The 452,492-nt window shown below is 35.2% G+C and overlaps 22 protein-coding genes and 2 long non-coding RNA genes across 52 annotated transcripts; 11 read left to right on the top strand and 13 right to left on the bottom strand.

The window, feature by feature from the left end:
- Positions 1–6,131: 6,131 nt before the first annotated feature.
- On the bottom strand, positions 6,132–63,724 carry LOC111511144 (sphingomyelin phosphodiesterase). Of its 7 annotated transcripts, none has more exons than XM_074172111.1 (17): positions 44,645–44,680; positions 37,816–37,879; positions 32,274–32,458; positions 26,048–26,198; positions 24,498–24,668; positions 23,777–23,904; positions 21,540–21,688; positions 21,396–21,474; positions 19,486–19,658; positions 19,237–19,431; positions 16,525–16,625; positions 16,311–16,463; positions 13,477–13,586; positions 13,096–13,280; positions 12,381–12,566; positions 12,196–12,244; positions 6,132–7,265 (listed from the first exon to the last, which is right to left on the bottom strand). In XM_074172111.1, the coding sequence occupies exons 1-16, from the start codon at positions 44,663–44,665 to the stop codon at positions 12,235–12,237; spliced, it is 2,061 nt and encodes a 686-aa protein (XP_074028212.1). In that variant the 5' UTR covers positions 44,666–44,680; the 3' UTR covers positions 6,132–7,265; positions 12,196–12,234. The 7 variants fall into 7 exon arrangements, with proteins under 7 accessions (XP_074028212.1, XP_074028213.1, XP_074028209.1 ...); XM_074172112.1 differs by having other exon boundaries at positions 12,200–12,244; XM_074172108.1 differs by lacking the exons at positions 12,196–12,244; positions 44,645–44,680 and adding an exon at positions 63,559–63,724.
- Positions 63,725–69,627: 5,903 nt separating this feature from the next.
- Positions 69,628–126,876, bottom strand: AGO1 (protein argonaute-1). Of its 6 annotated transcripts, none has more exons than XM_074172102.1 (15): positions 126,527–126,876; positions 122,966–123,127; positions 118,277–118,351; positions 102,787–103,031; positions 102,163–102,529; positions 102,028–102,105; positions 101,743–101,965; positions 99,819–100,049; positions 96,502–96,682; positions 90,609–90,742; positions 89,505–89,689; positions 89,281–89,447; positions 84,526–85,044; positions 81,612–81,811; positions 69,628–75,829 (listed from the first exon to the last, which is right to left on the bottom strand). In XM_074172102.1, exons 2-15 carry the CDS (start codon positions 123,114–123,116, stop codon positions 75,721–75,723), a joined length of 2,865 nt encoding a protein of 954 aa, XP_074028203.1. In that variant the 5' UTR covers positions 123,117–123,127; positions 126,527–126,876; the 3' UTR covers positions 69,628–75,720. The 6 variants fall into 6 exon arrangements, with proteins under 6 accessions (XP_074028203.1, XP_074028202.1, XP_074028204.1 ...); XM_074172101.1 differs by having other exon boundaries at positions 96,490–96,682; positions 126,527–126,874; XM_074172103.1 differs by lacking the exon at positions 118,277–118,351 and having other exon boundaries at positions 96,490–96,682; positions 126,527–126,873.
- On the top strand, positions 110,742–115,741 carry LOC141481068 (uncharacterized). The gene is made up of 2 exons (XR_012464736.1): positions 110,742–110,966; positions 115,348–115,741. It is a non-coding gene; the product is annotated as an uncharacterized lncRNA (long non-coding RNA).
- A 3,715-nt stretch (positions 126,877–130,591) lies between the features above and the next one.
- Positions 130,592–131,975, bottom strand: Rpb12 (DNA-directed RNA polymerases I, II, and III subunit Rpb12). Its single transcript, XM_023164602.2, has 3 exons — positions 131,753–131,975; positions 131,606–131,698; positions 130,592–130,750 (listed from the first exon to the last, which is right to left on the bottom strand). The coding sequence occupies exons 1-3, from the start codon at positions 131,817–131,819 to the stop codon at positions 130,728–130,730; spliced, it is 183 nt and encodes a 60-aa protein (XP_023020370.1). The 5' UTR covers positions 131,820–131,975; the 3' UTR covers positions 130,592–130,727.
- A 1,618-nt stretch (positions 131,976–133,593) lies between these two features.
- Positions 133,594–138,479, bottom strand: scu (hydroxysteroid 17-beta dehydrogenase 10). Of its 2 annotated transcripts, XM_023164600.2 has the most exons (5): positions 138,323–138,479; positions 134,600–134,767; positions 134,384–134,548; positions 133,963–134,200; positions 133,594–133,879 (listed from the first exon to the last, which is right to left on the bottom strand). In XM_023164600.2, exons 1-5 carry the CDS (start codon positions 138,329–138,331, stop codon positions 133,689–133,691), a joined length of 771 nt encoding a protein of 256 aa, XP_023020368.2. In that variant the 5' UTR covers positions 138,332–138,479; the 3' UTR covers positions 133,594–133,688. The 2 variants fall into 2 exon arrangements, with proteins under 2 accessions (XP_023020368.2, XP_074028201.1); XM_074172100.1 differs by lacking the exon at positions 138,323–138,479 and having other exon boundaries at positions 134,600–134,821.
- A 1,795-nt stretch (positions 138,480–140,274) lies between these two features.
- Positions 140,275–145,386, top strand: LOC111508950 (uncharacterized). 2 transcript variants are annotated; one of them, XM_023164605.2, is made up of 2 exons: positions 140,275–141,646; positions 145,249–145,386. In XM_023164605.2, the coding sequence occupies exon 1, from the start codon at positions 140,500–140,502 to the stop codon at positions 141,622–141,624; it is 1,125 nt and encodes a 374-aa protein (XP_023020373.2). In that variant the 5' UTR covers positions 140,275–140,499; the 3' UTR covers positions 141,625–141,646; positions 145,249–145,386. The 2 variants fall into 2 exon arrangements, with proteins under 2 accessions (XP_023020373.2, XP_074028200.1); XM_074172099.1 differs by lacking the exon at positions 145,249–145,386 and adding an exon at positions 143,568–143,751.
- A 1,210-nt stretch (positions 145,387–146,596) lies between these two features.
- Alg14 (ALG14, UDP-N-acetylglucosaminyltransferase subunit) lies at positions 146,597–148,606 on the bottom strand. Its single transcript, XM_023164604.2, has 2 exons — positions 148,425–148,606; positions 146,597–148,372 (listed from the first exon to the last, which is right to left on the bottom strand). Exons 1-2 carry the CDS (start codon positions 148,429–148,431, stop codon positions 147,714–147,716), a joined length of 666 nt encoding a protein of 221 aa, XP_023020372.2. The 5' UTR covers positions 148,432–148,606; the 3' UTR covers positions 146,597–147,713.
- Positions 148,607–151,186: 2,580 nt separating this feature from the next.
- On the bottom strand, positions 151,187–159,692 carry LOC111508942 (SET and MYND domain-containing protein 4). Of its 2 annotated transcripts, none has more exons than XM_023164591.2 (13): positions 159,538–159,692; positions 159,318–159,425; positions 159,028–159,259; positions 158,631–158,805; positions 158,430–158,580; positions 157,397–157,564; positions 156,718–157,012; positions 156,374–156,660; positions 156,140–156,320; positions 154,975–155,125; positions 154,793–154,918; positions 151,396–151,558; positions 151,187–151,338 (listed from the first exon to the last, which is right to left on the bottom strand). In XM_023164591.2, the coding sequence occupies exons 2-13, from the start codon at positions 159,407–159,409 to the stop codon at positions 151,218–151,220; spliced, it is 2,142 nt and encodes a 713-aa protein (XP_023020359.2). In that variant the 5' UTR covers positions 159,410–159,425; positions 159,538–159,692; the 3' UTR covers positions 151,187–151,217. The 2 variants fall into 2 exon arrangements, with proteins under 2 accessions (XP_023020359.2, XP_074028199.1); XM_074172098.1 differs by having other exon boundaries at positions 159,548–159,682.
- Positions 159,693–161,209: 1,517 nt separating this feature from the next.
- sPLA2A (phospholipase A2A) lies at positions 161,210–166,650 on the top strand. The gene is made up of 4 exons (XM_023164590.2): positions 161,210–161,378; positions 166,081–166,240; positions 166,294–166,452; positions 166,506–166,650. Exons 1-4 carry the CDS (start codon positions 161,225–161,227, stop codon positions 166,582–166,584), a joined length of 552 nt encoding a protein of 183 aa, XP_023020358.2. The 5' UTR covers positions 161,210–161,224; the 3' UTR covers positions 166,585–166,650.
- Positions 166,651–169,399: 2,749 nt separating this feature from the next.
- Positions 169,400–181,097, bottom strand: LOC111508952 (SET and MYND domain-containing protein 4). Of its 3 annotated transcripts, none has more exons than XM_074172097.1 (12): positions 180,874–181,095; positions 180,639–180,669; positions 180,487–180,577; positions 180,259–180,435; positions 180,027–180,203; positions 179,682–179,976; positions 179,291–179,550; positions 177,870–178,047; positions 177,650–177,812; positions 173,245–173,373; positions 172,980–173,145; positions 169,400–169,898 (listed from the first exon to the last, which is right to left on the bottom strand). In XM_074172097.1, the coding sequence occupies exons 2-12, from the start codon at positions 180,649–180,651 to the stop codon at positions 169,745–169,747; spliced, it is 1,803 nt and encodes a 600-aa protein (XP_074028198.1). In that variant the 5' UTR covers positions 180,652–180,669; positions 180,874–181,095; the 3' UTR covers positions 169,400–169,744. The 3 variants fall into 3 exon arrangements, with proteins under 3 accessions (XP_074028198.1, XP_023020375.2, XP_023020376.2); XM_023164607.2 differs by having other exon boundaries at positions 180,719–181,094; XM_023164608.2 differs by lacking the exon at positions 173,245–173,373 and having other exon boundaries at positions 180,719–181,097.
- Positions 181,098–185,949: 4,852 nt separating this feature from the next.
- On the bottom strand, positions 185,950–191,835 carry HBS1 (translation elongation factor EF-1alpha (GTPase) HBS1). 2 transcript variants are annotated; one of them, XM_023164594.2, is made up of 7 exons: positions 191,647–191,835; positions 191,255–191,593; positions 189,003–189,367; positions 188,788–188,946; positions 187,641–188,046; positions 187,520–187,587; positions 185,950–186,629 (listed from the first exon to the last, which is right to left on the bottom strand). In XM_023164594.2, exons 1-7 carry the CDS (start codon positions 191,684–191,686, stop codon positions 186,066–186,068), a joined length of 1,941 nt encoding a protein of 646 aa, XP_023020362.2. In that variant the 5' UTR covers positions 191,687–191,835; the 3' UTR covers positions 185,950–186,065. The 2 variants fall into 2 exon arrangements, with proteins under 2 accessions (XP_023020362.2, XP_023020363.2); XM_023164595.2 differs by having other exon boundaries at positions 189,003–189,352.
- A 1,199-nt stretch (positions 191,836–193,034) lies between these two features.
- On the top strand, positions 193,035–194,617 carry LOC111508945 (protein IMPACT-B). Its single transcript, XM_023164598.2, has 5 exons — positions 193,035–193,400; positions 193,497–193,733; positions 193,786–193,885; positions 193,937–194,034; positions 194,462–194,617. Exons 1-5 carry the CDS (start codon positions 193,159–193,161, stop codon positions 194,553–194,555), a joined length of 771 nt encoding a protein of 256 aa, XP_023020366.2. The 5' UTR covers positions 193,035–193,158; the 3' UTR covers positions 194,556–194,617.
- On the bottom strand, positions 194,596–201,010 carry Rcd5 (microspherule protein Rcd5). Of its 2 annotated transcripts, none has more exons than XM_023164596.2 (5): positions 200,651–201,010; positions 200,507–200,591; positions 198,933–199,403; positions 195,310–195,836; positions 194,596–195,004 (listed from the first exon to the last, which is right to left on the bottom strand). In XM_023164596.2, exons 1-5 carry the CDS (start codon positions 200,740–200,742, stop codon positions 194,797–194,799), a joined length of 1,383 nt encoding a protein of 460 aa, XP_023020364.2. In that variant the 5' UTR covers positions 200,743–201,010; the 3' UTR covers positions 194,596–194,796. The 2 variants fall into 2 exon arrangements, with proteins under 2 accessions (XP_023020364.2, XP_023020365.2); XM_023164597.2 differs by having other exon boundaries at positions 198,933–199,325; positions 200,651–201,009.
- A 2,026-nt stretch (positions 201,011–203,036) lies between these two features.
- On the bottom strand, positions 203,037–230,370 carry LOC111508940 (serologically defined colon cancer antigen 8 homolog). Of its 7 annotated transcripts, none has more exons than XR_012464733.1 (12): positions 230,219–230,370; positions 226,007–226,318; positions 224,657–224,765; positions 224,452–224,601; positions 220,838–221,064; positions 220,484–220,700; positions 218,121–218,337; positions 217,730–217,968; positions 217,530–217,674; positions 209,602–209,717; positions 206,787–206,872; positions 205,180–205,314 (listed from the first exon to the last, which is right to left on the bottom strand). XR_012464733.1 is itself a non-coding variant. In XM_074172095.1 (12 exons), the coding sequence occupies exons 1-11, from the start codon at positions 230,359–230,361 to the stop codon at positions 209,642–209,644; spliced, it is 1,953 nt and encodes a 650-aa protein (XP_074028196.1). In that variant the 5' UTR covers positions 230,362–230,370; the 3' UTR covers positions 206,804–206,872; positions 209,602–209,641. The 7 variants fall into 7 exon arrangements, 4 of the variants coding, with proteins under 4 accessions (XP_074028194.1, XP_074028195.1, XP_074028196.1 ...); XM_074172095.1 differs by lacking the exon at positions 205,180–205,314 and adding an exon at positions 213,285–213,402 and having other exon boundaries at positions 206,804–206,872; XR_012464735.1 differs by lacking the exon at positions 209,602–209,717.
- Positions 230,371–237,288: 6,918 nt separating this feature from the next.
- On the bottom strand, positions 237,289–242,419 carry LOC111508953 (UDP-glucosyltransferase 2). Its single transcript, XM_074172092.1, has 3 exons — positions 239,735–242,419; positions 237,921–238,140; positions 237,289–237,729 (listed from the first exon to the last, which is right to left on the bottom strand). Exons 1-3 carry the CDS (start codon positions 240,557–240,559, stop codon positions 237,440–237,442), a joined length of 1,335 nt encoding a protein of 444 aa, XP_074028193.1. The 5' UTR covers positions 240,560–242,419; the 3' UTR covers positions 237,289–237,439.
- Positions 242,420–245,393: 2,974 nt separating this feature from the next.
- On the bottom strand, positions 245,394–261,314 carry LOC141481067 (UDP-glycosyltransferase UGT5-like). The gene is made up of 4 exons (XM_074172091.1): positions 260,363–261,314; positions 255,327–255,549; positions 251,269–251,491; positions 245,394–246,233 (listed from the first exon to the last, which is right to left on the bottom strand). The coding sequence occupies exons 1-4, from the start codon at positions 261,173–261,175 to the stop codon at positions 245,942–245,944; spliced, it is 1,551 nt and encodes a 516-aa protein (XP_074028192.1). The 5' UTR covers positions 261,176–261,314; the 3' UTR covers positions 245,394–245,941.
- A 4,330-nt stretch (positions 261,315–265,644) lies between these two features.
- On the top strand, positions 265,645–275,854 carry LOC111508948 (UDP-glycosyltransferase UGT5). The gene is made up of 5 exons (XM_023164603.2): positions 265,645–266,187; positions 270,753–271,137; positions 272,254–272,476; positions 275,170–275,389; positions 275,452–275,854. The coding sequence occupies exons 1-5, from the start codon at positions 265,733–265,735 to the stop codon at positions 275,729–275,731; spliced, it is 1,563 nt and encodes a 520-aa protein (XP_023020371.2). The 5' UTR covers positions 265,645–265,732; the 3' UTR covers positions 275,732–275,854.
- A 4,130-nt stretch (positions 275,855–279,984) lies between these two features.
- LOC111507891 (uncharacterized) lies at positions 279,985–310,113 on the top strand. The gene is made up of 8 exons (XM_074172246.1): positions 279,985–280,875; positions 287,935–288,154; positions 292,134–292,353; positions 292,599–292,887; positions 296,102–296,968; positions 300,833–301,052; positions 301,815–302,034; positions 306,705–310,113. The coding sequence occupies exons 1-8, from the start codon at positions 280,024–280,026 to the stop codon at positions 306,994–306,996; spliced, it is 3,180 nt and encodes a 1,059-aa protein (XP_074028347.1). The 5' UTR covers positions 279,985–280,023; the 3' UTR covers positions 306,997–310,113.
- A 3,782-nt stretch (positions 310,114–313,895) lies between these two features.
- On the top strand, positions 313,896–325,594 carry LOC111507895 (UDP-glucosyltransferase 2). The gene is made up of 4 exons (XM_023163278.2): positions 313,896–314,742; positions 318,707–318,929; positions 323,115–323,334; positions 325,166–325,594. Exons 1-4 carry the CDS (start codon positions 313,936–313,938, stop codon positions 325,455–325,457), a joined length of 1,542 nt encoding a protein of 513 aa, XP_023019046.2. The 5' UTR covers positions 313,896–313,935; the 3' UTR covers positions 325,458–325,594.
- Positions 325,595–329,510: 3,916 nt separating this feature from the next.
- Positions 329,511–342,231, top strand: LOC111507893 (uncharacterized). The gene is made up of 15 exons (XM_023163274.2): positions 329,511–329,669; positions 329,727–329,842; positions 333,037–333,137; positions 333,879–334,208; positions 334,555–334,808; positions 334,860–335,021; positions 335,081–335,208; positions 336,568–336,611; positions 338,157–338,346; positions 338,399–338,502; positions 338,982–339,284; positions 340,003–340,250; positions 341,185–341,346; positions 341,399–341,526; positions 342,013–342,231. The coding sequence occupies exons 1-15, from the start codon at positions 329,649–329,651 to the stop codon at positions 342,053–342,055; spliced, it is 2,334 nt and encodes a 777-aa protein (XP_023019042.2). The 5' UTR covers positions 329,511–329,648; the 3' UTR covers positions 342,056–342,231.
- Positions 342,232–344,913: 2,682 nt separating this feature from the next.
- Positions 344,914–348,531, top strand: LOC111507892 (lysophosphatidylserine lipase ABHD12). The gene is made up of 8 exons (XM_023163273.2): positions 344,914–345,607; positions 345,660–345,727; positions 345,793–345,893; positions 345,946–346,263; positions 346,317–346,564; positions 346,625–346,786; positions 348,166–348,293; positions 348,348–348,531. The coding sequence occupies exons 1-8, from the start codon at positions 345,602–345,604 to the stop codon at positions 348,391–348,393; spliced, it is 1,077 nt and encodes a 358-aa protein (XP_023019041.1). The 5' UTR covers positions 344,914–345,601; the 3' UTR covers positions 348,394–348,531.
- A 1,638-nt stretch (positions 348,532–350,169) lies between these two features.
- Positions 350,170–406,755, top strand: ena (ENAH actin regulator enabled). Of its 4 annotated transcripts, none has more exons than XM_074172089.1 (7): positions 350,170–350,377; positions 381,692–381,857; positions 386,613–386,768; positions 393,578–394,147; positions 397,809–397,955; positions 401,293–401,575; positions 401,638–406,755. In XM_074172089.1, the coding sequence occupies exons 1-7, from the start codon at positions 350,373–350,375 to the stop codon at positions 401,664–401,666; spliced, it is 1,356 nt and encodes a 451-aa protein (XP_074028190.1). In that variant the 5' UTR covers positions 350,170–350,372; the 3' UTR covers positions 401,667–406,755. The 4 variants fall into 4 exon arrangements, with proteins under 4 accessions (XP_074028190.1, XP_074028189.1, XP_074028191.1 ...); XM_074172088.1 differs by lacking the exon at positions 350,170–350,377 and adding an exon at positions 354,766–354,809; XM_074172090.1 differs by lacking the exon at positions 350,170–350,377 and adding an exon at positions 365,761–365,907.
- Positions 406,756–410,833: 4,078 nt separating this feature from the next.
- Positions 410,834–450,592, top strand: LOC111510118 (uncharacterized). Its single transcript, XM_074172086.1, has 15 exons — positions 410,834–411,067; positions 417,013–417,612; positions 430,741–430,836; positions 433,404–433,657; positions 436,258–436,387; positions 436,439–436,662; positions 438,147–438,336; positions 439,118–439,244; positions 440,917–441,029; positions 441,112–441,135; positions 441,276–441,464; positions 445,278–445,497; positions 447,360–447,624; positions 447,680–447,832; positions 450,191–450,592. The coding sequence occupies exons 2-15, from the start codon at positions 417,094–417,096 to the stop codon at positions 450,237–450,239; spliced, it is 2,553 nt and encodes an 850-aa protein (XP_074028187.1). The 5' UTR covers positions 410,834–411,067; positions 417,013–417,093; the 3' UTR covers positions 450,240–450,592.
- LOC141481066 (uncharacterized) lies at positions 438,147–445,348 on the bottom strand. Of its 2 annotated transcripts, none has more exons than XR_012464732.1 (2): positions 445,212–445,348; positions 438,147–439,416 (listed from the first exon to the last, which is right to left on the bottom strand). It is a non-coding gene; the product is annotated as an uncharacterized lncRNA (long non-coding RNA). The 2 variants fall into 2 exon arrangements; XR_012464731.1 differs by lacking the exon at positions 438,147–439,416 and adding an exon at positions 442,979–444,796 and having other exon boundaries at positions 445,212–445,341.
- Positions 450,593–452,492: the final 1,900 nt, after the last annotated feature.

Raw genomic sequence — 452,492 nt, 5'->3', positions numbered from 1 at the left:
CGGTTCGTATTGGCTGACTATTACTAACCGAGTTTTATGATTGGCTGAAGTGTCATAAAATTAAATTTGAAGTCATGTCACGGTGACGAAAATAGATGAGTATCGCCGTTGTGTCGTCAATGTTCAGTTCAGGAACTGATCGCGATTTGAGTGTTGAAATTCGATATTATTGCAGTTATAATTACTTAAAATTTTCGTAATCTGTTCAAAATGTATATATATCTATATATATATATATATATATATATATATATATATATATATATATATATATATATATATATATATACATATATAAAAATCTACATATCAAGTTTGGTTTCGAGGGAAAAAACTATCATAAGCATCATCAGATTTGACCGAAATTCCTTTCTCAACTGTAAGTAAAATAGTCAATAACAAACCTTATGAACGCAAGACGCAATGTGATACTGGATTACCAAAACCTTTTGAAGTTCATCTAATAAAATCATTGAAAAAAACAATGTATGACTGTTACAAAAGCAATGAAATTCCTACAACTGAAATCATAAGGAAGAAATTGAATACTTCCGGCCATAACGTGAGCTGCTGTGACAAAACTCTTCAGAATTGGATAAATAAACTAGGATTTAGATTCGAAATAATAAACAAACGTCACGAAACTTTCATAGACAACCTAGAGTCCTAGAGTAATTAGACAATCGCAGTGTATTCCATACCTTTTAGATAGAGTAAGGCTGGGGGCACGAAAATCGCGACGGCCGAGCGAAGGCGACCGCGGGGCTATGAGGAGAAGTATTTTATTACGTGGGCACAAAACTTTGGTCGGTCAGTCGTGCTGGAATAGAGTTGTGAATAACATGTCACGTTATCGTAACACAAGTTTACGTCGAAGAGCCATGTTTACTAATGAGAACATTAGTTATTATTACCTAGAGATGGTGTTCATTCAATAAATGAAGGAAGAAGTAATTTTGGCTTACAAGCTAAAATGAATATTTTTACTGTCCCATAGAGCAGGTTTTGACAAAATACATGGGATAAATCCTCAATTATCAATTTCCATTTGGTATTGGTATTACAATATTTTTCTACACAAACACCACTGTAATCGCGGGCGACCTAATCACACACCAGTTTGTTCTCGTCGCTCTCCTCTGTAGATGTTGTATGCATCGCCACCGTTCCGCCGTCGCGTCGCCTCGTCATCGCTCGCCCATCGCTCTTTTCATGCCCGCAGCCTAAGAGGTGCTTTCAACGAAATCACCCCAGAAATGAATTCGGAAAATTTTGAGTGAATTCTGACTTTGGTATCCTATTCCTTTCAAAGGTCAAGAGAGAGATGCTTTTTACGTCGGAACAATATGTCACCAATCTAATTGTATGGTATTAGCAACATCCAGCTCGACTCTTTCCATAACTGCAAGTTGAAGCTTAAAATATTTCAAAACGAACGATATCTCCAAATTTGAAGGCCTCTGGAACTCACAGAGATTATTTACATCAAAACGGAACAACTCCCCGATTGTGATAAAACTAGTAGATGCATGAATTATATTTTACAGAATTATTTTCAAATTACTTTCTTAATATATAGTTTCAAGAGGTGGAAGCTTTCATTTGGAACCCTTTTCACCTTTTTAACGATGTTGGTATTTAATGTGGTTACCAACAGATCAACAGAACTGGGTAGTAAATACCGACATAGTACTGCCATCGCCATCTGGTGGTCGTGTAAGTATTATAAATTTCAAATCACACTTAAATCGTAGTTAGTGTAGATTTGTCATTGTAGATGGCAGCGGTTACATACAGATATTTTAAAATTGGAAATACGCTTTATATTACAAGCATGACAAATTGAATGTTGTCCATTAGTTATTGGACCCCATCAGACTTATATCCGACGATACAGCCCGTTGTCATGACCGGGTGGGATATCTGTGTCCCCAATGCACAAACTTTACAAGCATTGAAGGTGACCCGGTTATATGTTCCGGTGGACATTAGACAAAACACAATTTAATATCAGTGGAAAAAAGTTCACTTGAATAGTGGTCTATCGTTGCGACCAACTATTCTATATTTACAGAATATTTAAAAATTCATATCAAGGGACCAACATGAAAACTATAGATTTTGAACTAATTCAATATATATTTATTATCGATCAAAGGTGAACCATTCCTCACAAAGTCATTTCTTTCAAATTTCGTAATCCAATCTTCAATCATATCTACTACACGGGAATACAGAACATACATTTCCATGCAACTTCATTTTTCCAATATCACGAACCAACGACATATGAGCGTAACATTTTGAGGAAATGACAGGAAATTCTTCTCTGAGATGAAGAGAATCGTAGTTGATTCAGATTCGTCATTGTAGATGGCAGCAGTTACTTCAAATTTGGAAATGCGCTTAATATTTGAAGCATGCTCAAGGGTAACCTTTTTTTGGGTGTAGTATATTTATTCACCAACAGGTTTATTTTGTATATTTCTTACGGAGAATAAATTGATTGATTGAAAATGAAGTCACACCTCATACACCCTTCGAACAATTTTGTGTATGGTTTGTTGCCAGCTCCCAATTTATGCGGAATTTTTAATCCCTTACCTTTCATTTGTCCTGTAACGTATGTGTTTCTTTTGAATTCCCAATACTCTGTATATTTACGAAGTCTTCGTTATGATTAAATCACTTTTCATTCCAAATTCAATTAAATATATATAAAATTTGTTATGACTTCATGTTATTGCGCGCGTATCTATGATTCGATTGGTCAAACCAAGCATGGTTCTTTTCATGTGTTTGTTTATATTAAAATTTATTTTTAGGACTGTAGAATGACGAATAGGTAGTTTTTTTTTGGAAAAAGTGAAATCAATCACCTCACTATCGCATAGGCCAATAAGTACAAATCGGCTAGAAGTACATATCTTTCTGAATAACTTTTTTCGAAATCAATTGCCCTGATATTTTTGCACTCGACGCACGTTTCGCCAACAAAGTTAGCATTCTCAGGAGAAGAAAATTGATCTAGTCTGGTTAATCCTTATATACTAAAATATGTTACCTGAGGTTGTATACCTGAAGTCCAATATGGAATTTCTCGGTAATTAACTACCTGCAAGTTCTTAGTAATTATTCTCTTCCTAACAGAAGATTAAAAAGCGGGCTAAACGGGATGGGCCCCTTATCGCCATCATGCTGTTTTTACATTTTGCTATTTCTAGACTCTCACATGCATCGAGTAGCCTGGTGTCATGCACATGTTTAATCAGTTTCAGATTGTTTTCATCAATTCTGTGGTCCTTGTCTAGAGCATGTTGGGCGACACTGGATTTTTCTATCCTTCCGTATTTCATGTGTGCACAGTACTCCTTGAAGCGGGTTTTAACAGCTCGTCGGCTCTGGCCGATGTATTTGCTGTTGCAATCTTGACAACTGATTTTGTGAATCCCCGACCTTTCTGTGTTTTCTAGTCTATCTTTTGGATTACCAAGAAGCTGTTGCAATTTATGAGAAGTTTTATATGCAACTTTCATATTTACTTTATCGAATATCTGTTGAAGCCCTCTCGTGTATTAGGGTTCATATGGGATTACTATAAACTTGTTATTACTTTCCTCTTTTTGAGAAGTCGAAGATTTACGAAGTGCTTCCCTAAACTTGCATTTTCTAATTATCTTGTCGTTTGCTTCAGCTACATACCGAATCACTCTCTTTTCATTGTCGTACTTATCTTTCTTTAAAGGAAGTTATTAACCTGTGTACCAGAAATTGCAGTGCCGCCATTTTGTGTTGTGGCCGTGTCTTTCCTGTATATGTCAAATTCTATTTCGTTCTGTTCGTTCCTTATGACCGATACATCTAAAAACGGCAACTTTCGTTCTTTTTCTACTTCATATGTGAATTTTATACTCTTACACCTGTTGTTTAGTGTTGAAAGTGCAAAAATATCAGTTTGGTGTTAGGGCAATTGATCTCGAAAAAAGTTATTCAACTTTCTCACCAAAGGTTCCAATCTCATCGTTATACAGATCTTTCTGATCTTTTCCTTTTATTTAAAGGTGACACTTCGTCATTGGTGGCGTCCAACTGAACTTACAGCAATGTTACTGTCACGAGGAGAGATCCAATAAGATCAGAACTTATAATATAAATTTAACTTATAATGTTATGTTGACTTATCCATTTTTCTATAAAAAAAACCTCAATAATTATCTTAAATCATGATTGTGATGCAATTATTTTGTGAACTGATGCGTAGTAGGGACTATGGTTGAGAATTTTTTATCTAGTTCTCAGTCTTCTCCAAAATATCTTCGACTTCTCACAGGAGCCTTTGTTTGGTACTTATAACCTAATTATACAGATATAAATTTCAATTGTTCACTGTTTATGCTGTTACTTAACGACCAAACTCCACAGAATAGGTTTTCATCAATTAGTTCAATTTAATTTCCCAGCTTTATAAATCGTTGCTACTCGTATTTCCACATAGTTGGGTGACGCCCCTTCAATGTAACAGTCCAAAGGTTAAGGGAGCCAAGCTCCAACCTGTCTAAATTCAAGATGACCTCCCACCACCCCTTCAGTGTCAACTGAAGTTCTCCAGCCAAAAGCTGGCGAATAAATGTGTAACAGTCAGGAAAGCTATGGATTACACTGTAGACGACCCCTCCCGATACAGAAAGTCGAATGAGGCCCTCATGTCCTCCGTTAGAAGATGAACAATATCTTCATCCAAACAGCCCAGCCAGGTAGGGGTTCACCGTGAAGGGCGGCAACGATGTCTGAGAACTTTCATGCCGCCACCAAATAATCAGTCTTGACCCGCTCGTCCTTCTTACGAGTATCAGTCCTAAGGGTAAGAGAGCTAGGCTCCAACCTGCTTGAAATGAAGATGACATCCACGTAAATGTGCAATAGATTATTGAATTGTCAATAATTTGCTACTACACCATTACAAAAGAATCGGTAAATGACACGTTTCTTGTAAATATTGTCATAGAATGAGTTTCGCTTGGCGCATTGTGTCGCGCACACTGTGCTTGCTAATCAAGTCCCGAAAAGAACAGGCAGACAACCGGTCTTAGTCGTGCCGGCAAATAGTAAAAGGAAGCAAAAATCATCAGTGATAGTGCACTATAAATTTGTAACTTCATGTGATCCAGTGAATTTCTGTGTTCTTCATAGTGCTGCCTACAAATGGTAAAGGCGACAGCGATCAGCAATCCAAATTATCACTGAAGTGACGATTTCCAGCCATTCTCCTGACAAGTATCAAGGTAGGCCATATTTTTCAGCTCGGGATTGTTATTTTGATTCATATTTACAATGAACCTACTCATTGAATACAGTCCATTTAAGCATATTATGATTATAACCGCGGCAAAATTAGCAGGGAGAATTTTTATTGCATATTTCTACGTAAATATTTGTTTTGAGGGCACCCGATGATTTTGAAAAAAAGGTTTTGAGTGTACTTACATATTTTGATGCGTAGATTACGAATTCGAAAGAAAAAAGCGGCGCTCTCCCTTATTTACAAAGTTACGACCCTTCAAATTTCAGAAAAGGGCAACTTTTCAGCCTTCTTTTTCACAAACACAAGCATTTATTCACTAGGTCACCTCTACACCTTATTCCTCATTAATTGATACTTTTCAATTCAACAATCAACATTTTTCCAATAAAAATGTTAAAAAAATGTACGGAGCTGCTTTTTGGTTATATATCTTATTATTACGTTTTTAGGGTAGTTGGTACGACTGATGCAAGCATTCGTTTTTCAATTGAGTTTTTTATAAGGAAAATGTTGATAGTTGAATTGGAAAGTGTCAATTAAGGAGAAATAAGGTGTAAATGTGGCCTAGTGAATAAATGCTTGTGTTTTTGAATAGTTCATCTTGTGAAAAAGAAGGCTGAAAAGTTGCCTTTTTCTGAACTTTGAAGGGCCGTAACTTTGTAAATAAGGGATAGCGCCGCTTTTTTCTTTCGGATTCGTAATCTACGCACCAAAATACGTAAGTACATTCAAAAATTTTTTCAAAATCGCCGGATGCCCTCAAAACTAATATTTACCTATTTCCATAACAAACTAGTCACTTTTTTGTTATAAACAAGTAAAATTACAGTCACATTTCCATACATTTAATCTTTGTACACTTTTGAAAAACTACAAAATACAAACTTCAACACGTAGAGTAGGAGTAGAACTAGTAGAACACACCACTATCTTTCAACTAGGGATCCTCAAAATGAGTTATTTTATACCTACATACATCACTATCGTATAAAAATAAATAATATCAATTAATATTTAAGCTAATTATTAAATAAATATTATTTTCCAATTGATGGTATTTTGTCAAGAATACACAGCCGTTCTCGAAGATATACAGGGTGTATCTTGAATGAGTGGTGATTACTTAGTTTATGAAAAAAAGTTCATATAAACGTGTGTCGTAACTTGATTCGTTTTCGAGTAATGGGTTGTCAAAGTTTCACTAAAAATATTGTTCCTTCAGTAATGACTTACAATTATTTTCGCCGATTTTGATTGAACTACTTGTGTTTCTTTTGAGTATTTCATGAAATTAGATTGGGAGTTTCAATTCCATTGGCGTCGCCAACGACGCGACGTTTATAAAAACTTTTTTTCATAAAATATGACAAGTAATCACCACCTAACATTGGTGACTTCATTTAGAATACACCCTGTGCATACGGTCGATAAATAATGTGCCGTTTATTGGATTTTTGCCCGTACTTTGACTTGAGAAAAGGAAGTGTTGCAACTTCAACTATTTTTTGATAAGAAAAAATGAAAAGAGAAATATTTCATGTATTATTCTTACATCTAATGAAATATTGAAGATCCAGAGAAAACATTGAATTAATGAGAGTGAAACTTGAGATACTTTTACAACAAAATGATCTGTATGCAAATTTTCGAACTAAATTATGATTGACGTGTTCATAATATCTCATCAAGAAGAAAAGCTCGAGAGCAACGCGGTAAATTCATCCAGCCATTGTATAGCTTAATATTTTCATAATAAGAATAAGAAAGTGTGGCACATATTTTTCAACCGAGATTACGAATTCTTAAATTAATATTGTACAAAGTTGGGCTTAAAGTTCCAACTAGAGATTCACAGTGTCAATTTTGTAGGAGAAACCCAAACATATTCTAAAGTTAACCTAATCCAAGGACGTATTTTGGTAGTTGTATTGTCAATCGAGGAATCGACATCAGAACTGACATTCTGAAAAATATAATTTTTTTAACATTACCTTGAATGTATATGTATAAAGTATATGAAGGAAAATAAATTCCCATGAAATACTAAAAAATCTAGAAAGCCGGCATGCAAAACTGAATTTTATTATTCATGCAATCAATGCAACAATTTACTATCATATATACTGTGAGTAAACCAATTCACACTCGCCCCAACAACTTTTTCGTTTCTCCTGGTATCAGTGTGGAGTTTTGTTGGTTCTAATATTAAGTTATTTCAGAAGTTTCGTCCGTTTTATGAGCCAAAGTCAAACTGTAATATCTCAGTGAATGCTTATTCAATTTAATTGAAATGAGCTCTATTTGCATTTGTGTACTTTTGTCAGTGTGACACAATACGATCAAATACGTCAGCAATAATCAATCCAAATTGTGATATCTTTTGAATCACCGCAATTCCACATTAATATACCAGAAGGTACAAAAAAGTCACAGGGGCGAGCTTGGAAATCATATAATCACAATCATGGATAGTATATTAGAGTAGGTTATCCATGCGATCCAAGCGATCATCTTCCAAATACCTTATAAATCCTCAAAAACACTTTTCCGATGCAAAATTCTGACACTTCGAATAGACATTTCAACTACTTGTTGACAATCCATATCAAAACTCACTAATATAGTTTGTGGTTTTCACTGTAATAGGTTTACCAAACCGTGACAGGTGGTTCGCTATGTTATCGCTTCTTCAAGCAGTTCTTAGTGAAGCGAAAGGCATATTACGGTTTCGTAAACCTACTGTTACGTTTTCCCCGTGAGTTCAACAATAATTGACAACGCTGTGCAATTAAACTTTATTTCAATACTACACCGCCACAAAAACTTCAACTGAACATATCGCCTTATTAACTCACGTACCGCATTTTCAACTAGACTGGCCTCATCTGTCTGATGGTAGTGCGTATATATCCCAATGGCAATCTTCGGAAGCCGATAGGAATATTCTCGAAGCGCCGCGTCACCCAGCACTATCGAGAAGCACGAGTCGCGTCGAGCGCGACCTTGCCCAAGTCACAGTTGATCGACGAGGATCAGTAGCGATCGGTGTTATTTTTTTGAGGGATAATTTACAACACAACCTCCTTCACTGAGAATGTTCGTCTAAAACAACGTTCCAAGTAGGAACATCACGACCCATGTAAGGACTCAATCGACTTGCCGAGATTTTATTTCGAAATGTTTTTTTCCTAGAACTTTGGACTTGTTTCTGGGTGAAAATTATATTTTGTACACCAGATCGTTTATCTTTTTGATTACCAAGTAATGTCCATGCCATGGTGTCTGCATTTTGGGATACAAAACTTTTCCGCCGTTGGGTTGGTTAAGCTCTCCTTGTAGCTCATCGGCATGGACTTCCTGTCAAATTTTATCTCCATCGTATCGCTGGAGAACTGTGATTTGGAACTGTCATGATTTGGAACTGTCATCGTGTCGCTGGAGAACTGTGATTTGGAACTGTCAAATTTGTGGACAATTTCCAGTCTCCCCGACAGATCAATCACATACTCTGAAAGGGGTGCTTATTGAGATTTATCAGATGGGCTGCCACATATTAAGTCTATGGGAAGCTTCAGTTATTGGCGGGTTAACAACATGGATGGTGTGTAACCTGTCGGGTTATATGCCAACAGAAAGAGGGGAACTAATTTATCCCAGTCTCTTTGGTTTTCGGAGACAAACATCGAGAGGTAGTTATTTACGAGGCATTTGCGCCATTCGATCATTTCATCGGATTATGGCTGGAAAGCAGTTGTTCTTGTCTTCTTTATCCCCAACGAGTCATAGTTTTCTTCTATTTTAATCAAGTGTCGGCCAATTCCACCACATTAGTATGTTTGAAATTGTAACACTTTCATTAATGCTAGTTTCAAAGAAAAAACACCTTTTCTCTGAAACCCACAGAGGATTTCCTAAACAATTTTTGTCCCTCCACCACATTCCGCAAGGATTTATTGTGGCTCACACCTATTCCCACTCGATCAAATAAACCCAGCTTCTTGACGATGCTGATTAGTTTGTATGGTGAGTGGTCTTTCAGGTCAGATGGTAAGAGTACGGCTCTGCCGAACTCTAAAAACCTAATTCGGTCCCCAGTGAAACAGGCACAAAGTATATGCTCTGCTGTTTCATCTGTTTCCAAACAGAGGCGACACACACTGTCTTCCGACAGTCCGAATCTCTGCATATGATGATTCAAATGACAGTGACCTATAAGAAGGCCTAGACATCGTAGTTCATCCCCCTATTGTAGTCCAACAACTGTTTGATATCAAGCTTCGAAGGGTGAATGGAGTGAGCCAATCGTGGAAGATTCTGCCAGAAGTCCATAAATCTTCTTGACATCCAGTTGTTCAATCTTTGTTTGGCAAAGCCTAAAGCAATGCCAAAGACAGGTTCTGGTCTGATGAGGCTGCGTGTAGCACCCTCCTTTGCAAGGGAGTCAGCAGCTTCATTGCCTTCCAGGCCAGTTGGACAGGAATCCAGACCAGAGATAATCTGTTGAGTAATCCTATCGAGAAGAGTAGTTTTTGGCAGTTTGCTACCAATTTAGACGTTGCTCGGTAGGAGCCAAAAGCTTCCAAAGTCGCTTGGCTGTCCGAGAATATTTTTATTGACTTGTGTATGAGGTTGGATTTATCCAATCTCTCCGCACACAATTCAATAGCGTAAATTTCCGCTTGAAATACAGTCGCATAAGTTCCTAGGCAGATAGATATATCTGTCTTGGGTCTGCGACTAAAAACACCTGCACCAGAACCGGTGTTACGGTTACAAAATTCGTAACTCCAAATATTCCTGGTTATAATCTCGAAATGCTATTTATTGTCTCTAGCATAACAGGACACACCAATCCTTTGTATTGGTCTAGTATGTGATTTCAACAAAGTCATTTTTGGAACGGTATTCGCAAAACGATACCATCTAGAAGTGTTGTTTGTAGAACGTACCTTTAATTGCAATATTATCAGCTGGCAGAACTGCGCTGTAGTCTCGAAATTAAGGTCCGGACTAACTCTTGTTGGAGTGATTTGTTATTTCATATGTGATGAAATACATATTCAATTAGTTGTTTCTTGATAGGAAATTGGTCGTAAGAAGAGGTTGTTTAGTATACTATAAATAGGAATCGAATCATAGGCTAAATGGCATGATTTGGAATTGTTTTAGAAAACAGGTTTTGTGATTGGTCGCTGATTACATTCCTGTAAAGTGTAAATATATTTATTTTTAGTCTTGTTGTTTTGGTAGGCACTGACGGAAAAATGTCAGGGTAAAGGATCACTTCCGGAAGGTGGAATTTGAGGTTGCGGGTAGATTTCAATATATAGGTCGCCGGTGGAAAAAAAAATTTAACTGGTCCAACGTTAGGGTAATATCACTAGAGAGTGTCAGTGTCCGTTAGTAGATGCGGGATTTCACCCTTCGTGGAAATAATCCGTTCATTGTGTCTGGAAGTAGTCAATGGAAGCAGGATTGAGGAAGGCCATCTTCTACCAATACAAAGGATTGGTGTGTCCTGTTATGCTAGAGACAATAAATAGCATTTCGAGATTATAACTAGGAATATTTGGAGTTACGAATTTTGTAACCGTAACACCGGAAGGTGCTTTTGATCCATCTGTGAATCAACAACTATCTGCTCTTAATATTTCTTTCTCCTGGAGGATCCAATCCTCTCTACTCGGGAACTTTATAAGGCAGTTCGTAGTTGACAGTTGGAGACATAAAGTCAGAGGTCAGAATGCTGACTTCCAGCGCCAACCAACAATCTGTTGTACTCTGCATTAAATTGTCTGTATGCAGTCCATCTAGTCTCACTTTCCAGAAGAATGTGGAGAGAAGGTAAATCTAGAAGAATTTCCATGGCCGCTGACGGTGTGGTACTGATGGCACAACTGATAGCCAGACAAGCCTGTCTCTGTAAGCCAGAGAGCTTCGCTTGGGCCGTTTTCTGTTAAGCCTTCGGCCACCAGACAATTGCACCATAAGTGATCATTGATCTGACAATCATCACATAAATCCAATGGGTTTGTTTGGGACCTAAACCCCAAGTTTTACCAAAAATCCTTTGACATGTCCATAGAGACAGTCTTTCTTTGTGTAAAACTTTTTTCAAGTGAGCGTTCCAGGAGAGTCTTTTATCAAGGACAAGATATTTCACCTCCGTTCCAAATGGAATGACCTCACCATTGAGGAAAAGTGGCGTTAGATCGTCCAATTTTCTCCTCCTGGTGAAGGGGATTAACACAGTTTTGCTGGGGTTGACAGACATCTGCTCCCTCAGGCACCAACTATGAACATTGTTTAACGTGCTTTGGAGGATATTACAAGCTACCCTTTCCGACCTCGACCTTGCCAGGATGACAAGGTCATCTGCATAAGCTTGCAGACAACTTTTCTTCTGTCAAGGGCATCAAGCAGACTATGCATCAGGAGCGACCACAGAAGGGGAGATAGTACCCCACCTTGAGGGCAGCTCCTGGTGACCCTAAACCTAATGGCCTCTCCTTGGAGTGTTGTAGTTTCAGTTCTGTTTACCAGCATGACAGATCCAACCAGTTATGGTCGATTCTATATCTTTCCTAGCCAGAGATGATCCTATATATTTAGGTAGTGCATTGTCAAATGTTCCTTCAATATAAAGAAATACAGCAACCGCAATCAGTAACTGAGTTACAACAATGTAAAAGTGATACAAATACAATGAGTTTCCAGGAGTTAGTAGAGATCATTACCTAGTGACACCAACTTCATTGATTGAATACCCTTCAGAAAAAGTGTCACAGGTCTAATTTGTGAAATAATATTATAGTGAATTCAGTCTACGAGACAGGTTAGAATTATATGTATCAGCACACAGAGAACATGCACATACAAAAAATTAAACCTACCTACATTACTGTGTTCATTTTCAAAATGTGTGGAAACCCTTACACCAAGCTATAAGAGATAAAAGTAAATCATCATCAAAATGGTATATACAGTATTTCTCATTGACATTTCTCAGAACCAAACCATTATTTTATTATGTACAAAAAATGTTCCTTCCACCCAACAGTGATAGGATGATACTTACGAAACTGATATGGTATTATATATCCACTCTTTCCAACTTTTGCTAGTGGAAGAGTCTATTCTGGATTCTAATGCTTCGCATAAATTTCTTCTATCATGTGATCTTCCTGAATGTAGGTCACACAAAATCTTTTTCTTGCACGCTATATCACAGCTTGGTCTAGCAGGACTTGCCTTATAATAATATCTGGAAAAATTAAAAAACCGTCATATAATTTCATGGATGGTAATATTAGGTTTATTCAAAAGTTTTGTCCGTTTTTATGACTCTACTGCAGACTGTAATGTCTCGTTGCATACTTATTCAATGTAATCGAAATGAGCGCCATTCAAATCAGTATACTTTTTCCAAAGTATAAGAAGTCGATTAATTCCGTCGGGATTAGATGAAGCCGACGTCTTTGTCTTGTCTTGATTGGCGAAGGTTCACCGGTAAGAAAGTGCTTGAAAAAAAGGTAGTCGGTTGGCGAAAGGTATGGGGAGTATGGTGGCTGAAGCAGAACTTCGACAACCAATTCGTTTGATTGTCGGACGATAATTTGTGAAACATGCAGATGGAGCAGGATCGGACATCTTCTGTTGACCAGTGCTGGATGCTGCTCACAGTATATACCACGACACAGTGGAATAAATATTCATTGAGATAGGGACAAAACTTTTCAAACAACCTAATATAAATTATGTTTTGTTTAGAATAGTTTGATGAACGTCCTCACTTGTAAAATAATTCAAAAAGCTTGGGATCATTTGACATCTTGGTGACAAGCTCGTCCCAATCTTGTGGCCTCAAAGCATCCAATCCAAAGGCCTGTTTGGCTGTGTACAACTTGAACCAAATGGGGTAACCATATAAATTCGCTTCTCTAAGATTCATCGTCCAAGACTCATGATCAACCACGGCCTGGAAAAAACCAGCACAAGATTTATCAAAATATATTTTGATTGCTTACGAGTTATCTCAGTATAATTTTTCACTTATTTTATGTATTCTGGCAAGGGAATTGGTGAATTTTTATAATTTTTCAAATCAACCATTTCAAAAAGAAATGACTAGTTTTTCTTAGAATATTCTGAGAAGCTGATAAATGTGGTATTACCCTTGTTGATTTATCATGGTCTCCGTCCACGTAATAAATTCTATATCCAGGATTCAAGTCATAGTAGGGAGTAACAGATGGACCGACGTAGCCTATACTCACTGCTCTACCTGAAAATAGTAATAATAATATTGCACAAAAGTTTTCCATTTATAGAGCAAAAATTAATAACTCAACTGTGAAATTATAGCATCATTCCATTTAGATACAAAAGGAAATGAATTTCATACACAACAAAAATAAAATAAAAAATGAACTATAAATCATTATGAATTATCCATTACTGACAAATGTGCTGCTCACATATACACATGCGTTAGAAAACTGATTTGCGTTACTACACATCAAATTCTGGTGATTTTAACAAATAAATTTGTATGAGCTTTGTTGCACAAAAAAGTTGTATTATTTCTAGATGTTCATCCATTACAGAAAGTAACTCCGAAGAATCAGTTCTACCATTCAACAACTAAAAAAAGAAAAAACTAAAAAAAGAACATCCCTTGTTAAGATACAGCCCCTTAAAGGGGGTACATAAAATTTGTATAACAATTTTTTTCACAAGCACTGAAAAATTTACAATATTGAAATCAACCTGATGTTTTGTACTACCAAAAAGACACTTAGACAGTACTTTATTTGGTTTACCCCATGGTTGTAAGAGGTGGAAAACGCAACCCCCAAAATTTATTTCCAATGTAACTTTTTGTCTTATCATTTGTTTACCATTTAAAAATATATTACCAATAGCCTGTTTCATTCTAAACAAAAAATGTTTCTTAGGTTTTTTGCCCAAAATAAACCAGTTCGCAGCAAAGAGTTATTTTACGAACAACTACAGAGATACATCGTCATAAATGCGAACTGGATTTATTGTTATTTTGTAGTTACTACCTGCATTAAACGATTTAAGGGTGATAAACAAAACTAATTTATTATTAACAAAACACACATGTATAAATCATAGTAAATGTTCAATATGTCTACCTTCAGACATTACGCATGCGTCTAGACGTCGGCGGATTGAGCCACGTATTCGCTCAAATATTCCTGGAGTCTTTCTGATTACCCTGCACGCATCGATGATGCGGTTTCTTAAGTCCTCTACATCGCGAATAGGAGTACAATAAACCAAATGCTGTAAATGGCCCCGAATAGAGAAATCGAGAGGATTGAGATCCGGGGATCGAGCGGGCCAGTTCTGTGGTCGTCCTCGACTTATCCACTGATTTGCATGTTTCAGTTAAATGCTGACGTGCTACTTGACTAAAATGGGCGGGAGCCCCATCATGCATAAAAAACATATCCCTTCTGACGCCCAAAGGAACTTCCTCCAGCAGTACTGGATGCACTTCTCTTAAAAATTGAACTTATGCCTCAACATTTAATCGAGGAGGTAGAAAATGAGGCCCAATTAAATCATCCCCAATAACTCCGAGCCACACGTTAAGAGAAAACTGTTCTTGATGGTTAGTTTCGACAATAGCGTGAGGGTTTTCATCAGCTCATATGTGGTAATTATGAAAATTAATAATCTTGTCCCGAAAAAAACTACATTCGTCTGTGAATTCTATCGTCTTCAGAAAGTCACAATTTCTTCTAATCATTTCCAACATCCAATTGCAAAATTCAAAACGGTTCGGGAAGTCTCGCGGTAACAGTGCCTGTACTCGTTGTAGATGGTAAGGGTATAAGAGTTGTTCCTTTAAAATTCGAAATACCGTCATATGATCAACATTGAGCTGGAAAGCAATCTTTCTAGTACTGGTAGTAGGTTGTTCTTCAATCAAATTAAGTACCGCTTCCTCAAGCTGTGGTGTTCGTACTTCTCGATGGCGACCACAATCCTGCGTTCTTTTGTCGAATGAACCATATATTCTCGTATTCGTTGATGAAGTCGAGCAAATATTCTATGTGAAGGATGCTGCTGTTGAGGATACATTTCAGCATATCTTCTAGAAGCTTCTAACTCATTTCCTTGCGACAGACCGTAAACGTAATGCATATCAGCCATTTCCTCATTTGTGTATGCCATTTTAATAAAAAGTGAATTATTAAAGTAACAAATTAAGAACAGAACAACAACACACAATTAGTATTAATTCAATTTCGAAAATTCACAAACTGACATACCAATTTAATTGTCATTATCGCTAATAGCGACCTACTAGATATTTTCGCATTTATGACGATGTATCTGAAATGCATGTATCCAGAAAGTTTATGAATAAGAATCGCACGACCAATTTTATCGAAAGCTTTAGAGAAGTCGATGTACAGCACATCAACCTAGCCCTTATACTATCCAGTGTTTCACATAAAAACTGATCGAAAACTCCCAGTTTAATAATTGTGGACCTATTCATTGAACCATATTGATGATCGAAAATAATGTTTGGTTGACAGGAAATAGTCTCGTTACTACTGACATAACTTTGGATATTTTACTTATAGAGAAATCTTGAAAATGCATGGCAAATAAAATAGATATCGATGTGAACGTATTGCGTGTAACTTTCTTTACAGCTTGTCGAATCTAGGAAGAGACTTGAAAAATGTTTCTCTCTCTGTCTTCGATCTTTCTCTCACTCTCACTGTCTTCTAACGAACGCAGATCTAGTGGGCGAGATCATAACGTAATTCAGAAAGCTCTTCTTACAATTGACAAGCTGTACATACAACCCTCCTCTTCTATATATCAGTGAGAGAGAGTTTACTTGTTCAGTGATTGTGATATGATGTTTCAGTCCATTTTAGGCTCCCTATTTTCATTTCGAACAGAAAATCTTAGATGTTGAATTCTTCAGGTGTTGAAAATACCAGGTCATACTCACCTAAATCCTTGTGATCATAAAAAACTTCAAACTCGTCGTAATGTGTATGGCCAAAAAATTGAGCTGTGATAGTCGATTCATACCGACTAATAATGGCATAGTAGTTCCGAGACCAAACTTTCAAACAATCCGAATGTCCGGGTGGAATATGACCTAGGAAATAGAAAACATTTAGGATAATTTGAACATTTGTATTCCGGCATTGGTCACCTACCTATGACATGTACTTTTTCACCGTTGAATTCAGCAGACTGTAACTCGTAAATGAACCACTGTAGTTCGGTAGCTGGATCTGTGCTGTTAAGTAGAAGCCACCTGAAACCGAATTGAGAGAGATCTGATGGGAGAAGAAACCTTAACAAACCCCGATATCAATGGCGAAACGATTAAAATATTCACTAAACAAGCTTTTCGTGTGATTCAAATATCACTCGCAATTATAGTCGAAGTAACCTTTATTGTGAATACTTAAAGCTATCGGCATCTTAAAGGCCATAAAAACCAATCCAGAGAAATAATGCCCCTGCGAACTAGTCCACGTGGACTGAATAATTGGCGTTTCGAATTGGATAATTTTTACTAACCGAGTTTTATGATTGGCTGAAGATTCATAAAATTAAATTTGAAGTCATGTTACGGCGACGAATAGAAATCGGGGAATGCGGCGATGGTTACCGCTGTCCAGTTCATTTCAGGAACTGATCGCGATTCGAGTGCTGAAATTCTATATTGGTGCAGTTATAATTATTAAAAAATGTTATTATCTGTTTAAAATGTGGCGTATTTGGACAAGTACTAATAGTAATAACGAGTGTGATAACAACGCAGACTTTTTCCTGTGTAGTGATTCCAATAGCGATGGTGAACAATGTGAAAAAGAGATACCAGCGAATAAGATTCGGATGCATTTGAATATTGAAACACAGAGAGCATGTTTCAATATATACACACATCGGAAAAGTCTAGGGATATTTTTATAACATACTAAATATCATAAAAATAAATGCATGAGGTCGTTTAATTACGATTGAATTGGTACACTCGACCACCCTGTAGATTTCTATGGGTTGAACAAAGCCTGCAAAAACGGTAACTAATCTTTTATCAAGTTTTTTACAAACTGTAGGTTTTCGGCTAAAATGAATAATCTGAAAGTGTCGAGTTTGTACATTCTATGCAGTTCTTGCTCAGCAATTAAACTGGAAATATTGTGCTTCAACATGGAACGCCATCACTTACCATTGGCCGAGATGAATAGAGCTGTAGGGCTTCTTCAAGGTGGCATGCGACAAAATGATGTAGCTCTTCGTTTGGGGGTCTCCTAAAGTGTTATCAGTCGATTGTGGCGGCGTTTCCGTGAAACTGGCAGTCCAGCCGAACAACATCCAGGGCGAGGACGCGCTACAACTGCAGTTCAAGACCGATTTTTGGTCTTAACCGCAAGAAGACAACCGACAATCACAGCACCTGAGTTGGTTAACGTGTTGCAGCAGACGCACCAGGTAACCATTGGTCGTGATACTGTCAGAAATCGACTGCATGAAGCAGATCACAACAGAAGGCCACTTAGATGTCCACCTTTGTCGAGAGGCAATCGCGGTAGAAGATTAGAGAGTGGTGTCAAGAACATCAAAACTGGGATGCAAATGATTGGGCCACAGTTTTGTTTACAGACGAATCCAGATTTGGATTTCATCCAGATTCTCGTCGAGTAAGACTGTGGAGACGACCTGGAAATAATGAACGTTTGAGACACGTCAAGGAAGTCCACACATACAGAGGTGGTACAGTAATGCTATGGGGCGGAATCATGATCGGCGGCAGAACCGATCTCGTTTTTCCAAATCGCTCCCTCATAGCTTGACAGTACCTCGACACCATTCTTCTACCTATCGTCCGTCCGTTTGCTGGTGCTGTTGGTGAAAACTTCCACCTAATGCACGATAATGCTCGTCCACATGTCGCGCGTCTAGTGACTGACTGGCTCACCAACGAAGGAGTTGATGTATTGCCATGGCTAGCACAATCACCGGACCTGAATCCCATCGAGCATGTGTGGGACATGCTTCAACGAAGAATTACTCCGCATATGGGGAACATTCACACAACGTTTCAATTGAGAGAGCTTTTAATCGCTGAATGGGCAAATGTACCTCAACAAGACATTGACAATCTCATTTTGTCGATGCACGATAGATGTAGGGCCGTAATAAACCAGCGTGGAGGCCATACTTTGTACTGATTCCAATTTTTTTTGTATTATGATTTTTTTCCCAATTCCCATATTCCAATATATTCCAATTCAGATATAAGTAGTACAGTGTTATGTAGTACTTGACGCAATACAGTGGGTTAAAAGTAAATTATAACAATAATACAATTCCGAAGTAAGATAAATAGATTATTTAGGAAAAAATTAAAATGTAAAACAATATGAACTAATATAATTCTTACAGGCAAGTAACACTAGACACAATACAACAACACAAAAAGATAGTATTAGATGGCTAAGTGAAGAATATGGTTTTTAAAGCGGGATACTGATATATCGAAGATTTGAAAGTTATTTAAAGAGTTAGCCAATCGAAGAGTTTTGGGAATAAAGCCGTTATATGAATGATTAAATCTGTGAAAAAAAAAACGTAAAACGTTTGCACCTGTCTAGTTGAACGACTGGGGGCTTGTAAAGATATTTTGGAGAGAAGCTCGGGACTGATACTCAGTCCGTTGATAATTTTGAATAGAAGTATTAAATCTCTATATTTTCTGCTAGCCTGAAGAGAAGGTATGTTCAAAATGCATTCCAATGCAGTATAGTCATAGTATACACGCATCTTGAAGGCAATATAACGCAGAAAATTGTGCTGTACGTCCTTGAGTTTCACTTTTTGTGTAACGTATATTGGAATTGAATAATAATTCTTACCAGTTTTTGTTATTGCAATAGTTCATATTTAGAGATATCAGTCTGAATCCTGGTCTAACCAAAACCGAGTAGAAAGCCCCTCTTCTCACAGTATTGCTCACTGAGCTGGGCAGCCACTTCCTCCATTGGACGTCAAGTTCATCGTAAAGCCAAGAAATGGAACTCTCTGGGGAGTCTACATATGGAGGAGGAAAGCTGAAAATATGTTATAGTCAGTTGCGGGTTAGAGTTATTACCCCGATAGGATACCTGTTGACAGGTGCTGATTCGTGATTGCCAAGAGCAGGAAAGATTGGCGTTCCCGGAAACATATCCGACATTTGCTTGACAGTGTCTTTCAGAATTTTCAGGTTTTCTTCTTTGGTTTGGTTCCAAATATCATGCGGAGGTAAGTCCCCAGTCCAAAGAATATAGTCGATGTCCTGTGAAATTGCTTATAAACACATTTCTTCAAGAAAAACAATATGTATAACCCCAAGACGTCCAATTACATCTCTTATGTATTGTGTGAAAACAAATACAAGAAAGAAAATTGGCGTTTTGGGGATTATAAGGAGGTGAGGAAACGTAAGTGAATAAGAAAAAAATTACTCTATGCGGTCAAGTTTCATCAGAAATGAAAAGAGAGATTGTAAACAGATGGAAAGATGTACAATACAAGATATACAATACAATACAATACTTTATTTTTCTTGAGACTTTTTTACAAGCATGGAAATCGTCACAAACACAGTAAAGATTGGAGTTGAAAAATATCAAGTGATAAAATATGGAATATAGATAAAAAAATTAAATCAATAGTAGATGTAGGAGATAAGTATATAACACAAAAAAACATAGTATAAACAATCGTGATGTCAAGCAGTCAGATCAGTTTGAAAATTTTCATCAAGTGAATAAAAGGCATTTTTGTAGAGAATACTTCAAACGCTATTTTTGAAATTCATGGGATTTGAAATTTTCTTAATGAATGTTGGAAGTTAAATTAAATTTTTTTACAGATGTTGATTTGTGAACAGGAACTATCAGATTATAATTTTGCTTAAGTGTATAACCATCAGCTATGCGGATAGTATCCCTTTGCCGAAACTCATGGTACTGATTCTTAATGTTTAATGACACAATCTAAAATACACATTGATATCACAATTGAAAATTGTAATTCAGTGAATAACTGTTTACAAGAATCAGCATATTTTTTAAAACACATGGTTCTTAGTATCTATTTTTGAACAATCAACAGATCATTCAATCTGCTGCAGTTACCGTAGCAGACTAAGCAATGATTTGGACATGAGTGAACATAGGCATAGTAGTAGCTTAATAAAATATTATTGGGGACAGAATTTCTGAGATTCCAAAAAACGAAACAATGCTTGGATAATTGAATAGAAATAGAGTCGATATGATCATTTTAGAATAATTGGGAGTTAATGTTCAGCCCTAAGAATTTGACTGATTTTTTTTTGCATAATAGATTTAGTATTAGCTCTAACCAATATACTGCAGTCCATTTCTCTAAGCAAGAAAACAGTGGTATTAGATTTATTGCTATTTAGTACGAGGCCGTTTCTGGCGCAGTAATTTAAGCATATTAGCAACTGCAATATCAGTCTGGCCAGATAACCCTTCACAAGAAGAAGAACTTAATAAGAAAGACGTGTCATCAGCTAACTGTACAGTACAATGTTGTTGATTATTATTAGAGATGTCGTTGACGAATAAGAGAAAGAGAGTAGGACCCAGGACACTACCTTGGGGAACACCAGTTGAGATGTTACGATTTTCAGAATGATATATTCCAGATTTGAGCCTAACCCTAACAGATTGTGATCTGTCAGTCAGATAAGTCTTAATCCATTTTAGACTTTGGCCGCGAACTCCAATGTCATAAAGTTTATCGAGGAAAAGTTGATGGTACAAATACCGCTTCTCAAAATTTGATACTTTATGAACTAAGGATTAACGAGGTTTTATCTTTTTACTTCAGTGAGTGTAACTGAATAACCAGTAGAATAATAGCCGACGAATTGATTAGCACAAACACTGTCTTCGTCTTTACCATTTAAAACCTTCATTGCCTCTACATTTTTGGATAATTTCTGTAAACTGACTTTTTCGTGATTGAACCATCAAGTATGTCTATAATGTCTACTTACTGGATGCGTCTCTTGTATGTGGTCCAACATGTTATCAACAGTGATCTTTGGTGAATCGCATTTTCTGTAATCTCCCCACCTGAAACATTGAATAGGGTGTTATTTAACAATAAACTATTGTTTCTTCATCAACACAATACTCACTTTCCAGCAGCTTGTTCTTTAGTATTTGCGAGTCCGTTGGTCAAGCGACAACAGAGTGGTTCTCCACAATCTGCATTACTGCCTTCCATGTAATAGGGATCATAGTGAGTGTCGGATAAATGAAGAACTTTGAAAGTGGGAGCATTTACCTGAAAATTTTCAAACACTCAGAATAATTTATATAAGTCAAGTCTATAAATCCGAAACCCTTCCCGCAGACGTGGGGATTCCGCAAGGGAGCATTGCCGGCCCTCTTTTATTCGTCATTTATTTCAACGACTTATGTAATCCAAACATAAACGAACATTAGTTCAAAACTATCTTCGCAGATGACACAAGTCTGTTATCAGGTGGTGAAACCTTCCCAGAGATGATGTTGAATAGTACAGAACTATTCAACAAAACTAAGGACTGGTTCAATAAAAATAAACGTGTACTAAATGAATCGAAGAAACATATTATTTTGTTTTGAACAAACCAAGACAACATTGATTATCCAGTTAGGGTGGACCTTCAAAACTCTTCTTTTGAACTGTTCCACATCACCAAATTTTTAGGAATCCACATCGTCAAAGACATGAATCGGTTTTCTCATATTGATAACCCCGCAAACAAACTAAGTGGAATATCGTATGGAATTAGAGTTACATCAAAATATCTGCATAACGAGGCTATAAAAACAATATACACGGCTAACTTCGAATCAGTTGCTCGATACGGAATTATTTTTTGGGGTAGCAATCGAAATATCGAAAAAATCCTCATAGTTCAAAAAAGAATGATAAGAGGAATCAACAACTTAAGTTATAACTAAACTTGCAGAACAGTATTCAAATCCACCAATATAATGACAAACTACGCGATTTATATCTATGAATGTCTAATGTTCATTTATTAAAATTCACACTTCTTCACTGAGAATATACCTGCTCACAAGTATCCCACTAGTAAAATGAATATATGTATCCCCTTCATAGACTAACAGCATCTGAAAAAAGCGCCCACTATATGTCAATCAAGCTTTTCAATCATCTTCCTTAGATTGAAACGAACTAAGAAAATTGGACGTTTGTTTGAAGGTGGTTGACAATATTTCGTGGTGTATTTCAAAAGATTAACCGAAAATAACAATTTTATTAAACAAAGAACTGATATTACTAAGAAATAACATACAAGCAACAACCAAACAAATAAAAATTGAAATATTAATAAAAGCTGAAAAAATTGAAAAATTAAAAATATTATTAACCAAAAAAATTAAAAAATAAAAATTATAAGATTTCAGTTCAGTTCCAGTTATCACTCAAAGACGATTGTGAATACTAACAATCGAAACGTTGTGACATAACTTGCTTTGAAATCTTTTATTTTTTATATTTACATTTTTTTGGTCAATAATATTTTTAATTTTTCAATTTTTTCAGCTTTCATTATTATTTCAATTTTTATTCGTTTGGTTGTTGCTCGTATGTTATTTTTTTTTAATTTCAGTTTTTTGTTTAATAAAATTGTTATTTTCGGTTAATCTTTTTGATTTTTTCAGAATTATCAAACCTATTTATATTATATTAGACAATGGAAGTCCGAACTGATGAAAGAAAATTGGAGTTTTCAAAAGAGAACTAAGAAAACTTCTCATAGACTTAGATCCCTATGATTTGAACGCATATCTCACTGGAACATTCATTTAAAAATATTTATAACGAAACAATCTGAACCTCCTTGTTTGACGTCATTTCATGCAATAAAAGTTTGTAATCTACTCTGAAATAAAGCTGTTTATTATCATTAATTGAATATCGATTGCGGCAGCGAAGAATCATGCACTGACACCTGTCGGATACAATCCAACGCCCTTCGTGGTATTAGCCAGGGAAATAGTTGTTTTCTCTGATAGGTGTCCAATAACCTACAGTTAATTTGAGACTGCACCTGAAACAGATCTTATTGACTCTCAATCGGACCACAACATATTTTGGTGTCCCTTTGGTTTGGCATTGTCATTATCGAAACTATTTCATACATTCTTGTCGAATTATGTCTTTCCCAATATGGCAAAAAAACTTCCAACGAAAACAACTAGTAATTTTCATTTTTTGACATAAGAGTACTTGCTTCTTTCAGATACTCACCAAAAACTTAATTAGAAGCGGGTCTGTGTCACATTTATTGAACAATTGAATTACAAATAATATGGAAATCGTTGTTTATGAAATCAATATACTGATTGGTCTTACCTCCGGTATCTTCGATTCTACAACCTTTGGCTTTGGGACTGGTGGAAACATAACTTCCCATTCGTGGTAAGGATTGTATACATCTCCGCAAGCATCTCCAATAACAAAACTGCATATCTCATCAGCACCTGTATCACATTAAACTATTTTAAATAAATGATTTCAGTGTTTTTATGTATCGTATATTTTCAAAATGTCCTTAAAAAAGTTTATTTGCATTAAATTGTTATGCGATTCGTAAATTTTCTGTTTGGTACTGATATTCTTTGCTTAAAATCTATCATCCCTTATAAAGAAATGTAACCGTTCTTTCAAGTGCAGACTTTTAACATGAATCAATTGATTGAAACTTTTCCACTCCTGAACCTTTCAGGACAAATTTAAGGAATACAAGTCGTATCCATCTTCTATGCCCAAATTTTCCAAATGTATGGGACAGAGTGATAATTGTTATTCATCTTTTTTTTTTTATTCAGAATTGGTCCTTCCGTTCACGAGTACGAGTACGACTATGAGTACTTCTATATTTCACAGTAACGTTACCGTTATCAGATGGCTGGGTATCCATAGAAAATTATAGTCAATTACAACTAATGATATTTTCAAAATAAACGGCAATAGCTAATTATGTCACTGTTCTTTGTCTTTGTTTACATAACCGTTCCGTTATTTCGGATTGTTTTCTCATCACATTTGAACATTAGACAATCTGATTACTCACCTATTTTCACTTTGCTCAGTACATAAATTACTTCGCCTGCAAATAGTTCAGTAATTCCTTCACAAACCCTTGGAGACTGTATTTTCAGATTGACACAAAATCGATAGATGGTCTTCTTTATCTCTTTTTCTGATTTTCCTGTTCTTGTGTAATGTTGTAACAATCCAGCTCCTGAAAACGAATTAAGGTTAAATAAGGGAAGTAACTGATTTACTCACTGAAAGGAAAAAGCCATCGTAACTACTCAGTCTTCGATGCTCCTTAACCTTGAATAAAATATGGATTCTTGTGACACAGATAGTTCAAAAGTATTCCTTTACACACGTCTCTACGGTATGCATTCTTGTTTGCATACTGAAGGGGAAGATGTCAAGAGATTTGGACGTCTTCAATCTAGGCATTATAACTCCCACACCTAACCCCTTCGTCTATCTGCGAGCCATCACCACACATAGCAAGGTGACAGATAAAGATGTAGATGATGTTTTGGAAACATTTGCTCATATTTTCACCTGTTGATGAATACAATCAACAATTAACATGTTTTGGTAAGAATCATCTCCCTATCAGAGTTGACCATGAAGGAGCTTCTGCCCGCTACCGTGTCACGTCTGGTAGAAAGTTCTTTTCCTGGTAACTGATCCTTATCCTCCTGGCGTTGACAAAATTTGCATCCAGATGTCAGGAATAGTCTTCTTGAGAGGCTATCTGCATTTCTGTGAGAAGCTATCTGCGTTTCTGCAGTTTCCAGGCACTTACTAAAATAGCTAATGACGAATTCTGCAGTCTGGGCACCAAACTAAGGGATTTCTCCTTTCAGTCAAGCTATGTAGCGGTCTGGCAATATTCCCGAAGTTATTTACGAAACGTCGGTAATAGCTACAGAGTCCAAGGAAACTTCTTACGTCGTGCTTGCTCTTCGGCGTAGGCCCATTAGACATCGCAGATTATTCTTGCTTTATTTTAACAATTGTTTGGTGAAACTCATTGGAATATATATATAAATACCTAAGCCCATCCTAGTAGATTTTGCCAGAAATCTCAAACTCGTTCTGCAATCTAGGTTTTTAGTAGTTGTGTTGCAAAATCCAAAACGATGACGACAAATTTTGGATCAATGAAACCGGTTACCACGTCCTCAGCGGCCTGAATTCCTGGCCGCTTTGGCCAGGAATTCAGGCCAAGAACAATTCTCAATGTCTTCCTGATGAGGAAAGGTTTTTTGGCAGTTCAATACCTACTTGGAAGGTGCTTGGTGGGAGTCAAGTGCATCCAGAGATGCTTGAATTTCCCAGAATTTTTTTTTGATTTGTATGAGGAGTTGGTTTTTGCCAATCGTTCCACTCGTGAATAAATTACGTAGATTTCCACGTGAAGTATGGTCGCTAGGACACTGAGCATGTCTGGATAATGTTTGGGAGAACTTATAAATAATGGCTTCGTGGAGGGAAGTTTTATAACGCATCTGGTGTTTGATGAAATGGGACAGTTAGTTCGGAAAAATTAGCTCCTCGGCACATCTAGACACTGCGTAGGAAGCGTGTACTTACCGGCTTTACATGCAGTACAGGAAACTTTGGACATGACAGAATTCTCGATTTCGAACGCTACTTGTTTCAGATTCAACAGTTTCAACGCTTTATCAACGAACTGCGGCAGATGAGTAGTTTTCTCTTGATCTAGTTCCCATAGGAGTCTTGACTGAAATCAAAATATATTGTTAATAATAAGGAAGCTACTGAAGCTATTGAAAATGTTCTATTGGAAAATATTGTACAGAAAATGTCCAACTACAATTTCAACTGGAATCTCTGGGAATCAATATATGCAAATATTTAACGACCAACAAATATTCATTCATTCTTCATTGTTGAACTTGTTCTCATTGAATGTCAATAATTAACATACTAATAAGTCACCTGTTTTCCTAAAATTATTATTTCACTATGATTATTTTTTTAAAATCTACCTGTTTTACCAGTATTGACCATTTATCTCATTAAGTTTTGTAATTATCTACTATTATAGATAGATAGATAGATAGATATATATATATATATATATATATATATATATATATATATATATATATATAATAATAATAATAATAATATAATAATAATAATAATATTTTATTGGTTCTTCTGGATCATAACTCAATGATATAGAACAAGTCAGTGTAATATGATATAAATAAACTTATAAAAAAGAAAAAATTATGTACATATAGGACATGAACAGTTATGTAAAATTATATATTAAAACTTATAACTAGGTAAAATTATAATATATTAACAACCCTAGATGACAATCTCAATTCTTCAGTTATATTGATAAGTCATTTATAAACTCTTCAATGGAGTAGTAGGCTTTATCAATCAGAAAGTTTTTTAGGAACGGTTTAAATTTTCTTACTGACATTTTTCTAACATGATTTGGCAATTTGTTAAATAGCCTGACACCCATGAAAATTGGACTTGATTCTGATCTAGCCAGTCTATGATTTGGTATTTCTAATAATGTTGAATTTCTTGTGCTGTAATTATTTTTGTTTAAGAAGATAAAAGGTCGCTGATCCGATTTTACAAAAATTAACAGCTGGTACATATAAATGCATGGGAGAGTTAATATTCTTAAAACTTTGAATATATCTCTGCAGCTAGTACGTCTATTTACACTCTGAATGTTTCTGACAGCTCTCTTCTGTAAAATAAATACCCTTTGTGCCTCACGTGATAGGCCCCAAGCTACTATACTATATGAGATTGTTGAGTGTAATTGGGCATGATAGTACATGAGTACCACCGACTTATCTATAATTTTACTGAGTTGATAGATACAGTAACACATAGGCGTTATTTTTTTACATATTTCATTAATATGTTGATTCCATTTACAATCTTCAGTGAGAGTAAGTCCTAGAAATTTTATTGAATTCACCTGTTTCATTAAACCGTGCTGTGATTTTAACAGTAAACTGTGATCATGACCATTTGGGGCATAACTAAATCTTAGGAAGGATGATTTTTTATCATTGCAGATTAATTTATTGCTAGAAAACCAGTCCTGGGCTTTTAAAATTTCCCTGTGAGCCAAGTCTACTGTGGATGTAACATTCTTACCACTAACCAGTAGTGTTGTGTCATCCGCATACATTACAAAATTTCCCTTCAAAGTCATTGACATAAATTATATAAAGTAGAGGTCCCAAAATAGAGCCTTGTGGTACTCCAATAGTATACTTTAAACGTTTAGATTGATACTGATCTATTTCAACGTATTGTGTTCGATTTTGGAGATAACTTTCAAACCATCTACGTAATATATATATATATATATATATATATATATATATATATATATATATATATATATATATATATATATATATATATATATATTACAATGTAGGTTTTCACGGATGGTAGAATATGATGTGTTGTTTTTCCGGGTGTTCATCCGTTGTGTACTATTCGATAGTCGACGTTTCGCCATCATCTCAGATGGCATTATCAAGACGAGTTACTGATTCGCTTCGAGAGGTGTAACTTACACCTCTCGAAGCGAGAGGTGTAAGTTATTCCTATCCGTGAAAACTTCAGAGAGTTACACCTCTCGAAGCGAAGCAGTAACTCGTCTTGATAATGCCATCTGAGATGATGGCGAAACGTCGACTATATATATATATATATATATATATATATATATATATATATATATATATATATATATATATATATCATTGTAAAAGTCTATTAACAGGCAGACAATTCAAAGTCTATCAGCGAAATATTCTTGATGATCTTTAGTTCCTTTTTCATTTTTCTAACAGGCAAGTTTTTGATGAAATCAGGTATTTTGTTATAAATATTAATCACAGAAAAAGGAACATTTTTCTGTACAAAAGAAAAACGTGTCATTAAGCTGAGAAGACTGTTTTTATTGCGGGTATTATGAGAGTGATTCCGATCAAAAATTTCAAATAATGACATGTTTTCTTTAACAAAAATAACACATTCATACACATACATACTTGTAAGAGTAAGAATTCTCTTTTCAGTAAATATTTCCCTGCAACTCTCTGTTCTAGGTAGATTGAAAATTTTTCTCAAACATTGTTTTTGTAGAATGAATATTCGCTTCTCTTCCTAATTGACTTATCCACTACGTTTGTAGAATACCCATTACTTTCAGCTATCTCCTCGATACCTGAGAGATAATGAAATTAACAGATGAAACTTTCAAGATGGCGACTGAGCGCCATCTTGGAAAAAAATTAAATGGAAAGGGGGTCTTGTGACACATATTTTTGAAGCTCCTGACAAATGCTTCACAACCTTAGAATATAATATCAATATCTTGAACTACTACGAAATGGCGGAACTTTCAATAATTGCCTGAATACATTGACAGAAGATGCTCGAAATGCTTAACTCGAACTTCTTGACATACGAACAGCCTATCCGATAGTTCACGCCGAACATTTTCGAACACAGTAACGTTAATATCTCTACAAATATTTATTATTATCTGCTGTATATCCAATATTGAAGCAGGTTCAGTTTCGTACACATTTTGCTTCAGTTAGCCCCATAAAAAAGTCCAAAAGTGTCAAATCTGGCGAGCGGGCTGGCCATTCTGTAGGACCTCGAAGGTCAATCCAACGACCGTGAAAAGTAGTATCCAAATAGTCTGGAGTAATGTGATGGTGATCAATCTTGTTGGAATACAGTATCCATATCGAATTCATTAAGATTCGATTTTTTCTTCCAGTGGACGAGAATTGATCATTTTAGAGATTGTTGACGTGGTACCTTTCTACTAGTACAACCGAAAACTAAATGAGAATATTCTAACTGAACAATTGTTCATTGTCGTACTGACATTTTTCTCGTTTTTATAAACACAAAATAACTCAAAAAACCTTATCGAATTGTTGGAAATGCCTTATGGCAGATAAAAAAGAATATTTCTTAATGTGTTTGTCTTCAGGAAATTATTAAATGTTCCGCTATTTTGTAGTAGGTGAAGATATTGACTTCATATTCTAGGATTGTGAAGTATTCGTCAGGAGCTTCAAAATGATGTGTCACAAACCCCCCTTTCCATTTAATTTTTTTCCCAGATGGGCCCAGTCGCCATCTTGAAAGTTCCATCTCTCAATTTCACTTCAAAATTAAGTATTCGGGCATTATTTGCATTATCCCAAATTTTAATTTTTTGAGTTGACGCGTCTAAAAAATAAAAGGGGAGGGGACATTAAAGAAATGCACTGTATATCTGAAAGTTTAAAATCTGTTCTAGTATTCTTCTATTATACGCTGTCTGTTCAAACATAAGTGAGCAGGTGCATTATTGGGATGTAACAGCCATGAACTGTTTTTCACAATACATTGTAATTAATAAGAAGCCATACACATGTATTTTTTCAATTCAAACAGTCAATACCTAATGATTTATTGTCTTTAAGCGATAAATATGGATCCACTGGGCTCGTTAAACAAAACGACAAAAATAGTAATTGGGTGGAAATACCAGTCCTAAACCATGCGCTTGCAATTAACTATAGTCCGTTCATAATTTGTCGATAGCACAAAATGAGGGCCCAAGTCATAAAACGGTCGTAAAAGTCGTAAAATCATAGACGGAGGTTCCTGAGGTGTTTATTCATTAAATATAAAGCTTCAGTTTATATTCGAAACTTGCCTTGAAAGGGTGAAGTTGTTACGAACGAAAATAATTTTTGGTTTAGTACATTTTTTAATCGCATTTAATTTACGGCTCGTTGGTGTTTCGGCGTCTACGGCAGTAATTAACGTCTCTAATATTTATTTTGCGAATTTTGTGCAGTGCGTGAGTAACTTTTTTTCATATTCCTACAAACATATACGTACCTTTCGTTCCTGCTTGTTTTGTTTGATTGCTTGCGATGGCTTCGTCATCATCATCAACATCATCAAGTTTTACACCGGTACTGTTGCGTACAGTCAGTAAGTCTGTCTATTCACCAAAAGAGAAGACTATTGTTTTGAACGTTCACGATGCTCTGGTTTCTCAGAATCCCACAAACACTGTTCAGAACATAATCAAGAGTTGTGCCAACATGACGGGCGTAGGGGAGTCAACAATATATAGGTTCCTATCAGAAAGAAAAAAAAAGGTATAGCTAACCCAAATACAAATGAATACTTAAAGAGGGGGAGAAAACCTATTGAAATTGATGAATTTGCCAAAAATGGTATTCGAAGGAAAATTCACGAATTTTTTTACAAAAAAGAAATACCCAACTTAAACAAAATTTTACAAGAAGTTAGAGACGACCCGGATTTGCCTCATGTCGGACGAACCAAATTGTGGCAAGTTTTAAAAGAATTAAATTTCCGGTGGGAGAAATCAGACCGAAAATCACTTTTGATTGACCGGGAAGAGATAATATATTGGAGAAGAAAGTATCTAAGATCTATACGAAAATTTCGGGCTGAAGGAAGGCCAATTTACTATCAGGACGAAACGTGGGTAAACGCAGGTCATACTCTCACAAAAATTTGGACAGATAAAAATATATCAAGCTCCAGGCAAGCCTTTATGGAAGGTTGGTCTACTGGTATTTCCCCACCCTCTGGTAAAGGCAGTAGATTAATAGTTTCTCACATTGGCAGTGAAAAAGGATTTGCTAAGCATGGTTTGTTGGAATTTGAATCCAAAAGCACAAAAGACTATCACGAGGAGATGACAGCTGATGTTTTCGAAAAGTATTTTGAGCAGATGATTGAACATATACCACCAAAATCAATTATAGTATTAGATAATGCACCTTATCATTCACGACTAGTTGAAAGACTTCCAACGACTGCGTGGAAGAAACAGGATATCATTGACTGGCTGCGGAATAAGTCCCTGCCTTACGAAGATGGAATGGTTAAAGCAGAACTTTTAAAAATTGCCCGGCAACACAAATCTAAGTTCAAGAAATACGTAGTTGACAAAATGGCGGAAAGACGAAACATCACAGTCCTTAGACTTCCACCCTACCACTGCGAATTAAATCCAAGTGAACTCATTTGGGCACAAATGAAAAGCTATGTGGCTAGAAAAAATACGTCATATAAAATACAAGCTGTACGTGAATTGTTATATGAGTCTTTACAACATATTACAGAACAAAATTGGCGAAATGCCAAGAAGAAGAACAAAAAATGTGGGATCTTGACAATATAATTGATGCGACTGTAGAGACACAACCGCTAATTATTAACCTGCAAGACGACTCGGATTCCGAAGATGATCCTGTTTATTTTGAATTTGAATAGTTTTGTAAGTAATCGTAGTTTATATCATTTAAAAATAGGTATTAATTAAATAAATGTATCCTTTACAAATTGCAAGTAACTTATTATTTTTGAATAAAATAAAGAATTTTTTTTAAAATGAAAATACAATTTACAGTACCTACAGTTTAAGAATATTAATATATTTATTTATTTAAAGTAACTAATGTTTTAATCATATACTCTACGACACTGGTCACTCATTTCCACTCAAAATACCTACATAATCGGATTAAAAGTTTTATAGCTGTATTGTATTTCTTCAGATACAAGGTGGGTTAGTCGAAAACATCTTAAACTGTCAGTTTTAGTTTGGTTTTTGTTATTATATCATATTAGCTGTCCTCTCTGTATTTCATTTCTCTAATGAGGGTCAAACTTGCAGTGAGCTATCAACAAATTATGAACGGACTATAGAGGTCGAATTCAAAAAATAATACCTACTTACAGTGCCATTGGATGTGGGCGGTAACGTGTGGTTTTTCAAAACGCTACTCAGAACTGGAATTTTGTTCGATTCCAGTCTATAATTCCAGTCATCTGTAAATCTTTCCTCTTCTGATTCTCCTCCTAGTTCCTCTGGTACTATGATCGTTATTGAATTGAATGAATCCCTTACCATCGATGGACGAGCTGAAAAAACGAAAACAAATTTTGAAAGGACACATCCCCTATGAAAAAAAAAACTAATCAATACAGTATGATTTTTATTTTAAAGGTTTGACAAAAACCGCGACACGTGTTTCGCTATACAATAGCTTCTTCAAGCATAACTGAGAGTTACTTCTAAATTACAACATTATATACTATAACCTAGTATTCGCCTGAGACGAATAGGTCTAGACGAATAGGTATTACGAATAAATACCTAGTATTCGTCTGAGACGAATAGGTATTTGAATAAGCTTGGAGAAAATCATACAATAAACTGTATTGATTAGGTTTTTTAATATTTGTCCGCTTTTTAATCTATTGTTGACAAATTAATTTGCAGGTAGTGGTTCCACTAGTTAATTACCGAAAAATCAATTAGGATAATCATCATTTAACAAAGTCCACATCCGACCAAAAAACTTTAGGTATATAAACAGCTAACCCTTGTCTTTAGATTCAGTAGCAATTTGCTTCTCCTGAAGATGCTAACCTTGTTAGCGAAACGCGCGTCGAGTGGGGTGATTGATCTCTAGAAAAAGTTTTCAACTTTTACACCAAAGGTTCTAATCTCATCGTTTAAACCGATTTTTGTGAAAATCTTAATGTTTTTGGGTACTTTCATTAATATGGCTTTCTGGAGACCTTTTGAAACAAATGATAACATTACGTGTGAGGAATCTGTGTCAATCGACAGGGATCCGGAATTTGAAAATAAGAACTGACATGTTCAAGTTCAGCGAGTAATTTTTAATATTCGTGAATGCTTGAAGAAGAAATACTGTCACACTTCACAGAATGCTATTGTGAATAGAATATGCGAGTTTACGAAACTATCTCGTTCGACAGTTCTTCGAGTCATTAAGATAGGGGATGTCATTGACCATGCAATGAATCGAAAACAAAGGAATAAAAAATTCGCAAAAGTTGATGGTGCCACAAAAGATGTGATTCGGAGAACAATTTATAGTATATATCAAAAAAATGAAGTACCAACCTTGGAAATGATTTGGTATAAATTACCCGACTATCCTGATTACAATTACAAATCTTTAGAAACTCTACGAGGTGTCTTATTGTCTTGTGGTTTCAAATATAAAAAATTGAACAATCGGATGGTCATAATGGAATCGACACGCATTGTTCAACTCCGACAAGAATATTTGAGGCGAATGAAAAGCTACCGAGAATCCAGCAGACATATAATCTACCTCGACGAAACTTGGTTTGACACCCATGGTGTTGTCAAATATGGCTGGGTAGACGTAACCAAGTATTGTGCTTTGAACACACCTTCTTCAAGGAGAAAACGTGTTATAATTTTGCATGCCGGGAATGAAAGTGGTTTCGTACCTAACGCTTTGCTTCTGTCGACCAAAAATATAAAAGATTCGTCTGCTGATTACCACGAAGATATGACTGCGGCTTTATTCGAAACCTGGTTCAGTGAGCAGCTTCTCCCAAATACTCCTTCAAACTCGGTTATTGTTATGGATAACGCTTTGTATCATTCTCGGTTATTGACTAAAATACCAAACAATAACACAAAAAAGCAGATATTGTTGATTTCATGCGAAATCATGACATGGAAATACCCGAAAAGATTCCAACGAAAAAGGTATTACTGGCGAGCATAAAACAACGTAATTTCAAAAAAGAGTATATTATTGATTCGATGTGTGAAACACGTGATCATATTCTCTTACGTTTGCCTCCATACTATTGTGTTTGGGTCACAATGAAAGAGAGCTTGCGGAAATGTAATCAGTCACCGACTTTGAATGCTGTAGTGCTTGACAATATAAGGCGAGTGGTGAATGAAGTAGGTAATAGTGATGTGTGGAAGAACAGTGTGGCCCACGTTATAAAAGAAGAGAACAAATATTATGTGCAAAGTTCCATAAATCCGATCGTTATTTAAACCGATGATGATTACACTTCATCCGAATATAGCGAAGAAGAATTTTGATTTTTCTAGCAATTTTGTTCGTCTCTATTATTTTGTAAATATATGTTTGACGAGAATTCGGTGTGATTATTTGTGTTTTCATTGTATTTTAGAGTTTTAGACTCGGAAATCAACTACCTTGAATTTCGAAGTTTTTCATAATTACCCATGGTAAAAAAATTCAGTTGAGATAACTTTTTCATGGGGTGATCATTTGCTATGATTTTAAGAATAAGTATAATAATAATAATATGCCGACGCCTATGTCGAGGCGAGAATTCCTTATCTGTGCTGTTCCAATTGGTATTGGAAATACTATAGCAAATTGCCAAAAACGACTATCCTCGATAGGAAGACTAAACAGATTGTCTCTGGTCTGGATTCCCGGCCATACTGGCCTGGAAGGCAATGAAGCTGCTGACTCTCTTGCAAAGGAGGGTGCTGTAAGCGGCTTCATCGCACCAGAACCTGTCAAAGCACCTGCTTGTTTGGCATCGCTTTAGGCTTTGCCAAACAAATATTGAAGACCTGGATGGCAAGAAGACTTATGGACTTCTGGCAGAATCTTCCAGGAATCGCTCACTCCAAGGCCTTTATCCACACTTCGAAGCTTAATACCAAACAGTTGTTGAACTATAGTAGGGATGAACTACGATCTCTAACAGACCTTCGTACAGGCCACTGTCATTTGAATCATCATATGCAGAGCATATACTTTGTGCCTGCCCCGCTGCGGACCGAATCAGGTTTTTAGAGTTCGGCAGAGCCGTATTCTTACCTGAAAGACCACTCGCCATACAAACTAATCAACTTCGTCAAGAAGCTGGGTTCATTTGGTCGAGTGTGTTAGCCACAATAAACCCTTGCGGGTTGCGATGGAGAGTCGAAAAGACCCACTCACTTTAGACCTAACCTAACGCTAACCTTGCTAACTCGATTGATAGTTTATTTTGTACGACGACGAAAAGTTCGTCGAACGCAGTTGATACTTAGAAAGACACTTATCAAAAAATGTATTCGAATAGTAATGACGAAATGTTTTTATGTTAAACACATTTCAGAGGGTTTTAGTCAATTATTTTGTCACGATTCATTAAAAAATAAAGAATTGAACTTACTGAAACAGAAATAGATAGTTCGAATTGAACATATGAAAACTTAAGTCAGTAAGGTATAAATATATAACTAAAATACAACACAAGATTATCACAGGTTTATAAATTTGTGGGAGTACATTTCAGTATAACTCAATATTGAAAAAAAAGAGAAAGAAAATAAGATAAATGTCACATATATAAACGCATTTGTCTAAAATATATAGATATCAAAATATAATGAAAATATACTCTCGCATATATCATGTCTTCATTTGTTAGGATTATAAAAATGTTGATGGCTTATACTAATATCTATCCTTCTTCTGTTTTCTGCAATCGTCATGAAGTTGCCATAAAAAATGCTTGCGTCGAATACGGTTCCATGTTACACAACAAATCGAAAACTAGAATTTTGAAAATATGCCGTCTGCCTTCTTCTCTGATTGTCACTGGTAAATGATTGTATAGTTTGATGGCCATATAACATGGACCTCTTTCTGTATTTCTTAGTCTGTGCTTAGGAAGAACGAGGTTCGAATTGTTCCTAGTATAGTACTCGTAAATGTTTTTATGAATAATGAATTTTTCTTTGTTGTCATAAACGAAAATAACACAAACATACATATAGATGCCATATAAAGTAAGTAATTTAGGTATTACTGTTAAAAATTCCCCGACAGGAGTCTGTTAAGTTCATGTTAAGCATATTCTTTATTATACGTTTTTGCATAATGAAAATGCGTTCCAAGTTAGTGCTTCCATCCCAGAACATAACTCCGTATTTGAGGAAAGGATATACGGTTCCATAGTATGCTGTTTTTAGTGCAGGAGTATTCAAGTCACTTCTCAAAATTCTAATTGCATAACATTTGCTAGCCAGTTTTTTTGCAAGATGCTCAATATGTGCGTCAAAGTTTAATTTGTCATCTAGATAGACCCCTAACATTTTTGTACAAGATGAAAAATTCAACTTTTCAGGGCCCATGTTCACATACTCTGGAATAATGATGGAAGTATTAACTATACAATTAGTTTTGGCTGTATTCAAAAGAAGTTGATTTTGAATTAAATATGCTGAGGATGTAGAAACAACATTCAATACATCACTTTCCAAATTCATATGGCAGTCAAGAGGTATAGCAAGATTGGAATCATCAGCATAACTGACAAGTTCGGTGCTAGTATTTTTAAAAATTTCCGAAAAATCGTTTATATAAATGATAAACAACAAAGGACCTAGCACCCTTCCTTGTGGAATACCTTTATGAATGTCAGCTATGTCAGAGTAAAAAACTTCTGTTTGATGTTCAATGCAAACTTTTTGTTTTCTGTTGCTAAGATACGATATCATGAGATCTAAAGCTTTACCCTTGATACCATGATGACACAGCTTTTGTAACAAAACAGAATGGTCCACACAGTCAAAAGCTTTATTCAGGTCCAGAAAAAGCCATAGAGTCTTGTTCTAGTAAAGAATGAATTTCATCTATGAAATCAAACAATGCTGTTTCTGTATTTTTTCCTTTGAGAAAACCGTGTTGGAAATCATTGAACAAATTATAGTAATTAAAGAAATTAATAATTCTAGTAGATATGATCACTTCGAGTAACATAGAAAAAGCTGTCAACAAACTGATTGGCCTATAATTAATTACCCATATCGTTCTGTTCCCCCTTTTTATAAAGTAGTAACACTATTGCCAGCTTCATTTGATCTTGAAATATTCCTGTCTCTAAACAAATATTAAAAATATGACAGAGTACGGTCGAAAGTGAATGAGCACACTTTTTCAATAATTTAGGTCGAAGTTCTAGTGATAACTAGATTTGGAAATCAAAATTATCATGATCATTTTGATTCAAAGTCTGTTTTGAATCAGTCTAAAGAACAAGAATCAACAATAAGTACAAAATAGAAATCATAATCGTACAATCGTGTGGAAAAGGTAGAATAACTTGCTTCAAATCAAAAACACGAATAATTTTGATAACTAGATTGTGCTGATAAAATCTGTTGCGAAAAGAATGCATAAGGAGTAATAGAAAATTAATAAATATAACAATCAAATTTCAACAAACTTTTTCAGTATTGGTGTTCACCATCCTCTATATGAAGTTCATCATTTCATTTATTTTCAGGTGACATCTATCACACAAAAACTTGAACAGCATTTCGGATAATAGTGAGAGTAAAAGGTAATTTGTGCAATGAGTCTGCTATTTGCATGAATAAATTACACATGCAGAGATCTAAGTTGTATTGCGATCAAAATATAAATAACCAACACACTTACCTTGAATAATAATAGTACTGCAAATTGTGCATGTTGCCAATAGTAGGAATTTCAGCATAATAACCTGGAAAAGAGAAGTGAACAATTTAAAAATAAGGATATCAAATAATGTTTACAATTTAACATTAATGGGTGCCAGCATAATGATGGCGAGAGATATTAATATCATTTCTACAATTCCAACAAGGAACTTTCATTTTTGTTCTTTAATTTGCTGGGTATCCAGCAAATAATTTGAAACGAGAAGTGAAATATTTATGTGGTCAGAGTAGGTATAATAGCGTTCGATTTGAGAATCAAAGTTAATCAAAATATTGAGGTGAACTCTTCCCAACATAAATAACTGTATGAGTAGGTAGTAAATCTTTGAAATTATTCTAGTGGTTCATAATTTACTAACGGAAAAGATTTACCGTTATAACGTTCGATGACTTAGTAGTTTCATACGCATAAAAACGTTCAGTAAATATAAAAATTCGTGAAATTTTATGAAACAAGTGCTTCTAGAAGGTTACCGTAGGATTATTATGATTGTTTATCATTGACAATTTGGTGTCAGTAGTACAGCTCGGCAAATCTAGCGCTAACGATAAAGAGAGATGATAACTGTCCACTAACAACTTTTACAATCGGGAAAAGAATTTTGGCTTGAATAAATTCTTCAAGTGTTGACAACTACAAATTTACCAGTAGGGAACAGGAACCACAATTCTTCCTTTTGAGCAGCTCATTAGGAGAGCCAAAGTCAGGTGCTTTGATAAGCCAAGGACTTCAATGTTATTGAAGAAGATTTCCTTGCATTGGCTTGTCTTTGTATATCTTACAAGGACAAAACACTAGCACTTACAGGAAAATTCTTAAGGCGGTCTAAGAGCGATGCCTGTGCGAAAGTAGCGATTCACACTGAATTTGAATCGCTGGAGATTACATTGAGGCGGAGCTCCATACATGAGAACAATACTCCAAAGGTCTGATCTGAGCTTTATGAAGCATCAAAAGTTGCTGAGGTGTGTACAGTTTTCTGGTTCGGAACAGTGTTCCAAGCTTTTGAGAAGAAGCCTTTGCAATTCCAGCAACATGATTGTGCCAAGACATATTGATGTCTATTTTAACTCCCAACAAACTTATCGAAGCAGAAAGCGGAATTGTCTGTCCTGACATTTCATTATATCCGGTTCGGAGATATTTATCTTTTTGGAGAAAACTGATGCCTGGGTTTAAACTGATGCCTGGGTTTTTGTGGCATTGAATTGAACCTGGTTACTTTTTACTTTCACCCCAATTAGAAATCACTTCTAGATCATCATTTAGATATGTAACCTCCTGCTGCATCCGCAGCCGATGTACTGGAATACAAGTGGAATGACGAGACAACTGGATTCTTCGTTTTGTTCCTATAAGTCGTTGATATACAATAAAAAAAGGGTTGGAGACAATATGGATCCTTGGGAAACTCCAGCGTTAATAGTAGAAGAATTCGAGATATATCCACAGGAGTGAAGTGATCTCTACGGTGGTGATCACCCCGTGAGTCGAAAACTAAACCGAGTTCATCAGCCGCTCGAGCAGCTGCCCCAAAGAGGAATGGTCCAATTTCTGTTCTCTCGTGGTCGTGGATCATGCAGAGAAGAATATCCAAGCACCTAATGATTTTACAGACTGGGTCCAGTACCCTTCTGTCATATAGACCAGTGGTTCCCAAACTTTTTTATATCATAGAGATCTTTCAAAATTTTGCTGGTTCCGGTGGACCCCCTCTTTCCACGTCTGAAGCGTTGCGGCGCGGCGGCGGCGGCGCTTTGAAAGCCTTGACACGTTGTACTAAATTAGGAATTTGAAAGTTTTCACATGTAACAGTCGTTGAGCTTTTTAATATATATTATCCTTCTACATTGCCATTACCTTATTACATTAGGTACATTACCATTACCTAATCTCAAAATTGAATTCGATTGCCTTTCAGTTTCGAAATTTGCGGCATGTACTCAATATTGATCAATTGATACAGCTCTACTATGCACAAGTTGAAAGTGGCTACGACACGGTGTGATATTTTAGGGTTCATCTACCCTAGCAAAAAATATCTTCGTGGCACAAAAACGAATATTACGATCAATGACGGGGCTTTCACAGACTGATTCATGCAAAGATATATTCAAGAGACTGAAAATATTAACATTACCATGTCTAGTCACATCAGAGTTGAGTATGCTAGTATTCGACAATAATGATGAAATTTATGTGAGGAACAATCAAAATCATAGTTTCGATACAAGACAAAAGAATGATTTTTCAATTCCATTCGGAAAATTCAAAATAACTCACCAATCTCCCTGTCATATCGCTCCTAAAATATACAATGCTCTTATTCCTTCAAATGTGAGAAACTGCATGACAAAACAATCATTCAAATATAATTTAAAATCCTTTTTGACAGAACAGTGTTTTTATAAACTGGATGAATATTTGTCGTGGCAATTTGCGGTGAAATAAATTTTTCAGTATCAGTATTAGTATTATTGTATTTTAAATGTAAACAAGTGACTTTTTCCATATGGTTTGTAACTGTCTTAAGGAAATAAATGACTATTATTATTATTATTATCATTGATAGGTGAAGGCAAGGCAACATTTTACTTCTTCACTATCGAAACCAGATGAATTTTCGTGGACCCTCGCTTTCGAATTGTTGACCCCCATTTTTTGGTCACCTCAGCGTAGACCCCCGTCGAGTATCTCATGGACCCCTGGGGGTTCATCTGGGCCACTTTGGGAATCACTGATATAGATTCCCCAAACTCAAAAGTACACATCCTCTTGTAGATGAAGGTATAACCGTGAAACAAACGAATTGGGAAGCAAACTTCAATGAAAATGCACCATTTTTCGTCCACTCACGAATCCCTAGTCCACTTCGCGACTTCACGTATTATCGTCATTATTATTATCATGTAACATTTGACTAGTTCCGCAATTGTCGAAGTCATCAGGCCGTAAGTGCCACTGGGTCCTAAAATTCTTGGTACAGCCGTTTCTTACCGAGGCTTTGGCTAAATCTTGGTGGCACTCTAGTACTAGCCCTGAGGTAACACGTTGTCTGTTCAAGGCTAATAGGGCTTGTCTGCTGTCAGTGCAGATTATAAAGTTTTTGCCAGAAATTCCTTTCCTGGTCATTTCTTTTGTCGCGATTGTGTGCGAATAAATCTTTCGCCTTCACTTTAGGTTATTCTGAAGAAGAGAATATTCAGAAAACTTGAAGAAATCCTGTTTTGAATTTTATGAATGTCATTTATATCTACATCACAGCTTCCAATTGTAGGTGAAAGAATTGAGAAGTAAATTGAGTTCACACCACGAAAACAAAACTCTCTATTTGCAGGAAGCTCAGAATAAAAATGCCCATAATTATTGATGATGAATAGAAAATGAACCGTACACATCGAGGTTCGACTTCACTAGAGAAAGTGTTCTTTAGAAAACTTTACATCAATATATGTCAGAAGGACGATGTCATAAGTGATACTACTTGTTTCCATATCACAATATCAAATAAATATGCTACAGGGTATTTCATCAACAGCTTCCAATCTATCGAAGGCATTCGACATTATTGACCTGGAGATAATCGAAAGTGAATTATATTCCCTTGGTTTTCGTGGAAATTTCTTGTCATGGCTGATGTCATACATGCGCTTCAGGAAAATATCAGTTAAAATCGGAGAGCATACATCTGAATATTATGAGATGGAGCGGGGAGTTCCTCAGGGATCGATCTTGGGGCCGCTTATTTTTTTGTTATTCATAAACGATCTACCTGACTATATCAGTTCAAATTCAGTAGTTATCTATGCAGATCATACTACATTGGCCATTGATGCAGATAGTCCTGAAGACTTAGAAAAAAAAACTAAATAATTTAGCAGGAGAATTCACGAACTGGTATGAAAGAAATTTTTTCATTGCATTTCCATTCTAGGTGGAGGTCTGTGACTGATATTCAAGTGGTTGTCAAAAATAGCACTATTCATCTTTCTGAAGTTACGAAATTACTTGGAACTTATATAGATAGTGGAATGAGTTGGGAAAATGATATTGATGCCATAAGCAAAAAAGTTAACACAGGTTACTATGCTATATTGCAATAAAAAAAATATGTTCAATACAAATCAACTCATCAATGTATATTATGCTCTAATCTACTGCAATATATCCTATAACATCAACATCTGGGGATGCTCATTTTCAATCTAAAACCAGACGAATCGTGTCGACCATATTTTCAAGAATATAAAATTTTAACAGTTCCATGTATTTATTAATAAATCGAAGAGGTTTCTGTATTAAAGTGTATAATTTTTAAAAATTCTTGCAAAGCGCTTTCGACTTTCGTCATCATCAGTGCTCACTTGTCAGGCAACAGGAAGTATCAAATGAAGTACATTGCACATTTGTAATATTTGACTTATATAAAACAAAATAGGCTTATAGCCAAGAAAATACATTTTTGGATTGAGGCCATGTGGTTCAGTTAAAGTATCATATGAAGAAGCTTCATATGAGCGAGTCTACAGAGGAGATGGATGTCGAGTTTACGACTCCAACGGATCTCTCTGTAAATTTAGTTCAGGAGCGAGTCTACAGAAGAGATGGATGTCGAGTTTACGGCTTTAACGGACCTCCCTGTAAATTTAGTTCAGGAGCGAGTCTCTAGAGGAGATGGATGTCGAGTTTACGGCTTTAACGGACCTCCCTGTAAATTTAGTTGAGGAGCGAGTCTACAGAAGAGATGGATGTCGAGTTTACGGCTTTAACGGACCTCCCTGTAAATTTAGTTCAGGAGCGAGTCTACAGAAGAGATGGATGTCGAGTTTACGGCTTTAACGGACCTCCCTGTAAATTTAGTTCAGGAGCGAGTCTCTAGAGGAGATGGATGTCGAGTTTACGGCTTTAACGGACCTCCCTGTAAATTTAGTTCAGGAGCGAGTCTCTAGAGGAGATGGATGTCGAGTTTACGGCTTTAACGGACCTCCCTGTAAATTTAGTTCAGGAGCGAGTCTCTAGAGGAGATGGGTGTCGAGTTTACGGCTTTAACAGACCTCCCTGTAAATTTAGTTCAGGAGCGAGTTTCTAGAGGAGATGGATGTCGAGTTTACGGCTTTAACGGACCTCCCTGTAAATTTAGTTCAGGAGCGAGTCTCTAGAGGAGATGGGTGTCGAGTTTACGGCTTTAACAGACCTCCCTGTAAATTTAGTTCAGGAGCGAGTTTCTAGAGGAGATGGGTGTCGAGTTTACGACTCCAACGGATCTCTCTGTAAATTTAGTTCAGGAGCGAGTCTACAGAAGAGATGGGTGTCGAGTTTACGGCTTTAACGGACCTCTCTGTAAATTTAGTTCAGGAGCGAGTCTACAGAAGAGATGGATGTCGAGTTTACGACTGCAACTGACCTCCCTGTAAATTTAATTCAGGAGCGAGTCTCTAGAGGAGATGGGTGTCGAGTTTACGGCTTTAACGGACCTCCCTGTAAATTTAGTTCAGGAGCAAGCCTGTCTCAGGTGGGGGAACTAACCCCCCATGAGCAGGTTCAGCAAACGTTCGCGCTCAAGTAAGGTTTCACCAAAACCAGAGGCGAAAAAGCCCTGCACGGCTGAATCTAAGGCATCTTCAGGTGTAGCTGACGTGCAAAAACCCTCATATTGGAAGGTTGTCGTGGATATCAAGGTGGGAATCTTGCAACTTGACTATCCGACTACCTCATTAACAGAGCATATACTTTGTGCCTGCCCCGCTGGGGACCGAATCAGGTCTTTAGAGTTCGGCAGAGCCGTAGTTTTACCATCTGACCTGAAAAACCACTCACCATACCAAATAATCGGCTTCGTTAAGAAGCTGGGTTAGTTTGGCCGAGTGAGAATAGGTGTGAGCCACAATAAACCCTTGCGGGTTGCGGTGGAGGGTCGAATAGACCCACTCAATTTGGACCTAACCTAACCTAACCTAACCTACCTCTAATTCTGTTAGTCATGTCCTAGATATATTCAACTGCCAGATTATACAATTCAAAAGACATTTCTCATCTAACTGACAGTTTTGTTTTTATTCATTTTTTGTTATTACAATGAGGTTTCGCCCAGTTCCCCAAAGGGAGTCATTCAGCTGTCGGCGCGATTCCTTACACCTTAGCTTGGGTAGGCTGGTCCACGGTGGCATGTTTCGCAAAGGCTATTGGGGAGTTTTAGTTCCTCTCACCTTACTTATTTCTGCCACTGACCAGTAGTCCGGTAACCCCATCCGTAAGGCCACATTGGCTTCCCGGACAGGGCCTCCAGTCCCCTGGCGTTTCCCTATCCGCTACCTGGGGACGCGCCCGATAGGTAGCCCAACTCACAGGAACTAAAATATATTCCACGATACTAATTTTTTTAGCACTTTATGTAAACTACAAGAATCTAAATAGGTTTCTATTTATTTGTCGAAAAATTTTCTACCCACTACTCACCAGCAGAACTATATGAAGGTATGCACAGTAATCTTTTGAATAGAGAGTAACGATTCCGAACGTCGAATTATTGTTTGGAGAACAAGTTATTTCTGTGAAATGATCGTATCATATTCAATCGAAGAGTGTTGACTTTGATGTCAATTCTCTCAGATAATGTTGTTCGATTCATTTTTATTATTTACCATTGCAAGATATGTCACACATTTGTGCAACTGCAGATAAATGTAGATGTTCCCAATCGAAATGAGAATAAAAATTAAATGATAACAATGTCTCAATCATGTGAAAAACAAGAACGCAAATCTCGTTTCATGTCAACAATACTCACGCAATTATCAAGACGACACATTTATAGTCGATTGATTTTCATGTTAATCATAACAATTAGAAATGACTGTTTCTATGGTATGATACACCTTTCCACCCAGTGACGCTTTGATGACTTATTTTCGATTTCGAGCTCGCTAGAAAATAACCCTATCATAGAAAACCAATGGATGTCATTATTTCCACAGCTATCGCTTTTGCAAGTTCTGTTGAAATAATTATCGTAATCGTGGAAGATAGCCCATAATAAGTGAAATATTGTACTCCTAATAATTACTTCACTTAAAATAAATGAATGTAATTGTTAATTCTTGTTTAGTTTCAACCGTTCAGCATATCTATTAGTGACATACTGCTGATCTCGTAACACTTCTTCATTTACATCACTATCATTTCCAATGCCTAATGGATTACAACGGCTGCTTTATACACGCTGGCTTGGTATAGAGATGTAGTTGCTGGAACTTGAATGCTGACACATGGAATGGAAAGTCCCGAGACTAAGAACAAAAACGAGTTTTTTCTGTGACGGAAAAAAAATTTGACATTTAATCTCTGATGACGGGTAACAGAATGTCACTTTATATAAAATTACTTTTTTCTTCGAGAAAAAAGTGAGTATATATACAGGGTGGAACTAAATAAGTGTAAAACATTTAAGGAGGTGATTCCTCATCGAAAAAAAGATAGGATATTTCATATAAAGGAATTTCATTGGTGCATCCCTTGTTGAGATACAGCCCCTTAAAGGGGGTACATAAAATTTGTATAACAATTTTTTTCACAAGCACTGAAAAAGTTACAATATTGAAATTAACCTGACGTTTTGTACTACCAAAAAGACACTCAGTCAGAAATTTATTTGGTTTATCCCATGGTTGTAAGGGGTGGAAAACGAAACCCCTAAAATTTATTCCCAATGTAACTTTTTGTCTTATTATTTGTTTACCATTCAAAAATTTATTTCCGATAGCCTGTTTCATTCTAAACAAAAAATGTCTCTTGAGTTTTTTGCCCAAAATAAACCAGTTCGCAACAAAAATTATTTTACGAACAACTACAGAAATACATCGTCATAAATGCGAAAATACGAAACTAATCTATCTAGTAGGTCACTATTAGTGCTAGTGACAATTAAATTGGTATGACGCTGTCACTTTGTGAATTTTCGAAATTGAATTAATACTAATTGTGTGTTGTTGTTCTGTTCTTAATTTGTTACTTTAATAATTCACTTGTTATTAAAATGGCATACACAAATGAGGAAATGACTGATATGCATTACGTTTACGGTCTGTCGCAGGGGAATGGATTAGAAGCTTCTAGAAGATATGCTGAAATGTATCCTCAACGGCAGCATCCTTCACATAGAATATTTGCTCGACTTCATCAACGATTACGAGAATATGGTTCATTCGACAAAAGAACGCAGGATTGTGGTCGCCATCGAGAAGTACGAACATCACAGCTTGAGGAAGCAGTCCTTAATTTGATTGAAGAACAACCTACTACCAGTACTAGAAAGATTGCTTTCCAGCTAAATATTGATCATATGACGCTATTTCGAATTTTAAAGGAACAACTCTTATACCCTTACCATCTGCAACGAGTACAGGCACTGTTACCGCGAGACTTTCCGAACCGTCTTGTATTTTGCAATTGGATGCTGGAAATGATTAGAAAAAATTGTGACTTTCTGAAGACGGTAGAATTCACAGACGAATGTAGTTTTTCTCGGGACAAGATTATTAATTTTCATAATTACCACATATGGGCTGATGAAAACCGTCACGCTATTGTCGAAACTAACCATCAAGAACAGTTTTCTCTTAACGTGTGGCTTGGTGTTATTAGGGATGATTTAATTGGGCCTCATTTTTTACCTCCTCGATTAAATGGTGAGGCATACGTTCAATTTTTGAGAGAAGTGCATCCAGTACTGCTAAAGGAAGTTCCTTTGGGCGTCAGAAGGGATATGTTTTTTATGCATGATGGTGCTACCGCCCATTTTAGTCAAGTAGCACGTCAGCATTTAACTGAAACATATGCAAATCAATGGATAGGTCGAGGAGGACCACAGAACTGGCCCGCTCGATCCCCGGATCTCAATCCTCTCGATTTCTCTATTTGGGGCCATTTACAGCATTTGGTTCATCATACTCCTGTTCGCGATGTAGAGGACTTAAGAAACTGCATCATCGATGCGTTCAGGTAATCAGAGAGACTCCAGGAATATTTGAGCGAATACGTGGCTTAATGCACCGACGTCTAGACGCATGCGTAATTTCTGAAGGTGGACATATTGAACATTTACTATGATTTCTACATGTTGTGTGTTTTGTTATTAATAAATTAGTTTTGTTCATTACCCTTTAATCGTTTAATGCAGGTACTAACTACAAAATAACAATAAATCCAGTTCGCATTTATAACGATGTATCTCTGTAGTTGTTCCTAAAATATTTTTTTGCTGAGAACTGGTTTATTTTGGGCAAAAAACCCAGGAGACATTTTTTGTTTAGAATGAAACAGGTTATCGGAAATAAATTTTTGAATGGTAAACAAATGATAAGACAAAAAGTTACATTGGAAATAAATTTTAGAGGTTTCGTTTTCCACCCCTTACAACCATGCGGTAAACCAAATAAATTTCTGGCTAAGTGTCTTTTTGGTAGAACAAAACGTCAGGTGAATTTCAATATTGTAACTTTTTCAGTGCTTGTGAAAAAAATTGTTATACAAATTTTATGTACCCCCTTTAAGGGGCTGTATCTCAACAAGGGATGCTCCAATGAAATTCCTTTATATGAAATATCCTATCTTTTTTTCGATGAGGAATCGCCTCCTTAAATATTTTACACTTATTCAGTTATTCAGTTTATATATACACAGTTACATTTCCTTCATATCAAAAACATTGCAGAAATAATATGTTCCATGAACTATTCAGTACAACAGTCGAATTTTCATGTGTTGAAGTTATATTTTTTTCTGCCATGGACACAACTGCCGTTGATGTACCTGGTCGCAAATCGGGTGTGGGTGTTATTTCAACACTGCCAACGTTCTAAACACCTCATTAGCTATTTCTGTCCTGTGTGCTACCGATTCACTAACATACCCTTCAGCAACCGTTGATGATTTCCAACTGCCATGTTTCTTTAGTGTCATCAAATTCAACTAAAATGTAGCAGACGATCTTCAAAATGAATGACCTGTATAAGAATTGGCATTTTCAAGTTTTAAAAAAATTAGCCACTGCGTCGGGTACCTTATAAAACTGATTGCTACCCACAACCTGATTGATACATTTTCCATTGCGATGTGCATAAAACAGGCGGCGATCCTTTGTTGCTGCTGGAAGAAGGGCTATGTACATTCGGTAAAATTGTAGCCCGATGATGCCACCGACCCATAATCCATATCAAACAGTGACTTTTTCGGGATGCATCGGTAGCTCTTGCAATGCTTGTGGCTGGTCTTCACTCCAGATACGGCAATTTTGCTTGTTAACGTATCCATTCAACCAGAAATGAGCCTCGTCGCTGAACACAACTTTTCGATAAAAATGTGGATCTTCCTCCAACTTTGCCAGCGCCCAATTCATCAAATATTAGACGTTGTGGAAGGTCGTCTGGCTTCAATTCTTGCACCAGCTGTATCTTCTAAGGTTTAACACCCAAATCCTTTCGCTAAATTTTCCACGTAGTGAAGTAACAGAGGCCCAATTGCTACGAACGGCGGCGAATCGACATTTCACGGTCATCACGAACACTGGAGGATACAGCCGCAATATTTTCTTCGGTCCTCACTCTACGTATGCGTGTTGGTGGTTTAATGTCCAATAATGTAAACTAGGTTCGAAATTTAGTCACAAGCTTCCGAATAGTTTCCTCAGTAGGCCGACGAAACTGCCCATAAATTGTAAGAAGTGCACGATGCACTTTCTTCACCGAGCATGAATTTTGATAGTAAAATTCAATAATTTGCAAGCGTTGTTCATTCGTAAGTCGATTCATTATAGATCAAACTGAACAAGTTTGACAATGACACAAGACACGATTCACGCGTGATCTGTCAAAAACAGTGTTGTCAAAAAAATACCAGCAAAAAAATCACTCATTATAACACTATTATCACACATATTTTTCAATTAGCTGAATTTTATTATTACAAGTATTTGTAAACTAACCAAGGATATCCAGATGTGCGCAGATTATACAAGTAATTATGATGACATTCATCAGATCAATTGAGTAATTGACTTGAGCAGGAACGAATGTTTCTTTCTCGTCCCACTTGCGATACCACTTGGAATTCGAATGAGGAAATTGACTATTTGCAGATCTTGACGTTGAATGGAAGAGAGAATTTAAGATGAAAAATCACAACTTCTTACATAACATAATGCAAGAAATACCATATCATATGTTATATTTAAAAATATTCCCTTAGGGGAATATTTTGTTTTCTTTTTTTATCGAAATTGAAATCATATTAAGTCATATCCAGTCCTGTCACCATCCACGCATAGAATCAGCATTGCTGAGTCACAAGTTGGCATTGTCTTGCTCTCAAATATTTTTTAAAACGGCCACTGCATGTCAAGCACCTATTTTCTTTTGTAAGGCAAATTTTACAAACAAGTCAAAGGCGCCCCAGAAATGGGCCTCATCGCTGAAGTTGATTTTTCGGTGAAAATTAGGGTCAGTTGTCAATTGCTCCAGAGTTCATCCAGCGAATACACATTGTTGTCTATGGTCGTTTACCTTCAGTTCCTAGGTCAGTTGAATTTTGTACAGGTGCAACACCAAGTCACGACGCAAAATTCGCCAAGTTGTGGTCTGCGAAACGCCAAGTTCTTGTGAGCGACGCAAAATCGACAGCCTTTGATTCTACTGCATACTCTCACAGACAGCGGCGATTTTTTCGGCAGATCTTGCGTTTCGTAAACGTACAGGTATTGGTCGATCGCTTACTGTACCAGTGGACTCAAATTTATCCACCACATTGCCAATAGCCACCTCGGTAGGACGATTATGGCGACTGTAAAATGGGTGAATGGGTGCTAAAACTGTTTTTTAGCACATAAAATAATTCATAAGCTATAAACAGATTAAAATGTAACAAAAGGTATTTCGGTTTCTGCAAATATTTCAAAAACTACGAAAAATTAAGAAATAAAAAAAGTTCCTCAAAGTGGGGGAAATTTAAAAAAAAGTCTTCAATGAAGACCCAAAAAAAATGTTTAAATAATTCTCAAAAAACTATTTCGCTTCGTAGAGATATTTTGATCAATGAAGGTACTCAATAAGATCACGTTATATAGGCTTGAAAAATTTTAATATTCGATAAAAAAACGATAAAAATGAAAACAACAATGAAAATTAATTTGCGCTCCGGGACGACTTCATTGATTCCAGTGGCGCATTTGCTTTTCCAGCTGCAGGAAAACCCGGAAAAACCTGCAGCACCACATCATCTGAAGATCTTGATCTACCAATGTCCTCTCTCTCATAAAACAAACAAAATGTATTGAATCTATTGAAGCCTCCAGAGGCTACAATAGATTCAATGCATCGCCAGAACACTTTGTGACACGACTTTCGTCAAACTTAAACCAGTCCTTTTCGTCTTTGACCAAGGCGTAATAATGACCAAATTCAACGCCAGAACCACAGCGAACAATGACTGCATGAATATTATAATACTGGTCTGCTAGATTGAAATGTTCATCTATTTCGAAACTTCCAAAGAGTTTCTTGCTTCCGTCAGAGGTTGAGTCTTGTTTGAAGATCATCAGTGTTATTATTAGATTGACTGGTGCCTCAGATATACTTGTTTCCTTATAAGAGTGAGTTAGTTTGGCGCATGTTTGGCAATACAGTCGATCATCACCTGTTAAAATATTTATAGTAACAAAAAATGAATAATCGATGTAATTTAATTTTTCATTGTACTATAGAAAATCATGTGCTACAAAATTATAACTAAATTGTAATAGTGTCCTTTTCGTTAATAACGCAAGATATTGAAGCGATTCATTGAATGAAAAAAAATGCATGAACCACTTGATTTATAAACTAAAAAATTAATAAAACTTTGAAACTATCAAAGATATTTGAATAAACATTGAATACATTTTCATAGAGAACGGATAGACCTTGAAAATGAGCTTTTCAACAAATTTGTAACTATTATTAATCAATTTTTCACTGCATTTGTTTATAAAAATAACAGGCATTTTTGACGTTTTCCACAATTTTTTTACTTCTAGCACGATAAATGAAGCAAATATGATAATATACCTTTAAGGAAATGTCGTTTATTGAATCAATCTGCAACCAATGCAATTGTTTATTTTAAAATAATTTTGTTTTTCATCTATAAATTTATTTTCTTGCAATTTTTTCAAAATTTCATGTTCGTAACTGAATATTCATTATCATTCGGCTATACTTGTGATAATTTTGATAACAATTGATTTGAACCGTAAAAAAATATTGGAAAATTATTTAACCTAACTTTATTTGTGGTTTTCAATGAGCAAGTTGAGTAAAATATGTTCAAAGGTTAACCTTTACTTTTGCATAGGTGTAATTACTAGATACCTACACCAGATTACTCAACAATTAACGAAATCAATTCTTGCAATGACTATTTTTCTCTGAAATATAAAGTATTTCATTGCAAATATTATTTCAATCAGAAGCAACAATAAACTGATAAGCATTACGCCATATTGCTCATTATTTTTATAGGTCGTACTTAAATTGAAAATAGCCTAATATCAAAACACGCGATAGTAATACCCGTCAAAGGTTATTTTAATACTCATATCTTTGAAATATTTAAAATTAAACTATCTTGAGGAAATCAAAGGTTATCCAGTAACTAGTATGAAAGATGGGAATTATAATTATTCTACAGTAAGTTTTTTATCGTAACTTGGTTTCAATATATTTTTAACTGGTTTTTAGTATGGACTAGATCAGGGGTCTCCAAACTTTGAAGCCTTCGGGCCATAATGATTTTTTCAGTTTGTTCCAAGGGCTAATTTCTGTACTTGACTATATTTCTAGACTAGGATAGTCGCAAAGTGCGTGACCTAAGCAAACTTACGCTTTTTTTGCATTTCAATTATTATTGTGTATTGTGACACTTGACGACATCTAGTGGCGAGTAGTGGTACTAAGTACTATCTTTTTCAGCTACTCGCTAGGTGGCATTAGGCCTAATTAAATATTTGGAATTACCGCGTTGGTTCGAGAAAGTTCTGGTTCTAGCTAATGTATTCCGATCACCTCGAGATGGCAGTAATAATTGCATATAAAAAGGCTAGCGGCGCAACTGCGAGTGCCCTGAAGAGGCATAAGCCTATAGCAGGGCACCATAGATTGTAACATATAAACAAAATGTAAACCAAAATAAAAAAGAAATAATAAACGTTAATTCATTCAACTGCGAGTTAGTCTTCGTAGGAAAGGCGAAGGAAGCGAAACTGTCTATTGTGAAATAAAGTAACACCCGTCAATAAAAGTATTTTGATTTGACTTATTGTTTTTATGTGTGATTTGTTAGTATGGAAAAGAAGCGAAAAATCGACAGTGAATGCAGAACGTTCCAAGAAAAATGGAACTTTCAGTATTTTGTGATTGAGTCCAGTAATAAGGCGCTATGTTTAATTTGTAATGAAACCATAGCTGTTCTCAAAGAATATAACATTAAACGACACTATGAATCGAAACATCTTCAAAGTTACTCCAAGTATACAGAAAGTTTACGGAAGGAAAAATTTGAAGCTTTAATACGCGGACTCAAATCGCAGCAATCTTTGTTTACCAAAGCGAATACTGAACCAGAGTCTGCAACTCGCCCCAGCTTTCGTGTGGCTTTTGAAATCGGAAAACGTGGCAAACCATTCACCGATGGAGATATGATAAAAGAATGCTTGATTGCAGTAGCCTAAGAAATATGCCCCGAAAAGGTAAATTTATTTAAAAGTGTCAGTTTGTCATCAAACACCGTGGCTCGGAGGGTGCAAGACATCGCAGAAAATAAATGTCTGTCTGACAAAAATGGACATCATGAGTGGTTTTCTCTAGCATTGGATGAGTCAACGGATGTGTCAGATACTGCTCAGGTGTTGATTTTTATTCGCGGAGTAGATAAAAGCTATGAAGTGTATGAAGAACTTCTTGATCTTGATAGTATTCACGGCACGACAACTGGGGCAGATATTTTTAAGAGAGTTGAAAATGCCATTAATAAAAAGAACCTTCGATGTAGAAATTTGAAATCTATAACAACTGATGGAGGCAAAAATATGTATGGTAAAAATAAAGGAGTGGTTGCACTTGTGTCAAAGGCTGTAGAAAATGATGGTGGTTCAAAACCATTAGTCTTACATTGTATCATTCATCAACAGTCCTTGTGCGGAAAATGTTTGGATATGTCTGAAGTTCTAAAACCAGTCACATCAGTTGTTAACTTCATCAGATCCACTGGGCTGAATCACCGACAATTCCGCGAGTTTATTCAACAGATTGGAGAAAATGATTTACCATATCATACTGTCGTACGCTGGCTTAATTGCGGAAAAGTCCTTAAGAGCTTTTTTTAACTTCGAGCAGAGATCGAGTTTTTTTTAAATGAGAAGCAGCGCCCTTTTGCCGATTTAGAAAATAGTGAATGGATGTGGAAGTTAGCCTTCTATGTCGATTTGACAAATCATATGAACGAACTGAATTTGAGATTGCAAGGAGAAAATCAGCTTCTCCCTGATTTTTACACCAATATCAAATCTTTCAGATTCAGAAAATAATATTATTTCAATCGCAATTACGTAAAAAATGTTTCACACATTTTGAAACATGTGAAATATTCAGTCACACTACAGAAACTGAATTTCCCGTCAATTTTGCAATCGAAACTTTGAGTGCTTTAAAGATAAATTTTGATACTCGTTTTTCAGATTTTGATGTCATTGCGAATGAAATTAATCCTTTTGATTCTGACATTGAAACCCTGGCTGCGGAAGTCCAGATGGAAATTATTGATTTACGGTGCAGTGATATGCTTAAGAACAAATATCAAAATTCATCTTTGTTGGAATTTTATAAGAGTCTTCCACTGGAAAAATTTGATAATGTGCATAAATTTGCTCGTGGGTTGTTTTCTGTTTTTGGTACTACTTACTTGAGTGAGAAAACGTTTTCCAAGATGAAGTACACAAATAATGTTTACAGATCTCAATTAACCGATGAGCATCTTAAATTTCTTTTGATAATTGGTACAAGTAAAATTGATCCACAACTACAAAATATTGTCGGTGGAAAATCACAATTACATAAATCTCATTATTGTTTTACTGTTATTCATTTCAATCATTTGTTAGTTATTACTATGCTTAAACTTAGACACTTAGGTAAAGTTTTCTTTGTCATCATTTCTGTCGTTAAGTTTTACCTTGCAAGTAAATAAAACCGAGTAATTATCATTCTGTGTTTTCTTGTTCAACTTATCACAGCAATAGTAACAACAATTAGGTAATCATTGGCTGTCGCGGGCCAGATTGATGACAGCAAATCATTGGCTGTCGCGGGCCGGATTGATGACACTGGCGGGCCGGATTTGGCCCGCGGGCCGTAGTTTGAAGACCCCTGGACTGACTACCTATACTTAATTGTATATAAACAAAGTCAGGTAATCGAATTGAGAAACCCCAAAATGTCTATCTCAGCAGGAGACGAAATTTCAGGCATAAAACCTACAGACCACGGCCAAAAAACCCGGGAAACAGCTTTCACGCAGTTGTTATAGCTATGACACAAATAATAATCACTATTTGATCATTAAACAACAGACTTCTTTGTGTATTTTAGGGAGTTGCGATTACCCACGAAGTTAACATGAAACTCCTGCAAGTAAATTTGATTTTCGATGTACTTGATTGGACTATATTTGATAACAATATAAACACGTATTAAGAACAAGATTTCCATATAAACCACATTAATCACCAATAGGAGATTCGCTATACAATGGCTTCATCAAGAGTGATTATATTATTGTCCAAAGAAGGTATTTGTATAGCGGTAAACTTATTTACTGTTCCGTAAACTGTTAATGTGAAAATTTCAGTAGAATTTCAGTAAAATGCGTAGAAAGAACTTTATTGAAGTCATAAAAAAGCTTAAGATAAATTATATAACTCAGTAATTAGGCCAACAGCGATGTATACAAACTTCATTGATAATAAGTCAATATATAGGAGAACACTTTGTGATAATACAGTTCCGGATACATCGAGGTAAGAGCTGAGCTAGTAGAAAGTTGTTCTGAACTCTTTGTCAGACAATACCTACATGTATATGCATCTTGCATACGAGCCAATCGTTATTTATGAATATCTACTGAATAAAATTATTGAGTGGTTTTTTCAAGATCAATCATAAAAATTCCTAGATCAAGGTCACCTATGATGTGTAAACGACTCATGGTCCTCCATTTTCTCTTTTATTCTTCCATTTCGTTCTTTATTATTCCATTCCCTGCATATATCTGTAATTTTTACAATCTTCATAACATTTATAAGTAATATTTCACGTGCAAATTTTTTTTCTGTCTGAAGAGCCATGTTCCATTTTTATAACGTAAAAAAACTGACAGAAAAATACAATTGCGTGAGATTGAAATACTTTGACGACGAATTTTTTTTTAGATTTCATATGAATTTTGAAGTGTGCCTTAAGTAATGAGGTTTATGGTCAAACAATGAACACATATTCAATTTAGAGTTATCTCCTCAATCGTCTAAAAACTGTTTTCAAAAAAAAATCTGTTTTCCGTTAATCAGCTGTCGCCCCCATACGAACGACAACTCTCAGAAGTTAAGAAACTTGTGCGAGCTAAGGACTAACGAGGTCTTACCTTTTAACGTGTGATTCGTAACACCGTTGCAGAATCATCCACGCTTTAACCAGATAAATTCTCTTGAGAAAATATCTGGTCGAGGCGGGAATCGAACCCACGCTGTACTTCCGTGGGTCTCTTCAATCTTGGGAACAGAAAAAATTCACACGGGGCCAAATCTGGTGAATACGGTGGCTGAGGTATGATTACGGTGTTGGTTTGTCCAAAAAATTACGAACAAGCAATGACAAGTGAGCAGGAGTATTATCGTAATGCAAGAGCCATGTATTGTTTTTCCACAATACTGGACGGTTGCTTCGTATTCGTATTGTGCTTCGTACTGGACGTTGTCTTCGTATTGCTTCTCGCAAGTCGAACTGGAATCTGTTTGTAAATCTGTTATTCCAAATTTTGTTCAGGTGAATGTTTCAAAAAGCTTCCTCGTTGTGAAGAAGGAATGGATTTTTGCCAAACGAAAATTTAGAAATAGAATATCTGTATAGTAAGCTGAGTATGTCTGAATTAAGGACATTTGAAGTTTTCAAAAAACTATCTTGGAAGGTTAAATACTTGGAAGGTTAAATACCCGAAAAAAAGCGTACATATTGAAAAAGTAAGTCCGGTTGAACATGCGTACGATTGTGGCTCATCTTGAAGATCTCTTTAAGTGGAATAATTCCTGTGTAAATATTTATTGAAGAAAGATATTGATGATTTTTTCGGCCTTCCAAACTTTCAAGATCGTTTGCTATGTTTCCTTTTGAGTGTTCCTTCATTCTCGATATTCATAAGCAACATTAAAAGAAAGTGCTTTAGGCCATATCGATAAAATCTCTATTTGTATTTATATCCTGGACCCGGATGTCACGCAGGTAGCTATAGCTGCTTATGTGGTTATGTTAGATGTAGCCTGGGAATTCTAGGTCTTCTAACTGGAACCAGAAATGTGCGGTTGGCTCCTGTTGTTGACTTCGTGCGTTTGTGTTGTTTCCTGCTTTCGGCAAACAAATGTTGCCCATCTTTACACTTGGCTGCACCGCGCTGATGAGGCCAATAGCCAGAAGCACGTGTCAGCGGTTTGTCCCTCTTTTTGGAGTGTTGTGTCCACGAATTGTTTCATTTTGAAGCTTTATAACTTCTATTCATTATATGCTAGCGCTTTTGATAGCTGACTGTGCTATCATGTTCTTAACTGAACGTTTTATCTTCTTATTTGTTCTTTTATACGGTTAGATCGTCTGAGGGCAGGTACTACAAGTAAATTAACCTGTATTTGGGTTACATCAGGTAATATCTTTTGTGTTGGGCTTTCTCTAGGTTCATTGTTTCTAGGAATGTGTATTGTGTTGTGTAGTATACTGAATATTAGGTCTTGTTATGGTTTGTATATTGCCATTTGAAATTGTGTTTTGTAGATGTAACCCAAATACAGGCAAATTTACCTGCAATACCTGCACTAAGGTGTTCTGACCGCATAAAAGAACAAACAAGGAGATAAAACGTTCAGTTTGAGTGGAGCCAAGAAGATGATAGCACAACCAGCTATCGAAAGCGCTCGCATATAATAAATAGAAGTTATAAAGCTTCAAATACTTTTTGAAAACGTATGTTAATATTAAAATACCGAAGGAAAATTAGACTATAGGACTTATATGTGGGCGTTAAAAATTATTTTTAAATCGACTCTTTGTTGACTATGATACAGAACAAAATTTTATTTCAACACTGTATGGTTTGTTATACTCAACACTGAAATTTGAACCAATAAAAATCGATTTAAAATTGACGTAACTGAATGTAAAAAATTAAAATTCGAGCTGAGATGTAATCAACAAAAGTACTTAGGCACGTGGAAATTTAGAAAGCTCAGGGTATAACGGATGACCCAGTGGCCAAGGATGATCTTTATTCGTTTCAGTATGATCGTTAACGAGCTTTTATTTTTTGTTCGAGTTACATCCGGAAACACGATCATAAAGACGGGTAGCCTTCTGTTATGTTTTTATAGCTTTATTTGTGACTACACAATCAATCACGGGACTTTCTCCAATCAGAGACTCTACAAGTTCACAGACTCGTGCTTTGAAAGACACCTAAGTAATTATCGTGTCATACCAGATGAGAGCAATCGTCTTTTGTAAAACTGTGTTTCTTGAATACGTCATGGATTTTCATCAAACATCAACCGATTCCATCACGAGTCTAGATGAAAGAAATGTCTTATATTGAACGTATAGTCAGTGGGCATACTTGAAGACTGGCTATAAATCAAATCATCTAAAAGAACAATTCGTTCAGGCCAGTTTCAATACCCTACACAGTAGGTTAATGGACTAACACCCATCAGAAAACAACTACTCCCCTGGCTAATACCACGAAGGGCGTTGGATTATATCCGACAGGTGTCAGTGCAGGATTCTTCACAGAAGTTATTCCTGCATATGCTGTTGGCGATACAACTGCCGCAATAGATTTTCAATTATTGAGAACGAATTGTTCTTTTAGAGATTTATAGCCAGTCTTCAAGTATGCCCACTGACTATACGTGAAAGATTTATTTCCTTATACGAGGAATTGGGCAAATTTCGGATATGCAGTTGGTTACCTCGTTCACAGGCAGATGGAGCGACGACAAACCTGTTGTTTGTTGTTGTCTTCAGCTTAGTTCGAGGAATGATACTCTGACGGAATTCGATTTTCAATTATCGGAAATCGTCGACTTTATGTTGATGATATACACTACCTTGCACTGACGAGTGGCCAAACAGCCCGAAACCGGTCTGCAAGTGTGTTCCAATAATTGAAAATCTATTGAGGCAATTGTATCGCCAACAGCATATGCAGGAATAACTTCTGTGAAGAATCCTGCACTGACACCTGTCGGATACAATCCAACGCCCTTCGTGGTATTAGCCAGGGGAGTAATTGTTTTCTGATAGGTGTCAGTTCATTAACCTACTGCGTAGGGTACGAATTGTTCTTTTAGATGATTTGTCTTATATTGAAGCTATGTTTCAAAAAAACTATTGATATACGGGGTGTTTGAAAATGTGTAGTTCACCAAAGTTTTTTTTTAAGTGGAACACACTAAATATTTTCACTCGATTAGTTTTTTTTAACGATTTGTCCTCAAAAATATAGGGTTATTTTGGTTCATACCGGGTGGTTCAGGAGTTATGGAAGGATTCATTTCACAAAATGAGGAGTGCATTCAACGCTCAATATCCCCTCTCTATCGAACAGAGTGAGAAATTTTTGTAACCAAATATCGTTTCCATCCTCTATTCATAATTCTACCATGCGTAGCGCGTTCTCCATTCGGAGATAATCAAAACTCGGGCTCGTTTTTTCTCAGTTTTTTCAAGGAGAACCTAAAAACAAGGCCATAGCAGAATAGTCTTCAGTATAAGCTTTCAGAAAATGTAGGGTTTGACTTCTTGATCCCTAATGGACACAGTGAGGTGTACAAAAAATAAAGTGAATGTTTCAATTTCGCCGGCCGTTTGCGAGGAGGAATACAAAGAAGACGTCCTGTATTATGGAAGGACAATTTATGGCTTTTGCATATTTTTTGGCCAAAAAAACACCGTAACCTTGCCTCAGCCACCGTATTCACCAGATTTAACCCCTTGCGACTTTTTTGTGTTCCCAAGTTTGGAGAGACCCATGAAAGGACGGCGTTTTGCAACGATTGAGGATATACTAACAGAATCGCTGAGAGCTCAAAGACATACCAGAAACTGCTTCAAGGATCGGAAAAAACGGTGCCACAAAAATATTATATCTGAGAGGGACTACTTTGAAGAGAACAAAATGAAAATTGATGGACATTTTTTATGAGAAAAATTACCTTATTTTTTAACAGAGTAGTATAATATCTAAGTCTCGTGGGAACTATGAAAAAGTCAATAATCAATGAAATTATGATTTTTCCAATCAATGCTGAAAAAACAGGTAACAAAATGAACCCAAACAATTAAAAAAACACAAAAGATGTTCAAGCAATCTTCCATTTAAGAGATATGATTTGAGAGACATTATTTTTGTGAGTATAATGTTCCTTAATGTTTTGTGGGTGTTTTTAACCGAACAATCTGCTAAATAAATAAATAGAGATCAATTGAGAATCTATTCAACTATAGTAATACAGAACAGGAGCTTTTTATGTTCAAATATGGTTGAAACTTTATTCTTTTCGCAAAGTTGGTACTACGACTTCCATTTTCAAAAGGGTTGGCAAATTTGAAATTGAAAAAAATGTTTTGAATTTTCTGTTTATTTCTCACTAAAACATAGATCTACAAAAATATTATTGGAGGTGAAAGAATGGTGAAGGCAGAGAATGTTGTAGTGTCTTCGATTTTAGACTCTGAAGCGATAACCAGTGAATATGAAAGCAGACTAGTAAAGTAATAGTTAGGCCAAAAGCACTTGCATAAATAGGAATATTATCAGTTACAACTTTTGTAATAATCAAAGTTAAGTTTCATCTTTTGATGGTTATAATTGTGTTTTTTGAGGGTTGTCGTTTGTTGGAAAACCTTTTCAATGAGTAAGTGGAAAGAATTTCAACACCATATCTACAAAAATAGAATAAAACATATACTTTTGAAATTCCTCACTGTTTTCGAGAATCGAAAAAGGAAGAAACGTTTATGTTTCCTAGAAATTTATAGACAGGATCATATATCTCAATGAGTAGATGATAGGCATCTACTCATTGAAAATTATGTTAACAATTAAGTATCAACTTACTGTTTAAACAATGTTCAAAACATTAATTTCAGAACACCCCGTACAATAACTGACCCTGCATGAATTTCATCAAATGCTACTGGGTTTGTAGGTCAAACCGAACATAGAAAACAAAACTGATTACTGAAGTGAAGTTTCTTTGGGTTTCTGGGAATTTGAATAATACAAGAATCGAATCATTATCTACAGGTAATTGATATAACGGTTCTAGAAAAAAACGAGACATTGCTACAACAATAATTTCGTAGAAGCTGAAGATATGTTCAATGTTATTCTACTTCATTATTTGCATAAATAAACAAATGGTACGATGTCGCGCCATATGTTTCATGACGAATATGATGAAAACATTTGGTGAAAATCATTTTGAACGTTTGTTACATTAAAGTTTTCCATAAAACATTATTGTGTTCTGGAGTTCCAAAAATAAGTGATACGCATTTTGGCTAATGAATACAACACAATTACTGTAGCCGTACTAATGTGTGGGAACACTCTAGAACGGTAATCCTCTTCTCGATGCGCGATCGAACGAGCGTCATCAGATGACTATACGAGTATAGTCGAAGTAATTTGTATTGTGAATAGTTAAAGCTATCGGCATCTCAAAGGCCAATACAGAGATATAATGCCGCTACGAACTGGTCCACGTGGACTGAAGAATTGGCGGTTCGTATTGGATAATTTTTACTAACCGAGTTTTATGATTGGCTGAAGAGTCATAAAATTGAATTTGAAGTCATGTTACGGTGACGAATAGCATGTGGGGATGAGTATCGTCGTTGTGTCGTCAATGTTCAGTTCAGGAACTGATCGCGATTGTTGCAGTTATAATTACTTGAAATTTTTGTTATCTGTTTAAAATGTGGCGTCCTTGGACAAGTGCTAATAGTTATAACGAGTGTGATAACAAAGCAGACTTTTTCCTGTGAAGTGATTCCAATAGCGATGGTGAACAATGCGAAAAAGAGATACCAGTGAATAAGATTCGGATGCATTTGAATATTGAAATACAGAGAGTATGTTTCAATGCATATAAAAATCTACATCTTACGTATGGTTTCGATGGAAACTAACTATTACAAGCAACATCAGATTTGGTCGAAATTCCTTTCTCAACTGTACGTAAAATAGTCAAAAACAAACCTTATGAACGCAAGACGCGATGTGATACGGGATTACCAAAACCTTTAGATGTTCATCTAATAAAATCATTGAAAAAAACAATATACGACTGTTACAAAAGCAATGAGATTCCTACAACTGAAATCATAAGGAAGAAATTGAATACTTCCGGCCATAACGTGAGCTGCTCTGACAAAACTCTTCAGAATTGGATAAAGAAAGTAGGATTCAGATTTAAAATAATAAACAAACGTCAAGCAGTTATAGAAAGCAGAAGAATAGTGGAATTGCGTAGCAAATACTTAGAACAAATAACTAAATATAGACAAGAACAACGGCAAATTTTCTATTTGGACGAAACTTGGTATGACACTTACGACACAATTACGAAAGGGTGGACTGATGGTTCGAGAATGTGTACGCCTAACATGCCTGTAAATAAAGGATCGCGACTAATCATTGTGCATTGCGGAGGAAGTAAAGGATGGGTTCTGAATTTTTTGAAATTATGTGGAAAAAACTTGAGGACTGCAATGTTGACTATCGTCAGAACATGGAAGCTAATATTTTTGAGGAATAGTTTGAAAACACATTGATCCTAAATTTGGATGCCAATAGTGTAATAGTTCTTGACAACGCTTCCTATCATTCGCGACAGCTCATCAAAGTACCGAATAAAAATTCGAGGAAAGATGAAATACAAAGTTTTTTAATGGATAACAATTTGAATTTTGAAGATAACTATACCAAAAACCAACTACTTGAAGTTTTACAGATAAAAACATTTGAAAAAGTGTATGCCCTTGAGAGTATTGCTGAAAAGTATGGACACACCATACTGAGACTTTCCTCCTATTTTTGTGTTTTCAATCCCATCGAGTCACGGCAGTCACAGCCTGCGCCATATGCGTACGCCCGGATTGATACAGTATGACGTCATGACAGTTCGCGGCTTTAAAAGCTTGTCTGAATTGGTTTTTCAACGCAAGAAAGTTTTAATACTTTTTATAAACTGACTATTGATATTTCATTGCTTATATTTTGCAGTAGTTAATAGTTATCATAGCAGAGCACATTTGCGATGTGAAAAAAATCTGGAAGTTCCCTATTTCTCGTGAAACTCATTGAGTATAATATTCTTGGCTTTGGTATACATCTCATAGTACATATTTCATCATTGTTTCTCCGTATCGCTATATTAACAGAGGCTCAAATTTTGTATGTAGGTTCATTTTATGTTGTAGATATGCAATACAAAAGAATTTTTAAATATTCCAACTATTACATGGAATACTGCCATTCTCAATGGCAGACATCCAACGTTTCGGAATGAGACACTTGCCTTAGTGCCTCTTCAGCACCAATTTTATTGCATTAAATTCATTCATAAAATTACGACTTTATTTCACGAATGAGTTGAATCTACTCATGTCATCAACGGCATCGTAGTGACATTCATTCTCTTCATATTCATTCATGATTCAATCCCAGCCATAGGAATCTTGTTTGAATTGAAAGGGGTATAATATTAGGAGAGATTAATTCTTTTGGAAAGGAAAGTTTTGTCTTTCTACTTCTCCATCTTCATACAAAAAAATAGCGAAATCTTTCAAAGAAAGCAATCAATTTCAAAATAAATTATTTACAAAGATGAGTAGATCGTGCAAAGAAGTGACTTTCAGATACAAACTGGAAGAAAAAGCCCTCCTGAAACAACTACTTTCATTTAAACATTAAAATAGTTTTTCTACTTATCTAGTATTTGTTTCATTGTTTGGTTTGGACCGGATACAGTAACAGAACGTTTTATATGTTAACAATTACAGTGATACTACCTAAATACGTTACAAATTAATTCCGGTGAAAATGAATAATAGGCAGGCTCCATAAAAATAAATCGGACAATCAAAAAATGTAGGTTAAACTGCAATAACAGTTAAACAAGACGATGAACAACTGGAATAAATTAAAATCACTGATCATCGTGTATGAAGTACTTTCATTCATGACTAAGGTCTAATACTCGTACATTACATACAAGATACGTATTACTGTTAATTTTGATTCTTGGCAAGATTTGTCCGAGAAACAGTGTGTCTATTAATAACTGTATTTACTCACCGATAAATAAGAAATTATTTAGTCCAGTTTCGAGAGGAAGACACCAAAACTTTATTTATAACTGACGTTAATCTACAAAGTATCTCATTGACGCGTTTGTCCGTTACACGCGCAATGAAATGATGGGAACATCCGCACTAGAGACTATCGAGCCGGAGACTGACCGCTCTTCGCGCGACATGTTTGATTCAGGTCAAACTCCCCGAACGCTCACTAAATTTCTCCAAAAGAATGCCCCAAAGACGATTCTGCTGAATACCAGCTGACTCAGAAGAAGGCTGCGGTGTTGGATGTACCTACCTTTTCCGGATCATCGCCAACCTCTGGAAGATTGCTAGCACATTATACAGTACCTACACAGGGTGTAACTAATTAAGTGTAAAACATTTAAGGAGGTGATTCCTCATCGAAAAAAATATAGGATCTTTAATGTAAAGAAATTTCATTGGAGCATCCCTTGTTAAGATACAGCCCCTTAAAGACGGTACATAAAATTTGTGTAACAATTTTTTTCACAAGCACTAAAGAAGTTACAATATTGAAATTTTGTACTACCAAAAAGACACTTAGCTAGAAATTTATTTGGTTTACCCCATGGTTGTAAGGGGTGGAAAACGCAACCTCTAAAATTTATTTCCAATGTAATGTTTTGTCTTATTATTTGTTTACCATTTAAAAATTTATTTCCGATAGCCAGTTTCATTCTAAACAAAAAATGTCTCTCGGGTTTTTTGCCCAAAATAAACCAGTTCGCAGCAAAAAATTATTTTAAGAACAACTACAGAGATACATCGTCATAAATGCGAAAATACGAAACTAATCTATAATCTAGTAGGTCGCTATTAGCGATAGCGACAATTAAATTGGAATGACGCTGTCAGTTTGTGAATTTTCGACATTGAATTAATACTAATTGTGTGTTGTTGTTCTGTTCTTAATTTGTTTCTTTAATAATTCACTTGTTTTCAAAATGGCATACACAAATGAGGAAATGACTGATATGCATTACGTTTACGGGCTGACGCAGGGGAATGGGTTAGAAGCTTCTAGAAGATATACTCAAATGTATCCTCAACGGCAGCATCCTTCACATAGAATATTTGCTCGACTTCATCAACGATTACGAGAATATGGTTCAAACGACGAAGGAACGCAGGATTGGTCGCCATCGAGAAGTACGAACACCACAGCTTGAGGAAGCAGTATTTAATTTGATTGAAGAACAACCTACTACCAGTACTAGAAAGATTGCTTTCCAGCTAAATGTTGATCATATGACGGTATTTCGAATTTTAAAGGAACAACTCTTATACCCTTACCATCTGCAACGAGTACAGGCACTGTTACCGCGAGACTTTCCGAACCGTCTTGAATTTGCAATTGGATGCTGGAAATGATAGAAGAAATTGTGACTTCCTGAAGACGACAGAATTCGAAGACGACAGAATTCACAGACGAATGTAGTTTTTCTCAGAACAAGATTATTAATTTTCATAATTACCACATATGGGCTGATGAAAACCCTCACGCTATTGTCGAAACCAACCATCAAGAACAGTTTTCTCTTAACATGTGGCTCGGAGTTATTGGGGATGATTTAATTGGGCCTCATTTTCTACCTCCCCGATTAAATGGTGAGACATGCGTTCAATTTTTGAGAGAAATGCATCCAGTACTGCTGGAGGAAGTTCCTTTGGGCGTCAGAAGGGATATGTTTTTTATGCATGATGGGGCTCCCGCCCATTTTAGTCAAGTAGCACATCAGCATTTAACTGAAACATATGCAAATCAGTGGATAGGTCGAGGAGGACCACAGAACTGGCCCGCTCGATCTCCGGATCTCAATCCTCTCGATTTCTCTATTTGGGGCCATTTACAGCATTTGGTTTATCGTACTACTGTTCGCGATGAAACCGCATCATCGATGCGTGCAGGATAATCAGAGAGACTCCAGGAATATTTGAGCGAATACGTGGCTCAATGCGCCGACGTCTAGACGCATGCGTATTGTCTGAAGGTAGACATATTGAACATTTACTAAGATTTCTATGTGTTGTGTGTTTTGTTATTAATAAATTAGTTTTGTTAATTACCCTGTAATCGTTTAATGCAGGTACTAACTACAAAATAACAATAAATCCAGTTCGCATTTATGATGTAGTTGTTCTCTGTACCTAGTTGTTCCTGAAATAAGTTTTTGCTGCGAACTGGTTCATTTTGGGCAAAAATCCCAAACGACATTTTTTGTTTAGAATGAAACAGGCTATCGGAAATAAATTTGTAAATGGTAAACAAATAATAAGACAAAAAGTTATAGTGGAAATAAATTTTAGGGATTGCGTTTTCCACCCCTTACAACCATGGGGTAAACCAAATGAATTTCTGGTTAAGTGTCTTTTTGGTAGTGCAAAAAGTCAGGTTAATTTCAATATTGTAACTTTTTCAGTGCTTGTGAAAAAATTGTTATACAAATTTTATGTACCTTTTTTAAGGGGATGTATCTTAACAAGGGATGCTCCAATGAAGTTTCTATATATGAAAGATCCTATATTTTTTTCGATGAGGAATCACCTCCTTAAATGTTTTACACTTATTCAGTTACACCCTGTATACTTAAAAGTTTGTTAACTAAATTGTCGACTACAATCTCAATAATTTTTTAGGTCGATTGAAAAGTTTTATCTGTTTTTATGGCATGTGTTTTTTAGCTCCATATCTCAAATTTCAATAACCTGTCTTTTTTCAACTTATTGATGATATTGTTAAGCGATTTCCAATAATTTTTCCCTACGAATTCAGTCCGAAAATTTTGTCAGGCATTTGGCAATGATAGTACCTATTACTAAACGCACTTTTCTACTCTGATTTGCGAAATTTCGTTCCAGATATTTTAGCATCGAAGATGAGCAGTGTCGGATTTCCCGGCAGGCTGAATAGGCTTGAGCTTAGGGCGGGACCGATTTATTTTGCTACATCATGGAAATCATAGTTATTTATTAAACAAGGGAAAAAAGTATTCCATTTTAGCTCGAGGTTGTGTTGTCAAAAAACCCAGAGCTAAAATCTAATATTTTTCCCGTGTATGACACACAATTTTTTTCTGTGACGGGAAAGACGACGATTTAATATTGAAAAAAACATTATTACAATATGTTAAAGTTAGAAAATGATCGATGTGAAATTTGTAATTGAGGTAATTTTTTTTTCTGAATACCAGTTATTTTGTATTTACATGGTACAATTCGTTATAAACAAAATACAATAAATAATGAAATTTGGAACAATCGTGAAACACAAATCAATTCAAAGAACTAAGATTATAAAAAAGGAAAGAAAAAAAAAATATCATCAAAAGTGCTGCTTCGTGAAAAGCAGGGGTTTATTAAAGGATCGTTGATAAGGGTTGATAAGGGCAAACATTCAAATTACCTATTGAAGGTTCAACCAGAGGTTAACGACTCGCCATTGTTGAACCTTTTTCATAATGCCAAGAATTATTCATATTCAAAATTTACCTGCAGTCCAAGAATTGAGATTGTATTGGTTTTTCAAATTCCACCTGTTATCTAATCTAACATCAACCAATCAAGTGAGGTAGCTACTACTGTTGTAGATAAGGACTGTAGATCAGTGTGTGTACTATTACTATTATTACGGATGAAGCTACGGCGTTAGCAAAACGCGCCTAGGATAGAAATATTATTTGTGAAAATTGCTCAATCATTGTCATGGGACTGTGAATTTTACAAGTTCAATTTATTACGCCTTACATCGTTTAACGGTTTTTATATGTTTTTTAATCATTGGTTTAATTCATTCCAAACGTTCTCATTCAGTGTCATGATTTAATCATGCCTATATTTACTTCTAGCTGATTTTATACAGTTTGCCGTCTCAATCACATTCACAAGTTCGGCATATATAAATAATAAAATAGATAAATTCATAAAATATCCAAATGTCAACTTCAAACTATTTATGAGAAACTTTTTGGCTTTCTATTTAACAAACTAAACATGCTAAACAGCTGAAATTGAACATATGTTCGAGACGAGTCTACCAACATTAAGAAAATTGCTAATCGAATGTAGATAGCCCGCGAAATTTGAATATTCACGTTATTTTCTGAATAGTCTACGACATTTAAATTATTTTAATCAGACTTCTTTAGAGACTACGATGGTTACAAATATGCTAAGAGTGAAAAATACCGCGGTGTGATCGAACAGCCCTACGCTTTACCTGTTAGTTATTTATACGTTTCCACTATTAGAAATCTACATTAACTAGAAGTAAAATAGGTTCTCCAGATATTTCCAACTGAAAAGGGGCCTGATTCACTGGACCTCATCAGGTATCCCCAACAGAACCTCTGGTATACCGGGCAACCTCTCAGTGTTCTGAAATAGCAGCGGCAGTTCTTTCAAAAGCTTTCAATTGCGCGAATCATGCACTTCTGCTGCAAAATCTAGAAGTGTATGACTTTAGAGATATATCTTTGAAATGTTTCATACCATACCTGTCAGAACGTACTCAAAATGTTAAACTCCAGGACAACATATCCCATCCCCAGACAGTTACTTGTGGTGTTCCACAAGGATCGGTTCTAGGCCCAATTATCTTCTTGTTATATAATAACGTCCTAGTCCGCATAAATATAGCTGCAGAAATAACCCAATTTGCAGATGACACTACATTATTTTGACATTGCAAGAATGAAAGGGAACTGCAAGGATATTATAAAAATAAGAGACTGGTGTGATGCTAATCTCTTGTCATTTATTATCTCGAAAACTAGCATCATCACCCTCAAGTGCTCCACACTGGATATTTACCTGGGTACTTAATAAAAAACAAAATGTCAGCAAAATTTCAGACTATTGTGGCAAAAAATGTGTACTTTGCTCTCACTGCTTCCCATCTACAATACGGTATCTGTTTTTGGGAAAAGTGTTGCCAATACATGTTTGATAGGGTGTTTGTACTACAAAAAAGAGGAGTCAGAAATATGTGTAGAGTTGGATTCAGGGATTCCTATCGACCTTTATTCAAAAGGCATAAAATTTTGACCTTGCCTTCCATACTTATCTTGGAAATGGTATGTATGCCTGATGCAAAAAAAATATAGGACGGAAATTTTCATTTCACCTCGACAAAATACCAGAAATGAGCTCAATACAAGTTTACCGATTCCAATGTCATCAAAAATTGAGAGGTCTTTCATATATAATGGAAAAAAATGTTTTAACCATTTGCCAATTGAGATCAAAGGCATAACGTATACCACTTAATTTAGAAAGTCTATAAAAAAGCTTCTGATTTCGAAGACCTATTATTCGTTAGAGAAGTTCTATTCAGACAAATTTAAATTCTATAAACAATTTTTTTCATTGTGACAATGAGATTTTATCTTCGACAATATCTTTTAAGTTATGTATCTTATATTTCTTAGAATAAAGTACATTTCAATTGATTGATGCTTGCAGGGGACCCCATGGATGTACACATCTTCCCTTCTACTCATGGGGAGTGAGTAAACCACAAGTATAAACAAAAGAAGGACTCTACAAGTGGCTTCTCTGACTCACAATTAGAGTAGTACCAACCCGCTAAGGATTCTTTGTCGGTCTATATGAAGGTTATGGGAAAGTTTGATATTGCACTAATACAAGAACAAGCCAAAAAACCATAAGAAAGAGATCCAGGAAAGTAAAATCATAACAAAAGCTCAGAGACCTCAAAGAAAGATTGGAGATTTGTCTCTCATCTATAAATACTTTCACGGGAAGGAGAAAAATCCATATTTGAAGAAATGTGTTGAATAACTGCTTTCTTGTTTTGGTTCAACATATTTATGTGAGTCGGCATTTTCCTACATACTACAAAAAATAAATACCGTTCTCGCTTCACAGAGGATCATACATTAGATTCTTTGAAGTTGGCAATTATAACTACAAACCTGACTCTTCTCGACGAGAATTTCACCAACTTAGTCGGCGTCTTCAGGAGATGAAGGTGTTTGGGAAGAGTGCTCGTTTTCTTGAACAGTGAAAATAAAACACTATGAAATCGGTTCAACTAATCAATAATTTAATTGGGATACAATACATAAACAAGCCCTAAGTGAATCTAAAATGAACATTCTTTTTAAAACGAGTCTTAAAATAAAAAAAATGTTTTCGATATAAGCAGCAAGACTATGGTAACCATAGTATGTATATAATTATCAGCATTAAAACACATGATATGCAGTAAATTTGACTAAAGACTAATTAGAAACTAATTTCAGCTTGCATTATTTCCTGGTGAATTAAAAGAGTATATAAATTAGTAACATAAATATTATATGAATATAATACTCCTCTTTATATTTAGACAATTGGCAAATATGATAAACTTATCTACTAACAGACAATCAATATTTGAAAATACTTGGTAGATTATACTCTGTTTGGTCCCTTTATGTTTTTTTTTTTATATATAACTAGGTTCAAACCATATACATTACAAATTTGATTGTGAATCACTTCCATCTTTATTCCTAAATAATGGAAATAATGATATTCGAAAATTTTCCACTACTGTTATAAATATTTGCTAAATTGAAAGGAAAAATTAGTTTTTGGAAAAAAAGCTCATTGGCTTCCACTTCTCCATCTTTATAAAAAAAATGGAGAATTGAAAGCCAATCAGCTTTTTTCCCAAATATCACCTGTTTAAAAAAAATCTGTTTTTCCGTTAATCACTGACAAGGACAGCAATATAATTACACGAGATCTCTATCAAAGAATAAACCTTTAAGACTTCTTCACTATTTAAGGTTGACAAAACATCGGCACATATTTCGCTATACAGAAGCTTGATAAATGAACCATACTACTATTGACTCTTGTTCCAATCGGAATATGGAAAAGGTTAACAATGTTGAATTTTTCGAGTCTTTAATGTATGAAGATTTTATTAAAACAATAGCATCAAATGCTAAAAACTTTTTGGTGGTTCAAGTCTGTCAGTAACTTAGAACTTTCTGAGGAGCGAGTAGAGTTTTTCATCATTCTGTCTTCATTATATCCTTCTAATTATAATACTTAATTGCCTTTGTGTTATATAATAAACAAAGTGAATATAACAATTAATAACAAATTGAATCCTAGAACTGGATCCTCCGGCATTGACGGGCCTTTTGTTATTTTCTGGTAAACGTTACCAAGTTCACATACACCTGGAAACTTGATACGATACATAAATAATGTATACATAACATTCTAAGGCTATATGTAGCCCTGTTATAAAGAAAAACAGCATGAAGGAAGGCTACTATGGCTTTCTGGCAGAGTTTGGATTCCACCATTACTAGCTTGAGCCTTAAAAAATAGCGTACAGAATTATAGTCAGTATCACTGATTCGAAAAATAGTCCATGTAGTCTGCTTTCAAACTTATACGCTTACAATCTACTAAGTCAACGTCTATAATTCAATTTACTTTCATAGGAAGGCAAACATACAAATTCAAGAAACAGTCGAGTATATCGAGATTTTCAATACACAATTTTACAAAATCGTAACACGTGTTTTGCTATACAACAGCATCTTCAGACGTGTCTGTCTAAAATCTGTTTTTCCGTTAACTTGTTTCTATACATAGATACGACTGAAGAAGCTATTAAGACGTGTCTAAACATAGACAAGACTAAAGAAGCTATCCAGACGTGTCTATGTATAGACACGTCTGAAGAATCTATTGTAGAGCAAAACACGTGTTGCGTTATTGTAAAACTGTCGTGTGAAAATCTCAATATAAAAACTGTTTCTTGAATACATTATAGATTTTCATCAACCGCCGATTCCATAACAAGAATATACAAATATCAAACAAATTCTACTCATTGTGCTGTCTTAATGAATTCATGAGAAAATAATTTCATTTGTCCTTTCAAAACTCTCCTTTAATGTTATCAGAATGACAAATACGAATTACACGTGTGTTTAGTTATCACATTAGAATTACTTAACATCTAAGATTACGATAATAAAAAATATCCGAGTTTAATATTGGCTTTACTTCTGGTGAACATTTTTTTTTCATATGATAATACAATTTTTTTTAGATAATGTTTTACTGGTGCTGCATTGGACAATAAAACTGATCTTTGCTGTTTGTTGATAGTTTCAATCATATGCTTAATTTTTTTTCGAATTCTCACACCTGTATACTTGAGTTGACTTGTTTCTGTAACTGTAATGTATGTTTGTCAAAACTGATTAGAGTATGTGTTATCCTTTTTTCAAACATTAGTTCTTTCTGAAGCATACAACTAAAAATACAACAAAATCTCACTAATCCTATAGATAGTAGTCTTTAGTTCCAATACAACACCCGTTCTGTCATTATTACCAATCTTGAACAAAGAATAAACATTCATTTCAATTACACGTTAGGCCGCAGTACAGCGGAGAGATCTTTTTGACCTCATATCATCTAAAATCTTCACCATCTTCGCTGGTTTATTGATTTACTTTCAACTAAAATATTCATCTTAATATTCCTGCGATAAAATTAGTTCCGACCTAAACATTTTAAATGGGAAACTATCTAAAAGAACAAAAAGGGACCAAATGATATTTTTTTGCTTCTTGAGATTTGCAAGGAGATAGTAGCATTAAAATTTATCCTAACCTAATTCATGGCTTTATTTGGAGCAGCTATATTTCGAATCATACGATTTCATTTTGTCTTTCTTCATTGTGAGCATTGCGAGTATGACCGAGTAAAACAGAGCACTAATTATGTCAATCGAAGAATATACTCATCCCAAATTTGACTGAAACCAGTATTACAGACTAGTTGTAGATATAGGGGCATAAGAAAACTTAAAATTAAAAATGGAAGTGTTTGACTAGATTTTATTGAGAGTGTGACTAAAAACATACCAATTTTGTACTATTTCAGGGATACGTGAAAATAAAGCTGATACATATTGGAAGATATGGACCTCCATGAGAACCACAATTTTATTCATCACAGAAAACTTTTATCTCTTCAAAATATATCACGAGATTTTACGAAAAAAAAAAACAAAACAAAAAAGCATGGCTGTAAGTTCCAACTGAATAAAAGTCATGCAAAGTTCTACTCATATTATTTCGAAAACAAAATTGACAAAATGAATCGGACGTGATCGAATAACATTTTCGTTACTACCACCCTGCAAAAAATTACTATCACCTAATTGTTGATACACAAACATTTCCTAACTACTAGTATATATATATATATCCCTCAATATAATTATCCCGGCTCAGATTATTTTCTTAAAAGTTAGTTTTCTCGGTTTTGTTCCCTTGTTCAATTATCATCGAGTTACTAATCTATAAATTTTTATGACACTCAGTCGATCTGTAACCTCAAAAACAATGCAATACATTTGAATAGTGAAGTCTTAGATGTTCATCAAACATACTATCATACCAAGATAAGGAGGGTCAGCATGAGAAAATCGGAAACAATAAGAGATAAAGTAAATAAAAAAATGAACTCATGTATCTCACTAATCGGAATTCCCTAAAACAGTTGAGTATCAATGTAAGTGGACTGTATTTCCTGTCATATGAAATTGAATGTTGTCCATTCGCGTGATTCTGGTAAATAGAGAGAGCGACTCGTTTGTTTCCTCGCACTCCCGACCATTTTTGACTGAATATAGTATATGGTGGGTGCGCGATATAGTCAGAAATGGAGGCAAGCACAGTAATATCGTGGTTGGAATATCGAAAACTGAATACAAATAAAATGAATTGATGAATGTAGCCGTTACTACGTGATAGGAAATCATAATCAAGAAAAGAGAAATTAAACTTTCCATGTTTTTTACCACTTTTATTTGTAACTAACGTTACTGCAGTTCCGTTCTATACGGACAGTTTCAAACTTATTCTTATTGTATAAGTTATACTTATACGATAAGTACAACTTATACAATAAGTATAAGTTTGAAAATGTCCGTATACGATAAGTACAACTTATACAATAAGTATAAGTTTGAAAATATCCGTATAGGTCACATTTAGCTGGGGGAGTAGCTAGCTTCTTCAGATGTTCATACACCTTGAGTTCATCTCTGATGACCGAGTATTCCGACAGCGTAAAACATATTCATGTAAATTGTCAACAACACTCGTTGACGCCAGGTAGAAAAGGGTTGACGAATGTTATTGACAATTTGCCTGACACAGGTAAAGGTATTAGCACTCCAAAATACGCCTTAGGCAGTTATAATATACAGTCATCGGAGATTACTCCAGGAAAAAATTCCTTCAAACCAGAATAAAAATAGTAACACTGAAAACCTCAGCTGCGAAAGTCTCATTTTGTCAACTTTGCCATCTCCCAGGGTTTCTGATTTTCCCATGCTGGTCATTCTTATCTTGGCCACACTTAAAATTAAATTAAATATTCTCAATGTTTGTTGAAATAGTTTACTGTTTCAATTGTTACTCAATTGTAAATGTTTCAATTCAATTTTTATTTTATGCGGATTTTACTCGAGACTCTTTCGAAACCAGATTAGAACTGACAATATTTTCAAAAACATTTAAAAATTGTAACCCGATGATCTTGACACAAAAAGAGTCTTATGAACTAAATTAACCTTATTGATGATGCCTAGTTTAAAACAATAAATAAATAAAACCAATCATATTGCAGAAGGTACTATATATAAAATCATCATTTTATGTGTTGACTTGGTTTGAATGCGTTGCTTCATACAGTCGGATATGGTGAAAAGTAAAAATGAATAGCAAGGTATGGAATCACACATATGCGGGTTCTTATTGCAAAATAACAATTTGTGCCTTTGGAATGTTGCCTAAACCCAAGTTATTCATTTTCACCTGATTATTGCGTAGGTATCAGGGGTAAAATATTCATTTTCTAAATGAGTAATCAATTATAAAGGCAAAACTACTTTGGAGGATATGAATAAATATGTAACAGAGATTATTATTGGAATCTTTTTTTTTTTATTAAGCACCAAATATTCAAGAGATATCATAAAAATATGGACTTGATAGAATCATATGAAATTTAAGAGAAAAACATTTCAAATCATTCTCCAAACCTCAGTTTACAAAATATGCATCTACAGAGAAAACGCAAATTCCACATTGAAAAGATTCTTACATTAGGAGGCTAGGTTTATTTGTGGCTGAAATATCAAACTCTACAAATGGAATAACATAACAAACAAATATGTCAAAGGCGGAAGTAACCACCTGTGTTTCTACAACTACATAATTTCTCAAAAAAATACATTAAATAGGGCCACGTTTCCATTTGTAGAAGTGATGTAAAGGATCTTACATAGCTTAAAGCTTCATTTTTCAAGCAGAAGATCTGCTGAAATGGAATTTATTCGTAAATAAAGTTGGCTCAAAAATTGATAAACCACCTTAAAATATAAAATATAAATAATCAACAATCAAAACTCAAACCATGTGCATCAATTCGATAAAAGGCAATTACCAAGAGATTTGGTATTGGAATAAGAGAGAACTAGAAATTAGTTTGGTTAAAGGCTAGGTCACGATTAAGGCCAAAAAATTAAGTATTTTCAGCGGTGTTTCAACCACTCAATAATCGTCACGTCACTAAGAGTACTCTTCGTAGTCCTACAAAAAATATATAAATATCTCGCAGTTACAAACAAATATACAGAATATGACACACACAAATTCATCAATCAAATCATATATAAAAATTATAAACGCATTAAATAAAGTGTCAAATTATTGGAATCACAATAAAAATGAATTTGGCAATATCTGTTTATTCGATAGATCCTACTGCAGTTTATAATGGAAAAGTCTGCTGCCTTTCAACTGCTAAATTACTTCTTCACGATTTAAAGATAGAATTAATAGAAATATAGTACGAGTTGCTCACAAATATGTGATTTACTTTCTTTTTCGAGAGATGAGTTGTAGATCATCAACCAGAACCAAATATTTGTACCACGGTTCGAAATACAATTAAAAAATTAGAATACCACCATTAACTTTCAACACCTCTGATCGCTCCCATTCGGTCAAAAATAACTTAATTCTAATTCTAGTGCAATTATACACCATACTCTCCTTACTTTTGGCCTTCTCTTGCCTTTCTAAGCAAAGTACATTACTTTTTTGGTATCGGCATGTACTGTTATGGCCCTGGCCATAGCGCCAGGTGTTCTGTCTTCTGATGATCCCGACTGATGTGAACCTTCCCCGCTGCAAATTAGAAAAAGGATGAGATTTAAGATACTAAATTTCGATGACATAATAATAATAATGATATTTATTCAGTTGGATCATCTATAGATGACATAGAGTATGTCAAAACGTGTACAAATACAAAATTAAAAATACAAATTCCGTGCACTTAGAGGCACAATATACAATTTACATAGATAATATAATATATAATAGTCAAAACGTAAAATAATCTGCTATTTATGCAACAACATCGTTATTAAAATCAGCCAAAAATGTTGGACATGTACCATACTATATGAAAGTCAAAACCAAAAATAATATGTTATTTATGTAACAGCATAGTTATTAAAATCTTCCTAAAATGTTACACATGTACAGGGTCATAAGTTATCATCCATATATTCTTGGAAGAATAATTGGATTCATCCAGAAGCAACTCTTTGATTTGCTATTATACTGTTTTAGAGCCAGATTTTTTATTGTACTGGGAAGTTTATTGTACAATTCGAAGGCCATAAGCCTGGGACATGATTCAGATACAACTGAACTGTGTGTTGGCACTTCCAACTGTAGGGAATTTCTAGTATTATAATTCTTATTACCTTTAAGAATGGGAAAACTGGTTATGTGCAATTTTATATATTTTAATATCTCATAAATGTATATACTTGTAACAGTCAAATAAGCAAAAGTTTATGAAAAGTGTGTGGCACACTTGGTAATTTCTTTTTTTGATCTTTATAAACTCTTTAATGCAAATCAATTTGGCTTTAGAAGAGGGCGGTCAACAACGCATGCCATAATAACATTTCTTAATGAACTATATAATAATCTAGATGAAGGAAAGAGAACCCTGGGTGTTTTCTTGGATCTTAGTAAGGCATTTGATTTGGTTAACCATAAAATCCTACTAGATAAATTAGAAAAGTATGGATTTAGGGGCATTCCATATAAATGGTTTGAAAGTTACCTGGGCAATAGAACACAATATGTTGAGATAGACAAGTTTAAGTCTATTCACCGTAATTATACCATGGGAGTGCCACAAGGTTCTATTCTGGGACCATTGCTTTATATAATATAAGTCAATGATTTTGCAGGTGATGTTGTAATGTATGCAGATGATACAACCTTACTGGTAAATGGACCAAACATCTCCGCTACAGTTGACTCTGCTAATATAGAAATATTGAAAGCACAAGATTGGTTCTCCAAAAATAAATTAGTTTGCAATGATAAAAAATCCTCTTTTGTAAGATTTAGTTATGCACCAAAAGGGTATGATCACAGCTTACTTTTAAAAGCATCAAATGGTTCGTTAAAACAAGTAACATCAGTTAAATTCTTGGGACTTAACCTCTCAGAAGATTGTAAGTGGAATCATCACATTCATGAAATGTGCAAAAAAATATCACCAATGTGCTATTGCCTGTATCAACTTAATAAAATTGTGGACAAATCTGTATTACTTATGTTTTATCATGCACATGTTCACTCTTTAATCTCATATAGCATATCAGCTTGGGGTGTATCTAGTGAAGCGCAAAGGGTGTTTATTTTACAAAAGAGAGCTGTCAGAAATATTCTAAGAGTAAGTAGACGCACGAGCTGTAAAGAACTATTCAAAATCCTAAAAATTTTAACCTTACCTTGCATTTATATTTACCAGATACTGATGTTTGTAAAATCAGACAGACAATTGTTTGCTCCATTGAATAGAAACAAATACAGTACAAGAAATTCAACTTTATTGGAAATACCAATTCACAGACTGGCCAGGACCGAATCAAGTCCTTTTTATATGGGTATCAAATTATTTAATAAATTGTCAACTCATGTTAGAGAAATGTCGCTGAGGGAATTCAAACAATATGTGAAACAACTTTTAATTGACAAAGCCTATTACTCTGTTGATGAGTATTTGAAAGATCCTATGTAATGTATAATTGGTTTATGCCTTCATGGGTTGATTAGAATGCCAACACAATTACCAAATGTGGCTCAGTTCATAATTATATTTAATTTTGATGTACCTACGATTTCAATCATATAATCGACTGTTACAATCAACGGGGTTTTCTATCTATATATTTAGATTTTATTTTATTTTATTTTATCTATCATATTTATTTTTTATTTTTATTATTGACTTGTTCTATGTCATCATGTTATGATCATTATGAACGAATAAATATTATTATTATTATTCTGAGATTTCGGAAGATAAGTTTGCAACTTGTACTTCTAGTAACTCCTGCTATATACCTTATGGTTATGGTTGTTTAATACAATAAGATATTGAGGATATCTTTTTACAAATCGTATCAATATGCGTTACTAGTAAACTGTGATCTGGAGTTGTTCTTGAATGATTGAAACGTAAAAGCACAGTTTTTCTTTCATTTAACAAGAGATCGTTGTCTGAGAACCACTTTTGGGTTCTTTTTATTTCATCAGACGCTTAATTAACTGTGGCTTTAATATTTTTGTGAGTTATCATTAAAGATGTGTCATTAGCATACATAACGAACTGATCACTATAAAAATCATTTACATATTTTATATATAGGAGTGGACCTAATATATACTTTTTGAATCAATTTTATAATTAACGGTGGGGGTTGATAGAGAATTTGTATACTCTACAGGCTGATTCACGGTGGATGGCACATTAGACGTTTCTGGTGAACCAGGCAACGGATCACTTTGAAAATTTAATGGAGGGCATATTCGGACATTCTCTAGCCAACTAAAATATTTTCGACAATGCGGTGTTGCCGCTTCTATTAGAAAGCAGTAGCAACTTTGATTTTTCAAATGGAACACTCTGTACATAATATTATTTTTGGAATCTCCAACAATTGCCCGACAACTTTTCTTGATATTTCCCTATACCTATCTGTTACCGTTTTCGAAATAAAAATTAATTTCAATTTTTTTTTTCGAAAATCATGACTTCTAAAAATGCCGATATCTTTTAGTTAAGAAGTACTATGATATCGAAATTTGGTTTGGAGTTAGGTGATACTTGGACACTTCCCACACGTCAGCCTAATCTCCGTTACTTCAATACAGGGTGGTAAAAAAATACAGTTTTTTCGTTTGCTTGAAAAAGTTGCTGAAATTTGATTATTTTAAATGGAACACCCTGTATATTATTGAAAATTCGGAAAGCTGCTGAAATTTGCTTTCTTTCTATGTATATCATACCTATACCTAACTAGTCAAGTTTCGGACTTATGAACATTTATTTGTGAAAATGTCCCTTCAGAATGGTATTTCCATTCGGTATTTGGTAAGCAGGCCATGATTACTATTTGACAGTAGCGTTGTGACATTCTCCTAATAATATCGACATTTTCGTCACTTCAGAAATTGCAAATACCTTCAAAACTATTCAAACGAAGTTCTTATGAATTTGTTTATTATTTTTGGACAGTGTGACAAAATTATCAGCAGAACATGTAGAAAGTTCAATGAAATGTATCCGAATCTACCGCCAATGAACCTCAAGAAATTTATACGAATTCAGAACAATTTCAATATGTTTGGATAAACTTCAAAAAAGCACCAAGAAACTTGAAATTGGAAATATTGATATGAATAATTATAAAAAAGTAAAACAATCATGTGGAATATTTCAAAATATGTTCGAATCGCTGGCCGTTCACTTCCAAGCACTTTAAAATGCGGGTGTTGACTGCTTTCGTGGTGGCAGATCTGATTTCATTGGGATCCAAATCTTCAAATGTTTGGGCAATCCTTTCTAACAATTCATCTCTCGAACGCACGGGTATTTTGTAAACTTTTTCTTTAAACATTCCCCACAAATAAAAATCTAATGGATTAAGATCGGGTGATCTCGCTGGCCAATTCCATGGTCCCAAGCGCCTCATCCACCGATCGTCAAATAGTCTATCCAGTTCTGCGCTCACTTCTCTTGTGCAATGTGCAGGAGCTCCGTCTAGTTGGTACCAACAGTTTCGATAATCTTCGAGTGGCAGATTATCCACGAAACTGTCTACAGTATTCTCCAAAATATTCAGGTAGCTTCTGGATGTTAATGACTCCTCGTATATCACGTACCTCAATTTGTTGTCCATCAACATGCAGAAGACATTAAAACTAAATTTTTCTTGAAATCCGGCTTCTTTTGTGACGTGAGGATTTTCACTGGACCAATAATGACGATTTTTTCTATTCTTTCAAACTTCGTTTGAATAGTTTTGTTCCATCGTTTTGAAGGTATTTGCAACTTCTGAAGTGACGAAAATGTCGATATTATTAGGAGAATGTCACAACGCTACTGTCAAATAGTAATCATGGCCTGCTTACCAAATACCGAATGGAAATACCATTCTGAAGGGACATTTTCACAAATATTTGTTCATAAGTCCGAAACTTGACTAGTTAGGTATAGGTATGATATACATAGAAAGAAAGCAAATTTCAGCAGCTTTCCGAATTTTCAATAATATACAGTGTGTTCCATTTAAAATAATCAAATTTCAGCAACTTTTTCAAGCAAACGAAAAAACTTAATTTTTTGTACCACCCTGTATTGAAGTAACGGAGATTAGGCTGACGTGTGGGAAGTGTCCAAGTATCACCTAACTCCAAACCAAATTTCGATATCATAGTACTTCTTAACTAAAAGATATCGGCATTTTTAGAAGTCATGATTTTCGAAGAAAAAAATTGAAATTAATTTTTATTTCGAAAACGGTAACAGATAGGTATAGGGAAATATCAAGAAAAGTTGTCGGGCAATTGTTGGAGATTCCAAAAATAATATTATATACAGAGTGTTCCATTTGAAAAATCAAAGTTGCCCATGCTTTCTAATAGAAGAGGCAACACCGCATTGTCGAAAATATTTTAGTTGGCTAGAGAATGTCCGAATATGCCCTCCATTAAATTTTCAAAGTGATCCGTTGTCTGGTTCACCAGAAACGTCTAATGTGCCATCCACCGTGAATCAGCCTGTACACAGTGATACTGATATATAGCGAAATTTGTTAAGGAGATTTCAGCATCAAAGATGAGCCCTGAAATGGTCGACCTACAGTAATCCACAACGAGGTTAGAGATCCTGGTGGAAATTGACTCGTTACAAACAGTGCGTGAGATTGCAGAAGAAACTAGTGTCAGCTCCCATGCGGTTTTTGGTAGTTTGAAACGTATTAGAAAGATCAAAAAGCTCAAAAAGTGTGTCCCCCACGATTTGAACGATTGACAGAAATTGTCGCGTCCTGAGGTATGTTCTCTTTTGCTTTTGCGCAACCAAAGCAATCCTTTTTTGGATCGGATCGTCGCGTATGATGAAAAGTGGATCCTCTACGATAACAGGAGACGTTCAGGACAGTGGTTGAACATCTACGAGACACCCAGCCACTTCCCGAAGGCTAAAACCAACCAAAAAAAAGCCAGGTATACTGTATGGTGGTCAGTAGCTGGTGTGATTCACTATAACTTTCCGCAACCGGACCAAAGCATCACAGCAGAGTCTTATTGTGAGGAAATCGACGAAATGTACACTTCGTTTACTTTATCGCCGGTAGAACTTTTGCCAATCAGGACCAGGCAAAAACAGCCGTCGTCGACTTCATCGAATCCCGAGTAACCAATTTTTATGCTGGCAGAATCAATCGACTAGTTTTGAGTTGGCAAAAGTGTACTAATTCAAATGGCTCTCAAATCAATCAAATTGAGATATTCCACTGAGATGTTACAATTCGAAGTGGACTCATAAAAACAGACAAAACATTATATAAAATAATGAAAACTTTGCACCTACCTGTCATGTTCCTTTTCCACCAAGTGATAACGTGCCCTGAATGCCACCAGATGAGCATAGTAGGCGGGAGCAGGAATTGAGACAGAACGAGTACATCGTACATAAGTATGACATAACTGATATGTCAAACATTGCAACTCATCTGACTCCAAGTGAGAATCATCCCAAAGAACATGATAATGTGATGGTCTCGAAGTACCCTGAAATAATAAATCTATGCTTACTATCTGAAAAACCAGAAAATTTAATAAAGAAAAGAGAACTGAAACTTTCTATGTCTTTTACCACCTTAATTTGTAACTAACGTTACTGCAGTTTCGTCCTATATGGACATTATCAAACTTATACATTGAAATTTTAATGTATATGTATATAACTTATACATTAAACTTTTAATATGTACATCGAACTTTTAATGTATACATTAAACCATTAATGTATAAGTTTGAAAATGTTCTTATACAAAGAAAAGAGAAATGAAACTTTCTGTTTTTTTTCCACTTTTATTTGTAACTAACGTTACTGCAGTTTCGTCCTATAAGGACATTTTCAAAATTATACATTGAACTTTTAATGTATACATTGAACTTTTAATGTATAAGTTTGAAAATGTCCTTATACAAAGAAAAGAGAAATGAAACTTTCTATGTTTTTTTTCCACTTTTATTTGTAACTAGCGATACTGCAGTTTCGTCCTATAAGGACATTTTCAAACTTATACATTGCACTTTTAATGTATACATCAAACTTATACATTAACCTTTTCATATATACACCAACCTTATACATTAACCTTTTAATGTATACATCAAACTTATACATTAAACTTTAATGTAAAAGTTTGAAAATGTCCTTATACAAATAAAAGAGTAATGAAACTTTCTACATCCATCAATTTATAGAAAATTCAATATTAAGGATTTTATCTTTTCATTGCTAGTTTTACCAATATCCAATGATTCAACTGAAATTTGATTCAAACATTTTTTTGTCAGAATAAAACAGTTCAATGAGTAACGATATTTTGCTCAGTCACAAGTCAATACAAAATCTATCTTGGTATAACTCTGAGAAGATGTATATTTGCTTGTAAGAGCAGTTTCCAATCTTGTTGGTAGTAAGTTTTTGACTAACAAACAAAACAAATGGGAATAGTTTGTACTTGTTTGTGAAAAGGGAATATTTTCATGAGAAACCATTTTTTGGGAAAAAAATATTTAATTTTTAATTTCAATAAAATTCCAATGGCGGGGATTAAACTGACCATACGAATATATAAACACATTGTCATCGTGACAAGAGCAGATTTTCTCTTCTGGTGGCAGAAGGTCATAATGAAATGAATGAGTGCTTTTTTGTAATGTTATCCAAAATGGTGATGATGAAGCAAAACAAATGTCTTGTCCCGAAACTGAAGTATACGATTTCAAGTTCATACAGAAGCAGTTGTTTCAAAAGGATTTTTTCCTTTAATGTACTTCAATCTTATAAAGGGTTTTTTCTTCCAGTTTGTATCTGAACGAAACTTCTGTGTATGTGTCTGTAATAAAGGTATGTTGGATATAAATCAATATCCGGCGAGGTATTAGCGCGGTATTTATCGATCCTTCACGTTTAACACGCGTTTCCTCGTGTAACGCCATCTAGGGGACTAGACAGTAAATATTTCCTGTCTGATAGTTCTCAAACTGTACAATAGATGGCGGTAAGCTTCAATGTGAAGCGATAAGTTTCTAGTTTCCATTCTCGAAAGTAGGCCCGCCCGCTGCCTCATATAAAAGCGCGCGCGCCATCCAGCCATTCGACAATATTACGAAAGCAAGTCAATTTAGTTAGCAACTAGCTAGGTAAACTGCTGTATGTGCGGTGGTAAATACTGTGAGTGGTGTCATTAGCAAGTTTTTAATACTCAATTCTTTACTTCGGCATTTTTGAAGACAAAATTATGTCAGAAGCAAAAAAGAAGAAACGGCAGTATAGCGCGGAATATATAAAATATGTATTTATTGAAAATCCCACAAATCCATCCATTTTCTAATGTAATAAAATGCATGATGATTTCAACCGATTGCTATTTCACACAGAAGTGCGCTGGTTATCAAAGATAACTGCCTGACTCGATTTTACAATGTATTTGACTCTGTAATAGAGTCCTTGGAAAACAAAGACAAAGAATTGCACGACAACCTCATCACTTCAAAGAATGATATTGCGTACTTGACAGGCCTTTATAAATTATTTAATGATGTCAATCTCCAATTTCAAGGTGATGACTTGAATTTGATTAAACCAAAAAATGTCATTGCTGCTTTTGTAGCCAAATTGCTCCTATACAAGAATAATATCGGCAGACGTGAGTTTCGAAATTTTCGTAATTTTTCAGCAGTATCCTTCAACAACGACGACTTGCTTGTTTACTGCCAAAATTTGGCAGTAAACAGTCCAGGACATTTTAAAATTGGAAATACCGGACTGGGTGTTGGATCCTTTTTCAAATGTCAACACAGCAGGATCACTCCAGTTGGAAGAAGAACTCATAGAACTGATAACGAACGAGGAAATAAAAATAAAACTAAAAATGTTTGTTTTAATAACATGAATAAAAGTTTTCCTAATATTACAAAATGGTGTTTTACATTACGCTCATCAGAAAATCTTATTTTCACATTACACACATAATTTAATTATTAAAATAATGACTGTGATTGTGATTCTCAAGATGTAGTAAAGTAAAAAAATTTGGGGGCGCTAGAAAATAATTCTTGAAGTAGGCGGTAGACAAAATATGTTTGAGAACCTCTGTTCTAAGAGATGACTAAGACTGTCTCAGAAAACGCGACAAAATTATTGGTGTAGGATGTTTTCTTTCATTTCAAACTACTCTAAAAAAATTAATATTTGAACAAAGCCTCACCTGAATACCCTGATGACTGCAAAGATAGAAATCAAATTCTGTCGGATGAGTTATTCCAACATCTACTGTGGTACCGGCAGGGATATTCCCGCTTTTGCCACTCTGTTCTTTTTTATCAGAACAGAACAACCTGGTGTGATGTCTCTTCTGTACCACAATGAAGGTTATTCCCGGCTTATAATCGGACTCAAGCTTGATACAAGCTTCACGAATGGCCGTAAGTTCATGCTGGAGTAGCTGAAGGAACTGTCCCTCAGACACTCCATCTCGATATAAAATGATACGATGAGGTTTGTAGCCGCCCGTCGATTTGTAAAACATTATGAGGAGTTCCCGCACCATCGAACTGAGTTCTTGAATGATTTCTTGTCGATGTTGCTGGACACGAACAGTAGCTGCATATCGTGATGGGTGGGCATCCATAGAGCCAACCACTGCTGCTATTGAGGGTTTCTTGTTGTCGCCAGCTGGCGGATGAGTCACATCAGCTCCAAGGAATATCACTGGTTCATTGAATATCTGAAAATTACAATTTTTACTTAGGTTAAGCTCAGAAGGGAGTCTGTTTATTGGTATACGCAGTCGAAGCTTCATACAAGTCTGCTGACATAGATGACATAAATGGGAAAGTTCCTAAATCTGTCTGTAATTTTGTAGCAGAAATTATATCATATTCATTAAATGAATCTTTCACGTCTGGAATATTTCCAGATGTCCAGGAATCAAAATGTATACCTGTATTCTAAAATAAGGGCTCTGCTCGTGACATACATAGCTATAAAGCTATATGCATACATAGTCAAATCCCTAAACCATTCAAAGCATATCTTTGTAATGGACTGACCAAGTTTCAAACACTTTGAGCTACAATGATTTTTCTAAAGCGTTCGACAGACTTGACCACAGTATCTTGCTCAACAATCTTTCGACTTTTGGGTTATCCAATGAATATTTTAACCCTCAAGTTTATCGAATATATAGCCACATATGGTGTAACACAAGGATCAAATCTAGGACCCCTACTACTCAATATGTTCATTAATATCGGAGCTGAGATTGATGTCAATTTCCTTTTATACACAGATGATTTGAAACTCTATCACAATATAACATGTTCTAATGATTGCGAACGTCTCGCCCTGAATTTGAATCATGTTGCTACATGGTGTTGGAAGATTAATCAATCTCTCAACATATCCAAATGTAATGTAATGTCTTACTCACAAGAATGTACAATGTACAAGAAACAGTGAAAGATTATACCAGCCATACTCACGATTAGGAGTTGGTCAAGATTACCATGTATATCAAGGTATTAAATGTTATAAGAAACTCATGACTATTCATCCTGAGTTAAGTTTAATGAGAAGGAATGAACTAAAATGTTGGTTGAATGAATTTTTAAAAAACAAGGTGTTCTACTCTCTTCAAGAATTTTTAAATTGTTGATGTTCATTGTATATTTTAATATTTTACTTATCAAAAATGTATATGTATAATCTTGTAAATTTTAATTACTTTTAAGCTCTCTTTGTGACTAGTCCAATAAGTTTCATGTATTTACACTTTTTTTATGTTGTACATGTGAACTTTAGTGATGAATAAACTTCTATTCTATTCACTGAAAATGAATTTATACAACTACGTCATAAACAATCAAGTTCTAGAGCGTCCTGACACACTCACTGATCTAGGTGTTACTTTTGATTCATCCCTCTCTTTCAATAAACATATTGACACTACTCTTATCGCATGTATGGATTCTTAGTTAGAAATACAAAAGACTTCGAAAAAGCTTCAACATTGAAATTACTTCATTTCACTATCAGATTCATATAAATCAACTAGAAGCCCTACAGAGGCGCTTCCTAAAATATATATCTTTTAAACCTGAAGGTACGTATCCTATTGTAGGAATACCCTATTATGAATTGCTTGAAACTCACAATTTTTGTAGTCTCGAGGTAAGGCGTAAATATTAATCATTTCTTTTTTATTCAAAGTCATAAGCAATATGCTCTGCTCTCAATTGTTACATATGTCGAATTTTTGGGTTCATAGACGGTCATCTAGAAATAGTGTCAGATTTTATCTCTTATCTCAACACTCTGCATACAAATATAAGGAAAAAAATCTGCAATTTATACAATGTGTGATACCTCTAATTCTGTTAGTCATGTCCTAGATAACGTATTCCAAAAACACTTTATTGTGAGATTTTCACTAGATTGTTTTACAAAAACGCAACACGTGTTTCACCATACAATGGCTTCATCTGGCGTGTCGTGTTGAAAGGCACGCCAGATGAAGCCACTGTATGGCGAAACACGTGTTGCGTTTTTGTAAAACAATCTAGTGAAAATCTCACAATAAAGTGTTTTTGGAATACGTTAGTTATGGATTTTCATCAAGTATCGGCCGATTCCATCATATGTCCTAGATATATTCAACTGCCAGATTATAAAAATCAAACGACATTTCTTAACTAACTGACAGTTCTGATTTTATTTTATTTTTTTATATAGATTCACAAATTATATTATGTAAGTACATATTTGTAAATGCCACTGTTACTCCCTATTCTGTAATAGGGTTCATTCTGTAGAATAGTGTATGAAATAAATAAATAAATCAGAATTGTTTCTGTAAGCATAAATCATCCAGCTCGGCAATTTCTGATTGCCTGGAGTTCATCTACAGTGTACTGAACGAAAAAAATAATTTTCTAGGAGTGTTCTATGGCTTCAGTATTGCCTTTCATACTATTGATCATAATTTGTTAATCATGAAATTGGAAGGGTTAAGAGTTAGGGGTGTTCCGCTTCAATGGGTAACATCAAAGTTAATAAACAGAACACAAACAAGAATAGTGAATAATGTGAAATCAGAGTCTAGAATAATAAATACAGGGGTTCAACAGGGTTCAGTCTTGGTACCACTATTGTGACATTCTGAGTGCCTGACACCTGTACCTCCTGGCCCAAGTAATTGTGGTCAAGAATGGTATGGTTTTTACAAAAGGTGGTTCATTTATATTTACTCAAATTGAGTGGAAGATTATTTGAAGAACACCAGAGAGCTAGTTTATTCAAATAATATTGTAGTATCTGGTTATCGTTAGTTGACTCTATGACACGCAAAACCTTCAGATCATCAGCAAGTAATATAATTTCACTATATATACACACATCGGAAAAGTCTAGGGATATTTTTAAAAATGGCAATAATTTTTTTTTAGATTGCTTTAGGGAAAAAAAAGTTGACGGGTGATTATTAAACGAATGTAACTTACAACAAAATTTATTAAATGGTCAAAAATACTGAGTGCGCATATAAGCAAAACTAAAAAAAAAATAGGGCTCTTCTTTGGCACCCCGAAAAAAATTCATAATACAAAAAAAATTGGAATCAGTACAAAGTATGGCCTCCACACTGGTTTATTACGGCCCTACATCTATCGTGCATCGACAAAATGAGATTGTCAATGTCTTGTTGAGGTACATTTGCCCATTCAGCGATTAAAAGCTCTCTCAATTGAAACGTTGTGTGAATGTTCCCCATATGCGGAGTAATTCTTCGTTGAAGCATGTCCCACACATGCTCGATGGGATTCAGGTCCGGTGATTGTGCTGGCCATGGCAATACATCAACTCCTTCGTTGGTGAGCCAGTCAGTCACTAGACGCGCGACATGTGGACGAGCATTGTCGTGCATTAGGTGGAAGTTTTCACCAACAGCACCAGCAAACGGACGGACGATAGGTAGAAGAATGGTGTCGAGGTACTGTCGAGCTGTGCGGGAGCGATTTGGAAAAACGAGATCGGTTCTGCCGCCGATCATGATTCCGCCCCATAGCATTACTGTACCACCTCTGTATGTGTGGACTTCCTGGACGTGTCTCAAACGTTCATTATTTCCAGGTCGTCTCCACAGTCTTACTCGACGAGAATCTGGATGAAATCCAAATCTGGATTCGTCTGTAAACAAAACTGTGGCCCAATCATTTGCATCCCAGTTTTGATGTTCTTGACACCACTCTAATCTTCTACCGCGATTGCCTCTCGACAAAGGTGGACATCTAAGTGGCCTTCTGTTGTGGAGATCTGCTTCATGCAGTCGATTTCTGACAGTATCACGACCAATGGTTACCTGGTGCGTCTGCTGCAACACATTAACCAACTCAGGTGGTGTGATTGTCGGTTGTCTTCTTGCGGTTAAGACCGAAAATCGGTCTTGAACTGCAGTTGTAGCGCGTCCTCGCCCTGGGTGTTGTTCGGCTGGACTGCCAGTTTCACGGAAACGCCGCCACAATCGACTGATAACACTTTGGGAGACCCCCAAACGAAGAGCTACATCATTTTGTCGCATGCCACCTTGAAGAAGCCCTACAGCTCTATTCATCTCAGCCAATGGAAAGTGATGGCGTTCCATGTTAAAGCACAATATTTCCAATTTAATTGCTGAGCAAGAACTGCATAGAATGTACAAACTCGACACTTTCAGATTATTCATTTTAGCCGAAAACCTACAGTTTGTAAAAAACTTGATGAAAGATTAGTTACCGTTTTTTCAGGCTTTGTTCAACCCATAGAAATCTACATCGAAATTAAACGACCTCATGCATTTATTTTTATGATATTTAGTATATGTTGTTGATGAACAGAGAGAATATAAGGGGAGTTTATGAAACAGAGAAGTGAGTCAAAACATGTTCATCTCAAGTTATAGACTAAAATAAGAATGTGTATTACCAACCTTTGGTCTTATTGACGGCACTAAAATGCTGTTGATTCCTCCAAGCTTAACATTAATTTTCAGGCATAAATTGGACAGTGTTTGCGGTGAAGTCTTATTAACATTTTTGGCTTGAACACATTGGGTGGCCATTCCTAATACCGTGTCGCCAACCCTTTTCACTTCAGCTGAAATAAACATTTTCTGAATATCAACATTTTAGATTTCAGCTGCAACTTCCTTACCGTACACTGGCGTTTTCCCTGGCAATACCACAACAACAAGCTGCAAGGACTGGAAGGTCGATTTCAAATACCGGAACATTGGTTCAACCTGGTCCGGACCTGTGGCATATTTACAAAAGCAAGGTTGACCAATGATTGGCATGCCTGCATCATTAGATATTTTCTGAAGCTGTTGAGTGAAATTTCTAGAAACAAGAAGCAAACACGTTATTGAGGAGGCAGTGAGAATAGAGCTGAATTCAAGTATGAAAAAAATTGATTTTAACAGTTAATGACAGCTGCATATTAAAAGTACTGTATAAAACTTCATGGCATTAATTGGTGTTGAGATTTTCCATCCTAGATTTTATATTAGATTTACAATAATCTGAAATTTGTTTAAAGTTATATTTGCCACAGTGTACTACAATAATCTAGAATTTCACATATCCCCGAAGTACAAAGTTTTATAATTCAGAGCAACTCCATATGAGGGTTGTCGTTTATGTTTCGAGATTTGGCAACCCTATTGTTGCAATCTGGCAACTGAAAGCTCTATCGTAAAGTAGGACATTTTTGAGCTTACACTTAATCAGAACGTTTAGACATATGGGCGCTATTTGTGTTGTTTACAGTAACTTTAAAGATTCTCGGCCCAAAAATGGCGATTATTTTTCACAACTTTCGACGTGGATTAACTCAGCAACAATGCATGGATGAACTTAATTCAATTTTTGGCGATGAAGCTCCATCAAGGACCAGTGTTTATCGATGGTATGGTGAATTCAATTGTGGTCGTAGTTCACTCTAACAAGAAAAGTCGCAGGGGGCCAAATCTGGTGAATAAGGTGGCTGAGGCATGATTACGCCATTGTTTTTGGACAAAAAATTACAAACAAGCAATGACAAATGAGCGTGTGCATTATCACGATGGGAAAGCCATGAATTGTTCAACATTCACCTTATTTTTTGGACAGGCCTCGAACAACTAGTACCTCAATTTGTTAAAGTGTATATGACAAATAAAAAATTCTGATTCGTATTACTAAAGTAGCACATATGCCCTAGTAACACTAAGAAGGAAAATTATCATCCAATTCAAAAGATTGTCGTTCTAATTCTCACCTGAGAGCATCCTCTCTCACTGTACGCTGGGGTGCAAAACAGGCAATAGCCCAAACTCGGATTTCCACTCCAGTGAAAAATTGTTTTCCACGCATGTCCCAAACCCCCTGATTGGGCATGGCTTGTTGTTTACTCTGTAAAAATCGTATACAGTTATAACATATCCAAAAAAAAAATACTTTTGCACCATTTTGATGACTCTTTTAATAATCACTTGCAAATTTTTCTGGTTATGAAATATTTCGGTCTGTATGCCAAATAGAGCGCACAGAGCTTGATATGGAAATACATCAATTTTAGTTTTTACTTTTCATCGATATTTTTCAATGTGTTGAGTTCAACCAAAGAATGCAAAGACCATAGAAGCTCAGAGAACTGGCATTTTCGTGTACTGTAAAATTTTAGTACCTACCCTGACCACTAGAGGGCGATGGCAGTACGATGTCAGTATTCAATGTGATTACCAACAGAACTAGGTAGCAGTCGCTACAAACTAGTCAGGTTTTTAATTTGATTTTGGCATACATCCCGACTTCGATATGACCTGACTGTTAGCTTCCCAATTCTGTTGATATTCACATCAAATAATGACACTGCTATCGCCCTCCGGTGGTCAGGGTAAGTACCAAAAAATTTAATAGTACAGGAAACCGCCAGTTATGAGGTTCTATGAGCTTTGTATTTTTTGGTTAAACTGAATGTTCATGAAAATAATATCTAATTATGAACAGTATTCATCATTGTTGATTATATTAATGTCAAAGAAACCACCAATTCACGAATATATTTTCTACTAGATTAACATTTAAAATCTTGTTGTCAATATATATTTTGAATGAAGGTCATTCTAACATTTTTACGAACAGAAGTCAAATGGAAATACAGTGCGTGCTGAAGAGATAACATTAGGTGAAATATACATCAACTCAAAGAAACATTACTAAAAATGCTCTACTATTTCCATTTTCACGGAGGTTTATTCAAAACCAAGGATTTTTAAAAAAACTTTAGAATGTACTGAAAAAGCCAATTGTATCGACGTAACACATTTAGCTTCACTAAATCATATACAGAACATATTCTATAGCAATCACACAAAAATATTTAAAAAACACACGCTAACATCATACACATTGAAACAGTTTCATGCCAAATATTTTTTAAATGATAATAATACAAAAATATTGAATCTGCTGGATTATATGTAGTTTACCGGCACAACAAAATGAATATTTCAAAATAAAATCTTGAAACGTTCATCTCTCCCAACTACCTACAGAGTAAGTTCTGGTAAACACCTTTCGGAAAACAACTACTTCCCCGGCTAATACCACGCTGGATACTTGATAATATCCGACAGACAGTTATGCAAGATACCTCACAAGGGTTAGTCTCGTAGGTATTTCTTCGTTCGTTCAGCAGCAGGTTCTACAGACCGTTTTTGAGGTATAACCTCTCATCAGCGCAGGGAAGATCCAACCCAAATAGCAAAGTACTTGGTACTCGATTAATTTCAACGCAGCTGCAGTACATGTATGAAACCTTCATCTATGAGATTTAGTAACAAAGCCCCAAGCGGGGAAGAAACATCCCATGTACCAATACTCTACAACCCCACATTTTAGGTATAAATAATATTTTAAATCATGATCTGTGAACATTTCATATTTTTTTCATTTTTTGACATCTAATCTGAATGTGAGGTTCTGCTCTTGAGAAGAATTGTTTATAAATTATTTCATCTGGTGCCTATTGAAAACCAAAGATCTCTCTTCAATATTTACCATTCCTCGATAATATCAAGATTTCATTGGTTTGGATGAGTGATACAGATTCTACATTTTTCAAACGGCGTGGAAATATAAACATTGGTTTTCACATTCCCATTCAAAAATCAAAAATTAAGTTCCCAAACATTACAAATGAAATACTGTCAAACTCATCACAGCAAATGTCTCACGAACTAATACACTGATATCTAAAATAATGAAAATACGACATACTAACTCGAGCACATTAAACACTAAATTACAATATTATCACTGAATTCGAAGATAAAAAATGTAGGGTATAACAAATTTGTATGAGAGTGAACTTGCTTAGTTATAATTTTCAGATCGGCCTAAGACTTCATGGTCAATTACCACCATGAGGTAACTGTATACGACTCCATTGTTTATGTTTCAATGTTATGGTATATAGATAATTCAATTTCTATTTTTATCTAATATATAAAAATAGATGTTTGTTGGTTGGTTGGTGGGTTGATTGGTTGGAAGTGATAAACTTCTTCATCACTCAATCGATCGTGATGAAACTTGACATGTATGAGTAGTTTTTCATAGAGAAGGTTTTAAGGCTATCAATTTTTCTGTAACTCGCCACTAGATGGCGCTGTAGAACAGTTTTTTGAAAGCACTGTTTTATAACGCTGCACACGCCTAAGTTCGTCGATCCTGATTCTGTCAAAACAGCAGCGATACAGCAACATAGTACTAATTAGTACTACAACTACCAAATTCTACGCGGACGAAGCCGCGGGCAACAACTAGTATGTTATATAAACTAGAGACGTTAGTTCGGCAAATTTTCACGTGATCTCATCTCATTATTCGATTATTTTAAACGAAGACGTTTCTGTTGCTTTCATATTCCAAATTGAAATCAACTGAGAAATACTTTAGTTCTCTTTAAACATATTTATGTTCTATTGAAAAATATTTATGCAGAGCAGTACGGTGTCCGGCTATTAAATAACGAGACTGCGCGCCTAAAGGGCGCCCTAGAGGAGTGAGGAAAAAACGAGTAGTTCGTTGGGTATCCGGAAATCTTCTTTATTCACGTTCCATAACAGGTTTTCGTCACTATTATAGTATTTGTGCAGTAGCGGTTTGAAACTAACGTGTTTTTTTTTTCTCGTACCGAAACCATATGTGACGAAAAACTGGAGCAACGTATCAATATCAAATTTCTCGTTAAATTGAAAAAACTCCGACTGAGTGCTATAAATTGTTGCAAGAGGCCAATGGGGGCTATTCTCTATCTCATGCGCATGTTTTTGAGTGGTGTAAGCGCTTCAGTGAGGGCCGAGAGAGCAAGTATGTCCAAATCAAAATTCAAGCCAATGTTGATCGTTTTTTTTCGACATTAACAGCATCGTGATGACTGAATTGGTTCCAGACTTACTATTTGACAGTTGGCAACACTTCAAGAACGAGTTCGTAAGAAGAACGTGGAAGAACAACTTGTGGATTTTGCACCAGGACAACGCACCTGCCCATAACGTGCTATCTGTGAAGCGGTATTTGGCCGATAAACAAACTCCAGTTCTCGAACACGCGCCGCCCTCGCCAGATTTGGCACCGTGCGACTTTTTTGTTTCCGAAGCTAAACTTTGGTTTTAAAGTGTCCCGATTTGAATCGTCGATAGAAGCGGCATAAAACGGCAAAGCTCCTAAAGACCCTCACCAAAGAAGACTTCCAGCACTGCTTCGATCAATGGAAAAAACATATGTTATACCGATTTTTAAAAAGGGTAACAAAAATAATATCAGTAATTACCGACCCATCTCCCTAGTTCCTATTCTATCAAAATTGCTTGAATTGGCTTATAAAATCAGACTGATCAACTATTTAGAGAGAAAAAATGTACTGAACCCTAAACAACATGGATTTCGTGAGGGAAAGTCTACTATAACTGCACTTGTAGATATGATTATTCACATCACAGATGAATTTGAGAAAGGAAATGTGACACTAGCATCTTTTTTGGACCTTTCCAAAGCTTTTGATTGTGTGTCACATGAAATTCTTTTAATGAAATTGGAAAGTTATGGTGTCAGAGGAAATGCTTTTTCATTCATTCAGAGTTACCGTACAGGAAGATATCAGTGTACCTCCTCAAACGGAAAGGTATCATCCAAAAGGGAAATTACATGGGGGGTTCCCCAGGGTTCAATCTTAGGTCCCATACTATTTATTATTTATGTTAATGACATAACTCATTTCTTATCGTCAAAACATGTTGAATATGCTGATGATACCACATTACTAGTTTCAATGAGAAACTATGATCAGAATATTGAATCATACACCCTCAAAAGTGCTCAGGAATATTTCACGAATGTAAGATTGTGTCTGAATAATGATAAAACAAAAACGTTACTTTTTACTCTGAATTACAACTTAACCCTGGAGGACAATTTGCCGGTAAAATGCCTGGGACTAACATTAGATTGTAAGCTGACATGGGAGGCTCACATAACCAATCTGAGAAATAAATTAGCTACCTCCATCTATCTCTTAAGAAATATCAAAGATATTGTAAATGAAAGTGTTGTTCTCACAGCCTACCACGGTCTCTTTCACAGTACCATGTCCTACGGAATTCTCTTATGGGGTGGATTGGCACATGTTGATAAAATTCTCATAATGCAAAAAAGGGCAATAAGAGTAATACCAATTTCAAAACTTGATGAAAGTTGTCGTCCACTATTCAAAAAACAGGTATATTGACTGTGACTAATCAATTCATTTATGAATGCTTACTTTTTGCCAAGAAAAACATTTCCAGTTATACTGTTCAAAATAAATATAATACCAGATATAAATCCGTTATAGTGCCGTATTTTCGCTTATCCAAGAATCTCAACTCTTTCAGATTTCTGTCTATTAAATATTACAATATGACACAAAAGAATGGAAGGAACTAGTCCTAGTTAAATTTGCTAAAAGGGTAAAAAGTTTTCTTATAGAAATGGTGTTTTATAAAAGTGAAGAGTTCATACACTTCTTTAATGGAACATGACTAAGTAACAGTTATGTATTATAACTAAGTTCTCCTACTATTTTACATAGGTTATTTTTGTATATATATATAACTTTATTTTACATTTTAAATAGCTTAAAATTTGTTTCTGCACTTCTCAGTGTTCTATGAATTTTATATTATATTTCTCAAAGAAGTCAAGTTGTAAAAAAACAATGATTTTATAATCATATTAAGCATTAACAAAACTTAAACTGTATCCATCTAATAAAAAAATGAACCCAAAGCATGATCACCACGCATATTTGCATCTATTGGGTAAAATAAAGGAGCCTCCTCAAGCTGGCCAATCAGATTTAACTGCAATTGGCTGACGGAATTTATTGTTATAGTGTCGAAGTTGTCAGTTACGTTTTAACGTCTGTGGTGTGTACACAGGTATTTTAAAGTTCAAAATTTTTTAAATGTCAAGGCAATGATACGGCTCAAGAAACTGCTAATTTGTGTCCCTAAGCAGCCTTGTCTGGGAGATCACGGGCACTATGAATGATGTTTTGGAGCACTGCGTTGCTTGGTTTGACAGAGAATAGTTTATACTGATCTGCAGCATAATTTAAATCCTAATAGATACCCTTTAACATGTTGAATCTTCTTTAACATTCATTCAAAAAACCAATAAATAGGTACAGATGGTGCAACGATTAAAAAAAAACAGAATTCAACTAGGAATGAATACAGACTGCAGGTAACCAATTCAAAAATATTTTCTCAAAGAATCTGTTATGAATATTACCGATTTTAATTGAATATCATACTCGTAAAAGGTGTTTTAGAACATTACCAAGTATACTTCTACCTTAATGAAATTAACGTTTCTCTTTCAGCAAGTTACTCACAACTGTAAAATGCCAAAAACGATTTGGCAAGACTTTCCAATGTTTTTCAATTTCTCCAGATAAAAACCTGGACGTAACACTTCAATAAAAAACCATCACGAAAGTGAAGGTATACAGTTCACATTTACTTCTTTCTATCAACATTCGATAATTCGTCTGACGCCTGCAATCTGTCAACTACAAACTAAAAAAATAATAAATGCAACGGGAAACTAACGTGCCAGCCCACCTGTCCGCTGAGAGAGGCGACTCTACCGCCATATTGTAATTTGGGTGGAGGTAATACTCTCCCTCGAACCTCCATCATGTTGTTACTGATTGTCAGACCAAACTCCTGTACGTACTCATCATTATTAAAATCAGCTCTTCGTACTAGATTGTTGATTTCCCGTTCTCGGTCCGGTGCTGATCTGAAATAAAACAAAAATCTTTGTATCAAATAAATTACAACTTCTTTATAAATTGAAAAATTCTAGGTTTTCTGGAGATGACGAAATTTCAAATATTCTTCTGAAACGAATAGCTTCGAGTAAATAGACCTTTTTTATTAAACAGAGTGTTTTTTTTAATCAGTTGAAGATATCTAAGATCACACCATGAGAATATTACAAGTGATTCGACGTTTAAAATCCTCCATCGTCGCAAAACGCCATCCTATCATGGGTATCTTCAATCTTACGGGCAGGAAAAAGTCGCAAGGGGCCAAAACTGGTGAATAAGGTGGTTGAGGCATGATTATGGTGTTGTTTTTGGCCAAAAAAAATTATGAACAAGCGAGTAAGCAGGTACATTTTTGTGATGTAAAAGCCATGACTTGTTTTTCCACAATACCGGACGTTTTCTTCTTATTGCTTCTAGCAATCGGCGCATGGCTACAAGATAATACTCTTTATTGACCGTATAACCGTGTGGCAAGAACTTGATGCACTACGCCACAATAATAGAAGAAAATAGTGAGCAAATCCTTGACATTTGGATGAAAACGTTTGTCTCATCACGGAAACAATATGTCAGTATCATCAATGATAATAATAATGTGAAAAAGTTATATACATCCAATTATGTGGATATTAATGTTGGTGTCGCACAGGGATCAGTATTGGGCCCTATACTTTTTTTATTAGGTATATGTGAATAATATGGAATCCATCTCTACATTTTTTACACTATATGAAGATGACACATCAGTGGTTATATCAGATAAAATAGATCAAAATCTACAAACCAAAGGTAACTTAATCCTGCAAAAATTAAACACCTGGTTCAAGGAAAATTCCCTACATTTGAATAATCAAAAAACACGTTTGATAAGGTTTCATGCTAGACAAAAAGAAATAGCCAGTTTCAACTTGAGAATTGAAGATGATGAAATTTCTCTGTGCTTTATGGTGAAGTTTTTAGGTGTACACTTGGATGAATTTCTCAGCTGGAAAACTCATTGTGGAACAGTTATATCAAAATTGAACTCCATGAATTATCTTCTGAGAAACCCTTGTAATATTTTAGACCAGAAACAGCTGATTATGCTGTATCATGCTCAAGTCAAATCGCGTCTTTGGTATGGTATTACTTGCTGGGGAGCTTCCTCTTCATGCAAAGATGTTCTTGTCGCCCAGAAGAAGATTATAAGATGTATAGCAGGAGTCTCAAGAAATACAAGCTGTAAAAGCATTTTTTTAAATCTTGAAATACTAACATTGCCATGCCTGTATATATTCGAATTATGTGTTGTTTTTATATAACTATAACTGTTTCATAAGTAATGAAAATGTGCATCTATTGATACCAGGTGCAAGACAGACTCTCATATGCCATATTGTAAAAATGCACTGACTTACAATTCCCCCAATGTAATAGGGTTCAGATTATTTAATCTGCTACTACTTAAACTGAAAAACTAAGAAAGTAGAAGTCCCCCGGATTGAGCGAGACAGACGGCAGGCGGTGACGTCATGACACCAGCCAGGTTGCTTCTCCGCTCGCAAGGCAGACAGACTATCCAGTCAACCAAATTATCACGTGGTGTCCTGTCACCCAACGGTGATCCAATCATAGTGTACCAAATTGTCACGTTGCGTCCTCAAACTGTCACGAAACTCGCCATTCAATCAGAGCACACGCTTTTGCATCTCACCAACTTAAGATATTAAAAGAAACTGCGAATGACGGGTATTTACAGCGTAAGTTTTGTCGGGACCGAAATTGACTCATTTTATATTTTTGACCGATTTTTTTGATTTCCTTAGAATGTTAGGGAAGTGGTGCTAGTCATTATCAGGTTGAAGATATGAAAATATAGGTACGTAGAGTTCGGCACATCCGTACTTTCACCATTTGACCATGTGAGCCACAATAAGCCCTTGTGGGTTGCGATGGAGAATAGAATAGTACTATCCACAGCTTCAAAATTACACTTAAGTCTTTCCTACTAGAGAAAACCTATTACTCCCTTCAGAAAATGATTGAATAATAAAATGAAAAATTCAATGAATGTGTTACTCTTGGTAAATTATCTTATTTTTAGTTTCACCTTTAAGCTTTTTGTAACTAATTCTACACTTACAGGATAATAAAAAAAACATTTGATCGAACTTGGCGTGCCGCCATTCGAACGATTGGATATAAAGATGATTTGAGTTTATGAGAAAATCGATACACTTAATGACTGTGTAGGAATCCAGAGCAAGCTGAACCAATTATCCAGTTGGTGTTTTGACGATGGTATGGAATACAAGTAAATGCCATTCCATAATTTTTAGCCATAAACGTATTCTCTTAACGTTCTCTTATACTATAAATCAAGTTCCACTCAGTAATGTTACAGAAATAAAAGACTTGGGTTTACTTCTAGACAGCTCATTCATTTCAACCCTACATGTCAGCCACTGTTAATAAGTCCCTCAAAATGCTAGGCTTACTAAGAAAATGCACCTCAGATTCCACTTATATCAAATGCTTGAAAATTCTGTACTGCTCTCTGGTGAGATCTCATCTTGAATACATATATTCTGTTTGGAACTCATCATATAGAAGCAAGCCACATCCATATATAAGTTCAGAGAAAATTCCTGAGATTGGTTGCGTTCAAATCCAGAATTACTCCTGAGAACTACATATATAACTATCCTCAACTACATTCACTCATAGATCTTGGAACACTCTGTAACAGAAGGGATACTAAAGACTCGAAGATTTTCTTTTAAATTATTAATGGAATTGTTCATTGTCCTTCATTGTTATCCAAGATCGGAATTTCAGCCTCTCCTAAGAGCTTGAAAAGCTTGTACCACTTGTAAACATATTCTGACTGTATGCCACTGTCAACATTTCAAGTATTTTTGAGCACTTCATTCCATTTTTTACACAAAATTTGATGCAAATTTTTTCAATAGCAGAAAATCGTCGAACATGCAAAACACTTTTAACCTTTATGCCTCTCATCAATAAACTAAACATGCTAAACAGCTGAAACTGTGAACATATGTTAGAGACGATTGTACAATACAAAAAAAAAGTCGCTAATCGCTTCTAGATAAGTATATTTACCTTGCTGTAGCCTTGATCATAGTAGATGTCTGCATGTCAGTCAATTTCTTGATACACCTCTGACCCGCAACTATATTACAAACTTCTAATGGTAAATAAGTGTGCTTGTGTTCTTGTCCAACCTGGAGACATGGCAAATGTGGGTACCTAAGCTTCATCTTGTATTTGTCTAAAAAGTATTTTGCAACTGTACATTCCACAGTTTGTCCGTTTTCAAGCTGAAGCGGAAATCTAAGGAAAACACATTCAAAAATATTTATGTGTATAAATACACATGTCTTATATTAATTTTTTCTCTCTTACTGCACTTACAGAAAATGTTGTTCATGATGAAGCACACAAAAGCCTGTTCAATACATCTGTATTTATAGGTTAGGAAGTACATCTCATACAAGTGAAGATACATTAAAACGTTAAAACAAATTTAATGATAGTAACTTATTCAAAGTATGATAAGTGTACTCTCGTTATTTGCAAATGTTTTCTGGTAACATAAAAGAGGTACTGCACAAAGTTCAAAAACATGCTCTAAGTCTGATTACCCTGTTTTCAAACAGAATAAAGCTGTAATATGACAATATATTTACAAAATTTATCGGGACAGTAATCTCATAACACTTGGTAAGATTTTTACTAGACATTTTACAAAACTACGACACGTGTTTCACTATACAATTGCTTCCTCAGGCGTCTCCATACCGACTAAATTCTACCTAATTAGTGCTACATATAACAATTTGAATCATAATTCCTTTTACCCACTCAATGACTAATAATTTCACCAGAACTGATTGAAAATTTGAACAACACAAAAGAAATTTCACCAACTCTTCAAATGAACATGTAATAAACTAATTACCGATTTCCACATTAGAAAAATATATTCTAGAGGGGGGGGGGGAAGAATTCAATTCTATTAGGTCATTCAGTGAATTTTTTGAATTCTTAAATCTATTAATTTTCAAGCATTGTGAAAGACTGAGTTTCAAACCTTTCTCTTCGAAATGAGTCATGGTTGAAATCATGTCCCTCTGCTAAAAGATGGTTTGCAAATGTGGAATTGGTTTCAACATTCATGAAACTACTCATGTGTTCTTTGAATCCTTATGAAAATGTTCTCCCCGTTTAGCCAATATAAGGTGTTTGTCAAGAACCACAAGTGAACTCATACACTACTGATCTATCCAATACTGAAAGCTTTGTCTTTGTTGTTTTTGATAATTTTATTAAATTATTATTTGTTCTGCACCTAAAACATTTTATTATCGTTTCTTGAAGTGGTAGAGACCTTATGAATGACTTTTTTGGAAAGAATGGAGAAGACCGTTGTTGATAGCAATTTGTTTGATGAAACTCAGCTCTCTCTAAACTTACTTTCTGGAATATTCAGTCGTCTGGGAAGCATACTATCGAAAGCTGCTACTTTGTGCTGTTAGGGATGTGTCGAGGAATTAAATATGAAAATGTCTTTTTTATAGGATGGTTTGTGGAAAATTTCAATATAATGTTTATCATTAATTTTAGTGATGATCAAATCTAGAAAAAAATTTGAATTTTTCACTACCACTTCAGCGGTGAATTCAATTGATGGGTGAATATAAATAAGTAATTCCTGAGAAAGTTATTACGTAGTGAAACACTTGTTGCGGTTTTGTAAACTGTTCAGTGAAAATCTCAGCTACGAAATCTCAAAGTTTAATCAACTCTGGAGTACATACTTTCATAATGTGAACTCTGCAGATACCTTTAGTTTTTTTGATGAGTAGTTGCAAGTTATAACTATAAGTACTGGGTTGGTTACATAGTTGCTATACTGAAAATTGAATTTCAAGTAAAATCTATGCTGAAACTTTCGATTCTTCTCAACTCACTCTTACTGAATATTCATATTTAAATGAAGCAGTATTAAACTTTTTCTACTTACGACTGCATCTGTGCAGGTCTTCTAGTTACGTTACACACTCTGTACTTTCTTCTCATAGCCCCACAGTGAGTTATTTCTATTTTGAGTCCTTTGATTTCTTTTGTGAATTTGACACGCTGGCTGTCCGTTAAAGGTTTTCGCTGCTCATTGATGTCTCGGATATCAAGTACTTCACACATAAATTCTATCACAGGTTGTGCTTTATAAAATGCCGTTGCAGAAACTGAAAAGAACGGTGGAATTAGGAAGACTTCAATCCTTCAATAGAAGCAATCACAGTTATACCATCAATGTTGAGCATCATTTTCCACTGGCTAGGCCTAACTGACTGATGAAAACCAAACCAAACTTCCCGGCCACCACCTATAAATAGAAAAATATTTAAATGAAAGATCCGCTGTGAATCATAGAATCATGAACCTAGTGGATGGTAGTATCCCTCCGGGCTGCTGAAGAAGCTCCTTCCGACTGGTGTATAACTCATAGAGGGCAAATGCCTCATGACAACATCCAAGGCTAAAATAGCCTCGTATGGTATCTGTCTAGTTCTACCTTCCAATGCCTCTTCCAGACCATAAAGCGAAACTTGAGCCACCCACTTGATGCTGACTCGAAATAGTCTATCCTTTCCCTCGCCCGGCAGTGTGACTTCCAGTTCTTCTCTGGAGTTGCCAATAGGCAGAGGATCTCTCGTATAAAGATTACTCCTGCCATCGAATACTGGTTTCAGGCTGCCAAAAATTTTACCGTATGCTTTCACCATCGTTTCTATAATTTCTCTGTTTACCTAGAATTATTTTATTGAAAATATTATTATGAATAAATAGACAAAATGGTTCAGGCTTTCGCTACCGAGGTTTTCAGTATCACCATTTTTTTTTCTGATACCAAATAGGTAATTCACTCAATCAAATTTGAATGAAGTAATAGCAGAAGAGATGCAAACTTCAAAATGCCTCAAAAACTACTTCATTTTAGGTAGCATCCTTAAATATCCATAAATACACATCATAATTGTTTTAGTTAATGGTTTAAACTACTTACCTTTCTAGGGCATTTGTCGGGTTGAATGTTGACATCATAGTGATGAACAAAACCTCGAGGCATTGTTATTTGGAAATGGTTGGCCTTCAGTCCGATAGGTCGACCTTCCCGGCCAAGGTTGGGCCTTCGTGGACATTGGAAGACCGGGGGCTCTGCTGGTGGTGAAACTGCAGCAACTACGCTAGTTGCACCAGGTAAGGCAACTGCTGTGCTAGTTGCACCCAGGGGGGTTCCAGAAGGGCCCGCTGGAATAAAAAAACAACAATCAGCAATGACAAGAAAAAAGGTTTCAACTGTATAGTCCCTAACCGAATGGCATCCTAATAATAGCTTTATCCTAAAGTGTGTGCATCCATTTTCAGGAAGGAAATCTCTGCCTGTTGATGAAAACTACAAACTTGCAATTAGAAGAATAGTACTTTCCTTTTGTTTCAAGAAAAAAATACCGATTATCGACAAAATAATGGGAGCTTTGAAAGAAGGCCAAGGTATGTCTTCAATGATAGCCAAAAAGAAATTGTGAACTAAATTTCAGCTGAAAAAAACAACAATGGTGAAATTGTTTGCTAGAGTATCGGTCAAGTACACTACAGAATTGTTATAAAATTCCAAATGGTACATCAAGAAAATGTCAATTGTTGAATCCAGTTAAGTTATGGACCCAACAAGTAAGATCCTTAAGATAAACTATTGTAATTGCTTAAAAATAAATAAACCTATTTATTTTTATTTGTCCAGTACACCACAAACTATTAATAAAATACCAAATGGAACATAAAAGAATATACTAAAAAATATTATAAATACATTCAACACTAATGATCAATTAAATTATAAAACCAAACGTAACTATATCAAGTACATTACAGAATTGTAACAAAGTCCCAAATGTTACATCAATGTGCAAACAAACCCTAGAGTCAAGTTATTACTTCACAATAAATAAAGGTATGCATTTTCATTTGTCAAGTAGTACATTATATTTTTTTAGCATGTACGTTTATTTTAATTATGAAAATTATAATACAACGATAAAAATAAAAACAACAATAAAAATTTATTGGCGCTCCCGGGCGACTTCATTGATTCCAGTGGCGCATTTGCTTTTTCAGCTGCAGGAAAACGCGAAAAAACCTGCAGCACCACATCATCTGAAGATCTTGATCTAACAATGTCCTCTCTCTTATAAAACAAAATGTAGGGTGTCTCCAGAGGCTCCAATAGATTCAATGCATCGCCAGAACACTTCGTGACACAACTATCGTCAAACTTAAACCAGTCCGTTTCGTCGTTGACCAATGCATCACCTTTCCCTCCAACCGATTTCCTAGAGTCTTTGAAGTCCACTAGATACTCCTTAGGACAAGAGGATTGTTCCGAATGCTTGGGGTTCTTGTTGAATATTCTTCGTGAGCAAAACAATAACAAAATCAATACTCCTGACCGCTCTGGATTGAATGATTCCGTACAGTCTATCTCGTCTTGTGTTTGTAAATCTTTTGCTGGAAAAATACTCACTTGTTTACTTTGCAGTAAATGTTCAGGAGGAAGTGAAAACCTATGTGAATTTCTGGAACTTCATCTAGCTTTTCCTAACATGATTAATAACCAGTCCGTGCAAAGCTTATTGTTAAATCATCTGAAAATGGAATTTTTAACAGGTGATGATCGACTGTATTGCCAAACATGCGCCAAACTAACTGACTGTTATAAGGAAACAAGTATATCTGAGGCACCAGTCAATCTAATAATAACACTGACGATTTTCAAACAAGACTCAACCTCTGACGGAAGCAAGAAACTCTTTGGAAGGTTCGAAATAGATGAACATTTCAATTTAGCACACCACTATTATAATATTCATGCAGTCATTGTTCACTGTGTTTCTGGCGTTGATTTTGGTCATTACTACGCATTGTTCAAAGACGAAACGGACTGGTTCAAGTTTGACGGCAGTCATGTCACTAAGTGTTCTGGCGATGCAGTGAATTTAGTGGAGCCTCTGGAGACACCCTACATTTTGTTTTATAAGAGAGAGGACATTGGCAGATCAAGATCTTCAGATGATGTACATTATATAATTGTTATAAAATCCAAATGGCAAGCCAAGGAAGTTCAAATACAAATAAAAAAAAAGACATGTAAAACACTAGAATAACTTATGATCATTAAAAGAAATAATAAACGACTATTCAGAAGTTTAATGAACAATCTCTGGATGGAGTCGTCTGATTGCCATGTTTTTGAATTTTAAATATGACAAATGAAAAAGATCAAGTTCTGAAAAGTATGCATTGAAATTTTTCTGAAGTCTACAACTTATTGCCATCGGGTCATAGTTAGTCTTGTAGAATCGCAACCCAAATGAAAAAATGTGGTTACTTCTTAAAGATCTTGAGTTAACAGAAAGGCAAAGCTTATCTAACATAGCTGAACAATTGTAGTGGAAGTTTATTATTTTGTGAAGGAATAGAACCATTGCAAGTTTACGTCTGTCCAGAAGTGATGAAAAATCTAATACATTTGCAAGTTAAATCCAAAGTAGGGTAGGCCAAGTTTCCAAATTATATATTTAGTGAAGCGATTTTGCACTTTTTCAAGTCCCTCTTTATGACAAGCATAAAAAGTGTAATATTTTCATATTTCAATAAATAACACAAGAAAATATACCTACTATTTTTATTTTTACCACACCGAACGAGGAGTTTTCTAAATCAAGTAAGAGAAAGTTCATTGGTTGCTTGTGCGGTGAGTAGATGTCAAAAAATAAAGTTAGATGGATTCACTTCTTTGATTGACCAACTTGCTTTTGTGACATCCGCTCACAGCACAATCAATTAATAAATCATTCATTTTTTATTCGAAAACTGTTAAAAACAGCAAAATTATGAAAGTGGTCGGTCGGTAGCCGGGCGGTTCGACGTGGGTGCTTTGTTAACTCAGCATTTTCAGAAGACTGGGTCGCCTTCTGGAAAAGGAAACCGACTGATTACCCACAACCGAAGTGTTGATGGTTTTGTGGAGGGTGGTTTGTTGATGTTTGAGTCAAAGCATTATGGCGATTACCAAGAAGACAAGAACGGCGATGTGTTTGAAGAATTCTTTGAACAAATGTTAGACCTCATTCTACCTAACTCTGTGATTGTAATGGATAACGCAATTATCATTCCAGAAAAGTGTAAAGAATACCAACTAATTCGTGGAAAAAAGCGGATATCATCGAGCGGCTCCAACAAAAAAGCATACATTCGATGAAAGTATGATTAAAAACAACTATTGCCCATAGTATGTTCCAATACAGCTCGTTAATCGGAATACGTAGTCGACAAGATGCTTCTGTCCCCTTATCATTACGAACTTAATCCCATTGAACTCGTTTGGGCTCAAGTAAAGGATTTCCTTGCAAGAAAAAATACGACATATAAAATAAAAGCTGTTAAAATACTCCAAAAAATGTCGGACAACACTTTTCAAAAGGTAGGTTTTTCTCACAATCTTTCAAAGTCGCATTCGGATGAGCAGCAAAATATCCAGACATCATTTCCAGATGTTCATCATCCATCTGATGCTTTCGTTTGGTTGTTTTTGGAAGAATTGATCCATGATGCAAAACATTTTTCAACTGCCTTTTTACTGTATTGAGATTCGATTTCAGTTTTTCCTTATACCTTTAGGCAAATAACCTGCATGTCCGGTCGATAATTCGAGTACATTCACCATAGATCATAATCAAATTTAACAAATCTTCGTTGTATAACCTATAAGACATTCTGCTCACGCATTCATAAAATACACGTATACAAATGACAACATCAATAAATCAACAACTATCTTCATTTGTTTCCATAGCAATCCTATTGTATTGAACGATAATAAAGTACTCATAAACGATAAATAGAAAATTTTACTCAATACCCCAGATGCCCATGAAATCAGTCGTGTTGTAACAATTTGAGAGTTAATAAATGCCTGGAAGTTAACGAAAATGACTTCGAAATAATATTTTTCTACACCCGTACTCTAACAATACACTTATATGACCATAATCCGTTTCATAATGATATCCATTATGATACAGATTTTTCATAACGATACAGATAATCAACCAATAGAAACCCATAATTTTTCAATCAAGAATCCTGTTCCTTTGTTTGTCCTAGATTCTAACCTAAGTAACTAATTGCTTTATTTGTCAAAATCAGTTTTCATATTACCTACCTATATTATCAAAATGTCTGAAAACAGCGATATAAAAGGAATACCATCGACTCCAATATTTTTAAAAGATCAGATTAATTACAGTTGTTATATTCAATATAAATATAATTAGAATCTTTATAGTTTTCATATATCCATGATAATACCATTAAGTTTGTGTTTTTTTTTTTTAAATGTGTTAATTACTGTAAATGTGTTCAATACAAATATAATATTTATAGTTTTTCATTATTTATCGGGTTTAGAAAAAATAGCGTATGCAACCCTCATGTAATGGTTATTAATACACTCGCATATACCATACAAAACTCGCCTTCGGCTCGTTTCGTATCCCGGTTAATGCTCGTGTCTTAATAACCATCATTACATGATCGTTGCATAATATACTATTATATTTTGTATGAAAAGGCAATGCTAATATTTTTGAATTTCCGCTCTTTTGTGAAACATTTACAGTGTATTTCTTTAATGTTCCCCCTCTTTTATTTTTTGAACGGGTCAACTCAAAAAATTGAAATTTGGGATAATGAAATTAATGCATGAATACTTTATTTTGAAGTTAAATTGGTAGATGAAACTTTCATGATGACGACTGGGCGCTATCTGGGAAAAAAAATTAAATGGAAAGGGGGGTCTTGTGACACATCATTTTGAAGCTCCAGACGAATACTTCACAACCCTAGAATATGAAGTCAATATCTTCACCAAATACAAAATGGCGGAACATTTGATAATTTCTTGAAGACAAACACATTAATATTGATATTTCTAGAAATATTCCTTTTTATCTGCCATATGGCAATTCCAACAACCCGATAAGGTTTGTTAAGTTATTTTTTGTTTATAAAAATGACAAAAAACGACAATGAACATCATTGTTCAGTTAGAATATTCTAATTTAGTTTTCGGTTTTACTAGTAGAAAGGTACAACGTCAACAGTCTCTAAAATGGTCAATTCTCGTCCATTGGAAGAAAAAATTGAAACGATTTTCATTTACGGTGCGACGCGTAACTTTCACGAGACCGAAAGGATTTTCAATGAACGTTTTCCGAATCGTCCTCTGTAAAAAAAGTCGCGAAAGTTAGTGAGGTGTCTCCTTCTACTGTGTGGATATTTTTGAAGAGGAATAGATATCATCCATACAAAATTAAAATGGTACACCAATTAACTGAAGATGACCCTACTAAAAAAACAGAATTATGCGAAATCATGACGGAAACCATTGCAAGGCATCCTACCTATCTTCACAATATTTGTTTTAGTGACGAATATACATTTTTTTAACGGCAATGTTCACAGACAAAATTGCCGTTATTGGAGTGACACCAATCCTCACGTTTTCCGGGAAACACATACCTAATATCCAGAAAAAATTAACGTTTGGGCAGGAATATTGGGAAACCATATTGCAGGACCTCTATTTATTGATAAAAATTCAACAGGGGAACTGTATTTGAATATGCTGGAAACTACTGTTGATTCTCTCATCACTGAAATCGTTGAAGCGAATCCTAATGAATTCGATATGGATATTGTATTCCAACAAGATGGAGCACCACCACATTACTCCGGACAAGTAAGAAACTATTTGGATACTACTACCCGGTCGTTGAATTGGCCGTCGAGGTCCTACAGAATGGCCAGCCCGCTCGCCAGATTTGACACCATTGGACTATTTGGAGCTATTTGAAGCAAAAGGTGTACGAAACTGAACCTGCTTCAATATTGGATATACGGCAGAGAATAATAAATATTTGTAGATATATTGACGTTACTGTGTTCGAGAATGTTCTGCGTGAAATATCGGATGGGCTGTTCATGTCAAGAAGTTCAAGGCAACCATTTCGAGCATCTTCTGAACTGACCTCAAGATTATTACCTCATATTATGTAGTTAAATGTCAATGTATTCAGGCACTTATTAAAAGTTCCTCCATTTTGTAGTATGGCGCCCAGTCGCCATTTTGAAAGTGTCATCTGTCAATTTCACTTCAAAATAAAGTATTCATGCATTAATGTCATTATACCAAATTTCAATTTTTCGAGTTGACCCGTTCAAAAAATAAAAGGTGGGGGGCAGCGGAAGCATTTAAGAAAAGCACTGTAGAATAAACATTTTTCAATTCATTATTCACTCATCTGAAATCCTGTTTTCAATCAAACCCATAACAATAAATCAATAGCTTTGATAAAATTTCTGTAACTGTTCAAAAAGAAGGTTCCGTAACCCGTAGTTTAATGATAGACACGCATATCTTTCGTGAACGGTTGATTTTTGATATAGAAAATGTTTTATGAAAACTAGTCAATATCATCTTGCAATTTCAAAACTTTCCTGGGTAAATTTTTGTTATGTGGACACCCGGCGATTTTGAAAAAATGTTTGACTGTACTTACGTATTTTGATGCGTAGATTACGAATCCGAAAGAAAAAAGCGGCGCTCTCCCTTATTTAAAAAGTTACAGCCCTTCAAAGTTCAGAAAAGGGCAACTTTTCAGCCTTCTTTTTCACTAAATAAACTATTTAAAAACACAAGCATTTATTCACTAGGTCACCTTTACACCTTATTCCTCCTTCTTTAACACTTTTCACTTCAATAATCAACATTTTTCTTATAAAAAACTTAATTTAAAAACGAATGCTTCTCCTGGTGACATTATTCTATTTTTAGGTTAGTTACTAGTGACATTTCAGAAAAAAGCGGTTGGTATTTGCCGTCGCCTACTATTTCAAATTCGTAATACACCACCAAAAACCAATTTACGATCTAAAGAATGAAGGTAAAAAACATTTGAATTACTTCAGGAATATGGACTGCATCAGTCGTACCAACCATATCATTAACCTTAAAAACGTAAAATACAGTGATATGTAACCAAAAAGCAACTCCGTACATTTTTTAACATTTTTATAAGAAAAATGTTGATTATTGAAGTGAAAAGTGTTAAAGAAGGAGGAATAAGGTGTAAAGGTGACCTAGTGAATAAATGCTTGTGTTTTTAAATAGTTTATTTAGTGAAAAAGAAGGCTGAAAAGTTGCCCTTTTCTGAACTTTGAAGGGCCGCTTTTTTCTTTCGGATTCGTAATCTACGCATCAAAATACGTAAGAACAGTCAAAAATTTTTTCAAAATCGCCGGGTGTCCACATAACGAAAATTTACCAAATTTTGACTTTTCAAGATATTCAAACAATATACCGATATCTGTTACAATAACTATAATGTTAGTTTGAACATCTCAGTCATTTTCAAATGTTTACTAAGTCATTAACAAAACGAACATCAACAAAGTTAGATCAAAATATATTAAAAGTATCTACTTACTAAATTCGAATGTTTCTATATAATTATCCGTAAATTTCAATTGCATATTTATTGTTGCCAAAACACAGCCCTACGATATGAAGAAATACACATAAAATTGTATTTTGTACTGAAAAACGTTTTCTCAGGGATTAATTCTATCAAGTATTTTAACCATCTGAAACACAACACACGCAGAACTATCCAACTCGACACACAAATCATCTAATTTGTTCATTAAAATATCACACAAAATGCAAGATACTTTTGACAATAAAAGAATTTTTGAATCGGCGGAATTCAATACAAACAACTCGTCACAACGATCAACAAAGCTCGTAAAAATATAACTAATCCTTGTTTTACTACGTTATCATCAATTTTTTTAGCAAAGGGCCTTGCGAAGTGCAAAAACAAGCAGTTTTCACAATCAATGTTTTCGTCCAGTATCCTATTCAACTTTGAAACAGACAAACCTTTGAGGCGGATTTCCACTAAATTGGTGAAACCGCTACAAATCAGCAAATGTGTCGATTTTGACAAAACTTGAGTTGTCAAAATAACAAACATTTTGAAGACTTTATGTCGCGAGCGACTGTTTTTGTCAACAACGAAATGTCTCGTCGACAGTCGGAAAGATCAAAAGGTTTCGGAAAAGGTAAGAGATCTGGTATATGTCGACTAGAATGTGGTGAATGCCCCGCCATATATACAGGCCAAACTGGTAGAAATTTTGATGTAAGGTAACATGAACATGTCATTTCGGATAAAAAAATCATTAATGTACGAACATCTTCCAAATTTGAAACATAAAATAGATAAACATAATTTAAAAACCTCCACACATGCGAAAAATAGAAAATGATGAATTTGTTGGAAATGGAAATAAACAAGTCAAAGAAAAATCCCAAGTATATCATCCTCAACGAACAACTTGATCTAAACAATAGTTCCTCTCCCGAACCAGTTCCCAAAACCTACGTTTCCTCAAAAAAAGTTGTTATGTTCATCGATATACTGCTATTAATTGAGGTTATCCCATATGGACAATGTAAGTACCAAATTATTTATAATAATAATATTTATTCACCATTTGTGATACATAGCGTATATATGGTAGGTCGAAGATTAATTACAGAAAACAATACGTCTCTTATGAACAAAATTATGAAATCCTAGCTTAAATAAAAATGTATGATAGGTATAGGCAATGTAGGTATAAATTACTCAGATTTGAATGTTATCTAGTTCGTTTTGAAAATGTTGTAATGACGGAAACTAGCCAACAACTATAAAACTATCGTGGAAAATAGTCAAAAGTGTGGTTTTATAGTTTTTATAGTGTATGAATTTCCACAAAATAAACAAGTCGTCAATCAAAGAATTGTTTCGTCTGTTTTTGTGAACACAGTTTGTTATGTGGCAACAAGGCGACAACAACAAGCAATTATTCAGATATAACATACAATGCATGACAAATGCTAGACAACCCTAGAATATAATTTCAATATCTTCAATTACAACAAAATGGCGAAACATTTAATAATTGTCTGAATACATTGACATTCAACTACATAATATGAAATGGTTGTCTTGAACTTCTTGACATATGAACAGCCTAGCCTATACGATATTTCACGCCGAACATTTTCGAACACAGTAACGTCAATATCTCTACAAATATTTATCATTCTCAGCCGTATATCCAATATTGAAGCAGTTTCAGTTTCGTACACCTTTTGCTTCAAATAAACCCCGTAAAAAAGTCCAATGGTGTCAAATCTGGCGAGCGGGCTGGCCAATCTGTAGGACCTCAACGTCCAATCCAACGACCGGGAAAAGTAGTATCCAAATAGTTTCTTACTTGTCTGAAGTAATGTGGTGGTGCTCCATCTTGTTGGAATATAATATCCATATCGAATTCATTAGGATTCGCTTCGACAATTTCAGTGATGAGAGGGTCAACAGTAGTTTCCATCATATTCAAATACAGTTCACCTGTTGAATTTTGATCGACAAATAGAGGTCCTGCAATATGGTTTCCAAATATTCCTGCCCAAACGTTGATTTTTCTGGATATTGGGTATGTGTTTCCCGGAAAACGTAAGAGTTGGTGTCACTCCAATAGTGACAATTTTGTCTGTGAACATTGCCGTTTAAAAAAAATGTATATTCGTTACTAAAACAAATATTGTGGAGATGAATAAGTAGGATGCCTTGCAATGGTTTCCGTCATGATTTCGCAGAATTCTGTTATTCGATCAGGGTCATCTTCAGTTAATTTTGTATGGGTCATACTTATTCCTCTTCAAAAGTCTCCACACAGTAGAAGGCTACACCTCACAAACATTCGCGACGGAATAAGTAGACTGTTCAGGATTTACTACCATCTCACCAATTATTTGCACTTGCTGTTACTGCTTGCTGTTACTGGTAGTTGTGAATTTGGATACAAGTTCCCTGAAATATTTTTTACAGATAGAACGATTCGGAAAACATTCATTGAAAATCCTTTCGGTCTCGTGAAAGTTACGCGTCGCACCGTGAATAAAAATTGCTTCAATTTTTTCTTCCAATGGGCGAGAATTGACCATTTTAGAGATTGTTGACGTGGTACCTTTCTACTGGTGAAGTGGAAAACTAAATAATAATAATATTTATTTGTAGTTTCATATAAATACAATAAATATACAATCTATAAAAATGATAAAAATAACTACAAATAAGGCTAGAAACAACATGTACCGGAAGGGTACTGTTGATCTTAGTTCTAGCCTTGAAGAAAAGAAAACTAAAGGAGAGAAAAAACAATGAAAAAGGAAGAGAAAAAAAAAGAGGAAGGAGAGAGAGGGAGAGAAAACATGCCAAATTTATTACTGAAAATTTTTCAGAAGTATAAAATCTATGAAATCAATGGCTTTATAATTGAGCAGCGATGAGATATTTTTTGTAACAGCACTTAAATGAAGAAACTTTACTAACTTTATATTTTTGTGGAATATTATTGTACAAACTATATATATATTATAACTGAAGTATCGTCGATATAGAGTGGTTCGATGGGGCGGCGGAGAAAGTAACCCTTTAAACCTCGAATTTAGAGTGTGTACATCGCTACGAAATCTTATTTTGTTATACAAATATGATGGACATTTGTTAAACAATATTTTATGAAAGAGGATAGCCGAGTGTAAAACACGTGTATTTTCCATAGTCAACCAATTGGTTTCTTTAAGTTTATATGAAATTCTGTCATATTTTCTAATACCATATATATACCTAAGACATGATTTTTGAACTCTCTCAATTCTTAAAATATCTTTTTTACCCAGGCATGAACCATACACAACATCAAAATATGCAAAAAGACTCAACACAAGAGCACTTGTTAATTTTATTTTCAAACTTATTGACAATAAATGACGATGAGGATAAAGCATTTTCAAACTCATGTAACTTCTTTGAACACATTTTGTTGACATGTTTTGTAAGCCTTAAATTCACGTCCATTTCGATACCTAAATTTTTTGCCACGTTCGTGGGGCATATTACTGTATCACCAATAACAATATTAATATGTCTCTCCACCAAGCTACGATTAGTACCAAAAACAAGCAGATTAGTTTTGTTTGAATTAATTTTGAGGTTTTGAGCTTCAGAAGCTGAAATAAGACGAGCTAAATCTTCATTCAATTTTTGATTAGCAGTAGCAACGTCATTAGGGTTAAATGATAGATATAGTTGAGTGTCATCCGCATACATATGTGAATTACAATGTCTTAAAATAGAAACTAGATCACAAGTGTATATGCAAAATAATAAGGGTCCAAGTATAGATCCCTGAGGCACTCCAAATTTAATAAATTCACTGCTTGATTTTCCATTCGAAGTTTCTACAAACTATGAACGATCTTTAACATAGCTTTTAATTAAATTTATAGCAGGTTCAGAGAACCCGATGAAGTTCAAAATTGCAAATAAAATTGGATAGCTAATAGAGAATAATGAGAATATTCTGATTGAACAATGATGTTCATTGTCGTACTGAAATTTTTTGTCGTTTTTATAAACAAAAAATAACTTAACAAACCTTATCGGGTTGTTGGAATTGTTTTAAATATGGCAGATAAAAAGGAATATTTCAAGAAATATCGATATTTATGTGTTTGTCTTCAGGAAATTATTAATTGTTCCGCCATTTTGTAGTAGGTGAAGATATTGACTTCATATTCTAGGGTTATGAAGTATTCGTCAGGAGCTTCAAAATGATGTGTAAAAATTATTTTTATTCCCAGATGGCGCCCAGTCGCCATCTTGAAAATATAAATCTCAAGCACTTACCCTGAACAGATTCTAATCGCTGAACGGAATTTTGATATAATGGAGACCAAATTAGAGATGCAATCTAAAATTTGAGCGCGTCAACATTAATGGATTCACCCTCTAAATCTTTCAATCATTTTCGATAACATTCAGATACATACTTGGAAATGATAATTATTGACTACCATTCCAGTGAATAATATAACAAATACAAACAACAATGCAGACTTTAATGAATACAATTTTGTTTATGAATTTGAAGATAAAAATAGCACACACTTGAATAATGTAAAAGCAATGTTGAATGTAGGTACCTCCTTCCCTCTCAACTTTTGAATAAACGTCAGTGGATGCCAATTTGGTCGACTGAAATAATGTGAAAATAGTTTTAATGTTTCAATTTTTTACATAAATAACGCCTGGCAACTTTTGAACGGTTTTATTTAGCCTTTCCTTGTTTGTTTGGGTTAAATTTAGTAATTGAAGTTTGACCCCCTTTCTGTTGACAGATTGATCTGATACACAAAAATTTGAAACAATCTAATCCTCAGAATCACTGCCGTCGCCCTGTTCATTGCCACCATCTTAAAAAAAATCGCGATGCGCCATATTTTTCGGAGTAATCAGTAATGGTTAATTCCGAATCTATGTATAAATGTAGAGTTGAACAACATGTTATATAGATTAATGAAAAGTGAAATTTTGAAACATTTCAGAGTCGACTGTCTGAAGATGCATCACCTGATTGAATCAAAACGTCGGAAATGAACTTTGGCTGCTGATCGCTTTTGTACCAACTGAAAGCATATCGGCCACAGATTTATTAGATGCCAACCGCTTTTCTCTGGGACACCTTTTGACCTGCATGACTCCAAATGTTTGACATACTCTGTATTACATAGTTGTGAGATGTTTTTGTTACCAAGTCTAACTTTCATCCAAATATTCAAATTGTTTTTTAATTTGATCCTATTGTTAAGTATAATGACGGGTATGTTATTATCCATACCTAATACGTTTTCTTTACTATCAATGTGACATATACAGTGAACAAGTTTTGTATCGCCTTCTTCATTATTTGAGCATATTAAAGTATCGTTAAAGACCGTTTTATGAACAATTTTTCAAATATCTCAAATTCACACAACGCTCGAAATCGATGTATACAATTTTGTGATCGAAAAACGGAGTAATTTCCTGTTTCCAGAAGATATTGTAAAATCAAACAAAGCTTTTTCAAATTTTGAAACTCGTTTACAATATTTTGACTTCGTTCACCAGTGCCAATGGTATGATAATCACCCTTTTCATAATTTCCTCGAAAAGAAAGGTCGTTGTCTTTGATAGAAAGAGAGACATACTCATTGACCCGTGGGTTGGGCTACCAACCATTTTGTAATGTTATCCAGATGGTGCTGAAGAGACAATAAGGAAAGGGTCTTATTCTTATTACATGGAACACTGTCTTTCCAGTGAGAAAGACAGTGTTCCATGTAAGTGAAATTTTACCTCTTTCATATACTATATTGTGTAGCACACACTATATTGTGTGAATATCTGATTCGATTTCATAACGAATGTTGAGAGTATGAATAGAAAAAGGTTTTTTGGATAATTAACGTTCATATAAAACTAGTTATATATAAAACGGTAATTTAAAAAAAATATTGAGTTGGTGCAAAAATCTTACTGTCTTTTGAAAATAAAATTGTATTCGAGATAATTATATTTGATATTTGCGGCCTATCGTCAAACTTACAATGTACTAACCTAAAAATCTAATAGGTGTCACCACAAATTCAAAATAAAATAAAAACGAATGTCCCGCGATAGTTTCAACTTGGCTCCTATGAATCGAAAGGGGAAAAATCTTTGCACATCTCTTTCTCAAGAGTAATTTGGAAATTCTGACTACATTCTTAGAATTAAAATTTTTTTTTATCATAACACAACCTGACCTCTTAATCTAACCCGACCTTATTCACAATTCACATTATTCCTAGTTTGACGACTGTAAACATAAATCCCGGGTTCAAAATCGGAAATATCAAAAAATACGGTGTAGAGTATTGTACAGCACAACTGTCGGCAGTGCCCCCCTTCATAACACGAGAGCCAAGTTGCAACTGTCCCGAGAGTCTTCAAAACAAAACGCGAGTATGTGTCTCTTATGTTTCTATCTGCTTCTATGGTTCCATGAGAAATTGCTTCCGCAAGTTCCAGTTTCGAAGATTGATTCGAAAAATTAGAAAGCAAGCTCAATGAATATAAACCAAAATAAAAATCAAAATATATGATAGTTGGCAAGAAAAATACAGGAACCAATTTCGCTCGAAAAAAAGACAATTTATGTTATAATTTGACATTTGCCACTGCAACAGGGTAACCAATCGAATCGAATTTTTGACACTTGACACTTGTCATACAATACCATATACTTTCTTGTCAAATGAAAAACGGCCTATAAAAATGTTTTCAAAGAGACTGGTAAAGTCGGCAAAATGTATAGAAATCCCGGTGTTTGCTTTTGTATTGTATTGTATTCCATATTGCAGATAAGAATCAACTAATGCATTAGTTCATTTGCATGTTTTGAGAGCAAGAATGAGGATGAAATGTTAACCTATATTTCCTATTTCATAAACTCCCTAATAGGTGTATTTCTTTTCATGCGACTTTTAACCTACAAGAATTTCTACTGAATTTTCTAATATTGGTCCAAAGGTTGTTTCAAACGTTAGTGTCATGTATTTTTGTGACTCCATATCTCAATAAATATTTACTCTACTGTGAAGTGGTGAATACTGATCGATAGAGAATTTTAAACTCTATACATTGATGCTGTTCATTTTTTCCAAATTAATTTTAATTTTTTTTTACCTTATTACTATATGATGTCATTACATAATTTTCGGTCAATTTTTCTCTACGAATTCGAGTTGAACCAAAGTGCTGCCAAAACAGCCCGACAACTCAACCAGGCATTTGGTAATGATAGTGTTAACGAACGCACTGTTCGAGTTTGATTTGTGAAATTACGTTCCGGAGACTTCAGCCGAAGATGAGACCCAAAGTGGTCTACCTACCCTACAGTAATCTAGGATTCGGAAGGAGACTCACCCATCACTTGGTGTCAGCTACCATGCGATTTTTGATGGTATAAAACGTATTGGAAAGGTCAAAAAGATTGAAAAGTGAGTGCCCCACAATTTGAACTATCAACAGAAATTGTCACACTTCGATAACTTTGTCACTGCCAAACAGGATCAAGCAAAAACGACCTTAGTCGACTCCGTCGAATCCTGAGTACCCAATTTTTATACTGACGAAATTATTCGACTCGTGTTGCGTTAACAGAAGTGCACCGATTCAAATGGCACTTATTTCAATCAAATTGAATAAGTATTTAGTGAGATATTACAGTTAAAAGTAGATTCATAAAAACGGACAAAACTTTTGAAACAACCTTCATATCTGAATTGTATTATATGAAACGAATGTATTTTAGTAAAAATAAATTCGATATGGAGTGAGTTTGTTACATTAATGATTTTCAGATCCAAAATTCTTAGCAAATTTTTAGTAAAAGCATACCACAAACTCCAAAACTGTTCTGGCAACAACTGGCAATAATAAAACATTTACCTGTCAAAGGATCTGCAAAAGTGGTTTGAGAGGTAGGACTACCGGTCTGTCTGGGTGGGCTGGTCTGCCATGATTCTGAGAAAAAAGAACCTACTATTTGATAATTTTATTAAAACTTATACTATTCACTCAAACCAACAATACACCTAAAATCGTAAATCAACAAAGCCTATCTATAACCTTGTTCTTTTTTGGTCTAAAACCATAATAATACTCTGCCTCCACACTTACTACAAAAAATGTTATTTTTGCCCGAATTATTCTGTCGTCACCCCTGAGGCTGATAACAACCAAGAGAAACACATGCAACACTCGGTTTTGAATACTGCAAATTAGATTTCCAGAAAGTTTGTGAGATGACTGTAGATGTATCCGGGTTCGCAGTTCGAACGATTCTAGGACAGTTCAAAATAGTTGCACAGCTGATTATTAACAGTGAATTCATGCAAAATTTCCCAAGGCTCAACTGTGCGACTACTTTTTACCGTTCCAGGATCGTTAACATGGAAAACCCGAATACGGGTTGAATGTAATATAAAATATTGTCATGCGGCAAAAAAATTTATAGGCGATTACACAAAACAAAAACTATTAGAATCTAGCTGAACATTTTGAAAAATCATGATAGTGTTTTGCATTCACATCGAAGACAATTATTGAAAAAAGGGGAAATACGGTTTTATTTATACCCGGTTTATGCAACAATACCTAAAAACTAAACCTGATAACTAGTAACTAAGACTTCATTTAAGAAAAGTGTTCGGTTCATGCACATGTTAACATAACCTTAATTTGCTGTGGTTGAACTCTTAGTTATTAGTTTCGGAAAGTGTATTGCATAAACCCTCTATTATGTTTTTTTCTTTTGGGGTCTGTGGCATCGATTACAAAAATCATCATCCCTTTATATGTAAATTACAGACTTGAACATTAAAAGTATGAACGCCTGAGGAAGCCTGTATAGAGAAACACGTGTTGCGGCTTTGTGAAATGTCCAGTGGAAATCTCTCGATAAAGTTTTTACTTGAATTTTCACTTTTGTATGTAGGTGTTGATTGGCTATTTCAGGACTACTAAACGGAAGATTCTATTCAAAACTAAAAAATAATCAAGTTCAAAGACCTTAAATTGAAGGTACCTGTATTAGAAAAACTAGACAGAAAATATCCTTTATTATGAAGCATTATCATGCACCACTATAATTTGCAAGTTGTGAGTAATGAGTCCTATGTCGTGAGAAATAATTCGTGAACAGTTGGATCACTGACTTTCAGTAGAAATATCCATGCAGGAGTGTATATATTATATCTTATGAAACTTCTCGTAATATGTATTTGACGAGTCGTGAGTTTTGAAGATTACAACTTGCGACTTTCAACTTGCGCATGAATCTACCTGCAGTTACTGATTTTTCATGAGAGTCTTGCAATTCATTGTGATAAATGTATAATATATCTTCAGAAATGATCTTTGAATATATGAATAAATTCTAATTTTAGGATACACAAAGTAAACAAAGTATATTTAATGACTCCAGCCGTTTAAACAGTTTCAAAGTATCAACAGTGACTTTATAAAATAAATTTTATGATTAACCATCTAAAAACATACAAAAAAGGAAATGTTTAGGTAGGTTTCAAAAATCAATAAGTCTCATCTTACTCCTGGAGACACTGAGAGGTCAGTGAACCACTCTGCACTTAATTTTAGAGAAATCATATCACTAACCAATATTATTTGGACACAAACATTTCACAAAATAGGTTAGAGTATGTGGGCTGATAAATATATAATACAAAGAAAATGTGTCAAGAAATAAATGGTAATAAATTCATTTGTCCAATTTTTATAGGTTATGTGTCTAGGTACTTATTTACATCAAACTACAGTTAATATGAGAAATCCAGAAATAAACATGAACTGGGTCTATTTTAAAATACGGAAAATATTTTCATGATAATACTATAAAAAATGCGCATAGCAAGAACGCGAAAGTTATAAAATTCATTACACATTTCTCTCGACCAACTTCTGATTTTACTAAACTTCAACACTTTTCCCAGTTTGATTTATTAAATGCCAGCCTAGGTTAGGTCGTCACTGAACATTGTAAATAGGTTTTCTTATTCATTCCTATATCAGGGAATAAACTCGCATAATTCCGGAGTGGCAAAAGTTTGAAAAAATTGAAAACAGAAAACAAAATTTTATGAAAACAGTTGAGAATCACAAAACAAAGAATCTAATTCCAGTACACCTCGTTTTGAAAACAAAACACATTCGACTACGGAAGCTATCGTCTTCACACGTTTATGTGTACTTACGGCCTCCAGATCCTGGATACATAATATTTGTTTCCAAAAATCAATCACACAAGCACACCACACACCACTATTTTGTTGGAATAAAATTGTCTATCTAGTTAAGTTATAAAAGAGTTCAGCCATTTGCAATTGTGACGTCACACAGTGACAGCCGACGGATGCGCAAAGTAGTCTCCGTCTCTTTCGTTTGCATGCACTAACAAGAGATGGTGAAAGTCGTAATAGTATGACCTAACAACATACGTACATAGTAAAATAAAAGGATGAGCATAGGCGGGTTGCCATGGAAAAAGACGGGATCGTGGGAAGAAATATAAAAGGTGAAAATCAATTTCCACCAACTACCTACATCAAGGTATACCACTAATGGCAAGTTTTGTACAGAGCACCTTTGGAATGAAAACATGTTGAATGTGTGTCACATTTTTCTTAGTTTCATTCCATGAAAATAACTAGCTGGGAAGTCCAAAAATGAAATTATTTTATGAAATATTACTTAAGACGTCAACAATCAATTGTCTAAACAGATTAGGTAATAACGGACTCATAATACAATACGATAAGCGATAATGATCGCAATTAAATGCATTTTGAGTGATTAGGACATTCTATTAGAAATAATTTTAAGATGAAGCTGAAAAATTGGAGAGTTCAACAATAGAAAATCACAGAGACTCGTACACGGAGTACGAAAAACTACGAAAGTTCACCATTATTCAACTAGGAATTAAGAGCTTACCCAATAACTTCCTTCATAAATTAAAAAAAAAACCCGTAGAAAGATAATGCATATTTTGACAACAGAATGATCAACAGTTGAGATAATTTTTGTTTATTCACTGCCAACGGACGCATCATTAACCACATGTTTATCAATGGCGACTATGTAACAAACAAAATGAATAAATATATATGAATTAATAAAGTATATATTTTCAAATGACATTTGAAACAGTAGAATCTAAACAAATGAAAATCATCTGCAAAACTTCTGTGAGATGACTTGCATAAGTATCTGACAGATATAATTCAATGTCCATCTTAGTTTCAGACGGGGCAAATAGGAGGGCCCTCCTGAATATATTGGGGCACCGGTGACAGCACCAGATCATTAAAGAAAAAATAATAGTTGTAACCATAATAATAATGGTAATAACACATCCGGGATTGTGTATCTCACTTTCGGCGGCACGAACTCTATAGCTCCTCTACAGTCTGCTAACGAAGTGGTGGAAGTGGCAGGTCTAACACCCGTTGGCGTGACTGAAGAGGAGACTCGCATCCTGCCACCAGTAGAGATAATCAGAACACGCAGGGCGCTTTAGGCTCGTTCGAATGCGAATTGAACGGCCGGTTCACAAGATGGTGGCTGAGATCAAGTTGGCGGTACAGTACGCGTCTCATATCCAATGTGTAGTGGATTACAGTGCGACCAACAGGCCTTTCACGCCTGTAGTGCGACGAATAACCGCCATATTACGATGTATCCACCACACTTTGAGTCAAGACGTGTCGCTGACCGCCAAACAGAACTACCTTGATAAGATACGAATGCTAATGGCCGCCAAAAAATCACTAGAAAAGCAAGCGAGCAGAATCGCGGAAAACCTCAAGTTCTGTGAGAAACCTTATCGCTCAGTCCAAGAGCCTCCGCGTGTTGTGGACAATTCGCAGACCGCTGATCAGGTGGAATCCTTCTGGAAGGACACTTATGCACACCTGCAACCACTCGACTTTGACATTCCAGTCCTGGTTCAGTTGGAATTTTTCAGCAGAGAGCTTCTTTTCTGCATATCACTATTGCCATTATCCGTTGCGCTCATAAATACTCGAAGGTAAAACTGTGGCACCCCCTGACACCGTAGGTTTTATGTCACCCATTTGTTTTTTATGACTCAAATTTATTCACGACCAATTGACAGATGTAGCTTTAACAAGATGGCCGTTATCAATTATTGTCAAAGTTTGGAAATCCCTGTTGGAAGACCCTACAATAGATGTGAGTGGAGCGATAGTTTGTCACGTCTGATTTGTTCCCATCGTTTCATTGATAGCATATTATAGGATATCTGAAAATTTACCGTCGCTAATAGATTTTTTATAATATAGATCAATGTGAGTGCTATTTCATGACCTTTTTATTTGAGAATATCGGATCGTATACCATCTGATCCATGTAACTTGTTATTTTTTAAGCCAAGATAGTTTCAATAACTTTCCCATTCGTGTATGATGGAAGTACAATACAATTATGCCCTAAATATATAAATAACTGTTGCATACAATATTTTAATGAATAATAGAGTTAGAGGATCTGACAACTGTCTGTAGATCAGCAAAGATTAATGAAACTACTCATACATACCATTTGTGTTGGCATGCAAATTCGAGTGATGCGGGTGAGTCACTAGATGATTATGAGATCTGGGTCCGATGAGGCTCAAGGTTGTTAGATCCGTTAGGATTACCGGGGATATTCCTGACGCCTGCATCGTTAATCCTGTCTCCGCGGACATATCCTAGACACCTAGAAAAAGTATTTTATGATTTTATGCATTTTGAAATGTACTGAAGATATAACTTTTTCATAAATAATCAAATGAACACTAAATGATTTTCTATTATATCTAAAATCTCTCAACCCAAAAATCAAACTCACAATGTAACGAGAAACCCAAAGAATTGTAGCCTTCTTGGATGTTCCTGTGAACAGACGTGAGATAGTACATTGAACCAAAAGAATGTCCTCAAAGGGAATGGGTACAGCCGAGCGGGCCGTACGGCCCAGGAGAGAGAAGCCAAAGTAACCACAGTTAGGTTGGTCAAGGGAAAAGAGTGCTCTGGGTAGAGTCTGTGCAGTTCGAAGAGAAAATCTCGAAAACCTTGCCAGGAGCTGAAAACGCCACGACATATATCGTCTTTCTCTGATGGTCGAGAAGAAGTACATTAGGCGTATTCGCTTGTACGAGCCCTAGGGTGGGGAACGAATAGTTCCAGTAAATTCGGCACTTCTCGTTACCCATAACGGATTCAATATCTCCCGTAGCGTAGGGCAACACCGGTGTCTCGTTGATACCGTAAAGGAGCCGTAGGGCCGCATTATGTCGATGGATATAGGCTGAGACCGCATATGCTGGACATGCTGACAGCAACTGCATTAGCGTTTCAGATGCCTCGCGGCAGGCCCTACACCTTGGGTCAGAAACCTCTATATCCATCACGCGACTACGGTAGACTGAGGTATTCAAGACATCATCCTGGCAAGCCATGATTAACCCCTCAGTTTCCGACTTCGGCCCATTCGACCTGAGGAAAACGAAGGTCAGGCGGTTTTATAAGCCAAGGTCTTCAATGTCATTGAAGAAGACCCCATGAATTGGCTTATTCTTGTGTTGCCGCAGAAGTGAGATGATCTCTGCGGCTTTTATATGAGCCTTTTGCTGAGCGGGTTCCAACTCGGTGACAGAGTTGTGATCACCTCGTTCAGTGTCGAAAACTAAACCAAGTTCATCAGCTGCTCGGGCAGCTGCCCTAAAGAGAAATGCCTCAGTTCCTGCTCCCTCATGGTCTTGGACCAGACAGAGAAGGGGATCCGAACTCCTAACGACTTTACAGGCTACATCCAGTACTATTCTGTTGTGTAGACACTCCAAACTCACAGTTCACGGCATCCCTGTTGTCGGGGGAAGTACAACCGTGGAACGGATGATTTGGGATGCAAACTCCTATAGAGATGCATCATTTTTCGGGTCTTTATGTCGAGTTGATACATCTCCTCCCGAGTTCACTCCAAACGAGTAGAGTAAGATTGGAACGGCAAGTATATTTGATGCAGCAACAACCGACAGTTCCGATGACCATTATTATTATTATCATCATTATTATTATAACTTTCTAAATGAACAGCACAGTGATGAACTAGCTGAATCCAGTGGTTTGATCAAAATTTGTATAAAAGTTCTGAAACTGAATTGGTGGAAATTGAATTTTTCAAGTTTCAATACCTCATTACTTTTTTGATGACGAACGCATTTCGACAATGTTGACACAAACAATTTCATAATTACGTGAATTTAGTGGTATCATCACATAAAAAAAATTGCTGATAATTTTTTTCGGGTTTTGACTTTGAAAAATAGTAAAAGTTAGCCTTAAAAACGAAGACTCGTTCATGAAAAAGTTTGTTTGTTCAAAATCGAATTGTGAGAACATGGCCGAATAATTCGAAATCGAATCACAGATGTACGTGAAACGTATCTGATGGTTCTGATGGTATATATATAATTTGAAATTTAGGAAAAACCCCATTCAAGGACTATATGCAACGGGTTTCCCGAAGTGTTTCCAATTGTGGAAATTATACAAAAAAGGGGGATCTTTCAAAAAAAGGAAGAAAGCAATTGATTTCAATTGCTACACCACATCAAATTTTAATAGGGGGATCCCCTGTATAAACAAAAATACTTTTATTATGCGTCATGATGTTGGACTTCCTCGGACCCCCCATGTATGTCTGCAACGTTTAATGCTGTATAAAGTCTAAATTCGACTTTGTCCACTACACCCCCAATCATACTATGAGGTTAAATAGAGTTCAAAACAGAGTCCATGTGGTTGATTTTGTTGTGAAGCACAAGATTCCCAAAACACCGCTCTCATTGTGTGATAATATCAGTTACAGCATCTTTGCGACCGAAGTAGACTAGCGACATAACTGTAATATTCGAATTGGGACGGTAGCCTGGTAAGTTGACGTGAGTGGTTTGATCTACTCACTCAATCGACCGCTGTGTGAACCGGTGGTTTGAACCGCAAGGCCGGACAATAGATTTTCACTTCCTATCGCCCAACCCGTATCAGGAATCACACTTTAAAATGTAAGACCTCGTTATAGTCCTTCGCTCGCACAAGTTTCAACTTTTGAGAGTTGTCGTTCGTAAGGGGGTGACAGCTAGTTAACGGAAAAACAGATTTCAACAGATTTTTTACAGAAATAATGAACATTAGTGTTTTCAAATCGTGTTTATGAGTTCATTTCTGTGTCACTGACTTAAATTCTTTATCTTGAAGCTTTTCGAAAATTGAGCTCCTAAATCATTTGATTAGTAGGCATTTTATCAGCTGCAGATATGGAACCCATATCAATATTTTTATAAGGTAGTACCTATATACTTGAAATATAGTTCAATAAACTTGGGTAGAATATTTTGCAATTAATGGCAGTACCTACTATACTTGAGTAATGTGTGGAACACTTTTGTAAGATTACTGCGAATCAAATTAAAAAACATCATATCTTTTTTAGGTTTATTTCGTGAACTTTCTATCCAGCAATTGTGAACAAATAGCCAATTAGCAAAACCAACTTCAATAAATATCCAGCATAACGAGATCAAGTGATATTTCTTATCGATAAAGGATGTAGGTTTATTGAGATAACATTATAAACAATTGTACGTACACGTTTCAATTTCTCTAGTTTTACACTAATTTATCAAATGATATGAACAATAAAAAAATTCAGTACTAAGTATGTACTTAGGTATATATTAAAGTAGTTGCATGGAACTAAAGATATTTTCGGAGGAATCGCAGGAAAACTTCAAAATGGATTAGTAATAAACAATTTAAAATTTCTTTTAAACTATCAAGCAAGTACGTCCTTGTTCAGTCAACAGTCATGAAAAAATGCGTTGTTCTCTAATTACAAAATGCATAATGACGCGATGTTGAATAATTTATAGATACCTTTATGTGTAAAAATTCCAAATAACTATTTATAATACGAGCGAACAGATCCCTGACCAAAAAGATATGAGTGAATGAATGAAATACGATTCTTTCTTACGCTAACAATCCTTACGAAAAACAATTCCAGGATTTCAAGGCTGAAGCCGGGAGATGATAACAAAATAATTGCACGTACCTGTTATTTTTACTTCAATCCAGATCTGACACACGTAGAAACATAGTTCAGTCATTTCAAACCATATTGCTTTATCGATATCAACAGCATTCATATCGCTTACAGGTTTTCTAACAACAATTTTAACAAATAATCTGATGCACTTGCACTTGTTTTGGATAAATCCGTCGAGTATCTGGATTTCCACCGAGTTCGAAAATGCGCATGCGTCTACTCAACATAATGAGCATTTTCGTGGGGATTCGAATTGCTTGAATCAAAACCGCGATTAGGCGCGATTTAAATTGATGTTGAATAGAAATTTTGCACAAGCCAACCTATCTATATTATGCAATTTTCATTTATATTTGGTAGATCGAATTTATTTTGGTTGATACAAGAGAAACAAACCTACCTATCTACTTGCAAACTGCACACAAACAGGTGTTGGTGTGATTGGAAATGCAAATATTTGTTTTAATGTTCGTTGCACTTTTACAAGGAGGATTCTGTGAAAGTAGTTTCGTGCGATTTTATCTACTGGTAAAATATGTTTATATGTGTCAATAAAAATTTCAACAATTTTTTGACATATATTTTTTGTCATTTATTTTCAAAGGTGTTTGCCTGAAAGGTGGAAAATTTTCATTCCCCAATTTGGAAATGTTTAGAAAATCAATTTTTTTTCTGTTTCAAATATCGACACACATATAATCATTACATCATGTAGGGTGATTATTCTGCTCATTCAGTCGTACTTACTTTTGGATTATTTTTTACTAAAGGATCATTAAATGCAATTGGTGGAAACCACAATGTACTGGGTAACCCGATATAACTTCAACGAGATGACGCATCAATACATTACACAGATATGTATTGATAGAATGGCCAGCTAGATCTCCATACCTCATGCAGTTAGATTTTTCTTGAGATATAATATCCACCAATGTTGCAAAAATGAAGTTTACATGAATTAGTGGTGAAATTAGAAGATGTTTAGTATCGTCTGGGATATTGTCAAGAGAATGGCGATAAGTTGGAGCTGTATTGAATAACTAAAAGAAAACTAATAAATGTACCCTATTTTGTTTTCCCTATTTTCACTATCCTCTGTGTAACTCATGTATATTTATTGTAGGTTAATAAAGTCATATAATAGGGATGTACCATTGAAAAATTGTTGCTTATTGTATAATGAAAAATGGTAAATCTGAGAATCTTCATGAAAATTATGTGCAGATTAAAAATAAGTCTATTATTTTTGATGGTTTTACAGATGTAGCTAGTAAAATAGGTACCTATTTGTTATTATTTGGGCAAGAACAGGTACAGACTTACAACACCGAAGAAAACTATAGGTATCCCGTTGATGTATACATCCATTGTTAACATCATTTCAGAATTATAGACATAAATCAAAAGAGTGTGTTTCAGTACATCAAATATATAACCTAGAGACGTTTTGGTCAAGTTCTTGTTTACCACCTAATCCCGCCAAACACAACAAAACTCGCACGTATTTTTATCGCGTTGTGCAACAAACTGAAACCAAGAACGTCACTTCGACTTCGTGAGAATCAGGTTTTGTTTTGTTTGTTTATTATTATTGCCATTCGAATACACTATTTGCATGCAGAAAAAACGAAACGGTCCATCGAAGTTGCGCGTCGTTGAATTTGCGCGTACGCAAAACCAAATTGCGAGCCTACCGAACACTTTATTTTATTGATTACACACATCTGACCTTGAATGTTGTTTGAAGACGAGCCTCTACAGAAAGCGGTCAAACCGTGCCCTTGCGCATCAACCTTGAAAAGCTGCGACGTCCCTTTACTTGGGATTGGGGCAGGATCGCGGATCAATCAATCCGGTGGAATAACCGGGCTGTCGGACGACCATGGTTGTATACATATTTGTTTTATTTATACGTCTTGAATGAGTTAAATAAACCGGGTGAGTCTTTGAAGCATCCGGGCATTTCGCAAGTAAAAAATTGTTGAAGCTGAAAGTCAAAAATTGTTGTTAATACATTTGTATATAGTTATATCACATCAATATTGTTTAAAGCTCGGTATATTTTCATGTTCACGAAATCCTAATGAAATGTATTCCAAAGTAAAATTTTTGAGGTACCCATCATATATTATATGAAAGAAAAATTGTGCTTTTATGTTTTAATCATTCAAGAACCACTCCAGATCACAGTTACTAGTAACGTCAATTAATGGATCAATTCAACAACAAGAGGAGACAACATTTTTGGGTTTGAAGATAACAGAAAATCTCAAATGGAACAAGCATATTGATACTATTTGTAAATAGATATCCTCAATATCTTAATGTATTCAACAGCTACGCTGGAATGTAAATAGATTACTCTTATTAATGTACTACCATGCATACTTTCATTGTAACATTTCTTATGGTATTATAGCTTCGGGAGCATTTTAGTGATTGTTCCAGAATACTCAAAATTCAAAAAAGAATCATAAGGTATACAGCAGGAGTTACTATAGAAGGATAAATTGCAAACTCATCATCCAAAATCTCAAAATATTGACTGTTAACAAGTATATATTAAAATATGTAAAATCGCACATAACATAATGGTAATAAGAATTATAATACTAGACAGAATAAATATTATTATTATTATATTCTAATATCAATTTCAAGTCCAAACTAACACCCTTTTTAACTTCTAGCTAGACGACCATCTGACGTTCACATGTGAACAAAAAGGGTTTTTTTTACCCGCGCGAGGTTATATCAGTTTTGTTGATTGAAAAAGTCACCTATAGTAAGTGGGCATACTCCAAAACTAGCTTTGAATCAAATTATCTAAAGCAGGGGCTGGCAACCTTTTAACCTTTATTTTATTGCTTCTTCACAAAGTTATCCCTGCCATTTAAAACTGCCAGGCGTGCTAAGTCAGGTACGCTTGCCGACTCCTGATCTAAAGGAACAATTCGTTCAGGCCAGTCTTCCCTTACCTACACAATAGGTTTAAGGACTGAAACCTATCAGAAAACGACTTATTCTCTGGCTTATACCACGAAGGGCGTTGGCTTGTTTTCTGATAGGCTTCAGTCCATAAACCTACTGTGTAGGTAGAGGAAGACTGACCTGAACGAATTGGAAATTCGTTATTATAAAGCACTCTCTCACAGCCATGAATATAACCAGATCTGGCAACTTATTGAGAATACCCAAACTGGGTTTGACAACTTCCAAAATGATTATTTGAACTTAAATCTATGTAATAAAATTCCGTCAAATATAAGAAGTTTTAATTTCAATGCAAAATCAGATGTTTTTTCAGTGTATTTAGAAAATAATTTTTAATATTATTATAGTTGTATATAATTATGATATATGTGAAGAGGATATTAGTTATTAACTTTGGTATTGCAGATATAATTTTTTTTTGCAGTTTAAATTGTTTGTGATATTTTTTTCACTGTTTTCCTTTTCAAGTATTTGTTTACACATGAGTATGTGTAGACGTTCACAACCTAGCATTGGAATAAAACTACTTATAAGACCTGTTACGAGTTGAATAAATTATCTGTCTACCTAACGAAACTATTCACTGTTCAAGTTTAAATATCCGTACTGAAGAACAATAATGCAAGGCTATTTCACAAAATAAAACACTTTCTCAACTTCTCCTATTTTTTGTATCAAGACTGAAATGTGACAACTTTTCTGAAGTAGGAAAAAAAGTATAATTCTACATTACCGTGTATGAGGGATCTTTAAAATAATCATCAATACAAAGTTTCATGATAGGTAATAATCGAAAACAATGGAAATTATAATAAGTCTGTACTTTTTACTAGTTCGGGCTTTCATTGTTTATTATGATATAATATTAATTTAAATCTCTGAAAGAACATACAAAATTAAAATGAACAGTTGAAAATGACAATTATATTAAGTAATATATCCTGAAATGAAATTACAATGGATACCAGCTTGTCGACTGTGGTCAATAACTCATTTTCGTAAATTGGGATACACCCATATTCCATCCATTAATCAAACTGAAAAATTAAACAAAATATCATTCCAATAATACGATTTTTTTGTTATTTCAATAGTTTATTTATTATGAAATAAGGTACAAATACTAATGATCAAATAAAAATTAACATATTATATATAAACAACTTAAAATTTGTGATCCACCTCGCATCTATCTGGAACTGGAACATATTCATCTGGCATCAAAAACCACCACTGTGCATGGGGTTAAGGAAATATAATGCATACAAAAATCTACATGATGATCTTAATAAATTTCAAATGTAGTTGAGTTAGTAGCTAATGAATGTGTTAGATGTAGCACATAAATGCAAAATAGTTTATGCATTTATATGCTTTGTACCATATATACCAAAAGTATCAAAAGTGGTAAAAGAGTAAGTTAACTGTTTTATCTTGGACTCTGTGTGCAACCTCTATATGTCACATGGGCTATACATTCAAAAGACTTTTAATTCTGTGTTGCAGAGTGACTCAATCAGTAATTATTCAGATACTAACCTCAAGCATTTAAAAAAAAAGTCGTCTTAGACATATTAATGATTTTGTCCGCTAATCACAAATCTTAAGTGAAAACATTGGGTTCCAGTTTACTTTCGGAGTCACAGTCATTCGAATATCGAAACTTTTTAAAATTCACCTACTTCAAGAACTCACTTTTATTATTGAAAACATGTAAAATAAAAGTTTCTTATCCCTATCCCATACTATGAATCTTAATTCACTTATTCATCAAGTATCACTTATCTTGAATGTTTTCACACACGAATCCTTTATTTGGCACAATAACCTAAATATTTTCAACTTAACTCAAAATTCGTTATCAGCAGACAAAAATGTGCAAGTCCAACAAAACATTTTTTTAAAAAAGCACAAGGTTAGTATCCTAATAGTTACTATTCACTCATTCCTCTAAGCGTATTGGAAGACAAGCTAGAAGAATCAATACACAGGATCATAAGGATATCTCACGTAAAGTAAAGCTTTACATATATAAACCTCTCCATCAAATATTTGAAGTAAATTAATAATTTTTAGTAAAAAGGATACATCTCTTTGTACGCTTCTTGTACATAATACGATAACCACATTCTCTACAACGGATTGGATCCCTGGGCCTCAATTCATTCTCATTGTGACATTCTGAAATTATACAAATACATTATTTGTTTCAATAAGCATTCAGAAATTCCTTACCTCCACAAATATAGAGCATGGGAGTTTTCAATGCAGCCGTATCTTTACTTGAACCTTCCCCAGACATTTTGTGGCTTCAAAATTGAATAATCACTAACTGGAAGCGTTCACTCTACTAGCTAACAAACCTATTAGCATTCAAAATAAATAATCTAGACCCAACTTCCACTAATATGGAAATTGTTTTGGTTATGAAGATGGACAGACAGGGTTGCCAAAGACTTTCTTCTTAAATTTAAACCTTCATATTTTTTGGCCTCGGCAGTACAGGCTCTCCGGCCAATATGCGTATAGAAGTCGAATTGTCAAAACGATACATGTTGAACATTGTATTGTGCTCTTCTCAGTACAAATGAAAATGTAAACTTCCTTCGCGCTTGTCTTTTCATTTTTGAATAACGATGTCTGAATTCGCCTACTTTTGAATTCTTTTAAATGACGTTTTTAGAATTATACTTGCGATTAGCGCACCAATTATAAAGTTTTTCGGTGTAACAGTTTATAAACAAGTGTTACCAATGAGTAATAGTTGTCAATCGCAAGAGTCTGTTATGTAGTTTTGTTGGTACGCGGCTACCTTCGACATGTTTTTTTCATAATATATGTTGAAGTCGTATGTATAACCACATTTCAGGCAAAGTTTGAAAAGCTTTATTTCAAACGTATGTCTTTTGTTGGCAATATACTGTTTAAATTTTAGTCGCCCTTGAAAAGGTACTAAGTTTCCTCAATGTAGATGTTTTCTCTCCAACGAAGTTTTTTGCCAATATTTTTTGGAAGTTTTTCTTGTTCCTTCTAGTACTATTGCATTCCTCCGCGCTAATGTGCATACTAAAGGCTCATTTACACGTGTTGGTACACTCGTCAGAGTTAGTGACGCGGTTGAGTACTCGTATAATGTAAACAATTCTCGTCCAAGTCCGGACATAGGCGAGATAACTCGGACAGTGCTCAACTTTGTAGGGTCGAGTAGTGTTCTCGCCCCCGGTATAAACAAGTACTCGGACGAGATAGTTAAGTGTAGGGGTTGTGGTATTTGTTATTATGAACGTACTGACCCGCTTCTTAATGAAAATTAATAACACTATCAATGATAATAATTAAACAATTTTCACAAACATTTTTATTTCCAGACGCGTTTTGCCAACACCGTAGTGTAGATTTTTAACGAGGAAGCTATGGTGTTAGGAAACGCGTCTAAAAATAAAAAATGTGAAAATTGTTTATTATCGTAAATAGTATTTTTTGAAATTATCTCATGTAATACAATGAGTAGATTTAATCAAGCAAAAACTTTCAACATTTGTTGATTAATATTCCCAAAATGAATATCTGTGGAATATAAGTACAAAATCTTTTCAAGAGAAAATCAAAATTTTCAGGTGACATTATCAGATGATTTCTTCAACTCATAGGATCCTCTTACGAAATTCTGACAAAATTGAACATGAAACTACCATATATGAACGACGTTCAATGTTTAAATTACTCACGATTTCTTGTGTGTTTGCCATATCATCAGCGAACACATGCTTGTGTCAGTGTACTAGCACGTGTAAATGAGCCTTAATAAATAAGCGGCGTAAACCGTAACTGTCAACTCGCGCGGCAAACATGAATTGACAAGTCAATCTAGACACCACATTGGACTCGCAATAGTATCCCATGAAACGCAATACATTCAGAATTTATTCGTCTTGCATGGAATTTAATAAATTATGTTTCATCAAGTAAACATTTATGTGAAGAAAGATCTCCTTTTGGATCCTGTACTATTAGTGTTTCTTGGGAAAAGAACCATTTAATGCCTCACTCAGGTACAACATTCCATTTTAACTCTGTTCTTGAATTATAAAATATATTCGTTTTTACAAAACCAGTATTAAAACAAATCATGAAACGTGTTCTTTTTCTTTCAGCCATCAGAGTACAGTGTTTATGGTTGCATCCTCAGAGCGCCATCCAATCTGATTGTTTCTCCATTCAACATGGGGTTTTCAATTATACTCTGAACCAGTTGGGCGAATTCATCAGGATACCCTAACCTTTGAGGAAATGGAACTGATTTTGATAAAAATGCGGTAACTTTTTCTGGCAGATTTTCGAACAACGGTGTATTGAACAAACCTGAAACACCGGAATAGTTCAATAAGTAATCACAGTAATTCTATGAATGAATTCCAAACGTGAACGAAAATAGTTAAACTTACCCGGAGCAATTGTTACTACTCTAATTCCTTGACTTGCCAAATCTCTTGCGATGGGTAGAGTCATTCCTACTATAGCACCTTTACTGGCCGAATATGCTGCCTGTCCCATTTGTCCGTCAAAAGCAGCTACACTTGCAGTGTTAACAATAACACCTCTTCCTCCATTTTTATCAGGTTCGTTGTCCCCTATCAATCCTACTGATAGTCGGATCACGTTGAAAGTTCCAATGGTGTTCGTCTGAAAATTTAATTGTGAACAGAAATTTACAAAATGCTGCTCTATTAAGTAGGTTTTTAGAGTAGGTGTAGGTAAATCTGAAAAGTAAACCTTCCTGCAGATGTGTTACATGCCGAAAACTGTTTGACATGTTTCCTATGAATTGGTCAGTACTTTTAAAATTTTATTTCAATAAAAAATTACCATTACGACTTTCATGAAATCTTCCAGTTTGTGAGGTGCCTTTTTGTTAAAATTATATGTCTTAAAAGCTACGCCGATTCCAGCACAATTAACGACATTATCGAGTTTGCCAAACTTTTCTTTGGTCAGCGATAAAGCATTGCTAACATCTTCTTCGGAAGTTACCTAAAAATCAAAGCCATCAGAATTTGTTCTTCAGAAAGAGTACTAGCTTACATTGACAGGAGCAAAAATAACTTTGTCCTCACCAATACTTTTTGCTATCTCATTACCTTTGGAGGTAGGGAGATCACAAAGAACTACTCTTGATCCTTGCTGAACTAGCCTTTCAACTGTGGCTTTTCCCAGGCCTGATGCACCTCCAGTAACTAGACTCACTGCACCCTGAAAACATAACAATTGAATTGAACATATATGCGAATTATGCACATGTGACATTAACTGAAATATTTCGATTTATCTCCGATGAAAGAAGCCATATTATGGAACTGATAATCCTTCTCCAACACTTTGGAGATCGAGAATAGAAGCGTGATTGGTTATAGTTTTGTAGGATGTTTTTTCCTTTTCCTAGGAATTCGTACTACTTTCGATATTTCCAATTGAAGCCGAATACAGCTACCGGACTGAGTCATGGCCGGTGGGAGAAATCGTACATACATACTTATTGTATTGAGGGAGGAGCTTCTCATCGGCCATGACTCAGTCCGGCAGCTTTACTTCTATAGTACAATTCCATAATAGTAGACACTAAATTCTCATAAATATTGCATTAAAATAAAAACATTGTAGTCAAGGTTGTGATTTTCTATACTTATTCATAATTTTTCCTCATGTGCTTAGTATAATTTCCATACGCCACTGCAAGAGACAGATTAAGGCAAAAACTTGTCATTTCTGTGAATATAGTGCCTTCTATTTTGAAATTATAGCCTAGCTTGTATGAGAGACGTACCGAACAACTTGCACAAGTCCGGCGTCTATTCTTAAGCACACATTTCTTAAATAATATATCATGCATGTTGGAAGAAATAAATAAGAATCTTCATTATATAAAAACAAGGCGGAGTCCAGTTTTAAAACGTTTCTAATGATTTCGGATATCATTTCAGCTAACAGGGTAGATCACTTGTTGATCGATTCATGTGTCGAGATGTTAAAATAACGGTTTGGTGTTAGGATAAAACTCCAGTAATATTAATGAAATTGATTAAAAGACGACATTAATTTTTTGGAATTGAAATTAACATAAAATGATTTTTTATTCCTTTAATATTTTGTTGATTTAATATTCTATAAAAGTTTGAGTTTTCAGTGGAATTATTTCACTACATATTATAAAACAAAGTCGCTTCCCGCTGTCTGTCCCTATGTATGCCTAGATCTTCAAAACTACGCAACGGATTTTGATGCGTGCGGGGTTTTTAAATAGAAAGAGTGATTCACGAGGACGGTTTATATGTATGCAGTCAAGAAACACATATAATTTTAGAGGTTTCTAGTGTTTGCGCTTACATTGCAAACGCTGGCTGAACCTTACAAGATAGATCTAACAATGTACTACAGTATTGTACACCTTGAAAAGGTTTATAAAAAAGTACACGAGTATATGTCTATCTTTTGGGGATAACCCAAAATATCCATTTTATATCCTCGAAAAATAACGGCTTATTAACGAAGCGATTTAAATGAATATGTTCGAAGATATTACAGATTTAAAATGCAGCGGTTGCGGCGGTACCGGCCGGGAGGGCGGCTGCGAATGTCTATAAATAGCGCGTCGAAGGACGCGTTTCGTCCTTCGACGATTAGCAGCGATCGCTAGTACTTGATAAATTCAATAAAGTAACGATGACACACATGACAATTCTGGAAAAAAACGATTCTTTCCTTTTATTTGAGACAAAAAACGAACATTTTCAGAAATAGCAATTCTTGACATTTTTGTTTGGCTCATTAAAAACATTCCACGCTGTAAACGGTTTTATTAAATTCACAATTAAGAAACAGTTGAATAATATATTTTTTGAAGACAAAAATTTACGTTTGTTTTATTCATATCTATATAAAAAACTTTTTTGAAACGATCAGTACAATATTTTCATTTAAGACACTCATTGTTGCAAAATGAGTGATATGTATTTTGTGAACTCAACACTCAAGGTCTGAAATAATCATTATTTATATTAGTTGAGATAATGTAATGTCTGAAACAAATAGTGTGCCTTCTTTTGATTTTATTTTACTGTATTTTGGACACAAACGAAGGACATCAATTGATAAATATGATAAAATTAAACTTGAAAAATATGCAGGATGATGAAAGGGGACTGGAATAATAAAAATATGAGGTCTGTTAAAAAAAGGTGAATTTTCATTTTTTCCAACCCCAGATATGATACTCTTGTGCCAGCGTTTTTCCAATCCTCGAAGCAGTTCCGATATGTACTTTTTGGTATGTCCCTGGGCTTTCTCAGCGTTTCCGTTTATATCTCCTCAATCGTCGCGAAACGCCGTCCTTTCACGAGTCTCTTCAATCTTGGGAACAGGAAAAAGTCGCAGGGTACCAAATCTGGTGAATACGGTGGCTGTGGCATGACAAGTGAGCAGGTGTAGTATCGTGATGCAAAAGCAATGAATTGTTTATCCACAATACCGGACGTATTCCTTCTGGCAAATGGCCCATAACTTCAAGATAATATTTCTTATTGACCGTATGACCATGTGGCAAGGAACCCCTCATACAATATGCCACGGTGATCAAAGAAAACACTGAGCAAAACTCTGACATTTGATCGAACTTGGCGTCCTTTTGTTGCTTTGAGATTCGTCTCTTCCATTGGGACGATTGAACTTTGGTTTCGATATCATAACCATATACCCATGATTCGTCACCAGTTATGATCTTCAAATCAATCAAATCAAATCGTAATATTTTACGAAGTCCTGTGAAGACCTTGTACCACTTGTAAACATTTTTCTGACCCGACTACAATCACTGAATGCCACTGTCCACACTTCAAGTAATTTTTTTTTTTTGAGCACTAATTCCATTTATTTTTATACAAAAGTTGATGCGAATTCTTTGATCCATTTTTTTTGATAGCAAAATATTTTCTAACATGTATGCCTCTCACCAACAAACTAAACATGTTAAACAGCTGAAACTGTGAACATATGTTCGAGATGAGTGTACCAACATAAAAAAATTGCTAATTGCTAATCGAATGTATGTATCCCGCATAATTTGAACTGTCACCTTATTTTTTGAACAGACCTCATATTCATAGTCACTCGTAAACTTTTCAGTTTGCCTTTATCACACTTTAGCAAATATGCCAGTATACAACTTTTGTTTGTAGAGTATAATTTTCAAATGATAATACATGGTCAAAACCATAACGTTGATCAATATCCAGTGAAATTTTGCCTCCAGATGTAAACATTACCTTGCATAAACATTTCTTACAATAATGTGATGGAAACTTGCTTTAGATTCAAATTTCTGGCGTGTGGAAAAATGTGAGTCTTGTTTTAATTATGAGAAACATTTTAAAAGCAATCAGATATCTAGATGATCAAAAAAAACCAACTCCTAATTTTCCTAATGTTGGGAAACATATGTTGAAAACATTCAGGTGAAATAAATATTCGAAGTTATCATACTCATTCCAATGTTTCATAAATGTTCACTTTCATCTTCTAATTGCAGAATCCTAAACAAAGTCTTTAAATTTATATTAAAATATCTGCAGTACTGCAATAAACATCTACATACTTTTTATTGTCTCAAATTTAAGGAAAATAGGAGATTCTTTATCAAAATTATTCATCTGTTATAGAATTACATTCAACTTTTTTTTTCTATATGAATTCCATTTGAAATTCTTTCTTGGATCACCTTCTTCAATCATATAAAATTCCAAACAAACATCTTACCTTAATCATTTTTGAAGCAATGCTGTCTACTCGTATTCAATGAGAACAGAACTAAATTACATACAAATTTGTGGTTCATTAATCTGGGAAAACAAATCAAATTCAAAGGTCATCGTATGATGCTTATAGCATTATACCATTATACCATGCAAAGGTCATTTGATTAAATTTGAAAAATTCTAGGTTATGCAGATGCTCATGTTTTAACTTTATAGGCCGTGTTCCGTTTCTGAAGTGGGTTAACCAAGGCCATGATCAGTTCCCTAAAAGAGAAAGTTACAATTCACCGTCCTGTTGTACTGGTTAGGGGCGTAGCCACTACACCACGGTCCAGGGTTCGTATGTAGAAGAACAAAATTGTCGGTTAATATTTTGACGTTCAGTTCACCAGTTTTCAGAATACCGTGTTTTATATCTAACCGTTTTAACGTATTCAAAAAACGTAATTTAATGTGAGATTCTAACTCGTTTGCAAAACCACGACACGTGTTTCGTTATACGATAGCATCCTCAGGCGTCACAATACCAGGAAACACGTGTCACGGTTATATAAACTTTCAAGTGGAAATCTCACAATATAGTGTTTTTTTTTTAAATACGTTATAATGGATTTTCATCCAGTACCTATTGGTCAGTTCTGTCATATTTCTTTAACCGGTTTTTCAGTAGTACCACAATAGTGGTAATTTCAGAACTATCAAAATTCATTTATGGAAACTTTTGGAAAGCATCTTCATATTAATTTGTTCTTGTTCTTAGACTTTAGCATAGATTAGAAACTTTCAATTGTATAGTTGAATTATATTGAATATGTTATCACTTATCATTAGGCCTAGAGTAAAATATGGTGAATATGTATAAATCGATTTTTCTTTCAATCAAACTGAGGTAGAGTAGACCGTTCACTGTGAATTCAATTATTTTTGATTGGAGAGGAGAAGTAGTGTTCGTTGGATATTCATATTATGTTCTTACGCCGAAGCACAATCTATTGTTTTCATATTTCGATTATTCTCATTATTTTGTTGCTGTTTACGGTTATTGAGTACTTGAGTTTTGATATCAAACTTCCATTGACTTGTCTATAAAAAATGACCTTGATTCAAAAAGAATGCGCACTTACAAACATCAGGAATTTACTGAGCTAATGAATTATCTAAAACACTGTATAGAAGTTAACACTTATATACGGTGTCTAAAATAAAATTTCTGGTTGCAATCCTGTTTGTAGTTTGTGCACAGAATAGCAAACAACACTATTCTGTGGTTTGCAGTGTTGCCACTTGTAACATAATTATCGAATTGTAACATATTTTTTCCTCAAAATTAAGTCAAACGAAAACGTGTAACATGTTCGATAATTGTAACATAATTTTTCAGTCTTGGAATGTTTCAACTTTGCAGGTTTCATTCTTATTGTACCAATAAAAAAAAAATTTAAATTATTTTATTTCATTCAATCAGTATCGACACTTCTTGGCAACCAACTTCTATGTAAATATTGCCTTACTTGGAAGACCGGCAACCGTCTCTGTCTCTTGTTTCACTGAGCGGGGAATTCACTGAACTACACAGGGTTCGGGCCAGTTCGGGGTTTCCCACGGAAACTTTCCCATGTTATTCGCTGATTTTTCGATTTTTATGGCGATTTGCCGATGTTTGTTACGAAGATTAGAACACTTTTTTAATCTTCCTCTTTGGAGATGATCACTTGGTGATCGAAACACGTGTTGAGGTGTTAAAAATGACGATTTGGTGTTGGGAAGAAACTCCAGTAATATTTGTTATATTTTTGTTATCTGTTTTTTATTTGATTATTTATGTATAGAAATGAGTGCGGCGTTTTTTTTAAACAACAAAACAAAGAAATTGTAACATAATTTTCAAGAGAAATCGATAATTTTGACAGCTCTGCACGATAATTTCTTCATCAGCTAGTGGCAACACTGGTGGTTTGTGACCATGTAGATTGTGTCTAGTTCTAACGTCATTCGTCATTGTTATTAAATATTAAATTCTTCTTGTTCTTAAACTTTAGCATAGTTTGTGGTGGATGTGCATAGATCAGGTTTTCTTTTAAATACGTTGGAGTAGAGTATACGTTTATTGTACATTTCATTATTTTGAATTGAAGAAAAAAAGTTCATTGATCAAGTTACAAGATAAATCAGCCAGCAATGTCTCTGGTATCTTATGACTATGGAAGCAATAGTGAAAGTGAGGATGAAGATTCCCCAAATGAAATTGGAGTCAACCTTTCAACTCCTACTTCCCTTACAAATGATGGGAAAACAATGAACATTTCTAATAATTCAGATCTTCCAAAAAATGAACCAGATTTGAATGGTATTGTTAGCAATAATACAGACCGTCAAATAGATGAACCAGGATCGAGTAGTATGCTTGACAATGGAACTGGCATATTTTCAAGTTTGCCACAAGTACATGCTGTCAAAACCTTCCAGGAAGGGGCGATTGAGGATTTTATTCCAAAAGCTATCAATGTAGACAAAGGAAAGAAGAAAGTTAAAATTACAATTCCATCTCTGTCTCAGTTTGCTGACGAAGAAGGTGAGAAACCAGCCAAAAAAATTAAATCAATGAAAGGCAGCAGCCTCCTTTCACTATTACCTCCTGTAAAAGGAACTGTGATGACTGCCAAAAGTTTTGTACCAAATGTTGTAGCAAATAAAAACAAGAATGCTACTCCATCTACTTCTGTTCAAAGCCATAATCTTGTACCTGATGTTATCAAGAAGAAAGCAAATCCAAGAAAAACTGCCCGAATAGAAAAAATACAGGAAAATAGAGAAAAAACAGCACTCAGTGATGTAGAAAGTGATGATGATATAGAAATGCCTGAAACGTTTGATGATGAACTGTGGGAAAAAGTTTGTGGTAGACCAAAACCTAAACAAATTGTAAGAGAGCCAGTAGAAGAGTCATCCAGCCAAGTTATAGACATTGCTCCGGAACCTGAGAAACAGTACGATGGTCTAGACAATAGGGCATTCAAAGAATTGGTTGGTAAATCTAAAAGGCCAATTGGAAATATCAAACTAATTGATATAAATGAAGAAGAAATGTTACTGGACAAAGATCTTTGGATGGTTAAGTCACTAACTGACCCAGAATTAGCTCCAAAGCCCGAAATTGATGAACCTGTAGACCCAACAAGAAGAAAGAAACATCATATTACGTATTTGGTTCAACAGGCCAAAGCTAATGAACAGGAACTACAAAATGCCTGGAGCGCAAGCAGAAATAATAAAATGGCTACAAGGGCTAAATATGGTTTTTAATTAAAATAATAATTTTCAAATGGTAAGTACATTTGTTTGTTATTCTCCTCTCATCTAATTATGTAGGGTTTTCCATTGCTGAAACTTGTGGTACTTTTTTATTCCACCAACACTTCAAGAGTTCTGTCAAATTTCAATAGTGTTGCAGTCCCAATGGAACACAAATTTCACCACGTAATTCAACAACACTGCCTAGTACTATTACAGAATAGTTCAAGACCTAATCTACCTGCATACAGAATACCATTTAAGTTTTTTTTTATCGCTTCAACTTGAGATTGACAGAAATAGTTGGTAATTTGATGTAAATTATTATTCAGGAAAGACATCCTTAGAACTTCAAAATAAAATCAGTTTAAACAATAAAAAACATTGATGATTGAACTTGTTGCAGTCTGACTTAAAGAGAATCCAAGGTACTTTTTATGCAGTTCTACTATTCTTGAAGATGATTATAGTATCAACAACATTTGATTTGATTTAATAATAATAATAGCGTTTATTGCCTACGGCTTCGCCCGCCTAGAAATTGGTTTGTCACGTTAAGTTTCGTGACAGACTATTTTAAACAAATAGTTACTATATTTTTTATTTAACCAAAACTTTAGGTTCCCAACTTCAAAACTGACGAAATTCAATACAATCTTAGAACCTCTATTTTTTCCCCTTGGAGGTGGAAATTCATGATTCCCTTTCTTGATGTTTATTTACGCTATACAATGAACTTACCTGCATATTTCAAGATTCTAGGTTCAGTAGCTTGGGCTGTGCGTTAATATAAGAGCAGGCAAGGTAAACAATCTTACAGTACATTATCTGCACGTAATTCCAACAGTATAGGCAACGCACACCAAAATAACTCTCAGGTTGCAAGAATTTTTCTGGCTTTCTCAATACTTTTTTTTATATTATGGCCAAAATTACACAAAACCTTTGTAAATTGTAGCCTATACGTTATTCTGATGTATAGGTTGTATTTATGTAAAGTTTCATCTAAATTCGTGTAGACGTGAAAGAGCCACAAACATGCCTCTACATACATATTATCATGTTGAACGTTTTTATTCCTTTCCATGGCTATTTCAACTACTATTGCAATTTCTTCATCATTACTTGAAGAAAACAATAAAAACAAATAATCGGTGCAACTTTTGCATTTGCTCTTTGCGTGCTATCGTCCTGCCAGGTACTGAAACCACACGACCTTGAAGAGGTCCTGCTGAAAAATATGCACTGAGTGCATTTCTCGTTCATCTGGTTTTTCATTGGAACATGTGAGCTGACACTGGTTTTATCAATGGAAAAACTGTAAGTTTCGTATGTGAAAAAACTTTTCTTTAATTTTTGTGTGTACATTTTGTATTGATTCTTCAGTTATTCCATTATTCTATAGCTTTCATCTATCTTGCCTATTTATTCAACAAATGTGATGTATTGAGTAAATTGCAGATCTAAACTACGGAGATAATTATGTCAGTGTTTGATTTTACACCTGAAAGTCACCATTTTCTCCTACCAAAGATAATATCATTCATTACTTGTAGTTATCTCATGTTAGGATGTTGAAATAGATCATGTGGCATTTGTAAAAGGGTTCAGTGTTGGTCATAGCAACACATTCCAAGTAGTATATGTTAGTTTTACCAATTCAAGTGGGGTTATTCAAAAAAATATATTGTTTTTTTGTTTACATACTAAGACACAAATACACGAAAGGAGTTTTTAAAAGTATTTTGCATGAAATAAAAGCAAATGGCCAATGTCACTTAAGAAGGATTGAGCTCTTCCAAAATTTCAAAACACTTTTCATACTATTTTTTTTTCAAATGCTAGTGGATTGATTCATATTAATATTTTCAAGATGACCACAAAAAGCTCTCGAATCACTTCAAATAGTATTTTATTTTCATTTATTCCTTCACTAACAATTTTTGAGTTTGCAGTTGGAAAAGTGGAACAAGTGGTTAGCTTGAGAGTCTCATATCTCAGAAAATTTTCATCAACAACTTTGTTGAAAGAAATGACATCATAATATCTCTGTGGACAATATCTGAATTTTAAAAATTACCCATGTTCAGAAATGGATTGGATTACGTCAATTTCTGAATAAAGTTTGAATGAGATTATTCTTGATCCCGTCTTCTGCAACCGTTTTATACAGAAATGTATCAAATGGTAAATGTTTTACATACAGCAATCTTCTATCGAATAAAAACATGTTTTTATTTTTGGTTCATTACATCTCTTTAGGGTACACGATTTACAAACCCATTGATTACTTACTTCAGTTAAGTGATAATTGCTCAACAGTCGTACCCTGAGCAATAAGTCAAGATGACAGCCTTATGTATTTCCTTTTCTATCCTCGATATGCATAATCAAAGAAGTATAGTATAAATCATATGCCCTTTTACCGATGGATGTAGCTACTACGTGGTAGAAAATCATTATGAAGAGAATTGAAACTTTGTTTTTTACCACTTTTATTTGTAACTAACGTTACTGCAGTTTTGTCCTGACATTTTCAAACTTATACATTGAACTGTATAATGTATGAGTTTGAAAATGTCCTTAAATTGTATAATGTCTAAATTTGAAAAATGTCCTTATAGGACGAAACTGCAGTAACTTTAGTTACAAATAAAAGTGGTAAAAATAGTAGACATCCAATTTTGGGCTTTGGGTAAATTTGAAAGAGTGACATCTAGATTTTATAATTTGAACGTCAAACTCGGGGAAAACAGTGTTGCCATAAGAAACCGTAATTACGAACATTCAAATATCTGTTGTTTCTGTTATTTACTGTCATATTCGTTTACATAAATGCAAAGATCTTAGGTGTTTTTTGGCGTTTAATAGTATTCAAGCGTATATTCAAAAACGATTCGTAGTGACGTCATTAATTATAAGATTCGCCAGAATGGAATGATTCAATTTGTGTCAGATGTAAAATTCAATAAAGAAAACAAACTCTTCAATTTTCTCTAACCTCAATGAGAATCTGATTTGTGCATATAATAATTTCCCAACTTCATTTTGTACATCCTTACATATATTTTATCAAAAATTTTCAGCACTATAGAAAACTATAACGTTCAAAATAATACAGAAACTGACAATTGACGTAACGTAACGTCAAATTTCGTTTTAAAACCAACCTCACGCTAGTTTTGAATCATCAATACGTTTCAAATCATAATTCATGTGACGTCATCATTTCAACGCCAGAATGAATACTATGCGCCAGAAAACGCCTAATTTAGTTAGGCAACACTGCCACAGCATATTGTGACACTGCTTATATCGTGTGATATCATCATAACCTTCAAACATAACTAACGGTGAACGTAACCTTTTTTTTCTTCTAACTATCTAATGGCACCGAATAAACCTAAATTGTACAAAAATGCAGCAAAACACTCAAAATCTTCTTCTGAACAAGTTCCTAACATCGGTATCATCAGCCCAGAAGCAGAACAAAAGTTTGAAGCGGAATTATGTTGGTGTATTCAAAAACTACAAATTGGTTTAAAGTCAGGCAAACTGAATAATAAACAGGGTAGGATTGTGGTGTTCACCACAATATTCATTTAACTCACTATAAACTTATTATTTTCTTTTCAGTACAAGACCACAGCAAAGCTTTGAATACTCTTATGAGTAACACAGCACCCATGGTTAAAAAAAGACAGGTGATGCGATTGAGTTTTGGAGATTATAGAGAGAAAATGGCAGCAGAAGAAAAGAAAATGTTAAAAAGTGATTTGATGAAGCCGGCAGTCAAGCAAGTTAAATCAACAATCCCCAGTAAATCAGTGTTTGTTAAAAAACGTGCATTGACATCTATAATGAGAAATACAATCCAATCAAACTTTGGAGATGAAAAAAATGGTTCTTCAAATGAGCTGATATCAACTTCCAGTGCAACATGTCCTGATGGGGAAACTTTTAGATTTAATTTTGGAATGAATGATTCAGGGAATTAGTTCAAACGTCTAATAGTATTTTTAAGTATGATTTTGGATTGACTGATTTAATGTATACTTTAATCGTTTTTTATAAGTGAAAACCTTTTTTGTATATTAATAAAAGAGATTTATATCAATCCTGTTTTCAAAGAGATTGAAGCTGTTAATTTTGAAATATATTTTTTTATTGTACTTTTTTTATTGATTAATAAACTCGATAGTTTATATGTCAAGTGCTAGTAGTAAAATCATTTTCATCTTATTTTGAGCATTTGATATTTCTTTGAACTCATATTTGTGTATTCATGCCAAAACTTTTTTTTTTCATTTTTTACTAAGAATACTTGCACTAACCTGATACTGTATATCAGAAACCCCCGATTGCAAATTTCCATTTACTATCAATTTTTGATTTGATTCAGTGGCATTTTTTTTAATGTGTAATTTGTACCCATGAGTTGCTGACAATATATTATTGAAAGACTGACAGAAAAAAAAAAAGATTTTTTAATTGGAAAATAAAAAGGTTTTTCACTCCTTTTTTAGATCTTTTCTAGACCTTTGCAAGATCTGCGTACTTTGCCTTTGTGGATGCTCATATAAGATAATGTTTTGTCTTCTGGGGAGCATGCTGCAGACTGTTTTTGTTTTACAGAAGCGAGCTGTCCGGTATGTGTGCGGGGCAAAGTTCCAAGTCAAGTTAACTTGATCAGACTTTCCCTGCCCACAACAACAATGGTGAAGGACTCATTGATATACAATGGAATAAAGATGTACAACAAAATTCCCATATACCTGAAGAGTTATTCTTTGAATATTTTCGGGAAAAAATTAAGCGACATTCTGATTGATAAAGCCTATTATAGTTTAGATGAATTTTACAATGACAACGCTTTTTATGAATTATAGTTTACTACTGTATGTCACTATAATATAGCATATTTTTTAAAGAACATTTTTTGAATTCTAAATTGTATAGCATTTATTTTTTTTTCGTAAAAATGTGTTTGATACCCTATTTTATATAAATGGGCTTTTAGGAATTACTTTTATACTACTTTGACATAGTTCATAATCGTTTGTCAACAAGAACTCTTTCTTAGGACAATTAACGTATTTCTCTCTCTCTCTTTGATCTAGAGGCTCCAGCCTGGATTTTTTTGGTAACTATTGGATATATGCAATATGAATTTCACTAGTATCTTTAATTGCATAGGTACCATTTCACTAACAAATATCAATATTAGGAATGTAACTCAAAAAAAAAGTAAGGATTTGTGAAACCAATTATATAAAAATCTGAAATATATTCAAAAATATATAAAGGATTACAAAATAAGTTTTAATGGCTTTGACTGAACAACAACAGCTTATCAATTCTCCCAAAAAATTAGTTTAGTCAATAATCGTGAGAATAGAGTGTCTTAAATCATTTGAGCAAGGAGAATTCTATACTTTTTCTATGACATATCAGGAATATTTCAAACCTTTTAAAGGATATCCTGAATGAAGGTAAGGGTATTAAATTTCATACAGTTGCATTTAATTGAAGGGAGTTTCCTCATATTTTATGTGCTTAAGCTATGAATATCCAAACTTTATTGTACCCACCTATGTTTGGGCCATGCACTTTCAGCTTTTATAAAATAAGAAACATCTGGCATTCACGGGCTCTTAAGACTATTAGAAATATAAAAAGATGAAAAACATGCAGAGTTCAAAGGCATAAATATCTTCATTGAACAAACTGCTACATCTGAGTTAAAGGAAATTACTAGATTTCAGGTACAATGAAGAAGTTGGAAAATCAATATTCAGTTTGGTTCCCTGAAATATTACAAGGTCGCTATGCTCTATGAAAGATTATTGAACAGAAGGTATTGTTTGAATGAGACAAGTTGCTTCAAAGAGTATCTTTTAATAATATTAATATCTACTTTGGTTATATTTCGCGAAATCATATAAAATCTGGAAATGCCCATTCTAGCAATAAAAGTTGATGATAATCCATCAATAACCTGTCAAAATATATTTACAAGAGATCATAGCCCATTTGTATAAGCTGCAATATAAATTGAAGTTTAAATAATGCTGTGAAAAACCTTGTGATATTTTATGAAATTACATGAGTTGTCCAATATAATCAGTCCTTTTAAATTTTTCCTTCAATCTTGGCCATTGAACAAGAAAATTATCAGCTAAATAGAGCAATATCTTACCACTTAAAGATAAGCTTCTTGTTCTACAAAAACTTTCAATGAAAACAATTTTTGTATCAGTAATGAAGAATACTTTCAATAGAAATCCTAATCCACAAATTGGAATGCAAGTTCCTGGACCATTACAAAGAATTAATTCGGGATTTATTTTGAAAACAATAGGAACACTGTAGAGAATAGAAAAAATGGTGGTAAATACGGATGTGAGGAATGACTGATGAACTGCTCTACTTCTTGGTATCTTATATATTACAAAATCAGCTGTTTGTCCCGTCGTTGCTTTATTTCTCTCAAGTTCTTCAACCTTCGCTTTACTTGTAACATCGCTCCTGGCCATAATATAATATCTTGGTGAATATTGTGTGAAATCCAAGTTTTTTATCAGCGTAATCATTTCTGTTGTATGTCCTCCTGATCCTATGCAAATTATGGTTCTACATGGCCTTTCTCTTTTTTTAGACGCATATTTACTATGGCCAGTGGTGATTTTGTGAATTAAATATAAAACTCGAGCAATCAGCAAAACTATACACAATATACAAATTTCGATCAGTAACTGAGCTGAAAATAAGTTTCTCAGAAATAATGAAGTGAAATCATTCGAAAGGTTTACCATCCATTTATGAAATTATTAATATCTAAGAAATAAGGACTAAAAATATTATTTTTCGAGCGATATGAGAGGTTAGATTATAGAATCTAATCAATAAACAATATTATCATGTCTATCGTCAAAGTCAAAACAATTGTAAATTTGTAAACATTTATACCAACCATCGACATAATTATGTCGGTGATACCAACCAATGTTTTTTTAAATGAATATTACTGGAGTTTTTCCCAACACCAAATCGTTATTTTTAACACCTCGACACGTGTTTCGATCACCAAGCGATCATCTTCAAAGAGAAAGATTTGATTTTAGAATATTTATTCAGATTAAGTTAACAATTTCTTCCTGTCACTTTAAATAATGAAATAATAGAAGGTTGCATTCCTACAGCCAGTAGATTTGATCTTGACCTTTTCTGTTGTAGTGATGATATTGATAAATTGCGTTCTATTGGGTCCGCACCAACATTGAATGTTGACAGAACTCGTACAGAATCAGTGCGACACGAGGCACTACTAGTTTTAACAATGAAAAACGCTGTAATCATTTCAAGAAATGCAGCAACTTATTAATATTGTCAAAAATCACTGTCGCCAACAATGAAATGCTTGAAACACATACAACCGTTTAACTTGTTAATATGATCTAGTCGTGGGCGACATCTATATCTGATAATGTGAAACACTAGCAGTGAACGATGAAAATTTCCTTAAATTTAATTCTTTCTTTGCACAAAATAAATGGTACACATTCAATACTGCCAGTGATAAATGAAAAATATATATTTTTGTTGCTTATACAAACATGCCTCAACAATAGGCAATTATAACGTTGTTTGCCATTGTTAGCACAATTATAAATGACATGGGTTGCTTAAAATTTTGTAAATGTTTGCATAGAGACATACTTAGCAGTATGCGTAGCTCTGGGTTAATGGGCTGACGGAGACAAGACATTTTCAATCGCAGGGCCCCCATCAGGCGTAAGGCCTGTGGCGGTTGCCACCCTTAGAGCCCACCTGTGGTACAGAGAACATTCAAAGTCTACAGGCCATTCAAATCACTCAATGATAAAAAACTCATACATAGAAACCAAAACAATTTGTATATTCAATGTGTTTAAAATTGCTTGGTTTACAAACTGACAAACACTATTCTGTTACCTTCTTCAAAGTAAATGAATTATTTAATATTTCATATAAAATAACTAATGATCCCTTGAAATATTCAACATCCGTAAAAGTCTTAGGAGTTATCAGGTTTCTTCAAAAGTTTTTCAGTTTTTGAACTTTGAACTGTAATATCTCAGTAAAAACTTATCCAATTTAATCGAAATAAACGCCATTTGAATCAATGCACTTTCGCCAAGTCGATTAATTCGGTCGGCATAAAATTTTGTGCTGAGTATTCGATGAAGTCGACGAAGGTCGTTTTTGCCTGCTCCTGATTGGCGAAGGTTCTACCGGTGAGAAAGTTATCGAAGTGCTTGAACAGATGGTGGTCGATCGGCGAGAGATCTGGGAAGTATGGTGAGTCAGGTAGAACTTCAACGCTCAATTTATTTAATTTTCGGATGGTAATTTGTCAAACGTACGGACGAGCGTTGTTGAACAATGTCGGTTGCTGCTGACGCAATTTTCGGTATATTTAGTCGATTTCCTCACAATAGGACTCTGCGGTGATGGTTTGATCCGAATGCAAAAACTTATAGTAAATCATACCAGCTGCTGGCTACCACACAGTAACTATGGTCTTTTTTTGGTGGGTTTTACCCTTTGGAAAGTGCCTTGATGGCTCATAAGTGTCTAACCATTGTCCTGAACGTCTGCTGTAATTGTAAAAGATCAACTTTTCATCACACACGATGTTTTGATCAAAAAAAGGATTGTTTTGGTTGCGCAAAAGCAAAGAAGAGAAGAACACGGAACGTAACAATTTCTGTTAATCGTTCAAATCGTGGGGCACCCACTTTTCGAGCTTCTTGACCTTTCCAAACTGATTCAAACCAACCGTTTCAACCGCATAGGAGCTGACAACCAATTTTTCACTATTCCACGCTCCGTTTGTGATGGGTCACTTTCTACCAGGGTTGTCAAATCTTCGTCCTGGATTACTGTTGATCTGCCACTTTTACAACGTCCAAATGCCTGGTTAATTTTTTCAGGCTGTTTCGGCAGCGCTTTGCTTCAATTTGGACTCGTAGAGAAAAATTGGTTGAAAATCGCTCAACAACATCATGTGGTAATACACTGAAGAGGCTAAAAATTAAAGTTGAAAAAATGAACAGCACCAATGTATAGCGTATAAAATTCTCTATCTATCAATATATACCATGACAAAGTATAATGAATATATATTGAGATACGGACGATTTTAAATCAACCTAATACTTTTCGTGAGCAAATGAGATTTGTGCAACACTCAAAATTACTGTGAAAAAACTTGGCATCCTGGGAAAGCTTTTGATGTGGTTCTGTGTGATTGAGCATGTTTATCAATCAAATCTTTAAAAAAGATGTACCTTAGAAGTGTAACAAGTAGAATATACTTCCATTATCAGTCCTTATTAATGGAAAAATTCATTATTAAAGTGTTTTAGCATCACGTGTGCTCGTGAGATTCTCGTAATAATATTGTTGATGTGGTGGAGTTTCAAGAAAATTGATGTTATATTAATTCTGACTGAACACGTTCTTCTATGAATGTATAAACGCTTGAGGAATATTTTTGCTCAACATATAAATCAATAATACATTTTCAATGTCTGTTGTTAGTAAAATATATTATAAAAAAATTACTTATTTGATATGAATTGAATTTTTCTGCTTAACCTATTAGTAATGTATGCCGGATAGTATAAATTCAGCACCAATTTGGCTTCTCTGATCATATGCTCAACATTTTGTAGAAAATCCCTGAAAATTAAAAAACAATGAATTGAAGATGAACGAGATACAGTGCGACCAACTCACTTTAAATTACTGCAGTTTTTGGGATTCCCATTTTGAAGACAGTGAAGTATGGCCAACGCAGCTTCATAAAGTTTGGTGCCGATACCCCGTGAATTGTCTCCTCGTCTAGCTTTTTCATTTTCCAACCATAAGTGAAAATATTTAAACATATTTTCAGCATCACCTGAAATCAATTATATCATTTCATTTAGAATAAGACCCAGATACGTGAGTAAGATATAGATTCATTTTCCTAAGTGTTTTGCTTTGAATCACAGAATACATATATAGAATACAGAATTGTGTGTTGCTTATAACATATAGACTTTTATATGGTCTACAACTATTTACATTAATACTTATATTATTTATGGATGTTTATCAATACTATTAAACTGTTTGTGTTATTGTTTTGTTTATATTATTTTGACTGATTGTTATAATATGGTTGGTTACATGTACTTATTTACATTTATATGTTTTTTATATTTACTTTTGGACTTGACATTTTCTTTGTTTATTGTGCATAGATTTCTTTCAACTGTAAATATTATTATTATTATTATTCATCATTAAAGCTTTATTCAGAGGTATAATACTACAAAACTTATCAGACTAGTAAACAAAAGAAATAAATATGAATTCTTTGAACATCATCAAAAAATAAAACAATGTAAAATACATTCATTTACAATTTTGGAAATTTTATTATAATAATACAAATAACACAAAATACAAATAAAAATAATAACATATAAATGACATAGGCAGGGTACGGCTATAGTTGCTTTTAAACTCAACTCCAACCTCTAAGGCTAGGAGTACAATTACTTTTTTTCTCAAGCTTGTACAAAGATTAATGAAGAAAGAAGTTATGTGAAAAATGAAATATATAAAGTTGGGTTAACTTAGGTAGGTTTCGAAATACATTCATTTTCAAAAGTGGTGTTCTAAAAATTTACTCAAAAAATAAAAGCAATTGGAATTAATTAGTTGAATAATAGTTCTTTGAATATATCAAAATTGTTATCACCAAGAATACATGTAGCACAGATACAAAAAATAAAGACTTGGTAAAGATGAGAGTTTTGATAGAGAAGAATATTCAGAGGAATCGGGCAAATTATGGATATGTAGTTTGTTAGTACCTCGTCCACAAGATGGAGTGACATTTTGTTGTTTCGCTCCAACTTAGGAAGAGGAATGAAATACTCTGAAAGAATTCCGATTTTCAATTGTGGAATATCATTGACTTTAGATCGATGATGGTCACTATTTTGCACTGACGAGTGACTAATGTGCCCGAAACCGGTCTGCAAGTGTGCCCGTTTCCAAAATTGAAGGTCGACTCTTTCAGTTAGTTGTCTTGCCAATTGCATATGCATGAAATTTTCTGTGAAAATTCCTGCACTGACGCCTGTCGGCTATAATCCAACGCCCTTCGTGGTATTAACCAGGAGAGTAGTTGTTTTCTGATAGGCGTCAGTCCATTCAACCTACTGTGTAGGTATATTCAACGTTTGTTTGAAGGTGATTGACAATGTTTCATGATGAATTTCACTAGTGCGGACTTCCATTGTCTACTATATAAAATGATTTGAAATCCCTGAAACAACTAAAAAAGAAGAATTGAAAATGAATAGCTGAAAATAACAATTATATTAACCAAAATAAACCTGATATAAAATAATAGTGAAATAAAATACAAGTAAAAATAGAACAATTGAATAAATAAAAATAAAGAAATGAAAAAAATGAAAAAAAAGAAAATAAAAAGTGGAGAGATTCCAAGTCACGTTAGTTCACGACGTTTCGGTTGTTAGTATCTACAATCGTCTTCGGGTGATGACTGGACTGATTCCTCCGAGAGATGACTATTTATAGGTCGTTCGAGTACTTGACTTATCCCCGCTTTCCATTTTCCGCTTCACTGGTTTCGTGGGAGATGACCGTTTTGGCTGGAGTTGGCCATTTTTCGATTGATGATGGGTTTCCATATGTTGCGTATTGCTACGCTGGCTTGGCTGAATACGTTGTTGGACAACATGTATGCGGCTTCCTTGAATTTTCTCCTAAACCAATGTTCCTCTCTGTGCAAGATCTCAGCTTGGGACCACTCGATGTTGTGTTGATGGGTCCAAACATGGTCTGCTATTCCTGATTTGCTGGTTTCCCCTCGCTGTGTGTGTTTCTTGTGCTCGGCAATGCGAACTTTCAATGGCCTCTTAGTTTCACCAATATAGGATTTTCCGCACTCACTGGGTATCCGGTAAATGCAATTCTTGGAATCGCAGTCCGCGTTTGGTGGCTTGGTTTTCGTGAGGCTGCTACGGATAGTGTTACCGGATCTGAAGCAGGTTCTGATGTTGTACTTGGAACCAATTGCAAGCACTGGTTGTGACAGCTTCTCTTCCTTGCGAGGCTCCTGCTGTCTTCTAGCCAAAGTCTTTTCTACCATCGCTTTGGAGTAGCCATTCCGTTGGAAGATCATTTTTGATGATGTCTAGTTCCTTCTCGGTATATTCAAGACTGGCGTGAACGTTTAAAGTTAATTTCTATTTAGATTAGAGAAGAATAAGATTACTTAAATGATTTGTGTATGACTATTGCGACAAAGAAATCCCTAAAGGAACGGGCAAAACTGAAAATGTTGGACATATTATCATGAAAGTGACACTCAAAATCATAGAAAAGTAAATGACTCGGTGGAAATGATTGATTTTTCATTGTTGGTGACTTGAAGGGTGCAAACTAAAATTTGCTCAGGGAGAATATGCCTAACTTGCCGAATACTACGCCAATCCTGGAGACACATTTATTTGATTTTGTATAATTTGGTATTATTTATGATGATAAAGTCTGATACCAACACTTGGTTCCTCGCCACTATAGTAGAAGTATCGAACAATATCCGAATACTCATACCTAGAGTTTTATAGAGAGATATATAGGAAAATCCTAGGTATCCTTGTTTCTTTTGTTCAGATTTATTTCTATGGGTCGATTGAAAACCTTTAAACTTTTACAAACTAAGGTTCTTAATTTTTGTGACAGAATGCTTCTGGTGAAGATATAAAAGCCAGGTAACGAGCAATTTTTCTGTCTTTGATCATTATTTTGAAAATTGTTTTGGACAGGTTTAAAATAAAAAGTTACCATGAGAAACTACGAACTGCCGAAAAATTAAAAACGTTAGATGTGGTTGATAATCTGAAGTTTCGGCTTTGATTGTGAAGCACAGGTAGTGACTAGCTTCGAAAGTTTAGTAATTTGATGCCGGGGTCTCAATCTGCCTACTGCGGACAGTGGGTCCACAGTCGACGATATGAAGACTGTTCCATTTGTGTGCAGCACATGCTCACATGTAAAATCAAATAATTTTGATCCAAAAACGTTTTTCATTGTCCATTATACTCACCAGATTCTACGTGATAGCTATACAATCTGTAGTAGACTTCTTCAAAATCTTTGTGATGTTTGTATAGAATTTTTTCTCTTATTTTCAAACTTTTTATCAAAAGTTCTAATTGATTCACGTCGTCATCTGAAAGATTGTAATGTTAGAGTTGTGTGAACTAAAGAATTATAAACAAAACTTACTCTCCAAATATTTCTGAGCTTCATCGTTTATCCTTCGAAAAGGTTTCAATGAATATTTATCTCCACAATTAACACAAAAACTAAGAGTTTGGTTTGGCATTTCCGGAACCAGTCCTTTACATTTTGGGCATAAGTAACTATCTAGCATTTCCTGAAATCATTCGGAGAACTAGGTATGAAATTAAATGTCTTCAAGCCGAGTTCATAATACACACAATAATTAATGTTTGTGAATTCCTCAACGGAATTATCATAATATGGTTTGGAAAATATTTTTAATCATTTTCTATTCAGTATAATTTTATTATATTTTCATTATTAATATTCGTTCCTCTCATCGAACATATTTATTTCCATTTAACTTATAATATTAGCTCATAATAATAATAAATGTATAAAATTAGTGTTCATTGCCCAATAGTTTTTCATTTATAGAGCAAAAATCAACAATTTAATTATACAAATTATAGCACTATTTCATTTCAACACAAAAGGACATCAATTTCACATAAAAAAATTAAATTAAATGAACTATAAACCATCAATAATTATCTATAATTCACTGGTGATTTTAACAATAAATTGGTATGAGCTCTTTTGCACAAAAAAGTGGTGTTATTTCTAGAAGTTGATACTAGTACAAGAAAATCTTTCAGAGAAAGTAATTCCGAGGAATCAATTCTAGGGATTAAAAAAGATCATTATTACAAGTAAGTTGATAGTCAACATGGACACCTTAATCTTTGATAGTGTTAGTTCTATCTAAGATAATCTCATCGATACTGTATGTGAATTGTATTGTATTGAATTTTCTGATAAATTATACAATTTTTTGCACTTGGAAATATTTAAATTGGGACAGTTTGTGTGGCACCAATCATTTGAAGTGTTCAACTGCTGTTGCAATCTAGTAGTCATCTATATCGGTAACAGAGGTGAATAACTTTAAATCATCTGCAAACATTGATCTATTGCAGTATAATGTGCTGCATACATCATTTGTGAATAGTAAAAACGTACTGGCCCAAGATCAGATCCATGAGGAACTCCAGTAGTGGCAAAATAAATATTTGAAGAGAAACCATTAAAGTAGCTGAGGCAGAATTACTGTCCACATATATTGGTAATAGTACTGGACTAGTAAAATGTTTAGCCACAAACTTACCACTTCTTTAGCAGAGTCGCTACATATTACGCATTTACATTCGAAATGATATAAACTTCGACAAGCAATCTGTCTCTGTTCCCTGTTCATTCCACGATAATCGATGCCGTAACAGTTGAATATTTCCTCGTTTTCTAATATATCTTCTAGCGCTTTCACCACCACTGTATCACAGATGAAACTGAAAATGATATTTTTAATTGAAGTAAGTTCTTACATGCTACATGAACTTACAAATTTGTAACATTTGGTCGACACGAATGATTCATAATGCTAACAGACGGAAACATCCCGCAAGCAATTGTGATGAGAATATCAGGAAACAGGAGGTCTGTCGATGAATAGGTCCAGTGCTCTATAATACTAGAATTGCAGGACAGTTGTGCAATGTGTTTGGTGATAAGGCCTCCGATATACTTGACTAGAATGCCAAGGTCGTTTTTTGGGCAGTTTTTCTGTTGCAGAAACCACACAAAAAAATCTGTATATTTTTTAAGGTAAGTCACTACTATGGCTGACATCTGAAAATGAAAATAATTAATCACCTGAAAAAAGCACACTGCAGAGTTACTTCTCACCAAGATATATGGCGCTGCATTTTTACTTTTATAAATATTCGAAACTAGCCTGTTGAAATAAGCGTAATTATCATTTTTGTCGCCAAAGTGCTCCAAATCTTCTCGATAGTCTCCTTTAATATTTCGAAAGCCAGATTTTACCCCTTTCAGTACAGCCTTGAATGCAGGAAATGCAATTCCCAAATCGTACCAGATATTTGCTTGCATTCCTTCGCACTCCCATTTATGGCATTCATTCCAAGAAGCTGTCCGGCATTTTTCATTGCAGTACACACATAAAGTACAACATTCGCATCTGAAATTATACATCGATATGAGAAATGTTAACCATAGTGTATATTTATTTTGATATACATTAATATAACAGCATACAGGAATATAAATGTTATAAGCGACACCTGAGCAAGTTCATGTGTGTTCTACCTTCACGATGCTCTAAATCTAATGTTATAAGATATGAGACTATAAATGATTTAAGAAAATATGCCAATCAATTACGATCTTTTCAAAACCTTTTTAAATGATTCCAAAGAAGAATTTTATGACATTTGTCTATATGCAATTGTAATAAGTTTATATTTTATATCACACCAACATAACTTTGAACATCTTCAGGTCATCAACTCAAAGAAAAATGTAGTCAAACAAAAATTCTGAATATTTTATTACTGATACTTACGGTATACTACTTATAATGTCTTTAAGACAATTGTAACATTTGAAAGAATAAAATTCTTTGTTTTCTTTGAAAACAGGTGCGAATATAAAAGCCTTCTCAATAAATAAAACATCCCCTTTCCTTATATTTTTCCCAGCAATCACATGCCTCCCTCTGGTTTTGTCGTACCTGAAAACAATAATAATACTTTTATTGCACAACGATCATCACAGGACACAGCAAACGTCAGGTACAGGTTTAAAAAAGCAAGTTAAAATGTATTTACAATGTCTATGAATTGGAGGGGAAGGAAATATTTAAATATTGATGTACAATACATATCTTAAAATGTTAAAACAGTATTCTAATACAAAGACAAGAATTTAAGTATACAGCTGAATTTAAAAATCTGAGAAACACAATTGAAAGAGTATCTAAAACTAATACACGTTATTACATCCAACAATTAAAAGAATAATAGCGTTTCTGCTTCAAGTAACTTATGAAAGAACTAACGAACCTCTTCAGGCCTTTGATATCTTTCAGTACTTGAGGAAGTGAGGTGTATGCTTTGATTGCTTGGTAGTGTGTGCCTTTCTCATAATAAGTTGATTTATGGTAAGGGACAGATAGCTCATTTTGGTGTCTAGTGTGGAGGTTCATATTAGTAGAATATTCATCAGCATTTGTAGGAAACAGATGGAGATATTTCTTTACAAAGTTGACAAGGCCTAGGAAATACAGTGAAGGCACTGTCAAGATGTCAAGTTCAGAAAAGTATGTCCTACATGAAGTATTACGACTTAATCCTAGTATACATCTCATAATTTTCTTTTGTGTTATGAATATTCTTTGTGAGCTTGATGAAGAGCCCCAAAATATAATCCCACAGGAAATAATTGAATGAACATGAGCATAGAAATATGTTCGCAAACAGCTGACTGATAATTGGTCCCGTAGATATCGTATAACTCCACAGATGGAGTTCATCCTACTATTCAAGATGTTTGTGATGTACTGATTGATTTGTAGATGTATAGTCTAGTGTACTCACCCCATTTTTATTTTGGAAGAGGCAAAAGCAAAATTGGCATTTTCACCTTCGTCGAATTCTGGAAGATCGTTTGAACTGTCCCTGTTCAGTTCTATACCTTTACATCCAATTTTTGCTTTCTTCATTTGATTCAATTTCTCTAAATGTTTATCTGAAATGATTGTGAAGGTTTTTATGAAACATGAAAAGTTATTTACCCACCTCTATCATCTACGAGGGTTATCGAAAGGAATCTATTTGTTTCTATTATACACTTTTCAAAATCTTCCTTCTGACCAGTTTCAAAATAACATTCAGCTTTTCTAAAATATATCTTGGGTTTGAGATCAACCGGATAATCAGTGTTGAAACATAGTTCTATATCTTTTAGGCAGTTCTAAAAATTAAAACAAACATACATTATACTTTGTAATGATTGAGGCAACATAGTTTCTTTTCCATATATTTCACCTGATTTATTGCATAAATGAACATAAAGAATATAATTAACTTCAACATTTATCAATGGTGCTAGATTTTCTGAGACATGTTACTTGATTTTTGGAATTTCCTTGCGAAAACAGCAACAGAAATATGAAACTTTGATTTTTCACTCTACCTCATACTCTTTCATTTCAAAAGATACAGCAGATCTGTTTGCTAAAGCAAGTCCATACTCTCTGCTTCCAGGCGTGGCACAACATAAGCTTTTTGTGTAATACTCCAAACTTTTAAGCAGATCTTTGCGGGCATAACATTTGTTTCCTTCTTTTCTGTAGAATAAAGATAAACGATCATCCTTCTTCACCTTGTTTTTGAATTGAATTTCTAGCCAAGAATCAACTGGAGATCTAAAAATAAAACTCATATTTGTATCAAGTTTGATAATTTTTTCCAATTTTCTCTTACAGATCTAAACTATAAAATTTCGAAAATACTTCGAATATATTTCCATCGATTTTCGTGAATTTTTCGGTGTAATAGGCTAGTAAACAATCCATCGTTTAGTATTTGTACCTAAAAAAAAAACAAATATGATTAATGGGAACAGGTACATATAGGTTATATTAGTTTCAAACGATTATGGTGAAAAAACATTAATGAAAATGAATGAATGTGATGTAATTACCTTTACGAACCTTCATAAATGATAAATTTCAGGGAAGAACCATTAGATAGATACATAAATTGATGAATTCGATAAACTAGGTTATACGTCAACAAAATGACAGCAGCTGCAGTCAGTGAGACAGTTGTCAATGGAAGAGAACGATAGAACTAATAACTGTAGGTACGTTTGAACTAAAATGGTAGTTCTTGTTTTATATTTTATGAATAATTTTTTGAGTAATATCTTTGTATATACTATATAGAATGGTAATATGCCAGGAAAAATATATTTTATGGAATATGATTTTTATTGAACAGGTAGTGAAAATATGATTTATTTTCCAAAATCTAAACCTATGCTAACTAGGAAACGAAATTTTATCTATACAATAGATATTCTTAAAATACCACCTCACGAATCTCCTAATTTACATTTATCATTTTTCTATAATTTTTGCCGAATGATAAATATTGTTACGACATCCAGTATCACACTTAAGCAAATTGTTGAATTTATTCTATAGTATTGACGAATAAAAATTTGAAATCACTAGAGAGTCAGTTACTTTAATAATACTACTCAACTACTCAGTTATTTCACTAGTTTGCTTCTACCTGGATGACTAATGGTTATTTGCTCTTCGATTGATCACTAAGTAGGTTACCAAGTAGTCTATCCATAATGTAATTCATAAAACGTACACAGAATCATACCCCGTTGGAACCCGTGTCCGCGATTATATTCAATCTTTTTCATCGGTCACTTTTTATTTGTATTTTCTGATAAATACATTGATTTTGCTAGGCTCTCTCTGATTTTCCCGCTGTCTGCATGGTGTTACTATGTACGGTTCGCTTTGTAACGGCAGGCGTTTAAAAAATATTCCTGCCGTGTGAATATTACTCGTTAAGTAAGAGCAAACTTCTCGGTTCTTGACTAATTGACTGAACATGTCTAAAAACACTATAGGAAACTATAAAATGCTTCACAGAAAAAAAGTAATATATAAACAAAAAACTTTTTTTTAAAGTAAAAATTTTCGGAAAAATATTTATGTAGATTGTGCTTGTCGTTGAGCTCCGATTTCTGTCTTGTATTATTAGTTCAAAGGGTAAGGGAGCCAGGCTCCAACCTGATTGAAATCAAGACGATGTGCAGGTCTGTCTTGTATTGTCAATGAAATACTTCTAGTGCATTTAATAAAGTTGTAAAACTGCTGAAAAGTATTCTGTGTTCTTACAATTCTTTAAAATTCGGCCTCGTTAGTTTTTATTCCTGTAACTATGTTCCTGAATTACCTCCAAACAACCCCCCTTTAGTACATAAATCAAAAATATATAAACCATAATGATTCTCAATATTATTTTTCAGTTCCTCACTGAAATGTTTCCCCGCAAATCTAACCCAGACACTTCTTTCGTTTAAAAATACTTTTTCAATCTCGCTAATTGAATTTTCATGAAAAAGATAAAACAAATCGTTGATACTGAATGTAAATAGGCTTGTCGACTCGACATTCATTAAACTCCGATTATAGTAATTATTCGACTGATCGAATCCAAAACATGGCACCTTATCAAAACGATAAGTTTATGCCGACTAGACCAGAAACGCTACCTGAAAACAAATTGCAATTATTTAAATTGTGAAGAAATCCTATTATATAAATTGTATTTTGAATGAATAAAAACACTTTGTACCTAAAATGAACCGTGTAATTGGTGTATTAGTCTTTTATTTCTCCTGTAGTACAGAGGGTGTCAAAATCATTTGGGATAAGTCTGCCGATTTTGACATTATCGGCTTAGATGCAAGATCAGAGGAAGTCAATCTGCCAAACCAGCTTTTAATTTATCCAGGTATTTTTCATATTTACAGAATTATGAAAGGTTATTATAACATATATACAATAATCTCTATGTATATATGAAATTCTCGTGTCACGGTGTTAGTTGCCATAATCCTCGAAAACGGCTTGACCGACTTTTCTGAAAGTTTATATGTATATTCGGTAGATCTGTGGTGCCCCACCCCAAATATATATTTTTATTTTATGGACAAAATTTGTTGTTTTTACTTTTTTATGATATGGCATTTAATACATATAACCCTCAATTATTACCCTGTCATCACTAACTCCTATTTTTTAATGACCATTTAAGTTATTTGATATTTTTATCCCCGATCATAGATAAGTTATTCCCGCCAGGCGTCTATAGGTGTACCCAACTGAGTTTTTGAACTCTTTGGATTTGCCAGGCATGCCACCGCATAATTTACAACTGGATCGGTCCGTAATTTGAATCCACCAAGCCTGTGCAACAGCACGCGATCAGTCATTCTCTCTCTAGGTTTCCTTAGCCTTTACTTCCGTACGGCGCTTTTAGCTAAGCGATTAGTCAAAGAAAAATTGATGAAAAACGTTGTCAAAACCAGCATTTTGAATGACAAATTAGGAGATGAAAATATATCAATACCACGAATCCCTATTATACCTACAGATGTGCCAAATAATTTCAAACGTGTGCAATTTCCAATTATATATGCATTTGCAATGCTTGGCCCTGGAATCCCTAATATAAAGAGTTTTCCTAAATGAAGGCACTTGATGTTTGATTTGCCGTTTCAGCAGAAGGTAAAGTCGGAAAAACCTACATTACCACCCTGTCGGTCGGGACACGATCACAAGAATAGGCATGGGGAGCTCCATACATGATAATAATACTCCAAACAAAGTCTGATCTGAGCTTTATAAAGCATCACAAATCGGTGAGGTGTTTACAGTTTTCTGGCAGCATTTGCAATTCCAGTGACATGATTGTGCCGAGACATATTGGTGTTCATGTCCACCCACAACAATTTTACTGAAGCAGAAAGCGGAATTATCTGTCCTGAGAGAAAACCGATGCCTGGGTTTTTGTGGCTTTGAATTGAACCTGGTTACTTTCACCTCAATTCGAAATCACTTCTAGATCCTCATTAAGATATGAAACCTCCTGCTGCCGGTGAAGAAGTGCCTCCGTAGCCGATGTCCTGGAATCCAAATTGAAAGACGAGACAAGCGTGCTTTCGTCAGCAAAGAAATATATTGGAATCTCAGTTTTCTCCAATAAGTCGTTGATATACAATAAAACGAGGGTTGGAGTCAATATATGGATTCCTGGGGAACACCAGGGCCACTTGCAGGGAACGTTCTTTCATGAAACTGGAGAGCCATACACAAAAATGATCCGACAAGCTATAGCATCAAAGTATGGTCAGCAAACCCTCATGCTACACACGGTCAAAGGCCTTAGAAATATCAAGTGCAACAACTCTAGACTCTCCATGTTTCTCGATTGCGTTATTCCAAATATGGATGACATACGATATGACACGGATGATCGCTCAAAATGTTAAAGCCTTCCAAATATTCATGGATATAGTGGTTTACGGCTTTCTCCATGATTTTTGATATAACTGATAGCAAAGCGACTGGTTTATAGTTATTTTGAAGATTTTTTCATACCCTTTCAGGAATAAGCTGAACGTGCGAGCAATATTTCAACAAGAAAAAGCCTCTTCCTTTTAAGACAAGTTGAAGAGCCTGCAAAATACTGGTGTGAGTTCATTGACGCACTTATTAAGTCCAACCAACCAGTTATGGGTATTAGGATATACAGGGCTATTCAAATTCGTTTCTGTACATGGGGATCTTGTAAACGATAAGAGATAGAGTGTCGGTTAAATTATGGCAAAGTTGTGTATTTTAGAGACCTATTCAATGATGTGAAGAAATCGAATATAGCTCTTTTGGTTCTGGAGATATACAGGAAAAACCAAAAAATCCCAAATTATATTTTTGCCTATATCTTCTTTATTCGCAGACATATTGAAAATCTGTCCACATTTTGCTATTGGCACTTTATGTGGGTTCTATCTTCTTTATTCGCAGACATATTGAAAATCTGACATTTTGCTATTGGCACTTTATGTGGGCTCTCAGAATATATCCATGAATCTTTTATACACGGCCGGTGTCATCTGACTTGGGCCCCCCCATCTTTGAATGTTTAAATACGGACCTGTACTTTTTCTTGTAGTTTTTGGATCGTAGACGTTCACTTCATACTGAGAAATTAAATTCAATTTTATATTTCGGGATGTGAATTATTCCCTTTCAAATTACGGCTCTGGAAATTGGCTGAATGAGTTGAATAAGAACATGATAGCAACTTTCACGTCGCCCTATGTATCGCAGAGTTTTTCGATTTTTTTTTTCATTTTTAGGTACCTATTCATATATGAAACATATCTACATCAAAAATATATTATATGTGTACAAGCAGAAAAAGAAAAGATAGCAATAATAACATCCGAAACGAACACTATAATTGTAATGAAAATTGAAACGAAGTAATTTATATAGGTACCCAAAAAAAATATTGCCACAATAAATGTTCAAATTGGAGTGCTTCCATTTCGAGACATTTTTAAACTCGGTTTTTCATATTATTTATTGCCCTTAATACACTTATTTGCTACATTGTTGTGAAATCATTCAAAACTTCAATCTCGAGTCTTCCACATTTTCTATCTCTCTGCCAGCGTAAATCCTATTTTTCAATGTCCCCATAGAAAATAGTCAAAAATAGTAAGATCTGTGATTTTGCAGACCATCTTATTGTCCCATTATTTGTCTCGAAATGGAAGGACTCCAATTCGAACATTTATTGCACAATTAATTTTTTTGCGTATATAAATTACTTCATTTCAATGTTCATTATAATTATAGTGTTCGTTTCGGATGTTATTATTGCTACAAATTTTTTTCTGTTCATCAAAACATATATAATATATTTTTGTTGTATATATTCAGGTAATCATAAAAGGTTTTCTTATTCGAAGTTCATTGTAGAAAACGCTCAGAGCAATGGAAAAAATATGAATAGGTACCTAAAAATGAAAAAAAAACTCTCGAAAAACTCTACGGTACATAGGGAGACGGGCAAGTTGCTTTTGTGTTTTTATTCAACTCATCAGTCAACCAATTTCCGAGCCGTAATTTAAAAGGGAATAATAATCGAATATTACCGAAAAATCCCGAAATATAAAATTGAATTTAATTTCTCAGTATGAAGTGAACGTCTACGATCCAAAAACTACAACAAAAAATACAGGTCCGTATTTAAAAATTCAAAGATGGGGGTGGCCCAAGTCAGATGACACCCTGTATAAAAGATTCATGGATATAGTCTGAGAGCCCACATCAAGTGCCAATAGCAAAATGTGGACAGATTTTCAATATGTCTGCGAATAAAGAAGATAAAGGCAAAAATATTCTTTGGGATTTTTTGGTTTTTCCTGTATATCTCCAGAACCATAATTTAACCGACACTCTATCTCTTATCGTTTACGAGATCCCCACGTACAGAAACGAATTTGAATAGCCCTGTATATTGCAAATCTTAACATGATTAGGTAATTGATAAATTGAATATCATTGAACAAGTTTTTCCTTCAATACCGTATTCCATAGGCGGGTTCCCAACTTCTTCGGAGAGTTTACCGATTGACCTGATGGTTTCATCTGTTGATTTATTCGAAACGTTAATGCTTTTCTATTGATTGAAGCAAATACATCGTGAATTTTCATTTTTCAGCGTAATTATATATGTTCTAGACTTTTTAATGTACTAGTAATCACGTCTACAGGTAATGGGAAGTTTGAAACTCTGTTATTCGAAAGGATTATTGCCGTACGATAGTGCTAGCAACGCGAAACTGAGGGAAAATAAAGAAATGAGATGGATATTTGTCAACACTTAAATCGAATTATTTTATGTAGATATTTACTAGCTAAATAATCTCAGTTGAAGGTTCACTATAAAAGACATTGATTTGTTAATCGTTTCACCGATACATATATGATGGAATTGGCCGATACTTGATAAAAATCCATAACTACTTCAAAAAACACTTTATTGTGAGATTTTCATTAAACAGTTTTTTAAAAACACAACACGTGATTCGCCATACAATGGCTTCTTCAGTTAGTAGACCCGCCCGCGGAAGCCATTGTATGGCGAAACACGTGTTGCGTTTTTGTAAAATTGTATGGTGAAAATATCACAATAAAGTGTTTTTTGAATAAATTACGGATCATATTTATGAATTGGCTCATTGAACAATAATTTTTGAACTTACTAGTCATGACAAATAACTCATTTTTATATTACAATAAAAAAATTAGGCTACCATATGTTTCATACTACACTTTCTTATGGTATAATATTAATGTTTGGCCTGAGTTACGTTCGAATTATAGAATCTAGATGTCACCCACCTCGATCGCCCTGAATTGATTAATAAGATAACATTTAAACATCAATTATTTTTCTTTGTCACTCCCAAAGAGCCAGCCTTTAACGAATTGAACACATATAAATTAAGGTTCTGTGGGATTCATTGAAATTTGAGTGTATTTGAAATTTCATTAAAATATGGCTATTTCTCTTTTCTGGAATCCAATTTGATTGAAATGAACAAAAAATTAAACACTATAATTTTCTTAATGTTTAGGTACCAAATGGTGTGGTGCTGGCAATATTGCCATTAACGAATCAGATTTTGGCATACACAGGAATACCGACAAATGTTGCAGAAACCATGATCTCTGTCCTGATATCATTGAGGGTTTCCAGACTGATCATAACCTCACAAATCCTTCGTTTTACACAAGGTAAATTACCGTTATTTATTTGGTTTGAAAAATCAATACACTGTATTTTCAAGGTTGCATTGTGACTGTGATAAGGAGTTTTATAAATGTCTAAAGTCTGTGAATACCAAGACTTCCAGAGAAGTTGGTCATATATACTTCACCATTTTGGGTACACAATGTTTCAAGAAGGAATATCCAGTTGTCTCTTGTAACAAATATAGTTATTTTCTGTAAGTATTGACAAATTCTATCAGCAACATCTAGCATCGATTATATATTTCAGGAAACCAAAATGCATGGATTACCAATTCGACGAGACACAAGAGAAAATCTATCAGTGGTTTGATGTACCCAACTTCTGAACATATACATTAGAATCCACAATTTGAATGTAGTGGAATTATTGTAATACATTGAAGTAATAACTATCTTTGTATTTTTTTCAATTCATTATCCTTCTGAAACAATATAGTTATCCGAATTTCGTGAAACACGATAGCGATTCACGTTGGATTTTAATCGCTGGAGAATAAATTCATTTGGAAAAAGGCTCTCAGGAAGTTTATTCTATATAAACGTAGCTCTCCAAATGAAAGAGTTTTCAAACAGTGAAGTTCAAGGTTTACTGAGTTGAACCTCAAAACGAGGAGCAGTCGCAGTCCGTCGCTTATGTCTGATCAAGTATTTTTATTATTACTCTTTATTAGCAAATAATGCTCTTCATAGTACAGTCAGTCACTTATAAAATACAAAACAATAAAAAATATATATAAAATTAGAGACGAGTCACATTTTAAAAACAAGAAACTAGAAAATAAGACTAATCATTGATTACAATGACTTGAAATATATTCACTATATTTTCTTTTGAATACATTTAATGAGTTACAGCTTTTTGTATGACTTGGCAAATTATTAAATGCAATCAGACCAGAACTATACAACGAGTCACAACCTGTATGTTCTCTGTTGATATAAAAATTTCCTATTTTATTTCTAGTGGAGTGTCTATGAATGCTACTTGTGTAGGTTAACTGATCACTCAGATAATTTGGCAATATATTGTGTTTAATTTTAAATATAAATTATTAGCACATTCAGTGATATCCTTTGTTAAGTAGACATAAGAGACAGTGTTTCCAACATGTATTCCACAGATGTGCGTTTATAACAAAACTTAATATTGCCCTCATGAATCTGTTTTGAAGCTTCTGTAGTCTGTTTAGACTTTGATTGCTCACAAAATAGAGTAACGTACTGCAATAATCAAAGTGGGGTGCTATTATTGATTTATAAATTGTTAATTTTGCATATTCACTTAAATTTATTTTTCAATATATATAAAAAATGAATTTTCGTGGCTATTTTCTTCTGAATATAACTACAGTGCGCAACACCTATAATACGTTAATCTGAGATTAAATTCAGGGATGAGTGGCTCAAAATTAATGATCTCACTGCCGACTTGTAGCCTTCAAATTTGGGAGTTGAGGCACTTTGTGAGTGTGTTTGGATCTAATTAATCCTCACCAGAAATATACTGGACAGATCTGGGTTGTAACTGAATCCACTTAATTATTTCTACGTGGATAGATTACCGATAATTTCAAGTATGTATCATCCCGAAATATCTCGTTTTCTATGGGTTTTTCGCTATTTATAGGTATTCATTATCAATTTTGTAGACTACATTTGTATTAAAAAATATTCCATACATTTATGATTGTGGAATTAAAAAAAAAGATATATATTAATTATCTTCTTCTTCTTCGTCGTCTTCCGAACGCTATATTATTTCAAAGTCCTCTTCTTTATCGTCTTCATCGAAATTTGTCTCCAGGTCTTCCATGATTTCGGAGGCACGGGTTCTGTCCTCATTGACATCCCTGTGATATGGTAACTATATACAATGGGGAATGTTCCTCCTGACGAAAATCAAGTAGTTTTCATAAAAGAGCTTAAACTTATCATTTCAACGTTTTCCTTTAAAAAATTATTTAAATACTGTGAAGGAGTTGCTAATGTGTATTGACACTAATGTGTATTTATGATAATTTGGCAACACTGAAATAAAGAGTATGAAACTTAACCTTTGTTTACTTGACAAATACTTAAAAAAAGATGAATGAAATAATGCATTCAACATTTGAAGGGATTTGTTTCTATTTCATCATTTGACAACATCGGTTATAGCTAATAAAGGACAATGAATCTGTTACCTGTATGAGACAAACAAAAATGCCATATTTCAAAAGCTAGTTGTTCTGTTTACTTATGTTCCGAGTTCTGAGACATTCTGTGCACCTAACCTATCTTCCTCTATATAAATAAGTAACAACACAACTGTTGTTTATGTGGCTTGTGGAGGTGGTATTGAACTATAATTTATATTTTGCCTTAATTGTTGATTTATAAAGAAAATTTTCCTTTTTTAAAGTAGAATATCTAGGTAAGTATAAATTATTTCAACTTGATATAGGCGCTGTTGCCAATATGTGATTTAGAAAGAAATCCCTTTAAAAATGAAAACCCAACATTTAAAACATCAATTTGAATACTTTTCGAAGTGAATTTGAAAAACTCATGAATTGTACTCAACTTTATTTTGTTCAAACTTGCATTTGCTGTAATAACCGAAATTGAGGAAGATTCCCCATTGAATATCTGTCCCTTTGGTTATAAACAGAAAGGTTCTTACTACATAATAGGGTTCATAATTTCCAGGTAAAGAAGATGTACCTGATAATTTTCCATTTGAAATGTAATAAAAGGAAATGAGAATGTAATTAAAGTTTGTCCCTTTGGCATGTTTTAACCGGGTCTAATGGTTGATCTTGAATGATGCTCTAACCGCGCGCTCTCCGCCCTGTATCTCGAAAAAGATTCAACGTTTAAACATTTTTTTTGAACAAAGTTGCAGGGAATTTATACCTCTACATTATTAATAACGATTACAAATAGGTTGTGAGACAACTTCTAGCATGTCAAAATACATATTTATAGCTGGATACTGCTGGACATCTCAAATTCCAAGATACTTACCTGATAGTGACTGAGATGACTAGATCAAATGAGCATCATTGTAGTTGACTGCAGAATTCAGCATAATTTTATACATGATACAACAATTTCATTCAACAGGTTTGGATATATGCATAGCTTCCAATAAATAAAATATTGATAGAAAAGTAGAATTTATTATGAGTAGAAACAATTATACTCTACAAAACAAGGAACATATTCAAATACTGATAAATATTTTCGTCATACATCAAAACATTACCTATTATAACACAGCCATCGATATATTTGAAATCATTCAAGATAACAGATGAGTATTTTCATTGATTTCTGATGTCCAATACGATAAAATACAAAGAAATAAAAAATACTACGAATATAAACATTTAAAACATAACTGAAAAGTATTTCCGATAATGTGACATTCACAAAGATAAAATGAAAGAAACAAAAAAAAGTCTTTAAAACTCCGGATAAAACAAAATCAAACTAAGAGCGAGCCTATTTTTTCTTATTGACAACTCTCATATTGCTAAACCATTGACTAATTTTCAACTGAACGTCTTTATAAAAGCACATTTTCTCTTGTGGTAAGTAAAACTCGAGGTCGCCTTTCGTTTTTATGACTTCGTGTACGAATATCTCCATGGTCTGACTGAAAATGAAGAACACTTTATAGATTGACAAAATGGTGAGGCTTTCGCAGCCGTCGACTTTTGGAATTTCTTCCAGACGTTTCGCTGGCGCGAGTGGTTTGATTCTTCAGACATCCTGCCAGCTAGTCTCGCACTAGCGAAACGTTAGGAAGGAATTCCAAAATTCAACGGCCTTCAACCAGAAAAACAGTGACACTGTTCCCGAAATATGTGTCTTCATATACAGTGTAAATCAAGGTATTGGAACAATTCATACTAAGGTTAGACTACAGCAAATTCACCTGTCTTGGTAATTTCAACCAGCTGACAAATGGATAATTTATCTTTTTTTTCTGATTGATTCGGCCATTACCTGATGAAAATCCATAGTAATATCATAAACTACACCTTACATTTTGATCTCCACAAACTTTTGTACTGATTAGTTATGGCACATCGAATAATTTACTTGAAGTACCAAGGCCAAGAAACTAGTAGTAGCTTTCTTTAATTTTCTTATTGATTAGGCCGTTACTTGATGAAGATCCATAGTAATTTTATAATTTACACCTTTTATGATTTGATCTCCACAAACACAAAGTTTGACTACATTCTACTTGCTTTGTATTAGGTCTTCCAACTGGGACTTTCGAACAATTGATAACGGCCATCTTGTTAAAGCTACATCTATCAAATTAGTTGTCATTCAGTCAGTCTGTTTTGCCAAGTCAATATGGATGATTACAGGGCGTGACTGAATAAGTGTAAAACATTTAAGGAAGTGATTCCTCATCGAAAAAAAGATAGGATCTTTCATATAAATAAATTTCATTGGAGCATCTCTTGTTGACCCCTTAAAGGGGGTACATAAAATTTGTATAACAATTTTTTTCACAAGCCCTAAAAAAGTTACAATATTGAAATCAACCTGACGTTGTTTTGTACTACCAAAAAGACACTCAGCCAGAAATTTATTTGGTTTACTCCATGGTTGTAAGGGGTGGAAAACGCAACCCCTAAAATTAATTTCCAATGTAACTTTTTGTCTTATTATTTGTTTACCATTTGAAAATTTATTTCCGATAGCCTGTTTCATTCTAAACAAAAAATGTTTCTTGGGTTTTTTGCCCAAAATAAACCAGTTCGCAGCAAAAAATTATTTTACGAACAACTACAGAGATACATCGTCATAAATGCGAAAATACGAAACTAATCTATCTAGTAGCAATAGTGACAATTAAACGTCAGCATTTAACTGAAACATATGTAAATCAGTGGATAGGTCGAGGAGGACCACAGAACTGGCCCGCTCGATCCCCGGATCTCAATTCTCTCGATTTCTCTATTTGGGGCCATTTACAGCATTTGGTTTATCGTACTCCTGTTCGCGATGTAGAAGACTTAAGAAACCGCATCATCGATGCGTGCAGGGTAATCAAAGAGACTCCAGGAATATTTGAGCGAATACGTGGCTCAATGCGCCGACGTCTAGACGCATGCGTAATGTCTGAAGGTAGACATATTGAACATTTACTATGATTTCTATGTGTTGTGTGTTTTGTTATTAATAAATTAGTTTTGTTTATTACCCTTTAATCGTTTAATGCAGGTACTAACTACAAAATAACAATAAATCCAGTTCGCATTTATGACAAAGTATCTCTATAGTTGTTCGTAAAAATTTTTTTTTGCGCGAACTGGTTTATTTTAGGCAAAAAACCCAAGAGACATTTTTTGTTTAGAATGAAACAGGCTATCGGAAATAAATTTTCAAATGGTAAACAAATAATAAGACAAAAAGTTACATTGGAAATAAATTTTAGGGGTTGCGTTTTCCACCCCTTACAACCATGAGGTAAACCAAATAAATTTCTGGCTGAGTGTCTTTTTGGTAGTACGAAACGTCAGGTTAATTTCAATATTGTAACTTTTTTAGTGCTTGTGAAAAAAATTGTTATACAAATTTTATGTACCCCCTTTAAGGAGACGTATCTTAACAAGAGATGCTCCAATGAAATTTCTTTATATGAAAGATCCTATCTCTTTTTCAATGAAATGTTTTACACTTATTCAGTTTTACCCTGTATAACATTCAACAACACATGCAAATATTGTTTTATCAAAATGGGTGTTCGGTACGAGCAACGTACCGCGCGCTTCATCCATTTTACGGTCGCCATAATCGTCATACCGACAGAACTATTCGCAATAAATTTGAGTCCACTGGTTCAGTAAACGATCGACCAACATCCATACGTCGACAAAACGCAAGATCTGCCGAATGAATCGCCGCTGTCTGTGAGAGTGTGCAGCAGAATTCGAGGCAGTCGATTTTGCAGACCACAACTTTGAATTACGAAAGCGTTGAAGGGCCACACATAAATATTTTTTCAATTTGTATAATTCTGACTTTCATCTCAGAATTCTGAGTTGCAAGTCAGAATTCTGAGATACAAGTCAGAATTCTGACTTGCAAGTCAGAATTCTGAGATGAAAGTCAGAATTATACAAGAAGGGTCATAATAATTATAATTCTGACTTTCATCTCAGAATTCTGAGTTGCAAGTCAGAATCATACAAATCGAAAAAGATATTTTTGTGTGGCCCTTCTTGTATAATTCTGACTTTCATCTCAGAATTCTGAGTTGCAAGTCTGAATTTTGACTTAAATCTCATAATTCTGACTTGCAAGTCAGAATTCAGACTTGTATCTCAGAATGCTGACTTGTATCTCAGAATTCTGACTTGTATCTCAAAATTCTGACTTGTATCTCAGAATTCTGACTTGCAACTCAGAATTCTGAGATGAGAGTCAGAATTATACAAATAAAAAAAAAAATTTATGTGGCCCTTTAACGCTTTCGTAGAATAGACCTCATATACCACAATACAGTAGAATAAATATTTGAGATAAGAAGCTCCAAAACTTTTGTAACATAGAATAATTGTTCAAACACTTTCTCAAATGAAAGTGAATCAGTGAAAAATGATCAGTTCAAAAAGATAGCTCTACATAATAAAAAAAGTCAAGAATTATTGCTGAAATATTAAAATGGAGTCTCAATAAATTTTAAATATAAATATGAGAATAATAAACTCACAGTTCTTCCTCGGAAACTGATCTTATCTTCGAAAAGTACTTTGTTTCAGTGAAATACATTATGAATCTTACTTTCGATATCAGCAACCGTAAATATAATCTTGATACTACTTGTTCTGCAATATTGAACAATAGAATACCGTATTTTAGCACTTCCAATGGTTGATCTGAAATAGAAAAGGACACAAGTGGGATAATTTCATTAGAATTTTCGATGCAGATTCACTTGTTTGAGGTGTGGCATTGCTTACTAAAAATTATCTTACCTCCCAGTGAATAATAGTGGTCATATAACAATCTATATATTTCTAATAGGTACGGAGATGTGTTTGGAAATATGGCACCATATATCTCAGCAATTTTAAAAATAGGTATCATAGATTTTGATTTCTTATCTGAAAAAAACTTTTAGCCTTAGTTCTCGGTTCATTTCTCCAGCCACCTATATACAGAATATTTATAGATAGTTGTTAGAAAGTACAGATTACATACTGAAATACAAACAATAATTTTTTTTCTCAGACTCAGATGGTCATAACTTAATTTAACACAATTGAATCAAACCCATTTGGTAAAAACTACAATATTTTGTGCAGTTTAGTTTAGTACTTTAATTTTTGTTAAGTTGTGAATGGCATATTAATTGGGCAATTTCGACTTCAAGCTGGAGTAAATGAACTGTAGTTTTTGACATTTTCGCAAAATAATCTACCACTTTTGCTAGATGATATTACTCTAGACTTTCGAAGGCATATGTGGTTTCAATTAGATGGCGCTCCACCTCATTTTTGTCTTGAAATGAGACAATTCCATACTCATCATTTATAGGAGAAGAAAGTTCATGGCCACCACGCTCACCAGATTTGAATCCATTAGATTTTTTGAAGTTACATTAAAGAAAGAGTCTGAGAGCTCCAAACAAGAATTGAAAATGATATTGAAGAGCTACGAAATAATCCAAGACCTTTAAAAAACCTTAGAAGGAATTTGCATGGGGCGCTGCAGGCTGTGTATCGAAGCTGTAGAAAGATGTTTTGAACATTTATAATAATATTATTTTCTTATTGGAATTATGTATCTGTTCTTGAAGATATTATTGAAAAATTTACTGATAATTATTTGTTTCAATCGATTAATTATTCCTAATTGAAAAATTAATAAAATAGTCACGTCAGGTTTAGCAATTTTACAGAATTACTTTACATCTGTGAGATTTTCATGATACAACTGAATATAATAGTGTGAATTTTCACTTGATATTTATCATCCTGTTTGTTTATATATTTTTTCGTGATCATTTCGGTTTTTGTGAATAAAAGTTGTCAGTTTATACAGCCTTTGGATGGGATACTCCAATATTATGAAAATCATACATTTTTAAAAGGTAGCATATGATCATATCAAATCAAATCAAATATGCTTTATTGTCCAAAGTATAAACACGTTGACAAAGCTAATAATGCATAAATGAGTTTCACTATAATAACTATACATTATACATATACACTGGTTTAATGTATGTGTCATACTGAAATATGGTTACGATTTTAGTGCACAGCTAAAACAATTATAGATAAATAATTGAATATGCATATACAGAGTGACTCACGGTCGATGGTAGGTTAGACGTTTCTGGAAAACGCAAAGCATGATTTTTCTGAAAATTTCACCTCTCACATTTCCTTACCTGCTCTATCGATCTAAAATATTTTCAGCATTGCGGCGTTGCTACTTCTATCAAAAAGTCCTAGCAATTATATTTTTTTAAATGGAACACCCCGTATATTAATACATTTTTGGAATCGCTCTAGTATTTTAATACTTTTTTGTTAATAATGTCCTATACCTATCTCTATCTGTTTTCGAGATGAAAAATAAATTATGCTAATTATGGTCCAAAACATAGCCTTAATTGAAATTAAGTACATCAGTACTCTCAATTCATGAAAAGTTGATATTTTGATGATAGTCTGGACAAACTCGAAATATTTAAATAACACCAAGAAATGGACTCCATATCATACAGGGCGTGCTAAAATTACTATTATTTCTATTGTGCATAAAAGTAGTCGAAAGTTCATTTTTTCAAATGAAACCCCCTGTATATTACTCGGTAAATTGAAAGATGGTGAAAAATGCTTCAAGATGATATTCATGTCCCTATACCTAAATCGTCAAGTTTTCTCAATAAAGCCGTTTTTGTGGAAAAATAGTTTTTCACGTTTTACCTACAAGTGTTTAAAGTGGCATTTTATTTTGTGAGTGGGGATTATTGCAAAACGAGCGTCAGCAAGTGGAGCAAACTCACGAGCAAAACAAAATCACTTTTAACAAATGTATCATACAATTTTTTTTTGCATAACGTTATTGCTGATAATAAAAAAAATTATAGGGTCCATGGGATTTGAACACACGATCTTTGTATTACAAGGCATATGTTACTATTATTGGTTAGTCATGAAGGACTTTCTACAGTTGGACTGAATACTACTTCGTCATCGTCAGTAACTTCACAGGGATTTAATATTATCATTAGCACGAACTGCATGTGTGAACTTTTCTAAATGATTTTTTGGTAGGTGTTCTGATTGAAGTGTTTCTATCAAAGAGATTTTCAATAACAGTTGTACAAAAAATAATTTTTAAAGAATTTGATTTCTAGGTAGCCGTGGAAATATCAAGCTTTTGACAATTTGGTGACTTTTATAAGTAATTGATAAATGGTTATTGACGGTGTTTCAAAAAATCGGCAAAAATGAATGCAAATATTGATTATTCAAACGAAGTTCTTATGAAATTATTTATTATACACGGACAGTGTGATCAAATCATTGACACAACTTGTAGAAAATTCAACCAAATGTATCCTGAATTAACACCAATGAACGAGAGGAAGTTTGTAAGATTACAAAATAATTTCCTTAACTATGGCTCCATGTTAAAAGCGCCTTCAACATTACCAAAACCTGTTACTTCAAATGAGGACAATACTGTTAACGTTTTGGCATATTTTCATGCATATCCAGAAGCTTCCATTCGCAGTGCAGAAAAAGTTTTAGGTGTATCACATGCTTCAGTATCTGTATCATGCTGTATCAAATCATCATATTTATGTATATCAATCAACTCGAGTTGAGCTGGTATAATGTCGTGAATGAAGATTATAGTACCTCCACAGTTAAATTCATTTCTACTGAAATTTGAGACAACAGAGTAGTTGGGTAAGTGAGTTGGTTCATTTCTCTTTAGCCAATGTTCAGTGATTAACAAAATATGAGGAAAGTTTAGGCTTTCCAGCAGTAAATACATATCATCTAGTTTGTTATGAATAGACTGTATATTGAGAGTTAATATCGAGACTACCCGTTAGTCTTTTCAAGACAAGGAAGGGCTAAAAAATTTCTTCGATTATAATTCGAAAGATTCAGAAGGGACTGATCAGCATTCAATGAGACTTTTAGAGGTGATATTGACTTATTTATTGTCGAATTATCAAGAATGCTTCCATTGATATGAACAGAAGTACTTGGTAATATTGTTTTGAGTACTATTGTGTTAAGTGACCCCATAGAAGAAAAGTAGTTGATCAAGTTATCATATATGTAAAACTTTGAGCGTTCATACTTGGATCCTGAGAAAAAAGTTATGGAGTGGTTTCTGTTACGTTTTTTGAAAGCTTTGATTCTGGATGACAGTGCAAGATCGAGTGGTCCCAATCTGAGATCTTGCACAGAGAGGAACATTGGTTTAGGAGAAAATTCAAGGAAGTGGCATACATGTTGCCCAACAACGTATTCAGCCAAGCCAGCGTAGAAATACGCAACATATGGAAACCCATCATCAAGCGAAAAATGGCCAACTCCCGCCAAAACGGTCATCTCCCATAGAACCAGTGAAGCGGAAAATGGAAATCGGGGATAAGTGAAATTACTCGAACGACCTATAAATAGTCATCTCTCGGAGGAATCAGTTCAGTCATCACCCGAAGACGATTGTAGATACTAACAATCGAAACGTCGTGAACTAACGTGACTTGGAATCTCTCCACTTTTTATTTTTATTTTCTTTTTTCATTTCTTTATTTTTATTTATTCGATTGTTCTATTTTTACTTGTATTTTATTTCACTATTATTTCATTTCAGGTTTATTTTGGTTAATATAATTGTTATTTTCAGCTATTCATTTTCAATTCTTCTTTTTTAGTTGTTTCAGGGATTTCATATCATTTTATTTAGTAGACAATGGAAGTCCGAACTAGTGAAATTCATATTAGATAAATATCGGCTGGCACCAAACAATTTGCAGCTCAAGCTCCTGGACTATAGGATTCAATATCACGATCTCTAAGTAAAAACAGAGATAATGATAAAATCTGCCGACTTTTTCTGGTTGTTTCAGAATAATATATTATAATGATTAATTTTTCTAGTGCTTCTAATGAATATTCCAACGTTTTGTTTGAATAATTTGAAAGGAAGTACCTTGCCTAAGGTCTGTGAGAAAAATCGTAGTCTCACTGCACTTTAAACTACTATAAATTGTCCGTTAATGAGGAGCACATTTTAACACTGTTATACACAAAAAGTATATGTGAGTAAGTCAATACAAGTGATCTCTATGGAAGTTGTTCATTCACCGATTATCCTAATATTGATTAGAGGCATACTTACAAGCATTTTTACAAACATCAACAGTCTTGAAATGTTCAGATAAGTAGTTCAAATTCAGGGTACAATCGCAATCGAAACAATATCCAACGTGTTCACCATTTTTCTCTTCAAGATATGTAGCATAGCCAGTGTTACAACTAGGACATTTGAATGGTGCCTCCCCCTGGAAAAACAGTATTCAAAACATATAAATCACCTCATTTTCAACTATTATTCTTACAGTCTTTTTTTCGAATAAACAATTTTTACAATCACAAGTAAAAAATAGTATTTCTCTAGTTATCAAATTCCTTTCTGTATATGGCAGTAGAGCATCTATTTCAGAGTAGCAAATTGTAATTTCTTCTCCAGATTTAATGTGTCTCATACTTTTCACTACTATATAATCTGTATATACTCTGAAAAAAAAAACAAGGGAGTAAATAACCAATCAAATCCTTCAAGAAACCTAAACAGTTGAAATCTGACAATTTTCAACAAACCTTCTTTTAGAGAATCTCTTTTCATCAAAAATATTTTATTTAACCAACTATTTTCAATTATGTTTGTTTAAAATGTTTTTTTTTTTTCGTTAACCAGCTATCGCACCCCCACGAAGAAGTCGAAACTTGTACAAGCTAAGGACTAACGAGGTCTTACCTAACACATATAAATGACATTGGTAACCGTTTGAAAATCCGGTACCTGATTACTTGATTAAATGTTTGACTGAACATCAGATAAATAAAATGTCTCATTGTGGCTTAAAACATTTATAGAAAATGCTGTACGCCTTGGTCAAAAATAGTGGAATGGAATTAAAAGTATAATGGAATACCGTAGAAAAGTCTCGAGTAAGGATAATTCGAATATGGTATACGAGATATGTTAAAAAAATATGGTGAAGGGGACAAAATAGAAATTGATGAATAAATAAATATATTTTGAAAAAAAATTAAATTGACCTTATTATTTTTTTTACATTCCTCGTACATTTCTGACCTTACATTATATTCAAGATACAGAGATTACCTTTACCTTTACCAGTGGATGTTATAGCTTAAGGTGTTTTGTTTTCTTTCAAAAAAACTATTTTTTCATCAATCTTTTCTTTTACTTCCAGACTGATAATTTTTGATCAGCAGCATAGTGCACTTGATCTCCCAGACAAGGCTGCTTGTACAGAGACGGACTAAGAAACGACCGAAATTAAATTTTTTAATAATATGCGGCTGGATATAGGAACATTTCTTAGGGGACACAAATCAGCAGTTTCTTCAGTCGTATCAGTATTTAACATTTTGGAATAATACAAACCATAAACTTCCACACATACTCTAACAGAATAGTAAATGCAGTATCAATATATAATTTAAAGTCGTCAGCAACCATTAATCTTTTGATTCCAGAGATATACATCAAAAAAGCTTTTTTACAAATGGAAAACAGTTATAAATAATTTTTGTTCATCAGATTCACACACAATTGAATTGTTTTCAAAGGATGAACTGAGATCCCATAAAAATGAAGACTTTTGCACCAATCAGCATTTGGTTCATTAACACTACACAAGATTTCGCAGGTTTGAATAATTTATTAAATGTTAACTGTATAGTTTCAAATTCATCAAAAAAAATAAATAGATCAATAAATATAACTTACATTACAACAGCATTTGGAGCACATGAATGATTCAGCAAAGAAATGGTTGGACAAATTGCTTTTGCTGATCCACTTACTGTTCCGAAATCCAAATTATAATTAGGATATTTCAGGATGATATTATTCATTTGAGCTTGGCAATAGTGTTTCACCATTAATCCGCCAATGTATAAATGAAGTTCTTGTAAATCTGAACGATTTTTGAATGGATGGAAGAAACTAGTCTTCGTTATGAGATACACTAAATTTCTCGCAGAACTCTGAAAGAACCAATAGGAAAAGAAAAAAAATGACACAATATACTTCACGGTTATTGAAACTATTTGTCTTTATCCAAAAGTGCCTTGAAGAAAGACATATTTTCAATCCTAGGTACGATTATCACACTTACATATAATATTTTATTAATGTGTTCGAAAGACATTTCTACAAAATTTGTTTTCAGTTTGTTTATGAAAGGATAATTATTATCTTTGTTTCCATATACAGTACTATCCCCTCCTTTGAAACGAAAATTCCAACTTGCACCATACAACATTATTCTCAATGATAAGTAGCTGTAATCAGTATCATCCAAGGACCAAAAGTGTCTTTGAAATCCATAACATTCATAAATATGAAACTCTTTGTTTGCTTTTATCAAACATGCTCTTGAACAAAATATACAAACATTGCAACCATCACATCTGAAAATAGAGTTTCAAACTCCTATTTCAAGAAGCAATATAGCACTCACATATAAAACTGTTTCATTCCAACCCCGCAGTTGTGGCATCTGTATATTGATTTGGAATCTCCAACGCAGGAACATACAGGATTAACTTGGATCACTGAGGGTTGTTCATTTATCAAAATTTTATTTCGAGGAATCGCCTTTCTTGCTACGAGGTGTCTTCCTTTTTGAGGTGTCGTCCTTTAAATAGAGTTCAATATTATCATTATTGTTGAACGTATTCGTCAAAACTCACTCTAATTTCAACAATCTGCTAGCACATAAAACTTCCTTATTGGATTTAACGGGGCTCAATGGCTCAAAATACGAATTGAGACTGTCAAAATCAAGTTTGTTTGGTAGCTTATATAAATCACAACAATCACCCATATTTTCTAAATCTTTAAATATTTTCTGTATGTATCCATTTTCTCTGGAATATGCAAATAAATATAAATATTCCAGAAACAATAATAATTCTCACCTGATAGCATAATAGTACTTGACAAATGCACTGTACTCATTTGAGAAAGCTTCTTTGAAAAAATATGTTTTTGTCGTTTTTTCATTTTTTGCTGATAAAAGAATGAAATATTAGCTTTTAACTTCGCAACATAAAAAATTATAGGTACTTACAAGTTGCAAGCATCCCTGATTCAGATGTTTCCTGAAATATATAACTAAAATATTTTACAGATTATTTTATGAAAACTTACCATGTCTAGATTAATAATAAATAACTGAGAAAGTTTCCCTGATCCTCGTAATATATCGATATGAATGGCAAATATGAAATAGGCCGTATTTTAATTTGAGAAAACCTGCCGTTACCATTCAACACGAAATAAAATGAACTACAAATACTATTTACCAAACTTGAAGATCTAGTAGTTCAAAAGTTCTCTGTGAAATACTTGACAACACTTCTCTCACCACCGCCAATAAATCTCTTTTTCTCTGCATAACTATTCAACAGTTTTATACTTTATAGATGTTTCATATCATAGGATTCAAATATCAAGCCTCGTTATATAAAATTAAAGTTTGTGATTGGTTTAAATACAGAAATCCCAAGTCTCTTGGTCTGTTCGTTTGTTCTTATCGTTTCCACCTAAACGCGACGTATTGTAGAAGAAGTTAGAATGGTTTACAAATCGATTGGTTACAAAAGTTGAAGTCAAATAAAAATTGGAAAAAATTTAAAATAGTAAGTCAAATGATTTTTTTCAACGGAAATAATATTTTTCCAAATAGGGTTATGACAAAAGATAAGGAATTTTCAAATTCCTTTTGGGACGTCATAGTCCATAGTTTTTTCATTCAATATTTGTTCCAATCTTCTTTGCGAATAAGTATTTTTCCAAAAATTTGATCTAAAATTGAAGGAATTTCTGTAGAAGAAGAAATTATTTTTGAATAATTTGAAATAAAATAAATTAAGGTCAATTAAATAAAAAGCTTATGCAGTTAGCAAAAGGGCCAATTGGTAGGTGTCTTACAACGATTATGGACATACAGGATTGCTTACTTTTGCGATTTTGTTAGACCCGTCACGTGATCTCGTGACGTAACAGTGGTGACTGGATTGATTCGGTACTGCACTTTTAAATTAAAATAAACAAATTTCATGTAAATCCCTTATTAAATTATTATTTTTATATAGGAATAAATACTTGATATAAATGGATTAATACTGAGTAAAATTTTTTCTTTTGTGGATGATAGGGCGAGCTAGTTTGCCCTTTTTAAAAGTAAGAGGTTTCATAAGTTTTTTATTATTTTCTTGAAAACTGTAACTCCCACAAAAATTTTGTAATGATCTTTGTTTTAGATAATAGTATTATAGGTGTAACAACTTTTTTTTAATTATCTGACAGAAAATACATGATACGGTTTTTATTTTTTATTAAGAAAATGAGAAATTGAGGTAAAATCATTTAACTTTGTTCCATAAATGATAAAATTGATAAATATACTATTTAATATATTATAATACTACATTGGAGCAAAAATAAACTTCTTTATCCACTAAATATATTTGAATTAATTTTTTTGCATGAATGTAGAAATATAAATTTAAAGAACTAATGTATTACTATATTTAATTTTCGATTTGTTTCCATTATCAGAATTGTTTGAATTTTTTCTTTCAAGTGACCTATTTTCGTCAGCCTTCAAGTTATTATATATCATTCTGATAATTGTTCTCAGTTTGAAAAATTCAAAAATAATATTTAAAGGAAAATCTTCCCTTTTTGCAATTTTTTTTTGAAAGAGTTTTTACAACTCCTGGCCCTTTTCTAAATCCATTTAAATGATGTTTTTCGAAAAACTTGTTTCACTTTTTATTTTTTTCTTACCAGTTATCTGTGGGTTTAATAAGACCTCCCAATGAAAGTTGCTGGACCCAAGAAAGTATATAATAATTATGATTTTCTGCTTTTATTTTATAAGTATAATCGCCCAAACCAGGTGGATCATTTTTATGCTTTTTAGCAAAGTATCCAGCAATATATTCTAAAGAGTCCACTGTTATTTCTTTAAAGTCAACTAATTGCTTTTGCAAGTTGACACTGCACAAATACGGCCAGGCATTTTAACTGAAAATGACAAGGTTATTTAATAGTTAGACAATTATTGCTATTACTTACAAAAATGTGAATATTTCCAGTTCAAAAAACAAAAAAAGTTCCTCAATGGCAAAACACAAACCTCAAAACGGAAGAAAATAACAGAGTCTTATATGGCGTCTACTCCTTACATCAGTTTAAAAAATGTCCAAAAGCACAAAAAAATACGACTTTCACAATAACTAATTCAATGTTTCAGAAACCTAATTGGTATTGTTAAATAAAAATTTAATCAAAATAAACAAAAACAATGTAATACTGTCTGAAAATAATCCTCAAAAAATGATAAAATAACACACATTCTTATGCAGCTACTAAAAGTGTCACCAGTGTTACGTCACATCTGCTCGGCATACGTGACAATATATGTAAGTAAGCAATCCTGTTTGTCCATAATCGTTGGGTGTCTTATACATTCCATATTATATTATCGAGCAGTTGAAGGCGATGTCGCTATGGGCTTTTACAGAGCTCTGTTCGACGCCCACAACTTGCATTAACGAATCGGCTTAAGTGTTGTCTGTAGCCGCGAAGTTTGAATAATATTAGCGATAAACAATTTGAAATTGAAGATAACGAGGTCTGATATTTTGAGATGTTATTGTCACCAACACGGTTTCACTGAAAATGAAACCATAGAAACAGCATCTTATGATGGTGAAATTCATATTTTTCTATTGTTCATAATATAATAATATAGTTAAAAATTTTATTAACCATTTTCGGTACTTACTGTACATATGGTAGGTTGATAATTGTACTACATAATATATACACATAAAGAATGAAAACAAAATTTGGTCATACTTGAATTAAAAATTTGAAGAATAAAGATAAAACGTAATAAATATAAAAAGGTAAATCACTACACATAATATACAAATGTCACTTCTATAGACTTCACGTCTATAGATTTCAATTCTATAGATTATTCGATTGTGAAAATCATGAGTTGCTGTTTTGGAAATTAGAAATATACGAGTTAGGCCACATTCAAATCAAAGTTTTTTTCTTGATACCTATCCTACATTTTTTCACATTGTTTGAAAAAAAATCTGTTTTTCCGTTAACTAGCTGTCGCACCCCTACGAACGACAACCCTCAGAAGTCGAAGAGCTAAAGACTAACGAGGTCTTACCTTTTAACGTGTGATTCCTAACACGGTTGTAATCTGAAATCGTATCACAATTGTAATCCGTTTTTGTATTTGTTTTTGATATATACCAGAGCAGAGAATGCCTTTTCACAGAGGTAGGTGGATGAGAAAAAAAGTAATTGTTTCAGTGTTTCTTCTGATTTAAAATTCTCACAAAACTTGATAAGAAAGATACTCTGAAATTTAAGCTAAATCATATTTTGTCTTCTACTTGCGTTGGCAACATTTCCCCACCAAATAATTCCAAAAACACTTCCAGTGTAGGAAAGCGATTATAGTTTTTTCATTGTTCGATTAGCTCAAAGGTCAAAGTTTTTCATCATAGTTTATATTTTATCTTGGAAGATGTTATCTCTTTCTTGTAGACTCAAGTTCAGCTCGTTAAAGGCACTGAAGATATCAGTCAGCGATTGCGTGACTCAGGGCCGTTCGAAAAGAAATACCAGGGGGGAGGGAATCAAAATTTTCCCAACCCCACCAGCAAAATTTCCCAACTTTCGAAAAAATGGAAGCTGAGGGATTAGTTACTACTATAATATATTAATTTTCTTACTTAGCTATCCAAAGATTGGCACAAACAAAAATAAATTTTGGTAATTATTATCCACCATGTATAGGAATATTCAATACAAATGTGAGGAAATAACACTTAAATAATATTGTGCTTATTCTTTTATACTATTATTGTTTCTATCTTCAAAGCCCGAAATTTCCCAACTTTTCCAAAACGAAAAAACAGCGAAAAGTTGTGAATTTTGTAAAATTGTCACTTATAAATTTGTGGACTGTTCTCTTACTTGGGAGAAATTAAACTTTTTTGAAGTTTTCAAAGTATGGGATCTCAAAGTTATGCATGTTGGGAAATCCCAAATTCTTCCGATTCATTCCCTTTTCTTATTACCTCTCCCTTTCTTTTCTCTCATTTTTATTTTTTTAATTTTCATTCATCTTCACGGCCCAAAATTTCTCAACTTTTTCCCAAGTCGAAAAAGCAGTGGGGGAGGCTTACCCCCCATGGCGAGACTTGCTGGCATTTTTTAAATAATTTAAATGCCCATAGATAAGACGGCAGTCGTCCAAACAAATACCCGTGGACGCCCAGGCTACAAGTTAAAAAACACTATTATCACATACTTGTTTCATTTTATATATTTGTAGCTTTTAATAATATTGACATAAAATTTTTCTTTTTGATAATATTTCTTTTGATACATATGTACTTATTTTGTGTGTATTGATGTAACTATATAGTCCAATAAAGTTTATATATATGATGTGTGTCTTTTATACATGTACATTTGTATGGACTTCGGTGATGAATAAATTTGATTTGTAGTGGTCAAGGCGAGATCACGAGAAAAAAGTTAAGATCTCAAAAAAAACACAATATCCAGAAAAAAGTCAAGCTCTAGTGGAAAAAATGGAGTGCTTGACAAAAAAATTCTTCGAGAAAATGTCGAGATCTTATGAAAAAAGTGATTTGAGGAAAACGTCGAGATTTCGTGAAAAAACGCAAGATATAGAGAAAAAACGCGAGATATTGATAAAAATGATGAAATACCGAGGAAAAAGCTGAAATCTGCAGGAAAAAAAAAACCGGATTTTGCGTGCTCGGCGATTTTCAGTTATCGAAAAAACTGGATCACAGAATTTGCATCAAATTTTGTGTAAAAAATGGAAAGTAAGTGCTAAAAAACACTTGCAATGTTGACAGTGGCGTACGGCGATTGTACTCCGAGTCTGTAAATGGATGGACGACCCAGCACATCAACGGATGAAAATGAGGCACCGAAGTTCGTTCTAAACGTTAACGGCGATCCAAATTTGCTTAATAGGGTCATAACTGGTGACGAATCATGGGTATATGGTTAGGTTCAATCGCCCCAATGTAAGAGCTCACAAGAGCCAAGACGAGAAAAACGAAAATTCACCTTATTTATTGAACAGACAGGGTATTAATGGATTTGCACCTAGTTTACATAAGCATTTCGTTCATAGCTTGACTTTGTAGTTTTTGTATTTTTAACCATTTGGAAACACAGTGTAGCAACAATTATAATACTGACCCATTTTCAAAAGTGACAGCAGACAAAAACAAAGGAATGATAAACTGTAGCAAGCACGTAATGAAATGGAGGTTTCAAATAAATGTGTGACAAAATCAGGCCACTTAATTTTTATTAACATAAAATAGTTCACAATATAATTTCAGTGATAAGTCCTTATTATAGGCAACTGAAGTTCATTGAATTTTCCTCAAAATGAATAAAAAAATATTTACAATATAATTTTAGTAACGAGCCCCGCTGCTATTGTTACTCCCCCCACCCTTAACATAACCCTTCCAAGTTCTTTGTATTCACTATATAATTCCAGAGCAATAGGTTTTGACGATTGAATTTCTACAATAGCACTGGTATTGTTCCCTAAAAACCTGGGATGTTTCTTCAGTACCTCACCAGTGCTTTTGTTCAACTGGGAAATCAATTTGCTCACAATCACTGGTTCAACCAGCGACTGGTTGTGTAGAATTACAGAAAATCCTTTCGTAATAGGAACAGTAACATTAAAGACAACTATTCTAGCTTGAAACTTGGAAACTACTTGAACAGGATTCTGGGGGTCACATAAAATATTTCCTACAGAAACGTTTTGCATGTCAATCCCCGACAGGGTAGCTGTAACTTGATCACCAGCAAAAACAACAGAATGTGGCACTTCTTCTATGCTGAGAGACTTGACAGTAGCAAACTCTTTGTTGGGGCAAATCAACACTCTGTCACCAGCTCTCAAAGTTCCGGTTTCTACTCTTCCAGATACGCAAAAAAATGTACCTGTGCCCTGAAATTGTAATGTGGATTATGAGAAAGTTAAGGCGGAACAGAAAAACAGGATATTTTGGCAATACGAGTCATTATATATTCATGAATGTGATTCAATGAAAAGCTATTCAAAAAACACACTTTAATGTGAAATTTCCGCTTGAAACCGCGACATGTGTTTCGCTATACAATAACATCTTCGGGCGATACAATATATTACCGATTTCCACATTGCAAACTAAATTCAATAAAGAAAAACAATTCGAATATTTATGATCACTGAGCAATAATCTCGAACTTTCAAATCTATTGAGTTTCAAAGATTCCAAAAGGTTGAGTTTTGAACATTTCTCTTTCAAATACAATACGCCATAATCGTGATTGAACTCGTGCCCCTCTGTCAAAAGATGGTTCGCAAATGGTGAATTGGTCTTGTTATTCATAAAACTACTTTTATGATCTTTTATACTTTTGGAAAAAGTTCTTCCAGTTTGTCCAATATAAAATTTTAGACAAGGACCATAAGTATTATTGCTCAATGATCAAATAGATTTTAATGGTTCCTCTTTATTGAATTTAGTTTGTTATTCATTATTGTTATTAATTATTCTTTATCCTTATAAGTTGTTCCTAGGTAGGTGAAGAATATGGTAATAAACGTATCATGTAGCACGACACATAATTTGAACAGTATTGTAAACTATCAAATGGAAGTCTCACACCAATGCGTGTTTTTTTTAATATGTTATAATGAGTATGTTATAATCAGCTCAAAAACGGAAAAGCTGTTGATAGTTTCATACATTTATGAAGAAAAACTTTTGACTGAGATATTGGGAATTCAAACTACACAAACTTATCAACGTATTGAGAACATCATACTAAAAATTACTTCATAATCATATTTACCTTGAATATATCATTGACCGATAATCTGAAAGGTTTAGATACTGGCCTATCTAAGGTTCTAAAATTATCTGAAACACAAAATCTTACACTTTCTTTCATTTTCAAAACACTAGTGACTCACCTATCACATCCATGAGGCAAGGCCCATTGTACCATTCTGATAGTTTGATTTCAGTAGGTTTAGTGATCAGGTTCTCCCCGGTTAATCCACTGCAGGGTACGAAGGTTACATCAGACTCCTTGAAACCAACTAACCTAAGAAAAGTCGTCAACTTTTTGACGATTTCATTGAATCTATCTTGCGACCACGACACAGTGTCTAGTTTGTTGATTACAACGGCCAGTTGGGTCACCCCGAGAGATCTCACAAGAAGAGCGTGTTCTCTAGTTTGTCCACCCAAGTCAAAACCAGTTTCGAATTCTCCACAAGTTGCGTCGATTACCAAGAGAGCTACGTCAGCCTGTCCTGCTCCTGAGATCATGTTGGGGATGAAGTCTTTATGACCAGGAGCGTCCAGTAGAGTTACCTGTATATCAAGTAAGTAAGTAAATTTATTCAATTAAGGTATAAGACAGATATATATATTCGTCTATGACAGAAAAAAAATAGATACATAAAATTTAGAGATTATATAATCCTAGAACCAATGAGTTACAAACAGAATAGTAATTCTAATTATATACAACCAGAATATAAATTTTGCAGGGTGGAGAAGGGAGAGATAGGGAGAAAAAGAGAAAGAACAACAGAAAGAAAGAGATCTGTTTGTGATGCGCTCTGGAAAGCACCTCTAACAATGGTTATTCCTTAATCAAGTATAAGTATAAACGTATCATAATCAATATCCACAATTTTTTCAACGCTCTTTTGAATTATAACGGCAAAGCGGAGAAAGTGCTTTCATTAAAACTTTTATTTCTTGAATCTCAGAAAATCACAAATTCAAATACTCATATAACTTTTTACATTCACTATGGCGTGATTCAAAATACATTGAAGATAGTACAAACTACTTTTATACATTTGTATGGACTTTGGTGATAAATGAAGTTGATTTGATTTGAACATTTTTTTCAAATCTTTTAAAGAATTCCAACATCATTAACATTCAAGTCAAAATACATATGTACAATGGTTAGGATCAACTGAAATGTAGAAATCCCACTAAGAAAGCCAAGACTTCTAACCAGCCACTGAAAACAAAAGGCAGTTCTGTAGTAACTCAACTTTAGTGAAGATAATGTTGAGAAAGTTGAAATATTTTTACCGCTTTGTTGTTAGTTTCGAACTGAAACCTCCCCACATCCATGGTGATTCCCCTATTGCGCTCTTCTCCAGTTTCGTCAAGAACCCAAGCATACATGAAACTTTGTTTCCCAAGTTTCTTACTTTCCTGTTCGTATTTATGCATCGTTCGTTGGTTGACCTGAAAAACAGCCACACTCAGTGTCACAACTGAAAATATACTTTCATTTAAATCACCTGTCCCAACTTGCAAAGTAAATGTCCCATTAGGGTACTCTTTCCAGCATCAACATGACCGACAACCACCATGTACAAATGTTCTTTGCCAGTCCCTCGTTCTTTTTTAAACATTTCTTGAGGATCAAACTTGCTGTCTCTGACTTTTTGGTTTCTGTTCTCATCGGATGTTTCAGAGTTAGCCGTGTAGACTGGAGTTGCCCTTCCAGAAGCAGGGGACTGGGATCTCGGGGTCGAGTCAAATTTCTTTTGAGGCAACTCAAAACCCTTAGTAACATTAGTGGCGGTTTGAGGAGTCGAGGCAACCACTTTAACGTTAGTGCCTTCCCCTTCAGATAGCTGGATTGCAGCTGATTGTGAGAAAACTTGGAATAACAATAATAACAGGGTGAAGTCATGAATTTTGTACTGCATAATATACCGTCAAGTTTATATTTGTACTATCGTTAAATATCTAAAATAGAACATCCCACAACCAATGTCAAGAAGAAAAATTTCCATAAAAACTGATATGGCAAGTCTTTATTTAGAGATCAAGTTTTTCCAGTAATATGGAAAACCAAATTTACTAATTACTTATATAATTGTTTATGAACTAATGAAAAAATTGCCTTAATTTTACAGGTGATACTCTGTTGCCTGCACTACCTAGATAAGTGTTTAATAATATTGTTATCTGGAGATGGTGTGCTGAATGAAAATTTTTTAATATCTTTCACAGATGTTAACGAATTTCTCTTGAGCTTAATAACCGACCGTTTGTACTTTTTAGACAGCACTTTTCCCAAATTAGATCGTTTCTTCTCAATGTCTAATTGAATTGCCACGAAATGACTCACATCAAGCGTGCACTTTAGTATATCCCTTTTTTTAACAAATCTTTCTCTATCACACTCTATGTAAGGCATTTCAAATGTTTCTTTTTGACATGTCTCTGCTTTGGGCACTATAGGAACACTTTTATTAGTTTTTAAAGCCGCAGACAAATCAATTTGCCATTTACTAGGAGAACTTGAATTCTGTAAGGAACTCAATGACCTATGTTCTGAAATGAGTGGGTTTTTTATTTTCAAAGACTCTTCATTTGAAGGTTCATTAATTTTTACTTCTCCTACTCTGGTGGTCAGCTCACCAATTTGTGAAGTACTGAAAGAGTTTTTCAAATTATTTGGTACCCTTTCATTTACAGTATTTGACTCTGCAAAGACAAGTTTATTGCTGGAAAAATTTAATTTTGGAACGATAAATTTACCGGGATTGAGTTCTCCTTGTTTTTTATTGAATATGTTGGGTATGTTGAAATTTTTTTTGCTTTCAATGAGTTGTGGAATATTTTTAGAAAGATTTAGTTTCGGTATTATGAACTGTTTACATTGTTGTGTGTCATCTTACCTTACATAATGTTTAGACAGCAGCAGAAGAGTCACATGAAAGAGAAATGAATATATTATTAGTTATGATGACATGCTTGGTAATCTGTAAAAATAATTGAGAAACCAGAACAAAATTTGTTTACACATTTGCTTCCCCAGAAGTGAAAAATTCATACAGACGTATGAACTTTATTTTTCGAATCATTCTTATTCTTGTTATATACCAGACAAAAATAACATACTCACTTCATTACATTATTTCTGTAATTCAACCTTAAAAATTTTTAAAGTAGAAAACTCTCTTGAAGATACTGATAAAAATTGCTGTACCAGATTTCCCGAAAATATATTCTTTGAAGAAATTCATGTTTTATAAATCAAAACAATTCTTGTCCTATTGAATAGACAGAGCAACACTTTCTAATGAAATAAAATGAATAAAAATTATTACATAGCATTGCAAACTCTATGGGAAAAGGAGTAAATCATTTATAGGTACTTGTTTCTGGTATAAACTAGAATAACGGAAACACACAAGTACTTTCTCTGGATATACTGAAGTGAATAGAGATTATTTTCTTAATTTTTTTTAACAAATACTAATAAATATAATTCAAAGAAAAACAATTAATAATATAATGACAGAATTGAAAACGAATATACTTTAACAGAACCTAGGTCCAGTTTATGAAGAGCCATATCTGTTTCAATTGTGATTTTAACTCTATAGCTCAATATCTATAAAAAAACAGAGTTATTTCAAGCGGGTTCTTTCTCTAAGGTATCTTTTAAAAATCTATTTGAAATCTGCTTCTCCCTTAACTACCTGTCGCCCCCTTATGAACGACAATTATTCAAGTGGTAGGAAGTAAGAGTCACCTTTTGTTTTAGTGGTTCCAGTCTGTGAAAATCTTGGGTTCTCCAAAATTGTGTTAGTTGCTTTCTCAACATCGAAATTGTCCTGGACAATTATGTTGACCAGATCGTTCCTGGAAATAGCAAGAGCGCCTAACATTTCCTTAATTTTATCAATACACGATTCTAGTTTAGCCTTGTCAGTATCTGATAACTCCACTTCAACCTCCAATTCCTCTTTTATATCACTTTCTGAGCTTCGTGTAGAAACCTCTCGATTGTATATAAATTGTCTATGACTAGGAGATATATAATAATCATCATCGACTGAGTGGCCATATACTTCATCATCATATGCATAATCTAAAAAAGGTATAAAATATACAATTCTATTTGAAAGTACCTAATCTTCATACCTTCTGGAACCATATTTCGTATATCTCTGTGACGAGCCATTTTAGAATTTTGTTATATATTAAAATTAAAAGATATTAAATGCTGTACATTTACAAATATTGTATTTCAAATAAATATTTTTTACAATCTAATAATGAAAATTTTAATCAAAACATTAGGTCCTCTAGTAACTTCATAACCACAGAAAAGTAAAATTCTATGTCATATGTCATCACATAACAGAAATTCGATATTCTTTGACATAACTACAGACCAGTATTATAATCTTCATGTAGTCATTGTTCACTATGGTTCTAGTGTGGAATCTGGTCATTATTACGCATTGGTCAAAGACGATACGGATTGGTTTAAGTTTGGCGATGGTCGTGTGACTAAATATTCTGGCAATATCTTGAATTTTTTGAAGCATCTGGAGACACCCTACATTTCATTCTATGAAAGAGAAGACATTGGCAGATCAAAATCTTCAGATGCTGTGGTGCTGCAGGTTTTTCCGGATTTTCCTGCAGCTGAAAAAGCAAATGCACCACTGGAATCAATCAAGTCGTTCCGAAGGGTCAATTAATTTTTGTTGTTTCATAAATTGTATTATTTTTCTTTTTTATGTTTCTATAATTAAAAATAGTAATATCACTATTCTGTGCTTCATAAAATTTGTACTTCATAAAGAAATTTTGAAAGAGGGTCACTACCGGCGTGGTCGTTGAAGGACGCTGAATAGCGACAGGTCAAGACGAGTGTTATCACATTTTTTTTCAATATATCCTTTTTTCAAGTAGCTCGTTGGAATATTTGTCGGTCCTAGTATTCTCTATTATTTTGACTTTTAAATCACACATTTTTTATTTTTTATTCTCATACAATTAAAAAATTGTAATCTATAACATTCACAACCATTTCTGTCAGGATACACAAGAAATCAGCTTTGACTATATAGCTTGCAATACTTATACTTTTCACATTATTGCCTAATATGATCCGCCTTAGTATCGCTTGACTTAAACCTCCCTTATTTAAAATATTTCCCAACTCCTCGTTGATTTAATCCTAATGCAAATAACGAAAGTATCACGAGAACTGAACTGACCTCAGCGCTTGTTATTTTAATACAATGTATTAGGAACTAGGAAACGGAACAAGATGCTTAGAAATATCATGGTGCAATCACACTTCTCTATGTAAAATATTTTAACGAAAACACTCGATCTATGGTATTTTTGATTCTCCATAAAATAGAGAAATCTAACGTACTTCGGCATTCCATTCAAAGAGGCGCTATGCGCACATTTGGAAACGATTCTTGTTCCATCCATGGAATCACAGATTAAATATCTTAAATTTTTTAAATTATGGTTCCATCTATCAATATATTGTGTACAAAATTGGGTTACAGTCACCAGGATTTCTATTTCTATGCATCCTTGTTCCTCATATACAGAATGAGATTTTTGTGACAGTTGAGGAAAATAAGGATTAAAGGAATTGAAAATATTTTTTTTTTCAATTCAATCATGGATAATATTTCAATACAAGCAGAAGAAATGGAAACTCTCAAATCAATTTTTGAGGATCAGTGGCAAATCGATAGTAAAACAGGAATTTGCAGTATTGATATTACCAAGGAAGTAACATTATTCATAACTCTCACTCCTGATTATCCCTCCGATGGTTTACCAAAATATGAACTACTAGCTCCAGAACTGAAGCTTTCTCAGAAAAAAGCAATTGAAGCAAAATTTCAAAGCTTATATGAGTAAGAATTAAATTATGTTGATCACCTATGTTTTTTATGAAAAAAACATTTTTAGGATCTGTAGTAAGAACCATTAGTAGTTTCACCCTTTTTCAGAAATGAGGGAGGAGGTCCACTTATTTATCAGATGATAATGTCAGTTGATAGCATTGTAAAACAGAACAAAGAGCATAAAGAGGGAAAACCGCCTCATCAGGAATCTCCAGCGAAAGAAAATATAAATGAACCTGTTTGTACCAATGAACTGAAGATTTTTCATGGACCAATTATCACAGACAGAAAAAGTGTTTTCCAGGGTCATGTATGTACTGTGAAGAATAAAGACGATGTTAGGTAACATTTTGAAAGTTTTTTTTTGTCGAATCATTCAATGAATTTTTTCTAGATGTTTCATGGAGTTGCTTTTACAAAATAGGAAAATTGCTCAAGCTACTCACAATATTTCAGCATATAGGATCGTGTTGCCAAATAATATAATATTACAGGTGAGAAATGAAATAATTGTCCTTCAGATCTTTGTATTTTTTTTGTTTTAGGATTGTGACGATGATGGAGAGAATAGAGCTTCTTCCAGACTTCTGGAATTGATTCAAACTATGAAATTATGTGATGTAATGGTTGTTGTTTCTAGATGGTAAGTTATACTCAAAATAATACTTTAAAATTGTTTGCGGACAAAAATTGTCTAATGTAGTTAAATACTTAATAGGGAATCGACAGCAGTTATAATAATAACCTGGGGTTTTAACTGCTACATCTTGAGAGTAATGGGTCAAGTTTTAAATCCGCTCGGCATTTGATATATAAGCTACCAATTAGTTGTCAATGCTTTGTCCATTCAAAGACAAAATTTGGTCATAACGAAATGCTCAGAAGTGCTAAAAATTCTAAAGACAATCCGAACGAACCGCTTTGATGAAGGATTAAAGTTGAAAGGGTCACAAAAATTTCATTCATTTTCCAAACTTTTTCAGAAGTTTCTTCACAAGTTGAAAATTTTGTTTTCACCTGAATCTCTTTGTATTTCAAAATCCTTTGATTTCAGCTATATTTCATTTCAGGTATGGCGGAATCCAGTTGGGTCCTGATCGATTTCGACATATAACTAATGCTGCAAGACAAGCATTTCTGGAAGCTGGACTTGCAAAATCATGAACATGATATTGAATTTTTAATGTATATCAATTCCACAAAGTATATTTTTATTCATTTATTAACATTGGTTCATTATATTACACATATTTTTCTCCAGTTCTTACATTATTTAAAAATGCTAAACACAAAACTATGAAAACTTGTGTAATCAACTACAAACAATAAAAGGTTGAACCATAATTATGAAACTTGTACAAAATTAATCTACTTCAAATACACTATAAATGTCAGTTCACAGACTTCATGGCGGCAAGTTGTATCTTACTGATTCATTATGGATTGCCCTAATTAGATCATGGTTCACGGAAAAAATGAATCTCAGGCATGCTATCTCCACCACAGTATTATCATACAAACGTACTTTATTTCCAGCAGTTATTGGACGGCCATCTACAAAAATTGGTCGCTTTCCTTCAGAGGAAAGGTAAAACTCGCCAGTATTCCTTAATCTGTAAAAAGCAAGTTATCAGTTTAATGCTATTTGAAATTCGTAAATGAATGCCTCTCATTAACAAACTAAACATGCTAAACAGCTGAAATTCTGAACATATGTTCGAGACGAGCTTACCAACATTAAAAAACCCAATTGAATGTACGTAGCCCAGTCAAAATTTAAACAGACCTCGTATATCCATTGAAATAAATTATATCCACATTCAAATTATTAAAAAAGCGATTCGAAAGTATTCACTAGAGGGTCCATTTTTTATTAAAAATAAAACAATATTGCAATATGACATGATGTTGAACTTACCTTAATGTAGCTTGTCGTCTAGAAATTTTATGAGCAGGACCTTCTAGGGCCAAATCTATATCCACCAAATGACCCTTTCCAGATCTTCCAATACTGATCTCCCTACTACGCATCAAGTATCTCACCATCCTTCCCCTCAAAACTGCTAGCGTTTGACCGTCCAGTTCTCCAGGAGATATTCCTGTAACACTGTCCACTAAAACATTCCAACGCCCTATTTCATTTTCGAGATGCCTAATTTCCTTCACGTTACGCCTCTGCTGCAGCTTCAACTCCTTGTCCAGAGCTTCATCAGGCGGTTCATTCAGATCTATATCCTGAATGTATTCTTCTGCGTCATTAAATGTCAGAATAGGCCGACCTGTGGCTGAGGTAGGTCCCAGAGATTGGTCGGGAAGTAGATTATACAATTTCAGGCTTTGCCAGTGGCGAAACAATGAAGTTGCAGTGCGGCCTGTGTAAAAAATATCTGGGTGCTGTGAAAGCATCTCTGCGAATGTATCTGTTGTCGGAGGAGGATTTGTGTTCTGCAAAAATAATTTGTTGAACAATGGCAACAATAGATTTTCACACTTTGTATGTTTATTCATTGTTATTAATAGAAATGAACAGTCATTTCAAACATTTGATGGCGTTCAAATCACCCATGAACATCGTACTAGGAAATCCAAAAATCTTATTTACTTTAATAAAACAAACAACAATAACCAACTACAGAAACTAAAAACAATAATAACAACAGCGAATAAACTTTGACTATTGCAGTAGATTACTCTATTTTGTGAGCAATGAAAATCTAAACAGACCACAGAAGCTTCAAAACAGATCCATGAGAGCAATATTAAGTTGTAATAAACGCACATCTATGGAATATACAGTGTGGTCCAACGAAAACTTAACACCTCGAGTTTCCGGCGTTAACATGAAAATGTGGAAAATCGCTCGAACCCGTCAATTTCTGATTCGAGGGGGAACAACTGTTCCACTGTTTTCATCCCCGTGACTTCAACCCCCTAACGGGGGTGAGCACAACCCCTTGATTTTGAATAGGGATGAGGGGTGTTGAGATACCTCATTTTGAAGATCTTATCGTGTACTATCTGACCGTAAAATTTCGCTCCAAAATATCCATCGATAACGACATGACAGGTAAAAGAGTGGAAGAGTACGTACTTTTGTGATTACTTTATTAAATGTTCGAAATGGGCACCATCCACTTCCATGCAGTAATATAAGTTTTGCTGAAAACGTTCACGTACATTACTCAAGATGTCTGGTGTAATTTGACGGCATTCATTAATGATCCGAGTTCGCAAATCATCCAGTGACTCAGGCTGGGTAGCGTAAATCTTGGATTTCAGGTGACCCCATAGAAAAAAGTCCAGTGGAGCCAGATCCGGTGATCTGGGTGGCCACTCAATATGTCCCCTTCTTCCAATCCAGGCGTGAGGAAAATTGTCATCTAAAAACTGACGCACCGGTTGAACAAAGTGAGGTGGTGCGCCATCTTGTTGGAAAATGATCGTTTGATGGTCTTCTGCATTCTCCAATACTTGCACGAGGGCTGGATAAATAGCGTTCTCCAATAGATCGAGATAAAGTTGGCCTGTGAGATTACCGGGTAGAAAAAAAGGGCCGATTATGTGATTTCCATAAATACCCGCCCAAACATTTAATTTTTGGGGGCGCTGTGTATACACCTCACGAAATAATCGTGGATTTTCATCTGACCAATACCGACAGTTATGCCGGTTTACAATGCCGTTAAGGTAAAATGAACACTCGTCCGAAAAACAGATATCGAACATGTAGTTTTGATTGCAGTTAATTATTTCACTGATCACTTCACAGAACTGGAGTCGGCGATCGGGATCATCCTCATTCAGTTCCTGAACCAATCGTATCTTATACGGATGGAATTTATGTTGTTTCAGGATTCTCATGATTGTTGTGCGTGAAACACCAGATACCTCGGACAATTTCCTAGTACTAACGGTCGGATCCATTGCTATATGACCTAAGACAGCCACGTCCCTCGCTTCGTCTCTTTCATGCACCCTCTTTTTGTTTCCAACTGACCCAGTAGCGTCAAATTTGGCAACCAGTTGCACAACGTAAGCAGCGGATACATTTTTTCCAGGATGTCGTTCGTTAAATAAAGCCGCTGTTGTGCGCGCAGAGTCGTTATTTCGGAAAAATAATTTTATCATTTCCACCCTTTCTTCTACGGAATACACCATTTTAATTCCACTACAAATTTACAATCGCTTGTACACACTTGTACCGTTCTTAACAATTCACGATAGACTAAGGTACAAAAACAAGGTCCGTCTACTTTTTTGGACAAAAAATTAACCACTCAATACCTTTGAAATGCGTCGGATACGAATAATATTCTCGAGATAAATTCCATATTGCCTCTTTCACTATTTTCGCTGTTATTTCATTATCGATGGATATTTTGAAGTGAAATTTTACGGGCAGATAGTACACGATAAGATCTTCAAAATGAGGTATCTCAACACCCCTCATCCCTATTCAAAATCAAGGGGTTGTGCTCACCCCCGTTAGGGGGTTGAAGTCACGGGGATGAAAACAGCGGAAAAGTTGTTCCCCCTCGAATCAGCAATTGACGGGTTCGAGCGATTTTCCACATTTTCATGTTAACGCCGGAAAATCGAGGTGTTAAGTTTTCGTTGGACCACACTGTATGTTGGAAACACTGAAGGATAACACTGAATATTCTAATATTTAAAATTAAACACTATATATTGCCAAATTATCTGAGTGATCAGTTGACCTACACAAGTAGCATTCATACACACTCCACTAGAAATAGAATAGGAAATTTTTATATCAACAGCGAACATATAGGTTGTGACTCGTTGTATAGTTCTGGTCTGATTGCATTTAATAATTGGCCAAGTCATATAAAAAGCTGTGATTCATTAAATTCATTAAAAAAAAAAAGGAAGTGAATATATTTTAAGTAATAGTCATCAATGATTAGTATTATTTTCTAGTTTCTTGTTTTTAAAATGTGACTTCTCTCTATTTTTATATTTTTTTGGTTTGTATTTTATAAGTGACTGACTGTACTATGAAGAGCACTTTTATCAATTTCTGACCGTTTACTATACGTCGAATCCTTCGATATTACAGCACTGAACGCGTTGGATGAGAATCTCATCCTAAGAGCGGTCGAAGGTCCCTGACAACTCAGGCGGATCACGTGGTAAGTGGGCCTACTGGTTATTATTCTACTGTGGTAAAACTATCAATGGCAACTAGTATGCAAATTCACTGCAACGTTTGAGAGAAGAAATCAAGCAGAAACGGCCACATTTAGCCCCCTTGGATTATTTTCTGTTCGCAAGCCAGTTTTTATTATAAAAAAGCTATCGAACTTATTGAACGCCACTGGAAAAAGTCTATAGAGCTGTGTTGATATGGTTATGTAAAATAATTATCTCTGTACCGGTTCTCAAAAAATCGTGTTTATCATTAATTTTTGGTATTGTTTAGTTCAGTTCATAGTGAAAACCTCAGTAAAAAATATTATCAAGTCTTGATATGAATACTCATCAAATTTCTGCAAGATCCATTCAACAATTTCTACTCACAGCTTTGATGGTACTTAACAAAGCTTCTTCCTGTTGGCTCCACAAAGCCCTATCTTGGACGGCCGCAATCATATCAGGATGGAGGTTCCTCATAGCAGATACCGCAACCCTGGAAACGGCCTGATCATACAGGAGGGCATACCATCTCTGCTGTAGTTCCGAAACAGTGAACTTGCAAGAAAACTTTGTTCCCAAATGAACAGTTCGTAAGTCATTGGTTTGCTGCACTCCGATAATGAGAGCGAGATCATCAATGGGCTTCCACCTTCCCAAATCTTTTGGAGCTAGCTGCCCTCCTTGTCTACCGCTCTTCCTTCCTCTCTTCGAAGTTCCTGGAAGGCTTTTGGAGAGATGTCTGCGTTTCGAATCGGCATAGGACTGCGACGTTGATGGCTGTAAAATTACTGGGGGAGTGGAAGGGGATGCAACTGAAAACTCTGAGTGAGAAGAATGTGTTCGAGATCTGCCGCTCTGAAAATTTTTAGAATATTTGGAAATGTTGAATCAGTACTGTATTTTATAATTTTCGTTTTTATTTGAATTTTTTCAGAAAATTCAGTTTTCTTGGTATCAAAATCAAAACTAACTGTACATGCAGATTTTTAGGAAAGAAAGGTTTTAGCTTTCTACTTCTCCATCTTTCTCTCGGCCAGTTCTATTCAATTTGAGTATACAAATCTTTGTTGTAAATAGTTTAATTGCTTTCTACCTTCCTTTGAAAGAGTCCGACAATTTTTTTGTATGCAGATGGAGAAGTAGAAAGCCAAAACCTTTATGATTCTGGTCCAACTATGTTTTGACTCGATTATTACTATCAAAATATGGTGTCTTCCGCAACATTCAGAAACATGCTACAGTCCTTCAAAATAGAGAAAAGTTGTACTCCGACAGATATGATATATCACATACAAAACTCGACAAAATTTTGTGCATTGGAGGATCGACCCCCACTCACTTTGGAATTACCTACCTACCTAGTGATGAATCTGTTATCTTTGTATGGTCGAATTTATGTATATTCCTTTGTCTGATATTATCGTGAATTTTATTTTTGATATACTGCAACTTATATATGAATAAAGAATTGAAGGTTATCTAGGGTCTACTAGACTTTTAATGATTATTCCAATGTCATAGACGTATTTGGCATGGAAAATATTCATATAACCTCCTTCTACAAAAATATAAAAGAATTGCATTTCAAGTTGTTGATGAAGATGTATATATACCATCCTGATGTCAGTGAAAGATTTGGTTGACATTAGTTTTACCTGTTGCCTATAAAGCTCTGAACACATTTTTCACAAACAAGATATGCTTATTAATATTTATATGATCATTCTCATGTCGACAGCTTCCATCTCTGCGAGAAGTCAATCATCCTCTAATGGATCCATTGAAGAAATATCAATATATTTTCAAATACATTTTTGGGAGAATCAAAGCTATCGATATGAATATAATCAAAATATACAAGAAAATTTCCTTATTCATTTAATGTGAATAAATATAAGGATTTTGTGACAGGTATGAATTAAATTTTCTAGTTAAAAGTTTGACCACTTAAAATATACCTTGAAGTTAGACATTCCTGGCATTCCAAGACTGTATTCTACTAATTCATCGTCAAATTTTCTACGTTTGATCGATCTATTGGAGCTGGAAATTGAAGAAAATAATTGAAAACAAATATTTGAAATAGTCATTACAATGCTAACCTTCTGCGTCTAGTTCCATCAACACTTTCACCAAGATGACTTTGAGAGTAGCCATAGTCGTTATTACCGTGCATTAAATCAGAATCATCCATTGTTACAAAATCCAGTGTATTCAATTATTTTTCAAAAAATGTGACTACCCAAATAAACTTTCGTATCCGAATTGTCAATTGTCAAAATGTCAAATCGATAAGCTGCTTTCGAGTTGATAACTAGAACGAACGACGGGCGGACTGATTTATAGGTGGTTTTGTTTCGGATCGTTAAGCACCGAAGTAACAGCGGTGCTTCACCAAATGGAACGTTTATTTTTAAATTTCTAGATATATGGAGTCACTACCGACATAACCTTCATGTCGTTTGAGTGCACGTGCCTTACTGACTGATGTGGTTTGTACCCTTGCATTCGAATCTATGACAGATGCCTTATTTATTAACACTATATGGTATTGTTGCCGCAATGGAACAATGGTACCACATCTCAGGTGCAAAAAGAAGGGTGGTACTACTTTCCAAAAATCACCTCAAGTTTTGTACTTTTCCGATATTTCATCTATTACTTATGAATATTCAACTGAAATTACCGATGTAACAATGAAGAAGTTACATTATAATCAAACAAAAATGCCTAGACATCTTGGTGTTTTAATCAATTCGCTTTTTTTTGTCAATAGCTCTAGACACGAGATACAAGCTTGACCCAACTTTGCGCACATGCTGATAGATGGTGCAAGAAACGAAATATGTCTTTCGTATTTTGTTCAGATCTTGAATTTATCGTAAAAATCTTTCATCTAATATGAAATGTTAACAAAATTGAAAATTGAAGTGCCAACTTGACGTTATGAATCTGCGTTATTTGAGTTTTACTCAACACCTCTGACGATGAAAAGCTGAAATTTATTGGATATCTTTATTATTTCTTCATCACGAATGTCGAAGGTAGAGAGATTTGGCAAAATATTTTTTATGCAACCGTCCGGGAAGTACCCAGTTCCCGGACAGTAAACTGAAAAACAAGGTTCTCAGTGAGCAAAGATGCTTATAACGTATTAAGATTTATGCAAGCGGAAGTAAAGGCAGATGGAATAAGAATTTCAGCTAAATTGTACTTTATGGGATACTCATGGATTTTCGCGATTTTTTCTGAGATGGTAGGAATTCAGAACACTTATTTTTTGTCGGACTCATTAGAATTAGTTTTCGATATATAGCCTGTCATAGTTGGTATGACGTCATATTTTACCTTTTTTTTAAGTAATAAACGATTGCAATTCACATATTTTTTTTATTTAACACAACTTTTTCCATATCATCGCACCTTTTTCTATCCCTTTTCAATCACTTATTGCTGACTTTCCTGAAATTAGAATGAAATTACATAATTTGTCAGGTGCAACAAATCACTTTTTGTAAATTGCATTAAGTTTCACTATTCTAAAATACGTTCCTTTTAGAATTCGGAGGTCAGGTTAGATGTTGAGGATACATATAAAAATTCTAATGTTAGGTTGAACTGAGTTAGGTTAGGTAGGGTTAGGTAAGGTTGAGTTAGCACGTGATAAATTATGGAATTTTAATCTAATTTCAAGAAACTTGGCAATAGGTGAATGACAAGGGATAGAAAAAAGTGCGATGATATGGAAAAAGATATTTCGAATAAGCAATCGTTTATTGCTTAAAAAAAGGTAAAATATGGACATCATACGAACTTTGACAGGCCATATCTTGAAAACTAATTGAGTCCGACAAAAATAAAAAGTGTCCTGAATTCCTACCATTACGTAGTATCATCCCAGAACATAAAGAAAAATTTTCCCAGAATTTCTTTTGTGAAGGTAAGAATTAATAGTAATAATTTTAACTAATATTGTATTATAATTTGAAAAGAAACCTTGAAGGTTGAAGAAAGAGTAACCGAGGCCATAGAGTTTCGCATGCGAACACTGTATGAAAAATCAAATCAGAGATGAAAAAAAAATTGAAAATGGTGAGAAAAAACCGATTCCAACTCCAAATAACTTCATTACAAAATGTGATGGATGATGCTGATTTGACAATTCTACACAGATGCATAATTGATTTCCATATCAGAGAGAAACTAGTTCCTATGCTTAGGAATATTCCTAAAACTATTTTTTGAAGTATTGACTATTAGGGTAGCAGGGAGTCTTTGGGAAAATACATTCATCATTAACTATGCTCCCCAACTAACGACAACCCTCGAAAGGGGAAACTTGAAACGAGGTCTTACCTTTAACCGTGTGATTCTTAGCATCACTATAATTATTCTTGAATGCACTTTCACTGAGATGATGTTCAAATATTCAAAACAATATTAAAATCACTCCCTCTTCAAATGAAAAGCAATGTTCTGTAAGGAATAATTTATTTTGAAGTATGAGCGATAATGGAACCTCATTTAACCTAGACTGATTTTTCATTTTTTGAAATACTGGCTATAAGAAAACATATAATTTGATATGACCTACCATATTACAATTTATTAATCTGTGATTAAAGACATTAAACAATTGAACCGTTCAACTACAGAATAATGTTACAAACACATATTATATCTTCAATCTCATAAATACAAATAATGTAGAGTGAAAGTTGTGCTTCTATTCTTTTAAAGAAGGTTGGATAATAAGTCAACTCACAATATTATACATTTTGTACATTGCGTTTATTTTTTGATTCACTTTTTATTCATAACTAAGAGACTGAAGGATTTTCGGAATATTCAATGATTATGCAATATTATACAACATGGAAAAATATTTGAAGATCCACCAAAATTCTCGACTAATTTCAATACTTTGGGAAATCAGAATTTTCTGTTGGAAAGGGAAATCTCTTAGAATTCGATAGATTACCTGCAGTTGCTAACTGGAGCCCTATGCAATTGAGTTTTCAAACGTATTCAAAAAACACTTCATCGTGAGATAGACACTTTTACAAAAACGCAACACGTGTTTCGAAGATTGGCTTCTTCGGGTGTGACTTCACTGTATGAAACACGTGTTGCGTTTTTGTAAAACTGTCTAGTGAAAATCCCACAATAAAGTGTTTTTTGAATACTTTATGGATTTTCGGTCAATTCCATCATACAGAGTTTTAAATAAATATTACTGGAGTTTTATTCCAACACCAAACCCTTATTTTAACTCATCGACACGTGTTTCGATCACCAAGTGATCATCTTCAAGAGAAAAATTAAACTTCCTTTTGAAGATGATCCTCTTGAAGTGATCATCTTCCTCTCGAAGATGACCACTTGGTGATCGAAACACGTGTCGAAGTATTACCATAAACGGTTTGGTGTTTGGATAGAACTTCAATAATATTCATTACTACACCAAAGGCTTCAAACAGTGCATCACAAATTTTTAAATGAAAATAATCATTTACATTTATTACAAAAGACTAATTGATCAAATCCTTTTCGATATAATAGATACCAGTTTTTATTTTTTTGATTCAATGAAGAGCCTGTGAATGCCAGACTTTCCTCATTTTGGAAAAACTGAAAGTTTCTCAGCGCATGCCCACCAATTCGGGTAATACTGGGAGAGCTAAAACGTTCGCAGGCCAACGCACAGATAGCGCTACTAGTATTGAATCTATATAATATTTAGTCAACCCTAACCTTCAAAAGACACGTGTGAACATTTCACAGCTTTCGGACTATTAGCTTGTGGGACAGAACATTTTGAGTTTGAAGAAAATGGATCGAAAGGAATTCCGTGTGATAATAAAGCATTATTTTTTGGCGAGAACAAACACTGTTGAAGCCAAGGCTTGGTTTGATAAACATTATGTGGCGATAGGTACGTATATACATTCTTGTAACAAATTATTTATAATTTCAATTCAGTTTCAATTATTTTTCACAGATTCAGTCGAGGGCTCTAAATCTGCTGGTGGACGTTGATTAGGATCAGTACCATCTTCGTGATATTGTTGAATATTATCAGAATCAACTTGGTAAGGCTGATTCGTATCGTTGCTATCGTAATGTAGACTTGAATCATATTGTTTGTTGGGATCGTAATGCAAATTTGGGTCGTACTGCTGACTAGTGTCATATTCTTGGTTGGGATCATACTCTTGGTTATGATCGTATGGCTGATTATATTGCTGGGTGGGATCGTATTGCTGATTAGGGTCGTAGCCTTGATTGGGGTCATACTGCTGGACAGAGTCATAATTCTGCTCGGGATTGTAGTGGTCAGTAGCGTCATATTGGGGATATTCATCAGTTTCTATGTTGTGTTCTTGCGCTGGTAAGAAACCGCTCTGATTTGGTTGAACACCAGATGGGTTCTGCACAGAAGTTTGATTCGTGGTGTTGATTTCTTCTTTCTGGGTTTCCAAATGAGCTGGCGACGTTACACTTTGGAGTTGCTCCCGACTGTTTTCTCTCAGTGGAGTCCTCAGTTTATCAGAAACGTTGCTATTTTTCCTACTCAAGGTTTTCTGCTCGGGCTCTGCGTATCTTGTTGTCGTCACATTTTTCATAGGTTGCGACTTCATGGTGTCGGCGTTGACAGGTTGAGACGGTTTAGCGGTTTGGATTGAACTGATGTTTGGTTTTGAACTGAAAGTTGTGGATCCGGGTGATTCATGTCTTTGACGGCTAGTTGGAGTATGTTCCTCATCTGAAAGTTTATAAATGTGTTGAACAATTTTTTGGTAGGGTAAGTACAGATTTCTAAATTTATGCATGCTTCATAGTGCTCTTAAAGAACTTAAAAGTTATGAAAGTTGGCAATTTTGGTTGTTACTTGTACAGTTTCATGAAGAAAGAAGCAGAATAGGGAACAAGTTATACCATGCCACACTGGAATAGAGAAATTGTATCGGAAAAATGTATATTCTGAAGTTGGATAACTTTTTGAAAGATTTCAAAAACGTAGTAGGTACCTACCAACGTCCTCTTTTCCCTTAGACCATACTCGTACTGTAAATGTAATACCTGTACAACAGCAAACCGTTGTCTCAAACAAAATTTCCTTATGGTTAAAGAATAAAGATAATAACAATTTTCCATATCTGTCTAATGATGCGAGTAACTACCAAAGTTTTTCGACAAGCCCAGTAGATCCTCCATTTCAACAGTCAAACTCTGGAAATGGAATCACTGCATCACAAACTTCTGTGATTTAATGAAATATAACACTGAAACTTTTGGCATAGAGATAATCTAACAGAATCAGTTTTTCCACATGTTACTGTTACAAAAGCAATGAGATTCCTACAACTGAAATCATAAGGAAGAAATTGAATACTTCCGGCCATAACGTGAGTTGCTATGACAAAGCTCTTCAGAATTGGATAAAGAAACTACGATTTAGATTTAAAATAATGAACAAACGTCAAGCAGTTGTGGAATGCGAAAGAATAGTGGAATTGCGTAACAAATACTTAGAAGAAATAACTAAATATAGACAAGAACAACGGAAAATTTTCTATTTGGACGAAACTTGGTATGACACACGACACAGGCTCCACTGAATATAAGGAGATGCATTTCTGAAGAAAATACAATTTCAGAGATAATATTCTGAGAAATCAACACGTTACTTCCAAAACTTATTGATTTTGAAATTAACGACAACTTTTGGAAGGCGCTATCTTGGTACCATCGTACTGATATGACATTATGATGATTTCAGCCACCGAAGAGTTAACTAGTCTTATGATGAAAAACTACAAATCTGAAGAAGAAATAGAGTATTCCTTGAATTCTTCAAAAGGTTCTGTTTTAATTCCCTAACACAATACTTATTAGTTGAAAGATCATCAAGCACAACCGGTCTTTTGAAAATGACTGTCCTATATAAGGGCGCAGGGATAAGGAAGCATAGGTGCCTGTCAATTCAGTGCATATCGCTCAAGACTTTCCTACTGAGCGTGCATACAATAAATACGAGTAGGTACATAATCCTTCCTAAATTCGAGCAAATCGGCTTTACGAGGTCATGCAAAGCAGCAACAGTCAGGCATGAATTTATGCCATACAAACTAACTCAAGATATAAGTAATATTGTGCTGTTTATTTCTAATCCTTAGATACTGGATATAAAAATAAATATATCGGTATCAATATCTTCACTTAATTCTTTTGTACCTTTGAAATTGGTTGGTGGAAACTGTGACTGACTAAATTTATTGCTTAAAAATTCTATGTTAGTTTGTAGTTCCCGTATTTCCTCCCTATAAATAAACACACAATTAAAATACATCGTAAAAACTGTACCTGCTCAGCATCCGTATTATCAAGTCCATGTGTTTGCTTCAGGTACCTCCAAATATGTTCTAGTCTAATCATAAGTTCATAGTTACTTGCTCGCAAATTCGCCCTGTCAATTCTAGATGAAAAATGTATTATAAATATATTCAGTTTCACTTTGGTAATGTTGTTATTTAAAAAAAAAATTGCCACTAAGTTAACGTGAATATATTCAAACAAATAGAAAAAAAATATTCAGAAACTGCATAAGCACATCTATAAACTCTTTCCAATCATATACTCGTGAGTTTCCAGGGACAGGGCTGTTCAAAAAAGGTTTCAGCTGTTCAGCATGTTTAGTCAAGTAACACCGTATCATGGAACCTTCCCTAGCTAATGCTGTTTGAACTGAAAACATTATTTCACTAGTTTGGACTTCCATTGTCTACTGTAGAAAATTATTTTAAATCCCTGAAACAACTAAAAAAAAAAGAATTAAAAACGAATAGCTGAAAATAACCATTATATTAAGCAAAATAAACCTGAAATGAAATAATAGTGAAATAAACAACAAGTAAAGATAGAACAATTGAATAAATGAAAATAAAGAAATGAAAAAAGAAAAAAAATGGAGAGATTCCAAGTCACGTTAGTTCACGACGTTTCGATTGTTAGTATCTACAATCGTCTTCGGGTGATGACTGGACTGATTCCTCCAAGAGATGATTATTTATAGATCGTTCGAGTACTTTCCCGCTTGTTGGAACTGGTTTTCGATCCAGCTGTTATCTAATTTTCCATCTGAACTCTTCTGCCTCGGTCTGGTCAATAAGGGAACTGGTGGATTCTACTGCAGTAATTATCTCCAAAGTGGGCACAGATGTTGCCGTAATGGCGAAATTTAGGCCTTTCCTCAACAAGGATTCCTATATTCCCGTGAGCGGGCGGGAACTCATGTTGATGACGTTGGCGGCTTCATAGTTGTCCTGTTTTCGGTCTGTATTTGGGCATTGTTCCCTCATTAACTTCCCCCACTTTCTGTTGTGGGTATTCTCCATGTCTTGATGGATCTTCAACCCAAACGGTCATTTCCCACGGAACTAGTGAAGCGGAAAATGGAAAGCGGGGATAAGTGAAAGTACTCGAACGACCTATAAATAGTCATCTCTCGGAGGAATCAGTCCAGTCATCACCCGAAAATGATTGTAGATACTAACAATCGAAACGTCGTGAACTAACGTGACTTGGAATCTCTTCACTTTTAATTTTTATTTTCTTTTTTCATTTCTTTATTTTTATTTATTCAATTGTTCTATTTTTACTTGTATTTTATTTCACTATTATTTCATTTTTTCAGGTTTATTTTGCTTAATATAATTGTTATTTTCAGCTTTTCATTTTTAATTCTTCTTTTTTAGTTGTTTCAGGGATTTCAAATCATTTTATATAGTAGACAATGGAAGTCCGAACTAGTGAAATTCATCATGAAACATTGTCAATCACCTTCAAACAAACGTTGAAAACATTATAAAACACTACTTGATACATAACACAGGCCTAACAGACTGCTGTACCGAAACTCATTAAAGAAGAGAATAGGTACAGCCTGACAAATTTGTCTGTGCCTCTGACTATTGGATGCGCAGAAGATCAGCCAGCGGAGTTGGGCGTGAGCTCATTAACATCGAGGAACTCGTGTAGCCAACATCGTGTTAGTACAGTAAGTGGAGAAATCATTCTGTATGGTGAACTGTAAGTTATTTGTTGTCTTTGAGAATACCTTCGAACGGTAAACTGTAAAACAATGTTCTCAGTGGACAAAAAAGAGAAATTGTGAACAACGTATCAATCTCATGCAAGCGGAAGCAACGGCAGATGGAATAAGAATGTCTCTTGTGAAGGTAAGAAGTAATTGTAACCAATATTTCATTTCATCTTTGAAGGTTCAAGAACATGTGGCAGAGCCCGAAGGTTCAAGAACGAGTAGTTGAGGCCACAGGGGTTTGCGTGCGAACTGTACGCAACTCGTACATCTCTGTTTCGACCCACCATAGGTCCCGTCAGTGATGGTATGCTGATTTACAAATGCATTACTGGATTCAACTGTAGTCAAAGCCGCGTTTACTCGATGCCAGTTGAGGAGACAATTGACAGAGGACTGCTTACTCTGGCCAATTGGCGTACCGACTGTCCTGCCAGTTGTCCTGAAATTCGACTGCCTTCAGTAGTAGACAGAGGACAATTGATTGGGCGCAGTGACGCCCCCTACCACCCTAATCACGGCAGTTGTCTTGTCATTTGGCGCCGTGTGAACGTGGTAGGGCCGTGGATATCTTGTTTTGGGCCAGTTTGTCTTTGTCAGTCGAGTCTCAATTCATCACGAGACACAACAGACGATGAGGACTCCGCCCTTTTTGGTCACCAACTGCCGTGGCAATAGTTTCGCCGTGTGAACAAGTTCTCTTTCAATTTGACTGGCCTCAGACCTTGACGCAACTGGCCCAAGACAACTGGCCCTGACAATTGTCCCCTCAATTGGCATCGTTTAAACGCGGCTAAGGAGTTTTTATCTTTCCAAATTGAATAAAAAACACTTTAAAGAAGATGAAGGTGTATTTGTATCATTTTATATTATCTAGCATTTCTCTTAATTCGATTTGATACGGTTGAAATTTTCATTTCTTCCCTGACTACTAAATAATTTTTGACTGACCTTTCTAGGTTTCGGGACCACTTTGACACTGATATCAACTTTAATGGGCTCCTTGCGTTTGGTTGGTCGGACTGTCGGCGAATCGGACTCGCTTTTGGGATTTGCCTGGTCCGTCCCTACCAAACACAAGTTAGTATCATGTTTTGAAATTTTCAAAAAATTGAAAAAGAGAGAATGGTAGCTTCGATTGTTGCCTGAAGATTTTTCCTTTCTCTGAACTGTGATGATTCAATATTTGTATAAATATTTGTTCGGGGTGACTTGCAATTTAGTAATGAATGTTAGAGAAAAGGAATCGCTTCAGATCAACAATTTGAAGACATCTGAAAACTGATTTGTCTTTCAAAATATAGTTTAGGAGACTGTTAAAAAAATAAACGAACTTTGGTTTCATTATGAGAGGAGAATAAATTTTGCAGATTAAAAAACTAGCAGACTACAAATTATTTTCTCAGATAGTTTAGTATCAAACTCAAAAGCTTGATAAACTCAATACAACATTTATATACTTCAAAAGTGGCTATTTTAGCAGAAACTGGTAAAAAATCTTGAGAGACCTACATTTCCTGTAGTATTTTAACATTTGTAAGACACACCAACAACAAAACAGCAAATTTTGAAAAGGATGTTACGTTTAATATTCTCTAGTTGCCTTTAATTAACCTTATTCTATTGATTGTTCCCGAAGTTTTGTCCGTTTCAATGTCGTGTGTTTTTTTAGTTCCATAACTTAATACGTATTTATTCTAATTTGTCGTGGTATACCAGGATGGTCCCAGATGTACCTGGTCTGATCTAGAGATGGCGGTAGTTGTTTGAAAAATATCACTGTATTAGAAAATACACAATCTATAAAGAATATGTTTCAAGTTTGAAGACGCTACATTTTTTAGAATTTGTTTGGCAGCCATCAATAGCAGACGATTTCGGTGAACTTGTGAATATGTAGAAATTGGGCCATCATTATGTGGCACAATACTTTGTTTGAAACGCCTGAGCCCAACCGATATAACGGGTGATTTTTTAAGAGGTATAGGATTTGACATGCGCATTAACATGACCCCACAAGAAATAATCCAAAGGCGTTAAATCACACGATCTAGGCGGCCAATTGACTGGCCCTAAACGTGAGATAAACTGTTCACCGAAGGCGGCTCTTCATTGGGCCATTGTTTCGCGTGTCGTATGGTATGTGGGACCGTCTTGTTGAAACCACCTGTCAGGCATGCCCAATTTTTCCATTTTGGGAAACAAAAAGTTGTCAATCATCACACGGTAGCGCTCGCCATTCACAGTAACGTTCTGGCCATTGTCGTCTCTGAAGAAGTACGGCCCGATGATGCCACTGACCCATAATCCACACCAAACAGTGACTTTTTCGGGATGCATCGCTAGCTCTTGCAATGCTTGTGGCTGGTATTCACTCCAGATGCGGCAATTTTGCTTGTTAACGTGGCCATCCATCCAGAAATGAGCCTCGTCGCTGAACACAATTTTTCGATAAAAATGTGGATCTTCCTCCAACTTTGCCAGTGCCCATTCACCAAATGTTAGACGTTGTGGGAATTCGTGTGGCTTCAATTCTTGCACCAGCTGTATCTTATAAGGTTTTACACCCAAATCCTTTCGTAAAATTTTCCACGTCGTGGAATAACAGAGGCCCAATTGCTGCGAACGGCGGCGAATCGACATTGCACGGTCATCACGAATACTGGCGGATACAGCCGCAAAATTTTCTTCGGTCCTCACTCTTCGTATGTGTGTTGGTGGTTTAATGCCCAATATGTAAACTGGGTTCGAAATTTAGTCACAAGCTTCCGAATAGCTCCCTCAGTAGGCCGACGAAACTGCTCATAAATTGGAAGAAGTGCACGATGCACTTTCTTCACCGAGCATGCATTTTGATAATAAAATTCAATAATTGGCAAGCGTTGTTCATTCGTAAGTCGATTCATGGTTAAATTATAGACCAAAATGAACGAGTTTGACAATGGACCAAGAAACGATTCACGCGTGATCTGTCAAAAACAAGGTTGCCAAAAAGATATCAGCAAAAAAATCACTTATTAAAAGCAGAACTGGATTCTACTCTGAGTGAGTCTGCTCCTTCTGCAAAACGATTCTGTTTTGGATCGGATTGTTAGGTGTGATGAAAAGTGTATCCTCTACGACAACAGGAGACGTGCAGGACAGTGGTTGGACACCAATGAGCCTGCCAGGCACTTCCCAAAGGCAAAAACACAACAAAAAAGACCATGGTTACTGTATGGTGGTCAGCGGCTGCTTTCTGCAATCGGGTCAAACCATCACAGCAGGAAATGTGAGGAAATTGTCGAAATTTTCCGAGAAGAAGAGGTACGATTCTACTCCATAACAACGCCGGTCTGCACGTTTCACAAGTCACCGTCGGAAAATTAAACGAATTGAGCGTCGAAGTTATGTTTCATCCACCATACTCTCCATACCTCTCGCTAACCGACTGCCATCTTTTCAAGCACTTCGATAACTTTCTCACCGGTAGAATCATTGTCAATGAGGACCAGGCAAAAACGACACTGATTCAAATGGGATTCATTGAGATATTACAGTTCAAAGTAGACTTATAAATGCGGACAAGACTTCTGAAATAACCTAAAAATACCACCAAACATTTTTATAATAGGAACATAAAAATATTGGTAATCCTATACGAAGAGCAATGAAGGTCACAGTGAAGATGTTTTCAAAAAATAAAGGTTACCAGTAGTACCAGTTGACCTGTTATTGTTAAGTAAAGGTTCTAAATAGGACGTCGACAGAAAAATGCGTTGAACTGATTTGTATGATTTCAAGCGGAAAAATTTTGGAGAGGTAAATGTAGTCACTGTTGAAAAAACCATTGATTTCTATACAGTTGAACTCCCAACAGTGCACTTAATCGACCTTAGCCAAATTAAGGGTATTTTTGTCTTCCACAATCTCAAGAAATGGCGAGATATAAAGACCAGCAAAGGAAAAACGGCGCGGCGTATGAACTTATATTTTGTCCATTCCTGAAGACAGAGGCAGGTATTAGTATCCGAAACGTTAGGATGAGTATTGTATAGTTTCTTTGTAGTATTACACCAAACAGAATAATGTATTATTCAAACTCAAACAGATTCCTTATTTATTGTATAACTAATTTATTACAACGAAATCCTACCGACTGCGCCATGTAGTATTATACCAAACAAAATAATGCATTTTTCAAACTCAAACAGATTCCTTATTCATTGTATAACTAATTTATTGAAACGAATACAACTACAACAAAAATACATTCGTCGCCATTCTGGTGCCGATAATGCAGATCACTTTTCTGTATCTTCAAGCCAGCTGGCACAAACAGCAGTGACTACTAATACGCCTTTACTACTACTTACTACATTCTTAACATTTTTTTTGATACACAGAATTATTAGATAAATACTTTGAATTTACGCAATAACTTATCGGGGTTAACTGAAAAGTTTGCCCTTTCTATTTAATGTTGAAAATTTTATATTTTTCAGTTGTGGAAGGTAAAAATACCCAAAGAAGGTCGATCAAAACTAATTTTCCTCCACAAAAAAAAACTTTCGTTCAGTTATTTGTCATTTTACTTTTGTAACAGTCTCTTTATTTTTCATATCATTTCGAAATGAGATAATGTGAATCCTTACTTATGTCTGACGCTTGCATCTTCCAGTTTCTGAGTTAGGGCGTGACATTCGGTAGACAGTTTTTCCATGAGTTGGTTTTGGGAGTGGATCATGCCCTCTAACTCGGCAACAGTCGCCGCTGCAAAACACGAATTCATTATTTTTCGAGGAAAAACCTCCCGAATCAACTCATGGAAAACTATCTCAATTATTTTGTAGAAGGAAAAAGCGTATTTTTTTTTTCATTTCAATATTAAAAGTAGGCGATTGGTTGCTTCGAAAGTTTTGTCCGTTTTAGTTTCATGTGTTCATGTAGCTCCATATCTCAATAAATATTTATTCTACTATGTCGTTGTATATACTGATTGATAGAGAATATTGTACTCTATTAATTGACGCTGTTAATTTTTTTTATCAAGTTTGAATTTTTTACATAGAAAACCACTTTCCTGATAATCTGACTCTTGATAAGGTTATCACAGCACCAGCAGTTGAATGGGCTATCAAGTATTTTCAGCCCTTCAATTCTCCCGGAGAGGATGGTATATTTCTAGATGTTCTTCAAAACGGACTGGAAATAATTTCTCCTATTCTCACTAAATTGTATAGAGCTAGTCTGGCGTGGAACAATGTACCACCCAATTGGTTGGCAGCAAGGGTGGTATATATACCTAAAGTGGGTCGGAGAGACCCACACCCATCCTTTCTGCTGAAAGGACTTGAGAGAGGATACTGGACGAATACATCAGGAGGGTAGCATTAGGTTTGTTCTGGTTCTGCGAAATTCAGGTTCAAGAACGTCAGGATCATGCGCAGTTGATATAGAGCGTTCTGGTTTATTGGGGATAATTTCGGACGGATGAATCCTCTGTTCTGGTTTCGACTGCGAAATGATCCTAAACTGTTTTGAATCGTCCCGAATCGTTCTTGCTCTCGAGGCTGAACTATTGAGGACTGTTCCCGTTGCTCATGCGCATTCATGTGGAAATTTGTTTGGGATATTTGCTAGGTTTTTTTTTATTTATTTGATTTGCATAATTGATGATTGAGGGTACATAACATTTGAACTGACTATAGGGATACGCTACATAACAAAATGGACATGATTAATAGTAATTTCTCGTCTTCATCTCTTCATATATACGATAGGTGGCACAGTGGCCTCCTAAAAAGCGTTCTGGTTTAAACAAGTGTCCGAGACTATTTCGGACTGTTTGAGATTTTGGCTGCACTTTAGTATTTGGGATAACGCCCACCAGGGGGAGTGGCATATCAATCGAAAGGGGACGATGAGAGGAACACAATGGTATGGGTTTTATCGCGAGGAAATAAGAGGAAAAAAATTTGAAAAATGTCAAAATTTTCTGACATGAACTAACCTAACCTAACCTAACCTAACTGAAAATTCAAATACAAGTTTTAATTTTTGTCTGTCACCTCAGTCTCATTAGCGCAGTGGTAGCGCTCTTGCTTGTCGAGGCTGAGGTACCAGGTTCGAATCCCGGTTGGGGCAGGCTATTTAGCGCACACAACACGAACAACACAAACAACAGAACACAACGGTGAAGTATATATATGATAATAATGTGAATCTCATTCCAGATGAATCTGATACGATTGGCGAACGAAGTCGTTAAAGACAGGGAAACTTGTCTTCAATGGTTAAGAGATCAAGAATTGCTTCCGCCGATAAAAGACAGAATATGTCACAGTTGTCGAACGAAGAAAATGATGTGGGAGGCAGATCATGGTTTAGGTCGATGGCGGTGTCTGAAGCACAGAATAAACCAAAGCGCATCAGCCGAGACATTCTTCGAGCACTTGTCGATGCCTATCGAAAAGGCCGTGACATTGATATACTGCTTCGCCAATGAAATAGATTACGAGAAATCCATCAAAGAGAGTAATATCCGTGACTACGAGACATCGAGTGCCACTGTAGCTGATTGGTACAGCTATTGTCGAGAAGTCTGTATGGTGACCTTGAACGAGGTCTACAAAGAAGGCCAGATCGGAGGTGTCGGTCATATAGTAGAGATCGATGAAACCAAAGTTGGAAAAAGAAAGTACAACCGAGGTCGTAAAAGAGAAGGCCATTGGATACTCGGAATGATCGATAGAGAGGGTGGCTATAGATTAGAGATCTGCCCTGAAAACAAAAGGACCGCTCTCCAATGAAGGATATGTCCACAAAACCGTTAACCACAGTAAGAAAGGCAAAGGACGGTTCGTAGATCAACAAACCGGTTCACACACTCAGACAATAGAAGGAAGTTGGAAATGGTTGAAACACGATTTGGAAGAGCGTGGTTACAGTGGTGATGACCTGGCCATGCACATGTGCGAATATCTCTGGCGTCGGGAAGTCCGTCACAATAAGTTGGATCCCTTCTTAGCACTCATTAAATGTATAAAAAGTCAGTTCAAACCAAAATATATGTAATAGAATAATATGAATAAAAAATATTTTTTGTCATTTCCTCGCGATGAAACGCATACCATTGTGTTCCTTTCATCGTCCCCTTTCGATTGATATGCCACTCCCCCTGGTGGGCGTTATCCCAAATACTAAAGTCCTGCCGAGATTTTTTGTTTGAACGCACCATGTCTTGCGCAGTTTCCAAACGGTTTGGGATGTTAGAACCAGAACAAACCTATTATATGCATCCCCTCTGAATAACCACCAGTATGCTTATCAAACCGGCATATCGACAGATTCAGCATTAAACAACCTCGTTGAGAAAATCTCCCAATCCCTTGACAACAAGGAGATTGCGGTTGATATATTTCTTGATACTGAAGGAGCATTTGACAATGCACTACCTAAATCTATAGGATTGTCTCTGGATAGAAAGGGTGTAGAATCGACCATAATTGGCTGAACCTATGCCATGCTAGTAAACAGAACTGCAACTACGACTCTACAAGGCGAGGCCATTAGTTTCAGGGTCACCAGGGGCTGCCCTCAAGGTGAGGTTCTATCTCCCCTTCTGTGGTCTCTCCTGATAGTCTGCTTGATGCCTTCGACGGAAGAAAAGTAGATCTGCAAGCTTGTGCAGATGACCTTGTCATCCTGGCAAGGTCTACGTCGGGAAGGGTAGCTTGTAATATCCTCCAAAGTCCGTTGGCCGTTGTTCACAGTTGGTGTCTGAGGGAGCAGATGTCTGTCAACTCCAGCAAAACTGTCATAATCTTTTTCACCAGGAGGAGAGAAATTGGACGATCTAACGCCATCTTCAATGGTGAGGTCATTCCATTTGGAACGGAGCTGAAATATCTTGGTATTGTCCTTGATAAACAAACTTACCTGGAACGCTCACTTGGAAAAAGTTTTACACAAACGCAGACTGTCCCTATAGACATGTTGAATGATTTGTGGTAAAACTTATGGTGCAATTGCCTGGTGGCCGAAGGCTTTACAGAAAATGGCCCAGGCGAATCTCTCTGGCTTATAGAGACAGAATAGTCTGGCCATCAGTGGTGCCATCAGTACCACATCATCAGCGGCCATGGATATCCTTCTAGATCTACCTCCTCTCCACATTTTTCTAGAGAGAAGCTAGATGGTCTGCATATAGACTTGCGCACATTGCCAATTGCACAAATCAATATAATGCAGTGCAACAGACTGTTGGTAGTCATAGCTTTCTGGAAATGACCTCTGACTTTATGCCCCCAACTTCGACTATGAACTGCCTTATAAAGTACTGTTCCCGAGTAGAGAGGAATTGATCCTTAGGGAGAAGGAAATATTAAAAGCAAATAGTTTTTGATTCACAGATGGATCAAAATCACTATCCGGTTCTGGTGCAGGTGTTGAGTCGCAGACCCAGGACAGAGATATCAACCTGCCTAGGAACCTATAGGACTGTATTTCAACCGGAAATTTACGCTATTGAATTGTGTACGGCGAGATTGGAAGAATCCACAAGTCAATAAAAATAATCTCGGACAGTCAAGCGGCGTTGGAAGCTTTCGGCTCCTACCGAGCAACGTCTAAATTGGTAGTAAACCAATTTAGAAACCTGAAAATCACGGCTAATTAACCAGAAAACTTAGAGTAATCTAGCAAAAGTTGTTTACTTTCAATTACTCTCGAACACAAAATAAATACCTTAGCTGTCTTAAAATTGATAAACACCGACATCAAGGTTCATATTTGAAAACTACAACGCGGTGGTGTTACTGGTGGCGCCATCTCTCGCCTAGTCCCGCTACTTATCAACCCAGCTTTGTTTTAGAAATTACAATAGTTTTTTTCCTTACCATGTCTGTTCTCCATGTCGTACACCATAGAAGTCAGCTCTTTTTCCTTGTCTTCTTTCTTTGGCGTCGGAGGAGGTAGCGCCACTATTTCTGAACCTCTTGGAGTTTTACTTCTCTCCTCAGACAAAGCAGTACTCAAATTGATCTGAAAAAAGTATACACTAACTACACCAGCAATAATTCATATTGTGGTCGCTTACTTCCTTCTCGAGTGATGCAACTTGTTCCGAGAGTCTGATATTTTCTCTTCTACTATGAATCAGATCTGCATCAGCTCTATCGATTCGTTGCCTCAACGATTGGATTTCAGCCTGCAAGCGGACGACTTCCTGTTTGCTCTGTCTTTCGCTCCGCTCGTTGGCCATCTGTAACATGGCTATTTGCTGCTCTAGGGCACCTTTTTCTGCTCCGCTGGCTCCTATGTCGGATTGGAGCGTAACTGGAAAAGACATTTGTTACGAAACATCTGCATACTCATTGAGTTTTAGCATTTGGTGCAACTTCTTTTCCGCTATGAAAATGCTTAAATCGTAACTGTAGTCGATTGGATAAATTTCCATATCATTTCATTATGTATAGTTCTGTACTTACTGATTTTGTTCTGCATTTCTTTCTTCAGTTCATCAATGAGAGCTTGTTTTTGAGCAACTTCTCTTCGTAGATCAGCATTTTCTCTTCTCTGTTTATCCAGTTCCAGTTGCAATTTGTTAGAGCTCTCCCATTGAACCCCCAGTTCAGTTGTGAGTTGTTCAATTTGTTGGGAGTATCTTCTTTCGACAGCTGATCTTTCATCAGCGATTCTTCTTCCCTAGAAGGAGAAAAGAAATATTCAATTTCACTATATCTTGATTTATAGTTCAATATTGTTTATTCTAGAAGGGTTAGTTTAGTAATAGGATCAACTTTTCTAAAAAAAAAATTGGCCAAAGTTTCGAATTTAAATAAATTCTTCTTCAGGACTCGAAAAGGAGTTTCTTTGTATTGAAACTAAGAGGCCATTGAATGTTCGCATTGCCGAGCACAAGAAAAACACACAGCTAGGGGAAACCAGCAAATCAGGAATAGCAGACCATGTTTGGACCCGTCAACACAACATCGAGTGGTCTCAAGCTGAGATCTTGCACAGAGAGGAACATTGGTTTAGGAGAAAATTCAAGGAAGCCGCATACATGTTGTCCAACAATGTATTCAGCCAAGCCAGCGTAGAAATACGCAACATATGGAAACCCATCATCAAGCGAAAAATGGCCAACTCCCGCCAAACGGTCATCTCCCACGGAACCAGTGAAGCGGAAAATGGAAAGCAGGGATAAGTGAATGTAGTCGAACGACCTATAAATAGTCATCTCTCGATGGAATCAGTCCAGTCATCACCCGAAGACGATTGAAGATACTAACAATCGAAACGTCGTGAACTAACGTGACTTGGAATCTCTCCACTTTTTATTTTTATTTTCTTCATTCCTTTCTTTATTTTTTTTATTTATACAATTGTTCTACTTTTACTTGTATTTTATTTCACTACTTATTTCAGGTTCATTTTGCTTAATATAATTATTATTTTCAGCTATTCATTATTAATTCTCCTTTTTTAGTTGTTTCAGGGATTTCAAATCATTCCATATATTAGACAATGGAAGTCCGAACTAGTAAAATTCATGTGGCATTTCGTGGCGACGCGTCGCCACGAGATCAAAGAAAACCTACTATGGAACAACAATAGATGCTGTATTCATTAGATATCTTGATAATGTTTGAGTCCAATACTTTTGTAACGTACTTCAGTTGTCATCAACCAATTGTTACAGTAATACCGCCAGAGGCAACATCGATTATTATTATTACCGAAGTCACTGATTGAAGTAATTGTGTGGACACAATTTAAATGATTGTTTTTTTTTAAATTTTGTATTTTATGAAAATAATTGTTTATTAAATAAACAATCATCATTTTCTGGAAAAAGTCGAAATATCTCATTTTAACATTGTGCTTTATCAATTCCAGTCGTAATCTTTTGTGCATACATATTACTTGTACAAAATAATTTCGATATTTTACATCTGACAAGCACCTTGTGACGGCTCACAATACATATTCAAATTGATAGAAATAAGCGACATTTGAATCAGTACACAGCACTTGTGCCGTCAGCACAAAATTTCGTGCTCGGGATTCGATGAAGTCGACAAAAGCCTTTTTTGCCTGGTCGTGATTGGCGAATATTTTACCGGTGACATAGTTATCGAAATGTTTGAAAAGATGGTAGTCGGTTGGCGAGAGGTATGGAGAGTATGGTGGATGAAAAAGAACTTCGACGCTCAATTCGTTTAGTTTTGGGACGGTGATTTGTGAAACGTGCGGATGGGTGTTGTCATGACGCAGGATCGGACCTCTTCAGGTGACCAGCGTCACTGACGCAGTTTTCAGTATATTTCGTCAATTTCCCCACTATATGACTCTGCTGTGATGGTGTGATAGTGTTTTTTTGTGAGTTTTCGTCTCTGGGAAGTGCCTGGATGGCTCATCGATGTCTAACCAACGTCCTAACGTCTCCTGTTGTCGTAGAGGATCCACTTTTCATCACATGTCACCTTCCGATCTGAAAGAATCGTTTTGGTTGCGCAAAAGCAAAGAAGAATAGGTCTCGAAATAGGTCTTCAAATCGTGGGACACCCACTTTTTGAGCTTCTTGACCTTCCCAATACGTTTTAAACCATTAGAAACTGCATGGGAGGTGACACCCAGTTATTCCGCCATGACATGTTCCGTTTGTAATGGGTCAGTCTCCACTAGGGTCTTCAAATCTTCGTCCTGGATAACTGTAGGTCGACCAGTTTCTGGCTCATCTTCGAGGCTTCAATCTTCGGAACGAAATTTCGCGTTCTTTAACACTATCACACAAACATATGACATTGAAACGGACAACATTTCTGAAACAACCTACTATTATTACCTGGTCTGCAATGGCATCTCTCATCTTCATATGCTGCCTCTCCAGTTCGTCTTTTAGTCGCCTGATTTCAGATTCAGCTGCGTTTTTTTCATACTGGGCTTGTTCTGCAACATCTAAACTCCTCTTCACTTTGTCACTGGTGTCGTTTTCTTTATCTCTCAATAAAGCCAAAGAATTCTGCAATTTCTGTACGGTATCTTGGAGAGTCTGTTTTTCCCTAAATGAAAAATGATTCAAATACTGACCAGCTTTATCTTTCATAGTATCACTTGATTCCCAATAACTTTTATTTCACAGAAACTTCACAGAAGACATGAAAGTATCTCAATGTATTGATGTGTTTAATATACTCACCTCTGTAGATTTTCCAGTTGCTTTTTATACGATTCAAAACCAGCGCTCTCCAATATCGTGCCATCATTCAATTTCCTTCTGTTCGTTTCGTTCTCTTCAAGAGCTTTCTTGAGATCAATTCGAGCTTGGGTAAGTTGAGCTTCTAATTCCGAAATTCTAGATTCGAATACTATTGCGGGTCCTTCAAAAAGTAGATTTTTTCGAGTTTTCTTTGGAGATTTTAAAATCTACAAAAAAGAATGAGGATTAAGATTGAGTTGTGATTAAAAAAAAACAAATATTTCATTGTCGATGTTATACAGGATTCAAAAAACAGAGCTTCCGATACTTCAAATCAAATCAAAATATACTTTATTGTCGGAAGATTTGTATCTTATTGACAAAGAAATACAATTTTGATATAAAAAAGTACTGAAAAAGTATAGTAGTGCTAATATATTATTAAAAGGATTCGCTAAAATAATCTTCTAAACTATAATAGGGTCTATCCACAAGTAGGTTCTTCACCGCCTTTTTGAAATGAACATTGCTTAAATTTGCAGATCTCATTTCTAATGGTAAATGATTGAACAATTTACCACCATTGTAGTATATGGAATCCTTGATTAAATTCGAAGTTGGGATGGGAAGTCTAAAGGTATAATTGCTATTGCGAGTAGCATAAGGAGTAGAAGCAAAGTTGAACTTCAATTTATGTTTATAAATAAGGCAAACTGTCTCTAAGATAAAAAGTGCGATATTGGCAGTAAACAAATTCCTGCACGATTCTCTGGGTTTAACTTTACAGAGACATCTTAGTGCCCTCTTCTGTAATATCAATACAGAAGAGAGAAGGGATGAGTTGCATGCTCCCCAAAAAGGTATTCCATAACGTAGTCGAGTTTCAATAAGTGCATGGTAAACGGTCTTTGCGACATGGAAACCCAACTCATTTGAAACCACTCTAACTGCATAACATCCTGAGGAGATCTTACTCTTCAGTTGTTCAAGGTGCTCATCAAATTTCAGCCTATTATCAATGAATACACCGTGAAAACTTTGTGTTTAATTTATTTTGTAATTCGTCAGCGTCTATTGAAATGCCATCAAGCGATGGCATTTCAATAGACGTTTTGGATACATTTAGAGAGAGTAAATTTGCATCGCACCAGCTCTTCACCTTCTTCAAGTCGGATGATATTATTTTATTTAGTTCCATTGAGTTTTTTTCTTTCCACAATATTGTAGTATCATCCGCGAATATAGTGAAACTACCAGATATGTTAATCATAGATATGTCATTCATATATAGCAGAAACAGAATAGGGCCTAACACAGAACCCTGTGGTACACCAGATTCAATGGCCCTGTTCTCCGAGAGTTCCGTTGTCTTCACCATTTGACTCCGACCTGAAAGGTACGATTGAACCAAGTGTTCGTTACACCTCTACATCCATATTTATGAATTTTTTTTAATAAAATTTTATGATTGACGCAATCAAACGCCTTTGAAATATCGCAAAAAATTGCGACGGCTACTTCACCAGCATTCAATTCACAGTAAATTTCATATAAAAAAGAGAAGATAGCATCATTTGTATATTTTTCCTTTTGAAACCCAAACTGGTTTTTGCTTATAATACAGTGCAGTTTTAAGAATTCATCTAAACGTACTTTGACTAATTTTTCAATAATTTTTGCTAAAGTCGGTATTAAGGAAATAGGACGCAGATTGGAGGGATTATCCAAATCACCACCTTTATGTAGTGGAATGACAAGAGAAGTCTTCAGGAAAGAAGGAAATGAGCCAGTTCTGAATGAGGTATTAATAAGGGCGACCAAAGTTTCTAGAGCATTGAGTGGTAAATTCAAGAGAATCTTAACGGAAATATCATCATATCCGGCCGTGTTTTTATTTTCAATGTCATGAAGTGTTTTGAACAATTCATTAAGGTCAGTGTCATATTAAATAAGACTGTCATGAATTTTCATATTTTCGCAGTTGATCAATGGATCATATGGAGCATGAATTGTGTTACTCAACTGTTCAGCAATAGAACAGTAGAACTCATTTATTATATTAGGATTAAGTGAGAGTTCAGAGTGACAGAGGAGTACTCGCAACCCGGACTAATCTTAAAGAGAAAAAACCTCAGGTTCTAACATTTGCTGAACTAATAACTATAAATTACCCCAATCTCCAAAAACGAGCACTTTTTCCAAACACCACCATCTCCTGAAGCTGTAAACTTGGTTGGTGAAACACGTGTTGAGAAAAGTATTGCAGTTTTGGTGTCTGGGAAAGTGTTTGATTTTGGATTAATTCTACACCAATTTGAGTGATTGTTAAGTTGAGTGTTAGTTAAAAAAACCTACTGCCTGTGGGATCTGTATATGTAGAGTAGGAAGAGGCAGTGTAGCACTTAGGCCACATGTACATACCTATTGTACATCCTCCCGAGGAGTTGTCCTCCTAGGTCATCGTCCATCCTGTCCTTTCCAGGAAGGTGGACAGGTCACTTGGAGACATCTCCTTTATATCGGCAGGTGTAGGCCAAGACTCGCAGAATACACACTCTTAACTGATTCTGACGGCTAGTTTCGTAAGGGACATATGATCATTATGATCGTTGCCATATAAATTTGTTTTAAAGTTTCATTGTGAACAGGTCTTGGCCCTTTTCGGACAATTTTTTTCTACGAATTCAAATTGAACCAAAGCGCTGCCAAAACAGCCCGACAACTCTGTTTCTTCTTTGCTTTCGCGCAGCCAAAACGAGCTTTTTCGGATCGGATCGTCAAGTATGATAAAAAGTATATCCTCTGTGACAACAGGAAACGTTCACGACAGTAGTTGGACTCCGCTGAGCCACTCAAGCCCTTCCCAAAGGTGAAAACCTACCAAAAAAGACCATGGTTGCTGCTGTATGGTGGTCAATGACTCGTGTAATTCACTATAACTTTCTGCAACCAGGCCAAACCATCACAAAGTCCTATTATGAGGAAATCGACGAAATGTACCGAGAATTGCGTCAGCAGCTGCCGGTATTGGTCAACAGAACAGGTCCGATCCTGTTCAACGACAACGCCCGTCCGCACGTTTCACAAATCACCGCCCGAAAATTGAACGAATTGAGCGTCGAATTTCTGCCTCACTCACCATACCACCCAGACTCTTTGCCAAGCAACTACCATCTTCTCAAGCATTTCGACAACTTTCTCACCGGTAGAAACTTCGCCAATCAGGACGAGGCTTAAACGGCCTTCTTCTACTTCATCGAATCACGAGCAACTAATTTTAATGCTGTTCAAATGAATCGACTTGTGTTACGTTGGCAAAAGTGCATTAATTCAAATCAAGGTTCAAACTAATGATGGCTGGAATAAAACTTGGATCAGTATTTTCAAAATTCAATTATAATGATCTTTCGCACAACGTTCTTCTCAAATTTATTACAACTTCCTCAACCTCATATGTTTCATGGAATGACATTTGGCAGAATAGGAAAGTGACGCACTACCAACATTAAATTGCTTCATTGTTACCAACACAATCATTAGAAAATTTGGTTCTGCAGAACCAAATGAGTGTCGATTTTCAAAGAGAGATTTTGCTCAATAATTGTGGTACTTACACTTTTATTTTCGATGTCTGTCTCCGTATCAGTTTCGGTGTCAAGATTTTCGAAAACTGATTTGATTTTCCTTGAAACTTGTCTGTCGTGCAAATGTTCATTTTCCTTGATGAGTTCCTTCACTTTGACCAAAACAGAGGATAGTTCTTCCTGAAAGGGAAAAAGATTACCGAAGCTGGAAAGTTTCTGTACCGTATTTACTTACCCTACAGATTTTGGATTCTTTCTCTAACTGTTCTATGTACTCATCTTGACGTTCTATGAAATTCATCAGCTCTGGGGGATGACTTTGATTCTCAAGTTTCGGTGGTTCACTGAAAAAGAAAGTTCAAAATACAAACTGAATGGGAAAGATTTATTTAAATGTAATTTATTGTTCATATGAAAGTAGTTCTTTGAAACAAAACAGTGTTCGATTCAGAACCGGTACTTTGCATCAATCGTGTTGAAGTCACCATGGTTATCAAAATTCCTTACTTTGTGACATTGATGACGGTACCTTAAACCTTCATATGATTATATTGACAACTTGACGATGACCAACAAATGGTTAATAAATTAGATAAAAATGTTAATTAACGCTAAACTGACTACCAACTATCCTATGCGATGCTATCGATTGAGTATTTGGATTGAGTTGAGTAACTCAATCTATGCAATTGATTTAATATCTTTAGTTTACTATGTAGTTCACTGCCCATCGGGCATCGGGCGTAATGAAGAGGTTTATTTATTACTATGTGGGGTTTTTCAGGGCACTATTTTTGGACCGATAACTATTCCGCATTCCCCGATTTCTATTCGTCACCGTAACATAACTTCTTTTAGGAATCACACGTTGAAAGGTAAGACCTCGTTAGTCCTCAGCTCGCACAAGTTTCTCAACTTCTGAGAGTTGTCGTTCGTATGGGAGCGACAGCTGATTAACGGAAAAACAGGCTTTAAACAGATTTTTTAAACAGATTTTATGACTTCAGCCAATCATAAAACTCTGTTAGTAAAAATTATCCAATACTAACCGGCAATTCTACAGTCTACGTCGACTAGTTCGCAGCAGTTTGACTTTGACAGTGCCGCCAACTTTAAGTGTGCACAATATCGTTTACTTTGACTATACAAAGTATTGATCTCCATCAAGATATTGCAAAGCAAAGAAGAATATTGTAATGGGGTCAGTCTAGAGATATCTGTAGCCAGTTGAAAAATTCTATAAGTGTGGCAGATCAATCACGGTTAGTAACAAAAAAGAAAAAATAATATTCTCTAGTAAGTCCAGCTGCGAATTCGCAACTCATTCCTGAACCATGTGTGAAAGATAAATGAGAAGAAATTCAACGATCATTCAATTCAGTTCAGTGCGTAGCCAAAAATGTCGTGAGAAAATTATATCGATTTCAATTCTTTCTCACAAAATAAGTGTTCAAGCGGCAGTGAATTTCCTTTGACGAGAGCAAATAAAAGAAAACCGGATTCTGTATTTATGAAACTAAAAGTATAAATTTGTGTAGCTCTGAAGTGAAAGCCAATGATAATGTTAAGTTGGATTGAAACTCACGAATAAGGTTTCTCTGTTTCAGTTGACAAGCCATTATAGTTGCTTCTCGATGTTGGGTAGTGATAGTACTTCCTTGGATTTACTGAATTGTAATGGTAATAACTTCTGGTTACTTTGGAGTTTCTACTGGCGGCACTCACAACTGATTGATTGTCGGTTTCTTCTCCAGCGCTATCCAATTCTTTCAGAGGTCTCTTTATGGGGCCGTAACTTTCGGCTAGAAGTATTCGTAGGCGTCCCACAGCTTCTCTGTAAGCCGTGTCTGCGTAGTCTGGTTTTCTTCTCCATTCCATTTTTGGAGATGCTGCCTTTCTGTAGAAAAGGAAACAGACTTATACATTTCAACAAAGAAATTGAAAAACAACATTTACAAAATTGAAAGTTGCAGTTGAACAGGGAATAGATAGGTTTTTTAGAACGATAGTTTTTCTTCCTTATACCTTATACCTCGTCCACGAGATGGAGTGACATTTTGTTGTTCGCTCCAACTTAGGAAGAGGAATGAAATACTCTGAAAGAATTCCGATTTTCAATTATGGAATATCATTGACTTTAGGTCGATGATGGCCACTATCTTGCACTGATGAGTAGCTACAGAGCCCAAAACCGGTCTGCAAGTGTGCCCGTTCCAAAATTGAGGGTCGACTCTTTCGGTTGTATGCCTGTCGAATATATTCCAACTTCCTTAGTGGTATTAGCCAGGGGAGTAGTTATTTTCTGATAGACAGTCAGTCCATTGAACCTACTGCGTAGGTATATTTGAGACTGGATTGGACGTTTAAAGTTCATTTATTTGGATTCGTTTACTGCCAGTTTTGAAGCATATCCCACTGACTAATAAGAAAGAATCAAATCTGGCCTTGAAATTACTTGAGCACTTCATGTGTAAATATCTATAGTAGTAGAGCAGAATGATTATAATGTTGAAAAATAAACAAAGCTGAAACAAAGAGAATATGCTGAAGTGTAATAAATGGCGAATTGAAAATTATTACGAACGGGTGGATTTCAAATTGTTTTCACTTACATTGATTTCGAAATAATTACTGTATTTTGTCGAGAATATTTTCATTTTCGGGATGAATTTCAATGATTATAGTTTCTGTTCTTTACCCACTCAAGAAAGATCAGAACTTTGATACACATTGCACACGAATTCCTATTCCTATTCATAATAAATTAAATTTTGAAAATGTTGGTATGTTACAATTTGATAATTTACCTTATTTCTTCAGAACATTTTCACTTGCACAGGTACACACTTGATATGTTAATAATTGCATGGGGCGAATGCAGATATGCAGTCTTTTGTTTGTATCCATTTGGCTTACTTGGACACAATAATAAAAATCAATACATGAATTCCATGTGATGGAAACATGGTGATTCATATTTATTTTTTACATTCAATAAAAAAAAATTGAATTAGAAGTTTCAGGACGTAATATTCCTGATTTGGCACATATACTGCATCGTTATGTTCGCCATGTAAATAAACAAGTGAGAAATACTCATTTCTATGGCAACGGTACCTTGTTTAGATATGCATCCAATCAACTCCTATTGCTTTTAGATGATGAGGTAATATAAGGTAACTACAATGTAGAAGTATGCATTGCGTAAAATTTCTACCTGATACTTCTACGAATGATATAGTGGTAATGTAGATATATCTTTCAGAGCTAGGCAGAAAATTTTCATTTGTTTTGAGCTAGTTAATATTTTTCTATAGTTTGATATCGATAGACAGCAATTACATGTTTTTTGTCTTGTGTTTCGAATACATAATTAGAGATTTTTTCCCCTCATCGATTCTCAACAGATTATAGAAAAAGTAAGATCTCTAGTTTGCCCACATTCATTAACAGGATGAGAGACCAAATAAGGAATTTGACAATAAGTACATTTTTAACTGATTATTAAAAAATTGAAAGTTGTGTTTGTAACTGAATGAATTAAGATATAATTCATTAGGGATCGAAGTTTGAAATAATAAAAAAAATCCACCCTCAGCCTACGCAGTCCTCGATGAGCAATATTTCTTCCCAATTCATCATGCAACTTGAGAAGTAGGAGTGAGATCTATGTTTGTGAAACAACTGCTATTTATGTTTTTTTTGTAATAGAAAAAAATCACACGGAGCCATATCTGGTGTAAAAAGAATCTCTTTGGTGTAAGTAACATTCATTGAATCTATCTTATTGTCTTATCTGTTTTGAAGGCCGTGCTTTATGGAATTTCTTTCTTTCTGAAATTATATACCAAATTAGACGGTTCTTTGAGTCTGACAAAATATATTTTTATAGTAGACAATAGCCGTGGAAATCAAACAAATTTGATAGTTTCAATGAGTTTTCCTTTTGATTCTATTGAAGGATCCCCAATTATAGCTGATTATTCTAACTCACTTTGTAGAAAATTATATAATACACTCAACCTTTTAAAATTGTGGCTTATGATTTTTATCCTATTTAAGATTGATTTGATATGATATTTCGTTTCTTCTGTGGAGTAATAGTATATTACGTACCGAGTAGGATAAGAAGCCAATTACCCACGAGCGAAAACTATGATTCGCGAGTGGACGTAATTGGTCTTATCCTCGAGGTGCGTACTATACTTTTTCTACGACTGACCGTAGAAAGGAATGGTACAATATATTTGTTTGAGATTAAGGTTTCGGATAATAAACTCATTCAATCGGTTTTTGCTAAATCTTTGAAATAAAGGAGAAGAGCGTTTACGAATTAAAAAAAAGTTTCCGGAAAACGAAGTCATGTTTTTCTTCTCTCCCCAACTAATTGAATTTTCGAAATTATATTCGTATTTTTCTTTTGATTTTACTGTCAGCAAATTATTCGTCGCAATATTTGCTTGCTCGGTAATATCTGGTGGGGAAGCACAAATTTCTTCATCGCTATCATTTATTTTGAAGTTTTACGAGATACTGAATGACAGCTCATAATTAAAACAAGTGGTTTTTGATTCACGGATATAACTAGATTTATTACCAACCCACAAACTGTTGAACAATAAATATACTGAAAATATGTAATTTATTTCGAATTTACTGAGAATTTGGAGAGAAAATTCACTAATTTTGGCTTTTGGACAATGGGGAATGTTCCTCCTGACGAAAATCAAGTACTTTTCATAAAAGAGCTCTAAAACAACGCATTTTAAACTTATTATTTCAACCTTTTTCTTTAAAAATTATTTAAATACTTAAAAAAGAGGAATGAAATAATGCATTCAACATTTAAAGGGATTTGTTTCTATTTCACCATTTGGCAACATCGGTTATAGCTAATAAAGGACAATGAATCTGTTACCTGTATGAGACAAACAAAGATGACATATTTCAGAGGCGTGCTGTTCTGTTTATTTATGTTCCGAGTTCCGAGACATTCTGTGACATATGACCTAACCTATCTTTCTCTACATAAATAAATAACAAAACAACTGTTGTTTATGTGGCTAGTGGAGGTGGTATTGAACTATAATTTATATTTTGCTTGGATTGTTGATTTACAAAGATAATTTAACTTTTTTAAAGTAGAATATCTAGATACGTATAAATTATTTCAACTTGATATAGGCGCTGTTGCCAATATGTGAATTAGAAACAAATCCCTTTAAAAATTAAAACCCAACATTTGAAACATCAATTTGAATATGTTTTGAAGTGAATTTGAAAAAATCATGATTCAAACTAAACTTTATTTTGTTCAAACTTGCATTTGCTGTAATAACCCAGATTGAGGAACATTCCCCATTGATGTATTCATGAGATCATATTTATCAGAGTAAATGTTACATATCTCATCATTTTTTAAAAATTTCTTATGGAATGGGCGTCATTAATTTAGAATACACGTGTGAGCTATTACCTACCTGATGTCAAACACGTCATAATTAGTTTAAAATGGAAGGAGTAAAAAATGACCATTCATGAAGTTTCTGGGTTTTTGTTCTTAAATGAAGTAAGTAGAAGTATATTTTTTTCGCTAGATCGCTTATATATATATATATTGTCAATATCATTTTAAAGTCATAAGCATTCACACTGTGACCCATAACTGTCATTTTGTAGAAGATGCTTCTCTTCAGTCTATAATATGATGTTGAGTTTAATTTTTATTTCTTTTTAATTTCAATGGAAAAATAGGCGAACCAATTTTCAGAGTTTCTGGAATTGTATTGTTACTTACTTCAACTTTTTTCTCTTCTCTGGGGTATATGAGAACGGCCTGTTGGAATATACTGATCTCAGTGTTCCTAAACGTGGTCGAACGAGGTACCCCGTAGAGGGACGCTGTTTTTTGCCACCCCCTGTAATGTTACTGCCAAACATCTTCCACACTCTGCACCACTAGTATTGAAGTCTAGAGAAACCGCGAATCCCCTTTTATAAACTACCACGATCAATGGTTGTCTAGGGAAAACAAATTTACAGATTTTAGACGAGGAATTTACTCTGGAAATCGACCCCAAATTTAAACTAATACGGGTATAATTGATCGGGATGTCACCAATTTTAATGAGGCTGCTTGTATTGTAGACTATAGCAATAATTAAAATGAAAAACATATCGATTTTTTTGGTAAAATCAAAATAAACTCTCCACAAAGATATGTAGATCATGCAGGAACTGGAAAAAAAGCCCTCTTGAAACAACTACTTTCAATTCAATGTTTATATGAAACATTAGGGATACCCTCCCAAATTGTTTCTATTGGGAATAGAGATTGTACGATAATTACTGCTGATTTGCATTTGAAAATCGTTTCACTTGTTTAGAAGATACATAGCTTAGATACGTTTATCGAAAAATGCGAAAATTAACTGGTTTGAACTCATAAACTGTATCAATCATAAACCCTTCGTAAATTCTGCAGCTCTTGATGTTGTGTCACTTCGCGACATACATTAATGAATAATTCTCCGTCCCAGCGAGTGTGTTGGACATAAGTCGGGCCACCGAGGAGGCCACTAGATTGCATCCATTTATCCTATCCATTGAAACATAATGTTCTTTTGAAAGTGTGCAGGAATTGGCCTAGGTGGTACTGCGGCCGACTCACGATCGGAATGCCGTGGGTTCGATTCCCGCCTCGACCAGATATTTTTCTCGAAATAATTTATCTGCTTGACGCTGTGATGATTCTGCAACCGTGTTAGAAATCACACGTTGAAAGGTAAGACCTCGCACAAGTTTCTCAACTTCTGAGAGTTGTCGTTCGTATGGGGCGACAGCTGATTAACGGACAAACATATTTTAAACATATTCAAACAGATTCTCTGTGAGATTGATGAGGACTGGGTCGATAATATTTTGGAGCAAGTCTTTTGCACTGAACGATTCATATAAGGAACGAAGTTGTAGTTATTTTGTAGGAGTTGTATACATTCAATATCCAGCGTGGTATTAGTCGGGAAGATAGTTGTTTTCCGGCAAGCATTTACCAGAACCGAAGGTGTAGGAACTTGGAAGAGATTAATATTTCGAGATTTTATTTCGCATGTACCTCTCCCCAATACAGTCTTCAGAAATAATATTTCGTTTTAAAGTTTCAGATACCATTGAACTGACCTTATTGTAAATTGGTGTTCTCCAATGTACAGGTTATCTAGTAAAAGTGCTCCTGAAACATATAGTAATGTATGGGTATACACGGAACGGTTCAGAAAAAAACTATCTATTCGACGATACCTGTTTTCAAAATCCATTTGAAGAGTATATTTTGTTACGAAGATATTCCAAAAATTAAGTTTTTCATCATCTAATGATACTTCGATTACAATATTTTTTTCTTATACTGGGTTAATTGAAACTAAAAAAAGAATTTCTTTTAAATTGTTCTTACATGGAACTTTTATTATTTTATTCAAGATGGCCTGCCAGAATGGTGTTTTCAACACCTTAGTCTACCGCAGTCGCGTGATGGATATAGAGGTTTCTGATACAAGGTGCAGGGCCTGCCGCGAGACGTCCGAGACCCACTTGCTGTCAGCATGTTCAGCTTATGCGGTCTTAGCCTATATTCGTCGACATAAAGCGTCCATGAGAGTGCTATATTACCATCTACGGCACTCTTACGGTATTGACGAGACACAGGTGTTGCCCTACGCTCCGGGGGATATTGAATCCGTTGTGGGGAATAAGAAGTGCCAACTTTATTGGAACTCTACGTTCCCCACCCTCAGGCTCATATAAGCTAAAAAGCCTGATGTAGGAGTTTTCAGCTCCTGGCGAGAGGAATATCGTCCGAAACTAGGAGGAAAAACGGATAAAATATTGAGATTTTCTCTTCTCTTCCTTGGTGGAATGATGCTTCTAGTCTCGAATCTCAAAATCATACCGGCTTGCCGCACTAAGGCAGAAATTTTAGCCGGACAGATGCAGACGGCTGTCATTCTTGACTCACTGTGCTTGCTCATGGCACATGATTCTCGGACTCAATGATCACTTACCCCACGGTGTGGGGAGTGGTCGTTGGTTGATGATGCTGGCGCGCCCTCCCGAATGTATCGGGGCTTCGGAGGATAGGGCCTGACTAGCACATACTACGGTAAAAATAATAATAATAATGTATTTATTTCCAGTGGAAAATAAAATGTCACATGGTATTCGCCTTGCCAAAAATCCAAGAAATCCCTTGTTATTTTAAATATTATAATATAACTCAAAAAACTAACCTAAGCGTAAATCTACATCACACAGTTCTTGGCATTCATTGAGTCACTTGGATATTCATCAACAACAACAAAAAGAGAAAAAAGTAATATGGAAGATAACGAGAAATGAATACTTGTCAAACACAGGCAGGGAAAATGAGGAGGACTATATGAAAAAAGTAATGCATCACATCGTGTTAACTCGCATACCTATATACTATATACTTTTAAGTTATTTTTTGACTTTATACATATTACTGTGTTGTTTAAGCGAATTGGGAATAAAATTATAAAGATGCGAAATCGAATACGAAAGGCTTCTATGGAAAACTGAGGTCTTGTGTTGTGGGCATGTGATTATATATTTGTTTCTCAGATTTATGTTGTGTAGGCCTGTCTTGAATGTTAGTTTATCATGCCTCAGCCACCGTATTCACCAGATTTGGTCCCTTGCGACTTTTTCCTGTTCCCAAGACTGAAGGGACCCAGGAAAGATCGTTTTGCAACGATTGAGAAGATTAAAATAAAAAAATTAATATTTTTTGAGAAAAATAAGAAATCACTTTATTTTCTGGACAGCATAATGTTCTTATTGAACAAAATGGTCGAAGAAGGTGTCAAAATACATTTGTAACAAATGCAATTAATTCGTATGTTTGGACCATGCTGAAATGTAGTGCAAATCTTGCGAGAAATGACAAATGTTGATGACCTGTAACTTTTTTTTATGATTTTCGATGATATTCTTTTTATTTCTATTTTATGATTGTTTCATGGTCTGTTTGAACCAGCAATTTAATATTTATTTAGTCGGTTTATGTGCAAAAGACTTCTTCGAGTAAATCTATATTTTTTCCTCTAAAAGAACCCTTTCTTTTGGCTAAGACGGAATATGATGATTTTTTGGTCGCTTTTGGTCAATCAAAAATTATTTTATTGCAAAAAGAGATATTACAGAATAGAATTCTCAATACAAAAGTTAATTTCAACAGTCCACATGTCGGACGCAGGGTTTAATACATTGAAGTAGTCTGGTTCACATGTACTCGATTTAGCTCTTTTTGGTGACATTTTTCAGCCCTGTCCAAAAATTACGACCAAGGTGTCATTCGATTCGTATTTTTGCCTAGGAAGTTTAAGGAAAGGTCCGAAAACGCGCCGATAAAAATTACAAAAGTTATAAACTATTAAGTGAAAAAAAAATGGGGCTTTAGTTTTTTCTTAATATCTCAGAAAATTTTCAAAATTTTGGAAATTTGAAAAAAGATTTGAAAAGATGAATGAATTTGCGTGAATAAAGTCCCAACTCCCGAAACTGTATCTCGATTATTTATAATTTTTACAGAGCCCTGAAAATAGAGCCAAAAGCGGGTAGTCTGGCTTCCGCGCGCCTTTCGTCACTCTGACATAAAAACAAAAAAAATATTTAAACATATCAAATGTTAATATTAAGGAATGAAAAAATTCATGTAATGTTGGGATACATCAATAAACAACAATCCGCAGTCAAAAAATTCTTATCCCAATTTTAACGTTAATTATAAATTTGTTGAATGATAACTTTTTCTGAATTGAAAGTTGATATAAAAATCCCTATAATTATTAAACTAAAACCCTGGCATTTTTTTCCTTTGGTAAAGTTATCCTTAATAGGCAAAAAAATAGATTATCGTTGCCAAAATGAAAAAATTGTTATTTTCTATTTTTTTATTAACAATTTAAAATTATAATTTTATAAAAAATACATTACAATTTTTTTTTTAATTTTTCATTGTCTCATGGCTAAAAACTAATCAATAATTTTTTTTTTAATTTTTTTACAGCTATTGTTAATAAATTTATTATAAACAAATACATTGTTTATAAGCAATTCGATTTTTTTTTTATCTTAATTGAAAAAAATCATGATTTTTAGAAAAATAATGATTTCTTAAAAAAATTCTTTGTTGCTAAAAAATGCGTTTGTTAACAATCGTTTTTTGCAACTGAATATTAAAATTAAGGAACCGTTTTTTCTTTAAATGATCAAATCTTTTTTCAAATTTCCTAAATTTTGAAAATTTTCCGAGATATTAAGAAAAAACTAAAGCCCCATTTTTTTTCACTTAATTGTTTATAACTTTTGTAATTTTCATCGGCACGTTTTCGGACTTTTCCTTAAACTTTCTAGGCAAAAATACGAATCGAATGACACCTTGGTCGTAATTTTTGGACAGAGCTGAAAAATGTTACAAAAAAAGTACATGTGAACTAGACTAGTCCCTCATTCAACTGTTTCTACCCTTCTTTCGTGAACATGAAATATAAAAATGATGCCGTGCGTATGATACGATTTTTACATTCTCTTCCATAATTTCCCATCCTGGGCCGAAACAAAGCGATATTTCAGGATTATTTTTCAATAGTTGGTGCTTGGCTGTGCTAAGCGTGTTGCTGAAGTTTCCAGATGCACGGCAAAAGAGACAGTAATGCGAGGCAACGAGCCAGACATTCCAAAATAACTCTAGTGTCAGGACAATATTGAACGCAAAATGCTTGCTAAGAGGTGAGCACGCAAACGGGTTTTAAATAACAGTCTTATTTTTTACCAGAATTGGGTAAAACGTATAAAATTTAGTTTTTATTCGAAACTTCCGCCTAAAGAATCTGGATTTGGTCTTGTTTTTATACAGTGTGCTCCAAATTGGTGCTCCCACAATCGCTATCTGCCGCATTATGAGAGATAAAAAAATAAACAATGGAAAGAAGTTTGCAGAACTGAACCACCTCTGTTATTTTTGAGATTTAAAGTAATTGAAAACGTGTAAAATATGACAGAACTGACAGATACTTGGTGGAAATCCATTATAACGTGAGATTTCTACTTGACAAAACCGCGACACGTATTTCGTTACACAGTAGCATCTTCAGACGTCACAATACTGACCAACCAAATTATGTGCCATGCTTTTATAGTAATTTGAATCCTGATGAATATTGATCCCTGATAAAATTTCTATATGATAAATTAATTACATAAACTATCCACCTTTCTAGGGATAACTAGTTAAACTGGAAGATGATTCTAAGTTTTACCTGAGACCTCATTTTACCTGCTTCCAAGATCTATCCAAATCAGCAATTTCATCCTTTCGAACTGAATTCAATAAAGGGTAACAATTCGAATATCTATCTGATGATTGAGCAATAATCCTGAATTCTCAGAACTATTGATTCCTTAGCATTCAAAAAGATTGAGTTTCTTTTTCAAATGCAATACGTCATAATCGTGATTGAACTCGTGTCCCTCTGTCAAAAGATGATTTGCAAATGTTGAATTCTTCTTCTCATTCGACAAAGTGTTTCTTTATTCTTCTGGAGAAAGTTCTTTCGGTTTGGCCAATATAAAATTTAGGACAAGAGCCACAACTCTGCTCAACTATCCGATGCCTGAGTTTTATCTTCATAGTTTTCAATAAATTTACTTGAATTATAATTTGTTCTGTATAGGCTACGTCTTAATCTTTGTTTAAAAAAAACGCGCGATATTACTAGGATCACCAAAGTAAGTTAGAGTTACATAATGTTTACTATAATTCTTTGAAACGGGTTAGACCTGGTTCAGTGCTTGTTTTAGCAATTTTCCGTAAATAATTGAGTCAATAATATCCACCTCGTAACCGTTGTTGATAGCAATTTGTTTGATAAAACTCAGCTCTCTCAGAACATTAAACAACATTAACATTAACAACAACATTAAACAACTTGATGAAGATTGAGGAATGAGAATAATCTTCAAAATCGTTGGCAAAAATCCATTTTCAATTCAAAATTATTCAGCCCAAAGAAGAAAATTCGGTGAAACTGTTAATCCAGTAGAAAATAAAATCAATCTGATCTGCCAACATTTCATTTATAATATATTTGTGAAAATATCAAAATGCGATAGAAATATGGGGTCACTTTCTTGAGAAACACTTTGAATATTGGTGGTGAATTGGATGTGACTGATTTGGGGGGGGATCACTCAAGAATCCACAATAAAAGCCTTTTATTCCTTCGGTTTCAGTAAGTCTCATTTTGAATGGTTTGCAAATTTTTAATTGGTCTTCGCATTCAAAACACTACTTTTATGTTCCTTTATTCTTTTGGAGAAAGTTCTTCCAGTTTGGCCGATATAAAATTGTATGAAGTTGTAAGGCAATATTGGTAGGTACTTTATATTGTAAAATAAATATGTCCGATCTCTATTATATTTTTGACAAACTTTTTTATCGGACTCATTACTACAGACAGCCACTTTGTTATTCAAATTTTTTGAGTTGAGATTTTTACCTCTTGAAGTTCAAGAAGTGGGAGATAAAAATATTTGCTCAAATGGTAATATGAAAATACATATTAAAAATACCAAGACAGACAGATACCAAGTAATAAAATGAGTTAGTTGAAAAACGAAAATGATATCAAAAAGTCAATATTTGAATTGAAGAAAACAATAGAATATGCTTCTCAAGCAGTTTTTTCTTTAATGAGTTCTCTTTCCAATACCCTTTTCACAATTATGAAAAATATCTTATAAATGATATAAACGGAAAGAGCAAAGACTAGCAAAAAAGCACCCAAAACATCCAACAGCAGATATTGATAAACCGGTAAATTCCTATTGGGATGCCAAAAATGTTTCGTTCCTTTATGTCTGATGACGTATTCAGTCCACCACACCGCTTTCTCCAAACCACTCATCGGTTCATCTGTCATGAGTTGAGCCGTTCTTTCTACCCTCTCTCTGAAACTAAATTTTTTTTTAGATATATTCGATAGGGACGTGAAATTGTTTTTACTTGCCTGGAATTGGTCATTATCTCTATTATATGTGCCTTTAGAATGTCCTTTGTTACTGTACTTTTGTCAATGACCAAACCCAATCCATGTTTTTCTATTGTTTGGGCATTCATTCTCTGGTCATTGACGAATGGAATAGAAAGCAGGGGAACTCCTGAAAAAATTGACTCCTCCATAGATTGAGCTCCACATTGTGTGATGAACAACTTTACGTTTTTGTGTCCTGTGAAGTAAATTAAATAATTGGATAGAACTGGCCGATACAAGAGGAAGATCAAACGTTTGATCTACCCCTTGAAGATGATCACTTGGTGATCGAAACACGTGTCGAGGTGTTAAAATAACGGTTTGGTGTTGGGAAAAATTCCAGTAATATTTATTATAAATAGCAACAATTTCTCTCAAACAACTTACGTAGAACATCTTGTTGAGGTGCCCATTTGACAACTTTAACGTTTTCAGATGTCTGTGGCAGTGACACTTCGAACTTCCACAAGATTTGGTAAGGCAATTCTTGAAAGGTCTCGATTAGAACTTTCAGAAAGTTTCCACGTAAATGATGACTTCTCACATTGGTTCCCAAACTGAAATAAATTGCTCCATGTTTCGTATCATTTAGGAATGCCTCAATATCCTGTAAAATCGTGGTACGGGTTTACAACTACATTATATAATTAGCAGAACACATAAAAATTGTGTATGATATTTGGTCCCCAATGCAAAAACATTGGCTCCAAAAATTCGGGAATTTAACTTTTGATGAATTCAAATGGAGTATAAATACTGTTCATTGGGATGATTTATTATGAGGGACTCAACTGCTAATGAAATTCATACACATATATCTAATGTCGATATAATCAGTTTTCATCTTATTGATATATATATATATATATATATATATATATATATATATATATATATATATATATATATATATATATATATATATATATATATATATATATATATATATATATATATATATTCCATTACTCCATTAGTCCATAAAACTGATAACAAAATCAATCTACTTAGAAAATATGAGGAATATATGGTTATAATGGTATATGCCAATTCGATGCGACCACTACCGTGAGGTGGCGCTGCAAAACTCAAGGAAAATAAAGAAAATGCAAAAAGATAATTTTGTATTCAAATTTCTACAAACTACATTGGTTATTTCAACAGAATTCCCCTCAAAATACAAATTGTGAAAGTAATGTATGCTTCGTAAGTGAAAGTATATAATTATTTGGAAAATAATACTAGAGCGATAGTCGAATGCGAATAGTTTTCACCGTCAATCATCTGATATCGTGCGAGGTAGATGATTTGACAACGAGAAATGTGAAATCCTCCACTAAAATTTCAGTATTCAAATCAATAATTTATTGATGATGAAATATCTTAAGGAAGAATTTTCATTTTGCGAATTATCTGATTAGTTTATATATATATATATATATATATATATATATATATATATATATATATATATATATATATATATATATATATATATATATATATTGAGAATTTGAAGCAGAAATTATGTATATTTCTTTCTCTAAATAAGACAAACAACCGTTCAAAAACTGAGGGGTTTGTATGATTTTGACGATGTTTGTCCAAATATCTTCTCAATCATACTCATCTATTGATCAAATCGTTCGAAGAAAAAATATTCATTTACAAACTTTCTATGTCCGCCCATGAGGTAGATAGACGGAGGTAGAAAAAACGAATCAAAATGTTTATTTTACGAGGATTTTTCTCATATCAAAAGTACAATTGTCTATACAAAAAAATAAAATTGTATTCAGATTGTCATTTACATTTTTAAAATGAGTTGAATACCTAAATACCTTCATTTTGAAGTTTTTAGAAAGGGATATTTAAACAAAATTGTTTCTCATCTCATATTTTTTAAACTATTGCTCTTCATCCAGTTTGAATAGCAATATTGTTTGATTTAAATTTTACTTAGAATTTTGGTAAGAATAACGCTTAGAAGAATAAATTCTTTGTCCTGTTCCTCCTGTAGTCCACCTCATTGCTGGACGCACTGTATAACAATAACGATCGATTAGTAGGGGAAATAGCTTTTTAACTTTTGATGGAAGTTTTCGACAATAATTACCAGTCAAGATACTTTGAAATACGAAACAAGTCAAAAGGAACACAAAAATATCTTTCGTATTGCATTGGTTTCTAATATTTCTTACCTCTGGCAATCTCTTCTGCTCGACTAAGTGGAATCCTCCACCTATTCGAATTATTCCAGGACCAAGAGGCCTAGTGTTGAAGACGTGATTCGTATTCACAAACACCATACTAACATTTTGCACAATTTCATCCAGGGGTGGTAGGTTCTGTCCAAAATGTTTTCTTGCTATATCATTTTCTTTCGCGTTGCCGTAGATCAAATGTCTGTAGAGTTCATACAGAAAGAACCAAGTACTCAGACATCTTTCTCCAAAACTAAGATCCCATTCGAAGGGCATGAGAACTCCTGGATACAACACCGGGTGATTGGGAATTCCCAAAGAATGATAGTACGAGTTTAGTATCTCCAGAGATGATATGGTTATGTAAGGGCACTTGAAATGTTCAGCAAATCCAAACATCACAGGAGAGAAGTATTCTACAATCAACAAATCAAAATGTTCGGTTTCGTTCTTCAACAAAATTTGCACGTCAGGATGTGTGAGTTCCTCGTCTACCAGATCATTTAGCAATGACTGGTAAAGGTCCAGAATTTTGGGAAAGTTGAATTCGTTTTCTTGGAGCCCTCTTGTGATGTCATGCTTCTTGTGTCTGACATCGTAAGCGAAATTCCAGTTGATTTGCTGTACGCTTCTTGGTGGATCGTCCATAGGATCCGTCGTCAAAAGAGTGATTTGGTGTCCTCTTCTAGCTAGTTCCAGCCATAAAGGCCTGTAGAATATTTGGTGACTGTAAGATGGAATTGGGACGACCGCCAAAATTCTTGACGAGATCGACGTTTTCAAAAGCGTCACTATCGACACAAATATTATTCCTATATACATTGTCACATGCACATGCACAGCGTTGAATGTCAAATAATGAACGGAAGAAAAACAACAAAGTTGAGGATGAATATACTCTACTTCTTATCGCTGACCGGAGAGAATTATAAATAACAACAGATCCTATTGGAATAATGATAAGGTGGTTATTGATTACGTTGTGATATATTTTCAAATATACTAATTTGAAATTGTTTGTCAACTGAATTGGTAAGCGGGGATGATAACCAGATAACTATATACTATACAGCGTGACTCACTGTCGATGGTAGGTTAGACGTTTCTGGAAAACGCAAAGCATGATTTTTCTGAAAATTTCATCTCTCACATTTCCTTACCTGTCCTATCGATCTAAAATATTTTCAGCATTGCGGCAGCACTCCATATCATACAAGGCTTGCTAAAATTACTATTATTTCCATTGTGCATAAAAGTAGTCGAAAGTTAATTTTTTCAAATGAAACCCCCTGTATATTACTCGATAAATTGAAAGATGGTGAAAAATGCTTCAAGATGATATACATGTCCCTATACCTAAATCGTCAAGTTTTCTTAATAACGCCGTTTTTGTGGAAAAATAGTTATTCACGTTTTACCTACAAGTGTTGAAAGTGGCATTTTATTTTGTGAGTGGGGATTATTGCAAAACGAGCGTCAGCAAGTGGAGCAAACTCACGAGCAAAATAAAATCACTTAACAAATGTATCATACAAAGTTTTTTGTATAACGTTACTGCTGATAATAAAAAAAATTATAGGTCCATGGGATTTGAACACACGATCTTTGGATTACAAGGCATATGTTACAACTACATACGCCAACTCACGTTATTTTAAGGAGGATTATTGGTGAGTCATGAAGGACTTTCTACAGTTGACTGAATACTACTTCGTCATCGTCAGTAACTTCACAGGGATTTAATATTACCAATAGCATGAACTGCATGTGTGAACTTTTCTAAATGATTTTTTGGTAGGTGTTCTGATTGAAGTGTTTCTATCGAAGAGATTTTCAATAACAGTTGTACAAAAAATAATTTTTAAAGAATGTGATTTCTAGGTAGCCGTGGAAATATCAAGATTATGACAGTTTGGTGACTTTTATAAGTTATTGATAAATGGTTATTGACGGTGTTTCAAAAAATTGCAAAAAATGAATGCAAACATTGATTATTCAAACGAAGCTCTTATGAAATTATTTATTATACACGGACAGTGTGATCAAATCATTGCCAGAATTTGTAGAAAATTTAACCAAATGTATCCTGAATTAACACCAATGAACGAGAGGAAGTTTGTAAGATTACAAAATAATTTCCTTAACTATGGCTCCATGTTAAAAGCGCTTTCAACATCACCAAAACCTGTTACTTCAAATGAGGAAAATACTGTTAACGTTTTGGCATATTTTCATGCATATCCAGAAGCTTCCATTCGCAGTGCAGAAAAAGATTTAGGTGTATCACATGCTTCAGTATGTTATACACCTATGTGTATGTGATGAAAAATCACGGAATGCATCCGTATAAATTTACCAAAGTTCAAGCTCTAAAAGCAGAAGACTTCGAACGTAGAATGCATTTTTGTGGGAATCCCTTTTGATTCATACACAGGAAGATCGGGAATTTTTGTCAAAAATAAATTGGAGCGACGAATCAAAATTTACGAGAGATGGTATTTTCAATAGAAGGAATAAACATTTGTGGGCTGATCATAATCCTCATGTTACAAAAGAAATGGGTTTTCAAGAAAAATTTGACCTGAATGTTTTCTGTATTCTGAAGATCAATAAAATTAGCTTTTTTATTTTTTTATTTATGAAGACACACTGAATGCAGAGAGATATCTCCAAATAGTAAGGACGACTGTAACCGATTTTCTTGAAAATTTGCCTTTAGAGGAATATTGGAATTCGTGGTATCAACTGGACGGAGCGCCAGCTCATTCCACCCATTAAGTTTCCAGGAAACTTGACGAACTCTTCGGCGATCGTTGGTTTAGGCGTTTAGGGCCGTGGGATTGGCCACCGAGATCACCCGATCTCACGCCACTTTACTTTTTTATGGGGTGTTTTAAAAGAAAGGGTATACAGTATTCGAGTGCCTACCAAAGAAGAATTGCGACTCCGAATAGGGCGGACTATTGAAGATCTGGATCCCCAGGAAATTGAAAAAGCAACCACAAGTCGCGTACAAAAAAACATTTTAAAGTGTTTTGAATGTTATGGACAACATTTTCAGCATTTATTGTGAAAATGTGATATTTTGTTTACAATTTTGTTATTTTGAATCATCCTATTCTGTTATTGTCTGTACTTTCACATGTTTTAGCCCACAAAATTTTACTTTTTACCTAGAAATGACTGATTTTTGGTACAGTTGTTCTCTAGAAACTTTGAGCCAAGGTTAAGGATATTATTTTGTAACCTTACAAACTTCCTCTCGTTCATTGGTGTTAATTCAGGATACATTTGGTTGAATTTTTTACACGTTCTGACAATGATTTGATCACTTTGTTCATGTGTATAATAAATAATTTCATAAGAACTTCGATTGAATATTCGATATTTGCATTCATTTTGGAAGATGATTCGAAACACCGTCGATAACTCTTTGTAAATTACTTATAAAAGTAACCGAACTGCTATAAGCTTGATAATTCCACTGCTACCTAAATCCAAATTCTAAAAAAAAATAATGTTTCTAGAAGAAGCGACTTTATTGAGAAAACTTGATGATTTAGGTATAGGGACATGATACATCATCTTGAAGCATTTATCACCATCTTTCAATTTACCGAGTAATATACAGGGGGTTTCATTCGAAAAAACGAACTTTTGACTACTTTTATACACAATGGAAATAATAGTAATTTTAGCACGCCCTGTATGATATGGAGTCGCTTTCTTGGTGTTATTTGAATATTTCGAGTTTGTCCAAACCATCATCAAAATATCAACTTTTCATGAATTGAGAGTACTGATGTACTTAATTTCAATTGAGGCTATGTTTTGGACCATATTTAGCACAATTTATTTTTTATTTCGAAAACAGATAGAGATAGGTATAGGACATTATTAACAAAAAAGTATTGAAATACCAGAGCAATTCCAAAAATGTATCAATATACGGGGTGTTCCATTTAAAAAAATTAAGTTGCTAGGACTTTTTGATGGAAGTGGCAACGCCGCAATGCTGAACAAGTAAAGAAGTGTGAGCGGTGTATTTCGTGGTGTTTTAATTGTTTTTTTCAGGGTTTTCAAATCAATTTATATTATATTAGACAACTCAACATGGCTATTATAGTGACTTACGAATACCTCTTTACCACCCAGTATGGGTATCATTAAAGCAATACGTGGGAAAAAAAATTGCAATTTCATCTTAGGGATGTCCAACATTTGTGTGTGACTTTTTTTGACGAATATAGTGCTGAAGAGTGAAAGAATCGCTGTGATCAAGCAAAAAAGTGGAAAGAAAAATTCTTGGAAGCAGAACCTTTCATTGACGAAGTTACGGAAAATCTGATAAATTTAGGTGAAGATTCTAGTTCCGAAACTAATGAAGAATATAGTGATTGTGATTCTGACTAACTATTATTCATATTTTGTTAAGTTCAGATAAAATGATTATTTATCGTATAAAATTATTATTATTAATTTATTTTTCATAATATTAAAAGGCATTTTATAATTAATTTATTATTCACAATACAGTTTTTGTTGTTTTTTTTTCAGAACTTCACTTTTAGAATACTCGGATTACTCGAGTTGATTCCTGCATTATCTACTTTGACTATATTTACAAGAACCCAAATGGAATAATATTCGTTTATTGTTCACAACAAAATATAATTACTGTTTTTCTTGAAATATTGAACCATTTTCAGAATATTACAATTTTCCGAATCTGCCTCTACATAAACTGCTTTTCATATATCTGCAAGAACCCAAATGGCATTTTAATATCCATTCATTGTCTACCCCTTAATCCGTACTACGTAAAATTGCGAACAAAAGTTTCTATTGCTTTTTTGCTAATACTTTCTTTATCAAACACCGACCCAAACTTTACGCAAATACGACTTTACGACTTTACGCAGAACTAAGTACAACTACCGGTAGCTGTACTTAGCTTTTTTAAAACGGCAAACATTAAGAAGAGTCAATATTCAAGCATTTTTCGCCAATAATTTTTTAGGTTTTAAGAAGGGAAAGTTATTACTTGCCGAAACGTTAGTCATTTTCGGAAAGCCAAGTATACGAGTATAAAAAATATCTAATCATCTAGTTACAAAATATCTTTCGCTGAAGACCTTATAAAAATGTAAATGACTTCATACTATCAAAATAAACACCCTAATCTTCAGTAAAATCAACTCGCTTGGTTGAAAAGACATAAAACAGAAAACGAAACTTATTAGAAATGTACTGAATATGATAATTTATAGTCTACTTAATTTTTTCTCAACACTTCCATGGCCAAGCTCCTCCTCCTTATTCTTCTCATTATAGTTACTCAAAAATTCATTTCTATTAGTGTATACTGGATCAAATATCATCAGTAACGAAGTTGAAAGTAGGGGTTCCAAGTTATATCCTCGAGGAACTTCAAAAGAGGCTTTTGGAAATCTGATTTCCGAATTGACAAACTACGTTTTGCAATAAACTCCTGAATTATGATAGAATGATTCATATTATAAATGTTACTATAATCTATTTGAACCGCATTCATAATTGCATTATTAATACATGCTAGGTATCTTATTTAACGATTTGAAAAAAGTGGATACAAGTGTGTGGATATTGGGGAACTTTTCATTGAACAAGAATGGTGTTCAATTCAATTCAATATATTTCAAAACCATTATACATACAAACATCAATATCAAAAACAATAAAAAATGTGTGAATAAATAAAATAATGGATATTACAGTTTTATATCATACGTAATTGTATTCAAATGGCAAGTGAAGGTTACTTACATTTTTTTATGAATATAGAAAGAGGATAAGAGAGAGAATTTGAAATTTAAATTTAGGGTTCAAGTGCGATTGGATAATTTGAAACATTTCGATTGGGGTATAACCGCTTAGTGTAGTATTATTGTTAATTTTCAGTAGGGTATGTGAAGTGTTTATATACACAATATATACAAAATTATAAGTAAGTATTTATTTCAGTATGAAGTTGGAAATTTTTCTGGGTGATTATGTTAATACTTTTTCGCCTCTTTTTTTAATAGTTTCAAGGATGTTATATCTTTCATATTCTTAGGTAAGCTGTTGAATATTTTTGGACCATAAAAGAAAAGAGATATATTTATGATAATCTGCATTAAACAAATCATTTCATACTGGAATACCATCTGTTTGAACTTTTTTTCATTCATTTTTCTTTTCATTCGAAACTATTGCTTTTGATACATTCAGACATTTCTTCAGTAATTGAATTGACTTTACGAATACTATTGTTATTAGCGCCAATAAAAAGACATAAAAAGCAACAACATCCAAAAAAATGAATTTATAAAAGGGTATGTCGATTAGAGGGCTTCTCAAATGTTTTGCTCCTTTGTTTCTAACAACATATTCAGTCCACCATACTACTTTCTCTACACCAGTCATCGGTTGATCGAGAATCAATTGAGCTACCTCTTTCACCTTTTGCTTGTACCTGAAATGAAAATAACCTCTTCAAGGTATGTCCGAAAAGCTTTGTTATCAAGAATAACAGTACCAATAATAGAGAGAAATTCTATTACTATCCTCAATTTTTTTCCATTGTTTGTTACTAGGTTAGATCCAAAGTGAGTGGGTCCATTCGACCCTCCACCGCAACATGCAAGGGTTTATTGTGGCTCACACCTATTCACACTCGACCATATAAACTCAGCTTCTCAACGAAACAGATCAGTTTGTATGGTGGGAGGTCTTTCAGGTCTTTCAGTCCGAGTCTCTGCATATGATGATTCAAATGACAGTGACTTGTAAGAAGGCCTGTTATACATCGTAGTTCATCCTTACTGTAGTCCAAAAACACTGTTTGATATCAAGCTTCGAAGATTTTGTTACTATAATACTAATTTGTTAATAATGTAGCTCGATACTAGCTTTTATATCCAAAAAAATTATCGACAGAATCATATCACTTGAAAGCATAAATGGTAATCGGACTTTCGTTTGCTTAGACCAGGTAGGCCAAAAACAAGGACCCAAGAATGGAGAATGTTCGTCTTGACGAAAATCAAGTAGTTTTCATAAAAGAGCTCTAAAACAATGCATTTTAAACTTATCATTTCAACCTTCTTCTTTAGAAAATTATTTAAATACTTAAAAAAAAGGAATGAATGCATTCAACATTCAAAGGGATTCGTTTCTATTTCACCATTTGGCAACATCGGTTATAGCTAATAAAGGACAATGAATCTGTTACCTGTATGAGACAAACAAAGATGACATATTTCAGTTCAGACATACAGTGTCACCATTAAAGTGCGCACCATATGGGAAACTTTTTTTTTGAAAAGTTTCAATGAAGTTTAACTTCGGCACTTGTTTGTGTTTTGAATTTAACTTGAAATGATGCGGCCAACTGCGAACCACTGACGTTCAGTGTATGTCAAATTCAACTTTTTTTTTTTTAAATTGAAAAAGTGCATTTCTAGATCGAATTTAACAAAAAGTTATTCGATTTTTACTTATACGGACATTTTTAGAGAAAAATTAAAAATGTGCTATAAAATTTTGAACATGACTGGTGCAAAGTTTTAATCACTTGGCTATTTTCTTAAACAAACGTCAGTACCTTCAATTTTGAAAAAGAAGAAACAACTCAAAAACTGCAATAAGTATTAATAAAATTACTAGAGTTGAAATTACATTAAAATTTCAATATTCAGTATTCAGTACAGATTATTTATAAACACTAACTAGGGCGGTAAGAATGCTTAATCACGTTGAATAAAAATTTTGACTAGGTCTTGACAAACAAAATGCATGCTATGGTAGTGTCAAGTTGTTGATTTACTTGTCCAATTTTTAACAGTTATTGTTGCAATGTTGTCTCTTCAGGAAAGAATAGAAATAGTTTTAATATGTGGTGAGAATACACCATACCGGCAAGTAGCTAACATTTTCAAAGGACGGCACCCAGGAAAAAATGTTCAACATACTACTGTGTCAAGGACAATGTCGAAATTCAGAGAAACAGGATCCCTAGCAAATCAATTTAAGAAAAAGCACACGATTGCTGTAAAACAGTCCTCTCAACAAATGTTCAGAGGCAAAAGTATTGGACGTAACTGGGAACATTATTGGCCACCTAGATCACCCGACTTGACGCCTTCAGACTTTTTTTGTGGGGTTACCTATAACAAAAAGTGTACCGAAGTAGACCATTTACTGACATACAACATCTGGAAAATACCATTCGCGAGTGCTGTGCAAATATAAATCCCCGATTTATTAAAAATGAAGTTACAGATGTCAGTAGAAGGACCATAATTTGTATTGAACGTGGAGGACGACATACTGAAATGTAGGCTATAAGTGTTTGACAACCTCATTCAGATCAATAAGTAATTTTTTGTACCCATTTGTATTTTCTGTAATATTATTGTTGTTTAAAATTTATAATAATAATAATAGTTCTATCGAAATTATTTGCATTTTGTTTTAGTTGCCTCTGCTTTTTCGAAATAAGGTTTGTTTAAGAAAACAGTCAAGTGATTGAAACTTTGCATCAGTCATGTTAAAATGTTTATAGCAAATTTTTAATTTCTCTCTAAAAATGTCCGTATAAGTAAACATGTATCAGAAAAGTTAAACTCCATGATGAGTTTGTTATGTATACATGAATTGATGACAATTAACCGAACTTGTTTTTTAAAATAAAGGGGATATCTGTCAAAAATAAGCAAGACGTTAACTTTATCCTAGTTGCATAAAATTTGGCATATGGATATAAAATTGCCGTAGACACAACTTTTTCAAGTAACTTTTTGTTAAATTCGATCTAGAAATGCACTTTTTCATTTTTTTTCTAAAAACAAAGTTGAATTTGACGAACACTGAACGTCAGTGGGTCGCAGATGGTCGCATCATTTTAAGTTAAATTTTTTAAAGCACAAACAAGTGCCGAAGTTAAACTTCATTGAAACTTTTCGAAAAAAAGTTTCCCATATTGTGCGCACTTTAATGGTGACACTGTATAAGTACTGTTCTGTACAATTAATACCTAAGCTCACATAAGTACTGTATCATCAATATCTTTTAGTACACCCTACAGCGAGGGACTCTAGAATACTCCATGCCAGGGGAGGTGTCTCCTGAAGTGGTAAGGGTCATCCAAAACGACGGCTTATTCTCGGGTATGTACCTGTTCCAAAAGAACGTATGAAACTGAGCCCACTCAGTATCACCAACATGACCTTTGCGATACCCAGTGTCTGTCTTCGTTCTAGTGAAGTTGTGAAGTAATCTTTGAATCCGATCCTGAGGCCCCAACTATCTTTTCAATAATATCGCATCATGCGCAAGCGCTTCTCAGTTCTTCATTTCGTAACCCTGTTAACAAATCTTGGAGGAGAGATGGTGCAGTCAAGATTCTCTCTTTTAGAGTAGAATATCTGATGAATCTGCCTTGCACCAGATTGTTGAGCATCAGGAGAGAAAATCTTCCTCTGAGCTGGCTAGTAAATGCTTACGCTCGAATAATAATCCATGAAAACCAGAGGCAAAAAAGAACTGCATGGCTAAATCTTATGTACCCTCATATATAGCAGATGCCCCAAAATGGAAAGTTGGGAATCTTGCATCTTGAACATCCGACAATCTCAATTTGGCCAATCAACTAGAATCTTTTCAATATGATTTCACGACTCCCTAAAGGACATTCCAGAAGATGGTCAACAGGTAAGATTCCAGAGATGCACATTCTGGTATGAATGGCTACAGGTTACCTGAGTACAACGTCTTCTGACTGGTGGGTGCATAGCCGTGGTGGGCGTTTGCCTGAAATGCATTACCAGGTGATCTACTTCCCAAGTCACAAATGTATGTCTAAGCAGATTGAGGAAAATATACCACAGAAGTGACTATTCTGTGAGAAAAGAATTTCAGCGTTTGACAGCTGACTTGAAAGATGATACTCCAGATACTGTAATCGGCTTCGTTGAGAAGCTGGTTTTATTTGTACCAGTTTGCAGTGAAAGGTCAAATAGACACCTACTCATTTCGGACCTACCTATCAAGATCATTACTTGTATATGTTTGTCATATTGTTATGCAAATAAATCATTAAATAAATGAATAAGTGAATGAATAATAGATGAATGAATCAAAGGATAAATGAATACATATTTTTAAAAGTATTGTAATACCTAGCAAGAAACAAACTAGGTATGTTAGTATTTTCTAGCTTCGGGAATAGACAGAGTCATTCTCAATTCAGAAATTGAACGACGGTCCTGTGCCTCATACAATGTAACATTTTGGCCAGACCGTGGGAGTGTTTTGAAAAAAATCATCTGCTTGTTTGTTGGCTAGACGCACCGTCATGAATTACTTTTCGGAATTCAATCAAACGGGCAATCAGAAATCAGTCCAAACCGTGAAACATTGCAAGTTGAGCAAAATATGGCGATGACTCTTCCAAGTCCGGCACCATCAATGGTGCGGGACTTGCGGGTCGTCTGAGAGTTGTTATCGCGGAGTTGAGCGAAAATATCGTTAAGCGAGAGGAGTCAAGGGGCTTCGAACAGGCGGAGTTTATTTTTGCGAGTCGATCAAGAGCGGTATCTTGTTTTGGGAGGTAGTTTTCCTAGGGAAAATTTTTGAAGAGTATAAGTGTGTAATGTTCGAGTGGAACTCCGGCACTGTAGTTTAAACATTAAATCAGATACCTATTCAGTAGGCCGAAACCGTGTATGAACGAGATAAAATTAAGGTGAAGTTTTGCTCCAATATTTTTGGATAACCTACAGGGACAAACTAGAAAAGGCAGCGGTGAGTAAAATATAAATTAAATGTAAATTCTATGAATTTTTGGGAAGGAGTTGGCGAGCCACAAAGCAGTATATAGAGTGGATCAAATGATTGAGTATAGTTAGGTAGCGGTCAGAAATTATCGGCCAAGCTACAGTATTAGTCACTCTCGTATATGACAGTAATTTACCGCGAAGGCCATATTTGGTTATTGTTGGTGTTTTTTTTTGTCTATTCTGTTGTATCATTTTTCTTCATTTTCTTTATTATTGAATATAGTTTTGAGGTTTGAAGCTGGCTTTTATTTCAAAGTCTAACAGAATAACCTCTCAGAAAGATGTATATACGAATTCTGAAGATCTTTCTCACTGCAACTAAATACCTCCTCTTCGTGCAGGAGGCCGAATTCAAGCGCTTTTAGAATTACTTTGATATTTAAAATTTGATGTGGAGAAATCCGCATCTGGTGACAGCAGCTACCAAATTAATTTGGAAGAACAATCACCATTACAGTGGTGACTACGGAGGGATTGTATATATCTTGGGTCCCGCATTCGAAAAAAAAACAGTAAGAGTCGACGTTATTACAGTATACTGTAGCTTTGTAAATGAATAGTAAAGTCCTGACATAGACTAGGTCACATATGAATAACTATGGGCTCTGGTTTCATCTAAATATAGTTATGTGAAATCACGTTTACTAGTGAATAATATGTTTGTCTTACTCTGGTTTCTGGATAACCTCCAAAATTGCCCCTTTGAGTTCTTTCTTCACCAATGCATGCTTATGAAAAACAGTTTTTGCAATTCCTTCAGATGATATCCTTCTAGCATTTTTTGCTTGGTCTCCAAAAACAGGTAGTACTACCATTGGGACATGATTTAATATTGCCTCTTCGATAGACTGTATTCCTCCTTGTGTTATGAATAATTTTATATTCGAGTGCCCTAAAAATAAATGTCTTCCTTATTATATGTTACAAATTCGTTTATTGAAATCTATATATGCATTAATCACTACATAGTAATAATAATCTGGTTTTTGACGAAAGATCATATCGCTAATTCAACAATATATTTATTTGTGTTCTTTTAGATTCAGCTGATGCATTGAATCAGCATACACGATTCCATAATGGTGTGGACAACATAATATGAGATAATAAGCTTGAGGTCAGTTCAAAAGATGCTCGAAATGGTGGCCTTAAACTTCATAATATATGAACAGCCTATCCGATATTTCACGCCGAACACACAGTAACGTCAATATCTCTACAAATATTTATTATTCTCTGCCGTGTATCCAATATTGAAGCAGATTCAGTTTCGTACTCCTTTTGCTTCAAATAGCCCCATAAAAAAGTCCAAAGGTGTCTAATCTGGCGAGTGGGCTGGCCATTGTGTAGGACCTCGACAGCCAATCCAACGACCGCGAAAAGTAGTATCCAAATAATTTCTTACTTGTCTGGAGTAATGTGGTGGTGCTACATCTTGTTGGAATACAATATCCATATCGAATTCATTAGAATTCGCTTCGACGATTTCAGTGATGAGAGGGTCAACAGTAGTTTCCAGCATATTCAAATACAGTTCACCTGTTGAATTTCGATCGATAAATAGAGGTCCTACAATATGCTTTCCCAATATTCCTGCTCAAACGTTATTTTTTTATGGATATTGTGTATATGTTTCCGGGAAAACGTGAAGGTTGGTATCACTCCAATTTTTTATAAACAAAAAATAACTTAACAAACTTTATCGGGTTGTTGGAATTGCCATATGCCAGATAAAAGGAATACTTTTAGAAATATCGATATTATTATGTTTGTGTTCAGGAAATTATTAAATGTTTCGCCATTTTGTAGTAGGTGAAGATATTGACTTCATATTCTACGGTTGTGGAGTATTCATCAGAAGCTTAAAAACGATGTATCACAAGACCCCCCATTCCATTCAATTTTTTTTCTCAGATGGCGCCCAGTTGCCATCTTGAGAGTTTCATCTGTCAATTCCACTTCAAAATGAAGTATTCATACATTAATTTCATTATCCCAAATTTCAATTTTTTGAGTTGACCCGTTAAAAAATGAAAGGGGGGACATTAAATAAATGCATTGTATATCCACCTACAACTTGTGTCTGGATGATTGATTTCAGGGAAGTATTATCAAATGCGCCTTTAATATTCAAGAAAACAGCTAAAGGTTCTTCCTTGTTACTGTGAGCATTTTCTCCTTATTCCCATTTCCGTTGACTCACTTGACTCATTCGCATATTGGTCTCGAAGCAGTGGTCTAGTAGTCAGTGCTATCCTTTTTTAAGTCTTCAATGCAAAATATATAAGACTGATTCCTGATCTCATGATATTTTCCCTGTAGTCCTAGGTCTCTTGTATGAGAGCAATATCAAACTTTTCGGTAACCTTCGTAAGGATCGCCAAAGCCACTTTACTGTGCTATACTCCCATTGCAACTCGAAGACTACTCCTTCTATTCGTACTTGTGAACCTGCAGTGTGAGATAAAGGGTTATCCGTAACCATGAAGCCCACTGTTTGTATGCAAGGCCGAATATTATGAGAGATCATTTTATATCCCAGACACTCCGTTGGTGTGATAAGGTCCAAGTTCTATTCATCCCTCGGCACGTGTCGCATAAGACGACTGGATTCCGCCCCCTTTTCAGTTGCCACCAGATGACGTAAGGACTTCTTCAGGGCAAGACAGGACCCAGCAATAATTTCTACTGTTACATACGTAACCTCCATCTGAACATAACATAGTAAATCAATGAAGCAGTGTTAGCAGCACCATCTGGTGGTCGAAATCTCAAAGAGAGGAGCATCCTAGTACTTCGAACCGAAATGAAAAGAGGACAAGAATTCCATTCGAAATACTGGCCAATTACATATTGTTTCATTTTTATGATCGATAACTGGTTGGCTATGACAACATTTTCATTTTGGTATTTGGAAATATTCTTTCCTAATCTTCAGTCAATATATCAACTACAGTTTTACACTTGCGTGGAACCACATGAAATTGAAGCACACAATTAACAATTATGGTTAGAACTGAATATTACATGCTGGGCAATATTAATTTACAGATATATTCTGGTTGTTCGCCTGAGAATGGTGTCTGTGAACACCCAAACTGAAATAATGTAATGTAGAATACAGACACAGTGTTGTGTAGAAAGTGATAGTCATCATAACAATTTTAGCAGTTCTGCAGAGTGGGGAGGGTGAGTGTAAGCCCACAGCACTTAAGCCACATGTGACCATTGTACATCCCCCCCGAGGAGTTGTCCTCCTAGGTCATCGTCCATTCTGTCCTTTCCAGGAAGGTGGACAGGTCACTTGGATACATCTCCTTTATACCGGCAGGTGTAGGCCAAGACTCGCCAAACACACTCTCTTATTGGTGATAACTCCGGGCACTCGCATAGGACATGCCTAACAGTCTCATCTTCCTGTTAACACATCCTGCATAGCCTCATATTATAGAAGCGTTTCCTTAGTTGATTATTCCTGGTCATCGCCAGATATTTCTTCGGCGCCAGCTTCCCAGGGTCTCCCAGGGTGATCCTGGCAAGATTGCATCCTTTGATCCCATCCCATCTCTTTAGGGATTGAGCATGGGTGTAACATTTGGCTAGTTCCGCAATTGTTGAAGTCATCAGGCCGTGGGTGCCTCTGGGTCCTAAAATTCTTAGTCCAGCTGTTTCCTTGGCTAAAGGGTCGGCAATGCGATCACCTTTGCTCCTGCCGTGCCCTTCAACCCACCTCAGGATAATGTTATTCTCTACCGAGGCTTTGGCTAAATCTTGGTGGCACTCTAGTACTAGCCCTGAGGCAGCATGTTGTCTGTTCAAGGTTAATAAAGCTTGTCTGCTGTCAGTGCAGATTGTTTTGTTTTTGCCAGAAATTCCTTTCCTGGTTATTTCTTTTGTGGCGATTGAGATACCTGCCAATTTTAACAGTTGTGACCATTAACAAAAGAGGAAGATAGATGCGTTTTTCTATATACACACTAATATAAATGTGAAAGTTTGTGAGGATGTATGTATGTATACATATGTATGGTCAGTCGGTAGCCAAGCGGTTCGGCGTGGATGCTTTGTTCACTCACTCGAATTGACTGTCGTGTTGGTCGGTGGTTCAAGCCCTAGTCTGAACGATCGATCTTCACTTGCTACCGTCCAACCCGTGTTAGGAATCACACGTTAAAAGGTAAGACCTCGTTAATCCTTAGCTCACACAAGTTTTGACTTCTGAGGGTTGTCGTTCGTAGGGGTGCGACAGCTGGTTAACGGAAAAACAGATTTTAAACAGATTTTCAAACAGATATATGTTTGTGGCTCTTTCACACCTATACGACTGAACGGATCTAGATGAAACTTTACATAAATACAGCTCATATATCAGAATAACATATAGGCTGCAATTCACATAGGTTTGGTGTAATTTTGGTCATAATATAACGGCCCGCATTCGGGTCGCGTCTGCCCGCACACGCGACCCGAATGCGGGCAGACGCGTGTGCGCAGACGTCGTTGACGGTTGGTTACGTTAGTTCTGCCAAATTTCTTTATAGGTAACATAATTTGATTCTCGAAGCTATTCATTACTCAGTGCAGTTGGCATATTTTTTTATTTGCTGTATTTTTGAAGTAAAAATATAAATTACTAGCTGATGCCCGCTCTTATATTAACGTACAGTCGAATATGCAGGTAGGTTCTTTGTATAGCTTCAATAAGCATCAAGAAAGGGAATACTTACTCAAAACGTCCAGCTGAGGAGCCCATTTGATAATCTTAGCATTATCTGGTATTTCAGTTAGGTCGTCCGATTCAAATTTCCATAAAACTTGGTAGGGAATTTCCCTTATAACTTCTAAAATCACATTTATTTTCTCCTCTCCCAGATGTTTACTTTGCATGTTACTACCCAAACTGAGAAAGATGAAACCATTTGTAGCATTGTCCAGAAATTGTTTCAAGTCCTATGAAGCCGACAAAATGATGTTAATGATTTCAAATATGATAATAGTGAGTGGAAAAACAAGCACAAGATCATTATCTGGAAATAATTTTCAGGTCCGAACCAAAACCACATGACCCACACGATAATTTATACACATGTCCGATGTTTTATATAGGTAAACCGGAATAGCGTTCAAAGGCCGCATAAAGGAACACAAATATAGTTTCCAGAATGGAAAAATAAATTCCACATATGTTACTCATTTAACATCAAAGGGACATGAGTTCAACCATGAATACAAGCTTCTCCATTTCCAGTAGAAAGGGTTGAAACTTAACCTGTTGGAGAGTATGGAAATAAACACATTCAAAAACTGTCAATATCTTATGAACGATCAAACTGAATTAAATAATTCGCCATTATTGAATCCGTTCATTTGCAGGTATATTTACAGGTATAGTTTTGAAAAATTCATACCTGAGCTTTCCAGGTAGATTCATTCATTAGGCAGACGAATAAGTATTGTCTGTTCAGAAATGAGAGAGACTACAGCAGTATATCTATAAAATCTAGAAAGGTTAATGCAGTCAAGCTGCTGGAAAATAGTTCCATGGAAATATATATATATATATATATATATATATATATATATATATATATATATATATATATATATATACAAATGAATAAAATAGATAAGTACTCTTTGATCATTCCCATATTGATTTCAATTGAGGAGCCACCGGTAGACAGCTGTTTCAGCCTGTTGGGCATTGTCAGTACCGGGCAGGCAGTCCTCGATTGAAGACAAAATGACGTTAACCATCTTGATTTTATTCAGGTTGAAGCCTGGCTCCCTTCCCCTTTTAACTGAAGTTTGTCAGAAAGACAAACGGGTCACAACTGATGTTTGATGGTGGCATGAAAGTCCTTAGACATCCATACCGCCCTTCGCGTTATACCCCTACCTGGCTGGGGTGAGATAGATGAAGATATTATTCATCTGTTAACGGAGGACATAGGGGCCTCATTCGACAGAGTGTCGGGGCCTTCTATATCGGGAGGGGTCGTCTACAGCGTAATCTATAGCTTCCCTGACTAAAGGATTTTCGTGAGTTTCAGCATAATCTAAAACTCGCCGATTCCTCGACTGAATGGACTGCTGAATGGAAGGCAGCTACAAATCTCTGCGGATGGCTTCATTCCGCACGAACCACGGAGCATTCACAATCATCCGTAGAATTTTATTTTGTAAAGACTCCAAGATAGTCGGAGCCGCTTGCAAACGCCTGAAGCATACGTGATGACAGACTTGAACATCATGTTATAGATCGTGATTTTGTTCTTTAGGCTCAGCTTAGATCTTCTATTGATCAAAGGGTACAGGCTTGCCACCCGACCCTGGATCTTTGCCTTCACGCTTAACAGATGCGGGTTCCAGGTGAGCCTACGATCTATAAGAAGACCTAGGTACTTGACCCGCGCTTGCCAATCAATCTCCCTTCCAGAGATTCTCACTTTCATGGCCGGAGAAGCTATCGTTTTTCCCATGGTTATTGCCTGAGTTTTTTCCGGATTCACTCGGATCTTCCACTCGAGGTACCAGCGCTCGAGGTCGCCCAATGCACGTTGCATATAGACGATCCCGAGCTCCCGACCCATGGAAGATGAGAGGAGAGCCGTGTCATCGGCGTAGAAGACAAAATGAGAAAAATCAAAAAAGTACTTGATAAAAAATAGCTGCGTAAACGCAAGCGAAACATTAGTGGAACCACCTATTGGTGTGACACCCAAGTCAACTTGCCAAGTTTTTATGTCAGTGTTGGTGGTTTGACCAATCAACCGACAACTGCGGTAGCAGACATTTGGGAAGCTAACCTGAAATGCCATCGGAAAACGAATCCACATGTTTCTAGAAATGATATGAAATCTAGAAAACTTAATGCAGTCAAGCTGCTGGAAAATAATTCAAGCTGCTGGAATGGATAATGGATAATAACCCTAGTTACCACAGTAGACGACTCGAGAAGCTGCCGACGTCGTGTTGGAAGAAAGCAGATATTACCTACTGAGTGGTTACAAATGAAAGCTATCCCTTTTGAATCGACCATGTTAAAAACGGAGCTCCTCAACTTGGCTAAACGTCATAAGTCAAAATTCGTCAGGTATGTAACCGATGAGATGGCGAAGACTAAAGAAATGTCGGTTCTTTGGTTGCCGCCTTATCACTGAGAATTGAATCCAATAGAGTTGGTTTGGGCTCAACTCAAGTTGAAGGATTATTCGCAAGGAATAATAAGACCTTCAAGCTGCGTAAAGTGAAGAAATACCTATACAGTACTCTGGAAACAGTCCACCAAAAAACTTGGGAAAAATGTATCCATAAAACAATCAGAATCGAAGCAGAGATGTGGGATCTGGATGATCACATAGACTGATCATCAGAAAAAAATATTCCAGTTTTCATTAATTCTAATGAAACTGATTCATCCAGTGAAGAATCACTCAACGAATCTTTGCAGTCTATTTTCAGATTAAAATTATCGCAATGTCTTATTCGAAGTAAGTATTCCCATTAAATCTATAAAACTGTTTCTGAATCAACTATTAAATTCAATAAGGAATATGAATCTTTAATTTCAAAAACAAGAATATATAAAGGGTATCTCTCAGTGCAACTACTTCCTGAAAATGTCAAAGTCGAAGCCGAAACGTCGAACAACGCAAAATTTTGAACGCGGTTCAACTCGAAATCAGATGTTCAAATTTCTAACCGCGGAAATCTATTCTATTTGTATACTTATCTGGTGATGTTTCGAATACTTTATCCATCTTCATTATCATACCGACGATCAATTTGATATTATCAGTGTCAATGATAATAATAATATCAAATTTATTTACATCAAAAGACGAATCATAACTACAAATTATGATGTTTTGGATAAAGAAAATGGATAGAGATAGAGTCTTTAAAACACACCAGATGATACATATTTAATTTTATATGCAAAATTTCTCAAATTCAAGTTAATGACAAATTAGATTTTTTTTCCAAAAAGTTAATTTATGAAATGCAGTAATTTTTTGCCCTTTTTACATTTGTATTTATATGTAAATTCAATATTCTGATTATTTTGTAGATTTGTAGAAGGTAACAATTCTAAATAATAAAAAACTATTTCAAATATAAATTGTACTTCCCAAAATGAAATATTTAAACAAAATTAGTTTTCACCATATTTCAATTATCTTCTCATCATACAAAATATATCCAATGGCAAATTTATGGGAAAGAAAGTTTTTGGCTTTCTACTACTCCATCTTGATACAAAAAAAAAGAAGGATGAGGGAGTCTTCCAAAGAAAGGAAGGAAGTAACTCTATACATGGATGTGTAGATCATGCAAAAAAGTAACTTTCAGACAAAAACTGAAAGAAAGTCCTCTTGAAACAGCTACTTTCATATAAACATTGAATTACACGAAAGAAAAAATTCTTTCGAAACAAATACTTCTATATGAACACTGAATTATACAGAAGATACTTTTCTCTACTCAGTTTGTATTTCAAACATTCGTTGTGGCATAAAAATAAATCAGATATCATTCACATGAGTTCTACTTTAAATGAATGGTAACAAATTGCACTTACATAGAACACTGCCATCCTCACTGGTATACACCGATGTTTCGCCTTAAGACACTTGCCCTAAGGCTCTTCAGTACCAAATTGGATAACATTATAGAAAATACACACACTTCATTCATGAACTACGATTTTTTAATGTCACGGAATAAGCTTGATCTGCTTATGTCATCGATGACATCGTAATGACATTCATTCACCTATTTGATTTAATCCCAGCCAAGAGGAATCTTATTTGAATTGAAGGGGTTATATTTTTTAGGAGTAAATAATTTTTGGGAAAGAAAGTGTTTGGCTTTCTACTACTCCATCTTGATACAAAAAAAAGAAGGATGAAGGAGTCTTCCAAAGAAAGGAAGGAAGTAACTCTATACATGGATGTGTAGATCATGCAAAGAAGTAACTTTCAAGATGGAGTAGTAGAAAGCCAAAAACTTTCTTTCCCAAAAATTAATCACTCCTAAAAAATATAACCCCTTCAATTCAGGCAAATTTATATTAATTAATACCCCAGTCTGACGCCTATTGATATTATCTTAAACGTAATATCAGAAAAAAAATCGAGCGGTTTTTTTGGCGGTATTTTCGCATTCTTTGTCGGTGTTTTCGCGTTCTTTGTCGCATATCCCTATTTTAATGGCTCGTTAGAGGCGTCCTGAAGGGATATAGAGGGTATACATATCTCAATGATTTTTGGGTGAATTGCAGTACTATTTGCTTGAGACGACTATGTTGCTTTCTTTGATGTATAGCGACATGTTTGCATTCTTGAAATTCTTTTACTCTCAGACAATACTGAACGAACTATAATAGGTTAGACTCGGTTAGAGTCTAAAATGATTATAATTTAGAAGTAACTTTCAGTTTATGCTTGAGGAAGCTATTGCATGGCGAAACTCGTGTCGCGGTTTTTGTAAAACCCTTTATAGTGAACATCATACAATAAACTGTATTGGTTAGTTTTTCAATATGAATTTTCATCAAGTATTGGCCAGTTCTAATCAATTAAGAGTGTTTTCATTCATTTTACTGAAATATCTATTTGTCTGTTTTTTGTTATCATTAACTTTTCCTAGATCTTAGAGCTTTTACGGTAATAGCCCAATCAGGAATTTTTCCGTTTTACCGTTTTTTTTATTCATAACATATTATTGTGTAACTGGTTGATATGTAAATCTAACTTACTTTTGGAAGAGGTTTCGGAGGTGGAGTTAGACTCATTCCCTCAAATGTAATCGTAGCTGGTCCAAGAGGTCTAACATCATTCATGATCGGGTTAACGTTAATGAATAACATATCAACGTCACTGACTAGATCAGTAAACGACGGAACAGAATTTCCAAAATGTTCTCTCAAGATTCGGTCCCTTTCTGGTATTTCTACGTATTTACTCTGGTAAGTCACAAACAAGTAATAAGTAGTACTGATCAACCTCTCTACAAAACTAAGTTCTCCACTGAAGGGTAGAACAGGTTCCGAAAAGAGTGAAGGGTGAGTTGGATTTCCCATGAATCCGTGAATGGTTATTTTTGGATCCATCGAGCTGATCAAGATTTTAGGACACTTGTACAATTCGGCAAACATTAAAAATTCGGGAAAGAACGCTTCTACTATGACAACATCAAATAGAGTTTTGTTCTGTACCAATTTTCTCACGTTTTCGTCAGAAAGTTGTTTTCTAGCAATTTCACTTGTTTTTTTCTGAAAGTACCGCATCACGGTTATTGGACTGGATTCGTGTAAAACATGAGGAAGATCTGACACTATTTCGTAGGAATAATGAACATCGATTTCAGTCAAGTTGGTCAATTTTTTGTCATTTATTGGATCCGCCGTCACGAGTGTAACTTGATGTCCTTTGAGTAAAAATTCTCTCCATATCGGCCTGAAGGCTACTTGATGGCTGTAAGACGGTGAAGGTATAATGGCTAAAATTCTTGAAGCACTGATTTCAGTCAAGCACATTATCACTGTCATTAAATGTATTGAAAACTTCATCTTTGTGTACACTTTCAACTGTTTCTGACTACGTATTTTTCAATTATAAGTGTTTTCAGAAACTTGCCAAAAAATCTTATTTTAAGAATATCTGGGTCTTGATATCAGATACTCGATGATGATACTGGCCCCAATTTATAACACCTGCATGGATTTTTGATACTGAGACAATTGGTTTTGATAATACAAGATTAGAATATACAGGGTTATTCATGAAAGACATTCTGCAGGTGAACATTCAGGATCTGTTTGTTATGTCATATCTAAACATTCCTGGATGTGATCAAATTACAGATAATATACTTGTGATGCTCTGTTTGGAACCTTTGGTGTAGTAATGAATATTACTGGAGTGTTTTCCCAACATCAAACCGTTATTTTAACACCTCGACACGTGATTCGATCACCAAGTGATCACCTTCAAGAGGAAGATCAGTTTGATCTGTCTAAAAGTATGCAATAGCATATATCTACCTTTTATGTGGTAGCCACTATATACAAAATACTGAGTCATAAATACAATTATTATTTTTTATCAATTATATATTCATTTGACAACTTTACACTTGGATGTTTGTTGCAAGTCAGTTAAAATATACATAGAAAAAAAACTAGTCACAAGTTTAAAATATTGAATCATAAATTGTGAATAAAATGAAAGATGATTTTGAACATTACAATAATCTGTCTAAAATTTTTTGAAAGTGTCAAAAAACAAATATTATGTATAAACATGAGCTTCACATATTAGATGAAATAAAATCAAATCTAAATTACTGTGCAATTACTGTGGCCGACAAAAACGAAGTTGAGTTGTCAGACAAAATAAATAAAATAATAGATAAATTCAGTGCTTGGTGTCAACGTTACAAACTTATTCTGAATAAATCTAAATCTGTTTCAATGAAATCATTTATTAGGAAAAATTTCAGCAGTGACTCTTCCACAATAAATGGTATTCGATCTTCCAGCGAAGTCTTGTTTTTAGGAACGTCTTTAGACGAAAATTTGACCTGGAGCGGTCATATTCAGAAGGTCTGCAACAAACTCAATTCCGCATATAACTCAATCAAACAATTGAAAAACACTCTAGATAATTTTGGATTGATGAATGTCTACTTTTCTATGGCTTATTCTCACATCAGCTTTAATATCATTTCTTGGGGATGTGCAAGGGAATTTCCACGAGTTTTTGTTGCTCATAAAAGATTGCTGAGACTAATTTTTAATATAGATTTTCAAGATAGTTGTAGACCAATTTTCTTAAGAGAGGGCCTATTGACGGCACCTTCTTTATTTATCTTGAAGTGTGTCACTTTTGCCCGTAACAATATAACTGAATTTGTCACAAACGCGGATATACATGGTAGAGACACCCGTCATGGGAAACTGTTAAGATCCCCCTCACACAAAACGGCTCACTTTAGATGCTCCCCACTATTTAATACAACAAACTGTTACAATAACTTGCCGGCATCTATTAGGAAAATCGAGTCAGATAAACTTTTTAAAATTGAGGTGAAGAAACTTCTCTTACAGAAGTGTTACTACAGTCTTGAGGAATTCTTGCACGACACTTTTTCATGACATTTTGAGAGTATTTGCTAGAGCTTCTCCGATTTTTTATATAATACTTCTATGTTGTGAAAGTTTGTGGACGTGAACCATATTTATTGTTTTTGTATTGTTCAACTTCTGTAGTTTTATTTTGTTTTTCAATTATGATTTAGCACATGTACTCAATGTACCAAAGTGTCAAATAAATAAACAAATAAATAAATAAATCGGCATAATTGAAGTACTTAAATAATCCTGAGTACTATGAAAACAGTTTTCCAGGAGAATAGTTCTGACTCTGTTTTTGAAAGAGCTTTGTTTGAGCACTTTGAACGAATTGGGAAGATGATTGTAGAGGTTTATATTCAATGAATTTTTAATAGACCTTGTGAGTTTGTATCGAGGCTGTTGAACAGATATGCATTTCTTGTAGCATGATTATGAATATCCTGATGCTGCGAATAGATTGATTTATTTTTATGGATTTTAAGTAATTGACTATATATGAATACCGATGGTAGTGGTAGTATACCCATTTTTTGACAAGCGGCTTACAGTGATCTCTATGATTGGCATTTATCAATATTCTGACTGCTTTTTTCTGAAGTCTGAAGATTTTAATGGAGTGAGAGGAATTACCCCACAAAACTATGCCATAATTCATATGTGAGTGGAACAAAGCAAAATATGAACTTCTTACTCAGTTCATCAATTTGTGCATACCATGATTCCGGTCAAGAGTGAGTCCTAGTAGTTTGGCAGTAACATCGCCATTTTCAGTGGTTTCAGTATTTGAGGTCGTAAAGAAGACCTTCTGGATCTTGCTTTCGTTTAATTACAACTGATTTGTTGTGAACCACAGAGACGCATGTCTCAGAGTATCATCAGTAATAGATGGTAATTCGATTATGTTTTTCTGAGACGTTATTAGAGTTCCGTCATCTGCGAAAAGAACACATTTACCTGGTGACAAAATGACTGAAGTCATTGAAATATATCAAGAATAGCACTGGTCCCAGAACGGATCCCTGCGGTACATCATTCTTGATAGTTTCATTGTCACACATGTTTCCATTCACACACACAGATTGGGTTCTGTCACATAAGTACGACTGAAATGAACTGAGTGGTAGCCCCCTCACTTCATAAAACTCCAACTTTTTGAACAGAACATCGTGCGAAACGCAGTCGAATGCTTTAGAGAGATCACACATGGCTAATATCACTTGTTCACCTCTCTCAAGACCCTCGATAACCAGACTCACAGTTTCTCGAATTGCATCTGTTATTGATCTACCCGCTCTGAATCCGTATTGATCTTCACTAAATAATTTGTTATTGATAAAAAAGTTCATGAGCCCGTTCTTCAAAATAATGTCAAAGATTTTTACCAAAACGGGAATGATTGATATTGATCTATAGTTACCAACCAGAGACCTGTCTCTTTTTTTAAAAAGAGGCACTACCTTTGTACATTTAAACATGTCTGGAAAACACCCTTTTTGTATACACGAGTTGAATAAAAATGTCAAAGGATCTATAATTGCTTCAATTATACCCTTGATCATTGCACTGTTCATACCGTAAATATCTAAGCAAGAAGAATTTTTCAGGCATATCACTGCATCAATTATTTCTTATGGCGTTACAGGTTCAAGAAATAATGAAGAACATGATGATTTAGCACGATTAAGTAAATAATTGGACTTCGGGTAGTTCTGAAATAACATTTTCTGCTATATTAATGAAGAATTCATTAAAAATATCCCCGTTGGTTCTGTCTAGGGTTTCTATTCAACTCATGATTCATAATTTGCCAAGTACTTTTTTGTTTATTATCAGAGTTTCTAACAAAATCACTATATGACTCTCTGTACTAAGTCAAAATGCTCAGTATGGAATCTGTGCAAAGTTTTTCGTATTTGGAGATTGTTTTATATTTCTATATTCTGTGATCGTATCAATTTTGATGTCTATGAACTTGATATATTAAAATATGGGATAATAAATACTGAGTGTTTATGTTTTAGAATATTGAGGTTGAAGTTGGAACATCTTTCAATTCATGTATTCGCTTAAAGGAATTTGAATTATTTTCCATATTTGTCACAATCATCTCCGTTCTCAGAGAAAGGTTAAAGGTGGAAATTTTATAACATTTTCACAGTCACACAAAACTGTAATCATTTCTTCCGTAGAGGTGCATATGGCATACTCAAGTTTAGGTGAAAACATCTCTCCCTTGCCCCTCATGTGAGCCTACGACTGTATAGGTACATGTGGCAGATAAACGACGGAAAAACAACAACTAACCCAGCTAATGTTGCGCAGAAAGCTGAAGTGAAACAATCATGCATCTGTGCAACGTCTTCCATTCGGAAGTTTCTTCGCAAAAACTTGCTATATATGAAAACGATAGACCGGTCTCGGAGTACGGGGAAGATCATTTCAGACGGAGTGAACTGTCTCTCTATGTTATTGGCTAACTAGTCTCATCTGCAGTTGATCCAGTAAGATCTCTGCGCTACCTGCAGACAAAGTCCGGAAACAACTTCCCCAACACATACTCTGGGGTGGAAGTTAGACTGATGAATAAATGTTTTCCAGAGAGGTACATTATGATATGCTCAAGTTTGAGTAAAAACACCATACCCTTGCCTCTGATATGAACCTACAACTTTGTAGGTATGTGTGGCAGACACCCGACTGAGAAACAACAACAACGAAAGAATGAGAAATGAATTCATTGAAATAGGTAAACTTTCCATTCTTCTATAATGAACATTTGTTCACCTGAATAGAAAGTTGAAAATGATAACCATGAGTAGCTATTCACTATTGTTTTTTATCTTTTCGTTTGAGAACGTTATCTTATCTTCAAGGGTTTTATTTAGACAAGTGAGAGAAATATGACTCCGAAACATGAATCAGTTGTGTAATTTTTGTTTGAAACCAGCTTACCTTTGATTATTATTTAGTATTCTGCGGACATAAGGAACCATGCTATACAGAACGGCTCTTCTCTTTATCATCTTCTCATCTTTGGATCATGCGGAAAGTGCTAGAATTTTAGTCTCCATTTTTTCGCCGTCATTCAGCCATAATGTAGTATTCAGACCGATTTGGAAGGAACTGGCGAAAAGAGGGCATGACATAACTCTTCTCACAACTGATCCTATGCGAGATCCGAAGCTTAAAAACATCAGAGAAATTGATCTGAGCGGTTCCTACGAAATTATGGAAAAATATAAAGCTTCCGAACTATTAACGAAAGGGAAAAATGAGGGAAAAAATACTGTGAAACTCATAGTTGACTATCTTAATGCGCTGGACCACACTGCTGACTGGCAACTTGAACAACCCGAAGTGAAGCAGTTGATACAAAATACTAGTGAATATTTCGATCTTGTTATAGTAGAGGTAATGAATCCCATCCAAATGGCGTTTGCTGAAAGGTAATTTATGTAGATAAGTTTTAAAAGTTCTCACATTCATGGTGCTTGAATAACAATTCACGAATTTGGGCAGCAAAAAAAGATTGGTACTGTTTACCGGATTTTGACTGCGGGTGGCACAGTGGACCTTCTACTGTATCAACTGCAGATAGAGTTTATCACTAGTTGGAATTGATTTTGTTTGGTTCGAAATACTCAGACGATTTACTTTGTCTGAAATGACCTGTCCGGTACTGACGAGGGGCAAGTACCCTGAAACCTGTCTATCGGTGGTCGCTTCGACATGAAATTAATTTTTACTACTTTTCATATAAAACTTGTAAATTAGTACCAATCAGATATAAAAATTTATCTGTTGTAGAAAATTTGAGGAGAGAGAATGAAGTCTGTAGGCTTCATTTAAATAAAGGAAATGTTTAGAACATAGAGAGAAATAAATTTCTCTTGGATACGAATTTTGGACGATGCTTTGAGAAAATTAAGTTGTTCAGAAATAAGTGGAGATATACAAAATTTGTGAGTTGATAATAGAGAAAAGTAGCTAGATTTAGGTGTTTAGATTTTGCTCCATAAATTTCGATAAAACTTATTCAAAAAGTCATAATAACAATTAGACAACAAACTGTTAATTGATATAAACACAATTTAGTCCAACCTACCTAGAAAGAAGATCTAAAATTTTGAAAAAACAATGAGGATTGCGTACTATATCCACTGAGTAGTACAATGAAAAACACATACATAGAGAGACGTCAGGTATTTACGCCAAATATGAAAAGTTCGAACTTTTTCAAGTCATACACATATGTGAACAATCACTTGGCAAGTCATTTCTATCAGTTTGTCAAAGTTGAGACGATATTGCAATGGGGAATGTTCCTCTTGACGAAAATCAAGTAGTTTTCATAAAAGAGCGCATTTTAAACTTATCATTTCAACCCTTTTTTTTTTAAATTATTTAAATACTCAAAAAAGAGGAATGAAATAATGCATTCAACATTTAAAGGGATTCGTTTCTATTTCACCATTTGGCAACATCGGTTATAGCTAATAAAGGACAATGAATCTGTTACCTGTATGAGACAAACAAAGATGACATATTTCAGAGGCATCCTGTTCTGTTTACTGATGTTCCGAGTCCCGATACATTCTGTGACATATGACATTTTGTGCACCTAACCTATCTTCCTCTATATAAATAAATAACAAAACAACTGTTGTTTATGTTGCTTGTGGAGGTGGTATTGAACTATAATTTATATTTTGCCTCAAGTGTTGATTTTTAAAGATAATTTTCCTTTTTTAAAGTCAAATATCTAGGTACGTACAAATTATTTCAACTTGATATAGGCGCTGTTGCCAATATGTGAATTAGGAACAAATTCGTTTCAAAATTATAACCCAACATTTCAAACATCAATTTGAATACTTTTCGAAATGAGTTTGAAAAACTCATGAATTAAACTCAACTTTATTTTGTTCAAACTTGCATTTGATGTAATAACCCAAATTGAGGAACATTTCCCATTTCAGCTGATTAAATAGGACACTTTAATAAGTAATTGGTGTAGTATATAGAGTTTCAGATTTAGAGTATTGTTCCGACAAACATCTGGTTTCTCTGGTGATGAATTTCATTACTGAATTTCACTGTTAATAATTTGAGGATAGTATAGTTTTTGAAATCTTTTCACATAATTTTCATTCAATTTGTTCATTAGCGGTATTTTGTTGTGTTTCTTCGAATTTCACTAACGGGTACATTAGCAGAACAAGTTGCAGCCTGGAAAGTTATATTTAGCTGAAAGAACCATCTTGAGAAATATTCTTTTATAGTGAGGTATTGGGATATAAACTCAACAAGAGAGTCTCCAAAGCAGAATGAAACATTAATAAAAACGAATATTTATATGTATTGAATCTCACAACGTAAACATTTACATTATTTCCACTATCAATTCCAAATTCATATTGAATAATAAATAAATAGATTTTATCATCATTTATAACTAACAAAATTATTGATCATCAACAAAATTAACAACTAACTTAATAATTAAACTAAAATCCAATACTTAATATTCATTATTATTAAAATTTTCAACATCATCCTTCCCACAAATACCATAATAACTACAAAAATAGTTAATAGAAAATACATTAGTATGAATTAAAACAATAATGAAACATAAACACTTAATCTGACTATTTATGTGCTCTTAAAATTCCAACTGAATATTTCAAGGTTTCAAGAGAGATGAATTTTACAGTTTTCATAAAAATTCTGAACTGTTTGCCAGAAAATTTGTAAATTTTTCCTTGAGCACCAATGACTTACATTTCACAAATGATTTTATATTTTTCTTTGAAGAATTTGATAATGAAAAGAGCAATGAAAATTTCAATTTTTTTCACCACTTTTAATTAGTTTATTAGTTTATTGAGAATGTCCATATAGGACGAAACTGCAGTAACGTTAGTTACAATTAAAAGGGGTAAAAAACATAGAAATTTGATCTCCTACCACGTAGTAACGGCTACATCCGTCAATTTAAAGAATTTGATAGTTAGTTCCTATAATTTTTTTTTCTGTATCAACTTCTGCAGTTTGAGAATTACCTATTTCGAATCTTATTGTTGGTTCCAATATGAATGCAATAAATATCCTTCTTTCTGTCTATTGCTATAATATCAATTCTTCTAATGCTACCATTGAAAGATGTACAGTCGGCTTTCTCATAATGTGGTGGCTATTAGGTGATATCTAGTGTTTCCCTGAAGTAGGCCAAGTGAACAAGATCCCAAGACGTGAGGAAGGGTTTCAATCCCAGTCCAATGTCTGCACTGGGTTCCATCTTGGGATCTACCTGGTATTCCTCTTAGATTCAGTACACATCCTGTCATTTCAACACCTTCTTTTCATTCAGATTTCTGGCACAATCATATCTCCCAACTTCCGCCCAAAATAGGTCCATTTGTCATTATCGATAACTATATTCAGTTTTATCAAATATGTTTATCTTCATCATCGAAGCATCTTATTTTGTCTAGTTGCAAATTTTGTTACGATCTAAGTTTCTCGGTTATATTGCGGTCAATGGACTTAGGTCACTCTTGCCCCCCAAATATGAGTTGCAATCCTCGTGGTTCTGGTTCTCTTTCAGTGGAAGAGCTTCATGAAGCAAGAGTCGAATCGATCCCTCTACGAAACCCATCATCACTTGGAAGGATCGATTGCAGCTTGAGAAATGGTTCTTATGCAGATTATGTGAAACATGTTCCCCCTTACGAATCAGTAGAGAGTTGTCCTGAAAACCTTGAGAAGAAAATTGGATTAGATAATTCAGGAAACACTTGCTACACGAATAGCATTTTACAAGTGTTGTTAGAACGAGAACGAGAATGTTTCCTACGTATTCACCAAACTCAAACACCTATTCATGCAGCTGCAGTTTCGTAAGAATATATCATATTTCCCTCCAACCGATTTCCTGGAATCTTTGTAGTCCACTATCTACTCCTTAGGACAACAAGAGGATTGCTCCGAATTCTTGGGGTTCTTGTTGAATACTGTTCGTGAGCAAAACAATAGCAGAATCAATACTCCTGGTCGCTCTGGATTAAATGATTCCGTACGGTCTATCTCGTCTCGTGTTTGTAAATCTTTTGCTTGAAAAATACTCTCTTGTTTATTTTCTAGTAAATGTTCAAGTTCAACTAGCGTTTCCTAATATGACTAATAACCAGTCCGTGCAAAGCGTATCGTTAAATCATCTAAAAATGGGCTTTTTAACAAGTGATGATCGACTGTAGTGCCAAACATGCGCCAAACTAACTGACTGTTATGAAGTACAACAAGTATAGCTGAGGCACCAGTCAATCTAATAATAACACTGATGATCTTCAAACATGACTCAACCTCTGGCGTAAGCACCAAACTCTTACGAAGGTTCGAAATAGATGAACACTTCAATCTAGCAGACCACGATTAATGCAGTCATTGTTCACCATGGTTCTGACGTTGAATTTGGTCATTATTACGCCTTGATCAAAGACGAAACGGACTGGTTTAAGTTTGACGACTGTCGTACCACGAAGTGTTCTGGCGATGATTTGAATTTATTGGAGTCTCTGGAGACACCCTACGTTTTGTTTTATGAGAGACAGGACTTTGGCAGATCAAGATCTTCAGATGATGTGGTGCTGCAGTTTTTCCGGGTTTTCCTGCAGTTGAAACAGCAAATGCGCCACTGGAATCAATGAAGTCGCCCCGGAGAACTAAATAATTTTTATTGTTGTTTTATAATTTCAATTATAATAAATTTAATGAAAAGTTATATTGAAGCTTTGAAGAAACTGTTCTCACTATGCTCCAAAGACACCTAGTCCTTTTACTTTTGGAGAAGAGTAGATCAACGTCAGCATTTCTTTGAGAGAAGATTTTATCAGTTTGTCGAAATTCTAAGAGAAATTTTGAAGGTAATTCATAAGTTATCTAAAATTTATCTATTTCACCCCTATTTCAATAGGTAATGAATATTTAATAACGACATTTGTTTTCACAGATTCAAAGTTCCATTCATTGGAATAACGCCTGTAGATGCGCCTTATAGAATACATGCAGCATTAGGAAATTACATGCATCCCAGCGTATATCCAGACTATTTCCTTCCATTGATACCTCCACTGAGTTTGCTACAGAGGATTGTATCCTGTGGTGTGAATTGGGCTAATTGGTTCCTGCAATATTATACGAGGTATCCAGCTGAGGATCTGATTGTGAGAAAGCATTTTGGGGAAGGCTTAAGGGACTTGAGTGAAATCGAAAAAGACATGAGCTTGTTATTCATCTACGTAAATCCTGTTTTCTATCAGATGAGGCCCGTAGGAACCAATACCATTGTTATAGGGGGAGGAATGCATGTTAACAAGCCCAAACCACTTCCGAAGGTGAGTTTTCAATGTTTTTCTGAATCTATGTGTTTCTGATATTAGTCAGTAGATGAATGTCTGCGACCGAAGGAAAAAATTTCATTTTCAAGTAGATAAACTTCGCCATATGGAGAAAAGAAAACAACTGTCTTCAGAGAAGTACGTAAATCATCTAAAGATGTTCCTTTCAAGTATAAACCTTAAGAAGGAGCTCACTTAAGACGAAGGATATTGAATAACAATGATATTCATTTATCTTGTTAAAATGTACACTAAAAAACTCATTTGTAGCTCACTCTTTCATTGACTAATCCTAATTATGATGCACTGTTTGGAACCTTTGGTGTAATAATGAATATTACTGGATTAGAACTCCTCTTCTCTTCCTCTTTGAAGATGATCACTTGGTGATCGAAACACGTGTCGAGGTGTTGAAAATAACGATTTGGTGTTGGGAAAAAATTCCAGTAATAAATATTAATCCTAATCGTTCACAAATTGAGTGGGGCTACTTAGAGAGAGGCTATAAATCAAATCATCTCAAAGAACAACTCGTTTAGGTCAGTCTCAACTCTCTACACTATAGGTTAATGGACTGTCACCTATCAGAAAACAACTATTTCTCTGGCTAATACCACGAAGGGAGTTGGATAATATCCGACAGGTGTCAGTGCAGGATTGCGAAGTTGTCTTCCTTATACGAGGAATTGGGCAAATTTAGGACAGAAATAACTTCAGTGAAGAATCCTGCACCCCTACAAATTCAACTGAGCCAGAAACTGAAGGTAAGTGACCATAGAGAACGACGATGAATGAGCTCTGGAGCAGTTGGCAACTGACCCTATTTTCATCGTTTCACCGTTTCTGATTGAATGAGTTCGTGAACAAACACAATTGTCAAATTTGAATCCACATAAGATCCAAGAGCGTCCAATGTATCTCGAAAAAGTCACTGTTTGGTGTGGATTTTGGGCTGGCGAAGTCGGCTATACGAAATGTCTGTCTGTCGCGTCGAAAAATCGCTGTCTGGTGTTGAATCACCATCTCATAGTGTTTGGGCTCTAGTTTACAAGTGATATTCCATTGTAGTCTCTTCTCAATTGTGGTAATGTGAAGTACTCAACTTTGTTTTAGGAACTTCGAGAATTTATAGAGAGCAATGAAAATGGAGCCATTTACTTCAGCTTAGGGACCAACGTCAAGAGTTCTTTGATGACCGACAATATGAAGAGTGTTATTATATCGTCATTGGGCAACCTTCCCTATAATGTACTCTGGAAATTTGAAGACGACAGTATTCAAAGCCTTCCGAAAAACGTTAAAATTGTGAAATGGGCTCCGCAACAAGATGTATTGGGTACGTTGAATATATGGTGTAAAAGACAATTATAATGTGTCCGATAAGGATATGATAACTATAAATATCGTCAAAACTATAGTCAAAAGTATAGTTTTAAAAATGGTGTAATAGCCGAAACTAGTCAACAATAAAGAAATATCGTGGAAAATAGACAAAGATGTGTTTTTGTAGTGTATCCTCAGTGAACATGAATTTCTACAAAATACACAAGTCGTCAATCAAAGAAGATAAATATCGTATCCGTCTGGATAGCTTTTCAATTATCACATTATATGTGACCATAATTCATACATTGAAATAGAGAGAATAAGCCTTTCTCAAAAGATAGAATATGCCATGGCAGACTTTTCTGTAGATCTATAAAAAAAGAGTAACATGAAGTGGATTAATAATAATAATAATTATGTTCATTGTCGCATACACTAATATAAGTCACATGGAGTGCTATCGAAAATAAACAAGATATTCACATAAGCCGTAAAAATTTATAGCTTGTTCGTGATAAAAGTATATTATGAATCAAGTGTATAAATACTCAATATAACATGGGAAAATAATGAGATCAATAACCTTATTAACAGAAACAGTAGTTACAGACAGAATACATAGTTATTTACGTTTACTCAATAACTGTTTAGGTTAAATTACTGTTTGGAATAATTTGATTGATAAAGTCAGAAAAAAGTTATATCGGTATTTAGAATGAATTTATTTACTTCTCTTTCAAACATGTTGATAGTGTTGATATTTTTTATTTTTCCTGGTAATATTTAGTATAAGCGAGATATGTTTTTGATTTGGTTTTGCCACATCGTGGTGCATTTAAAGAGTTTCTTTTTTTTCTTTATTGTAGGAGTGAATGATTGGTTCTATTTTGATGTATTTTTTTTATATTACTGAGTACGCTCATGAAAAAAATGTCTCTAATATCACATACACTCGCTTCTTTGAATAATTCCTCAATCGGATGAGTGTTTTCTATTAAATATAATCTTCAGTATTCATTTCTGTATTACATTCAAATTCCTAAAATTATAATCAATATATGTTTTTTTTCGAAATTGATTTTGAGTTTATAGTGACAGATACAGTTTTCAATCTCAATGAAATCTTTTCTGCAGACGTTTTTAGTGGGTTTCATGAGAGAAGAGCTCGAAATTTTATCTTTTGTTAGTATCTGTAGCAGCTCATTTGTGAATATTGTAAATAGGATTGGTCCTAGAACCGTTCCTTGTGGATCACCATAAGTAACAATTTTGGGATAACTCACAAATCCATCGGTACTGACTCACTGTTCTTGTGGTAAGCTTTCCCGTGTATTCCATAGTTCTCTAATTTCCTCAGGAATTTTGTATGACTAACAGTATTAAAATCTTTTGAGAAATCAACTATTGTTTTGAAGAAAAGATAATTAAAACTTTCTATCTTTTTTAATACTTTCATTTGCAACTAACGTTACTGCAATTTCCTCCTATAAGGACATTTTCAAAGTTATACATTAAACTAACAACGATTGATTACATTAACCCTTATATATATATATATATATATATATAGAGAGAGAGAGAGAGAGAATATGCTTTATTGTATACATGATAAATCATGGTTACAAAGCTTAAAAATAGTACAAAATAATACATATAAAATATTAAAATCAGTACAAGGTGTGTGTACACACACACCAACAGACACACACATGCATAGTACATACATTAGAAACACAATAAAGTTCTAAGCCTGAGTCAATTTTTAAAAGAGAGAATATATATATATATATATATATATATATATATATATATATATATATATATATATATATATACACATATATACCACTGTAGGTGATAATAGAGGTACTTAGCTTGATTGAGTACCTGAATTTTGTTTACTAGTGACAAAGTGGATATGCTAATTGGAAAACCGGTGGGTAAACTAAATAGATTTGATCATTTAACAGGTTGGACCCCCAATGTTTAGGCTTTTGAATTTACAAGGATTCTATGAGTTTGCAACCTTTCCTTGCATAGTGTAAAATTTCCGTATCGTTTAGATTCGGGAACTTGTGGTTGCATGCCAAGGAATTATCGAAATTATCTCTGTTCTTTTACCAAACTCTAACATATTTTGGTAAAAGAACAGAGATGATTGCTGGTTTCTTCAGAAAAAATAATGTGGAAGTGGCATTCAGACCACATGCCAGGTTATCTGATTTCCTTTTCAATGCCAAAGATAAAGTTGGAGAAATCTGGAGTTTATAAGCTTAAGGGTGCGGGTGCAACCTGTTAAATTATCAAATCGATTTAGTTTACTCCACATTGTCACTAGTAAACAAAATTCAGGTAGTCGATCAAGCTAAGTACCTCTATTATTACCTACAATGGTGTTATATGAGGGCTAATGTAATCAATCATTGTTGGTTTAATGTATAACTTTGAAAATGTCCTTATAGGACGAAACTGCAGTAATGTTGGTTACAAATAAAAGTGGTAAAAACATGAAAGTTTCAATTCCCTTTTCGTCATTATGATTTCCTACCACGTAGTAACGGCAACATCCATCAATTCACTATTGTTTTATCTCCACTTTTTGAACCTCATCTTCAAATGTTTTGTTATATCTCAAATATATAATGGTACTGAAAATGACCAATACTGTGAATAAACAAATAAAGAAGTAATTTTTTATTTCAGGACATCCCAATATAAAACTATTCATAACACAATGCGGGCTCATGTCTATAGACGAAGCAATATACAATCATGTTCCAATGGTGGGAATGCCTTTCATGGGAGATCAAGGGTATAATGCAGTCATTCTGGAGAAGAAACGACTTGGAAAGAGGGTAGACAGAATGAATTTGACCGAAGAGGACTTTACAAAATCAATCATAGAAGTTATCAAAAATCCGATGTGAGAGAATCATGATTCCTGAAATGTTTCTCCCATCATAATATGTTTCAATTTGCTTGTAGATACAAGAAAAACGTAGTAGAGATGGATATGTTAACTAAAGACGTGCAAACAACGGGGTTAGAGAAAGCTGTATGGTGGACAGAATACTGTATTCGAACAAATGGAGCTAAACATCTGAAAAGCCCAGTGATAGACACACCTACATATCAGTTTTATTATTTGGACGTTATTGGTATTTGCCTGACAGTTTTAGCATCAGCGATAGCCATTGGTCTGATTGCAATTAGATTTCTTCTTGGACTTTTATGTCGGAGGGATTCAAAAAAGAAAACTGAGTGAATCATTTCATCCTCAATTGAAGTATCATTATTGTTACGTCTCTGGATGACACACTGATTAATAGATGCGTTTATACAATAACATTGAAATACTCATTAAAGGCGGTATTCTAATAACTTTGTATTCAACTATTATAATTTTTTTTGACTGGTTTATTTCGCTTGACATCGCTGGCATTTCTGATCTAACACTAAATCCTATACATCCGCAGTGGAACATTTTGTATGTATTGGTAGAATCAAACTGAAATAACAATAGCGCCAGAGAAAATGACCTACACCAATATGCCTTGGTATAATCGTGCGGCTGGAATTGCAAAGGCTGCTTCTCAAAAGCTTGGAACACTGTTCCGAACCAGAGAACTGAACACACCTCTGCAACTTTTGATGCTTCGTAAAGCTCAGATGTTCTCATGTATGGAGCTTCGCCTGATTGAAGACACGAACATCATTTGCAACCTTGATAGTCTGAAACATCGAAGAAAGGTTATGGGATAACGTCGCCTAAGCTAGTTTAAGTTTTTTTCACTCTTTGAAAGCCTCTCGCTGTTGCCGTGTTTATTTTATTTAAATTAATTTGGCAGCTGCTGTCACCAGATGCGGATTAGTTATATAGCTGCGAGAGTTCTAAGCCATTCCTTATGGAAAAAGACGTGTGAATTTGAGCAGGTCCATTCTGGCCTTTTTTGAACCTCAGGCCCAGTTCACACGGAAGGGACAAAGGTCAGCGCCTCGTCTCTGCCAGAAGTCCATTATGTGTGAAGTGAGCCTTAGCCTTGAAAGCCCACTTCAGACCACCCCCACTCACTAAAGTTTCTCTCTGAAACACTTACTAACGACGCACGACCTTGAAGTGTGCCAGAAGCCTCTTTGTTCATCTACTGGTTTGAATTTCCCGCTGTACGCGCGGTAGCTTCTGATTGGTCGACTGGGTCGACGTCTGGCAGAGACGAAGCGCTGACCTTTGTCCCTTCCGTGTGAACTGGGCCTGAGGTCCAAAAAACGCCAGAATGTACCTCCTCAAATTCACACGTGTTTTTCCATAAGGAATGGCTTAGAACTCTCCTAGCTATATTACTCGGATTTATTCACATCAAATTTAAATATTAGGTGAGATTAGGTTAGGTCCAAAGTGAGTGGGTCTATTCGACCCTCCACCGCAACCCAAAAGGGTTTATTGTGGCTCAAACCTATTCACACTCCACCAATTAAACCCAGCATAAATTTTTATGGTGAGTGGTCTTTCAGGTCAGAAGGTAAGGGTATGGCTCTGCCGAACTCTAAAAACCTTATTAGGTCCCCAACTTTCTGAGAGGTTAGTCTGTTACCCATCAAAATGAGCCCACGTGAAATTGTTCAAGGAAAAAACCTTATATCGCCTAACTAAGCTGTTCACAGATACAAGATCTGAACGTTGATATACTTCTGTCTGCCCGTTTGGTTGAATTCCGATAAGTAAGTATTTCTAATGACGGTGCGTCTGGCCAAGGAACAAGCAGATTAATTATTTATAAACACTCTCACGGTCTGGTCGAAATGTTACATTGTATGAGACACAGGACCGTCGTTGTTTAATTTGTGAATCAAAATAAAGAAACACCCGTCAATAAAAGTATTTTTTTTTGTTTTTATGTGTGATTTGTTAGTATGGAAAAGAAGCGAAAAATCGACAGTGAATGCAGAACGTTCCAAGAAAAATGAAACTATCAGTATTTTGTGATTGAGTCCAGTAATAAGGCGCTATGTTTAATTTGTAATGAAACCATAGCTGTTCTCAAAGACTATAACATTAAACGACACTATGAATCGAAACATCTTCAAAGTTACTCATAGTATACAGGAAGTTTGCGGAAGGAAAAATTTGAAGCTCTGAAACGCGGACTCAAATCGTAGCAATCTTTGTTTACCAAAGCGAATTCTGAACAACAGTCTGCAACTCGCGCCAGCTTTCGTGTGGCTCTTGAAATCGGAAAACGTGGCAAACCATTCACCGATGGAGAAATGATAAAAGAATGCTTGATTGCAGTAGCCGAAGAAATATGCCCCGAAAAAGTAAATTTATTCAAAAGTGTCAGTTTGTCAGCAAACACCGTGGCTTGGAGGGTGCAAGACATGACAGAAAATATATCATCTCAACTGTCTGACAAAAATGGACATCATGAGTGGTTTTCTCTAGCATTGGATGAGTCAACGGATGTTGATTTTTATTCGCGGAGCAGATAAAAGCTATGAACTGGGGCAGATATTTTTAAGGAAGTTGAAAATGCCAGTAATAAAAAGAAACATCGATGGAGAAATTTGAAATCTATAACAACTGATGGAGGCAAAAATGTGTAAGGTAAAAATAAAGGAGTGGTTGCACTTGTGTCAAAGGCTGTAGAAAATGATGGTGGTTCGAAACCAGTAGTCTTACATTGTATCATTCATCAACAGTCCTTGTGCGGAAAATGTTTGAATATGTCTGAAGTTCTGAAACCAGTCATATCAGTTGTTAACTTCATCAGATCCACTGGGCTGAATCACCGACAATTCCGCGATTTTATTCAACAGATTGGAGAAAATGATTCACCATATCATACTGCCGTACGCTGGCTTAGTTGCGGAAAAGCCCTTAAGCACTTTTTTGAACTTCGAGCAGATATCGAAATTTTTTTAAATGAGAAGCAGCGCTCTTCTGCCGATTTAGAAAATAGTGAATGGATGTGGAAGTTAGCCTTCTATGTCGATTTGACAAATCATATGAACGAACTGAATTTGAGATTGCAAGGAGAAAATCAGCTTCTCACTGATTTATACACCAATATCAAATCCTTCAGGTAGAAAATAATACTGTTTCAATCGCAATTACGTAAAAAATGTTTCGCACATTTTGAAACATGTGAAATATTCAGCCACACTACAGAGACTGAATTTCCCGTCAATTTCGCAATCGAAACTTTGAGTGCTTTGAAGATAAATTTTGATACTCGTTTTTCAGATTTTGATGTCATTGCGAATGAAATTAAGCTTTTTTAAAATCCTTTTGATTCTGACATTGAAATCCTGGCTCCGGAAGTCCAAATGGAAATTATTGATTTACGGTGCAGTGATATGCTTAAGAACAAATATCAAAATTCATCTTTGTTGGAATTTTATAAGAGTCTTCCACTGGAACAATTTGCATAAATTTGCTCGTGGGTTGTTTTCTGTTTTTGGTACTACTTACTTGTGTGAGAAAACGTTTTCCAAGATGAAGTACACGAAGAATGTTTACAGATCTTAATTAACCGATGAGCATCTTAAATCTCTTTTGGTAATTGGTACAAGTAAAATTGATCCACAACTACAAAGTATTGTCGGTGGAGAATCACAATTACATAAATCTCATTAGTGTTTTTGTGTTTTTGTTTTACTGTGATTCATTTCAATTATTTGTTAGTTATTAATATGCTTAAACTTAAATACTTAAGTTGAGTTTTCTTTGTCATCATTTCTGTCGTTAAGTTTTACCTTGCAAGTAAATAAAACCGAGTAATTATCATTCTGTGTTTTCTTCTTCAACTTATCACAGCAATAGTAAAAACAATTAGGTAATCATTGGCTGTCGCGGGCCAGATAGATGACAGTAAATCATTGGCTGTCGCGGTCCGGATTGATGACACTGGCGGGCCGGATTTGACCCGCGGGCCGTAGTTTGGAGACCCCTGGTCTAGAAGATATAGTAACTCGTCCTTAACAAGGTACTTACGTTGCCACTCGTGCCACCACCCATAATGATTGTGTATGCTTATCTTTCTCTAAGCATGTAGCCTATCCTACAGCTTGTGCGTCGATCACTCTTCTCCTTGGCGCCTAGATGATTGATTCTGGAGACATATTATCAAGAGGCCTTCTACAAGGCCTGTTTCACCAAGATTTGACTTTCTCTAAATCAGCCTCAATTATATTTTTCAGAAAATCTGCTTGTTGTTGTTCCTCATCAGTACTAACATGATCAAAAATCATCATCGGCCTCTAAAATGTCATAGTTCCCAGGTTAACTCCCCTCGAACCTTTTGCCTCCATGTATTTTTCAAGATATTATCGTTGTCTTCTTTCACTATTTCAAATGATCCGTTCATGAGTTGATGAGTGTAACAGTAAGAATTTATAATGTTTGTAACTAAGATTTAACACAAATCAAATATACATTCAGTGAGCAATATTTCACAATAGACAGATATCATAATTCCTCAATAAACAACTATTCGTCACATAATTTCTTTACCATCTGAATAAAAGTAGCTTCAGTAGACAAGACTATTTCTGGAGATAATGAACGAATACATTTTTCTTTCTTTTATCAAATTGGTGTTATTCGTGGAGTGTCTGAGGTTCGTAACAATGTGCGACTGTTCCAACATCCTAGGGATAATGCCAACAGCTTCTTTGAGTCATCAGATACCATTTCATCCTTTATGGAGAGAACTTTCACTCAGAGGCCATCAGGTTACTGTCCTGACTACAGATCCTATGCAAGACCACTCCCTTACAAATCTGACTGAAATACATATGAGGTTTTCATATGATTTTTTCGAAAAGGTGAAGTTCTATGAAACTTTAGGTGATGACACAATGAATTTTTGGGATCAGGGAAAGTATCTACAAAACATAACAATAGATTATACATATTTGATCCTCCAAAGTGAAGAGGTTAGGAATCTCTTGAAGAGTGGAAAGAAATTCGACTTGGTGATAGCAGAAGCACACTTTCCAGCAATAATAGGATTGATAGGAAGTTTCAGATGTCCATGGATTGGCGTTTCCTCAATGGATCCGGCTATGTATGTACATGTGGCTGCTGGAAATCCAAACCATCCCATTTTGAATCCAGATTATAACTTGGCAATTGAGGATCCTACTACCCCATGTTTCCTCGACAGAGTGTTCAGTTTTATTTATCGTGCTGCCTATATTTACGAGTTCAATACTAATTTACTGCCAATTTTGACTGAAATTTATGAAGGGACCGTAGAAGATTTACCTCCTTTCACCGATATTCTCAAAAATATCAGTATGCTGTTCACTGGAACGTCGCCGATTTTTCAAAATCTGAGGCCTGTTTATCCAAATACCATTGCTCTTGGTACGGGAATGCACCTTTCGAAACCAAAGCCACTACCGAAAGTAAGTTTTCGACAGTTTTTTTTTTCAGATATAGTATATTCTATCCTGATGTATTGTTGACTCCAGTTTTGTTTTTCGTTTATGTTCTGGTTTCAGAACAAACGGGTTAGCCTAGCAGCAAAATATCTGAAACATCATCAAGATTACAATGATCGAAAATTACAAATATGTTTAATGTTGGAATTATGTTTTTTCGTTAACCAGTTGTCGCACCCCTACGAACGACAGCTCTCAGAAGTCGAAACTTGTGTGAGCTAAGGACTAACGAGGTCTTACTTTTTAACGTGGATTCCTAACATAGGTTGAACCACGTCGAACCGACTGATCTATTATCCAAATACCTTGAAATGTGAATAACTTGACATTTAAAAAAAATTGTGAAACTAGTGAAATTTCTTAGACATTCAAGTAAAAAATAGGCATGAGAATAATATATTTGTAGGAGATACTAATAATAATATCCTGGACAAATGTGATGGTGAAGATAATGACTACTTTCTGGAATTGACCTCCGAACTTCCTTATAAAGTAAGAAGGAGATATTAAGAGCAGAAAGTTGTTGGTTCACAGATGGATCAAAAACACCTTCCAGTTCTGGTGCAGGTGCAGTTTTGGCATCGCCAATGACAGCTTCTGCCAAACAAAGATTGAACACCTGGATGGCAAGAAGGTTCAAGGACTTCTGGCAGAATATTTCAGGATTGGCTCACTCCTAGGCGTTTATTCACCCTTCGAAGCGAACGGGCCTTCTTACAGGTCACTGTCATTTGGATCATCGTATGCAGAGACTCGGACTGTCGGAAGACAGTATGTATCGCCTCTGTTTGTAAAATGATGAAACAGCAGAGCATATACTTTGTGCTTGCCCCGCTGGGGACCAAATCAGGTTTTTAGAGTTCGGCAGAGGCGTACTCTCACCATCTGACCTGAAAGACCACTCACCATTCAAACTAATCGGCTTAGCTAAGAAGCTGGGTTTATTTGGTCGAGTGTGAATAGGTGTGAGCCACAATAAACCCTCGCGTGTTGCGGTGGAGGGTAGAATAGACCCACTCACTTTGAACCTAACCTAATTATTACTCAACAAACATGAAAGAATGTAGATATAAAGTTATATATAAATTAGAGAAAATGAATACAAATGGAAAAACTGATTTTACCTAGGACACTACCTAGCACTGACAAAAGACCAAATATCCCGAAACCAGCCTGCCCGTTTCAATAATTGAAAATCGATTCCTGCAGTTGTCTTAACAACAGCATATGCAGAAAACAAGTTTTGTGAAGATTCCTGCACTGACGCCTTTTATAATCCAACGCTCTTCGTGGTATTAACCAGGGGAGTAGTGGTTTCCTGATAGGTGTCAGTTCATGCACCTACTGTATAGGTAAGGAAAGACTAGCCTGAACAAATTGTTTAAAATCTGTTCAAAATCTGTTTTTCCGTTAGCAAAGGTGTAATATCCAGGTATCCAATAAATATCTCCTACTCGATCAAATGGAATGGAAACATTTTTCATTTAAATTTCTTTCAGGATGGATTACTTTCATTTCGTTTTCATAGGTTCACCAAACGGCGCTTTTTCTATACAGGGGTAAACATAACTCTTTCTTAATTTTTCCTATTTACACCCTATGAACCCTATACGCCTCATGTAAACCGTGTACATAGGGCCATCCCTATGGCCATCCCTATGGCCCTATGTACCCTTGGGATTGACTACTCTATTTCTATCCGAAGTGTATCCAATTCTTGGATACAGTGCAGGACATACAGTGCAGGACATACAGTGCAGGACATACAATGCAAGACAAAACAAGTAACGAAATGAAAACGAACAATTTCAAAACGCACAAATTCACAATAATTGTTCGAACAATATATCATTTTGAGCTATCAACAATTTCTTTTCAAACTTCAATCAAAATTGATTTTGTGATAGAACCAAATACTCTGGATAGACCTCTGGATAGATCTCTTTCAACATATCCCCTTAGACGGAAATCTAGAGGCGTGAGATCTGGAGATCGTGCTGGCCAGTGAATGAGTCCATTTCTTCCAATCCATTTGTTCCGACGCCACCTGTTCAAAATCTTCCTTATCCGATTTTGGTTATGAGGAGTCGCGCCATTATGTTGGAAATGTTAACTTATACCAACAAATCTGATAAATCACTTCGGAGGAAATCTCTATAAATTTATCCATTCAGAGGCACATCAAAAAAATATGATCCTATGACCTGATCCCCAATCATGCCCCCCAAACCTTTATCGAACATGTGTTCTGGTTATCAACTTCTCTCACCAAATGTGGGTTCTCTGTTGAGTAATAGTGCATATTATGTTCAATTACCATGTCATTACTTTTGAATATGGACTCGTCAGAAAACAAAACATATTTCAAAGAATTCGGTTTTTCGCTAATTGTATTCAAAAAATTTTTGGTATGGGTGAACTTTATTTTCTATCAACATTCTGTTCACGGAACTATACCTACTATTCAACCCTCTCGCAATTTTCCTCGTAGTTACATGAGGATTTTAAACTATTGAAAGCATCACCACTAATTCATTTTTTTCATTTGCTGTAACTTCATTTGCTGTAACTTTATTTACTATCAGCTTTTTCATATGCTTGACACTGATTTGTTTCTTCAAATCTTTCTTTAACCGTCCAAAAACTCACAAGACAAATCAAGCGAGTGAGAAATAAGTATGTCATTTTCTCACGCATTATACACTGTACTTTTTCTAAGGTTGCGTTGTTTTCAAGTATTGAAAATTATAATACATATATAATAATACTTGTATGTCATTAACTCATTTTTATATTTTATTCAAAATAGTAATTGACAGTTATATTTGAACAATTTTGTAAAGTAATTCCTGGTAGATCGTTTTGTTTCAACATGTTTTCGGTTTTGTTGTTATGGAAACGCCGACAATAGGCTACTTGGATATTGCACGCGGATCGTCGGCGTAGCGTTGTCAACATGGAGAACGTGTCATATTAATCTGACATGTAACAATTCATGACTGACTTGGGTTATCGTGATAACAGTGATAAATTATTACTCACTGTAATGGCGGATATTTCTCACTGCATGAGAAATCTTTTGTTTTGAACGTATGGAAGCGATAAGAGAAGTGGCACATTGTATAGCATGCGTAGAAAAAGGACATTTCTACAGGAGCAGACCTAATTTCCTTAGATTTCTATTATTTTGTTAAGAGATTGGCCTACTGCAAAGAAAACGAAATTAGAAGACAAATAGATTGATTCAAAAAGTTTTTTTGATCTATTACAATCTGTCTGTTTGAAATCTGTTTTTCCGTTAATCAGCTGTCGCCCTCATACGAACGACAACTCTCAGAAGTTGAGAAACTTGTGCGAGCTAATGACTAACGAGGTCTTACGTTTTAACGTGTGATTTCTAACACGGTTGCAGAATATAAACAGTAATTAAAGTTCGAAGAGAAATTGTAGATAGATTCAATTAATGACTTTTTCATACTATTCATGCCCTTTTTTGATACACCCTGTATAATAGATGGTAAAAGTACTCAACAGAGAACCGTCGATGGCTGCTGATAAAAGTTCAGTTAGTCGCAAACTATCATGCCACACACGATCAAAGTCCTGGAAACATTTCATTGTTCCAAAGGTTGGTGGTATATGTGAAAAACTGCCTCTTGATCTTTGCTCTTTTACATAACCCTATAAATATTTTGAAGTAATCTTTGAACGTCTCACCTGACTACAAATCTTTTTGAACAATATATTTATTTGATGATTTCACACCTGTACGAACAGTTCAAGTGTGTGTGATCATACGTCATCAATCATTGAGATAAGATAAGTCCACGAAAATCATAATTGCCAATAACTATTTCGTAGTGAATCGCCATGCTCCTTATATTATTATGTGTCGCTCAAAACGTACTCCAAATTCAGTCTTCGAAAATATTGACCATCATTCCAACTGCCTCGTACAGTCATCATTCTCCATTCCAACCGCTATGGAGGGAACTGGCCTTGAGAGGCCATCATGTGACTGTCCTGACAACCGACCCCCAGAAGGATGAATCACTCACTAATCTCCGAGAGATTGACATGAGCTACACTTACGAAATTTACAAAAAACACAACGTTTCGGACTTGCTTAGCGATGACAGCAAATCTTTCATGGAGATGGGTAAGAAGTTGGGGATTGTGTTCAGAGAAGCGCAGCATGCTCAGTTATCATCTGCCGAAGTACAAGAGCTCATTCACAACAAGAACTACTCATTCGATCTGTTGATAGTAGAAGCACAGACTCCAGGAATGCTCTCTTTCGCTTGGAGGTTTCAGTGCCCAATAATCGGAGTGGCTTCTTTGGATAGCGCTATGCAATACCATGATTCCATGGGGAATCCGATTCACCCTGTGCTCAACCCCGATTACAATTTGGAAGTGGGAGAAGCAGATGAGATGACTTTTTTGGAGCGATTTCTCAGTTTCATTTATATAGCTGCATATAAGAACTTGATTTATCACAAGACCTTTCCAGCTCAGTATGAGATAGCGAAGCAATATTTTGGTGAAGATTTGCCACCTTTGATAGACATTCAGAACAATATGAGTTTGCTGTTTGTTGGAACGCATCCCCTTTTTCATAACTTGAGACCTTTGAATTTAAACACTATTACTCTTGGAGGAGGGATGCATATCAAACAACAGAAACCTTTACCCGAGGTAAGAAGCAACTTTATATTACCCAGTGGAAAAATTACACAGCTGAATTCATTTACAAAGCAATGAAAAATATTAACCTCATAAGATTCATTCTTGAAGAAAAAATTCAGTTAAGGTAAAATAGCATCTGAATGTTAACTGAATAGGTAGAATTGAAACCTTAAACATATATAATGGATACATTGATGGATGTAGCCGTTACTACATGGTAGGAGATCATAATGAAAAGAGAATTGAAAATTTCTATGTTTTTTACCACTTTCATTTGTAACTAACGTTACTGCAGTTTCGTCCTATATGGACATTCTCAAACTTATACAATAAACTAACAATGATTGATTACATTCGCCCATATATACCATTCAGGTACTTGATTGAGTACCTGCATTTACAGTTAACAATGCGGATGTGCCAATTTAAAAACCGGAGAGTAAATTAAATCGATTTGGTCATTTAACAGGTTGGACCCGCAATGTTTATGCTTGTAAATTTCCAAGGATTCTAAATAATTGAGTTTACAACCCTTCCTTGCATAGTGCAGAATTTCCGTATCGTTTAGATTCGGAAACTTGTGGTTGCATGCCAAGGAATGGTTTGAAAATGTCGAATCATTTTTTCCTACTCTAAAGGACCTTTCATGTTCAGCATACTGTAATGAATCTGAAGCCGGCCCTGACCGATATCTCAGCTAGCAAACGCATGACATCACCGCGAAAGAAGCGGTCTGACTTGCCGGGAAAATAATATTCGAGTGCAGAGACCTCTAGATAAATCTAGAAAGATCGTTAGCGGTATATAAGCCCTGCTTCCCGTCCATATAAGGAGTCACCGGGGGTCGACTCAATAACTAACAAGTTGTTGAAGAAGCTCCCGGACAACTGCGTCGAGTGCTTACTAAATATAATTAATAGTTCGCTAGCCCTCAGACACTTCCCCAGTAGATGGAAGCATGCGGTCGTTGTCATGATCCCAAAACAGGGTCAGAACCCGCTGTTTCCACAGAACTATCGTCCGATAAGTCTACTCTCTTTGGCGGCTAAGCTGGCTGAAAGAGTTGTTCTCCAAAGGCTCAACGAAGAAGTTGAGGACCGAAATATTCTGCCTGATGAACAATTCGGCTTCAGGAGAGACCACTCCACTGAGTTACAGGCTCTAAGGCTGATCGAAAATACAATCAGCGAGTTGAACACTAATAAAAAAGTGCATATCGTCTTATTAGATATCTCAAAGGCCTTCGACCGAGTTTGGCACGAAGGTCTTCTGCACAAGCTAAACGCGTTCGACCTACCTCGGGGCCTTGTCCGGTGGATCAGGTCCTTATGAGATAACCTTGCATGTGGTCTAAATGCTACTTCCACATTGTTTTTCCTGAAAAAACCTGCGATTATTCCTGTTCTTTTTCCAAAATATATTAGCATTACCCATTTCTTGATTTCTGGTTGTTTGATCTAAGGATATATTAATCTGTAAGTGAATTTCCGGCTTTGTTTCCTGATTAACTTATGGATAGTATCTGCGTTGAAACCATTATTATGACGTATATGTGTAATTATATCAATTTCCCTAGCTAGACTGTCTACAGACAAAGACAGTGAAAATGCTCTGTGCAACATTGACTTGTAGGCTGCTAATTTATGACTATCTGGATGGGAAGAATCGCTTGGGATGGTGATGTCTGTATAGCTAGGTTTCCTGAAAACATTGAACTCGAATTTATTCTGTTTGTGTGTAATGGCCAGGTCTAAGAAATTTATCTGTTTCTCTATCTCTGTTTCGAGTGAGAACTGAATGATGCTATTGACTTAAGACTCATTTCAGGTTCATTTTCCATTCATTTTCTCAGGTGATTCGAGGTTCAGGTTCAAAATACGTCGTGCTCTCTTAACAAATGTTTTACTCACCCCTCTCTTTTGTTGTGACTGGTGGTTGGAGTTATTGTTCAAGTACATGTACATATGTTGCGGTTTCCTGTACACTCTGTGGCCCAGTGCACCATCTTCACGTCTGGCCACAGGAACATCCAAAAAAGCTAGAGTCCCTTGGATTTCTCGTTTCATTGTGAATTGGATTTTTGGCCCAAGAGAGTCTAGATACAATAGAATTTTTTTTATTTCCTTATGAATGGCTGCAATAGGGTTGCCAAATATTTGGCCAGCTCATTATTTGCTGAACCTATCAGACATAAAACTTGCAGACCACAGCCAAAAAATACGTTTGGCATGTGTTCAAATCACTTTGGGTGAAGCATATAGCCATCAAAGTACAAATATAGTATAAATATCACCTGAGGAATGGAACTTTGTCTATAATTTCTTATATTTCAAGGGACTGAAGCAATTTTTGGATGGAGCTGACAATGGAGTCATCTATTTCAGTTTGGGGAGTAATGTGAAATCCAAAACCATGTCAAACGAATTCAAAAAAGCCATCATAGGAGCCTTCGCTGAAATACCGTACAAAGTTCTTATGAAGATAGATGGTGAGCTGGAAGGCATTTCTAGCAATGTCTTAGTCCAAAATTGGATGCCACAGCAAGATATTCTCAGTAAGTCAAGACTTTATCCCCATAAGTGAAATTTCAACTATTATATCTTATCAACAAGGGAAAAAAGTATTAGATTTTAGCTCGAGGTTGTGTTGTCTCCCGACGCGAAGCTATAATACACAATTTTTTCTGTGACGGGAAAAACGAAGATTTAATATTGAAAAAACATATTAGTACAATATGTTGAAGTCAGAAAATTATCGATGTGAAATTTGAATCTTTAACCAGGTAAGCTGTTGTACTTATAGCGTTACTAGGAAACCAATCAATAGAAAATCAAATATCTGTCAATTTAAGAAAAAACAACGATAAAAATAAAAACAACAATAAAAATTAATTGGCGCTTCGGGGCGACTTCATTGATTCCAGTTGCGCATTTGCTTTTTCAGCTGCCGAAAAAACCTGCAGCACCACATCATCTGAACATCTTGATCTGCCAATGACCTCTCTCTCATAAAACAAAATGTAGGGTGTCTCCAGAGGCTCCAATAGATTAAATACATCGCCAGAACACTTCGTACACTACTATCGTTAAACTTAAACCAGTCCGTTTCGTCTTTGACGAAGGCGTAATAAAGACCAAATTTTTTGGCTGCAAATTTTTGTAATAATTGAATAGCTAACCAAGGATTCAACCGTTGGCAGACCAAGTCACCGGACCTAACGCCTATGGACTTTTATCTCTGGGAAAGGTTGAAATATCTCATTTTTGAATTGCTGACCAATTCTAGATACGGATTGGGAGCAGCAGTGATGCAAAGTTTTGCTTCTTTCTCAAAGTTTCTGAACTAATTAATTCAGCAAAAAACCTTCAGAAGAGGTGATACCTGTGTGTACGAGAAGCTGGTAGACATTTCAAACACCTTCTCTAAAGAAATATATTTCATTGTTCGTTTCTTATCATTATTATTATTACTGTTGAAGTTCCATTTATTAGTATTAAATATTAGTATTATTAGTATTAAATACTAAAAAAAGCTGGTTATCAGTTTTATTCAAACTATGCTCAAAAGCTCTGTATTTCAAAGATGACTCTAACAAAATATCAAGTGTGCTAGATTTTTTGAAAGGTAATTTTAGGCTCTATTGAAATATGCAGGAATATAGATGGTATCTCATTGTATCGCCTTTGGGGGCGATTCAACGATTACAGCGGTCATACAATTTTTTGATATCATCGAAGCTAAATATCTTTCCAGCGAGGTCTGAGAACAGTAAAAAGTCACTGGGAGCAGATCTGGAGGATACGGTGGATGCGGAAACAATTTCAACCTCAATTCATGTAATTTTGCCATTGTTTTCATTGATTTGTGACACGGTGCATTGTGTTGATGAGCCAGCCCTTTCTTTTTCTTCAAATGGATCTGTTTATCCACGATTTCGTCTTTCAAACGCTCCAATAAAGCTATGTTATAGTCTCTGTTCCTTTTTATTCATTTTCTTCACACTGACAAATGTTGCTTCACTCAAGATGTTCTGTCCCACAAACTAACAGTCCGACAGCTGTGAAATTTGTACATGTGCCTTTTGAAGGTTATAGTTTACTAAAAATCATATGGATTCAATACTAGTGGCTCCATCTGTGTGATAGCCCACGAGCTTTTCAGCCCACCCAATACGTTGACTGCGAGGACAAATATTGTATCTCGAAGTTCAACGAAATGACTGACTGACAGGTTAGGTTAGATAAGGTTATATCTAGAAGCCAACGCACATACCACTGATGATGTTTACCGCATTAGCAGAAGAAACGTTTGGTACTTCAGGTTCCATTCGGCTAAAAGACCGAATTTTGTTCTTTTTAACCGTGGCTCTATTCGTGAAAGCCTATGTTCTCATGATTATAGTACCGATTCATATATTCCTGGAATATTTGCAAAAATCAGAGATATTTCAATGGGAATGATACTGGAGTATTAGGTATTATTAGTTCAAACTTTCTCTAGTTTCAATTTCAACACTTGAACAATCGTATATACTGTAATAAATGACCGCCTGGTCTAAATTGGCGATCCCTACATACTACTAATAATATATAATAATCATCTCAGTTTACTCGCATCATAAAAATACACCCCCCTGTATATGGGATCGTTCAGCTGAAGGTATTTATTTTTTAATTTAGTTTGGTAGCGTGAGAGTTGCTGCCATCAGATCAGAAAAAGTTTGAAATCCGTCCTGAGAATTGGCTTGGTTATGCCACCAATTATATCCTCAGAGACTGAATTCGGCCACGGCTTAAATGCGTGGTCTTTTACGGGTTTGAGGGAATGGAATAATATTAGCAGAGTTTTCACAACTCAACTTTATTGGTGACAAAAATCGGCGGAGTAATTGGATTAACCATTGATAAAATAAAATGAACAAAAATTATTACTGAAGTTTAACCTACACAAAATAATACTGAAACTGGTCTTTTATATATGTTTTACTGAACGTTATTTAAACTATATGAAAGAAAAAGAAATATATAATTATAACCGTGTGAAAACTATGAATGAACCACTAAAACAAAATGACAGGATTATTCCTCTGAAAATTGAAATAACTTCACCTAGGACATAGGTATGCCTTGCCTGAATTCTACTGGATCTGCTATAAAAACCAAATGAGATACAACTCTGAGAAACTATTAAGAGGCCCACTTAATCGCTTCTCCCTGTATAACATAGGAAAATGCTATAACCTATAATAACCTAATAAAATGAAAAAGGGAACCTGATTCGTAGCTATTTGGTAAATTTTCACCAATAACCTAGGTGCTAATTCGAAAATATAAAACACATACGCACGCAATAACATCTACAATATATATAAGAATCGTTTTAAAATACGCTCACCAAATTAACGTAGATGGACTCTCCTGAAGTTTCCAACAAAAGCCACTCTTTCCTCAAAAACTCTTACCACGAACTCGAAAATGTTCTCTAAATCAACTAAATTGTATCAAACGACGAATACTTCCAAAGCCCAATAAGTATCACTTCTGTAAACAGTGACTTGAAATATCTCACTATTTCAATTCACCCAAAATTTCCTCTAGAATTTCCAGCTACTGTAGGAAATTCAACTGGATTCACCAAATCTCCGCGCACGACTCTCTTTACCTCAATTCAACTAAACCGCGAATATTTATCAGTCCCGAAACACCTCGCAAAACGGTGCCCTGAACTACTTCTTATTTCAGTACCACCAGGATTCACTGAGACCTTCGATGGAAGTCCAGTCGACCTACTTCTGAATTCGTACGCTCCTGAATTATACCTCATGTCAGCTAGCCAAATAAACTGCGAATATTACTCACTCCTGGCATCCCTCGCGACCCTGTGTCTTAAAACACCTAACACCTCCACCTTAACTCTGTTAAGGGATGTAATTAACATTATCTCAGAAAAGTTTCTACCAATTGGAAAGTCTGAAATTGTTTCCAAGACTGGTACTCTTATCGCCACCTCATGGTCCCGCGAATAAGTCCACAAGAATTCACGACTAGTTCCCGATATTTCTAATGTCGTGAGCCTGCTACTGATATATAGATGTCACTGCAAGGGTTATTTTGATATTTTCGCTGTTTTGAAGAAGAAGTATGTAGACTATCTCGAAGCCCTAATTTTATCATATCGTTAAACCTTTAAGCTCATAAAATAAATTTCGATATTTATTATACGTTCAAGTAATTTTTGACTGTTTTTCTAAATGGGGTACACAGAATGAATAATATATTTCTGACCCTTAACGCCATGATAATGAAATGAATGATGAGGTTGTACGTTTCAAAATATCGAATTTCTCAGCATCAAGCAGTTAACTTTAACGACTTCTCCTTTAAATGGCTTGGCTCTGTTGGCCTTGAGGTTATTTCTGAAAGCTGATAAGGTTCCCTTTTTATACGAAAACACATGTGTTTTGGTATCTAAAATTCAACGAAAAATAATATATCCAACTTATTGCAGTACTAATCGACAACAACAATTTTCAGGGCATCCCAATATAAAATTGTTTATAACCCAAGGAGGACTACAATCTCTCCAAGAAGCAGTGACAAATGATATACCTCTAATTGGTATTCCATTCTTTGGAGATCAGATAACGAATATAAATAAAGTGGTTAAATGGGGGTATGGAATAAAGCTGGATAAAAAGAAAATCTCGAAAGAAGTACTGTTATCTGCCATAAACGAGGTGATGAGAAATCCCAAGTAAGTACTAAAAGGGTGATAGTCATAACATGTAAGAAATATATGTTCGAGATATTTCCTTTGAACAGATTCAATACTGTCTATTGCGTTTTTATATAAAGGTGACCAAATAACTGTAGGATATTCTAGTTCACTTCTGTTAAATGTGAGGTAAAGTATTTTCAAACTTCAACCTGATGGGAGGAATTTTCTGTACCTAAGTTTTCGAGTATATTTTTCTAATCGGGGATTTTTCGATTTTTCAGGTATAAGGAGAAAGCCAGAGAAATGGGAGAAATTTTCAGAGACGAAGAAATCCCGAGTCTACAAAGAGCGGTCTATTGGACAGAATATGTCATCAGGCACAAAGGGGCAAGACATTTGAGAAGTCCAGCCGCAAATATGCCTACTTGGAAATATTACATGTTAGACGTAATCGTGTTTCTGGCTTCGATTATATCCATAGTGATTTTTATGTGTCTACTATTGGTGAAATTGATGTTTGGGGTCGTCTTAGGTTTATGCCAAAAAAGAAATAATTCAAAAATCAAATTTAATTAATTTCGAAGGTGTTAATGTAGAGTATGTAACAACTTATTTTCAATAAAATACCAATGCACAATAAAATACAATGCATGTCATATCTTGTGTACATACATTAGCAACTGGCCGTCTTACTGCTACTTCTGCGAAAGCCGGTGCTGGTGCGTCATCAGCAGAAAGTTCCAAACTACAGAAATATCAGAATTTGGCAAATGATTATATCTTTCGCCCAACAGCTGTTAAAACTTTTGGTTCTGAAGCATTATCTTCCATCAATGAAATTGGAAAAATTATAACCATGTAAACCCACGATTCAAGAGCCACATTTTTTCTCATTCAAAAAATGAATATAGCCATCCAAAGAGAAAATGCGGCTTCCTGATTCTAAAAAACTAATGAAAGGTATTAACTTACCACTTTATGGAGTTTGATCAAAAGTAAATATTAAAATTACTTTATCTCAGCAAAATTCTAAAAAAATTTCCACAGATTTTTCGAATTGTTCAATAATAATCCCTCACTCATAACCCTTGGGGCTTAATGGGTTAATATTGGCAAAATCTGTTTCATGAATATTGTAATCCAATGTTTATGAAACACGAGATGGTTATTAGAATATTCGAAAAAGGAAAAATACATGAAAGATATCAATACTGGTAGTTGTAGTAGGGAGGGTGCTTCAATCAAAGCGTTCGCATAAGTCATTGAGGAATTGTGATCAGAAGATTCGTCTGATAGAGTAGTCAATACAGTTTCCTAAAAAACTCAGGTTCAAAGTTTGGCCCCTCAATGTATGGGCCCATAAATTTTTTAGAAGGTTTACATAAGTTAGGAATCACACGTTAAAAGGTAAGACCTTAGCTCGCACAAGTTTCGACTTCTGAGGGTTGTCGTTCGTAGGGATGCGACAGCTGATTAACGGAAAAACAGATTTTAAACAGATTTTCTTTAAGAACGTTAATAGAATTAATGAGAAACCTAAACCGATCTTAACGGAGATTGACAACATATTTAGCGACAGCGGAAAAGCACAAGGGGCATGGCTGATTTATTTGAGTACATATAACTATATGATTGTAGATAATTTCGTTAAAGAAATGGCCAATTGAGTTTATCACAGTGCTTGGATTTCTTCACAAGAGAGGAAACTTTGGATGGATATGAAAAACCGACGTGTTCAAATTGCAAGGAAAGAAGAAAATGCACAAAGTCTCTATCGATCCATAAGTTTCCCCGTATTTTAGTCATTCATTTTAAAAGGTTTTCTCTGAAAAAAGATTTAGAGGCAAGTTAAATGTTGACATCGAATTTCCTTTAGAGAATTATTAGAAGAATTATGCAGCAGAAAATTTGACTCCTTGTCGTTATAATCTATATGCACTTTCGAATTACAGTGGGTCTCCATACAGCGGACATTATACAGCATTCTGCAGACATCCTTATACTGGCACGTGGCACGAATACAATGATTCACACGTGTCACCAATTTCACCAAAATCACTTGTGAGTGGAGATGAATACATCCTCTTTTATGAAAAGGAGAAAACGAGTTTGCACCTTTAAGCGTTTTGAAAAGTTATTTTTGAACTGTTCATTTTAATGTTATAATGAATTATATATGTTTGTAAATGTTGTAAATAATTTGTTTGGTCAATTAAAAGCCAATTAAAAACCAAGATATTACAAGCTACCCTTCCCGACGAGGACCTTCCTAAGATGACAAGGTCATTTAAATAAGCTTGCAGATCTACTTCTCTTCTAACGAGGGCATCAAGCAGACTATTCAACAGGAGCGGCCACAGAAAGGGAGATAGTGCCCCACCTTGGGGCAGCTTCTGGTGACCCTGAACCTAATGGCCTCGCTTTGAAGAGTCGTAGTTGAAGTTCTGTTTACCAGCATGGTATAGATCCAGCTAGTTATGGTCGAATCTGGCTCTTTACTAGCCAGAGATGATCCTATAAAGTCAGGTAGTGCATTATCAAATGCTTCTTCAATATCGAGAAATACAGCAGCCTCAATCTCCTTGTTGTCAAGGTATCAGAAAATTCTCTCTACAAGGTTATTTAACACTGAATATGTCGCTTTGCCGGTTTGATATGCATACTGGTGGTTATTCAGGAGGCTGCATATAAAGCAACCTTTCTAATGTGTCCGTCCAGTATCCTCTCAAGTCCTCAACGCACTATCTTCAACAATAAGACATCTCAGTATATTCGAACACGGCGTACCTGAGGGTTCAATACAAGGTCCTGTATCGTCTTATATACTTATCACTTCCATAAAGCTCTGAGAAACTCAACCATGCTCTGTTACGCTGATGATACTCAGTAATATCTGAAGTTTGTTGAGAATTTGGTAATTCTTGCTCTACAGCAAGGATGCGTATATCTTTGCCAAGTAAATATTGCCTCACCATCAATGCATTGGAATCCAATGTCATGCTTCTTGGTAGAGCAGTAGCTCTGTGAGAAACTCAACCATGCTCTGTTACGCTGATGATACTCAGTATTATATGGAGTTTGTTGAGAATCTGGTAATTCTTGCTCTACAGCAAGGATGCGCATATCTTTGCCAAGTAAATATTGCCTCACCATCAATGCATTGGAATCCAATGTCATGCTTCTTGGTAGAGCAGTAGCTCTACCAAGTAGTTAACACGAGGACATGCAGTACAACTTCCCCTCAAAAACTTCAACGAGAACCTGGGTTTATTTGCGATTCAAATGACACGTCTCCTATATTCTGAAGCGGAGTTATGCAAATTGGAAGATGATTCACTCCAATACAGCATTTTACCAAAACAAATGACCAAAATGAAAATTCTATCCGAAACAACTAATATATTGATAACACAGTTCCCTCAGCAGAACAAAATACGGTTTTAGTCCACTCCTGATGATGCTACCTTGGTTAGCGAAACACGCGTCGGGAGACAGTATTCTGTTCAAGTGTGGGAAACATGTTTTCAGTAGCCCCACTGGTAATGAAATGTAAGAGTCAGTATTATCAAAAAACAATGTCTGGTGTGGTATATTTTGAACGGACGAATTATTGGTCCTCTCTTTTTTACGAAAACAATCAATTCGAACAGGTGTTCAGTTCCACTTAACATAAGTTCTGAGAACTAACATAACAATTCATCGGTGTTATTGTTTTCAGGTATTAGCTAATTGAAACAAGTTCTATTTATCAATCATTCAAGATAAGAGATTTTCCTATAAATAATTTGCAATTGTCGATAAAAATCATTGTCGCATATGTATCACCATGCTGTTCAAATTACTGTGCGTTGTCCTGCAGATTCTTGGAATCCATTCCGCAAGAATACTGACCATAATTCCGACAGCATTTTCCAGTCATCATTCGCCGTTTCAACCGTTGTGGCGAGAACTTGCTTTGAGAGGCCATCAACTTACCGTACTGACGACTGACCCTCAGAAAAACACATCGCTAATCAATCTGAAGGAGATTGATATGAGCTATACTTACGATATCTACAGGAAATACAACTTCACAGAATTGCTCAGCAGCACCGACAGTATAATGGAACTAGGCTCCAAAGCTGCAGTTATGTTTGATGAAGTCCAGCATACTCAACTGTCTTCTCCTGAAGTCCAAGAACTGATTCACAATAAAAACATCCACTTCGATCTATTAATGATAGAAGCGCAGTCCCCAGAATTGCTGGGATTTGCTTGGAGGTTTCAATGTCCAACCATAGCCATCACCACCCTAGATTGTGCTATGCAGTACCATGATTCTCTGGGGAATCCTATCCATCCAGTTATCAATCCAGACTTCAACTTAGAAGTGGGGCATCCGGAAGAGATGGGTTTTGCAGATCGACTTCGAAGTTTTCTCTTCATTCCTCTGTATAAGTATTTCATGTATCACATGACCTATCCGAGAATTCACAATGCAGCTAGAAAATTCTTCGGTGATGATTTGCCACCTCTGAAAGAAATACAAGACAACATAAGTATGTTGTTCATCAGTACTCATCCTCTGTTCCACAATATTAGGCCTTTGAATCCGAATACTATCACGATTGGGGGAGGAATGCATATAAGACAACCGAAACCCTTACCTGAGGTAAGTGATTGGTTTTTAAGTACTTTCAATCATCGTTTCTATGTTTTTTCTCAAACTGGCCCAAGCAGAGTTACACCCTTAGCTAATGAAATCGTTAATATTATAAGAAAATAACTATAAATATAATTGTGTTGTCATTCATAAAACATAAAAAATTGCTCTGTTCTCTATTTGGAAAAATTATTGCTCCTTCTACTATATTGTTTCATCCAAGAAAGCAAATAGGTGCGTTACAAAACGCATTATGATTCACTTCAGATAAACCGATACATAAGCTATCTGAAATTTTTTTTCTGACTTTGATCACTGTTCAATGATAGATTTTTTTCATTTTATATCTGATTATATTGATATTTGATGGAAGTTTCCGAGAAAAGTAATTGAAAACCCTGTACTGTGAGATTACAAGATTGCGACAAGTATTTCACTCAACAATAACTTTATCAGACGTATCAAAATACGCTTTGGACACATCTCAAGCAGCCATTATACAGGAAGTTTCTTACACTCGATACAGTCATCAGACATGTTTTGATCTCTTTTGGAGTACTGGTACTAAGTGGGCCAAATTGCACACTTTTGAAGGAAAACTTTTGTTTACAAACTAGATATCGATATCTATCATCGTTTCTGGGTTAAAGCATGTTTTTCGAAAATAAGTTGCCGTAACTTTTTACCCGTCAGGAATTTATTGTTTCTATGAAAACATTTTCAAAGTACTTTTTTACGTAGAATCCAGTTATGTAAAAAACTTATTTTTTAGATAGAGCTTGAAATTACCTTTCCAAAACTGTAGCATACTTGACGTTTTGCTAGAGTCATCTTTGAAATACAGAGCTTTTAGGTTTTTTCATGTAGACATGTACACTTTGATCAAGTAAGCTGTGGACGAATACCTAGTTTTTTCCAGTAAACAAATGACTATATGGATAACTGTTCATTTTTGGTAAAGAGTGTGTTTCATAAACTTACATTAAAATTATGCCAGGTACCTATTGAAAAATGTCAAAATAAACAGGGTATTATGTTTGAATTTAGGAAGTTCGTACCAATTTCCGGTATAGCCGGAAGTGTTGTAAAAACGCCATTATATTCATTCGATACAGCATAATCAAAAAACTATGTTAGCCAATTTTCAGGATTCCAATCCTATAATTTCCCAAAATTCTGCTAATTGACGGTCATCGCGGTGTACCCTGTTCGAGGTCTATCCAAAATATAAGGTGAATTATGTGAATATGTGCGAGAAGAGTATAATAGCAAAAAAAAATAAAAAAATCGCCAATCGAATTTACGCAGCCCACGTAAATTCGATCAATCCCAAGAAGACTGAGATGGTCCTTCTCACCAGGAAAAGAAGTTTATTGGGCTCAAAACCTGCAGAAATCTTCAAAAGCAAACTGAACTTCTTTGATGAGGTGAAATACCTTGGAACTATCCTCGACAGGAAGTTAACATGGAACTCTCACCTACAGAATAAAGCAAAAAGAGCATGTGTGGCTTATGTCGAAGGACAGTGGGACGCGTATGGGGTATTTCAACCCGTGTGGTCACCTGGATCTAAACTGCAATAATAAGACTTATGTTAACGTATGGAGCTATTGCATGGGGACCGAAAGTTCTACAAGCGGCCATCCAAAAAGTATATCAAATTCAGCAATTGGCTTGTTTCCAGTCTTCTGCAGAAACAGTTCGAATAGCTTCTTGTAGGTGATGTTGCACGTCCACTAATTTAAATGTTCTGTTTTCTCGTGCCACATATCCTTTTACTTGCGCCCAGATTAATTCTATTGGGTTTAATTCGCAGTGGTATGGTGGTAACCTTAAAACTGTAATTCCACGACTTAACGCCATTTCATCCACTGCGAATTTTTTATATTTGTCTGTGTGTAATTTTGTTAGCTGGAGTAGTTCTGCCTTTAAACTATCTTTGTTATATTGGATGTTCTTATTAATAAACCATTCTTGAATTGCTGCTTTTTTCCATGATTGTTTCGGTAATGGTTCTAAATGTCGACTATGGTATGGGGCATTGTCCATGACGATGACAGACCCAGGTTCCACAAGTTGAATGATGCCTTCAAACCATTTTTCAAACACCTCCGCATTCATCTCTTCATGATAGTCGCCTGTTTTCTTAGATTTAAATATTAATTCACCATTTGGTAAAAATCCACTGTCGCTTCCTATATGCGTAACTATCAGACGGCTACCTTTTCCAGATGGCTATTTTATCCCAACTGACAAACCTTCAATAAAGGCTTGTCGTGCGCTTGTTATATTACCATCCTGCCATACTTTTTTGACCGTATGTCCTTGGTTAAGCCATGTCTCGTCCATGAAGTACAATTTTTTTTGAGCTTCCGAAATTCGTCAATTTTTCTTAGATAGTTTCTTTTCCATGCTATTATTTCTTGACGTTCAATGAGAATGCTTTTCCTGTCAACTTTTCCGTACGTAAATTTCATTTCGTGTACAAGTTTCCTAAAAGTTTCTTTACCCATTTTTGGGACCAATTCATGATCGCTAAGTGCCTCCAGAACTGTTTGTAGTGTGGGCAGCTCATTTCTGAAAAAGAAACTGTGAATAGTTCTGCGTATACTGGTTTTGGCTTCTTCATCAACTGTGATTTTTTTTCGTCCGCTACTAGTTTTTGGCGTTTGTACGTCCCCATGAATTTCTGCTTCTCTTAGTATTTTGTAAATCGATGATTTTGGTACACCGGTATAATCAGAGCACATATCAACTAATTTATCTTTTGTAATTGTGGAACTTAATGATGTAGAAATGCCCGGTTGGTTATTCGGAGGTACACACGTACAATTACAGCACATATGCACAACGTCATCTTTTGGTGGCTGATGATCTCTTTCAAGACAGTGAAATACTCGCAGTACAATTTGTTTTTCTCTTAATGACCTTTTTCGACGTGGAAGGCCCGACCATGTCTCCCATTTTTTGAGTAGTTTGAGAACGGTGTAGAAATATAATTATGTAACGCTTAAACACTTATTAGCACTATTATTTTCACCAATTGTTATCACAACACGTCGATTGCTGACTAACTTAACTGTAAAACGTACAATTCACGCTGTATATTTCACAAACCAATGATACGCTCATGGCTGCAAGTACATTAGTGAGGACTGCAACGATGAGATGGAAGTTACGGTAAAGTGACAAAGACAGAAATATCGTTGCGTACAGCGTTGCCACTAGTTGTAATAAATATCTAACACTATACAGAAAATAATGAATTTTAACTGATCAGTAATCAGGAAAAGTATAAGTATTACTCATTACAAGCTCATTACTGATTTTTGTCATAAATAATACCTTTTAATCGTACTAGTATTGTGTATTATCTATAATTTGCCACAACCTACAACTCTACTGCTTACTATATTTTGATTCTGCTATAAACTGGTAACGTAAAATTTAGATATGACAACGCGCTTTACTCTCAATCATTATTGGTTTTACTATAGTGTTCGGCGAGTCTTGGCCCACACCTGCCGATATAAAGAAGATGTCTCCCAGAGACCTGTCCACCTTCCTGGAAAGGACAGGATGGACAATGACCTAGGAGGACAACTCCTAGGGAGGATGTAAAATGGGCCACATGTGGCCTAAATGCTGTGGGTCTACACGTACCCTCCCTACCCTACAGATACAGATACGCAGCCCGCGGAATTTTAACAGTCACTTTATTTTTTGAACAAACCTCGTATATGAATCTGTCTATTGGAATATTTTTAAAGCGGAATCTGTCAAATGACTTTCGATAAAGTATTTTTCCCCTGATTTCCCGAGCTGAATAATGATGTGCATGAAAAGTAATTAGTATAAGATGATTTTTTCAAGGATTTGAAAAAGTTCTTGGATGGAGCTGAAAATGGAGCGATTTACTTCGCCCTGGGAGGTAATGTCAATTGTGAATCCATGTCCAATGAATTCCGAAAAACCCTCGTGGATGCTTTCGCCCAGATTCCGTATAAAGTACTGATGAAAATAGATTGTCAATTAGGTGATATTTCCAGTAACGTCTTGGTCCAAAAATGGGTTCCACAGCAGGATATACTCCGTAAGTTATCACTTTTTCTTTCTAGAATATATTGGGCTTGCATTGACGACCAAAATCATTCAGTTTGTTTCAAAAAATAATTTTCACGATCAGATTAAATGAAAATTATATTTTCGTCATTCACTGAAAATCACTTCCAAATGTATATAAACAGTTCAGTTGTTGAATTTATTCCGGAACTGAACTTCAGCCTTTATTTTCAAAAATATTCTGTGAAAAAGAAAGTCTTAATCTATTTTTTTCTTAAATAATGAAGAATTTCATTATTAATATTTTCAAATGTATAATAATACTTAGGTATCGATATAGAAAAATAGAATTTCATTAAGCTTTGAGTTAATGTTCAGAGAAATCATATTTAAAATTACTATAATATAGCAAATATCAAAATATCATATTATTCACATTCGTGAAAAATACATATCACAATGGGAAGAGACGCTCAAAGTATTGATGAAAAGTAATATGTGTGATGTAGCCATATTCATTATAGTTTATAAAATATTTAAACATAAAATTTGAAAAAAAACGCTGTTTTTTTAAAACAAATGCTATAAATGGAATAAATAATTGGGTTTGGATTTTGGGCTGAATTTGTTCTTTAATTATTAGAGAATGAATAAGTGTATTTCATCAGTTCAGACTTCCATTGTCTAATGTAATATAAATTGATTTGAAATCCCTGAAAAAAAAATAAAAAGATTAACCAAAAAGTAACAATTTTATTGAACTGGAATAATTGGTATATAAACTATTTTTCAGGGCACCGCAATGTTAAGTTGTTTATAACACATGGTGGAATTTTGTCGCTTCAAGAAGCCGTTATTAATAATATACCTGTTATCGGCATTCCATTCTTTGGTGATCAAAAAACAAATTTGAATAAAATTGTTAAATGGGGAAGCGGAATAAAACTGGATAGGAGGAAACTATCCAAAAATGTATTATTATATGCCATCAACGAAGTGATAAATAACCCCAAGTAAGTATTATATCGTTCCTTAGTTGAATTAGTTTGAGATTACCTATATGAGTATGGCCAACGACATCTCCCCTCACGAAAACGCCATCTATTTGATCGACAGAGAACTCTAATATCGAAGATAAACGGGGCTCCCCTAGGCGGTTCGTTGCATAACCCAGCTTCGTCATCTGTCTTCAACTGCAGCTTTCATTGCATGGCAAAGGATTGAAAACCAGAGCCCAAACACGAAGCATTCATTTTTAACCCCAGACATGGCTGTTTCTACCCATCAGGTATCTTCAGTGTAACTGGACTGATCCACAAATGCGTTTCTCCACCATTCTCTCGACTAGAACGCGTCTGTACGCGTTCTAGTCGCATTCTCGGCGATGGCGCTTCATTTCTTAGGCCGCCCCTCTACCCCCGCGCATCATCCCCCGTCGTCTTACAGTAGACGCGACGCGTATATTCAAACTGCGTTGCGTCAGATTAACCATATCGTTATTACTTTCAAAAGATTCGTGTAAGTTTATCTATATTAGATACTTGAAACGACAATTGTATCAATTTTTATAAGAATTTGACAGATATTCTAGAATGTGCATTGTGAAAAAAATATCCAATTCAATTGTATTTATGGTTCAGTAGTTTGCATATAGTGGCTACCACATAACATACAAATCATGACTTTTTCATCGCGATAATGCACCTGCCTACTTGTCATTGCTTGTTCGTAATTTTTCGGCCAAAAACAGCATCGTGATCATGAATCAGCCACCTTATTTACCAGATTTGGCCCCCTGCGACTTTTCCCTGTTACCAAGATTGAAGAGACTCATGAGAGGACGGCGTTTTGCGACGATTATAGAGATGAAAACCGAATCGCTGAGAAAGCTCATATTTTTTCTTGAACCTAAACCACAAGCACTATAGGCACCACGCTAAGAGTGCTTTAAGGCGCTTTCAGAGCGGTGTCTGTGCAAAATTAGCGATTCACGTTGGATTTGAATCGCTGGAGATCAGTTCTCCAAATTAAAGAGTTCTTGAATAGTGAAGTTCGAGGTGTACTGAGTTGAACCTCAAAACGATGAGCAGCCACCGTCTTTGCGGGAAGAGACAGAGTTCTTTAATTCATATTTTTTTAAACGCCGAATCTGTCTCTCATACAATGTAAGTTACGGCAAGAGCGAGAGTGTTTATGTAAACAATATTCATTGGAGTGTTTTGAAAAGTCAAATATATTTGTCACGTAGCTCAAGATGTAATTACGGGCATATCAATATCCCAGCATTGAAAGTTATGTCAATGCATCGAAATATGTTTTCTGATGACCTACGTTGAACGTGGACGACGGTTACGAAGAACGATTTGAGGAACGAAGGGGCACGGAGCACTCGTGATTTCTTCCTGGGACTTCTAGGAGCTGAAGCAGCGGTCTTAGAGTGGTTCGAAATTTTCTCGGGAAGTAAGTCTGCGTGAATTTTGAAGAGGCAAAGATGATATGAACTATTTTAGAGTACGGATATAAACAGGGTCGCTTTTATCTTTTTAGGAATGAACACTTTCGACCTTTCGAAATTGTCAAGCGACGAAGCATTTGCCCTCCTCGATGAGGAGACATCAGATCAAGAAGGAATAACAGACCGGCAGGCTATAGACTCAGACATAGGTGGGGACTCGAACGCAGAAGACGATTTTCCGTATGAGTCAGCTCTTTCTATTCGATCGAATAGCCATTTGTGCTCCTCAAGTTCTTCTTCAAGATCTACTCCCACTCTGAATGTAGATTCGACTTCTCTGTAGATATCAGGCTGTAGACCAAAGACGCGACGTCAAATATTACCTCCTAAAAGAATACGTCGTCAGTCTCCAACTGTTGATCCAGAAGAATCGGACCCAGATTATACTTTCGATGAAAAAAATAGTAAAACGAAACCGCCCCGCCGTCATGCTTTTGTTTCCTCAAGCGAGCCTTCCGAAGCTAGTGAAGAGGAAACGATTAAAGCTGAAGTAGCACCGGCAAAAATAAATCCATGTGATAACGCAGGAGCAATAAAGTGGGAAAAAGCTTCTCCACTTCCCAACCTTTCTTTCAAGTCATTCATCTTTTATTGACCTTTTGGAGTGGTAGGTAGAATTTCCACTAATGATGTCCTATCCATTATGTCTATAGCCTATCATTATGAAAACTTTTGTAGAACAGATCAATTTATATGCATTACAAAAAGGTGTGAAACTGGATTTGAATATTGTTGAGTTGAAAGCTTTCTTTGGACTATTGTTACTGTTTGAAATCAACAATTTACCGAGTATCAGAATGTACTGGTCAAACAATCACAATTTTCATAATGAGAGAGTTTCAAAGGTTATGACAATGAAAAGGTTTTTGAAAATATTGAGGTTTCTCCATTTGGCTGACCATGAACGAATGCCCAAAAAAGGTGAAGATGGATATAACAAATTATATAAAGTGCAGCCTCTACTTACCCATCTTTCTTCCAAATTCAAGGAAAGTTTCGCACCATCAAGATTTATTTCTATCGACGAGAGTATGGTGGCATTCAAAGGTCGGTCAACGCCGAAACAGTATATGCCTCTGAAACCCATCAAGAGAGGGATCAAAGTGTGGGCAATGGCTTATGCAAACACAGGATATATGGTAGATTTCGATGTGTACCAAGGAAAGTCTGAAAATTCTGACAATTTTGCTTTGGGAGAGAAAGTTGTTGTGAATTTATCGAAACCTCTCTCAGGGCATGGTTACTGCTTGTATTTTGACAATTTTTTCTCATCATTTCCATTGCTTCGAAGGTTATTGGATGACAAAATATTTGCTAGCGGAACATTTCGTTCCAACCGAAAACAATTTCCCCATGACAAACTTTGTCCAAATAAAGCTTATCGTTAGGACAATTCGATTTTGCTTCTTCAGGTGACATAACAGTGTACAAATGGAAAGACAGAAGTACCAATCCCGTCATATTGGCGAGCAATATGCATGATCCATCTGATAAAGCCTTGGTTCAGAGGAGAAATAAAAGAGGAGAGGAAGAGGATATAATTTGTCCAAGAGCGATCCGGGATTATAACCTGCACATGGGAGGCGTTGATCACTTTGATCAGTTACATTCAACATATAATATTTCATGGAAATCGCGTAGGTGGTGGATGAAATTATTTTTCTATTTCCTTGATGCAGCTGTGGTGAATTCGTACATAATGTACAAGACTCAATATATTAGTGAAAATCACGCTTCCAAGTGCATGACGCATTTGCAATTTAGGAGTTGCCTGATAGATCAGCTCATTGGGACATTTTCCAGTATACAGAAACGGGGGAGGTCAATTGATGAAGGAAGGACTGGCCGAAAAAATAATAGTCGATATGCGAGGGGGACTGTACATCATTCAATTCGGTTACTGGACGTAGGTAGCCACTTACCTGTAATTTCCACTTATAGAAGATGCGCGTTCTGTAGTACCAAAGAGAAACAGAAACGTAGCAACTTTGTTTGCAAGGCCTGCAATGTTGCTCTTTGCAAAAAATGCTTCGATCCATTTCATCAAAATGGTAATGTCAATAGCAAATAATGCAGTTTTGAAAAAAATGTCATAGTTATTGTTGAATAAAGTTTCATTTCAATAAAGTGGTATATTATTTAACCTTGTTTTGCTTGGTTCCATATAAACACTCAATGCACTTTGGTATAATAATTTACCACCCTATAGAACCGGAAGTGACGATTTTTTCAGGTTTTTCAAGATACTTTGCAGTTTATATATGCAGTTGACCACTTATTATATGAAGAAAAGTTGAAAACAAAAATTACAATAATTGGTCCTATAGAGGGTTAAGCAGACTTTTATTTCAAAATCTACCATACTAACCTCTTGGAAGGAAGTGTCTGCAAATTTTTAGGATCTTTTCTCTCCGCAACCAAAGACCTCCTCCTAATGCAGGAGGCAGAATTCAAGCCTGTTTCGGACTTGCCTAACATCCAAAATTTGATGTGGAAAAATTCGCATCTGGTGACAGCAGCTGCTAAATTTTATTTGAATAAAACAAACACGGCAATAGTGAAAGAGTTACCGAGGGTTGATAGGCAGTTAATGACGTATTATTCCACTGGTGACTCAGCTATAAACCCGTAGAGGTTTCACTGAGATACGTATATATAATAATAATGGTAAAACCGTTTCGGGTTTACTACAGAGCTCCTCACATGAGAACAATACTCCAAAAAAGGTCTGATCTGAGCTTTATAAAGCCTCAAAAGTTGCTGAGGTGTGTACAGTTCTCTGGTTCAGAACAGTGTTCTGAGTGCATATAACAACTGCTTCGAGGATTGGAAAAACGCTGGCCCAAGTATATTATATCTGAGGGGTACTACTTTGAAGAAAATAAAAACTTATGAATTGGTAAATATTTTTTGATAAAAATGAACAGGCAGCGAATTTGTAAATAGTATATTTCGAATGATTGATTTCTTCCTTCAGTTCAGGCTCCCAAATGTTTGGTATAACAACGGAGAAGAAAGCCAAATACATAGTATTTTTCCCAACCGACCTTGCTAGCTTATCCCATTCAAAGGGTGTGGAAAATACTTTTTACGACCACACCGTATAAGTATAACGGCTTTACCTGTTACAGATACTCAGGACAGAAAATACGTATTTTTATTTTACAGATATCGTGAGAAGGCCAGGGAGATGGGAGACATATATAGAGACGAAGAGATTCCTAGTCTACAAAGAGCAATCTATTGGACCGAATATGTCATCAGGAACAAAGGAGCAAGACATCTGAGAAGCCTTGCGGTGAAAATGCCTGCCTGGAAATATTATATGTTAGATGTAATTGCATTCTTAACTTCGATTGTATTGTTGATTACGTTTGTTTGTTATTTGGCTTTGAAATTCTTTTTTAGATCAATTTCAAGGCTTTCTATAAGTAAGTTCTCAGAAAAGAAGTATAACTAATGTGACTGAATTTTGACAATTTTGTGAATATGAATATTTTTCAAAGTTGAAATAATTTCAATTCGAGGCATTGTCTATACAGGCTGATTCACGGTGGATGGCACATTAGACGTTTCTGGTGAACCAGACAACGGATCACTTTGAAAATTTAATGGAGGGCATATTCGGACATTCTCTAGCCAACTAAAATATTTTCGACAATGCGGTGTTGCCGCTTCTATTAGAAAGCAGTAGCAACTTTGATTTTTCAAATGGAACACTCTGTATATAATATTATTTTTGGAATCTCCAACAATTGCCCGACAACTTTTCTTGATATTTCCCTATACCTATCTGTTACCGTTTTCGAAATAAAAATTAATTTCAATTTTTTTCTTCGAAAATCATGACTTCTAAAAATGCCGATATCTTTTAGTTAAGAAGTACTATGATATCGAAATTTGGTTTGGAGTTAGGTGATACTTGGACACTTCCCACACGTCAGCCTAATCTCCGTTACTTCAATACAGGGTGGTAAAAAAATACAGTTTTTTCGTTTGCTTGAAAAAGTTGCTGAAATCTGATTATTTTAAATGGAACACCCTATATATTATTGAAAATTCGGAAAGCTGCTGAAATTTGCTTTCTTTCTATATATATCATACCTATACCTAACTAGTCAAGTTTCGGACTTATGAACATTTATTTGTGAAAATGTCCCTTCAGAATGGTATTTCCATTCGGTATTTGGTAAGCAGGCCATGATTACTATTTGACAGTAGCGTTGTGACATTCTCCTAATAATATCGACTTTTTCGTCACTTCAGAAGTTGCAAATACCTTCAAAACGATGGAACAAAACTATTCAAACGAAGTTCTTATGAATTTGTTTATTATTTTTGGACAGTGTGACAAAATTATCAGCAGAACATGTAGAAAGTTCAATGAAATGTATCCGAATCTACCGCCAATGAACCTTAAGAAATTTATACGAATTCAGAACAATTTCAATGCATTTGGATCAACTTTAAAAGCACCAAGAAACTTGCCTCGACCCGTAACTTTCGAAGACAACCAGATTAATGTCTTAGCATATTTTCACGCATTTCCCGAGTCATCGATAAGAAGTGCTGAAGAAGATTTGGGTATAAAATATTCATCGGTTCAAAGAATCTTGCGAAGACATAAAATGCATGATTATAAATTCACCAAAATTCAAGCAATGCAGCCTCAAGATCCTCAACAGAGAGTAGAATTTTGTGAAATGTTGTTGACACGCATTCAAGAAGATCCACTTTTTTTAAATAAAATTATTTGGACTGATGAATCGAAATTTTCGAGAGAAGGGATTTTCAATAGAAAAAATCGTCATTATTGGTCCAGTGAAAATCCTTACGTCACAAAAGAAGCCGGATTTTAAGAAAAATTTAGTTTTAATGTCTTCTGCATGTTGATGGACAACAAATTGAGGTACGTGATATACGAGGAGTCATTAACATCCAGAAGCTACCTGAATATTTTGGAGAATACTGTAGACAGTTTCGTGGATAATCTGCCACTCGAAGATTATCGAAACTGTTGGTACCAACTAGACGGAGCTCCTGCACATTGCACAAGAGAAGTGAGCGCAGAACTGGATAGACTATTTGACGATCGGTGGATGAGGCGCTTGGGACCATGGAATTGGCCAGCGAGATCACCCGATCTTAATCCATTAGATTTTTATTTGTGGGGAATGTTTAAAGAAAAAGTTTACAAAATACCCATACGTTCGAGAGATGAATTGTTAGAAAGGATTGCCCAAACATTTGAAGATTTGGATCCCAATGAAATCAGATGTGCCACCACGAAAGCAGTCAACACCCGCATTTTAAAGTACTTGGAAGTGAACGGCCAGCGATTCGAACATATTTTGAAATATTCCACATGATTGTTTTACTTTTTTATAATTATTCATATCAATATTTCCAATTTCAAGTTTCTTGGTGCTTTTTTAAAGTTTATCCAAACATATTGAAATTGTTCTGAATTCATATAAATTTCTTGAGGTTCATTGGCGGTAGATTCGGATACATTTCATTGAACTTTCTACATGTTCTGCTGATAATTTTGTCACACTGTCCAAAAATAATAAACAAATTCATAAGAACTTCGTTTGAATAGTTTTGTTCCATCGTTTTGAAGGTATTTGCAACTTCTGAAGTGACGAAAAAGTCGATATTATTAGGAGAATGTCACAACGCTACTGTCAAATAGTAATCATGGCCTGCTTACCAAATACCGAATGGAAATACCATTCTGAAGGGACATTTTCACAAATAAATGTTCATAAGTCCGAAACTTGACTAGTTAGGTATAGGTATGATATACATAGAAAGAAAGCAAATTTCAGCAGATTTCCGAATTTTCAATAATATACAGGGTGTTCTATTTAAAATAATCAAATTTCAGCAACTTTTTCAAGCAAACGAAAAAACTGTATTTTTTTACCACCCTGTATTGAAGTAACGGAGATTAGGCTGACGTGTGGGAAGTGTCCAAGTATCACCCAACTCCAAACCAAATTTCGATATCATAGTACTTCTTAACTAAAAGATATCGGCATTTTTAGAAGTCATGATTTTCGAAGAAAAAAATTGAAATTAATTTTTATTTCGAAAACGGTAACAGATAGGTATAGGAAAATATCAAGAAAAGTTGTCGGGCAATTGTTGAAGATTCCAAAAATAATGTTATATACAGAGTGTTCCATTTGAAAAATCAAAGTTGCTACTGCTTTCTAATAGAAGCGGCAACACCGCATTGTCGAAAATATTTTAATTGGCTAGAGAATGTCCGAATATGCCCTCCATTAAATTTTCAAAGTGATCCGTTGTCTGGTTCACCAGAAACGTCTAATGTGCCATCCACCGTGAATCAGCCTGTATAGGGAACTGCACAATGTCTGTCGGTTGGGAAATAATGGGATTCCTATCCTGAAAACTGGCAAATATAGTTTTTTCAATATGCTTCATCGAATGAAAATGATGTCGTTTCTTTAACCTTTTTCGGTTATACCGCAAGTTGGTACCAACTTACCTAATTCAAATGTAACACCCTGTATATTTTTATATTTTTTAATACATGGCATAATTCTAATGGGAGTTTATGTGATACACCCTATACCAAAAATTAACCGTTTTCGAGATATTCATTTATGTAAAAAAATTGGTATTCGGCTCTCGTGTGCTATATGAATACACCTACAAGACCATAGATGAATTAGAAAACAGAATCATACAAAAAATACAGAACAAGGATCAAACTACTCCAACAGATAAAACAACACAACGATGGACTGCATTCACATACGTAGGTCACCAAACCGCAAAACTAACAAACATCTTCAAACCCGTGAACATCAACATCACTCACAAGCCAAACACGAAATTAACACAAAAAAGAAACAGTTATGAAAAAGAAGAAGATAGAAACCTAAACGGAGTGTACAGCATACAATGCTCGGACTGTAACAAATTCTATATCGGCCAAACCAAGAAAAAGCTGATCCAAAGGTACGACGAGCATAACAAAGCATACATAAACCCAATAAGAAATAAATCAAACCTCGCAACACACTCTAGACAAAACAAACATAACTTTCCCCCACCAGAAAACATCAAACTCATAAAACGAGGCAATAAAGGAAACCACATGGACATCTGGGAAAATTTAAACATCCATAAGTTTAAAAGTCATAATTCACTTATCGAGGAACAAATACAAATTGAAACACCTAACATTCAATATACTCCATGATACAATATACATTCCTAGAAACAGTCAACATAGAGAAAATCCAACACAAACCTGATGTAACCCAAATACAGGCAAATTTACCTGCAGTGCCTACACTAAGGCGTTCTAACCGCATGAAAGAATGAACAGGAAGATAAGACGCTCAGTTTGGGTCGAGACAAGAAGCTATCGAAAGCGCTCGCATATGATAAATAGAAGTTATAAAGCTTCAAATCCTTTTTGTGACATATATTAATATCCACATAAATTATGAAGAAAAATGTCAAAAATTATTTTATTTCAACAATGCAGCCTAGGTACGTATCATAAGGTTATTATAAAACTACCACTGACAAAAAATTTCCATTGTAGCTCGAATATAAGAAATTAAATTGAAAAAGTCCTCGATTGAGGACGAAACGTCTTTATATATAAAAAAGGAAAAACTTTTATTCAACAAGAATCCAATATCACTGCACCGTAAATCAATAATTTCCATTTGGACTTCCTGGGCCATGGTTTCAATGCCAGAATCAAAAGGATTTTGAAAAAGCTTAATTTCATTCGTAATGACATCAAAATCTGAAAAACGAGTATCGAAATTTATCTTCAAAGCACTCAAAGTTTCGATTGCAAAATTGACGGGAAATTCAGTCTCTGTAGTGTGGCTGAATATTTCACATGTTTCAAAATGTGTGAAACATTTTTTACGTAATTGCGATTGAAATAGTATTATTTTCTCCTTGCAATCTCAAATTCAGTTCGTTCATATGATTTGTCAAATCGACATAGAAGGCTAACTTCCACATCCATTCACTATTTTCTAAATCGGCAAAAGGGCGCTGCTTCTCATTTAAAAAAATTTCGATCTCTGCTCGAAGTTCAAAAAAGCGCTTAAGGACTTTTCCGCAACTAAGCCAGCGTACGGCAGTATGATATGGTGAATTATTTTCTCCAATCTGTTGAATAAAATCGCGGAATTGTCGGTGATTCAGCCCAGTGGATCTGATGAAGTTAACAACTGATATGACTGGTTTTAGAACTTCAGACATATCCAAACATTTTCCGCACAAGGACTGTTGATGAATGATACAATGTAAGACTAATGGTTTTGAACCACCATCATTTTCTACAGCCTTTGACACAAGTGCAACCACTCCTTTATTTTTACCTTACATATTTTTGCCTCCATCAGTTGTTATAGATTTCAAATTTCTCCATCGAAGGTTCTTTTTATTAATGGCATTTTCAACTTCCTTGAAAATATCTGCCCCAGTTGTCGTGCCGTGAATACTATCAATATCAAGAAGTTCTTCATACACTTCATAGCTTTCATCTACTCCGCGAATAAAAATCAACACCTGAGCAATATCTGACTCATCCGTTGACTCATCCAATGCTAGAGAAAACCACTCATGATGTCCATTTTTGTCAGACAGTTGAGATGATATATTTTCTGCGATGTCTTGCACCCTCCGAGCCACGGTGTTTGCTGACAAACTGACACTTCTGAATAAATTTACCTTTTCGGGGCATATTTCTTCGGTTACTGCAATCAAGCATTCTTTTATCATTTCTCCATCGGTGAATGGTTTGCTACGTTTTCCGATATCAAGAGCCACACGAAAGCTGGCGCGAGTTGCAGACTCTTGTTCAGTATTCGCTTTGGTAAACAAAGATTGCTGCGATTTGAGTCCGCGTTTCAAAGCTTCAAATTTTTCCTTCCGCAAACTTCCTGTATATTTGGAGTAACTTTGAAGATGTTTCGATTCATGGTGTCGTTTAATGTTATAGTCTTTGAGAACAGCTATGGTTTCATTACAAATTAAACATAGCGCCTTATTACTGGACTCAATCACAAAATACTGAAAGTTCCATTTTTCTTGGAACGTTCTGCATTCACTGTCGATTTTTCGCGCTTTTTTTCCATACTAACAAATTACACATAAAAACAGTAAGTCAAATCAAAATACTTTTATTGACGGGTGTTACTTTATTTCACAATAGACAGTTTCGCTTCCTTCGCCTTTCGTACGCAGACTAACTCGCAGTTGCGCCGCTAGCCTTTTTATATGCAATTATTACTGCCATCTCGAGGTGATCGGAATACACTAGCTAGAACCAGAACTTTCTCGAACCAACGCGGTAGTTCCAAATATTTAATTACGCCTAATGCCACCTAGCAGGTAGCTGAAAAAGATAGTACATAGTACCACTACTCGCCACTAGATGTCGTTAAGTGTCACGATACACAATAATAATTGAAATGCAAAAAAGCGTAAGTTTGCTTAGGTCACGCACTTTGCGACTATCCTAGTCTAGAAATATAATTAAGGGCAGAAATTGGCCCTTGGAACAAACTGAAAAAATTATGGCCCGAAGGCTTCAAAGTTTGGAGACCCCTGGCCTAGAGGATGACAGCACTACCAGCTGTCGAAAGCGCTCGCAAACAATCAACTAGAGGTTATAGAGCTTCAAATCCTTTTTGTAACTTACATTATAACTTTGTAACTTATATATATATATATATATATATATATATATATATATATATATATATATATATATATATATATATATATATATAAATATCCAAGCAAATCACCAAGCTTTCGTCTCTGAATATGATCATTTTCATGACGTTTCTGCAAAGTCTCATTTGCCATCTTCTGGTGATATCTAGATCCTGCACCCATATGTAATTAATAGGAACATCAAAAAATTCATTAATTAATTAATTTCCCAATGATGGTTGAATTCATATTGAAACATTCATTTCTTATATTTATAATTCAAGATCTTCAGTACTATATTGCGATAACTAGCTAGCTGCGTTTGGGTTCACTATATCCATTATGGAATATAGTTTTGATCCTATTCGAAAAGGATTGTTGGTTAGAAAAACTTGGACCGTTTTTCTCAAATAATTTAAATAATTTTTAATAATTGCATCTTCTATATTCAAACTAACTATGTTTAAACTTTTCTGATACAGAGGTGCGCCACTGACAAATTCAACTCTGAAATGTTGAATGTATGTATCAAAAATACAGCATATAAATCCTTGACATGCGTATTTAAAAATCACAATCCAACCGAACGTATTTACCTTTCATTGTTTTCCACTAATCCTTCTCAAACAGGATTCTTTGAAATCGTTCAGTATCACCATCGAATAAGACAATGAAACTTCTCGTTATTATTTCAACATTAGTTGGACTGTGTGAAAGTGCCCGCATTTTGGGGGTTGTGCCAACACCTTCCTTCAGCCATCAAGTGGCCTTCAGACCTTTATGGAGAGAATTGGCTAAACGAGGACATGACTTGGTGGTGATTACTACTGATCCGGAAAACGATCCAACCTTGAACTTGACGGAGATTGATATCAGTTCGGCGTACGAATTGTGGGCAGAAGCAGAAATCGTCAGACTCTTGGAAGAACTGAAATACCAGCCGTTAAAACTCTCGAATCATATAAAATGGGTATCTTTCCAAGTGTGCGACCACGAGCTTGGCAATCCGAAAATTCAAGCTCTATTGAAGAACGAATCTGAATATTTTGATCTTGTTATAGTGGAGTTCTTACATCCGATAATGCTAGCTTTCGCTGAGAGATTCCATTGCCCCCACATAGGAGTAGCAAGTATGGAGCTTCCTACATTCCTCCATAATATTATTGGAAACCCAGTTCATCCTATAGCTCACCCTGACGTGATGTTACCATTCGAAGGAGAATTGACTTTTTTCCAGAGAGTAATGAGTTGTGTTTTCAATTTCATGATGTATCTAAATTCCTTTATTCCAATGGAGGAAGATCAAATTGTGGAAAGACACTTCGGAAAAAACATGCCTCCAATAAGAGATATGATGCTGAAGTTCAGCATGATGTTCGTTAATGTGGATCCAGCTTTCAACCTGAGACCACTGGGCCCAGCATTTGTTTCTATTGGTGGAGGTACGCATCTTGGATCTGCGAAGCCCTTGCCAAAGGTGAGGATTACCATAACCATAATAAGTGTAGAAGAAATTGATTCAAATAATTAATAATAATACCAATAACATTGAAGACCTTGGAGGTTCATCATGGCCTGCTAGAATGGTGACTTCGACACCCTAGTCCACCACAGTCGCGTGATGGGTATAGAGGTTCCTGACACGAAATGAAGGGCCTACCGTGAGACGTTTGAGACCCTAATGCACTTGCTGTCAGGATGTCCAGCACATGCGGTCTCAGCCTATATTCACTGACATAACGCGGCCCTAAGAGTGCTTTAATACCACCTACGGTACCTTCACGATATTGACGAGACACCAATGTTGCCCTAAGCTCCGGGGCATAATGAATCCGTTGTGGGGAAGTGCCGAATTTATTGGAACTATTCGTTCACCACCCTGACACTCATACAAGCTAATAAGCCCAATGTAGACTTTCTCGACCACCAGAGCAAGACGATATTTGTCGTGGAGTTTTCAACTCCAAACGAGACGAATATCATCCGAAAAGAGGAGGAAAAACCAATGAAATACCGAGATTCTCTCTTCGATCTCCACAGACTCTATCCAGGCCACTCTGTCAAGATTGTTGTTCTGATTATTGGAGTCCTTATAATTATACTGGCTTGCCGCACTAAGGCAGAACTCTCAGCCGAGCAGATACAAAAGACTGTCATTCTTGGCTCACTGCGATTGCTCAGGGCACAAGATTCTCGAACCCACTACACCTCACGGTGTAGAGAGTGGTCGTTGGCTTGATAATGCAGGCACGCCGTCCTGAATATATTGGGGCTTCAGGTAATAGGTTTGAAAAAAAATAAAATAAATAATAATAATACTAATAATAATAATAATAAACCCATCTGTTTCCGACCCAATGTCTCGGACCCAATGATCACTTACCCCACGGTGTGGGGAGTGGTCATTGGTTGATTATGCTGGCGCGCCCTCCCGAATGTATCGGGGCTTCGGGGGATAGGGCCTGACCAGCGCACACTACGGTGAAAAAAAAAAAACCCATCTGTTTTATATGGATGATCTTAAACTTTATGCCTCTGGAGAGACGGATCTCCATCAGTCCTTGAGGGTGGTGGAAGAATACACGCATGCTATCGGTATGAAATTCGGGATAGACAAATGTGCAATGGTTCATCTCGAAAGAGGACGATGCGGGGACTACGGAGAGGATGTGCAGCTCGTAGATGGAAGCATCCTACACCATCTGGATGCCGGAGAGACGTATACTTACCTCTGGGTGGAACAACGCCACTCACAAGAGGTAACTGCAGTAAAAAACTCTCTCCGCGGCAAGTATCAGCACAAACTTCGACAGATCTGGTCATCGGAACTGTCGGGGAAGAACAAAGTTGATGCAACAAATATGCTTACCGTTCCAATCTTACTCTACTCGTTTGGAGTAGTGAAGTGGACTCGGGAGGAGCTGTATCAACTCGACGTAAAGACCCGAAAAATGATGCATCTCTATAGGAGTTTGCATCCCAAATCGTCCGTTCCACGGTTGTACTTCCCCCGACAACAGGGAGGCCGTGGACTTTTGAGTTTGGAGTGTTCACATGACAGAATGGTACTGGATACAGCCTGTAAAGTCGTCAGGAGTTCGGATCCCCTTCTCTGCATGGTCCGTGACCATGAGAGAGCAGGAATTGGAGCTTTTCTCCTTAGGGCAGCTGCCCGAGCAGCTGATGAACTCGGTATAATTTTCGACTCTGAACGAGGTGACTACAACTCTGTCACCGAGTTGGAACCCGTTCAGCAAAAAGCTTAGATAAAAGCCGCAGAGATCACCTTACTTCTGCGGAGACACAAGGATAAGCCAATGCATGGGGTCTTCTTCAATAACATTGGAGACCTTGGCTTATCAAAACGCCTGACGTTCGCTTTTCTCAGTTCAAGTGGGCTCAAGTCGGAAACTGAGGGGTTCATCATGGCTTGCCAGGATGGTGTCTTCAACACCTTAGTCTACCGCAGTCGCGTGATGGGTATAGAGGTTCCTGACACAAGGTGCAGGGCCTGCCGCGAGGCGCCCGAGACTCTAATGCACTTGCTATCAGCATGTCCAGCATATGCGGTCTCGGCCTATTTTCATCGACATAACGCGGCCCTAAGAGTGCTATATCTACGGCACTCTTACAAACAAACATGCCGAATTTATTGGAACTATTCGTTTCCCACCGTCAGGCTCATACAAGCTAATAAGCCTGATGTAGTCCTTCTCGACCACCAGAGCAAAACGTTATTTGTCGTGGAGTTTTCAGCTCCTGGCGTGACGAATATCGTCAGAAAAGAGGAGGAAAAACGGATAAAATATCGAGATTTTCTCTTCGAACTCCGCACACTCTATCCAAATCACTCTGTCAAGATGGTTGTTCTGATTATTGGAGTCCTTGGTGGAATGATGTACTATCTACTCTCGAATCTTAAAATCATACCGGCTTTCCGCACTAAGGCAGAAATCTTAGCCGCACAGATGCAGACGGCTGTCATTCTTGGCTCACTACGCTTGCTCAGGGCACATGATTCTCAACCAATGATCACTTACCCCACGGAGTGGGAAGTGGTCATTGGTTGATAATGCTGGCGCGCCCTCACAAATAGGGATGGCGCGCCAGCATTATAGGGATAGGGCCTGACCAGCGCACACTACGGTGAAATAAAAATACTTCTTTATCCATCATAACAAACCAAAATAAATACAACAAATGGATATCTATATGTCTACAAAATACTGTCTGTTCAAAAAATAATTATTTATTCATTAATTTTCATTGTCCCCTTCAAAAAAGTACCCCTCACTTGTACCAGCGTTTTTCCAATCCTTCAAGCAATTCTCATATGTACTTTCTGGTATGTCCTTGAGCAATAGTCACAAAACGCCATCCTTCCATGGGTATCTTCAATCCTGGGAACAGAAAAAAGTCGTAGATGACCAAATCTGGTCAACCCGGTGGTTGAAGCATGATTGGCCAAAAAAATTACGAACAACCAACGATAATGCACCTACACATGAATCGTTTTTCCACAATACCGTATTGCTTCTCGCAAACGGCGCATAACTTCAAAATTATAATCCTTATTGTGGTTATGTGGCAAAAACTCCTGATACAGTACGCCACGGTACCTAATCGAAGAAAACAGTGAGCAAATCCTTGGCGTGCTTTTTTTTGTTCTTGGCTCTTGGGTGATTGAACTTTGGTTTCGATATCATAACCGTATACCCATGATTCATCACCAGTTACGACCCTTTTGGGAAAATCTTTTTTTTGTCAAAATTCAGCAGTTTTGGAAGTAACTTCCAAATAAGTGTACCAACATAAAAAAATTCAAAAAAACGCTAATCGAATGGAGGTAGCACGCGAAATTTCAACATTCACCTTATTTCTCAATAGTCCACGTACCTGTGTAGGAAAAAGGGCATGATATGGAGATGAAACTTTTCAAGTCCTCTACTTTTCTATCAATATATAAATAGTAGGAAATTACAAGAGATAGAAAAAATCTATCAATTAACACTTCTGATATAAATTGAAACCGATTACTTTCGATTATCCTACAGAATCTCTGTCTCTCTCTAATTTTTATGGCCGTTGCTTCTTATTCGTGCACATTTGGCCAGACTCCTTCTGGTCATAGTGAACAGAAGCTTCGTCAGGGGGCGTAGCTTAATCGAAGCAATGCTGCCACCATAAGTTTATTCATCCACTTCTTCTGGAAAAAAACACACCAGAGGCCGTCAACTTCCAGCCTGGTTACAGGCGTAGGGGGCTGCCAGTCCTCTCAATACGTCTTCCACTTCAATATTTATTCGAACTAAACTTCGTTTTACAATATAGGTACCTATCTTTTGGACTACGTGACATTTTTGAGAGCGGTCGTTATCGGTCTTCTGTCGCGATCGGAGAGGAAGTCCTTGAATGCACTTTTCTTTTCATCTTTGTTACAGAATCTTCAGGAATACATGGATGGGGCAGAATACGGAGTTATCTATTTCAGTCTGGGGACTAATGTTAAAAGCTCGTTAGTTCCACCCGAGATGCAAAAATTATTTTTGGATACGTTCAAGGAGTTGCCTTATAGAATTTTGTGGAAATTCGATGAGCACAATCCACAGGATGTTCCAGCAAATGTGAAAATCATGAACTGGGTGCCTCAACAAGATATTCTGAGTAAGAAAATTCGATAAACTGACTTTTGAGGTAGAGTGCTTTTGTCCTGAAATTTCAAGATTGATATTATAAAAATATTTCATACGAGGGTTGCCTTTTATGTTTCGAGATTTGGCAACCCTAGTGTTGCAATCCGGCAACTGACAGCTCTATCGTGAAGTTGGACATTTTTAAGCTTTTAAGTAAACAGCAGTCGACTGTATGGGTGTTTCAAGATGAGCCAAATCCAACAAAAGTTGTTCGCGCACGATGCACTTCCAAACAAATGGTCGCCTATTTTTTCGAAAAAACTAGACATGTCGCAACGTACCACTAGAACAACGCAGAACAGTCAATTCTGAGTGGTACACAACCATTTGTTTGCCAGTTGTCTTCCAAGAAGTCAGGAAAACCAACCGCCGAAGACAGATCACTCTTCACCACGACAATGCGAGCTCTCACACATCGGCTCAAACAACTGCATTTTTGAGCACCCAAAACATCGATTTCATGAGTCATCCGCCGTATGGTCCTGACTTTGTGAAAAACAAACTGAGAGGTCAACGTTTTTCGACACCTGAAGAAGCGGTTGCTTTATTCAGAATGCATGTTTTGGAGATACCTCAATCAAAGTGGCGAAAGTGCTTCGACAATTGGTTCAAACGCATGCAAAACGGTGTAGATCTTCATGGCGAATATTTTGAAAAACAATAAAGTGATTTTCGATGATTATTATTTGTTTTTGTTCTCTGATCCCGAAATATAAAAGGCAACCCTCGTACATTATAGAGTACCAAATCATCTCAGAATTTCACAGAAACATTCAGATGATATTAATCAGTTCAAAAAATAAATCGTTGTGTCAAAGTTATTTCCGTGTTTTTTTGGACGTGATCCATAGGTTTTTATGCCTGACGTTTCGTCTGTTACTGCGGTGGACATTATTAAAGGCGATGAGGTAATGGTCAAAGTGCTGGAGATGTTCTCAACGCAGAATGTTCAATGCTGGTTCAAGTTAAAGACGTTTATTGACACGGAGACGTTTTGGCACGGAGTTAATTTCATTATATAGGGTTATAGGGGCCCTGATATAGACTCATGCCTATACAATACGATGGTTATTAATAAAAAAAGGTTATATTTATCTAAATCTCAATTTGAGTTAGTATATCTAAGGGTTAGTTATTAGTTTTGAAATATACAATGAACTTATCGTAAGTTAGTATGGTTAGTAGGTTTTCTAGTGTTTCTCAGGCATCGCGGTCCTTGTTGGTGATGATGTTCTATTATACGACGATGTTCTGAAAAGTTTCCCACCTCAACATGAAAATAGCAGCACTCGTAAATGTAAGCTAGTCAATTTCGTTGTTCACATGTTGACAGTTACTCACCAAAGTTTCAGTCATTTTGGACGCGCAGTTGTTATGTAACAGCGGAGGAAATCGAGTTTCAAGCTGTTATTAAATATTTGTTTTCGAAAGGTAATACGCCTACGCAAATGAAAGATGTGTTGGATTATCTGAATGAGGACGCATCATCATCATCATTTATCACAGTGAAATTTTGGACAGCTGAATTTAATGTAGCCGTAAGAGCTTGGAGACGATGAACGTTCGAAACGTCAAAAAACTGCAGCTACCGACGAAAACATCGCCAAAGTTCACAAAATAGTGCTAGACGCCGAATTAAATTGAGAGAGATAGCAGAGGTTATGAACATGTCAGAAGAACGTGTTTGTCACATATTCAATCAACATCTAGGCATGAGAAATCTGTCCGCGCGTTGAGTGCCGCGTTTGCTCACTTTAGACCAAAAACGTGTTCGAATGAAGATTTCCAACTTTCTCTTGTCGCAGTTTAATTGCAATCATTCCGAGTTTGACGCCGATTAATTACTATAGATGATACTTGGATACACCAATTATACGCCTGAAACAAAAGTACAGTCCAAACAGTGGACTGCAGAAGGGGAGCGGGCGCCAAAAGAAGCAGAAACTGTTATTTCAACTGGGAAAGTGATGGCGCCTATTTTTTGGGATAGTCATGGAGTTATTCCAATTAATTATATTCAAAAAGAAGAAAACATTACAGGAGCTTACTACGCACCATTACCTCATAAGCTGACACAAGGTGTCTTCCGCAGAACCTGCGGAAGACACCAAGACAACGCACCATCTCACACAGCAGCGGTTGTCGTGGTGAAAATTTACGATTTACTAGTTGAACTGCTTGACCATCCGCCTCACTTACCGGATCTAGCCACAAGCGACTTCTTTTTGTTCCTAAAAATTGCCCTCGCAGTATATAGATTTTCGTCGAAAGAAGAGGCAATCAATTTCGCGGACAATTATTTTGCAGAGAAAAACGCCGAGTACTATTTGGGCGGGTTACAGAGATGAGAGCATCGCTGAAAGGAGTGTGTAGAATCAAAAGGAGACTATGTTGAAAAATAAAAAACATATGAAAACAATCTTGTATCTTTCTTAGATCGAAAACTTTTCAGACCCCCCTCGTAGAGGGTGAATGGTCCTGGTATAATAGCTGGTGGTCGATAATTGGCGGGTTTTGGTTCAGGTACGGGTAGGCATGGGTGAATAAATTGAACCTTAGTGTGCTCCGGGCTGTGGGCTATCCATTACCAGATCGCCAGCCGGAGCTCATCGAGGATGTCCTGGAATTGCTTCTGGATATCACCCAGGGCTCCTTGTAGCCTGGCTGGGAAAAACGGAAGCTTCTTCCTTGAAATCCTTCTAGAACCCCCGCGGGGCTTCCAGAGGGTGGCCAAATCTCTATAGCAGGGGTGCTGGTGCTGCTGAGGGTTCTGGCCATGTATCAGCCTTGAAGTTCCTGAAATATCAAATTTATAGGTGTTATTTTCACTGTGTCATAAACTTTGTTGTTAGTATGTGATGGAATAGTCTCGGGAAGTGGATCATGGCCTAATAGTTCAGGATCGGTCTGATAAACATTTCATATATGTCTGTAGTAGTGTCTTACTGGCGCATATTTTGAGCTTGCTCCTTTTCCAGACTCTCTCCAGAACGTCGGTTTTTCAATTGAGAGTCCTCGTAGAAGTAACCTCCAAGTAGGTCACCGAGTCTTGGAGTGGGAAGTTCTCACCCAAAAGTCTAAGATCCAAGTTGTTAGTGTTCAGTTAAGGTCGGGTTGTAGTATTGGGGTGCCTGTAGAGGATGAATTGTGTTTTGGTCGGGTAAATTTTGATAGACCATTCGCTGCACCAAAGAGCAAAATGGTTTATCATTGTTTGTGTTCGTGTTTGTAGGTTGTCGAAGGTGAGATGGGACATTGGACCATAAACGAGGAAACCAAGACAGGTACCTGCATAAAAAGTCTAATCACCAACCACAACGAAAGAGGGAGGGGATTTGAAAGTTGGTTTAGAGTGCACGAAACATCGGTACATCGAAGTAGGATTCGAGCGGGCTATACATCCCAAAAGAGAAAACGCCAAAGTAACCCATGCTAGGCCCACTGAAGGAAAAGCTTTTGTTCCCTATGTTAAAACTGTAACAGATAGAATTGAAGAATTTCAGGGAAACACGACGTGTAACCAATATTTAGGTAAATAAAAACTATCAGAGAAAGTATAAAGTCAGCTAAGGACCTCAGAGAGCCTTCAGCAATACCTGGAGTGTACCGAATTCCTTGTAGCTGCGAGTCGGTTCACAATGGAAGCTTGAAAAGAAGTACCTATAGGTACCCACCTCTCAGAGCACAAGAGAAATTGTCATCTCGGACAAACCGACAAATCAGCTGTAGACTGACATGCTCTCAACAAAGGGGTGACTTATCTCATTCAAAATTACCATCCAAGAATATGGAGAGAGGCAATAGAAGTTCAGGAGCACAAGGATAATCTCAATAGAAAGGAAGAGGCAATGAACATTAATGAAATCTGGCTACCTGTCATCAATTGTACACTAACAAGGTCACGCCCACTTATGATAATATAGAATCGGAGACAAATTCCAGCATAGTAGTTTCAGTGTTGAGAACAATTCGAGCACTTCATCCGTTACCTTATCGCTTTTGATATTGTCTACCTCAGTAGTAAACGAAACATTAGACATACAAACCTGCAAACCACGGCCGAAAAAACTTGAAAATAGCTTTGACATAGTTATCTCTGATCGTGAAAGATTACGCTCCTTGCCATATATCATTACTAAATGTTTTTTTTCGACAGGACATTCCAAAGTGAAAGCGTTTATAACTCAAGGAGGTCTGCAATCTTTAGAAGAAGCAATGTTCTCCCATGTCCCTGTGATTGGCATCCCCTTCATATATGACCAAGAGAAAAATGTTCATAAAATGATGACGAGAGGACTTGGAATTGAACTTGATAAAAATAAGCTCACAAAAGAATCATTCAAAGCAGCAATTCTCGAAGTTATCAACAATCCTAGGTGAGAGCGACTTGTTACTTTTCAGGGTCAGTTGTTCAATTAGTTCAGACGATATCATCCGACTAGATATAATAATTTTCATTCGATAAATCAATAATTAAATAGTTGTTCGCAGTGTCGTTGCCAAGGCACTGATAACCAGACTTAAGAGCGACGCCTAATCTTGGATAAAAAAAAGGCGTATTCAGTATTTCAAAAAGGTGAAAGCACGGTCAGAAATATTTTTATTGTCAAATTAATTGATTGGAATAATTTATAGTATGTTAAGGTTCCAGATACGTACCAGTTCTGTTTCAGCTATTGAGCACGTTCAGTTTGTTGGTGAGAGGCATAAAAGTTAGAAGTGTTTGGTTTCTTTCTGCTGCTGGGGACTACTCTGAAGGAGCCAAAATAGAAATTGATGAATGAATACCAATACCACACCGTCAGCGGCCAAGGAGATCCTTCTACATCTACCTCGTCTCCACATTTTTCTGGAGAGAGACGCTAGATGAACTACATATAGACTTGTGCACATTGCCAATTGCACAAATCAATTTAATGAAGAGTGCAACAGACTGTTGGTTGTCACTGGAAGTCACAGAATTCTCGAAATGACCTCTGACTGTATGCCTCCAACTGTCAACTACGAACTGCCTTATAAGGTACTGTTCCAGAGTAGAGAGGACTGGATCTTCCAGGAACAGATAGTTGTTGGTTCACAGCTGGATCAAAAACACCTTCCGGTTCTAGTGAAGGTGTTTTCAGTCGCAGACCCAGGACAGAGATATCAACCTGCCTAGGAACCTATGCGACTGTATTTCAAGCGGAAATTTACGCTATTGAATTGTGTGCGGAGAGATTGGATAAATCCAACCTCATACACAAGTCAATAAAAATATTCTCTGATGGTCAAGCAGCTTTGGAAGCTCTTGGCTCCTATCGAGCAACGTCTAAATTGGTAGCAAACTGCCAAAAACGACTCTCCTCGATAGGAAGACTCAACAGATTGTCTCTAGTCTGGATTCCCGGCCATACTGGCCTGGAAAGCAATGAAGCTGCTGATTCTCTTACAAAGAAGGATGCTGCAAGCGGCTTTATTGGACCAGAACGTATCATTGGCATCGCTTTAGGCTTTGCCAAACAATTATTGAACACCTGAATGGACCTCAAATCAAATCAAATCCTTTATTTTCCTGTTCCACAATTTCATAAGTAATTGTATTAGGAATAGTCAGTAAAGCTAAAATTATAAACTACTACACTAAAACTAGAAGCACACACGAAAACGCATGCACACACCACACGTTTGTGGCTCACTCCAAGGCGTTTATTCACCCTACGAAGCTCAACACCAAATAGTTGTTGGACTACAATAGGAATGAACTACGATGTACCACGCCTTCTTACAGGTGACTGTCATTTGAATCATCTGCAGAGATTCGGACTGTCGGAAGACAGTGGTGTCGCCTCTGTTTGTAAAATGATGAAACAGCAGAGCATATACTTTGTGCTTGCCCCGCTGGGGACCAAATCTGACCTGAAAGACCACTCACCATACAAACGAAGCTGCTTCGCTGAGAAGCTGGGTTTATTTGGTCGAGTGTGAATAGGTGTGAGCCACAATAAACCCTTGCGGGTTGCGGTGGAGGGTCGAATAGACCCACTCACTTTAGACCTGATCTAACCTACTTGCCAATGGAAATAATTGAAATACAACCGTGAAGTAATGAACTTGTTAATCTGTGATGGGGTCGAAGGTAGCGAGTTACGTATCTGGACAACTGAGACTGGTTTTGAGGTGTTGGTTAGTTTTCAATAGGCATGGCTCACCTGAGAATTTCTTTTTCAGGTATAAAGAAAAAGCAGTGGAACTCGCGAAATTGTCCAGAGACCAACCAATGACTGGTTTAGAAAAAGCAGTGTGGTGGACCGAATATGTATTGAGGCATAGAGGAGCCCCAAACTTTCGCAATCCAGTACTGGACATGCCATTTTATCAGTATTACCTCATAGATGTGATAGGTTTTCTCATAGGATTAATTATTATATTTTGGTTTACTTGTGTAAAAATAGTCTCTAGTTTCAGGTACATATTTGTTAGTTGCCTTCATTTTTCCACAGTTAAACGGAAAATTCAATAACTTTGGTCTTCTGAAAGGACATGATTTCAATTTTGAACGAACTAGTTCAGGCAACTTGTCAAGTTAATTTTGGCAATCCTTTATTCAATTTTCTTCAGTGAGAAAATTATATTACAACATGATTTGTTTTGCAAGTAGTTAACACTGTTTTTTGATGAATCTCTAATGAGAGGTTTGGACTCCCTTTGTACAGGATCTTCCAATAGAGACTTCAGAACTTTGACAATTGATAACTGACATCTTGTTGAAGCTACATCTGTCAAATAGTTGTCATTTATTCAGTCTGATTTGTCAAATCACCATGGACGGATATAGCATTCAACAATACTTGCAAATGATTCAATTGTATCAAAATGGGTTTTCTTTTTGGCCAACGTACCTCGTGCTTCGCGCAGGAGAATCCGAGGTCATGGGTGATGAGGCCCATTTCTCGATGAATTGGTACCTGAACGAACAAAATTGTCAAATTTGGGACGATACCAATCCGCATGAGATCCAAGAGCACTAAAGGTAAATAATTACCAACTTCTTCTGGCTGGACACCAACGACATGTGGTTTCAACAGGACGGACGTGACGAACATTTGGACGATATTCTGTATCTGTATATGTAGAGTAGGGAGGGTCAGTGTAGCACTTAGGCCACATGTGATCCATTGTACATCCTCCCAAGGAGTTGTCCTCCTAGCTCATCGTCCATTCTGTCCATTCCAGGAAGGTGGACAGGTCACTGGGAGACATCTCCTTTATATTGGCAGGTGTAGCCAAAGACTCGTCGAACATACACTCTCTTTGGCAACCTTGAGGTGTCTCACGGTGGCCTGCGCGAAGGTTTTGGAAGGTGCAGCGACATTACTGGAGTAGGGAGGAGGAGGGTGCGCTTATAGTTGCTGCCTCTTAATGCTCTCTTTCTCCTTTTGGCATTGGCGCCACAAATGCGTATACGCCTTGACCTTTGTATTATATCACGAGGTGATCTGCTATGTCCAGTCTCATTCGAAGCGGTAGATTGTGGTGGACATTTCTGTTCATCCCCAGCCACCGCCTTAGATTGAGGTGAGCACTTCTGTCCAGCCTCGGAATTGGTTTTTGTTGTTTCTGTTTTTGTGTTTGTTTCATTCATGTGTGTTCCCACAAGTAGCAAGGGAGAGTTGGTCACCGCATATCACCCTGCGACCATTCAGCTGTCGGCACGATTCCTCATACCTTAGTTTGGGTAGGCTGGTCCACGGTGACATGTTTAGCAAATACTTTTGGGGAGTTTTAGTTCCCCTCACCCTAATTATTTCTGCCACTGACCTCCTGGTCAGTGGCAGTCCGTAAGATCACATCCGAGAATACCTACCACAGAGAAGCGACAAAGACGGCCATTTTGTGTCCCTTTTTCGTAGACGCATGCGTCGACTTGGTTGTCTCCACGTCATTCTCGGGCTTAGTTGTCTCCATTAGTCTGTGAGCACTGAGCAAACATAATGAGATAGGTGGTTAGTTACAAAAGGTACCTACCTAACTCGGTATACATTAATATTCTGCTATTTAAGCAAGAGTTTTCAGGAGATTATTAGTTTTGAAGAATCCATCGTGAGAGAAACAGTAGAAAGTTCAGCAATATTTAAGGTACTTGAAATTAAAACAATGCTCGAACAGGACAAGCGATGTGTGATATCTATAGATGAGATGGCTTTAAAATCCAATCTTTTTTTGATACAGGATGTGATGAAATTATTGGTTTCGAAGATATTGGAGAGGCAAATAAGAGGAATTCCATCTGTAGAAATGTTCTCGTTATAATGCCTCATATTATTATGTTATTATGCCTCTTGTCGGAGGCTCTAGTTGAGTTGCTGGAAAACTTGCCTTTGAATATTTTGAGAAAATATCAGTATTTTCAATATGATGGAAGTTCGCCACATAACAGAACTATTTGCAGAGATTTCCTCAATACGACTAGGCCAGGACGATGGATAGGAAACAATGGCCCTATTAAATGGCAACACGTTTACCTGACCTGACCCTTCTGAACTTTACATTGTGGAGCTTCAATAAAGACAAGGTATTCGGCTCGAACTTCACTCAACAGCTGAGGAGAAAATAGAAAGATATTTTTATTGCCGTCAATGAAAAAAAACTGAGAGTAAGCTAAATAAACCTGAGACAAAACAAAAAATAAACATAAAAATAGTGTATATAGAAAGTTGCAATACATTTTCATTCTTATATGCACGAAAACAAATATATACAATTTTCTTTACAGTTTGTTCCTATACGTCTTTTCGAATATAACCATCGAATAATCTTATCGGTAACCCAAAAATTAATTTTTAATAGATAAACAAAGTTGAAAGGAAAAGTATGTTCATTTACTTATCAATCACACTAAGGATGGGTTTTAACTGTAGATAAATGAATTAAAATTGCGTGAGTGTATATTTACCTGGGTTTCTCAAGTAAGTCTGTAGAATTCCATGACTCTTCATAAAAAATAATTATCAATATTATGATGGAACTGGCCGGTACTTGATGAAAATCCATAATTAACGTATTCAAAAAACACTTTATTGTGAGACAGTTTTACCAAAACCGCAATATGTGTTTCGACATGCAATGGCTTCTTCAGGCGTATCATGCCATTCATGATAAGAAAACAAATGTCACACTTATAACTTAACTAGAGACGCGCGTTTCGCTACACAGTAACTTCCTCAGTCGAACTGAAGAATGGATAGTGACACTAATTCACATCAAGTATATTAATAATATACATTTTATCAAGTTATTTTGAACCAATCGGGTTTAATACGTTTAGGAAGATTTGATTTCATACTCATCCCTTTCGAATATGTCATGTACATGAGTCAACCGATGCCCCTTTAAAAGAAATACATTTTGTAAATATCCAAATTGGTCTTACTATTCAAACTACTCCTAAGTGCTTCAACTATTTTGGTAAATTTCTCCCTAATTGATCAATAAATAAGTTGGGATGAGAACTACAAGTCAATTTAGATATCAAATAAATTGAGGAACATTCTATTCAAATTTAGTAAACTTAAAGAACTCCTACTTCTAAAATATCTCAAAACTTTATACTACTCGCCTGTAGAAAGTCATATCCGCTATGGACTAGTAGTTTGGGAAAGATCATTAAATAGTCATATTTCTCAAAGTGAAATTATGCAAAGGCGTTTTCTTAAATTAATATTCTCTAAAAAAGGTAGGTATCCCTCTGATAGATTATACATCGAAACTCGTCTGTTAGACATACGACAGTTGTATTTTGTATGCTCTAAATATCATACAAATAGACATACGGCATCGCTTCCTTCGCATCAGTACCACCATGGACGTAGAAAAATAATTTTTTTTCTACGTCCATGAGTACCACACCTGCCGAAGAGATCAGTATACTATACTCCTAATGGTCAGGGTCGTTATTCAAAGATAATTTACTTACTTTGCGCCTAAACTCTACAACCGAATTCCTGAAAATATAAAATCTATCTCAAATATCAATCGCTTCAAAAAAGAGTTGAAAGAGCATATTCTTCAAAGTCAGAGACTTTGCTGTCGTCAGCAAAGCAATATATTGGATTCTTCGTGTGTTCCAATAAATCGTTGATATACAATAAAAAGAGGGTTGAAGACAATATGGATAACTGGGGAACACCAGTGTTGATGGTGAAAGTATTATAGCTTGGACGAATTTTATGACAATAACTTCCACTTCCACACTTACCCTAAAATACATCGTACCCCAAGTTAGCGCCGATGAAGAATTATTCGTCGAAACTGAGGCCTATTTTGAAGCTAAAGATAACCATACTATAAAAATGACATAAAAAAATTGTATATTGAATAATAAAATTAAATTTTATCAACTTTTTTCTATATCTATGTTAAATTACCACCTCAAAAACTGAGTCATCAATTCCTTTCCTAGCATATAGCGATTACGTTTAGAGTTCCCCGTAAAAAAGCGAGAGTATTAGCAAGAAAATGATGATATGGATCGTGAAGTAACGTTGAAATTCGAAGTTCACCTACTCATCTTGTGTATTCCAGTAAACCACAGTGATAAGATTAGAATTTATAGAAGGGATACGGGTTGAGTTTTATTTCATTCAGTTTATTACATATGATGCCTGCAACGGTATGTATCTTGAATATTCCACAAGTTTAACTTGTGTAACAAATGCCTTACACGCGGTGTTTAGTAAGCTACTATTATTAGTCATGTTCGTTCACAGTATTCATTAAAATTTGTTTTTAGCGCTCTTCATCATCTATCGACTCGTATGAAATGGTACAAAATGGCGAAAATAAAGCAGACGAAAAAATACCCTGGCCGTTGTGGCAGAAAGTAACTTTGATTAGTGGAATTGCCTTGTAAGTAGATCACAAGTAGGTACAGTGTGATTATTTCAAAACTAAGGTGGACAACGTGCAATAAGTATTTTTGTTCGACTTTACAATAGTAAGATTTCATAAGGTGAATTTTCATTTTTCTCAAAAATATGTACTTATTTATCAATTTCTATTTTGTACTCTTCGAAGTAGACCCCTCAGATATAATACACTTTTGCCAGTAGTTCTGATGTGCACTTTTTGGTAACTCCTTGAGCTCGCTCAGTGATTCGGTTTTTATCTCCTCAATCGTCACAAAACACAATCCCTTCATGGGTTTCTTGTCACACGGTCGTACGGTCAATGAGGATCATTATCTTGAAGTTATGCTTGGCTTGCAAGAAGCAATACGAAGAAAATAATTAATGGCTTTCGCATCACGATAATACACGATAACAACCCCGTTATCAGGCCTCAACCACCGTATTCACTAGATTTAGCCCCCTGTGACTTTTTCCTGTTCCCAAGATTGAGAAGACCCATAAGGACGGTGTTTTGCAACGACTGAGATGATTAGATGATAAAAACCGGATCGCCAAATCGCTCAAGGACATATCAGAACTGCTTCGGAGGGGGCCGTACAAATATCTCGAACAGAGAAGTCATCCTGACGAAGTCAAATTAATTTCATCTTTTCATACAGTGCTTTTCTTTAATGTCCCCCTTTTATTTTTTGAACGAGTCAACTCAAAAAATTGAAATTTGAGATAATGAAATTAATGCATGAATACTTTATTTTGAAGTGAAATTGACAGATGAAACTTTCAAGATGGCGACTGGGCGCCATCTGGGAATTTTTTTTATTGGAAATGGGGGTCTTGTGACACATCATTTTGAAGCTCCTGACGAATACTTCACAACCCTAGAATATGAGATCAATATCTTCACTTACTACAAAATGGCGGAACTTTCAATAATTGCCTGAAAACATTGACATTGAACTACATAATATGAGGCAATAAGCTTGAAGTCAGTTCAGAAGATGCTCGAAATGGTTGCCTTTAACTTCTTGACAGATGATCACCCTATCCGATATTTCACGCCGAACATTTTCGAACACAGTAACGTCAATATCTCTACAAATATTTATTATTCTCTGCCGTATACCCAATATTGAGCAGGTTCAGTTTCGTACACCTTTTGCTTCAAATAGCCCCATAAAATAAGTCCAAAGTGTCAAATCTGGCGAGCAGGCTGGCCATTCTGTAGGACCTCGACGGCCAATCCAACGACCGTGAAAAGTAGTATCCAAATAGTTTCTTACTTGTTTGAAGTAATATGGTGGTGCTCCATCTTGTTGGAATACAATATCCATATCGAATTCATTAGGATTCGCTTCAATGATTTCAGTGATGAGAGGGTCAACAGTAGTTTCCAGCAAATTCAAGTATAGTTCCCCTGTTAAATTTTGATAGATAAATAGAGGTCCTACAATATGCTTTCCCAATATTCCTGCCCAAACGTTGATTTTTTCTGGATATTGGGTATATGTTTCTCGGAAAACGTGAGGTTTTGTGTCACTCCAATAACTGCAATTTTGTCTGTGAACATTACCGTTTTAAAAAAATGTACATTCGTCACTTGAACAAATATTGTGGAGATAGGAAGGATGCCTTGCAATGGTTTCCGTCATGATTTCGCAGAATTCTATTCTTCAATCAGGGTCATCTTCAGTTAATTGGTGTACCATTTTAATTTTCTATGGATGATTCCTATTCCTTTTCAAAAGTCTTCACGCAGTAGAAGGAGACACCTCACAAACATTCGCGACGGAATAAGTCGACTGTTCAGGATTCACTACCATCTCTCCAATGATTTGCACTTGCTGTTCTTCCGGAATGGACGGATGACCTGGGGGCTTTTTGTTATGTACACTACCGGTAGTTGTGAATTTGGATACAAGTTTCCTCAAATATTTTCTAAAGACAGGACGATTCTGAAAACGTTCATCGAAAATCCTTTCGGTCTCGTAAAAGTTACGCGTCGCACCGTAAATAAAAATCGCTTCAATTTTTTTCTTCTAATGGACGAGAATTGACCATTTTAAAGATTGTTGACGTGGTACCTTTCTACTAGTAAAACCGAAAACTAAATGAGAATATTTTAACTGAACAATGATGTTCATTGTTGTACTAACATTTTTTGTCGTGAATATTTCTAGAAATATCGATATTAATGTGTTTGTCTTCAGGAAGTTATTAAATTTTCCGCCATTTTGTAGTAGGTGAAGATATTGACTTCATATTTTAAGGTTGTGAAGTATTCGTCAGGAGCTTCAAAATGACGTATCACAAGACCCCCCTCTCCATTTAGTTTTTTCCCAGATGGCGCCCAGTCGCCATCTTGAAAGTTTCATCTGTCAATTTCACTTCAAAATAGAGTATTCATGCGTTAATATCATTATCCCAAATTTCAATATTTTGAGTTGGCCCTGTCAAAAAATAACAGGAAGGGACATTGAAGAAATGCACTATATATAGGAAGTTACTTGCGAAGAATCTTCCGAATGGAAGACGTTTCATAGGTGCCTGATGGTTTAGTAGGGTTAGTTGTAGTTTTTCCATCGGGTATCTGCCACATGTACCTACAAAGTCGTAGGTTCACATGAGAGGCAAGGATAAGGCATTTTCACCTAAACTTGAGCATGTCATATGCACCTTTCCGGAAGATATGTATTCATCATTCTGACTCCCACTCATAAGAATGTGTTTGTGGAGTTGTTTCCGGACTTTTGAGGTGTATCCGGAGTTCGTCTGCAGGTGGCAAAGGCAAAGTGGTACATCCTACTGAATCAATTGCAGATAAAGCTTATGACTAGTTGGAATTAATTTCGTTTGTTCGGGATACTCAGACGATTCACTCCGTCTGAAATGATTCTCCCGGTACTGACGAGGAGCTAGTACTTCTACGGTCTATCGGTGGACGTTCCGAGCAAATGAAATTAATTCCTGCTTCTCATATATGAGGAAGTTACTTGCAAGGAATATTTCAAGGAAGACATTGTTCAGGTACCTGATGGTTCAACTTCAGCTTTCTGCGCGGCGTTAGATGATATAGCTGCCACACGTACCTACAGAATCGTAGGCAAGGGTTATTTTTCTATTAATATTTTGTCATTAGTATTTTTATCCTCAATTCAAAACTCATTTCTTGAATTATCTTTTCTATTTTTTCAGATTATCTTTATTGGTGCTTCTTTTTTTTTCGATATGGGTTGTATTTCCATTGGTCTTCATGAACTCTATATCTTTGCAGAGATTCTTCATGTTCTTTCCTGGTAAGAAATCATTTTAGTTATGTTCAAATTCGAGTTTATGTTTGAGGGAGGTTTTTTATTCATGAAAAATTGATTTTCAGTCATAAATAGAACATTTCTAAGTGAGAAATGCTGATGGCTTTTCTCCTTTCAAAGACGACACCTCAGCCGAATGTGTTAGGGCGCGCATCCACTTGTAACAAATAATCCGTAACGTAACTGCCGATATTTTACGTTATGGTTATTATATTGTTGATTGTTATCCGTAACCACTGGGACTGACGTAACCGTTACACAAGTGGGACCATCATTTGTCGGTTTTCAACCGACGCAACAAAAATTTGTTGAATAGTTCTGTGGTTTTAACCACTTCGGCCGAATGTGTTACGGTGCGTATCCACTTGTAACAAATAACCCGTAACGTAACTGCCGATATTTTACGTTACAGTTATTATATTGTTGATTGTTATCCGTAACCACTGGGACTGACGTAACCGTTACACAAGTGGGACCATCATTTGTCAGTTTTTAACCGGCGCAACAAAAGACTGTTATATAATTATGTGCTTTTAACACACCTCAGCCTAATGTGTTACGGCGCGTATTCATTTGTAACGTAACGGCAGATGTTTTACGTTACGGTTATTAGAAACAAAGTACTGTTGATTGTTATCCGTAACCACTGCGACTATCTGAACTGAAGTATCTATTTGCAAAATTGTAGAGAATGTCTTATTGAACTATTATAATTTTCTGTTTCAGTTCAAAATCCAAAGCAGCCAGAATTTGACAACCCACTAAAATACGATATCAAAGGAGTTATGAATTTTTACATCACTGTCAAAGATACAGAGAAAAGTGAAAATATTTCGACGTTGGTTAGTATTGGTGCTTGGGTAATTCTACCTGAGAGTGATATCAATGAAACTATTATCCAAGCACACAATATTTCCTCGGCAAAAGAACTCTTACAAAAGACAACTTACCCGGTTCTCCTTTATATGCATGGAGTTGCCTGCAATCGAATATTGCCTACTAGTACTTATGAAGTAGCTAGGAAATATTTCTTCATCATTTCACTTGATCATCGTGGTAAGATACAAATTAAGCACTAGGTTAAAATAGAAGGATGATATCTTCCCTCCTACCAAAACGCCATCTATGGGATTATCGGAACACTCTATGCCCTAAGATACAAGAGACTTCCCATAAATGGCGACTTTGTTAGGAGATATTTCATTGCCTTTAATTCCACAGTTTTGTCATTTGAGAACGGTTGAGTCCAGCAATGCACTGGCGGGTCGAAATAGAGCTGTCTGGTATTGAATCACAAGTGACTGTGGAACATGGTATCTATTGTTAGGCAAAACGTGCTTCGATAAATTCAGTTTTCAGTTCTGATAGGCCAAAATTCATTGAAATCACTACCTCTTTCTAGGTTATGGAGATTCCGGGGCTGACGTTGTACAATCCGAGCTTGGAATAGTCAACGACACTGCTCAGATTTACAAATGGATACTTGACAACACAAAAAATGAAGTGTACATCTGGGGACATTCATTAGGAACAGCTCTGAGTACCCATACCGTCAAAAAATTGAAGGAAGAGTACAACCAAGTTCCAATGGGGCTCATTTTAGAGTCTCCGTTCACTACTATGAGGGAGGAAGTAGAAAACAATAGTCTGGGAACCGTAAGTTTCGAGGTTAAATGAGTTAATCGAAGACTCAAGTATTATTTCTAGATATTCAAATGGTTGGCCTACTTCGAAAGCACGGTACAAAGACCTTTAGAGAAAAACGGGTTTCTCTTCAGGACCACAACCAATATTCTGTCTGTTGATTGTCCCATCATGATCATGCACGCCATGGATGACAACGTTATACCAATCGCCCTTGGAAGGAAGGTGAGTTTGAAGTGTAGCGGCGTTCTTTCATTCCTAATACTTTAAATTCTTCCTTACAGCTTTCAGAAGTAGCACGGAATGAAAGGACAATACCCCAGCAAGGAAATGTGACTTACCACGAATTTATCAGACTTGGTTATGCTCATACTGGCATTACTCGAGATCCCAACATACCTAAATATCTAGTGTAAGTTTTAACAATTAATATGAAGATGATATACAAAGGCGTAGAAAGGACACACATGATTTTGAAAACTAAATCACTGAATTTTCAGTGTCCCAGAATTTAATTTAATTTCGACTTTGAATCGGAACTCGATATTCATAAATTTAGATTTCAAAGTCGGAGTTGGTAAATTTTATTTTCAAGTAAATGTTTGGCCCTGCCTAAAAGCAGTTTTTTCAAACACGTAAATGGGAATAAAAGGTAAAACTGGAACTTCTAGCGTAGAATAAATCCAGATTAAGCACTGTTCTCAACCTTAATGGTGCTTCATTTCAGTCATTTACGATCCGTTCAAGGTCATTCAATCACGTGCTAGATATCACGAACCGTCTATTAGATGACTATATTACCGTATTTTTTTTAAGATTTGATCCTAGAAAGGGCATAGTACTTTTACTATGGTTTTATGAAGAAAGCATACTTATCGTTAGAAATTTCGAAAGATCAATGTGTCCTTTTTGGAATGTGGCAACCATGGAGGTGGCAAGTTCCATAATGATTGCTTCAACCGATAGAAACGTGATTCAATTTTGAACAAATAGTTGCATCCCTCGGTGGATTAGAAACTCTTATTATATTATGACATAAAAGCAAACTCTCTACAATTCTTCACTGGAATAAGGACAAACCATGTACACAGAAGGGTAAACAAACAGGAATACCACTCCTAAGCGCGGGAAAATTGGAGTATTTTACTTGATTGATTGAAGCAGAAAAACGACACAGAACATTAGATTTTGTAAATTTTTGAAATTTTGACCATAGGAAAAATATTATTTTATGTTCTGTGTCACAGACACAGAAAGCGAATACCCGATATTTCCACATGAACGATTTGATCCTAGTAACTCGACCTGAATCGGCAACGCTATGTTTCAGATCAGAGGCACCTCCTCCTGATGTTCGTTTTGATTGTTTACTCTTTTTATGCCATGGATAATGTCAAAGTGGTCAAACTCAATATTTCACGGACGTACAGGGGTGTAAAACAGAGCATGTCAGATAAAGAGTTACACATGAAATAAGTTCAGATATTTGAATTGGAGGGGTTATATCTACAAGATGGAGTAGTAGAAAGCCAAATACTTTCTTTCCCAAAAAAACAACTTCAGATATCTTCTGATAACTCGTCAGATATGAGATCGAGATGGTAAAACAAGGCGGTCTCGAAGTGAAAAAGAATACGTATTCGAAAAAAGTGAAAGTAATATAGGAATTAGAAAGGGAGCCAACTGCCACCTTTTGTCCCCTCTCTTCAATTTACGCCTATGTTTACCTTTGTACTATATATCAAAGTCATTTTTTCTCATTTATTTTCAGATCTTTCATAGAACAGTGCAGGGATCAAAATAAAATGCGCAGGTAACCAATAACGGAGGAGACCAAAAATGTGGAATGTAGTCAATAATTGAAAGACGCAGTTTCAAAATGCCTTCGGAAAATTTGAAATCGCAAATGTGATTCTTAGCATAAAATACATATTTATTGATTTTTTATTTATTTCAATTTAAGGGAAAGAGGGTGTTGAGGATTCATCAATAAGACTACGATGTCAAAAGATCTCAAATATTCTCAAATGTGACTTACTTGATTTTTAGAATTAGGAACATTTAATTTATTATTCCTTTCCTTATTTTATCTTTCAATAAACGATTCCGTTAGTGATTATTCAATGAACGATTTCCTACATTTCAATATCTCTTAAATTATCAAAATTACCGTAATTTCTACAATCTTATCAATCAATTGTTTCGGCACTCCTGGTCAGATGATAAACTCTGGTTTGAACATCAAAGCAATTTTGCAGCAAGGCGAAAATTCATCTGAAAAAGTTTCTACAAGTAGGTTTATTAATATCCCAGAAATGGACAATAACCTATCGTAAGAATAATGATTAGCGGAGAGGGGATGCTACTACTTAAAGTTCAAGCGTGTAGTAAAAAAAATGCAGAGTTATAAACGTAATGGAATACATGCAATTCTCATGTGCTATAAATCTGATTCTGTGAAGACAGAAGCTACCAGAGTGGAAAATAGCCTTTCGAACAACACCTACGCTGGAGTTTTTCTTCAAATTTTCAATGTTGAGTTAGTTGAAGAAAACAAAAGTATGAGCGGCTGTTGTTCGATACTGGACACAGTCCGTCGCATATTTCTAACATGTATCGCTCTTGATGAAATCGAATGTGCTAAATCACTTGAAAGTATCTATGAAAGACAAAAAAATCTCCAACTTTTCATCTACAACTTTTCTTCAATGGTCCAGGCTATATCAAGGTTGCACGTGTTGTTCGCGTCTCCAATCAAGCGGATGGGTACGCCAAGGGGGCGGAGCACCATACATGAGAGCTCATGCAAATCAACTATATTTTGATATCAACTTTTATCTCCGGTTTAACATGGAAATGACTGACCAATGACAGTGACACTAGTGACTATTCAATTAATCAAACCCAAACCAAAGTTACTCTTCTGAGGCCGAAATACGAAGATTAGATGGATTATGAACTATATAGTTCATAGAGATAATAATATAGACTGGGCAAGACGTCATTTTGACAGATATTCCACCTGCGGATCACACTACGTCTTGGCCAATGCGTATCATGTGACAAATCAAATCCCAAAATTTTCACAATGGAAATATGCAACAAGTAAAACATCGTTATGTTGTATCTAAAGTTAAATGTGTGATTGACGTGAATCTCTTCATCTTTTTTTAGTTGTTGGAGTCAATGTTCTCTCTCCAACAGCCAGTCAATATCTGTGTCCATATTATGATGTCACTATTCATATCTATCTCTTTAACCGATAAGATAACCTTTAACCTTCATCTACTCTTTTTATGGATTTGTTATGGAGTAAATTTTCAATGCGAAACTCAAAACAAATGGTTTTGAAAACATGAGTTGCTTCAATATTATGCTGTGATGCATACAAAACGAATATGTTTTGTATTCTTTGTAAGAGGAGAAAAAACAAATATTCAAGAACAAATTATACTTATTTGTTAGATTCTGATGACATGGAAGATGTTGGATTTGATGAACTGGAAGAAAAGTGTTGTTCAAGAAGATGTAAAATTTTGCTAATCGCAGGGTACTTAGACTATCCAAGAAATAGCGATACAATTCTATCAATATTTTTTCAGATTTGGTATACTAATAATATTAGTATTTGTTCTTGTTTTTGTGGTTATACCTCTAATATTCATGAACTCCACTTTTGTTCAACAATTCCTTATTTTTACCCACTGTAAGTTAAACTTGAATATATTCGATTCTAAGGAAAGCTAGAATTAATATAATTTTTACAATCCGATTTACCATTTGATTGAAGAATGTAAACTTTCACGAATGGAGAACAACTAATCTCTTTTGATTATGTCTGCCACACAGTCTGCCAAGAAAGGTCAGGCATAAAAACCTGCAGACTACGGCCAAATCTTTGACACAGATTTACCATTTCTTGAATATAAGGATATGTTAGGACTGGTATTCTGATGTCTTGATGGGCTTGAAAGTAGAATTGTAAATATATGTGTCTTTCTTCACTGTATTCGCTGAAGGAAGATAGAAATAGTTTCAATTCACTTTTCAAAGAAATCAACGAGTCATGATAATTCTTTAGATTCTTCAAATCTTCGTTCATATTAGTTACACTGAAATCAATAAATTTTGGGATACACATTAATTACCAAAAATAACTTTTTATCAGTTAATTCTTTGTTTCAGTTGGACTTCCGCAATCTGAAAAATACTTTGAGGATTATAAATTTCCGGCATTCAGAAATGAATATGTTTCAATAAATTGGGAAGGAGGTGCGAATAGATTTCTAGGAGTATGGCATATCCTTCCTGTAGACTTGGCTCAAAAGGCACTACATGATCCCAAATTCAATTACGAAAAGTCTTTGTTCAATAGTAGTTTTGGTGTTCTTATTTATTTTCATGGAACCGGAGAAGCAAGAAGTTATAGTGCTAGAAAATACCAATTACTCAGTTATTATTTTCATATTATAGCATTCGACTACAGAGGTAATACAGTTAACCTTTCACTAGTTAAGACGATGTGTCAGACGAGTTTAAGTTATTTGTTAATTTTTTATTGCAAAAGTTTTTCACCATTCGGTTACATTTTGGGCTTCCATGATTATTTCTATACCTATTAGTACATAATACATTGACAAGCTCTTCCAATATGATGAAATGTACAAAAAATCAAAATTAGTATTATTTCAAGACTTGAACTTTCAGTTACAAAAATATTACAATATTCAGAATACAATAAATCAAGTTTCCCCTATTATTTCCTAGTCTCAATGCGGCCTTTCACTCTCAGTCAAATCACCACCTTTCTTCCATTTTCTTTTTGTATTTCCTACTTTCAAATTCTACGTTTTTATGATCAGGTATCTCAACAGCGGACTCGCAGTATTCTAATCATTATCTCTTATCTCCTGTTCTAACTAAATATTAAAGCTGTATCCTCTCTTGTTCTTTCTAGCAATAACTTTCAACTCAAATGAATTGCAAGTCAGTATTTAAGGTAAAAAATATCAGTCTGCTTGAAGAAATGTTTCTTTAAATAAATTATCTTCCAGACCAGATTTTGCTATTCTAATGACAACCCTACTAATCACAAGAGCTTACTACCCCGTCAAGGTTCCATAAAAAGATAAAATACAGTGCTAACCTGTGACTCCTGGAAAGTTGATAATCAATATGGAAATAATTCAATTTTCTTGATTTGTAGATTATGCAGATTCTTCCCCAGGAAGCCTTTCTGAAACTGCAGTTGTTAATGATTGTGTGCAATTATATTATTGGGTTAAAAATAGAACCCTGTCACCAATATATGTATGGGGTCATTCTTTGGGGTCAGCTTTGGCGACACGTACTGTCGCATCTTTGGAAAATTCTGGAATCCACACATATGGTTTAGTTTTGGAATCTGCATTTACAAATTTGAGGGATGAGTTATATGTTCATCCATTTGGGAAGGTGAATATATTGAATTTCTTCATTTCTGATCGAGTGCAATTAAGCCACTCAGTCGAATAGTGTTAGCTTTTAAGCTTATCGAACATTCAGAAATTTCAACTTGGTCAAAGCCATCTACTGAATATAAATGGATCCGCTATTACAGGATTGAACATAACCATGTTTTCGGAATACACTCGGATGGATTGAAAAATTCAACTCATTTTAATAAATTGATGGATGTTACCGTTACTACGTGATAGGAAATCATAATGAAGAAAAAAGAAGTGAAACTTTCTGTTTTTTACCACTTTTATTTGTAACTAACGTTAGTTAGTTACAAGGTAGACATTTTCCCATAAACCAGGTGACACAGACTCATGGTACAACCCCCTTTGTGCCTTTATATCTCAAACTATATTTACGAAATTTGAAATATTGAATATTTTCACCGAGAAGCAATTCTTGGCATGACAGGAGATTTTTTCCAATTTTCAGTTTTTCCAGAAACGACATCAAAGTTTGATTTATTAATGATACACCCTGTATACTATTACATTTTTGTAATATAAGTGTAGTTGTAATATATTGTAGTTGTGACCAGCAATACATTATGTAAAATGGTTCATTCTTGATGTGATTGTTAAGTTTTTTAAAATTTTTTCAACTCTAACTAAAATGAAAGTCCTTTCAAAAAGAAGGATGGTATATCCATCCTTTTCAATTTTTTAAAGTATATTACCCCTAGCGACACCTATTGCTTACTTTAGCACTTGAATTTTATGTCAAATGCATTGATATTCATTTTCGAAGAATACTGATGTGGAATTTGCAATATTCAGCACAATTTCGATAACTCAATTCTTTTGAAATACCATTTTTTCGTATAGCATTCCATGACGAACAAACATTACAATGAAATTAAAAGAATCAATGAACAAACTTTTTGATTCAGATATTTGCATGGTTGCCATGGTTTAGTGCAACTATCTTGGAGCCATTGGAGAGAAATGGTTTCATTTTCAATACATCATCTAACATCTTGGAAGTAACTTGTCCAATAATGATACTGCACGCTCAAGATGATCCTGAAGTGCCTTGCGAATTTGGAAGACAGGTAGACTATCAAAAACAACACGTGATATTTGTTCAAGGATATTTTATTTCAGTTATATGAAATAGCTTCTAAAAGGTCTCCTAAAGCAAACAGTACTACAGTGTATCATGAATTTGATGCCGATTTGGACTATGATCATATTTACATTTATCAGGATCCATTTTTGAAGTATTATATTATGTAAGTATTTGAAAAATAGTCAAGTTCAAAATAGTATTTCTCTCTTAATCTTTAACCAAGCAAAAAAAAATGTAAGCTGTTTAAGTGACATTCACTTATTGCTCAAGAATGTCGTATACCATTATAGTTTTTTCAAAACGTCTATAGTTTACACTTACTCTTACAAAGATTCACTGTAGATTATTATCTACTGTAAATTATGCAAAGAAGTAACTTTCAGACTCAAACTGGAAGAAAAATCACTTTCGAAACTACTCCCATTGGAACTTGACTATAAAATTTAAAGCTAATAAGGCTGCTATTTTAGTTTCAATGACTGAATAAATTTGTGAAAAATTTTTAGGCAGTTTTCTTTTTGTCAATGCTATTTAGTTTAAATAGACACTCAGTAAAAGTGCTTTGTTTTTTTTTACCATTTTTTCAAAATCAGTGAAATTACTCGAGAAGAAAGTTGTTATCCCTTCTGATCTTTATTTTTCTTTTCAGGGATTTTATGGCTATTGCTGCTAATCAATCAACATTGTTATGATATTTATTCATATTTCAAAGCTCCTATCAAAGAAATAAAAGGCTGTGATGCATCGTCAATTGAACAAAGGTCAAGAACTTATTTTCTCATAAGCCGTACCTATTGACTCATTTGTATTATATGTTAACAAGTGTTATTCAAACAATAACGAAATATAACGTTCACAGTATTCTCAAGCTAGTAATATTATTTCAATTTCTCAAACTACCTATAATTTAGTAAGAGGAAACGTAAGTTTCCAAAAGTACTTACATACTACAAAAATCATGCATTTGAAAATGTCAGCAACATTTAATTCAAAACAATACGAAAACTTAAGAAATAATACAGGTATTAGTTCATCTCAAACTTCATCTTAGCAACTTTTGCGAGTTCAGAGAGGAAGAGGAGCCATTTAATTACAAAAAACAGATATTTGTCATCAGCATATTGAGCTTAGAATCATGTATTTCAAAAAGGTTATGTATCGCCCACGTTTATAAAAAATAACGAAATCAGCAAGATATATCTTATACTTTGGATTTCCATTGCCTAAAAAAAGTTTTGATGGATTAGAAATCTAAGAGATGACAGACACATGAAGATTGAGATCAGTAAGATCAACGTATTCTGAAAAAGAGTTAGCTGAAAAATGAAAACATCAAAATTACAAAAAAGACAAGGTAAGTGTGGAAAATAAGTTGAAGAATATATACAAATATATGTATAAAATTGTAAAAAAATATAGAAAAGGAATGAATTATATCAGTTAGAAGAATGTTAGAAACAAGTAAAACTACAAAAAATTAAGAGAAACAAAAATATTTCACACCAAGCATCACACAATCATCCTCGAGTGATAACTGGCTCATCTCATTCGTGAATATTTGTAAGTCAATTTCTCTCCTTTCGGATTGCAGGGTTTTTCAGTTCGTTGAACTTCATCCTGTTTTCCCGCTCAACTAAAGTATTTCACATATTGTGAAACTTCACACTGGTCTGACTGAATGCAATCTTCAGTGTGTACGCAGCTTCTTTGAATTTCATTTTGAACCAATGCCTTGTCCTACAGAGTATTTCAGCTTCGGATCACCCGATGTTATGGTTTTCCCGATTTGCTGGTTTCTCCTCACTGGAAGTTCTTTTCTTGTGCTTGCTAATACGGTCTTTTAACAGCCTATATTGGTTTCACCAATATAGAGCTTGCCCCACCCACATAGAATCCAGCAACGCAATTCTAAGCGGCTTGATTTTCGTGAGGCTGCTGTGGATGGTTCTAATGAGTATATATTACGTTGAAGGTGCTTTTTGATGTGGCCCCAAATCCCTTGTCTAGACTTTCCTTCGTGTTATGAAGACCTGAATGCACAATCAAATAGCTCCTTGAGTCCTCTCTGAGTAAATTTGTGGTAATGTATTTCGTGATTCTGGTATTGTCCAGTATGAGTCATTTTTACTACTTGTTATCGGATAGAAATTTCTGGCAAAAACAATCTGTACTAATAGTGGATAAGCCCTATTAGCCTTGAACAGACAACGTGTTACCTCAGGGCTAGGACTAGAGTGCCACCAAGGTTTAGCCAAAGCGTTGGTAGGTAATAACGTTATCCTGAGGTGGGTTAAAGGGTAGGACATGAATAAAGCTAATCGCATTGCCGACTCTAGCTAAGGAAGCGGCTGGACTAAGAATTTTAGGACACATCAGGCATGTCATCTGGCGATGACCAGGAAAAACATGCCTAACAGTAGGATTTCTGACTGGCCACTGTCAACTAAGGAAGCATATCCATATTATGGGGCTAGTGGACACACCTCTATGCAGGATGTGTGACCTGTCCATCCTCGGGAGGATGTACAATGGACTAAGTGCTGTGGGGCCTAAACTCACCCCCCCTACTACACAGATACATATATTACTTGTTATCAGTTCACTTTACCATCCCGTCTAGGAACGCAAGTTCATTTTGGACTCTTTCTCCAATGTTTCAGCAGGACGGCGTCCAATTGTGTCACTAAAGGTACCTACTGTTTTTTCAAGGCTTCTTCAATAGCCACAGTTCCAAACTATCCCATGTATTGCCGTAGTCATTGTCATGTATTCCATGGCTCTATGACCGGTGAAAATGGTTAACCCATTAGTAGTCCCTCATCTTCTTTAAAGAAAGAATTCTTTCTTCGGCTGTAAATAGCAGTTCTGGGTACAGCTTTCTAGTATTATATGATTCCTCCTATCCTATTCCAGTCGATCTGGTTCTGTAACTTTGATTTCCTCCATTAACATTTCAATGTAACCTTGAATTATCAATAAAGGATGAAGGTTTTTCTACACCGGCGGAATGAGTATTTCCGTAGAAATTTGTTTTTTTTCTTTGACAAAAATTTTCAGATTGAAAATTATAGGTACTTTTTTTATTTTTATATTTTCCCAAGTCCCAATCATATATTTTGTTTCAACTCTCTATAAGATTTATTCATTCTCAGATACCTATGTGAATTGAATCTGGTCAAAATGTAGATAGATCTATTTTTCTCTCCTAGTATGTAAGTGCAAAATTATTTCATTCGATAAAAAAATATTTATTCTATCTAAGAGGGGAGCAATAGTGTGCAACTCTCTTATTATAACTTTTGAGCCAACTACAAAACAGTGCTTATACGGTTGAAAAGAATACTTATCTAGTAAAAATATAAGCCACCGCTGCCAACCCTGAGCTCAAGCAAAATTCAATCTTGCTCGCCAAAAAAAACAATATTAGTTCATCTATTATTATCCACAATTTAAACAATTTCCAGGGTTCTGACAGCAAACGACATCGGATTTTTAAATTCCACATACCTACCTACCTATTTCGGGTATGAATTGAAGGTCAATGTTCTCTTATATTTGGTGAATAGTGAATTTCATAGTTTAGTCTTTGTTCCAAATTTTCCTGTAGGTACTTATCCGCCTCCACCGATTTATTCGAAAACCAATTTTCAAGGCAGTGATGAAAATGAAATATTAATAAAATCAATATCCTACTGAAACTCACTTTATTGTTTGACTGAACTCTTTGTTTGAAAACTTGTTATAATGAGGTCAGTTATATAACCTACAGGTAGTAAAGTATTTTTTACAAAGACAAGAAACCAATCCATACATGTGAAACTTTCTAATTTATCATTCAGTCGTATCGGTGTTGTAAGTTATAAGGTGATAATTGTTTACAATGAATTAGAATATTTAGTACCAAAGAAGTATCATCAATTCCTCGGAACGAAAAGGTGTTGCTTACTAACATAACCGAATACAAATAACAGAACAAATTAATTAGAACAAGTGGATGCACCTAAAGTTTGAAATAAGGAATATAACAAAAACGTGAAAAACAACCAAATCGATTTGGGGGTATGACCTCGTAAAAGTGGCGGGAAATTCAAATAAAGAAGCAGCCACACGAACTTGAACAGAGGAAACATTTAATTTATAGTTTATACAATTATGTTATTGTTAAACTGCTGATAACTCATACCATTTCACAACACATTATAATTACTCGAGGCTCAATTACAAGAGAAACTCTCACAATGCAGGTAGATTATTATATGTTTTAAATACTTTGAAAAAAACACTTTTTTTTTTCAGAAATTACCTACCACACATAAATCACGTGGTTGTTGTGCAAAATGTATCTTAGGAACGTTCATCTACATGTAAGTTTGGGAATATAGAAGCCTAATATTTTATCTTTGTCCTTATTGAATATTATGTGTTTCAGCTTAGTACTCCTGTTGCTGCTTTTCATCATAGTGTTTGTTATTGTCCCAATAGTTTTCAAGTATAGCATAGGAATTCAAAGAAACATAATATTCCCATCCTGTAAGGTACAACAGAAGTTCAGTGTGCCTTTTCTTTACTGTGCGATTTTCAGGGGTAATAACACCGATAAACTACTCGGATGTAGAAGCCTCAGGAATCAAAGGTGTGAAAAACTTTTACCTCACACTTGATGGAGGAGCCAATACAACATCAGACAGTAATGTAACGCTTGGTGTTTGGCAAATATTACCATATGAAATCCTGAGCGACCTCATCGACAATGAGGATTACAATTATGAAGGTGCTTTAACGAACGAAAACTATAATATCCTTTTGTATTTGCATGGAAACGGCGCAGATAGGGCAGCTGCTCTAGAATTGTATGACATATTGCGCAAGTATTTCCATATATTTGCTGTGGACTATAGGGGTAAGAGGTTAGCCCAAAAAAAAATTACAGATAGGTACAGTTTTGTGTTTAAGGATATGGGGATTCGTCCATGGCTGAAATGACAGAAAGTCACATTGTCACTGACATGGTAGAGTTTTATAAATGGCTCAGGAGTAAAACAAATTCAAAAATTTATGTGTGGGGGCATTCTTTAGGCACTGGTGTAGGCACACACTTGCTGGCCAGTTTGAAAAAAGATAACATTTATAGTAAAGGTTTGATTCTGGAAACTCCTTTCACTTCTATTACTGACGTCATGCTCACTCACCCCATCATAAAGGTATGAATAGGTACATAAACCTCTGTAGAAGAAATTTTTTTCAATGGTGGTCAATTTCAGGTTTTCTCGTTTTTGCCGTGGTTCAGAACAACTATGATAGAACCAATTATTTACAATGACTTGAACTTCGAGTCAAAGAAGCATATTTTAGACGTTGATTGTCCTGTTATGATCCTTCATGCTAAAGATGATACTGTCATTCCATACTCATTTGCAACGGAAGTATGTATGATTTTTGGTCTTTTAATTACTAGTTAGTAAGGAGTTGAAGAAAATTCATCTGCAAAACTGTAAAGATACAAATAATTTTGCTAAATCTTCAGACTAATGACTTTGTGGAATAAATGTGTTCTTTTTCAGTGAAATTAAGTACAAATAGGTGTGTTTTACATCATCGGGGATAAATACGATAGAACTGACCTACATTTAATAGAAATCTATTATAACGTATTCAAAAAACACACTTCAATGTGAAAATTCACAAAACCCTGATACGTGTTTCTCCTTACGATAGCATCCTCAGGCGTCACAATACTATTTGTACAATTTCTGTGTCATGCTTTTATAGTAATTTGAATCAATATGAATATTACTACCTACATTACATGATAAATTCATACCTGAACTATTCATCTATCAAGAAACAACACATGAGATTGGAGAATTATGAATAAGAATTTTTACTATCATTTTACCTACTTGTAAGATATGTCCTGATTACCAATTTCCTCATTGCAAACTGCATTCAATAAAGAAAAACAATTCAAATCTATTTGATCATTGAGCAATAATCCCGAATTTTCACATCTATTGATTTCTTAACATTCCAATCGGTTGAGTTTTGAACCTTTCTGTTCCAAATGCAATACGCCATAATCGTGATTGAACCCGTACCCCTCTGTCGAAGTATATTTCGCAAATGTTGAACTACTTCTATGCTCTTTTATTCTTTTAGAAAAAGTCCTTCCAGTTTGTCTGATATAAAATTTTGGACAAGTCAACTTGTATACTTTCGATCTATCCGACACTGAAGTTCATCTTTATTGTTTTTAATGAATTTACTTAAATTATTATTGGTTATGTAGGATACATCCAATTCTTTTCCTTTAAAAAACGAGCAATATTATTAGTAGGATCACCAAAGTTAGAGATACATAATGTTTAGTATTGTTCTTTGAAACTGGATAGACCTGATTCAGAGCTGGTTTCTGCAATTTTTTAGAAAGAATAGAGATAATAATATCCACCTCGTAACCGTTGTTAGCAGCAATGTTTCATAAAAATCAGTTCTCTTTGAAAATTGCTTTCTGGAAGTTGAATTTTCAATAGTCTTTGAATCATACTATTGAATGCTGCTACTTTATGTTGATATGAATGTAGAGCTGAATTGTGTATAATATAATCCTCGAATGATTCTAATTCTGAAAGAGAGCGGCTAAAAATTGTGTGTCAAAATTCAATATGAACGATAGCGTAACCCAATTATCTGATTTTAAAAACTATATGCTGGTCTCTGGTCATTATAATACTCGGTTGATGTAGCCAACTTATAGGTCAGATAAACTATGTTCAAGTTATACATCTTTCAATTTCATTTTCAGCTTTACAATACAGCGGTGAACAACAGAAATGAATCATATCAGGGTAATATAACTTATCACCTGTTTGAATCCTTGGGATATGACCACATGTTTCTCTATAGGGCACCTGAGTTGCCCACATATGTGAGGTGAGTTGTATTCAGGATAGAAAAGAATAAAATCAACAATTGAAAATTTTACAGAGATTTCATGGATGACTGCAACAGATACGAAAAAGAACATATATAAAAATACTCAACTACAAAAACAACTACATGTGATACCTATATTGTGGAACAAATTTTTTCACGTTGTTTATGTTATCTTTGTTAGATTGTTTTGTGAGAAAAATTATAATTTTTGGCATTAAAAAAGAGGTTTTTGTAATCGAAAGTTTCATTTCCTGCAACGGAATCTTTAGCAACGAGTTAAATGATGAAGTCTGAAATTTGAGCATCAGAATGTTGAAAACCAGAGCCCAAACACAACACATTCGGGTTCCAACACCAGATAACACTATTTTGAACGGCCATACGTCTCATCAGTGATAAGTGATAATGTTGTCTTGCAGTGAAGACAAAGAACGAACCTTTGATCTTCAAAGATTTTGTTCTGTGTCGATAACATAGGTGGCATCTTAGTAAGGGGAGATGTCATCGCCTTGTCCTTTAAGACATTGACCTGTCCCAAAAGCCTTACAACCAGGCATCTTTCCTACATCTAGCGCCACACCACAGTCAAGGGAGTCCCTACTCCTCCGAGTTCTACCCCTTCGTGCAGAGGGCGCATTACGCTAGTTAGTCACACGGGTGGCGAAGCAGCGGGGTAGAAGACCCATTTCCGTTTATTAACATATTATTTCGATCCTGTCATTTCATACTTAAGATAGCCATTAACATAATATTCTACCGTGTTTACATCTCTGTTAATTAGCTCATCCCAACAAATTAGTGAATCAAGGGCGTTCATGCTAGTTAAAATGGGGTTTCCTAAACTGAATTTCATAAATAAACTTCACTAAACAGTTCACTTTTTAGGTTAAGATTGCTTTTCACTTCCTCACTCACAACTAGTAGCATTATTGAGAGATTTTAATTGTTTCATAGAAATGGTTGGAGAATACACTGAAACGGTATTAGAAAACCATTTTCGTCACTTTCTCTAGGTATTTTTACTGCCTGAAACTGAAGAATTGCGGTTAGGTTAGGCAGAGAGGTTATGTTGCGGCACAGAAATGAAAGAAATTACTCATCTGTGCCACAGAACTCAAAATTATATCTTGTAAAAGTAGATTTGCCAGTTTTAAGTTGGAATTTCCGAATTTTGAATTGAGTTTAAAATCATAAAAATCGATAAATAACTAATATTGCATTTCTAAGTGTTATTTGAACCACCTACAAACATCAGTTTCAAAATAATAGCTGAAATAAGTGCTAATGAGGATGATGGTGTGGAACAAGTACAAAAATGTTCCACTATTTAAAACTGAAATAGGATTTTTTCAAATTCTATTCAACATTTCCTGAACTATACCAATTTTCGATCAACAAAAAATATAAGTTTTTTCGATATTATCAGTTTTCAGTTCTAAATTGTCACCCAAATAACAAAATTTTCAAAAACAATTTTGTTGCAGTCGAACATTTTTTCATGAAAACTAAGTGTTGAAACGGTATTTATTTGTTTCGTCTGTGGACAGACATTCCACAACAAACTCAACCTCACCTGAACTCACATACTGATATCTTTGATCGGCCTCTCGAGGCCAAGATTTGAACATTTCTCGAATCGGTCAGTCCTCATATACTGAATGAAACAGATTTACCTTCATGTCTGGAGTGTTCAAATTTGATAATCGTTTGTCGACAATGATTTTTGAATATTGCGTAGGAGGATCAAAACTATAAAACCCAGTTACTCCTGAAAACATAAATGAAAGAATACGGTAAAAAAGTTTGGGTTTTGGAACGTGCTTCGATAGAGATTTCGAATTTCCCGCTAAGTAGGATTCTAAGGTTGGTAGTGTGAGTCTTCGGGCTGGTCTGAGTTTATCATGGCGAATAATACGATCAGGCGATGTTTTGTCATGGAGTGTATTAGTCTTATTTTGTAAATGAAGTCATTGAAAATAAAAACAACGATCGCTTCTGGAAGTGTCCAGTATTAGTGTAGTGATATCCAAAATGTTTGAATAAGTGTGTGCGTGCAGTTTCATTCAAAACATCAAAATGAGGTAAGTAATCGGCTTTTATGTGTTCTTGCAGTTATAATATCTACCTCATTTATTTCATTTAAAAATATTGCATTTTCATTTATTTCAATCACGTCGTCTTGATTTTTAGTGAATTAAGAAAGCAGCAAATTTATATTAGAAGTAATTGAAATTAAATTGTTGAAGTAGTTGTAGTCATTTGTTTCTAACAAGGTTACCGAGATGAGCAATGTTTTTCCAGCAATTATTTCGCAAGTTTCTCGATATTTTGGTGTATTTTTATCGATTTCGAAACATTGGGTGTGTTGAACCTATCCATTATCTGCGAATGAAGTTGCCACCCCTATGTTGGTTTTCTATAAGGCTAAATTTTCCCTGTTTCCATGCAGAAATTCATATTTTCTGCAGTCGCATGTTTGACAATGCAATATTCAATTCAACGAACTGAAAAAACATATGGTATTTGAATATCATCCGCAGTTTATCTTTCACATTGAAAAACAGATGGTTTATTTTGTATTTACATTGTGGGTATTTACTTAAGATATCTGGGGACACCATCAAACGGATGTTTTTGCTTTGTTATGATTCATAGTTGACTAATGTTTATACAGAATATCCAATTTTTGAGAATATTTTTACTGATATATAACAAATAATTAGGCACTTAAAAGCTTGGCCATAGTTTTGACGTTTGTCATTATTTCATATTCATCAGGATTTTGCAAGTGATATTTTTTCGAGCAACTGAAAAAAATTAAATTTATCACACACAAGATGATAATGAATTTCTTGTTATCTTATCATGACTTAGGAACCCAGTGAAGTATTATCAAAAAATTATTCCAAAGTTACAGCTTTGAAGTTTGTAATTAGTGTGACAATGGAAACTTTGTTGATAAGTATTATTCAAAATTAAGTACTCCTGGATATTTTTCAATAAAAAGTCAAGTGGCCTAAAAAAAGTAAGAGCTATTGAAAAAAACTATTCATTGTGATGGAAATTACTACTTGATGTAAACTACTTTTGAGACCAGGAGCAGGATGCATATTTACTTACTTGGTGAAATTACTGACTTGATTTGAATAAAAAAAAATTATTCTGTTATGTGCATACACTGATATAATGTGTCAAACTTCAATAAGTTCAACTTTGTTATATGCTGTATTTTGTCGACTTCTTCATTCAGTTTATCGAGTCAAAATGTTTAGAATCTGTTAGTATTGTTTAGAGTCATCTGTCAACAGGAATAATAACCTCCTATACCTCTTTATTGGTCAGGCTAGATATATGTGCTGCAAAAAGTACAGTAATTCGACATTAGAAAATTTTGGAAAAGATGTATACGATGATGATCCATTTTTTTTAAATATTTTCAACTCTTTGAAATAATAATAGTTGGTTTTTTCTGAAAGCAAATTTCTAGGGGCATGAGACATATATTAAATTGAACAAAAATTGAAGAACCAAAGTAAATTCGGAACAACTTGGATAAAATTACTCATGTATGTGCTCATATTAGGCATTTTTGACAACCATGGCCGAAATCGATAATAAATACCATAGAAACTTGTACATGTGTTAAAAGTAACTGACTTTTTTTCACATGATTGCTGTCTGATCATGCTTAGTAATATTCAGTCTGTGGTAAGATTTGAAGGTTATATTGAGGGATTCACAAAAGAAATTCAATGATTTAAAGAATTGAATCGAAGACTCAAAAACTGAAGCATGATTTCAAGACTCGAAAGTGAAAGATTCAAGATATATTTCAAAGATTTGAAGACTGAATTACTCAAACTGAATATTGAAAACAAGGCAAGGAAAATAGACTTCAAATGTACTGAAAATATTTGGTTGTATGAGATTTGAAGAGGATGTGTTCCCCTCGGCATATATGGAACCATTTGTTTAGAGAATGTACAAAATAACAAAATCTTGAACAAAACAGCTTTAAATAAATGAGTAAATCCTAATCTAGCTACTTGATATGGAACACGTTCGAGAAAATTCATCTCTATCTGAAATTTAAAAAAATTTGACAATCTTGAAAACGGTACATAACATTCAGTTCGTTCTATATAAACTTATGGATAAGCAGACCTGAAAAAGAAATTCAAATATCTATTACAGGGTGAAATGTGTCTAAATTGACTAGAATTACCCTGTAGGCTTTTTGTCAGAAGTGAATAATTAACCTTCGACAAAAATCACTTCGTATGCAAAAGTAAATAATTCTAACACACAAACATTAGAGGAATTACTTTCAATATTGAAGATTCAACTTTTAATTAACACAAACCAGTTCATGTCTATCTTATTATGATAGAGATTATGTCGCATGTCTAAAGTATGAGTGGATCAGTTTAAAAAACCTTTCGAAGTCAAACCAGCATTAACAATCTTCAAATTATTCATTCAGGGTAAAAATGAAGAGGATAAATGCGCAAATTCGAATCCTTCAGCTCATTTGCTTTGATCAAATCTGGCTTCACTGCATTTGATTGTGATGTTTTGCTCCGATAACTGCATATTGCCCAACGATCCATAAAGTAAGCCGACTGCATATAACTGGGTCTGAATTTCCAACCACCTAAGTGCTTCACAAATTATGACTCCCCCACTTAATAAACGTCTGTAGGGAGTTCGAGGTTGAACTCACTTCATAATTTATTGAGTGATCTGGTCGAATTCATTAAATCTCTTAAAATATCAGAATCAAAAGATTCTACAAATGTATTTTTCTATATTTTTTGAAAGACTTTTTTGTAGGGGGGAAAACTGAAGAATTCAATTAGTCAGTAACTTATCGAATTCATAATTTTTTTTCATTGATGCAACTAATTTTCCTTTATTTTCAGTATTTTAATACTAACATATGTTTTCAAAAAGGATTTGAAGCTTTAATAACTTCTGTTTATTATATGTGAGCGCTTTCGATAGCAGGCTGTGTGCTATCATTTTCATGGCTCTACACAAACTGAACGTTTTATCTTCTTATTTGTTCTTTTATACGGTTAGAACGCCTTAGTGCAGGTATTTGTCCCCTCCTGTCATCAGGATGTGTATTGTATTGTGTAGTATATTGAATAATAGGTTTTGTTGTGTTTTGACAAATACAAATCAAAACACAACAAGACCTAACATTCAATATACTACACAATACAAAATACTACACAATAAAATATACATTCCTAGAAACAAGGAAACTCCAACACCTGATGTAACCCAAATACCTGCACTAAGCCGTTCTAACCGTATAAAAGAACAAACAAGAAGATAAAAGTTCAGTTTAAGTAGAGCTATGAAGATGATAGCACAGCCTGCTATCGAAAGCGCTCGCATATAATAATTAGAAGTTATTAAAGCTTCAAATCCTTTTTGTGAACATATGTTGATAATAAGATACATTTTTGAGATGGTCGACGTTTTGGAAAAGAATTATTTTTGGAAACATCACTATTATTTACGAAAACAGTATTTAAGGAATGACTGATCATAAAAAAACCTTGTACGTTTAAAAAAATGTAGGAATTTTATTTTGAAACAAAGTGTCTCATAATTTTTGGACAAATTCATTTTACATGCGTTCAAACCAATACTCGAAAAAAAATTTTCACTCTGAAGTTCGTATCTCAGAAATATGGTTTTGGACGGCTTCAACAGCTTCTTGTTATTGTGTCGGAACTGTTGTGATGTATTGGGTTATTTTTGTCCGTACTTTAAACTCGGTGAACACTGATGAAACTTATTAATTCCGTCAGCATAAAAATTGGGTTGCAACGAATTCGATGAAGTCGACGAAGGCCGTTTTTGCCTGGTCGTGATTGGCGAAGGTTATATCGGTGAGAAAGTTATCGAAGTGTTTGAAAATATGGTAGTCGGTTGGCGAAAGGTCTGGGGAGTATGGTGGACGAGGCAGAACTTCGCCGCTCAATTCATTCAAGTTTCGGGCGGAGCAGGATTGGATTTCTTCTGATGACCATTGCCGGCCGGATTTTTCAATCACCTTTCTTATGGCATCGATGTTTTTTGAAATGACAAACTGGTGACCTACGCAGGACCGTGAAGAAATTCTGTAAATTTTACGAAACAGCCATTTCTGGCGATGCTTCATTACGAGGGGCTATTAAACGAAGAAGTTCTGTAGGTATATCTAGTTAGGTCTTTCTTAAAATTGAAAAATATCCGGCAGAAATCTTCATGGATACGTGTCTAAAGTCAACTGATAAGCTGTAAAAATACGTTTTCAAAATTTATATTTAATTTATAAATAATTGCCTGGATAATTGCTCATTATCTCGGTAACCATTCATGGGTTCTGTTCGTAACTTCAAATCGTTCAGAATCCATGTTTTATTGTACTCGACAGTGAAATCTTGGTAGAAATTGTAAAAGCTAATGATTTTTCAGTATTGCCGAAATGAGTTCTACTCAAGAAGTTAGGAGAAGGTACTTTTAGAATAAATGCTATGATTATTTAATGTTTGCCCGAATATTAGCGTTGAATGTTTGATGTTTTTTTCACAATCCATTTCTCTAGAGTGATCAGTTTTTTGTGTTTTATCTTTTTGTACATACACAAGTATATTTGAACCTGCCGAGTTTTACACACATTTGCATTTTGTGTATACACATTCGTTTTTCCACTCATCAGATTTATGTGGGTATGGGGCATCTGTGAAAACAAATATTACGATTGAAAGCCAGTCAAAGAGCATAACATTTTGTACTTGACTAAGTTGCATTAATATCAAGGAAATTAATGTAAAATAATCACGTACACATCATTCTTCCGGAAAACCTTGACAATTACTATTATAGCAAGTGGTTGACATGACTTTTAATGATACATAAATAACTTCAACATGAAAAATTCTCGATCGGGATTATGTAAATATTGTGAATAATTTGTTGAGTGGAGCAAATAAATTCTGTAATGAATTCATCCTGAAGAGAAATGTATCCATTAATATTTTTAATTTTTCATGGTGCCAAATTTATTTACAATGTGTACGCAAATTATTGCCATATGCTATATTCCAAAGAGGTGTCAGAGCTAATAGGGATGTAAACCGTCCCACATTTAAGCAGGCCCTGTTAACACCCGCTATTATTTCACAGCTGTCTTGTTTGGGGAGATTTGTTTCACTCTTTTTGTTGTCCAGATTATGCAGTCATTGAACTTCGAAGGTCAGGCGAAATTCACTATAGGTACCTTATGATACCCGATCTCTTTGGATTTAACAGCGTAAATTCCTGACATTTTTCCAAGCACATTTCACACCAAATATTCATCTATTTCGGAGTATTCTTTGCAAGAGTATCAGATATAAACAATTTAGATCAACAATAAAAAGAGTTAGTTATTTGCGAACATCTCTAAAACCATTGCTGCTATTTAAAATTGAAAAAAGATCCTCATTCATCTCTCAAAACTGTGTATACAATATGTATAGTTTGAAAAGACCGGTGAAAATACGGGTAAAAACCGGACGCTTCAACAAAAAAAAATTGTTATAACTCGTTAAATATAAAGATTGGGGAATGAAGAACTTGGTGGATAATTGAACAAAAAGTAATCCGTCGCAACAAATTGTTATCGCAATTTTCCTCTTGATTATGCCTTTGTTGGATGTTCATATGAAAACCTTAGTTTTTGAAGACGAAGCCCGGATTATTTCATTTATTCTTTTAATGCTTCAGATAAGATAATCGTTGAAAAAATTGAAGAATTCAATTTTCCATTTTTTATGGACAATCAAAGATGCAAAGGTTTTGGCTTTCTACATAAACTGGAAGAAAAAGCCCTGTGTTTTCATCAATCAAAAAACCCTTTCTATTACATTTGTATTACAAACATTCGTAATGGAATCGAATCAGATGTCTTTCATAGGATTCTTACACAATATGATAAATGAAAGAAGTAAAATTTCACTTTGATCAATTTGATTAAATCCCAGCCATGATTTTTTTATTCTATTGTTTAAAAAAGTGTACAAACAATCGCACTGTTTATTTGATAATTAATTGTTTTTTATATCCCAATTAATAATGTATTAAATATTCGTCGGAAAAATCGTATGAAATGCATTTGTCCTTTAACCATTTACGTTTGCCGGAAAATGTCAATAATTTATTAATATTTATTTAAAAAATCTTTATTTCCACTGCTCTCGTTTACTACTAGTATTTTTAGGCGCTCAACAATTTGTTTTAAACAAATGAACTTTCAGAATTCACTTTTTCAAATAGTAAAATGTAAATATTCACGAAGTATCACTTTGTAAGGAAAAAAAATATATAAAAAATTGGGTTTTCACAAAATATCACATGATTATTTTCACTTATTTTTTTTCAGCTTTTTGGAACAATAAAATGTGAAAATATATTCGTTTGGAATAAATTATTTATAGAATGAAATATAACATTGAAAGATGATACTTTTTTGTATACGAAAGAACAGTGAAATTGATGACATTAAAAAAAATGTTGATGTTTTCTATCCAAAATATATACTGAATTAACAAATGCAACAAAAAACTTTTTGGGGAGACATTTCTCTACTAATCCCAACTATGATTCCTGAAAAATGATTATCTCATGAGAAACTATGAATATTCCACATATTCGAGAGGTCAGATTTTTTAGTAAAATTTCTGCTCTTCGGGGATCTTTTTTCAAACTTTGAATCTGAGCTGACTGTTGTTTATATTTGAAAAAAATAAATTCGAGAAAAAATTAATGGTGGTATTTAATAATGCAATAGAACACGAAATAATGATTTATAATTTTTGTATTTGCATTTGAGCCCGATAATTAAAAGAGGTCTGACGGGTGCATACTTTTTGGTAAAAAATATTAAATAAAACGGCGACTTCTAAGAAAAAAGAAATTTAGAATGAAACTGAAAAAACATGTTTCAACTTTCTACTTTTACTTTGATAAATTTATAATGGAAACCTTACAAACAAATTTGAATAAACACTCGACAGATATTATTGAAAACTCTGAAATTTGTACAAATTAAAAAAGGGCCTGCGGGTGCTGATCTACACAAAATTCACTTTTTCTTTCTGGAATTGTACGTCAACAAATATTCATAATAGATGTTGCATGCTTAGTTACAGAATGCACTTGTAATAACATGAAAACCCAATTAGTTGACTTCACAAATTAATTAATTAAGAAGTTGGGTTGCACGTAAATTCCCTTCATGCGTGATGAAATAATTTTGCATGCTTCCGTTCTTTTTTACGGTGGATTATAATTATCATCGGCGTTGTAAGACATTCATCGTTGTAACTGATATTCAAGCATTCTTATCAAATCGGATTATGGGGAGAGAAGAAGGATAATTATGATATTACATGTATTCGAAGTGTACTACGACGATATAATAATAAATATTCGATAAAACGTTTCGTGTCAACATGGCCACCATCAACTTTTTTTTTAATACGGACCTGTCTTTTTTTATTACAGATATTGATAAAGCGATAAATTCGTTTTAAATAACCACAATCATCAGTGACAACAATCAAACAGAAAAACAATTTATTTGATCATACCAAATTAACAACAATCGAATTTTGACCAAAAACTGATATTTTCGTTTCTTACAGGCAGGGCCGTAGCGAAAAGAAAAGCCAGGGGGGGAGGGAATCCAAATTTTCCCAACTCCACCAGCAAAATTTACCAACTTTTGAAGAAATGAAAGCCGAGATTAGTTACTACTATAATATATTAATTTTCTCACTCAGCTATCCAAAGATTGGCTGAATGCTTATGCCCGTAAGGGTATTCACAAACAAAAATAAATTTTGGTGATTTTAAAAATAATAGTGGGACTTATTCTACTTTGGACCAAGGTCCTTGGTGAATTTCACTAGTTCGGACTTCCATTGTCTACTATATAAAATGATTTGAAATCCCTGAAACAAGTAAAAAAGAATAATTAAAAAATAATAGTTGAAAATAACAATTATATTAAGCAACAATAAACCTGAAATGTTAGTTTCGACGTGGAAAGCCTTTACACCAACGTTCCGGTCGAAGAAGCACTCCAAATCATACAGAGAAAGCTATCCGAAGACGGGAACCTGAAAGAGAGAACGAATCTACCTATAGAAGTAATTATGGAATTACTAGGATGCTGTGTACGACACTGTTATTTCTAACTGAAGGACGAATTCTTTACACAAGATGAGGGACTGCCAATGGGATCGCCACTTTCACCAGTCATAGCCAACATATATATGGAGTGGTTTGAAACTCTGGCCATTGAAGAAGCCCACAAGAAACCTCGAGTCTGGTTGAGATATGTTGACGACACCTTCATAATATGGAACCATGGGAATACTGAACTAGACGCCTTTCTGAAACACATCAACAGCGTGAGACCTTCCATCACTTTCACAATGGAGAAGGAAATCCACAATGAATTGCCATTCTTAGACGTTTTGGTGAAGAGGACCGACACTAAGTGGGAAACATCTGTATACCGAAAACCCACTCATACGGGACAGTATCTGAACCACGAATCCAACCACCATCAATCGACAAAAAGAGGAATCATCAAGACTCTACTAGACCGTGCTTCTGGGCTCTGTAATACAAAGGAAGGTCTCGAGAAGGAACTAGACATCATCAAAAATGATCTTCAGCGGAATGGCTACTCCAAAGCGATGGTAGAAAAGACTTTGGCTAAAAGACAGCAGGAGCCTCGCAAGGAAGAGAAGCCGTCACAACCAGTGCTTGCACTTCCCTACATCAGAGGATTATCGGAGAGGATAAGAAGAATTGGTTCCAAGTACAACATTAGAACCTGTTTCAGATCCGGTAACACTATCCGTAGCAGCCTCACGAAAACCAGGCCCCCAAACGCGGACTGCGATTCCAAGAATTGCATTTACCGGATACCCTGTGAGTGCGGAAAATCCTATATTGGTGAAACTAAGAGGCCATTGAATGTTCGCATTGCCGAGCACAAGAAGCACACACAGCGAGGAGAAACCAGTAAATCAGGAATAGCAGACCATGTTTGGACCCATCAACACAACATCGAGTGGTCCCAAGCTGAGATCTTGCACAGAGAGGAACATTGGTTCAGGAGAAAATTTAAGGAAGCCGCATACATGTTGTCCTACAACGTATTCAGCCAGGCCAGCGTAGATATACGAAACATATGGAAACCCATCATCAAACGAAAAATGACCAACTCCCGCCAAAACGGTCATCTCTCACGGAATCAGTGAAGCGGAAAATGGAAAGTAGAGAAAGTGAAAGTATTTCAACGACCTATAAAATAGTCATCTCTCGGAGGAATCAGTCCAGTCATCACCCGAAGACGATTGTAGATACCAACAATCGAAACGTCGTGAACTAACGTGACTTGGAATCTATACACTTTTTTTTTTATTATTTTCTTTTTTCATTCCTTTAATTTTTATTTATTCAATTATTATATTTTTACTTGTAGGTTATTTCACTATCATTTCATTTCAGGTTTATTGTTGCTTAATATAATTGTTATTTTCAACTATTCTTTTTTAATTATTCTTTTTTACTTGTTTCAGGGATTTCAAATCATTTTATATAGTAGACAATGGAAGTCCGAACTAGTGAAATTCATCACGAAACATTGTCAATCACCTTCAAACAAAGGTCCTTGGTCTTTCACCATATCCAACATGTATAGGAATATTCAATACAAATGAAAGGAAACAACACTTAATAATATTGTGCTTATTGTTTTCTACTGTTATTTTTTCTATCTTCACAGCGAAAAGTTGGGAATTTTGTAAAATCGTCACTTCAAAATTTGTGGTCTATTCACGACTGTTTTCTTACTTGGAAGAAATTAAACTTTTTTGAAGATTTCAAACAACTCAGAATTGTCTTCAAGTTATACACGTTGGGCAATCCTGCTGATCTTTTCCCTTTTCTTATTACCTCTCCTTTTCTTTTCTCTCATTTTTATTTTTTAATTTTTATTCATTTTTTTACTATTATATTTTTCTATCTTCATGGCTCAAAATTTCCCAACTTTTCCCAACTTTTTCCCAAGTCTAAAAAGCAGGACGGAGGCTCCCCCATCCCCCCATGGCGACGGCACTGCTTCCAGGATTGATAATTATAAAAATATTACGAATTATAATTGATTAGGGGGAAATAAGATTTGAAAGAAGGATTACGGCAATACAAAAATTTCCAAAACGAAAAAGTACGAATTTTCATTGTGTTGGGGTACCTACCTGTCGAATTAATTGGGTTGTCTGGGATGTTGTTTGAAATTGTTGTCACTAATGATGGTAGTTATTTCAAATGAAAAGCAATAAAAATATCGAAGGTGATATAACTCTGGATTATGAGTTTATTGCTTTATCAATATCTGTAATTGAAAAAACAGGTCCATATTAAAAAAACAGTTGATGGTGGCCATGTTGACACAAAAGGTTTTATAGAATATTTATTATTACATCCGCTTTCGAATACAACAACATTTTCCTTTTCCATTGTTTGATATTCTTCGAAATAACAATTCCATTCGAAAAAAACAACAGCATGTTTGGTTTTCCCCACCCTCGAGAAGGGCGAGAGCCCCCGTAATTTTTTTTCGAACATTGTATTGTCCCCGATGACAGTTACCTTTTTTTCCCATTTAACCGTCTTCGTATCTGTTACGGTTTAGAACAGTGGTACTCAACTTTTTTCCCCTTGGGCCACATTGTCGCTACTGCTAGACCTCGCGGACCGCAATAATAAAACTGAACTGAACAAACTGCTTTCAGGTTGCCAACATTCAGTCTTGTCAACACCGTTCGCGAGTATTCGAACACTAGGCTTTTCAGTGTTCGACCACAGTACTCGATTTGGGTCAAAAACCCCTACATATTTTCGTGTCGTTATCAGAAAATACTATTGTCAAATAATCTAAAAATATTGTATTACCTTCACGCTACAGAAAAGGCTACAGCCGCTAGAGGGCCGCATAGAAAAGGCTGGCATGCGTTGAGGATCGCTGGTTTACCACGTGGTTAAAGAAACGACCTGTACAAGTCAAACCTTATTTTGCAGGATAGTTAAAAATATTGCTTTTCATAGTTCATTCATCTCCTTGTAGAGCAGTCATCATTTCAGGAAAGACCGAAACATTGGAGTTTTCAATAGAGATCATCATTTGTCAGACTTAACATTGTCAAAAGATATTCCGCTTTGGACACAGTATACTATATACAGTAATCCCACTTCGGGTGATTTTTGGTTTGAATTTTTTACACGCAGACCCAGGAGTTGCAGTCTCAGGTCTGCGCAAACGACGAGTTCAAGACAGGCACGCAATCAAAGCTTTTAAACACTGCTCAACATAACAAATATTCATATAAACTGCTCAAAAAAATACAGTCGATGAAAACCATGTTGGGCACCTAGGAAAATTGTACAAATGATAATTTTGCATTTGTGTAATATTCAAGTAACCCAGATCATTTCGACAAGGATGAACTATGTTTCAAGTAGATTTTAAAAATTCATGGGATCGGATGTGACAAAATATACTTTAATTTCAACAAGAAAAAAGACAAGATGAAGAACGAGTTTTGTTATTCATGAACCATGGTACTGTGCAAGAGCTCTCTAGGAGGAATAACGAGTCCCTGTGTGTATACAACCGTGATAGCATGGTCTGCACTGATAAGGAACACTTCAAAACGGTTCGTAGTTGGTTCCTTGTTCGAATCAGGCGAAGTCCCACTATTTGTCCTAGAGAGCTCTTGCAAAGTTGTTTCTTCAAAGTGAGAATCTTTGCAATTATGTCTGAGGCGACTTGGATTCCGAAAGGTTAACAGTCGTAAGGTATTTTTGATAGTCAAATTTACATTATATAAGAAGTTGCTGACTAATAGGACATGTTTCATTTAGAATAACTGTTTTTAATCTACGCAGCAACTTTTCGGGGTTGATTAGACATCTAGACTTGTATAGATTCAAATATCAACATTTGTCAATATATGTCGAGTTATTAGCTAAAGAAGTAGTTGTTTTCTGTCGGAAAACATATATAATGGTATAGTCAAAATGCATTTGGACTTGTCAGTGATTTTATTATCAATTTTTACTTGGATAAAAGCTGGAAGCAGCAAAACAACCTATTATCTTACAGTGTAAATAATTCATAACTTCCGACTCCGAAAACTCTCACATACATTTATAGTTAGTGAATCGAAGAGGTTTAATATATTATACACTTTAATACAAAAACCTCTTCGATTCATTAATTGAAATAAGTGTATTCAGCTTTTCCAAATCCATTTATAGTTAGTACATACATACAAAAAAATTATTTTTGTATGATTGAACACTACATACTTAATTACTTTTTTACTTCTTCAAGCCCTGAATAGTAACTACATAATTCAGAAAGAATAGGCTCTACAGATTCCTTAATCTTGAGTGATGAATTCGATTAGGAATATTTTTAATAATTGGTCCGTAATATAATTGAATCGGCAAACTCGTCCGCCATCTTGAATTCTCCAATCAATAAATGAATATGCTATATTTGGCCCCAAAAATCACTACAAAGAAATTTCGCATGGATTCGTACCATGGTTCATGAATAACAAAACACGTTCTTTATCTTGTCTTTTTTCTTGTTGAAATGAAAATATATTTTGTCACATTCGAATATGAACATCTGCCGATTCCATGAATTTTTAAAATCTACTTGAAACTTAGTTCATCATTGCCCAAATGATCTGGGTTACTTCAATATTACACAAATGCAAAATTATCATTTGTAAAATTTTCTCAGGTGCCCAACATGGTTTTCATAGACTGTTTTTTTTTTGAGCAGTTTATATGAATAGTTGTTATGTTGAGCAGTGTATACACGCTTTGGTTGAGATTGTAGTAGGGAGAAATGTCATTAGTGTCAAATACGTCATCATTATAAAAAATGAAACTCCTGGACACCGACATCAAAGGGACCGACGCTGAGTGAAACTACTGTATACAGAAATACTGTGCTTTGGACTTCACCAATTACAAGTTTTCAAGTGATCGTAAAATTACGTATAATATCTATTTTTAGGTAAAGCTTGATACCGTTTTTATCGAGACTATTATCGCACGGAAGCGGGAAGCCAACTATCTATTTAGTCCATCCGGAACAATAAACGAAATGGGTGAATTTTCTGTTTTAAAAATAAAATATTGATATCCAAGGTCTTCCTGATGCGCAGATTAGAAACAGGCCAATGAGTTGACTGAATAAACTTATCATTATGAAGTTCATTTCTTTATAGTCAAAGTTGCATCGTTTATTTCAATTTCATTCGAACCTCCCCACAGCCGAGAATGTCAGAGATCGTTAAAGTGAAGTGATTTCTAAGGCGTGTAAAGTTAGCCCGAAAAAGTCGGAAACATTGTCAAAGGATTCTTCCTCGAATGAGCAAGTTGGTCCAGGAAAAATTTTTGTTTGTCCACCTGTCTATAAATGATAAGAATCCTGTAACATCCGTTGTCGTCGATTGGAACGAGTTACTTTGTTATTTAGGAACTAAATTATGAGCTACCGGAACTCAGCGGAGAGGGATGGTGGGTAAATATAAGTCCACTTGGAGAATGAGTGTAGGCTTATGGCCCAGAAGTATACTTCAGTCCACTCAGGCAATGATCTTTTCCATGCAGATAACTTGCTCCTCGGAAGACCTTATTCAGAGATATAAAGGGCGTAGTGGTCTAGCCTTGCGAGAGATACGCCATGATATAGTTCACAATATCGACTTGAGGTGGTGATAAGAAGGCCTAAAATAAGGTTAAGGTTCAGAAGGATATACCCTTTAGGATATTTTCGGGAAGTGGGTTCTTACCGTAGTTGTTGTGTGGCCTGAAGATTGAAATTTGACAAGAGAACGGGTACTTAATAAAAATCCCCAATACCGTGGGCGAGTTATTCCTTTAGATAACCCAAATATACTTATTACCGTATTGAATATTTTGGTTTCTTCAAATCCACAAAGTGGTGAGCTCAAAATTCTTGCTCCAGAGAAGATAACCAAACTCAACTCTCATTCGCTTTTCTTTTTCCTTTCCTTTTTTCCCTATCAACGTTATTCAAGGTCGAATTATTCTGATTGTCTTTAGGCACAAAAAACTGAACTGAATTGTTTTGGATGTTATACAGCGTGGATGCTGTACATGAGCCTCAACATGACCCCACAAGAAATAATTCAAAGGCGTTGAATCACACGATTGTCGGGCCCCAAACGTGAGATAAACTGTTCACCGAAGACGGCTCTTAATTGGGCCATTGTTTCGCGTGCTATGTGGCATGTTGAAAACACATGTCAGGCATGTCCAATTCTTCCATTTTGGGCAACAAAAAGTCGCCAATCATCATACGGTAGCGTTCGCCATTCACAGTAACGTTCCGGCCATTGTCGTCTTTGAAGAAATACGGCCCGATGATGCCACCGACCCATAATCCACACCAAACAGTGACTTTTTCGGAATGCATCGGTAGCTCTTGCAATGATTGTGGCTGGTCCTCACTCCAGATGCGGCAGTTTTGCTTGTTAACGTATCCATTCAACCAGAAATGAGCCTCGTCGCTGAACACAATTTTCCGATAAAAATGTGGATCTTCCTCCAACTTTGCCAGCGCCCATTCACCAAATGTTAGACGTTGTGGGAGGTCGTAACAGAGGCCCAATTGCTGCGAACGACGGCGAATCAACATTTCACGGTCATCATGAACACTGGCGGACACAGCCGCAATATTCTGTTCGGACCTCACTCTACGTATGCGTGTTGGTGGTTTAATGTCCGATAATGCAAACTGGGTTCGAAATTTAATCATGAGCTTCCGAATAGCTCCCTCAGTAGGCCGACGAAACTGCCCATAAATTGGAAGTATGTGCTCTTTCATCATTTTTCAAACAGAGGCGACATACATTGTCTTCCGACAGTCCGAGTCTCTACATATGATGATTCAGACAACAGTGACCTGAAAGAAGGCATGTTAGACATCGTAGTTCATCCTTAATGTAGTCCAGCAGTCGGTTGGCGAGAGGTCTGGAGAGTATGGTGGACGAGGCAGAACTTCGACGACCACTTCGTTTAATTTGCGGACGGTGATTTGTGAAACGTGCAGGCGGGCGTTGTCGTGGAACAGGATCGGGTCTCTTCTGTTGACCAGTATCAGCTGCTGCTGACACAGTTTTTGGTACATTTGGTCGATTTCCTTAGTATAGGCCTCTGCTGTGACGGAATGGAATTTCGCAAACATTCGTAGTAATAAGATGAGTGGCAAAAAATGTAGAAATATGAAACAGCATATTAGGGTTAGAGTACAAAATTCTCTATCGATCAGTATAAACCACAACACAGTATAATCAATATTTATTGAGATATGGAGCTACAAAAACACAAACATGACATTTAAACGATCAAAATTATGAAACAAATCAATATAAATTACAAACAAATCAGTTTAGTTTAGATCATCTTGTGACCACTCCAAAAAAGAAGAGTGTTTGTAGTTCTGGTGAGTGGGATTTTTTTAATTAATACTACGTCAATATTTAGTTTGCTGTATAAAATTCATTACTCACTGCATTAGTAATTATAAGTTCTTTTTATATATTGAATTAAAGTAATACTTGTGAATCATTCGTAGTTGTGTTCTGAGTTTTTTTTTCTGCAGAACAATAATTGATTCTCATTAGTTTTTCCAAAATCCACTTTGTGAAATTGCATGAAATGACTCACTCTCGGTGACCTTGTAGGTTGGAAATGGGTTTTTAGGACCCTCCCTAATAAATTTCATAGTATTAGTCATCTGGATGCAAAGGTAAATAACTAGGGGAAATTTTATAGAAGTAATTATTTAAGCAATTTACTGTCGGTAAAGTCACTGAATTAAGATTTTACTACAAGATTGGTTTGAAGCAAGGTCGGTGTTGAAACAGATTCGTATCTACTACACTTACTACAGAATATACGTATAACAATATATTACAAAGATCTCTAGTCTATTTGAAAACATCGTTTTTGTTTGGATCGATTTGTAGGCATTTTCTAATCATTCTCCCATTCTGGTTTTTAATCACTGTTTCTCCGTGTTGACATCTGAGGTGGTTATCGTTAATTGCGGCAATAACTCGTTTTTATTTTATTATCTGATTGATTCGGCCGTTACTTGATGAAGATCCATAGTAATTTCACAAACTACACTTAAACGATTTGATCTCCACTAACTTTATTGAAAATAATCATAACATGTTTCGCTAAAACATTAGCTTTTTCAAATGATTAATCATTTGAAAAAGCTAATGTTTTAGCGAAACATGTTATGATTATTTTCAATAAAGTTAGTGGAGATCAAATCGTTTAAGTGTAGTTTGTGAAATTTATTTTATTACTTCCTATTCAGTTTAGTCGATTCCCAAGACCCGTATGAATAATGCGAGACCAATAAAAAGAGCAATTTAATGAAAAGTGGTAGGTGTTTAGTAAATTATGAAGGAAGTAAATAATTATCTCTCTAATAATTTCGTTTCAAATACATTTTTAAGCAATGTAGATCCTAGTCCTGTGATAAAGCACTGTACCGACGTTCTCTCTATACCTCTAATAGGCATATTCAACTTAATTTTGTCAACTTGTGCCTTCCCTGAGCCTTGGAAAACGGCTCGAATTTGTCCGATATTAAAAAAAGCGACTCTAGCGATATCACAAACTACAGAGCAATTTCAATTTAATGTAACTTTTCTAAACTCTTCTAGATATGTGTGCAAAATGTTATGTACTCCCATATTCAAAAAGTTTTTTCTCCTACTCAGCATGGTTTCGTACAACAAAGATCATGTATCTATGACAAATCTTGCACGTTTAAATCAATATCTCTGTACGTACCTGGACAAGCAAAAAGAAGTCGATGTTGTTTATTTGGACTCTCAAAAAGCCTTCGATCAAATTCCTGCATGAATTACTAAACAGCAATATTGACAGTACGGTTTTTTTACCCGAGATCAATTTCTTAGTACCAAGAAGTGAAGGTCGACACAATCTGAAATTCTATTTCGAAGCGTCACGCACAAATGTTATGCTACGATCACCATTGAATTTTATGTGCAGTAGATTCAATAAAATCTGTAAACACTGCGATATTCATTTCGACTCTCTTAACGGTTTGTTATCATGTATCCACAATCACTTTTAATCATTCTATGAATAACATTTGTGTCAGTACTGCTTACTTCATTGCATAATTTGTAATATTTGGAGCTTCAACCTATTTTTATAACTGTTATAATTCGAAAGATAGTATGTTATACTTATGAATATGGCTCCTCAAAATTTCGGTCGGCGGTTCATTCAATTATCCTTTTTGTATTCTACAAACAAATTTTCATTAATAATTCCAGTCTCACATTAAATGAGTACGTGGTCAATACTAAAACGCCAGCGACTATTTTTACAAACGCTCATTAACTTCCTGTTTCCAAATAATTATGAATTCCAAAGGGAAATTACTAATGGTTTACATTAAGGAACCATTTGTCACTGTATGAATAATTTTAATAATACTGTAGCTGCTCCTGAAGTTTCATTTTAACTAAATGTTTTCTGTTGAAATGTGCTGTAAGCGAGACTAGGGGCTGTTGAAAGAAATCACTAATGTTTTTGTAATTTTTTTCTGAGACAGGCTATATATCGGGTTGTATTTTGAATATGATTCGGGATTCATCTTCGAAGCTGAAATCTCCGGAACGAAGTTTCGCCTGGTTAATTTTTTTTGGGTTGTTTCGACAGCACTTTGATCCAAATAGAATTCGTAGACAAAAATTGGCTGAAAAACGCTAAAAAGAGGCCAAAAATTAAAATTTAGATCAAAAGAACAGCATCAGTGTATAGAATACAAAATTCTCTATGGATCAGTATATACCACACACAAAATAAATAATGAGTCGGACAAAGCCTTTGAAACAACCTAAAATGTAGACATGGATAGAGAATGAAATGGATGGTAGCATTTTCTGTTGTCTCATAATAAACAGTTAATTAATACCTATTATATCAAATTCAAAAGGTTCAGGATCGATTCTTCTTCTTCTGAGACATTTTGGGTGGCTTTTGAAACTAAACTTCATTGATTTCATAAATTTGATGCTACAAAGAAGTATTTTATGTGCTATACCTACTGTTTTCAAAGGCGAAGTGTCCATGCCGTAATAGGCGCGAGGATCCCTATTTTCAAATGAAAATTAAAATTATAAATATAGTGCAGATGGATTCCGGGAGTCTTGAATATTGATAGTTTTTAACCAAATTGATAATAATTTGATAATAACAACTGCAATTTTTCGTGTGCTTAAAAATCATAAACACCCATTTGTCTACACGTCAGGTCATTCAGAAGGAGCTTCATTTCTGTCAATTTTATTTCATCTTCACATAATTAGTTGTAGTTATCAGTGAATGGACAATTGTACCAGCACCACAATATATTACAACATATCTATTCTACAATTTTTTTATGGGATTGTTACCGATATTATGTGGGCAGTGAGCGTAGGACAGGGAAAGTTACCCATGACAACAATCGAAAAAATTATACCAGGTAAAAATAGGTCAACAAAATGTACTCGTAATCTACGAAAGATGTGGTGAATTCGAGATCAACTAAGTTAGCATTTATGTAACAAAGAGAAAGTATGAACAAAAAGTGCAGTAATTTAAAGAACTTCTGCATATCATTAAAAATAATAAAGTATATACAAGGAAACGAAAGAGAACGTGATTAATAATATAGCGAACGAATTTTATCAAGAACAGAGCGATAAAAGAACATATTGACGTTATAAATCAAAAGTAGTAATCATATCAAACTGTAAATATTGATAGATTGATCGCAGTCGACGTGAACAAGGATGTTTGATTCAAACATCCTTATCTTGTGAATTATAAAAATCCCATTTGAATGTCGTTTGAAAGTAAATAAAAACTAACTATAGAAATTGACCAAATTTTGATATATATAGCTGATATATATATATATATATATATATATATATATATATATATATATATATATATATATATATATATATATATATAGCTGAAAATTGTTTTATATAAACATATATTGTAAAATAATAGATAAGGCAAAATTGTAAAATTAATTTAGGTTGGTATGTCTGGATGGTTTACCTGTGGTAAAAAACATAGAAAGTTTCATTTCTCTTTTCTTCATCAATTAATTAATTGATTATAAAAAATTAAATTTCTTTGAGCATTTTTTAAAAGTTATTTTCATATAAATACAAGTATTCTACTTAAAAAACATTCACTTATCTATTTGCATGCTATTTCCTGAGCTTTTCAATTAATTAAGTTCGAAGAATCAATTTTTTTTTTTAATATTGTTTTTGTCAGATTAAGTGAATCCCTCTAGATAATCGTCAGATTATGAGACAGCACGTCTAAAACATAAAGATGAACCATATATATCTTAATCTGACGCGCTTGAGTATTTCAAAATGGCAAATTTTTTTGCACATTATAATAATGGCCGCGAGTTTGCGTCAGATCGAAATCGTCAGATTATTGAATGAGCGCTCTTTTTTGTTGCACTTAACACCCCCTTAGAAAATCTGACGCGCTCGATTAATTTTATTTTCTTTTCACTTTTAACCCTTACGTACAAGCACCCACATCATGCAAACGATGAGATTAACATACCAACATTATTGAAAATACGTAGGACATTGATGCTATCAATATCTGACGCGCTCGAGTATGTCCATGCAACAGTATTTTTGTACATATTTAAAAGTCTATATGAGGGTGAGTGTAAACTCATAGCACTTAGGCCACATGTGACCCATTGTACATCCTCCCGAGGAGTTGTCCTCCTAGATCATCGTCCATTCTGTCCTTTCCAGAAAGGTGAACAGGTCACTAGTAGACATCTCCTTTATATTGGCAGGTGAAGGCCAAGACTCGCCGAACAACACACTCTCTTTGGCAACCTTGAGGTATCTCACGGTGGCCTCCGCGAAGGTTTTGGAAGGTGCAGCGATATTACTGTCGTTGCGCGGCTTCTTCAACCTTCTTGGGGTTCCCTCTGTGGAGGTACACAAGTGAGGGAGCTTTCCTGCAGGGGCAGCCGGTTCCTTGCCTTCATTCAAGGCGGAGCTCTTGGCGCTCGCCGCAGGAAGTGCCCTTGCTGTTGGAGGTGATCTGCTATGTCCAGCCTCATTCCAAGCGGTAGATTGGGTTGGACATTTCTGTTCATCCCCAGCCACTGCCTTAGATCGAGGTGAGCACTTCTGTCTCGGGATTGGTTTTAGTTTTTGTTGTTTCTGTTTTTGTGTTGTTTCATTCATGTGTCTTCCCACGAGTAGCAAGGAAAGAGTTGGTCACCTCTGGCAGAGCTCCGCATTACTACAGGTAGGCTGGTTACAATGAGGTTTCGCCCAGTTCCCCAAGGGGATCGTTCGTAACTGCATATCACCTTTAGCTTACTTACATCTTAGCTTACTTACACGTTAGCTTACTTACACCTTAGCTTACTTACACCTTAGCTTGTGTATGCTGGTCCACGGTGCATGTTCTGCAAAGGCTTTTGGGGGTTTTCAGTTCCCCTCACCCTACTTATTTCTGCCACCGACTAGGAGTCCGGCGACCCCGTCCGTAAGGCTACAGTGGCTTCTCGGGCAGGGCCTCCAGTTTCCTGGCCGTTCCCCTATCCGTCACCTGGGGACGCTCCCGATAGGTAGCCTAAGCCACGGTTTAGGGGTTTTCTTAAGTCGCAGGAGTATGCGAATAAACCATAAACCACGGCGGTCCTCAAAGTCAACGTAACCCGTGCCATCGGTCAAATTCAGCCTGTTTTATGCACCAGGGCCATGGAAAATTGGACGTTCCGGAGGCCCTCCACCTACAGAAACCGTGGCAGACATTTGAATGATGTTATATTCCACAAAAATGTCGACGATTCAAAGATAAGAAGCGCTTAATGAATGACCCTATATTAACCTTTACAGCATTTTTTTAATATAGAAGAAAGTATAGATCGTTTCGAAAATGTTCTCAAATAAATTATGGCTGCTGGTGCTGCTTCAGTCAACATAATTTTGTGATGAACTGGGAGTCAAATCATCTTCACCTCGTATGAATGCTGAATAACAAGGGGGATACCAATTTCCTCTGTTATCGATTAAAAATGAGCAATGGTCATTTTGCCTGACGAGTCCGTTGTAGTGCCTCCGTTTGGTGTGTTTGATTTCATTGAGGTTAACGTTTCCTTTTAGTGTTCAACCGCTGTTCTTACCAGACAGACTGCTCTTTATAAATGTTGTGCATTGCTATCACACTTCCTGGTTAACAACGAATTTCGTCGGTATTTTGTTTCATTTTATTTTCATTAGTGGACTTATGTGGTTGTGAAATCCGATGACGAAGTGATTTGTGGAAAAATGGATTTTTCGGAAACCGAGGAGATCTACCGGCAACTGGAGAAAGAGTTTGACGTGATCCTGAGGAACAAGAATTGCTCTCCAAATGTGGTTCCCAATAAGAAAGAATGGGAAGAGTATTGGGCATGGTTAGTGGCGGCATCCAATTTCAATTGGAGTTCGTCGATTTTCTTTTGCGATTATTAAGCGCGATTGGAATGTGCTTGCACATGAACAATTGACGTTTACTCATTAGTCAAAGTCCAATCTTCGATATAAATAGTGATAATACACTTCAACCGCTTGAATATTCAACTTTTTGGAAACAACAATTTCCATATATGAAAGCACGAAATATTTCGAAGAATTGGAGCGTGTTTTTTCAGAAAAACACCTTTGCATTCGTTTCACTTATTCAATAATGTATAAATAATAGTGCAGAGAATAAGAAACTCACAGAGAAGGTGAAATAACTGAAAACTTTCAATAAAACCAATTTTGAAAAATTTTGTTATCGTTGGTATCGAATTAACAGGGAAATTATAAGGTTATTTCTGATGCGCGAATATCTAGTTTCTCGAAGAGTATGAAATAATCAAAATGTTTTGGGAAAGAAAAGTTTTGGCTTTCTACTCCTTCTATTTACTTCTTTTAATGTTATCCAGAGTTTGTGCTGAAGAGGCAATAATGCCTCCGAAACATCGGATGTTCGATTGCGGATGACAGTGTCACGTGTAAGTGAAATTTTACTTCTTTCATTTACTATATTGTGTAGCAATCCTGTGAATTATATCTGATTCAATTTCATAACGAATGTTTGGAATATAATTCAGTGTTTATATAAAAGAATTTGTTTCGAACGTTTCATGTAATTCAATGTTTATATGAAAGTAGCCTTTTCGAGAAGGTTTTTTTTCCAATTTATGTCTGAAAGTTACTTCTTTCTTTGGAAGATTCCCACATTCTTTTGTATAAAAATGGAGAAGTAGAAAGCCAAAAACCTTCTTCCCTAAGAATTAATATCTCCTAAAAATATACCCCTTCCAATTTTAATCGATAAGTATTAAAGAATTTGAGTGAATCGTTGAAAATTTCAAAATAGTTGTGATGAATTGAAAATGGACTCTGGAGTCCAATGGGAGCGAAAACCACTATTTTAAGTAATCCTAAGAAATTATATTAACACTCTTATTTATTTCAAAGCGTTTCTCATACATATATTGATGGATGTAGCCGTTACTACGTGGAAGGAAATTAAGAAAAGAGAAATGAAAGTTTCTGTTTTTTACCACTTTTATTTGTTACTAACGTTACTGCAGTTTTGCAGTTTTCGAACTTATAAGTTGAAAACTTTTGCATAGTAGAAAGCTTGTCTATCAAATTTGCTAATTGATCTGGATTGTAGAGATACAGATGAGAATTGACGTTTTTCATTGTGGTTACCATGTTATTTAGATGTTACATACATATTAGAAATATAAATCCATGACTCCCATTTGTCAGCGACAAAATTATCCACTCCGGCCTACCAGAATTTATTTCTAACATCTTGATAATTTTGGAGATTTTTCTTGGGGAAATGAGAAGAGCTTTGACAGTTTCTCTTACTTTGCCCTTCAATGCCCGTTTCAAATAGATTAAATTATCTTCATTAGATAGTCCAAGCTGGTCTGTAGATCTTTTAAACTTATTGATGAAAATAAGCCAATCAGTCGAGTCGCCAGAGAATTCCGTGAGATTCTTCAATTTTTATTGTAAAAACACTTTATTTGTGGAATTCGCATTTTGTGCATATTGTTTGACAATATCTAAAAGCACCTGGTTATTCTCTCCACCCCCAACAAAACTTGGAACATTGACATTAGGAGAAGATAAAATATTGAACGATTCTGGTTGATTGTGATCCTTGTAAATACACTGTCCTAACTTTGTTACCCAATTATCGATAACATTTGGATTTACTCACCTCGCAAAGTATGCTTGTGGGTGGAGAATGTTACTTATTCTATCTGTATTTGTTTATATCAGTTAAATGTTTATCACTATGTATAAATTGTTTAATAAATATAGGTTGTTAGAATTAGACAGATGGAAAAATATAATAACTGTCAAGTCAAGATTAAATTCGAAATTGTTTGAATTCGCCGTTAATTTGCTTAAGTATTTTACAGACAGATAGATAGATATAGATTTTATTGCTCCTTTTTGCTACTTAATGTGTAGATGGGACTTATACATTAAACTCTATAAGTTTGAAAATGTCCTTATAGGACGAAACTGCAGAAACTGCAAAAAAAAGTTGTAAAAACATAGACAGTTTCAATTCTCTTTTCTTCATATCTCATAAATATTTGTTTCAATTAAATGTCGAGAAAGAATGTTTCTATGCCAGAAAATGGAAAGAAATCATTTCTATATTGGGATTATATCAAATTGTGATGAATAGATGGAAATATAGATAAATTTTATTGATCCTTTTTGCTATATAATGTGTAGATGGGATGATAAGTCATAATTGTAGTTGTTATAAACATGCATACAGATAAATATACAAAGGTATAAACAATCATACAAATAAATTCTAGGTCTAGATAAAATGCAAGTAAAATAGGTTTCACAATAAAATAATTTTGTCCAGGCATCATATAAAATCCTATGTAATAATATCAATAACATATATATATGAGCGGTTAATCTTAGCGACTGGAGACATGTACAGTAAAATAGATTAACGAGGTCTCTCACTCAAAAAACCAAAACTCTGCTCTACTTTGCCAACCTTTCGCTTCTAATGGAAAGCTTCTTCAGGGCAGTAAAAATGAGTAAAAAACAATGAATTGAACATTTAAATTGACGAAGAAAGTTAAACATGTCAATTTAAGAGCCACCGGTAGACAGCTGTTTCAGTCTATTGGGCATCGTCAGGCAAGCGAAACATAAGTGGAACCACCTATTGGTGTGACACCCAAGTCAACTTGCCAAGTTTTTATGTCAGTGTTGGTGGTTTGACCAATCAACCGACAACTGCGATAGCAGAAATTTGGGAAGCTAACCTGATGTGCCATCGGAAAACGAATCCAAATGTTTCTAAAAATGATATGAAATCTAGAAAGGTTAATGCAGTCAAGCTGCTGGAAAATAATTGCAAGAAAATAAAGAAATAAATAGATAAGTACTTTTTGATCATTCCTATATTGATTTCAATTTAAGAGCCACCGGTAAACAGCTGTTTCAGCCTATTGGCTGAAACAGCCAATAGGCGGCTGAGAAAAAAACCAAGAAAGTACTTGATAAAAATAGCTGTTTTTTTCTCATTTTGTCTTCAATCGTATTTTAGAGACTTATTCAATGATGTGAAAAATGGAATATGGCTCTTTTGTTTCTGGAGATATACAGGAAAAACCAAAAAATCCCAAATTGTTTTTTGCCTACTCGTTTTTATCCCCACCCCTCTAGGGCACCCTCTAGGCATGGAGTCTCGTTATTGAATAGCCAGACATCGTATTGCAATATGAAGAAACTATAAAACCTTATAATTTTTCATCACACGGTAAAAACCATATTTTTAATTTCACGAGATTTGATATCGACACTCTGACAGCGTTTTTCAATTTTGTTTTTCTATTTCTGTCTCTCTGATAATTTTTTATCTAATCTATGTCGCCACATAGAAATTCATATTCGTTCATTTTTTGATAACGGACGAAATTATTCATATCGGAAATAAGAAGTGACTCACACGAGTGAAATTCACGAAATCCTGACTCACATATCTTTTCATGTTCATAATTAGTATTTCTAATCACAGAATATTAGAGAATTATCGGTATGTTAGGTTCGAATTTTTCATAGCAAAAGAATGGAGTTTGTTGCGCTGAATTGAAACAGCACTTGTATGGTAAAAGATGAATAATAGGCTGTTGCAAAGTCAGCTTTAGCGAATGTGGGTTTTAATTTTCTGTCTCAAACTTAAGTATTGTTTTAAAACATATGTACAGTGCATTTCTTTGTCCCCCCCCCCCCCCCCCGTTTAATTTGAAAATTTGAAATTTGTGATAATGAATATAATGCACGAATACTTTATTTTGAAGTGAAATTGACAGATGAAACTTTCAAGATGGCGACTGGGCGGCCGACGTTGGATTGGCTGTCGAGGTCCTACTGAATGGCCAGCCCGCTCGCCAGATTTGACACCTTTGGAATTTTTTTGTGAGCTATTTGAAGCAAAAGGTGTACGAAACTGAACCTGCCTCAATATTAGATATTCTGCAGAGAATAAAAAATATTTGTATTGACGTTACCTCATATTATGTAGTTAAATGTCAATGTATTATTAAATGTTCCGCCATTTTGTAGTTCGTGAAGATATTGACTTCATATTCTAGGGTTGTGAAGTATTCGTCAGGAGCTTCAAAATGATGTGTCACAAGACTCCCCTTTCCATTCAATTTTTCTTTCTCAGATGGCGCCCTGTCTCCATCTTGAAAGTTTCATCTTTCAATTTCACTTCAAAATAAAGTATTCATACATTTATTTCATTATCCCAAATTTCAATTTTTTCAGTTGGCCCGTTCAAAAAATAAAATGGGGGGGCATTAAAGAAATGCACTGTATAATATAATCTGTTTAAAAATCTGTTTTTCCGTTAATCAGCCCATACGAACGACAACTCTCAGAAGTTGAGAAACTTGTGCGAGCTAAGGACTAACGAGGTCTTACCTTTTAACGTGTGATTCCTAACACGGTGGTAACATTTCATTTGGGCGAACGGCCACAGTCGTAGTAGTTGAATGAAAAAGTTGAAGAATGTTCAAAGTACGTAGTCTGTTCAAAAAATGAGGTGAATTTTAATTTTTCTCAAAAAAATATTCATCAATTTCTATTTGTCCCCTTCAACGCAGTCCCTTTCAGATATAATGCACTTGTGTCAGCGTTTTTTCCAATCTTCAAAGCAGTTCTGATATGCACTTTTTGGTATGTCCTTTCATGGGTCTCTTCATTTTTGGGAACAGGAAAAAGTCTCAGGGGGCCAAATCTGGTAAATACGGTGGCTAAGGCATGATTACGGTGTAGTTTCTCGCATGCGGGCCATAACTTCAAAATAATGATCCTTATTGACCATACGACTATGTGGCGAGAACTCCTGATGTATCACGCCACGGTATTCGAAAAAAAAAAATAGTGAGCAAAACCTACACAGCATGTACCGTTTGTAAACATTTTTCTAGCTCAGAGTACAATCACCGTATGCAACTGTCAACATTTTTGTTTTTGAGCACTTGATCTCATTTTTTACACAAAATTTGATGCAATTCCTTTTATCCATTCTTTTCGACAACAGAAAATCGCGGAACACGCAAAACAATTCTAGTTTTTATACTTCTCTTTAACGAACCGAACATGCTAAAAACATCTGAAGCTGTGAACATATGTTCGAGACGAGTGTACCAACATAAAATAATGAAACAATCGCTAATCGAATGTACGGAGCCCGCGAAATTGATACATTCACTTTGTTTTTTTGAACAGTCCACGTAGAACCACAGCATCCTGATTTATTTCGGTTTGTTTGTCATTGAAATAGCATGTAATATCAGATAAGGCCTGGCATGTTTTGTCAAAGAGTATTTTATGTAACTTTACAGTGAGTGCATGTTACCGGGAGTATAAATACTTTCATGTTCTTGGTTTTCCTCTCAATCACTCGCGTAATGTAAACTATATTGGCAAACTTTGAAATTTTTTCTCGAAGCCATGCATTTAAACAAGAACCGTAATTAGGGTAGGTAGGTCTAAAGTGAGTGGGTCTATTCGACCCTCCACCGCAACCCACAAGGGTTTATTGTGGCTCACACCTATTCACACTCGACAAATAAACACAGATTCTTAACGAAGCCGATTAGTTTGTATGGTGAGTGGTCTTTCAGATAAGAGTACGGCTCTGCCGAACTCTAAAAACCTGATTCGGTCCGCAGCGGGGCAGGCACAAAGTATATGCTCTGCTGTTTCATCATTTTCCAGACAGAGGCGACACACACTGTCTTCCGACACTCCAAGTCTCTGCATATGATGATTCAAATGACACTGACCAGTAAGAAGGCCTGTTAGACATCGTAGTTCATCCCTACTGTAGTCCAACAACTGTTTGGTATCAAGCTTCGAAGGATGAATAAACGCCTTGGAGTGAGCCAATCCTGGAAGATTCTGCCAGAAATCTTCTTGCCATCCAGGTGTTCAATGTTTGTTTGGCAAAGCCTAAAGCGATGCCAATGACAGGTTCTGGTCCGATAAAGCCGCTTGCAGCAGCCTTCTTTGTAAGAGAGTCAGCAGCTGCATTGCCTTCCAGGCCAGTATGGCCGGGAATCCAGACTAGAGACAATCTGTTGAGTCTTCCTATAGAGGAGAGTCGTTTTTGACAGTTTGCTACCAATTTGGACGTTGCTCGGTAGGAGCCAAGAGCTTCCAACGCCGCTTGACTGTCCGAGAATATTTTTATTGATTTGTGAGTGAGGTTGGATTTATCCAATCTCTCCGCACACAGTTCAATAGCGTAAATTTCCGCTTGAAATACAGTCGCATAAGTTCCTAGGCAGATAGATAACTCCTGGGTCTGCGACTAAAAACACCTGCACCAGAACCGGAAGGTGTTTTTGATCCATCTGTGAACCAACAACTATCTGCTTTTAATATTTGCTTGTCCCGGAGGATCCAGTCCTCTCTACTTGGGAATAGTACTTTATAAGGCAGTTCGTAGTTGACAGTTGGAAGCATAAAGTCAGAGGTCATGCAGTGACTTCCAGTGTCAACCAACAGTCTGTTGCACTCTGCATTGAATTGGTTTGTGCAATTATCAATGTGCACAAGTCTGTATGCAGTCCATCTAGCCTGTCTCTCCAGAAAAATGTGGAGATGAGGTAGATCTAGAAGGATCTCCATGGCTGCTGACAGTGTGGTACTGATGGCACCAGTGATAGCCAGACAAGCCTGTCTCTGTAAGCCAGAGAGCTTCGCTTGGGCCGTTTTTTGTAAAACCTTCGGCCACCAAGCTATTGCACCATAAGTGATCATTGGTCCGACAGTCAGCACATAAATCCTATGGATTTGTTTGGGATCTAAACCCCAAGTTTTACCACTAATTCTTCGACATCTCCATAGAGACAGTCTGGCTTTGTGTAAAACTTTTTCCAAGTGAGCGTTCCAGGTGAGTCTTTTATCAAGGACAATGCCAAGATATTTCACCTCCGTTCGAAATGGAATGACCACACCATTGAGGGAAAGTGGAACGGTAATTAGGGACGGTTCCTTCATTTTGAAATTTCTTCAATTTAAATCTAGACCATTATGTAAGGACGGGAAAAATGTTCTAGTGTTTGAATTTTCCTTCTAACGAGTGAATTCGTTCCCGTTTTGAGTCTGGTGTTTGACCCCAGTGCCACTGAAAAAATTGAAAATTGGATCCGCTCGAAATAGAACTTATTGTCATTCGAAAATGAGACGGTTGAGTTTCCATTGGAACGCACAGTGCAAAGAATTTGAAAATTGAAATGACACTTCGAAATAACGAAATTTTCGCTGTTTTACTTTCATTACAGGTGTGTTCAGAAAAATATGAATTGAATCTTTTCAAGTATTTGACATTTTTCGGAAATGGTTTTTTTACTCTACGGTAACCTTTAATAGTCCACAAGGGCGATATTTCGCCCATTCTTGGGAGAAAAATGTTCATTCGATAAACTCGTGTAACCGACATTTATGCATGTAGATCGTTTTCTTATCGTGTCATTGTGTATTTTTATAACTGGGAATTCTGTTTGTGTTATCAGCATCTTGGAATGTCCTTTTAGTTTTGTTTTCGTAGTTGTTCTAGAAATACATACGGCGGGATGTATGTAAGATAGATATTGAGCGTCAAATATTGGTTCATCTGCTTCAAATTCTGGTTAAATGTTGACCCTACATCTACATCTTTTTATCTTATCTGGGAAACAAAGTTTATTTATTTCCTGAGTTCCTGGAAGATTTAGTGAAAGGTTACAGATACTGCAAAATGTTTTTTTTTATGAAACTGTTTCATAAAAAATGGAAAGAAACGAGGCTGGTTTTTGAAATTGTATTTTTTTCATGATTTCATCGACTTCAAACACATATTTGAATTTAATATTTTTTCTACTGGCTTTTGATTAGGTTGATTATGTGTACTACATAGTTCAATAAAATAATAGACATTATCTGGAATAGTATTTAATGAAACTGTGGATTTTTCATTTTCACTAAAATGGAACTAGTAATTACCATCTTAAGTATTTTTTCAAAGTGAAAGGATATTTTCATTTTTATTCGATATTTTACTAAATATAACAGAATTCAATGCCGATTCAATGTATAATCAGAAAAAGGAACATTTTTTGAACTCGTTTATTTTCAATAAAGTTTTATAGTCTCTACTAAATCAATCAGAACAACTAAATAAAATACTAATGTACTGTGTCTGATAAATCCACTAGTTAATCCCATATGAAACCTGCCACATAAAAATAATGATTAGACCTCATATAAATTACCATGCCGCCCATGACATACAAAGAAACTGCCGACGTCCGGTAACTACTGAATTTTCATGCCATTTGAATTGACTTCGTATATACTATACTGGAAAATATGTTGAAGCATTGGATAATTCCGTAGAATATATAAAATTTTGCATTCACAAATAGTTCGTGAGTAGTCTGTTTTGTACGTTTTTGTTTATTTTTTCACTTGTTATATTGAAGGGAATAGACAAACATTTTCTCACGAATGATAATGAAAGAAAAAGAGTTAAAAGAAGAATAAGAGTGAAAAGACGAATAAAATAAACTAAAGAAAAATATTGGGAAACCTCTTACGCATTTGGTATAAGCACAGTCCACTCATTCACTTTGGAGTCCTCATTGTATTTTACTGAATAATTTTCGTTTCGAAAAACAACGTGACGAACGTAACTACGAAATAATACTCCTTTTTGTCCGTACGACCATGTGGTAAGAACTCCAGATGCACTACTTACTCTACGGTAATTGAAGAAAACAGTAAGCAAAACCTTAACATTGGAACGAACTTGTGCTTGGCTCTCCTAAACTTGAGCGAGCCAGGGATTAACGAGGTCTTACTTTTTTACGTACGCCCCTCAACACGTTTATGCTTTTATTGCTGTTTGGCTTCTGGTATTACACATAATTTTCTGCTCTGGTGTTTTTTCTTCGAGCAATTACTAAAATTTTGTCTTTATGGCATGCCAAGCTAATATAAATAGAATTTATCATAAATTTCTCCCGTTGAGTGCCCTTCACACAACTGCATAATTAGTGCTCATAAGGTGGGATGGAGAACACGTATACATTGTGACTAAGTTACTTAGTTCTGCGTTCACCACGGAATTTTAGAAATTTGAAAAGACTAATTCCATCAAATTCTACATTATTTTGTCCTACCGTCAGATATGTCCATCCCTCCGTCGACTAGTTCAACAAAACCAAGGTTTTTTTATTGTATACGAAGTTCGAATGGCGTAAAAACTAAATAGTTACCGAACGTCGGCAGTTTCCTTGTATGGCATGGACGGCGTGATAATTCATACGAGGTCCAATCATTATTTTCATGTGGGAGGTTTTGAATGGTATCAGGTAACTAGTAAGTAAATTTATCACACCCGGTACATTAGTCTTTTATTCAGCTGTTTGGAATGACTTCTTATAGACTAGCCTCCCGTTGAGTAATTATTGTTTTTCAATTCACGAAATTTAGCGGTATCTGCTAACCCTTCACTTGAAACCTAAACAGTTTCTATATTTCTTATATACTATATCTATCAATGTTTTTTCTTTATAGTGAACAATCCATTGCAAGTGCTAGGGCAAGTGTGATGATATATGATGATATAAATAAAAAATGGGTTCCATCGGGATCGTCTTCAGGTCTTTCAAAGGTTCATATATATCAGCATACGGTGCACCAGACGTTTCGGGTGGTTGGAAGAAAGCTTCAAGACCATGAGGTGAGTATGGATGGAGGAGAATTCGATTTTTTGCTCAATGATTAGGAAACTCGACTCCGCCCTTTTATTAGATTGTTTCAAAAGTCCGTTTTTATTAGTCTACTTTGAACTGTAATATATTGAGTTTCGAAGTGCTTGAAAAGATGGTAGTTGGTTGGCGAGAGGATCCTTAAAAACTTGGCCAGCTCACAACTTATCACGATCGGTATAAGCACATTCTCATGTGCAACAGAGTTCCAAAATAACTGCACTAATTTCATATTTTCGTGATTTTTATATGAACACTTCTATTGATTGACCTTCAAGATCGGGGTTAGTTTGTTGTTATGTTCATAGTTCTACTCATAAAGCTTCGGCAAAGTGAAGTAAACAAAAAAATCATTAGAGGCTTAGAACATCCTTACTATATGATATTTTTCAAATATACATGTGATTCATCGTTAATGCATTGGTTTCCATTGATGTAATTTAATATGAGACTTATTAGAATTGTTGAAAAATAGCACTAGCCTGCAAAAAAAATTGAGAGCTGTTTTGTTTTTTTTTGCGTAATTTTTATGTTTTTGGGTGTGCTGAATCCGAAAATGACTCATTTTGTCTAACAATGCAGGTATCTATATTAACAAAGTTATCTTAAAATTAAAGAATAATATTCCGTAACAAAAGTTTTATCTCAAATATATTCAGTGGTAAGCATTAAACATGTTTCTTTTTCCCAGTGAGATTCCTTTTGGTACATTATCGTTTGTAGAAAGCATATAGAAAGTCTCTTTGAAGCGTCCAACAGTCTGCTATCATTGAGACGCTCCAGCTCCCCTGGTATATTTTTTCCATCTTCCTAATATCTTGGAGAAACCTTACTCTTCACTCACATCTGAATTTTCTGGAAAGTAGTCGAGGTGGGAATGAAGAAAATGTACTTCAAACCTCATTAGGCAACCTAAATCTTGAAATGCTTTTAACATTCTTTTGACGATTTGTTTGTAGTACGGGTCTTTTTTATTGCCTGAAAATTTCTCCATGACCTCTTTGAAGGCAACCTTATCTTCGAGGATCCGTCATACTTATGATGAATGGTGGATCAGCCATAAGCCGTCTAAAATCTGGTCCAAGGAAAGCACTTTCCTTCAACTTTGCCTCTGAGAGGACTGGAAACTTTGATATTAAGTATTTGAAGCAATGTCCATCTCTTGAAAGTGACTTATCAAATTGCTTCATCAATCCCAGCTTTATGTGAAGCGATGGCACAAGAACTTTATGAGGAGACACTAAAAGTTCAGTTAAGCTCCCTTGGAGGTCAACACTTTTTGGTTCAGTGATTTGCTCAGTCTCTACTATTCCACAGACACAAAAAGCAAGGGTATTTTGTAAACCCAGATGGTTATCCGAGCAACATGCCCAAGATTTTTAAATCACCGTACATTTGCCAACCGTGGTCTCTATATTTCAATTTGCAAAGAATCAATTCCAGGTTCTTGTAGGTGTACGGAATGACCGACAGGAATGCAGGCATAGGAACCGCCATTGTGAAGCAGAACTGCTCCAAGGCTTCTTTTTGAAGCATCTATGAAAATACACCACTGTGCTGGGCCATATGAGACATTAAATGTATCCATGACACCTTCAATATTGGTACAATAAACCAACTCGTCCTCTTGGGCAAAGTAGGGAACAGGACGTTCTTTATTTAGAACCCAACCCCTCTTTTTATCGTATATTAACGACCTTTTGGAAAGAAAAAATAATACAATATATTGCTTTGCTGATAGCAGCACACTTGTCTCGTCATTCACCACCATCTTCACTGGCAACAGGAGGTTGCATATCTCAGTGAGGATCTAGAAGTGTTTTCGAATTGAGGTGCAAGTAACCAGGATCGATTCAATGCCACAAAAACCCCGGCAACGGTTTTCTCCAAGAAGATAAATGTTTCCAAACCAGACAATTCCGCTTTCTGCTTCGATAAGTTGGTTGTGGGTTCTGTATCTGTAGAGTAGGGAAAGTTAGTATAAGGCCACAGCACTTAGGCCTCATGTGACCCATTGTCCTCCTAGGTCATCGTCCATTCTGTCCTTTCCAGGAAGGTGGACAGGTCACTGGGAGACATCTCCTTTATATCGGCAGGTGTAGGCCAAGACTCGCCAAGCATACACTCTCTTATTGACGATAACTCCGGGCACTCGCATAGGACATGCCTGACAGCCTCATATTCCTATTCACACATCCTGCATAAAGGTGTGCCCACTAGCCCCATATTATGGAGGTGTTTCCTTAGCTGACAGTGGCCAGTCATAAATCCTACTGTTTAGCGTAGATTTTTCCTGGTCATCGCCAGATATTTCTTCGGGGCCAGCTTCTCAGGGTCGCCCAGGGTGATCCTGGCAAAATTGCATCCTTTGATTCCATCCCATCTCTTTAGGGATTGAGCATGGGCGTAACACTTGGCTAGTGCCGTAGGTGCCACTGGGTCCTAAAATTTTTAGTCCCGCCACTTCCTTGGTTAAAGAGTCGGCAATGCGATTACCTTTACTCCTGTCGTGCCCTTTAACCCGCCTCAGGATAATGTTATTATCTACCGAGGCTTTGGCTAAATCTTGGTGGCACTCTAGTACTAGCCCTGAGGTAACACGTTGTCTGTTCAAAGCTAATAGGGCTTGTCTGCTGTCAGTACAGATTGTTATGTTTTTGCCAGAAATTCCTTTCCTGGTTATTTCTTTTGTGGCGATTGAGATACCAGCCAGTTCTGTTTGGACCATGCTGGTATTTTTCCCATTCCCCACTTATTCCTTAGGCTTAGTGATCTGGAGTATTCTCCACATCCTGAGCCTTCTTTGGTTTTTGAGCCGTCTGTATATATGTATATATGCGTATTGCATTTGTAGCATCTGACTCTGTGTTCTGTTTTATTTGTATTTTGTAGGGTTTATTAAACACAAACCTAGGTTCAATTGTATCACTGGTTGCATGAAGCAGAGGTTGCGCAGTAAGCGTTTCCCCTCATAGGCCCAGCCTCAATTGACCCATTCCTACTTCGAGGTTTACACCAGCCGTGCGCAATCGTAACATGGCCATTAAACGCAACCTCCTTAACGTACAGGTCCAGAGGGGTCAGACACGTAATGAATTCCATTACCGCAGTTGGTGTTGTTCTCATGGCTCCTGTGATGTTTCAACAAGCCAGTTGCTGTATTTATATGGCCGTTGCTTTTGGTCTCCATGCAGTGGCTCCGTATGTTAACAAAGGTCTTATCATTCTGTAGATCCAGGTGACCACACGGGGTGAAAGACCCCATGCGCGTCCCAATGTCTTCCGACATTGATCATAAGCCACATATGCTCTTTTTGCTATACTCTGTAGGTGAGAGATTCATGTTAGCATCCTGTCGAGGATAGTACCAAGGTATTTCACTTCTTCAGAGAAATTTAGTTTGCTTTTGAAGATTTCGGGATGTCTTAAGCCCGATAAACTTCTTTTCCTGCTGAAGAGGACCATATCAGTCTTCTTGGGATTGATCGACAGTGAGAGTGCCTTACACCATGTTTCTATTAATTTGTGCCCATCCTCTGCTCTATCGCACAGTGTGTTCACAAATTTGCCGGTCTGCAAGATAACTATGTCATCTGCATATGCAATTGTGTAGAATCCATTATTGTTGAGGTGATTAATCAGGGTATCCAGAATTATGTTCCAGAGAAGGGGTGTGGGTTGAAATAGACACCAATTTGTCTTGGCACAAACATGTCGCTGGAATTGCAAAGGCTGCTTCTCAAAAGCTTGGAACACTGTTCCGAACCAGAAAACTGTACAGACCCCAGTTACTTTTGATGCTTTATAAAGCTCAACCTTGATAGTCTGGAACATCGAAGAAAGGTTGAAGATTTGTCTCTCTTTTATAGATACTTTCACAAGAAGTGTTCAAGTGACTTGGCACATTTGATTCTACCAAGAGCTATACATATCAGAGATACGCAACGGTCTGTGGCTGATCATCGTTTTGAGGTTCAACTTAGTACACCTCGAACTTCACTGTTTTTAAGAACTCTATCATTTGGATAACTGCGTTTATGTGGAATAAACTTCTTGAGAACGTTTTCCTAAATGGATTTAATCTCCTGAGACTCAAATCCAATGTGAATCACTACTTTCGCACAGGCACCGCTCTAAGAGCGCCTTTGAGGATTTTCCTGTAGTGCTTGTGTTTTGTCCTTAAAAAAAAAGACAGTTATGATAGTTATGGCCTATATACATTTAAAAACAGTGATGAAAATTAAATTGTAACTATTTATTTACGACTTCAAGTTAGCTTAAAAACTCCTCCTAATACTATTTTGCGTTTTGTAAAATAACCTGACGTTCTGAAATTTTTTGAGTATTTTTTTAGTTTTCAGTACACACATAAGAATCAATTGAAAACACCCAGACAGTTTTTTGTTGCAGACTTGTGTAGTCTAGAAAGTTATTTTTAGTGATTATGTTTTCTAAAATTTTCACTTATTGTTATTTCGTATTCAGCCGTTCGAAATGCATTAAAACCTCATCCGGTATACCTGATAATGATAATTAGCAACACCGAACTTTACTTTGGCGTGTAAATGATCCTATCTTGAACAAATATCGGTTTTAGAGCTCTTAAAATATTTCTTGCATTAGTGTTGTATTATAGCAGTCGCCGCTCCAGACAATCGCTGGAATTGCAATCTTTCGGCCATTCAGTAAAAAATAATCTTTTGAAAAGAGTCGTCGTCGTATTTCAGGTTGTCATCAACTGTGCCATTCTAAAAGGACTGAAATACAATCAAGCCACATCCACGTTCCATCAGTGGCGAGACAATAAGCAAGTTTATGGTTTAAATTTCAGTTCCAAGGAAGACGCGGATTGTTTTGCCAGGGCGATGTTTCATTCATTAGAAGTAAGTAGAGCTGTGCTTATTATTTCTGTTGTTTGCGAGGGCTCTTGGTAAGATTTTCTCGTTATGAACAGCGGTCGTTAGCGGTAGTTTTCCCGGTTGAACGGGCGGATGAAAAGCGAAGTTTTGGTTGCATTAGTTTGTTTCCGATTCGTCGCAGAAAATTAATATAGTTTTGTGAGACTGTGAGACAGTTTTAGTATTGACTTTCACAAGATCTTGCTCTCTGACAAGGTGCCGTGATAATTTATTTATAGATCAATTCAACCTTTTTTTTAATGTGACTAATTTGAAATTGTCGAACCCCAAATTCATCATCAATAAACTTCAACTCTGGAACCCCAAACGCCTGAATAACAAACTCCTAAACAGTGTTGAAAAGCAGTTTTGCGTTAATTTTTTTTTTCAAAAATAATAAAACATGTTGAGGTTTTGTAAATTGTTTACAAAACCGCAACACGTGTTTCGCTATTCAATACCGTCTTCAGGCGTGTGTATATAGTATATACAGTATATAACACATGAGCTGAACAAAAGTACTGTCATTCTCAGCACAATAACTCACAAACTCTAATGATACTGTGCTTTGAATATCATCAATTTTCATCATGGATATATTCCAAAAGTAAACACTTCCTAACAGTTACACTAATTTTCAAATATTCCAAATCCAATTTCGTTATGATGGAAACGGCTGATAGTTGACGAAATTCCATAACGCACGGTTTACAAAACAGCAACACGTGTCTCGCTATACAATATCTTCTTCAGGTGTGTCTATATAGTATGTGTGGTGTAGTCTATATAGCTTTTTCAGGGGTGTATATACTATATAGACTATACTGTTTATACTATAGAGTAGTATACTATATATACTATACGGCATGTACTATATAATATACTGTCTATATATTATATGGCTTTTTCGGGGGAGTATATACTATATAGGCTATACTGTTTATACTATAGAGAATATACTGTAAAGACTATACTGACTATACTATACACTATACTGTTTATGCTATACTGCCTGTACCATATACTATACTGTTTATACTATGAAGACTATACCGTATATACTTGCCTGTACTATATACAATACTGTATATATCGTATATGGATTCTTCGGGAGTGTATATACTATATAGACTATACTGTTTATACCATAGAGACTATACTATCTGTCTATACTATGAAGACTAAAACTATACTGTTTATATGGTGAAGACTATACTATCTATACTTACTGCATGTACTATATACTATACTGTCTATATAGTACATGACTTTTTCGGGGGGGGGGTACATAATATATAGACTATACTGTTTATACTATAGAAACTATACTGTTTATACTATAAATACTATACTGTCTATACTATACTGTTTATATTATGAAGACTATACTGTCCATACTATACTGTCTGTACTATATAGACACGCCTGAAGAAGCTATTGTATAGCGAAACACTCGTTGCGTTTTTTTGTAAACTGTGTAGTTGTCCGCCAATTGTCACTCTCATCACGACAAAATCATCGGTTAGTATTTTGACGCTTGGTCATCTTCAAGTTATATGTGCTTATTTTCTGTGGTTAACTTTTCAATTTTTTTACTTTCTAGTTATGACACAGTCTGAATGTTTCTGAGTAAAAAGTTGAATGTTAAATGTTTTAAATCTAAAAGTTAATATTTGATATGTGTGTAACGTGTCTTACCAAAAAAAAAATATTTCCTAAATAGAAGAAGGATAATATGTAGTGACTGTCAGTTTGATGATACTCTAATAGTCCAGTAATTTTAGTAAGTTCATCTCGGAATTCGAGATATTCTGCTATGAACTAGTATCAACGTGTATTTTGACACCCTTAAAGTTGTATCAAAACCTATATATTGTAGGGTGTATGCGACTAACAAATTCTAAGGTCACAAAAACAAATTTTATCACATTTTTTGCAAATATCTCGTTTCCTATAGGTTTTTCGCTATTTGTACTCATGATCAATACTGTAGAGGATTAAATTCCCTACAGCTTTTTCAGAATTTTATTTATATTTTGAATCATTTTCGAGATAGAGGGCGGTAGTCCAGGTCAAAAACATGCCATATAAAGTTTATGAATTATTGATAACTGTGTACCAACATAAAAAAATAAAAAAATATATAGTCTAATGTATGTAACGCGCGAAATTTGAGCAATCATCTTATTTTTTGAAAGTCCACGTATCTCTTGTGCAAAGTTTTGTATGCTGAAGGTTGAAAATATTGAGTTGAGAACGGAACTGAGTAATGTCTTTTTGAAATCATCAATCAATGTGTCTTCTATCATCCATATATTAAACCTATGAAGGTGTTTTGCAGAAACAATAAATATTATTGAAGAATATGAATTTGTGTCAGAAAGTTCACAAGATATTCTGGTAACTTCTTCAACAGATTAGATAACAAACATTGAGATTATCCATAATGACTTATTCTTTATGAACATTTATGTTTCTTGGTTGGGATCATTAAAGACTGATTGATTTATGTTTTTCCACAGTTATTCAATTACTACCATTTATCATTGAAATACAGTAGTGTATTGGATGATATTGCCTCAAAATATAAATTATTTATTTTTCACTCAGCTAAAACGAGTTGTTACTTTTTCTAGATGTATAAAGAGTCTAAATTAATTTTTTTTCGTGAAAAGACAATAAATCTCATTTCATTTTTCTAATATATTCTGAAGCTGGGAAATCAATATCATAATAACTTAGATCTTCAGGTCTTTAAAAGGTCTTTAAATATGTTTTTGTAAATTGGCTTTGCCGTTGAATAAATAAATAAATAAATAAATAAATATTTCCAGAAACATTTTTCCCTAAAAGTTTTTTCAGAGGTACCTTGAATAAAAAATGAAAAATTGTGTCACTGTCGCCTCTAATTTCATTGGTATTACAAAAATTATGTACAGGATATCCTATTTTGTGGTATTATGATATCAGTATATACGAGTACAAGGTTTGTTTTTTCCTATTGCTCATGTTTTATATCACTTTCAACCACAGACATAATATACGAAGAGAATGTTAACGTTTCATGTGTATCTACTTCACCAAGTTGATTTATTTCAAGTTGAACAAACTTATTCTTTCCTATTTTCAAAAAAGAAGAAAATAGATATAACTTTTCGCCGAAAAACAAATAGCTTGTTAATTTCCCTAACGATGTACTCCTTTCTTATCGAAATTTTGCGCACAAATGTCAGCAATTTTATTGGAATGGAACAGTTTATTCTGAGAAGTTTGTTTTCCATAATTATAGTCGTCGTTAGTAGTTCAACTTGAAACTTGCAGTTAAAATGTGTTTATTCTTGAAATGTTGTGGTTGTTTTTTGAATCGTAAAAAGAAGAAAAATAGCTACCAACCTTTAATTGGTTATAACATAGAATCTTCTTCGGTTTGTGAATTATTGATTTGGTACTTTTTTTATAGAATAGTAAAAGCTAGAGTTGTATCAATATTTTCAATATTAACATACGCATAAAGGTCACCTCAAAGGTAACAAATACAGTTGAGGGTTAATACTCTTCAGAACATATCTAAAATCATTGAAATATTATCCTAGAATCTCATTAGAAATGGTTCATAATATAACATATAGTTAGATTTAAAATAATAATTATTCAAAAAGTTCCATCTGCAAACATGTGTAATCACAGTGCTGAGGTAATACATCAGTTCCCAAATAAGTTGACTAAAAGTTTCATTTACAAATTAATAACAGAGTAGAGATAATCGAACAAATATATAGTATGCGCCATCTAAGATGAGTCAGCGCAGAAACGGAAAATCGTTCTGTGTTAAAAGACTCCCCCCACTTAAGTCATATTTCGCCAATGTACTATGAACATCAGTTTGTGTGACCAATAGTTATCTTCTGGGGCGGGTACAATTTGGTTTTAAATGATGACACGTGTAAAGAACCAACTAGTTACCAAAAAAGATATGATTACAATTCACTTAAGGCACAGTTTTAAAATAGGAAATATATTCATTTTGGTCATCCAAAAATTTGATAACAAGTAACACTTTGTTGTGAGATTTCACACTAGATAATTTATAAAACTGCAACACATCTTTCGCTATATAAAAGCTTCTTCAGACTTATGTTGCAGTTTTGTAAACTGCTCACAACCAGTGTTAGGTATTATGTTAAAGATTTGTACTGCATATGTGTCAAAACACAATTGGGGTTCCGAATTAGTTGAAGAGTAAGGAAAACATTATCGTGAAACAGGATCCATTTTCAAGTTTATGAAACCGATGCACTAAAGCCCAGTTTTTATTTTTTATTATTAGTTATTTTCTTACATAGTTACACCACCCAAGTTTGTACCTTATAGGACTTTTTTATTAATAGATATAATTTAAATTTGACTTCAGTAAGTTTTTGCTTGTAAAATTACCGAATATAAGCTTCATTTTGATTGTTGAGTGCTGTCAAAATTAACATTTTTAAATAAATTTTCAAAAATCGTATCATCTCTGGACAAGTTCCTTAGCAGTCCATTTTAATTAATTCGATAATAATTGGCCCCTACATTTGCTCAATCACCACCTTTGTTCAGTTATGACTCTTTAAAATGTATATGGAAGCCTTCTTGATTTCCGCAATTATCATTTTCCCCCCTCTCTCAGTTGATATTCATATCATTGATATCAATATCAAGCATAAAAAAACAATCCATTATATTTGAGAGTTCGCCATATTGGATTCGGAGTTGTCCTTTTATTTTTGAAAGCTTTTATTCAACTTGACTTGTATGTATGTTAATAAATCTTGCAAGTTTAATTTGACCCACTTCCCGGTATCCGATTAACCTGAAATTTTGCATGCTGGTCCAGAACCGATGACAATGCATGTTAATCATAAACGTGACCTGATGCTGCTGCCAGGATCGGCTCCGTACGATAGATCTCCTCAGCGGTAAATAGCAGGGACATGAAATTTTGTATACTCATTCCTTTATGATAGGCAGTTGGTAGGCCCACCATGAAATAGATGCCACATCCAGGGTTGGCTTCAATAAAAAAAATATATTTGTAGAAATTAAATCAAGCTTTTACCTTTAAATACCTACTTCCCGACTGTAAAAAGAAGACAATAAATGGTGTAGTAGGTTGTAAGAACCCACATTCATTTATGACTCTACATAATTGAAATTATAATATAAGCTTGTCGCGATGCCTAGAAGAAATCTCTACATATTCAGTCAGATAAAATTTAAATTAAGAAACCTTCTGTCAGATCAACTAGGTACTGCAATAAATTTCAAACCGATAGATCCTATGTGTGCAAAAAAGTTATTCAAGGTTAAAGTTTCACATTTTAAGCATTCACGGCACTTTTATTTAATTACAAACATTATGAATTGCTTACAAGTTTAGTAGGTGCCTACCTAATTACAAAATTTCAATTACAAATTGAAATTATCGCGACAAGCTTTTATTATAATTTCAATTCTGTAAAGTCATAAATGAATGTGGTTAATGTGATTTAAAATTTTTTTTTATTTATTTTTTATTATTTATTGGTCAAGTACACTACAGAATTATTATAAAATCCCAAATGGTACGTCAAGAAAGTTTCAATTGTTGAAACCAGTCAAGCATTAGAGTTCAGTTATGAACCCAACAAGTAAAATCCATAATATAACTATTATAATTGCTTAAAAATAAATAAACCTATTTATTTTTTATCAGTCCTATCCACCACAAACTATTAATAAAATACCAAATGGAACATAAAAAAAAATATTAAAAAGACAAAAATAAGCTTAAAGACATTCAACACTAATGAATAATTTAATTATAAAACTAAAACGTAACTATGTCAAGTACATTACAGAATTGTAACAAAGTCCCAAATATTACATCAATGTGCAAACAAACCCTAGAGTCAAGTTATTACTTCATATTAAATAAAGATATGCATTTTCATTTGTCAAATAGTGCATTAAGTTCAAATTCAAAAAAAAAGACATGTACGAATACTAGAATAAGTTATGATTATTAAAAGAAATAATAAACGACTATTCAGAAGTTTAATATTTTGATCTTTTTAGAGCACTTGAATAAAAGCTTGTATCATTATTTCATTCCTAATCTTGTCAGTAAACCGTTTGATTTGATACTCATATCATGGCAGTACATTAAGTATACTCGGTCCGCCATATTGGATTCATTGTGACGTCAATTAGCTAACGATGCATTACCATCCAAACTGAACTTGTATGCAAAATTCAGCTCAATCGGTTGAACGAAACTTCTTTAAAATATATACAGTTTTTGCTTGAATAAAAGCATGTGAAAGTCCCATATGGCGCAAACTTCATTGGTGTCATTGTATATAGAGGTTATATATAATACATATATTCCGTAGAGGTGCAAATGAGAGGTGAAAATGCCCTTGCCTCTCATGTGAAACCTACTATTTTGTAAATACAAGTGGCAGATACCTGACAAAAAAACAACAGCTTACCCAGCTAATGCCACACAGAAAGCTGAAGTAAAACCATCAGGCACCTGTGCAACGTCTTCCATTTGGAAGATTCGTCGCATGTAACTTCATATATATGAAAAGCTGAAATTGATTTCAGCCTTCCTTCGAAATCGTTCTGTTCACAGAGGCAAGGGCCTTGGTATTTTCACCAGAACCTTAGCATTGCCGCGACCCTGTTGAACATTAGTTTTTCAACAAACACATTATTGTTATTATTATTATATTCTCCTAGATATGTTTCTAACCTTTTTTACAACTTTATAGGTACTTAGCAACGTAGTTAGGCATACTGCTCCATCCCAATATGCACCGCCTACCCCGCAAGTTCAGCAAATTCCTCAACAACAACAGCAGCAGCAGCCCCCTCCCCAGATTCAGATGCAACAGCAGCATCAGCCGCCGCAGCCCCCTCAGATGCCTCTGCAGGCCCAGTACGACGAAGACATGGGATATCGCACAATGACCCGAGAAGACGTAGCCATTCTCCAAGAAAGGAGGATATCGACCAACGTGATATCCCCCCAGCCCACGTCGCCCATGACTCCGCAACAAAACAACGTGCCTGCGCCCCCCGTGATGCCCCACGGAGCTCCCAGTCCGGTATCGCCTCCTCAGATGGCTCCAGCTAGTCAACCCGGGCATCAGCGCGCTGTGAGCGGTCCTCCAGCTCCTCCCCCACCTCCTGGACCTCCGGGGCCGCCGGTTGCGGCCGCAGCACCTCCGCCGCCACCTCCTCCCCCTATGAATATGTCTAGGTCGCAAAGTAGCGACGGTGGAGAGGTTAATTCTTTGGCTGCGCAATTGCAGAATGCGAGACTCAAAAGGAATAGTAAGGTGAGAAAGTTCAATATGTTGCAGAGTCGCATGTAGAGACAGATAACGGTCCTGTTCTCACCATTAGAAGACTAAGTCTGATACGAAAAATATAAATACTCAAGAATAAACATAAATAATCCAAAAATTTCAATGAATGATGAGAACATTGGGTCTGTTAGTGAATAACACATTGTCTTTTTACGGTATTTTGAATTTATTTGCAAAATTAATGATACATGTACTAATTTTCATGAATCTACTAATTCATCCAAGGAAACAGGAATCATAGTATATACATTTTGTCAAAACTAGAAAGAGACTTGAGAATTATATGTAATTTCTAGTTATTTTAGTAGTATTTAGTTTATTTGGTATTTATATGAATATGCATGTCAATATGTTTGTATATTAGAGTAACCAATTATACGGATTTTAGCAGGCTTTAATCAGAGAACCTCCTGCAGAGATTTATACAAACATTTGAAAATTCTAACTTTCCTAGATATTTTCATTTTTGAAATGTGTGTATTCATTCACGCCAATAGCTCGAAATATGATCGCATTTCATCTTACCATAATGTAAATACAAGAAAGTGCATTGCTTTTTACATAAATCCCGTCAAATATGATATAATGAAGCTGGAGTTGAATGAAGTTGATATGTTTTGTATGCATATGACAATCTTTCAAGTATGTTTGATTTAATTTTCCTCTAAGTATTATTTTATGTATGTATATGTACAAATGCTATTAGACCTATCCTATAACTTTGTAAGTTCTACAGGATGAATAAAGTGATTTGATTTGATTTGATTCAAATAAATATACTCTTCTTCTGGTTCTTACAACTCCTATTGGATGTTTTAACAGATCAATCTGAATATTTTTTCAGTTATACCACACATTCACAAGCTGCCCCTGTGCTTGACTCGTCTCTAGCTAAAGTCTTCCTTATAAAGCATATTGTTCAGATTTATCTAAATAGACAATGTCTAGTGAGTGATTCTGTGATAATTGTGAGCCGATTCACACATTTCCTGATATGGTTCCTTACTATAAATTTTTGTGTCTCCTCAGCTTGTTCGAGGTCAAAATATAGAGCCGATGATCTGTGTCTATCATACACATCAGCTTTTTTGTTGCCTGTAAGGCAGATTGAGACCAGCACCGAGACCTAGAGGGTAAGCGGATTGAGACCCTGGCTTTGAGTTACAAAACCCTAACAGCGTGTCACTACCTGAGGAGTAGGCAGATTGAGACCCTGGCTTTAAGTCACAAAACCATAACAGTGTATCACTACCTGAGGAGTATGCAGATTGAGACCTCAGTGTAGTCATAACTTCTTGAAAATGGCTTCAAAGTCAAAGACGAAACGTTGAACAAATAAAAACACTAGATGCAGTTCAACTCGGATTTCAGATCATCAGGTTGCTAAACGTGTCACTTGAAAGGATATTTTTTGTATCTATTTATACCAAGTGATAAAATCTTCACTGAAACTATAAGTTTTCTTTTCTTCCACATTCTCATTAGCTTTATACCACTTTGACATTACAATTCATGTCTTCAAAAACTTTCATTATAATTTTGTTCCCAAGCACCCTATTTTTATATCAACTTTGGAGTTGAAGAAGCTTTAAAATCGAAATTAAAGCCTGTGAAACCTTTTTTCAATATTTAACCGACTGGATATCACTGACATATCGGGAATGATATTAAAATAATAATTACAGATATTAATAAAATTAACTTCTGGAATGATAAAAAATAATGCTGGCAGAATTTTGCTACCCAAAACTTTTAGTATTTTTCTTGCATATCCAATTGAATCAATTTAATGTTTTTAGATATTAAGCTCATGAAGCAGATTGATTGTAATGATAATAATAACTGATTATAGTAATTCCAGTACTAGCAAGACCAAATTAGAAGTTAATCATCTGATTAATGAGTTTTCAGTAAAAAATGAAATTACTGTCATAGAAATAAATAATTTGATTGTGAAAAAATTGAAAGCCATTGAAATATGTGAAAAATGGTGATAATCAAAGGCTTAGTAACCTTCAATTTCAACTTAATTACCCATTTCTGCTACATGATGATCATTTGATTCAACAAATTCTGTTTTCTGTTCACAAAACTTTCATTGGTTTTGTTTGAGTGATGTAAGAAGGAAAGCGTTTTCTATTTAATGAAAATACAATTATTCCTAGGATTTTAGAAAAATAATACTAGTGACTTGACTGAAATTTTGTCCTGTTTTTCATCACATTTCAATTTTACACACTCACATGCCTATATTCTGAAACAATACTCAGTTTTATAAAAGATCACTTGAGATTTGAGAATGAATATATCAAATATTTATTGAATATAAAATTCTTTAGACGATATTTTGGCAAAATTCTAAACAGTCCTGACACCATCTAAACTAAGCACGTCTTTGATCTGTCGTATTGCAAATATTGCTTAATTCAATTTTTTGCAGACATGATCGATATGGGGCTCCCAAGGCAATGTTTTATCTATAAACATACCAAGGAGTTTGTCTGTTTCCGAGAGTTGGATGTTGTTGAGTTTCACTGTTTTCCTTAACGCAAAGCCTAAATAAATGTACTGTTTTAGTTTCATTCAGTCTTAGTTGATTTCCATCACACCGAGAAATCATGTCATCCATGACTGAATTAATGTTGTTTTCTAGCTCCTCCACAGTATTTCCGTAAACTGTTGTGGTAGTGTCATCTGCGAATAGGATAATGACACCTTGTTTTATATACTTCGGAAGATCATTTATATACATAGAGAAAAGCAGTGGGCCTAAAATGGACCCCTGTGGTACCCCAGGGATAATATCTTGAATATCAGATCCTGCATTATTTTCCTATCTTCCATAAAAGATTTTATCCATTTCAGAAGGAACCCTCTAATACCAATGTTATATATAACCTATTAACTATTATATCACTATTTACTGAATCAAATGCCTTAGCCAAGTCAAATAATATTGAAACTACGCACTTCCCTTCACCGATTTCACTGTAAAAAAACTCGAATTTTCTAGCAATAGCAGTCTCAACTGATCTAGCTTTTCTAAAACCATGTCGATGATTGGTTAGAATCTTGTATTTTTTGAGAAACGCAATAATTCTACTTGCTACCATTTTTTCAATAAGCTTAGATGGAATACACTAGGTAATGATATTTGGCGATAGTTATCTATATCTTCATGTGAACCCTTTTTATGAATTGGAATAACTTTGGCTGTTTTGAAGACACTCGGAAACACACCTTCCATTATTAATCCATTAATATCTTGAATCCCTCCAAAACCTGTTTATTTCAAACTTTATAATTAATCAATCAATCAATCACTGTACTTTATTGTCTAAGAAAAAAAATCTTATTGACAAAGCATATGAAAACAATACTATTACACAAAATAACATACATATATATAACACATATATATACACACACACATATATATATATATATATATATATATATATATATATATATATATATATATATATATATATATATGAAATACAAGTTATCAAGTAATTATAAAGAAAAATAAAAATAACAGGTGCAGACAAAATAAAAATATAAAAGTCGAAGTTATGTAAAATTTCCAGAACTGTAAAACTTCATCAACTTCTTTTTTTTATTATTGCAGAATACACCTCCACCTGCCGAAAATAGTGGATCATCAACTAGTAGCGGTGGAAGCAGTAACTATGGTACTATCGGAAGAGGCGGAGGGGGTAGTATGTCTTCCATGATGGATGAAATGGCCAAAACTCTTGCTAGGAGAAGAGCAGCGGTAAGTTAATTGACCATTCCGGAGCTTCTTCCTTTTGTTCAAGTGAATTTACCAGATAGTGGCATAAGTTTCCACTCTCTACAATTTCATGTGGGTAGTTTCTGCTACCATATTTTTTTGTATTGTTCATTTCTTTTCAGTTTTCAACTGAAAAGAAATTTTTACATTTTTACATTAATATTTCATTTGTGCTACATTTCCATTCAGACTTCATGCATTATTTATGAGTTTGTTCACCAACCGTTCATAAAGAAAAGTTTAACAAATATCGTACATGGAAATGCTAGACAACATGATGAACGAAAGAATATTGATGAGAAATTCCATAAATAAAAATCACTTTCACTCTCAAAGTGGACTCATGTTTTCTCTCCTCCCTGAAAGAACCACTGTTCACTCAGACTGCTCATTAGCAGTTCTCTTCTCATTTGAACATGAAAAGAATCTGTTATTTATTCCTCTTTTTAGAGAGTTTTCATCAATATTTATGAATAGTTTCTTTATATGTATTTTCATTATATTATATCAACATTTGAAATTTGTCTCTCTTTTTCTTTTCCTCTTTGTTGACATTTATCTCTCTCTCCTTTGAGTAGTTGGACCATTTGAAAATGAAGGTTCGTCTTTTGTGTAATCCTCAGCTTCTCACAGATTTTTGTAGGTTTTTGCAGTCTCAGAAAATTTCCATATCAAGTGTGAAATAATTCCTAGATAAAAGATAGCTTCAAAATGTTTATCAGCATGGAAAGTTTATATTCATAATATAAATTGAAACTATTTTACGGCCTTTCATTAGTTCGGACTTTCATTGTCTAATATATAAAATTATTAAAAATCTCTAAAAGAACGTATACAAATGAAAAATTAAAAAGAATAGCTGGAAATAACAATTATATTGAGCAAAAAAAACCTTAAATGAAATTACAGTGAAATAAAATACCAGTAAAAAGTGATTGTTTATATCCACAATCGTCTTCGGGTGATGACTGGACTAATTCCTCAGAGAGATGACTATTTATGGGTCATTTCACTTATCCCCTCTTTCTGCTTCACCGGTTTAGCGGGAGATGACCGTTTGGCAGCTGAATACAATGTTGGACACCAAGTATGTGGCTTCTTTGAATTTCCTCCTAAACCAGTGTTCCTCCCTGTGTAATAATAATAATAATATTTTATTCACCATTAACGATACATAGTGTATATATGGTAAGTCAATCAATAATCAGAATTAATACTAGGTATAAATTTAAAAATGTTGATATTTATACAAGACGTCACTAAAAAGGAAAAAAAAGAAATAAATTTATACATACATTTAAACACATACACAATTAAAATATATTAAAACGTATACAGATCTAGTTCATATTTTATTTTTCAGAAATTATCGTCTAAAAATTCTTGGAAACTATAGTAGCATTTCTCTAATAGCAAGTCTTTAACTTTCTTTTGAAATATGATGTTACTTCCAGTCCGTTTAAGTGATTCTGGTAGTTTATTTTAATATATGATTGCATTGTAATCCGGAGACCTCTCATAGAACGTCGTTCTATGTTTAGGAATTTTCAATAAGTTGCTGTGTCTGGTGTTATATTCATGTTTCTCAGAATTACACGGATAATTATCTATATTCTGTTTGGCAAAGATAATACATCGAAAAATGTACACAACAGGCACCGTAAGAATTTTATTTTCTTTAAAGATAGATCGACAACTGTCTTGATAATTCAAGTTAAAAATCAGTCTTACTAAACGTTTTTGGGAAACAAACACTCTGAAAAATTCTCTTGCTCGACCCCATGCCAATATATTCAGATTGATATGTGCATATGCCATAGCATAGTAAATGCTTAACAAGCATGGTGTATTCAAGGTTGATTTCATTTGTTTAATAGTGAAATAGGCTTTATTTAGTTTTGAACATACACTTTCATTGTGTCTACCCCAATTTATACTCTCATCTAAATGAGTGCCTGAAAATTCAGTTTCCATAGAGGGTTGGATGTCGTCAATTACAAAAAGTTCGTTGGGTAACAATTTTCGGTGAAAAAATTTGACCATTACCGATTTGGACGTGTTTAGAATTAACTTATTTCTCTGACACCAGGATGAAAATTGATTTACAACCATTTCCAGTTTAACTGCAAGCTGTTCTGCATCCTGATCGGATATTGTTATCGTTGTGTCGTCGGCAAACATGGTAACATGAACGTTTTCTAAATATTGTGGAAGATCATTTACATAAAGAAAAAAACAGCAGTGGCCCAAGAACTGAACCCTGTGGTACCCCAAGTTTCACAGCCTGACTGTGTGGAATTGAATTATTACATCTCACTATCATGGTTCTATCTGTCATATATGATTGTATCCACTTTATTATACTGGCAGGAAGTCCTAGAGGCGCCAATTTATCTATTAAAGTTTCAATACACACTGTATCAAAGGCTTTTGACAAGTCGAAAAAAAATGATAGGACATATTTGTTGTTGTCAATCTCTTATATATAATTAAGCAAGTGACACGAGGCTGTTTCAATCGTATGATCTCAGTTTGGAATACAGGGAGGAACACTGGTTGAGGAGGAAATTCCAAGAAGCCGCATACATGGTGTCCAACAATGTATGTAGCTAAGATAGCGTAGAGGTACGCAACATATGGAAACCCATAATAAAGCGAAAAATGGCCAACTCTCGTCAAACGGTCATCTCCCGCTAAACCGGTGAAGCAGAAAAAAAAGATAAGTGAAGGTACTCAAATGACCCATAAATAGTCATCTCTCGGAGGTATTTGTCCAGTCATCACCCTAAAACGAATTTCAGAGTTTTTTTGCTTAATATAATTGTTATTTTCAGCTATTCTTATTAATTTTTCATTTGTATTGGTTCTTTTAGGGATTTCAAATCATTTTATATAATACTAGTACTATGTTGCTGTATCGCTGCTGTTTCAATGTTTTGACAGAATCAGAATCAACGAACTTAGGCGTTCGCAGAGTTATAGAACAGTGCTTTCAAAAAATTGTTCTACAGCGCCATCTAGTGGCGAGGTACAGAAACATTGGTAGCCTAAAAACCTCTATGAAAAATTACTTATACATGTTATCCATTTTTATATATATTATTAGACAATGGAAGTCCGAACTAATGAAATTCATCATGAAACATTGTCAATCACCTTCAAACAAATATTTTACGGCCTAGTACGAAACAGGACTGTTCGATTAGACACTTGAAAGGTTCACAAAAACATTAACAACATGCCGTAGGGGGCACCCTTGTTCATATCCAATGATTCAGTATTCGATAATATTCAATTTCTTCATGATATCATTTCATAGGTTGAAAAGAAGGTACCAGATAAAGAAGAGGAAGACAAAAAAGCAGCCATCTGGGAGAAGACCAACACATTACCTAGTAATACTTCCAAATTCAACTCTGAATCGCCGAAGAGCGTTAGAAAAAGGTTCGGATCTGCTTCCGAGGAAACGATTCTGAAAGTTAACGGCCTATCTGAGGTTAGCAATCTTGCGCTTGCTCCAACAGAGCTGGAAAGTCTCAAAGTTGAAATAGTTAAAGAAGTTAGGAAAGAAATCGCCAAAATGAAACAAGAAATTCTAGATGGTAAGTCTAACTACACGAACATTTTAATATAGTTGAATTGACAAAAACCTTATCTTTTGCAGCAATCAAATCTGAACTGAATCGGAGGTAATTTCCCGGACCTACTCTAAAGACAGTTGGGAAGTTTGAACATTGATAAAAAATTTTGTATTGTTTTTACACATGAACCGGACTAAATTACAATTTATATCGTATAAGATAAGTAATAATCTCGATATTACTAACGTAAAGATGTACGTTTATGAAATGGAACAGATTGTGATGGAAATATATATTGATCTAAGAGTCTCGAATAAAGGCTTTAATTTTCTCCAAGTGTTCAACTGCTCAAAAGTTCACGGGTTGATTCATAATTCTGAGTCAACAGATGATTTTAATTTTAGATATTTTTCTTTCTACCCCGTTTTCTTAGATCAATACATGTTTCTGTTTCCTCTATTTTGAATCGGCTGTTCTGTACATTAACCTTAATGAAAATCTAGTTAGGTGAAATTTTTATATGACAAAAAATCATTGGGTTGTGTATCGCTGGAGTGTTCTCCAAAACAATTGCTATCGATGCTCTGATTTGAACGTACAGGATAGCTGAAAGTTTTTATTGAAATTGCTACTAGGTGTTGTGAATAATAGAGCACTTTTCATTTGGTAGTTTTCCGACAATATTTATTTCTCTATTATATTTATATTATTGTATATTTATAATAATTTTTAATGATTCCTAAGTTGCGCAGTTGCAGTGTGAGATGGTGCTGCATTTGTTTGGTCCTGAGTTTTGCTCTCTTTTGCAAGAAACTACAGTATTAATGTAAATAAAAAAAGTGAATGTTTATTTGTGTTGGCACCTGAAAAGACTGACAATATGAAAATTTTAACCGTGATGGTGAACATTAGAAACAGTTTCTATAAATTTCTAATCCTTGATAAACGAGCTTTTCATTAACCCGTAAGTGCTGTTTGTTTTTCAATCATCCAAGATTTATTTAATATATACAGGCACAATATATTGGAATTTGTAACAACCGATAAAGCTTGAACCTACCACGAGGGTTGCCTTTTATATTTCGGGATCAGAGAACAAAAACAAATATTAATAATCGAAAATCACTTTATTGTTTTTCAAAATATTCCCCATGAAGATCTATACACTTTTACTTGCGTTTGAACCAATTATCTTAGCACTTTCGCCACTCTGATTGAGGTATCTCCAAAACATGCATTCTGAATGTAGCAACCGCTTCTTCAGGTGTCAAAAAACGTTGACCTAACAGTTTGTTTTTTACGTGCGGGACTAAAAAGAAGTCATTCGGGGCCAAGTCAGGACTATACGGTCGACTGCTGTTTACTTTTGGGCTCATATGCGTAAATTCACGATTCATCACCTGTCACGATGTCATAGACGTGTTACGAAGCACCACGATCGTATTTTTTGAGAATTTCCTTCTACCAATCGACACGAGCCTTTTTTTGAGCGATTGACAAATTGTGTGGGATCCAACGCGAACAAATTTTTTTGACAGTCAAATGTTTATGCAATATTGAATGTATGCTGGTCCCACTTATGCCTAAGGTTGTCTTAATAACAGTTCGTGCACAGCATCAATGGTTTTCGGAACAACAACTCCACTCCAAGACAAAATTCGTCTTGGAGTGAACTACGACCACGATTGAATTCACCATACCATCGATAAACACTGGTCCTTGATGGAGCTTCATCGCCAAAAATTGAATTAAGTTCATCCATGCACTGTTGCTTAGTTAATTCACGTCGAAAGTTGTAAAAAATAATCGCACGAAAATGTTCAAGATTTAATTCTATTTTTGGGTCGAGATGAATCTTCGTAGTAGAAGGGGCCCGGATTCGGGCAGACGGTGACGTCATCACCCAGCCAGGTTGCTTCTCAGCAAGGCATCCAGTCAACCAAATTGTCACGTGGTGTCCCACCCATCGGCGAACCAGAGTGTACCAAATTGTCCTGTCACACAATCAGAGCGCACGCTTCTGCATCATTGTGGCGGGAGATTTGAATTTTCTGTGGACATAAATAATTCAGGCAGACAGACACGTCACGGCAGGACCCATATGATTTACATTGTAACGTGCTACGAAAAATAATGCAAAATTTACACGAAAATCGCGTCAAAAAAAATTTCAAAAATTTGATGTTCATTTTCGTCACAAAAAACGTATCGAAAACTCAACAAAAATGCAGAGCATTCAAACAGTTACTGTAAACAACAGAAATAGCGCGCGTATGTTAAAACGTTCTGAGAACATATAAGCTCAAAAATGTCCAACTTTACGATAGAGCTGTCAGTTACCAGATTGCAACACTAGGATTGCCAAATCCCGAAACATAAAAGGCCACCCTCGTATAAAGAATCACAAAATTGCCAAGGTTTGTTTTTCCAGTATCATTAAATAATCAAAATATTAACATTAATGAAAATGAAAGCCTCTGATGAACATTTTCGCTAAAAATATGGAAACTTGGGAATTAGCTTAGTTTAAACTATGATTTGATATTTTGGATAATTTGACATTACAAAATGTTCTAATATTTCTCTTAAGCAGATTAACTGATATTGTATGATAATGCTAGGCACGAATGATGTGTCATTTAAACATAAAGAATTGTGATAGACAGCCTCATTTTTATCACTAAAAAATAGTTTGATAATTGAAATGTGTGTTGTATTTCACATTCATCACACCTAGTATGTACACCAGAAAAACATCCTTGATCTGTTATCCTGTAAACTGCTACAGAATTCTTAGAGGTCGAAGGTCTTCCCAATTCTTTCGATATTCAGACATAAAAACCGGCAGACCACTGCAAAAACCCCAGAAAATTGCATTGACAAAGTAATATTCTGTTGAATTGGTTATTATTCTGCTATCCATCATATTTTGCCACTTTCTCCACAGCAGAGCAATTCTTCTGCTCGAAAATGTGACAAATGATATTTTATTTTGTCGATCGGTGTCTTATTTTGCAAATTTCGACTGTACTGATTGCCTTGATATATGTAATATCGGTCATGGCACATTGAATTTAATTCCTGTAACGTAGGTCTCCCAATAAGACAGCCAATCAAAACAAAGATGTTGATAAAATTAGTCATTTCTTCATACACCACTTTTGGGTCATGTAGTAGTACAGAAAGTTATCTAAGCAGTCTATCCTCATAACCGTAATACTATCAGATCTTTTGCTCGTCCCATGTCTACAAAGACTCTTCTATCAGATAACACAAATGCAATTTCTGCAACTCCTAGCTGAAAAAGCGAAAATAATCTCTTTCCGAATTGGCTAAACTGACCTGCCTGACATTTGATATTATCATTTAGTAATATTTAGAAATAAAACACCCCCACGAAAAATATGAATATCCTTTGTCTATTTTTTGAATTTCTACAAAAATATTTGAATAATTTCAATGTAATATTAAGTTACACAAATCAAAAGTCTAAGATTAATCTTAATACTGTAAAATACACATCACCTTTTATGTCACAGTGTCGAAATTGAACTGTACTCTACTTACACTCGCTATTTTGCTAACCTTGAGCGCTTACGGGTTAATCTGATGTCTTGTAACACTGCCATCATTCAAATAACAAAATTTAATTTTTTTGTTAGGACTCTCACAAGAATTGCTATCGAAATATTATTCATAAACGTACTGTTTGCAAACAGACATAAATTACTGCGTAACAACGTGTATATATCATTAGAGCTTAAGGGATTCCATAGACTATGTTATTCCAGGATTTTGTTGTATCACAGTCGAATTGATATATTTTATTCTTACTTCAAGCACCCGATTATATCAAAATTGATATTCAGAAAGAAAAGTTTATAATACCTCATCAGTAGATGGGAGCTAGTGCCAATAAATGTATTTACTGGAGCTGAGGATGATATAACACTTGGATAATTTGATTTTCATAAGTTGCTCCAAAAATATGGCCGTGTGTAATAGTATATATTTCATTTAGGAGCTTCAAAGAATAGTGTCAAATCACGTCATTACATCGAAGATTTACACATATATAAATCATTATATTTCAACAGCTCTTGCCTTTCGAAAATTTCAGGAGTGTCTGTTAATATTTCTTGAAAAAAAAATCCATTTGAAATCTGACTTCGCAAGAAAATAAATACAGAGTATGCTTGGAAGAAATTACTCCATGTCCACCGAAGTTCTTGATTTTGACACTGAGTTAGAAAAAACGTTTTTCCTCAGTTGATGCATATTTTTTTAAATTAATTACTTACTATTCTCGACTATTTCATTTTCGAGATTTCAGTTTTTGAATCTCATGACAAGTATTTGAAAACAGCTTTCTGAATCATTCGTAAAAAATTACATATGACGAAGTGAATAATTTTTGGTACGAGTTTTCGATCCTAGTCTTATATTTGTTGAGATATTTATTGTAGAAGTTTATAATTTCACAAGTATTCCAAGTGGATGACACATGTTTATGCATCGAACAAGTTCGTAAGAGATATTCACTTGATAATCAATTCCAACAAATTATAACGAACCCCACTTCTGAAATTTAGAAAATTGATGGCTGGAGAAATACTTGCAAGTATCTTCAGGGTTAGATTCTACTGATTTTGTTGACGTGCTGATACTTGGAGACTGGTGCTATAACGACATATGATTTGTATATGTTCATTTTAATGTTGTAGCTTTTTTGTAGGTTTTTAATGGAGTCATCCCGCTGATACTGTAGAGTTTTCTCTAATACTTTGTATGGATGTTTTTGAAAAATAATGATGTTTATATTTGCAGCTGTTTTCTGAGTTTTTGTTGAAATGGTTTCCAACGGTGAGCGATTTGTATAAATGGGACGTAATCACTATTGAAAGGAGTTTTAATCGATATATAATTATAAACTTGTGATACTGTATAATCTATTGCATTTAGGTTGATGCATTTTCTTGTATATTTCTAAGCAGAAGACGAAGTTTCTTCACTTCTGTTGTATATTACTTGTCGCATTTTTATATATTTATACTTTTACTTTTAGTTTGATGTTTTTTGAATGTGATCTCAAGTCAAAATTAGCACAATGTTTTCTTGAACTATGTTCTAAAGTGGTTTTCCGTATTCATATTATGTTGTAAATTTTAAAGTGTATTTGAAATAAACATATTCAAATTAAATATTTTAATCACACCTTTTGCATGATCCTGAACATTTTGAAAAATTCCCCAGTAGATTTGCTTGCAAAATGATCTTTTTTTACTTTGTCATATATTGAGGGGCATCTTGAAGAACATTCGGGTGTTCTACAAGGTTCACATTTGGGACCACTGTTGTTTAACCTTTTTATCAACGATCTAATCAGCTGTTTCCATGAAAGCGAAGCTTTGCTATTTGCCGACGATTTAAAATGTTTCAAAATAATTAAAAGTGAAGCTGATACATTGTGTCTACAAAAGGATATAGATTGCCTATCTAACTGGTGTTCGCAAAACGGTATGTGTTTGAATTCATCCAAATGCCAAATTCTTCGCTTTCATCGAACACATCACCCAATCACTTTCGAATATAGTATAAATAATCGGACCTTACATTCAGTTGTTGAAACCAAAGATCTAGGTGTGATCCTAGACTCGACACTTGCTATAAATCACACATTTAGGATGCAAACTCCTATGGAGATGCAACATTTCTCGGGTCTTCACTACGAGTTGATACAGTTCCTCCCAAGTCCATTAAACTTTTCCAACAGTGCTCTTTCCCGACAGTTTCAACAGTGACGGCTCGTGCATTGGAGAACAGGGGAGGCTAAAGTCATAAATACTATATACACAGAAAAGCCCGTCGGAAGCGCGAACATTTTTATGTTGTTGCATGCTCTGCTTAATACTAAAGTTACGGCATGGGCATGACAATGCGTAAAAAGTGCATGAGGAGCTTTGGACTTTATTTTAGTTTGTAAACCATTTAAATGGCCGGTCATGACCGTAGCCCCATCATAGGTTTGCGAAATTAACTTTTGCCTAAAATTATAGGTGTCACACGTACGAATTAAAAAATTAAACAAATCGTCAGCTGTGCGCCCAGATGAAACATCATGAAAACCCATAAAACGTTCTACCACATTACCATCTTTGACATATCTAAAAACGATTGAAAGTTGTGATGTACAGGTAATATCGGTAGTTTCATCAATTTCCCATGAAAAAAAAAGAAACACTTTCAATCTCCTTGATTATATTTTCCTAAATAATATATGCCACACTGTCTAAACTCATTTTGGATGATTTTTGAGGTGCCTGAAAAAACGCTACCGTTTAAAAAAGTGAAAAATTGTGAATCATATTTGCCCCATAACATTAAAAGTTCCTTGTAATTGCTGCGAAATATCGAATCTTCGGTTTCATCGTGTCCGCGAAAAGCTTATTCTTGGGAACCCAAATAAATCGTAATATCGATAAATCTTTTTAAATTCGACCGATTTTCCCTAACCTGATTATTAAAAGAAATTATGGCCTCTTTTTCAGTTGTATCTAAAGCTGTTGCTATATTTTGTTTGCTAAACAATTTTAATTCACAAGACGAAATAATATGCTCCTTGGACTTAAAATGTCTTTCTTTAGAACGAGGTAAATTTTTTAAATCGGAGTATCATATTTTAGACCACGTTTGGTATTCGGTTTGTACGGAAAATAAAACACAGGGCCAACAAAAAAGTTTTTCTCGTTTAATGGAGCCGGTTAACCAATCGCATTTATCGTACCAACTAATATCAAATTCTCGATTTTGTCGATTATCTGACGCTTTAATCAGGTTTGGTTGAGGCCTTCCCAGAGTTTTAATAATGTAAAATTATTATCATAAGATAAATACTTGAAATTATTTGTTAGCAACCAATCGACTATATCGTCAGATTTTTTAATTTTGTCCAACATATCCATAATAAATGAAAAAAAAAACAACTTACCGAAAAGTGAAAACCTGAAAACACCTTGAAATTGAAAGAAAACACTACCAAAAAGCACTGCTATAATACAATACTGCCTGTTTTATACACAAATAACAAATATTATCAAGAAACACTAAAACGATTTACCGAAATATTTTTCAGTCACGGTCCGTCACGGCATCCAGTCCGAATAATTGAATAAAAAACACAGTCGTACACTAACGGAGACCAACTGGAGGCTAGCCTCCTCTAACGCTATAATTTCTGCAACTGAAATTACAAATCGGGACGTATGTGGCTGGTTGGATCGGTCTCGTGGAGCCTGTGTTTTTAAAAGCGGTCGGAGGCTTGGCTCCCTTGCAACGTATGGCATTTATTATTTTGGGTTGACAGTTTATTCGTTCATGGGCGGTGCGTTTGAGTTTTGTTGATGCAGGATACAGTGTGGTACGTACTACGTAGTGAGTGATAGTGTAAAATAATGATACCTAATCATTTTTAGAAAAAAATAATCATAATTATTTGTCAATATCTTTTAATTTATTGCGATAAATAGCCTCAAATTTTATGGGGAGACTAAGCCTCCGTTGCCTCCTCTAACGAGCCGCCGCTGCAGTTTTAATGATCAGATCTGTCGGAGTTGGTGCTGATACTTGCCATGGAAAAAGTTCTCCACGGAGGTTGTTGCACCCCGAGGTGAAGTAAGTATATTCTCTTCTGTGATGGACCGAATTATTATTATTATATTACAATTTTTTCGGCTCTTGAAAATTTTTGGATTATACAGAATTCCACAGATTCCTTCCAATTTTTCAAATGCTTAATAATCAACATCTTTACAAATATGAATGACAGCCACAGTGTCCGAATTAATCAATAATGATTCAATAAACGGAGACACTATGTAGAAAGAATGTCCAGCTGATCTTGGCAGTATCCCCACCTTTCTATATTTGATATGTTAATACTTTCTCCTCCTCAATGCAGTGTTGCCAGACTTGACATGTTTTCTTGTTAAACTTTGTATTAATTTTACTTCTACGGATTAATAATAATATTTCATTAGAATCCATAATGAAATATTGAAAACACATGTTCTGTTACGTGGGGTAACTGATGTCATAACTGTTCAATTGTTCAAATTAAAAAAAAAACAATTTCATAGAATTAACTCTCACAAAGATGGGTGGATCATGCAAAGAAGTAACTTTCAAACACAGATTGGAAAAAAGTCCTCTCGAAACTACGACACAGATAACTCTGCTAGGTCCCTGAGGCATAATTGTCTTAAAATTAATTTCATGCTTTATGTAATAGTCAGGTAAATCTGACTAAAAATATTATTTCAACAAGCTATATAGTAAACTATTAGGTATTGGTCCACTATCGATATCCATAACATTATTATGTTGACTTATTTATAAGTTCTCATAGGGATCTACATGTCTGTTGTTAACTTATCTGAATAATCTTATGAACATTGAATTACAAAAAACACTTTTTTCTATTCAGTTTATGTTCCAAACATTCGGTATGGAATTGAATCAGATATGGAACACTGTCATCCTCAATAGCGGACATCCAATGATTGGAATAAGACATTTGTCTTAAAAGGCAAATGTCTTATTCCAAAAAGAACAATTTGTTAAGGCCGGTCTCAACTCCCTACGTACGAATTGTTCTTTTATATGATTAGATTTATAGCCAATCTTCAAGTATGCTTACTGACTATATGTAAAAACTTGTCTAATTGCCTCTTAGAAAGGCTTTTTTTATCCAGAGGTGAAAGAAGTAAAATTTCGTATTCAAAAACAAAAAAACGGGATATGTTTCGCTGTATAATAGTAACTTCGGGCTATTGTGTAACTCGAATAAAAACTATTCACAAAGATATGGATAGAAGTTTCTTCCATATGCAAACTGGAAGAAATATTTGTAATATTAACTGAAAACGAAAAATTTGAATTTTGTGTAATCCAATGTTCATATGATTGAAAGTATAGTTGTTTTCTTCCAGTTTGTATCTAAAAAAAATTATGTGAGTTATGAGTTCCTCAGGTTAACAAAATGTTCAATGGAAAATTTACATCTATAGAATTTCTTTACTCCTTAACAGTTCTTCAGCTACAGTTGTAGAAACAAATTCGTAAGAAAGTGAATGGTGAGTGATAACTTATCACATATTCAATTCGGGAAATTTGTTTTATATACGAAGATATTTTGTTTCATTCGAATTTTTGTAGCATTTCAAGAAAACCGAGAAACGCAATCCGGCAACACTGTTTTATCGACAATAATGGTTGGCGCAAAGCGCTAACGGGTGACGGACGACGGTGCAGTACTTTGAAAAGTGTCTTGAATAACGTGTTGGTTAACGATTTTAGGTAAAAATTGGCGCTGCGTGTTGCATTGTCCGATTGTCGCGGCAGTTTTCGTGGTTGTCAATATCGTAAAGTGGCCGGTTTAACGAAGTGACTGCTGACAATACTAACGACAAACTCATAGTCGCCTACATATTGATTTGTTTTTGTTTTTTCTAACAGGTAAACAAAAAGATAATGTTCAACGCATACATTTGAGGTGAAGGATTGTTTTATTGACGTTATTTTTTGGTGAAAAGGAGAGATATTTGAATGAAAGGGTTTGGGTCTTCTTGGGGAAATTAATCGATAATCACAAAAGCATTGATCAGTTTGACTCATTATTTATATTTATGAAAAAACAGTCGATAGTAGGTCAGTTCGTTATCTTTGATTTCATAATTAGGTCGATCTAACCACTGTTTTTCATGTGGTAAAAAAGGGCACTGAGAAAAGCATATGCTATAGGTACCTATCTTTGATAGTAATCCTAAGTAGAATTTTGAATTATTTTCGAATCATCACGTAATGAGGATGTCTAATTTTCTTCCAATTTCTTCGGATTTGTTAATTAACAATTTTTCCTACCACTTGTAATTATCTATTGATTGTAAGAAACCATTTTTTAAAACATAATTTATCTTGCTCTTTGATAACCAAAAAATGTTTCTATTTAAATTTTCATTGTTTATTCAATGAACAATTCGTTATAAACAACTAATTTTTTTCTATATTATTTCTGTTTTCTATATTATTTCTTGCTAACAAAAACAAGCATGTTTCCTTTTTTGCGAAAAAAATGTATTTATATTTTATATCGAATTTAAAAAAATCTGTTCTCCTTTACTCATCATTTTCACCTGTTTTTTTGTTTGTTTAAAGTAATTATAGCTTATACATTGATTGAAATACGATGAACAAACTTTAGGAGTTATTCATTCCCTATTAATTGAAGAACAAATTCAACCCAAAATTTAAACTCTTCTTCTTGGAAGAAGCAAGATTATTATTGTATAAAGATGTATACATTGTATCGTATTGTATATGAATACATTTATTTTAGACTGTATCAAGATAAGTGATACGAATTTAACTTAATTTTAATTCCGGGTTGTATACATCGTATGATTCCAATGTATTTTTTGTGAAGCTGAATAAAATTAATTATTCATTTCATTTATAGTATTTGTAACGCACCATTATTTTTAACACCCCGACGAGGTGTTGGGATAAAACTCCAGTAATATTCATTTACGGTATTTGTTAATGAAAAACTCGTTTTTTTTTTAATTTTTATGTAAAAAAATCTCATAAACTTTTCTCTTCTTTTTGAATCATTTTTCAAAGTTGAAAAATGTTTCATAGTTTTTGAGCCATTTGCAAAAGACGAACCCCATTTTGCAACTTTTGCAATCGACACTTGATTTTTTTCTAAAATAATTCACACCCTATTCCGATACGAAAGACTCCTCATTAATATTTTTTGGAGGCTGAGTGAAAAGTTTGACCTGTAAGGCGCTTGTTAATCAGAGTATTACAATCAAACTAAGTTACAGTGAAGCATTCTAATCTAAAATAGTCTGAAAACAGGTATCTATAAATAGAAATAACTAATTCTTATACATTTATGAAACATTCATTCATATTCATTGAGTAGTTAACTAATATATCGCCAAACCATCTCCAATCAAAAGACAGCTTGTCTTTCAAGAAAACAACTGAGCATGTTTAGTATTACCGTTTTAGGGTTGGGTATTACTAAGACTCTAAAAATAAATATTAAGTAATTCTTTATCAAGAATGCATATGTTGTCGCTCCATTGAGATCGATAGTTTATTTCGAACATCATCCTGTCACCACTAATGAACTTTCTTACAAACAAGCTACAAATCACTGAATCGTTCACAATACAGTTCCATTATTTTAAATTCATTAGGTGGTCGAAGCTTAGGTGATTATGAGTGGGTCATTAAGAAAGGCAGACTTTCTCGTGTGGCCATCACTTTTATCGCTTCCCGGATACAACTATTGAACGTAATAGGTCGCGGTTACCATAATATTTTTATCGTATATTATTACCTCAATGTGGAATATGCAGGAATTTATACAGGAAGTCTCATGCAAAACCTTATCCACATATGTGATACTAGCGACCGGCCCTGGCTGCGCACAGTTGCAATGCTGATGCCAAATAAAAATTCACCCACCGGAAATTTCAAGGGCATGGAAAAACGCTCCAGTCGGAATATTTGAAAATACTTTTTAATTGCACATCTACAACATAAAACGATCCCTACATACAAAATTTCAGCCTTCGAAAATATAGAAAATATTGATGAAAAGTTAATTTTCATATGTAAACGCGGCCCTTTTACCTCCACGGGGCTCCCCAGTTGGAATATTTTGAAATCCTTTCTTATTGCACATTAACAACATAAAACTAACCTACATACAAAATTTCAGCCTCCGAAAATATAACGTAAACGTATCTTGTTCGTCCCAAACATATTCAATAGGATTTAAATCCAGACTGGAAGAAATCAAAGGGAGATAGGTCTGGTGATCATGTGGACCATTCGATAAAGTCTCATCTATAGTTCGTTCAGTATTGTCTGAGAGTAAAATAATTTCAAGAATGCAAACATGTCGCTATATCAAAGAAAGCAACATAGTCGTCTCAAGCAAATAGCACTGCAATTCACCCACAAAATCATTGAGATATTTCCACCCTTTATATCCCTTGAGGACGCCGCTAACGAGCCATAAAAATAGGGATATGCGACAAAGAACGCGAAAATACCGCCAAAAGAACCGCTCGATGTTGTTTTTTTCTGATATTACGTTTAAGATAATATTAATAGGCGTCGGACTGGGGGTATTAATATAAATTTTCCATTGATATATTCTGAATGATGAGAAAATAATAAAAATATGGTGAAAACTAATTTTGTTCAAATATTTTATTTTGGAAAGGACAATTTATATTTGAAATAGTTTTTTATTATTTAGAATTGTTACTTTCTACAGATCTATAAAATAATCAGAATATTAAATTTACAAATAAATACAAATAAATAAATTAGCTTTTTGGAAAAAAATCAAATTTGTAATTAACTTGAATTTAAAAATTTTTGCATATCAAAAGAAATATGTATCATCTGGTGACATTTTGAAGATTCTATTCTTTTCTTTATCCAACCTATTTGAATCAAAACATTATAATTTGTAGTTATGATTCGTCTTTTGATGTAAATAAATTTGATATTATTATTATCATTGACACTGATAATATCAAATTGATCGGCGGTATGATAATGAAGATGGATAAAGTATTCGAAACATCACCAGATTAGTATACAAATAGAATAGATTTTCGCGGTTACAAAGTTGAACATCTGATTTCGAATTGAACTGCGTTCAAAATTTTGCGTTGTTCGACGTTTCGGCTTCGACTTTGACATTTTCAGGAAGTAGTTGCACTGAGAGATACACTTTATATATTCTTATTGGTTTGGAAATTCATTAGGATTGATGACAACTGGAATATTTTTTTCTGATAATGAGTCTATGCGATCTCTGCTTCGATTCTGATTGTTTTATGGATACATCTTTCCCAAGTTTTTTGGTGGACTGTTTCCAGAGCACTGTAGGTATTTCCTTACTTCACGGGCTTTAACTTGAGCCCAAACTAACTCTATTGGATTCAATTCACAGTGATAAGGCGGCAACCGAAGAAACGACATTCCTTCTCCATCCATCTCCATTCCATCTCATCGGCGACATACCTGACGAATTTTGACTTATGACGTTTAGCCAAGTTGAGGAGCTCCGCTTTTAACATGGTCGATTCAAAAGGAATAGCTTTCATTTCTTACCACTCAGTAATATCTGCTTTCTTCCAACACGACGTCGGCAGCTTCTCGAGTCGTCTACTGTGGTAGCTTGCGTTATCCGTTACTATCACGGATCCCTGCGGAAGTTTTACAAGTATATTTTTAAACAATTCTTCGAATACTCTGGCATCCATTTCTTGATGGTAATCCCCATTTTACTTCGATTCAAACACCATCACTGCAACTTATGTGAGAGATGATAAGACGACGACCTTTTCCAACTGAAATTTTCAAACCAGTGGACCAACCTTCCATAAAAGCTTGTCTTCCACTTTTGATGTTCTGATCTTGCCAAACCTTCGAGACGGTATGACCCTCATTGACCCATGTTTCATTCAAATGAAAAATAGATTTACCTAGTGCTCTGGCTTTCTTCATTTCTCTTAAATAGTTTCTTTTCCATTCTACAATCTCTGATTTTTCTATTAACATGCTCGTTCTATCTTGCTTTCCAAAAGTGAAATTCAGCTCATGTAATATCTTCCATAATCGAGTTCTTCTTATATCAGGAAAAAAAATGTCTTCACAAATAACTGACAAAACTTTATTTGATGTAGGTATTTCGTTTTTTATGTGAAAAGAGTGTACTGTTCTCCTAATAGAATTCTTCACTTCTTCATGGATAACCAAACACTTTCTACCAGTGAATACTTTCCGCTCGAAAAAGTTGTTGTTTTTCTTGAGAATTCTAAAAATTGTCGATCTATTGACACCCGTCATACTCGCGCATTTTTGCACTACTTCCTCCTTACTTTTTATTTCGGGCAGATATTGTATGTGTGTTACAGTTATATACAGTCATAACAATTGTTTTTTCATTTATATTTAATGGTGACAATTTCGTTCGCTTCACTATTCCCGAACAACTAGCTTCCATGTTGTATAGCTGTTTATTTAACGCGCTCTCGAAGTAAACTGAAGAATATCATGAATAATCCCGCTAAAAAGCCAAGTCGGTCTTATTGATGAGTACGATGTGTTTGTTGACAGTATAATTCAAAGGAATATCTATTTATACTGGCTTTCAATAAAACAATGTTTTTTCAATCCCCTTCAACTAAATACCTATTTGTTGGAGAATGTCTTGGTTACTACTGGACATACTTTAACAATTTGTCATAGTAGATTTGTTATTTTGTTTGTTATGAATGATATTTTTCAAGAATAAATATTGTATTTTCGTCGTATAAATTCATTTATTCAATTCGATGAGAGTAAATAATTTGAATGCATTACGCCTATGACACTAAAATATATATATATATATATAGATATATTGCTGTAGTCTCTCTCATTTTTGAACAGATTATAACAATTTAGTGTTCTGTTGATTTGAATACAGAGAAGCGCCATCTTGTTGAAATATTAACTGATTCTCCAGGTAATTTTTGGTCATTTTCAATAATTTATGATGCACTGTTTGGAACCTTTGGTGTAGTAATGAATATTCCTCTTTGAAGATGATCACTTGGTGATCGAAACACGTGTCGAGGTGTTAAAAATAACGATTTGGTGTTGGGAAAAAACTCCAGAAATATTCATTTTCAATAATGTTCGTTAACATTGGTTCAGTAGTGTCTTCATGCAGTTTCAGATATATATCCTCTATGAGATTTTCTCCTAAGAAATAAAAAAGACTAAATATACGATCACCAAAAATACCAGCCCGTATTGTATAATGTACCTCATGAAATATGTGGAGCTCAATGAAGACAATAATGGCGATTAACTGCTCTATTCAAGAAAAAAGGAAATTCATCTCTAAAACAGATGTCGAATTCTCACTTTCTAAGGACGAAATTTGTGACATTTTCAGGGCGGTTCACCTCACTGCTCCAGGGCTGAGGTGATGGTGCTGCAGTAAAGCAGTGAAAATGTTTCCTTCCCATCTACAATCGATTTATCCGAGCTTTTTTCCACATCTACGATATCATTATACAAAACCGGCAAGTCAAGGTTTCGTTGGGCCACTCTGTATGTTTTAAAGGTGCTTTTAAACAAAGGTTGCTTATGCATATCAACTCCAAGATGCTGATCTAAAATAAGGTAGGGAATCCGCACCCGGAACGAAGCTATTTATTTCTCGTCTTTGAACCGAACTACGCCACTGTCACAATCTGGAGCAGAGATATTTATAATTATGTGGAGATCTGGGAGAATTTATTTTTAGTGAACTCTCCGAAATAAGCACCTTGCTCCACCAATGTATAGATAGTAACTTTAAACTTTTACAGAGAACCAACTGCATGGCGTCCTGAGGGGTGTGAAAATCGAAGACACCACGAACGAAGTGAACGAAATATGGCCGCCTTGAAATGGATTTAGCGGAAGTGGTTGAAGATTTAATCTGCACGTTCGACGGCTCAGGTGACACCACGATGGATACACTAGCTATGTTCATATTTGGTTGGATTTTGGCGGCCCTATTCGTGCTGTGGCTCGGCAAGATCATCTACGAGAAACTCCAAGCCCGGACCAAAACGAACGACTCCAAAGCCAAGCTGATCGAATCACCGGCCAAAACGACGGACAGTGTTGATGTCGGAGAAGCGAAAGGGGTGAAAAAAATAGCCCCGGTGGCAAAATCTTCTGGCGGGGTGTACGTTCCTCCCACGCCTCCCGTGAGGAAACGGCTGACCAGGCAGAGCCCCGCTCCTGAGGTCAAGAAACCCAGATACATACCAGCCCCACAGTGCACCGGACCCGACAACGTTTGTGTTTTGTGGGTTAACGATGTGTTTCAGTGGTTGTACAACGATTTCGTCATTGTCAACGAGTTGCTGTGTGTTTGGATAGAGGCTTTGAACGATTATACGAAGAAGTCCGTTACTGAGGTAAGTCTAAATCAGAATCAACTTCTAGACCAGAGGTTCCCAAATTTTTTTATCATAGACTACTTTCAAAACTTTTTTAGTACCGGTGGAACCCAAAAGTCGATAAAAAATGTGAACATGAGATCTAACTATGGAAATTTGCATTGCGGTTGCGTTCCCACCACGTTTTTAAAAAGTGAGAATTGATTGGTTGATTAATCAATTGATTGTGCTATAAGCGGATGTCCAAAAAGTGGAGTTGGTCAATGACTGACCAACTTTACTTTTTTGACATCTATCACAGCACAAGAAACCAATCGATTCTCACTTGTTATGTTATTTATTCAAATACATAATTGATGAAAATTAATGAAACAACAACAATTAATTGGCGCTCCGGGGCGACTTCATTGATTCCAGTGGCGCATTTGCTTTTGAGCTGCAGGAAAACCCGGAAAAACCTGCAGCACCACATCATCTGAAGATCTCGATCTGCCAATCTCCTATCTTTCATAGAATGCAATGTAGGGTGTCTCCAGAGGCTCCAATAAATTAAAAACATCGCCAGAACACTTCATGACACGACTATCGTCAAACTTAAACCAGTCCGTTTCGTCTTTGACCAAGGCGTAATAATGACCAAATTCAACGCCAGAACCACAATAAACAATGACTGCATGAAGATCGTAATAGTGGTCTGCTAGATTGAAGTGTTAATCTATTTCGAACCTTCGTAAGAGTTTGGTACTTCCGTCAGAGGTTGAGTCATGTTTGAAGATCATCAGTGATACACTATTACTCCGTATAATAGTGAATTAATTGAAGTAAAGTTAAACATTAATAACGTAACTTCTACACTAAAATGATAATCACAAAATAGTCATAATTTTGATGGGAGGGATGTACTTGTTGAAGGATTGATAGCAAATTATCATTATTCGGCTTCAGTTTTGTTAGGAATAACCGCATCCCACCCCTTTTCGTCCGAAAAGAGGTGGAAATATTGAGATTCTGTTTTCGAACTACGCAAACTCCATCCGGACCACTCTGTCAAGATTGTCGTTCTGTCAAGATTGGATTCCATGGTGAAATGATGCCTTCTCTACCGTCGAATATCAAGACATTGTCGGCTTGCCGCACTTAGGCAGAAATCTTAGCCGGACGAATGCGGAAGGTAGTCATTCTTGGTTCATTGTGCTTCGAGAATTGGAAAAAACTCTGGTACGAGTGTATTATATATCTTTAAAGGGGACAAAACAGAAATTGATGAATAAATAGATATGTTTTGAGAAAAAATCAAAATTCTTTAATTTTTTCAACAGACTTCTAAAAGAATGAGATTTTTAGTGCGCCCAGTTAGGTTAAGATTAAAATTGTCACGCCTTTTCCTCATTGCTGTTCTGCTAAATAACATATCAACACTTTTACAGGGATTATTAGCGAGAACTCTTAGAGGTAGATAATACCGAATTCGAATACTAGTTGATTTTTTGGATGCTACTGCTAATAAGAAAGAAACTGCTTATAGTTGAATCGATATTTGAGCATTACATTTTTTCTTATTACTGTTATGCCAAAAAGCATATCAAAAGTTTTAGAGGAATTGATAGCAAGAACTCTTAGAGGTAGATCTGTATCTGTAGAGTAGGGAGGGTGAGTGTAAGCACATAGCACTTAGGCCACGTGTGACCCATTGTACAGCCTCCCGAGTCATTGGGAGACACATCCTTTATATCGGCAGGTGTAGGTCAAGACTCGGCGAACACACACTCTCTTATTGACGATAACTCAGGGCACTCGTATAGGATATGCGTGACAGTCTCATCTTTCTGTTCACACATCCTGCCTATAGGTGTATCCACTAGCCCCATATTATGGAGGTGTTTCCTTAGTTGACAGTGGCCTGTCAGAAATCATACTGTTAAGCGTGAATTTTTCCTGGTCATCGCCAGATATTTCTTCGGCGCCAGCTTCCCAGGGTCGCCCAAAGTGATCCTGGATGGGATTTCTCCCATCCCTTAAGAGATTGAGCATGGGTGTGACGTTTGGTTAGTTCCGCAATTGTCGAAGTCATCAGGCCGTAGGTGCCACTGGGTCCTAAAATTCTTAGTCCAGCCGCTTCCTTGGTTAAAGAGTCGGCAATGCGATTACCTTTACTCCTGTCGTATTAGCCCTGAGGTTACACGTTGTCTGTTCAAGGCTAATAGGGCTTGTCAGTGCAGATTGTTATATTTTTGCCAGAAATTCCTTTTCTGGTTATTTCTTTTGTGGCGATTGAGGTACCAGCCAGTTCTGTTTGGACAACGCTGATATTTTTTCCCATTCCCCACTTAATCCTTAGTCTTAGTGATCTGGAGTATACTCCATATACTGTGCCTTCTTTGGTTTTTGAGCCGTCTGTATATATGCGTATTGCATTTGCAGCATCTGACTCTTTGTTCTGTTGTATTTGTATTTTGTAGGGTTTATTAAACACAAACACGGGTTCAATTGCATCACTGGTTGCCTGTAGCAGAGGTTGCGCAGTAAGCGCTTCCCGCCATAGGCCCAGCCTCAATTGACCCATTCCTACTTCGAGGTTTACACCAGCCGTGCGCAATCGTACCATGGCCATTAACGCAACCACCAGGTCCAGAGAGGTTAGACCCGAGGTCATTGCCGCGGTTGGTGTTGTTCTTATGGCTCCTGTGATGTTCAAACAAGCCACTCGCTGTATTTGATATAATTTTTGGATGGTAGTTGCTTGTAGAACTTTCGGTCCCCATGCAATGATTCAGTACGTTAACGTAGGTCTTATTATTGCAGTATAGATCCAAGTGACCACACGGGGTGAAAGCCTGTCTTCCGACATTGCTCATAAGCCATATATGCTCTTTTTGCTCTACTCTGTAGGTGAGAGTTTCATGTTAGCTTCCTGTCGAGGATAGTACTAAAGTATTTCACCTCTTCGGAGAAGTTTAGTTTGCTTTTGAAGATTTAGAAAGATTTTAAGCCCGATAAGCTTCTTTTCCTGGTGAAAAGGACCATCTCAGTCTTCCTGGGATTGATCGACAGTGAGTGTTCCTTACGTAATGTTTCTATTAATGTGAGCCCATCCTGTGCTCTATCGCACAGTGTGTTCACGAATTTGCCGGCCTGTAAGATAACTGTCATCTGCATATTATGCAATTGTGTAGAATCCGTTATTGTTGAGGTGATTAATCAGGGTGTCCAGAACTATGTTCCAGAGAAGGGGTGAAGGACATCCCCTAGGGAAGTAGATAAGAACGAATTCGAATACTAGTTAAGTAATTTTTTGGATGCTACTGGTAATAAAGAAGAAAACTGCTTGTGAATTCGGGTAGCACTGGTCTAACTGTGATTATCAATCACAGGACATCGGGGACATCAGACCTTGGAATAGATAAGTTTTGAAAAACATATTTGCGATGATGTCTTGATGATTTGCTCAACTATGTCCTGGTGATGCTGAGCTATTTGAAAGGATCACCGAGAATCGTATTTCTCAAGTGTTGATGTGTCCATAAAGTTTAAGTTGGAAGTGTACAACTATTTTTTACAAACTTCAGCAAATAATGAGTTTGACTGACTTCTTTCGTGAACTGAATAAAATGCGAGGTCGGCAATTTGAATTGATGTAAAAGTTAAGCAATAAATCTTAAAAGTATAGTCATTACCATCTTAATCGTTTGTTTCGTAACTATCTACGTTACACAACGTATCAAAAAAAACCTGCTAACAACCATTCAACAAAGTACAGTTAGGAGAATGGACGTAATAGTCGAAGATTATATAGATACAGGCTGTTGGAAAGTTTGTTGCTTGTACTGAGGTTCATTTCATTTCTCAATATAAAAATTCGAAATGCAAGCTGCTTCAGTAATTAAGTGAAGCATTGACCTGATTAACTTATTGCTTTTATACCATTTGCTGTATTAGTCTGTTTTTATAACCTATTCCTTAGTATTGAGAACTGATTTCAGGGTGTGGGAGTCATTTGATTGAATACTGAATAATCTGAAGGATATATGAACCAGTTGCATGATTAGATGAATGACCTTAATAATGAAGTGATTGTTTATACAAAAAGCATATAATTCGAATTCAAAACAAATTTGGGGATACGTTGGGTTTTTTTCTATCAGTATTTCTGAACAATATTTAATAATAATAATAATATCGGTATGAAATTCGGGATAGACAAATGTGCAATGGTCCATCTCAAAAGAGGACGATGCGGGGACAGAGGATGTGCAGCTCGTAGATGGAAGCATCCTACACCATCTGGATGCCGGAGAGACGTATATTTACCTCGGGGTGGAACAACGCCACTCACAAGAGGTAACAGCAGTGAAAAACTCTCTCCGCGGCAAGTATCAGCACAAACTTCGACGTAAAGTCCCGAAAAATGATGCATCTTTATAGAAGTTTGCATCCCAAATAGTCTGTTCCACGGTTGTACTTCCCCCGACAACAGGAAGGCCGTGAGCTTTTGAGTTTGGAGTGTCTACATGACAGAATGGTACTGGATACAGCCTGTAAAGTCGTCAGGAGTTCGGATCCCCTTCTCTGCATGGTCCGTGACCATGAGAGAGCAGGAATTGGAGCATTTATCCTTAGGGCAGCTGCTCGAGCAGCTGATGAACTCGGTATAGTTTTCGACTCTGAACGAGGTGACCACAACTTTGTCACCGAGTTGGAACCCGTTCAGCAAAAAGCTCAGATAAAAGCCGCAGAGATCACCTTACTTTTGCAGAGACACCAGGATAAGCCAATGCATGGGGTCTTCTTCAATAACATTGGAGACCTTTACTTATAGAAGCGCCTGACGTTCGCTTTTCTCAGGTCGAGTGGGCTGAAGTCGGAAACTGAGGGGTTCATCATGGCTTGTCAGGATGGTGTCTTCAACATCTTAGCCTACCGCAGTCACGTGATGGGTATAGAGGTTCCTGACACAAGGTGCAGGGCCTGCCGCGAGGCGCCCGAGACCCTAACGCACTTGCTATCAGCATGTCCAGCATATGCGGTCTCGGCCTATATTCATCGACATAACGCGGCCCTAAGAGTTCTATATTACCATCTACGGCACTCTTACGGTATTGACGAGACACCGGTGTTGCCCTACGCTCCGGGGAATATTGAATCCGTTGTGGGAAACGAGAAGTGCTGAATTTATTGGAACTATTCGTTCCCCACCCTCAGGCTCATACAAGCTAATAAGCCTGATGTAGTCCTTCTCGACCACCAGAGCAAAACGATATTTGGCGTGGAGTTTTCAGCTCCTGGCGAGACAAATATCGTCATAAAATAGGACGAAAAACGGATAAAATATCGAGATTTTCTCTTCGAACTCCGCAGACTCTACCCAGATCGCTCTGTCAAGATGGTTGTTCTGATTATTGGAGTCCTTGGTGGAATGATGTCCACTCTACTCTCGAATCTTAAAATCATACCGGCTTGCCGCACTAAGGCAGAAATCTTAGCCGCACAGATGCAGAAGGCTGTCATTCTTGGCTCACTGCGCTTGCTCAGGGCACATGATTCTTGGACCCAATGATCACTTACCCCACGGTGTGGAGAGTTGTCATTGGTTGATAAAGCTGGCGCCCCCTCCCGAATGTATCGGGGCTTCGGGGGATAGGGCCTGACCAGCGCACACTACGGTGAAAATAATAATAATAATAATAATAATAATAAATGCTTTCATTGAAAGGCAGAAACAAATGGCAGAATTCTACGTCTGCGCGTGATAAATCAAGGCAGAAATTGCTCTTTCATCCAACCAGTAATAGATAACTTATATTAATACACATTATTAGCAATCGAAATGAAAAATAGAAAAAAGAAAAGAAGGGAGAGAAGCAGAAGAAAAAGAAAGAAAAGCAGAAAAGAGAGACAAAAAACGAGTAAATGAGAATTTAATGTTTAATATGTGAAAAATCATGTCACAAACATAATGATAAATTTGATGATTTCTACATATTTATGGTAAAAACATATTATGTATAGGTGTCAACTGATCAATGTTATAAAAGAAGAGAACCGGATTGTAGCATAAATCTCTTCAGATTTTTCTTGAAACTAAGTGGTAGGGATTTCAATTCATTGGGTAGCCGATTATATAAGCGTGCAATGTTATAAGAAAAAGATCCTCTAAAAAGAGAAGTTTTATGTTTAAATGCAGTCAAAAGATGTTTAAATATCAAATTTAGATTATTTATATCGGTTCTAAAGGACAGTTTCGTGAATAAGTAGGCAGGTTTCCCTTTGGATATGACCTTATGGAATAAACTAGCAGAATACAGTGTGCGCCTAGCATTCATGTTCAGCCACCCGAGTTGTTCCAAGTATTGACACATGCTCACGTCTCCTTACGCCTGTGACGAGCCTTATGCACAAATTCTGCAGTTTTTGAACTCTGCCTGTCAGATTTCAAGAGTCCTGGACCATAAACAGTATCAGCATAGTTGGTATGAGGTAGTACCAGTGCGTCGCAGAGTAATATTTAATTTTTTTTGTTCAAAAGATTTTTACTCGAGTATACTGATTTTAGATTCATATAACCCTTCCTAAGAATCTTAGAAACATGTGTAGTGAAACGCAGAGAATTATCGAGATAAAGGCCTGAATTTTTCGTGATGTCACTTTTTGGTGATTGAACCCCATCGATTGAAACGTTAATCAATTCGCTACTTGATTCAGTTATCAGAGACTGCAGATCGTGACTCATTTGTTTGAGTGCAATATTGAGTGAATTTTTATCGAATTGTAAATACAACTGTGTATCGTCGGCGTAACAATGCATGGAAGTGCGAGGAAGGCAGTGTGAAAACTGAGGAGCATATAAAACAAAGAGAAGTGGACCTAAAATCGATCCTTGAGGGACCCCATTATTTATTTTAAAGGTATTCGATGTTTTGTTATTGAGTATGACACACTGAGAACGGTTCAGCAGATAATTTCCAAGCTGAACGGAACCATATTATCACAGCATATTCGTCAGTTGCGGGAGTATTATGCCAGGTATTTCATGTATTTGGCTCAGGTCCAAGTTGAGTTGCTTTTTAAGTCATATGCAACCTACCAAGTGTTCGTAGGTGTATATTTTGTTATATTTCAACAAAAAAAATAGTAACTACTTTAGAATATTAGTTATGTTGGTGAGGTTTTCAAGTTTTTTTATTCTCACACTCACAGTAGCTGTACCTATTTGTTCCCACAGTTTCTTGGAAATAATAGAGTCGATAATATTTACCTTGTAACCGTTCTTGATAGACAGCGATTTGTTTGAAAAAAATTTGTTCTTTTTCAAAACTTTCTGATAGTGGAAAATTCAAGAGTCTGTGGAGCATATTATTGAAAGCTGCTTTTCGAAAACAACTGAATTCTAAAAAAACTGCGAAAACAAGTCATTTACCAGGTCTAATCTATTTCAATAAACAATAATAAGCGTCATAGGTACTTTGGTGAACTCCCAAATAACATCGCTTGTTTTTTCAAACTCAAACGTAACGTACCGGACGAATAATAGTTTGAACAAATTTATTAAAAACAATAGAGACAAAACTTCAGTGTCGCAAAGATCAGGAGTATATAAGTTGACGTGTGGTTCTTGTCCAACATTTTATATTGGCCAAACAGGGTCAACCTTTTCCCAAAGAATAAAAGAACATAGGAGTAGGTCCTTGAATGTGTGTAGAGTGAACATCAAGCAAATTCCTGACAAACTGATTCAAATCAGTTGTGAAAAAACTTCTGGTGGTTAAGTGTTATTATAGTATACCTGAATACCTAAATGATTCCAGTGTAATCTGATTATGAGGTTTTTACAAGGATTTCCTGTAAATGTTTTATTCAGTCTGTTGCTATGACTATATATTTTTGAAAATTCCATGTGTGATTTGCACAGTATTTATTTTATCATATTTATTTATTGTATTTTTATTTACAACTATATTATGCCGTGCATATATTGTATTCTATTCTTGTACGTAAAAAAATACAAATGATATATCGAAAGTTCATAAATGGCGTTATCAGTGGACTGTAATTTTAATTGTAAATAATTTCGATACGAGAGCATCAAAGTTACCTGATAGTTGGAGTTTTCCTTTTGGATAAGCTGCTCGGGGTTATCTCAGGAGCTCCTTGGAATGTTTTCCAGCTAACTTAACTGTTGATGCATATACTCGTTGACACAACATTCACAAAATAGATAAATAGCGGTATATCGAGGAGATAGCGAACGAACTGATTATATCGTTTTCAAAACGGTTGCGATTCAACTTCAAAATCATTAACAACACTAAATCTTCTTTCTGTTAAGTCATAAAAAACCCATAAACAAAAACTTTGGATGCTCGGTCTCGCGATAATGACATCGAACTGAAAATTGAAATGTTACCGGTTTTCCGAACAATTCTATCAGGAGGAAATTCTAAGTACTTATTGGACCTTCCTCGTAAGTTTACTGTGTGCGAAAATAAAACACGTGAACAACTACATATAACAAATTAGGTGGGGTGATCGACTGTAAACAAGTGTTGTTTTTCTAGAAGTATCGAAGTCTGGATTATCCCTCAATTGTTACACAAAGTTTCAACGATTGCTTTATAAATCTCCTTGAATCCCAATGACCCATCGTTTCAGTTACCCACTCGGTGAGTCTTACAGGATGAAGTGTACGAGGTGTGTGAATTTTTAATCTTCTCAAAAAAAAACTAAATGATCGCTAATCGAGTGTATGTATTCCCCGAAATTTAAACATTCACCTTATTTTTCAACAGACCTTATGCATGCCTTATGCATTCTTGCAATGCACACAAACATTAATTTGATGCCTCAACGAATTGAGCGGATCAATATTTTCCCAAACGGCCAGGCGTCTTTGGTACGGAACCAGATTGGGAAGTTTGTTTATAAAAAATATAAACAGTATTGGTAGTAGAAAACACAAGAAGAATGTCATACTAAAATGGTTAATAATTCAAAACAATTTTAAATTTGAAAACTGTAAATATCTAAATAGATATAAAAAAACCATTGTTGTTGTTTTTACAACTTTACAACTTGGTAATCAAAAATATAAAAAATGCACAACCACATTGTAGTCCTAATGACGATTTATTATATACATTTGGTAGGCCTCTGAACAATATTTCTGTTCGTGAAATGAAATACGTATTCAAATTGTTTATACTCGTAATTCCTTTTATGGATTGCCAAAGTCAAGTACTATTATACTTCCTGGGGAAATCTTGAAATCAGTTTGTTTCCAAAGTCGCGTTGTAATGTTTTTATTTCCAAATATAGCGCAAAACACCTTCAAAGTAAGGTCTACATTCATTTTACAATAATTATGTGAACCACGACTGTGGCTAATGAGAAACGCTTTCATCATCACTTCATTCAATCTAGATTGTTTTGAAAGTTTTGTCCATTTTAATGAGTCTAATTAAAACTGTAATATCTCAGTGAATACTTTTTCAATTGAATCCAAAGAACCGCCATTTTAGTCAGTGCACTTTTGCCAACGTAATACAAGTTGATTAATTACGTCAGCTTAAAAATGATGTGATAGAGATTCGATGAAGTCGACGAAAGCCGTTTTTGCTTGTTCCTGATCGATGAAGATTCTACCGGGGAGAGTATGGCGATACAAGTGGTCGACGCTCAATTTGTTCAATTTTCGGACGGTAATAATTTGATTTAAAGCCAGTTTTCAAGTATGCCCACTTACTATAGGTAAAAAATGAGGTGAGTTAACCGAAATAGAACCATGCCGTCATCTATGATGTAATGGCTGGCAGCAACAAAGTTCACCTTTTGTTTGTGTCGAGGTCTACTTGCAAATAGCCACGCTAGGCTGCACAGGTGGGCGAAACTGAAATTAAAATCTAACCACAGGCAATCAGAAGCGTCCCTACCTTGAAATCGATTATTTGTGAACGAGAATAGAACGCACATTCCAAACGGGAATTATTTGTAAGTGCGTATAAAAAATGTATGAATGGCGCGGCAATCGTACTAAAATGTCTAATATCTGATGAAGTTATGCCACTCTTGTTCAATGACTATAGAGACTTGTTTCTAGCGAAGGTAAAATGGATGTCGTGAATAAACCATACACTTGTCGCTTCACTGTTAGTGACATCAAACATTATGAAGAGAGCTATAGCTATAAATCAACACACTCTCAAATATTTTAGACTTAGACTGTTTCAACATTTAAGGCAGGTTACACACTGATGCAACTCTATATTCAAGTTACATTTACAACAATTTGTTTAATCATTTCTGTAGATTTATGAAAGAAAACCTAGTAATTAAACACTAGATTAATTCCTGATTCAAAGACCATTTTGAATTAATTATTTTCCTCTACATGTTGTTTCTGTTAAGGTAAATAAATAGCTTGATGGATATAGCCGTTACTTCGTGGTAGGAAATCATAATGAAGAAAAGAGAAATGAAACTTTCTATGTTTTTTTCCACTTTTATTTGTAACTAACGTTACTGCAGTTTCATTTCTCTTTTCTTCATTAAATAAATAGGCGTCTGTCACATTTTTCACTTAATCCAATAGTTTTTTAAGGAAAAAGCACAAGCACTACAGGAAAATCCTTGAGGCGCTCTCATAGTGGGGACTGTGCGAAAGTAGCGATTCAATTGGATTTGAATCACTGTAGATCAAATCTATTTGGTAAAACTCCCCTCACCCAACATATTTCTGCCACTGACCAGGAGTCCGGCGACCAAAAAAATCAAAAATACTTTATTATACATTTCTCTTTGTCAAATATAAGGTCTACTGTACAGAATATTTACAATATTTACATCTCTCCCACATACGGGAGTGGTAGGAGGAGGGGAAAAGGATTGGTGAGGGAAAAGGGAGGATCGGCAGGATGAGACTTCAAAATTGAGCCCCTAGACGTCCGTAAAGCGCCGCCTCATAGATCCACGTCAGGCCGATGGGAGGCGCCCCCGCTGGTGTTAACGGGTGGCTCTCTGCCCAACAGAGCCTCATTTCAGCTTTCAGTCCGATACTTCCCGCTTCCTGCCAGAGCTTACGCGAGATTTCTCATGATATTGCGATTTCGGTACCTCATATATGAATATACTAGATGATTGTTGCAAGTTTATCACCGCTAGCCCCCTGGAAAAAGTTCATGAAAAAACCAGGAAAGAGTAATTCTGGTATCACGAAAATACGTGATTTATCTTAGCCAGCTTTTCCATGAGCTGAGCGCGATCACATTCGCGCCGTTCATGGAAAATATCAAGCATTTCATAAATCAACCCGTGTTTTCGGGGTTGATTATGATAACTCCTAAGCGCCGTGTCGTCCCTCGTCAGCGGGCTTTTCGGTAGAAAGAACTTGAAGAATTTATAAGACAGCCTCCTGATGTGTTCAGTGACCGTCTCGACTTCTGCCAGATCTAACAGATCATTCAATGAAATGTATCTGTCACTGTTCGTGCAAATACGGAGCACCTTATTCTGCATCGTCTCGAGTCTCTGCAAAGGAGTCTTCTTGAGGCTACAGAATATGGGACAGGCGTACAACATTGCTGGTCTAATTATTTGTTTGTAAATTAGCAGCTTGTTGTCCACACTAAGCTTAGAGTTCCGTGCAATGAGCGGGTACGTTCGTTTTACCGCCGCACCCGCTCGTTGGATCGCCAAGCTCAGATGTTCCTGAAAATTCAGGCGCCTATCCAGGGTAACTCCCAGATATCGCGCTCTTCTCTGCTCGTCAACGCATTTATCCTTGACTCGTAACTTCCTGAAGATCTTCACGTTGGTACATTTCTTCGAGAAGTTGACGAGTTCCGTTTTGTTAGGGTTAACATCGATTTTATTACGCTCGAAGTACGGCACGACCAACCTGTCGAGGTGGATCTGAAGCTGTTGCTTCGCCACCTCGCTCGAGAACGAATGCGCGTATATCGCAGTGTCATCTGCGTATATACCGACATTTGTTCTCGAGAACATAGGAAAGTCGTGCGTATACAGAGAGTACAAATGCGGTGACAGGCAGGACCTCTGCGGGACACCTGCTTTAATTGGATAATTCGTAGATGTGGTTTGGTTCACTCTCACGCGAAAAGTTCGGTTGCTCAGGTAGGATTGAAGAATCCTAATTACAAATAAGGGCATGCCTACCGACCACATCTTGGCGACAAATCCCTCTATCCAAACTCTATCGAAAGCTTTTTGGATGTCCAACAGAACCATAACTGTATTCTTCCCCTGATTGAAGGCTTCTTTCACCCCGTGAACAACCCGGATCACTTGAGAAGTCGTATTTCGACCTCTCCGGAACCCGAATTGTTCCTCGGGAATGAGTTTCATCCTATCTTCCAGGCGAAAAAGTCTACTCAAGAGGATTTTATCAATGACTTTCGCCACCGCACTGAGTAGTGAGATGAAGAGTTTTCGACTTGTGAACTATCTGAATAATTTATAGTTAAATCAGCTTTTTCACATACTCTGTTGTAATGCTTTAGGTATGTGTGTGTGTTTCTTTGATCTCCTTATGCATTTTACATGTACTGTAAAAATGGATTTGTTCGAAAAAACATCAATAAAACCTGAATTATATAAACTTTGAGAAAGAAATGTGATAATATTCACAACTTTATGCTTCCTCTGGAATCAACGATCAACGAAAATTTGAAATCGACTTTACTCCGAGTGTCTGCTTTTAAACTATTTATTTGATTTTTTATCGACTGATTTTTCATTCGATGAACCAAATGACGCAATAAATAATTCAAACAAACTTTAATCTCGTCTTTATTTTCCATGCATGAATCGTTAAGTTGTGAAATATTGACTCAATTTTTCATTAGGTAAACAAAATGGTTTCGGCGGAAAAAATATCCGCCTCGTGAATATTGATAAAACAATTTCCTGTAAATACTTTTGTTTACGAATTCCATGGAAACCATTAGCTGAGGTGTAGAGATATGACATTTTGACGTTATTTAAAATACCAAGTGAATTTTTTGAAAGATTTTTTGGAAATTATCACTTTGACTAATCACTTTGACTGAATAAAAAAATACCCACACTATCAAAATGTAATGTTTTCTTTAACACATGACCTGTCGAAGTTTATTGTATTTATATCTTCTTTTTCAGCAAGGAATCGGTGTGGAACTGATAAGAATATTACCAGAGACCCATCCACCCACGCTCTCCAATATTTTTGCAGAACCGGACTCGAAAGACGACGTGGTAAGTAGTTCAAGTTAAAATTTTTAAATAATTTAACTTTCGAAATATTGCTTATTTCAAAAGTTTCCTCCGTTTTTGTGAGTCTACTTTGAACTGTAATATTTCAGTGAGTATGTGTGGGATTTTGAGGTTATCTTTACTTATCTTGAAGATGTTCATACATTGTAGATTTTTTGTCCAAACAGACGTGTTCTTGTTTCTTGTCGTCAGTTTTCTCAGAACATTTATGAATCTTCAGCAAAAATACCCTTATCACCACAACTGATTGCATGATATTCATTTGTGCATTTTGTAAGTGAACCGTAATTTCATGTAATATTTTCAATGCATTCAGCACCAGCTTCAGGTTTTTGGCTACATATCTAACTTCAGATGGACAATTTCATAAATTGTCGGTTTAAAAAATATCCGGATTCAACACGACATATCTCATTTTAATAATTCACAAGAATATCATTAGTCACAAAGTAGTAACGTTAATATTAATAAAAGCATTCAGGATTGGGTTAATAGTACATTTTTAAGTATTTAAATGTATTCCGTCAAAGCGGTGAATAAAAAATAACGCAAGCTAATGAGTTTTTTATGAATAATGAATATAAATGACAAGTTCTGTTCTATTTATAATCATTAGGTACCCTGTTGAAAATGTTGTGATCGTAATGTTTTTTGCAGAAAAAGTATCTGCCGATTCCATCCATACTATAACAAGTATTGATATTTAGGAAATTTGAGCGTGATCTAAAATTGTATGCAAACCATTTTTCAGATGATAACTAATTATACTTTTTTGTAATAATTTGTTTAATTTTTTTGTAACTTAACTGATCATTACTTGAATAATTGACCATTACAGGAATTTCAATAATTATCCTTTCGAGCAAATGACACAGTTCAATGTCTATTGAGTAAGTATATTTTTTAAGTTATGACGCAGTTTTGCTATAATTACCAGTACTTAATAAAAAGAAAAATGACTGATTCATTTCATCGTTCGTGATCAGTAGACCAGTAAAGGTCAAGAGGTATAATTAATTACAATGATGGAGTGCTTTAACAAATAGGCGAAGCAAAACTAGTATTACCATTGGCGGGGGGAAAATGTTTAAAATTCGCAGTTATGATTTAATTGGCTTGAAAAAATAATCTGGTTATTTCAATCGTCAGTGGAACTTTAAGAAACCCTTCGAATTCAATTCTTGTAACGACATTGCCATTGGACTAGCCAATTTTTTTATTTTCTCTTCTGAAACGTTTTCAACTGTATGTTAGGTAGGATAAATAACATATTCATGAACAAGAAGAACATATATCTCCTCATCCCAAAGTTGTCATTGTTTTTTTCTATCAATGAACCTGGATCATCTTCATTGATTTTTTATAGCATGCACACCAAAAAGCAATTGTATAACCTATATGTGATTAAATTAGTGCATGGTATGCAGATTTTGCAGTTGCAAAACCGGCTTCTTCATTCATGACCCTAATGCTATAACATCCAGAAGTTAATTTCTTGGACAGTTTTTTTAACATGTTCGTCATCGCCATCACTCAAAATTACGACTTCAAACTCAAAATTATCGATTTTGACCACGAAATTCACTAGGAAAAACATTTGTGATTAAATTATATTTTATGGTTTGTAAAAAATCTGCTGAAAGTGTGAATAATCTGTAGTTTTGCTGATGTTACCACTTATTTCAACAGTGTGAATAATCTGTAGTTTTGCTGATGTTACCACCCATTTTAACAGTGTTAATAATCTCTAGTTTTCTGATTTTAACACTTATTTTAACAGTGTGAACAATCTGTAGTTTTGCTGATTTTACACTTATTTTAACAGTGTGAATAATCTGTAGTTTTGATGATTTTTCCACTTATTTTAACAGTGTGAATAATCTGTAGTTTTGCTGATTTCACCACTTATTTTAACAGTGTGAATAATCTGTAGTTTTGCTGATTTTACTACTTATATCAACAGTGTGAATAATCTGTAGTTTTGCTGATTTTACTACTTATATCAACAGTGTGAATTATTTGTATAATAATAACAGTGTAAATAATCTATAGTTTTGCTGATTTTACCACTTATTTCAACAGTGTGAATAATCTGTAGTTTTGGTGAGTTTACCACTTATTGTAACAGTGTGGGTATAATTGTTTCACTTATGGTCAAGAATGAAAATCATCAAATGAGTTTTGATGATTTTTTTCAACTTGTATCAATTTCAAACTCTCAAATCCCATCAGAACAGGTCCTATTTCAGACGAACGTTTCATATATGTGATAGAGCAACAATGAAGTCAGTCGAGGCCCGGGACACATCGCTGTCTTGGCTGTATCTGTCCTGCACTGACGAGGAGTAATACTCCGAAATTGGTCGGTATGTGATGACTCGAGATTTCAGCGATATCCTGCTGCCGGACGAAGGAACAGCACCTGCAAAAATTTCCTCTTCGAGCCAACTTGCACACATAACTGTAATATATAATTCAATGTTCGTCGTGGTATTAACCAGTTCTATAGTTTGTTGTTCTTACCCTTAGATGTATAATTTTTGTTTCAGACAATAACATGCGACTGCGAATCAACTCCAGCGTTTCAGTTGAAAAGCTTCCGCCAAAAAGGTGACAAAGTTGAAACTTCCCACTATCGGGTGAATGTTAATCGTTTCAGAGCCAGACTCAATATATTCTGCGTTTCTGAAAAACTCCAAGCCAGCGTTAAGTGCGATGGGTGGCCAGAAATCAAAGTAGCTCTCGCTCCTGTTGGTAACATCAAGAACAATCTGGATGAAACCCAGTTACAAGAGGTGATAAGGTAAAACAAACTGAATTTAATCATGGAATTTGTATTCATTTTGGTATTTTCAGTTAATAGGATGAGTTCTACACACATATGTTCAAGTTAGTTATTTGATTTAGGAAGTAATGAGAGTGATTTTTTTGCTGTTATCTTTTTGGCAACACTGTTTTTGACAGATCACGCGTGAATCGTGTCTTGTGTCATTGTCAAACTCGTTCAGTTTGGTATATAATTTAAACATGAATCAACTCACGAATTAACAACACATTATTGAATTTTATTATCAAAATTCATGCTCGGTGAAGAAAGTGCAATCGTGCAATTTATAGTCAGTTTCGTCGGCCTACTAAGAGAGCTATTCGGAAGCTTTGACTAAATTTCGAAACCAGTTTACATTATTGGACATTAAACCACCAACACGCATACGTAGAGTGAGGACCGAAGAAAATATTGCGGCTGTATCCGCCAGTGTTCGTGATGACCGTGAAATGTCAATTCGCCGCCGTTCGCAGCAATTGGGCCTCTGTTACACCCGTACGTGGAATATTTTGCGAAAGGATTTGGATGTAAAACCTTATAAGATAGAGCTGGTGCAAGAATTGAAGCCACGCGACCTCCCACAACGTCGAACATTTGGTGAATGGGCGCTGGTAAAGTTGGAGGAAGATCCACATTTTCATCGAAAAATTGTGTTCAGCGACGAGGCTCATTTCTGGTTGAATGGATACGTTAACCAGCAAAATTGATACATCTGGAGTGAAGACCAGCCACAAGTATTGCAAGAGCTACCGATGCATCCCGAAAAAGTCACTGTTTGGTGTGCATTATGGGTCGGTGGCATCATCGGGCCGTACTTCTTCAAAGACGACAATGGCCGGAACGTTACTGTGAATGGCGAGCGCTACCGTGTGATAATTGACGACTTTTTGTTGCCCAAAATGGAAGAATTGGACATGCCTGACATGACGATGCCACATGCCACACGGCACGCGAAACAATGGCCCAATTAAGAGCCGCCTTCGGTGAACAGTTTATCTCACGTTTGGGGCCCGTCAATTGGCCGCCTAGATCGTGTGACTAACGCCTTTGGATCATTTCTTGTGGAGTCATGTCAAGGCTCATGTCTACAGGGATAAACCAGTAACGACTAACGCTCTGGATGCCAATATTGAAGCATTTATACGTGAAATACCGGTCGATATGTTAGAGAGAGTTTTGCCAAAATTGGACCTTGCGCATGGGCCATCTAAAGCGGAGCCGCGGACAACATTTACATGAAATCATCTTCAAATATTAAGTTCTACTGATCGTTCAATCGATTCCATCAATTTCATCAATTTTTTCAAATTTTTTGTGTTTTGAAAATCAAAAACACTACCAACAGGCAAACTAGTTGAAAGTGTGGTACGAAGTGAGCTAACAAGGCGATATACATTCGAGTATCTCAAATTCCGAGGTGAACTTACTGGTCTATGAGTGCAACAAACCACTCGCGCCAACCCAAGCAGCTACCGTCTATATAATCAGTCATTGGACCCCACTGGATGTATATCCAGATAACCTTCAATGGTTATTGGGTTAGCTAATTCAAATATCATTCCTCTCAGTCGTATGGGGGTGTGAGGGAACTGATGGTCATACATTGAGATTATATATAAATCCTTTATTCAGCTATGAAACTGCTAATACAATTCATCTATAATCAAATACGACACCACAATGTGTTAGTCAACTAAACTCAGGAATAAAATTTCAAAGTATGAGTACTACAATAAATACACAACATCTACTTAAAATATAACAGTTGTTAGTCAATATAAAACACAAACAAAATACAAATATAGAATACAAAAAAAAAAGTTTATACAGTCAAAATTCATATTATATAAAGACTAGTTCATTCACCCAATAGATGACTCTTCAACTTTCTTTTGAATAATGCAAGAGTGCTACATTCTTTAATATTTTTGTTCAAACTATTAAAAGCTAACATTCCTGCATGGTAAATGGATTTCTCAGTACACTTTTTATTTTTAACTCCTACATATATGTTATTACGCGTTCTTGTATTATAGTGATGATGATTCTCATTGTATTCAATATGCCTACTCAGGTATGTCGGTGATAGGTGATTATTCATTTTATATATCGTTATCATTGTATAGTAATATATGAGATATGTCACAGCTATCCATTGCAATTCCTTCAGCATTGCTGTGATTGGTGTCTCTCTTGGTTTCCTTAATATGATCCTCATGGCTCGGTTTTGCTGTTTTTATAATCTATCCATTTCATTTTTATTGGCAGTATATATTATCGATGCACAAAATGTAAAATGTGGTAATATAAGTGTGTTATATATTATAATTTTTGTAGATTTTGTAAGTGTTGACGAAATACTTCCTAGAAAGCTACCATTTCTTGAGATAGTTTTTATTACCTCTTGTACGTGTTCTTTGAATGTTAAGCCTCTATGAATTAAGACTCCAAGATTATGTAGAACCCAAGTTATAAAATACACAAAGTGGAGAAGGTCCATTTACCGCAAATACTAAGTTGTTATATCAATTCCCATTGCAAAAATACTTTTCAATAGTCCAACAAATCTTTTTCAGTGAAATCCTAATGACTGCTTTGAGGAGTACAGAAGTGAAATTGAATTTGGCCCAGTACCCCACCTGCCCCAGATTAGTACGACATGTTGCAACCCCTGGCCAGTTTCTCCCCCTGCATTACGACAGCATGGTAAATGTTCTTATTGGTTTGATGTATTTTATGGATCTGTTGAATTTTTAGTCGAATACTTACACGTCGACCCCTAACCACCTCGCCACCAATATGGGGCAAACCCAAGGAGAGAAACGACTTCTAGTTAAGGTGATAAGAGCATCACAATTAGGTGCTTCTCAAGGCTGTGCAGAACCATTTTGTGTTGTAGAAATGGACGAACCTCCCCAAAAGAATCAGACTGCTATTCAAAAGAACACGAATTCTCCAGTTTGGGAGGAACATTTTTTGTTGTAAGTTTTATTTATGTACAAGTCAGGTGATTTGGTATGGTTTCAATAGACCTGTTTTATAACTTGTTCTTTTCATAAAGTTTGAAAATTGAATATTGCGCCATTTTTCGCCAACTGCAGAGCCGCAATGAAAATTGATTATAAAACTGACTCAAAAATCAAGAAACTTTTCAAATCAAAAGAGGAGATAATCTCAAATTTAATCTGAGTATTGACTGCATGCTTCTTCTGGTCCAATAATTTCTTTACTCACGATACATTCCTGCCCCACAGAACTTATTTCAAATACAATCTTGGATTTAATAGAGGAGCTCATTAGTTACATATAGTTTACTATTTTCCAAAACCATTTTGATATTTTGGGCGATAATTATTTGTTATTTGACATAGTTTTCGCAGGAACAAAAGTAATATTCAGTTCCACTATGGATTATTCTATGGCTTAAAAAAGTATTTTTGTCTGAATAAGAGAAAAATACCTGAATGTTATTGACTTGTGAAGTCTCTCAAAGTTCAATTGTATTAGATGGGCTAGAAACTTCGTAGGCTAACACACAGATGGCGCTACTAGTATCAAATCCTTATGACTTTTAGTTAAGCCTAACCTTCAAAAGACACGTATACAAATTTCACAGCTGTCGGACTATTAGTTTGCGGGATAGAACATTTTGATAGTTTGGAGAAAATGGATAAAAAGGAATTTGGTGGGAAGTGGTTTCTAAATTTGAACGAGGTGAAATGAACACCGATGACACCCCAGAGAGGCTTTCACCGACGAAAAAATCAAAGAAAACAGTGACAAAATTGCATGAATTGGACTTTGAATTGCTTCCGCATCCACTATACTCTCCAAATCTGGCATCCAGCACCTTTATCTGCTCACAGACCTCAAGAGTATAATTTCATCATTTTTTTTTTATCTTAGCCTACGAACTTTTCAATATAGTTTGTATTTACAAAAAATTCTAACTGATAATTTTAGATATTTCAAATAAGAAGGGTACCGTATATGATGGAAAATATGATACTTGATTTTTGAGTTATAGACTGTGTATCAACTTTTGTGAACTATAATATTTTTTGAGAAATCGATATTGAAAAGGGTTTTGAAACGTTTTTCATTCTTTTTCATCTTCATTCTTTTATTGAAAAATAGTCTATGTGAATCTCAATGTTGCAGCTGTAGCTTTCATACATACAGCTGCCGGACTGAGTCATTGCCGGTGAGAAGTCCCTCCCTCAAGATGTGCAGTAGATGTATAGAAATCTGTTATTAGCCTGTTAGATTATTCGAGCCGTTAACATCCAAATTCAGGACCGTTACAAATAGTGATGGAGTTGAGTAAATTGCTTAAACATATTTTAAATAGTCAAACTTGAAAAGATACGATATGGTCACTCCCTTCGGCCATGACTCAGTTCGGTAGCTGTGTTACAAGGTTTCATTTATGAAATATATTATAGAGATATAATTAATTTTTCAGCGATTTAACTCCGAACACTGCAGAAATCTTGTTTGAAATATATGACCATGCAGTAAAACCCCATAAATTCCTTGGATTAGGTATAGTAGGTGTTGAGGAACTACTTATTAATCCATCACAGAGGCAGATTATCACATTACAGAGTCGACCATACGAAAGTGACCCTGTATCTGGAAATCTCACTGTGGAGGTAGGTTCGTAAAACTTGAATTATGAACGTATGGCATCGAAAGGTTTTCTTCATTTTTGGTATATCCCTGTCATATATTTTTGAACACTCTCTCTTTTAATAAATTGATGGATGTAGCCGTTACTACGTGGTTGGAAATCATAATGAAGAAAAGAGAACTGAAACTTTCTATGTTTTTTACCACTTTTATTTGTAACTAATGTTAGAACATTCAGTTCACACTCGAAACAGAGATAGAGAAACAGATAAATTTCTTAGACCTGTCTGTTACACACAATCAGAATAAATTTGAGTTCAATGTTTTCAGAGAACCTAGCTATACAGAGATTACCATCCCAAGTGATTCTTTCCATCCAGACAGTCATAAATTAGTAGCCTACAATTCAGTGTTGCACAGAGCATTCTCACTGCCTTTGTTTTGAACGTATGGTTTTCAAATTAGCATATCCGCATTGTAAATTCAGGTACTCAATCAAGCCAAGTACCTCTATTATCACCTACAGTGGTGTTATATAAGGGCTAATGTAATCAATCATTGTTAGTTTAATGTATAAGCTTCAAAATGTTATAGGACGAAACTGCGGTAACGTTAGTTACAAATAAAAGTGGTAAAAACAGAAAGTTTCAATTCTATTTTCTTCATTACTCTCTCTTTTACTGTCATAGTACTTTCAATCTTTGAAGAAGAATATTTGAGAAACCCTTCATAGTGTTACTTCTAGCAATACCTAGACATGTGCTCTTTAAAAGGGTTTATGATTCATATCTTGTTCATTCACAGTTCTTATTCATCGAGGGAGCTGATATACCAAATTTGGGCAATCAACCCTACAAGATCAAGGAAACGATCAGAACCCCTTCTCCCAGTAGAAATAGACAATTTACCACAACTTCAACGTTCCATAATGGTAAGCCGAACATTTATATTTGAACTCATTCAACATTCACACAGATTTGATAATAATATTCGATTTCACACAGTTACCTTTGAATGATTAGTATTTCTTGAAAACTGTTGAACACTACAGGCTCAAATGCAACAGGGTTGTCTTAACAAATGCTTTTGTAAGCTCATAAGTTCTGGAAATAGAAAAATTGTAATTTTCTTTTGTTCCTTTAAAGATAATTTACTGAGTCACAAAATGTTCATTAAAATATGAAAAGTGTAAATTGAACGGGGTATAGAGGGAGTTTCCCAACTATAGAACGAAACTTCAGAGGGTGATTCGTTAGGTCGTTTTAAGAAAAAAAGTTCCTATGAACATATGTCCGGAATGCTTCATTTCTGAGACACAAAGCGAACTAGATTTGAATTATTAGGTCCAGTGGTATGTTTTCAGCAATATTGATAAAAAAGAACGCCACTGACTAAAAATACAACTTTTTCGTCGTTTTTTCTTCATATTAAGCTTCGTTTTCGAAAAAAAATCACTCCTGAAAACTATCCATGAACAACATAAAATAAAAACCAAAAGTGAGTAACAAACGATTTCGACCTTGAAGGTAATGAAACAAATGCAGGTAAAACCTACGAATTGGGACAAAAGAAAAAACCTGGTTTGATATCCTAAGTTAAAAATTTGTTTAAAATATTGATCATAACAATAAACAATTAATGTACACATATATTTGAAAATCAGTAAGTACCTAATAAAAATCATCAAAATTATCGTGATATACAAAACAAGGGAATGTCCTGGGTATCTGAAAAACTGATGCACAAACATGATTGTAGATTCAGATAAAATGAATGATTTTAAGTATAATAGAATATTTTCGGTCACTCATAAACAATTGTCTTGTACATAACATTATAAACATGAAATTAGTGTCCGACAGAAACTGGTTTTTACGACCGACGACCGACGGTCTGTTTCGGCCGAAACTGAAACTTCCTTACAAGGATTATGTTTTTAGGGAAAAATAAAGAAAACGTTATTATAATCAGTCAGTCTTTATTTTTTCATCTTTAACTTCGTTATACATTCTTCGACATTTTTACTTATTGATAATCAACGTAACAAACCCTTATTTGAAAAAAATATTCATTGCATCTTAAAAATACTTAAAATATGTGAGGTGTTCATTTGAGTAGGTGTAGATCCTTCTTTTGAATATTATTGATGGATTTTCAAAAATATTAAACATAAAATTACTTATTTAAGTTGTTACCTAGTATCAAAATAGGTATTTAATATTTATGTAATAAACAAAGAAAATCACAAAATAAGTCTTGAATCACGACATGATTAGGCACGTGGACATGGCAAAATGTCTTCGTCGCTTGTATGAAATTCAACGCGCCGAATATAACAGATCACAGCGCGGGAACTCCCGAATGAAGTTTCGGTTGTAGTTTCGGCAGGTTTGCCGCCGAAACCAAAACTAAACCGAAACCCATTTTTCTGCCGAAACTCGACCGAAACCGAACTTTCGGTCGGACACTAAAAAGTAACTGAAAAAACAAGTATCTTTCAACAAACTCTATATTCAATACTGTCAATTTCTAAATTTTACAATACTGAAATTGTAGTTTAGAGTCATTCTACATTTGAATTATGAAAAATATGTTTCTTGCAGATAACCTTGTGAATGGTAATCATTTACCTGACTCAACAATCAGAGACTTAGATAGGAATAATAAGCTGTCGAGTGCAAATAAATCATCGTTGGTCATACATAGCGTACAGAGGGTAAGTGAAACTTTTCGCAAATTTGGAAGATCTGCTTTGGCGATTTTCACTTGACACTAACCCTGCTATCATTTTATTTTAGCAACCTTCCCAAACGCTAGTGAAGGTAAGACTGTTGAATTTTCTTGTATTCTTTATTCAGTTGAATTGCTGCCGTTCCATATTATAGTATTGAATTAACACATACTTACCTCATAATCAGTTTTTGGTGTGCTATTTTTGTTTTTCTGTTACAACTAACCAAAGGTTGAACTAAGTGATGGCACTTGGAAGGAAGTTGAAAGGACAGAGGTAAATGTAGAAGATAAGGAAGAAGATAAACCACTGGAGGAGATAGAAGAAAGTAGTGAAAGGTCTAATGGCGATGTTAAAGAATCTAACGGTACTGCTAATGGTGAAAATATAGAAATAGCAAATGGCAGTGAGGTGGTTAAGGTTTGGATTCGATTTTTAAGTATATTGTAGGGATTATTTATAATTTAGGACAAGCGTTATAGTTTAATACATTTTGACATTCACATTTTCATTTTTCAGACTCGATCATTTCATAAAAGTGATATATACATTATTACTAGTAGTGAGTGCCATAAAGTGTTGCTAAAGAAACAATGGTTTACACAACTGCAGAGAGGATTGAGTTGATTGAACTGTACTATGGAAATAGACGCTGTTCTGCGAGAGCCGCTGAACTGTTCAATCAACAACATGGGAAGAATGTGTCGCGACAGTATGTTTTCGATTCAATTGCAAAATTTTGCGCAACTGGATCTGTAGCAAATGAAAAATGGCAAATCGAACCACCAGTAACAAATGAGGCGACACAAGTGGCAATTCTGGGCCATGTTGAGCTTGACCATACTTTGAGAACAAGAAAGTTAACATTTGTTTCCGGGGTGTCACGAACTAGCATTCGGCGTATTTTAAAAACCCACAAAATGCATCCTTACAATATTAAATTAACGCAAGAACTGAATGAAGATGATTTCGATCAACGCTTGCAATTTTTCGGGTTGGTTAGTGAACGAGCGGTGGAAAATCCACATTTTGTTTTCAACATTTGTGATGAAGCAAATGACACAGTTAATCGCCATAATTGTCGCTATTAGGCTGATTCAAATCCTCACAATTTTCATGAAGTGCATACTCATTTTTGGTGACAGTATTGTTGGCCCATTGTTTTTAGAAGGCAATTTAATCGGACAAATGTATCTGGAGCTTCTGGAAGATACTATTAATCCCCTTCTCACTGATATTATTGAAAATGACCACAATTATCGGGAGGATCTGCTATTATTTCAACAAGATGGGGCTCCTCCGCACTATGCTCTGCCTGTTCGGCAGTATTTAGAACAGACTTTTCCGGATCACTGGATTGGGAGGCGGGGCACTATCGAATGGCCACCACGATCACCAGAACTTTCGCCGTTAGACTTTTTTCTGTGGGATCATTTGAAAAGCAGAATTTACTGTACCCCTCCTGCATCACTCGAAGATTTACGGCAACGAATCACAAATGAATGTCGCCAAATTACTCCAGAAATGCTCCTCAATGTTCGAGAACGTTTCCAGCAGAATCTCTATCATTGTATGGAAGCTGGAGGTGCCCATTTTGAGCATTTGGTCTACGAAAAGCCAAGGTCTTGTGACTGCTTCGGCTTCTCCTCCACACTCTCACGGAGAGCGGCAATGTTTTCGGCAGATCTTGCGTTTAGTCGACGTACTAGTGTAGGTCGATCTGATTTGAGTCCGTTGAACCAGCGGACTCAAATTAATCAACATTGCCAATAGTCTTTGAACTTTGAAAAACTCTCTTTGTATAACTTCGAAAAATATTTTTCCACTTCACAGTTAAACCTCGGTGAAATTTTCAGGATGATACTAATTCAAGTAACCTTAAAATCTCCGTTCAATTAATTTTATTTAGGATTACATATTTTTTTGACAACACAAAATTGTTAATTTTTGTATATTAGACGATAATCTATCTGTTTTTTTTTTTTGTTCATCACATCTGGCCAATATCTTGAAATCCAATTTTTCGGGAACGAAAGATTACGAAAAGAAAGTTACTAACTAAAAGGCATTTGATGAAAGTAGAAACCCAATTTTCTTTTGTTCAATTCAAAGCAATAATTTTTTGAGTGAGAAAAAAATTCCTCAAATTTCACGCTTCTCATTTGAAAATTATGAATAATATTCTGACCAATGAATATTACTGGAGTTTTCTCCCAACACCAAAAACTCCAGTAATATTCATTACTACACCAAAGGTTCCAAACAGTATATCACAAATATTCTGACCGTTCAAGCTCTCAAATATGTTTTCAAGTTGAAAAATTGTTACAGATAAATATAATGAAAATAATTATGTATATATATTTGTATGAATTGTAACGCTAGTCCTGCTAGACCAGTATGTCATGTCTCCCACTGTTGATGAAATAGAAATATGTTTCCTTGAACGTGAAAATCTTGGTACTTGATAAAATTCTATGCATGTTAAATCTAAACTTGAAGTTTTCTGTTACTAATACTTAGCATGCTAATTCTATACTCAAAAACGTTACATTCATGAATTGAACAGAAAAAGGAAAATCAGTAAATACTCAATTCATATCAATGAATATCATTCAAGTCCAATAATTTGTGCGTTGCTGTGTGAATGGTATTAGATTTTTTCATAAGTTTTGTCCGTTTCCATGAGTTTATTTCAAACTGTAATATCTCAGTGAATACTCAATGAAGTTAATAGAAATTAGCCCAATTTCAATCGGTGCAATTTTACCAACGTACATTTCGTCGATTTCCTGACAATAGTACTCTGCTGTGATGGTTTGGCACGGTTGCAGAAAGTTATGGTGAATCACACCTGCCAGTAACCTCCATTCAGTAAGCATCGTCTTTTTTGATGGGTTTTTGCCTTTTTTGGTGAGTTTTCGCCTTTTTTGGTGGGTTTTCGCCTTTTTTGGTGGGTTTTCGCCTTTTTTGGTGGGTTTTCGCCTTTTTTGGTGGGTTTTCGCCTTTTTTGGTGGGTTTTCGCCTTTTTTGGTGGGTTTTCGCCATTATTTGATAGGTTTCCAACTTTTTGGTGGATTTTCGTCATTATTTGATAGGTTTTCAACTTTTTGGTGGGTTTTCGCATTTTTGGTGGGTTTTTACCTTTTTTGGTGGGATTTCGCCTATTTTGGTGGGGTTTTGCCTTTTTTGGTGGGGTTTCGCCTTTTTTGGTGGGGTTTCGCCTTTTTTGGTGGGGTTTCGCCTTTTTTGGTGGGTTTTCGCCATTGGAAAATGCTTGGGTGGCTCATTGGTGTCCTTGTTGTAGAGGGTCCACTTTTCATCACACGTGACATCCGATACAGAAAAGGATCGTTTAGGTTGCGCAAAAGAAAATAACAGACCCCGAAACGTGACAATTTCTGTCGATTGTGGGACACCCACTTTTCGAGCTCTTTGACCTTTCCAATGCGTTTCAAACCATCAAAAACCGCATGGGAGCTGACAATTATTTCTTCCTCCATCCCACGCATCGTTTGTGATGGGTCAGTTTCCTCAAAGGTCCTCAAATCCTCATCCGAGATTACTGTAGGACCACTTCCGGGCTCATCTTCGAAATTTCGCAAAACAACGTCGAACAGTGCGTTTATTAACACTCTCATTGCCAAATGGCTGATTAGTTTTTTGTGCTGTTTCGGCAGTGCTTGGGTTCAATTTGAATTAGTAGAAAAAAGTCGGCCAAAAACCGCCTAACGACATCATATAGTAATGAGCTGAAAAGAGGCAAAAAATTAAGATTTGGAAAAAAAATTTACAGCATTTAATGTATAGTACAAAATTCTCCATCAACCAGTATATACTACGACACAGTAGAATAACTATTTATTGCGATATGGAGCTTCAAAAACACATGACATTGAAACTGACCAAACTTTTGAATCAAGCTAATATTTATCATTTGAACCACTAAAATTTACACCAGCAACAATTAATTGTTACTTATAGGAAGTATAAATAAGAAGTTCACAGCTACCCAGTGATACATAAGTGTCACCGTAGAAAATATTGTAGTTCCAGTAATATTTGTAATGAATTCACTACTAGAATTTATTTCATAAACTCGTGTGTCAGACCCATACATACTTCAAAACCAAAAGTAAATTTTCCTTTTTCTCCTCTAGTGCTCACTTTATAAAACTTTTCTGCATGTACAGCTAATTTTCAGCGGGTTATTAATATTTGATGTTTTACTAGCCTGGAGATTTTTCCACAACCAATACGCTTCAGTCTCAGTCACCTCCAGATGCAGAATTCAGAGGTAGACCTAGAAAACGCAGAGACTTTTTTGGGACAATAAAACGGAGATTAGGTAAATCAAAGAACAGATCTAAGTCGGTTGGACCTGAAAATGATGTTGGCAGAGATGAATCCTTGAACAGATCCATATCTGCAGATAGAGGGCGAAATGATGAGAGTAAGTATATATCGTGAGCTTACTTTCATCAATTTCAGTGTAGTTTTTGGCATGAAACTAATGTAGATATTTTTTTTGGTAATTGATGAGTCTCATGTATGTTTTACTTTTTACGTTGCAAAGCCTTTTGTTAGCTCCAGCTCTAACATAGATTGGCTTTGAAAAAACCATGGGAACTTAAGTCAAATGTTGAACTATAACTAGAAAGTTCGAAAATAACCTAAAAAATATATAACATGTATGGCCATTCAATAATTTTTTTCAAATACCTGCCAAAAGGATCACAATTTATTCAAACAAATCAGCTCTAGTCAACATAAGTTCAGGTCCAGTTAGTACTTGACAATCTTCACTCTTTTTTATTGGTTGAGATGAGAAATAATTGAAAGGGTATATTTTTAGGGGAGATTAATTTTCGGGAAAGAAAAATTTTGGCTTTCTACTTCTCCACTTGATACAAAAAATGTGGCAGCCTTCCAAAAGAAAGGAAGCAATCAATTTCAAAAATTAACTCAATATAAAGAAGTAACTTTCAGGCACAAACTGGAAGGAAAAACCCCTCTCAAAACAGCTATTTTAATATAAACATTGAATTATACAAAAAACATTCTTTCTATTCCGTTTGTATTCCAAACATTCGTCATGGAACTGAATCAGATATCGTTCACAGGATTCCTACACAATATAATTAATGAAATAAGCAAATTTCACTTACATAGAACACTGTCATCCTCACTGGTAGACATTGATGTTTCGCCGTAAGACACTTGCCTTGTTGGCTCTTCGGTACCAAATACGAATAACATTCAAAGAAAAAATACTCAATTCGTTCATAAAATTGCGACTTTTTGTCACGGAATGGGTCGAATCCACTCATGTCATCCTGAGAATACGTAAATAACATTCATTCGCTTATTTCATTAAATCCCAGTCAAAGGATTCTTATTTAAATTGAAAGGGTGTATTTTTAGGAGAGAATAATTTTTGGGAAAGAATCTTTTCTAAACGTTAATAGTATATCAAATGAAGAAGCAAGTTTTTCAATGGATGATATCATAAACTTTCACAAAAATTATTCTTGGGCCTACGAGAATCCCCATGCTACTGTAGAAAGTGGATTTCAGCGGGAATTTTTGGTCATCATCTCATAGACTGATAGATGCCCATTCCACAATTTCAGCCAACTAGGTTGCTCTCCTCGCCAACACAGTCCGGTTTCAATGGTTTGTATCCAATTAACTGGTCTTACAAAACCATCATTTTTCAATGAAAAAAATAAATCTCAAAGGTCCAGTTAACAATTCGTATTTCAAATTATCCAAAAGAACATATCGTTCAGGCCATTCTCAACATCTACACTGTAGGTTAATGGATTGACACCTATCAGAAAACAACTACTCCCCTGGCTAATACCACGAAGGGCGTTGGATTATATCCAACGGTGTCAGTGCAGGATTCTTCACTGAAGTTATTCCTGCATATGCTGTTGACGATACAACTGCAGGAATCGATTTTCAATTATTGGAACGGCCACACTTGCAGACCGGTTTCAGGCTATTTAGCCTCTCATCGGTGCAAGATAGTGCCTATAATCAACATGAAGTCCCATAAATAAAAATCGAATTCCTTTCTGCGTATCGTTCCTCGAACTAGGCTAAAGCGAACGACAAACAACATATTTGTCATCGCCCCATCTGCCCGTGAACGAGGTAACCAACCGTATATCTAAATTATCTATATGAAACAATTCGTATTTTTCATCGGGTTAATATGGTTTAGGCATGTTAGCATCTTCTTTTCTTCTGATCTGAAATAGAATTTAAATATCATTTCTCTAGGATAATTCAAATTTTTTTATCAAGGTTATCGCCTAAATGTACCTGGTCAACGTTCAATGGAAGAAACATCGAGAAGATCGAGTCTTTCGGAGGCCTCGGGAATGAGTACTGCTTCAACGAGAACCTATGTGAATGAAGCCAGCACTTTGGTTTTGGAAACATTGGAAAATGGTATCAAGAAACACTATCTCGTTCCATTATCTTTAGCACAAAAATCAAAATGGAGAAAGAAAGGCACAAAACTCCACATTTTCAATGATCATACTTTCGTTGCCAAACATTTACAAGGGTCAGTATAAATGTGTTCGATGTCCTTCTGAAAATTAGTGCTAAATTTATTGCAGAGGAACTATATGTCAGGTGTGTGGCAAAAGCATAGCTCGGAGATTCGGTAAACAGGGCTACGAATGTCGAGATTGTCTAATTAAATGTCATAAACACTGCCACGTGAAAGTGAATGACAACTGTCCAACGTCTACAATCCACATTATTGAACTGTAAGTATTTCAGTTATATATCTTTGAATTGTGAACTATGTGAGTTGTCTCTAAGCAAAATGTTTAAAAAAAATCAAAAATTGGCCTTGAATACAATGGTTTTAGTTCTTTACCAAAAATATCAGTAGTCTTCATATCGAGTAGACATTTTCATGTATTTTCCGGTCAGTAGAAACCAGGTTTATCCAGATCTATGACAAGAGTATGCTGCAATGTATTGTTATTCAATAATTGATCTAATTGGTGATCTGTATAATAAACAAACTTTTCAAACAAAGTCAGTTTAATAATATATTACCATTCCTGTCATATTTTTCCTAAATAATGGCAGCCCCTCCTGAAGCAGACATACTTTTGAATATACTGTTCAAGTAATACAAACAAAATGAAAAATACAACCGAGAAGGTTTTATTCAAAAGAAGCATTCAAAAGCTTTACTTATGGTATATGTACTACAAGAGCCTAAATCAAGTCAACAATCAAACAATAAATTTTGGGTCTCATTTTTATTTCTTGCTTTTACTTTCAAACAGATTATTTTTGAACTTGCGTTCTTTGAAGATAAAAAAGATTGATTTTTTTAAACGGAATAATTGAATTATATCTTGAATTGAATATTATGTGTAAGGAAACTAATGTAAGAGTAACTTTTATTTGGATATGAGAACAAGTAAAAATTGTGGAATAGTATACGAATCATTAATGCAAACTATAGCAACATTTTCAGAGTAACAATGAATTGAAACAAGACAAACAGATAGAATTGCAGTATATATTTTTCAAAGCTACTTAAGACAACTCATGTAAAAATTCATTTCATGGAAATTTCTAATATTATTTTGTTTTTATGGGTCCATGCTACCTGTATTGAGTGAATAAGGGGTAAGATGTGTGTTTGAAACTTTTATGCTATCCGTTTTACAGATTAATTAATTTTTTGCTATAAATGTTTTACGCTGTCTGTCCAAAATGAGGTGAATTTTCATTTTTATCAAAAAATATTCATTCATTCATCAATTTCTATTTTGTTCCCTTCAAAGTAGTTCTCCTCGGATAAAATATGCTTGTACCAGCGTTTTTTTCAATCCTCGATGCAGTTCTGATATGCACTTTTTGGTATGTCCTTGAACTCTCTCGGCGATTCGATTTTTATCTCCTCAATCGTCGCAAAGAGCCATGGGTTTATTCAATCTTGAGAACAGGAAAAGTCGCAGGGGGCCAAATCTGGTGAATACGGTGGTTGAGGCATGATTACCGTTTGTTTTTGGCCAAAAAATAACGAATAAGCAATGAATTATCATGATGCAAAAGCTATGAATTGTTTGTCCACAATACTGGCCGTTGTCTTCGTATGGCTTCTTGCAAGAGACACATATAACTCCAAGATAATACTCTGTATTGACTCTACGATCATGTGTCTTGTACCACTTGTAAACATTTTTGTGACAACGTATGCCACTGTCAATATATTTCAAGTGTTTTTTTTTTGGGCACAGCCTTTCATTTTTAATACAAAATTTTATGCGAATTCTTCGATCCACTTTTATCAATTGCAGAAAATTACTGAACACGCAAAACGTTTCTAACTTTTATGCCTCTCATCAACAAACTTAACGTGCCAAACAGCTGAAACTGTGAATAATGTTCGAGACGAGTATACTAAAATAAAAAAAAACGCAAAATTTGAACATTCACCTTATTTGTTGAACAGTCCATGTTCTGAGCTGAATTGTTTGTTGTCTTGAAGATTTTTATTTTTTTGTGTATCATTCCGTTATAATTTATTTTGTACTTACTTATTGGTTACCGTTCTGAACTCATAACTCATATTCAATTTTTCTTTTGCTCCATTTTTATTGTTTGAGTTTTTACTGTTTATGTTATCACTGACTTGTTCCATTTTCCTCTTGGCTCCTACCAAGCAGCGTCTAAATTGGTAGCAAATTGCCAAAAACGACTCTCCTCAGTAGAAAGACTCAACAAACTGTCTTTGGGGGGTGTTACAAGCAGCTTCATCGGACCAGAACCTGTCCATTGGCATCGCTTCAGGCTTTGCCAAAAAAAAGATTCAACACCTGGATGGCAAGAAGATTCACGCTTCGAAGCTTGAATCCAAACAGTTGTTGGACTACAGTAGGGATGAACTATGATGTCTAACAAGTTGGGTTTATTTGGTCGAGTGCGAGTCATAATAAAACCTAACCTACCACTGACCTGTTCCATTTTCCATCTTATAAACAAATTGTATATTTCTTGAAGAATAAATAATAATTCAATTCTTGCAAGTTTTAACGCTGCTGTCACAGATTTTTTATGGCTTTCAGACACCGAGAAATTGATTAATATTATCTTTTTAGGTCCTACATCACAAATCCAATAACGGACAAGAATTTTTCATTTTTCTGAAGAAATTCTCTTGGTTACCAGCTGTGAATTCTCAACAAACAAGATCTAGTTCTAATAGATTCATTGTTAAGCACAAATTGTTCTCTAGCTTTACGAATCACGATATCTGTGTTAATATTTCAAACTGACATTATTTTATTATATTTTTGAGTTGATCTTTTAATTTGAAATTTTATTATTACTATTTATTGTAAATAAGTTGTTAAGTTTTATCTTTGTCAGCGACTATTTTTACCGTACTAAAAAACGTTACAATTTTAAAAATGCTTTTAATGCAAGCAATGTGACAAAAATCATGTAAGATGTAATTAATGATTTATAAATATTTATATACATATACTGGTGAAATTTCATGAATGTTTTATTTTCTGTAATTTATAAGTGCCTGCATTTTAGAAGATCTGCTTAAAATTTGATATGTGACTGTAATTCAGTAGTAATTGTATTTCTGATGGATAATTACATTTTTTTATTGAAAAGAGAATAAATAACATCCTTCAACCATTTCTTCTCAGCTCATTGAAATGATTTAACCTCACTAATTAATATAAGAAGTCAGTAGTTGGTAAGACTTTGAGCACCCTATAGAACTTTATATATGGTGCTTTGAATTATGACCTCACCCTCACAGTCAACCAGTGAAATGTTATACTTTATACTATACTATATTATACTATACTATACTATTAATACTATACCACAGAACACCTGTAGTTAGGGTGTTCTGTGACGATACGCCATACATCATAGTATAGAGTTCACTGCAGTCAACGCACAATCACAATAGCCAGTGCCGGATTTAGGGAAGAGCAGTTGAGTCATCTACCAGCATCTGTACAAAATTGGGTCAACCTCATTTTTCCTGCCAAGAGTTGTTGACAAAATAAAAGGGAATCGGGTTTGTATGCATCTTTTTCCACACCGAATGTACCATAGATACTCTTGTCCGATAGTTCAAACCATGGTTTTACTTCAATATTCACATAAAAATAAAGTACATCAAGGTGCATATAAATAGTGTGTAAACACTTTGACAGCTCCCTATATGAAACATTTTGACGAAATCATCGATCTACGGCCCTCTGGATTCTTCATAAAATACAGAGATTCAACGTTCTTCGGTATTCCATTCACAGAGGCGTTAAACACTTTCTATCTTCCATATTTTCAGATATTGTTGAGTGGTGGTTTTCAATCTCTGAATGGATCTCTGGGAAACATTTGCACATTGCTAATTAATTTTTCTATCTTGCAATTTCTATTGTTGAAACAAAAGTCATTTTTGGAATCACTTTGACATATTTTTTCCTGGAGGTTTGAACATCCATCTTGCGGTAATGGTGCGTTGGAATAACTAATAAAATACATTGACATGACAATATTTGGACTGGGCGTGACGTCACCTGCTGATAACACAACGTCTTGGCCACTGCACCACAGCATCATCTGATACAAAATAAATCCCTAAAAATGGAAATATGCAACACGTAAAACATCGTGACGTATCTAACGTCGAGTGTATGAGTTACGTAGATGCCAGAACATCAATCTCTTTTTCTTTTTTTAGTTGTTGGAGTCAATGTTCTCTTTTCAAAGACCAGTCTATGTGACCCCATGGTTGCCAACTGCGGTAAAATAACGACATTTGACATTTGATAATAAATAAATAGCCTATCTTTCAGAGTTCCTTCTGCATTTTCATTTTTGGTTAATGAGAAACTGATTTCCAGAATATGGCCGCAAAGAGATTTCTAGTCGTCCTATAAATGAAGTTGGGGTTCCAGAATGAAGAATTAGCTATGAAGAAATATAAGATTGTCTGTCCCAATCTTAGACAAGGAAAGATATACCTAATCTAAGGTCCCAATTATGCCCCAAAAATGAAAATGTCAAATGTCATTATTTTATCGCAGTTGGCAACCATGGGGTCGCCAATAAGGTCACTTAATAAAGTCAATTGAAAGTTTGACATTTTCACACCGCATAAATTTCTCCTTTAAAATTTTAATTTTTTTAAGACTGGAGGAGATAAAAAAATCCAAAAAAGTAAATAAAACTCATAATTTCCTCTACATTAAATGATTTGCATTCAATATTTAAAATAAATTTGATTCAACTCAAGGATTTGCAAGCACTGATCTCCGGTGACATTTATGATATAACAGTGAAAAATTAATTATTTCAATCAGAGAACTGGTTTCAACTAGTTGCGTTGCAGTGAAAACTGCAGATAAAAGATGAACCCCGTTCGGT

Source organism: Leptinotarsa decemlineata, unplaced genomic scaffold (genome assembly GCF_025532065.1).
Source record: "Leptinotarsa decemlineata unplaced genomic scaffold, Ldec_3_MD MMD2_tig00000035_RagTag_RagTag, whole genome shotgun sequence".
NCBI lineage: Eukaryota > Metazoa > Arthropoda > Insecta > Coleoptera > Chrysomelidae > Leptinotarsa > Leptinotarsa decemlineata.
The sequence above is the reverse complement of the archived record's forward strand: the minus strand, read 5'-3'. Positions and strand labels throughout refer to the sequence as shown.

Excerpts from the sequence above, each read along its gene's own strand:
- LOC141481067 (XM_074172091.1), bottom strand. The coding sequence starts at position 261,175 with ATGAAGTTTTCAATACATTTAATGACAGTGATAATGTGCTTGACTGAA. Across the intron at positions 251,492-255,326 it reads TCCTCAGCTGGACGTTTTGA|GGCACTCGAATATAAAATTA; the intron begins GTAAGTATTCCC and ends ATTTATTTTTAG. Across the intron at positions 246,234-251,268 it reads GAGGTTATCCAGAAACCAGA|GTACAAGCAAAAGGTGAAAG; the intron begins GTAAGACAAACA and ends TTTTCATTTCAG.
- LOC111507895 (XM_023163278.2), top strand. The coding sequence starts at position 313,936 with ATGAAACTTCTCGTTATTATTTCAACATTAGTTGGACTGTGTGAAAGT. Across the intron at positions 314,743-318,706 it reads CTGCGAAGCCCTTGCCAAAG|AATCTTCAGGAATACATGGA; the intron begins GTGAGGATTACC and ends TCTTTGTTACAG. Across the intron at positions 323,335-325,165 it reads GAAGTTATCAACAATCCTAG|GTATAAAGAAAAAGCAGTGG; the intron begins GTGAGAGCGACT and ends TTTCTTTTTCAG.
- LOC111507893 (XM_023163274.2), top strand. The coding sequence starts at position 329,649 with ATGCCTTACACGCGGTGTTTA. Across the intron at positions 333,138-333,878 it reads ATTCTTCATGTTCTTTCCTG|TTCAAAATCCAAAGCAGCCA; the intron begins GTAAGAAATCAT and ends TTTCTGTTTCAG. Across the intron at positions 340,251-341,184 it reads ATGTTCATCCATTTGGGAAG|ATATTTGCATGGTTGCCATG; the intron begins GTGAATATATTG and ends TTTTTGATTCAG.
- LOC111507891 (XM_074172246.1), top strand. The coding sequence starts at position 280,024 with ATGAACGAATACATTTTTCTTTCTTTTATCAAATTGGTGTTATTCGTG. Across the intron at positions 292,354-292,598 it reads GAGGTGATGAGAAATCCCAA|GTATAAGGAGAAAGCCAGAG; the intron begins GTAAGTACTAAA and ends TCGATTTTTCAG. Across the intron at positions 296,969-300,832 it reads AACCGAAACCCTTACCTGAG|GATTTGAAAAAGTTCTTGGA; the intron begins GTAAGTGATTGG and ends GATTTTTTCAAG.
- LOC111508953 (XM_074172092.1), bottom strand. The coding sequence starts at position 240,559 with ATGTATATAGGAATAATATTTGTGTCGATAGTGACGCTTTTGAAAACG. Across the intron at positions 238,141-239,734 it reads AGCAGAAGAGATTGCCAGAG|GATATTGAGGCATTCCTAAA; the intron begins GTAAGAAATATT and ends ACGATTTTACAG. Across the intron at positions 237,730-237,920 it reads ACCTCAACAAGATGTTCTAC|GACACAAAAACGTAAAGTTG; the intron begins GTAAGTTGTTTG and ends TTTACTTCACAG.
- scu (XM_074172100.1), bottom strand. The coding sequence starts at position 134,821 with ATGTCACATGTGCATAATTCGCATATATGTTCAATTCAATTGTTATGT. Across the intron at positions 134,201-134,383 it reads ATTTCATGAAAGTCGTAATG|ACGAACACCATTGGAACTTT; the intron begins GTAATTTTTTAT and ends TTAAATTTTCAG. Across the intron at positions 133,880-133,962 it reads AGTAGTAACAATTGCTCCGG|GTTTGTTCAATACACCGTTG; the intron begins GTAAGTTTAACT and ends CCGGTGTTTCAG.
- HBS1 (XM_023164594.2), bottom strand. The coding sequence starts at position 191,686 with ATGGCTCGTCACAGAGATATACGAAATATGGTTCCAGAAG. Across the intron at positions 191,594-191,646 it reads ACGAAATATGGTTCCAGAAG|ATTATGCATATGATGATGAA; the intron begins GTATGAAGATTA and ends TACCTTTTTTAG. Across the intron at positions 188,047-188,787 it reads TCGAAACTAACAACAAAGCG|GTAACTCTACTGGACGCTCC; the intron begins GTAAAAATATTT and ends CTTGATATACAG.
- Rpb12 (XM_023164602.2), bottom strand. The coding sequence starts at position 131,819 with ATGTCTGGGGAAGGTTCAAGTAAAGATACGGCTGCATTGAAAACTCCC. Across the intron at positions 131,699-131,752 it reads CATGCTCTATATTTGTGGAG|AATGTCACAATGAGAATGAA; the intron begins GTAAGGAATTTC and ends GTATAATTTCAG. Across the intron at positions 130,751-131,605 it reads CAAGAAGCGTACAAAGAGAT|TGGTGGTTTTTGATGCCAGA; the intron begins GTATCCTTTTTA and ends CCCCATGCACAG.
- LOC111508948 (XM_023164603.2), top strand. The coding sequence starts at position 265,733 with ATGCTATACAGAACGGCTCTTCTCTTTATCATCTTCTCATCTTTGGAT. Across the intron at positions 272,477-275,169 it reads TCCGCAACAAGATGTATTGG|GACATCCCAATATAAAACTA; the intron begins GTACGTTGAATA and ends TTTTTATTTCAG. Across the intron at positions 275,390-275,451 it reads GAAGTTATCAAAAATCCGAT|ATACAAGAAAAACGTAGTAG; the intron begins GTGAGAGAATCA and ends ATTTGCTTGTAG.
- ena (XM_074172087.1), top strand. The coding sequence starts at position 371,846 with ATGGATTTTTCGGAAACCGAGGAGATCTACCGGCAACTGGAGAAAGAG. Across the intron at positions 394,148-397,808 it reads GACTCAAAAGGAATAGTAAG|AATACACCTCCACCTGCCGA; the intron begins GTGAGAAAGTTC and ends TTATTATTGCAG. Across the intron at positions 401,576-401,637 it reads GAAACAAGAAATTCTAGATG|CAATCAAATCTGAACTGAAT; the intron begins GTAAGTCTAACT and ends TATCTTTTGCAG.
- LOC111507892 (XM_023163273.2), top strand. Across the intron at positions 346,787-348,165 it reads CATACTCATTTGCAACGGAA|CTTTACAATACAGCGGTGAA; the intron begins GTATGTATGATT and ends TTTCATTTTCAG. Across the intron at positions 348,294-348,347 it reads GAGTTGCCCACATATGTGAG|AGATTTCATGGATGACTGCA; the intron begins GTGAGTTGTATT and ends AAAATTTTACAG.
- LOC111508952 (XM_023164607.2), bottom strand. Across the intron at positions 180,204-180,258 it reads AGCAGATTGTTGAAATTAGA|GACGACACCTCAAAAAGGAA; the intron begins GTGAGTTTTGAC and ends CTCTATTTAAAG. Across the intron at positions 173,374-177,649 it reads TGATGTTTGTAAAAATGCTT|ATAAGAAATCAAAATCTATG; the intron begins GTAAGTATGCCT and ends AGTTTTTTTCAG.
- sPLA2A (XM_023164590.2), top strand. The coding sequence starts at position 161,225 with ATGAACCGTGTAATTGGTGTATTAGTCTTTTATTTCTCCTGTAGTACA. Across the intron at positions 166,241-166,293 it reads AATCCTTCGTTTTACACAAG|GTTGCATTGTGACTGTGATA; the intron begins GTAAATTACCGT and ends TGTATTTTCAAG. Across the intron at positions 166,453-166,505 it reads AACAAATATAGTTATTTTCT|GAAACCAAAATGCATGGATT; the intron begins GTAAGTATTGAC and ends TATATATTTCAG.
- LOC111511144 (XM_074172107.1), bottom strand. The coding sequence starts at position 44,665 with ATGTGTCGTCTTGATAATTGC. Across the intron at positions 32,459-37,815 it reads CAGTACTATTATTATTCAAG|CTCGTCCATCGATGGTAAGG; the intron begins GTAAGTGTGTTG and ends TCGTTTTTTCAG. Across the intron at positions 19,432-19,485 it reads GAATCAGCACCTGTCAACAG|CTTTCCTCCTCCATATGTAG; the intron begins GTATCCTATCGG and ends ACATATTTTCAG.
- LOC111508942 (XM_023164591.2), bottom strand. The coding sequence starts at position 159,409 with ATGGATTGTTTACTAGCCTATTACACCGAAAAATTCACGAAAATCGAT. Across the intron at positions 159,260-159,317 it reads AAATTTTATAGTTTAGATCT|ATCTCCAGTTGATTCTTGGC; the intron begins GTAAGAGAAAAT and ends TTTTATTTTTAG. Across the intron at positions 157,013-157,396 it reads GACATTATAAGTAGTATACC|ATGCGAATGTTGTACTTTAT; the intron begins GTAAGTATCAGT and ends GTATAATTTCAG.
- Rcd5 (XM_023164596.2), bottom strand. The coding sequence starts at position 200,742 with ATGGATGATTCTGATTTAATGCACGGTAATAACGACTATGGCTACTCT. Across the intron at positions 200,592-200,650 it reads GATGGAACTAGACGCAGAAG|CTCCAATAGATCGATCAAAC; the intron begins GTTAGCATTGTA and ends TTCAATTTCCAG. Across the intron at positions 199,404-200,506 it reads CAGGAATGTCTAACTTCAAG|AGCGGCAGATCTCGAACACA; the intron begins GTATATTTTAAG and ends AAAAATTTTCAG.
- AGO1 (XM_074172101.1), bottom strand. The coding sequence starts at position 123,116 with ATGTCCGCGGAGACAGGATTAACGATGCAGGCGTCAGGAATATCCCCG. Across the intron at positions 102,106-102,162 it reads GGGATACTACCATCCACTAG|GTGGTGGCCGGGAAGTTTGG; the intron begins GTTCATGATTCT and ends TTCTATTTATAG. Across the intron at positions 96,683-99,818 it reads ATGATCAAGGCTACAGCAAG|ATCAGCACCGGACCGAGAAC; the intron begins GTAAATATACTT and ends GTTTTATTTCAG.
- LOC111508950 (XM_023164605.2), top strand. The coding sequence starts at position 140,500 with ATGTCTCTGGTATCTTATGACTATGGAAGCAATAGTGAAAGTGAGGAT.
- LOC111508945 (XM_023164598.2), top strand. The coding sequence starts at position 193,159 with ATGGATAATATTTCAATACAAGCAGAAGAAATGGAAACTCTCAAATCA. Across the intron at positions 193,886-193,936 it reads CAAATAATATAATATTACAG|GATTGTGACGATGATGGAGA; the intron begins GTGAGAAATGAA and ends TTTTTGTTTTAG. Across the intron at positions 194,035-194,461 it reads ATGGTTGTTGTTTCTAGATG|GTATGGCGGAATCCAGTTGG; the intron begins GTAAGTTATACT and ends ATTTCATTTCAG.
- LOC111508940 (XM_074172093.1), bottom strand. The coding sequence starts at position 230,361 with ATGTTTGGCAGTAACATTACAGGGGGTGGCAAAAAACAGCGTCCCTCT. Across the intron at positions 224,602-224,656 it reads AAGAATCCAAAATCTGTAGG|GAAGAACTATCCTCTGTTTT; the intron begins GTAAGTAAATAC and ends TTTCCCTTTCAG. Across the intron at positions 217,969-218,120 it reads AGAAATGCAGAACAAAATCA|TTACGCTCCAATCCGACATA; the intron begins GTAAGTACAGAA and ends TGTCTTTTCCAG.
- LOC111510118 (XM_074172086.1), top strand. The coding sequence starts at position 417,094 with ATGGATTTAGCGGAAGTGGTTGAAGATTTAATCTGCACGTTCGACGGC. Across the intron at positions 441,136-441,275 it reads CTTCCCAAACGCTAGTGAAG|GTTGAACTAAGTGATGGCAC; the intron begins GTAAGACTGTTG and ends AACTAACCAAAG. Across the intron at positions 447,833-450,190 it reads ACAATCCACATTATTGAACT|GTCCTACATCACAAATCCAA; the intron begins GTAAGTATTTCA and ends TTATCTTTTTAG.